Raw genomic sequence first — 576,716 nt, 5'->3', positions numbered from 1 at the left:
AATATGCTACTAATTAAATAAATCAAGTACCTAAAAATCCATTTACATTTCTTTTAATAAATGCATAGGGACACCTGGGTGGCTCAGTTGGTTGGATATCTCTGCCATAGGCTCAGGACATGGCCCCAGGGTCTTGGGGATTGAATCCTTCATGGGGTTCCTTGCTCGGCGGGGAGCCTGCTTCTCCCTTTGCCTGCCACTCCCCCTGCTCATATTCTCGCTCTCTTTCTCTGACAAATAAATAAATAAAATATTAAAAATAAATGCATAACATAAAGTATAAGTAAAATGGGGAAACCTTCATTAAAAATAGTAAATGTAGTATTCAACATTTCCTATGATTGTAAGAACAACTTATTTTTCTATGTTAATTAATAAACTGATGCTCAGAAAATTTAAAGACAAACAAATACAGAAACTTCTATCCTAGAATTAATTCAAAACTATCTTCTGGTGCTTCTTTCTGATTATGTGGTCTTATTACCAATGGTAACTCTGACATTACACCTTGGAATTTTACACGCATTGTTTTTCATGTATTTTTTACAGCAACACTTGAAGGGAGCTAATACCAATAGATTGGTTTAACAATCAGGAAACTAATATCTCCAAGACTAATCAAGTTTCCTAAGATCACTTAGGTCACAAATTCTACAGTCAAAAATCAAATGCAGGTCTTTTTGAATCCAATTCTCACACTTTTTTTTTTTTAATTGAATAAAGACATAGTCAAACGCTACACGAGGATCCTAATTACTAATATGAATTACTAACATGAGTTATTAACATGACTTTAAAGAGAACTTACTCTATAACAGGCATCACATTACATGGTGGTTTGATCCGTGGAGATAGGGTGCAGAGAGGGTGTGAAAATTAGTACACCTCCCATAATTTCAAGAATTAGAGAAAATGCACACATAGTGAATTATCCAGAAATACCTGTGTGATACTATAGGCATAATGGAGACCCACTTAGAATTCCAGATTTTATATAAAGTTTGTTTTTAGTTGTAAACATTTGAAAGTCAATAGATGGAAGTAAAAAACATAAAGCCTTCTTGGAGCTCCCTTTGTCTACCGAAGGTGTGAGGAGTGGGTTTAGGAGAAATTTCACATTTCATAGAAGAAATTAAAAGATGAGAAGGGGCTACCAAGGTAAGGAATGGACAGAAGATGGTGGAAATATTACTGACTTTATCCTCTACATGCTGGGGAATTGCTGTTTATCTGGGCCATATAAGAAATGATGTAGTAGAGCTTGCATAGCGTTAGAAAGGGAATGGTTAAAAGGGAAAATCTGAACTTCTCTGGTGGGGTAGAAGGTAACACAGAGATGTTTAATAGTTTCAGCCTTTGAATATCTTGTGTCTCTGCCTAATGAGAGATGCTTTTCCAAAAAATGAGGCAGAATATCACTGTTCCCATTACTGCAAATTGACAACATTACAGGCAAAAAGCAGAAAGTTCTCAAATTAGAGAAAGAAGAAAATGTAAACCCAGATAAGTCATTCACAGGTTAAAAAGCAGAGGCAATATTCAAAGAGCTTATTGGAAGAAACAGCTCTCATTAGCAACAAAGTGGTGACACTATATTTAAAGTTAACTTTAAACAACTGCCCAAAGGTTATGACTATCTTGCAAATAGTACTAAAACCCTGACAAAATAAAATATATATTATCTTCTTTTATTTTTAAATTTTTACTTACGTGCTGTCACTTTCTATGTCTCAAAAAAAAAGTCATTGGAAGTAAAAGAAAATGTTGAACACAAATTTTACATTTTAAAATTTATAACATATAATAAGGAAGATAATGAACAATTAAAATAACCAACGGTAAGTTTTCCTTCTGTTGGATATATGTAAAATATTGTTTTCATTGTCACAAAATCTGCCGAAAGCAATGTTTTGAAAATATAAGTTAACCTCTTCAATATAAAAGGACTCAACTATAATAATTGTGTACTCTCTTCATATTAAGCATGTGCTATTTTGACAAGACATCTTGTTAGGCTTTCTAGGCACAAGTTAGATTGGGTTCTCCAGGTAAGCAAACCTCGAGGAAGGATCTTCAGTTTCCTTGACACGTTTTTCAATTAACACTTACCCTTTGGATCAGCTTGCTTCTCCCCAAGGTAATGCCAGGGGCAGCTAAATGATGAACCTGCTTTCCCAAACTCCCTCAAAAGCACTGAACTATTTTAATTGTTGATCCATGTGGAGAGATGATTGATGTGCAAAGAAACCAGAGTTGCTCACTATCACACTTTATAAAATTCCCTTCCATTTATCATTCACTATATAAAAGCCCTCAAGATTAGTTTTGTTTAAAGATTATTTGCATTTAAATTGTGAGGATATAGTAGAGTACTTGTATTTATGACTGAGGTGAAAAGCGAAAGTCATCAGTGGCTTAATCTTTTTTAAAACTGTATTCCCTAAAGCACCCTGTAGCATTGACTATGTTAAAATATTGAGGGGGAATTCTTCAACTAAGGAGATACTGGGGAGTCAACAATGTAAAGGAGAAAAAAGTATCTTTATTTTCTGCTAGGTTGGAGCCAAAAATATATTCCAATAGAATAATAGTCCTTGACGTGATCTACTCTTTACAAACAAAAATGAAGCTTTTTCTTTTCTGAAATTACAATTGTATAAGCCAATTTTTCTCAAGTATCATGCAGAGTTAATTGACTTCCAGTAACCTAAATTATGTTGTTACCTTACAGTTCAATTTAAAATTGTTAAGCAGAGAAATTTAGAAATGTTAGAATGAAAACATTAGGCATAAAATAGACTGTAACGTAACATTACAGCAAGTAGATTGTACACAATGCAGGTTATAGCTGTGAGTGCAAAATGCAATTATCTATATTCTTCCATTCATTTCAAAGAGTTCGTGGGGTCATTCATATCAAGTAAACAATCACACTATTGAGATTTTACCAGTTAGGATACCTTATTGGGATTAACTCTCAAAAGCCTTTCACTTTAAAAGTTTTAAGATAACTCTGAAATAGCCAATATTGAGTTCTTAAAAAAAGACCATTTCTATGTTAATAGTTTTTTCTTAATCCAATAAGTAAAGGAATCTTGTTTTATATTTTAAAACTATTTAACAAACAAAGCCATGTGGTTAAGGTCAAAATTGGCCTGAAGGTTAAGACGGTGGGTACCTGAAGTGGATTTGCCGAAGGAAGAGAATGATTTTTACTTTGCCTGGTTCATACTGGCTTATTCATCTTTTTGTGACACTTCTGTACCTAAAATCCAGCAATGTGATTTTATAATCATGCATTTGGCTTACCATGTTTGATAGGTTCTCCTTAAGAGTTATATATTATACTACATTGTGTATACTAATTATTAGATAGATTGTGTATACTAATTATTAGATCTATAATAATAATTATTATTAGTAGACTTGAAAGTTCTATTCTCCTTTATACCTTACAGGAGAAAACCTGTGGAAAGGATCCATGTGATTCAAACTATTCTCTCGGCATGTGTGTATTTGTTAAATATAATCAAAATATCAAGAAAATTAACCTCCTATTCCTCCACATCACTTTATGTTCATGGTATTCACAGTTATTTATTAAAACTACTGATAAGTATTCATAGCCTTAAAATATATGCATAATCTGTCAGAATAAAAAGATAAATGATGATATATCAAATTCTAAAGCAGGTATTCTTAGCTTGGACACCATGTGTACTCTTATCTCCTGTGAGGATGAAGTACAAAGCAAATGTGATAATATAATGAAAAAACATTTATAAAATACGAAAGTAGGTCAAAAGGATCCATACAAGTTAATAATCTTCACTGGCCACAGCGCTCATAAAGAATTCTTTAACTTCTTGATGTTCCTGGATGTAAGCAAAGAAGTTCCCAGGCCTAGAGTTCATATTAGATCTCTCAGTAACCTCTTTCCCCAATACAAATATATGCACCATGTATTCAATCCTCTGACATTAATCAGAGAAACACTATTTTGGAAAAAGGACCCTTTTAAATACTGGGCAAATGGACTCCACGTGCTTATATCTTCTCTATTTTCATAGTGTTGACCCAAAATATATTATTGGGACAAAATTGAAATTATTACCAGGGCTTATCTAAAAGCCAAATATCCTAAGAGGATTAATATCTTGAATTTCAATGTCATAGCAGATTGTGGTGTTCAACTAATATTCTTGACTGCTACTTCATCTCAGAAGTAGAAACTCCCTTTTGTCTTTGTCTCTGTGTTATCTTGGAATTGGTGAATTTTACTAGTGGTGGCATTTTTCTGATTCTTGGTATGACGCATCATTTCTTTTGTATCCTAGGCATTTTGAATATTATGTTATGAGACATTGTATTTCATTGAAATCTTCTGTTTTAAGAGGTCTGCTGTAACACCAGCCTTTAGGGGAAGGAGGCAGTGTTTCATTACCGCATTGGGATAGAAGTTGAGGTTCCTCACTTGGCAACTTGATGTCCCAAAGGATGCCAGGCAGGGTGAAATCCAGGTTCCCCATTAGACCTCTGCTGACATTATTAGAGTCATTGGGAGAAACAATACAGATCTAAATTTGGGGAGTGGCTTTTGGGATTGACAATCAAGGAATAGTTATAAGAACACTGGAGTTCAAGGAACACTGGAAAGGGCAAGGGAAATGAGCCAAAGATGGCGTCCAGATTCAGGTTTTGTAAATCAGAGGTTAGTGATATTATATCAAGGAACATAGTTTTTGTTATATTTACTACTTACCAAAACTACTTTGTAACAATAATATTATAAATATTATAAGATACTTTATTAAAGATACTTTAATATTGTTTACACACTGTTAAAGTCTATGAAAACTTTTATTAATTCAAATTCTTAATATGCTTTTCATCTGGTAAGACAAAGCCAGTTATACAGGCATTGATTTTTTTGTTTGCATGGTCTATACCTGTCCCAAAATAGTCTGTACAAACCTGGAAAAATGATTTACCCCAAACAGCTTGAAACTTACCACACTCAGTTTCAAATACCTTTAGTAACTCATCATCTTTTGTTTATTTACCTATTTATCTATTTACTTACATATTTTATATTTATTTATTTGAGATAGAGATAGAGCATGAGTGGGAGTAAGAGCAGAGGGAGAGAGAGAAGCAGGTGCCCCACTGGGCAAGGACCCAAGGTAGGGCTAATCCCAGGACCCCTAGGATCATGACCTGAGTAAAAGGCAGACCCTTAACTGACTTAACCACCCAGGTGCCCTATCATCCTTTATTTATATGAATTACACATTTTGATATTTAATACAGTACATTAAAAAAATATAGGAAGGGACGACTGGGTGGCTCAGTTGGTTAAGCAGCTGCCTTCGGCTCAGGTCATGATCCCAGCGTCCTGGAATCGAGTCCCACATCGGGCTCCTTGCTCCGCAGGGAGCCTGCTTCTCCCTCTGCTTCTGCCTGCCACTCTGTCTGCCTGTGCTCGCTCTCTCCCTCTCTCTCTCTGATAAATAAATAAAATCTTTAAAAAATATATATATAGGAAAGCATGACTTTTTTTTTCCTACCTACTTAATAGCCTTTATGGAAACTTTATATAATGATCATGTTTGTCATTACAGGTAGGAACATTTTCTCAGTTCAAGGTCCTTAATTGGATTATATTTATCTCTGAAATCTTTTCTCCATTATCTATTCTTTTTGAAAACTTGTTAAACTTGTTGAAAACTGATTTGAGGGAAGGAAGTAAGTAAATTTAATTCCACTCAGGCTTCCATGCATCAAAATAAATTTTGGGTATAATAATTAATTAAAATTAATTACTTTCTTTAATTAAAATATAGGAAAATATCCTGAGGCATAAAACTGAAATATAGACAGGTAACGGTGAATGCACAAAATCTAAAATGTGAGTTACATCTAAACTAATAAACATAGTGAAAGGACAAAAATATAAAATATAAGGTTTTGCAACATAGGGTTGATAAAGAAAAATTGGCAATAAATAAAATAACCTAATTAAATTGGGAAGAATATATAAATAACACAATTTCAAGGTAGTTCACTTAGAGATAATGTATTTATTAAAAAAAGTCTTTACCGTCATTCAAAGTGTGTTATGTTCCTTTATTGAGATTTGTCTTTAGACGAGGTGCCTGGGTGGTTCAGTGGGTTAAAGCCTCTGCCTTCAGCTCGGGTCATGATCCCAGGGTCCTGGGATCGAGCCCCGCATTGGGCTCTCTGCTCAGTAGGGAGTCTGTTTCCTCCTCTCTCTCTCTGCCTGCCTCTCTGCCTACTGTGATCTCTATCAAATAAATAAATAAAATCTTTAAAAAAAAAAAAGAATTGTCTTTAGACTACTCACACATTATTTTAAATATCATAATGCTAGTGCATAGTTATCCTTTGGTAGTGAGCTTGGTTTTCTGAAACCACCCAAGAAGAGCGGCCCTGGAAATAAATTGATAAAGAAAGCCTTCAAGGAACTAAAAGCTACTGAGAGAATACACAAGAATATCATCTATTTTTAGGAAAGTTGTGCTGCCATTGAGATATTCAAATGTTGTTATGTTAGAGTGGGAAAACGTGTATCAAATACAGTTAGCTCATCCTGAGGATGGAGTGAGAGATAAATAATTATCAAGAAAAAGATAACTTTGAACTGTATCTGGAACAAATCGTTTGAAAGTTGACTAGACAAAAGTTGAAGCAAGTTTCTTGGCAGAAATAATGTGGAAAAACATGGAAGGCTTCAAAGTTGATGCACTTTCAAAGGAATTATATGTAGCTTATTCCAGCTATAACAGATATGTGGCAGAAATATAAAGAAGCAAGCAAGTAACAATATAGAGGTCTAAGGGATGCAACCTTACCCTTTAAATGGTGTGGAACAGATCATGGATTTTAAATAGGGGGTTATTTGCATTTAGGACAACTAGGAGGATGTATTGAAGAAACGTGTTGAAGAATGTAAGTAAATATATCTGATTCTAAAAACTGCAATGGTATATTGTTATTTCATATCAGAGAGAAACAATGCTATTGATCTTTATTCAATCTTTCAATCTGCCAGAGTAGAGTTCAGAATAATATGAATTATTTCAGTATTCAAAATTTCTGTAAATTGTTAAATCAATGCCTCTACTTTAATATATATGAGCTGCATTTTATAGTCAGTTGTAAATAAAATAATTGAATTTGAAATGAAATTCTTTTTTTAAAAGCTTTTATTTATTTATTTATTTACTTTCTTTAAAGTAATCTCTACCCCCCACATGAGGCTTGAATTCACAAACCTGAGATCAAGAGTCACATGCTCTACCAACTGAGCCAGCCAGGCATGTCATGAAGTGAAAATTTTTAAAATAGATAATCATTTTATAGAGGGTAAGCATGTAGAGAAAAATCCCTTGTAAAATTTCCTAGACCAATCTAGGGCTTTGGAATTTTTTTTTTTTTTTAAGATTTTATTTATTTATTTGACAGAGATCACAAATAGGCCGAGAGGCAGGCAGAGAGAGAGGAAGGGAAACAGGCTCCCTGACGAGCAGAGAGCCCAATGCGGGACTCGATCCCAGGACCCTGGGATCATGACCTGAGACAAAGGCAGCAGCTTAACACAATGAACCACCCAGGCACCCTGGAAACATTTTTAAAAGTAAAGCATATAGGTGTTGAAATTAATATATTAAAAAGTTAATAAAATGAAGAGGGACAGTCAACATTTTTCCCACCTCAAAAATTTATCACATATTATATTATTTCTTTTAATTGCAATTTATCCCATATTTGATGGACAGTTTCTTAAATAGTCAAGTGTAAAAGGGAAAAAACAGAATGTACTAACTTTACATTTTTTTTCCTCAAAAAAGTCGCAATCAAGTGTCCTTTGAATTCATCCTGGATATTTTTATTTTTAGATTTCCAGCTTTGTCTGACTCTAGCCTTCACTTTTTCCCCCCTAAGTTCACTTCTTAACCAGAATCACAACTCAATTGGTTCCTAAAACACTGAGCCAGATACTGAAATATTATAGTGATACTGAAAAATATAGTTTTATATTTTTTAAATGTGGTTGTCAGAAATGGACTCTCAGAATAAAATTGGAAAGAGATGCTCCTCATCACTGCATTGCTGGGATTCTAACAGGATGCAAAACTCTGACACAACCTGCCAGGGTGAGCAGGGCAATGGTATCGTCCATCTTTCTCAGTCTCCAGGGCCTTAGTTAGAACAATCCATACACAAATCAAGAACAATATTTTCAGAAACAATCTTACTCTACCTAGGCTTGTAATTTTGACCCATGTATCTAACTTCCTTTACAATTTTCTAAAAATTAATGTTTTTTTCTACATTTGTAAATTTTAGGTTTATTTATTTTAGTATAATAAGTAGAAGGAAATAGAACTGATTTTTTTTTCCACCTCTCAGTTTTCTCAGTAAGAGAATAATTTGCCTTTTTATCAGATGTGTTGCCTTAAAGACATTTTTAGTCATACAATTTTGATGTAACAAATGGTGTATAAATTAGAAAACAAAATGTTAAAAAAAAAGCCGACACACTATTCTTAAGACTGCCTAAATTATGAAGTACTCATAATTCCTATGCCCCACTCAAAAAGGAAGTGCTCTGCCTCGACCGACCCTTACTCCTCCAGTAGCTCTTACCTGGAATATTGTATTTACCATTTCTTGAATTTATCTATAATTTTTTCCTTAACACTTAGAAAGTTTTGCTTGTTTTTGAAATTTACCCTCTCAGAGTCATATATCTAAGATTAAAAATAATGATGTATACCATGGTAGATGATTTATTTTCTCTGATGAATGTTAATATATGAAATATAACATGTTTAGTTAACATTCTCCATGAATATTTGGGGTACTTTTAGTTTTTTATATCATAAATTATATTTACCATAAACATTCATGAAAATATCTGCTAATATACATGTCTACATGATATAGTGTCATTTATATAAACTGCAAACCAAATAACATTAGATATCTTTATGATATAACGCCAACCTAATTTCAAAAATATTTTGTCAATATAGACACTGACCTTGTTTTCTTTTTTAATATTTTATTTGTTTGTTTGTTTGTTTATTTGTTTGTTTGTTTACGTACTTATTTATTTGAGAGAGAGACAGAGAACGAGTGGGAGCAGGAGCAGAGGGAGAGGGACAAGTAGACCCTGCGCTAAGCATGAAGCCCGATGCAGGTGCTGTTCTCATCACCTGGAAAGCAATGAGCTGAGCATACAACAAGAGTCGGACACTAACTGAGTCACCCAGGCAGCCCTGACTTTGTGGTTTTCAATTTACTTTGTTTTTTAATTTGATGTATGCAAAATGTATCACTTCCTGGTTTCAGTTTACATTTCCCTAATTAACTGCTTCTGTAGTAGATATTATTTCAAAACCCAGCTGAATATTCTTTGTTAACTACTTTAGGTAAACCTTAGTTATCATGTTTGTCATCCCTGGACATTTTTTACCTGGTGAAAGCAAATGCAAGTAATGTACCTGGGTAATTCACAGCCTGATTGTTTGTCCCTGCCTAACACTTGCTCCTGGTTTCAGTTAATAATGGCTTTTCTTTCTGTTTGTGGGTCAGGGAGGCTTAAAGCATCATTTCCCTTTATCTTCCCTGCTGAATAGTTTCCTGCCATGCTTTACCCCTGTGTCTGTAATACGAAAAACATCCGTCCTACCTAAATTACCATTCAAGTGTAATACCTTTTTTATTTAACCCTGAGTGCATGACTGCTCCCTTTAATCCTACTCAATCTACCCTGAACAGGGAAATATCTAAAGGAGAATTTATGGTCCCAAGCTTCAAATGCTATTTCTCAGTGTACTTGGAAATGGTTTCAAAATTGATGTTCACTGAAGTTTTAGATCAAAAATTGAGCATAGATAAAACCAAGGTCATGACTAGTCAGCTCACAATTATTTTTATAAAAGCTTACCTAGGGAGAGTAATCCTGCTGTGCTTTGTATCTCAAACATTGAATTAGCATGAGAAGCTGAATTAAAGTATTATGGAATATGGACACATGATCTGGCCAAAAAAGTGTTCAGGCATGACCTCACAAATTAAGCCACTGAAGTGATATGACAGACAGGTCAGACAGGTTTAAAGAGCGTCTAGAACTCAAATAGTAACTGGGTTCAGGTGTACATGCACAGAGCAAAGTGACAGATTACAGCAATAATTTACGTATTTTAAAATAAATAGTCAGAACTGTTTGCATGGGCTCTCTAGAAAGTTTTCAGTAGTTATGCTCCTGACAATAGAATATTTTCCTCTTTTACAGAAAGTCGACAAGCATTCAGTACCCATTCGTTTTACAAATCCACACTTTCCAATGCTTGTAAAGCAGATGTGATAATGTATTAATTTATACTATCTGTGGTTGGAGAGGTGGTATTCTGTTCTGACCCCTTCTGTAATATGCAAAGGACCAACAAACAATCCCTAAACCTTACTTTTTTTTAAATATAGTATATTTCTTGCATTTTAATGAACTTATATTAATGTCTGTATAAACCTATATATAAAGCCCAAATTTATCCTTAAATTTTAATGAGATGACAGAGAATCCTATGTCCCAGGATTTTAAATAAATATAGTCTGTAGATATACAAAAGAGAAATGAGGACACTAGTATCAATTACTTGCTAATTATTGAATTATTTTATATTTCAACATCCTCACAGCAGAGAAAAAAAATTATTTTTAAGTAGCCCATTGTATCAGTTTTCATTATTCTTCACCATACTTTTCCCTCAGAGCATATCTGACAGCTTCCTAAGATGTGTGTTCCTTGACTCATTGTGAAAACTTATCAAGCACATATTTGTCTGCCCCATGAACTGTAAAAAATCATTTCTGACTTTTTTAACCCAGGTTTGAGATATGGATCAAGCAGGGACAAGATATAGGCAAGCCCATAAATATAACAGTGCAAAGTGAGTGGAGCAGAATGAAACCAACCAAATGATCAAATCAAAGTCAGCTCTCATTGTGTTCTCTAACAGATGTACTCACATTAAAGTGGGAGAAAATATGAATGTCAAAATACTAACAAGGCCAGTGTAAGGCTGATGTTATTGAAGTGAGCTAATTACCTCCCAGAACGTGTTAACAATGCCCTGGATGTAGAAAAAATAATGTAATTTTGTAATTTTCCTAATAAACCCACACCTTCCCCACTCTGTTGAAGGAAATGAGGCATTAGAAAGGCTGGCATCTAGCCCTCGCATTATGTGAGTCTCTAAATGAGGAGGCAAGCAGAAAGGTATAGAAATGACTGCAAAATCTAAGTGTTAGCCTGTTTCTTAAAATGAAGAATAAGTATGTAAACCAACATAGCAAAGCTTTGATGGGTTGACCAAGACTTTTGCCAAAATGTGAACCCAGTCTATGCCTGTTCCATTCTAGCCAGTATATAAACAGAGATTCCCGCTTTACCTGTAGGACACCTTCCAGACTCTGCCGATCCCAATCAGTATGACTGACGAGGTAACCCTGGTGCATATCTGTCTCCAGCCTCATCACTGGCCACCCTGAAACTGCTTTAGACTTTACCTAACCTTTGAGTTATTCTCAAAGATGCCAGCAGATAGATACAGGGGCATCTCAGTGCCTTTGGCAAATGACTCTAGTTGTATCACGAATATGTATGCCCCTCTTATGCTCAGCTCATGCAGTGCCTTCTTGATAAAACTTTCCCGACCATGCAGATAACATTTACTTTTTCCTCATGCGAACCTTTAGTTCTCCTTGTAGACGTTATCACATTAAATATATGACATTTTAGGTTTGATTTGCTACTGTGTCTGCTTCTTTCATCAGGCTAAGCACTTAGGGCAGAGTATGTTTCAGAAGATTTTCTTATTCCCAATCCTCATGGCAGACTTGACACAAAAAGGTTTATGAAGAGGACTGAACATGTATTGTCGTAAGTAGTGTTATCTCTCCTTTCATAAAATATTATCATGGCTACTCTTCAACGTAGTAAAAGAAGACGAGGTGACTATGCAAATAAGACTTGCTTGCAAAATAAAAATAGTCTGTTGGAATTAAATGAAAATTTAGAGTGCTTGATACCTACACAAAGAACTTTTATTAAAAAATATAAGTGATTTTCATATATACTTTGACTTCAAGGAGTTTAAAATCTAGATAGCTATGAGATTCTCTATAAACCAAAACAGAATAATCTATCATGCCTGAGCTCTTTGAAAGTTAATGAGAATGAGAATGTTATCAATTTAGAGGCTTCAGATTAGAATTATAGTCCTGAGGGACATTCAAGATGAAATTTAAGAACTAAACTGATTTGGTTCTGTACAATACATTTCATGACTGCTGAGATATACTGGGAATGGAACTTGGATTATCTCCTATAAGATTTCAAATGCAGAAGTAGTATTTTGTATATTATGAAATAATGTCAAGCTAGTAAAATTTGAGGACTAGAGTAATCAGATGATCAGGAATGCACATTTTAAGAAAAATTAAAACAGGCTGCTACATAGAGGATTGTAATAATGTGAACAAAATGCTGGGAGACAAGGTAAAAACAAATACATAGTGACAACAGTACTGAACTGTGACTTGAAAATGAGAAAGATAGGAGAGCTAACATGGATTGATGTAGATTTCTATGATTTTCAAGCAACTCATTCATGGAGAGCAAAGGAGGAATTAAAGATGAATCTGAATATTTGAACCTGGATGACTACAAGGATTGTAGGCAAATACAGACTAAGGAATTAGTGAGAAAGATATTTTCAAAAGAAAATGATTGGGTACGTGGGCAGCTCAGGTGGTTAAGTGTCTGCTTCTGCTCAGGTTGTAATCCCAGGGTCCTGGAATCAAGTCCCTCCTCTGCTTCCTGATAAGCCGGGAGCCTGCACCTGCCTCTCCTCTGCCCTTCCCCCTACTCGTGCTCTCTTGCACCTGCTCTCTCTCTAATAAATAAATTAGATCTTTAAAAAAAAAAAATGTGAACATAGTAAGTAGCCAAATAATTATTGTAGCATAATATCCACTATAGTAAAATTCAATAGTAGTAGTTTCTCTTTACAGTATGCAATCTTAAATTCTGGGAAAAAAAAGTTGTTATCATTTGAGGCTCAAAGATCTATGTAAAACAAGGACGCCTGGGTGGTTTAGTCAGTTAAGCGTCGGCCTTTGGCTCAGATCATGATCTTAGGGACCTGGGATCCAGTCCAGCATCAGGCTTCTGACTCAGCAGGGATCCTGCTTCTCGCGCTGCCTGCTGCTCTCTCTAATAGTTTGCACTCTCTCTCTCTGACAAATAAGTGGATGAAATCTTAAAAAAAAAAAAAAAGATTTAAAAAAAATCTGTGGAATATAGTCATACAGGCATTACATGACAGTTAAAATTCAAATTCATCAAACTATAAACTTTCTACAAGCTTTCCCCACCTCACCATGCCCTGTCAGTCATTTAGCTTACTTACTTAACTGATGGCCTACTTAAGGATAGTCTCGGGCAGCTACCATTTGGAATTGACCAATAACTAAAATAGTAATTCTCCTAAAACCATACATTTGTTTTTATGTTAGAAAATAAACAGGTCTTTAGGGTACCTGGGTGGCTTGGTGGGTTAAAGCCTCTACCTTTGGCTCGGGTCATGATTCAGGGGTCCTGGGATCGAGCCCCTCATCGGGCTCCCTGCTCGGTGGGGAGCCTGCTTCCCTTCCTCTCTCTCTACCTGCCTCTCTGCCTACTTGTGATCTCTGTCTGTCAAATAAATAAATAAAATCTTAAAAAAAAAAAAAGGAAAAGAAAATAAACAGGTCCATTATTACAACATTTTTAGTCAGAGGAACAATTGAAACAGATAGAAAGGACCATGTTTTTCTCTCTTCCCTTTTACAGACTTAAGTAGAGGTAAGATTTGTAGTTAATGGGTAGTGTAGAGCCACTTTTGCAAAAAATAAAAGCATTAAAACTAAAAAAATGTAGTCATCCCACTCACTACTTTATTTTGTCTGTAGAGCATCTATTAGACTTTCTGCACTAAATTGATAGAGTTATTATTCTGTAACTGTGAAGTGATTACTTTTGTTAAATTTTATTCCTAACTTGATATTGTTTGATGTTAGTCAAGTAAGTAATAAGTAAGATTAGAAAATGGTCTGCATTTATTTCTTGTTGATTTTCTCTTTAAAAATGAAAATTGATGATGAAATACTGGATATGTTAGAGAAAAAATAAAATTTTGTTCTGGAAAAAAATATCATTGGGTCTACGTGAACGACTTTGTAAGAGTAATTATTTTTTTCATGAGAAAATTATTTTTCTCAATGTTTAATAACCTAAACAATGATTCTTTCAATCAAGATGTTGCTTCTAAAATCTAAGCTGTTATATCACCTATGTGTTTAGCTGACTTGTTAAAAAAACTTAAAGTGTTGAAGAAATTTAACAGAATGACAGTAATGATTTAATTTCCAAATATAATTTCTAATTGTTTTATTCCTAATGATATTCATATTAAACCAAAAATATACATGTCATTGATTTATACAATACAAAGTTAGTATAAATGTTTTAAAATACATATTTGGGGGGGGCGCCTGGATGGCTCAGTGGATTAAGCCTCTGCCTTCAGCTCAGGTCATGATCTCAGGGTCCTGGGATTGAGCCCCATATCTGGTGCTCTGTTCAGCGGGGAGCCTGCTTCCCTTCCTCTCTCTCTGACTGCCTCTCTGCCTACTTGTGGTCTCTGTCTGTCAAATAAATAAAAAAATCTTTAAAAATATATACATATTTGGTAGTTTAGATCACTTGAATAGTTTTGCACTATTACGTTGTAGATACAAAAATGATATTTATTATATCAAACATGTATTTTGGCCTTTTCGCCCGTTATTATGTGCCATTATGTGCAATGAGACTGCTTTGGCACTATTTCTTATGAGAAATTTTTCATCTTCACTTGTGTGAAGAAACTGCAGAATTCACCTGCTGAATTCTGCAGTTTCTATAAACACCTCTCCCCACTCCTTTATTTAGCCAATCACATTAAGCACATATTTACTGAGTCCTTATTCTAAGCCAAACATTATTCTAGAGGGGAGCAGTACAGCAGTGAATAAAACCGTAAAAATCCCTGCCTTTATCATGCTTGATATCACTGGTCACCCAATGCTTCTTTTAGCTACACAGGAAGCCCTAGAATTATGCCCCTGTTAATTTGCAACCTCAGGAGCTTCATGGGTGAGATGTGAAACTGGCGGCTGCACACAGATGGCAGAGAGAGACTGAAGAAGGAGACAAACCACTTCAGACTGGTAGGTGTCTGGCTTGAGAAGTAAAGGAATTCATTTGCTGAAGCTTGCCTTGGGTGGGCACAAAACAAGTAGATCTCTACACCCACCCACTAGCATCTTTAAGTTGATATAGAAACCTTAACTGGGTTCAGTCTCCTACACAGGAGGCCTTAACTGAATTTAGTCGTGAGTCCTGTCCAGATAGCCTTGGCACCCCGTTTCTGCCTCAAGGCTATATCCTTGGGGCAGCTCCTGAGGGTGGAGAAGTCAAGCAGAACCTATGTTCCAAGGGTGGGGGAACAGGTGCGGAGCTGCCTGGGTTTAGTCCACACACCTCCTCTTCTTAATGACCTCCTCCGTACCCTGGCAGGAGTCAGAGAAACAGGGAATTCTCTGGAACCCACTCTCTGGCATTTGGTATTAAGTTAACCTGACTTCTCATCTGAGGCTAAATCTGTACGAGGCCCACACTAGCTGAGCTTTTTGCCTTACGCCCGAGAGCCAGTCCCTAACAGATGGCCAGTTTCTCCTAACCAGCTCACACTAGCAGCTTCTGCATCTGAATCCTGCTTGGGACAAAATACCTAAAAGCTAAGCTGCTCAAATGCTAACATTGTTCTTTTCCTTCATCTTTTTAGGAATAGGAATCCTTTCTGTAATCACACTGTGGGGCATAGGGTTAAACCATTTGCAGTTAAACACTACCAACATCTATCTGTTTATTTGCCTTGCTAGAGCTGCAGATTTCTCCTGCTACTGTATTATCTTTAGTAATCCCCTATAAGAATGCCTATTACTTCATGATGTAACTACTTTGTATTTTTGCCAACACCAGTGAATGCCCACTAGCCTTCACGTCTTACCACCCCTGGCCATGCTCCAACTTAACAGCTGATACCAGGTCAGAATCCTACCATTCTCATTCAGCCTCTTACAGAATGAACTAAGCCATCCATATTTGTGTCAAAACCTGTGACAGCTTAGCATTAATAATGGAAGATACTGACCAAAACATTGAGTTAAGCAAGGAAAAATCTGAAATAACAAACAATTTTGTTTGTTGAAATTTAAGCCCAACTTTCTAATTTGTTGAAAGGGTTCCAAAGCAATGAGTTTAGAAATCAGAACTAAAATTTGCCGTCAGTTGAATAGAAGTAGAATAGAGGGTATGTAATTATATAAATCAAGATTTGTAAGGAATTTCAAAATTTAAGGCATTTTTCTCTAATTAGATAGGAGAGGCTATTACAGGGTCAGTCAGGCAAGTAAACCAGCCAGAAAGGTCAAGTTGTAACATCTCTGATGTAGAGTCATATATAAAATATATAAATATATAAAGGAAGCCCAACTGGATTTGAAGTACAGATGTTTATAAATTTTTTTTTTTTTTTTGTAATTTGACAGACAGAGATCACAAGTAGGCAGAGAGGCAGGCAGAGAGAGAGAGAGAGGGAGGAGGAAGTAGGTTCCCCGCTGAGCAGAGACCCCAATGTGGGACTCAATCCCCAGGACTCTGGGATCACGACCTGAGCCGAAGGCAGAGGCTTTAAGCCACTGAGCCACCCAGGTGCCCCTGAATTACAGATGTTTTTAAAAACATTATGTATGGCAGTCAAATTATGGAGGCAACCCAAGTGTCTATTGACTGATGAATGATAAAGAAGATGCAGTATATATACGCATATATATATATATATATATATATACAGCATCTATATAGATAGTTACATATAGTTGTATATAGTTACATAGTTATCTATATATACACACATAAAATATATAAAGATACATGTATATACATACACAGACACACACATATGTGATGAAATATTATTTAACCGTAAAAAAGGATGAAACCATGCCATTCACAACAACGTGGATGGAGCTAGACAGTATAATACTAAGTGGCATAAACCACCCAGGGAAAGACAAATACCATTATGATTTCACTCTTACGTGGAATTTAAGAAATAAAATAAACAAACAAACAAAAAAAGGAAATAAACAAAAAAGAAATAAACGGACAAAAGAAAACAAGAAAAGAGAGAAACCAGAAAAATGCTCTTAATTATAGAGAAGCTAATGGTTCGGAGAGAGGAGGTGGGTGGGGGATGGGTGAGATAGGGGGCTTGGGAGCGCTCTTGTCGTGATGGCACTGAGTAAGGTATGAAACCATTGGATCACTATGTTGTACACCTGACACTAATACAGCACTGCATGTTAACTACACTGGAATTAAAATTTAAAAAAAAATAATTTCTACCTTTAGACATAAATTGCGGAAACCTCTTTAAAGAAGGAGAGATGAAGATCTTCTTTTCTTTTTCCTTTCCTCCCCTCCTCTGCCTTATTTCTTCCTTCTTGTTCTTCCAGCCTCCTCCCCATCCTTTCTTTTTCCTTTTTTTTTAAAAGATTATTTATCTGTTTATTTATTTGATGGACAGAGATCACAAGTAGGCAGAGAGGCAGGCCAAGAGGGCAGGGGGGAGGCAGGCTCCCTGCTGAGCAGAGAGCCCAATGTGGGGCTTGATCCCAGGACCCTGAGCCTAAGGCAGAGGCTTAACCCACTGAGCCACCCGGGCGCCCTATCTCCCCATCCTTTCTTTTGGACTTCAGGGACATTTGAGAGAGTTCATCACACCCTTCAATGTGTGGCACGTCATCATTAATGGTTTTACAATGTCTTTGCTTCATTTAAATTATTCACTATTATTATTATTATTACAATTATTCTTAAACTTCATTGATAATCCCTATGAGTCTCTGTCATAGTTACACACACACACACACACACACACACACACACACACACATCTTAGTAAGCTAAGGAATGTTTTTGTAATCATACGAAAACCTGTGTATTTATGTTAAAGTGACATTGTGTTGTAAGGCTAACATTCTTTGTTGACATTTAAATTTTTTTTTTTTTTTTTAAATGTGAGGGTGATCTGGCCACATCCTCTTTCAGCTCACTGATTGCCAGGGATAATTTGGCTGATCTGGCTGCCCCAGAGGGCATCCCTTTCCTCTTCACCCCTCCATGTGTGCCTATCAAAGCTGCATGCTTAGTAGAACACTATGATCTTCCCAGAGGAGGGCTGTTCTTCAGTCAGGAGTGCTATGTGGAAGCTAGGGTCCCCTGCTAGAAGCTCTGCACAAGCTCTCAAGGTTCATTTGCTGGAGAACATAGGGTAGTCAAACTGCCAAGACTCCGGACATATCTAAATGAGGTGCTTTATGAGGCAATATACCTTTCTTAAAAGTATCAGTTGTATATGAGTATATACTCAGTATATGAGTATATATTTGACTGTTTCGGAATGTTCCATAATATTGCACTGCAGGCTTCCTCCACATTTTGCCGCATGTTTCCCACAGATAGACAACCTAGTTGCCTTCATAGATCAGTGCTAGAAATCACGTTGCTGCAAAGATCATTTCTGTACATGTTTCTCGTGAAACATTACAAGAATTTCTGGGGCATATTCAAGATTTGGATTGCAGGTCACAAGGTATACTCATATTTAATTTAATTAAGTACTCCTACATTTATCTTCAGAATGGTTTTACCAATTATACTACATCCCAAGTATAAACTGCCTATTTATATACTTTGTCCATTTTTTTTCTTCTATTAGATTTTGTGTCTTTCATTTCATTGCTATAAGGAAACATTTTTCCTATGAATTATTTAACCTTTATTACGTTAAAGTATTTCAAGTGTGTTCCCATAGCGTATCACCTACAAACTTAGTTATATATGTGTTAACTAAAAGTATTAATTTTAATACAATCAAATGAAAGGTATTTTCTCCCCAATTTTTTGTTCTTTTGGGTTCTGGTTTCAGCAAACTTTTCATGAATAAATTTTCATTTCTATGTTTTTTACTTAGCACATGTCTGGGTTCACTTTATATTTATTGTGAGTCCACTATTATTTATTTTTATCCATTCAATGCCCTGTTTATGAACAATATCCACTAACCTATTCATCTTTCCCCTACTAACATTTGGTCTGATCTATAAAATATCAAAATAGGTCTGTTTCTGAACACTGTATTTTACTCCGTTTTTCTGAGGATAGAATAATAAAATGTTCGTTACTGTAGTTTACTGCATTTCTTAAAATCTGTCCTAAAAAAGCCCTTCTTCTAAAATAAAATGCACTTAGGTATTTGACCTTTATTCTTCCATAAAATCTTCTTCTTTGAAAAACTTGCTGAAATTTGCATCGACACTGCAGTGATTTTATAGATCATTTGAGTAAAACGACAATTTTACATGGACAAATTTTGTGCCTGCATTTATTCTACTTTAGATTTGTATTCTTTTGCATTTAGGGTAGGTTATTTCCAGATGCATAGTTTTTGTTGCTCTAAGTTTTATTTCCTATTATATTTTTTAATTGGTAAATGCCAGTATAGAAAGACATCATTAATTGAGGAAGTTGGTAGTATACTTCATGACCTTCCTGAACTTTGGTATTAGTCCTAATATTGCCTAAGAGATTCCTGTGCTAGTTTTCTAACAGCAGTAGTGCAACAGTCCCTAATTTTTGCACTAAGTTGGCCCTCTGCACTACTGAATCTAATTTGTAATGAAGGCATGAAAAAGAATTGATAGCTTATATGAACAACAGAAACTCAACAAATGCTAGCTTCCACCTGTGTCTTTCAATTCCTTTACAAATTTTCTCTGTTGTATGTATTTAATGTGTGCCTAATTCCCTGTGCTTCATGATGGGGTTCTTAGATTGTGGCAAATGTGAAATTAAACATAGTGAAAGGAAGTTTCACTATGTTAATGCTGGCTTTCCCTCCCACTCAGTGTCCTCCTACTCATCATTTAGCCGCTACTCTATCTAGCATTTATCCAATGGACAACTCTTTGTGTTAGTCAATAATTAATTGACCTGTTAGCTCTGATAAAATGATCGTCTATAATTAATCATGATTTACAAGGTACTTAAAAAATGTTGACAAACACAAACATCTTTGAATGCATACTGTGGTCATGCATTTTGTTCAGTGTATTAAATGCACTGTTTCAATTTACCTTATAAAAAACTTAAACAGTGTTGCAGACTCCTGCTTAAAAATCAAATAGTTAAACCACTTTTTTAGCTCTTTATAGACCTTAAGTAGCAACCTTCTATTTCCTTAGCATGAGGGAATTTTTATCCATCACCAAATTAAATTTATTTATTCTCTCTTACTAGCTTGCTTTACTCTACTGGAGATATTTTTTTTAGAAAGCTTTATTTTAGTATCAATGGTCAGTACTTGCTTTGTATCATAATAAATGCATCAGTATTCTCAAATCATGCAGCTTTTGAAATGCACTAGGTTGCTGAGCTATGCATAAGGTATGTCAAATGATTGAACTAATTAAGATTAAGAAGGAAAAAATCTAAACATTGAATAGTTTTTAGAACAAAATATGATCATTATATTAAATTTCAAGATATGAGTTTACTTATTTAATTTTATCTGCACTAATAAACCTAGATGAAACGTGAAAAAGAATGAATCAGTTCATTAAGTTAGAAAGAGAAAGTCCACAAATACTCTTCAGGAAACTTATGTTTGCTTGGTATTCCTAAGCCTTCCTATGCAAAAGGGCCCAAGGCCGCAGCTATAGGAAAAAAGTAAAAATAAAAAAGGAAGAAAAAATCAGGAATACCAGCTAGAGTTAATATGGCTTTTATTTTTAGAGCATTTCACATATATTAAATAGCAGATAAAGAATAAAAAAGTATCACACAGTACTCATTATAACATAATTACATGAAAATAATATCAGGTTTAATTTCCTCATTATCTATGTTCTAATATGCTTTTAATTCAGTACAATAACACATACTTATTTGTGTATTTTCTGGATTATATTAACATTTTCAGACTCAAGTAAAACAAAACAAACAAACAAAAAAAAAAAATGACACCGAACCACTATTAGTTCATCCAAGCCCAGGTTTTAAGTTATGGGTTACTAACCAACTGATGAGGATGATGTGAAACTTGCTAGCAAATCTAAGCTGATACCAGCCAGCAGACCAACTTGCCAGAGTTAAACTCTATGCTTTTACCAGTGGTTTTTTTTCCAAGCTCACAGGTTTTACAAAAGTATAATTTCCTGAAAGCTTATTCTTTTTTATTTTCTCCTTTTAGCTTTGCTTTTTAGGCATTATCTGGTCAATTAGCCTGTCACTTTTTTTCATATTGACTTGGTAGTTAGTACTATTGATAAACTGTGTCTATTTTAAGTAGCTCATTAGCAGCATAATTATGATATTTAAGTTCCTAGATCACAATGCATTATGTCTATACAACCAGTTTCTCCATTTAAAGTATTCTGTTAATCCATAATTTCTGGAAAACACAATTCTTTTTATTCTTGTTACAGAGTTGATAACTCACAGATTTTAAAAAAATACATATGTCCACAAATTATTTACCATCTTCATTCTTAACAGATGGGCACTAATTCTTCTCTACAGTATGACAGGATTTACAGACGTGCTTCTAACAATCAGAATAAAGTGGAAGTGATGGCGTGTACCTTTGGATACCAAATTATAAATATGCTACGGCTTCCACATTGATTGTTCTCTTTCTCTCTTTTGGACAAAGCTCACTTTGGAGAAAACCAAGACCCAGGAACAACTGAGAAGGTCTTCAGTCCAACAACCCTCAAGAATGGAGGCCTGACAATAATCTATTTGTAAATTAACTTAGAAATAGATCCTCACTGGGTGGCTCAGTGGGTTAAAGCCTCTTTCTTCGGCTCAGGTCATGATCTTGGGGTCCTGGGATCTACGCCTGTATCGGGCTCTCTGCTCAGCAGGGAGCCTGCTTCCCCATCTCTCTCTGCCTGCCTCTCTGCCTACGTGTGCTCTCTCTCTCTCTCTGTGTCAAATAAATAAATAAAATCTTAAAAAAAAAAAAAAGAAAGAAATAGATCCTCAGTGAGAGTCAAATCTTGAAATGACAACATAAGGGGAATGAACAGAACTACCCTTATAAGCCACTCCTAGATTCTGGCTCCTTTGAAACTGAACTAATCAATGTCCATTGTTAAATTGCTGAGTTTGAATATTATTTGCACATGACAGTAGATAATGTATACAATGACATTGGTGTCAATGGACACTTAAGACTATTATGACCATGGATACTCTCACTAGTTCTTCCTATTTTGGTCCTATTTCACATTTTTGCTAGAATCACCATGAAAGAAAATCTAAAACATATTATATATCATTATGTATTTTATCTAGTGTGTGATATTACACAATCGTTATATATTGTATACTTTAGTACATATGATATATTTTATACACTATAAATTATATATTGATTTTCCATATATTTGTATTATGGGTAGTTGTGCCTTTTGAGGGACTCAAGATATTATATTATTTTTTTATTTTTTTTTAGTAAGATTATTTATTTATTTGAAAGACAGATTACACGTAGGCAGAGAGGCAGGCAGGGGGTGGGGAACAGGCTCCCCACTGAGCGAGAGCCCGATGCAGGGCTCGATTCCAGGACCCTGGGATCATACCTGAGCTGAAGGCAGAGGCCCAACCCACTGAGCCACCCAGGTGCCCCAACATATTATATTATTATTTTGATGCTCAAATTATTAAAACGTGGCCAGAAGAAAGCTGTTACTTTGGTCTTTTAGCATTAATCCATATATTGATAGTTACATTCTTTTGACTTATCACTAAAACTTTCCAGTAACAGAATGTTTCGAACACTCCCTGTCTTTTTCTTTTTCTTCTTCTTCTTTTTTTTTTTTTTTTCCTTTGGAGGGGGCACATATGTGAAAGGATGCATATGCTTCAAAGTTATATTGCTAGTTTCCTCTCAGGTCATACTCCAGACCCCTGCCTCTCCAGGCTACAAAATGTAGTCTCTATTGGAGAATTTTCTTGGTTCCCCTATCTTAAAAGGACCCTCCACTAGCAATTTCTGTCTTTTTCTTATGGTGCTTACCCACGTGTAAGATTAATTATATAAATTACTTATACCTTTTTGTATCTTGAATTTTGAGAATACATCTTTTTTACAATTTTGTTCTTTGGAAAAACATCACCATTTTATTTCCAATAAGCAAATAAACTTCAGCTATGAGAAGTTTCTTACTATGTCTCTGAATTTGTCTCACAACAAAGTGGATGATTATTCCATACCTGAGACTGGTTTCAATTTTAACTTGTATGATTTAAAATTAAGAAAATTCCCTAAATCATTTTCAAACTTCTTGGCCTAAGCTGAAAATAACAATAGCTTAGATTTATCGAAGGCAAAAAATGTGGGCTGAACAGTGCTGTGTGCCTTTTATGTCCTTTCATTTAATCTTCAAAATTACCCTATGAGGGTGGCGCCTGGGTGGCTCAGATGGTTGAACGTCTCCCTTTGGGTCATGTCATGATCTCCGGGTCCTGGGATTGAGTCCCAGGTCAGGCTCCAGGCTGGCTCAGTGGGCAGCCTGCTTCTCCCTCTCCCTCTGCCTCTTCCCCTGCTTGTGTGCTCTCTCAGTCTCCCTCTCTCAAATGAATAAATAAGATCTGTAAAAAAGAAAAAAAAAATTACCCTATGAGGTTGAGACTGGTCTTATCCTGATTTTAAAATGAAGGAAGTAATTCAAAGGGAGAAGGAGCAAGTTGACCAACGTCACAGAGTCAGGGCACAGTCAGAATTTGAAGTTAAAAAGATTGAATTTTTAAATTTATGACTTTGACTACTATAATAATAAACTACCACCAGATTTTTATGAATGTTACCTAAATCTGTGACACACTTTGACAGACACATTTTTTTTTCTTAGTAGGACTATAATTTTTCTTTTTATTTTTTTTTATTAGTTTCAGAGATAGAATTTAGTGATTCTTCAGCTGCATATAACACCCAAAGCTCATTACATCATGTGCCCTCCTTAATGCCCATCACCCAATTGCCCCATCCCCCACCCCCACCCCACCCCCTCGCCTCCCCTCCAGGAACACTGTTAGTTTCCTAAAGTTCAGCATCTCTTCTGGTTTGCCTCCCTCTCAATTTGCTTCTTATTTTATTTTTCTTCCCTTTCCCCTGTATACACCTGTTTTGTTTCTTAAATCCCACATATGAATGAAATTATATGATATTTGGGCAGACATATTTTAAAATTATTATTTCTGTAGAAATAGAATTCATATAAAATAAAGCATTTACAGAAATTTCAAGTAAAGAGAAAGTTTTTACAACTCAATTATGCAGAAATAAAAATCTTCAAACTTGGACTATATTTAGAAATACCTAAATGCTTATGAGGGAAAAATTAATATTTGTCTTAGTCGTGGGATAATGCTAGGGAAATAGGTCCCAGTTGACTGACTGTATTAACATGAGAAAATGGGGGATTTTTACTTTTATTTTTATCCATACCTTCTTAAAATTAAACACTGATTTGCCTTGTTTACTTTTCACATTTGGTGTAAAGTAACAGCTGCAGAATATAGAGTATATGTGTGTAAATATTTGTGATGTGTCTCACTCAAATAGTAGGTATCAATATTACAGCCTAGAAAATATATATTACTTTAATGGAAAGATCACATGTGATTTGCATATAGGTTTTTAAAAAAGAACAATCTTAATTCAAATTTTGGAATTGTCTCTTGGCTGATACTTTTTTTTTTTAAGATTTTTTTTCTTTTTTTTTTTTTTTTTTTTTTATTTGACAGAGAGAAATCACAAGTAGATGGAGAGGCAGGCAGAGAGAGAGAGAGAGGGAAGCAGGCTCCCTGCTGAGCAGAGAGCCTGATGCGGGACTTGATCTCAGGACCCCGAGATCATGACCTGAGCCGAAGGAAGCGGCTTAACCAACTGAGCCACCCAGGCGCCCTCTTGGCTGATACTTGATTAGCCAACATGAAAAATGAAATTTAACTTGAAAGCACAAGATGTTTTGTTTGTCCTCATACAATATTACTCTTAACTTTTAAGCAGTTTATAAATTATATTGTTCTTTTCATATTATTAATTTTAAAATACATTAGATGGTCAGTTCTGCAAAGTTGGATTGCAAGTATTAGAGGTAGATTTTTTTCTTTTTAATTAACTTCTTTGTTTATCTTATCTTTCTGTCTTTTTACTCTTTTTCCTGAACTAAAAAGAAAAAAAAAAAAAAGGCTTCATCGGGAGCTTGGTAGGAAGAATACAGAACTTAATACATTCCAGTTTTATCTTTGAAATGCAAAACATAGAGATAAAAATGAATAATTCAGTGAATTATCCAAGTGCCTTGAAGATATCTAGTTACTTACATTTACTTGGCCTTACTTTAGTCATCCCTTAGCAACTCTCAGAAAAGGGGCATGGAAGGGAAAGAAACATTTCTTCTCTCTCTTCCCTCCCTCCATTCATTCCTCTCTGGTCCTTACTCTCCTGTTCTCCTTTCTTTACTTTGATGCAGATAATCCTTTCCACAAATATAAGGAGTTAATAATGTGTTTTTTATTATTTTAATCAGAGGAGACTTGCTTACAGAGAGAAATAAAGGAACCACTGGACAAAGTCCCACTGTATTTGCATATTTTAAAGGTTTATTATATATTGTTTTAAATATTATGTTAGATTTTCAAAACCTACAGTTCTTCTGCACCCAAGCGCAAATTAGAGATTCCAAAGACAAAGCATCTGGGGTATTATCTTCTAAACTGTTTATTATTCATGATCATCTTATTATGTGTTAATAAATTGAAACAAATTTGGCATCCATCCAACATGCATGTTAGAAATGACTAATCAGGACTTTTTTTAGTTTGAATTTATAGAAACCATATTTAAAGAAAAAGAACTCATCATCTAGCCACAGAAACAGCAAAAGGAAAGGCTTAAAAATATTTCCTTGTAAACCTGCTGCACCCACTTCTTCCACGAGTCTCAGCTTACCTGTGCTGTGATGACTTACCCTTAGATTCTACCTGGATGAGATGTTCTGATTAGCTATCCATGGTTTGACAAAGCTCCATCATCTTGGTGGATATGACTGTGCTCTCTTCTCATGCCCATCCACCTTCACACTGAGAACTACTTGTAAGATACCCATTTTACCTTTTTTTTATATATTATATATGATTCCTATTATAAGTGCTTGGAAGTTTCTCTTATTAGCATATGCAAAAACTTACTGAAGTGCAGAATGTGTATCAGCCAACTTTTATATATATATATATATATATATAAAAATGTGGGTTATTTTATGTATTGTATCCATATCCATGACAATGTAGTCATTAAAAATAGATACTGTAACCAATATAATTATCTCTGGAATCTGGCCTCCTTCTTTCCATTTCTATTGTAAGCTGGTAGTTCAAATTTGTTTCTTGTTGTCTGAATTATCATCACAATGATTGAAACTCAGCTCAAGCAATGACAAGATTTCACTGTACTTTGGAAGGAGATAAAACTGTTTGGCCTAAATAGGTGCTTGGTATTTGTCCACATTTCAAATAACTAGCCCCTCTACATTTTTGGGGCCAAGCAAAATTGCCCACTAACCTCTGGTTATGCTTAAAATTGTTTCTATCACCATGTCTTTGCTTCTGCTTTTCTCCAAGGCATTTCATTAATGGCATATTTCTTTCTCGCCATAACTCCACCTTTTCAAATCCTGTATATTCTAAAAAAGAAATGACACACCCCCTCTATGACTTCTCCCTAACTACCTAGAATTACTCTCTTCTTTTGTGTTCTGATAGCACTGAATTTATAACTGCCTAAAGGCCCTCATCACTTCTTACTATCTTTGAGTTATTTGTGTTGTTTTACTTCCCCCAATGGACACATATTTGAGAACCAGAATAATTTACTTATGATTGAATAACCCATAGAGCATAGTGCAACGTCTTATACAGAGTAAGAGCTTTTTAATTTTTTTGAAGCGAAAGATGACATTAATGAATTATGCTTAATATATGCAGCCTAAACTAAGAGAATTTGAGACCCAAGCTATTTTGGAAACCTATGAAAATAGTTACAAAAGCAGAATGAGACTATTTCTCTACCCCATCTCTTATCTACTGTAAAAATATCTGATCCATAAATTCCTTAACTCCAGAATTTTGAAGTAATTTTGAGCTTTACAAAACAGGAAAAAAAAATAATGGAATAGTTTAATAAGTATATGTAAGTGCTGGGAGAAAATGCTTTTTTTTTTTTTTTAATTTTTAACTTTCTATTTGCCACTCTCATCCCTCCTCCCCAAATCAGAAGAACAGAAAATTAATAGAATATGTATAGTTTGGGTGCTTTCTTGCATGGGTTTACTTACTCATTCTCTCATTCCTAAAATAAAGTTTTACTGAACAAAAATTATGCACCAGGCAATATGAAATAATTTTGTCTCTCTAAAGATAATTAAACATAGAGAAGACATTCTAAATCTTTTTTTTTTTTTTTTAGTATTATTTATTTATTTGACAGACAGAAATCACAAGTAAGCAGAGAGGCAGACAGAGAGAGAGGAGGAAGCAGGCTCCCTGTCAAGCAGAGAGCCCTACACGGGACTCAATCCCATGACCCTGAGATCATGACCTGAGCCGAAAGCAGAGGCTTAACCCCTGAGCCACCCAGGCACCCCAACATCCTAAATCTTAACCAACCTGTTAAGGGGATTAAGTGATTAAATTTAATGCTGTTTTGCAATTAGGTTTTTTTTTCTAAATTTTGACATTTTTCAGGTTTTATTTTTATTGATTTTTTTTTAAATAAATGATGTTGCTTTTATATTAGTTTCAGGTGTACAGCATAAGTATTCAATACTAATGTATATTCAGAAATGACCACTGCAATTAGTCTAGTTAGTATTTATCAAAATACATAGTTAAAAACTTTTATAAAACTTAAGATTTATTCTCTTATCAACTTCCACATATGGAATACAGTATTAACTGCAAATCTCCATGCTGTACATCACATCCCTATGAATTATATACTTCATAGCTAGAAGTTTGTACTTTTCAACTTCCATCACCCATTTTTTTTCCACTCCATACTCTGCTACATCTGGCAACTACCCATCTGTTCTCTGTATCCATTAGCTCATTTTTGTTTGTTCTATTTTGTTTTGCCTTTTGTTTTTAGATAATACAGATAAGTGAGAACATATGGTATTTGCCTTTCCTTATCTGACTTATTTCACATAGCATAATGCCTTCAAGGTTCATCCATGTTGGTGCAAATAACTGAATTTTGTTTTCTTTTTATGGCTGAATAATATTCCAGTGTGTGTGTGTGTCTGTGTGTATGTGTGTCTCTGTGTGTGTGAGATCTTTTTATTTATTTATTTATTTTTAAATCTATTCATCCATTGGTAGACATCTAAATTGCATCCGTATCTTGGCTATTGTAAACAATGTTGCAATGAACATGGGGTGTATGGAATTTATCAAGTTAGTGTCTTCATGTTCTTCAGATAAAAACCTAGAAGTGGGATTGCTATATCATTTGGTAGTTCTATTTTTTTAAATCTTTTAAGGAACTTCTATATTGCTTTCCATAGTGTATATACCAGTTTACATTCTCACCAACAGTGCATAAGAATTCCCTTTTCTCCAGATCCTCTACAGATTTTTTATTTCTAGTCTTTTTGATAAGAGTCATTCTAAGTGGGGTGAGGTAATATCTCATTATGGTTTTGACTTATCTGATGATTAGTGATATTGAGCATCTTTCATTTACCTTTTGGCCATCTGTATGTCTTTTTTGGGGAAAAAATGTTTAATCAGAACCTTTGCACATTTTTAATTGAATTGTTTGTTTTGTCACTGTTTGTAAGTTTTATGAGTTCTTTATATAATTTGGATATTAACTCCATGTCACATATAGGACTTGAGAATATTATTTCCTGTTCAGTAGGTTGTTTTTTCATTTTTCTGATGATTTCCTTTGCTGTGCAGAAGCTTTTTGATTTAATACAATTCTACTTGTTTATTTTTTGGTTTTTGTTGCTTTTGCTTTTGCTGTCAATTAAAACAAACAAACAAACAAACAACAAAAAAAAAAACTTACCACCGGTGTTTTCTACAAGGATTTTTATGATTTTAAGTCTTAATATTGAAATCTTTAGTTTCTTTCAATTAAGTTCCTTTGGATAAATTTTGTTTTTCTTTGAAATTTATTGGAAATTGGTAGTAGGGATATGAATTAAAGTTCATCCTTATTAATTTCCCAAGTATTCTTTTTAGGACAACACCAATCCCTTGCTTGGAGAACCATGTTATGTTCTCCGTTGATTATTTCACATTACCAAATTAAGTATTAATTAATAATTATTGATTAATAAAAATTATTTCGTGTCTCAGTTTTCAAAATAGAGAACCACTAGAACTAAAATTTTCACCATGTTTTAAGTTAAATCTGAAGGCATATTTTGATCTTAATTTTGGGGTTTGTAAATATCTAGTTTAAATTATAAGGACAAATATCAAATACAATAACACCTTCTGATCTTTTTTTTTTCTACTTTATGAATATGCATTAGAACACAGGTTTTCTGATATTGTATCAACCATCTAATGTGTAACAAATCACTACAAAACCTGTGTCCAAAATAATCAATAATCATTGATATCCTTCACAACGTTTATGGATCAAGAATTCTAGAGCAAGTTGGCCATATAGTTTTGATTTAAGTGTTGCATACGTTTGTAGGCTTTAAGGGAATGGAAGAGGCATTTTTAAGATGTTTAACCTATATAGCTAGCAGTTTAATGCTTGCTATTGATGAGAGCTTGTTTTCCTCCACATGGGTCATTGCACAAGAGTTACTTGAGTTTTCTAATTGCATGTCATCTGCCTTCTTCCAGAATCAAATCAAAACCAAGAAAGAAGATTGAATACCTTTAAAAGCTTAACTTCAAGTTCATATACTCTCCCTTCTACCATAATCTGTGGTTCACTCAGGCCAGCCCTGATTCAATATGGAAGAAATCTACACAACAACAAGAATGTCAGGAGGCAAGAACCATTTAAGGCCATATTGAAGGCTGGTATCATAAATGTTAAGAAGTGTAATAACATTTCTAAACTTCAGTTTCTTTTTCTGTGACCTGAGTCCTATGAATTAGATTAGAGATCAGTAAACTTTCTGTAAAAATATAACTAGTAAATATTTTAAGATTTGTGGGCCATGTCATACCTGTTGCAACTACTCAACTCTGTTGTAGCACAAAAGCAGATATAAATGATACACAAAAGAATGAATGTGCTGCATTTCAATAAAACTTTACTAACCAAATAAATTTGGATTTGGGTCACAAGACATAGCTCGCTAATCTTGCACTAAATGATTTAGAAATTCTAATTCTTTATTATTTATATAAGATCATTTCAATTCTACACAATCTTAAAAGTGATAACACACTGTCTAAATACATAAATCTTGAAAAAAATATTTGTGCTCTCCCCTTGTCATGGACTAAAGTCATATATTGAAGCCCTTACCCCGAATGTGACTGCTTTGGAGATAGGACCTTTAAGGGAATAATAAGGTTAAATAAAATTTGACCTAATCTGATAGAACTTGTGTCCTTATAAAAAAGAAAGACACCAGAGATCTATATTATGGAAAGCTATGTTGCAGAAGTCAAGGGGAAAAGTTAGTTCAAGAACGAAAGTATTCAACATTTTAAAAAACAGCTTGAAGGACATATAACAACTGATGAATATTTATTTAATTTAGCAATTTTGAGTTGTGTGATGAAGCTGAACAGTAGATTGGACATAAGAAGGGCGAACATTATAGTGAACATTTTCTGTGTGCCAGGTCATCTCCTAAACTTTATTTAGATTAGTTCTCACTATAAGCATGTGAAATTGGTCTTATTTTTATCCCATTTTTTTTATGAGTATACTGAGGCCCAGTGAAGTAGAACAGTTTATCCAAGGTTACATAATTATTATGAAAAGAAATCAAAATCAGTTATCTCTTTCAGAGTCTAGAACCAAGCCTTATAGATAATATAGCCAATGCCTGTCTTTGTATAAAAATGTATTTTCATACAACAACTGTTCATGATAAAGATAATAGTTAAGTGGGCTTGGGTAAGTTATAACAATAACTATTTATAATAAAATTTTAAGAAAAGTTTCAGGAAAGTAATGAAAAATAAAAATTTATCAATGAAGTAATAACATTGACCCTGAACTATATTTGGTGATAAATTAGAGGGGATAACTTAAAAACTATGAAATAGTTCTTGAGAATCTTTTTGCTTGTGTAGTTACCTAAAACCAAACAAATGAAAACTAAGTGGACTCTTCTCAGGTGAACCCATAGGTCCTCATCCAGGGGAAAATGTGAATGAGCTTAACTTCTTGGTGAAACTGGGTTTGGGTGCTGCAAATAATCAGACATAGTTTTATTTCACTAAATTAAAGTGTTTTATAAAGAAAGTGTTTTTTTTGTTTTGTTTTGTTTTATTTGTTTTTTAACCACCAACCCCCCCAATACATACACACAAACCAAAAAGCTGTGTCTTAGTCTACTACTTAGACCTCTACGGCTGTAACAAAAAGTATAGACTGGGTGGTTTGAACAATTTATTTCTCACAGTTCTGGAGACTGAAAAGTCCAAGATTCGAGCACCTACAGATATGGTGTCTGGTGAGGAACTCCTTCCTGGTTCACAGACAGTAGTCTTGTCAACATGTGCCTACTTGGAGGAAAGAGTGAGAGAGCTCTTTTGGGTCTCTTGTTTTAAAGGTGTTAATTCCATTCATGGCAGAGCCTCCCTCATGACCTAATAACCTCACTAAGGCCCCATCTCCTAATGCTAACACTCTGGGATTTAGAATTCAACATATGAATTTTGGGAGGATGTAAACATTCAGTTGGTAACACCTTACAGAACAACTCTCTATATTTGTCTGTTATTGACCTCATTGAACATTAATAGATAAAGAAAACAAAAGGAAATGCAACATGCTAAATAAAATCTTTAAATTATATAAAATATACATTTCTAAATATAGATAGATTATATATATATTTAGGGTATCTATTCAAACTGCTTATTTCGAATGGGTTGTGGTTAGTATGAATTCTCACCATAGGAAGGCGTTTGCACCTCTGCAATGAATAAATTTACTAAACAGTACAGAGGAAGAAATAATATGCATTGTGTGTAGACAATAAGGCAATAAGACTTTCTTTGTAGAAAACTTTGAAATAGGAATTAAACTACCTACTATCAATACTTGTTTCATTATCTAAATGCACTAGAAATTCTAAGTAATCCCAATGCCACAATATTGCCCTGTGAAGTTTTGTCTTTGATTTTGTTTGGTATAAAATCAAGATAACTCATGTAGTAATCATTCTTTTAATAATATGCTGAATATTCAACTGCTTAATTAGCTCACTTTTATTACTCCCTCTAATAATCTATGCATTCTACATAAAAGTTAATTCTGAGAACTCTCAGTTATATGTTTAAACTCCATTCAAGCAAATCAGACAAGTTTCAAAAGTTAAGTTTATAGTGGTTCAGAATTAATCAAACGGATTTTGGGTGCCGGTCTTGTCTACAACCACCGTATAATTGCATATTCTTACATTTAACAATAGATTTAAAATAAACCATGAGAGCACAGTGATTGTAAACAGGCAGAAACAAAATTAGTTACATCTGTTGTCACTCTATTTGCAAATTATTCCCTAAACTTGGCAGGAGCATTTCCTCTGGTGTATTTTCCATTTTTCAAAAAAAGGCATTAATGCAAAACACACGTCTGATAAAGAACTCTTATTCAAAATATACAAATAATTCTTAAGATTTAGCAATATGAAAATAAACAACTCAACTAAAAAAAAAAAGACCAAAAATCTTAAGACCTCACCAAGAAAATATACAGATGGAAATAAACTCATGGAAAGATGTTCCACATCTTATGTCATCAGGGAATGCAAATTAAAACAATGAGATGCCCTTGAAAACCTGTTAAAATGTCCAAAATCCAGAACACCATTAACACCAAATGCTGGAAAGGAGGTACAGGAACAGGAACTCTTATTCATTGCTTATAGGAATGTAAACTAGGAAAGCCACTTTGAAAGATAATTTAGCAGTTTCTTACAAAACTAAGTACACTTTTACTCTATGACTCCAACAATCACTCTCCTTGGTTTTTACCCAATGGGACTGAAAACTTACCAACACAAAAACTTGCACATGGATGTCATAGGAACTGTATTCATCAATGTCCACGTAATTACCAAAACAACAAGATTTACATCAGAAGGTGAGTTGATATTGTACTTTTAGTACATTAGACAATGGCATATTATTCAGTGCTTAAAAAATGTAAGTAATGAAAAGATATGGAGGAAACCTAAATGCATATTACAAAGGGGAAAACATTTAAAAAGGCCACATACTGCATCATTCCAATATATGACATTTTGGAAAAGACAAACTATGGATATAGTAAAGGGATCAGTAGTTGCTGGGAATGTGTACATAGGCTGAGAACAGAGGATTTTAGGACAGTGAAAACACTCTGCATGATACTATGATTACGGACACATGTGTTTTTGTGGGTCTCAGCCTACGTATAATGATGCTTTGCTGGAAAGCATGAAGCACCCTCCTAGACCTGTGCCACTTGCAGTGAACCCTCATAAATGTTTCCCCAGAGTCACTGTTGTGGATGGACTGGCACATGTGGCATATTTGGATTGCAAGATGTACTTCAGCAACAATAATCAGGAATTTTGAAAGAATAAGAATAATTACTCACAAGGACTAGAGAATACAAAGCAAGGTCAGAAAGGGAGAGAGGAGGAACCTGGGGTTCTGCCTTTATTGGGATCAAGGGTAGGGTGCCTAGGATTTATTGGGTTCTCTATTGGTCGATTTAAAACAGAAGAGCAAGAAAAAATTAAACACAAGAGTATGGGAAAGGAAAAGCAGGGTCATTCAAGTGGTTAGTTCATTAGGTCATCCAGGGCTTTCTAAAAGAGAAAACTCATGGGGCATTTAGGTGGCTGTTGGTTAAGCATCCGAGTAATGACTTTGGCTCCGGTCATGATTGCTCAGGGTCATGATATTGAGCCCCACCTCAGGCTCTGGGTTTGACACGGAGCCTGCTTAAGATTCTGTCTCTCCTTTCCCACTGCCCTTCCCCTCTGCCTTACCCACTGCCCTAACTTGTGTTTGTGCTCACTTGCTCTCTCTCTCTCCCTCTCTCAGTAAATCTAAATAAACAAACAAACTAATAAATAAATAAATAAGAAAATACATGGGTGAATCAACCTGGCTTTAATTCAGTTGTGTGGCTAGCAATATATTTATCTGAGATACATGGGTTTTTGTTTTGGTTAGTTTCTGTTTTGTTTTGTTTGTTTGTTTGTTTTTATATTTGTTTTTGTCTTTTAATGAATGTCTTTGCAATCAAAAGCTTAATGTTAGGCACTTACATTATAAGCAGAAAAGCTAGATGTCAATGTTCATAGCAGCAATGGCCATAGTCACCAAACTGTGGAAAGAACCAAGATGCCCTTCAACAGATGAATGGATAAAGAAGATATGGTCCATACATGCAATGGATTATTATGCCTCTATCAGAAAGCCTCATTTTTGCTGGATTATCTGCTAGTGGTTTCATGTTTATATATTTCCAACTTTTGTATCAACATAGATGGGACTAGAAGAGATTATGTTGAGTGAAGTAAGTCAAGAAGAGAGAGGCAATTATCATATGGCTGCACTTACTTGTGGAGCGTAAGGAATAACATGGAGGACATTGGGAGATGGAGAGGAGAAATGCGTTGGGGGAAATCAGAGGGGGAGACAAACCATGAGAGACTGTGGACTCTGAGAAACACACTGAGGGTTTTGGAGGGGACAGGGGTAGGTGGTTGGGTGAGCCTTGTGATGGGTATTATGGAGGGCAAGTATTGCATGGAGCACTAGGTGTGGCACATAAAAAGTGAATTTGGGGGCACTAAAAAATATTTAATTTAATTTCTAAAAAAAGGAAGACAAGCTAGTTGTCCAACACATATACTACAGGCATTGAATATCTGTCCTAACCCAGAGAATGTACAACACCAAGAGTAAACCCTAACAGAAAGTATGGACTTTGGGTGATGAGGATGTGTCAATATAGGCTTATCATTTCTAGGAAATGTATCACTCCAGTGTGGGATTGATTGTGAAGGAGGTTGTGGGTGTTGGAAGCAGGGCAAAGGGAATATGGGAATTCTCTGGACTTTCTGCTCAATTTTGTTGTGAAATTTAAACAGCTCTAAAAAAAATAAACTCTATTTAAATGGAGGAAATACTACATTCATACGATTAAAAATGTTACCCGATTGCTTTTGTCCTTTTTTATTGGCTTCTTTATAGATATGAATTCTAATAATGAATTCATTTTAACAAATTAAAAATAAATCACTCATTTTAATAAATGAATTTTTTGTAGTAATTATTATTTTTATTTCATGAAAAATACCTTCCAAAATAATCTTGCAGTATAGAGAACATATCAAAATATGATCTGTTACAGACTTAAATTTTATATCAGAAAATACAACCATTGTTACTTTACCTCAAGGCTTCCTTCTTAAAGTCATCCTTGCCCTCAAAAGCTAACTCATTGCTTTGAATCGAATGAAAATACAGGAAATTTATGTCCATTTAAGATCTTTTTTTTTTTTTTTTTTTGCTGCTCTTACCTGTCCACCAGAAATATTTATGCTACTTTAAAGAAATTCTAGAGGTTATGTCTTAAATATTTTAAAGACATGGTTTAGGAATAGCCATATGTGCATATTTATTCATAAAAACATTTTTTTTTCTCCCTTAGATTCTTACTGTGTTAGGCATACTGAAAGGTGCTGGTGCTCCCTAAAGCTGTTCTTTGGCTTCCTGTTAAGTTCAGGCTCTTCATCTCAGTGTCCCCAAATATTTTTTAAAGAATACACATAACTTTCTTGTTATGACTGAAAACAGAAATGTATGAAATACTTCAGCTCATTGCCTAAAGTGATAACATAGTAATGACGTTTATTTTTCAAGGATCTTTTTGATTCCAATTATTAGAGAAATCTGATTTTATGGTATTAAGGCAACTGTATTTTCTTCTAAATGCATGCAAGGCTGAAATATACAGTCAGCCATCTGCAGAGAGAGGTACAGGCAATGAACCCAAAGATGCAAAGGCCATTTATTAATGAATCTGAAAAAGAGATAAGACAAAGAAGAAATTTAAATAGCTTTTACCTGATTTCATACTCTCTATATTTTATATATATACACTTTTTCAAGCCTCATTTCTGCTGGATTATTTGCTAGTGATTTCATGTTTATATATCTCCTGGTGAATGTCTATGAAAATAAAAATTTTCATTTATTCACAGAAAGAATTCAGAATCCCCATCAAGTGTATATTACAACATTCCCTACAGGGACTCATTAAGGATAAAAAATTCTTGGTCAAGGAGCATTCAATATTTCCTTTCTTATATATGATTTATAGATACAATTTTAGCTGTTATTTATTCTAGACATTACCCTTCTTTCTAATTTTCATTTTGATTGATAAATAAAATTTCTAAAACATTTTATTTGGTTCTAAGAATAATTGTGTTTAAATATCAGTGAAGAAATAGACATCCCAAAATACTGCATACATTTACAAATATATTTTTCTAAATATATCACTAGATCCCAGGAAGAAGATAGAAATACAGTTTATAATTGCTATTAAAATAAAGTAAATATTATCTTTGTTTTTGTTATTGTCAAATTTGGCTAGTTTTTTCTCCCTAATGTATATAAGCTTTTCTTGCCACTGAGACTGTGAATTTATAAACTATTCTGTAGGAGATTTAATTATCATATTTACTAACCAGAGAAGAGTAGAATTCTTTCTTACTAGTGTTTTTTTTTGCAACTCAGAATTGAACACATTTGTTATGTGAGTACAGAATTTTCTATCTGATTAAAAATACCTGATTATCATTCATCCAAAATAAAAATATAATTTTCTTATTGTTATGCTTTTCTTGTTGTTATGCTTTTTTTTTGTGGTGTACACTTGTTTAAAATTCATCATTATAAAATAGTTGAAATAGCAGGATTTTGCAAGCAAAAATGAAAATGAAAATCTTAGAGGGGTTGTCTGGGTAGTTGAGTCAGTTAAGTGTCTACCTTAAGCTCAGATCATGATCCCAGAGTCCTGGGATCAAGCCCCATGTTGGGCTCGCTGCTCTGTGGGGAGCCTGTTTCTCCCTCTCCCTCTGTCTGCTGCTCGACCTGTTTGTGCTCTCTCTCTCTCTCTCTGTCAAAGAAAGAAAGAAAGAAGAAAAAAAATCTTAGAAAAATAGTTTATTAAAGGCAGAATTGGGATATTCTGGATATGTACATAGTAATTTAACTTTGAAACACTAGATTGATATATTTTGGAAATTAAAACAGTTGCAATATTGCATACTAACACACATATCACTTAGAATTATTGCATAGATTCTGTTTATTTAGAGTTGTTCTAGCTGTTTATTAGCACTGGAACAGGTAAATCTACAATAATACACACACACACACACACACACACACACACACACATTGAATCATTACCACATAAACAGTTTGGCCACATCAAATATGCATGTGGCAGGGAAGGTGTCTATCTTCTAACTACTGACCTACATTCTATAAGCAAAACAATTTGTAGCAAATAAGCATTCTTTAAATGAATCATGCTACTCAGTGAACTCATTTGCTCTGGTACACTTTTAACATCTGGTGTGAATCTTATTTAGTGGTTATGATTATATCACTGTAATTAATTGAAAAGGCATGAGATTTTTGGAAATTTTTTCTTAGACACTTTTCAACTATTTTCACAAATCATAATAAATTTCACTAAATATCTCTCTAGCGTTCATTTCCTACAATATAAAAGCAAGGCATAAGAGCACACAGAATACACCATACTGAAACAGGAAAATTTATTCAAAATGGAATGAATTAGTCAAGTATCATGTATCTTCACTGAAGTGGCAAACTTATTCCTGATACAGCTAAAACCCAAAAATTGAAACACTAATTCCTATTCAACACCGAACAGATCAATTAACAAAATTTCTGTTTTGCTACTCTGAGATTTTATAATCTGAGATTTTATAAAATTTAAAATAGGTTTTAAATATCTGTACATATGGTGATACATGTATATTATGGTGAAGACCACGTTGGGTAAAAAAATTCAACACTAATTAAAATAATCCTCTATAGAGAGTCAATTATCATATGGTTTCACTTATTTGTGGAGCATAACAAATAGCATGGAGGACAAGGGGAGATGGAGAGGAGAAGGGAGTTGAGAGAAATTGGAAGGGGAGGTGAACCATGAGACACTATGAACTCTGAAAAACAATCTGAGGGTTTTGAAGGGGCAGGGGGTGGGAGGTTGGGGTACCAGGTGGTGGGTATTAGAGAGGGCACAGATTGCATGGAGCACTGGGTGTGGTACAAAAACAATGAATACTGTTACGCTGAAAAGAAATAAAAAATTTTAAAAACATCCTCTATAGGAGCATGTGGGTGGCTCAGTTGGTTAAGAATCAGACTTAATTTCAGCTCAGGTCATGATCTCAAGGCTGTGAGATTAAGCTGGACATGGAGCTTGCCTAAGATTTTCTCTCTTCTTCTGCCCCCACCCAATAAAATAAATAAATAAGTAAATAAATAAACCCTCTATAGCTAAGGTTGCAATATTGCAATATTGTATATATATATATATATATATATATATATATATATATAAAGAAATTGTAATCACATCTTCAACAATCAAAAATTTCTATCTATTCCATAGTTAATAGCTTTCTTCCCTTTAAACAGTAAATTTTAATTTGTTTTTTCATCTTGGTATTAGTCCTGGAATAATTCGTGCTTTGTTGTAATTATTCATCTGGCAATACTTGGAAACACATACCTATTCATTGCGTTCTTACAAAGCAGAAGGAAACATTTTCCAAAACACCAATTTTAATTTTTAATTCTTTTCCAAAGAGATTTGTAAAAAATGGTACACACATAGATTGATTTCTGTGAAACACAGTTAAGAAATACATACTGTTTTTAAATTATTTTTATTAACATATAATGTATTATTTGTCCCAGGGGTACAGGTCAATGAGTCTCACACCACTCACCATAGCACATACCCTCCTCAACATCTGTAACTATGCCCCAACCCTCCCAGCAACCCTTAGTTTGTTTTATGATATTAAGTGCTTCTTATGGTTTGTCTCCCTCCCAATCCCATCTTGTTTGATTTTTTCCTTCCCTATCCCCTACAATACCCTGCCCTGCCTCTCAAATTCCTCATATCAGAGAGATCATATGATAATTGTCCTTCTCTAAAGGGTATTATGCTAAGTGAATTAAGACATAATTTTTTTCAGTATTTCCTATTTTGAGGATAAAACAAGATTTAAGTCCTTTAGGAATAATAGTTTCAACATCGAGCATTTAATAATAATAAATTACTTTAAAATCACCTTTCCCCCATATATCAATTAATATATATGAAATATTGATAGACTGAATTGAATTTCAGCTGACATTAGGTTTCTTTTTAAATAACCTCTCTGACAAAGGTCACAGCAACTTCTTTCAAGACACTCATTAAAAGCAAGGGAAACAAAAACAAAAATGAATTTGGGGGACTTCTTCAAGATAAACTGCAAAGGAAACAGTCAACAAAACTAAGAAGCAACCTGTGGAATCAGAGAAGATACTTGCAAATGACATTACAGATAAGAGGATGGTATCCAAGATTTATAAAGAACTTCTCAAACTCAACACCCAAAAACCAAAAATTCCACTCAAGAAACGAGCAAAAGACATGAACAGACACTTCTCCAAAGAAGACATACAAATGACTATCAGACACATCACTAGCCATCAGGTAAATAAAATCAAAACCACAATAAGATAGCACCTTACACCAGTTAGAATGGTAAAAATTAACAAGACAGAAAGCAACACATGTTGGCAAGGATGTGGAGAAAGGGGAACCCTGCCGCAAAGGTAAAGATGTAGTGAAAAGAAGGTGTGCCTACACCTCAAGATTCATAACAGCAATGCCCCTAGCCAAACTGCGGAAGGAGCCAAGATGTCCTTCAACAGATGAATGGATAAAGAAGATGTGGTTCAGAAATACATGGAATATTACTCAGCCCTCAGAAAGGGTGAATACTTACCATTTGCTTCGACATGGATGGAACTGGAGGGGATCATGCTAGGTGCAATAAATCAAGCAGAGAAAGACAGTTATAGGGTTACGCTCATATGTAGAATAAAAGGAATAGTGCAAAGCACCATGCAGGAAGGGAGAGAAAATGGAATGGGAAGAAATCAGAGAGGGAGACAAACCATGAGAGACTCTGCACTCTGGGAAACAAAGTGAGGGTTTCAGAAGGGAGAGGGGTGAAGGCATGTGATAACCAGGTGATGGTATTAGGGAGGGCAGGTGTTGTAATGAACACTAAGCAATTAATGAATCGTTGAACACTACATTAAAAACTAATGATGTACAGTATGTTGGCCAATTGAATGTAAAATAAAAATAAATAAATAAATTTAATTTTTATTGTTAAAAATTATTATTCATAGAAATAAATAGATAAGGGGCACCTGGGTGGCTCATTTGTTAAGCATCTACCTTTGGTTCGGGTCATGGTACCAGGGTCCTAGGATCAAGCCCCACACTGGCTTCCTGCTCAGCGGGAAAACTGCTTCTTCCATCATCCTCCCCCTGCTTGTGTTCCCTCTCTCGCTGTCTCTCTCACTGTCAAATAAATAAATAAAATCTTAAAAAAATACATAAATAGATAGATAGGTAGATAGATAAGAATATATTACTTTTGTTGCAGAAATGTCACTGGGTTATTTAGATTTTTTTTAATTATATGCAAAAGTTATATAGTGATTAATAAATTTACTTTCATGAGATATTTGCTGGAAAATAAGATTCATCTTCAATCTGTTGAAAGCAAAGATTTGAGAATCAACTGGCTTGCAAAAAAAAAAAAAAAATTGTTAGTGTGCCAACAGAATCATTCATGACCCAATTTCTGGGAAGTATACCAAAAATGATTTACCAAGTATTATCAACTGACTATTAATTACATCTTTTATTTTTTTACCTAGAGACATGTTGTTTAATCTTATGTACTCAGAAAGGGTTATGAAAATTGGAATACTTTTCATTCTAATTTACATTTGCCAATGCAATATTTGTTAATAATTTTTTGATCCCCTCACATAACCCAATTAAAAAGCCAGTCTTCACTGTTGAACTAATTAGGTAGGTCATAGTGGTTTTCTGTCAGAATAAAACCCTACCTCCACTGTATAGTTCAAATGTGTATGTTAATCCAAAGTTCAGGATTTATTATGAAAACCATTGTGAAAACTAATTGGCCTGCAGCAAGAGTATCACTGGATTATTTATTAACAAGACATAGAAAACATTAAGCATTTTATGAAATATTATTGAATATTTAGAGTAAATTAAGACTTCCTGTAGAGTCTAATATGAATAGACCATGTGTGCTTAAAAAGAATGCTTTCCAGGGATACTGGGCTGGCAGTCAAATCCTGGTTTCTGCCTCAGAAACCAGGGCTTCAACTCTTGGTTTCTGTTCAGGTCAGGCTCTCACAGCAGGCTGAGGACACAGCCCCACATCCGGCTCAGTGGGGAATCTGCTTCAGATTCTTTCTCCTGCCCCTTCTAACCTTCCGTGCTCACCTGTGCTCACTCTAATAAATAAAACCTTAAAAAAATAATAAAATAAGAAGGATGCTTTTCAGTGTGTCCAGTGAGGTGTTTGCTTTAGTCAGTCCAGGCTGTTAAAATGGAATACCATAGACTAGGTGGCCTGCACAGCAAACTTGTATTTGGGACAGGTGGTCTGGTGAGAGAACCTCCCTTCCTGGTTTGCAGATGATGTCTCTGTACCCTCATGTGGCAGATTTCAATTGCTTTTTGATGTGCCCATCATTTTACCTGGACATGATGTACGGGGTAAAAGAAACTGCTGTGAACAAGTTTTAGTAATTTGATGGTGAGGCACAGGGGTAGGGGAAACTTTCTGCAGTTTCCTGAATGTCTTAGTTTTTAGGTGAACCTGCCTCTGGGCCGTGAATTTCCCATGTTTCTCAGTTTTCTCTTCTTTTCTTTTTTCTTTTTTTCTTTTCTTTTCCTTTCCTTTTCTCTTTTCTTTTTTTCTTTTCTTTTCTGTTTTTCTCCTCTTAGATGGGCAGGAATTACATTTAACTCTTTATCCATGTGCAAGCCTAGAGCTTGCTGGAATTGGGTATTTCTCTTCTTCAGTCCAGGTAGGCTTTGGTAATCTCTTAGCAGGTTAGGCTCTGGTTAACTGGTGTCCCTTGAGGCCAGGCCTTGTCAAGGAAAACAGATTACTCTTGTGTGTTTCAAAATGGTGGCTTTCTTTTCCTCCTGCTAGAAGACTGAAGAGATTTTATCTCCATATTTCTGAGGGAATCAAATCAACCTCCCGGAGGTAAATCTCACAATACTGTGAAATCCTCCTATGACTGGGTCCTCCTGGAGTTTTTTTTTTAAGATTTTATTTATTTATCAGAGAGAGAGCGGGGGAGAGAGCGAGCACAGGCAGACAGAATGGCAGGCAGAGGCAGAGGGAGAAGCAGGCTCCCCGCCAAGCAAGGAGCCTGATGTGGGACTCGATCCCAGGACGCTGGGATCATGACCTGAGCCGAAGGCAGCTGCTTAACCAACTGAGCCACCCAGGCGTCCCCCTCCTGGAGTTTTTGACTCTTGGGATTATGTATAGTGAGTTTCTAGCAATTTCTTAATTACAGTTCAGGTTTTCCTACCCAACACTCATTCCCTCAATCCCCTTTCTCTCTCTCTCTCTCTCTCTCTCTCTTTCTTTCTTTCTTTTTTTTTTTTAAGATATTTATTTATTTATTTGATAGAGAGAGACAGCGAGAGAGGAAACACAAGCAGGGGAAGTAGAAGAGGGAGAATCAGGCTTCCTGCTGAGCAGGGAGCCTGATGCAGGGCTGGATCCCAGGACCCTGAGCTCATGAACTAAGCCAAAGGCAGACGCTTAACGACTGAGCCATCCAGGCGCCCTATCAACCCCATATCTACTAGTGAGTCTGCTCCATTCAGCCATGACAGCCCATACTCTCCTGTTTCTCCATTATCCAGGTCAGTAGTTGGCCCTGTGTCCTCTCCCCCTTATGGATCCAAGAATAGTTGGTTATTTTTCAATCTGTTCTCTTTTTTTTTTTTTTTTTACTTGTTGTGAGAATGGAGCAGTAACTACTAAGCTCCTTATATTCAGAACTAGAAACCAGAACGCTTGGGTCTTATTTTCTATTATTATTGTATGTTGCTGGTATTTTACTTTTTACCCTTAAGAAATAAGTATATTTTTAATTATTTGTCTTTCTATTCACATAACTTTCCTTCAGCGAATTATGTTTGTCAGTGTGTATATATATATATATATATATATATATATATTTTTTTTTTTTTTTTAAATTTATAACCTCAAGGTATTTAGTTTTGATCTATAAATTTGTGCTTTCAGTGAAATAGCTCTTTTGATAGTAAGATTGGTCATGGCTTCTGTCTGTGAGTTTGGAGAGGAGGAGGGCATTGGCCTCAGAGTGGTAGGCTCCAGACACCTCAGAAGCAGCGTTCTGTCTCTTCCTTGCTCCTCTACCTCCTACGTAAGACACTCCCCTTGGGTCTTGGGCTTATCGTCACATTTTTAAGGAGCAGCAGCATATGCAGAAGTAATTTCCAGGGTACAATTTACACTGAGAGGAAAGGGAGAAGTGAAAGTTCAAGAAGCAAAAGCTCTGGACACTGGACACATTTTTAAATCAACTGTTTACTCCGTTGAAACTTTTGCAATGTCTTGATATCCTGCAGACTCCGATTATCAGCTGGTGTTGATTTCTGCAGCAAAAGGTCAGGCCATCATTTTCCCAAAACAATGCGGGGAGTAAAAGCAAGAGCCAATTTTTAAAAGACTTACCTCAGCCTAACCTCTCCAGGCATCTTCCAGCTGCCCTCTGATCTCAGCCTGCAGTTACGCATCTCCCACACTCTCTGGTCTCCTGCATTGTCTGAGCATACACTTTATTGTTTTCATTTATTTCCTGAATTCCTGTTCTCTTCTTGCTCTTATAATTTCATCAGTTTTGATTTTGCGTGAGAAAACCCACCTTCTATGCTAAAGATCCTCCTGAGAGTAACTAGTAGTCTCACTTCCCAGACTTTGATTAACATATTTATTTTTTTAAGGACAGCTACTAAGGAAGAAATCCCAAGGTGTGGTGATTACCAAATGAATGGAATATAATCAAAGATGCCTGCATTGAAGGAGGCGGGGATAACCAAGTTTGGAAATGAACAAAGATCTTTGCAAGGCAGAGCACCAGTTTCAGGTGAACAAGACACTGGTAAACTAGAGAGATCCCAGTGAAGTTAACCCAAATGAATATCAAGTCCAAATAAATATCAACAAAGGTGCTAATAAATGTGCTTTATTGCATTAACATGTTGATTAAAATGCACAACTTTTACATACAACAAACTGAAATATGAGTTGAGATTCACAAATTACATATTTGCTAAACCTGTGCAGTTATCAATATTTATAAGAGAATTTTTACTCCCTTTGTCTGGAAAACTATTTTCAAAATACAGTTTATCTTTCACTGTGACCAATTGCAAATTCAATTTTTAAAATGTCGTTTCTATTTCCATCCCAATTTTTTTAGATGATTTTATTTATTTATTTGACAGACAGAGATTACAAATAGGCAGAGAGGCAGGTTGGAGGTTGGGGGAAGCAGGCTCCCTGCTGAGCAGAAAACCTGATGTAGAGCTGGATCCCAGGACCCTGGGACCATGACCTGAGTGGAAGGCAGAGGCTTAATCCACTGAGCCACCCAGGCACCCCTCCATCTTAATGTTTTATATGCAAGCCAATGCACATACTTTTTGAAGCAGGTATATTTTAAAGAAAAATACAATGTACACATGATGCATACAGTTCTTTTACTGAACAATGCATTCAAACAAGGTTAAATGTCTTGAACAGTCCTTGTGTTCAAATAGCAGAGCACAGAGGCAAAATTATTTCAATCTGATGCCATGGCAAAACTTGGATTGCATATCTACTGATCTACTTGGTAAATTGTTTTAGGAAATGGAAAATATTTACATGGTTTTCCTGATGGAAATTCCAAAAATTAAATTTAAAGAATAATGCTAAATTGACTTAATAGTTAAAACTCTGAAACAATTGTAAAAATCGTTTTCCCAGCCATCTGCTTTCCTTCCAGTACCACAACTGGGCATCTTCTCCAGTCTGTACTTCATACTCCACATAGCACTTAGGTATGCACTGACTCTAAATTGTCACCTAATTAGAGAATTAGCCTGAGGTCGCTTAGTATGAATCAATTGCTTCTTCCTTTGAAGCTGCTACTGCCTGTGGAACTAAAAGAGTCAATCCAATGGTGTGTCCTATGTTTTTGGCAATTGTTTCCAGAGAAGACTACATTGTCTTTCAGTTAGTTATTACAGTGGCAGGTCTTTCAGCTTCAAAAGAAGCATTAGATTGAATTTACAGAAGAGATGGTTTGGATTATAGAAATTTACATGTGATTTAAGAAATCACATTCTCATTGAGAAAAAAATAATGAAATCTATCATACAGCAGTGGCCTCTGAATTACAGATAAAGATTTTTATAATATTTGTGTACCCAGGGACACTTTTATCTGAAGTGGCTTTAACATCTATGCTTTAAATTTTGTATTGTCATTCCTACAGTTATGTTAGTAATTTGGCTTTTCAAATGGAGATTTTTTTTTTAAAGATTTTATTTATTTATTTGACAGGCAGAGATTACAAGTAGGTTGAGAGGCAGGCAGAGAAAGAGAAGGAGGAAGCAGGCTTCCTGCTGAGCAGAGAGGCTTCTCACTGAGTGGAGAGCCTGATGCGGGGCTCGATCTCAGGACCCTGGGATCATGACCTGAGCCGAAGGCAGAGGCTTTAACCCACTGAGCCACCCAGGCGCCCCTTAAATGGAGATTTTTAAAAATTTGTGGGAATCTTTGAGTTTTCTTTCTTAAAACTGGTTGAAATTGAAAACTGCCAGTGTACTATACATGTACTATAAAAAACCCAAAAGAATATCCCAAATATTGACTTCTTCAGTCATAACACCTTCAGGTTCATTTATCTCGTAACATGCAGTACTAACCAATAGTAAAATCTCTCAATGGAAATTCACCTCCTCAAGCCATAGTGGTTGATTGATTTGTCTCTCAGTCCGTCTGAGTCAATTCACAACTTAACCTTTCCTTTCTGACTTTTTTCTATGTGGCCAAATGGGAAGAATATTCATAGTTTCCACATCACAAATCAAGAACTCAGTAAGAACATCAGGTGTCATCTTGAGTTGAGCACTGCTTACTTCCACATAGTGGTGGACCTAAGTGAGAGTTCTTGAGGTTGGCACTTGAAGGGACTGACCTTGAAGTGGTGATGAACCGTGAGGGGCTTGTTGAGATTTAGGAACACTGGAAATCATTGACATAATTCTGTCAGTTTAGTGAACATTTAAAAATATCTCTGTCATTTTTCTGGAAATTCTGAAAGTTAGTCTGCTCTATGTAAAAATTGTTCAGCAATTCATGAATGACACAGAACTCTGGTTTTCTTAAACAAGAATTATAAACTTTGTCTTGCCTGCTTTTCTGTAGGCATTCTTACTAAGATCTGGCAAGTGTTTAAATAGAAGCTCTCATTGTGCTTTCAAAGACAAGTTAGTGTTAGAATATTAAAGCACTGACAAACTTGGAAATATTTTGCCCAGGGATTTAGCAAAGAATTTCTTCAGCAGTTTGGGCTCTTATAATAAAATATCAAAAACTTGCTGCCTTATGAACAAATTCCAGGTGCCAGTAGAGTTGGGTTCTGGTGAGAGCAGTCTTCTGGCTTGCAGATAACCATCTTCTCACTGTATCACCACATGATGATGAACAGAGCAGAAGAAGCATGCCCCATCATGAATCTTATAAAGACAATAGTCCCCTTCATGAGTGCTCTATCTAATTCTAATCATCTCCCAAAGCCTGCATCCCCTAATGCCATCACGTGGGAATGGTTGGAGTTTCAGCATGCAATTTTTTTGGGGAGGGCCCACAAACATTCATTCCCTAACAATTATATGTTAAAATAATTATCTTTTTAGAAAGATTGAGTGTAGGGGCACCTGGGTGGCTCGGTCAGTTAAGAATCTGCCTTAGGCTCAGGTCATGACTCCAGGGTACTGGGATTGGGCCCCACATCAGGCTCTCCACTCAGTGAGAAGCCTCTCCCTCTGCCTGCCCCTCCCCCTGCTTGTGTTCTTTCTCTCTGGCAAATAAATAAATAAAGAATCTTAAAAAAAAAAAAAAAAGAAAAAAGAAAGAGTGTGTGTGAAGTTTTTAAATATGCGTTTATTAATATTATTCTGAATGCATACATGTGGTTTCTGGAACAAGACAGATTTCTATTTACTTATAACCAGTAATGGTTCTGGGTCTCCAAGCCCCAATTCGCCCTTCCAGAACAACATGATGAGAATAAGAGATTACCGATATGTACTAGAGTCTGTGCTATAGGCAAGAAACCTTGAAAATATGAAAGTAGGGGATTATATAAGAGTGAGTCAGCTATCCCTTCCTCTCTCCCTTAAACGTGGACAGAAATCTTTTGCTCCTAATGTCAACAATTCTATTGGGAATTCAAAAGGGAAGCCCTGGGACAACTGAGTGGCTCAATTAAACATCCAGTTCTTGATTTCAGCTCAGATCATGATCTCATGGTTCTGAGACTGAGCCCAGCAATGGGTTCTGTGCTCAGCATGGAGTCTGTTTGAAATTCTTCCTCTCTGAACGCCCCCCTCCACTTGCATGCTCTTGCTCTCTCTCTCTCTCTCAAAATAAATACATAAATCTTTAAAAGCAAATCAGGGAAGAATCCTGGGTTTTTATCTTTTGAAATATGTATTTATATTTCTAGGGGAAAATCAAAGTGATATCCTTAAGCTTTAGAACCCCTGGGGTTATCTCCGTGGTCTTTGTCTTATCCCCCTTGAGATGTAAATGTATACATTTCTTAAGGAAAATCTCTAGAATTTTCTATATAGTAAGCCATAATTTAATTTTCAAGGCTTGTCTTTTAGTCCACATACAAAGTTTAAGTAAAATCTTTACAGAAACCCTTAATGTTGAAAAACAAACAAACAAAAAATTCTTTCTCTACTATTTCTCCCATACTATGTCTTTAGTGAATATAAATAAAACAACTGTATTGAAAAAATAGTGCATGCTTTGTCATTCTGTTTACAAAAGTGTTAAAAATTTGATATAATATAATGGAAAACCTTTCACAAAATGAAAGCATATCAAATAAATCATATCTTTATTTATAAAAATTACTTTAAAACCCATTCAAAAGAGGTACACATATAAAAGTAGTGTGATCATTTATTTGCTTTTGTTTTATTCATAGAATAGGAGACTCTTTTTCTAATAAAAAAACAATTGACAAGAGATGCGTGGGTGGCACAGTCAGTTGGGCACCCAACTCTTGATTTCTGCTCAAGTTGTGATCTCAGTGTTCTGAGATCACATTGACTTAGTGGGGACTCAGCTTGAGACTTCTCTCCTTCTGTCTTGGCCCCTCCCCCTACTGATGCTCTCTCTAGCTTTCTCTCTCAAAATAAATAAATAAATCTTTTTAAAAAATGGATAAAATTATTTTCATGGTATTTTAATATTTGATGGATAATCTTCACCAGACATTCAGTCTCATAATAGTCAAGTCTATCCAGGTTTGTTTTAATATAGTCATTAATGAATAAAATATCTTGTGGCTCAGAAAGAGAATTTACCTCAGGTACAATAGAGAAAACAATAAAGTATTCAGGTATATCACTCTTAAGAGAGTCTTAAGTGCACAAAAGTCACTCTGTGTATGAAGACCCCTGCATTGCTACATGGTATCCAAATGAATACAATACTGACACTCTTCACCAAGGAAAGAAAATGTTTTTAAAGATAAATTTTCAAAGGTTCAAATAATATCCTTTGAAAAACAAATTTAAAGAAATATAGTGAAGCAGAAATAAAAAGAACACTTGGTTTTTATAACATTAATACATCTTTTGGTGTTTGAATCTGATATTATCCTAATAATTCAAATACATTATTGTCCATAGGCATCTCATTAAATGCTGTTCTTGTATAACATCTAACTTTCAACCCACGGAGCCATCACAATGAGATAAAAGAAAAAATGAGTTGCATTTTTATTCTTTCAAGAAAAGTATTAGAATAAATTATATAAGGAAAGACAATTATTTTAAAGCCATTTCTTCTGAAAGTCTATTAAAGAATTTGTATGCAATGTGCAAGGGGAAAAAGTGAATGTTACGCAGTATTGCTTAAGACAAGTAACCAAAATTCAAAGAGTATTATGTAATTGCATTTTTACTATAGATGGTATTGATTGATGGTCTTATTTTGCTAAAAAAAAAAAAAAGAATTATACAAATGGAAACTGATACAGATAATGTAAGACACAGTGAATAATGCAAATAAAATACACTAGAAATGGGGATACACATGGCTAAGTAGAAATAACTATCTTTCCTTTGACTACAACTTTATTTTGTTACTAATTCTAATTTTGTGCTGTGAGGAACCTAGTCCATACACTTAGTTCTTGCTGAATATATGAATTCAGTATTCATGTATTCCTTGTTGGAGGTGTACATTAGCATACTGAGAAGTCAGCTTCTCAATCTCTTGAATAGAATATTGCTGCAATGTTAGTAAGCTAACTCAATTGCTTTTTTATGTTTTTAATAGGTTAGCTTGAATAGCTTCATAATGTCAATAGTCATTTAGAAAATGATGTTATTTGGAGAGAATGGTGATCTCCCTTTCCCTGTTGGCATCTTCAGGCTAGACTTACACAGCCAAAGTGATGAGGAGCTATGAGGCAATTAAACAATAAATGTGAAGTCAGCCTCCTCACTTTTACTCAGAATTGGACTAACTCCACCAAACAGATTGGGCAAACACCCACCAAAGCCAAAACCAGAGGCAAGGATTCCAAAGAAAAGAGTGTTATACAACTCTGTACATGTGCTCTAGGCCAGGGGCCAAAGGCAGAATTTTGCAAAGGTTTATGTGAAGGTATGGCCCTTTTTTATTCTTAAATATGTAAGTGATTGCCTGCGTCATCTCTCCTCATTTCATCTGTTCTTGGAAAAAATGGTATGTGCTTTTCTACTTTTCTCAAGTTGGTGATCCAAATCCAAGTTTAGTGAAATATAATAAATCAGAACTGTAAGGGTAGGTAAACACAATATCATCATTACAGTTCCTAAACTTTCCTAATGATCTATGCTTTCTCTAATCCTTGTGAGTAAAAAATACCACTGTTTTGTGTTGTACGACCTCTGAGAAATCTCAGTTATAAAACTGAGATTTAAATCTGCCAGATTTAAACCTTTAAATTTAAATCTTTAAATCTGTCAGAGTTAACTGATACATTTCATACCATCACTCTTACATTTGTAGGAGAAAATTTCTGCTTTAATGGAAATCTATGCATGGCCTAGAGCACACTCTCCACGTTACTGGATTCTGACATGTTGGGAACTATTTTATAATTTTGTAAGTTTTTAGATAACCGATAGCAATGCAAAATAATTATTTTCTGTAGATATACAAGGGATTTCTGTCTTATGGAGAGACAACTGTAGGGAAAAAAAAAAAAAAAAAAACTTCCTCTAAAAGAAAAATAAAACGTGTTCCTCTTTACATTTGTATGAGAGTCATGATTTTATTCTTTAAAAAAATATCATCTTTCAGTTCATATTGGCTCATGATGGCTGGATAGCTCTCATGCTGGATATTCTCTGAACACTGTTGCCCATATTATGCCACTAAGTTCATGGTCTCCAACCCTTTTATGTAACACTAAACATTGTTGGTTTTATAAATCACCTGTTACAGCCGGGTTAGTAAGTTAGGCAAGAAAAAAAAAAGAAACGGAGGATACCCCTCAAACCTCCAGACAAAGGGAACACCATGAACAAATTCAAGAAGGTCAGAATGCACAAAGTAACAATAAGTTCACGGGATTAACTGAAATTCTAAGAAATTAGTAAAATGAGGAAAGCAAACTGTGAAAAAAAAAAATTCCCAGAATATGTTTTGTGGGGAAAATGTCATCATGTTTTCTAGTCATACTCAATATTTTGTGTTAAAAATTGCCATTATACTTGTATTTGAATAGTTTAAATGGTAACTTTAATTTCTTTAATTATAATTTTATATGTAAAAATACTGAAATTAAATTAATTTCTCAAAGAGCTGGTATACTGTATGTGTTTTTGGCTTCTCGGATTTTTTTTTTTATTAGCTGTAGCACTACAATGAAATGTATGTATATTGAATTAATATAAGTCATGACATAACATATGACAATATATGAATTAATATATGTCCATTATCCATGGGCAACGTTTTGTTAGGAGAATTATGTACAAATTGCTAATTATTTCAGTGTTCATTGAGTAATGCACATTTTCTACACTTTTGTTATTAAATTTGTAGAGTACTATTTATTTTCTATGTTATTGTCCTTCAGTAGCATATATTTCTGAATTTTCCTAACCCTGTAATATCTGTAATATATAGTGACTCTTACAGTGTGGCACAGAGATGTTTGTGAAATGTGGCTCTCAGAAATGCCAAGTGAAAATACATGCTGACAAGAGCAGACTTTAGCATAGTATGGTTACTTCTCTCTCTTTTTCTCTTTCGCTTTCTCCTTCTCTTTCTCTTTCTTTCTTTTTCTCTCATTATTTAATATACTCTGCCCCAGGGATATTGCTCAGAGAAGGAACAGCCAAAATTGCATCGTCTTCTTTTGGCTCAAATGTCTTGGAAAAATTGAGAACCCCACAGAGCTCAAAGGAAGAGTACCCAGAGTGTTGTGCAATTTTCTCATTTTTAGTTTTCTCTGCCTTTGTTATGGACCTTTAAAGACTAAGGTTTGTTGTAGACTTTAAGTTTCAGGAAAAGGGTTTCAAAGAAAAGCAAACATTTGTGAAATGATAAATGTTATGTTTATATCTTGTTAGTGAGCTTCTTGAAAGTGCTTACAGCTTTGAGGTAGAGTAAAGAATATTGGGTAAATAATATTCCCTGCAGAGTGAAAGTTGTGCATGGAGAGAAATCATGCAGAGAAACTTAGAAAGCCTACATCACAAGAAATGCTTTTCAGCAGGGAAGTCTCCCTCTGAACTTACACATAGGTCAGAATGACATAAAATGCTTCTTTATTGATAATGACAGGAGTTTAAATAACTTTCAGATGATGTCTATACAAAAACTATAAATTGAATCATAATTCAAAGTTTCAATTTGATCCAGTAATCCTACTTCCAGAACAGAGAACACTCCTCATGTGATAAATCAAAATGGAATACAGAGTTGACACTGTTTTCTGGCAAAATATTGGATTTTGCTCAGAGTACTACTGTTTACAAATGGGAGGAAAAAAAAAAGTCAAACTGAATCTGACAAAACTATTTGTTCAACAAATATGTGTCTCATACCTACTGTGTGTAGGCATGATTATAAATGGTGAAAATACAATAATAACAAATATAATGTCTGTTTTTCTGAAGCTACATGCTACTGGAGAAGGCAGCTTACAAATATGTGAACAGATATATACCCAACACATTTCATAGAGTGATAAGCATTTTGAAAAAAAAAAAAAAAAAAAGAGGTACTGTAGTTATAAGGGAGGGTTATTTCATTGATGAGTGGGGGTTACTTTGGTTGGAATTCCCCAAAATTCTGAAAGGATGGGTAAAATATGACCAGACATTCAGATAATAAGGACTTAGGTATTTAAAGATCTAAAGCATGTGCTCGCTTCGGCAGCACATATACTAAAATTGGAACGATACAGAGAAGATTAGCATGGCCCCTGCGCAAGGATGAGCAAAAGGCAAGGGAAGCAAGGGAAAAAATGAACTACTGGGATTTCATCAAGATCAAAAGCTTTTGCACAGCAAAGGAAACAGTTAACAAAATCAAGACAACTGACAGAATGGGAGAAGATATTTGCAAACGACATATCAGATAAAGGACTAGTGTCCAGAATCTATAAAGAACTTAGCAAACTCAATACCCAAAGAACAAATAATCCAATCAAGAAATGGGCAGAGGACATGAACAGACATTTCTGCAAAGAAGACATCCAGATGGCGAACAGACACATGAAAAAGTGCTCCATATCACTCGGCATCAGGGAAATACAAATCAAAACCACAATGAGATATCACCTCACACCAGTCAGAATGGCTAAAATCAACAAGTCAGGAAATGACAGATGCTGGCGAGGATGCGGAGAAAGGGGAACCCTCCTACACTGTTGGTGGGAATGCAAGCTGGTGCAGCCACTCTGGAAAACAGCATGGAGGTTCCTCAAAATGTTGAAAATAGAACTGCCCTATGACCCAGCAATTGCACTATTGGGTATTTACCCTAAAGATACAAATGTAGTGATCCAAAGGGGCACATGCACCCGAATGTTTATAGCAGCAATGTCCACAATAGCCAAACTATGGAAAGAACCTAGATGTGGTATATATACACAATGGAATACTATGCAGCCATCAAAAGAAATGAAATCTTGCCATTTGCAACAACATGGATGGAACTAGAGCATATCATGCTTAGCGAAATAAGTCAAGCAGAGAAAGACAACTATCATATGATCTCCCTGATATGAGGAAGTGGTGATACAACATGGAGGCTTAAGTGGGTAGAAGAAGAATAAATGAAACAAGATGGGATTGGGAGGGAGACAAACCATAAGTGACTCTTAATCTCACAAAACAAACTGAGGGTTGCCGGGGGGAGGGGGTTTGGGAGAAGGGGGTGGGATTATGGACATTGGGGAGGGTATGTGATTTGGTGAGTGCTGTGAAGTGTGTAAACCTGGTGATTCACAGACCTGTACCCCTGGGGATAAAAATATATGCTTATAAAAAATAAAAAATTTAAAAAAAAATAAAAAAAAATAAAGATCTAAAGCATGAACATTCAGGGAAAAAAGATACACAAAGGTTTTGAGGCTGCAATGAGTTTATGTATTTTACAACTTAAAAAGGTCTGGGATAACCGGAACATCATGAATATTGCATTAAACACTGAGAAAGGGAAAAGTGGAAATGAGGGAAGAATTGGCTTTCTCAGGTAAACACCTAAATTGCCAGACATCCAAATAAAGTTAAGGAACTAGGTCAGAAATACAGAATTTGCTTTAAAAAAATCTCCTACCTCTTCCAAATATCAAACTCAATCAAAACTAGGAGTCTTCTTCCAATTTCTGCTCACCTATATGTGATGGTTCATTTTATGTGTCAAAGCTGGGCTAAGGGATGACCAGAGAGCTTGTAAAATAATATATCTTTGAAGATGTTTCCAGAGAGGGTTAACATTTGAATCGATATCCTGAATAAAGAAGATCTTCCCTCACCAAAGTAAGAAGAGGATCAGCTCGTCTGTGAGAGTCTGAACAGACCAAAAAGACCAGAGGAAAGATGAATTTTCTCTCTTTCACCTTGGTCTAGGCTATCCTTCTTCTCCTGCCCTCTGACATTGGAGTTCTTGGTTCTCAGGCTTTTGGAATCTAGGGCTTATACCAGCAGCTAATCTGGTTCTCAGTTCTTCAGTAAAAAAAATAAATAAATAAACAATAATTATACACACACACACACACACACACACTCACATATAATTCAGATTTTTAAGTTAGCAAAGACTTTAAAATGCCAGTAAAAGATTTAATTTTTCTTAACAGACACGTGTGTGTGTGTGTGTGTGTGTGTGTGTGTGTACAGATGTGGTCTGGGATAACCGGAACATCATGAATATTGCATTAAACACTGAGAAAGGGAAAAGTGGAAATGAGGGATTGTATACATATACATATGTATTTCCTATTGGCTCTCTTTCTCTGGGGAACCCTATTACAATATATGCAAATATTTGAAAATACTCATGCCTACTTCTAATTCCACAGCACTACATAGAGACAGGTGAAAATAAGGAAAATATAGCAAAGTCCTAATAGTGGATAAATGGATAAATCGTGGAAAAATGAGTAACACCACCTGCAGAGACAAAGTTCTGGCCCTCAGAAAGGAAATATTGAGAAATGGCCTAAGAAGGAGCAGATCAGAGCACTGACTACTAGGGAACTTACAGGCATAGTTTGGTGTGTTCACAATCACAATAGTGTTTAGAAGACACTACTTTTAAGGGAGGGAAGGACTCTTAGAAGAGAAAGAGCACTTAGAGACCTGATGATGATATAAAAAACAAACTAGAAGGTAAAAAGCAAAGGTCTCATTACAAAATCAGATTTAGCAAACTTTTCTATCAAAAAAAGGTGCCGTGTATTTAAGAAACTGCATTTGCCTACCAACAGGAAAGATTACCTAGAAAGTTGGCCTTGCTTTAGAAATACTTGTAATTGTTGATCCAGAAAAAATATCAGCGTAAATTAAAATGAATGGGAAAAGGCAGGCATCATCCATAAAAAGAAATAGCAAGAATAAAACAGGAGATAATCCATATTAATTAGCTAGTAAAAACACTTCCCCAAAACCCAACCACAAAAGGGAGAACACAATACTTCAAAACAAATTAATTATAATTAAATAAGCAATGAAAGATATAACAGGATGCCACAATTCAGAAATTCAAAAACTTGGAGTGGAAATATATAAAAACAAACAAACACGAGTTGTGACATAAGAGTTGACAGCACTTAGGAAAGAAATTCGATAAGAAAACAAAATCAGGGGCACCTGGGTGGATCAGTCCTTAAGCGTCTGCCTTTGGTTCAGGTCATGATCCCAGTGTCCTGGGATCCAGCCCAGCGTCTGGCTCTCTGCTATGTGAGAAGCCTGCTTTTCTCTCTCTCACTCCCCCTGCTTGTGTTTCCTCTCTCACTGTGTCTCTCACTGTCAAATAATTAAATAAATAAATATTTAAAAAAGAAAAAAGAAAAAAAGAAAAAAAATCATCTCTAAGAAAAAATTAACATATAGCTAGAGAATCATCTTCACTGAAGTGTAGAGAAACACGTTAGGGTGATAGAAATGTCAGTTACTTTTGGTGGCCACAGGATCATATATAATTGCCAGAACTTTTCAAGGTGTGTATCTAGATTGAATTGATTTTATTACGTGAAAACATATCTAGTAAAGATAAGTAAATACTTGTATTTTCAGGTGGGTTGTGGTAGATTGTTAATATTTCCACACCGCACAAAAATTCATAAGGAAAGTCAGATAAATTACAAAAATTATATGTTTCACTGTATACCAAATCTGTGGAGTAGAGTCCTTCACAGGTGGCCTGTTTCCCCCCTAGGAGGTATTTGATTCTGGCCATAAGCTGAGATTCCAGTTTGCCCACAGCAACAGGATCAACACTATGGGAAAGAGCCATGTTTCCCAAATGCACAGGACTGCTGCGTGGGATGGAAAACTGAAGGACCCTCAAAGGCAACTGTGACTTTTCTCATATCCTGGCTGATTTCTGGGGCAGACTGGTCCAGTAAATCAGCATGAAATCTCTTTTAGTCTTATAGTGTTTGGGAGACAAATGTCCTCGAAGGTGGTGGCTGCCTCAGACACGTGACTAAAACAGCCCCTTAAAACATCTGCCAAAATTTTAAGCTGCAGGAATAAAGGGTGAAAAAATAATTTAGAGATTGCTCAAGGGAAAACTTGCCCTTCACAGTCTTTCAGGGCTCTGGAGATAGAGATCCATCTTGTTCTCAGGTAAAAACCCAAGAGAGTCACATTCAACAAAAGGTAACAAATCAAATGTATAGTAAGTCTTAGCCAAAATTGAAGCCCCTGCCTTGCTTGGGCTCCATTACCGACAGACTGAGACAAACAGTCATTCCCCAGTGGGGAAAAGGTATCATCTGACGCTAAGATGCAAATGTCAAGCAAACATTTAAAAAAAAAAAAAAAAAAGTTGGACATATAAAAAGGCAGGAAAATACGGCCAATATCAAGATAAAAAATAACTAATAGAAGCAGGTCCATAGATAATTCAGATTTTTAAGTTAGCAAAGACTTTAAAATGCCAGTAATTTTTCTTAACAGACAGAAAATTGGTAGCAAGTGATGAAACTAGAAAATGACCTGTCTCAGCGGTCTTTCAGTGTCCCTCCCGTGTCCCCTACTGGCGAAGTCAAACACTGTGCCAGCTTGCGAAAGAAATGGTTACAGAATCTCCTTCAGCCCCAGCAGAGCAGGGCACAACAGGGTAAATGGGGCCAGGAGGCAGTAAAGAGATAACTGGCAAGAAAAGGATAAGTGATGTCAAACATTACATGCATTATTGACAATTCTTACTGTAAGAACAATGAATCTAGGTGCATAGGTTTAGAGTTATAGTTTATTTTTATTTCTATTATTGTAACTAAATTTATAATTTTCTTAAAAAGGTACAAATATTACTATGCAGCCATCAAAAGAAATGAAATCTTGCCATTTGCGACAACATGGATGGAACTAGAGCGTATCACGCTTAGCGAAATAAGTCAAGCAGAGAAAGACAACTATCATATGATCTCCCTGATATGAGGAAGTGGTGATGCAACATGGGGGCTTAAGTGGGTAGGAGAAGAATCAATGAAACAAGATGGGATTGGGAGGGAGACAAACCATAAGTGACTCTTAATCTCACAAAACAAACTGAGGGTTGCTGGGGGGAGGGGGTTTGGGAGAAGGGGGGTGGGGTTATGGACATTGGGGAGGGTATGTGCTTTGGTGAGTGCTGTGAAGTGCGTAAACCTGGTGATTCACAGACCTGTGCCCCTGGGGATAAAAATATATGTTTATAAAAAATAAAAAATTAAATATGGTAAAAAAAAAAAGGTACAAATATTTCTAATGTAATATCTTGAAGCAATAGCAACTACAATTTACACTGGCTTAAGCAAAATGAGATAATAAATACATAAACAGACAAACAGACATATTTGTGAAGTCACATAACTAAATTTCAGGAAGAACAAGGGTTGAATTTGTCAAAGCTAGGATCAGCATAGAAATCTGTATCTCTCACATATTATTCTGTTTTATTTATATATTTTATTTTATTTTCTCTGATAGACTCTCTCGTGGTATTAGACCCAGATTCTGGTAGTAACAGACATGTTTACATCCTTAGATCTCCTTCTTTCAGAGATCTAATTAAAAATATTATAAAGATTTTGATTTGACGTATGTCAGATTACTCAGTAGGATCTAAGGCTGCGATCAAAGGAAGAAAACATTATGATTCACTCAGCTTGGGTACATGATTACCCCCAGACTACTGGCCACCAGAGAAGATGGACATGACCCTTGAAGAATGATTACGAGCCAGTTAGCCGCGTACATTCTGTACCTGTTACAAACATCATAAAAAATAACTCCATCAAATTTTAATTGAAGATAATATCACATTTACTATAGCAATAAAATTATAAAGTCTAAAAATAAACGGGAAGACATGTGCAGGATAGATATGAAGAAAATTTTAATCTTTACTAAAAAAATAGAGTAATAAAATGAGTATAAATATAAAATGAGTGTAGATTTCTCTTGTGTAGCAGACACATGTTTTGGAATGTTAAACACATACACACATATATACCCAAAACAAGGCACTGTATTGTAAAGCTTGACCAAATGATATTAAGATATTAAAGTTCATTCAAATCTGTGTGTTCTGTTTCTAAGGTAGAGAATACTACTTGAGAAGAAAAACTCCTGCGAGTCTTAAGTACTTCTAATGCAAAAACATTAATTACAAAATTATTTCTGAGGACCTGTGGAGAGAAAATTTAGAGGCCAGCGATGATGTGAAGTATCTGTGAAGTATGTGAAAATGCAGTTAAGGAAGTCAGTCTTTACTTCTAGGGAACTTGTCAGACCATACTATTATGTAACACAAATTTAAATATACTACAAAGGCATAAAAGGGACAGAGACGGGCGCCTGGGTGGCTCAGTGGGTTAAGCCGCTGCCTTCGGCTCAGGTCATGATCTCAGGGTCCTGGGATCGAGTCCCACATCGGGCTCTCTGCTCAGCAGGGAGCCTGCTTCCTTCTCTTTCTCTCTGCCTGCCTCTCTGCCTACTTGTGATCTCTGTCTGTCAAATAAATAAATAAAATCTTTAAAAAAAAAAAAAAGGGACAGAGACTGGGAACTGGTTATGAAAGGAAGTTAGAAAACAGACTTCAGGGTGCCTGCGTGGCCCAGTCAGGTAAGCATCTGTCCTTGGGTTGTGATCCCGGGGTCTTGGGATTGAGCCACACATAGGGCTTCCTGCTCAGAGAGAGTCTGTTTCTCCTTCTCCCTCTGCCCGTCCCCCAGCTCCAGGGCAAGCCTTCTCTCCCTCTCTCTCTCTCTCAAATAAATAAAATCTTAAAAAAAAAAAAAAATTAAAAGGCCCCATATAAATCTGAACTTATTAAGAGTGATTCCATCAGCATGCATGTTGGGGAAAAAAAAAACTAACTTCGATGTTTTTATTTACATTGGATTTAGATTAAATGGGAACAAATAAGAAGAGAGAGAATTGACCACACTAATTTCTAACCACAAGCTTGAATGAGTATGGATTTGGATCAATAATTCCTAATACCAGTGGGTAATAGCAACACTTAGGAAAAAAAAAAATATATCATCTGCTTGCTTCGGTAGCATATACATTAACACTAGAATGATACAGAGAAGGTTAGAAAGAATGCTTATATATATGTTCAAGGATCATAAAATTTCACATAAAATAAAATGAAATAGTAACATAAAATAAAATAAGATTTAAGGAAAAAATCATGAAAGATCTATTAGGAGGAAAGCAAAACAAAACAAAACTGATAACTCATACCTGCCGGGGTAGGAGGTTTGGAATTAATAGATGACAGAAGGCAAAATACGTAAGTTAGAGTTTTTAAAGGGAAAAAAAAAACAATTTAAAGTGTGAGTAAAGAGGGGGGTGGGAGGTCGGGGTACCAGGTGGTGGGTATTATAGAGGGCACGGATTTCATGGAGCACTGGGTGTGGTGAAAAAAATAATGAATACTGTTATGCTGAAAATAAATAAATTTAATTAAAAAAATAAAGTGTGAGTAAAGCATTAGAAACTATTAAAAACCTGACTGGGCAGATTTTTAAATAGAACCCAATAAAGATTTGGTTTAATTTAGAAACTAAAAATACAATAATAAAAAAAATGTGGGAAGGGTGGATTTAAAGAGATGAACAGAAGATAAATGGATTGGAAGATAAAGTTGACAAGATTATCGATGTAGCAACATAGAAAAATGAGTTGGAAAATATTCTAACAAGGAAATTTTAAGAGACACAAAATGTACAGGAGACTATCATATACATATACCCCAAATTTCAGAATGGACGTAAATAGAATGGTAAATACAGAATTATATGCATTGGTCTATAATTGGTATATAATCAATGGTCTATAGAAATATAATGAGGGTGCAATTTCTGAAATAGAAGAAAGACTTAGAATGATGAATCAATTCCAAGCATCATATTTTAAACAAACAAATAATGAAAACAAGAAATCTACACTTTTATCATGAAAACTGTAGAACAACAAAGAAATTGAAACACTATTAGAACAGCCAAAGAGAAAAGACTAATTATGTACCATGGAACAAAGATGCTTTAGGAAGTACAGAATTCTGAGTTGGCAGTTATTTTCCCTAAAAATATTTAATATATTATTTGCTCATTCTCACTTCTATCCCTGCTATTGAAACATCCCCATGAGCCTGTTGGTCCTTTTTAACTATTTCTACTCTTTTTAGTGACTATTTGTAAAATTCCATTATTATTTTTAATATAACTTCTGCATAGAAACTACATATATCTAGATGGGGGAAGGTTATTCTATTTTTTCTTGTTTGGGATTTATTGAATTCTTTAAATTTGTAAATTGATATTTTTTGTCAGTTTTGGAAAATTTTCAACTCTTCTTATTTTTTCCACATATTTCCTCTGCTATGTTCTATATATTTCCTTGGACTAAATGTATGTTAGATCTTTTCTACATCTTCTAAGTTTACTAAATTCTCTTTTATATTTATTTGTAATTCTTTTGTCTCATTTTTCATTTTGGATATTTTCTTCCAACTATCTTCCAATATAATAATTTTTTATTAAGTTATAGTCAAGCTACTCTTCAACCACTGAATTTTAGTCTTGCTGATTGCAATACTAAGATTAGAAATTTTACTAGGGATTTAAAAAAAAATTTACTGCTACTTTCTACAGTTTCCAGGTCCTTTGTGAAGTTTTGAAGCTTAATTTTTTAACTCTATGATCACATCAACCATGCTTATTTCACAATCATTGTATAATAATCCACTATAACATTTCTTGTGCTGTGTGTTACTCATCTTATAGCCTAGTGTGTCTGAATATCTTTGATTGCATGACAGACATTAAGTATGAAAATCAAAATACTTACAGAATTATTTAGAGGGAAATTTATGTAATTTTTTTTTTCCATAGAGTGCTTGAATTTATTTTTGAATTGGACTTAGCAACACATCATCGCCTCAATTCAATTTTTTTTTTTTTCTCAATTCAATTTTGAATCTTGCAATTTTCTAGATAGGGACAATGACCCCAAGCAGGACTGAAATCCTTATCAGGGAAAATTTATATCTGATTTGTACTTGCTACTTTTAAGGTACCTTGTATTCATTTCTTCAATCCTGTAACACTACCCAAGTCCCTCTTTTAATTCAGCCATCTCTGGGACTCCAGGATCCCACTCCTATAGTTCAAAGGTAGACCCATTACTGGATTTACCTCTTGAAAATTCTTTTTCTTTATTGTGGCCAGTAATTTTCAAGTGTTTGTCAGCTACTTGATACTTAAGAAAATTTTCATTCAGCTGTTTTTTCAGTTGTTTTTAGTAATTTTTCTAAAATTGCTAGATTCACCCTAACTAGAAGCCACAGATCTCTCCTGGTACTCCTCCAGTTTTTTTGTTTTTGTTTTTTTGTTTGTTTGTTTATTTTTTTAAGCATCTGATTATTTGAAGCTCATGTTCACTTTTTAGCATAAACTTATCCTTTTCATAAGCAAAGATGTTAAGTTTATCCTAAAAAATCTGGCAAGGGATGCTGAGTATTAAACATAGAGTTTAGATATAATTTAAAAAGCCTGCAGCAATAAAAACTGATTGATCCAAAAGAAGCCAAAACATCATATACAGGCATGTAAAACAAAAGCAATGCAAATCATTTTTGTAAAGTAACAGTGCATTATTATACTTATTGTTTAAGTTAAGCAATATACAAACATAGCCTCACAGGACAATGTAAGTCTAGTTATTATCTTTGAAAAGCACTTGAAATATTATTACATTCAGGATTTTGTTCAGTGACTTTTTGGTTGGTTTAACTCTGCTCTGTTATAAATGAACTCAATTAAAGGAGACTATTAATTGCTGCATTTGTGCCATTTCATTTACAAGGAATTACCAAAGCCAGTACAACACTGAAGAGAAGATACTTTTTTTTTTTTTCTTCAAAGCAGCTGGTCATAGAGAAGGATTGTTCCCTCAAGAACCATAAAATTCTTCCATCTGACAGCCAAGCAGAAAAGGTGAGAACAAAATAAACAGCCCCACTAACAGGATCTGTCACCATGATGAATGCTGATGAGCGGTAATTAATGTGGATTCTTTTAAGCAAAGCCCAGAGGTCTAAACTTATGCCCGCTCACTTAGAGATGGGGAGGCAGGGAAAAGAACCAAAGACTGAAGAAACCAGAGGAAATGCCATGGTTTTTTTGTTGTTGTTGTTGCTGTTCTCCCTCCCTTTTTTTAAGTGGGAAGAGAGACTATTAGAGCTGTGTAATGTCTGACCTTCTTGCATTTTTGAGCTCTTGAATATTAATCAGATCTAAATCCACTGTTTCACAGATATAAACTACACGGCCTATATTTATTAACTTGTTCACTATTTGTCTTAGTCATACATGGACAGTAACCTCTTGACCATAAAGTGATAGATATACTATTTTGAAAATTTATATTTTCTTTTTCTTTTTATACCATATAAACTTTTCTAGCATGGTAAAGTGGTTTGTTTTTTTTTTTTCACACTTACATTAAATTACTTCAATAATATTTTGAAGAAAAAAGTGTTACATTGAAAATAATCAATCATTAATACTATTACATTAGTATATTAGTATAAATGATATTTCATAAATGTTTTTGTGATCATATCATCCAATGCCAGATCCTAGAAGTAAACTTCTGGCATGATTCTTGGGACATTATCAAGGCATTTACTTTTTCAGCAGATCATTTTTTGGTAAAGAAACAACTTCTATAAATTTTCCAACCCCTTATATTTAGGTCTTGGATTACTGCATATTCTCAATTAATCATTATTGAACAGATATGTATGATATATTTAGCACATCAGGAACCACACACAAAACAGGATAGCATTTTCCAACATTACTGTTCCAGCCATGTTTCGTCAACTCAAGAACAGCAATCTGTGTCTACCTTTATTGTAATCTATGAGACTCCTGGAAGGAATTCTCAACAATCATCTTTTTTAGGGGCTGGAATTATTATTTCAGAAAAAGATATTTATGATGAAGTGTTCTTTTCAGCATTAGGATTACCTCCAGATACCATCATCAAGTAATCCTTTTCTGGAAACATATGTCACAGTTTCCCAAGTTATGGTTTTCACCAGTGGAATTTATATACCTTATCATTTCAGGATTAACTTTTTTTCCTTTTCCTTTCCCTTAGATTAAGTCTTCTTTAAAGACAGACTGGTTATTTTAGAAGAACCATTTGATTCTCAGTTTCTCATTTGTAAGTTAGTTACTCTTTATTATTCTTTGATTAAGACATTTATTTTCAAAGTGGAAGGAAAAGAAGATTATCTCTGGTAGTATGAGAAAGGAAAAAGAGACAAGACATCTGAGTTAGCAGTTACAAAGATGCCAATGTCACAGGTCAACTCACAGCTTCTTCCGGGAATGGTCTTTGAGCGCTCTCCTGATTCCATAAATTCTCTTCCACTGATCTAGCCTTGGCAGAATCCCTTTTGGGTCATTGCAGGTCTAAAAAAGAAAGCTAAACCATAAAACCTTTAAAATAATTGCCTTATCTTCTCCAATATCCATTTTCCCATCTCTTTTATGTGCGCAAACACTCATGTGTGTGTATATGTTCGTGCACATGTACAAAGTTATGCACATATTTTTTACATGTGTATTTGCTATTTTTAATATTTTTTCCCATAAATCAGTATTTTTCTTCTGTTGCTACCGGCATTTTCCTGAATGTTATCCATTAATCAAATATTGTTGAGGGCCAAGTGATGCACAAAGCAATATTTTAGGAAAAAAAGAACAAAAAGAACAAATTTTCTTCTCTTGTGGTATTAATATATTTTAGGAATACCATTAGGGGCCCTGGGTGGCTTAGTCAGTTAAGTGTCTGCCTTCAACTCAGGTCATGAACCCAGGGTACTAAGATCAAATCCCACATTGAGCTCCTTGCTTAGCAGGGAGTCTGCTTTTTCCTCTCCCCCTACCCATACCCTGCTTGTGCTCTCTCTTTCAAATAATTAAAATCTTAAAAAAAAAAAAAAAAGGTATGCTACAATTATTTATTTTCTGGTTTGACATTTGACATTTAAATATTGTTAATGCCAGTTTTGGAGAGAAAAATTTGAATATTTATATAGTCAAAAACATTTTAAATTGCAAGTACTCATTATAGTGAAAATTACTTTCTTTGTCATGAATTGTATATACTTAGGTATATTTATATTTATATTTATGTATTTGTGTTTTAAAAAATATTTAATTTAAATGTATCTGGGTATATGCTATATGACAGATCTATTTTTTGAAATTAAGCAGCATAATACACTGATTATCATTATAATTTAATTTCTCACAAAATTGAAATGAGAGAATCAGTATATCTACATATATAATCATATTATGTGCCTTTTACACTTATATGTTTACTTTTTTTATCTTCTATTTTGCATTCAGGTTTTATTTATTTATTTTTATTTTTATTATTTATTTATTTATTTGAGAGAGAGAGAGCATGCACAGGTTCTGTGCAGGAGGGCAGGGGACAGGTAGAGGGAGGGAGAGAATCTCCAGCAGGCTCCATGCTCAGCTCAAGACAGAGGTTGGACTCAATCCCAAAACCCTGAGATCATGACCTCAGCTGAAATCCAGTGGGATGTTTAAGTGACTAGCCATCCCGATGTCCCTATTTTAGCAATTTCTGATGAGACAATGAATACCAATATATATTCTCTCTATATACATTCATGGTTTCCAAATAAAGCAGAAATCTACATTAACTACTTTCCTGATTCCATTACCTTGCAATTGATTCATATCCTGAACTTTCAGACATTTCCTCTATGCAATCGCTCTCTTTATGCATAATTATACATAACATGGTTTTGTGTGCATATATTTTTACATAATTGAGATCAACTGTACATATAAATTTCTCTGCAATAGCTCTCTCCCCTCAATGATCTATCTTAGAGATTTTTCCCTGTTGATATATATATATATATATATATATATATATACACATATATATATATATTTTAAAAATCATTTTAACTGTTGCTGAGTATTCCATAGTGTAATGTATCATTTTTCAGCTTTCTTGAGGTATAATTGAGAAATAAAATTGCAATATATTAAAATGCACATGATGATTTAATATACATTGTGAAAGTATGCCCCTCATGAGTTTATTAGCATATCCATCCCTACACATATTTAACTTTTTTTGTGGGAGATTTAAGTTCTACTCCCTTGGCAAATTCAATCTCCATATTGTTTTCCATAATGGCTATACTGATTTACAGGACGACCACCAATTTGCAAGGATTTCCTTTCTTCTGTGTCTTTACCAGCATTAGTTCTGTCTTGACTTTGTTGATACTAGACATACTAACAGGTACAAAATGATATCTCATGGTAATTTTGATTTGCATGTCACTAATGATTAATGATGTTGAACACTTTTTCATATACCTGTTAGCCATTAGGATGTCTTCTTTTACAGAATGTTTCTTTAGATCCTTTGCCCATTTTGAAATTGGGGTTATTTTTGTTTTTGTTTTTGTTTCTGCTGTTGACTCATAAATTCCATTATCAGATACGTGGTTTGAAAATATTTCCTCCAGGGATGCCTGTGTGGTTCAGTGTGCTAAGCCTCTGCCTTCAGGCCAGGTCATGATCTCAGGGTCCTGGGATTGAGCCCCACATAGGGCTCTCTGCTCAGCAGGGAGCCTGCATCCCCCTCTCTCTCTGCCTGCCTCTCTGCCCACTTGTGATCTCTCTCTCTGTCAAATAAATAAATAAAATATTTTTTAAAAAGAAAATATTTTCTCCCACTGTGTAGCTGCCATATCATTCTGTTGCTTGTTTATTTTGCTCTGCAGTTTGAGGTAGTGCCCCTTGTTTAATTTTGTTTTTATTGTCTTTACTTTTGGTGTCAAAATTGAAAAATAGTTGCCAAGATCTATGTCAGGGATCTTATCACCTATGTTTTCTTTTAAGAGTTTAAGTTTTTATTTATCCTTTAATCCATTTAAGTTCTTTTTTGTATGTGGTGAAAGACAGGGATCTAGTTTCATTCTTTTGGATGTGAATATCTAGTTTCCCCAACTTAGTTTTGTTTTGTTTTTTTGAAGAGACTATCTTTCCACATTATAGTATTTTGGCACCTTTGTCAAAAATTAATTGACCTGTCTGCTTTATTTTTTTTTTAATGTCAGTACTATATAGTTTTAATTACTATAGCCTTGTAATATTGTCTGAAATCAGGTAGTGTGGCATTTCCAGTTGTGTTCTTTCTCGATATTGCTTTAACTATTTGGTCTTTTATAGTCCCATGTGAATTTTAGGATTTTTTTTTTCAATTTTTTTCTTGGAAAGTGTCATTGATATCTTGATAGGGACTGCATTGAATCATCAATTTTTTGGATAGTATGGCTATTTTAATAATATTATTTTTTCTAATTTTTTTGATCCATGAACATGATATATCTTTCCACTTATTTGCATCTTTAATTTCTTTAATTAATACAATACTGTATTGTATATTTGAAAGTTGCAAAGATAGGGGATCTTAAAACTTCTTATCACAAGGAAAACAATTTGTAATTATGAGATGTGATGGATGTTAACTAAACTTCTTGCAATGATCATTCCACAATAAATATATATGTCAGATCATGCTGTAAACTTTAAATTTAAGCAATTGTATGTGTCAGTTATATTTCAATGAAACTGGAAAAAAAGAAAGTTAAAAAAGAAGGAAAAAGAAGAAAGCATAACTAAAAAAATCCTTTAGAGCAAAAATCTTTTAAAATAAAAGTTTTTAGACAAAAAACAAATCTTCGTGATAAAGTCTTACAGTAGTGTATATAAACATGAAAAAAAATTAAATGAAAATGTTAAAAACAACAACAACAAGAAAAGCATCTTGGTTGCTTCCAACTTTTGGCAAGTATGAATAAAGCGGCTAAAAACCTCAAAAAAAAAAAAAAGAGAGAGAGAACATGATATATTAGGTGATAATAAGCTTTCAAAATTTGCATAATTATTATAAAAAACAAAATTGCTAAATTGCAAATATTTGTGGTTGAGACCACAAAGGTCATAGTGAAGTGGTTTCCCAAATTTCTAAAACAAGAGAAATGAATGAGAATGTAAGTCAATATAACAAATCATATCAGATACAGAAAAATCAATTTGTAGGTGATAAATTGCTCCAAGCATTGAAATATATTTGTAAAAAATATATTCCATAAGCAGGACACTTGTGGTGATGAACACTGGATGTTATACATAAGTACAAATCACCAAATTCTACTCCTGAATATAATATTACACTATATGCTAACTAGAATTTAAAAAGAAGCTTGCAACAAAACAAATATAAATAAATAAATAAATAAATCCAGCCCAATGTAATTGTCATAGAGCAAGATTTTAATTTTATTAAGTTTAAATTTTATTAAATTTAAGAGTTATTTATGTTTACTCTAGACTTCAGAGATATCCAGAACTCCTACCATCCCTGAAGGGAGAACAGAGCAACTTCAGGGGAGGAAGGACAGAGAGATTTCAAGTGCACCATTAATTTTTAAGAGTCTGGAAGATTAAAAAGACAAAAGACTCTTCTCCAGATCATGCTCCTCAGCCTGTAGAGTTCGTCTTAGCCATTGGTAGAAAAACTGCAACAAAAACAAGTAGTCGTTGGGCACCTGGGAGACTCAGTCAATGAAATATCCAACTTCTGATTTCAACTCAGTTTATAATCTCAGGGTTATGAGATCAAACTCTGGGTTGCACTCTTTACTGGGCATGAAGCCTGTTTAATAAGATTCCTTCCCCTCTGCCCCTCTCCCCTCACCTCACTCATGTGCTCTCTCTCTTAAAAAAAAAAAGAAGAAGAAGAAGAAGAAGAAGAAGTTACATACACAGAAGTTCAATATATGTTGATTTAAAAATATTAAGCATTAAAAACAAGTCATTAATCATACTGTTACCTGCAGCTTTTAATATCCTTTGTATCTAGGCATAGCAAGCTTGGGGATACTGGCAAGAGCAGGGTCAATGGCATAGAGTAGTTTAGTGGGACATTGTGTATTGATGTTTTCAATGTAAACACGATGTTTTGGACATTATATAATACCTGAACTCCCATATCAGTGAGCATTAAAAACAGTAATATCTTGGTGAGATAATAAAACTGGTCTTTTCAGCAGAGGGGGATAATAGAAGCACACACTGTCAATGTAAAAGAGGAGAAAAATGATAGATAACATGATACAACCAAAAGGACCAATCTGAGGAGCAACCAGGAAACATTACTAGGTACTTGAAAAATAAATTTAAAGAAATTCCATGGAGCACTGGAGAAAGTGTTTTATAGCTACAGGAAACTTTTTTTTTTTTTTTTAATACTTGTGAGATTTGTGAACTGAATTTTAAGGGAACATACTGACAGCATTTTAACATAGTACTGGGCAAAATTTGGCCTCAAGGACTCAACTGGTTTTAGAAGGATTTCTGTGTGGTAGAGACGTGTGTATTGTGCTTTCATAATCACCATTATCTTTGTTAATTTGAATTATTTCTGAAAGTACAGAAATTGTGTGTCTTTTTTTAAATATTGCATGCATAGCACATGACATATCATGGCTACCTGATAAATACTGGTTGATAATTTCTTTCCAATAAATAAAGTACTTGGCAAATGACACAAATTGCTTGAAAATTACATTTTTTCCTTTTAAATTGGCCCTCTGGTTTATCTATAATTCAATCATTTTAGTTGTAAGTCAATTTTACTGAGTCTGATCAATTCACAGTTCTAACAAGATCAATTTTGTGAACCCACGAGGTTGACTGTAGTCTCCAGACAATGTTTTAATCACTGATTCTATTCTGGGATATTCTCCTAATATCCATCTTCATTTCCCATGGAAACATATTTATTTTCCTAAAACTTTTCTTCCAAATAGTTTCCAGTTTTTAACATTCATTTTTTAAAAATTAAAGTATCTTGACACACACTGTTAAAAACACAATTTTAAGATGAGATAATTTTGTGTTTGACAAGTTTTGAAAATCTTATACATTATTTACCATCAGCTCCTGGATTAAATCATGACCTTGGTTAGTAAATCAATTTATTCAATCAGTTTATTTATTAAAATATTTGATCTATTCTTCTGGGGAAAAAAAGTAAAATATAGAAAATTAAATAATACTAGAACTTACCAAAAAAAAAAAAAAGTTGGTCATGTATATAAAATGGATGAAAGCTCTCTCCCTATCTTGTTCTCCATAAAACAGATTCACTGGGCAATTTAGTCAATCACACATTTAGTTACAGGTTAATGATGCAAGTTCCATCAAAACAGTTGAACTGATGTGAATATATAGACACCATCAATAACTGAAAATCGTTCAATTTCTAAAATAAATAGAAGAAGACTCCTCTGAATAAACAGAGTTGACATTATATCTGTTCAATAGGATGTACACAACTATTAAGAGAAAATTCTCATTAGCACTTTCATTAAGAAACACAGAAAATAAGAACAATTTTGGAAAGTTTGCTTAAAGAAGACCTTAAGAAAGACTAGGGAAATGTAATTATCTCATTTCAGGTTCTGGAAATAATATTTAAAAGGATTTTATCTAAACTAATTAAGGAAATTTATTGTTACACACACATGAATTTTATATGACATAATAAAGATTTTATTTATTTCTTTATTTGTCAGAAAGAGAGAGAGAACAAGCAGGGAGAACAGCAGGTAGAGGGAGAAGCAGGCTCCCTGCCAAACAAGGAGACTTATGCAGAACTTGATCCCAGGACCTTGGGATCATGACCTGACCCAAAGGCAGATGTTCATCTGACTGAGCCACCCAGGCATCCCTATATGACATAATAAAGAGCATTGGACATATGAGGAATTTTGTGCCATTGATGAGTATAGTGCATCCTTAATGTTTGAAAAAGGGAAGGGAAATAATACTTCACTACCAAGTGATTTTTTTATTGGTTATGTCTGAGTTTGATTATAAACTCTCTAGAGAACCTTTTAATTTGAAATATTTCCTGAATATCTAAATACAACATGTTCAGATCCTATGTATTCTATTTACAATTCTCTACAGGTAGCTCCATTCGAAACTTGCTTCATTTAAAATGATTTTCTGCTTGAAAAAATATGCTGTCAAAAGTAGCAAGAAGAACCCAAGCAACACTGACTGAAAAACAACACAGCAGGCTCCTCCCCAGAAATCCAGCCAAAAGAATGAGAGGACAACCACCACAGGGTCCCCATAAAACTGTAAAACCCCAATATCAGGGGAAAACAATATACTAAGCTCCTGGTATTGCCCTACAACCTCTATATTTCATAGATATATGATATATTCAGCTATACATCTCCTCAAACACCCCTCACCAAATGGCTAGGTGGAGGAACACCCAACAGAGGAAAATTCAGAGACTGTGCCCTCTCCATCAGAACTAATGGAAATGGACATAAACTGCATGTCAGAAAGGGAATTCAGGATAACAATTATCCAGGCAATGGATAGGTTGGGGAAAGCCATTATAGACTCTCTAAGGGCAGAAGTGAAAACTTCCTAGGAAGAAGTTAAAAATGTTATCAGTGAAATCCAATCTAATCTAAATACTCTGACAGCTAGGGTAACTGAAGCCGAAGATAGAATTAGTGATCTAGAGGACAAACTGATAGAGAAAAAGATCAGGAGGAGGTATGGAAGAATCAGCTTAGAAGCCATGAAAACAGAATTAAGGAAATAAATGATGCCATGAAATGTTCCAGCATCAGAATTGTTGGGGTCCCTGCAGGGTGGAGAAAGAGAGAAGACTAGAAGATATAGTTGAACAAATTCTGTATGAAAATTTTCCCAATCTGGGGAATGGAACCAACATTCACGTTTGAGGTATAAAGAACACCCCCTCCCAACATCAATGAATCTAGAAAGACCTTAAGACACTTGATTGTGAGACTGATGAACCATAATTTTAGACAAGAGCTTCTGGGGGCAGTTAGGGGCAAGATTCCTTATGTAAGAGAAAGTCCATCAGAATAACATCAGACCTATCCACAGAAACCTGGCAAGTCAGAAAGGGCTGGCAAGACATATTCAGGGCACTGAATGAGAAAAGAATTTTTCTTGGCTGCAGCCAAGAATACTTTATCCAACAAGGTTGATGTTCAAAACGGAAGGAGAGATAAAGAGCTTCCAAGACCTGCAAGGTTAAAAGAGTATGTGATCACCAAGCCAGCACTACAAGAAATATTAAGGAGGTTTCAATAAAAGAAGAAATAACCCAAGAGTGACATAAAACAGAGATTTACAGAGATAAGCTATAGAAACAAGGACTTTATAGGCAACATGATGTCAATAAAAACATCTTTCAATAATCACTCTCAATGTGAACAGCCTAAATGCCTCCATAAAATGGCACAGGGTTGCAGATGGGATAAAATGACAGGATCCATCCATATGCTGTCTACAAGAGACCCATTTGGAACCTAAAGATACATCCAGACTGAAAGTGAAGGGATGGAGAAGCATCTTTCATGCCAATGAGCCTCAAAAGAAAGCTGGGGTTGCAATTCTCGTATCAGGTAAATTAGATTTTAAGGTAAAAACTATAGTCAGAGATAAAGAAGGACACTACATCATTCTTAAAGTGTCTATCCACCAAGAAGATCTAACAATTGTAAGTACTTATGATCCCATTACAGAAGTAGCCAACTACATAAGACAATTGTTAAGCAAGATAAAGAGTTATACTGATATAATTACATTAACAGTAGAGGATCTTAACACACCACTTTCAATAATACACAGATCATCCAAGCAGAAAATCAATAAAGAAACAAGAGCACTGAATGACAGTGGACCAGATAGACCTCATAGAACATTCCACCTAAAACAACAGAATACTAATTTTTCTTAAGAGCATTTAGAACTTTCTCTGGAATAGACCACATACTGGCTTACAAATCAGGGCTCAACTGAAACCAAAAGATTGATATTATTCCTTGCATATTCTCAGACCACGATGCTTTGAAACTGGAACTCAATCACAAGAAAAAGTTTGGAAGGAATTCAAACACTTAAGCTAAAGACCACCCTGCTTAAGGATCAACCAGGAAATCAAAGAGTAACTTAAACAATTCATGGAAACCAATGAGAATGAAGACATAGCTGTCCAAAACCTATGGGATATAGCAAAGGTGGTCCTAAGGGGGAAATACATAGCCATCCAAACCTCACTCAAAAGCAAACAAACAAACAAAACAAAACAAACAAACAAACACCTAAAAAATCCAGAATACACCAGCTCTCTTTACACCTTAAAGAACAGGAGAATCAACAAGTTAAGCCAACCCCACACACAAGAAGGGAAATAATCAAGATTGGAGCAGAGATAAATGAGATACAAACTGGAGATACAATAGAACCCATCAATGAAACCAGAAGCTAGTTTTTGAAAGAATCAATTAGATCAATAAACCACTGGTCAAACTAATCCAAAAGAAAAGAAAGAGAACTCAAATTAATAAAATTATGAATGAAAAGGTAGAGATCATGACTTACACTAAGGAAATAGAAATAATCATCAGAAATGATTATCAAAGTAATATACCAATAAGTTTAAGCAACCTAGACAAAATGGATGCATTCCTGGAAACCTATAAACTTCCAAAACTGAATCAGGAAGAAACTGACAACCTGAATCGACCAATATCTAGTAACAAGATTGAAGCAGTGCTCAAAAACCTCCCAAAAAACAAGAGCCCAGGACCTGATGGATTCCCTGGAGAATTATACCAAACATTCAAAGAAGAAATAATATATATTGTCCTGAAACTGTTTCAAAAAATAGAAACAGAAAGAAAACTTCTAGACTCTTTCTAAGAAGCCAGCATTACCTTGATCCCCACACTACGCAAAGACCCCAACAAAAAGGAGAATTTCAGACCAATATAGATGCTAAGATTCTCAACAAGGTCCTAGCTAATAGGATCCAACAGTACATTAAAAAGATTATCCACCATGACCAGGTGGGATTTATCCATGGGATGCAAGGGTGGTTCAACATTCACAAATCAATCAATGTGATGCAACAGATCAATAAGAGAAGAGAGAAGAATCACATCATCCTCTCAATTGGTGCAGAAAAAGCATTTGACAAAATCCAGCATCCATTCCTGATTAAAACGCTTCAGCATATAGGGATAGAGGGAACATCCCTCAAGTTCATAAAATATATCTATGAAAAACCCACAGCGAATATCATCCTTAATGGGAAAAAGCTGAAAGCCTTCCCTTTCAGATCAAGAACACGATAAGGATGCCCACTCTCGCCACTCTTGTTCAACATAGTCCTACCAACAGCAATAAGACAACAAAGAGAAATAAAACATATTCAAATTGTCAATGAAGAGGTCAAACTCTCTCTCTTCACAGACGACATGATACTTTCTCTGGAAAACCCGAAAGACTCCACCCCCAACTACTAGAACTCATACAGCAATTCAGTAATGTGGCAAGATACAAATGTACAGAAATCAATTGCTTTCTTATACACTAACAATGAAAATATAGAAAGGGAAATTAGAGAATTGATTCTATTAACTGTAGCACCAAGAACCAAAATATAGCTGGGAATAAATCTAACCAAAGAGGTAATGGATATATACTTGAGGAACTACAGAACACTCATGAAAGAAATTGAAGAGAATACAAAAAGATGGAAGAGCATTCCATGCTCATGGATCAGAAGAATAAACATTGTTTAAATGTCTATACTGCCTAAAACAAGCTATACTTTCAATGCCATCCCAATCAAAATTCCACCGGCATTTTTCAAATAGCTGGAACAAACAATTCTAAAATTTGCATGGAACCAGAAGAAACCACAAATTGCAAAGGAAATGTTGAAAAAGAAAAACAAAACTGGGGGCATCACGTTGCCTGATTTCAAGCTTTAGTACAAAGCTGTGATCACCAAGACAGCACGGTACTGGCACAAAAACAGACACATAGACCAGCAAAACAGAGTAAAATGCCCAGATATGGACCCTCAACCGTAAGGTCAAATAATCTTTGACAAAGCAGGAAAAAATATACAGTAGAAAAAGAACAATTTCTTTAATAAATGGTGCTGGGAAAAATGGACAGCTATATATAGAAGAATGAAAGTCGACCATTTTCTTACACCATACACAAAGATAAACTAAAAATGGATTAAAGACCTCAACATGAGACAAGAATCTATCAAAATCTTAGAGGAGAACATAGGCAGTAATCTCTTTGACATCAGTCACAGTAACTTCTTTCAAGACATATCACTAAAGGCAAAGGAAACAAAAGTGAAAATTAAATTTTGGGACTTCATCAAGATTAAAAATTTCTGCATAGGAAAGGAAACAGTCAACAAAACAAAGAGGCAACCCATGGAATGGGAGAAGGTATTCACAAATGACACTACAGACAGAGGGCTGATATCCAAGATCTATGAAGAATTTCTCAAACTCAACACACACAAAACTGATAATCATGTCAAAAATGGGTAGAAGACATGAACAGACACTTCTCCAAAGAAGACATACAAATGGCTAACAGACACATGAAAAAAATATTCATTATCGTTATCCATCAGGGAGATTCAAATCAAAACCATATTGAGATATCACCTTACACAATATGGAGATTCCTTAAGAAATTAAAAATAGAGCTACCGTATGACCTTGCAATTGCTCTATTGGATATTTACCGCAAAGATACAGATGTAGTGAAAGGAAGGGCTCTCAGTACCCCAATGTTCATAGCAGCAATGGCCACAGTCACCAAACTGTGGAAAGAACAAAGATGCCCTTCAACAGACGAATGGATAAAGAATATATGGTACATATATACCATGGATATTATGCCTCCATCAGAAAGGATGAATAACTAACTTTTGAATCAATATGAACGGGACTAGAAGAGATTATGCTGAGTGATATAAGTCAAGGAGAGAGAATCAATTATCATATGGTTTCACTGACTTGGAGGAATAACACAGAGGACATTGGGAGATGGAGATGAGAAGTGAGTTGGGGTAAAGTGGGGGTGGCAAGGGGGAGACAAACCATGAGAGATTGTAGACTCAGAAACAACAGCGTTTTGGAGGGGAGAGGGTTGGGGAGTTGGGTGAGCCTGGTGGTGGGTATTAGGGAGGGCATGTATTGCATGGAGCATTGAGTGTGGTACATAAACAATGAATTTTGGAATACTGAAAAAAAAAATTTAAAAAAGAAAAAAGAAAGAAAGTAACAAGAAAAAAAAAAATCACTACCTGAGTGCTACAGTGGTTGCTTTGTATAGCTATAACTCAAAAAGGGGGGAAAAATCTTAAAACGTTGGTATTTCTCAAATTTTTCTTGGTGTGAGATAGATACAGAATTAAATCATCTAAATCTGGATTTAATACAAATATTATACACTGAGAGCCAAAGTATTATTAAATACCTGTGTCCATCAGTGCCTATGAGATATTCAATTTTAAATATCACTAGAAAAATCTATTTTAACCATTTCACCTTCCACTGACAAAGTTGAGTGATATTAAGTACAATATATATGTATTTATATATATATTCACATACATTAAATGATTCAGAATTTGTCGTGTGTTAGTACTGCTGCTTTAAACATTTACAAGTATTAGCTCATTTACCCTTTGTAGGCACTTTACAACCTTCATGAGGTAGGTATAATTACTAACTGGATTTTATAGATAAGTAAATTATAGTACAGGGAGTAAAATAACTTATCCAAGATCATTCTGTTAGAAAGTGGCATAACTTTTACTCAAACCCAGACTGTCAGACTGTCTGGTTCAGTCTACAAAGTACCCGTTTGAAGGTACTAGTTTACTTATGAGCCCTCTGAGGAAAATAGTAGAACAAGTAGGATGAACCACAAAGTAGGAGCTCATCTTATTCCTTTTACCCCAGTTCCTGCAGATCTCTATATCCTATAGATATTCAACCTCATCAACCCCCATGCTTCCACTCCCCACTGCATATACGGAGATGTTTTTTTTAGGCTAGCGGGACCGGACTACTTTTGTCCCCAGTCAATAATTTCTTAAGGAATCAACAGCAAGCAATCAAACTAAAGTTTATGGAGGAAGACAAGTCTCTTTTCATGTGGAAGGTCAGTGAAAAGAGACTAGAACTGAATAAATTGTAGTCACAATATATTCTGGGATTTATAGTTTTCATTTACTTTTTTAAATCAAGCGACAGAACACAAATTTGCAGACTTGTTCATATTATTCAGAAATGAAATCCAATTCTGAGCATTTATAATGGGAGAAAAAATAGATTCTTCTTTAGGGGACTTAATTCATATACTAAATAGATATCTTGAAAAATACCAGAGAATTTACTGTGTATGTATACTTACTGGCCTACAAGAAATTGTCAGTAAGAAGGATTCTTAAAGTAAACATATATTTAGGAAGTGAGGATAAGATAATCCATATGGCTATTTATGGAAAACATCAGGCCTGAATAGTTCTCTCATTCACAGATGGATAAACAGGCTAATGAAAAATGAAATCAGAATGGATATTATGGTATGATCCTACAACATAAAGAAAAGAAAATGTACCTTTGACATTCTCAAACACGGCTGTTGTATTTTGAAATAGATTTAGTATTGAATACAGATTAAATATTAGAAAGTATGGGCTTTCCATATTTATTAAATTTGAGAAGAATGGATTATATGAGATGAGAAAGGAAAAATGATAATAAAACACAGCTAAAATAAAAGAGAAGCTGATTGAGAATCAGGAAAAAAATAAAAATAAGACAAAAAAACTAAGGATGTATTTTAAAAAACTAAAAATAGTTTTAGAATAAGTATTAGTGTCATTAGAAGTTAAACTAGAAAAATATACAGAAAAAAATAATTGTGATGTAAAAGATACACTTTTCCAGAATTTAGAGAAAAAACAGATTAAAACAATCACTGAGAAGATGACAGAAACAGATGTCAAAGAAATAGAGATATAACAAACATTATGTATATTATTGATTTTAGAAGACCAAGGAAAATGGAATTGAAGAAGTTTAAATACAATAGGAAAATAACCCTAAACTGAAGCAGTATCATATTGCATGATTTAAATACTTTCTTGTCTATCCACCAAAGAAAAAAAATCAATAGTCTGATACAAACACATACACACAGAACTAAACATAATTTTTGCATTTTGATGATTGTACTATCTAGGCAACAAGTATCAGATTTGCTCTAAAACTAAACAACTATTCAGTGTGGAAGAGCCCAAGATGCCTTACGTTGGGGATCACATGTTGATTAGGAAGGATGTATGCATAGCTGCAAGATATCTTTTATACCCTTTTCATGCCTCCAACATAATTTAATAAAATGTTTAATGATGTCAACCTCTTATCTAAAAAGAAATTTCGCATGGAAGTGGTAACACTTGTATTTGTTCCAAATAAATTGGAATAAAGGAATCAGTTCACATCTCAAAAGGAAAAAGGATACAAAAATCATGCCATGATTACAGAATACAGTAAACTGGAAAGTAGCAACATTTTAGATCCATGACACAAAATATCCTTTCAGTTTGGACACTGGTTTGGGGAAATCAGAGGGGGAGATGGACCATGAGAGGCTGTGGACTCTGAGAAACAAACTGAGGGTTTTGGAAGGAAGGAAGGTGGGATGGGTGAGCCTGGTGTTGGGTATTAAGGAGGGCACGTATTGCATGGAGCACTGGGTGTGGTGCATAAACAATGAATCTTGGAACACTGAAAAATTAAAATTAAATTTAAAAAAAAATTGGACACTGGTGAAAAGAAACAAATGATTCTGAGCCAGAAAGCACAGATAAAGCTCTGAAAACAGAGACAATCCTGTGATTATGCATTAAGGGTCAATGTAAAAGATCATTATTTATTCTAAAGTTAGGTATAGGAAGAAAACTAGTACATCATTGAAAGCGAATATCACTGAGAAATTTCTGAAATTTTTATTAGTAATTATCAATGATCAAAATAAATATTTACCAGACTACCTATATCTCATGGGGTTGGAGCATCATTAATGGAATTTGATAAAATATTATAAAAATACTTCATAATAGAGTTCTTTGTTGAACAAATGCAACACTGTAGCAAATTAAAAGTTTCTTTTGTGGGACATCTGGGTGGCTCAATCCATGAAGTGTCTGCCTTTGGCTCAGATCATGATCCCAAGGTTTGGGGATCAAGTCCCTTTCGAGGGTCCTTGCTCAGCAAGGACTCTGCTTCTCCCTCTGTCTGCCACTCCCCCTGCTTGTGCTCTCTCTCTGACAAATAAATAAATAAAATCTTTTTTAAAAAAAGTTTCATTTGTAATGAAACTTATTCAGCATTATGTTATTTGATCTTTATTTTGGTATTCATTAACATTTGGTAGATCAATGTTCACTGAATATCAGTGTTAGTAAAAGCTAAGAGTAGTATACAGATCAGAAGATAAACAGTAATGGAAACTTTTAGGAGAAATGAAGTGTTTTGGAAGAGTTTGAAAAAGATTGTTTTTATTTCTTTTTTAAACACTTGGTAGAATTTATCACTGAAGCTATCTGCTCCTGAACTCTTCTCTGTTGGCAAGTTTTTGATTATTGATTCAGTCTAGTACTCTTTACTGATATCATCAGATTTTCTGTTTCTTTCTGATTTGGTTTTGGTAGATTGTATGTTTCTAGGAATTTTTTTCATTTATTCTAATTTGTCTGCTTTGTCAGTATATAGTTATTCATAGTAGTCTCTTATGATGCTTTATAGTTCTGTGAGATCAGTTATTGATCTGGGTTCTTTCTCCTTTTTTTCTTGGTTAGTCTAGCTAAAGGGTTGCAACTTTTTATTTCTTTTTAAAGAATGAACTCAGTTTTGTCAATCTTTTCTATGGCTTTCCCATTGTCTCTCTTATTTCTATCTGCCCAAATCCTCATTTTTTCCTTCTTTTTGCTGAATTTGGGATTCGTGTGTTCTCCATCTAGTTCTTTTAGCTGGTAAGTTAGGTTGTTTATTGGAGATCTTTCTATTTTCTTAAAGTCTGAATGTATAGCTGTAAACTTTCCTCTTAGAACAGATTTGCTGCATAGGATCAGTTTTGGAACATTTTGTTTTCGTATTTGTTTGTCTCAAGATATTTATTTCCCTTTGCATTTCTTTTTTGAAGAGTTTGTTGCTTAGTAGTGTGTTGTGTGATTTCCATGTGTGGATGTTCTAGGTTTCTCCTGTTATTGACTTCTAGCTTCATACCATTGTGGTCATTCAAGATATTCGATATAATTTCAATCTTTTTAAGTTTGCTTAAATTTGTTCTGTAGTCTAAAATATGATCTATCCTGTGTGGCTCAATATTTGAAGCCTCTGCCTTCAGCTCAGGTCATGATCCCAGGGTCCTGGGATCGAGTCCCTCATCAGGCTCTATGCTTGGCAGGGAGCCTGCTTCCTTTCCTCTCTCGCTGCCTGCTTCTCTGCCTACTTGTGATCTCTGTCTGTCAAATAAACAAAATCTTTAAAAAAAATAAAAAAAATAAAATATGATCTATCCTTGAAAATGTTATGTGTTCTTGAGAAGAATGTATATTAAGCTGTCATTGGATAGAATGTTTGGTATATGTCTATGAGGTCCAGTTGGTTTATAGTATTGTTCAAATGTACTGTTTCCTTGTTGATTCTCAGGAAAATTTTTTAAAATTAATTTATCTGAGGAGGCAGGTAACATGTGTGTACATACATAGCAGGGAGGGGTAGAGGCAAAGGGAGAGGGAGAAAAACAAGACTCCCCATGGAGCCCGATGCAGGGCTCAATCTTACGATCCTGAGATCATGACCTGAGCCAATATCTGGAGTCAGATGCTTAACTAAACAAGCCACCCAGGTGCCCCTCTGTCTTGATAATTTATCCAGTGTTGAGAATGGAATTCTTAAGTCACCAACTATTAAGTTATTTCTGTTTACTTCTTCTTTTAATTCTGTTAGTATTTGCTTTATATATTTAGATGGTTTAATGTTGGGTGTATATTTCCAATTGTTAAATCTTCTTGAAGGATCATGATATAATAACCTCCAATATCTTATATTTTTTTACCATTTTAGCTCTTTTGCCTGATATAAGTACAGTCATCCCTGCTTTCTTTTGATTACCATTTGCTTGAAATATCTTTCCTTTCACTCTCAGTGTAGCTGTAAATCAAGTCTCTCATTGGCAGCATATTATTAGATCTTTTTATTACCATTTTATACATTCAGCCATTTTTTTGTCTTTCAATTGGAGAACCTACTCCATTTATATTTAAAGTAATTATTGATAGGTAAGGACTTACCATTGTCATTTTGTTATTTTCTGTTTTGTGGGTACATTATTTTTTGCTTCTTGCTCTCTTCTTTTGTGATTATATAGGTATATATACATATAAATATATATATATATTTTTTTTTCTTGGTAGCAATATGAATTGACTCCTTTACCATAATCTTTTGTGTAACTACTACTGGTTTTTTCCTCTGTGGTTATCTTGATGCTGCATAACATATTTCGTATTCATAGTGCCCAAAATCTGATATCAACTTAATTTCTATAGCATTTCTAGACTTTATACATTCACTCCCACCCTTCTCACATTTTAGGCTATTGATATTAATGTTTACATATTTTCCCATGTGCATTCAATAACAAAATTATTATACCTATGGTTCTTTTTAATTTATTTTGCTTTTAAACTAGATTTGTAAGTGAATTATGCACCATTGCAATATTAGAGAATCTGACTTTGACTATATATTTACCATTAAGTAAATATATTCATTAGTCAATTTGTTTTACATGTACATTCATATGCTTTACAATATTCATTAGCATCTTTTTATTTCTGTTTGAGGAACTATCTTAAACATTTCTTCTAAAGCAGGTCTAGAGATGATGGACTCCTTCAGTTTTTGTTCATTTAGGGAAGTCTTTATCTCTTCATTTCTGAAGGACAGCTTTACCAACTACAGTATTCTTGATAGATAGCTTTATTGCTTCCAATTTTTAAAATGTATCATCCTGTTCCCTCCGAGATTGTCAAGTTTCTGTTAAGAAATCCTCCTCTGGTTTAATGGGGCTTCCCTTGTATGTGATATGTCATTTTTTCCTTTGTTACTTTCAAAATTTTCTTTTTGTCCTTAACTGCTGACAATTTAACTCTATTGAATCTCAGTGTCATCCTTTCTGGATTCAACCTATTTATGTTTCTGGGTGAATCAGTTGGTAACACCCTTGGGCAGATAGGGCTTGCCATTTGGGTCTATTTTTGGGTAAGGCCACTACCCAACTCTGAGACTAGGGGGTGTGCTTCTGGCTGGGAACAACTGGGTAGGACACTGCCTTAGATTGCTACCTGATCATGGTACTGGAATGGGCTTTGCAGTCACCTGGATTCTCCAGTCTGGCTTCCTAGTTAGGCTGGACAGAGTAGTCCTACACTTGACACCACACAGGGCTAAAAATTAGCTTCATTGCCTGGAGGGACAGTGGAACACTGGCAAAACTCCTTATTTGGGGACACAAATTTGGTAGAGCTGTACACAAAGTTCCTTGACTGGACAGTGCCATGGTGTCTGTCCTGAAGACAGGCAGAGCCACTGACTGGGCTCTCTGCTCAAATATTGCTGTGTTATGTGGCTTTCTGGGTGCTCTGACCAGGTTTCCTGGTTGGAGAGGGCCAAGGGCTAAATTCAGCAGTAAGCAGGAATATGAATTAGCTTGCATGCCTAAGCAGAGCTGCAGAACACACTATAAGGTCATAAGGCTTATTTGGGGTCCCAAATCAAGCAGAATTGTGTACCAAGTTCCACAGTCAGTGAGAAGAGATATGGCTTGGCTTTAAAGATATGTGCATTCACTGGTTAGTATTTCTCTTTGGATAATACTGTAAATATGAACTCAGTCTGCAGAGATGTAAGTGCTGGTTGCTGTATGTCCCACCCCCCTTTTCTATAATGCTGGATCTCCAGTGATTAAGCCCTACAGATTGATCACAGTTAGATCACCATGTAGTAATACCTAAGTGAGCCTTCTGTAAGGTGACCCACATGCTGAGGGAGCTGGATGTCCACCTTGGACCCCTTATTCCCATTGGGAAAAAAAAAAGTAGGCCCACGTAGGCCCTCTCAGTTGCAGTGCTGTGCCAGCGGAGTGGAGAGACAATGTGGTCAGAGTGAAGCTGCTCCTCTCACCCTTGTACAGCTGTCTTTTTCAATCTCTGTCATGCAGCAGGTGCTCCGGCCTCATCCCTGAGGTCTAGGGTTTTCACAATGATGTCTTATCTGTGGATAGTTCCTAGTTGGTCTTCTTGTGGGGAGGACTGAAGTCAGGATCGATGTACAGTGCCATCTTAAACATAAGATATTGTATTCTAAGAATGTATTTTTACTCTGAACTCAGGGTATCTTGGTACTCTAGGATATTGTATTTATTCTAAGAATGTATTTTTACTCTGAACTCAGGGTATCTTGGTACAGACAACAAATAACATTGCCACAGCAGTTGAAATAATACTGGTCCTCAGATAGTAAGATGAGGCTTCTGGTTCCAAGATTATCATTTACTAACCATGGAGGACTTGGGAAATCTATGTAATTCTCTGAAATCAGTTTTTCTTCTGTGTTAAGAGTGAAATCAGTTTTTCTTCTGTGTTAAGAGTGGTAATGGCTGGCCTTTTTACAGCCCACTGTTGTTCGGCTAATGATGACAATAAGGGATATATAGTAATCTGAGAGATTATAAAGACTGTTCAAATTTGTAATGATTATATTTACCAATAAACACATTTATTGAAGGTTGTTCTTACTTTTTCCTATATAAATATAAAACAATGTATTGATCTTGGGAAATAGTAAGACATGACAATAAGAAGAATATCATCTATTTTATTAGCACTGAACAGTCAGCCTTTGCTGACTTCAGAATAAGTATGCAAATAAGGAATAGAAAATGAGTAGTTAATAAGCATTTATGAATATGTATTTATTAATTAATGTGTTCATGAATGAATAAGCATTTAATGCTTATGTAAAAAATATTTAAGATAGTATTCTGTTTACTATAAAGCAATATTCTAAAGTTAGTTATTTTTTAATCTATTTTTTTTTCTATTTGTTCTGTGTTATATTCATTCAATCTTTAAAAAAAGAAATACTACATGTCTGTAAATTTTCAGGCTGTGAGATGTGAGGGGCACTGGCAACATCTTCCTGATTTTCAAACAGGAAACTTTAGTATTTAAGACTATCAGAACCAATGCCCACAGAAAACACTCAACTGCTCAGAACAGCTTTTTAGTATCCATCTACATAGAAGTTTGTTTTTTTTAAAGTATTTCCACAACATAACAAATAATACATTTTGATTAATGAATTTACAAATATATGAGTAAATGAATGAGTACATAAATGAAGAAAAACATGAAAAAATTCTATTATAGCCTTTCTTCTTGATTTTAGCTTTTTTTTTTTCTTTTTAAACTTAAGGCAGCAAATAAAACTACTTAATCTTAAGTACTAAAGTATTTTAAATACACATTCTTGGTCTCTTAACAAAACTTGTGCTTAAATTCTGATTAGTAACTGATGGATCAAGAATTGACTCTGGGCTTTAAACATGACAATGATAAATTGGTCAAGTCAATAAATCTATTGGTATAGCCCTATTCAGTGAGAGGATTTAGTTATTTTCATAAGCAATGAATCAAAAACACTATTATTTTTTTAATGTCTAAAATGTGGGCCTTTGAGCAGACACACAACATCCATGTGTTTTACACGATGGCATTAGCTGTAACAGTCATTTATCTTGTAGAGAAATAAACCTTCCATTATGTGCAACAAAATATGGAGCAGCTGCTTCAACAGATATCTTAGTTGTCAAATATGACAGTCCATGTGTAGAAAAGTTGTATTCTAACACAAAGCAGAGGCCAAAAAAAATGCTTAAAATATAGAATTGAAATTAGGTACAAGAGGATTTCTTCCACTGGGAATGCCAACATACCGCAGACATGCTTATGCCAGTAAATATACAGTGGCACACAACATTTTCATTTGTTTCCTTTCAACATACAACTTTATTTGAAGTCTGTAATAGAAAATACCACTTAATTTGTAAATTCTCTTGAAATTGATATTCTGTATTTAGATACAATCTTTCCCATATCCACATTTCAGCAATCCATACAAATTGGCAAATCTGTTGAATCTGAATTTGAAATTACAGTACATCCTTAGTCTTGTATAATTTACTAATATGTGATATTAGGTGATGAAGCAAGTTTACTTTGGGATTCTCCTTAAATAATGAGTACTTGGCAAGAGAATTCCAAACTATTTTGAAGGCTCTGGAAGGAACTCTTTTACTATATATACATAATAATTATATATAAAATCCCCACTTAAATTTCAGTTTTAATCGGTTGTAATATATTGGTCTCTTAGTCTTGGCACTTGATTGATGGTATAGAACTATGATAATATGTCCCTTTTTGTGAATCTGGTAAATTTTTAAGATCTAGTGCATAGAACAGAGCTTTTTTTTTCAAATATTAAACCTGGATTTGTCCTCATGAAGGGTCTAGACTTGTTCTCCTTGCAAGAGAACAGGTCTGCTTATCTTCTGAGGTTGCTTGCTATATAAATATCCTTGGAATTCCAGTCTGTAATAAAAGCTGTTGGTGACTGTTCACAAGATGTGCAAAAATGTTAGACCCATGAAGAATTATCTCCCAACATAGCTTTTATCATTTGCATACTAAAGTTTAATCTACTTATGGAGTTAGAATATTTGGACAGCTATTTGTGGCAATCATTTATTGCTGCAATGATATAGAGTAACCATCATTTTATTATTTTTTAACTTATTATTATCATTATTGGGGGTGGAGGAAGGGACACAGGGAGAAAAAGAAAGAATCCTAAGCAAGCTCCATGCCTAGTGCAGAGCCCAATGCAGGGCTCAGTCCCTCAGCCCCTAGATCATGAATTGAGCTGAAATCAAGAGCTGTATGCTCAACCAACTGAGCCACCCAGGCACCCCAAGAGCAGCAATCATTTTAAACTCAACATCTTAAAATAGCAGGTGTTTACTGCTTGCTCCTGTGTCTACAACGCAACTGCTGCACTTTGAACGATCTAGGCTGGCTTTGTTGCATGGCTCTGCTTTATGCTGTGAATCAGGGTTAAATTCTTTTCCACATGCCTTACTTAGTCTGAGTCCCACAGTGAAGTAACAGCAATTGTCTGGGGTGTGTTTTTCTCATTATTAATGGCCAAAACCCAAAGGCTGGCCAAATCTTTGGAGTGCACTTTGATCCTTTGCTCACATCCTTTCTTTCATACTGTTATCCAAAGCAAGTCACATGGCCAATCCCAGACCCCTTAGGCAGGAAAATATCTTTTTCTCCAAAACAGAGAGGAAGTTGAGAAGCTGTTTGTTGTACAATATCCTGATCAACTCCAATATTATTTAAAGTGGTTTCTTATTCTCAATGGATGTGGTTCAACTTTTTATCTGCTAATTATCTATGGCAAATATAGAAAGGAATACTCAAAAGTTTGATGATGCTGATGACTGCCTGAATTAAGAACCAGTCATGCTTGGAGTAATTCATATGAGTAGTAATTGTGTAGATGATTTTGTAGTTTTGAAATATTTTATGTATAAAGTTTCACGGATTGCCCCAAACAAAAAAGGAGGTGGGAGAAATGACATTGATAGTCCTCATTTTTCCAGCTAGGATGCTAAGGTTTGAGAGATTATAGATCAGGGCCAAACCAGGCAAACCTGAGGCTCAAACTCTCATATTCAAGACCACACTGAATAAGCAACCATAAAGAACTGAGCATCATGTCACTAATTAAAACATGCGTCTTTTTTTTTTTTTTTTTTTTTTTTAAATTTTTTATTTTTTATAAACATATATTTTTATCCCCAGGGGTACAGGTCTGTGAATCACCAGGTTTACACACTTCACAGCACTCACCAAATCACATACCCTCCCCAATGTCCATAATCCCACCCCCTTCTCCCAAACCCCCTCCCCCCGGCAACCCTCAGTTTGTTTTGTGAGATTAAGAGTCATAAAACATGCGTCTTATGTTAAAACGTGTTCTAAGACACTTTATTAATCTGGTTGGTTAAGTATGGAAGAAGTATTCTTTTGTAAAAAGAAATCTGGAGCTCAGAATATATCATAGCTTTTTATTGACCTTACACTGATTTATTAATGTTCTGTATGAGTCAAATGACTTTAGGGTATTTTGTTTTTTTTGTTTCAAGTTTTTATTTAAATTCTAGTTAGTTGACAGATGGTGTTATATTGGTTTCAGGAGCATAATTTAGTGATTCATCACTTACATCTAACGCCTAGTGCTCATCACAAGTGCCCTCCTTAATACTTCAGGGTATTTTTATCTTAATTTAGTTTTAATTGTCATTGTTCCCTGTATTTATTTACTTATTTTTAATGTGTCATTGAATCTTTTTATAAATCAAATGTAACAGAGATGCTTTCACAAAGAGAAATTGCATGAAAATCGGAGCTTCAGAAAAGTTCGTGCAATTAAACTTTAAACTCAATGATAATGTCAATTGCCTGCAACTTACCTTGCCTTCTGCAATGTCCTGGAAACCCTAACACTCACCATGCATAAGCCTCATCAAAAAATAGTAATTTATTCTGAGTGGTTTTGTGCAATAAAGCTTTTAATGTATGCAGAATTGTGAAATACAACATAAACGCATATCTATTTCTATTTCTCTGTATATACATATAATTCAAATTACAATATAGGATATCTTTTTCTTAATTAAGGGGAGGAGCACTATATTTTTTGTTAAATAATCTCTAATTTTTTCTAAATTTTCATTATGATAGATTTATGCCCTATCCACACCCTGCCCCGAGGTTTTGTTCTTTTTTTTTTCTTTTCTTTTTTTGTCTACAGCTATTGTCGAAACTTTATTTTCCTTTGTTTTGCATTTGAAAATGCTTCATTAGGTTTGAAGATTTTTTCATTAAATTTTATTAAGCTCATTAAGCTGAGAGACAAAAAAGAATAAAAGACACAGAAATACTTTACTGAAATACTTTACTGTACTGAGTACAGAAAATACTTTACCATGCAATAATTTTAGATTTTTATAGTGAAACAGAAATTAAAATTATATATGAAGAGTCTAAATAATTTGTCTATTTGATTAAGTAATTTTCCAAAAAATGTTTAATTTGATTAATTTAGCCAAGCACATGATGTGTTTCATTTTTATATTCTTTTTAAAATTATGTTTTCACTAGTATCAGATAGGTACCTTTGATCTGGACAACCAGAAGTGGTGACTACACAATTCAGTCTCATTTGGACACTTTATGCCATTTGGATGGAATTCCAACCCATAGCTCGTCTCATTCATCTGTTGAAGCTATGTAAATACTGTGGATATTCTCTTCTTTCTCTCTTGTCCACTTTTTTCAACACTGCCTCTGAATTCAGGAATGTTATGCTTCCTATTTTATCTAATGAATCTAAGACATTTTTCTATGAATTACAGTAAGTACTAACTCTATACTTACTTCTAAAATCTGTATTTCTCTCAAAAAACTAATGTCTATTTGCATTTCTCAAATCTTTTTTTTTTATTTTTTATTTTGAACATTGGTATTTATCGATATTCTGTGCAACTTAAACTTTAATTTTAGAGGAAAAAAAGTATACATGAAGTCAGAAAAAGACCAGATTAAATCTTTTAATGACTATATATTATTCTAATAAAATGACATGAATGGAATGCTTGATTAATTTAGATCCAGAGGACCCATTTCATTCTGAGCTACAGAACCGTGGATGTTTCTGTTTGGTTCTGGATCATCAGACTTTGAAGTGCCTTTGGGATAATGGCCTAATTCTGAGCTCAAACAGATTTGACATACCATCAGAGTCTAGGAAAATGCAATTGTTTCTTGCAAGACAACTCCTTTAGGAAAAAAAAAAGTATATATTCATATATATATAGCTATATGTACATATAGCTATATCTATTATATACTGCAATTGGAAAACCTGAAACAAAGTTTGAGTCTTAACTTTTTATTTAAAAAAACTTATTAAAAAATGGTCAGGAACTCGTTGATATCAAAACCAAAAACAGAATGGCATTGCTTTATTAGTTATAAATCTCTTAAAACATTATTACAATGTATGTTTGTCTTAACTTAAATGTTTAATAAATTTTAGGGGCACCTGGGTGGCTCAGTTGGTTAAGCCTCTGCCTTTGGCTCAGATCATGATCTCAGGGTCCTGGGCTCGAACCCAATGTCCTGATCCCTGCTCTGCTTCTTCCTCTGCCTCTGCCCCTCCCCCCAAATCGTGCACTCTCTTTCTCAAATAAATAAATAAAATCTTATAAACAAGTATTAAAAAATGTTTAATGCTTTTTAGACTATGTAAATTTAGAATATAGCTTATACAAATTACTATAGTTTATCCTACTTTTAAATTCTCAAAAATTTGTAACTTACATTAACTTTTGAAAAAAGTATTATACAATTTATTACCAGTTCCATATCCATATGTTTTCAAAGACCTGAAATCATGAAAAAAAAAATAGATTAATTTCCTTTCACTGTCCACACCACCAACATTTTTATGAGATGGGCCCTCCTGCACATCACCAACATTTTTAAAAGGAATACATAGAAAACTTTTAACTGGTGAATAAATGTTAAAATATAACTCAAAATATATCTAGCTATTTATCCATCATATAAATAAATTACTTAGATTGCAAAAAAGTATAACAATAATTTAATGGTTTTACCTTAATAATATTTAAAAGAAACTAAATTATGACTCTTGTGCTGGAACATATGGTGGTATGTCATATCTGTCTATTGATTGTTAGTAAAGAACGTCTGGTCAGGATGGCTGAACAAACACAGGAAGTCCCACCACACTCTCCACTTATATAGAAAGGCACGATACAATCAATAAATATACTTTTGGAAGATTTAATGCAAGAAAGAAAATTTCTGGATATCAAAAATTAATAGCTGGCCCACAGCATTATTATCAGAAGCTGTCATGTTTTATCCAGCAGGAACAAATATCAGATGTACTGCTGATAGCTGTGATGACTACCATAGAAACTGGAGTCTAGGTCACAGGAATTGAGCCGAGGTCAAGCATTTGGGTAGGAGCCAGAAGGGATCTATTATACCCATGAAAGAAAACTTGAAAATAGCTGCCTATTGTCCTACTATCGTTGTAAGAAGTTAGTCAGTCTGTGGGTAGAAAAGGATTTACCTGTGAGAAATTAAAATCCCAGACTGTGTCTCAAAAAGTTGAGGTAAACATGAGAAAATCAGTATCATCACAAGGTGTGGAGGGACCAAAGAAAAACATACAATCAAGAAAGAAAAAGAGATAATGAAGTAAAATAAAACATATAAGCAATGCATATATTGAAAATATTCCAGCAAGTTTAAAATTTTAAAAGATAAAAAATAAGAAAATAAAATTATAGAATTGGCAATATAGAATTGCTGAATATTTGAATGATATACCTAGAATAGGAAAGAAAATATTTTGAAAGTTGAAAAATACAATACACTATCAAAACATTGGGAGACGTAGATAACTAAGGAACTAATTTGTATAAATATTATAATATTTAGTTTAATTTAAAACTGTTATTTAGTTTGTATTCATATATTAATTCATCATTCATTTATTCTATGTATATAATACATACAGTTATTAATAGATGTGACTGGAATTAATAAAATAAATTTTTTTTCTGATTTATGTATAAAATCTTTAAAATAAAAAAAAACCCAAATTATGGTATAAAATACAGTAGATATTATACACATATTTTAACATTATTTCTAAAACTCTATTTTTCTTGTATTTAAATATATTAGCAATCTAAATTGTATATTTTTATGTAATGTAAGGAGAAAGTCAACTTTTATTCCAGGAAGGCCAATATTTTTTTTTTAAGTAAATATAATTTTCTCATTGAATTATAAAGAAAACTTTTGTTACATATCAAATTCACAAATATATTCAGAAACTTATAACTGGTAGTATAAAAAACCTAGAAAATTCAGAAGATAAAGGAAAACAGAATTTATACATATTTTTAAGCATTATGTGCAACAATTTTAAAAATATGGAAATCGAAATGATTGAAAAACTATAAAACATATATTAAAGATAAAGAGTTTTTGTCTAACATATGGAAATTACTTCTACCAATTGTTGAGAAAAGAGTAATACCAAAAGGAAAGTGATCTAATGAGATTTGACTAGACCATTTGCAAAACACGCATGACAACATACATTTAAAGATGCCCTCAACATCTCTGCTTGTCAGAAATTTTCAATATATTAAAATTAGAACTTTACATAATACAAAAGCCAAATAGTTTTAATTCTGGACCTCTATATGAAAAAATGAACTGTATCATTACCATAATTGAAAGATACAAGATTTAGGCAGAAATCAATTACACCCATTAAAATGAGACACACTTTTATTTAGTAAATGGTAAGCATTTTCATGTTACATTGTATATCATGAAAAAGTAAGTTGTACATAGGATAATCCAATATTTGTAAAATATAAAAGGAAACAACCCCTTCTGTGTGTATGTGTGTGTCTTCCCACACACATGTGTGCGAAGGGCATTACTACTTAGAGTGATAGAAGATGGAAAAGAGAGATTGGCAAGAAATAGAAAAACCAGATTGCAACAAATGCGAGAGCAAAACTGGATGAATTTTAAATGAAGATAATATCAAAATATTTTTAAGAAATATGTAAACATTGAATATGTACATTGGCAAGAATTACAAGTTGAGAAAATAAAAATATCTGATCTAGCTCTGTGAGTGTGGTCTTGGACTTACATCATCTTACTGCAATGCCTACAATTAACTATTACATTGATTTTAAAAAGTCATATTATTTTTTAACTTATGCATATAGCACGTACTCAAACATCTTGTTAAATAATTATAAATATTCAATATAGCCATAAAAGTTATGTAACAGGTATTGGGCTTTCAAGGACAACCCAATTCCAATAATTAGTCACTTGGGGAAAAACAGTTCCATTGTTTTCTCAGCTTGATAAAGATTCCCATTCAAGTTGTAGGCTAAGATCGATATAATAAAAAGTCAGTTTTAGCTGTTTCATCTTGGCAGTGGTCTGGGATATCACTTACTTCATTTGTAATTCTAAAGTATCTACAAGATACCACTTGATATTTGAAAAGCTATAAAAATGTGTATCAAGGAAAAAAATCTAATTTCAGATGTGTCTATATTCTCAGTAACATATACTCATCACAATGAACTTGTTTCAAACCCAATCACCACATCAAAATAAATGATATGAACATATTAATTAGTAAGTTAGTTTCTAATTCTAGTTACACTTTCTTTAACATTTATGTTTTTATTGAATTTTGCTTTTTCAATTACAAAATAATACTGCAAAAGTTTTATATAAATTTCACTGAGTGTGAAAAAGAAATTGATACTGTATTTCCTGAAGCCAATTTTTTCCATATATCTTGGAAGTCATTACTGTATTAATGACTTTTTTCCAAGGTCTTCTTTTTCTAGAAATTTCTTCTATGGAAATAAATAGAACTGCATAAGATGTTTTTCCAACAAAGATTTTTACCACATGCTATATACTATAATAGAAAAGGAGAGATCAATATAATGCTTTTCATTGATAATATGTCATGCTGTCAGTTTTTTGGATATTCTTAGGTCTAGAAACATAGAAAATAAGATTGTATTTAAAAATAATGTTAGTTAAAAACAAATAATGTGCTTTTTAAAAATTTTTAGTTCAAATATCTCTAAATTCAAAGCAATGAATCTAATTGTTAATTTGAAAGAAATACAATAAATATGTAGCTATTTTAAAATGAGGAAATATGGGAGAAATAGAGTAAAATTTCAAGTATGCTATCTCAGAGGGATAATATTAAAATAGTTATGCCATTAAACATTTAGCAATTGTTCTATCAAATTAATTTTTTCAATATTATGTCACTATTTATTTCCATTACCTAATTCCCAGTTCATATATCACATGTATTTCCCTGCTATCCACACTAATCTGGTTTTTACAGTGCCAGCCTAATAAGCTTCTTTAAATGTTTTTATGCCCGGAAATTCTGTAACTTTGCAAATGAGGCACACAATGTCTGCAATCCACTCAAAAACTATCTTATGGAATTTTCATTATTTTAATGTGAAATTTAAGAAAACCGTAGGACAGAGATTTTTAACTTTAAGAAGTGACATCATCCCCCAATCTAGACCTATTCTCTTTCATAAATGTCTATTATTTTATTAGAGAGATATGAGGATATTATGATTAGTAATCAACCTCTCCCAACTTGTCCTTCAAAGTAATCCCATCCAGTTACCAATTGCTGAATGTAAATTGATGAATTGAGAGAAAAAAGACACAGTGAGAGAAAGAAAGAAAGAAAGAAAGAAAGAAAGAAAGAAAGAAAGAAAGAAAATGAAAGAGATATGAATGAAAAATAAGATAGGGAGACATTATCAACAACAACAAAAAAAAGAGGTAGATTCCCAAGCTGCTTGTGTATCTGAACATTGTAAAAGTTTTTCAAGTGTGCAGCACACCAAGGCAGAAATATTGCTATGCAAAGATAAAGGCAGACTGGAGAAAGAGAATATTCCCTCATTGTTAAGCTTATGGGAACCCCACAAATCCTGTATAATCAAGCACCATGATGAAAATGTACATTTTATTGATACAAATTTCCTCAGAAAATATTTCAACTTTGATAAAAAATGTGCAGTAGTAGAAATAGAATTCTTCACATTTGACATAAACTAACCAGATAGACATCCTTCTTGAACAAACTGGTGTTGAGCACCAAGGAGGGGATCTGCAAAATCTGTATCTGTGAACAGAACATCTGGACACAAATTACTAGAATATGATTTAAAATTATTAATAAAAGTACGTGGCATGGTGATTGAGTTTGGGGAGTTATGTCAGTGGGTGTGCTTGTGCATCTGTGTATATGTTTCAACTGTTTTTAAACCAATATCATTGCTGTTTGATACTATGATTTGATTAATTCTTTTTAATCTTTTTTTAAAATCTAATTTAATTTTTTTCCATGTTCCAAAATTCATTGTTTATGCACTACACCCAGTACTCCATGCAATATGTGCCCTCCATAATACCCACCACCAGGCTCATCCAACCCCCCACTCCCCTCCCCTCCAAAACCCTCAGTTTGTTTCTCAGAGTCCATAGTCTTTCATGGTTTATCTCTCCCTGATTTTTTCCAACTCACTTCTCCTCTCCATCTCCCAATGCCCTCCATGTTAATTCTTAGTAAATAATTCAGTGATCTTTACAAAGTTCCATGTTGCACAACTTTTTCAGATATTGTCAAATGCAATATAAAAACCTGTCAAAATTTAACACATGGCATCCAGGTAAATTTTTTAAAATATTTCATCTGCTGGGGTGCCTGGCTGGCTCTCTTGATCTCAGGATAGTAAGTTTGAGCCCCACACTGGGTGTAGGGATAAATTAAAAATAAAATAAAATAAAAACTTATTCTATCTTAATTTTTTGGAAGTAGTGTCCCTTCAAGCAAGGAGCATTCTAGTTCACACCTTTGCTTAAGTACGCAGGAGGAACACAAAATTGTATTATACTGACTCTGTGGGAAACACTATGTTGGGATTCCATTGTTGTGTCAGTACTCTAAATACATGCCTATCTTAGGGAGTATAGATCATCCTCAGTGGGCTTTGAGTCCCTGTTGGTGTAATTAGTGGTCTGTTCTCTCAGGATAAGACGTTGATAGTAACTGCTAAACTATCTTGCCTGGCTGATGAAGCTTTCCACCTCAGTTCTGGCTGGCGCTGTTCTTCAGCTTTACATTCTCCTCACCTCATGCTTCAGGGAACATGGGAGGCACATAAAATATGCTCCTCAGCTACTCCTGTTCTTCCACAAAAGTTTATTTATGAGTTCATGTAGCTTTTGAAACTGACACACACTGGGGGCAACAAGAAAGGTGCTAGATTAAGTCTTAACTCTACCTCATACACTACATAGTTCACTCTAATTGAATCTGGTTGGGCCCATAGTGATCTAGGGCTTCTCTGAGAAACACACAACCTCCAAAGTCTATGTCAAGATATGAAGAGATAGGTCCTATAATAGTTGTTAGCTGCCATAAAGTGGTGCTATGAACTAGAGCGGCTTAAAAATACAAAATTTAGTTTTTCACAGTTTTAGAAGTTGAAAGTCCAAAATCAAGGTGTCAGAAGGTTTCGTTTTTCTTGATGTCTCTGTCCTTAGATTATAAATGTCTGCCTTTTCACTGTGTTCTCATAGGGTCTTTTCTCTGTTAGTATGCATTACTGGTATCTTTCTCTTCTTACAAAAACTCTGTTATATTGGATCATTGCCCTATTTTTATGCCTCATTTAATTTCATTTACCTCTTTAAAAACCCTGTCTCCAAATACAGTCATTTTGGTAGTTAAGGCTTAAACATGTGAATTTGGAGAGGGGTATTTGGTGGGGGGAGTGCTGTAATAAGTCCCAATATCCTCAATTACTCAAAGCTATATTACTCAAAGCTAAGATATTTTGAAAACTGCAGTGGGTACAGCCACTGACCTATATCCCACATTCCTCAATAAACAGCCACTTCTGTAAGTCCTCTGAAAATTTCAAATTCTCCAGTTGCCCAATTCCTTCTTCAGAATTATCTAGCCACTCCATGCTTCAGCAAATAAACTTTTAATCCTGACTACTTGGGGCCTCCTTGACCCTATAACAGTTCTATCGTGAACACTAGGCCTAGGTAGTTAAGATTAATTATATTGTCCCTCTTCTCTAAAAAAAAGATCTTAACAAAAGGTTTAGGTGATCCATACTACCTTAGATGACCAAATATTTATAGGCAGTAAAATATAAATAAAAAAATATGAAACATGATAGATGATAATCAATGCTTAGTACTACTCCTACTGCTTGTTTAAACAAAGACTAAAATTAAAACTTAAAATATGCAGAAATTAAACAATACATTGGTGAACAACCAATGAATCAAAGAGAAAATCACATGGGAAATAAAAAAAAAAGTACCCTGAGACAAATGGAAACAGAAACAACATAACAAAACTTGTGAGATGCTGCAAAAGCAATTCTAAGAGGAATATTTCTAATAATAAACATTCACATTAAGAAAAAAAGAAACATTTCAAATAAAGAAACTAGCTTTATGTCTCACGGAGCTAGGTTAGGAAGAACTAACTAAGCTCAAATTTTATAAAGACAAGGACATAGTAAAGATTAAAGCAGAAATAAATAAAATGGAGTCTAGAAAGAACAAACTAGATCAACTAACCAGAAAAAAAGAGAAAGGGTTCAAGTAAAGTTATAAATAAGAAAAGATTTATAACTGATACCAGAAATACAAAGGGTCATCAGAGAAGACTATGAACACTTATACACTAAAACAATGTGGAATTGGCATAAAAACAGATGTATAAACCAATGGACCAGAAAAGAGACCCTCAAATCTACATATCTGCATTCAACCACTCTTTGGCAAGCACGCGAAGAAAACCCAATGGGGAAAATAACTTCTTCAATAAACAGTGTTGGGAAAACTGGATGTCCACAGGCAGAAGAATGAAATTGGACTCTCATTCACAACAAAAATCAACTCAAAATGGATGAAAGACATAAATGTCACACCTAAAACTGAAACTACTAGAAGAAAACAAAGAGAAAAAAATCTTGACATTGATCTTGGCAAAGATTTTTGTTTGGATCAGAAAGCAAAAGCACAAGCAGCAAAAGTGAAAATAAGCAAGTAAGAATATGTCAAACTAAAAAGTTTCTGCAAAGCAAACATAGTGAAGACACAACCTATGGAATAAGAGAAAATAATTGCAAACCGTATGTCTGATAAGGTGTTAATATCCAAAATATCTAAAGAACTCAAATAACATAATACCAAAACAAACAAACAAAACAAAAATAATTCAAAAAATGAGTAAAGGAAATGAATAAATATAGCTCAAAAGAAGATATATAAATTGCCAACAAGTATATGACAATGTGCTTAATGTCACTAATCACCAGAGAAACAGAAATCAAAACGACAATGAGATACTACTTCACATCTGTTAGAAAGGTTATTATTAAAAAGACAAATATTTTAAAAATATCGGTGGGGAAAAAAACAGTGTTCGTGGAAAAGGGAAACTTGACACACTGTTTGGTGGGAACTAAATTGGTATAGCCACTATGGAAAACAGAATGGAAGTTCCTCCAAAACTAAAATTAGAACTACCGCATGATCTAGCTATCCCACCTCTGGGTATATATTCAAAAGAAATGAAATCAGTATCTTGGAAAGATATCTGTATTCTTAAGTTCATTGCAGCATGATTCACAGTATCCACAGAATGAAAACAGCCTAAATGTTTATCAGTGGATGAATGAATGAAAAAAATTCATTCTTCATGGGATATTATTCAACCTTAAAAAAAGGGGGTCATGCCATTTGCAACAACATAGATGACATTATGCTAAGTAAAATGAGCCTGATCTGGAAGCTCAAATACTGCATTTTACTTACACGTGGAATCTAAAAATGTAGAACTCATAAAAGCAGAGTGGAAGGGTGGTTGCCAGGGCCTGGGACTTAGGATAAAGGAACAGGTGTTATTCAAAGGATAAAGTGTTTTAGTTACCCAGAATAAATATATTCTGGAGATATAATATGATGTGTGGTAGTTATTGTTTATAATAGTGTATTGATATTTCAAATCTGCTGAGAGTAAATCCTCAGCGCTCTAAACATCAAGGGAAAAAAAGTAACTATGTGAGTTGATGGATATGTTAATTAGGTTGATTATGGTAATCATTTCACAGTGTATCCATAGATCACATTTCATGCTCTACACCTTAAATACACAGTGTCTACATGAGTCAAAAAATTGAAGTTTTGAAATTTAAGAAACCAAGTCGTCTATCTAAAATTAATTTTAGAATTTAGTTTGACTCAATTGTTTCATTATTTCAAGCAGTATCAATTGCCATTTAATTTATCCTAGGTCTATTTTCCTCTTATTCCTATTAGAATCCCGTTTGAAATTTCCTGGCCATTGAAACACAGCCCCAGGATTCCCTAGCCAATAGTAATTCAGATGTCAATACTGCAGACTTTGAAACATCAGTTTCATTAGCTTGAAAAAGGTGATTTATTTAGCTTGCTTTCTAGCAACTTTGAACAGTCAGTATGTGCTAAAAATATGCAAATAACACAGTATACTTCTCTACACTGACCCTTCAAATGTTTTCTAACTCAATAAGGTTAAAAAGTAGCTTCCTCACACCATATTTCAAACTTGTATAGGAAGTATTAGTGACTAGAAGATGATTAAAGAAAAACAGGAAGAATTATTTTTTTATCTGTAGAGTTATGAATATATTTTGATCATACGGGTTTATGGAAAAATCAATTTAAGGTTTTCAACAGATGTTCATCTACTTGATGGTATAACATTTTGCTTGGTCTAAAAATAATAAGCTATGTGTACCCAATGAAAATGAACAATCTGCTTTCTGTGGTTCATTTTACAGTCAAGTTACTTAATAGAATTTAGAAAGAAGTGAACTTAGGAAACAGAAAACTTCCAAAGCAAGTAACAAAAATATTTTTCATTTCCACATTTTATTTGAGTAAGACATACAACCCACACTAGAAGTTTGGTGTTGGTTTGTGATGACAAAATTTGTATTATGCCTCTGAGAAAACAAATTTAATCATTGTGTCCCAAACGGAATCGTTTTACAAATATCGATGATGAAATTTTTATTCATTAGGAAAGTTTTGTACATTCTCATATATTTACCAAATAATTGATGTGTATCATATCAAAGTTTGTCTAGGACTAAATCTGATTCAAGCCCTTCATTAATTCTTTTTGTCCTTGTAACATTTCTCTCTTTGACTCAATCTGTTCATTGCAATGAAATAGGATTTCCTTAGCATGGCCTGAAGATTGTTGCATTCACAATCAAGTTAAGAACCACCTGAAATATGCTTCAATCATAATAAAATGATTCTCCCAAATCCAGATTTAGGTTTTAACATCACTTCTGGTTCAACACATTTGTACTTAGGAACATTCAGAATATAGCTCTATGTGTGCACTTGTTTGTTTTCTTTTTTTTTTTAAAGACTTTATTTATTTATCTGACAGAGAGAGAGAGAGAGAGATCACAAGTAGGCAGAGAGACAGGCAGAGAGAGGGGAAGCAGGCTCCCTGCTGAGCAGAGAGCCTGATGCAGAGCTCAATATGGGGCTCGATCCCAGGACCCTGACATCATGACCTGAGCAGAAGGCAGGTTACCCACTAAGCCAACCAGGTGCCCCTTTCCACTTGTATTTTAATTTCTTTCATTCCTAATTTTATTATTTTGCACCTCAAAATTCTATTTCTGTCTTGTAATTAAACTGGCAATGTTTGTGTTGCCATCTTAATTCCACCAAACTCTTAGTTTCCTTTTTCTTCATAGCGTTCCCTCATACTTTCCAGTGGTTCCTCATTTTAGCATATGCCCATGATCATGGGCTCTCCAGTCGAAGCTATAACTGCACAATAACAATTTTACCATGACCCTTCTACATTTGGGAACCATTCCATTCCTTCCTAAGGAGTCCTTAAGAGCTAAATTTTCCTCCTCATACTCTGTTTACAGTGCTTTCCAAAAAGGCTGAAAAATAAGGAGGCTGTGCCAGGGAAGCCAAAACACAGGAAAAAAAAAAGTTAATATTGATACAGAGTTAAGCTAATGGTAACATGAGTTAACTTATGTTGGAAGATGTGTAGGCAGTCACATATGTTTTATTCTGTGTCCAGTTCTACATTTATCAGGAATGTATTTCAAAACATCTGCTGACTGCATTGTGATGAAGTCCCAGAACCTAAGTCTGGTTCGGTGGGGTGAGGTTCAGAGCTGACAACTAAAGAAAGAATTCGTAAGACATCTTTGGTGCAAAATGGTGGTTTATTAAAGCACGGGGACAGGACCCGTGGGCAGGAAGAGCTGCTGCCCCGGGTTGTGAGGGTAGGCAGGTTATATACCTTGTGGTTGGGGGAAGGTGAGGGGAAGGGATGGGAGGTTTCAACAGAGTTCTCACATGTTAGGGAGGGCCTACAAGGTGCCCGGGGGAGGCCTTGCCCTTATGGCCTGATCAATGTCGTCTTTAGGTCAGGCATTAACATCAAAATAGTTGGGAGATTCTTGGTGGGGTGTTATGATCCTGCTGTCATTTACATTCCCTTCTACCTCAGCCTCCTCCAGTTTATGGTGGGGAGGGAGACATTAGGGCTTCAGGAACCGAGAGTTATTTGCCTCTGGAAATTTGTGCTATTGATAAGATAACCTCCCTGTTTAGGTCTCTAGGACATCTGTAGAGCAAGGGTGATTCCTGTTCTGCAGGACTGTGATCCCTGCAAGTTAACTATTTATCGTTTTATGGCAGTCAGGGGTGCCTGAGGAATGCTACACATATGGAGGGGAGCGGGTGAAGAGGGGGTGCAAGGCGCCCTGTCCTCAGCCAGCCTCCTGCTCCCTCATCATTGAACACCTCCCACAATTCATGGGAAGATATTAGGAGGCCAGTATAGACTGACCTTTATCCAGATAACATAGCCACATTCCTTTATGAAGAAACTACACTTTCTAACCTTGACTTGCTCATCTCCCGCCCCCCTTGATAACAAGGAAGAGCACCTTTCCATCAGATTATGCCTTGGAATTTCTCTAGGTAATCTCATTAAGTTTGGCAATCTTTGTTTTAACATCCATAGCCTATGACTCTGTTGACCATTCTCTGATTTGTAGGAAAAAAAAATGTTTTCCCATTGTTTAAATTATTCATTACCACTTCTTTGTTCCCTCCATCCACTTCTTTGTGTGTATTTGTTCAGACTTCCACCTGTGATACCTTGATGACAATGAATATTCATCTTGTAATAGTTTGTGTCCCTTATATACTTTCAATAGAATGTTTTGTAGGAATTTTAATTTCGGTATGCCTAAACCACACTCCTTATCCTTTTTGCCAAACTTGCTCCTATTACCACATTACCTACCTGGTTGATGACACACACCCCTTTTGACCAGACAGTCCAAGAAAGACATTTGGAATTAAATCTAAGCTTTTAATTCCTCATTAATAATTTCACTCCTCTTGGCCACATGAATTACTTTTTTTTTTTTTTTAAATACCAAATGTAACTTGATGTCTATAATTATTTTCGTATGGTATTTTTTATATTATTTACCACTCACACAACTAGAAAATTTCTTCTGAGCCTTCAGATCGGAAGACACAGTTTGGATATTTTCTTTTCTGACATCCTTGTTATAAAACGCTCTATTTTTTACTTATAATGCCACTACTAGTCAAGTCTGTGAGGAGGGAACAGAAGGCTGGCTGAGAACAAAGCAAAAGGCTGACACCCTGCAAACTTCCTCCACTTCCAATCCTGGGTGAGACATATGTGACATTCTTCAGGAATCTCCCAACTCTCTTAATGTTAATACCTTGCTAGAGGGAAAAACCTTGACAATGGCAAGACCTCAAGGCCTCTGGTATCCTGTAGGTCCTCTTTAGCATATGAAAGTTCTTTTGAAGCCTCCCTTTTTCTTTACCTCCCTCAACCCCATAGTTTATAACTTGCCACCCCTCACAAACTCCAGGCAGCAGCTTTTTACACCCAAGGTTCCTCTCCCCAGGCTTTTAATAAACCACCATTTTGCACCAAAGCTATCTCAAGAATTCTTTCTTGGTCTTTGGCTCCAGACTCCACCCCACTGAACCTCAGCTCTATTCTAAAACTTCATCATTTGTATTCATCATTGCACAGATGATGCTGTGTTACAGTTTGAGTTTACATTCACTTCTCTTAATTAGTTTTTGGGCTATTTGAGGGATAGAATTATGTCATTTTACCCTTCTGTCACCAACTTTAATCAAAGGGCTTGACATATATGGACTTTTAAAAAAAAATCAAGGTAGTGACAGCTGATAAAATACGTAACTCCACACCTTCCTTCTCCACGGAGACAATAACTTAATACAAGGACCAACAGACACTTGAGAAATCCAGAAGGCAGTTTGTTTACCACAGCCAAGAAGATCTGCACTGAGTCTAGGAGGAATACTTGTGGTATTTACTGATCACGCCCCTTCCTCTGGCACAGTAATGCACAATCAGGAGAAAACTCCCAATTTCTGACTTCTCTCTGAGGAAAGAAAAAGAGGAATGGAACATACATCCTGATGGGGTTTTAAAATATAGATGAGGTTCAGTTGGGTGAGGTCTGGAGCTGATGACCAAGAAAGAATTCTTGAGACATCGCTGGTACAAAAAGGTTGTTTTATTAAAGCACAGGGACAGGAACCATGGGCAAAATAGGCTCCTGCCCCAGGGTTTGTGAAATGTGGCTGAAAATATATACTAGGGGATTGGGGAAGGTAGAAAAGGGAGGTTTCACAAGGATTTTTCAATGTTGAAGAAGACTCACAGGATACCTGAGGCCTTGCCATTGTCAGGTTAAGGTTGTTTTTCCCTCTAGCAAGTCATTAACAGTAAAATAGTTGGGAGTTTCCTGGAGGAACATTACACTTTGTCTGTTTTAAGTATCTGCCAATGGGCTGCAGATTATAAGGACATTTGTTTAATTGTATCTACATTCCCTTCTGGAAGCTAGGCCCTTGACAGAAATGTTTTGATTTTATAAATTACTAAGGTTTTTGTAAACTGAGGTGGAACTCATGTCTTGCAGAACCATAAACTCTCAAAGTAAACTATTTGTTTTTCCTTTAGGGCAGCCAGGAGTGCCTGAGGAACGTCATACATATCCCATGGGGTATCATGGGGTTTGTGGGGGTGTCCGTTTCAGCCTGTCCCCAGCTAGCCTTCTGTTTCCTCATCACATCCCATCTTCTGGTTTTTGTGGGAGGTTGCAGGAGGGTTGGTTTCTATCTTGCCTCAATCTAAATTCTGAAAGGAATGGGCAGCAGCTTGGAGGCCACTAAGAATAAAGGACATTACCATGGCTTGGTCTAGCACCAGAGTGTTTGCAGAGACTTACTACAGATAGTCACTAGGGGAAGCTCCAGGACTATGGCTTTTAATAACACCAGAGAGGCTTCAAGTACCCAGACCCCCACTGTGTAGAAAGAGATGCACCTGTTCAGCTAGCAGGTTATATGCACAAGTTCAGAGAAAATGCATCATTAGAATTGGCTTGAGAAGTCAACAGAATTTCTAGCCAGACTGATGGGTGAGGACACACAAAGAAAACCATGTGAACTCAGAAACAGAAATTGGAGGGATGTTTCTAGGCAGCCACCAGATGCTGAGACAGGTATGGGTTCTCCCCAACCGTCTCCTCAGGGACTGCGACCTTGCTAGCACCTTGATTTCAGCCCAGTAATACTGGCTTCTTTTGGGCTTCAGAAATGTAAGAAAATAAATTTAAATGTTTTAAGCCATGTTGTTTGTAGTAATTTGTTACAGCAGCCACAGGAAAATCATCATTACTAACTTCATATGGATATGATTTGTGCTTTGAATGCAAACACACAAATAAAAGCCATGGAATGAATGATGTTGACTGAGTTAAAAAAAAAAAAAAAAAAAAAAGCTGGGAAAGAAAGAAATTAAGAACTAAGGACCCAGGGGATATGGTTAGCGTCTGAGAAGTAATTTGGTTTTAGTTTTAAGTATGCAGTAATTTGCATATGGCTAAAGGAAAATTAATTTCCAGGGCTTTCATACTATCATGAGTAAACACTCAATTATTTTAAAAAAGCACAAGTGCAATAAATGAAGTAATTGAAGTGAATGGATAATTAATACACTTTAAAAATTTACTGAAATTATTGTTACATACCTAACAACATGAGTCACTGATGGTCTCTAATTTTTTTTTAAATTTATTTATTTGTTTACTTTTGAAATAAAGAGTATGAATGAAGTTGCTAAAAGGATGTATAGAAATATATATATCATATTGCGTGTTTCATACTGCAATTTTTTTTAAAGAGACTGAAAGTATAATACTTAAGAGCATAGAGTTTGGGACTAAAATGTCACTGTTTAAATCCTGTTTCTATTATTTACCAGTTGGGTGACCTTGGATATATTATTTTACCTTTTTTTGTCTTGTTTATTCAGTCTATAAACTAGTGATTTAAACAGTCTTTACTGGGTTGCTCTCTGAATTAAATGGGTTGGTATTTATACATTATTTAGAACTGTACCAGGCATTTAGTTTTTTAAGAATGCTTATATGGGATGCCTGTCTGGCTCAATTGGTAGAGCATGCAACTCTAGATCTTGGTGTTGGAAGGTCAAGTACCATGTTGGGTGTAGAGATTACTTTAAAAATTAAAATCTCCAAAGTGTGTGTCAGTAAATAAGACAAACTTGAACTACTCATCACTCCGGGCATAAACTAAATTTGTGCTCTTTAAAATACCAATGATTTTTAAGAAGTTTCGTCAATTTTGTAGTTGTCAGTCCATTCAGACTATTACAACAAAAATACCGAAGACTGGGTGGCTTCAACGATAAACATTTATTTCTCACAGATGTGGAAGCTGGGAAGTCCAAGATTGAGGTGTTAGAAGATTCAGTGTCTTAGGAGAGTCTGTGTATTTGTACCCTAGGTGAGTATCTTCTTCCTGTGTCCTCACAGTGTGGAGGGGTGAGGGAGCTCTCTAGGGTCTCTTTTGAAAGAGCACTAATCCCATTCATGATTTTACTCAGGGGTGGATCATGACTAATCATCCAAATACCATCCCATTGGCAATTAGGCTTCAACAGACGAATTTTGAGGGGCATAAACATTTAGTCTATAGCAATTAAAAAACTGCTAGTTTTGGAAAACGAAAAGAAAAATAGATACTATTATGTTAATGTTTCCTATTAGGAGGAAGGTGTTTCAAAAATGTTAACATAGAAAACAAATATCTAAAAGAGGAAGTGGAGAATCTGGCTGGCTCAGTCAGTAGAGTGTGTAACACTTGATTTTGGATTATAAATTTGTGCTCCATGTTGGGTGTAGGAATTACTCAGAAATACATTCTTTTTTTTTTTCTTTTTAACATTTTATTTATTTATTTGTCAGAGAGAGAGAGAGAGTACAAGCAGAGGGAGTGGCAGGCAGAAAGGAAAGCAGTTTCTCTCTGCTCAAGGAGCCCCAGTGGACTCAATCCCAGGACCCTAGGATCACAACCCCAGCCAAAGGCAGATGTTTTAACTGACTGAGCCACCCAGACATTCCTAGAAATAAAATTAAAAAAAAAAAAAAAAAAGAAAGAAAAAAGAAAAGAAATAGACCGATTAAAGTATGCATGCCTCTGGATGGTATTGGAGAACAACAGATGAATTTCAATTCTGGGGCTCTACTCCCTTTAGAATGCATATTGGCAGGGGTACCTAGGTGGCTCAGGTCATGATCTCAGGGTTCTGGGATCAAACCCTGCCAGGGCCTCCTGCTCAGCGTGGAGTCTTCTTCCCCCTTGGTGCCTCTCTGTCCCTCTCTGCCCCTGTCTTCTCGGTCTCTGACCCCCTCCCTGCTCATGTGTGTGCTCTCTCTCAAACATAATCTTTAGAAGGCATTTAGGCAGCTTTACTTTTATTGAGACATCTTACCAATGCACTTGAAAAGTTTATAGCCTTGTTTTACATTGATCCATTTTGACGATTATTTTTACAATAAAAATTTCTGAATAGACTGTTGAATCTGTTGTGTGTTCATTTTAATTATTCCTCTTTTTGAAAGGTGTTGTATCTCCAAATTTTATGTATACTTTTCCGTGATCCCTGTAGTCAACATGACTAACAGAAATTTTCAAGAATTTGTATTACAGAAAGTGAATTAATCTGATAAATCATTCATTGTATATTCTTTTTATTCTATCTCACCCTTCAGTCATCATGGGATGATAGACATTATGGTCTTAGCAACTGTTGCATTGGCAAACTTAACTGTGGCTTTGTTACTGCAAATGCCAAATACGTCTGAATGTGTACAGAAACTCTTGCCAATGAAAAGTGGCATTAATTTTTCAATCTCTCTGAACAACTGAGTAAATTACTGTGTTCAGTAATGTTTCAAAAAAAAAAAAATGTTTACCCTTCCAAAATCACAGGGTTTGGATCGAAAGTGAAAATTAAACTTTCAAGCGATGAGAAACACATATATGTTCCTTGCTTCCAGGACATGCATTTGCATTCCCAAATTAAATGGCATTTGCTTGATATGGACTGTCCTCTCCCACTGCCTTAATTTATTAAGACCCTACTCATATTTCAGCCAGCAGCTGTCATCACCATAGGTATTGTCCAACCACTTTCACCCAAAGAGAGCTTTATTATCTGAATCATTTGTGCATAAAGTCATAGGAATTCTGAAGCTAAAGGAGAACTTTGAGAAATGGACCAAGCATTTAGTTCTTTAAAAAGAAAAGGCATATGGGATGCCTGTCTCGCTTAATTGGTAGAGCATGCAACTCTTGATCTTGGGGTTGTAAGTTCAAGAACAAGTAAGTAAGTTGTAAGCACAAGTACATATACCTTTATATGGGAAGAACCCAGATTCCAGAGGAGTTAATATGCCTAGCACATACAAAAAAAAATTAAAGTGCCTGACTATAATTTATTATTAAAATAGTAGTTTTTTCCTAGGAGCCCATGGAAATCAATCAGTTACCATCACAGAGATAATGGTGAGAATGACCAGGGTTTAGCCTCCACACATGATACTCCAACCTGATTTCAGTAGAGGGATCACTTTAATTTGTATTATATACATAGCTTTCAGTTAGCAGAAATTTGTTAAAAAATAACTACATTAAAACTTTCCTTCTTTCCATATATTTTTACATTGTTTTGCTATTTATCTATTATCTCTATACCCATCCATCTATCCATCCATCCAACCATCCGTATGAGTAGATAAGAAAGAATACATGCTCCTTGTTAACCTAACTTTGATTTTACTGTACTTGAAGGGGATGATAATACTTTATATTATCCCTCACCCATCCAGTTTATTCACAACAGCCTAAACTAAGTATTCAGTATAATTTCCAATATTAATGATAATGAGAGTAATAAAGTCAGCTGAAGTGGAAATAGTATGTAATTTTATATGTATCAACAGTTTGACATAACTGACATCAACATTAATTAATGAAATTAATGATTCATTAAATGAAATCAAATATCAGAGACACATGTTTTTATCCAGCAGGATACAATGAACATATGCTCAACCATATTTAAAGCAGCTTAGGATCACTTAAATAAATAACTTTCTACCAGTTTACCTATTCCACTTTAATTAATAGCTCTAGGATTAAACATAATGATAATAAAAAGTCAATTCTATGAGTACTGAAATAAAATAAGGCAAATTTACAAGATAGCCTTTTAAAAATATATGTATGGAACACTCGGAATCTGACAATGTGCCACAGCAAAGAACTAAAAATTGCAATAGGTATACAATGTTTCTGTTTTTATCTCACATTATAATGAAAAAAATAGGTTAGTCCAGGGATAAAGTGTAGTTGTTTCATTCTTTTCATATGACTTTTATCCATGGACTCATGGCTCATCCAAGCCCTGATGTAATTTTTTTTATTCTAGCAATTGCAAAAGGGATAAAAATGCAAAGACTATTTAACCACATTCCTATAAGAGCATGCAAAGTCAAATTCCACAGCCTAGGCAGATTCCAAGGACCCCTCACTTAGAGGGGTTCCATGCTTAGTTTAATGTACCACTGTCACCATCTTGAAATTCTGCATTTTCACTCTTCATTTAAACACTGCAAATTATGTAGCCAGCACTGAGAGAATGACCCAACCATGCATTTCTTTTTTTTACCTTTTATTTGCCAGAATTTGGCTATATGACTGCAACTTGCTAAAGAATACTAAGGAATGTTGTATTTTGCTGGTAGCCAATGTCAGCTAAAACTCGGGAGTTCCAATATTAAAAGAAAAAAGTAAAGAATATTATCAATATCCAGCAAAATTAGTCACAATGTCTGTTTTCTATTGTTTTATTCCCAGAACTTGGCAATACTATAGGCACATGGTTGATGCTTGGCCTATTTTGTTGTTGTTGTTGTTGTTAACTAAATGAATATATGGTTCAATTCTGAGTAAACAGAACTAAAGAAACTAAAATCTTTCCATTTTAGGTAGATCTATGTCACCAAAGCCATTAGGAAAATGAGACTGTCCCAAACTAGTCATATTTGATATTAGATAAGCATTTCCAAAGATTAGAAAATACCTTCAAAATCCTTGATACACAATAGGCAAAATTAGGTTAGTAGTACCCTGTGGAGTTCTATTTTCAAAAGTATAAATGATATTTGAGCAAACCATATATTACAGAGGTACAAAATCTCATGTTCTCTGATCACTGAATATATCAAATGACCCTTGGAAAACATAGTCTTAATTCAGGCACACTTTGGTGTCATAACTTTCTTTCTGTAACCCTTAACCAAAAGTAATATATGATACTATGTACCTGAATGATAGGCTGATGTTTGTGAAAGTGACATAAAAAGCAAAATTATAGCAATATTGAATCTTTTAGTATAGAGCGAAAGCAAGCTTACTGCCAAAATAATCACTTTGCTTTATATGTTATTACAACAGCTTAAGGTAACTGATGGTCATTTTGATTACTTATTATACTCGTATAAGGAATTTAGAAAAAGCTCAATCAAAAAAATTACAGCAAAACAATTTGAAGCCATAAAAGGGGTGTAAGGTTTGCATTTCTGGAATATATTCTTATAAAAAAAATAAAGCATTTCTTATATTTTGTAAATTGTAAATTTTGTGCCCATTACTATAAAAACACATTAGATATTCAACTGGAGGATCCACTGGAGAAAAAGTAAGCATAGAATGCATTAAAATGCATTAGTAGAATGAAAGCTAAAAAATAATTTTTAAAAGAACTAAAATGGAATGAGTCAAAAAAGAGAAATTTATTTTTCTCTACCATAATGTATTATATGGGTATACACAGGTTCCCATGAATCTCATGGGTATACAAGGGATCTACTTAGAGTAATCAATTCAGAATAGTTGAGGGCTCTGCTATCCTTGAAATAAGATTTTCCAGGCAGCACCATTCATGGCCATTCATAGGCAGGGAGGAAAGAAAGAATGACCCCAGACCAAGTTTTTCTTAAGCAAGTGAGATGGGAGTTGCTGATATGATTTCTTTGGTTGAATATTTAGACATGTAGTCACACTTACCTACAAGTCAGGTTAAAAAAAAAAATGTTATTAAGCTAGGAAGGTTTGTTTTTAGGGATAAAAAGAATAATTTGAGGTAATGAACATATATCAGAGCAACATGTCCTAGGAAATGTTAAGAGTTGAGATTTTTGTTTGAAAAGTATTTGTATTTATGAAATTTCAAGTAAGACATTTCAAGAATGTCTTATGGTTTTGTTTCTAAAACAGATTTTACTTAGAACAGATTTCAACTTATGGAATAACTATGAAGGTAGTGCAAATATATCATCCACTCCCAATTTCCCCTATTATTAACAGTTTATATTAGTATGGTACTCTGTTACAATTAATAAATAATATAACATTATTGTTAACTACAGTTTGTACTTTATCCAGATTTCCTTAATTTTTACCTAATGACTTTTGCTCATTGCTGGTATATAAGAAAGTATTGTTTTATATTAACTTGGTACTCTTGCTTTCTTAATTGATAAGGCCTAGCCACAAAGACAACTCTGTGCCAATGAGCACACCCTAATGGCCAGATCTTCATTGCTAATGCTATTCTCCAAAACAGGGAACTAGAGCTGCTTGGAGAAATGGCTGCCTCTAGGATCGAGACAGGAAATATATGAGCTGGAAGCATCTTTTTAGTGACAGAGTAAAAAGGTGCTCAATGCCAAAACCAAAACTACCATGATACTGATAGGTGAAGGGCATGCAGAAGTCACCTTGAAGAACTTTTCATAGCAAAAGCTGATAAATAGTATCAGGTTATAACCCAAAGTATAAAACAAATATCCATGCACACCTGGGTGGCTCAGTTGGTTAAGCAACTGCCTTCGGCTCAGATCATGATCTTGGAGTCCTGGGATCAAGTCCCGCTTTGGGCTGCCTGCTCAGCGGGGAGTCTGCTTCCCCCTCTGGCCCTCTCCACTCTCATGCTCTCTCTCTCTCAATCTCATCCTCTTTCAAATAAGGAAATAAAAGTATTAAAAAAAATAAAATAAATATCCATGACTCCATACTGATATAAGCAGAGGGGAGAAGAGACCTTTCTCCCATGCAGAATTTCAGTTAAGTTTTGTAGCACCTATACTCTCAAAGAGGTTGAGTATAACTGCACACTCCTTAAGTGTGGGGTGAACAAAGTAACTTTCTACCAAAAAGCATCATTTGGAAAGGGGAAAAGAGAAGGTTTACAGTATATGACTCTCACTAGCACTACTTCAGTTGGGTCATCAAGGCCAACATCAACCACAATAATTCAGGGGCCTGGGTGGTGCAGTTGATGAAGTGTTCAAGTCTTAGTTTCAGACTTGATCTGAAACTTGATCATGATCTCAGGGTCTTAGGATGGAGACTTGGGTAAGGGTCTGTAAACAAACAAACAAAAAGCAATAATTCATGTGGATAGTTTGTACCATTTATATGATGTAACAAATGGCACTTTGTGGCTTTTTCTCAAAAACACAAAGCCCCATCCAGTCCCATGGTGTTGAGAACATATATTCTACTGTTGTTGAATGGAACAATTTGATTGATAGTTCTACTCAGGTCAACTATAGCTTTGTTAATCTTCTCACTGCTTCATCTATTAATTACTGGAAGAGGGACATTGAAGTCTCAAACTCTAGTCGTAGATTGGACTAGTTCTTTTATTTCTATCAATTGTTGCCTTATGTATTTTGATGCCCTGTTCTCAGGTACGTACATGATAAGGCCTATTGTGTTTCCTTGGACAACTGATCATTTTTTCATTATGCAGCACCCATCTCTATCTCTGATAATTCACCTTGTTCCAAAACCTGTTTCATCAACAATTATAGTTACTCCAGCTTTCTGTCTATTGGTGTGAGCATGGTATATCTTTTTTTCACTCCTTTACTTTTAAAATAACTGATTTTTTAATATTTAAAATGGTTTCTTTGAGATGACATATTGTTTAATTGATTATAACAATCTGACATTTAATTGGTGTATTGAAACTACTCACTCTTAAATTGATTAATATATTTGTATTGATATCTACTGTATTTATAATCACTTTGTATTAATTGTATTCTTTTTTGTTTCTTTTTTTTTCTCCTTTTGTTTTTGTCTTCTCTGGATTTAACATAATTTTGTTATTTCCCTTTATATCCTTTCTTACTATATCAGTTACACTGTTTAAAAAATATATATATATACATACATATATATATGCATATATATGTATATTTAATTTATTTATTTGACAGAGAAATAGACAGAGCCAGAGAGCATAAGCAGAGGAAATATTGGATGGAGAGGGTGAAGTAGGCTCTGTACTGAGCAGGGATCCTGATGCAGGGCTCCATCCCAGGAACCTGGGATCATGGCTTGATCAGAAGGCAGATGCTTAATCGTCTGAGCCATACAGGCCCCACTAAAATATATATTTTGAGTGGTTGTTCTGAAGGGAGTAATATATATTTTTAACTATCTTAATTGCAACTTTAAGAACACTATGCAACATCATGTTAATTCAGGTAATTTTTAACAGAGTATTTCCAATACCTTCCTCTGATCTCTATGACATTGTTGTCATTTATTTCATATATATGTATATATATATATATATAATTGCCTATTATATTGTTGCTTTTAATACTTTAAACAGTTATCTGTTAGATCAATGAACAGTAAGAAATTATATACCTACCTTTATTGTTTGTTAATGCTCTTCTTTTCTTTACATAGATTAAATTTTGCATAAAATTTTCCTTCTCCCTGTAGAAAGTTTTTAAAACATTTTTTTGGCAGAAAAAAATGTCATATGTTAGTAATTAATCCTCTTATTTTTTTGTTATTATTGTTGTTGTTGCTGGGTGAGGGATTGTTTTATTATATAAGAATGTCTTTTTTCTTCCCTTAAACTTTTTAGGTGATTATGTTACCAGGAGTAAAATTCTGAGTTTTGTTTTGTTTTTTTTTTCCTTTCAGAACTTAAATATTTTACACTTCTTTCTTCTTGCTTGCATGATTTCAGACTAGAAGTCTACTTAATTCTTATCCCCATGCCTCTTTAGTTAAAGTGATTTTTTCCCCTTTGTCTGCTTTCAAGATTTTATCTTTGTCTTTGCTTTTCTGCCCCTCAAATATGATTTGTCTAGGTTTCAAGTTTTTGATATTTATCCTATTTGGTATTTTTTGAGCTTCCTGGATCTGTAATTTGTTGTCTGTCATTGATTTTGGTGAGCTCTTCGTCATTACTGCTTCAAATATTTTGTTGTTCCATATTCTGTTATTCTGAGTATCTGTGTGTTACAGCTTTTGAAATCATGTTCCATTGTTATATTATTAGTTCAAGAGGGCTGTCATAATAAAGTGCAGCAGACTGGGTATCTTAAAGAACAGAAATTTATTTTCTCACAATTCTGGAAGCTAGATGTCTAAAATTAAGGTAACTATATGTTTCATTTCTTCTGAGGCCTCTCTCTTTGGCTAACAGATGGCAGTCTTCTCCCTGTGTCTTCACAAAGTCTTTATTCTGTGTGTGTCTGTGTCTTAATCACTTACAAGAGCATCCTTCCTACTGGATTAGGTCCCATACTAATGATCATCATTTTAACTTAACTACTTCCTTAAAGATCCTATCTCTAAAGACAATTACATTTTAAGGTTCTGCTGGTTAGGGCAACAAACCTACACAATCTGCTGGTACGCAACTCAGTTCTTGGATTTCAGTTATATTTTTACTTTTTTTTTTTTTTTTTTTTTCTCTTTGTTTTTCAGTTTGGGAAATTTCTATTGATGTATCTTTAAACTCGTGAATCTTTGATTCTTTCCTCAACCGTTTACAATCTACTGACAAACTCATCAATGGCATTTTTCATTTCTCTTCAGGTGTTTTTGTTTTCAACCATTTACTTTTGATACTTTACTAGAATTACTATCTCTCCGCTTACATTATCAATACATTCTTGTGTGTTGTCTACTTTTTTCATTAGAGTTTTTAACATGTGAAACATAGTTATTTTAAATTCCCTGTTAGAAAATTCCAGTATCTTTTTTTTTTTCCCCCTCTTTGCCTTGTAATTTTTTTGTTGAAATGTAGGCATGCTATGTTGGATTAATTGGAGCTGAAGTAAATGTGCCTTAGTGAGAAGTGGTGATGTTAATCTGGATGGCGGGTAGCTGTTTTTATTTGTTCTGTAGTTGCAGATGTGAGAAGTTTTTATTCCTTTAGTTCTCTTGGTTTTGTCTCTCTTGCTCACTTTGATTTCTTACTACTCCTTCTTAAAGTCTGCTGTTTCAGCTGTGACCCACACTATATTGGATCCCTGCAGCTGTGGTGGTAAGGAAGGGGAGGGGCAGAGGGAAACTATTTTATATCCTTTTGTTTAAGTAGTAGACTTATAGTGGCTCTCTGCTTCTGACTGTGGACAAGTGATTTTCTCTAGTGGTATTCCTTCTTTGTCACCTTGTTTGCAAGACAAAAAGGCTAGCTGGAACTAAAATAAACAGAACACCCTTCCATCATGTGGGATAAACTCTGGCAAAGGTTTTTCCCTGGAGAATAATCCTTTGTTATAGAGAAATTTCTGGGCATATTTCACAATGATTTCTCTTCCTCTCCCTCTATCAGACCCTTGTGGTCATTGTTTTTATCTTTACCTTGAGAATCCGTTGGTGGTCCTAATGGTATAATTCACAAAGAGGGGTGGCTCATAGGGTAGGTAAGAATGTCCCCAGGAGATTCTTAACTTTGTGCTGGACTAAAACCAGCTTTAAGAAATTCTTGAAAGTCATCATTGAGATGTTCCCACCAGTTTATGGCTCCAGCAGTTCTGCTCCAGGGAAGCGTTATCTTGGCTTTTACTCTCTGGGTTCACTTGTTTTTCCAGACTCTGGGGGTGTTGTTTGATCTGCAAACTCAGTTCTTTAGTTATCTGATAGGTTCAATAAAAGTTATTGATTTTCAGGGAATTTAGGTTTTCTTATTGTATGGAAGGAAGTGATGACTTTCAACCTCTTTCTATGTCACCATTGAAACTGAAAGTCAAATTGCGATGCCTTATTGTATTTTATTGCATATCATTTTGCTATTAACTTACATATAAAATTTAATTATGAGCATATTTAATTGAAAGGATGTTGCATGAATTTATTTTTAATGAGTTTAGAAAATTCCATGAGCTTTCTGCATGAAACTAGATGTTTATTACAGTCACGTTTAATTATATAAACAAGATGAAAGCCAAAATAGAAAATTAAATTTCTGAATTATGATCAATTTTATTAGTATACTTCCACTAATCCTTTCATTACAGATGCATAAGTGAGAGAGTAAAAGCTCCCTGCACCTTCCACTCTTTTTCTTATTTTTTTATTTATTTATTTTTTTTTTTGTTAACCATACTGAGGGCCTTAAGAGCAGTGATCACATTAAAAGTCTTTGTATGGCGTGCCTGGGTGGCTCAGTGGGTTAGGCCTCTGCCTTCGGCTCGGGTCATGATCTCAAGGTCCTGCGATGGAGCCCCACATCAGGCTCTCTGCTCAGAAGGGAGCATGCTTCCCCCCACCCCCTGCCTGCCTCTCTGCCGACTTGTGATCTCTCTCTCTGCCAAATAAATTTTTAAAAATCTTTAAAAAAAAATCTTTGTATGATCGACACATAGCAGTCTATGTCACATGTTAGTAAATGTTTATTTTTTTTTAAGATTTTATTTATTTATCAGAGGTGGGGGGGAGAGAGAGCACAGGCAGACAGAATGGCAGACAGAGGCAGAGGGAGAAGCAGGCTCCCCGCTGAGCAAGGAGCCCGATGTGGGACTCGATCCCAGGACGCTGGGATCATGACCTGAGCCGAAGGCAGTTGCTTAACTAACTGAGCCACCCAGGCGTCCCAGTAAATGTTTATTTGATAAATGAATGTTCAATACTAACAGAAATGGAATGACTTAATTGCCAAAAAATAAATAGTAAGCAATAATGTAAATGTGAATGATCATCAGGGCCTTGAAAACTCTATATTAAACTAAATTAATTTTAAATAATTCAATTAAATTTTGAACAAGGAAGACATGTTGGAATTTTTTTTTTTTTTAATAGAAGCAAGTGGTTAACAACTTGAAACTAAGTTAATGCTATTAAAATTCGTAACAATCTTTTTAGAAAAAAAATCACAGATGGTACTGAGGCAAACTGGAAAGTAGAAACATGCCATATGTTTTTTCTTCCTTCTTTTCTTTTTTTTAAAATCCAATTTAATATTAAGTAGTAATAATAAAAACACAAAACCATATTTAAATTCATTTAGTGGGGCATCATTTTATAATCCACTTCTGGATCCTTCTGCCTCCTATTATTATTAATTCGCTCTGTTGTATGAAAATCAAGGAAGTGAATTTTCTGGAAGGAGTTACCCATTTTCCATTCTCTTCTTTTTTGTGTTGGGTACTATAGATGGCTTGTTACGGGAAGGACATCTAAATTTGTGTTTGAAATAAATCTTTTAATCATCACCCTTTATTACATATTAAAAGGTGATGTATCTCAAGAAAATGATACTAAGCTCTACTAACAGTGGCATCAGCCATATTTTGTTGATAAAATGACCAATGAATACTATTTAAAGGATTAAATGATGATGTTTAAATCTAGAAGAAAAGAAAAGAAAATTGCTTATTTTACACTGTTGGGTCTTAGCTGTGATGATTTCAAATTTAGTATAATATAAGGAATGTTCAAGGTCGACATAGTTACTAATAGCAATCTTTCAAGGCATCTTTATGGCATCTTTCAATTCAGAGCCACTTTTCTGTATCATTTATTCATGGAACCACAAGTTGTTACACTTACAAAGTTTTCTGGGTATTAGAAACTCTGATTTCAGATTGTCAATAATTGTAAATATTAAAAATTTTTAAAAATATGAGTGTGCACAGTTTCTGCCTTCTAAAAATCTATAGTCTAATGGGATTATAAAAATTAGTACTGTAAAATACCAAAAAAAGTTACCGTTTTTTTACCTTGCTGCAATTGGGGTATAAAAGGGAATGATCCATCTTATTAATGGAAAGATGGAGATTAAATTCAAATACAAGATTTTATCTGACTCATGAATGGGAATTATTATTACTTTGCTTTTTAGAAAGCCATCAATGGTAGAGGATGAAAGAATGTTGCAGGCAGAAGGCAACATACTGCAGAAGAAAAAATCTAAAGACATGAAAGAGCATGTCACTTTTGCACTGAAGGCATAGTTTGATATGAAATAAATACTTTGAAAGAAGGGGATAGGGAAATAGCCAGGAGCTAGATTAAGAAAGGAATTACATGCTAGCTAAAGAGTTAAATCCTTTTCTGCAGAGAGATGTGTAACATTACCATTTTAAAAGGTTTATAATGTAAAAGTTCATGCTGGTGACTAGGCAGAAGATGGATTGGAAAAGTATCAAAGGGAATTAGAAGAAGAAGATGAATTGTGGACTTCCATCAACACAGCAGACTCAGCAATTTGAGGGGATAAAAAAAAATCCTTAACAAACACTTAAAATGGACAAACTAAATAAACAGCTATGCAACTGTCCTTTGAAGCAGAGCTGACAAGTAAGAAAGCAAGAGAAATTTTTAAAATCCACAAATTAAACAGAAATTGAAAGACAGATGCTGTTATCAACTCTGGGATAAAGGAGGAAGTGTAGGTCAGATAACAAGGAGCAACTGGTGAGCAACAGCGTCATACTAATCAATTAGTTCAGATTTTAACCACTGTGTAAGAACATAGGAAAAGCCTTAAAAATATTTAAATGAAGATAATGAAAATATATAAACAAAAACTTAGAGCAGATAAAGAAGTTGAATCAAGATGGCAGGATACTCTCCCACCTAAAAAAAGTCCCTTCATGGGGAAGTCGTTCAGGCCACACAAGAAGAAGGAAGGTCACACCATAGAGCTGCCCTGTCAGAACAGTATCCATGGACCACTTGTGACTGTGGAGCCCTAGAAACGTGGCTAGTCCAAAAGGAGATGTAAGTGTAAAATATATATCAAATATCCAAAAGATAGTGCCAAAAAATAATACAAATATCTCACGGATAAAATTTCTTGTAAATTACATTTGAAATCATGATATCTTAGATAAGCTGGTTTAATTAATTAATTAAGAATCAATTAAGAATTAATTAATACTCTTTTCTTCTGCTTTTTAAAAAATATGGCTGTAAGAAAATTTTAAATTACATTCATAACTTGCAGTTTGACTTATATTATCTTTCTACTGGACAGCTCTGTCCTAGGGAGTGATGTCTTAACACTAGGATCTCCCAGCTAGTAACTGCATTATTTCTTGTTGACAATGTTAACTCTCTTAAGACCACTAGAATTTAACTTCTTTTTTGCTTTTGCTTTAAGATATACATTTGATTAATGAATCCTCTTCTCCAAATAGAAAATTAAATGTCCCAGCCAGTACGAACCACCTTCCCCCTAACTATTTAAAATGACAATTTTATCTGGGTGCCTGTGTGGCTCAGTCGGTTGAGCAGCCAATTATTTGGCTCAGGTTTCTGATTCTGGCTCAGGTTATTGTCTCAGGGTCCTGGGATCCAGGCCTGTGTCAGCTTCTGTGCTCACCATGGAGTCCTCTTGAGATTTTCTCTCTCTCTCTCTCCCTCTGCCCCTCTGACCCCTGCTCAGGGATGCACTCTCTCTCTCTCTTTAATAAACAAACAAAAATGGAAATTTTCTCTTAAATTCCCTCTTTGCACCTCCTTTGTTTCTTGATACTACATTTTCCCACAAATTTTAATGTCTTTTGATGGAAGTTCCCATTGATTTGTCTTATTTTCATTTTGATTTGTTTGCTCACAACCATTTCTTTCTCCAAACACACTTTTCAAATTATTGTGTTATATGTATAACAATTAAAGATTCCGTTAAATTTTGTTTAACTGGAAGTAAACTTAAACATTATTTTGGGATGGTGTTCACATTTTTTGCAATAAGTATAGTGTAATTTTCTGATAGCCTTGTATGTATTTCCCCACCTGTTAGTTTCATTTTGTTTTTTTCTTTGCAATAGGTTTTTAAGCTTATTTTTCATATTTATTTAGTAAGGTATCTATCCTTTACATTATAGATTTTTCTTATGCATTAAGACTTTTGCAATTTATGTTGAGAAATACCCAACTAGGTATTAGAAATAAAGATCTAATCCCATTATACTCATTGGTGGTTTAGTTAAAAGCATTCCAAACATTTATTATTCTTATTTTTATAATATTTCTGAAATTGTCCTAGATCTCTTACATACCAAGTATGACATCTACATAAATCTAGAGCATATGCCCTTTACAGAGGAGTTTTATTTATTTTTTCTTATTACTTTCATGATTTGGAATTGGTATATTTTAAAGAATCTGCCTACATTACTATGAATGAATGAAGAAAACTATAGCTTTGATTAAAAAATCAAGAATGCATGAGATGCCATTTCAAATGCTTTTGTGTAAAATCATGAAATTAATTTCAGTTTTCTGTTGTATATAATTAATATTTTAAATGTATTATTGTTGACATTTTGAGTGTCATGTTCTGTATTATTGTTACAAATCCTTTTTATGGGCCAGTTTTTTCTTAGTTATTCATCATTGCACTTTTTTTTCTTTTTTTCATTCTCCCAGGAATTTTGTATGCCCATAACATAATGCTGGTTGAAGGGTGAGGCAGGTTAGAAATCTGTGGTCAGGTCACTATCTCACCCCAACATCCTTGCATTCACTCTACTCTCAGAACTGTTCATTTACTCCTGGTAGGTACTGCATAGGTATTTAATTAATTCAAGTACTTCAGTCATTAAATGGTTAGTCTGACTGCCAACACCAGCGATACCTCCAAGTGTGGTGTGTTTATTTCAGATTGAATTTCATTAATGTGTACTTATTTACCAAACTTGGCGGCAGGTCCTCAATATCAAATGATTTGACATGGATATTCCAATTCATCAGTCTCTCATGGCTCATTAGAATAGCTAATGTTACCTTCGTGTTCAAGAAATGGAGATGTGTAAAAATCGCCAGTTCAGACCTATTTACCAAATCCTGGAATACGATGGAGTGATTGAATTAGACTTTATATTTTTATCTCTAGGAAAGCCTGAAGGTAGAAATAGAACTCTGATCGTGTTGGTGGAGGAGAGACAAGTGGGGTGTCAATAACAGTAGGACAGTAGTGCAGTGAATGGGTTTGGCAAAATACAAACCATCAGGTGTTAAAAATTCAGCTGATGGCACAATTATTGCCTAAGAATACTGCAAGTTTAACATCTGTGACTTTGTAGTTTCAAATGATAAATGCCATACTTATGACCGAAGGGAAAATGCAATTTTGCTCCAGGATTATTATTCTAATTAAATGATCTAGGCACCAAATCAGAATGAGATTTGCTCTTAGAGTTTCTCTAAGCTTGATTTATGTAAAAATTTTTTTTCAACTGTCACATTGATTTGAGAGACTTATATGTAGCTTTTAAAATTCTGAAGTGAAATTTATTATTTAAAATTAAGGTGTTTTTTTTTTTTTCTACTGGGGTTCTAAAACTTAATTCCCTTTTGGTTGAATTTCTATATTCTGTACCTTCCACTTCAGTAAATATACATAGTTTTATTTTGTTCTTCAGTTGTTTCAAATGGCTTATTTTCCTCAAATGAACAAATTTTAGGTGTGTTCAAACTGAAGAGGTCATTAATATCCTTCATAACAACAACAAAAAAGGATGTCTACTTGTAAAAAAAAGGGACACATGAGTAGAGAGCAGTACATGATCCTGGTTCCTTCCAAAATATTTCCTTCTAACTTGACAAGAATCACACGAAAAGAGAGAAAATTAATTTTCTTGCATTATTTAAATGCAGTTAGAGAAGACCAAAAGTTATTTTAGCTTTTCGTTCTTTCTCTTTTCTTTTCTCCTTCCTTCCTTCCTCCCTTCCTTTCTTCCTTCCTGCACTGACAGTGATCGTTTGAATATTGATTTAACTTGCTAAAAATCAATTTGAGAGTCCAGTGATAGGGAGGCAAGTTAAAGTATGACAGTCATCAAAATAGCTACAGCAGTCTGAGACATTTCTGGTGAAAATGTATCCTTAACAAATTCCTGATATTCAGAATCTCAAGTTTCACCAAATTTATTAAATTCAACTAACCCCTAATTTAGACACTTCAAGTAGAAATACTGAAAAAGAGATCAAATACACTGCCTTTTAAATACACTTTTGCATTTATACCTCTTGATCATTTGCTCTAGCTAAGATTTGGACAGTAAAGCTATTTTAAGTAAAATTTTTCAAATTCCTGAAATAATAATGAGCAAAATGTTTGTATATATTTCAGGAAAAATTGAATGTCTCCATTCAATGTCTCCAAAAATATGCATTTTTCTCCATATGTCGGCAAATACATGTTTTATTAAATTAGATTATATTGTCTATTGCTTTCCTGGACACTGTTTAATAACTGGTAATATATCAGATATATGAAAATGCGTGTTATTTATTTATCCTTTACCTCTATAGTGCTCCAGAATTTGCTTGGTGTGTTTACTTGAAGTGTACTCGTGTTATCTTAGACACAACATTCAGAGAAAGGCCTTCATATCACTTTTTCACTTTGAAAAATTTCACTTTGAAAAAGAGGGGGAAAATTGACTCAGAGATATAAAGAATTCATGGACAGTGTTACCAAGACAGTTAGAACTAAGACACTTTGATCCTATCTGATAAGAATTTTCTGCCAGGACATGCCAGGCACAAGAAGTCTCAGGACAAAAGCCTAGTTATATACTTTCTTACCTGTGACTGTAGAATCTTCTCTTTCCTAAGCCAGCCAGGTCAGAGAGAGCTGAGCCATAAAAGAAGTAGCATTACTGACATTTTCCTTAAGTTCCAGGGAGGGATTGCTCTTCAGAGTCCTTTGGTGATTATGCATGTTGCTTGGCAGTTTATAGGTCTCAGAGGCTCTGGACATCTGAGCCTCCAAAACTCTTCTGGAAAAAGTTCTAGTGGCAATTCTGACTCTTACAGCAAATGTCTTTGAAACAAATTCTTTATATTTGATAAGCTTGGTCATGTTGCTGATGATTGATTTTGAATGACAAATTCTGGTTTTATTTAATTGTTCGAGTGTACTGTGAAAGTATCTGTTTTCTAATGACTTAGACCTCAAATTTGTGGTTCTTGTTTTGCCATAAGCCTTTACACATGATGAGATTAAATACAGAAATAGGATGTTTCATTTAAAGCTCAGTGATATAGTGAAAAGAGAACAGATTCATCCAGAAAAGTCTGTGTTGGAATCTCAGTCTTTCAACATCTTGGTTTGTGATTTTGGGGAATTTGACAAACCAGGCTGAGCCTGTTCTTTGTTTTTTTTTTGTTTTGTTTTTGTTTTTTTCCCCCCACCAAGAAAGTGGGTATAATAATCCATAACCTAGTGTCGTCAGAATTAAATGAAGATAATATCTGCTATGATATAAGAATTATGGCATTTAATAATTATATGTATTTTTCTATTGTATTATCTATAATAACAGAGAAACTGGATAAAAAAGAAAGAAAATCAGCTTTCAAATACTGGGTGGAAAAATAATCCCTTGTCTATGTTAAGTAGAAAAAGTCTTTGTTGTCTGAACTGTCCACTTGTTCTAAAATGCTTTGGAATCAGGGATGCCTGGGTGGCTCATCAGTGGGATCAAGACCCACATCACTCCTCCTGCATGCATGTTTTCTCTCTCTCTCTCTCTGACAAATAAATAAATAAACTCTTTTTAAAAATAAAATAAAATGCTTTATAATCAAAAACAAGCAGCCCAAGAATCTAGAATGTCTGTGTAATGTTTTTGTCATCAGTATTATTCATGTCATGGGTTCCTTTCTCAGTGCCCAAGAAAAGATTCCATGACCCCCAACAAGAAAGCTGGGCTGAACAGTGTATTTGTTTCATTACAAGAAATGTTTATGAAATATATGGACAAAAGCTGAGTGATAAATATCATAACACACTTTACAGATACATCCATAGAGCTAAACAGAAATGTCATTTAAATTTCTAGCAAAAAAGTACAAATTACATGTCTATTATTATACCATGGGTAATATGGGAACTCAAATTTCAAGCCAAAAATCTCAACTAAAATCAATTTTATATTGAATGAGTTTGGTCTTCAAAATTTATTTTAGTAGTAGCTTCTCTGAGGGAAAAAAAATTCCCTCCCTATCTACATTTGAATTACTTATTTGATTAATTATTTTATACCAACACATTAAAACTTGTGAATTTTAAAAATGTTACTTTACTGGGGCACCTGGCTGGCTCAGTTGGTTGGGTGGTTGACTTTGTCTCAGGTCATGATCCTGGAGTCTGCTTCTCTCTCTCTCTCTCTCTCTCTCTGCTCCCCTCCCCTCCTCATGCTCTCTCTCAAATAAATAAATAGAATCTTAACAAAAAAATTAATTAATTAAAAATTTTTTAAAATGTTATTTTACTGACTTTGGTAAAGTGCTAGAATAACTAGGTTTCCAGTATTTGAAATGAAAATGATTGTGCAGAGTATGCTGATTATTGGTTTAGAATTGGGAAAGAAAAGGAAGAAAAAGGAAGTTTCTAAGGAAATAAAAGGTTTACTTTCTCCATCATGGGCTTATAATCACAATAGCTTTTTTTGTTTGTTTGCCAGAATGTTCTCATATTTAGGCAGGAAATAGTTTATCTGCTTATTTTAATAATGACAGTGTCTGTAGGAATGATTTATGAGCACAAGTAATAGAGGTACCACCGGCATTGTGTTGTTGACCATAACAATTTCAACTGAACACTAAATATTCTACCTAGTTGGGTTTTCTTTAATGGCTATTGAAAGGGACCTTCAAATGTTTCCATTAAAAAACTCTTGGTGAATTTTCCCCAGGTTCTAACAAGCTATATCAAAATAAAACTCATTTCATGGAAAAAAGGAATCCCACAGCACTTCTTTTTAATAACTGTTCAGCTACAAAATTTTATTGGTATCTTTTTATGTTCCCTCTAGAGGATGTAATGCACAAAAGCATTGCCACGGAACATATAAAATTACAAATGAAATTTATTGTAAAAAGTAGAATGTCTTCTAGACTGGTGTCAGTATTTATTTCATTCATAAACCAAAACTGCAGTATAATATATTCATTGTCAGCAAGTTCATGTGTGTAAATTGCCATCCAATGTTATTGACTGATATAAGACAGATATTGAAAAGACAATTTAAATGTACTCTTCCAAACATAAACTGTTCCACAAAAGCACTGTAAAAACTCCTTCAAGATTTTGGGTTGTGCTTGACATTTATGGTTAACTACATAATTTGGTCGTGTCATAATCCACTGTGTTTGGCAATTTGGCATTAAACGCCTGCAGAGCAGATTGGATCCTCACCACCTCGCTGGTAGACAGCTTGAGTCTATGACGAAGCAAGCAAGAGAAAAGATCTAGACGACGCTGACCAGGTGGGGAGAGTTTATTTACACGGTCTCTTATCTCTAGAAGTTGCAAAAGTGCTGAGTCCTGGGATCCCTGAGTATAGGGGTAGTCCAGCTGCAAAATCAAGTCCCGAATTGCTTCAGGGTCAAAGTGCATGCTGTAACCAAACACTTGAATGTTATTGATTTTCATATAACCCAGGTTCCGGGAAGGGTCAATAAACTCCAGAGGTTCGTAGTAAATGCTCTCATTGCCATTGGGGCCGCTGGACTTGATGCGACTCCTCAAGTAGATGTGCACCGTCTCAAAAAATGTCTTCCATTTGTTGCCCAGAGTCAGCGACCAGTTATAGCACTGCAGCGGGAGGTCCAGCTTAGTCCGCTCCCAGTCTGGAAAGCTGTTTTCATTCACAGGCATAAACCAGCTCTCGGAGTGGCTGCCTCCGAAGGGATTGATGTAAACGGCCAACACTGGCTCCAAGGTGCTGTTTTTAGTTAAGCAAATCTGTAAGGAGAGACCCAAGATCATATGGACCAGACTCGACTTGTACTTGTTACTCTTCAAGGTGAGGAGCATCCGCTTACGCCAGGAGGGGTCAAACCAGCTATTGAGGCGCATGTCGTTGCTGATAAAAATGGCATGGACTTCTATTCGTCTGTCCGTCTTCTGCAGCAGGTATTTCATCTCGAGGTCTTGCAGGTCAGTCTCAAAGCCAATATAGTGATCGGTGGACTCAGCGACCTCGGGCTTGCAGAGCCCCTGGCTCAGCATGTAGCCCGTGTTGCAGGTGCCACAGCGGGTGCGGTTGTCAGGGGCGCAGGTCAGGCAGGCGGAGGCGTCGCCCACCGTGCAAGGCAGGAACGCGGTGCAGACCACCTGGTCATTCGGGCAAGTGCACGAGTGCGTCTCTTCGGAAAAGCTGCCCAGGAGACCGTTCTCGTTGCAGTAGAGAAAAGACTGGATGCGAGTGAGCCAGTAGGTTGAGGTTCTAGAAATACAAAACAACACGAATCTATATAAATACAAGGATATATTTTGTGTGTGTACTGCAATAAAATTAACTTTAGCTCCGAAAGCCTCACTATCATTTCTTAGGTTAGCTCCAGTTGTTTGGATAAAAGATCCAGACAGTTTATAATTGAAAATAGATACATTTTATATAATATTTATGTATGTTATATATATAAATATATATATATATATTAGATAATTTTTTTCATTCTTCATTGCACAAGGTCAGATGTGGATATATTTGATTTGAAATGAAATATGGTACAGACTACCTTCTGATGAGATTGCTTGTCATTTCGCTAGGGTACTTGGAAGCTGATTGTGAACATAATTGGGTCAGTTATTGTTTTGAAATGCGAACCAGCAATAGGAAATAAAAGTGATATTATCACAAAATATCTAGAGTAGAATTAGAGCGTATAAATGCTGACTGCTCATTCATTTGCTCTTAGCTGCGTAAAGCACTAATGTTGCAAGAAGCCAAATAGAGAGTAAAATAAAAATGAAAGAAAAATAAACAACTTTAAAGTGTCAATCGGTGTATTTAAATAATCAGGTTTTATCAGTATTGACCAAACAAGTACCCACTGAGAAGGAAAATATTCTTAAAACATGCTTGACTTTATTCTTACAGGCTGCTCAAGAAAATTGTTGAAAATATCTTGTTAAAACCAACTACAAGTTGTTTTAATAAGGGTTAAGTGTGTCCGTTTAATGTGTTTGATTTGAGTCATTAACGTTTTTCCTTATTTATGCCCAGAAATCAGGCTAATCATGAGGCAAATGTAAGATTTTTACTTTTCACGCTTTGCCCACATTATTCAAACTCTTTTGGTGAGTTTAAAATCTCAGCAAAATAATGAAGGAAAAATTGTGTGGTCCGGTAACCAGGTAATTCTTTGTTTTTATCACAGTGTACGATCATGGAAGAGTTGAAGGGCATCTATAACGTGCCATTCTCTTGTGTGGAATAGCACACTGAGTTTTCTGAGAAATAGTTAGGCTCAGACTCTATGCGTGTGGCTAGAATATTGCACAATGTATCTATTTCTGATATTCTTATGCCTTTCTGGTGTTCATTATTTAGTACCCATGAGATTTTCTGTGAAATGTGTCTATTACGCTCAATCCTTTACACTTGAACACTGTTGCTGTTCCAAAGACGTTGTATATGCAGAATACTGGTAAAACATAGGTATTAATCTGTCTAATAATCTGTCTAATCTGTCTAAATAACCAATAAAAACATTTCAATGTCCATAACACTATTTGAGCTCTTTATATTACATATTCATTTTTGTTTCCTGCCCATCCTCACCTTGAAATGCAACACACTTTTTTTAAGTGAGTTCTTCCTTATTTTCCCAAATAAAACCCATAACTCCTTCCTTCTCTCTCATGGTGCTTACTTATTCTTTTTTTTATTTTTTAAGATTTTATTTTTATTTATTTCACAGACAGAGATCACAAGTAGGCAGAGAGGCAGGCAAAGAGAGAGAGAGAGGAGGCAGCAATCTCCCTGCTGAGCAGAGAGCCTGAAGTGGGGCTTGATCCCAGGGCTCCGCGATCATGACCTGAGCTGAAGGTGGAGGCTTTAACCCACTGAGCCACCCATGCACCTCATACTTACTCTTTTCATGGTACCTTTTTTCACTTAAAATTTTGTATTATTCTGTACCTACTTGTTCATACTCCATTTATCCTATTAAATATAATATCCAGCTTGCCAAAAGGATGTATGCCTGTTTAGTGCTATGTGTCCAGTGCCAAGCAGAATACCAGGAGGCCACAGCCCTTTAATGTTTACTGAATCTTGACTCAAATCCATATAGGAATTAAAAGACATTTTCTCAATAAGTGTAATTTTGAGTGAAAGTTAAAGCCCTAAAAAGAACATTTAAGATGGTTGTAAAGTCCCAGGTCTCAAGTTACACAACATACACTTCGACATTTGCACAATTAAATGTATAGAAAGTTTTTCTTTTCCACCTTTTCTAAATGTAATTTTTTTGTTATAGACCCAGAAGAAAAGAAAAACAACAACAACAATAAAATTAAACCAAACCCAACCACAGCATAAAAGGTCTTCCTCTTAATTATTTCTCACACTGAAAAACACTGGCCAGAAATGCGAACCTACTAAATTCATTAGTAACTTTCTCTAGATTCTTTAAAAATAAGTTCTGGGAAAAACTCTCCCAGAAGCACACTCAAGGGTGGTGAAATATCAATTGTGTGAGGCTCTTGGGCACTTTGGGAGCTGTACATCTGCATATGAGTCTCCCTCTAGCTCTGGTTGTTTCCTCTCCGTAGAATAAATGTGCAAAAAGCTTCCTTCGGTGGTGCATGAAATAACTTGATTATCTCTGTATTCAATTTAGACATATAGAAATTACTACTGATTTGTAATCTGCAGTTACTAATGTATTTATTCTATCACTTTTCTCTTTCACAGGCTATTAATGTCTATCTTGGCTTCTTTCTCTCTCTTTCCTCTCTCCTTTTTTCCTCTTCTTTTTTCCTTCCTTCCCTTTCTTGCCACCTTCTCTTTCTTCCTTCCTTTCATTTCTATGTTCTCTTATCCCTTCCCTCAACCCTTTCTCTCTCTCTCTCTCCTCTTCTGTAACTCTATTTGTGTCTTTCTATGATAAAGAATATAAAAGATATATCCTATCCGGATTGAAAATTATATTTTCTTCCCCCAATTCATCTTTCACTGTAAGCTCTAATCATGTTTCCAAATCATAAGGACAAACAAAAAAATGAAATAAATAGACCTAAGGCTAAATACAGAGCTCACAAAACTAGGGCCCTGTAGGAAGAAGCATTTGGACACTTTAGAAAAGCAAGGGCTTTTTCAGCTTTCAATCTCTTCCAATCCTTTTCACGTCCCCACAGATGCATTACTGAAGGAATACGTTTCAGCTTCGTGGGTTTCAGCTTGTCATGTATGAATATTGATAACTTGGCACACTGCCAAAGCTCCTGTACCCTGGGATAGCAGGGCTAGTGTGTAGATTTTCTTCTTTTAGGCTTCTTGTCCTTTCTCCCCCTACTACCTACCTTTTGACAATTTTATACTGTATTTCATAAGTAAGGAATAGATTTTTTAAAGGAAAATTAAATGCAGCAATCAGTATTTGCTTTACTTTTTGTAAAATCTTGGCTAAAGCAGAGGAGTCAAACATGGAGAAGGGAACCCCTCTGGATTTTTCATTTACCCCATTATGTGGTTTTATTTTTCCCAACAAAGTTAAATAGAACTGATTTTTTTCTTTATTCTAAAGCCTTTTAAACTTATTTTAAATAGTCAAATTGTTAAGAAACTTTATAAATTCATTTAACTAATGTAAAATTAATAAAAATCAAAAGTAGGCCTGTATTGAGTATTTAACGCTGCTTCCTTTTAAATCTAAATATTTAAAGAAAGTAGTACCACATTTGTTTTTTTTTTTAATTCCCATCTACAGCTTTTATTCACACTCATTATTTGTTGTCTCCTTGGGCTAAGGCTAGAGGATACGATGTCAGTAGATGTACTTCTGGCAAGAGGTCTTTTGTTGCTTTTTATCAAGCAGGTGGCATGGTTCATGACATCTACTTAATTGCACTTTGATAAATATTTACTAAATGAAGTAAGAAAGAAAAGAAGAAAGAGGGGAGAGAGGAGCAAGGAGGGGCGTAGAGACAGAAATTAGAGTGAAGGAACTGCGGATTATGAGAGAACAGAAGACAGAAACAGAAGACAGAATTTAAAAGGCCATTGACATGCGGTAGCGCCTATGATATGGAGCACTTCAGGAAGGGGAGGAACTCCCTTATCTATCAGGAACAGTTTGGATTTTGGAAATAATTTTTACAAAGGCTTTTATGGGGTGGTATTAAAAAGAGAAAAGTGCCTTCCAGAGTTAAGTTAAAATTTAAAATTTAAGTAACATTGAAGCTAAAGGCTGACAGCATGTGTACATTTGAGGGATGACGTGGCTTGCCCACTTGGGAACTTCACAAAGCTGTTTAACCAGTTGTCTCCCTTCAGTCTGTAACACTCTCCGTGTGTAGAAAGCCTGATCTTCTCCACAGGATACACGTCCTGTGAGCATCAGGAGAGGCCTAGACTAGAAGATGGATACCTGACTTCTGGGCCGGACTCTACCTGGTAACCTGGGACAGGTCACTTAGCCTCCTTAACTTTGAGCAGAGTCAAAGAAACAGTAGTTCAGAGTCTTGACCGTGAGGAGTGGTGGTAGCTTTCTGAACCTTCATGTGCCCATGTGTGACTTCACTTGCCGATTTCTGTCAGGGCGAAATGGTGTCACATAGAAACCCCATCATCGCTGTCTCCCATGTGGTGGTTATTCATAAGGAAACAGTGTGAGTGAAATGTTTGTCTCTAAAATGTTCCTGTTATTTAGAATATCAACTAAGACATGGTCTTATTCTTATAGTTTTGAATGATGTTAACTGTGATTCGTGAAACAGATTCCTGGGCCTCCCTTCAGAGATGCTCTAAGAATTTCGAGGAGTAGGGCCCAGGAATATGCAATCTCAGAGGACATTATGTACACATAGGCTGCAAGGTTCCTATGTAAGAAAACTGACAACCCAAATAGTGCCTAGGGACTCTTAATACACCATCTAGCCATCAGCATGTAAGCATATGTTCAGAGAAGGTAGATAAAAGTTACAATTTCTGTGGAGAAGCATCAGCATCAGATGGCTTTGAATTAACATGTGAGGCTCTGTCCCCAATGTGTACACTACAGTTTGCGAACCCTACACTAGAAAATTTGCCATGTGTTTACATTGAAGAACAAGGCAAATGCTAAAGCCTACCTTAATAAATGAATTCTATGTTGCTACAGTAATATTAATTATTTAGTGACCACCTCTCATGTCATGGGCCAGCTACTTTGTATTCATTATCGAAAATTCTTCACAGGAGTTTCCAAAGGTAAACCTCATTTTAAAATTTTAAAAATACTGAGGTTCATTTTTTTTTTTTTAAGATTTTACTTATTTATTTGACAGAGAGACACAGCAAGAGAGGGAACACAAGCAGAGGGAGTGGGAGAGGGAGAAGCAGGCTTCCCACCGAGCTTGATGGGGGGCTCATCCCAGGACTCTTGGACCATGGCCTGAGCCTAAGGCAGCCACTTAATGACTCAGCCACCCAGGCACCCTTGAGGTTCATTCTTTTAATGACTTTCTCAGTTGCATATATGTTAAGTAGGACCATGTAGACATACTCAGAGAATCAAACTTAAATATTTTTTTAAATGTGGTTGAAAGTATGGTTGCATGGGATCATGAGAAAAAGTACTTAACAAATGACTTTAGGAAAATACCCATAGATTACTATTAGCTGGACAGCATCAAAGATAAAATGACTTTTAATTTGATAAAAATTACTTTTAATTATGATATAAAGTTTAATTTTTTGAGTGACAGTATACTCTATTGGCTTCAATCACTTTTGGGGAGCCAAATGATCAACTTTGAATTTTATTTCATTTACCTCATATATTCTGGGAATAAAATATAGGTTGTTGTTATAAATTAAAACACAATTTCAGGAAAAGCAGTTAAAAGGGTGCCTATGAAATAAATGAAAATGCTTATTTTTATTATTACTATTGTTACTACTGTTATCTTTTTAAGGAAATATCACTGCATGTAGTTCCTTTAATACAAATGTTTTCCCCTCGAAAATTGAATATTTTTATTTTACTTACAATTCATGCATTGCATGCATAATATCACACTGTATTTCTGAATTTTATCTTTACCAAAATAAACATAGTTATTGATAACACGGTCAAGACTATATTTAAAAGTACACATGTGGCCTCTTTGTGATAGTTTTAAAACTCTAAAATGTGTGTTAAGACAATATTGCTTAAATTCAGGACATATATTCTGATGTGTAATGGTTTGCACTGAGGTATTAGAACATATGTTGATACAAAAACAATTACTTCCTTTCACAGTTAAATCCTCTCTGAGCACTAATAATCTTATTTCAAAGGTCCCTAATTTCAACCTTCTAATCTTTTATTGCTCTCCAAATCTGTGCAATGTGGATCCAAATTTTAAAACCTAAACAATATAGTTTCAGTATCTTTTTGAAGTTAAATATCACTCTTTTGAGTAGAGCATTTCATTTCAGCCTTCATCGGTTTGTGTTTCTCCGACTCTAATACTTTAAACTAAATATGAATTTGGGATTAAGTGCCCAAAGCTATTTAAACAATCTAAAGCTGATTATTAGCTCAGCCCCAGAGAAATAATGCCAAATAAGATTCTAGGACCCGCCCTCTTCCAATTCTGCTGCTCTGACCATCCCAGCCTTGACAAAGTGGCCTAGGGCTCATAGTGACACCCCAACACGTAATACTCTCACTCTTTCTTTCTTTCTTTTTTGTTTTTTAAAAGATGTTTTATTTATTTATTTGACAGACAGAGATCACACGTAGGCAGAGAGGCAGGCAGAGGGTGTGGGGGTGAAGCAGGCTCCCTGCTGAGCAGAGAGACTGATGTGGGGCTTGATGACCTAAACTGAAGGCAGAGGTTTAATCCACTGAGCCACACAGGCGCCCCTCACTCTTGAGAACAGTTTTATACCTCAAGTAAGCAAATGTCATTTTCAAAGTTCCCTCAGTCCTGAGTCTCCCAAGGAACCATCTCTATACTACATGTGTATATAGATACACATCTATAGATCTATAGACACATACAGATACACACTTTAATTCGAGTATTGACTAATAATTTTGGCTTGAATGTGAAGGAAGGCAATGAAAAAGGGAGTGAAGCAGTTGAAGAGGAGGGTAGGTTATATTTTAAAGACGTTATTACCTGGTAGTTAACGTTCACTGAGGTTTTATCATGAGCACATTTAATAAGCATTATTTATTTGTTCCTCTCAATTCTCATTACTCCTTGAGTAATGATGCTTAGTACCCCAATTTATAAAGGTGAGGGCATGCCTTTTATTTATTTTTATTTTTTAAAGATTTTATTTATTTATTGGAGAGAGAAAGAATGAGAAAGAGAGAGAGCATGGGGGGGGGAGGGGTGCCCAGAGGGAGAAGCCGACTCTGCTGAGCAGCGGAACTGATGTGGGACTTGATTCTGATCTCCAGGATTAGGACCTGAGCTGAAGGCAGTTGCTTAACCAACTGATCCACTCAGGCGCCTCAAGGGCATGCTTTTTAAAAAGCTTAAATAACTAGAACTTGTTCAAAGTCTAACAGCTAGTCGATGGTAGAACTGAAAGAAGATCCTTGGTCTTTATGACTCCCAGTGATTGTTTTGGACATGACATCAAAAGCACAAGCAACAAAATGAAAAATTAATAAGTAGGACAACAGCAAACAAAAGGTTTTAGTTGAACTGATTTGTGACACACTTGGTTGAGTGGCATACATGGACAAATCTGCTTACTTCTTAGAGAGCGACTGAAACGTTTTGTCCCCAAAGATGCTGCCTCTGATATTATAGTTCAAAAAATCAAAAGATACATTTTTCTTCTACTTTTGACATAAAATATGAAAAGAGACAGGTCAACATTCAGTCTGTGAAATGAGAGGCATGCAAAAATGAACACAATTATGTTTCTCTAAGTAAAGAGAAGATATTATCAAAAGAACACCAGCATTTTCTTAATTAGAGTGCACATTTAATTCTTGTATTTAGTATGTGCAAATTCAGCTAGTAAGTGGTTCTTGCAATTGATAAATACTGACACATACGCAATTATTTCGCAAAGACAGGTAAATCTGGTCTCTCCTAAATACATTCATAACATCCTGGCTTTTATCCACCATAATGTTCATTACACCAAGTCATTATTACCAAATCATCTGTCTCTCTCATTACATTATACAATCTATGAAGAAAAATATGTATTTGTTTACTTCGCTATTTGACTATAACGATGTACTCAATCAGTGTATCATGTTTATACTTCAATCCCCCATTACAATGTTCTAAACCGTTATTGGTCTTAAATGTGTGCATTATGGATCCAAATTTGAAAATTTAAATAATATAAATTAGGAATTTAAAATATTTATAAAGAGACCATTCTATCTTTCACAGGTGTATTCATCTCTGATCCTATACCTCAAACCTAACATAAATTTTATAAAAGTGAATAAATTAGTGAAGAAGAGGAAGCTGGAAAAGAAAATTTAAGACTAAATTGAAAATGTCCTCATTATTGTTGTTCTTGTTAATATTTCATATGGCTTTCTTGATTTCTAGTAAGTGATGAACATTTTTAAAAATTGTCTTATTTTCACATTTTTTAAAAGTATGTTTCATGACCAATTTCTTATCAACTTAGAGAAGATCAATAAAATGTTTAACTCTATCATGTGAATACTTTAATCAATTTTAATGCTTTTCTAAAACTAATAAGAATACCATTTACATTTAAAGCATAATTTTAAATTTAAATAAATAAAACATAATTTGTGCAAATCTGAGGTCCATCTATTCATATACCTGTGAACACAACTATGGCATGAGCTATCTGTGATATATTACCTTGGTCTTAGAAACATCCCTCCAAATAGATTGTCTCCAAACTTGCCATTTTCTTCTTTCATGCTACAATCATCATTGTTGTCTACAACCATGGATAACAGCTTATCCCTTTGTGCCTCAAGTAAAGCAAGAACCTGGTTTCTAGAAACCTTGTACCTACTCTCTTCATCATTTTGTTACATTGGTGTGCTAGCACGATTAGCAAGCTAATCTTAAAACTGATCCATTTCTAATTGTATGTCACCTTTATAACTTTCGAAGCCATTCACAAACTGATAGCCCCTAGCTTTCAATGCTTGATAAAGTGTATTCTCCATTTAAACTGTCCCTGTTCCCCTCCCTAAAAATGTGATGCTCAATTCCAACTACATTGAATTTTCTTCTTATAGAATTGAATGTCCTTTCTCTTCTGCTTAATGTGTTTAGGATGCAAATTGAATCACTTTTCCTCTAAACAGTCTTTTTTTTTTTTGATGACATAACTTAAAATAACTAAATTCCTTGAATGAGTGTATCAGATATCTATATTCCTGTATTTGTAATTAAACTATGTGTAGCCATATACTGTGGTTTAATAGATTCTTATCTCATTATTTCAACTAATGTATACTATTCATGATAATATCTGTAATTTCTTACATGTTAGTTTTCTTAATTAGAGTATAAGCTCTTCAGAAAAAAGAAAATGCCTGTTATTCCATTGGCATTTCTAGAGATCGACAAAATGCCTTCCTGACACTTCCAAATAAAACTGCTAAGTCAAAATTGAATTATGGACTTATGTTTTTGGAAGATGTCAGAGAGAATACCCTTAAAAACCCCTCAATGCAAAATGCCAAGAAATTCTGGCAACACCTATTTTGAATGCATTGTAGGATGGAAAGAAAGATGTAAAACTTCACAGGCTGAAATTGAAGTAAAAGAACAATATGAAAGAAGGCATGTGTGCCTGATCTCGAGTTTGGGGTGGTCATCTTGGGTATCAGAGACAAAGTGTGGCACACTTAACAGTAAGAAGTTGAATTGGAGACCCACTATATTTGCAAAGACAGACTCTGTGCATTGAAGGGGAGTCAGCTTAAAAAAAAAAAAAAAAAACAGCAGCAAAAACAACCAACATCTAGAAAAGGAAGAGAGCAAATTGAACGTCTACCCTGACCTTGCTGTTTGTAGAAGGGAGAGTGCATGATCTATAAATTCAAAAACAGGAATGAAAATAATTATTTTAAAGTGCTCCAAAATTGTTGTAAGGTGGCAAAATGAAACATACATTTTCTAGAGGAATGTACATTCTGCAAAGTACTTGAAGAATCAATATAGATAAAAATAATTTTGACCATGAGCTCACAATCAAAAAAAAAAAAAAAAAAAGCACATGAGGATGTGGTAGTTTTTATTTGTGATTGTTTTCACCTTTATACATTATTTTCTCCCTTCTCCATGTTGGATGGCATGGCCTAGAATCACAATACTACTTTTACACATATTTTCAACTCCCTGCTTCCACTTGAGGAGAACTTAACCCTGATTATCTGGATAATAAGTGACAAGAAGATGGGCAAAATCTTTTTATGTCTCACACAAGAAAATGTGAAAATCTGAAGGCACTACAGTTATAAGACATCAGTATTATGCATATTATTTATGATTTTCAAATTGCCAAACAACTATGGGTAGTAGAAGAATGATAGTTATTCTATAAGTGTGAACACCGTGCCATACTGTAACTACAAAATTGCAAAGGTTTCATTGAATTTACTGCAGATTATAAATGTGATATTGTACAGGATTATTTTCAGACTGCTACTTTTATTATTATTGTTATTAATTTTTTTATAGCGAGAGAGAGATGGTATGTGTGTGGAAGGGTGAGAGACAGAGAGAGTGAGGATATCAAGCAAGCTCTGTGCCTAGCACAGGGCTTGATGGTCACTTTATATGTTGAAATACTATTTCTCAATATGATATTATTAGGAGTTAGGGACTTTGGGAAGTAATTAGGTAATGAGGATGGAGCCATCATTAATGGAATTACTGTCCTTAGAAAAGGGACCCTAGACAGCTGTCTCACCCTGTTTCCACAATGCGAGGGCACGGTGACAAGATGGCTATCTATAAGAGAAGAAGTGACCTCACGCCAGACACCAAGTCTTTCTCTGAGCCTTGACCTTGGTCCTCTAGCCTCCAGCACTGTGGGAAATACTCATGTATTGTTCAAGTCATCCAGTCCATGGTATTTTCGTTATAGCTGCCCAAACTGACTAAGACAGGTATTATCTCCCAATTTTTCTACCAACTTAATATTACATTTAAGTCTGTGGAAAATAAAAGTGAATCAAATGACTGTATAGAAAAATGGAAACAATTCAGAATGTCTAGTTTTCTTTGACCTCATTATTTTTCAAATGAGATTACAAGAAATGATGGATTATCTTAAATGACCGTTCCACATCTATTTAGAAAACAAATAGCAGAGCAATCACTTTAATCCTTGGGTTCCTGGAGCAGGCTTACGTTATGTAGAACATCTCTTTCCTCAGCACACAAGACATTCCATTAACCAAAATATCATCTGATAGGGAAAAAAATGAGTCACTCTGGATGATATCAGCAGTGACACCATCAAATGGGCATTTAAAATGTGCTGTTCTCTCACTCGCAGGGTGAACCACAACAATACGAATAGGAGCTTCTTATCAATTGGCAGAAAGAGAGAAACTTGTGTCATTTCAAGAGCTTAATCTATTCTGTTGGCAGGGGGGAACATTTACAAGTTTGTTCCTTTGTGTTGCAGGTTTAGCTTTCATTTAATTTTTGAACAGTAAGTCCATTTTGAAATTATTTGAAAATTAGGTATTGTCATTTTTTTGCTTATAAATTCATTTTAAGTTATCTTTGTTTCTCTTTTCATTTGTTGCCACTGCCATTTATTACCTTTTAATAATCAAACAATCCTTTGAAGGGGAAGGCAAAAAAGACATTATATGCAAGTAACTGCTAAAACCATGATGTAGAAAATAATCAGATAATTAAAACCTTATAAATATTTATAGATGAGATGTATAATAAGTACCCATTCTAATACAAATAGTCTGACCTTATAGTTGTAGTTTGCAAACCAAGAGCTAACAAAGGGCATTCTAGAAACAGTTCACCAGACCCATAGAAGAAGATCCATAGAAGGAGGTTTTGACTAAAAGTCAAAACCCCATTCTCTCTAGACCTCAGAGTTATCAGGGTAATCACATGGTCCTTATGTCCACCATTAAGTAATAATCACAAATACATCATGAGCACTTACTATGTGCTGAAGACTATTTAAATATTTTACATGTATATATACAAATATATATGTATATTAACATTTAGCCCTTGCAACAACTCTATCAAAGTAACCACTATGATTTTCCACAAGGTGCCCCTTAAGGGACAGCACAAACTGTCTATAAAAATGAGCCAGTGTCCATGCTCTTCACCACTCCACCAGATTACTATGGTGTTACTGGCCCAATAAAGGCATATATGATAAAATGATGAGAAAGTATATTTTTCTAGATGATTATAATTTCAGTCTACCTCCTCAGGTGACAATTATCTGAAATGTTTTGACTGCCCAGATAAGCTTTGGACAAAATGTGAACTACTATACTATTTCTGGATTAAACAGCACAAAGTGAGATGAAAATATAATTCACACTGACATCTTAATATCATCACGATGTTTAGTAATCTAAAATCCCATATTTTACAGATTATGTTAAAATCATATGATAGTGAAAAAGAATCATGTGATACAAGGGAGATTCTGAAATAACTTGCATCAGTGTGTATCAGAGCCATCCTATCCACTTAACTGAAGAAAGAGTAGGTCTACCTCAGTTTCTGTTTAGAGCAATAATACATTTTTATGACACATGTACCTTGCATGAAAGAAAAACAATAACAACTCAAGTGGATTCAGGGCTAAAAACAACTTGCCCTTGATTCTGGAAGTTTAATTATTATTATATAAACATTTTTCGTCATGTTTCCTTATCCTTCTAGCATGGGATAAAGCTCCTTAGCTAAATACAGTAGTTTATATAAGATTTCTTCTCATTCTGTCTTTACCTATCAAGTCATCCTAGTATATAGATATAGATAGAGATAGAGATATCATTTTTTTGACATATTATATAGGATATCATAACTTGTGATATGTGATAACTTGTGATAACTTAACATACCTCCACCTCCAGGTTTTATTTTAAACAAGCATTGAAAGTCTTTCAGAAGTATTCAATAATGCCTGAAGAATCTACATTCTTTCCTAAGTTGTTAATACTTTTGTTGATTGCTAAGTGTTTTTTCTCTTTGTTCAGTGACATAAAATCACTTGTCCTATATGATATAGGATATCATATGTCAAAACAAATAATATCTCTATCTATATATAGATATATAGATTATATATATAATTTGTTATGATATCTGGTTGTGTAAGAGGCAAAGGCAAGCTGAAGAGGTGAGAAATAGCAGTATGATTTGTAAATTAAAAATGAGTGCTTCATTTGTTGTTAATTACCTGTCCAACATCCACAGGCCCCTTCTTCCTACAAACAGAAGCTGATTTTGTTCAGCACAAGGTGCTGAAAAACAAATCAAAGCAACACTACTTGCTGTTTTCCTTGAAATTAACAGTAGATACAATTCTAATACAAAAAGACGTCTGTCTGATGCAGAATAGTCTGGGATAGCTTCTTTTTCCTGAAAGAACTCAGTAGCCACGCTTGCCACTCCTAGTCCTGCTATTTATGCTGAAAACGGTTTTGATTTCTGAAGCAACAAGAGCCATCCCATGGATTCAAGACAACAGACATGTAAGCAAAGTTGAGGGAAAGGCAAAAAGCAAACAAACAAACAAATAAATAAAATTAAATTTTAAAAATCCAACCATTCAAAAGCAAGCAAAATGGTCCTATCCTTAAGAACCATCAACAACTGCAACATCTACAACATCAAGTTGCAGAGCCATTGCCAGCAGCTACTTTCTACAAAACTCCTGTTACTTCAGAAAGAAAAATCTTTGTTTTTAAGATTCCATTCATCACTGTTTCTGTTACTTGTAGCAGAATATTGATTACTAGAAACAAGATAAAAGTTTCTGAGAAGCACTCAAACTTTGAAACTAAATAGTCCTTTGCTTTTGTGTTAGGGGTAAAGTGGGGGTTGGGAAAGAAACCCCCAGTCCTTGGAGATTGAGGGATATCTCAGGGTAAAGCAAGCTGAAGTTATTTGCATACTAACTGTAACAAGGTTTCCGAAAGAAACTCTACAAAAAGTAACTTGTTTTTGCTGCTCTAAAATAAAAGCCAAGCAAATCAAATTCTTGGAACTTCCTTGGAATTCAAATATATAAAGACTGACAACATGAAACAGAAAATTACATCTGTTGGCTTAATGGACAAGTGATTTTATGTCACTGAACAAAGAGAAAAAACACTTAGCAATCAACAAAAGTATTAACAACTTGGGAAAGATTGTGGATTCTTCAGGCATTATTGAATACTTCTGAAAGATTTTCAATGCTTGTTTAAAATAAAACCTGGAGGTGGAGGTATGTTAAAAAAAATAGCACTTTAAAAAAAATAAGTATGTGTTTTTAGCATTGGTTAGCCATATCCCTATGGGGCCATTATTTTTGAAATAATGTCAAATTAATGTTGAGACTGAATTTTGTTTTCTTGGTTCATGAGGATTTAGTAGAATTTCAAAAAATATTAGGTCAGTAACTGAAATTATAGAAATCATTGAAAATTTTAAGTATTACTGCATTATCACTTCATTGATTGTGCCACCATATAAGCCAATATTCTACATATATATTTCAGAATGCCTTTTGTTTTTACAATGAAAAGTTTAGAGAATCCATTTGCAGCATTAGATTGGGAAACAAAGTCAGTAAACCAATAAATACACACTGATTTTTTTTTTTTAATCCAATGTATGCTTTTCCTCTTCCAGTGAATCAAAAGTCTCTTTTTAGTGTCTTCCTAATAGTATTTGGACTCTTACAAGAAAAGTTTTATTTCTCACTTCAGTTTATTCCCACATATATCACTCCTGTAAATGATCTCAAGTACAACCTCTTCCTATTCCTCTAAATGGAAAGAAGCATGTCACCATATATCAATGCCAGAGTTGTTTTGGGGAGATTGAACTGAACCACTGCATTTCCCAGGAAAGAACCCAGGATTAAATCAAACCTACAACTTACATTTCAGTATTCAGGGAATAGTTTCTCATATGATAAGATCCCATAGTATGTTTTCTTTCTAAAAATATTGCCTTAGATTCTGATGATTTTAATCTAAAGAGGGGGCATCAACTGTGCCTATGAACATTAAGTTCTGAAATTCTTCTGGCGTCTTTTGAATACATTGTGGTTCCATTAATACCTACTTACGATCATCTCACTCCTCAGATAAAAACCTTCCCACCATCTCAGTTAGCATAAAAGTTTTTAGAGTAACTTCTAAGACCCCGCATAACTAGACCCCCTACCATTCTCTAACCTCATTGATATTCCTTTCCTGCATCCTTGCTCCAACCAGTGTCACCGCCTCCTTGCTCCTTCCTGAACATTCCTTTGCTTCTGTTACTGGGCATTTTTCGTTTGCTCTTCCCTAGTCCTGGAGCTCCCTTGATGGTACATCTCTCTCTATGGCCTCCTTCAACTCGTTCAGATGTTTAAGCTCATTTTTTTCTTAGTTGAGGCTTTCTATGGGTGACCTGCTTAAAATTGTTGGTCGCCCCAGCCCTCCCTCCCTATTGCCCTCCTCTGCTTTATTTTACTGGAACATTAATGTTCAGGCTGTTTTAAATATCTCTATATGGGCTCCCATGTGGCTCAGTCAGTTGATTTCTAGACTCTTGACTTTGGCTCAGGACATGATCTTGGGGTCCTGAGACTGAGGCCTGATCGGAACTCAGCACTCAGTGTGGAGTCTGTTTGAGTTTCTCTCCCTCTGTCTCTCCCCCTGAACACACATCCTCTCTTTCTCCCTCTCACTCTGTCTCAAATAAATATTTTTTAAAATAAAAATGATAATAATAAACAAATGTCTCTCTTCACCAGAATGTTAGTCATTGAAAGTAAGCATTTTTATCTCACTTATTTACTGTTATATTCCCAGAAACACTATCTGGTTCATTGTATGCATTCAATAAATTATGTTGCAGAATATATTAACTAATCCCTTAGAAAATTTATAAAGTGAGAGGCATACTTAGTAGACACAAGTAACTAGCTTGCTCAAGTTGCATATCTTCAATTTACAGAAGGTACTCTTAGATATAATATGAGCACTTCTCAGTGAAGTAGAAATACCTCGACTTGAAAATCATTACTCATTTCTTTTCATTTTGCTTTGAACACTATGTTCTATGCTTCAATGGTCAAAATTAGCTCTATTCATTTTTCTTTTATTAAACACTGGAGTATTTGGAATAAAAAATCCACTTGAGGGAAGTTTTAGAATAAAGCAATACTGAAGAGCAAAAAGAAATGTCAATTTTTTTTTAAATATTGTATTTATTTATTTGATAAAGACAGAGAGAGCATGCACAAACAGGGGGAGCAACAGAGAGAGAGGGAGAAGCAGATTCCTTCCTGAGCAAGGAGCCTGATGCAGAGCTCCTGGATCCCAGGACCCCAGGGTCATGACCTGAGCCAAAGGCAGATGCTTAACCACCTAAGTCACCCAGGGGCTTTGAAAAGAGTCAATTTTTAAATCTGTTTCTCACCTATAACTTGACAAATACTTCTAGATTCCAGCTTCTTATCCCATGCCCTAGATAGCATCCATCTACCTTTCCCTGAAAAGTAAACTTCCATTCACATTTTAAACATCTTGTTCTATCATCAGTATCTGACTTTATCATTTTCCACAGTTTCTTAAAGAAAGGAAGAACATGAGAAATAAAATTCTGTGTTTTTTATACATCAGCACAGAAATCAAAGTAGAACAATTAAATCAATTCTAACTTAGGATGACTTAACATCCTCCTAAGCCTCGTGCTCTGGACACAGATGTGGAGACATTCAGACCAAGAGAGAAGCCCTGAATATCACAGTCCCCAACAGCTTCAGAAAAGCGAAGGTAACAGGTAATTTTTTATTATAGTTTTAATATTTGATTTAAGAATATTTTGCTTAATGACTCTGATACACATAAAACATGGTAGATGAAATTGATTTTCTGAACACGTTCTAGGGCAGCTTTCTATTTGGCTTCCTTACACATTAACAGAGAAATGAGATTTGAAGTAAGTGTATATGGTTCTCTGAGCACTCCTCCGAGAAACAAAGCAACTGTATTGTCCCTAAAACCCGAGAGCCACTGGAGGAGTTTTTGATGCACCTTAACTATGCTAATCCATTCACTCTATTTCTATTTTTCTCGCTTCACACCACTAAGAGTAGCCAAAATTAATTGCTTCCTATGTAGTGTAAAATCAAAGGAATGATGAAGTTGTTCCCTAAAGCTGTGTTAGGCTTATACTTGGTCATTTTTATCTACATGAGTCTACACTAAAATGGATTCTGGTTAGTCTTAACTTTCTCTTTGGAATAACCATCATACTGCTCCTGAAAAATACTCATTAGAAGTATCTGCCTCTCACAAATGTAGTTAAAAGCAACCATTAATAGCTGAAAATTGATTAAAGTAGACAACATCTGCTTTTAGAACCAAAGGCTCCGACATATAATGTGTTATTCTGGCAAGTGGGAATACACACATTTCAGATACGCTATGGCATGGCACATACACGAGAAAATTAGCTTTCAAAGTGGTATGTCAACATTAATTTTCATAGTTTCGTAATATCTTTAATCATAACCAATGGGGTTAGACAAAAACACCTGCTGTCCTTTCTGTTATTTGTTTGACAAATTAAATTCAAAGTAGCATGACTACCATATAACTGGATATCCACCCTGGGGTGAATGTCGTCAAGTGTTCCTGCAATGTCAGCAGTCGGTGTAAACAGAACATCCTAAAGGGACTAAACACAATTTCAAATGAACGTATTTCCATTACCTTTCTTAATAGATTTTCTGATTCAAAAATTGAATGAGATAAATATGAGTTTTTATTCATGGAATAGTTACCTGAAGAAAATTGAAGGGATGAGTTGAAGCTATACTTAGCTATTTGCATATGAAATACTTGGGATACTTGGCTGTTCTCTCACTCAATGAATTTGAGAGCCTTGTGTTTCTTGAAATTTCTGTACACAAAGACAGATTTCTGTTTTTCTACGTGATTATTAAAAACAAAAACAAAAACAAAACGGTGCATTGGGTATAGGGACACCATAATCCTCATAATTATTCTCCAACTTAAAAAGATGATTACCTCTCTAAATCAATTTATAGTTGGTTAAAGGGAACAATTGCCCAACTACTTTGGGTATTTAATCTCCTACTCTATGCAAGATATATTTGACCTTCTCAATATAATGTCTTTGCAAAATATGGAGCTAAGGGTTCTAAATCCCTTTGTAATCTAATTGTTCTATGTTAGAGATAACCGTCTCATTGTGATTCAGAGTAAATTAAGAAGAAATATCTTGCTAAATGTTTTAAAATAGTAGTAGCAACTTTCAACATTTTTGTTTAACAAATTTCTACAAAAATTTTGTGTTAGGATAAACTAAAATGTGCACATAACAATACATGCTATTTAATAACTATTTTTAGGTTCCTTACTAGTTTTACACGTTTTATCCACCTCCTCCCCTTTTATGGGAGGTGGGAAGGTTGCGGTAGTTTAGAACATTTTAAGGCAAATTTCAGACCTCCTGTTATTTCCCTCTAAATATGTTGCATGCAAGTCTATATGCATCTCAAAATTAAAACGTTAGAACATTCCCTTACATAATCATAATTGCCACTATCACATAACAAAAAATAACCATAATTTATTGACAGTGACTAATACTCAAGCCATAATCAAATTTCTGTGAAATTCTAAAAATACATATTTTTAGTTATTAAAAATAAGGATTTAAAGAGATCCTATTCATTTCATTAAGTAGCTATGTCCCTTAAGTCTTTTCAGTTTTGCTTTCTTTGTTTCTTCCCATTCCATTGACTTTTTGAGGAAAGGAGACAAGTTTTGTAGAATAGCTCATGCTCTGGATTTAATAATGGATTCCTCAGGGTCATTTAAGGGTACCATTAAACTCGCTCTTCTATCCCTAATTAATTACCTGTAGATTAGAAGTTGGCATTATATGTATGATTAGACTCAAGTACATTGTGTTTTACGGCACAGAGTACAGAAAAATCTCATGCGTGATTCTGAATATTTACTGTTTCTATGTTTAATATTCTTCCCTCAAATCATAAACACACACACATACACTCAGACAGTATAAACAACTCAGATTTCAAACCGAGCTCTGTGATAACCTAAAAAATTTTCATTAAGAAACAGCCTGTACAGTGTGCTTAAGCCAAGAACTATGACATTCCTTCTGACCCTTGACTTCTATTTCGTCCTGTGCAAATAAGAAATAAAATGTTACATGAAAAAAAAAAATACAACTGGAATTAAGATATGGTTAAATCTTCACAAAGTGCTTTCACGTGGGATAAGAGAGAAAAGAAAGATGTATAACATTTTTAAGCAGCTATCTTAGGTACTTTACCTAACATATTTATATAATTCTCACTCCTATGAAGTAAATATTATTAACACTATTTTTTTTACAGAGCAGATTACTGAGACTGAGAGGTGAAGTAACTTTCTGGGTCATAAAGATAATGAGTAAGGGGGAGATTAGGGAGTTGAGCAAAGATCTTCCTACTACAACCTAGCTCAACCTTAGAAGTACATGGATGACTACAAGCACAGATCTTCCTCCACTTACAATGGATTTATGTCCTGATAAATCTCTCATAAGTTGAAAATATCGTTAAGTCAAAAAAAACATTTAACACATCTGAGATACCAAACATCATAGCTTAGTCTAGCCTAACTTAAAACCACAGTTGGGCACAATCTTCTAATACAAAGCCTATTTTATAATAAGGTGTTAAATATCTCTAGTAATTTTTTTTTAATACTATACAAAACCAGAATGGTTGTGGGTACAGAATGGCTATAAATGTATCGATTGTTGACCTCATGATCATGTGGCTGACTGGGAGCTGCCCAACATCCTGAGAGAGTAGCATACCTCATCTGGCTAGCCTGGGAAAAGATAAAAATTCAACATTTGAAGAATGATTTTGACTAGATGTTTATTGCTTTTGTACTGTCATAAAGTCAAAAATCCTAACTTGAACCATCATAAATCAAGAACCCTGCCCCAAATATATTGCTTCATTGCTTATAATTCTTTCTATATAAAACATATTCCCTTGCATCAGGAATGAAGGAAGGAAGGAAGGAAGGAAGGAAGGAAGGAAGGAAGGAAGGAAAAGAGTAATTCAAATAAAGTAATTAGGAAAATACAGTACCAAAGCTGCCTATTACAACAGAAAGTACTTCATTATATTTCTAGCTTAACTCCAAACTACTATTAAGTTTTCCTTAAATTTTAGACTTAGAATAATTACTTTGGGTATAAACAAAGATTGATTTATTAACTGGTATTTGTATTTTAATTTTTAAAGAGGTAAGGATTTAATTTTACCATAGTGGCTAATATGCACTGCCTACTACGTTCCAGGTATTTCTCTAAACACCGTACCTTTATGAACTCATTTAGACTCAACAGGAGTCCAAGATTGGTACTGATATCTTCTCCATTTTGCTGATGAGGAAAGTGAATTACAGTGAGGAGTGAAGTAATTTGGAACACGAACACTGAAATGGCTGAGCTGAGATTTAAACCGGCAGTATGATACTCTTATGCACTAGTTAATACTGCATTTCCATAAAACTAGCTCCTTTTTAAAGGCACAATAAAAGGTAATGGCATTTCCTTCAGGTAATTAAAACCTCAGTCAATTCTAAGAGACTCATTGATACATGAAAGAGGTAAGAATGTATGCAGAGGAAGAGGAGATGCAGAGAAACATTTTTAAATAGAGAAATAGGGAAAAAAAACCCTAAATTATTAATTTATTTGTTCATTCATGAATCACTTACTGAGCTGAGATTTTTTGTTTCCGGAATATTCATTAATTCAAAGCATATCCCAAGAGGTTATCTCATGTCTTTTCTCATTTGCTTTTCTGTGACAAAAGCCATGTTTCTACGTTAATAATATGAGTTAAAATCTGAACTTTCAAATTCTGTTGAAATAGTATTTGAAATAAGAAGAATAACAAAAGGTAACCGCTGTTTATCCTTTTCTGATTTTCCTGGTGTGTAGCTAAACAACAAAAATTCAGTTGGATTCATTTCTGTGTTACCATTATCAGAATTAATTTAAGGTTACATTTTTACATATCAGTACTTCCTGAGAGTCTCTAAATTTTTAAGATATCGCATTAGATGAAACTTTGTTGAATCTTCCCTCTCTCTATTTTTTTTTTTTATTGTTTTAGCCATTTATTATCCACAAAGTTCACTTACACTGACTACAGATGTCTATTTCAGGTAATTTTCTGGTGCTTTGTTAAAGCCTGCTACTGGGCTTAAATTTATGTGAGGGACAGGGAAAACAGCAATGACAAGATTGAAGTGTAGGTTATTCTAATTGATTAATGACTTACATGCATCTTTTTATACTATAAAATTTTCTAGATGGAAGCCCCAGTGTTTGGAATTAGTAGCACTGATGGACAACTCAGACTGCCTGTGAACCATTCAGCCGGGGCCCCCTGCGAGTCATTCTTCAGTACTGATGTGGTCAGGACCTGTGCCAGTATATTCAAGCTACGGAGTCCCATAGAGCAGCTCTTCATGTGTCTTATTCTTTTGCAATAACACAATGAGTTAATTTATGACCCCATCAATTCTAGCAAGTAAATATCTCATTGCTACATTTCCTTAATTTTTTCCTTCTATCTGTGTGATCTGTTGTTCTTATTTTATTTCATTTCCTTTACTTATTTTATCTTTTGAGGGAAAGGAGGTTGGTGAACTGCTTTCTCTGGCCATTATGAAAGGTATATTTGAAAAAGCCTGAAGGCTAGTGATAAGAAGCTAGTGATTTTGAATTCTAACAGTAGAGAATTCTGAAAAGTTCAGCTCTCCTTCACCTTTCTTCAGCATTATTTTTTCTCTACTGCAACCTTATTTCATTGCAGTCCAAGCACGATGAAGTATTTAGTAATAAAGCCTTACCATTTCATGAAAATATTGCATTGTATGGGAAAAATGTATTAGAAAATGCAACATATAACAAAGAAAACACAGCATTATTCCCCTAAGTCATAAAAATATTGTCATTATAATCACTGTTTCTCATAATGACAAGCATTTAAGTATAGTTTTAAAACCTACCTTTATTAAGTACAGAATTTGCCTAAAACTGGTTGTATACACAAGACTACACCTTTAAAAAATAATACTTGAATTAAGTACATACAGTAGTCACAGATAATGTAGATAATGTATCCCTAGGCCTGTAGACAAAAATTGAACTATGGCATATGATACAGAATTGAAATTAAACTAAGGAAAATGCAAACAAGAGACTGCTTATAGTACAGTACGTGTTGTCAACTAAGGTGAAAATGCCATGAAATCAAATTAAATATGGAATGATAAATAGATCAGGCAAATTTGCAAAGCTGAAAAAAGGCTTAAAAGTCAACCTCCTACTGAACTAGACACACAGTGTGATGGACTGGAAGTCTAGTTTGCTTTGTTCGTTGCAGACTCTTACTAGTAAAATCTCCAAGACCATACAAAATGTGTTTCATTATTTGAGGATATGAAGATAATGAAAATTGTATATTAATATTAGAGATAAAACAAAATGTTAAAAGTCAAAGTTGGAAACCATCTGCACAGAGAATGCTATTGAAATGCTTTCACATCCATTTCTCTATGAAATAAATGCTAAAACTTGTATTACTTTGTTCCCTATTTTGAAATATGTTAAATTGTCAACAAAATCTGAATTAATGTTCTTAGAGAAGACTTGCATAAGCCTATATATGAAAGTTTAGTAAGTACTCATTTAGTTATAATTATGTGTCTAATATCAATTTTAGATAATATTATGTGAGGAAAATGAAATGAAATGGAATGAAATGCAAATTAAAAAATAAATAGTTTTATGTGTGAATTCTAAGGGCCTATTACACTAGAAATGCATATACATATATAATAAACTTAAATTAAAAGCAATTCATAGGCTATGCTAGTAAGTATAGAAGTTATAAAAATATAAATCATGTGGGTGAAAACAACCAAAAAAGAGATGGTCTCTGAACTGAGGTTTATAGAATAAGTATGGTATGGATAAGTAAAGGGAACACCAGGTGACATTATTGTGGAGAATCATATCTTACATGGGGTAGTAAATAGAGGAGTGATAACACCCGTGTTTTTTCCAACTGACAGTGGGTCCTCTCTACCTTAAGCTCATTAATCAAGTTAAATCAGCATATCTTGAAATCTCCTGTGTTATAATACTTTTTTTTTTTTTTTTTTAGAGTTGGATCCATTGTTCATCCAATTACATGGTCTTGAGTTCATTCATCACTCCTGTTCGATTCATACACTCACTAGCAAGATACAGATATAGATATTATACTGGGTTGTACAGTGTCACCTCAAAATCATGTCTGCCTGGGCCTCAGAATGTGACTTTATTTGGAAATGGGGTCTTTACAAGGCAATTAGTTCAACTTAGGTGAGTCTATGCTGGATAAGGGTAAGCTCTAAATCCAAACACAACTGACCCTTGAACAACATAGGGGTTGAAGTGCTCACTCCTCATGCAATCAAAAACCCACGTATAACTCTGACTCCAAAACAACTACTAAGAGACAACTGGTGACTGGAAACCTTACTCATTACATAAACAGCCTATTAATACATATTTTACATATGAATTATAGACTGTATTCTTATAATAAAGTAAGCTACAGAAAGAATGTTATTGAGAGATCATAAAGAAAATAAAATTACAGTACTATACTGTATTTATCAAAAAATGTCAATGCAGATATGGACCCCCAGAGTTCAAACTCATGTTGTTCAGGGTCAAGTGCACTGGCATCCTTGTAAGAGGAGATTACATAGAGACACAGACACATAGAGGGAAGACGTCCAGGTGACAATGGAAGCAGTGATTCAGTGATGTAATTCCAAGTCAAGGGTTGCCAATATGTTGGCAGGAACTAGCAACTACCAAGGAAGTGTTCTTCTCCAGAGCCAGAAGGATCATAATCTGTGAACCCCTTGATTTGAGATTTCTGACCTACAGAATGTTGAGAGAATAAAAGTCTCTTATTTTTTTCAGTCATCTTGTTTGTGGAAATGTTGCAGCATCCCTAGGAAACAGAGAGAGATCCAAGTATAGAGATAGATAATAGATGATAAACAGATAGCTAACTAGATAGATCTGTATGGTCTGGTGCCAGCGCCTGAGATTTATAAAATGAGTAAGTCTGAAGTCATGCTCTTTTGAAGTTAAAAGTCTGGAAATCAAGCAATCAGTTTTGAATTCTCCTTCTGTTCGTGCATAGTTGCCATGGGCCTTGAGTTTCCCAGCACATTCTTGTTGAGTGTACCAGTCTGCAAGTGTTATCTGTCTCCTGACATTAAGCATTTCTGTAGCTAATCATATAGGCAGCTAAATAGATCAAGACAACTATAGTCTGATGGTGACTACTTTGTAACTGCCCAGGGGAAGGATGTAGCTTGTTACCAGTTATCATAATGCTTCTTTGTTGCTCAAAAGTTTTAGACCCTTGGTGCTGTATTTCTCAGTAGTAATGAAATTTCACCAGATGGAAAGCATCCATCTGGGGTACCTGGATTAAAGCCAGTGGATTAAAGCCTCTGCCTTTGGCTCAGGTCATGGTCCCAGGGTCCTGGGATCGAGCACCGCACCAGGCTCTCTGCTCATGCTCAACAGGGAGTCTGCTCTCTCTGCCTGCCTCTCTGCCTACTTGTGATCCCTGTCAAATAAACAAATAAAATCTTCAAAAAAAGATTTAAAAAAAAAAAAAAAGAAAAGAAAAAGAATCCATCTGGACCCATCACATCCTCTCTGTGTGAATTTCAGACAAGGACAACCAATGTAATCATGCTGATGTTTACACTGCTTTATTTGGCATGAGTAATAAAGACCTTTGACCCTGATTGAGGAGTCTTGCATCCTTTGCCAACATCCATGAACGATAAGAGGCTAACAGAGTAGATTGCAAGTCATATAAAACTTAAGAATCCTGCATATTCCTTGACACTTCCTCCCTACTCACTTAATTATGAAATTGTGTTTTTTCATCTTTTTCACTGTCTTAGCCCTACTCATTGTGCCACCAAATAGATACATTGGATTACTAGAGAAACTTTTTAAAAACATGTTTTCTAAATTAGCATCCACATCACTCAGCAAAAGAAGAAAAACAAACACATTGAGTCCCCATTGCAAAGTTCTTCATGCAGCATCCCGGGCCTTTACAATCTGATCTCATGTGGTGCCTGGAAGTTGTATTCACTCTCCATCTCTAAGCACTCTCTTTAAATATGCTCACTTCCACATCTTTGTTTAAATCATTTCCCCAGTTTAGGTAGCTGCACCAACTTTACTTAAGTCTTGTTCTTATATTGATGGACAAGTAGAGTCTCCAAATTGTCTTTAGCTCCCCTACCCCTTGCTGATTCTGAAGTCACTCAAAATATTTCTGTACTGATAAAGAATGTACACCCTTATGAAGCCCCTAAGAGATGCTAAGCTTTTGAGGGCTGATGGTAATATTTAGGTTTTTATTCTTGGACCCCAGGAAATTGTATAACATACAGATGCTGCTCAGTAAATTTTTATTTAACAATGAAAATAACAAAATCCTATATAAAAAGTGATGCATTGTGATATTTAAACAAATCACTCCAGATGCCTGGGTGGCTCAGTCAGTTGGGCGTCTGCCTTCGGTTCAGGTCACAATCCCAGAGTTCTGGGATCAAGTCCTGCACTGGGCTCTCTGCTCAGCAGGGAGCCTGCTTCTCTGCCCCTCTCCTGGCTCATTCTCTCAGATAAATAAATAAAATCTTTTAAAAAATCACTCTACTTTCAACAGTTTGAAAACTATTTTAGAAAGCTCCAAAGCATTGCGTGTAACTGTGGTATAAAAATCAGTCTGATGCCATTTCATAGCTTTTCAGAGGAGGTAGAGATGCACAAAATTGATGTAGGAAGAACAAGAAAAGGAGAGTAGTTGTCCTATGCAATTAGTGTATATTATCATAAACTCAACTCTTTGCCTTTCAGAAAAGCCAAAATTAGTGTTTATATTTAACTGAAATCTTTACATATATACAAATCAACCTTTTGCACACCATGAGAAAATATATTCCATTGAGTGTCATGAAGGTGACTAAGAAAATTAATTAGATCAGCATTCACAATGTACCATGAGTCAGAGAATCATGGAAATTAGAGCAGGATAGGACCTTGGAGATCACCTTGTCCAACACCTTCATTTGGCAGATGAGGAAATTGAAACTAGATTGGTAAGGATAATTTCCCAAGGTCGCACAGATAATTAGTAGCAGAACAAGGGCTCGAACATAAGTATTCAAACTCCTAAGTAGGGTCCTTTCAACTGAATAAAGGTCATGCTGTTCCAGAGCACTACAAAATAAAATAGAACAAAGGGCTCTGCCATCAAGCACATTCTAAAGAAATAAATGTTGAACAGATAAAAATATTCATATATAATATATTATAATAGAAAGGTATGCAGATAAGTACCTATATTTTTGTTCTTTTACATTTCTTTAAAATGCATATTTGCTCTTCTTAAAGAATATGTTGCACATTTTATTTTAACAATTATTAACATGAGAGCTTTGTTGATAATGATGAAGGCATAAGCAGCAAGAATGAGATAGCTATTCAGAATACATAATTGATTTTCTGCACAGTTCATTTGATTATATCTTAAGGAATTTGCTATATTTCCAGATATGAATCTAACACTTGAAAATTAAAATCACGATGGGATAGTATGGCAGAGACCACGACGTGTTTCTTAATATTCATTCTTCCTTTCTTTGCACAGTAATAAAATTTTTGGCTGATGACATAGCCACTCAGCCAAAACCACGTGTTCTAACGTTTCCTGGAGTTAAAGTGCTCTAAGAATAAGTTCTGGCCTCTGGGTTGTAATTGGGATGATATATGTAACTTTTGGGTTATTCCTTCAAAGGAAAGAAGTGTTCTTTCTCTCTTGCATTTTTCCGTCACTGCTGCTCAAATGGAGTCATTTATAGAGATAGTTAAAAGCCATCCTGAACCCTAAGATTAGAGCTGTGTGTGTGGAAGATGGCAGCACAACTGCCGGAAGGAACCTGCTTCTCTGACATCATGAAACCATGAAACCAGTTCTAAATGTCCTATACACTTGCTTACAAGAGAGAGAAAGATCCTTGTGGACTCTGTCAACGACTGTTTGAGTCTTGCCTTTCTCAGCAGCCTGGCAGATAATCCACTTGATACAAATGGACTTGATTTGACTGGAAAATTTGAAAGTTTACACTAATAGACAATGTTAGGATTCATTCTAAAAGCAAGTCTTCCAACCTAAGAAGAATTTTAAAAAATAATCCTACATTTAATTACTCACTGCCCAGAAACACTGGTTCTTTAAAAAAAATGTATAATTTTATTAAATTGTTTTTTGGCGTTTTCCATATGTTATCCTTGGACTGAGGACTAGCTACTATTTTACAGAAAAGTCAGTTCAACATTCCCACTTTCACCACAGTCCACTGTGCCTCTCCTCTGGGCTTGTACATACCTGTACATAAAATCTATCAACTGGTATTATAATTGTTTATTAATTTATCTCTATTTTCCTTTGAAAGCAGGATACATGATACATCAGTGTTAGATCTTTTAATTCCCAGCTTACAGACAATACTGCATGTTTTCGCATTTGATATTTCCTTGTTTCAGAACTAGATGGCTGAATCCTACTCCATCCTTCCTTTCTTCAAATCTTACTTTTCAGAGACTCTTCTATGGAAAATGGCACTTTCCTTCCTAGTAAATTATTACCACATCCGCCTGTTTATTTCCTTCATAGATTTCAATCTTATCTGAAATTATCTTATATATTTATCTGTTGATTGTTTATTACCTGTGTTCCCTTTGCTATGTTCTAGACTATATATAAGAGAAAGAGATCTGAGATTCAGCAATCTCAACCATGTGAACAATATCTATCTTCAATGGAGTTACAGGACAATGAAGATAACAGACATTTGACAAATAATTACTAAGGTAATCACTAAGAGGGCTGTGTAGCTCTTATATAAATGAAGTATTAAATTTAATCAGTCAGAATTTGTTTCTTAAAATCATGAATCAAAAGCTCACAATCTTAGCATTGTACACATATGGTATAAAACTGCAAATGTACATTAATCAGTCACTTGGAGTCTTATGAGTCTTTTCTAATAAACTGCAATGCAAATTGATGCATTTTATATTTTTACATGAATTTATTTTTGCTCTTCAACAGAAGGACTTCTAATATATTTGCATAATCTGTTCCAAATTTGGTTCTTGAAACTGGAATGACATTAATTTTTTCTATGCTTACCTGCCTAAATAAAGAATACTTAATGAAAATACATATGTGGTCAATAATTTAATCTGGAATAATAAAGTATTTAAAAATATTTTTAGTTATTCATTCATATAAATTATAAAAGATGGGGCTATTTTAAAAATGTTTAAAGTTAAGGACAAGTCTTTTCCTAAATTATAAAACCAAATGTCAGTACTCCCAACATGCATTTGGCCTTCTTTCTGTCTTCTTTGCTTTTTACAATGCTGAATCTGTGAATATACAGACTCTCTAAAAAGTACGTGGTTTTATTTTTGTTTCTCATACAAGAGTGATTAAACAACTAAGTAATTTACTTTAGCCAAGCTGACACATAAAAGTAACCATCACAGTGGCCAAGTGAATTTCCCTTATAGGTAAAATAAGAATAAAAGTGATGTAGATGTCACTTCTGAAAGGAAGCCCTAAACCCAAGTGCCCAGTTCAGAGTAGTATTCCCGGGCTCAGCAATCGTGAATGCATGTACCCAGACGGACTGCCCGAGTAACTACAATGCGCAGAGTCTGCTAACTCTTCTTATACACACAGAGTGAGTAAGAAACAATTTTTGTTGTGTTATATCACTAACATTTAGAGTTTGCATGCTACAGCAGCATAACCGGGTCACCATGCCAATAGGAGGTCGCCAAGATCAATAGGGTAGAAGACAATCGGGAGTGTCATTCACTGACTTTTAAATTCTTTGGTTTCAAAGGGACACACACCATTGCTCCTCTCAATCTACTAGTTGTAACGTCTCATGGTCTCCTCTAACTACAGTGGAATTTGAGAAAGCCAATGGAGGGCACATGGGTACTTGGGAGTCAGTAACTATGTTTCTACCTCATACTTCATAAATAGTCATGTGAATTTTGTAATATACTTTAAACTTTGTTTTTTCCTTTACATAAATGAGAAATAAATAACCACTTTATGCCACTGTAGTAAGAATTTAACTAGATCATATATGGAAAAGATAATCATATGGTAAGTCCTCAGAAACTATTAAATGCTTTCCTTTCAATACTTAGACTATAAAACGCCTTTTAACCAATTATTTTATAATTCAATAATTTAATTTGTTTATTCTACAAATATTTAGCATGCAGCTATTATCTATTACATAACTGACAACTCAGTTTTATCAGTCACAAACTATTTGTTGAAGCTTCTAATTGAAAAGCTGATTTTTCTGTAACAATGCATAATAATTAGTTAATAGATAAATAATCACTGTCTACTGATTTCATAAACCTTAAATATCGGGGCGCCTGGGTGGCTCAGTGGGTTAAGCCGCTGCCTTTGGCTCAGGTCATGATCTCAGGGTCCTGGGATCGAGTCCCGCATCGGGCTCTCTGCTCAGCAGGGAGCCTGCTTCCTTCTCTCTCTCTCTCTGCCTGCCTCTCAGTGTACTTGTAATTTCTCTCTGTCAAATAAATAAAAATAAAATCTTTAAAAAAAAAAAAAAAAAAAAAACCTTAAATATCAACTTGGTCCAGACCTAAATGTCTTAGAAGAGAAATCTGCCTGATATCTCCCCAAAGAGGAAAAGTAGTTACCAGATCACACTCAGCGCACATTATTTATTAATAAAATAGTTTTCCAGGATTCTCTTATTTGATATTTGCCATGGTTTACCAGCTTAGCAAATAAATAGTGGAATACCTTTACCAACGCCTAAAGTAGCGAATAACTACGAGAAAGACTAACCCACACAAACCAATTATCTCAACTCTGTGGTTGAGGAATATATTGGATAAAACCTGAATATTCACTACTGTGTGGCAAATCCTTGCTGAATCTGCTTATTTATCAAAGCTTGACTGACACTAGATCAAAAAAACCCTTTATGTCATTTCCAGCTCTACAACAGAAAGTACAAAATGCAAAAATAATTTAAAATTTGAAAAGTGTGTCAAATGATCATTTCAGTAACATTGGAAAATTCTGATTTGATTGGATAGTCTATCATGCTTACAAATGGAAGTTAAGAATACAATTTTTGCCTAGCCTTCATTTATCCATAGCTCAGTTTCCTTCAAAACATTAAAAAAATCAGATTCAATTTTATATGATGATCTTGTTTACAGAAAACTACTCTATTATTGCCCTTTAAATAAGGATCAAGAGACAGAAGTGTTAGAAGGTTAATAACAAACAAACCCTACTCCTTCATTCTTTTCATTCTTACTGATAGTTTCCTCTATGTAAACCAATTCTGAAATTTATCCAGCTCAGCCAACAATTAAAAAGAGAACTATCTTTTAGAAGTGAAGTGCTAGTAATTTTATTGTCTAGCAGATGAAGAACGTGCAGAGAGGCATATTTTCGGTCATCTACATGCAAAGAAGCACTGAACTATAATTTTAGTTCGTAGTGTTATGTTATTTACCAGTTCTGGGGATACTTGTAATTCATGCAGTAGATAATTACAGCATTATGTTCTTTAAATACCATTAAAAAGAACAGGTGCAGTTTCTGAACACTAAGGACAATAAGCCAATCTGTGTTTCGAGCCGCATGCCTAACGTGAAGAATGAAAATGCTATTGACATCACGAAGACTTTTAAATTGTAGATGATGTTAGCAAACAAAGGTTGTTTTTAGCTGCCTAGTTAGTGATCTTTCTTATTCCTCTAGCATTTTCTTCCAAAAGCCACTGAAGATGTATAGAGAAATGGTTTACATCAATTCCATATACTGTAATGAATAACACAGAGAAGTCTGTGCTTCTGAAATCAAGATAGAATAAGAGGCATATAGTGATGGTAAGCATGTGAATAAGGCAGCCAGTCCTCATTTTAAAAACAACATGGTGCACAAAATTCCATTCTTTCGAGAAAAAGCCCTTTAAGATTTATGTATCTCTTTTGGAGGCACGATTTTATCTTATGAATTTCTGAATACAAATCTCATGGTTGTCCTCACAAAGAGGAGTTGCAAGTAAGGGAAAATGGTGCAGTGGCAAAGTATATCTTCTTCAAAGAAAGAATTCTGGAAGGATGTTCAGATATCAATTCTGCTTCTGCCATGAAGATTTTTATCTGGTTTTAGACATGTTACTTTCTCTCTCTAGTTTGCAGGTTTGTTGGGGAAAATCAGAGTTGACTGACATCTTTAAGCTATTTGACTATAGGTATGATTTTTCTCCTTAAAAACAACTTAAAAAATTCTTTTTCAGTCTTTTCAGCCTTGTTGCCTGTGTCTTCAGGCTATCCTTTGAGCACTCGGGACTCTAAACCAAGCTCTTTGCGTGTTTTGGTTTGGTTTGGTTTGGTTTGGTTTGGTTTTGGTTTGTTGGTTTGTTGGTTTGTTTTTATTCAGTCTGTCTTCAAAACATTGTTGACTTCCTCTTAAGAGGTAAGCAGTTAGTTACCCAGATTTCGTGCCTTTAAAAATTTTAAGCTGGTTTTACATACCTTAAGCCTTATTTTAGTCATCTCATGAGGGGAAAATTGTGCTGGGAAGATCCTGAGCATTGCTACTTGTAATACCTCCCTTTAACTTAGAATCTGTTAAGCAGTTACTGTATTCAAGCACTTAGTGTTCTAAGAGCACTACATGTATAATCTTATTTAATTTTCACAACAACTCTAAAAGTCAGCATGGCATTTTTATCCCTGAATGAAGCATAGTAAGCAAGTTTCCACAACAATTCAAACCTTCTCCCTTTCCCCTACCAACACGGAACCATCTGGGGTATTTTTAATGAGGAAAACAAATTCCTATTGTATTTATTCATTATAACTTACAGCTATATGTGTTCCATATACAGCTAGGTAGTCTGACCTAACGGATATGGATTATTATCTCTGCTTAATAGGCGATGAAACTGAGACCAAGAGGGATGAAGTTACTTGCCTAAGGTTGCACAGTAAAAACGAGGAAGTTCTCTAACTCCAAAATTTTGCTCTCAAAAGCTATGCAAAAGCTTTCACTTACAGTGAAGTGGGTATGGGACATGTTGACTATACCCTTCACTGAAGATTTAGGAGATAACATTTTGAGAATAGCTAGAAATGTGTCCTCTTCTCATTGAAGACCCCTGGAATAGTACCAATAAAACAGAAGACACCATCAATTTCCTAACTCAGTAAATAATGTCTCTGTCAACCCAGATGCAAATTTAGATGTTCACATCTTTCTGATTGCTTCTGACTCCCACATCCCTGCACAACCACAATCACCAAGGTCTTTCTATTATATTCCTTAAGTATGTCATATTTATCCCTTATTTTGGGAAAATTTTTGTCAATTTTCGCCTAGATATCTCCTGACCTTCTTCCTTTTTTTTTTTTTAATATTTATTTACTTATTTTGGATAGAAAGAAAGAGCAAGGGGGGTGGTTACAGAAGGGAAGGAGAGAGAATCCCAAGCCGACTCCCTGCTCAACACAGAGCCCATTGAGGGCCTCGATCCTATCACCCCAAGGTCATGACATGAGCCAAAGCAAGAGTTGAACACCCAACAGACTGCACCACACAAGTGTCTCTCTCCTGACTATTTCAGCCACTCTTACTGATTTTTATACTATCACCAAAGTGAACTATCTAACTAGTAAATCTGGTAGTATCATTCCCCGGCTCAAATAATCAATGGCTCTATACTGTGGACTAATAAAGCTCTCCACAATCTTGCTCCTACCTACAAGTTCATTTTCATTTATCCCAATTTTTCCCCTTGAGTTTTATGGGCTAGAAACTAAACTACAGTCTATCCAGGGCATTATTGGATTTGGTGTTATGTAGTGGTCATTTACAATGGATTTTGGAGACGTATGACCTGTTAGTGATTTGTAATAGAGATAGTAATAACTGCAACGATTTGTTGCAGCATGACTTAGAAAATGGATGCAAAATGTGCAGCGAAGTTTTGAACTGTTAATCCTGGCTAATGTGTAGAAGGAAACTATTTGCCTAAAAAGAAAGCCTGTCAACTGTTTATATCAATCTCTGATATTCTCTATTGTGAAAGTCATGAGGTACTCAGGACCTACAAGTTAAATTTGCCAAAAGCTTATACTGATGGATTTCTGAACATACTTGTAGTGTTTGTGCTTCTGTAAGTTGCATATGATGCCCTTTCTGTCTACAACCTCTAAAGATGGGTGATTTATCTGGCAAGTGCTTACTCAATCACTCTTTAAATCGTAACTCAAATTATAACTTAACTGTGAAACTTTTATTTAGTTACTGAGGCTAATTTTGCCTATGGTAGGAGTACTTTCATGTTGTGCCATTACAAATTTTGTAATGCATTGTATTGTGTCATGTATGACTGTATTATCCCAGATATCTGAATTATATTATATTGGGTTGTAGTGGAATGTGTTTCGATGGATCTGCATTGAATTGTATTTTAAGTTTTGGGTATCATATTTGCTCTTATCTAGTTTTAAGTCCCTTCACGGTATCAATCCTGACTGCTCATCTTACTCTTGCCATTACTTAGCAAAACACTGAGCACAAAGTAGATATTTAATGTTATTTACTGAATTGAAACCAAGAATAAGAAACAGGTACTTGCTCCAAGTTTATAAGATATAGCACTCTATAATAACAGATGGCTTTTGTAGTGATTTTGAAATATGCCTACAATCCCTTGACACTCTTTTCTTCAAGACATGGAGTTTAAGTTTCTTCTTCTTGAGTGAGGGTTAGGTTGTATATAACAGTTAGACTATGATGGAATTTTCTCTAACTCCTGAGAATACATCTTAAAAAGCTATGTGTCTTCTTCTTGCTCTGTCTTGGATCGCTAACTCTGGGAGAAGCAAGCTGACGTATCAGGAGGACACTCAATGAGCACTTGGACAGGTGCACCTGAGAACTTCCAATAGGCATGTCAGTAATCCAGCTTACAAGTGTAACTTCCAAGTCCAGTCAAGCCTACAGATGACTGCAGGCTACCCTTCAATGTCATGGGAGACACTAAGAAAAAAACACCCAATTAAGACACTCTCCAAATCCGGACTCACAGAAATTATGATATAATAAATATTTATTTTTTAAGCTTCTAAATTTGAGGGTAATTTTTATGCATCCATAGATAACTCATATTTTATGGTTTATAGAAAGACTATAAAATTATTCTCAAAGAATCTGTGATTTTTTTAAATGTGGGGTTTATGTTATCCACATTACAAAAACGTAATTTAAGATAGTTTATTACACAGTACTAAAATAATTAATTCTAGAAATATTTACTAAACAACTATTATGTCTTATCAAAAAAAAATAATGTATCCATGTGTTATGGCTTATGATCCCACTCCTGAGTATAAATCACAGAGGAATTTTCCTCAGATTAGAAGCAGAACACAGAGCTGCATGTTCATTGTGGCTAGTGTACGGTGGTGGGAGTTAGTGATAATTTGGGTATAAGTCACTAAAAAAAATATATGGACACTATAGTGGATGCAAATTATAAAATGTTCTGCAACAATTAGAAGCCACAAAATATAAGTATAGAAAAATGCACTGATCTTTAAAACATGTTTTATGGAAAGAAATTAACAAAATGCATAATACAGCAATGCAAAGTAAATAATCATATTTTTTAAAAACCAACACTACACACTTTACAATGAAATACATTTAAAGACATTATTTCAAGCCCAGTACAGTGGGTATCCATCAGAATGGTAGTACGGATAAAGAATAAATAAGAGCATAACACACACACATATATATAAATGAGATGGGTTCCTAGCATAAAAAGAAAAATACGATGACAATCTGTATATATGATTAACTTAAATCTCTGTACCTGAGTTTGATAAAAACCAAACCAAACAGATAAAACACAACAAAAGAAAAACAAACAAAAAACCCTCTAATATTTCTTGTATTGGGGGATTAAGAATACAATAATGAAAAAGAGACCCAGGCCCATTGTGGGTTTAATCTACAATAAAGAAGTGAAATAATAAACAAGAGGTATTAAATAAGTATAAGTGCTATGAAAAGATTAAGAGTGTGATGTGATAGGGCATAATGTACAAGGACTACTGTGGGAGAGCTCCCCTGTGGAGGTGATATTTAAAATGAGAGCTAAATGATTAGAATTCATTATCTTTGCAAAGCTGAGCAAAGGATATATATTCCAGGCAGAGTGCAGATGCTTTGGTTTGGCATGAAAAGGATAACAAAGATCAGTGTGATTTCAGCATCATGAGTTTGTTGAGAGTGATAAAACTGGGGTCAGATCAAGTAGGATTATGTCATAGAAAGCAGATTTAGATTACAGTTTAGACTAAAGTGAAAAGAAAAGAAAAATAATTGTTTTACAGAAATAACATCCTAGGGGCACCTGGGTGGCTCAGGGGGTTTAAAGCCTCTGCCTTCCACTTGGGTCATGATCCCAGGGTCCTGGGATCGAGCCCCGCATCAGGCTCTCTGTTTGGCAGGGAACCTGCTTCCTACCCTCTCTCTGCCTGCCTCTCTGGATACTTGTGATCTCTGTCTGTCAAATAAATAAATAAAATCTTAAAAAAAAATAGTATCCTGACTTGTGTGTGGAGAAGGAATTTAAGAAGAGAAGAAAGAGGTGGAATGAGGTAGACCGGTTAGGATACCACAACTACAGTATAATTTCAGGAAAGTATCATGGTACCTCAGGCAATGCTGGAAAGAGCGAGTGTAGAAAGACCTAGATATGGAGTATAGACATTGAGAAGTAAAACTAATACAACCTGTTGCTGGATAGCATAAACAGTATGTAGAGAGAGAAAACAGGGATGATTCCTGTGTGTTTTATTTGAGTAAAGAGGTGAATGGGGTCACGACAGTATGAATAGGTAATAATATGTAAAGCTTGTTTTTAAAACTATCTTTTGAGTATTCAATTACTTATCATAAATGAGACCCTGAGACCTGGACATAGTTAAGAGTTAACTATAAAGTTTCTTCTGTTAACCTGAATAGAGTTTTCGGTAAATTTGTAATAGTTAAATATCACTCTCCCACCGCCACCAATATAATACGTAGGGTTTGAGATCACAAGCTTGAATGTTGTAAGTATGGGTTCTCACTAGTTCTGTTTCTTTCTAGCTCTTGCATATTGGACAAGACACTTAACTTCTCTTTCACTTTCCTTTCTCTATGGCCATTGAAGATAAAATAATACATAACCCATGCAGATTACACAAGCTGAGCCATGAAAAAAACTTTGCACAGTGCTCAATACATAAAAATCCTTCAATAATATGCCTTTCAAAAACAATGTATAAAATCAAAATAAGAAAATTTTCTCTTTCCCAAACAATATAATTTCCTGGGTGAAATTGGCCTAATGTGCATATCTACTCCAGAAAGCATGCTAAACTTTGATGACAAATTTTATTGAGCCAAGAATATTAAGCCAAATAATAAATGGTCCTCACATGATTTGGAAACTACTATCTAATAGGGAAGAAATATGCTAGTCGAATAGCCATATAAATCAACTTAAAATTACATTTGTGAAAAATGTAAAGAGTGCAGGTAGACTGACCATGCTATGAGAGTAGGAAAAGGGAGTTGAGATGAATGTGCCAAGCTTAAAGAACAGAATGTGTAAGGACTTGGTGCTGTACAGGCATGAGCAAAGACAGTGGCTAGTGTGGGGGTTTAATGGTGTAGCCAGGAGGAAGCTCCAGACTCAGGCAGAGTCAGAAAAACCAAGCGGGCTACATGAGGGACTTCAATTTTATTGCTGAGCAAATGAGTGAGAATAGAATTACATAATTTGATTTATAAAATTATAGCCTGTATTTTAACCTATGCTTGTTGGGAGTAGTATTTAGTTTGCATAAAGCTCACATGTTAGATATACGAGTAATGATGAAATGGCAGGATTCAAAATGACTGGTCCACTGCTCCTGGAGAGCTGGAGAATGAGCCTATAGGGCAGAACAATAATCTGCTGGAGGGGGCTAAGGAAAAGTCAGAGCAGGAGTGCATCCCAGGTCTTCTTTACTACAAGTCTAGTGACATGGATCATATGCTTGAATCCAGATGGAATCAAGGAAGATTTGAAATCCACAGTAATAAATGTATATACTTCAATTAGCATCAGAAGTGGTTACCAATGCCCAGATTGACAAGACTTTGGTTTTAGTTAGAATACAATCTTTCTAAGAAACAGAGATGGCTTCTTTTGAATGGATATCCACTAGGTACTATAGCCTTTGTCATTAGAAATGCATAGAACTACAATAAAAAACTGTCAATTTAAACTATGAATTGGTAATGCTATAATTATAGGATTTTTAAATAAAATGTTGTTAATGGTATTTTTTTTTTTTAAGCGCTCTATAAAGTGCTTTTATGAGAATGCTTCTGGGAATGTTCCTGGTTTCACTTATGCTCTAAGGCTTTTTCATTTTTTGATAGAATTTGTAATTCATTAGTTTTAATACTGGGAATATGACACATTCAAGCGTTTTGTTATTTTTAAATGCATGGCAATACTTTATTGTAGTGCATATGCATATGAATACACAATAGAAACTACTATTGGAAATTAAGGTAATATGGTAGGAGTAACCAGAAATCATCATTTTGTATACTGTATCTTCCATGGAGATAGAAAATGTCATGTCTATTACAAATATCTTTGCATTTAATAAAGTGACCAATGATATTAGCATCTGACACTTTGATTTTAGATTAGAGCCCCAAGACAGAACATCAATGTATTCATCTCAAAACATGATTTTAGAAGGGAGTAAGTTATTAATAATAAAAAATTGCTTCTGTTTTAGTAAACACACACACACATATATTTTTTTTCTCTTGTAGAATTTTTTTGTTTATTTGAGAAAGAGAGAGAACGTGAGAGGGGGGAGGGTCAGAGGGAGAGGCAGACTCTCCACTGAGCAGAGAGCCTCTGTGGGACTTGATCCTCGGACTCTAGGATCATGACCTGAGCTGAAAATAGTCGCTTAACCAACTGAGCTACTCAGGCACCAATGTTTTAGTATATATTCTTCATTTAATTTGAATATTTACATTGGTTATAATATAACTGAAAAGCTAAGATGTAAGGAAGTGTATGACCTTATAACCTATTTTGTTAAAATGTCTGTATATTTCCCTAACTCTATTATCTCTACACCAATATACAAATATATTAAATAATATATACATATATTATTACTATATATCAACATATTATTACTATATATCATAGTAATACTCTATAGTATACTACCTAGTATACTATATACTCTCTATATACTGTAGTGTAGTATGCTATACAACATCACTATAGTATTACTGTAGTATTACTGTAGTATTAGTGTAGTAGCTACCTTCTTGCAGAACAAAATTACCATGAAATGTAATAAAAATTAAGTCAGCAACAAAAGAGTTAGGAGAGATATTCACGCATGTGTGTGTATTTGTGTGCACATGTGTGCATGGATGTGTGTAGAGGACATCTTCTATTCATTCAGTTATTAGAAGAGACACATGCTGTAGGTTCTTGTATTTTTAATAATGAAAAGATATTCTGAGAGAGATTCTAGCAAAATGCAATCACATAAAAATAGTATTATTATCCCAGATCTCCAGAATATTATATTACTATCATTTTTAAAAATTTTTCTTTAGCCCTTCTTTGAATAAAAGAATGCTACAGAATTTATCTGACTTAGAAAGTTTTGAAATTATTGACTTAATTAGCAATATTAAGGTCCAACAAGCATTGCTTAGCAAAATCACCAGCATTTGGATCTATATTCAGCCACTATAACTTGTCATCTCTGTCCCTGTCAAGGAAGTCCTTCTTTTCTATTCTCATTGGAATGCACTGGTTGCAGTCTTTACCTAACACATTATAGAATACATTGGTAACATTTCTCTGTGTCTTCCCTTTGGGAATAACCTCATCATTAAAACAACTCTATAAAATAATTCTTCAATCATTATTGTTATCGGAATTTTAATTACCATAAACTTACAGTTTCGACATATTCACTCATTTCTCTCTATTCCATCATCTAATTCATTTTCTTTATATACAATACATTTTTCATATAATCTTCAAGAGTCCTATAATTCAAGCAGAATCATTGTTCTTATCTCATTATTTACCAATAAAGAAATTGAAAAGGAGAGGTGTATGGGTGGCTCAGTTAAGCATCTGACTCTTGATTTTGGCTTAGGTCATGATTTAAGGTCATGAGATTGAGCCTCACCTCAGGCTCCATGTTGCACTCAGCTCTAGCCATGGAGCTGGCTTATGATTCTCTTTCTCTCCCTCTCCTTCTGCCTCTCCTGACAACACATGTGTGCATGTGTGCACTCTCTCTCTCTGTCGCTCTCTCTCTCAAAAATAAATAAATACATACATACATACATACATAAATTAAAGAAATCTGTCAAAGCAGTAGTAAGAGGTCAATTGGAGACTGGAAGAATAAAGAAATAAATGTGTATACCATAATCATGGACATCAGTGTTTGAGCATTCACTATATGTTAGACATTTATTCAACAATTCCAATCTTTTAAATCATTTAACTAAATTAACTCCAAAAAATGCATATTTATATAAAAATGCTTTTTAAGTGAATGAAATATAGTAAATACGCAATACAGCTGAGTTTTTATAAATCCTCACAATACCTAGAGAACTAGGCATTATTTTCCTCTAATTTATAGGCTAATCACCTGAGCTACTGGGTAAGGGAAAAATGACAGGCTCATGACTTGAATATGACTTTTTCTGAACAAAAACTCCTATTTTTACATTCTGACATCACTGAAGGATGTTTGGTAAAAAAATAAAAAGGCAAGAGGGGATAGTGAAAGCTCCTATCAATATGAGTTTTTTCTTGGGCACCCGGGTGGTTCAGTAGATTAAGCTTTGACTCTTGATGTTAGCTCAGGTTTGATTTCAAGGTTGTGGATTAGTATGGAGTCTACTGGAGATTCTTTCTTTCCCTCTCCCTCTGCTCCTCCCCTCTGCTCACATGAGCTCTCAAATACATAAATAAATAACTAAAATCTTGAAAAATATGTATAAGTTTCTCTTAATCAGCAATGAGGTATTACAAATGGAAAGGCAGTAAATAAAGATGCCACACAATCAGAGTTACATTTTTGAAAGAAAAATTATTCTGCTATATGAAGGACAAATAATGATCTGAGACTGGAAGTAGGGAGAAAAATCATGGTTAGATATACGGGTATTCACTTAACTGAGAACTGTAGACTCGAAACTAAGGGAAATGAAGGCCTCGAATGTGTAAACTGAAGAAGCAAAATAAAAAGTAATACAATTCAACAATTGTCTGGAATGAAACTAGGGTGATCAAAAAAAAGAGGCAGGGAGAGTATCAGGGGGTTACAAGATTGTAGAAATTGAGAAAAAGAGAGTTTTTAGAAAGATAAGAAGCTACCAGGTTTTTTTTTTTTTTTTTTAGTATTTTATTTATTTATTTGACAGAGAGAGATCACAAGTAGACAGAGAGAGATCACAAGTAGGCAGAGAGAGAGAGAGAGAGAGGGAAGCAGGCTCCCCGCTGAGCAGAGAGCCCGATGCAGGACTTGATCCCAGGACCCTGAGATCATGACCTGAGCCAAGGCAGCGGCTTATCCCACTGAGCCACCCAAGCGTCCCAAAGCTACCAGGTTTTAAAATGAATATTTCCAGGTTGAAAAGGAAGGACGTGCTGGCACTTAGCTGGCCGTTATCTTACGCTGGAAGAAGAAGATGGAAAGATCGAGTGCAAACCATTTATTTTATAATGTGTGAAAGACTGAATGATAGGCAAGGAAATGGAAACTACTCTAAGGGAGAGGAAAGAAAAGATGTGAATATTTATTATATTTATTAATAATTTATTATGTGATGAATACATTATATGTGTTGTTTCTTGCAACCTTCACATCTCTCTTGTCATCTTTTGATAGATGGTACAGTTACAACCTTTGCTTTTAGAAATGAAATTACCTCACAGTTCTGAACGGTAGATCCTATCCAACCCCAGACTAAATTCTTTATCAGTATTTCTGAGATCCCATCTCTCAATGAAGTCAGCTAAATGAACTAATAACCAATGAGGCAAAGAAGTTATTGCATAAGTTAAGAACCAGAGCATTAAATTATTGAAATCTCCATTTGAAAGTGAAACAAGAAATATCAGGATGTATATCTGAGTCAGAAAACGATTTGGTAGCCCATCCCAGAGAAGATAATTGGAGAAAAACCCAGACAGATGGGATGTTGGCCAGTTTTCATACTTTGAACCAACCCTGTGTTGAGCCTGAGTGCAGGTGGTATTAGGGAGAAAACTGTAAAGTATCCCTTTTAAACTGAAGGATTAATGCGAAGGGAGTCAGCAGGCCACCTACACACTTGTAGAACTCTGGTGGTGTGTAGCCAGGAACAGAGAGGAAGATGTGCCTCCCAAAGTTTGAGGAACATCCAATTCCTTCCTTGGGTCCAGATGGCCAAAGGAAGGACAAAAAGATCTGAATGACTTGAACATAAAAAAAGAGGAAGATACAAGATGCCCTGTAGACTTGTCAAAGCCAAAATCAGAATCATATGCATTTCAAAGAGAGTAAACAGGGACAGGTAAACAAATTTGGAATTCCTCCAAAAGGCCATTCATATCTGCATGAGGCATAGAAAACCCACATTAGGTTTAGAATGAACCCAAAGGGTAAAGAGAAGAATCATAAAGAGAAGATTTTAACTTAATGAATTAATTAAGTTAATTTTAACTTAATGAAGTGAAAATACAGACCAGAGTTGACTGTTAGATTTAGAAAGAATATACCTTAATATGCTTAAATTTCTTCATTAGATACAACAAATGGCTAAATGTCAAATGATTGCATCATAAGGATAAAAAAGACACCTTTTTCACATCTGAAAACATGATTCAAAATCATGCTATGTCTGATTTTTTTTTTCTCAAATATTTATTTATTTATTTATTTGGCAGAGAGAGAAGGAAAGAGCATCAAAGGAGGCATTGGAGGGAGAAGCAGGACTCAATCCCAGGACCCAGGACCCTGAGATCATGTCCTTAGCTGAAGGTAGATGCTCAACCAACTGAGCCACCCAGGTGCCCCATGCTATGTCTTATTTTATTTATATTTTAAATATAAGACAAATCATATCAAATCTTATGATGATAAGCCATATTAGCAGGAAAGATGAGTAGGGTGACCTCAGAAAAAATAGCAAACATTTTAAGTCACTGTACATAATGAAAGACAATGCTAATTGATCACAGAGTGGTAACTAGAGTGAGCTAAATCAGGCTGCAACAGTGTAACATATGAAATAAATTCACACAGTTAAGGTTTCTCTAGGCAATGTGTATGTTATTTACCTCTTTTTTATACTCAACATTATAAATGTGCACTTAATTTTCCTTATGTTAAACAAAAGGGCTGCATAATCAGTAGAACACATTCTTGTCTCAGAGGGGCTCCCTCTCCATTGGAAAAGACAGACACACAGCAAATAAGTATAATAAAAATGGCACAAGTCCTAATTGAGGAAGATGGAACACAGAAAAGCAATTCCTAACTTGTTGGAGAGAAAGGTGGTTAGGAAAACTTTTCAAGAAAGAAGGTAACATTTGAATAGTCTTGAAAAATGTGTAGAAATTTACCAAGTCAATAGGGAGAGGAAATACGGTAAAGGCACATGAAAAGAACAGTTTAGTTGGGCTGACAAGTATTTTTTATTCTGTTCTATGTGACCCTAAGTATTTCTGTACTTAAATTCTATTTCATTCAAATGTTGTTGTATTTATGTTACTCTATAGAAACATTTTCACAAATATTCAAAACCATATTGATTTGTACATTAAAATGTACTTGCATTAATCTAAAATAAAAATTCTTATATAGATAAAAATGTATAAAACCTAGTTTTAGATGTGATACTATCACCAATATTATATGCTTATTGTTGGCCTACAGGTCATCTTCCACGAAAAAGTAATTTCTCTATTTGCTTAATAACATTATATAAAAATATTCCAGACACAGGACTGTATTTGTATTAACTGTTATTAACCATTGATCCAAATGCCTACATAAAGGTTAATTTTAGATTAAACAAGAGATTAGTTTTATTTAGTAAAACCAGAAATTTTAGGACCAGACAGAACTTAGTTTTGCTATTTTCTCAACATCCTAACAAACCTTTTACAAAATCAAATGCTGACATTAAAGCTAAAGGATGTGTTTTCAAACTTGATGAGATGAAGTGACTGTATTTCAAAACAACACTTAAATGCTGAGTTAGTCACACAATCCAGGGATAACAAAATTAGCATTCCAGGGATTCATTAGCCAGAAAATACCGGTTGCCTCTTTAGCCACATACTGTAAAGCTATTCATACCAGCAGCTTAAGACACTTCAGTCTGCCAAGTTTCCCAGGTGCCTCCTGCAGAGAATGCCCCACAGTCAGCCAGCCACTCCTCTCTTGTAAAAGAAAAATCTCTATTCACAAGAGAGAAAAACTTACAAACAGAGAGGCTCTTTTTCAAAATCTTTGAAGCCAATTCAATTTGGAACTTGAGCAGTTGTAACTCCTCTTAACAACAGGTGCAGAATGATACACTGGCTCTCTTATAAATATTCTTGAAAGGATCTCTTCGCGTTAGCATTTTAATTCCCTGTCTCTTTAAATGAGGCCTGCTTTTCATAGGTCTTTTAATTTAAATGTATCAACTCTTCATACCGTACCTAATTTACTTTACTAATAAAAAAATACCAAATGCTAATTGGTTTGTGTTTCTTGTGAAAATGTTGTCATTAAGATATTAGCATATTTGTAGAGATTTGATGATTCTTACATTAAAAAAATCCCATTCCTTTACAATAAAATGGCTATACCTTCTGGCTATTTTCCAAAAATGAAGTTGACTTTATGTCTAGGATTCTAATCCACCGTCTCTTGATTGAGACTGGTATTTGGAGTTTTTTGTCGGCCGTGTAGAGAAAATTGCACTAGACAAGGGCTACTCAAGGGTTATCAGGACCATTTACTTACAATATACTCTTTTGGTAATCATTTAATATTTTATTATTTTTTATTTTTAAAAATATTTTATTTATTTATTTGACAGAGGGAAGAGATCACAAGCAGGCAGAGCAGCAGGCAGAAAGAGGAGGCAGGAGCAGGCAGAGAGCCCGATGCAGGGCTCCATCCCAGGACCCCAAGCTCATGACCTGGGCTGAAGGCAGAGGCTTAACCCACTGAGCCACCCAGGTGCCTCTCATTTAATATTTTAATCTTCGTTTTCCTTATCTGTAGAATGGAATAATAAAACCTTCTTTGTACATCTCAAAGAGCTAACGGGAGGATTGGATATGCTGTCACTTATGACAATATATATTTAAGTAAGAAATGTAAGAAATGAATATAGAAAAGGAAAATTGAATATAAGATATTTAAAAAAAAAACAGAAGAAAACAGCAAAAATAATCTTCTCAACCTTTTGATTGGCAAGGATTGATGATGACTGAAAAGTGTTAACCACAAAAGTGTTAACCACAAAAGTAAATGAGATTTCAAAAAAAAAAAGTAAATGAGATTTCAAAAAAAAAAAGATTTTAAATCTGTTCTTTGATGGACATCACTAAGAAAATGAATTGACAAGACACATGTGGGGGTGCCTATATTTGTAATTCATTCATCTGAAAAATATTTGTATCAGAACATATAGAGAACTATTATAATTCAATAAGAAAATATACTCTTCAATAAAAATGGACAAAATATTTGAATAAACTTCTCACAGAACATGATATATGAATAGTTAATAAGCATCTGAAATGTAACTTGACATGATTAGTTATGGGGAAAGCGAAGTTCAGTGACACTTCAGTCAGAAACCAGAAAAGTGAGAATTTTTTTAAAAGATTTATTTATTTTAGAGAGAAAGGGAAAGAAAGAGTGCATGTTTGGGGCGGGGAGGGGGATGCGGGCAGACAGAAGCAGAGAGAGAATCCTCTAGCAGATTTCCTGCTGCATGGAGGCCCAGGCAGGGCTCAATCCCAGGAACCTGAGATTATGATCTGAGCTGAAATGAATAGTCAGATGCTCAACCAAATAAGTCACACAGGCACTCCAGAAAAGTGAGAATGTAGATGCCCCTAAAGTTAAGAACAGAACTAATATTTTATAATATTATATATAATATTTTATAATAGCTAGTATTTTAAATTTTATATACTTGGCTTTCAGAAAGAAATGATGAAATCCACACTACTATTTTTCTTAGAAATTCTATTTTAACATGTATCTGTTGCTTTTTGATTTCACAGGGGATTTCATCTGAAAAAATACAGTGACTTTGCATGTTCATATGCATGGGTTTTTGTTTTTTGTCTTAATAATGTTCAACAGTTTAATAGTTTCTGAGAGGACAGCTTCTCAAAAATATTTTTATACTTAGGAAAATGTAACTTCCAAATGGGAATTTTAAAATACGAAATTGAAGTACTCTTGAGATGATTTCATCTGTGAAAATCCTCACTTTTTGTCCCAGTAATAAACATTATTAGGAAAAAAAAAAAAAGAAGAGGACAAAAAAATGAACTTGGGACCTGAGAAAAAGGAAAGACTGGAAATATGCTCAGAAAACTGTTAAAATAAAAGATTTCCTCAGAGGCTGGACATAATTTTATTTTTCTTTTTGAGACTAGAATTTTGGTTTGAGAGATCTATGTTTTCTGAACAAAAAAATATAGAGGAAGAGGGGTTAAATACCCATTTCCTTGTTTAAATAAAAGCAATTTGCAAGAAGTTTTCAACAAAAAATTGAAAACATTTTCAGATTTGTGATGATTTCCTGGAATTATGCATCAGCATGGAACAGAGGACACAAGAGATTAGAAGCATATTGTTTAGTCTAGTTTTATTTATAAAGAGTTTTGGGTCTTGGAACACAGCAAAACTCTCAGTCCCATAGCAGACTACCTCAAGCACACTGAGATTGCTGTCCTTCCAAGCCATATGTCCATTCAGTGTAATGCGATTAAGCCAGAAAATAAGACACAAGAGAGGACAGACAGAAGCAGATTAAGATGATGAGATGCTTTGGTGAGTGCTGTGAAGTGTGTAAACCTGGCAATTCACAGACCTGTACCCCTGGGGATAAAAATACATGTTTATAAAAAAATAAAAAAATTAATTAAAAAAATAAAAAAAAAAAAAGATGATGAGATGCTTCCCAGTGCCTGAAAAAAATAGTAACCAGGGAAATCAGAGAATAAAAAGAAATGAAAAAAAAATCCAAACTGGAAAGAAAGAATTTTGTATCTGTTTTCAAATGACATGATATTATATCTGGAAAAATCAAGAGATTTCACAAAAAAAACTGCTAGAACTAATAAATATATTCAGTATAATTACAGAATACAAAATCAAAATGTAATCTTTATATACTTATATACAAACAATGAACTCTTGGAGATATTAAGAAAACACACAAACACACACACACACACACACACACACCATCCTTCAAACTTTCTGTCTTCCTTTCTGGTTAATTTTTCTCTGGAGCACTCATCACCTTCTAAAACAATATAATCTCCCTATTTTTTTCTCACTTTACTAAAACATGAACTCCAAAATTACAGGAGATATATCTCCTGTAATTTTATATATAATTGATACATCTCTTAAAATTTTATATATATATATAATTTTTATATATAGTGTCTTTATGTTATACATAGTTTTATATATATTATATACAAACATACAAAAATGTGTTTTTTTGAATTTTTGAGGCTGATATACCTCCCATGCCTATAAATGGCATTAAATATTTACTTTTTGAATGAAAAAATAAATAATTACAGGTCTAAGTAACATTAATGTTTATTTTTTCTTCTTTAATATTTAAGTCATTTAAAACTATAACTTTTAATTTTAGTTCAGAATTCCTTATGTTCTGATAGGTATTGTTATGAAGTCTTCTTTCTTTTACTGTTTTCTCTAGAGTCTGAAATTCTTCCGAGGATATTTTTTGCTCCAAGGATTATCATGGGTAGATTTCTTAATTTCCAGTCATTTAAGAATGTCATTTTGCAATAGAAAAATTTCACCTAAAATATTTAATCCTATTAGATTATGAAAAAAATGACTTCATTATTCTCTTCAAAAAATTTTTAAGATCAAGAGACTAATTTAGCCTTATAATAGGTTATGTTTTTATGTTCTGTCTTGGCAGGTTCCCTTGATAGCTATAATGATCGACCAGATTGTTATATATACTTGAATCTATTTCGAGACTTTGTAGCATTTTTGACACTGCTCAGTTACTATAAGATCATCAACATTATCATCAGTACCATTATCAAAGAGATATTTTTGAATGTTTAATAAACACTGGGACTTTATATATATAAACCAGTTTAATTCCCATACTTCTATAAGACAGGTGCTCTTATTACCCCCACATAATAGTGAGGAAACTGAAAGAAAGAGAAAGTAATTTCCATGGCTGTTTAGCAGTGTAGGCAGAACACTTCTAAAACATGGTCTTTTTTTTTTAGAATGAATTTTAACATCTGTGGATGTTGTTCCATTCTCACTATCTCCCTTTAAAATATTATTTACTACTTTTTCTTACTACTTTGTTCAGATAGATTTTGATGTTGCATTAAATTACATAATATTAATTTGAGGAAAATAATATCCTTATAGGACTTTTGCATTCAGAAATATGTTCTCCATTTATTAAAAATTTTCCTTAATATCCTAAGGGTTTGTTTTAGTTTATTTCCTTAGTATTATTTGTATTTTAATATTTTTATGAATGTCCAGTATGTCATTTTGTGAAGGTAAAACTTTTCTATTGTATTTTCTTACTGGTTTTTGTTCATTTATTTGTAGATTACTGCTCGTTTATTAATTTTTTAACTAACAACTTCACTCAGTCTTTTAAGTACATTGTTTACATTTGGTTTGGTTTTCTACTCCAGTTGAATCTCTGGGGACTTACCAGATAATAATAAGCATGTCATCTACAACTAATAATCATATCTTCTTTTAATATTAATTATGTCTGTATTTGCTAATTCCATATTCCAGTTTTATTTCACTAGCAGAGGTCCCTAAGTAAGATAAATAATAAAAGCAACATTAGACATTGTTTTCTTCATCTTAAATCTAGCATATAATACTAGCATTTCAGGAAAAAGTTTATATATCTGCTTGAATTGATTTTTTTATTAATCTCTTGATTTGATAAATACTATTTTCAGTCAGAATATCTGGAGATGATCATGTCCGAGACACTGCATAGGTGAGAATGTTCTTTGTCTACGTCTTCATGTGGGAAACTGGGCAAAAGAAATGAACTTAAATGAATATCTCCTTACAGTATGCAGCCCACTGATAGATCCCTGAGACACGCAGACCAGGATCATCCTTAAGGAACTAGTGGCTGCCTTGTAACTTGATGTTTAAAAATAACTTTATGTTGGCAGCAGCTGGCCCCTCAAGATCCAGATTTCTTGGAGACTTATACTATCCCTAACCCCCACTAATTAAAAAGTACCCAGTCAGTTACTGCCCACAATCCCAGCACAGCTCTTTCTGCCCACAGGTCCTGTCCCATGAACAGGGAAGGGGTCAAGGTCTAGGCAGGGGAGATAGCAGGCTCCTGACTCTGACTAGGCTCTGAACCATATCCGCAGATGGGGTTGCTGAGACAGAGCAGAAGTGATAAGAAGGGAACAAACCAAGAGAGCACAACATCTCAAGCCCACAAGCTTCCCATACAGTTCTCAATAAAAGACCGCCACGAAAAGCTTTCAGTGGCAGCCCATTCAGGAACCCTCTACTCTGGATCACTTTTTTTTTTTTCTTTCCTTTTTGCTCTCACCTTCCCTTAATAAACTTTCACTTCAATTCACCCTTTACTGTCTGCGAGATTCATTTTTCAACTCCTTGAGACAAGAGCCCCGCCATCCGGCAACAGTCTTACCCAGGAAGTCATGTGGCTGAGCATAAAATTATTGTCACTGTTTCTCCTCACATAATACCACTGACGGATCTCCCATACTCCAGCATTTAGTGCTATATATTTAAAAAAAAAAAAAATCTTTTGCTTGTTCACTTGGTTATAGACAAGCTAGGAGTCGGATTCCTTGTCCTGGATACCGACTGCACTGCTGTATGTGCCTTTACACTCATGCTCCTTGCTACCCTGACCAGCGGCTCTGTTCCTCCCGTTGTCCCCAGGGGAAGAAAGATAGGCGCGCAAGCAGCCAGCCTGTGATCCAGGATGAGCCACTAGTCCTGTTTGCTTCAGTCACTCCCATCCCGAGAAGCAGCAGCCAGGATTGCTGACAGATCCGTGCTGTACTGGTCAACCTCACGGTCAGGCATGCGATGAAGGAGTTAGAACGCACACTTTCGTATTCTCTCTTGTGCCCGGCACACAGTATACTGGCTTTAAGAATGGGCCAAATCTTCCAACTCCATGGTAAACGAGAAAAAACTGAAATGGGGTAGCTAAAAATGATCTACATTAACTCAGAAACCACTTCACAACACAGTCTTTTGTCATAAATTTTGTCTGGGACACTCTGTCTTTTTTCATTCATATGGATTCCAGTTTTATAAGAGAAGCTCTCTCTGCATCTCTCATTCTCACTGATTCTTCTCAATCAGATATTAGTTTTCTCCTTCTCGGAACCCTCTCCTTTGATTTCTCCAGGCCCTTCATGCTTCCTTCTTTCTTTCTTTCTTTCTTTCTTTCTTTCTTTCTTTCTTTCTTTCTTTCTTTCTTTCTTTCTGTCTTTCTCTCTCTCTCTTTCTCTCTTTCTTTCTTTTTCTTTCTTTCTTTTCTTTTTCTTTCTTTCTTCCTTTCTTGCTTTCTTTCTCTCTTTTTATAAATTACATCTTTCCATTCTTTATGGCTAGTACTGGATTAGTTTCTCAAGATTTTATTCCAAGAAACCAATTCTGGGAGGAGCCTGGGTGGTTCAGCTGCTTGAACGTCTGCCTTCTGTCATGACACAATCCCGGGGTCCTGGGATTGGGCTCCACGTCCTGGTCCCTTCTCAGGGGGGAAGCCTCTTCCTTTTCCTGTGCTCCTCCCCTGCTCGTGCTCCCTCCCTCTCTCTCTGTCTTTCTCTCTCTCTCAAATAAGTAAAAAAAAAAAAAAAAAAAAATACAAAAAAATAGATAAATAAATCTTAAAAAAGAAAAAGAAACCAATTTTTTTCTCTAATAGTCCACTCTTCTTATTTTAGTTTTTTTGTTTTGTTTTTTGTTTGTTTGTTTGTTTTTAATTTATTTGACAGACAGAGATCATAAGTAGGCAGAGAGGCAGGCAGAGAGAGAGAGGAGGAAGCAAGCTCCCTGCCCAGCACAGAGCCTGATACGGTACTTGATCCCAGGATCCTGAGACCATGACCTGAGCCGAAGGCAGAGGCTTTAACCCACTGAGCCACCCAGGTGCCCTGTTCTTATTTTAGTTTTAAGTGTAAAGATAATTTTTTAAATTTTCTTAAAACTTTCTTGTTCTCTGATTATTCCATTTCATCACTTCAAGCTTTTGCATGAATTCAGTAACCTCTGAAATTCTTTAGCACAGAGGAGTTAACCGGAGACAGGGGCCGTTTTTAATAAACACTGTAAACCTGGGACGCACTGTGGCTTAGTGACAAAGAACCCAAGCTCTATAGCCAGATTGCCTGTGTTTGGATCCTAGCCCTGCTACCACTAGTTGAGTAATCTTTAGCAAATTTGGATTATCTCAGCTTTAGTTTCCTTGATTTTAATTTTAGGGTAATAACACTAACTACCTTGTAACATGTATTAAATGAGCAACAAGGGGTAATGCACTTAGAAGAGCTTGACAATAGTTTGTGCTTCATACTTGTTAGCTAATAACTAGCTATTTATGATTGCTCTCATTAGCAAGTCAACGTCAGAACTATCACCCTTTATAGTAATGTGTCCATGGCTCTGTATTAAAGATTGTTGGTGGCTTCCTCTGAGTGTCTCCCTTGTCTGTTAGTTAGGTTGCTGCTCCACTTGGACATGATAATTTGCAAATTGAACAGCTTTGCCCTCTTTCCTATTTCTTCCCTGCAATACATCTCTTGAAAATTTCTCCACATTCCTGCATATGAATTGAAAGGTTCCATAATTTCTGGTTGTGATTTTGTTCATTTTCAATTAGATGATATTATGAAACGAAAATCATGCATTAAGATCAAAATCATGTAATGTCCTTTTGTTTTTAATATATAGTTTGTGTGTGTGTGTGTGTGTTTAAGGTAATGTTAGGGAGAATATGAGTATTCACATCCCTTAATTTGGCAGGTTTTCATTACATTTTTACAACATTTTGTTTAGATTTGTTTCTAGCTAACCTTCCTTCTGGTATGAAGTAATTTTACTTTAGCTCAATAAAAGGTACTACCTCAGACTTGATCTTTTTTTTGTTTGCTTTGAGAAACCTACGTGAAGTCTTCCTGCTGGGTTTAATAGAACAAAGAACAACCACAACAAAATGACCTTCCTTTTCTCCTGTATTCTTTTGTCACATCAATGTTCTTTTGTGCTGTTCTATTTGTTGGTGTGTGAAGTGCATCTGGGTTGTGAGATAGGGGATTTTGATTGCAATTGGCATTGATTTTTGAAATGTATTCACTTACTTTATAACTTGTAGTGGCTGTCTCAAATAAAGTGCTTCAAAGTTTTTCCTTGTTTGTTTTTTCTTTTCTTTTCTTTTTTTTTTTTTTTTTCCAGTGTCACAGCTTTAAGGGGTTTATATTTTGGTATACTTAGTTTTGCTGATTGAGTCATAATACCGTTTGCTTTTAGAACATAGTATCTTACTTTAATGTTCAAGGAAAAGCACTCTAGGTTTTAGTCATTTACTATTTTGTTAAAGATTTTACTTATTTATTTGACAGAGATCACAAGTAGACAGAGAGGCAGGCAGAGAGAGAGAGGGGGAAGCAGGCCCCCTGCCAAGCAGAGAGCCCGATGTGGGGCTTGATCCCAGGACCCTGAGATCATGACCTGAGCCGAAGGCAGAGGCTTAACCCACTGAGCCACCCAGGTGCCCCCATTTACTATTTTAATATCTTGGTATATATGTGCATACCTGTGTGTCTGTGTACATGTGTGTGTATACATTTACACGTGTACAAACATATGTATGCAAGGAACACATGAACACATGTAATAATGAAAGGATATGAAGAAGGATATTTTGTATTTTTTTGTACTTACCATGAAGATTATAAAACATAAATGAGGATTAAAGATTGCACACTGCCTCTACATGGTGCTACCAAATTAAGCATTAGATTAAATTTGTTATTCAAACAATCCAAATGAGATTTTTCCCCACCAAATTGAGCAAATTTGATTGGAAAAAGGCAGCATTTGTAAGATATACTTGATCTTTACTCTTTAAATGTTTTAGTTTAGTATTTAGTTTAATGTAATAAACATCAAATTATTTTCTATTAGTTTTATCATTTAAAATGGAAAAGAACATAGGACAAATACAACCTTATCTACATATTTACTAGTGACAGTTTTAACATAATCAATTACATCTATACCCAATAAAGCCTCCAATATCATCCGAATGAAAACTGACATAAGACTTTCATGTAAGATGAGAAAAAAATACTTTGATTTATTTCTCTTTTATGTGTATACTATAATATTCTTTATAAAGAGATTTGAAGCTGTATTCCACTCTAAGTCAGAGCTATCATCCCTACATCACAACGTTTACCTCTGGCTTCAACATTGTAAAGGGGGAATGTTCAGGGAGAAAGACTCATGGATAACAGTAATTCTTCTACTTTGATATAATAAAACCACCACACCATTCCAGTGGTGTATGATGTTCAGCTTCCTATTTATTTTGGTAAGTAAACATGTATCCATTTCTTATACAATATAAGTAAAATTGCTTCAAAGTGCTCAAGTAGAAATGAGACTGATTCTCACCTCTGATTTAAATATACTTAAGAATTGAAAATGCATCCGTTTGAAGAATTTGATTGTCAGTAACATTATAAGATTTGTAAAAAACATTAGTGTCCTGGGATCTGGATTGATTCTCAGTTTGTGGTCCATATATAAACCACTGATGGTTAATATGATATCAACAAATAAGCAGTTTATTCCTTGTACTCCATAACATTTTTCTTTCTGAAATGTAACAATTCATCACCACAGGAATTATTGCATTTAATGGCACTCTCCACCTCATGCAAAATATTGGGATGAAAATCTCAGAGCTCTTTTTCTTTGGAAAAAGAAGCATGAGGAGTGTTTTAGTAAATGAATTAACATTTAACTTGTAGGACCATTTCAAGTTATACCTGTGTAGAAATGGCATAGTATAACATGTATGTCTATCTGAGAAAGTATTTAAAATGATCATTTGTCAGAAATTTGCAACTAGTGCCTAGAAAATGTCTGAGAAGTTGAGAAAACAAAGATCTAAAAACATTTTAAGCTTAAGGTAATTGTTGTTGTTGTTATTTTGTGGTGATTGAGGTGATTATACTACAACTGATGGCAACTCTGAAAACTTTAAGAATTGGTGTAAAAATGATGGTACAGTGCTTTCCAACTGTATACTTTGAGATTTAATGTTATAACAGGTATTTTAGGAAGTAAACAATTTTGTTCTGAATAAAATCCTTATTTAAGCAAATCTATTTTGGAGTGCCTGAGTGACTCAGTTGGTTGAGCGTCCACCTCTTGGTTTTGGCTCAGATCAGGATCTCAGATCCTCTGAGATCAAGCCCCAGGATGTGCTCCACATTCAACATGGAGTCAGCTTGTCCTTCTCCATCTCCCTCTGCTCCACCCCATGCTCTCTCTCTCAAATAAATAAATAAAATCTGTAAAAAAAAAAAAAATCTATTTTAACTTTAGGACATTTTAGAGTATTCGACATGCATATAGACTATGTAGAAATCCAAGTAGAATTTATAGTAACTACAGTTTCCAAATTTGTTCATCCATGACTTCTTTTAAAAAAATATGTGCTTTTCTATTTATTTTAGAAAACAAAGATTAATGTCTCGCAAGATGCAAGTTATTTAGTGAATAACTAAATATTCCTGAAGGATTATTATCAACTCCTTAGTGAAGAGAAAATGAGGACTGATAGCAAAGCCCTTCAGCCACTCTCTGTGGCATAAACCTGTGGTTGTTGTCAAATAAGGAGCTGATTCTGATTGTTTAAACAAAGTGGTACTACTCCAAATAGTGCTGGCAAAGGGGCTTCTTAATCTTGATATTATAGATCTTATGACTTTATTTCCAAGATTTTCCTGATAGAACTCTTTTTTTTTTTTTCCAACAAGTTAGTGTTAAGTGTTAAAAGTCCTCTCTCAATATAGCTGTCTACATTGTTACTGTTCAAAAATCTGATTATTTGAGCCAGCAACTCCATTGAGTTACCACAGGGGAAAACCACGTTGGGAATGACATTCTTAATCTTTCTTAGGAAAGTGTTGTAATGTCAAGAAAATAGAGTAGGAGTCACCGAAATGACATTTGCAAGGTGAACAACATGGAAAAGAAAGAGGAATAAATCTCACTCAAGACTATTTTCTTTGTTTCTTGACTTCCTTTTCCTCAGATGAGAGAATAAACTAACTTAAAGTCAAAGAAAGACAAGAGTGTAAGATTTTTACTTAATGTAATGAGCTGCTGACCTGTTTGCACTATTCTCCCACACATACTAACGCACATACACATTTAAGTTCACAGAATTTCCAAGAGGAGCAAAGACCCTTGATTTTGTTAGTATTTTCAAAAGCAGCTATCTAAAGCCTTGAATGTGGATCTCATTCCAAAAGTTGTGGGTTGCAGACAGCATACACTCAACAAAATATCAAGGTGACAAGATCTTTTTTTTTTTTTTAAGATTTTATTTATTTATTTGGCAGACAGAGATCACAAGGAGGCAGAGAGGCAGACAGAGAGAGAGAGAGAGAGGAAGAGAAGCAGGCTCCCCACTGAGCAGAGAGCCCGATGTGGGGCTCCATCCCAGGACCCTGAGATCATGACCTGAGCCGAAGCCAGAGGCTTTAACCCACTGAGCCACCCAGGAGCCCCTTGAGGTGACAAGATCTTTGATTGTTCCACATAATCTTTTATACGTGAGAGAAAGAAAAAAAAAAAACAAAACAAAGAACAAGCACAGCACTATAATCTGACAGATTTTCATTTTAATGTATTTTTTTAAACTCTATCTAAAATGGTCCAAGTGGGGATACTGAGATGGCTAGAAAGTAACTGATTTAAAAAGAACAAATAATTTTTATGTCTAAATATGACTTAGTTTTAAAATAGTTATTTTCAACTAACATTTATCCACATCTAATAAATTGAAAGAGCATTAGTTGAAGGTCAAAGTAAGAATATTAGTGAAAAGATAGGGGCATGTTAGAGCCATGAGAGATGAAGTATAAGCTACACCAAGAATTAGATAAGAGGACGTGACCTGACTTGCAATGATGACGATGGAGGTAGAGTGTATTATGCTAAGCAAAGTAAGTCAGTTAGAGAAAGACAAATACTGTATGATTTCACTCATATGTGGAATTCAAGAAACAAAGCAGAGGAGCATAAAGGAAGGGGAAAAAAAAGAGAGGGAGGAAAAACACAAAAGACTCAACTAGAGAGAACAAACTGAAGGTTGTTCAGGGGGATGGGTGGGGGGATGGGCTAAATAGGTGATGGGAATCAAGGAGGGACTACTTGTGATGAGCCTTGGGTGTCAGATGCTGAGTGATGAATCCCTAGATTCTGCACCTGAAATTAGTATTACACTGTATGTTAACGAACTGGATTTTAAATAAAAACGTGAAACAATTAACAAAAAAAGCAGCATGAAAGAAAAGACAAATTTGCCAATTTTGAAATTTGTGTAGAAGGGGCCCCATACCAAGAAGAAGGTGGGGCGCACCCACTCTCTCTCACTCTCTCTCTCTTTTTTCTTTTTTCTTTACTCTGAAAACTTCTATCCCTGGATTCCCTGAATCAGAATCCAGGATACTAATGTGTTATTCTGTACAAGTAAAAATGAATGTGTTTCTTATAGTGTTTATATTATTATCATCTTTATGACTAATTTTATTTTGACTATGAAACATATAAAAATACATTTTGAAGAAAACTTATTAATATATTAGAAACACCTACACCAAAGAAATAGTGTCTTCAGATTTGGAAAGTTAAGCAATAATTATTTAATCACTCCCATGTGTTGAGTAGTTTATAATTATTATCTATATATTTTACATTTCTCAATCATACATTGAAGATATCTAAATATTAAACTCTTTAAATATGCTGCTAATTATTCCTTAGCATGTGCCCGGGGCTCATCATGGAGTGGCTGAAGCAAAAAAAAAATTATACAAAACATTCTTTTGTAACATAGAAATGTATGGAAAATTAATATCTGCCTTTTTCCTACAGTTCCATATAAAATTGTTCTCAGCAAAAACCCCTTGTATTAATCATATAAATGTCATTTTTAATTAAATCACAGATTCCATAATATTAAAGGACTTGGAAGCCATTCAGTAAAGTCCTTTTGTTATTAGGATGCAAGTTTGGCTGCAGTAACATAAGCCAGATAATACTGGCTCAGAAAAAATGCAGTTTCATTCCTCTCTCAATAACAGTACAAACATCAACAGTTCAGGACTGATTTGGTAGCTTCAAAAAGATTGGGTTTTACTATCTTTCTTTTCTTTTCTTCACAAATAGGCAGGGGGGGTGTGGTGGAAAGCCAGGGAGCCTGATGCAGGGCTTGGTCCCAGGACCCTGAGATCGTGACCTGAGCCAAAGTCAGAGACTTAACCTACTGAGCCACCAAGCACCCCCAGGTCTTACTATCCTTAACAAGTTTCTTCATGTCATCACTTTTAATTCCAACCCATCACATTTTCATTTTATCCAGGGGGAAGAAAATAAGTAGATGGCATCCATTCCTCTTCCTTTAAGAATACAGTTTAGAAGTTTCATGTATTCCTTCCACTTCTGTTTGACAAGAATATCCACCCTTGGTTCAAGAAAACCCAGGGACATGGTGTAGCATGAGTTCTGCTAAAACCAGGGGCTGTGTTAGTGAAGAAAGGAAGAAGGCAAAGAGAAAGGAGAGGAAGAAGACAGATAATCGCTATTATAGCCCCCCAATTTGGGTGGGGTCTGTTAGGTCCTTCAGAGGAGTTGAAATTGATCTAGGGCAGCATTATAGGGTTGGTTCACCTAGATCTCAGTGTGGGTATGTGGGAAGTAAGGAAGTGGAGACAAGATCTTATCAGAGGGTACACAAGGTGAAAACTAGTTCATAGAAATCCCAAGACATTATTTTTCTTTTACATTGTGTTGACATTTGCATTGATGTGAAAAGCAAAACTGTTGCTGGAGACTTAGCATGAAGAAAAGCCATGGAACCAAAATGGCTGTGCTAGTAGGCTTATAGCATATTCCGCCACATACTTGAAGAACAGAAAGAAAGAAAGTTTCAGTTAAAAATGTTCCTGGTGAAGCAGTATAAAAAAGTTTATTGTGTCTCAATTTTCAGTACAAATCCATATGTCAGAACAAAATGGGAATATGAATAAAGCACTTGTGTTACACACTGAACTATAATGGTTGCCTTGAGGCAAAACACCTGTGCAATTGTTTCAGTTGCAAGCTGAGGTAAGCATTTTTTTCATGGCAAACCATTTTTACTTGCAAGAATAATTGACAAACTGGTTTAACCAGACTCGGATACTTGGCAAATCCGTTGTCAAAACTGAAAGAAACAAACCTATCACTTCTAGACAAACCACTGACATATTTAATATCAGTGTTAAAAGTATAGTTTTCAAGTGGAAATTAGATATTTGGAAAACTTGTAACTGCAACAGTGAGAGTGACGGCTTCCAATAAATACTTTTCTCATGAACACAATGAGGATATTAAAGAATGAAGTTTTGTGTTATTTTCTAATGATATGTTGTCAACATTTGGAAGATCTTCAAAATGGAGTGCATCAATATTTTCCAAATGACTGACACATGATTTCATATGCATGGTTAAAGATCCATTTTAAAGTTCAAGATAGACAAAATAATTTGATGTAAGAGATGTCAAAATGTTAATCACATTGTTTTAGATTCCAAATTACATATAACTTTATAAAAATCTTCACTTGTTGAGTTTTTGGTGAGTATAAATAGTAATATCCACAATTATCTGAAAAAGCTATTACAATACTCACTTCTCCAATAAATCTGTGTGAGATTGCAAATTACAATTTGCAACCAATTGCATAGAGACACAGCCATGAAAATTTTGCTATCCTCTCTTAAGTCAAATATTAAACAATTCTGCAGAGATCACTCAGATTTAAATGTTATATATATTAACATGCAATGATCATACTTAGTTCTTTGTAATCATATTAACAAATACATTTTTTTAAATTTCTATTTCAATTTTTACTATAGTAAATATGTGCTTGTATATGTATATGCATATATATGTATGTGTACATATGTGCATATATATATATACATATATGTATATATACATATCTATACAGGGATTTCTCTCTATCATACACAAAGTCTCTTTGAATTTCTTCATAATTTTTAAGAATATAAGGGGGTCCTGAGACCAACTAGTTTGACATCTGCTGGTCAAAGTCATAGAAGTTTGAGCTACAGGATTTGCTATTAAGATGACAGAAAAGCTACACTGAAGGCATATAAAGCAGCAGAATGTTTTATGTACATGTCACCTGGATATCACATCTGATACCAGGAAGTAGGAACACTTTGTCACTCAATTTTCTTTTCTTCTTTTGAGGATAAAGGGGGAATGGTGATAGGATAAAACATGTAAGTAAAAATGAAAATTGCCCTAAGAAAATTATAAAGACTTTTAATTCTGATTCTCCTCCTATTTTAAGCATTGTTAACTTGGGAAGGGTGTTGTCTGAACCAGTATATTGGTATACTGTGAACAATGTAATTGAAATAATGAAGTTGGATAAGTGTTCTTACATCATTGTTGTCTTCTTTCTCCAAAGACCAGTGCAAGGACCTGGGATGTTTCTCTTGACATACTAGCAATGGATTGTGATCTCAGGAAGCACTGTGTAACTAAATTTGCTATTATCTAATTTTTTAACGGTATGTTTGACTGTCAAAATTTTGTAGTCTAAAATAAACTACAAGCAATTGGCCAACTTAAGGACTTACATTACAGATCCATTCCTTAAATATTACAGAATTCATTGATTCTTTGATACCAAATAATTCTTTAAATTCTGTGTGACCATTAACAATGCCTAGTTTAAAATCATGGTTTTCATTACATAGTTGAAGTCACCAAGACACTTGAAACTATACATTTATAAAAACTTAGTTCAAATTGATTTTTGAATATGATAAGAAAATCAGAAAAAAATCAGAACCAGAAAAAAGTAAATGACTATGAAATAGATTTTAAGATAAATGCCATTTAAAATAATATAGAGAGAATAATTATTTTATTAAACAATATTTTAAAAACAGAACTTTGTTCATCTAGTATAAAGTAATTAGTCTTAATTTTTAGCAAATATAGGCTTTTAGGAGTAAGTGTTCAAGCTGTTGTGCACAAAGCACAACTAAAAGGAAACTATGATTCAAGTTACTAGCTGGGGAATGGGAGATGAGGGTAGAGTAGTGCATGGTTGGAATTTGAGCTCAAATAGCCACAAACATTGTGGAAAGTAAGTAGGAGGAGTACTGAGGTCTCAACTCCGTATTTCCCAAATAAGAAAGAGGGTTTTTCTTAAGTCATTGTATCATGTGACTCTTCAAGATTGAAATAAAGGTCATTAAAATGACCTAGATGAAATACACTTCCACCCAGCCTTTCCTCTTCTTAGTCAAGGTATAATACCTATAATCTTATAATTATTCTTGTCCAAGCTAGCAAATGTTACTTATGTGTAAATGTCTTTTCTAAGCACGTTTAATCTATGCTATTTAGGAATACCTGTAACATCATACATGAATTATTTTGTCTCACTGAATTTTGTCTCTCTTCATTATTAGAGAAACAACAAAATCTTTTGTTTTCTCCAGATTATATATTTTAATACAAGATAAGGATTGTAATCCCTGTCTGCTTTTTTCAAATGAATGAAATTACTTATAGAAATGTCCTGTAATGACTTTAAATTATTTTCACTTCTATAATTCTACTGTTCATAAATTGCAGTTTATCTTCACATATTTCCATTTGGTTCCTGTGCCAAGTAAAATTTGATTTTTCCTCAATGTTTAATAGCTATATTACCTTATATTGTTGCTTTTAATGTTCTGTAATTATTAGTTTCTTTATTAGTTTTGTAACACACCATTAAAACTTGGCAACAACTTACACTTCTTCATTGTCCTCCTTCCTGGGCCAATATTCTCTCAAAATGTCTAACATTGTGTAAGAATGTTACACATTGTGTAACAACAACATTGTGTAATAATGGTGCATTGCAAAATCATCTACATGCTGTAATAACACATGGACTTTGGCAAAACTAACTGTAAAAATAAAGAGAAAACCAAACATATTTATAGCATTGCAGTTTGAAGTACTTCTCTATCTCAAATAAACTTTAAGGCAGCTAGAAGATATTTGTTACCACGGACAAATCACAGTTTTATACTTCATTTTTATTGTTTTCAGGACATATTCAAAATGGATCCAGGTTTTTATTAGATTTTATATCTATTCAAAATTTCCCCTATTATTATAAGTGAAGGGAACCAATTTGAGTTAGTTTATGGTATAACAGAATATAATTGCAAGGATAAATCAGATATCACATATTATTGAAAGTATGAAAAAAAAGAGAAAAAAATCTGTTACAGGCAATCCTCTAATGCATTAAAAAAGAAAGCTGGCCTGGGCACCTGAGTGGCTCAGTGGGTTAAGCCGCTGCCTTCGGCTCAGGTCATGATCTCAGGGTCCTGGGATCGAGTCCCGCATCGGGCTCTCTGCTCAGCAGGGAGTCCGCTTCCTCCTCTCTCTCTGTCTCTCTCTGGCTGCCTCTATGCCTACTTGTGATCCCTGTCAAATGAATAAATAAAAATCTTTAAAAAAAAAAAAAAAAAAAGAAAGCTGGCCTAATGTGGGGAGGTACTATAGCTTAGCAAGAAGTTGTCAATTGATTTTCTAAGAACACCAAATCACTCTGCATAACAAAAATACAGAAAGGTTTCAGTAAAGAGGGGTTATATTGAATAAATGAAAGTCAATAAAGAGAGAGGGTTAAAAGAAAGAAAAAATGCCTGGATATTCAGGAAAGGAGAAAGGGAAATAAGAAAATAGGTTGCAACGAGATGAAAAGACACTGAAGAGGAAAACAAATATGATTTAAAGGATTTTTGCACATTATTCCTGCATGTCAGATATAAATACTATTCTCATTTTCACTTTGAAAATATTAAAATTTCTATTTTCCTTGCATGTGTTACAGGGTTGTAAATACTTGGTGACACATATGGGACAGAAAGAGTCATATTTCATTTAGAAATAAAAAAAGTTGTATAACAAAGTCTCAGAGGCAGAAATGTACTGGATTTAGGGGTCAAGTGCAAATAAGGGTTTGAATGATACTTGAATTCTCTGTCCCAGATTGAGTCTACATGCCAGCTTCACTGTTATCCACCACAGACAGGATTCTGCAAAAGAAATGGTTAGTTACCCCACTCACACCCATAACCCAAGATCTTACTGATAGGTAGAGACGGGCCCTTTTAGCTATGGTCTGAATGTTTGTGTTCTCTCAAAATTCACATGTTGGAATCTTAACCCCCCAGATGATGGTATTATGAGTTGGAGACTTTGGGAGGTGTTTCAGTCATCAGGATAGAGCCATTGTGAATGGGATTAGTTGTTTTGTTTGTTTGTTTTTAAGATTTTATTTATTGATCTTTTGGGAGAGAGAGAATGACAAAGATAGCCACAGAAAACGTCAGCAGGAAGGAGGGAGAAGCATGCCTCCCACTGAGCAGGGAGCCACATCTGGGGCTTGATCCTAGGACCCTGGGATCATGACCTGAGCTGAAGACAGGCACTTAACCAATTGAGCCACCGAAGGCACCCCATGGGATTAGTATTTTTATAAATAAAACTCCAAAGAGATATCTCATTGCTCCGTGATATGAAGACATACCTAGAAATTAGCAGTTTACAGTGCTGAAGAGGGAAAGCCTTTACCAGAACCCTACCATGTTGGCCCCTTGACTGGGACTTCTGGCCTCCAGAACTGTCAACTATTTATAAGCCACTACCCTCTGGGTATTTGGTTAGAACAGTTAACTAACACACTGTTTCATGTCCCTTTGAAAGAATGAGGGAAGGAATTCACCTGCTTAATGGCAAAACAAACAGAACATGATATGCATATTGTAACAGGCGATCCATTTATATAGATTAGGAAACATTTTATATAAAATGACAACTCACTGTCCTATGATTCTAGAAGTTGAACTAAAATATTAGAAAACATATCACAGAGCTTTTATCAAATATTTATTGAGCACTTGTTATCCTTGGATTTGAGAGCTATGTCTAGGAACTCCAGCAGATAACCAAACATTCAGATTTTCTATAAACTGCCTAAATCTCATATTTTCAGAGTGTTCCAGTGGTCAGGTCAATCCTTCCCAAACACATTAACAGCTATAGTTCATTTCAGCTATCCAGACTTATTTTATCATCTCTTACCCAAAGACACTGTTAAATCTTTAAACTCATTTTCGTTTCTCAAGTGTTCATTTTTGTTTTTGATTTTTGTTCTTCCCCTTAGTTCATGATCATAGTATCATTCTGACTTGTACTAGAATTAGAGATCAGGAGTAGAGGGAGGGAAAAATGGAATGTTGACTGACTTTATGAAATAATCCAAACTCCATATTCGTGTATCAATTTGAAATGGCATTTGAATTAAAATCATTTTTATCTATAGGGTTTTAGACTACTCCTCTGGGTGTTATATTAGTTAAAAATACATATGTATGTGTATACATAATGTATATATTTATATATATTTTGTATATATTTATATATTTGTATGTATATTATACAGAAGCCACTGGTGGCTAATAAACAAACATATGTATATATACATGTATTTATATCCCATCTACATTATATATATCTATACATAGATATTACCTGTGTGTATATACATCTATATATACACTAGAGAAATTACTAGTAAAATATTCAATATTATTTGATAAACACTCACTATTCAGGATTCAATCTGGTTTGCACTCCATATAATGAAAACTTAAGTTACAATATCCTGTATTTAGCATAGCATGTATTCATAACATTAAAGATTTCAATGATATATGGATTAAATACTTTTAAAACACTCAATAACACTTTTAAAGATAGAGTAAATGTTAGAACATATGTCAGCAAATGTTTGTTTTATAAGGAACCAGACAACAAATGCTATAGGGTTTCAGGACCATATAACTACGTGGCAACTATCTAGTTCTGCCATTATAGTTGGAAAGTAGCCATAGACAATATGTAAATGAATGAGTGTGTTTCTTTACATATGGATATCAAAATGTTAGTTCTATACAGTTCTCATTAACCAAAAAATGCCTTTCTACTTTTGTTTTTTTTTTTAACAATTTGAAATGTAAGGAGCAGTCCTTCCTTAGGGACTGATACAAAAAGAGGTGAAGGTCCAGTTACAGCCCACGTGCCAATTTGTTAAACCCCACTCTTGAGCATATATAGGAAGTGCACGACATATTTCTCAGATAAGAATAACATAGACCTAAACTTATTTTACCCTGTGATGTTAGAGAAGGGATTTTATCTTATCTCCTCTTCCACTATTAATGAAGAAGAGATAATTTCATAAAAACATTTTAATCAATTCCTAGTGGTTTGCTGCTACCTGCGTATATTGGCTCAGGAGAGCCAATTATGCATATCACAAGAATTGGCAAATGCTATAAATTAGGATTTTTATCCCCCCTAGAAAGTTGGTTGTTAAACTTTTACCAACATACATTCAATGTACTATTTCTAAGTATCCTTGGCCATTCTGTGAAGAATATATAACAGCACAAGATAATGGAGTTGGTAACAGCACAAAATAATGGAGTTGAATCATTTTGTAGGGATTATGTATGAACATTTTTAATAATTACTTTAATTATTTTTCTTTAATGAAGAGAGTATGTCATTGTTCCTTATCTCAAAAGTTCTAGAATAGCAGCAAAAGTATACTACCTTAAAGAAGGCAGATTACCACAGGCTTCACAATTTATTCAAGTAAGAATGAGGATTTTAATGTCACATGAATTCATGAAAGTAATAGTGATTCAGTATAAACTTGGTGAGATTGATCTGAGTGAGTATCCTGTTTTATTTCAAGGATGAATTACACTATGCACTACAAAGAAAAACTTCAACCTACATGTCTTTATAGAGAAAGTGTTAAGAAATCATCTTACTCGTTGAGGTTCATTTTGCAGGTCTCATTTTGTTTGGTTTTCCTTATTATTCCACATTTTAAACAATACTAAGGGTGTGATGAAGGCAAGAAAAAAGCGGAGAAAAATTCCTTAAAGGAAGGACCAAAAATAAAATCTCAAATGGAAGTGAATTACAGGTATTGCTTATTTACTTACTTTTTTCAGAAAATTTTTAAAACAAACTTCACAAATATCTGAACATTTTTTTCATTGTATCCTACTAACAGATTGTAGTACCTAGTTTGTTGTTGTTATTGTTCCCTAATGTCATTTTATAACATTCTATTAAAATTGAAAAAAAAAGAAAAAGCAAAACGGAAATAAATCCCACATTCCTAGTAAAAGAAGAATTGTGATGGAAAGAAATTCTAATTCAACAAAATCTTTTATCTAGCGAGAAGTCTGCATTTTCTGTGTGTGTAATGAGTGATAGCCAACATAGGAATTATGCTTAATTAAAAAAAGAGAAAGTTAAGGAAAGCCTCTGGTGATCTCTGACTTACTTAGGTTAAAAGTATTAGAGAACCAATATATATTTCTATAGTTTATTAAATTTAGTTCCATTTATTTTTCATTTAGTACCAAATAATGTATCTTTCTTTTATTCCTTTTTATCATCTTTATTTTACTCTGCTTATTTATTCTGTAAAGATCCAACTTGGATTGTTTCATATTTTCATACTTTTCTTACAAATCCTGTACTTTCATGACATCTTTTATGTTTAAGTTTTATTTATTTTTACTAGAATTAATGCAGCTCTCATGATATATTTTATCCCACTATCTGTTCACTTTCAGTTTCCATTTCTCCCCTCACCCCTTAAACATATCTTCAGATTCTATGTATTTTTCCTTTTTTTTTTTTTAAAGGTTTATTTATTTTAGAGACAGAGAGGGAGAGAGAGCACAAGAGGGAGGAAAAGAGATTTGGAAGCAGACTCTGCCCTGGGCAGCATCCCACTTTAAAATAAATGTACTGGGAAGGGCTCCATCTCATGATCCTGAGATCACAACCTAAGCGGAAACCAAGAGTTGGAGGCTTAACCATCTGTGCTGCCTAGGCACCCCGTATTATATTCCAATCTCACAATTTTACATGCACTGATAATTGCCATTCCAGTTGTTCAAATTTCTCCTGGACTTCAGATGTTTATTTCCTGCTCTAGCTGTATTTGTTTTGTTTAAAAACAAAACAAAGTATTAGCGAGGTTGTGGAATGTTTGGAACTATCACTCCACAATGTTTGGAACTATCACTGGCTGGTGGAAATACAAAATGGAGCAACCACCTTTGAAAACATTTTAGCATCAACTCAAAATCTTAAATATAAAGTTATCTTGTGACATCAATTTCACTCTTAGGTATATACCCAAGAAAATAAACAACCAAGTCCACTTAAAAAAAATGTACACGAATGCTCACAGCAACATTATTCTTACTAGCACAAAAGCGGAAACAACCCAAACGTCTATCAACAAATTAATGGAGAATACAAATGTGATGTACCCACACCGCTGATACTCTCTACAATACAGATAAACCTGAAAGCACTACACTATGTAACAGAAGCCAGTCACAAAAGACCATGTACTATATGACTCTATTTATATGAAATGTTAAAAATAGGCAAATTCTTGGGACAGATAGTAGATTAGACAAATTTCTAGAGGCAAATATCCCCTGGCTGGGTGTGCTAGTGTGGGGAAGGATTGCTAATTGATACTAGGTTGCTTTTTGGGACAACAAAAATGTTCTTAAAATGTGGTATTTGCATAAATTTTGAGTATTCTAAAAACTTCTGAATTACAAAAATGATGCCAATGATTTATTTTGAAATTTGACTTTGAAAAGATCTATAGACTTTCAGTTTTGTTTTTTTTTTCTTCAGTGAAAAAATCTGTAATAATAGATTTCTTGAGAAGAAATCTTGAGAAGAAATCTATTACAAGCATTATGTAACAGAGATACTAACATAGATAAAAGTTTGGTGATATTTTCCTATATTTCCCTTAGCTTTTTATTTGCTGTATTTTTCTAAAAATCTGACTTCAAATAAATAAATACAACTTCTCAAAGTAATTGTTGCAAAATCCAAAAACTGTGCTTCACAAAATTAGCTCAGACACAAATATTTTGAGTCTGTCATTATTCATATAAATTGTTACAGGTTTTTCCAGCAATTTTCAGAGATTCATGTAGAATGAGGTTGATTCATGTTTATTCATGTTACTATGAGCACAGCTCAAAGAAAATGAACTTTAAATTCTTTTATTTGAAAATTATATATTGAGAAATTTCACTGCATGATCCTGCTTACTCCCTCTGCTTACAATATAGCTGTAGGGTTTGTGCTTTTCTATTCACTGTAATACAATTATTAGTTAACTACCCCACGAAACAGAATGATTTCTTGATTCTGATAATAAAAGAAAATGAAAAACAAAGAAGTGTCAGTACACGGGTTCTCCATTGGATTATTGCTTTAGAAAATACAATTTGTTATTCTGAGACTTAAAAGAAAACACCATGCTATGTATATTTCCATATCTGCATTCAGAAAATAAAGAGAGCTCACTGTCAAAACAATATCCTTTGTATATGCCACAAATGTCTTACCTTTGTCTTGGCAAGCTGATGAGGGGTTGTTTATGACACCTCTTGCTAAGGCTAAAGAGCTTGTGTACAATTTTCTGCGCCTTTAGGAATAGTTGCTTCATGCTGTTCTCCAGTTGTTCATAGCGGCGCTGAAAATTAGAATCCATTGTCCACAAATGCATTATGGTAGATGTGTTGAGGAAATAATTCATGGGTAGCCTTTTCATAAAGAACTTGAATTCATCTGGAAAAATGTTAAAATTCCATACTTTAATACAACAATTATTTTTCCTTTTCCCCAAACACATTTAATATGTTAATAGAAAAACAAATACTATTGTTTTGTGTGTAGCAAATTAATAGCAAGTTGCGATTTTTTTTTGATGCTTTAGAATTGTTTTCTTTTTTATTCCCCTTAAAATAGAACTTTCATGGTAAAAGATAATTAAAATAATTTGCACTAAAACAAATAGTGTGGCCAGAAAGTTTAAGCTGAATTTAATTTTTCCATGTTCTCCTTTCAATGGTATTTGAATGAACTTTCTCCCACAAGTAGAAGTCATTAATCTAGCTTTCATTTTTGGCATTAGTATCAATACTTCTTTCTAGGTTTTTTATATTAAAGAAATATTTTCATTACTCAGTATAGAAAATGTATATTCATTACTAAGTGATCATATTAATGTTCAAAGAAAAAGAGAAAGCTTTTAAAACAAAAAAATACAATAGTCAACCATGAATTCTGGTTAAACAAAAATACTAACAAAATAGTTAAAAGCAAACTGTATACCAAAGAGAAAAGTTTTTAAAGAATTTAAAGCTCTAATTCTGGCTTTGTTTTTATGCTGATAATTATCATATCTGAAATTGTTTTCTTTTCAAATGTCTGATTAACCAACAAAGAAACAAAAGTCAATGCTACACTAAAGTAAGCAATCATCTCACTGTCTATTAATTATCTAAATACAAAAGGTAGCTGAGACAACAGCCAAAAGATGCAAACAACCCAACTATCCATCCATAGATGAATATATATACTAATTATGATATACATAAATAAAATGAAGTTCTGATACATGTCACAGCATGAATAAACCTTGAAAATATATAACTGAAATAAGCTAGATCAGAAAAAAAAGACAAATATTATATGATTCCACTTATATAGAATATCTAAAATATTCATGTTCCATGAGATAAAAAATAGATTAGAGCGGTGCCTGGGTGGCTCAGTGGGTTAAGGCTCTGCCTTCAACTCAGGTCATGATCTCAGTGTCCTGGGATCAAGTTCTGCATTAGGTTCTCTGCTCAGTGGAGAGCCTGCTTCCCCCTCCCGCTGCCTGCCTCTCTGCCTCCTTGTGATCTCTCTCTCTGTTAAATAAATAAATAAAAACATACATAATTAAATAAAATCTTTAAAAAAATAAATTAGAATTTACCAGGGGGTAAGGAACGAGTGAATACAACATTATTGCATATTAGCTACACAATTTGTGATGATGAAAACCTTTTGGAAAAAAGATTGGGGTGACAATTTTACAACATTGTTAATGTAACTAATGTCACTGAATCATACAGATAAAATGACAAATTTTATGTTATATAATTTTACCTCTATTAAAACATTTTCATACACCAAGAAGAGATAGTATAGCCTTTCCCCCGCCTCACTTTTTCTTCCAAAGCAAATATGAAGAGGGACTCAAAAAAAAAAAAAAAAGCAAAAACAAAACAAACAAAACACAACTCTTTCTATTGCTTTTACTATTTCTTTAAAACATCAGTTTTGTTAAGAATATCATGTTGCACCCATTTCACTGTAGTAGATGACTGAGTTACCTCCCCACAAAAAGCAGGAACCCACAACAAGATTTCTAAAGTGTTTTCAGTGGCTAAAGAAGTATTATTTGGCAAGTGAGACAGATGATATTTTAGTCATTATTCTACCCATCAAAAAGTTACATAGTATGCATTAAACCTTAGCCTCTCCTTGCCTTCAATTCCTCTTCTGAAACTGAATTTTTCAGTGTACTTTGTGGATGATAATGTCTCATTTCACTTTAAAATTGTATGATGTTATAAACAGCTTTTTAAATCATCATTTAGTTAGTTTTAAATATCCAACTCAAAAACAGTTGTTTTAAATGTTCTGTTGCAGCTACTTTTATTTAACTGGAATTGGACAAGGTGTGTCAATAGCCATTTCTAGGTTGTGTGTCTAACACAATGTTTTAAAACCTCCAAATTATCATTTCTTTATGCCATTCACTTGGGCAAATTACATTAATACATATACATATTTAGAGCAATTAATTTGTATTTATTTTATGTATTAGAGCTATTTCAGTATTCAGATCCAGACTTTTCATCAATGCTACAAATACAACTTTTTGGCAATTAATAAAAATTACATTCGTGTATATTGGAGTTATTACTTCATCTAGAGCAAATGAATACTGAGCTCTGGCATCTTTTGGACATTTATGGCATCAACTTTTACCAGAAGAAGAAGGAAAACGTAAAATAAAAGGGAAAAAGTGATTTATGAAGGAAGCTTTTTGAAGATGTATCCATTTGATATGCTTTAATCTTTTTTTTTTTAAGTAAGCAGGGTATAAATAAGAGATGCATTTTAAAATTCCAATTTCACAGTACCCTACATTTCGTTTGGTCCCATATGTCTCTTTTGAGAAATTCCCTCTTTTGAATAAAAGAATTGATGCATGGAAATTGGAAAGCATTTCTTGGATTATTCACAGAGCAGATGTCGCCACTTTGAAAACTAATCATTCATTTCATTGTCATCTTTTACTTGAACACTTTTGATAAGACTTTATTGTTTCATGGCTAGGCATATTTTAATTATTTTCATTGTTTGTTCTAATACTATTCTGAAAGTCTCTAAATTAGTAAATTTTATTCAAATTAAATAATATTTTAAAATGAAATGTATTTTATATTACCAAAGTGTATGTAATATTATATGTCAGCTGAAAACCATCACTATGTAATTTCTAAGAAACACAGTTTTAACATGGCACTTGAATAATTACTTCATTATGAAGTCATTAAGAGTCACTACTGACAGTCATTCAAAACATTTATTAAACACCTGTTGTGCACAGAGCATACAGATGTTTCGGTCCATGAGAGCGACCATGGATAAACCTTTCATCTTATTTTTTTAAATGGCAAATGATTTGAGATAATTTCTGATATTAAAATAACATCTCCCATTTCTGAAATTCATTCTACATAGAAGTCAAGAGAATCTCCAGAAATATTTATCTTTTCTTTTATGCTTGGTAAGTAGTAAAATCCATATTTATAGAATGTGGACATGAGATTTGAATGATACAGAAGAATTGTTATATTAGCGATTTACGTAACTACAAAAAGAAAATACAATGATTTGGGGAGCAAAATAACATTTTATCCTACAGTTGTTGCCAAAAGCCATTTTGAAGGTCAAGTACTATTGCTTTTCAAGTGGCAAGTAAACAATGACTAGCCATACATTTGGGGGTGAGTAAATTTGTAAAAAAAACCAAATTAATGTTATATAAAAATGACCCAGAAAAACTAAATTTAATTTCTAGGTTATTAGAGAGTCACTAATCCAGAAATACCTGTTAAGTATGTACTAACTGAGTACTTTTGCTCAGCATGGTCTTGAGGACTACGGAGAAACAAAATAATACAGCAACAATAATAATAAACACACTCTTGCTTGCAGGAATTTATAGTCAATTGGTCTTAACAAAACGAATTCACATGAAGCAAAGAATAATGTGGAGAAAAATGCACGATGTGAATGAACTCTGCAGAGGCAAAGAGAATTAGGCTAGGTGACTCTTTTCCAGTAAGTTATAGAGGACTAGAGAGCCATCATCTTGACTCTCTATACTGCTACTACTTCTCTATTAAAAATGAAGTATTTTTTTTAAATAGTTGAACAAGTTTTGATCCTTCTTTCTCCTTTCCCCTGATAGTAACTCTAGTTAACACCCAATATTTAATTAGCTAATTTTGGAACTAATTTGTTCTCCCCCATCCCAATCTCCCTTTGTCTCTCTCATTAGTTCTTACTTTGACAAGAACTCTCTTAAGTGCTTTAAATATTAATTAATTAATTAATAATCCCTCCACTAATCCTTCATGTAAATTTTATTGACTTTATTATGTTTGTAGAATACAGATGATCTTTACTTTCTTACCTCTAATGTTAGCAAAAATTTTTATTAATACCTAAGGCATTAACATACTGAGCTTATGTATTTATATGTTTGTACTCTATTCTCATGCTTCACAATTGAATTAAATAGGTAAGAGTAGAAAACTGAAAGTTTCAGGGTATAAAATAACCAGTCATAAATAGGTAAACCCTGATTTATGTTTCTGTCTATATTGATTAGCATGAAAATCACTGACCAATATTACTGATTATGTATTTTTAAATATTCAGAATCACTGTTCAGAACTGATTTAGAGTATATTTTCAAAGGTGCTGTGCATTCTTTTTTTTTTTTTTTTTTTTTTCTTTTTAAGCAGGCCTCTGACCCAGTGTGGAGCTTGATGCAGGACTTGAACTCATAATCCTGAGATCAAGAAGCTTAACCAATTGAGGCACCCAAGTTCCTCCTAAAGCATTCTAAATTTTTTTAGAGCTTCGAGAACATATACTTTACTTCCTCAAAATTGTAGAAAAGTAATCAGGTATTTTTCATTATTATTTAGAAATTTTTTTGAGTTATAAATACATGAAAATAATCCAGAACAGAATCTGCTTCTATTAGAAAGTAGGACTATGGTTAGAAAGGACTGAGGGAGGAAACTGGTGTTTTTGTGAATTCATATGAATGTGTTATTTGATTAAAATTGAAATAAATATTGTGAATTAATATAAAAAGCCTAAAATACTACTGAATTATCAATGCACTTATGTGCATGTCTTACGTGTACGACATTTTAAAAAAGTGATCTTATTTAATTGTTTGTTAATACAAAAGTAAAATCCTGTTGGTTCACATTTCATGCATTTTTTTTCTGAAAAATTAACATATTGAGACAATCAAAGTATCTTTTCAGTAGAAATGACCATGCTTTATGGATAACAATTTTAATTATTCTGAAAGTATAGAAACAGTCTCATCATCATAATAAAATATTGTATAGTATCTAGCAAAATAAGCAGGGAACAGGCATCTTAAAATGAAAGACGGTAACAGACCAAAAAATGTGGGTCAGATATATTCGAAGAATCTATGAAACATTGTTTTTAAACAGAATCATCATTTCTGATTTTGTGACACTACCAATCTAATGCCTTCAAATACAACTCTCCTGCTTATGGTTGGGAATGCAGGATTTTCTGAAATAATACATATTAATAACAACTGCAGTAACACAAATTTCCTATAAGCAATGAGCTAATGAAACAAACACGACTTCCATACCCTGAATGCTGTACTGTACCCTGAACACATGGAAAAATATATCCTGTTTCTATGGCTGGATTTTAATTTATAAATCTGTTGGTTTAGTCTAAAATAGATTTATCCTTATGTTAAGTACTACCTCCAGAGCTGAGAAATAAACATCAAATTATTCCCATCACGGGTCTTCCAAGTTATTGCCCAACTGGAACACCCTGTTAGAAGTTACTTTTTGTTTCTCGAGACCTAGTTTTCTAGAAGATACCATGGATTCTTTTATCTTCTGATTTTCACTTGCAAATATTTGGCTTAATTAATGGCAAACCTTGACACCACAGAAATTGTGGCCTTAAGCAGGTAACATATGAAATTGAGAAACGAGTGGGGATGTGAGTAGGAAGAGGGCTGATGTGAAAAAAAGTTGAAAGAGAGAAAATCCAGGTCATCAGTATCCTGAATGGCAGAAAGTTCTCAAGGGTGGAAATGAAAATCTGATCCCCGAGGGAGTACAATGAATACAGATTTTGACCCCCTCCATAATTCTGACTGTAATTATTCAATTTTTACTTTTACAAAGTTTTTTTTTTTTAAACTATCCAAACATTTCATAAGGGCTATTTGAATGATTTGTATCAGTTCAAGAATCTTTCCAACCTCTACAGTGAATCACTGGTATGACTTTGAGTGGCCACATATCAGTGCAAGTCTCTTCACACCATTCTGTAAGTCATGGGTATAGAATTCGTACTGAAATTGACAAAATACTATAATGCTGCCTAAGGTAAATGGCAAGCCTGTTCAATAGCTTGTGAACGGCCGATTTTATGAGGCTACAAAGTGATGAGTCCAAAAGGGCATAAATCTAAAACTGACCCTAATTCCCCAGCAGCTGCCCAGAAGTAAGTTGTGTTTTTCCTGCTTTCCTTTTCTCTGAAAGACACAGCACATTTTTATATTAAAATACTTTAATACAGTGAGCCAGGTGATTTGGCCTTCATTGGGTTGCCCTGTTTTTGGAACTCCTTTTGGAATGTTTGAGAATTACCCAAGCAGAGCTTTAACTAGAAAACCTTCAAGACTCAGGTCTTGCCTTTCCCAGTGCCCATGCAGAAGAGAGTAGGGGCATCATATAAACTTTAGGAATCTGTTGTACCCACCCAGATTTTGAATCTTAAGCTGTTGATGCAATAGCAAAGAAGATGCCCAGAGCAATTGCCTTAGGAAGTAGTGGTTACAGCAGCAATGGTAGTGTTTGGAACAGTCTAACATTTATTGCAGTTAGCAGTGATGACCTCACTAAATAAATCTTGTGTAAAACTTCGGCTTCATCTTGACTATATGTGGCACGAGTATGCCTCTCTAGGTTACTTGATGATTCCTAATGCTATATAATATCCTTTAATGAATTTCTTATCAGATTAGGTTGGTTAGAGCCTGTTTTTCTTACTTGCAGCAAAGAATCTGCCAGACTGAAGTCATTTGGCAATAGCTTTCATGCGCAATAGGGACAACATATACTTGGTGTCCTACACTAGTTGAGACAGAGGCTTTTTAAATCCATATGGTATTACGAGTGGAAGTCTACCAATAGAAATACCACCTGTGCTCATCTAGAATGTGTAGAAACAGCATTTGAGACTATATGCTTGCATAGAACTGCATGCAGAACATGAAAAATGCAAAGACTGAGGGTGAGTTGGTTACTACAAATAAGGATGGCTTGCTCAGAGACCTCAAATGCCTACACTTTCTTCTCAAAGAATAGAATGAATGCTGGAGACTTTCAAAGACTGTGCTAAAGTCCTCTTTTATCTCTTGCAGCTGTAGGGCTTCAAAACAAGCTTTGATCCCAAGATTGAATTTAAATTCCTGACAGATCTGTTAAATTAAAGTTAGAAAGAACACTGATTGGGAAGGCATGGGAACATGGGAACTGGAAGGTAGATCTACTGGAGGACTGAAATTAACTAGGAAAAATTTAAAGCACTAATTATGAATGCTTGTTTCCTTGCCCCCAAGAAAGAGCACCTTCTTTTTTGTCTCACAGACATGCGGTCTTGCTTTCAGCCTTTGTAATAATCTTAATCAACGCAGTGACCTTCACTGGGAAGCCAAAATTCATCACACCCCACTTCCATCACCCATCAGGACCCAGGGGGGTTTTTGAAACTATGCTAAGATTAATTTTCCAATAGACTATCAAGAATTTGCTAATTTTTATTGGAGAAAACATTACACATGTTGGTGAAAAGAATGCTGACATCTCTGATGAATCCTATAGCTGTTTTCTGTTGGCTGGGATGCCAGTTAGTGTGAAAATCTGGGTGAAATCAGAAAATTCTCATTTCAATCAGGATACAATTAATACTCTGTGACTGAGTCCTGGGAGCAGCTATTAATCATCAGAGCTACAATGAACAGAGGTATTGTGATATGCAACAGGTCCAGTGTGCTACTTGGAAAGATCTAGCCTAGGAATTTTATAGGTTATTCATCAACTCATGGTACCAGGGATTTAAATATAGGACCATTGCCCTGAGGTCCTATTTGATTTGTATAACTGGAAAACAAAATTAAATCTGGTGATGAAGACCTGACTTGAGTCATCAGGAGAGAGAAGAATGAGGCCCTATTGAATTCCCAGTCCTGAATTATTTCAAAGACTCAGAACTCCTGTAACACAGTTTAAGTGGGGCAAATCTTTCCTTTTCATTGTGAATTAATTCTTAGGGCTCCTGAATGCCAGACTATTCCAGGAATCAGTGTGCTGCCTTATAGAAGTAAGACAGTAAATGGGGTTTTCCCTGAGTCCCCCTCAAATTAGGCCCAGTGGGACCTTAACTCATGCCATGTTCATTTTCCCAGTCCCTGACTAAAGAATTAGAATAGGAGAACATTGGCTTCCTAACGTATGATGAAATAAGGTCTATCAAGATAAGAAGGACAAAATGAAGCTTCCCTTTTCTACCAAAAGGCTAAATTTGAAGTGATATTGCTTGTTTTGTATACTTGACAAAATTGCAGGAATTAGAGATCCATTCAGTACTGAAAATTGTGAGGATGCTATTCATACCCCATCTCCAATTAACTCACCATGTTGGCTACAGCTTAATCATAGAGGAACTCTAATTAAGACTGCTATTCCAGATGTGGTAGCTTACTGGTGGCATGACTCCTGGCACTAGGGATAGAACTTCTTCTCTGGTACAAACTGTTTTCTCTATCATTGTCAACAGAGAATATACCAGAAGCAGTTTTCTTTCATGTGTCAGGTACAAGAGTTAAACATTTTCATTGTATCCTGAGGTTCAATCATTTCATAGCCTCTGTGGTACAATTTATTTCATGGGAGCATAGATCATCTCTTCATGCCACAGGAAGTATTTTGCTAACGACGTCATACTGAAAAGATGTGAAAAATACAAGTAGCCGTTATGCTGGCTGCAGGTCCATACCTTAGCTGTATACAAGGACTACAAATAAATCTAATGACAACTGAGGCACTCAATGCCTGCATGAAATTTCTAAGTCAGTGGTCCTGGCACTTTTGGATATTCCCTCCAAAATGAAGAACAGGTAATGGCTCCTTCAACAACCTTCATAACAAAGGTGTACAAATGTTGGAAGTTGCATCAAATGAATTATCTAGCAATATTACTGAGAATGATGAATTCAATAATCTGTATTGGAGTATCAGAGGGCCCAGTTGTAGATCCTTTGCTCCTTGATGTCCTCAAGGAATTGCTCTTGTTGTGTGATTTAAGGAATATTCCTGGCATAGCCTCTGAGTCAGAACTTCCAGTCCTCCTGCTGATTCTGTGAACTATCCAATCCATATCTTCAAATAAATTCCTTTTCTACTGTGGTCAGAATCTGTTCTTGAAAGAATGTTGACTGATGCTGTTAATTGAGACTGTAAAGGTAATTATAATCTAGAGCTTAACAAAAGTATAACAAATATTTATAGAGTTTGTGTTGTGTGCCTATCACTGTGCTAGTTAACTGTTAAAACTACAATCATAATTATTGTAGCTAAAGCAATAGTATTTTCTTCATGGGTTTTCTGTGTAAATTAAATTAATTACCATGAAAACTCAATAAAATACCTCATATAATTAGTGATAAATGGTAGCTATTATTCTTCTTATAATTTATTCATTGTTTCTGTGTGTGCTATGCTGGACACTTTACATGGATTATCTCATTTAATTCTTACAACAGTCCTTGGGGATAGGTGCTATTATATTCTTCATTTGTTCAAAGTGACAGTTTTTAATTAGAGTTCAAAACAAGCCAATTTTGATTAAAAAAATGACTCCTACCTTAAAAAAAAAACACAAGAGAGAGTTAACAGGGGGAAATATTATTATTCTCTACATAAAAATATTTTATTTGGTAGACTACACAAAAGCTATTATATCTAACCTTATAGCAACACAATAGGACAGGCCAGTTTAACTGAGATGTAATATGAAACTAATTTGAATTATGGAATTATTGGACAGAGACAACTATGAGAAAAAAATGAAGACAATAATAGACTCAAAGAAATATAAAAGGTGAGCTCATTTTATATTTCTCTGAGAGTTGGGACAACATTTTACTTTTCTTTGTATTTTCCCCTTCCAAAAGCCCAAGACAATACATTACATATAGTATGAATTAAGTATATATTTCTTAATGGGCTAAACCAATTGACAAGATCCAAAGAGAAATAGTCGAAGCTAAATATAAACATATACAGAATAATTCATTTGGAAAGGCAGAGTTTGAGTTTATATAAAATACGAAGTTAAGAGTTACCCATGTGGGAAAACAGAATTGAAATAATATGTGTGTTATAATTCTAAGCCTGAATATTACTATGGAAAAAGGGAATTCAGGTTGAAAGCAACATTGCAAAATAAAAATATAGATAAATTTCTTAATTTATGGGTGAAAAATTGGCAAATGAATTGCAGATGGTGAAATTATAGTACAGGTAATTTTCAGAATATTGTTAAATATTGCAAATGTCTTGTAAAAAATTAAGCATTGTTTAAAAGCAAAAGTAAAATTACATATTAACGATTGCATAAGGAAAATGTACATTCGGTATCTTCTAAGTATCAAGTACTCCTGTAGGCACCAAATTCTCTTAATTCTACACAATAGTTATTGCTATGTTCTATGGTAAAAATACTAAAACCATGACTTGGAGATGTTGAATACACACCTCTAGATATGAAGCCCTGTAAGTAATACCTAGAGAGAAACTGTGGAACTCACAAGCAACGTCTGTCTATGAGATCGAGTTCATTAGAAACCATGTGCCTACTATCAGACAGAGAAAGGGTAATGTTGGTGGGAAGTAAGAGCCTTTACATCATATACCCTTTCAATAGCCAGCAATTCACAAAAGATACACACTTTCTCTTAAAGTAGGAAAAGCCCATCTAGCATCACCCTCCCTTGTCCATTTTTTGCAGCAGTTTTAATTCTTTTCTTTTTTTTTTTTTTTTAAGATTTTCTTTATTTATTTGAGAAAGAGGAGTTCAGAGGGAGAAACAGACTCCTCATGGAGCTGGGAGCCTGGGACTAGATCCCAGGACTCAGGATCATGACCTGAGCTGAAGGCAGTCACTTAACCAACTGAGCCATCCAGGCACCCTTCATTCCTTTTCAATAATTCAAGTGGAAGCCAAAGAAATTTAGTATTTTCCCTACAAGCACAGGTCTACAGAAAAGCTGAGTTAGTACTTAAACTAAGAACTTTCACCCATAACTTGTACTTTGTATACTGTGTTGTTATTCTTATTATTGTTGTTATTAGTAAAAATACATGAAAATATAATCATTAAAATAATACTAATGCACATATTATTTAACTATTATGAAGTATTTTCAGATAAGACAATTATAAAATTATTAAACAAAAACACCATTTTTTAAATAAGGTTCAGTTTGGCAATTACCAGTAAGCATAAAGAATATTATGCTATTCTGTTACAGTTTATTCCCAGGAAAATTCCAAGTATAGGTAGGACTCTCAATGCACTCTGGAGAGATTATCTGAGTCCCTGGATATTTGACAGAAGTTTAAGGCATTGTTTTAGAGCTTTGGAAAATCTAACTTTAACAAAGGGTAAACGCACCCTTCAAATAGCCAAACCTCTGGGGGAAAAAAGCAACAAAGTTCCTGCATGGAAACAACAGGGTAACTATTAAGACCAGGAGATTATCTCCAGCAGCTAAATAGAAGTCTCTACACACATCTAGGAAGTTTGGAGAAGCCAGGCCGTTACGTGGCTGTATGATACTCATTTGAAATCTGCTTTAATTTTTCTTCCTTTCTTGTAAAAGTCTTACATATAATTGAAGTTATCTGCTAGCGTAAAAAATATATGATAAAACCTTCAGTAAGACAGAGTCAGTGCCTATGATGACAAATAAATGCTTGAACATATGTTTGTATGTATCCGCATGCATAAAATTGATATAGGTATTCTTATATATAAGATAGTAATTTAGGTTGTATACTTATACTAACTCCTTCATCAAATATTTATATATTCGCTTTTATGTAGAATTAAGAGATGTTATGTTCTCTACTTTCATTATGCATGAAATGAAAATATATCCTCATAGTTCTTAATTTTTGAAGGATTGTTTACCTAGATTCAATTAACCAAATGTATTTTGTACTGCGTGCCCCCAATACGTTATTTATAATATGACCTAAGTTTGTTGAGAACTTGACATTTTTTAAATAAAAACAATATCTGATTCTGCCAATTGTTCATGCTTATTCTATTTATTCCCAATCAAAACTTCTCAGACCTGCCATTTACATGTCACAGACTACTGGCAGTTGTAGGCAGTTATTTGCTATGGATTTGGCACCGTCATCACCCGTCTTCCCCGACATCCCTTTCCTTGAACAGTTCTGGGATAGAATTTACCAGTCAGAGAAACTTGTGGGATGTGGAAGTTGGATATGAAGTGGAAACCACTATTCTCAGAAGTTTATTCCAATAAACACACGACAGAGACAGTCCTTCCCCAAATTCAGTGACATGGTGGCTTCTACAGATTGAGCCTTTGTCACAAAAATTGCTACTTGCCCAGAAGAAGCAAGACCCAAACACCTCTCCACAGGCTGCATCTTCAATCGCTAGAAGCATGCGGCCTCTGGGACCTATCCACAGACTCCGGCTTTTCCATCAGTTCCAGGGCTTCCAGAAAGTGGATTTAGCTGTCTCTCTCATTCTGTCTATCCCTTTTATTTCCTCCTTTTCCAAGTTCCTTCCTCATGTAAGCATTATGTCCCATTCCGAGCCCCTTGTTCCCCTGTGCTTTTAGGGGTTTTATTTTACTAAGTTCAGATGAAGAAAGCTGGTGAAACAGCCGTGGCCGGTTTCCTGCCATAGCCATTGTCTCTTGGAGAGCACCGGTGTTATTGCTGACAGCAGTGGGACCAAATATAAAACGATTTGCCCTCTCTGGTGCATCTGTAACAACATCCGGGCCAGTGAAACAAAAGCAGCAATCTGCAGGGGTTGGATGGGGGGGTTGTGTCAGGGGTACAGATAAAGTTTTGCTTTTCAGATTTTGGTATTGTTCTTCTTCCTTCCAGGCCTTTCCTGCATCCTCCTGAGTGAAATGCAGGCCTGAAGGTGAAGCAACTGTATTGTAACTATGAGAGAAAACCCGACGGCAAGGAGAGACTTTGTTCTACGTCTCCTCTATTCCGTGAAGCGACACAGGTACCACCATCCCTCTCTGAAATGCATGGATTATTGTAACTGAGGATGGACCAGAAAAAGACCCACCATCTGCTTTCGTGAGCTTCTTACATTCTTAGAAATCACGGACGACCCTATGGATTTTTGTTCATGTGGGATAATTTATAGGTATTTACCAAGTTAAATATCTATTTGGTAATTCATGTAAAATAACAGTAATCAACATTTTACATATAAGCAACATATTCTGAAAAATAACTATATTTTGAGACAAAAATATATTTTTTAAAAGATTGGCATTATTTCACAGTTTTCCAAATGTCTTTAACTATCTTGTTTAAGAGAAAACATCTGATTCTCATATCTGTTCCTGCATTCAATTTTTTGCACTATCACATACCAGGAAGCTTCTAGACATCTCCACTATATGCTCATAAGAGAATGAAAGTGAAAAAAGAAGCAGTCAGGTTTCAGGAACATTATACCAAGAGGCTTAATCTGTGGACCTCCTAAAGGTATCACAGGGACCGCCAGTTTTCCTTCGACTACACTTTGAGAAATGTTGAACAGAAGAATAATATGAGTATAAGCTATCATATTCTAAGTTTATATATTAAGTAATGAATGCATATAATATGTAACTAACATATAAAATAGCTACATATGTTTTACATGTAATACCTTAATAATATGTTTTATGTAATAACATTATGTATTAATGATAACAACCAATGGGACCAATTTCATAGTATGAAGCAACGTCACATTTTTTGTACTTATCAATGAAGATAGTTACACTATTAATTTGTGGGAAAGGGAATTTGTGATATTCATTCCCCAAGAATATAACACATAATGTTTCAGTTTTCAAATAATCTAAGCATAATAATCAAAAATAACAAAAATAACAAAAATCAAAAATAAAAATCATGTTAGTCTAAATTTAACTGTTGCTGCATGCTTTTTGAAAATCTTATTTTTTTTTTAATCGTAAATTATTTTGGAATTACCTGGGGCAGAAAAACAAAGCCGAGACAACCATTATTTGATGATTTTCCCCAACAATGCACTGCCAAGTTTCAAAACTGGAACATCATATGTATTTGATCTGATGTAACGGTGAGCTTCTATGATCATAGCTCTGAAAATCACCATTACTATTCTTAGTGGAGAACTCTGAGAGCCAGTCATAAAAGATATAAATGATACCATATGGTGTTAGAGCCTGATGCTTTTGTAGAATCCTAGCACTGTGTGTAAGAAAAGTGGTCTAATAATGAAATCATAGCAATATTACTTCTTTCTCACAACAATATTTTCAGTAGTAATCTAAGCAATAAAAGTAATAGCAGGTCTAACACCACTGGCAATATTAAATTGAAATAGCAAATTGCAAAGCTAGTAAAATTGTTATCAGAGGGATTGATCTACAATAGAACCAATATTTCAAGCTCCCAAATAAATGTTCAATAATGTGATGCCTCACTATTGTGTAAGCATTATGATAGTAATTTACCAAAGATATATTACTTAAAAAATATCTTGCCATCTTTCATATAGTGGGACAAAACACAAAGAACTAAAATAAAAATACACTTATTTTTATGTTCCAATGGATTTTAGTTGTTCACAAAACCATACTTAATTTCAAGGAATGTTTATTTGTATTGGAACCCATGGAAACATTAGACCCTGACCAGAAAAGTTTCTTCTCTGTACAAATAAATGCAGTCAGTATAATTATTCAAGAAAGTGTTAGGAACAATTCTCATGTTTTACAAATGAATTATAGTTTTCTTTTTTTCTATTGTAGATTAAGAGAACAAAAAGCATAATTTTTACTTTTTATAGAACACTAAAAACATTAACAGAAATCTATGTATTTAGTTATTATCAGTATCATCTATCCATCAACTATCTATTATCTATCTTCTATTATATACCTTGTAATTGATGGGAGAGGCTACATTTTGCTTCTAGAACAGTTTATCCACCAAAACCTATATACAAAGCAAAAACAACCCTTCTTTTTAGCTCATATTACAGGCCCGTTGAATCAGCAGTGGGTTTTACTGGATCCCAGGCTCATGGAGGTTCTACCTTCTTCTAAGTGCAAACCTTAGAACATAAGGCCTTCTTAGTCTTCACAGTAGGGGAAGAGAAAGAAGCATATGTTTTTTTTGTTTTTACTGAGTTAGTGTAGAAATTCTGCACTTTACTTGTACTGATGCTTTATTTGTAACACTTGTCACTTGCAACATGTAACTGCAAGAAGACCAGGAAAAATAAAGGAGCAAATAGAGTACTGGGTAAGTATTACCATCTCGGTAGTGTACCCAGCTGATCATCAAATATCCATTTCCTCTCTTCCTCCTACATATAGAATGTACCCTATTCTCCTCAGGGGAGATAACCCAAATATCTCATCACTGTATCAAGTGCAAAGGCCACGTTATTTGAGAGATGTGAACTAACTTGTGAATCAATTTCAGATATGGATCTCATCAGTCTACAAGTCAAACTAGAGTTATTTACCATTTATGAGCTATCTATTTGCTTCTCATACCTCTGATTACCAGTGTAAGAGAGATGAAATAACCACAATAAACACTACCATTTGTAAAGAGTGTGAGTAGAAGACACCTAGAAATCACTATTCACGGCACCTGAAAACTTCCAACACACTCTATGGACTCCCCATTCTGGAGGTGGGAAGTATTCCCGAATTAGGCCCTAGTTTTACTTTCTGAAAGGTTCTTCCTTTTATGATTCTCTTACCAGTAACTGAACTCACAGTTCTTGTCCAGGGATAGTTCTTAGATCTGCTACATCTCTTTACATGTTTGCCTTTCTGCCTGTCTTAGATGTAAAGAGGACTGACTACCTTGAAGCTATCGAGGTTTTAACAGAAGACCACATCCTTATCCTTATCTTTTACTGAACATGTGTCCCTTAGGCTTTCTTTTTCTTCACTTTGTAATTCTTGGACACTAGAAGCAGCTAGCTCTTTTAAGTCTGAAAACCTGAAATTTCTGGACTTTGTCCATTTCATGTCCCAAAAAAGAGCTTATTCTTTTCTGAAAGAAAGTTCAGAAGAGAGTTCATCTTTTTCTTTAACACATGGCCAAACACGGCCATTTGCAATCAACCCATAACACGAAGCCTTTGTTTTTTAACTCCTTTCCTTAGAGCTATAATTGCATGAGACAGGAGGCCTCCCCTGTAAACAGCTGCAGATGACAGCATTAGAAAAGATTACACAGGTTGACATCTTTCCTTATGATCAATCCATCGACCACTAGGCCAATATCTTCTTTGTTCGTTTGTGATTTGTCACGGAAGTGTACTTTCCCCGACATGCAACTTCAGTGGTAGTCAGGACAGACTAGGTTATGCAGTGACAACAAACCTACACACAACATAATATATGTGTCATTGCAATTATTTTGGGACTCAGTATCAAGCTATTTAAAAAAAAAAAATCCCTACCACTAATACATAATTCTAATAAAAAAATAAAATTACCAAATGACAGAAATACAAGAAGTAATAAATTTTGGCAATAAATCCCACAGGCCCATATTTTACCAAACTAAAACCCAAGAAGCTCTAAACTTCAAACAAGAATTTTTAATTAATTTGACAACCACTCCTGATCTTACCTAAGTTCCTTGAGAAACAAATCTTTCCTGAAGTACCACGAGCCTATCACATAGTCTCAGGCAAGTTGGAATGTTACATAATAAGCAGTTTTTAAAAAATCATATTATTATTCTGGGGTGCCTGGGTGGCTCAGTTGATTAAGTGTCTGTCTTTTTGCTCAGGTTGTGATCTCGGGATTGAGCCCAGGGTCAAGCTCCCTGCTCAGCGGCGAGTCTTCTCTCTCTCTCTGCTTCCCCCACCAGCTTGTGCTCTTTCTTTCTTTCAAATAAATAAGTAAAATCTTTAAAAAATAGATCATGGTCTTATTCTAAAAGCTGAAATATTATAAATTCTGTAACACATATTCCTCAATGGTTCTGCATATAATAATATAAACCTGTAATTTCTAAGTCACATAGAACAATGGGATATCATGAGTTGCTGATCGGACGTAATTCTTTGGTGTACATTATGTTTCTCCATTTTTATTATATTTAGATTTGTGAATTTTCCCACACTTAATATGTTACATTTTTCTTTCTGAATATTAGTGTATGCTGTCATTATTGTTAGTATTATAACCATATGAATTATAATATCTTTATAATTCATAAAGAGTAATTGCATTTCATATAAGCTAGTTGCAATCTCAAACTTTACAAGGGTAAATTTTTATCAATTAAAAATCCAATATTTCATTATGACTTATGGCATCTGAGAAAGGGAGGAGAAGATACCTAAGGAAGTACCACGAGCCTATCACACAGTCCCAGGCAAGTTGGAATGTTACATAATAAGCAGTTTTTAAAAAATCATAGGTTAAAATACTGATGGCAAAAATCTTAACACTGATTCTGTATCTTCTTTGCCTGCTGATGAAGATTAATCACATCTCAGAACGCCTGTGATAGTTTTGCCAGCGCAGTGACAGAGATTGAATTTAATCTTCCTTACAAACCCTACCTGTTAACTCACATAGTGTTTATAAACAACACTATGGCATTGAAGGAAAACAGATCTGCTTTAAAAAAAAAGAATATTAAGCAAATTAGGTGAATTAAACTATAAAACAGTATCTGAGTAATGAAACAAGTCAAGGACATTTGAAAACATATAAAGGAGGTAATATACTTAAATTTACCTTGTTTTTCTTAGTACAAAGTTGTTTGAAATATTTCCATGATTGATAGTTGGTTATCAACTTCACAGGAATAACACTATATGCCAAACTGGGCAGACATCAGTAGAATTAGATCATACTTACCTTCCTCCTTTCTTTTATTACAATGTCAGCATAATATTTAAAATGTCTCAGCAAATTCTTCCCTTCATGACTTTAATAAGTAGATTTGCCAGGTGCAACACTAGCAGGAGGCTCATAATGTATTTAAGTTTGAAAATGAGGCAATTATATTTCAAAGTTCTGATTGGCTACATTTTAATTTCAGAAGTATGAGATGAACTGATTTAGCTGGTGGCTTTCTGGAGTAACCTCGAACATTTGCACCTGTTCATTTTATTAAAAAGAAACACCTTGCCAGGGATGAGAAGAGGATATTGGTCACAGAAGCCACGACAGCTTGGTCCCTCTGCTCTTACTATTGATTACATTTCTTGACAGTCACATGGGAACTTAATTACTAGTAGGCAATTAACACGCTTGCAAAATAATAAGGAAAACATAATTATATTGAGAACTCCCAGAGACTGTTTGTAATCTTAAATGTGATATTCCCAGGTCTCCAAATAGCCATGGAAATGCCGGTCTTGACATTCCTTTTCGTCTATACTCTTAAACCAGTCCCTATTCTTGACAAAAAAAAGTGGTAATTATTAATATGCCTATTTTAAATTGTTTAAAGGAATCCTGAATTTTCATCAATCCAATTAAAAATTCCCCAAGGAATTGCTCAATGAAAACAAGATAAAATTTGCTTTGCATACAATGTGAATCATTTTTCTAGCAAAGTAGATCTACTGTGAGAAAGACACAGGAAATCTTATCTAATATTAGTTTGTGATCATGTTAAATTAAATTGCTGCTTTCTCCACTACAGAAGAGCAGCTCTATGAACAGACTCTGGAGCAGTCTATTTAGGCTTTGGTTCCCACACTGTCCTCCCGAGACCCTATGACCTTGGGGAAGGTTATTTAACATATCTATGACACAGGTTCCTATTCTGTAAAGTGCAGGAATGTTGGATTTGCAACATTCATTGTTATTAATTTTATCCTACATGAGCACATGAGGTGTTCTGGTTCAAAGACAGATTTCTTATGAAATACCTCACAGTAAATAATGATGTGTCTGCCCCCTTTGTCCTAGTCCTTACCTCTGGAATGACATGGAGTGACATGATGAAGGTGATATTGATATTTTTTTCTCCACAAGTAGCCTGACCAAGGTCCAGGAAAAATTATCTTTTCTGTTCACATAGACAAGGAGGCAGCTGTCCTGTCCACTTCCCTACCTGAAAATATCTTGGGATCAAATGGGGTTGAATCTGAACTTCAGTGCTATTGTGTAGGTAAAATCTGTCTGTGAGTCAGATAGCTCCGTGCTTTGCAAATTTTGCATTATTGTCTGCAAATTCTGGATCTTCATCCCTCCTTGAAATGTTCATATGTAGGGAGATAGTCTCTGCTGTTTTCCTGGAACTTTGGGGTGTAAGCAAGAAACTCAGCGTGGGTTGTAACCACTTGGCCCTCTTAGGGTGTTAAAGTTTTATTAACATTTCAGATCAGAGCAATTAGCTTCTGAATCAGGGGAAAATAATCTAATTCTTATAGTATGTGAATATATTTTTAAGAGACTAAGAATTTTTGCAGAACCAGGTAAGAAATCCAGCAAAGTTAAATATTCTCACAAGTAATAACAGTAGCACCTGAGGAGGATTTGTGATGTTTAAATGAGCTAGTATGTGAAAATACTTAATAAATCATGTATAATTAACTCAAAATCACCAGAGTTTAACTCCAACTGGTTTTTCAGGGACTTTAGAAGTTATTAGCTGTGTTCTTTAAATAGAAGGTAAACTTTATTTAGCATACCATTATTTAGTGCTAAGCACCCCTTATTTATTTATTTATTCATGTGTTTATTTCTATTTTATTTGAGAGAGAGAGAGAGAGAAGGAGCAGGGGGAGGGGCAGAGGGAGAGGAAGAAGCAGACTTCCCGCTGAGTTGGAAGTGAGTCTCCATACAGGAGTCCAGAATCATGACCTGAGCTGAAGGCAGACGCTTAACCAACTTAGCCACCCAGATGCCCAAAGCACACCTTATTTTTTATTTCAAAATAAAAATTTGCAGGAAGCTATAAAATTAGTACAGACATAATCATGTGTATCTTTGATTCAGTTTCTCTTAATGAGTACATCTTATACCAACATAACACGATATCAAAACCAGGAAATTGACAGTGGTACATTGGATGTGTACATTCTATGTTATTTTATTTTAAATGTAGATATATTAATTCCCACCATAGTCAAGATCCAGAACACTATTCTCTCACTGCAAAGATATTCCTGCTTCTACCCCTTTGGAGTCAACCTGTCCCTCTTCCTCTGACCTTCCCTAACTCCTGGCAAGTAGTAATTAATTTTCCATCTCTACTTTTTTTTTTTTTAATTTTGAAACTGTTACACAAACGGAATTAGGCAATATATGATCTACTGAGAGTGTCTGTCTTTTTTTCATTTGGCAAAATGCCCTTGAAATTTATCCAGATTATTGTGTGTACCAATGCCACTATTCATTCTTTTTTATTAGTGAGTCGAAGTGCATGGTATATATCCTCCGCAGATTTTTCAGCCATTTACCTAATGAGAGACATTATGGTTGAATACAATTTTTGTCTAACATAAGTATAGTAAATGATTTACATTTTGTGACATTATTGATGATATGTGAAAGCTGAACTCTCCCATTGTTTTGTTGGGTTTTTTTGTTCCTTTTTGTTCCCCATTTTTCTTTTGTTTTTTTTTTTTTCTGCCTTTCTGTGCATTCTTAGAATTTAATATTATCTATAGTATTTGAACGGTTCTCTTTGTGTAGGTCCATTTTAAATAGTTGTGATAGGTATACATCACACACACATAACTTATCCCAGTATGCCAGTGCAGAGGTTTGCCAGTTTGAATAATGTGTAGAGACACTACCCTATCTCCTTTAAGTCCTTTTTCTCCTCTCCATTTGTAATATAATTGCCTTAAATATTTTTTCTACATACATGGAGAACCACATCAGACAGTAGTACAGTTTTCCCTCCTTTGGCTATCAAATATGACTTAGAAAACTCAAGAAGAAAAGTCTATTGTATCTCTATTTACCTGTACATTTACTGTTTCTGTTATTCTTTTTCCTTCTTGATGTGTTGATTCTTCTGTTTTATTGCTTCTTTTCTGTTTAAAAAACTTCTTTAGCCATCACTTTAGGGTTGGTGGTTTGGTGAAAATTTGTCTATGTTTTTCTTTGCCTGAGAATGTCTTATCATTTCCTTAATCCCTGAAGGATATTTTTCAAGGATGTTGATTCTTGCTTAACATTTCTTTTCTATCAACAGTTGAAAAACAGTGTCACTTCCTCTGGCTTCCGTAGTTTCTTATTAGAAGTCATTCAAACCAAGTATCCTTAGAAGTATAGTGTTATTTTGCATTATTTTCAATGTTATTTTTCTTTATCCATAGTATTCAGAAGTTTGAAAGTGATGGGTCTTAATGTGGATTTTTTTGTGTCCATCTGTTTGAGGTTTTTTCAACTTCTTAAGCTTGTAGGTGTTGTGGCTTTTGCCAATTTTAGAAAAATTTCAGCTACAATGTCTTTGAATAATTTTTTGCCCTCTCTTTCTTTGTCCTCTTTTTGTAAGATTCGGAAGACTGGAAAGTTAGATCTTTTGTTAGAGTACCACAGTTCCTTGAAGCTCTGTATTCTTTGTTTTTTGCATTTTTTTTCAAGTTTATTTATCTCTGTTGTCCAGATTTGGTAATTTACATTGTTTTAGCCTCCAATTCATTGATTCTGTTATTGAATCCATCCACCAAGTATTTTGTTTTAGTTATATTTCACTTCTAAAATTTTCATATGGTCTTCCCTATAACTTTTTTTTTTTTCCCAAAGTATATCACAAAACATTTATATTTGCCAAAAAGAGGTCTGGTCTTTGCTCTCAGCTCCTGGGAGGAAATATCTTTTCCTTGGGACCTTGAATTATGTCTATTTGTTATTTAGGGAGGGTGCTGGCCACACCAGATAATAGTTAGGATGGGAGCTGACCACACCAGAATGACTGACAATGTGATGAGGTGTTGAAGCTTTGGGTCACACAGTTTCAGTTGACCTGGGGACTGAGATCAATGGCATGGGCCATCAAACAATTATGCCCATATGATAGAACCCCAATAAAAACTGTGGACACAGAAGCTCAGTTGAGTTTCCCTGGTTAGTAACACACTACACATATTGTCACAAATCAATGTCAGGAAAGTATAACATCATGACTCGATGTAGAAAGAAAAACAGAAATTCCAAGTTTGATCATTCCTTTGGACTTTGCCCTATTCACATTTCTCCTGGCTGACTAATCTATATCTTTTTCTTGTAATAAAGTATAATCATGAGTATAAGAGCTTTCAATGACCTCTGTGAGATTTTCCAGTGAATTATCAAAATGGAGGGTATTTTGGGAAAACGCCCAGCCTTGCAGTTGGTATAAAAAAATGAGGGCAGTCTTGTGAGAACACATACCTCTACCTTGACAGTTGACCTAACTTTTCACACTGAGATATTGTATTTTTTTCATTTGTTTCAAGCATGTTCATAACTGTTCAGTGAAACATTTTTGTGATAGTTCCTTTAAAGCCCTTGTCAGATAAATCTGTATCATCTGGCTGTTGCTATGTACTAATGGTCTTTCCTCATTCAAGTTCAGATTTTCCTGATACTTCATATGATAAGTAGCTTCAATTGAAATCTGAATATTTTTGGTATTGTATTAGAAACCACCGGGTCTTATTTAAATGTGTAGCAGGTCACTTGTGACACTGCTCAAGCAGGGAATAAGGGCATCACTTAGTTAATGCCAAATCAGGTTAAACGTCCAAATTCTGCTCTTGTCCTCCATTGAACCTCCTGGAGAGAAGTCCTTCTCATTACTAGAAGGGGTAGAAGATCAGTTTTCACATGGTTCCTCTGCTGGTAGAATCCTACTAGGGGGGATAGGTATCTCATTACTACTCTGAACATATTCTTCCCTGACACTGAGGGACTTGGCCTGGCTGTTCCCTTGGTTCTGAAAGTCCCTTAGACCCCCTCTGATACCATAGAAAAGAAGGTGATCATTACTACCCAGCAGGATTGAAAGTTCGGGCTTGTCATTTGGTCTTTTGCAACACCCCCTTAAGAGAGGGTTGGAAGAAACTCATTATAATCTGGCAAGTTCAGAAATCCAGATTCCCAACATAGACTTTGTTGGCAGAGGTAGGTTAGGACTTTGGATTTTTCTGGGGGGTTTTGCTGGAGTAGGGAAATTGTGTCTAAAAATTTTCTCTAAGTGTCCCTTTCCCGGTCCTTTGCCTAGAGAGAATAGTCTTTTCTTGGAACTGCTTTTGTCTGCTCACATTAGTGTTTTCAGATTTCTAGAGCATTCATTGTCTAGTTTTTGATATATAAGGTCTTAAAAAAAATGACAAAACAACAAAATTATAGGTCTCGTGTCTCTGTTATTCTTCATTCCCTGTGATCCCTAGCCTGTCTGCTCTCCACACATCTTGTAGAGTCACATTTTTGTTTTATATATAATGCCCAGAGTTTTGGCTGAACTCTGAGTTTTAGCAATAGAAACAGAAAAAAAGTACTTCTAAGCCCTTTCACATGTTTTTCATTAATTATAACATGATCACCTTTGCGTTGAATATGATTTGATCCCTGTATTTATAAAATAACTTGGTCACCATCTAATTACATTGAAAGGACACTTTGCTTTCCACAAAGTCATTCTCTTTACTAAAAAGATAGAGGTGGATTGCCACAATTTTTCAAGTATTATCGTCAATGGAAAGTCATTTTTAAATGCAAATAGGAAATATTTTAGGCACTATAATCTAGTGATCTGTAAGCAAAAAGAACACGTAGTTACTTTTAAGTTCAATTGGATTGGAAACCAGAGCTAAAGCATTTAACTGCATATACAAAACAGGCAAGTTAATATCTAGATTGCAACCTCCATGACTTGACAGTGAGAACTCATCAACCACCAATCATTGAGGTCTAACAAGGACACATTATTTCTCTCAGGCAGCAATTCTCTTCCCAAATATTGCTACACATAAGCATCACCGGGGATCCTTTAATAACCAATATTCAGGTTGCATCTTATAATGATTAAAATATCTAGAGATGGAAAACAGGCATCCATATTTTATATGATCCTTACGAGTTGTGGAGTCAAGTTTGGGACCCAGTGTTTCTTTACATTTATCTCAAGTGCATATTTAAGGGGAAAAATAGATTTAAAGATAGAAGTATATTAAAAAAATAAAGATAGAAGTATATGTAACATTTTAGTTAAATTAAATGGTCCAAATAATGTTTATCAAATTTCAGGATTTTTTTTTTTAAAGATTTTATTTATTTATTTGACAGAGAGAGATCACAAGTAGGCAGAGAGGCAGGCAGAGAGAGGAGGAAGCAGGCTCCCTGCTGAGCAGAGAGCCCGATGTGGGACTCAATCCCAGGACCCTGAGATCATGACCGGAGCCGAAGGCAGCGGCTTAACCCACTGAGCCACCCAGGCGCCCCCAGGATTTTTTTTCTTTTTAAATTTTTATTGGTCTAATTGGCTTAATTTTTCACTAAGTTACAACCAGTTGTTGTTACAAACCTCTTCTGAAGGTGAGCTACAGAAATGTGGTCTCCTAATGCGCTTATTTTTTTAAATAAAAATAATTTAAGGAAAATAAATAAATGCTGGTGTCTAGAAGCACATTTCGGTAACAGAGTGAATAAGAAGGGTTTCAACTCAGATGAGAAAGAACTGATAATGATGAAAGCCAGAAGCTGAGATTTTTCAATGTTCTGTTATAATAATTCTGTGCTCAGTTGGTTGTTTCAACTTTCACTTTTATTTCTAAAACTTTATTGTCATTTGGTAATTGACAATTGACCTTTGTGCTCCTCAAAAATTACGCGCTTTATTCTGAAGTCAATTTTGTAATATTTGTACAAAACGTAAAGATGAATGAATCCGTGATAGCTCAAAAGTTCTCATTGCTAATGTGTTTTACTTTTAAATTGTTTTAAATCTGGGAATCCGTTTACCTTTCCTGGAAACCTGAGTGGGCTGGCTTATGACTGACATGAAATAACTTAATGGGCTTTCTTTGAAGAAAGCTATCAGAATGGAGAGGAAAAGGAGAGGTTACAATATGAAATAAAGGGGAAAAATAACTTGAAAAACAGTAAAAGGATGTTTGGGAAGAGACAAGAAGTAACGTGTGAAGTCTAAGCAGGAACTTCTATGCTTTAGTCCTGTGAGTGATAAAGGGTTTCAAAGGTTTTATGAGGATTTACTTGATGCTTTTACTCCTGTCAGGTATGTGAGCTACCAAGAGTTTTTAAAAGCCCTGACTATAAAGAGAGTTTTCAATCTTATTCAGTGATTTTGGTAGAAAAAAGAGCGCCCCAAAGATATCCACATACAGAACCTGGAACCTGTAAATGTTATCTCAATTGGAAAAAGCATATGTGCCAACATGATTAGGTTAAGGTTCTTGACATTGACCACGATAGCGTTAATGTTCCCTTCAGCTTACTCAACGGTTAGACCTAAAAATGAGGAAGCATACCCTCTCCAGATACCAAATCCACTGGCACCATGATCTTAGACTTCTCAGGTTTCAGAACTGTGAAAAATAAGCTTCTGCTATTTATAAGACACAGTTTATCTTATTTTTGTTATAGCAGCCCAAATGGACTAAGGCAGACCCGTCCTCTCTTTGTTTACAGCATTTATTTCAGAAAACTTGCAATTATAAATTCTTCCTCTGACCCTTTGATATAAAAATATTATCCTAGTCCCTGGATAGTTTTATGACCCAGGAATGTCTTTCTCAAGAACCTGGGAGCCATCCCTTTGAAATCGTATCATAGGAAAGGTAGGTGTCTCTTTTTGATTCTCTACGGAGGATAGGACCCTAACAATAAACAACAATCAGCAAGCACAGATGGCCAGTTAACAGTGATTAACCTTCCCGCTGATTGTTCCAGTACTTTTCCACCAGTTCACCCAGTGTTTAAAAATTCTCCCACCTTCTGTTAAAGGAAAATTGAGCTGCTTCTCTCTCTCCCCTACTATAATCGCCTTGATTAAAATCTTCCTTGCTTTTTTCATTTGTGTTGTGTGACTTTTTCCTTTGATAAGAGAGGTGATGAATCTGGATTCCTGGCCTGGGTGCTAAACACCATCATCTCATATCAAAGCGATATTGTAGTAGAGAGGGAGAGGGAAATTTTCTATGCAGAAGAGGAGGAATAGGAATGTGACCACAGAGACAGATTTTGGAATGCTGCAGCTACAACTTTTTAAGAAAGGTTGGCAGCAACCAAAACCTGGAAGAGGCAAGGAAATCTCCTCCTCTACAGCATCCAGAGTATCTGACCTCAGAACTGTGAAGGAATTAATTTCTATTGTTTTAAGCCAACAGGTTTGTAGTACTTTGTTACAGCAGCCCTAGAACATTAATAAAGTGATCAGAAAACATTATTATTTAAATATATCTTTTAAAAAATATAATTAAAGTATTGCAAAAAAAGTTCATTCCACTTGACATGTTTTAGATTGATACCACTCTGATTAATGCAATACCATGAGAGTACCATATGTTGACAACTGTGTACTGTTTCCATAACAAAAAGTAGTAGTAAATGGAAGCAATATTATTTTGTTTTCATGGAAAATGTGAATTTTTTTTATTTCCTAAGTACTATTGTTAAAATGATAGAATTGGGATAAGCCACTTAAGCACCTGTTTTTAAGGAGAATGTTGTTTAAATAGATTAATTCAGCTGGAGCCCTGGAGATACTAATGAAATTCACCGATTTAGGATAAAGAGCTTCAGTATGGATTTTTGATAAGAAAACAGCTGCTCATCTAGAAGTAGTAGTAGCTAAAGTCTGAAGGCCTTGAGATTTGTCTGTTGTGGAAGATATGATATGCAAAGAACAGATGGTTAGCATAAATAATTCAAAATAGCTCTTGAGTCACTTCTTTGGGTAGAAACAATATCTTGAACTATGTTTACAAAGTTACTTAGAACTCTATATGTACAAACTATTTCTATTTCCTTTCTATGATTGCTTTCAGTTTAAAAAAAAACAAGAATTTTCAGTACGTAAGCGGTATTCCTTTACACTCATAAAGAGAAGGACGTCACATACATCACATAAAAGCATTATATGTACATTATATGGCCACACATGATTAAATACACTTAGGTCCCCAAAGGAACTACTGTTGAGGCTACAATGATGTTAATTTATCTCTCAAATAGATTCAATTATACCCTGAAATTAATATCATGATTTATATAAAAAATAAATAAAACAGAATTTTGCATAGCAATTTAAAGTTTACATTTTTCTTCATATTTCATCTAATTTTATTTTACATACAAAAATCCAAAATCATTCTATCAGTTAGGAATATATACTACTGGCACCATAATTTTAACATTGCATGTTTACATTTTATAGTAAAGTTTTTATATATCCCTTGTTAATTATTCTTGATATCCCCATCCCTTTTCTTGAAAAAAAAAAAAAAAGATTCAAATTTGAAAAATGTGTTTCTCCCCACTTCAATGTTTCCTGTGTATTACAGGTATGAAGCATTCCTTTTATCCTGTGTCTTAGAAAAATACATACATATATACCTATTCCTGTGTCTATCCATGGTCACAAGCACTAAAACATGATTCATAATCCCCTTTCTTCTGGTTAGTTACCATTCTTCTCTTCATGATTTCAGTCCTTTCTGATGTGAAAATCTAGAACTTGTGACCCTTCTAATCAAATAATGTTAACCAGCCTGTTTATTTTTCTCAATCTTCCACTTAAGTTTCCCTCTTTTTTCATAATTAAAGTTCTTTAAAAAATGCATTTGCTGTGTCCACTTTTTTCTACTCAATTATTCTTTAGCTCATTTTCAACTACACATCACTAATAACTTTGTATTTGGTGTACTTTTGCAGTCCGAAACATTTCATGTCAACTAACTATTGTTGACAGATGCCAGGAAGATGGAAGCATGAGTTTTCTACTGTAGATCCTATGGAGGCTCTCATATCTCCTCTGGCAACTCTCCTGTATCATTCTCTAACCAAGATTTATAAGTGTTAACAGTTTCTAACTCTACAAAGCAGACATTGCCATCAGTCACTAATACATTATCCCAACCCTGGTTTCCAAGCTTCAGTCATGCTTCCTTGAACAGTAGATTCCATTCCTTTGAGACTACTACATTTCCACTCACCTAGCAATAACACACTGTCCTCTTCTATCAGCCATCATTAGTCAGGTACATTCCAACTGAAGCATATAAATTTAGCTTCATGTGCTATAAATCAAGTAGTCAAATTGCTTGCCTAAATCTAGAGAGCTATTCAGCTATTGTGAGATTTAGCAACTTTCTGGATATTTCATATGACCATTGAGAGGGTCTTGGAACTATAATATACATCTTTCCTCTCCAAATTTTACACAGGTATTTGTATTCTACAGTCAACAGTAATAATAAGTTTCCCAAACCAGAAATCCAACAGAGAAGCACACACATAGGTACTGATATTGGGACATTAAAAGGAAGCTATGGATATACATCATCAGAACTGAGGTATTTCAATTATTATTTCTTCATGTCCCCAGAACAGTTGGTACATTAGTTGTTTATTTATTTGTTTCTGTTCTGGAGAAGTCTCACCTTAGGAGAATTTTCAGGAAAAATATACACTTTGTATGTCTGAAAAAATAATTTAATTTTAGTCAACAGTCTTTCTAGAGATATACTTGACTCATTTAAAGAGCCTATTCTGTGAATGGAGTCTAATCACTGGGAAATCATCATGGGTATGCTTAACTCTATAATTTCTGTTTTAAACAAATGCAAACAGGGTTAGGTCTAAAATAGATCTGATTGTTGGAATAAACAAAACTATAAATTGTATGTTATCAAAAAGGCATCTCAATGCCTCATTATAGATGCATTTTCTTCTTTCTCATTCCATTATCCCTGGGGATGCAAAGAATTTGAGAATAATCCTGAAATGCTATCTTATCTACCACAAATGCTGAGGCCAAGGAAAAGGAGAAACAAATGTTCCATGTTTGGTAAACCAGACCATTTTTCCCCAAAGTCAACCCCTTCATCTGCACTGATAATTTCATCATAATGTTCATGACTCAAAGCAAAATTATAAGGGTTGGAACCATTACTTTTTCTGGAACATTTGGGGAAAAAAAAATATTTTTCTCTTAGGCTAAGCTAGTAGGATAAAATTCTGATGATGCTGGTAGCCATCTTTGTTAATAGCTCGGCAAAAACACACCACGATGAAAGTCAAAACAAAGAAAAGCAGAGATGATAATTAAAGTGACAGATTCCTAATAAGTTCAATCTGCTCTTCTGCTCAAAACACATTTTGCCTAAAATGAAACTCTACACTTATTTATTCTGTGTGTTTTTCTTTTTAAATTCTACTTCATTAAGTATCAATGCAACATTTTTAGTATGGAAAAATATTTTACCACATAATAATTGGATAAATTGCCTTTTATTTTAGTCATTCCCCCTTTTATTTTATAATTGTGTAGGTCCTGATCATCACAGGAGTTAGCCTGGGAAATGCTTTCTTACTCTCTGATGGGCAGCTGAAATGTTCATTTACCCAGAAACTCCGCTCCCTTTATCTCCTCAACACACCAACTTTTATTTTTCATCCTTGTACAAATATCACCCAGGTTCTACCTGTGTCCCATTTATATTAGCATCAGCTGTTAAAATCTGTCTTCCCAAATAGACTTTGAATTCTTCAAGAATGCAGCCGTCATCATTTTATCTCTTATGCTTACTCAGTACCTATTTGTCAATAAACAGCTACTGTTTGTAAATCATACCTAAATCTCCTGCACCTTCTGTCTGGTTCCAAACACTATTCATTTCATCTGAGACAATTTTAGTCTTGGAATGAATTTAGAACTTAACTGGAATGGAATATACAGAACATGAACTCAGAACATGAACTCAGACATCATAAGGTTCATATTTTTGTCTCTATCCAGAGAAAACATGGTGTACAGATGGAAGATGAGTGTTGACTCTCCTTCTTAGGCATGTAGACTTGTAGGAAACATTTACTTTTATATATGAGTCTTAAATTAGCTCAGCAGTCATATGAGGAGACCTTGATGAAACCCAGATGATGAGACATAGTTTCTAAATCTTAAATTTTGATCAATTAGTCATCTGACAATGGAAGAAAAGTGTTTTTAACTGTGAGATCAATTTACCCCAGAAACATTATCACATATAAAATGCATGAACAGGCCCACTAAACTTAGATACTGTGATGGTAAATATGACATAAGCAGCTACAATTTTTACAATCTTATCATGGACTTAGTGATTTCCAACATATGTGTTACCATATACATTCTCTCTTCTTTGATTGTGTACCAGGATGATCTCTGTAAAATTCTACCATTCAAATTTATGTATCATTCTTTCTCACCAACAGTATTATTAGATCTGTTAAGACTTTATTGCTGATGTGAGATGAAGTTAACACTGCTGTGTTATAGAAATAAATAGTATTAAAATGCTGTATAATTCACTGAAGAAAATATATATTTGCTCAATAGTGTTTTGTTTAAAAGATTGTATTGGATTCTCCAAAGGAACACAGATGGGGTAGAGTTAAAATAAAAAGAGGACAAAGAACATTTTTAAAAGACACACATTACAAATGTATTTCTCTTTTAAAGACCTATTTCTTAGAACTTCAGCTAACTAGATTCCTCTACAGCTTTCCATCCTCCTGGGAAGGATTTTCACATCCTAGAATGTTATCATCAAAGCTGACTTGGAACTTAAAAACGTTAAGAAGTTCAAGCATTGTTTTAAAACTTGTTGAACAGATGTAGTTTCTCCTTGGAGACCTTATTGATGGTAAATACCTTGTATTTCATCTGAGAACTTCAAAATACAAGTATGCATTTTTAGCAGAAAGTAAGATATCAGGAAAGAAAAATTATCAAGGATGGAATCTAAGGATATGATGGTATTTTATCTTGTTGCACAATTAGAAATACATTTCAAACTGAAGCCCTGGTGAATATTTTTCGTCGAAATAAGACTATCCAATTATGGGGCCGTCTGGGTGGCTCAGTGGGTTAAAGCCGCTGCTTTAGGCTCAGGTCATGATCTCAGGGTCCTGGGATCGAGTCCAGCATCAGGCTCTCTGCTCAGCAGGAAGCCTGCTTCCTCCCCTCTCTCTCTCTGCCTACTTGTGACCTGTCTGTCAAATAAATAAAATCTTAAAAAAAAAAGACTATCCAATCATAAGTAGCATAATATAGTGTAAATTGACATTTATAATAAATACTGGGCTTGATGGCATTCAAATGCAATTGCTAATTACATTATATGAAAGTAATCTTTTTAATTAAACTATTAAAATGCTTTGGTATACAGATATCATTTCTGATTTGGTATTAATTTGGAAGAAAATGTGACTTAATTAGAGCAAATTGATATTGAATAAAAGCTATTTGAATTCTGCTTTGATGAAAGATACCTCATCAAAACTTACAATGTCAGGAAATGCTCTCTAGATAAGTAAGATCCAAGTTGATTTCTGTCATTCTATGCAAAGTAGGTTATACCTAAAGTGTCTATAAAACAGACTTAAAGAGATATTGGGGTGCCTGGGTGGCTCAGTCAGTTAATTGTCCAACTCTTGATTTCAGCTCAGGTCTTGATCTCAGGGTCATGAGACCAAACCCCACCTGGGGCTCCACACTCAGTGGGGAGTCTTCTTGAGATTCTCTCCCTCTGTCCCTCCCCTCAGTTATGATCTCTCTCTCTCTCAATCTTTTAAAGAATAGGCATTAAGCAGGATAATTAATAAATTTGAAGTTGCCATATAATGGAAAGAAAGATAGAGTAGTAAAAAATGTTTAGCTTATAAAAGTAAGATTCTATGGTAATAAGTCATTTCACTTCAAGTACTTTAAAAACGAAATAGAAAGGATACTAGGATTCATTATGTTTAGCTCCAGAGGACGGAACTGGTGTAAGTGGATAGAAATCCAGTAGATACATATTGGTGGAATTTATTGGGAGAAAAAATGTAATGCTATCTAGAAGTTGAAGTGGCTATTTTCAAAGAGCATGAATAATGTGATCACCTTAGGAAGCTCACCCATCAATGCTCACAGTCTTATATAGGAGGAATTCAAATACTGGATGGGTAGGACATACTATTTTATCTCTAATATATTCATCCACATTGAAAGATTGTGAGACTCTGAGGAGATTTTAGAGGCTATCTGCCAAATAACCTGAAGTACCATCTATCTCACAGCTTGTGCTTTTCCTTGTGTTGATTTATATAATCCACAATCTTAGTACTTAGAGATTCTTTGAGAATAACAAGTAACTGCTCTTAAAAATGAAATAATTCTGATAATGCTTCAGAACGGTCAGTTATTAGACATTAAGCATGGGTTGGTTCAAGCTAGTTGTCTTCTTTCTGAAATACTGACAACAGCTGAATTTGATGCTGGTGCTGTTTCTCTAGGGGTTTTGTTTGTTTGTTTGTTTGTTTTTTGGTTTTGTTTTGTTTTGTATTGCCTGCCAGGACCACGGGAAATGTTTCCTAGTTTAAGTGAGACACTGTTCCATCAGCCTGAGTCTCTGATGAATAAGGTGCAGAGGACAGCTGACTTACAACAAACACTGAGTGCAAAGGATAAACAAATATATGTTGCTCTAGAGGCCTGAGATTCTGAGGTCATTTATTACCTTGCCTGTTCTTACTGATAGGAACTGGAGTTGGGTAAAACAGTATTATGGGACTTATGCATTTTAAGAAGCAGACTTTGTCCTTGGGTGGGGAGAAGAAATTAGCTCAGAGTTGGGGTATTAGTTATATAATGACTTAAAATATTATTTAAAAAGGCAGGTGCATGCTAATCATACTTCCAAAGACATTTAGGACCAAGCTTGCAAAGCCACGAAAAGGATACATCCTTTCCCTCCAACTTCCAAACATTTAACTTCATGACAACTTGCTTCCACACCCAGAACAAAGTTTAATGCTACAATAATACTATGTACCTCTATCATGACCCTCAAGGAATTCTAGGAAGAATGGAATGCAAAGATAGTTTTTTCCTGTGGGAAACGCTTACATTAAGTCTCATCATAATTAGATCATCACTTAGTCCAGAACAAGAATGTAAGGAATGGCATCAGGTTAAAAATATATCTTAAAATATTTGTATTTAAGTGGTTAAGTTTAACCATTGCCTAGAATAAGACCAACCATTGCCTAAAATAATCTTGCAAGTGAGCTGTTTTCATATTAAGGCTAAGTTAGGACACATTATTTTACTCAATGGGTTATAGTTAAAAACGCAGAAATCATGGAACATTATTTTAGGTATACCAAGAAAGAAGAGTAAAAGGGCAAAGCAAATTACTACAATAAATACAGAACCATTCTCAAATTCCAGGGAAATCCTAGTGCCGTTTATGGCAGGGTTCTGCTATTTGCCCTGTTCTATTATAACAAATGAACAATGGTCAATGATTAATAAGAAACCACAAAAGGCAATCTTAGTCCATGATGCAATCAGAATCCATAGACAGCTCAAGGAATACAACAATGACAGGAGTAGGAAAAAACAAAAATGAAGTCCAGCATTTATTTAAAAAACAACAACAACAACAAAAAACAAAACTGTGTGTTTCTGTGTGTGTGTGTCAAAATAAAGAGAGGATCTGACTAGCAGATTATGTGAAAAACACTTGGAAATTGTGCTCACGACTCAACGTGTGTGAAAAGAATAACATAGATGTAAAAAGTTGACATATTGTTAGTCTGCATCACGTCCAGAATAAAAGAGGTAATTATTTTATTTCATTTATTTTACATTAATGAATCCTCATTCATTTCGCTGTGTTCAGTCCTGATTTCTACTGATAAATTGAAAATATCCCAAAAGGATTATGAGGACTGTTAAGAATTTAGAAATAAAAAGTCATCTAAGAGAGTTGGAATTTTAAATTTGCTAGAAAAAATACACAAAGAGGATATAGTAATTGTGTGCAAACACCGGAAGGCAGTGACCTATGGAAGAGGGAGGGGCCATCTCTACTACTACAGGGAAGAAGACTAAGGCTTTTAGACAGAAGAATTACATATGTTTTAGCACACAGCAACACCAGGTTATTTTTGCAGAAAACTGGGGAATAAAGAAAATTTCCAAATAAATACAAGCAATCTTATAATTAGAGCCATTCAAACTCATGCTCTTCTGCTTTGGGATACACTGAGCTCCCCATCACTGGACACAGAAGTTAAATAATCAGCACTAAATTGTATGAGACAGAGGATTTTTCATTAGACAGAAGGCTTGACAAACGGGTCACTAAAGGACCTCAGTTTTAAGGGTTGAGGCATGTCTTTATGCTCCAGTGGTGTTTGGGGAAATTTATCTTGTTATTCCATGTGTGTTATCTTGCATAGCCAGTGCGACAAATTTGGTCAACCTTCCTAGGATGATACCTGTTCAGAGTTCACACAACACAGCTACCTGACAATCTGACATAACACCACACATTTGTTTTGCTGCCAATTAACTTCAAGATCTTTCTACTAACACTTTGTCAACTCCTTAAATGAAGCACTGACTTTTGCCAACAGAGGGTTATTTCTTCTTCACAGCTAGTTGTTAAGATCAGACTAGCAAGATAACAAAAATTAAATGAGACTCTCAGTGACAGGCCATTTAGCTGTGTGGCAGATGCTGTGTGGATGTGATAGGTGCCACTATAGGAGATCAGAGAAGGCTGAAGGAACTCTTGGTTAAACCAAAGGAAATATACCTCCTGTGCACACATTTAATACTTATTATGAGGAATCTGGCTATGCTTCACAAATTTGCAATCATCAATGTATATAAAATCTTGAATTATCACAATAGTAATGAACAAATTGATTTTTTAGAAAAAGTCAGATAGAGAAATACTGCCATTATAATTAGTGTAACAGTCCAGATTACCACTTTTAAAAGTAATTACAGACTTGCTGACATGTAGCTAGCAAATATTAACAGTAACTGAAGGCACCCTGTATGGAATTCAACTCACACTAAATAAAAATTGTATCTCTTTGGCTCTAGAGCTTTCCATCATTCTATAATGAAATAATCAGATGATGACATATAAAATTCACCATAAGAATTTAGGTGAATTTAAGACATGTGGAATTAGTTATCGATATCATATTTCATATAAATACCTATAATACACAATGACAATGCCATTTTCTGTGTCTATCTTATGTATTGCTTACATGTATTAAGTTTTAATCATAAGGGGTTTATTGCAACCTCTACATCCTATCTTGAATTCTAACTTTACCACATATTAGATGTGTTGAACAAATGAGAGCATGCATTAGCCTAGCTTTCTTATCTATAAGACAAAAGCAAAATACAAGCATAATATTAGTATTTTGCAGGGTTATTTTACAGAATAAAGAGCATAAGGTCTTAAGTGTGTCTGAGTGGTCTATATACTTTCTATGAAAACCATTGAATAAATAATTCAGAAAATATAAGAAATATTTATCATGATTTCTTAGAAAGAACAATCAAACTGGGTGCCTGGGTGGCTCAGATTGCTAAGCTGCTGCCTTCAGCTCAGGTCATGATCTCAGAGTCCTGGGATCAAGTCCCACATTGGGCTCTCTGCTCAGCAGGGAGCCTGCTTCCCCCAGTCTCTCTCTGTCTGCCTCTCTGCCTACTTGTGATCTCTCTCTCTCTGTCAAATGAATAAATAAAATCTTAAAAAAAAAAAGAGAACAAACTGAAAGTCTCATAGTGTTACTTTTTAACATTAGATAAATAAATCACAACACCAATCCTCATGTTTCTTTCACTTACAGTGAAATACCAAGTAGAGTCTATTCTTATATGTATGTCACCATAGGCTACGTTTTTCTAGCACAACAAACAAACCAAAATACTGCTAGATTTCACAAAAAAGATTTATTTCTTGCTCACGTGGAAATGGCAGCGTGGCTGAGGGTATACTGTGGATTGTCCCTTCAGTGACACGAACTGTCAGAGTCTTTACCAACTGAAACATTATCAATTGCTTTGGCAGAAGAAACAAACCTAACAAATTGTGTCTGGCTCTGAAGCCTTTCTTCTAGAGAATGACATTGTTTGCTCTTACAGTTCCTTTATCAAAACCAGTCACATGGCCATATCTAACTTCAAGGGGGAGGCAAGGTCAATTTTCTTATTGGCCCATAAGGATGAGACCCAGAAATATTTGCTGAAAAGCATGGATGACAATTTTATATTACATATCAATTGAATTTGGCAATTTGGAAATTTTGCAATATACTTTAAATACCTAATTTTAAAGATTTGATGACCAAATAAAAATTTTATGGGATATAGCTTGACTTTATGTTAATTTCTAATGTTCTACTATTAGATTATGTTCATGTATCTAAAACCCCAAGTTAAAATTCCATATAATGCTGCCTTCATTTATCAGTGAAATAATTGATGAATCATTTCAAGTAAAAGACACAAATCTAACTCCATCCATACAAACAGTTGATTCATTTGCTTTAACAAATTAATGAAATTTTAAAATGCATGGTTCGATCACTGAAAAAGGATGAACAGAATTACTTTTTATTTTGTCGTAATAAGGGAATGTTGTCAAGAAATTAAATGTATACAATGGAATAGTTAATATACAAAGTACCAAGTATATTGCATTAGAAGATTTTAACAAAGTCTACATGACTATTATTAGGTCATTATAGAAGACATGGATGCACTGATTGCTCAGTCTTTGTCCTGACTTCCTACGGTTTCTAGTTGAAACGAATAACCATCTTTATCAAAATGATCCAAAAGGTAGCATACAGCACACACAGCCTTGGAAGGTCATCACATATATTCTTATAAAAACAACTACAGAGTAGCAGTAAGAATTCTCTGAGCACACAGTATTATTTATTAATCTCTTTGCCACAGTCTATGTCTATATGAGAAAACAAACAATAAAACACTTAATGAAGTCACCACTTACTTTGTTTTTATGATACTGAATCAAAGCCTTGAATGATTTGTTTCAGACTAAACCAGATAGATGACCAAATTATAGGTCCTAATAAATAATGACTATCATAGCTTTAGAACAAACACATACATATATTGAGAGATAATTCTCCATAACAAATAAATTCAAACTGATGGAAAAAGCATTACATCTTTGTGTTCTCATGCATCTACATCTCTGTCATATTACCATGAAGAGAAATACACGGCAGTTCATGCTCTTTTTCAGAATAGAGGAATAGAAAATAAGATTTTAAAAAGTCTCTCAAAATACCTAGGTTAAAAAAAAATATGATATAAGAAGCAAAGTATTTTTGTTTTTTAGAATTGTTTTTTAGAGTATATCCTTTGAAAAGGTCAATGGTGTTAAAGTCTCTGTGACAGCCCAAGATGCAGTGAATGGGGTAGATCAAAATTAATTTCTGGGCAATGTCTGGCCACAAATACATTTTGTTATTGTATTCATCAGTCAGTCAACATATATTGTGATGTACAATGTGTGTACTAACTATAGCACAGTTTACTAGTTCTTTGTGTAATGACAAAAAGAGATGATCTCCTCTGTCCTCAAGAAACACTGAACTCTTTTTAGGTAGTTGGGATGATGACACTGATCCAGGTATAGAAATACATCAGGCAAACTAGAACAGGTAGATTGCATTTGGCAGAAAGCCTTTTGGGATCTAAATCAGGAATCGTTACATAAAACACCTGCTTGGCACTGTACAACCATCTTATTTCAGATGATGTTAAAAAATTAATTGAAGTACAGAATAAAATTTGGTAATGGCAAAGGTGATATTCATAATATATTAAATATGATACAGCCAGGCATTGATGAATCAGAGCAGAAATGCTGACCAATCAGAACAGACAGCAGTGAAAACCAAATTGATTTTGCTATATCAGTCTCGAAGCTGAATATTTTCTTTAGTGCTGAGGATATCTATAAGTTATGTAAATCCAATAAAATATTATCACAATAAATTAAAACATAGATATTATGAGACTCACTATTGAGACTTCATTTTATAAAAAGCTTATTTTCTTTCCCCTTACTCTTACAAGCCAATTACCAATCCCTTTAAAATAAGTACACTATACATATAAGTATATGACGGCTCAAATGACTTGCTAATGATCACATAACTTGTTACTGAAAATTCTTATTTGTTTATCTAATGTTCAGGTATTTAGTTCGGATGAAATGGCAGGTACTGTGGACTGAATATGTCAAAGTTCACTTAATACATACATCTCCTATCCTTGTTAAATAGAAGACTGTAGAATTTCAAACAGCAAGAACAAAACATATATTCTCGCCTAAGATTATACAGTTAGATGATATAGAATATGATGGTTTTAGTTGTATCTGAAAACCAACAGTGGCTGACATTTTGGGTGTTCACAAATACTCTGGATCCTTTTCTTTTGCAGACGTATGGTAAAATGTCATTTCTCTGTTTCCTTTGAAATCAGGCTTGGCTATGAAATGTGATCATAGGTAATGCAAATTGCTTCCCAGCAATTCACATGAATTCCCAGCAATTCACATAAGAGCCAGTAACAATTTACTGCACTCTTTCCAATGCCTCCATAAGCAAACCAGACCAGGTGGTGATCTGCCTTTCAGTCTCAATTCCTGAGTGAGGACAGTGCAGGGCAAAGACCAGCTAACCTGTGGGGCGTGCAGTACAAGTGAGAAGTGGACTTTGCTTATGGCTGACATCTCAGAAGTGTTTGGTATTGCAGTGTTACGAAGCTGATACTGACTGATGCAGAAATGGGAGCCAGAAATGGAAGAGAGAGGTTGTGCTGGAGAAAGCAAAAGCCTACAGTTGTGACACTGACTTAGTGGATCATGAATGTGTCAAGGGCACTTTATCAGAGTGGGAATAATGACAATCCAGGTTAAGAAGTGGGGAAAACAGCTAGTAAAACTGTTGCCTGCAGTAACTAGGGATGAAGATCATGTACCCAATAAACTCAAGATGCCAAGGAAAATGTCAGAAAATAGAATGTTAGCTCTGTTGCCAATAGCTTCTTCTGGTAAGTATGACAAAGTATTATCCTCTGTCACAGAGACACATTGTTAACAGGGGGAGGCTGCACTGTCAGCCCCAGTCCCAGAGTGAAGAGACATAAAGAAGACTCTGTAGCCAACTTAAAATGGACACGTGGATGAGGAAAAAAATAAAACAAAACAAAACAAACAAACAAACAAACAAAAAGGCATATATTTTCATATGTCATACTTCAAAGCAAATTTTTGATTGTGCATTTTTGTAGCATTACCTAGGTTTTCTGTCTGATGTGCTATCTCAAACATAGAAAAGAATTAGTGATTTTGAGAGCAGAAATAAAAGGGCCTGAATAGAGAAGCAATGAATCAGAGCTAAAAGAGGCAATTTCTTCTCAATTCCCAACATTAAAACAATGGCCAATTACAAGTTAATCCCATAGCAAATATAAAACTTAGTGTCTGTCTTCCATGTTTTATTCATGATCACCAAATAGATGAATTTGTTTTAGAGAATATGCCCAAGAAAGTGTGTAATTCTCAGGAAATACTCTTAATTGGACAAGGCACAAATAAAGAAGTCTAATAAATCCCCATGATTAAATGAGAGAGATAAGAAGGGAAGTAGGAAGAAGAAAAAGAAAAATAGGAAATATGGAAAACACCTTTAGGGCAAACTGTGGGTGTGGCTATTTTCCCAGGGAATTGATTGGCTTCAAGAGGATGAAGACCAGTAAGTTTTTACATAAGTTGTACGTCCAAAAAAACCCATAACTCCAGTTTAAAAAAAAAAAATCTGAAGTTTAAGATTTAAAATGACCTTTGATTCTTAATGTTTGGGCAGAAAGCAGACTGGGAAAGCGGTTCCTTAGTCACGTTTTCCAGTTCTCACCTCACATGTGTCCAATGAGGAAATGGAATAGAAAGATCACCTATATACTGGAACTTGGAAATAGTAGGCATGACTCCATTGAGGTGGACCCAGTAACAGATGGGACTTATGTTCTCTTTCATGAGGATGGGGGATATATGTTCTACATCTGAGAGAGGAGGAAAATAGAATATCAAGTTTCAGAACAAGGGAGTGTGGCATCATTATAGCTTTTTAAATAAATACTAAAGATCGCTTTTAAGGAAAAAGCCTGCTTTGAGGCGAGCAAGATTAACTCATTTTAGCTAATGAAATTTAGCATTACTGTTATGTATCTCTTTCTGGCTAAGCTTTAAGACTCAGTACACATTTAGTATGATGTGTTTTTATTCTTCTCCATGGGAATCACTTTTCTACAAGGGGGATGATCTGTCAGCCTGAGTCTTAGAATGAGGAAAGAGAAAAAATCCTCAGCAAACTTGCAATGGTCAAGTGAGGAAGAAATATATTTAATGTTATAATCCAAAGATATTTTGAGCTTCTTTATTACTGCAGAATTATTAGCCTGTCCTGTATGGCAGATTATCTATAATTAGCTGCACAATGAAGGAAGTTTATTGGTTCATGTAACTGAAACTAAAGAAAAGGTGAACATGTAGCAAGAGTCATTTAGCTGCCCAACGACATAACCAAAGAAATTATTTTCCACCTTGCAGGGCTCAAGGAACTCCTATGGTTGCAAGATGGCTCTCTACTGGTCTTAAGACTATGTTCTTATTTCATATTTAAGAAGACAAATTAATAGAATTCCCCACAGCTATTGTGGAAAAATTAGGAATCTTTCATCTCCTTCAAATACTCTGAGGAAATATATTTCTGGGTCTCACTGACCCAATTTTTCATGTGTCTTAAGCTGATCTATATAGTTAGGGGAATGGATTCTTATGATTTGCTTGCATTAGTCAGAGAGCAATTCTGGATCTCAGTATAAGCTAAGTACCATACACTGCAATAATAAAAATGGGAATGGGGGTTCCTCAAAGAAAATTTGGAATACTTTAATGTCAGGGAACAGGTAGGAATACTGAGCAGCAAACAGTGAGAATTTATTAAATATTATAACATGTAAACTGGACAGTTAGTTAAATTTCAAAACTTTATTCAGAGATACTTATTTTCTCTGGAAAATATTGTTTTTCTATAAACTTATAGTTAACTATCATCTGAGGGAGAAACCATTTTGGGGAAAAATTAATAATAGTCTACATTTTAAAAAAGCTGAGAGGAAATAATAATTTTTTTAACATTTATAAATTGAGTTAACCCAACTTTTATAGTACATACATTTTGTCATGATAGCATTATAAAGCTTATCCATTTTTCAGATGAAGTGTTACATGGACAGTGTTCTCTAGAAGTAACACCTAGACAATTTCCATTACAAGGTGGCCTCCAGCTGCCATTCTTGGTTTATCAAATGAATATCCTTACATTTAATAGGACATGATTCTGATAAAGAATTATGTTGACAGCATACAATACACCTTAGATTGTCCATACACCAGGTGATAACGCAATTTCTCTGAAGAGTAAAGACGTTATGTCAAAAAAATTCTAAAATCTTTGCACTCTATGAAAACCAAAGCCTTTACTTTTTAAGATTTGTTATTACTTAAAAATTATTACTTGTATCATTATATTCCATAGTTATAGCTTAAGTAATTTTCTTATTCATCCAAAGAAGGATTAAGCATAATTTAGAATATTATATGAAAAAGATATATACAGTTATCTATGTAGTAGTTCTTTATTTTTCTGGTAAATTTAGTAAATGATTGCTTAATCCAAAGCAAAATAAATTTGAGGTTTTCTTATTTAAATATATATGTAAAACTGTAAGCACTTCCAATTTTTTCATTAGGTTAGAATTATTGATCAAGACCTAAGTAGAACTGGTCTCTAAGTAACTGGCAACAAAGTTGTTTTTATCTAATTAAACAAAACATATAAATCAGTTTGTTTGGTTACTGTTACTGTGTGTGTATTTCATTTTTCTTCTGCATCTGTATTTCCCTATATATCTTTCTATATCTTTATCTTATCTCCATTCTTTTGCTATAATCATCACATATATGCCATCATTATTTCTTACTAAACAACATTCATTTCTGAAAATATAAAGGTAGAGAATGAATAGATTTATTTATAGTTTATACAGCCAACATTTTTCAGATTGCAAGCTATAAAAAAAATACATTCTGTTGTGAAATTTTCTAGCACTTTTTTGGCAGGCTGTATAAGGTATATTTTCTAGGGCTTAAATTACAGAACAAAATGAATCATATATAATCAAATAGGAAAATGGCTATGCATTCTACACTAATCTAGTCTTATGATTTAGTTTTATACTTGGTAATAATAGAAAATACACACAACAGAAAGGTATTTATAAACAAGTTATTCTGATCCAATAAAATCTGGAATTTATTTTCTTCCTTTTTGTGTGGTAATTGATATTAGCATTGTATTTTGTTACTATATACTCTAACATACACATTTTCACATGTATTATCTGTGTTTAAGGAAGAATTTTATAAATTTAGATGTACATTCTAATCTGGTAAAATAAATACAAGCTGATTTTTTTTCTTCAGCTTTAATAAAATATATATCTTTAGTATATTAATTATTTACATTAAAATTGTCAAGTTCAGTTAAATTAAATATTTGAAGTGACAAAATCATCATCTTAATCATCAGGAAAATGAAATAAATTGGTGCATTTCCTAACAATCAAAGCACTTAGAATAAAGTCTATCAAGTTACAGGAGCCTGTGGGTGGTGAGAACATTTGAAAACCTTTCCCAATGTGGTATCTGCCTCATTACTTCTTATATTGTGTTTATCTTCATGAGGCAAAAAAATAAATTAATTAATTAATAAAAAACATAGAAAGTTTTACATATCAAAAAAGCTCTTCTCAAAACTATCAAATGTTCTACTAATGTTAAAAGGAGTCCAGTAAAACAATATTTTACCTGTTTTTAGTTCCAAGTGTGGGTAAGTAAGTGTGATTCTACTAAAGATATAAAATACTAGTAAAAGTTTGTGTTAATTTTTTATACATTGAAATTGGAAAAGAAAAGCTCAATATTATCTATGATGAATCAGAAAATTACAGCAAAGTAACACCACTCCTCAAATTAAATATGAATCAACTAAATATACTACATATCAGTTGGAATAAATAATTAAACTGGAAAAATAATTAAATAATTCTTTTCAATATTGGAAATAGTTTCAGAAATATCATCCAAAAATAAATTTATTCCATAAATCATTGTTTTTCCAACATGACACAATTGAACCAATGTGGTAAGAATCTGGTTTTAAACCTTATTTGGGCAGTCCACATATGAGTTAAGATTAGAGTCAGATTTTTTTTTTTAAGTGGTGGTGCATAGTGGGGAGGTGGTGATGTTGGTAAAAATTCTGACTTTAATTAGCACTAGCTTTTAACTAGTAGTTCAAAACATCTGGCCATTGAATATTTCTGATTAATTTTTGATCAATTACTTAGTCTGGCACATAACATGTAATGAGCTTTAAAAACATTTAGTTAATTCAGCTCTTCTAGGATTCTGCCCTTCTGATTATTAAGATGCCAAAATTCTTATTCTTATTTTTATTTATTTTTTTAATTTATATTATAAGATGCACAAATTTTAAGTGTAGACTCTGAATTTCATGAACTGAACATACCGTGGAGCCAGCCTCTGCAGCAAGGAATCATTTAGCACCAATGAAGCAAATCAGACCCTCATGTATCACACCAGCTCTTCCTCTGCTGGTACCAAAGCCCTGACGTGGACTAGAACAGGCAAACTTTGTCTATTTTTATGCTTAATATTAATGGAATCACATAGTATATGTACTTTGGAGTCTGGTTTCCTTTGTTTAATTTGATGCTTAAGAAATTTATTCCTAACATTCTGGGCAAATCATGTACACACATAGCTTCATAGAACTTCACTGAGTAGTATACCATGACTTTCTACTCTTCCTGTCTCAATAGGCATTTTGGCAATTTCCACTTCAGATTGTTGAGAATGATGCTACTATGAACATTCTTGTACATTTTTGTATATTTATTGTGAATATGTACATTTATTATTTATTTATTTAGTTAGTTAGTTTTAGTTTTATTTTACTTTTTCAGTGTTCCAAGATTCATTGCTTATGCACCCCACCCAGTGCTCCATGCAATACAAGCCCTCCTTAATACCCACCACCAGGCTCATCCATCCTTCCAGCCCCCTCCCTTCCAAAACCCTCAGTTTCTTTCTCAGAGTTCAGTCTTTCATGGTTCATCTACCTCTCCAATTTCCCCCGATTCACTTTTCCTTTCTTTCTCCTAATGTCCTCATGTTATTCTTTATGCTCCACAAGTAAGTGACACATATGATAATTGACTTTCTCTGCTTGACTTATTTCACTCAACATAATCTCCCCAGTCTCATCCATGTTGATACAAAAGTTGGGTATTCATCCTTTTTGATTGAGCTGTAATATTCCATTGTAGATATAAACCATATCTTCTTTATCCATTCATCTGTTGTTGAAGGGCATCTTGGCTCTTTCCAAAGTTTGGTGGTTGTGGCCATTGTTGCTAAGAACATTGGGGCACAGGTGACCCTTCTTTTCAGTACATCTGTATCTTTGGTGTTAATATCCAGTAGTGCAATTGCAGGGTCATAGAGTAGCTCTATTTTTAATTAAGGAATCTCCCCCACTGTTTTCCAAAGTGGCTACACCAACTTGCATTCCCACTAAGTAAAAGCATTCCCCTTTCTCCACATCCTTTCTAGCACTTGTTGTTTCCTGTCTTATTAATTTTGGCCATTCTAACTGGTGTAAGGTGGTATCTCAATGTGGTTTTGATATGAATTACCCTGATGACTAATGATGATGAACATTTTTTCATGTGTCTGTTAGCCATTTGTATGTCTTCTTTGGAGAAGTGTCTGTTCATGTCTTCTGCCCATTTTTTGACTTGATGATCTGTTTATTTTGGGGTGTTGAATTTGAGGAGTTCTTTTTTTTTTTTTAAGATTTTATTTATATATTTGACAGAGATTTTAAGTAGACAGAGAGGCAGGCAGAGAGAGGAAGGAAAGTAGGCTCTCTGCTGAGCAGAGAGCCCAATGTGGGGCTTGATCCCAGGACCCTGGGATCATGACCTGAGCCGAAGGCAGAGGCTTTAACCCACTGAGCCACACCGGCACCCCAAGGAGGAGTTCTTTATAGATATTGGATATCAGCCCTTTGTCTGTAGTGTCATTTGAGAATATTGTCTCCCATTCTGTGGGTTGCCTCTTTGTTTTGTTGCCTGTTTCCTTTGCTGTGCAGAAGCGTTTGATCTTAATGAAGTCCCAGAAGTTCATTTGTGCTTTTGTTTCCTGTGTCTTTGGAGATGTGTCTTGAAAGACGTTGCTGTGGCCAATGTCAAAGAGTTCTCCTCTAGGATTTTGCTAGATTCCTGCCTCACATTGAGGCCTTTTCTCCATCTTAAGATTATCTTTGTGTATGGTGTAAGAGAATGATCAAATTTCATTCTTCTGTACATAGCTGTTCAATTTTCCCAGCATCATTATTGAAGAGATTATCTTTTTCCACTGGATATTTTTTCCTGCTTTTCAAAGATTATTTGACCATAGAGTTGTGGGTCCATATCTGGACTCTCTACTATGTTCCACTGGTCTATGTGTCTGTTTGTGTGCCAATACCATGCTATCTTGGTGATCACAGCTTTGTAGTAAAGCTTGAAATCAGGCAATGTGATGTCCCCAGCTTTTTTTTTATCGTTTTCAATATTTCCTTAGCAATTTGGGGATGAATATGTACATATTCTAAATTTCTATCCAGAAATGAAACTGGTGATTTAAAGGATATGATGTATTTGCCTTTAGTGGATGCTGGCACATATTTTTTCCAAAGAAGAATTATTATATACCCAGCACTTTTATGTAAGAGTTCCAGTTATTCTAAGTTCTCACTATACTTGTTATTTTTTCCTCTCTCTTCCTCTCCCTCCTTAACTCCCTCTCTCCTTTTCTTCTTTCTTTTTCTTTTTTAATTTTTAGCCATTCTGGTCAGTGTGTAGTACTATCATTTGTAGCTTTATGACTCTATTTGCTTATTCTGATTACAAAGCTATTGAACATTTTATCATATCATTATTTTACCTTTGCATCTCATCTTTTTCAAGGTATTTAAATATTTTGTCCATTTCTTTATTGATTTTTAATTGATTAGAATGATTTCTGTATATATCATCCACAGGAGTTCTTGGTTTGACAAATGTTTTCAAAATATGTTCTCCTTTTATATAAATTGCCTTCTCATTTTTAATGGTGTTTTTGATTGAAGTTTTTAAAAAATCAATTAATTAAATATACTGCATTACTAATTATTAATTTCAGAGGTAGAATTTAGTGATTTATCAGTTGCATATAACACTTAGTGCCCATTACATAAAGTGCCCTCCTTAATGCCATCACCCAGTTATCCTATCCCTCCACTTACCTCCCCCAGCAACCTTTACTTTGTTTCTTAGAGTTAAGAGTCTCTTATGGTTTGTCTCCCTCTCTGATTTCCTCTTGCTTTATTTTTCCCTCCCTTCCCCTATGTTCATCTGTTCTTTTCCTTAAATTCCACATATGAGTGAAATCACATTATTGTGGAAGTTTTTAATTTCTTTTTTTTCTTCTTCTTTTTTTTTAAATTTTACAACCAGTATTTGAGAGTCTGTTTATAACATTGTTTTATTTTTTTCCAACTTGCCTAAATTTTTAATAGGTTTCTGATCTCCCTTTTGTCTGAAAACTTGCAATTGCAAATTTTTTTAGTGTCCTTTTTTTTTTTTTAAAGATTTTATTTATTTATTTGAGAGAGAGAGAGAGAGCATGAGAGGGAAGAGGTCAGAGGGAGAAGCACTCCCTGCCAAGCAGGGAGCCTAGTGTGGGACTTGATCCTGGGACTCCAGGATCACGACCTGAGCTGCAGGCAGTTGCTTAACCAACTGAGCCACCCAGGTGCCCCTCAGTGTCCCTTTTAAGATGTAAATCTTTTATAAACCATATTGTCTTTCCTAAAGATCTGGGTGTCATCATTTTGAAAAGTAATCATCTGAGAGAAGGAACTAACACTTTTATTTCCCAGTCTCTGTGGGAAAGTAGAAGACAAGCTTAAATAAGAAACAATTAGGAAACACAGCTAGTCTAATCATGTTGACCAGCCTTCCTGTTCATGTCTTCTAATACTTTTCCATGAAAATTGAAAATCCTGCTGTCTTTTGTTTCAGAGGATTTGCGTTCAACCTCTCTTCCCTACTATAAGTCTCTCTCCTCTATTACAATAGTCTTAAATAAAATCTAACTTGACTATTTAACTGGTAGAGTACAATTTTTATTTTGTAGTTCATATATATTAATAATTATGATATATATTCCTGTCAGATTGACTATGTTATTATCAAAAATATTTTTATTTCATTAATATATTTTGCATTACCATTTAGTATTTTTTTGGCTAATGTTTATATTACATATTTTTCCATCCTTTAACCTTGATTTATCTATGTCTCTAGTAAGTACCAAATAATCTTTTATTGTTACTATTATTATTATTGTTGTTGTGTTATTTTAATCAGTCCTATGGTCTTTTATTTAGCATATTTAATGTAATAAGAAAAATAGAATATTTAATATAATGACCATTATAGTGAGATTATATCTTATTGAAAGCAATTTATTTAAAAGACAATCTAAACCCTTCCCTTTACACTGGATTTATTTATTTGATCCAGATTACTTTTTCTCTGGGTTTTTATCTTATTGTCTTTTTGGGGGAAGTAATCAAATAAGTTTTATTTGATTTTCTTCTTCTAGATTTCAATGAAACATTTTCCCTTATTTTAGAGTTATCCCAGAAATTATAATATATATTCTTGGTTTATCAATTATATTTCTTATAATATCAATTATATTTCTTAACACATCCTCAGTAATGGCAGCACCTTGGAATACTGAGAATATTAGATCTTTCCATTCATCACCCATTTTTACATTATTGTAATATATTAAAATCCTATATACATACATATAATTTCCACATCACATTATTATTTTTTACACTCTATCTTCACTTGTATTTACTCATACATATTTGCTATTTCTAATATTCCTCTTCCTCTTTGCATTTCCATGATTTTACCTAGCATTTCTTTTCTGAACACATCTTTATTTTCACCTTGATTTTTTAAAAAAATACTATGTACTGGTATATAATTCTAAATTAATGTTGTTTATTATAATGTTTATTTTTAAAGATGCAAAAAAAATTTTTTTGATAAGTCAGATCTATTGTTACTCCATTGAGAGTGATGTCTTTATTTTCCTCTAGGTATATTGAAAAATATTTTCTGCCTTTTTTTTTCTTAACAGATTTTCTCTGATGTGCCTATCTGTGATTTTCTTTTTATTTATCTTTGTATTTGTGTTTTCCGTGTTTTTTTAAATCTGTGGGTTGAAAGTGTAAGTTTTCAGCTATAAAAAAGTTGTACCATTTTACCATTATACCTTTGCATATTGTTTTTGCCATTTTCCCATCTACCCCACCTGTGCCCCAGATTCAACAATATGTTAGACCTTTTATGAATATCTCACTTGTGTACTTATCCCATATTTTGTTTTTTCTTTCTTTACTGCTTCCATTTTCATCTATTCTATTAACATGTCTTCACATTCACTAATTTGTCATCCATTGTGCAAAACTATTAAAACAAGACTTTGAATTATTGATTTCAGATACTATTCTTTTATATTTTAGAAGGTCCTTTAGTCTATTTTATAGATTCCAAATCTCTGATGAACTTTTCAATATCTTCACCTACATGATCATTTTTTTTTGTTTATTTTTGAACATTTTAATAATAATTATCCAAAAATATTTCTTACTAATTTCAATATCTGGATCATCTTACATCACTTGTCTGGTTTCTTTTCTCTTTGTTGTTAGCTACATGGTCTTGTGTGCTCATATGCTATAAATTAGGGTTTCATGTCCATCAGATATAAAAAGAAGAACAGAGGCTTTAGAAAATGTTTTCATCCTCATGAGGTCACCCTCTTCATATTTAACAGACACTGTAGGGAGTTGATACTTTCAGGATCAACTCCTTATCAACTCCTTAAGATCAGTATTTAAACCGTATTAGTGCTGGGTTATAATTGTATAGGACTCAATCTACCTCTCATTCTCCACCTTTTGAGCCTTTGCTTCTTCAGGTCAATAACACTGCAAAGATTCAATTTTAATCACTCAGAGGTTTTATTTTATCTCTTTAGTCATATGCACCTGGTGTGTTCAAAATAAGGCAAATGTCTTTCAAGAGGGGACTTGTCACATATTTAAAAGCCTTCAAGTCATTCTCCAATATTCTCACTTTGATCTACTGTAACTGCAATATTTTCTTCTGGTTTCTTTGGTCTGGAGGAGCAGCATTTTCCAGGAGCTAATCCTAGGCTCTCAGCTTCTAACTCTGCCTTGAACTGACAATGTACCCCAGGGAAAAGCAGTTGCAGAAACTGTCAATTCATCATTTTATGTAGGGTTTTCCAGCCTCTCCAGTTTTATTTTCAAGCTTCTCCCTCTAGAGAGGTTTTGTCTTAAGCTCTTGAAAGTCTGTGATAAACTTCATTCTACAGAGACCTTTGTATAGTTCCATAGCACCCAGAAGTATCTAAATTCAGTATAAACTTTGTCTTAAACCTAAACTTATTTAGGCCCACCAAATCTAGAGTTTTGTCAGTCTGATCTCCACAACCACTAAACATTTTGCTGGTTTTTCTTTCTTTTATCAGTTACTTTTTGTGGGGGGTAATACACAGTCCTTAGCTTCTACCCTAAATCAAGAATTGTCAGATGTTTACAGAATTAAACATATTAATGAATAAGAAAGAAGGAAGGAAGGTGCAAGCAAGAAAGAAAGAAGAGGAGAGAAGAAGAGAGGGAGGGAAAAAAAAAAAAAAGGAGAGAAAGAAAAAAATGTGAATACCTAGCTTATACCTCCTGTCAGGAATCTCATTCCATTTAGTTTTGTTGCTTTGGTGATCTATTCTGTCTTTGAAAATATAATTTAAAAAATTATTCACCTTTCTAGTTACTATCAGTGGAAGTGCTGCCCTACTTCAGTATACCATTCTACCTGGAAACAAATCCAAATGCTCATTTGGTGATTTTTATTTTAATACACTTTTCAAAGCAAAAGGAAAATTCCCCTTTTGCATTCCTCCTGTTAATTCCACAAATACAGAGAGGCTTGGAGGATATCCTGGCCTAACCTATCTATCATACACTGTAATATGAGATAGAAGTTATTTGTTTGTTTCTTTTTTCTTTTGTATGTTTATTTCTTATTTTTTTAAAAAAGATTTATCTATTTATTAGAGAGAGGGGGAGGGACAGAGGGAGACAATCTTCAAGCAGACTCCCCACTGAGTGCAGAGCTTGATACTGGGCTCTAGTTCAGGAAACTGAGAGAAGGCCTGAGCTGAAATAAAGTGTCAGATGATGAATTGACTGAGCCACCCATGTGCCCCAGTTTGTTTGTTTTTTAGAAATTTAACACTAGGGAGACTACCATATATTGTAACTTATCTAAAAGTGTTGTATTCCATAACTATTTTTAAACATCAGATAGTTTACGTGACTAGAACACGATAGATGTCTCATACATGATATATGAGTATTTTATTGGGAATACTAGAAAGAGAAATTTGAAATTAGAAATTCATTAGGTTTATTCCTGGACATATTATTGTTTTTGGTGTAATTGTAAACGGGATTTGTCCCTTAATTTCTCTTTCTCCTTCTTCATTATTGGTGTATAGAATATGTAACTGATTTCTGTAGATTGATTTTATACCCTGTGACTTTTCTGAAGTTGTTTATCAGTTCTAGAAGTTTTTTGGTGAAGTCTTCTAGATTTTCTAAGAAGAGTAGTATGTCATCTGCAAATAGTGAAAGTTTTACTTCTCCCTTGCTGATTTGGATGCTTTTTGTACTGTACTGTTGATGGGAATGCAAACTGGTGTAGCCAGTCTGAAAAAGAGTATGGTGTTTCCTCAAAGAGTTGAAAATAGAACTACCCTATGATCCAGCAATTGAACTACTAGTTGTTTATCTGAAGAATAGAAAAATACTAATTTAAAGGGATACATGCACCCTGATATTTATAGCAGCATTATCTACAATAGCCAAGATATAGAAACAACCAGTGTCCATCAATTGATGAATGGATAAAGAAGATGTGGGTGTGTGTGTGTGTGTGTGTGTGTGTGTGTGTGTGAGTCAGTAATAAAAAAGAATGATATCTTGTCATTTAGAATGACAAGGATATGTCAACCAAAATATGTCAGTCATAGAAAGACAATACCATAAGATTGCAATCACATGTGGAATTTAAGAAACAAAAGAGGAAAAGGAAGAAAGAGAGGCAAACCAAGAAACAGACTCTTAACTATAAAAAATCAAACTGATGGTTGCCAGAGGGGAAGTGGGTAGGGGGAATAAATAGGTGAAGGGGATTCAGGAGGGCCTTTTTGTAATGAGCATGGGTGTTGTATGGAAGAGCTGAATGACTATATTGTGCACCTGAAACTAATATTACACTGTATATTAACTAAGAGGAATTTAAATAAAGGCTTTAAAAATTTTTTTAAAAATATATATATACAAAAATTAGAAAAAGAATTTCTCTAGGTGTTCTAACAATTTCAAGGAGATAAGGATCTTTGATTCTAGATAGTTTTTCCTGTTTATATAAATAGAAACATTACTAAAATTGAAAAGCATTATTTATTATGCACTATTCTGATGAATATATATGTTAAGAAATCGTAAATTCATTAATCCTTCCTATTTTTATTTACCTACCTTTCTATTTTATAATTTGCTGGTTCTTCTCAACAAAAAGATGATGCTTTGTAACAATCAATTGCATTGCTTCTTACCTGGTGTTAGCTGCAGACTTGTCATATATAGTCTTTATTATGTTGAAATATGTCCCTTTCATGTTTAAATTGTTAGGGGCCTTTCTCAGGAATGGATTTTGAATTTTGTTTATCACTTTTTAAGTATGTTTTGTTAAATTAATCACCAAAAGAATTATAATCTCAAGCATATAAGTCTGACACCTTGGTGGTTAAAAACCTCTTTTGCCCATTTGAAAGTCAATCCAACACTTTTGAGTAAATACTATATAATTATACTCACCACACTCTAATGATTTCGATTATTCCTTAATCATGTATTATGTATACTTTTATTAATATTTTAAAATTTACATTGAGATATCCTTAATCTTTTATTAAAATTCAATGTTTTATGAAATGAAAGCTATTATAGATTATGCAATCAGTAAGAAAAAACATTGAGAACACATACATGCACTCAAAGAAATTCAGAAATAACAAAAACCAAAACCTATGAACATAAATCAAAATTGATTTAAATTTGATTAAAAAAAATCAGTAGTTAAGTGATCTTGCACATTCATGAGATTCATGTTAATGTAAAAAGGTATAGAACAAATGCTCTCTGCATTTTTCCTCACAAGTGAAACTCAGGGACCACTAGAAAAGAGATATCAAGAGAAATCAAATGATAAACTCTTATATTGAGAAAGGCAAAGACTTTCATTGCTAAATGACTCAGCTCAAGAGCAGGTGAGGTTCTAGTAACAAATAGTACTTAGTAATACACAAAGTACCACATATGCCTTCAGTAAAAATACTGAATCTCTGGTAATAGAAGTGATATAGATGTCTATTTGAAAGAATAATAAAAAAATAAATGAAAGGCTTTCCAATTATGTAATCATACTTTCTTCCAAAGAGACAAAGTATTCATTTCAATATAGTATTATTTTGACAAAGTTTAAATGTTACATTAAAACTTCTCTTACCTGATTCCTCAAAGTCACTGTTGTAGACTTTCCAGGTCTCAGTTATTCGAAGAAGATTCTCTTCCATGGCTTGAATGTCCATGGAGGGGCAGTTGCATTCTGGAAATTTGGGACCACAATGACACCAGCAATCATTTTCCTTGCAGATAAACTCTCCCTCAGAATTGCAAGCAATGTAGCTTAACGCTGCTTGTACAAAACGCTCTTGAAGATAGTCTGGAAGGAGGACTTGTAGCCCTTAAAGAAAAAAAACAAAACAAAAACACACACTTTTTTAAAAAATGAAGAAAAAAAGCACAACACATTTAAAATATTCAAAGAAAGGCCAACAATTTAATATATATTATAGATTTAAAACTATCATTTGAAAATTATCTAAGCCAAAAAAAAAGAAAAAAAAAGAAAATTATCTAAGCCTACACAATTGTAAATATTTGTAATTCTTTTCAACATATAATGACTCCATGTACTTTCAAGAATCCCAGAATTTATAGAGATGTTTAAACCCTCAGATTATCTGATTTTTAAAAATTCATTTAATTGTTCATCCATCCTTCCTTTCTTCCTTCTCTCTCCCTCTCTCTCTTCTTTCATTTTTTTTTTTAAGTTTTTCAGTTAGCACACAGTGTTATATTAGTTTCAGGTGTATAATACAGTGAATCAACAAATCCATACAGCACCCAGTACTCATCAAGACAAGTGAAGTCTTTAATCCTTATCACCTATTTAACCTGCCCCCCAATAACCATCCGTTTGTTCTCTATAATTAACAGTCTATTTCTTGGCTTGTCTCTCTCTTTCTCTTTTTTTTCCTTTGTTCATTTGTTTTATTTTTTAAATTCCACTTATGGTATTTGTCTTTCTCTTTCTGATTGGCTCTTTCACGGAATTATTTAGAATATTTGGTGATTTTCACATAATGTAGGTAGAGCCTACATTCCTAAACCTTTAAAAAGAGACACACATTTATTTCCCACTACTTGATTTCAAATAGTTTTCAGTATTTTCATTTTACTTTCAGACTATCAGCCCACATTTACATAGATATCATAATGCCATAAGTTGTGGCATTGGCAAAGGAGTTACAGAATGCTGATGGTAATGTTTACCTCATGTCATTAATAACACATAACTTATATGACTGTATCGTTCAGGAGTGATCACTAAGACCAACTACAGGGAAGGACAGATTTCTTTTGTTTCACAAGTCATGTCCTTGCCATGTATTAAGATAGCCTTACTGATAGAATTTTATTAAAGTTTATTTCTCTTAAGAAAAAAGTCAAAAATGAAGATAAGGCAATATAATTAATATTTAGTATTACCTACTGGTTTCACATTTGTTATATTTCAAGAATATATAGTTTCAATTCCAGTATTTCTTTATACATAGGAAAATTTAATTAAAAAGCTGAATATTTAAAATGGTCAGTTAAAAAATTAAACATAGAAGGAAAAATTTGGCCAATACCTGATTGTTATTTATTACAAAACTAGATATTTACCATTATGTTTATTTCTATATCTATCTATATACCTTATCTCCAAAAGAAGAAAACTGGCATTCTCTAAACCACACCAAAAATAACAAAGGCTTTTTCCGGGGGAGAAAAGATAGACCACTCAAAACCTTGAAATTTTTTAACCAGACCAGTAAAATAGACAATACTGATACTTAAAGAGATAACTTCCATTGCCTTGGTAGATAAGTCAGAGTAACTGGAGGCTTTCCAAGGTTTTTTTTTTTTTTTTTTTTTTTTTTTTTAATGTACAGGAAAAATAGAGTAAAAATACCAATAGGACTGTAACTAGCAGAAGTTCTGCTTGGTGCTGAGACTATGCTTAAGGAAGCTGAGTTTTGAGCCTAAGATGTTCATGAAAAGAAGCATATGAAGAAGGGCACTGGAAATTATAAATGATGATATAATGGAAATGCCACAAATAAAAATGTATAAATTGGAGTTAAGAAATAATCAATGGATTTAATAGCAAGTTAGAAAGAGCTGAAGAAATAATAAGCAAACTGGAATATGTCAGAAAAAAATATTGACTACAGAATAGTAAAGGAGAGCAAAAGAAGATGAAATACAGAAAACAGTATAAAATATATATAGGTTATGACTGAAAGATCTAAAAATATATTTAATAGAACCCCAGAATAAGAGGTAAGAGGGAAAAAATCAATATTTTGGGAATAAATATATAAGAAATTTATACAATTGATGGGACATCAAGAAAATTGTAATTTGCATCACACAAATATATTCTAGCAAGACAAAAAATAAAGAGAAAATGACTGGCTGACCCGTGCTTTTCAATGCTGCTTTGCACCTTCATGGTTTTCAACAAGCATATAAATTTGAAACGCTGCGACTATAATGAGTTCAAACCAAAGAACTCAAAAGAAGCAGAAAGAAAAGAAAATGGAGGCAGGGGTCTGGTGTTGCTACAGGGATAGGACCTGGTCTCAATGACAATAGAGGAACTTCCTCCCAAAGATAATGAGATAATCCCAAAGATAATTTGACATTGCCTGAGTGCCACTTACTAGCTGCCAGGAGCCCAAGGATTGGCAGAGCTGCTGGCAGAGGAATCCCCGCTAGTCTTCCAATGCCCCAGGCCCCTGCAGAATTCTATGGGCCAGTCCCAGGGAGTGGTGGGCTATCGCAACTGGTGATAGCCCTGCAAGGAAGAGGTATGGCTGCAGCCACTGCCATTGTTGCCACAGCTGGGATTTCAGGGACCCCAACCCAAGAGTCAACTGACTGGGGAGATCCTCTGCCATCTATGGGCTGATGGGATCCTCCACCATCTATGGGCTGAGGGGTCGCCAACTCCAGGCATGATAGGCCCAGCACCTGACATGAGGCCTCCGGTGGATCCCCCAATGAGGACTGCCACTGGATAAGGAACTCCAATACACATTCTCCCTTCAGGATGTGGCCCCTGCCCCAGGGGGATGCAGGCCTTCTTTGACCTTTGGCCACAGAGTTATGGAAGCAGCCACACAAAAGCATGGGCCAGATTCCACAGAGCCACATAACCACAGACTTGTTTGTTTGTTATGCTCTTGTTTTTAGTTACTGACAGGATTGTCTGGTTTCCCTTTCAGGGTCCCCTCCCCCAGGAATGCTCCCACCATGGCCCTAGACTCCTCTTGGCTCTCCTCAGCTCCCAGACTGTTTCCTGTAAGGCTGTACATAGTCCTTTTACTTCCTTGTGGCCTGTGAAACTAGTTTATAATTAACTATTAAGAATATCAAAAAAAGAAGAAAAAAGAAAATCTGTTCCAATATATCAGTAGAGAAACAAAATAGGAAACAAAATAGTTTTATGGAACAATATCATTCTATTTTTCTTATAAGCAAAAATAGTGACCTATCATTAACAATGACATTATATCTTCTATTTGATAATAAACCAGTCCTCTGTCAATTTTGTTGAAATAAAACATTAGGAACAAACTGATCTGGAAAAGTATTTGTTACTCAATCACATGAATCATTCACATCTCAGTTTCTGGGAATTTTACCAAGAAGTTATTACCAAGACTCAATAAATGACTTTTCATTACTCCTTTACCCTTTCACTGAGAAGTATCTTGTTTGATAAGCTAAATTCATAAGGCATTGGAAACATTGGAACATGATTAATCCCAACACATGTTTTCTAATACTTTCTCAAGATTAACAGTTCTTCATATATATTACATATATCGTCATCAATAGTTTGGGATATAGATATGACTTTTTCAATTTTGAACTGTCTGTAATCTAGTTGGCAAAACAGATCTCAAAGTCAAACAAACAGGGAAATCAAGCCTACTCACTGCCAGAAAAACATTTCAGTTCATTTTTTTTTAAGTCAGAATTAACATATTATGTGCATCTCTTTGACATTTCCTTTCTGAATGTTAATTCGAATACAGTTAAATCAAGGAATTTTGTTCTGAATTTGTTGCTTAATGCTTTTACCTTTAATAATTCTTATTGATGCTTTCTTTGCTCTGATAAAATTCTACTTTAGGACTCCAGTGTTTCCAACTGCCACATATAGTGACCTAAAATCCTTTATACTCTTCATGTATCACAGTAATATTGATCCAGAATCTAACGCTTTGCATTTTTTTTTCTAAGTGGAGAAGGACTGCTATTAACAGTAGGGTTGAAAATGTGAATCAACATAAATACTTAGACTATAAATATAGATGAAGTTTAAGAGAGAACACATGGGAAGTTGAGGAGTATGATATTGATTTCCTGAGATTATTTTGGAAAGGTCTTTGTACCAAAAGGATACTATAAAATTTGTAATAGACAATTGAAATTATAAGCCAAGAAAATAGAAAAAAAATAGATGTACAGATAACTGCATTACTCACATATATTGAAAAAAAATAGACACAATAATTATTCAAAAGAAAAGTGTTGCTTCACTTGTTTCTGTGTTAATTTTTTTCAACATATAGAAGAGATTGAGTTTTTTTTTATACTATAATATTCTGAAAACTAAGCACAGTGCTTCACAAATAGTAAAAATTTAAAAAATTCATGTTAATAAATTTTAATAAATCAATTAAACAAATGTCTTTTTGATATAAATAGTCTTTATCCTTTTTGATGAAACTTCATATTCTGAGGACAAGTTGATCCATACATTTAAAAAGGAGTAAGCAATAGCGAATTACAAGTAATATTGGTAGACCGCATTTGTTTAAATTAGAAAAATATTTCAATAACTCTAAATCTAAGATTGATAAGGAGAAATTAGATGGCGTTTAAACTTTAAATTTTTAAGCATTTCCTTTGTAATTAGTATACAATTCAAACTAGTTGAGATTCATTTATTATTTACCATAAGTTTAAATAACTCAAAGCTGTTACATTTTTCCAAATTGAAAAGTTGAGGTAAAATGTCAGAATTTCTGAACTGTTTTTTTTCTTTTTTTTAAGATTTTATGGGGCACTGGGGAGCTCAGTGGGTTGCCTGTGCCTTCAGCTCAGGTCATGGTCTCAGGGTCCTGGGATCTAGCCCCGCATCAGGTTCTCTGCTCAGCAGAGAGCATGCTTCCCCCTCTCTCTCTGCCTGCCTCTTTGCCTTCTTGTGATCTCTGTCTGTCAAATAAATTAAAAAGATTTTATTTATTTATTTATTTATTTGACAGACAGACATCACCAGAAGGCAGAGAGGCAGGCGGGGAGTGAGGAGCAGGCTTCCAACTGAGCAGAGAGCCTGATGCGGAGCTGGATCTCAGGACCCTGAGATATGACCTGAGCCGAAGGCAGAGGCTTAACCCATTGAACCACCCAGGTGCCTACAATTTCTAGAACTTCTAAACTTTCTTATGTAAAACTGAATAATGTAAATGTAGCTTTAACTTATGCAATTAAAAAAGGTAGCAAGAGAAAGGTAGAGTAGAGAAGAATAACTCAAAGTTATCCCTTTGATCAGTCACCTTAATTTAGACAAGGTGTCATCAAAGACTTCTCTGAACTTCTTCAACTAGTACATGTTTAAACATGTGTATTCATAACCTTCTGTACTTGTAATGAATAAGTACACACACCAATAACCTATTTGTGGGCAATATACATCTGTACATCTGTTACAAGTTATTTAAAAATCCTCTATTGAACTCTCTAACAAAATATAGGAATAGAAAAAAAGGTAACTTATCATTATTATCACATAATCCATCTTTGTAATGGAAATATAAATACTTTGTTAATATATTCTCAAATTTTTCTATCAGAAGATAAGCACAGTTCTAGATTATAAATATTAGATTATATTTAAAATGTCAACAGTTCATGCTACAGTGTGCGCAAGTATAGTTACTTTTACTAGAATCTAAGGAAAAAGTCAAAACCCAGACAGACCTATGAAAAACTGCTCCATACTGAGACAATGATTTTTCTATAGAAGTAAAAATATTATCGGGATATATTTTCAAATAAATTACCTATTTGAAGAAGTAAAGTGAGTTTTGACATTTCCTTAACATTTCCTAGAATGTTAGTATCCCTTAAAAATTAGGAAATTAGCCTTTTATGAGAATTTTAACAACATAGTACTGCATATACAGCTTGTTTAAAACAACAACAAAAAGATGAAGAAGAAGAAAGAGATCACAACTGGATAATTGTTATCCAGACTGATAGAGAATTAATGAACTTTTAGCCACATACCTTGCAACTGAATCTTATTCTCAGGACTCTGAACCAGAACAGAACTGACAGAATCTAGGTTGTCATAGTTACTGCAGCCAAGAGGACCAGTCCGTGTTTCTGTTACCTGACAAACAAAACATCCACTTTATTATATAAATCAGAGTTTACCATGTTCTTTTTGCTCAGTGTAGCTGTCACCCACTGATATTATACGTCTGATGGTAAACATCACTGAAAGGCCTAGGATCTGAATCATACCAACAATACACACACTGAAACCCAGAGAAGAGAAATAATTCCCTTTGTCTTCAATTCCATTTTCTTCCCTTTGGCCAGGCATAAATCTCCTGGGAAAATAACAGAAGCCCTCTTTGGTCAAAAGCATCACTCACCTAAGGTCATTGATTTTACCCAAGATATGACAAGGGCATGTTCCTTTAGATCGAGAGCAAGTTTTGACTCATACGAGAATTGTTTTTTTGTTTGTTCATTTCTCCTCAATAAATCAGACCTATCTGTCAGGCTACTGTCTAAAAATGGATTCTATTATTTTATTCTACTTAAAAATCTATAATTTTCCTGTCTTATATGGTACCATCAAAGTCCAGACTCTCCTGCTTGGCTTCTGTCCCATTTTTCCCCCAACTGGCATATATCGCTGTCCAACTGGACATTCTTAATTCTATGCCTTGGCTCATACAACATCCTCCATCCTTATCTCTCATTTCTCCTCTTTGAACAATTTATTTTATCTCTCCTCAGGAGGAAGCACATTTTCAAACATCTACAGAAAGTACTCTTTAATGACTCCCACTTGTATTTTTTTCCCATTTTTATGAAACTGTAGTTTGTTGTGCTCAGGCTTAGCACCTAAGTATGGAATCACATATTGCAGATTGATATTCCCAATGGGTGTCTTGGGATGTATAGCATCAGAAGATGAGGAGTCTGGTCAGTTATGGGAAACTTATTTGTTCTCAGTATGACTTAAAAAAAGTGGGTGAATATTGTAATGATCCTTATATTTTAAAAAGATACTCTCCACTCAACAACCAGAATGGTTTGCAAAAAATAATTCAGATAATTTCAGCATTCACAACTCCACGAGGGTCTTCCATCTTGCTGAATGTAAAAGTCAGAGCCCTTCTAGAACTAAAATAACGCCACATTATCAAGTTATCCCTGTTACTTCCCTGAACTCATGCCCCCTCCTCTTTTCCTTGTTTACTTTGCCCCAACCACACAGGCTCTTGGCTGTTCCTTGAACATGTTTGTTATCATTCTGACACAGAATTTCTTGTGTACTCTCCCTGTATCTGGAATGCTCTTCCTCAAAATATTTTTAAGCTCACTGTTTCTCACACCTTTCAAGTCTTTGTTTAAATGTGACTCTCTTAGGACTCCCTGGACTAACCTATTTTAAATAAATACACCTCCCCACACTTCCCTCTTTCAACCATTATTTCTGTTCCTCCTTACCTTGTTCTACTTTTTCCACAGTAGTTATCAGCTTCTAACAGGCTGTATAATTTACTCATTTATCACGATTGCCTGACACTTCTCATTGGAATGCAAGCCCCTCGAGCACAGGAAATACTGCCTATTTTGTTCACTATAGTATTCACCTCACATATTAGGTTCTTGTATAAGCCCATGGGCATTGATTAAGAGAAAGAGGAGGTGAGAGATTAAGGGGAAAATCAAAACAAGGAAGACATTAAGGCCATTATCTAGATGATAAAGGCCTGAATGAAGCAGTGACAATAAGATTTATCTGCAGAAGATGGACTATGAAAAACAGATCTGGTGAGATTATGAAACACTGAAAATATACACAATGGAGAGAGGGAAAGGCAATTGAGGTTTCCAGCATAAGTGATAACAGTAAATATGTTGCTACTAGGCTCCACTGTGGAGAGCACGTAAGAGAACTTGGTTTTGAGCATTCTAACTCCCAAAGGAATAACATTCTCCATTAGAAACATCCAGTAGAAGGAATGACCGTGCAGGTCTATTTCTTAGAAGTTATGTCAAAGATGGGATTACTCACTTGGATGTCAAAAACTTATAGGTAATAATCAAAGACAAAAAGATAGATATGTCAGCTGAGATGCAGTAAGTGAATATATAATTTGTATTATGACAACTCTGTCATAGTGTGTTAATACTAAGATCTTCAGAATAATGAATATTGACTATGAGGACATAGCAAGAGTTGGAAATGCAGTTTATCATGAGCAAAGAAATACTTTTTCTCTAACACTACACCTATGTTGTATACTCCCCACGACTGTTCTTTCATGGTGATACTGACCATCCCTTATTTTGTTCAGGGAAATCATTTCTTATGTTGATATATATATACATATATATGTATATATATGTTAAAATATCATTTATATATTATATGTATATAATACACATGTATATGTATATGTATAAATGATATTTAAATATAAATGATTATTAACAAAAGGATAAAAAGAAGATTAAAGTCATTGAAGAAAAGACTTAGGGTTTAAGGTAATTCAAATCTTCATGTTGTCCTATCATGTAGTTTAACGACTGTCCACCAACACACACACATACACACACACAACACAATAATATAAACAAACTCCAGTATTTATAATTTTAAGAAAATTTTTAAAATAAAATTGACTTTAGATACACACTTATTGACATAAAATCTTGGAAATTGGAAGGTAATCTTCTAACACTTAACTTTTGAAAGAGGATAAATGTTAGTAGTCCATCTCAGGACAGACCTTCAGTTACACTGTTGCTGTGTTGCTGAGAATCAATGCAGAAGATTTAAATGATGGTCTTACATATTTAGAGGCTTGACTATACCTATATATCTATAATTGCATTAATCTGGCACCTTTCACAATACATAATAAAAAATCTAGCATGCCCTATATATAATGCCTTACTAGGGTCAACACTAATAAATAAGTCTACACTTATTTTGTATTTTTTCCATAATAATGAAAAATAAATATGAAAAGAAAATAATAAAAGCCAATTCATTGTACAAACGTTTCAATAGACATGTTGACTCTACCAAAAATGAATTACCTAGTTGTGCCACAGACTGGTTCAACTTCTGTTCATTAGCAGATAGATGAACATCTGATATAGGCGTCTTCATATATAACGTAAGAAATGAAGAGTCAGTCAATAGATAAGCATAAAAATGAATAAGACTAACAACTATCCAGCACTGACAGCATTCAGTGTTTGGAGAATTGATGTATCAAATGAGAAAACATTTTTATTTCTTTATTTTATTCCCATATTGAAAGGAGATTGTTGAAAGGAAAGGAATGTTGTCTTTAGGATCTCAATATGATGCCCTTTCTGAGGTGTTGTTGTGGTTTGTGGTTGGGTTTGAGCACTGTGAGGAAAGTGTGTGTGCTTAAATGGCTGGGAAGTGAGGGACTGGTGTGGAGTCTGCAAACATGGAAGATAGGACTTAACCAAAATGGCCAAAATTAACAAGACAAGAAACACAAGTGTTAGAAAGGATGTGGAGAAAGGGGAACCCTTTTACACTGTTGATGGGAAGGCAAGTTGGTGCAGCCACTTTGGAAAACAGTGTGGAAATTCTGTAAGAAATTAAAATAGGCCTACCTTATGACCCAGCAATTGCACTAGTGGATATATACCCCAAAGATACAGATGTGGTGAAAAGAAGTTCATATGTACCCTAATGTTCAGAGCAGCAATGGCCACAATCACCAAACTGTGGAAAGAGCCAAGATGCCCTTCAACAACAGATGAATGGATAAAGAAGATATGGTTCATATATATAAGGAGTATTACGTCTCTATCAGAAAAGATGAATACCCAACTTTAGTATCAACATGGATGGGACTGGAGGAGATTATGTTGAGTAAAATAAATCAAGCAGAGAGAGTCAAATATCATACAGTTTCACTTACTTGTGGGGCATAAGGAGCAACATAGAGGACATCAGGAGAAAGGAAGGCAAAGTGAACTGGGGGAAATTGGAGAGGGAGATGAACCACGAGAGACTATGGACTCTGAGAAACAAATTGAGGGTTTTGAACAGAAGCTTTGTGAGCCTGGTGGTGGGTATTAAGGAGGGCACGTATTGCATGGAGCCCTGGATGTGGTGCATAAACAATGAATTTTGGAACACTGAAAAAATAAAATAAAATTTAAAAAAAAGAGTAAAATCGAAGCTTCAATATCTTTTAAGAACAAATTTGTCTTCAAAATATAACTGGTGTGTATATATGTATATATATAAAATATATATTTATAAAATATAAAATAATTATATATATAAAATGTGTTTTATATATATATAACATACCAGTTATATTATATATTATATTATATATAATTATATATAACATAATATTATATATTATAGTATATTATATATAAAACACACCAGTTATATGCATATATATTATATATTATAATAGCTATATTAGTTATATAGTTATTATAATAGTTATATATAACTATTATAATATATATATTCCTTCTATAATTGAGTTATGTGAATTGTTTCAAATACATTTTTTTTTTTTAGATTTTATTGATTTATTTGACAGACAGAGATCACAAGTAGGCAGAGAGGCAGGCAGAGAGAGGGGGAAGCAGGCTCCCCGCTGAGCAGAGAGCCCAGTGTGGGGCTCAATCCCAGGACCCTGGGATTATGACCTGAGCTGAAGGCAGAGGCTTTAATCCACTGAGCCACCCAGGCATCCCTCAAATACATTGTTAAAAATAGGAGAGGAAGGGTTTTGGATGGCTCAGTCAGTTAAGTGTCTGCCTTCAGCTCAGGTCATGATCCCAGAGTCTTGAGATTGAGCCCCAGGTAGAGCTCCTTGGAGCCTATTTTTCCCTCTCCTCCCAGGTCATGCTCTCTCTTGCTCTCTCTGTTGCTCTTTCTGTCTCTCTCTCAAACAAATAAAATCTTAAAAAATAATCAGAAAGAATGCAAAAGATCCTTTCTACTTTTCTCGTATTATTTCTGTATTGTTTCATTAAACTACTGCCTAATATTTTCACATTTGGAGAATTTTGCAGAGTGTAAAAGAAAAATGCATAGCCTTCTTAATTCAGAAAGATACTGGCAAGTAATTATATTAACAAATAGGATAGGTTTAAGTTTATTTAGATTTAAATAAAATGGTATAAGGAATTCACTTGGAAATAAACAATCTTGATGATTTTCTATCAAATTTCCCTACAGTCTTACATATTCTAAGGATGACATAATGCCACAACAATGCACTGGAGCTATGAAAATAATTCAGCAAGAACTAGTTGAAGAAAAACTATCTGAAGAAAAAACAGTTTTTTTTTTAAATATTAAGGCAGTGAGGAAAGTGGGACAAAAGAAGAACAAACAAACAGAAAAACATTTAGAAACACATACCTAAATGAAAATAATACTTTTGAAGACTCCATTGTTTTCACACTCTGGTATTATATAATTGAAATATTTGTATTGGAAATCATAGTAATGTTACATAATTTGAAGAAAATAGACTGAATTAAACATGTTAGGTCACTATCTTAGCTCCACCATGTACTAAAGAGGAACCTACTTAAGTTTCAAGGTTCTGCTGGATGGAATGGTTAAAATTTTCTTTCAGCCTAGTGTGGTTGGGAAATAAAAATGAGATAAGCTATGAAAAGTGCTTACCATGGGTCTGACCCACAGTAATTATTTGAAGGTAAATGCAAGGTATGTGTAAATGTTTACTATTAAAAATCAAAGGCCTAATAACACCTCAGCTTGGGTAAACTTATTGGAATTATTCATACCCTACCTCTCAATCAAGGTTGTAAGATAATAATACTTTTTCTATCAGTGCTGAATGTGAACACTTTTCTTTGTAGATAGAGAAGAGGAGACTGAATTTTAAGCCATCCTAAATCCTAAATCAAACTTACCTGTGAATGAAACTAGGTAGAATCTTTTTAAAGATTTTTAAAATTAATTAATTAGTTAATTAATTAAATTTCTTTTTGAGAGTAAGAACAAGAGAGCAAGCATGCCTGCATGAGCCGGCAGAGGGAGAGGGAGAATGAGAGGAAGGCTCACCTCTGAGCAGGGAACCTGATGTGGGGCTTGATCCCTGAACCCTGGGATCATGACTTGAGCCAGAGGCAGACAGACACTTAACCAACTGAGCCACCCAGGCCCCCAGGACTACATAGATATTTTGTACAAGATCACATCAATATGCAATTAGAGCACAATATAGTATGAATAAACCATGAAAAGACTAAATTAGAAATATTGATAAAGGAAAAAATGGGGAGTTCAATTATACAAAAATGACACGAAAAACAGCAACTAGAGTAAAAATAAGGAGTTTTCTCATCTATAGTACAGAAGACAATCAAGCAGTCTCTCAAAACAAGTATGATTATATGAGAAAATTTTTATCCATGTTGAGTGAAAAAAGAAAAAGAAAATGTATATATAGTTTGTAAAATTATGCATACACATCCCTCCTATATAACTCTGTGATCCTAATATTAGTCTAGGCATTTTTCAAAATGAAAAAGAGTATTAGTTTACCATTTTGACTAAACTGATTATTGTTTATCAACAATTCAATAAAATACAAGATCCTATGAATAATGTATCTGTTATTGCAAATCTATGAATGCACATTTTTTTAAAAACCTGTAATATACCTAGAAACTTTATCTGAAATCAATTACCTCTTATTTTATTACTTATTTTCTTACCTCTTAAACCACACAAAAAGACAAGAATGTGTTTATTCTCCATTACAATGACTTGTCATCTATAAATTATTTATTGATCATGCGATAAGAAAAAAATATGGAATATCAGTATTCTTGTTTGTCCTAATGTGTCATTTTTAATGACAAAATAAATAAATGTTTATGTTGGAAACTCAAGGAATGAAATGAAAACTGCTTTTCTCTGCTGCTATCACATATTTACCCACTTCTGTTTACCAGATATGAAACGAGGAGCAACGGCTGTTCAAGACCATCTTTTATTCATAGGTCAAATTTTCATGTACTTTACATTTTTGTATTTCTTTCTTTCTAAAAAAAAATCATTTGCTTCAAAGTTATATTAGAGTATATTGAACTAGTTTATGAATAATCTTTTATCACCATTGATTATGCATATGAAACAATAGAATATTGGTAAGTACAGTGTATTCACTTGCAAAGTTATGTCTAGAGTTATTTAAAAATCCAATCCAATCCATTTTTTAATGATCTTAAAAGGTTATATTTATTTGTTTTCTTTCAAGGCCACAGTTATGACTATTCTATAATCTAAAAGGTAAACACATGATAAATCAATCTTCCACAGGAACCAACTTCAGCATCCTTATTTTATTTTTATTTTGTTGAGTACCCATAATTCAAAAAACACTCTTATTTCACACTTCTATAAAAAAAGCAATTAGTTTTTTCTTCATAAACTTGTGTATGAGTAGCAATAAAAAAACTCTATTTCTCAAGGGTAGAAGATTATTTGAGGGAGTAAATATACTAAGAGTTAGGAGATTATCCTTCTCATGATATTTTAACATCATAATTCCTTATCTTACCACTAAGCTTTCTTCATGTTTTATTATGGCATTTATAAAATTACTCTTCTCTGTTTACATTATTTACTTACTTAACTATAAATTCCTTATTCATAATTACACACAGTACTTGACACATGATAGGAATTCAATAACTGTGAGCTAAGTTGGTAGGTTATTATCTTATTTTTTGTTAGGAATAACAAAAGAATACTTAAATTGATTTATTAAATTTTTCTGAGATCCTCTTGAAGAAAATGCTGCACGGCCAGTGTATATAAAGTTTTAGAGCTATGGGGAGTCTTAGGAATCACCCAGCCTGAGCATCTCATTACACAAAGGAGTTATCTGGAGCCCAGGGAAGTCATGGAACTAGCTCGGTATCATGTAAGTAAAATTAGAGCTGGAACTGTGTCTGAAACCTCCTGACTCATCAATCAAATACCCATTCTGAATGTCATACTGGCTTTCCAAGCTCTGTATGTAAGCTTTATTTAAGCTCTGCTTGCCTTGATCAATCTAATTCCTTCTCTATCTCCCTCTCTAGCAACAGAGTTACAATAAATATCAACTTACCTGGTCTGGATTGATGTATAGGCCAGTTAGAATGGTATAGTGTCTTGGGTTGTTCTCAAGACCAATAAATACTGCCAGGAAGGTGCTGGTTAAAATAACTTTGACCAAAGGCCAAATGAATTACTTTTTATTCTAAATATTAATGTATGAATGACTTGAAATATAACTTCCCACATATTCTTATATTACTTTACATTAGACATTTAAATAGTAAAATACAAGTGTTGATTAATTTTTATCATGTCCTAATATAGGATCTTTTACAGTTGTATATGGTTAAAGCTATCAAACTAACAAAAACCTTTAGAAAGTGCTAATACTAAATGTGTTTATATATATATGTGTGTTTATATATATATATATAATGTGTGTATATATATAAGTGTGTATATATAAATTTATATATGATATAATATATATTTTATAACCAATAATGTATGATAATTATATCATGACAGGATACTAAAACATATAAAATTTTATAGGTGTAACTATGTAAGTTTTATATATTATATACTTTATAATTAAATATATGTAATTCCATCATGATATTCATCATTTATGATATATAATTATATGACATTATATAATACTTGATTATAAATTATACATAATAATTAACAATTACATACATGTTTCATTTCTGTTTTTTCAAATATGAATACTGAGTTTAAAGATACTTTTATAATTAATTTTTTTTCCTACCAGTCATTCATTCTCATTTCACCATTTTACTGAACACTTAACATCAAACTGCAATTTAATGTAGTCTGAGTTCTCTATCATGTTGCAATATTTCTGGGGCTTAGTGTTTAGTTAGAAAAGAATTTTCAAATGTATTATTAATTACAAAAAGCATATAAAATGTCCATAATTGAATAAAGATATTCTAGAAGCAAGGACTTCCTTTATTTTTAAAATTGCTTTATTACTTTTAGTAAGTTTTGTGGAAAAAGCATAAATTCATATACAAAATGCTCTGTCAAGTGAAAAAATATGTGGGTATATCAATACTAAATTTAATTGCTTCTTCACACAATAATACACACTACACTTAGTCCATTACACGCATTAATACCATGATTTAAAATATACTTGGCATTGTCAATGTTTCTTGAACCTGCTCTAACCATTTACTAGAAGTTTAAAATAGTACATGATATATAATCAATGCCTAGATGACTCATATATTTACATGAAAAGCACAAACACGAATCAAATACAGATTCAATATAAAGGAGCAAACACCATTGCTGAATTATTTATCAATGCAAATGACTTTCTGCTGAAAACTATTTCTCCTAATTCTATTCCCCATAACTTCAATAAATAACATACTTCTAAATATTAGAATCATCCATTTATAGGATTGCATTTTTAAAAGCCATCTAGAGTTTATTCTCCAGGAGAAGAAACGATACTTGAAGCATGAGGATAAAATGTATGATTATAAACAATATTAAGTTAGGTATATTCATAAAGCATGTACAAAATAAACAATAGAACTATGAATTTGTAAAATGAAAGGGATGAGACGGAATGTAGATCAAAACATAGCATGTGAAATAAACTATTAAAGTGTGAAGAGAGTAATATAAAAGACAGGGCACACATTTTATTTAGGGACAAAACAGAGTCTCGGGTGTGTTCCAAGCCTCTCTCATGGATGTGGCCTGTTCTCGTGAAGGCGGCCCATAGAACAGCGTGATGGCTTTGACTCCCACCTCTGCCTCCATGGCAGGACTGCAGTGTGAAAGTACACCAGCCTTTGTGTTTGCACTTCTCGGTGGGGCGGGGAGGGGGGAGTGTGTCCATTTATGTAGGTTTTTAAGATTTTTCCAAAGCTCTGCGATTCAGAAGATGTGAAATGTGAACTATAGGCCTAATGTTACCAGATCACCTTAAAGTCACACGTGAGGACTTACATGGGTTGAATGTTTGCTGTTCTGAACAGTGTTCTGTATCCTTTAAGACTGATCTCTGTACATATAATACACCACTTTGACACCAGATCTTCAAAAAAAAAAAAAAATTGCTCTTGGAGAGCATCTGCTTCTGTACAGTTTTCACTTACACTTGCCCCCATGAGTCTAGGCAGGCCTATAATGACTGACCAATTTTTTTCACACTCCATAAATTACCCTCCATCAAAAGCATACACAAGTGCCCATGGTTAAAACTGTTGAGAGAGACTGTGTATGTCTTTTGAGTACACATTAAAATATAAAATTACGCCTGAGGCTAGAAAAAAGGAATTTTCTCAGGTTCTTAAAGTGTCTATTCAGTTTGATGTGGAGTAAGGTAAACTGGATACAATTTAGTCACAACAAGGTTGCCAAATAGCATCAGGACTCCTTTGTGTTCAAACCATGGTTACCATGGAATCTGAATACGTGGCACTTGATTGGTCTTGAAGGTGCCAAATCCATAAGCTCACTCCTACAGAGGCTGTTTTGATTTATTTCTTAAATAACGCAGAGTTAAAAATCACAGCAATCGAAAGAAACTATATATCAAAAAAGGTTTCCATTAGGTTCTTAACTACCTATATATGCACTTAGAAAATTGACACTTTCCTAAAAGCTACATTTGTGATAGCTCTAACTGATCATGTTACATAAATGGTAATCTTGTACTTCATTATGTGAAGTCTGAGGAATATTGTTATTAGACTACAGTTGGTATAGAGTTGTCTGCTGATGTAGTCAATATTTAAAAAAAAAAAAAAAAAAAAAGCCCGAAGTGCAGTTTCACTGCTACAGGGCAGTTACAAACAACAAACAGATTGCGACCTGGTTCAGGGCCATGGCATGTTGCCTGCTTTCTGGTGAAAGCCATTAGACAGGCAATGCCGGTGTTACTATCCCCTTGGACCTTAACACCACTCCTTCTCAGACCAGAGAAATTACATCCAAGGGAATTCAGGAATCAGAGGGCCATGGGTTCTTTTCTGCTGAGATATATATAAAATTTATATACATATATATATTTTTTTCATTCCAAGTTGACATTCATATGTTACATCTATTTTGAGATGAAAGCAAACAGAAGTGAAATTTTTAAAAATGACTTTATAGTCTTTGTTTATTCTATGAATTGCAATCTCATTGCCTTTTAGTTACTGAACCAACTTCAAATGACTACCAACTCTGTAATACAATGGTTAAAAAAAAAAAAAAAGAAAAGAAAAGAAAAGGAAAAAAAAAACCACAACTATTTCTAGACCCAAGTTCAGAATCCAATGTTTTTAGGGGGAAGCTATTGCAAATACATCATCATATAAAATTATTAGTATTTTATAATCATTTTCAACCACAATGTTGTTAGCTATCCTTTTTAAAATAAAAATACAAAACTAGGATTTTCAGGAAAGGCTAAATTTAATATGACAAAGAGGTGGACTGAGGATAGGGTCCTCAGCCTGCATAGACTCCCCGGGTGACAGTCGTCTCTAATTGCAGAAGTACATGCATGGACAATTCCTTATGGTTTTTCTTATTTCTTTTCCAAGTCCTTTCTGTATCTCTAGATCCAACCACTCCAAAATACACCTCTACGTGTTTCCTCTTTGATGGAATAAGAAAAGAAGCAGTTAGATTGAACATACCAAAGATGTTATCTCCTCTGACCTACACATGAGCAAATGCCAAGTTTACAAACAAGATCTGTTGCCAGGATGAGTGATCAAAGAATTACACTCTACAGAGCCTTCCCCTTCATTAATTTCCATTTTATAATTTATTTTATCAGTATATTTGTAAATCTACCCATTCTGCCCATTTGCTACTCATGTGGAATCTCAGTCAAGCAGAGATTCTAGATGCTCTAGATGATATAAAAATGTATCAATTGAATTATCTCTTTTGCTTCCCTTTGACAAAGTAACTAAAAAATGTGCAGATGCAAATGGCAAGTACTGAAATACAAGAACCTAACGCCATGTTGGAGAATGATAGCAGCAGCATCAAGGGTACTGCCAGTCCATTGTGGCTAGCAGTGCACACAAAGCACAGCCTGGGACAATCTGTCACTGTCGAAATGCCAACCACCAAATGTTCTGCCATACTGGGATATGAAGCAAGACTCCTTGTTAGATATAGACTTCTTTTGTGTTTAAATGTAATCAAACTATTTTATTATTTTTATTTTTTCTGTTCTCTTTCAATTCAGGAGTCAGTAGAGTGTACCGTATCATTTCCTACAGCTCCTGCTGTTTTAAAAACTACCTTCCCCCAAATTTTTGTATTACTCCTCTAAAGTTCCCTATTTAATACTACTATCCTGAACTACTTATTAAAACATTTCTTACTGTGTATGATTAAAAATATAAAACTTTTTATTATAGCCTTTTGAAGTTTCAGCAATGTTAAATATTTCTGAATTCTTTAAGCATATCAAAAGCTCTGACTTCAGTTATCTTTTTTTATAATAGGACAACTAATGCCTATGCACAGACTAGCTTAACTTTCATACTGAAACTGTCATATTCTTCCATTTGTCACCCAATTAAACAAGCGCCCGAGAGCACTGATAAGCACACCACGCTAAAACTCAACAGACTCAGGAGTAATTAGAAAGACAGAAGTGGATTGCTTGTTTCAACTGGCCATTACAGAAACAGTTCTGCTGTCATTTCTTTCTTCCTTTCTTTCTTTTCCCAAAAATATAATTGGCTTTGCTCACACAGAAAAAGTTTGGATAAACCCAAATTCTTTAGGAACTGATTATCACTAAAAGTCAGCCCTAAAAGGACTTCAAAGAAACAAAAATTATATGAGAAAGAGGAATCTTATAATCCACGTGAATTACATCCATATTATTTAAATTCTAAGAGCCAAGGGGAGAAAATGCAATAAATTGGACAAATTGCTCAGCAATACTGCACTCACACTCTACAGTGCTGCTCTCTCCTACCTTTTTTTTGTTGTTGTTGTTTGTTTGTTTAAGGTTGAAACACGGCCTGGGGATTATAATTAATATAATTATTTATCACAAAAAATGAATGGCAACATAACAAAAATGAAAATGACAAAAAGCTTAAACATTTTTAAAGTATATGTTTGTGTATTTCCTGGGATAAAAATAAAAAAATAAAAATCCAGTGTGAACTCTCACTGCAATTCTTGTTTTTCTCTTTTATTACTTCCCCCCAAATCTTAATCCCCATTATATTATTTCTTCCTATTTATTCGTTTCAGAGATCAGAATTCCATAAGGATTTTTGTATGTCCATGGTACCTCTGGGAGTTCATAGAGCTTTATTGGCAACAAGGATTGCCCAGATGTAGTCTGAAGACCACATGTACCCATGTTTATAAAACACCAAGTCTATTAACTTTGAATCTCTGGAGGGGCTCTTTAGCCATACAACCAGGAGATTCTTAGCCACAGTAGACATTGAAACCTACCAAGCTAGTAAAGGAAAACTAAAAAAAAAAAAAAGATTCCTCAGTGGGTATGCAATCTCAAATTATGTGTTTTCCTTATTCCTTACAAAAGATTACAAAAGAAAATCCCTCTTCATTCATGTTCATTTAACATTGGTAGGGGAAATTTTTTTTTAAAGATTTTATTTATTTATTTGACAGAGAGAGATCACAAGTAGACAGAGAGGCAGGCGGGGGCGGCGGGTGGGGGGGAGGAAGCAGGCCCCCTGCTGAGCAGAGAGCCTGATGTGGGACTTGATGCAGGGTTCAATGTGGAGCTTGATGTGGGGCTCGACCCCAGGACCCCGAGATCATAACTTGAGCCGAAGGCAGAAACTTTAACCCACTGAACCACCCAGATGTCCCTGCTAGGGAAAAATTTTTAAAGGGATTCATTCCGAACAAACTAATTTTGACTAACTTTACATTTTATAAAAAGGTTTTGTTCTAATTATGTCCTATGGAAGATTTTTAAAAGTAAAAAAATAAGCTACTCTGCACTTTAAAACAATTATAATTTCACCTTTTCTTGGTTCAGTTGATGTACATATTATCTTCATAATATATTGACTATAAAGGTATTTGCCCATGCATTACACGGGACCTGCTGAGAATGAGCTGTTATTTCAGATATATTTTATTGAGATGTAATTTCAGCTGTTTAGGTTGGAGGGAGCATCCAACAGTTACATCTCAATTATAACTTTATTTTTATCTGTTGATATAATTATTGTGACTCCTACAACCAGTCCTTTCTGTCTCCCTGAAAGTCTATCTCCAAGACTTATCAGTGAAGGAGTCACATAAGGAGGCTAGGTGGATTTGTTTCTGAAGTTTCTTCCTTTTTTTCACTTTTTTTTTTTTTTAAGATTTTATTTATTTGTTTGACAGAGCGAGAGAAATCACAAGGAGGCAGAGAGGCAGGCAGAGAGACAGGGGGAAGCAGGTTCCCCACCGAGCAGAGAACCTGATGAGGGTTCTGAAATCATGACCTGAGCTGAAGGCAGAGGCTTAACCTACTGGGCCACTCAGACACCCCTGCTTCTGAATAGTTTCTCAGTGAAAACATGGGGGATTTCTTCATATTAAAAAAAAAAAATTAACATGGACTTTAGGAATGAAAATTATAAAATCTTAGATTACTCAGACATCTCTACTTGCTTTTAAGTTTTCTGACATATTATAGTTTAGGCTATTGAAAAATAACATTAAGATTTCAAAAGTGATATATTTCAAAATATAAACATCCATATTACACTTAATTATATGGTGACACTAGATTTTCAAGCAGAGAAAATGAAACAATTAGGTTACCAGAAAGGGAACCAAATAGCAGTTATGAAGTTGGTTTCTATTTACAGCTTTGTTACTTGCTTAATGTATAAATATCTCCACATATAAATATAAAAATACCTGCATTACTTAGGGAAAAATGGATTTTATAACATTACTTATGACTCTTACAGTCTTGGATGTTAGTTTCAGGGGAGTTTTTTTAAATTACAGAATCAATTTCAATACTTGTAATTAGTCTATTCAACTTTGTATCTTTGTGTTTAGTCTTGGAAAGTAGTGCATTCTAGTAATTTACCCATTTTTCTAGATTATCCTATATGTTAACATATTGGGTAATGTTCGTATTAATCTTTTATCCTATGTATTTCTGCAATGTCAGTAGTGACGTCTCCTTTTGGAGAAGGCCTGTGTTAACAATAAACTCCCTGCTTAGAACTGTTTGTGTTGTGTTCCATACCTTTTTGAAAACTGTGTTTCCATTTTATCTCTAAGTAATTTGATTTGCTCTTTGTGTTGAGAAAATTGGAAAGCCTCATGCAAAAGAATAAAAATGGGCCACCACCTTACTCCATATATGAAAATAAATCCTAAATTCATTAAAGACATATATAAGACTGGAAACCATAAAAATCTCAAGAGAAATCATAGGCATTAACTCCTTGACATTGGTCTTAACAATTTTGTTGAACCCAGACAAAGGCAGCAAAAGCTAAAATAAACAAATGGGATTATACTAAACTAAAAAAACTTTCAAACAGTGAAGAAAACAATCAAGAAAACAAAACAAAAAGAAAAGCAACTTACTAAATAGAAGATACCAGCAAATCACACATCCAATAAGGGGTTAAAAAAAAAAAAAAAGAACTTACACAACTTAATGTAAAAAACAATTTAAAAGTAGGCAGTCACCTCAGTTGGTTAAAAGTATGCCTTTGGCTTGGGTCATGATCCCAGGGTCTTGGTAGCCAGCCCCTAGTTAGGCTGTGTGCTCATAAATTAAATATATATTTTCAAAAGAAACCATGCAAATGACCAACAAGCACATTAAAAGATGCTCAACATCACTAATCATCATAGAAATGCAAATCAAAATCACAATGAGATATCACCTCAAACCTGTCAAATAGACTATTACCAAAAATAACAAATGTTGGTGAGGATCTGGCAAATTCCCATGCCAGTGGGTATGTAAATGCAAACAGCCACCATGGAGAAGAGTATGGAGGGTCCTCAAAAAAAAAAAAAAAAGTACTATATATTTCAGAAATTTCACTTCTGAGTATTTATCAAAAGAAAATGAAAACAACACTTTGAAATGATATGTGGACATCTATATTCACTGTGGTACTGTTTACACTAGCTCAGTTATGTAAGCAAAATAAGTATTGATCCACAAATGAGTGGAATGGATAAAGAAAATAGATATAGGTAGATAGATAGATGATAAAGAGAGAAAAAAAGATAGATGGATAGGAATATTACTCAACCATAGGAAAGAGTGAAATCTTGCCCTGTGTGACAACACGGATAGACGTACGTTAAAGGAAATAAATCAGACAGAAAGAGAAATGCCATATGATTTCACTTCTATGTGAAATCTAAAAAACAAAACAAAAACAAAACAGAAACAGACTCATAGGTACAGGAAACAAACTGTTAGTCACCACAGGTGGAAGGGGTTGAGGGGTAGGTGAAATAAGTAAAGATTAAGGAATACAAATTTCCAATTATAAAATAAATAAGTCATGACAATGTAATGTACAACATAGGAAATATAGTCAGTAACATTGTAATAACATTTTACAATGATGGATGGTAACTAGACTTCTCATGGGGATCATTTTGTAATGTATAAAAATATTGAATCACTATAATTTACTCCTGAATAACAGGATATTACACATCAAATTTACTTCAATAAAAACTTAAACCCTATCCAAATACAAATATAGGTGTTTGTTATAGAAAAGGGAACTGCAGACTCCAAAGTGTAATCCTCATATTAGTCCAGTTTTCATAAATGATGTGGCAAAGCTTCCAGTTATCAAAAATGATGCATTTTATCCATGTTGACAGATCTGAGATGAAGAACTGCACATAAGAACTGCCTTTGAGGGGCGCCTAGGTGGTTCAGTAGGTTAAAGCCTCTGCCTTCGGCTCAGGTCATGATCCTGGGTCCTGGGATTGAGCCCCACGTGGGCTCTCTGCTCAGCGGGGAGCCTGCTTCCCCCTCTCTCTCTACCTGCCTTTCTGCCTACTTGTGATCTTTCTCTGTCAAATAAATAAATAAAATCTTTAAAAAAAAAAAAAAGAATTGCCTTTGATATGTGTGAGTACTTAACATGTAAGATTTTCTAGGAAAGACAATCTATATATATATAGAGAGAGAGAGAGAGAAAATTAAGCAGCCTCTTCAAATTTAGATCAAATTAATTAACAGCATTTGCTTTAAAATTTATATAGATTGAATTTAAAGTAAGCAAATATTAAAAAAGATGAGTTATATGGAAATATCTGAGTCATATTTTATGATATAATTTTAAGACCCAAAGTCAATATAAGGATATTCAAGTTATTCTAAAGTTTTTACCTCTTTAATCTTGTAGAACTAAACTAATTTAAAAAAAAATCATTTGTTTCTAGTCCTGAGAATCATATACAAAAATATTGTTATCAAATCATGTATTCCCCCATCAACATTTCTTCAACTTTAGAATCTAAATAGGGAAACCTGAGTTCTAGTCCTAAATCTAGTCCTTCCCTTTCCTTGAAAAAATAATCCAAAATCAACTGGTCTTAAATTTCTTACATATAGGAGATATTTTAAGAAATGACCTCTAAATCCCTTTGATTAACTCCACATCCTGTTTTAAATGGAGATGGAGGAGGAGGCGGATGAAGCAAATTGATTCTTTTCCTTTTCATTTTCTTTTTTTCTTACTATGGTCTATTTTCTTTTTTTTGATTCTCATTGAGTCCCTCTAGGAAACATTAATTGAAATTTACTTATATGTGTAAATTTTTGAGAAAATTAATACATATATATCAATACCTTTACATGTAAAAAATTGTTTATTAGTTTAGCTATTCTTTAAGGAGTTACCTCCATATAACTAGTGTTGGGTACATTCTTGTTTTTTGTATATTTATCTTCATCAAGATACTTCATTAAATTTGTATATTTTATCGTCTCTCTCTCTCTCTGCTTATGTCATCAACAAAAATTTTAGATATATACCACTGCCCAGATTTCAATTTAATTAAATTTAGGTTTGTAATTTATTTATTTAGAATATTGATTTTCAACTTCTACTCCACATTCAAATCACCAGAGATACTTTAAAATATCACTACCCTTAGAAATTTTGACACCCCTCTGTCTCTAGCTGGAACGTGGGAGGCACTGAGATTTTTAGAAAGCTATCTGGAGAATTGTATTTTTTTTTATTCTTTTAAGTATTTCTTTAAATTATCTAGAGAATATTTTTTTTTATAAATTTTATTTATTTATTTGACAGACAGAGATCACAAGTAGGCAGAGAAAGAGACGGGGAAGCAGGCTCCCCACTGAGCAGAGAGCCTGATGCAGGGCTAGATCCCAGGACCCTGAGATCATGACCTGAACTGAAGGCAGAGGCTTTAACACCCAGGCACCCCAATCTGGAGAATTTTAACATGTTGCTACTGGTGTTGAGAAACACTGGTTTCAAATTCACTTGATCTTTAGTCAAATGATTTTAATAAAATCTAGTTGATTTTTTCTTTTGCTGCCTGTAGGCTTTAGTAGCATTGGCTGCTGAACTTTATTGTATGCCTTTTTAGCCTGTATTGATATGATAATGTAGGTTTTTCTTGATAAATCACTGATTTAGTTTTCCAATAAACATTTTCAGTTTAAGTGTGGACTTTTGGAATCTTAAATTTATAAGAATATCCCTTCTAGACAGCCTGTCTTGGACAGTATTTGAACTTTATCATTTGTAATTTCTACCCATTAGACTAAATCCCAAAGAGCTCAGATCCATGCAATTCAGCAAATACTATCAAGGCAAAAGTCTATCACAGTGTCCTGTGCTTACATGGTTTCTTTTTCACCATTGTTTCAGAATTTCTTTTTTTGTCAACTTTTGGGATCATGAAAGAATGTGTTGTTTTTAATTTCATTTGCCGCTTTGTTATTTTCAGTTTTCAATGGGAGATCTGCATTATCTCTTGCCATATAAGAAGGCCTTGACATTCTTAACACATTGCATTAACTTACTCTTTTTAATATTCACTCTTTTTGTTTTATTTGCTTTTCTGTTGATTTTAATGGGGAAATACAATCGGTTCACATTTGCCTTAAAGTGGTATTCTTGATTTGAATTTTTCCTTTTTATGTTAGTATTGCTTTCTTCTTTTCCTTTTTTCTCTGCTTTTGCCTCAATCTTACTGAGTTAGTCAAGTTTTGATTTATTTATTTATTTATTTATTTCCCTGGTTTGATTTCTGGTTTATAATATCCTGTTGCATCTCTGTCTTCCATTAGTATTTACCTTCCCTTTGTCAATACTCAAGATTAAAACTTTCTTCTCAGGTATAATTTGAAAAATATATTTCAGCAAAAAATTAATGACTAAAACACCTATTAAGATGATATCTTTTGAGCACATAAATGAGATGAAGAGTACATTAGAAAGAAATGGTAATAGAGTAGGTTGGAAATAAAAGAGGATAGGCAGTCTGGGAAAGGGGAATCTAGAAAGGATTCAAGTGGAACTTGAGTACTAAGATTTTTAAAAGTGAAGAAACACCATGAGAGTTATGAGACTTCATTAGAAGAGCCAAAATAAGAATAATGGGTATAACAGATAGAAAAGAAGAAAAGCGGGCAGACAGGCTATTTAAATAAATGACAGCTGATAATTTCCCAAATACTGAGAAAGAACTAGTTATGCAGGTTAATAGATCACCTTACTATCTTAATGCAAGAAGACCCTCTCTGAGAGTTGAAGCTGTCCAAAGTCAGTGATAAAGAACGAATCTAAAAGGCAACCAGAAAAAAAAAAATAATAATAATAAAGCAACTAACAAAAGAACACCCACAGCAGAAACTGTACAGGCTAGGAGATAGTAAAATGATATATTCAATATGTTAAAGATTAAAAATTGCCAACAATGAATTCTCTGTCCAATAAAGTTATCCTTCAGATACAAAGGAAAAATAAAATTTTTCTCAGACAAACAAGACCTAAGGGAGTTCACCACTACTAGGCCTACCTTATAAGAAATGTTGAAAGGAGCTCTTCGATCTAATGAAGAGAAAAAAGTCCACAAAACTTTGAGTGAGGTGCTAACAGAATTATAAAATTGTAACTCTTTGAGAATAGAGTTTTAAACACTTACGTATTGCATAAGGTTAAAAGGAAAAAAAAAAAGCATTAAAAATATAGCTACTGCATCTTGGTAACCAAACTCAGCATTAAAAGGGAAGATTTATGACAACAAAAATATAAAAGGGGAGTAATAAAATGATAAAAACCACATGAGCAAATGACGGTAAGTTGTTATCATCTGCTGAAAGAGGACCATTTTATCTATGAAGTATTTTACAAAGTTCATGGAAACCACAAGACAATAATCTAGAGCAAAGACATAAAACAAAAACAAAAAAAAAAGGAGAAAATGAGCAAATCATCATAGAAAACCACCAACTTTTAAAGGTACTAACACTAGAGAAAAGAAAAATGGAGATACAAAACAACTAGAAAAAAAGAAAGATAACATGGCAGCAGTAAAAAGAAAGATAACATGGCATATATCAGCAATCACCTTAAATGTAAACAGAATGAACACATCAGTTAAAAAGCAAAAAGTGGCCAGACGGATTAAAAAAAACAAGACCCAAAACTATATGCTGCTTTCAGAAAACTCTTTTCAACTCTGAAGAAAAACATGGACTCAAAGTGAAAGCGTGGAAGATGACACTTCATGCAAAGAAAGCACGTACAGTCATGCTTTTACCAGAAAAAGTAGACTTCAAGCCAAAAATGGTAAGAAGAAAAAAAGAGGGTAATTATATAATGATAAAGTGGTCAGTACATCAAGAAGATAAAACAATCACAAATATATAGAGTTCCAAAATATACTAAGTAAATACTAACAGATCTTAAAAGAGAAAGAGACAATGATACAATAATAGTAGGGGTTTCTGTACCTCCTTATCAGTAACGGATAGACCATCCAGAAAGAAAATCATTATAGCAATTGAGCCACACTTTATAACAAATGGACCTAACAGACATATATAGGACAGTCCATCCGTCAGCAGCAAAAAACACATTCTTCTTAAGTATATTTAAAACATTCTCCAGGATAGACCATATGATAGACCATGAAACTAATCTTAGTAAATTAAAGAAATTAGAAATCATACCAACTACCTTCTATGAAAGGTTTCTACCTTATAGAAATGTATACATATATTAAGAAATCAGAAAGACCCCCAAATAACCTAATTTTACATTTTAAAGAACTAGAAAAAAGGAACAAATTAAAACCAAATATAATAGAAGAAAATAATAAAAATCAGAGCAGAGATAAACAAAATAAATATCTGAGAAACAACGGAAAAGATCAACAGAACTAAAAACTGCTTCTTTGAAAATAGAAACAAAGTGGACAAACCTTTAACTACACTTAGGAAAAAAGGGAGAAGTTTCAAATAAATAAAAATGATAGAAAAGATATTACAACTGATACTACACAATTACAGATAATGATGAGACTACGATGAACAATTGTACACCAATAAATCTTATACCTAGAAGAAAGGGATGTATTTGCATAAATAAAAACAACCTACCAAGACTGAGTCAGAAAAAAAAAAAAAATAGAAAATCTGCATAGACTAATGACGAGTCAAGAGATTGAGTCAGTAATTAAAATCTCCCACAACAAAGAAAACTTCAGGACCAGAGAGTTTCACTTGTGAATTACACTGAACATTTAAAGAAGAATTAACATCAATCCTCCTCAAAACTCTTCCAAAATATTGATGAAGAGGGAACAGTTCCAAACTCAATCTACGAAACTGGCATTATCTTCATACCAAAGTCAGATAAGGATATCACAAGAAAAACAACAACAACAACAATAACACTACAGACCAACATGCCTGATGAATATAGAAACAAAAATTCTCAACAAAATATTGGCAAACAAACTTCGAGAACAGATCAAAAGAATCTTAAATTATGATCCAGTGGGATTTATCCCTGGCATGCAAAGATGATTCAACTAATACACACAAAAGTCAATTAATGTACTTCATCACATCACTAAAATAAAATAAAATAAAATCACATGATCATATCAATAGACACACACACAGAAAGCATTTAACAAAATACAATATCCTTTCAAAATAAAAACCCTTAATAGATTAGTTATAGAAGGAGCATACCTCAACATAATAAAGGTCATGTACAATAGATCCACTTCTGACATTATACTCAGTGGAGAAAAATTGAAAAGACTTCCTCTGAGATCAGGTAAAAGATAAGGGTTGCTCACCCTTCTCATTCCTATTCGATATAGTATTGGAAGTCCTAGCTAGAGCAATTAGGCAAGTCAAAGAAAGAAATGGCATACAAATCAGGAAATAAGAAGTAAAAATTTCACTATTTGCCAAAAATATGACCTTATATATAGAAAAAAATCCCAAAGCTTCAATAAAAAACTGCTGGGGCGGGGTGCCTGGGTGACTCAGTCAGTTAAGTGATGGACTCAACTTCTGCTTGAGCCATGTTCTCAGGGTTGTGGGCTCAAGACCCCTATAAGGCATGCAGCCTGCTTGGGATTCCCTCTTCCTCTGCCCTTCCCTGCCCTGTTCACACACACTCTCTCTCCCTCTTTCTCTCAAAAACAAAACAAACATACAAAACTACCTGATGGAATTGATAATTTCAGTGAAGTAGCAGGTTATGAAATCAACTCACAGAAATCAGTGGCATTCTTTTACACTAATAATGAAACATCGGAAAAGGAAATTTAAAAAACAAACAAACAAACTATCCTATTCACAAAGCATCAAAAGCAATGAAATACTTGGGAATGAATGTAACCAAAGAAGTGAAATGTATCTACCATGTAAAGTGTAAAACTTTGTTGAAAGAAACTGAAGAAAACACAAACAAATGAAAAGACATCCTGTGTTCATGGATCAAAGAATAAGCATTGTTACCCAAGGCCATAAAACAGCCATATAATACCCAAAGCCATCTACAGATTCAATGCACTCCCCATCAAAATACCAAAAAAAAAAAACCTCTTCACAGAAACAGAAAAAGCAATACCTGAAATTTGTGTGAAACCACAAGAGACCCAGAATAGCCAAAATAATCCTGAGAAAACAAAAAACAAAAACAAACCAAAGTTGGAAGTATCACACTCTGATTTCAAAAACAATATGATATTGGCAAATAAATAGACACACAGACCAATGAAATAAGAGAGAGCATAGAAAAATGGACCCCTATTTCACATTGCTCACAAGAATTATCTCAAAATGGATCTAAGACCTGATACCACATAACTACTAGAAGGAAATATAGGGAAGAAACTCATTGATAACTGGTCTTGGCAGTGATTCTTTTGGATATGATGTCAAAAGCACAAAAGCAGAAATCAACAAATAGGACTACATCAAATGCAAAATCTTCTGCACAGCAAAAGAAACAATCAACAAAACGAAACAGTGAGATGATATTTGCAAGCCATACATTGGATAAAGGGTTAATGTCCAAAATATATAAAGAAGTTTTAAAAAACTCAACAACAACAACAACAACAACAAAAAAACCCACTTTGATTTAAAAATAAGCTAAATAGAGGTTTTTCTCAAGAGAACATCAAAATGACAAACAGGCACATAAAAAGATGTTCAGCATCACTAGTCATCAGGGAAATGAAAATCGAAACTGCAATGAGATGTCACTTCACTCCTGTTAGAACTGCTATCATTAAAAAGAAAAGAGTTGATAGGTGCTGGCAAGGATGTGGTGAAAAGTATATTTTGCACTGTTGGTGGAAATGTAAATTAGTCCAATCACTATGGAAAACTAAATGGAGGTTCCTCAAAAAATTAAAAAATTAATCCACCATATGATCCAATAATTCTTCTTCTTCATATATACCCAAGGGAAATAAAAACAGGATTTCAGTGAGATATATATATACCCATGTTTACTACCACATTATACAAAATGACCAAGATATGGAAACAATTTAAGTGTCCCTCAATGATGAATGGATTAAAAAAAAAATATGTGGTATTACATACAATGGAATGTTATTCATCCATGAGAAAGGACAAAATCTTGCCATTTTCAAGAACATGGATGGACCTTGAGCACATTATGCTAGAGTGAGAAAAGACAGGCAGAAAAAGACAAGTGTTAGATGTTATCACTTACGTGTGGAATCTAAAAAAGTCAAGCCTGTAAAAAAACAGAAAGTAAAATGGTAATGGGGAACTGAAGTGTCAGTATAAGATTGATGGTGTTTAAGGATACAAACTGGTAATGAGTGGTAAATAAGTCATAGAGATATAATGTTCAAAATAATGAATATAGTCGATAATACAGTACTATAATAATGTAATGTGATAAATATTTCCTCAAAGGCAATCATATTACAATATATAAATGTGATCAAAGTAACATCCTGTGTACCTTAAATTTACAAATTGTAACATGTCAAATTTACCAAATTAAAAAAAAAAAGAACTGGGAAAAGCTAAAGGCATGGTAAAGAATTGGGAAAAATAAATCAATTTATGTCTTTATATCTTTAGTAAACAATGTTTTTCACAAATCAGTCACAAAATTCTTCAGATACACTGAAATTCTCCACTTTTTATAATTTTGTTTAGCATGCTTCACTCTTTCACATTTCAAAGCCTTTATTTCCTGCCTGGATTTTCCTTTCTATGTTACTACTCTACTATTTATCCTTCAAGATCCTGATTAAATATTTCTGAGCATTCTTACCAGCTCTCTCAGATAAAAATCGATGAGTGTCCTTGAAGTAAATTTATTTTTGCCAGATTGCCTTTCTCTGTTTAGATATCTGCCTCACCAGATTAAATATCTCAAGGCTAAAAATCATGTCATTTTCATTTATATAGGCCTAATAGCTAGCAGTACTGAGTATATCATAGGTACTAAATAAACATACACTAAATAAGCAAATTAATTGGGTAAATTTGTAAACTTCTAGACAACCTTATTCTAGTGTAGGACATTAAACATTGTATTATATCCAGCAATTACACGATCACATAATATGTGTACATTTTGCTTTAGTTTCCAATTTTATTAATTCAATGAAGAGTAATTAAATGTTTTTGCTAATATTATGTAAGTAAAAATCTAACTTAACTATTAGATGCTTCAAATGTAAAAACTAACAACTGATTTCCATCTAAATAAGCAGAAAGAAAGGTGAATTTTTTTTAATTTAGTAAAAATTGTACATAACAAGTTTTAAAAAGGAATGATGTTTAATTTTTTATCTAGGTCATAATTTTCTCCAGGCATGATTTCATTTTAGATGAGATTTTTCAAACTTTAACTTGGACCAAAGGTGAACTTGTTTGAGAGTTTGAACTAAATTGCTTTAGCCATTCTTGAGTTATGTGAAGGTGAGAGTACATTTTTCATGCACCTAACTAAAATAGTCTCCAACCTTTTCTACTTACGTAAGTCACAAATGAATAATGCTATATATTTTAAACTTGACAGTATTATTATATTTCTCAAAGAAACTTCTAAATTTAAAATAAAATAATTTTTAAGATGACAAAATCTTCCATTTATGATTCAAAAATTGCTAATAAAGGACTATAGTTTAAAAGTAAAGAAAATACAATTAAGGTCAACTCGGATTTCTATCTAGATTAGATAAAAAAAAAAGGATATAGGACAAATATCAAATTAGTGTAGTATTTCAGGGCAGAAATGTTAGGAAGCTAATGCACTTTAAAGTGCACTTTAAAATGTAAAAGTAATTTAACCTCAACCTTTTACAATCCAGCTGGAGGGAAAGGCAGCAATCTGAAATATGAATTCTATGCCCAGCACATCCTCTAGTGAGTTTTGATCACTTAAACTTTTAGCTCCTCTTTAAGCAGTGTGATGGGAAAAATATCTACTATCAAGTTGCACAAAATAAATTTGTATTATATATCACATCACAAATTACTTTTTAAGCCTGGCTAAGTCTTAATTAATGCCCTGAGCAAAAGTGTTTCAATTTTAAGATGGAAGAATATAATAAAATTATTATAATATAATATGTTATATAATATGCTATTATATATTGACTGTTTGGAATGTTAAAGAAAAAAATATATAATACCATTTTTCAACTTTACATTTATATCAATGTCATATTTTTACATTCATTTAAACTCCAACTTACTGAGAGATGGTTTTGGATCTCTATTCACTGCCTTTGCAATATCCACCTATTGTTAATCCTGTCCTTTATATCAATGTACACAAGTCAGTGATTAAATGAACAAACAGGGAAGGGACAAGCATTGCAACATTAAAAACTAAAAACTATTATCTGTGGAGCATTAGATGTAATAGGCAATAAGAAGCCCTCTAAGCAACTTTGTAGTAGTATTATAAAGAAAGTATTGTAAAGAAAGTCAAGAGAGTATTGTAAAGGATTTATCTTGAGATGACATACAAGCTTCATTAGAAAGGTAATATAATGAAATCAAGGAGAAGTAACTAGAAAGCTTCACAATGGTTCCTTTCCGGAATGGAAAAAGGAAGGGGTGGGAACCAGAAACATCTGCAGAACCCATTGACTCATTAGATAGAGAGAACATGGAGAGAACGGCATATAGAGAGAGTTTATTTATGACCATATAGAATTTGGTGACAACATGATAAACAGAGGAAAACACTTCACGTTATTGAGAACATGGGAGGGAAATGAGTTTGAGGAGGAGAATGCAAGTGCATTTTTAGGAGCTGTCAACATAGACTTGATGTTTGATGAAATATGAAATATGTAAAGCAAAAGTTCTTTGATATAATTTCTTATATCCTAATAGCTCATTAATAAAAACTTATTTCAAAGGCACAATTATTTATTAGCAATGCCCTTCCTGTACTGAATTAAACTGAGAATAACTGGTATAGAGGTCATATATTCCCTTATTCCATACTTTATACCATATACTTTTATATAAAACCATAAATGTTTGTTAATATAAGGTGTTTTCTGTTTTTTTGTCTTTGTTTTTGCAGACGAACTTCCCTAGATTTTTGCTTATTTTCCCAGCCAGTTAAAAATTGTTATTTTTTAAGAGAGGGGCTCAAGCTTTCTTTTGTCTTCTTCAGGCATGAAAAACTTGTGCTTTTTTAAAAAGATAAACGCCAAGTCAAGAACATCTAGACCTAATAATCCCATATTCCATAATTCATGATAACAACCTGAGCAAAATTGAATCTGGCCACTCCTAAAGGTAAAGTTGTTTAAGTTTAGGATCCTTAAAATTCTTTTTATTCCCTACCATTTTAAAAGAAATTTTTGGAACATTCTAAAACCTCTTTTCCGAACAGCCTTGTAGTGATAGTAGGTGAAAATACATAAATCCAACAGAACCCAGCCTTCATCTCGGGTTCAATGAGTGTTCTTAAATTTCAATAAATGGATTCTTGTATTGTATCTTAGTTCTATTAGGTAATCTCTTTTCTACCCTTTGATTTTGGTTCTCTCTTTACCAACAAATTTCTTTTGTAAGGACGAATGAAATTCTGACTTATTTCTCCTCCTTTTCAAATTATTCTTTTCTCTACTAGAGCTTGTTTCTGAGCCCTTTGTTTACCTGTTTCCTAAGCATAATTAATAGCATTCACATTTATGTAACACTTAAAATATGTGAGGCAATATTCTAAGCACCTTAAAGATACTAACTCTTTTAATCTTCAGGACAACCATATCACATAAGTTCTATTATTATCTCTTTTTACAGATGATTAAACTGATAGATAGAGAAGACAGCTAGTGGGAGCAAGATCACTCAATCAGCAGCTGGAGGAAGTACGACACCAGCCTATGGGCCTGCGACTCTGGAATCAGAGCTTGTCACTGCTCTCTGCTCTCCTGACTTCTTCTGACATTATGTGACATGTAGAAACGGGGAATATGTTCCAATAAGTAGAGAGGTAGATGACAGGATTTCTCTCAAATATTTAATTCTATCTCCAGAAATGTAGTAGAAGAAATTGAGAAAAGCATGCGATGTCCTACAACAGCTGGTTCTCGCCTATTGACAGGTAGATACATCCATTCCAGAACAACAAGGGAGATGAAAATGTAAAATTATTTTTCTATCATTTAAATCCATATGCTATTGAGCAGTATATTAAAAAAAAAAATAAGAATACTAAAAAGATTCGTGGTTGCCAGTGGTTGTAGGGAGCAGGAGAGAAGAGGTAAACAGGCCAAACACACAGAATTTTTAGAGCCGTGAAAATACTTTGTGTGATACCACAGCAATGGATAGATATTGTCACACATATATCCAAATCCATAGAATGCATGACATAAGAACAAACTATAAGGTAAACTCTGGACTTTGGTCATGATGATGTGTCAGTGTCTGTTCCAATCAACTATAACAAAATTATCACTCTGACGGAGGATACTGGTGATGGGAGAGGTGATATATGTGTGATTGCAGGTAGTAAATGAGAAATCTCTGATTTCCCCTTTATTTTATTGAAACCTAAAATTCTTCTAAAAAACAAATTCCTAGTTAAACATAAAACAAACCACCCAATCCCAGCTAGCTCATAAACTCATAGATTCCAACAAATTCTTACTATACCTTTCAGAGCTGTTCTCAAAGCTAAGAAAAAGAATCCCATTTTTCTTTGCATCCAGATACTAATGATTAATAAAAAGATAATTAACAAAAACATTGAATTCATATCCATCCCATGAGAGAACACAATTGTCCCTACAGAAGGGTTGTCAGATTCACCATGAAACAGATTCAACAGATCGCCCATCTGTGCATGGTTTCAGGAGACAATTTTTGCTTTCTAACCATCTTTAGTACTGGCAGCTGGTATTTCACAAATTCAAGAAAACAAATATTTGTTGAGTGTCACCGTGTATAAGGCTGCACGTGTTCCAGGCTTAGTGTGGCAGGAGTTTCTGCCAAAGAGTTTTACAGTTAGTTACACCGATGAGATTTCCTCATGAGCGGTGCTGTGATCTTGATGATTTGGAGAACGGAAAGTGGAAGACACAGGATTACAATAAAAGAGCCACTGTGGGTTCTTATTAAAAATAAGCACTTCCAAAAAAGGGTTTTGAGTTTTCTTCCTGCTTATTAGAAAAGCTGTTATTCTGTTTCTCAGAAGCAGGAGAAATATGAGGATGTTGAAAGATAAAGGCCTGTCGGGGATTCCTGCAAAACTTTTCAAAGCTGCCTCAGCATCCATGCTCTCGTTGCAACCACACACCTAATTTTAGCAACGTGAAACTCTGGGGTTGCTGCTGTTTCTGATTGCTACAACATCATCAATTCTGCTCATGCTGAGTTGGGTTCATTTAATTCCAATTAGCATTTATTGAGCTCCTATCTTGTACTGAGCTCCAGGTGGAGAGATCAGAAGATAAATAAGCTACTCTGGGAATATAATAAGTGCTCAATAACTATATGTTAAATACTTATAGCTCAGACTTTATAACACTTTTCCATGCTAGACATTGTTTTAAGAGCTTTTCAAATATTAACTCATTCGATCCTCACAACAGTTCTATACAGTCCTTGCTTTAGAGATGGTGAACCTAAGACTGGGCAGGAGCTGGATGTGTGAATCTGTCCAATCTGGGTGTCATGACTAATGACCAACTGGGATTTGTACTCAAGTATTGTGATCCTAGAATTCATTGTGAAGTATTCAAATTAAGGAGTGACTGAGTGGCTTAATGAATGAATGTACACATCTTTTAAAAGATTTACTTACTTATATTTAGAGAGAGACAGAGAGAGGGTGCGTGGTGGGGAGGGGTAAAAGGAGAGAGAGAGAGAGAATCTCAAGCAGATAGTCTGTATCTCACATTCCATGAGATCATGACCTGAGTAGAAATCAGGAGTTAACTGATTCACCCAGGCACCCCAAATATATACATATTTTAAACAACTAAATGGAAGGTACTGAATAGGGAAACCTTTGGGACATGAGTAAAATGTAAACATTTTTAGACAGTATAGGAGAAAATTCCAGTAAGGAAAACAAAACAGAACAAAACTATGAGCAGTGAGATTGGTTCTTTAACCCTAGGTATTTACTAATAGAAATCTTGGTAGGTCATGAGCAAAAGAAACTGACAAACCAACAAAAATAATTTCTGGCCAGAAAATTAAATATAGCACTACCCTATGAACCAGCAATTGCACAACTAGATATTTACCCAGAGGATACAAAAATACACATTTGAAGGGATACATGTGTCCCAATGTTTTTATCAGCATTACGAACAACAGCCAAATTATGGAAAGAGTCCAGATGTTCATCCACTAATGAATGGATAAAGAAGATGCGGTATATGGGGTGCCTGGGTGGCTCAGTGGGTTAAAGCCTCTGCCTTCATCTCAGGTCATGATCCCAGGGTCCTAGGATCGAGTCCCACATTGGGCTCTCTGTTCCTCAGGAAGCCTGCTTCCTCCTCTCTCTCTCTGCCTGCCTCTCTGCCTGTTTGTGATCTTGTCTGTCAAATAAATAAATTTAAAAAAAAAGAAAAGGAAGATGCATATATATGTGTGCTTGGTGTGTGTGTGTGTGTGTGTGTGTGTGTGTGTGTGTGTGTGTGTTTTCCCCTGTTCAGGAGGATAGAATTTATGTGAAGCATATCTCAATAGAGTTGATACAAACAAAGAAAAAAGAATAAATGTGCCCGGATAGCCCATAGTAGTGCTGGATAAACCCTTGACCGAGGAGTGTGTGTGTGTGTGTGTGTGTGTGTGTGTGTACAAAAGAATATTACTAGGCCACAAAAAAGAATGAAATTTGTTATTTCAAGCACGTGGATGGAGCTAGAGAGTTTTATGCAAAGTGAAATGCGTCAGTCAGAGAAAGACAAATACCACATGATTTCACTCATGTAGAATTAAAAAAAACAAGACAGATGAACATGGGGAGAGAGAAAGGCAAACCATAAAACAGACTCTTAACTATAGAGAACAAACTGAGGGCTGCTGGAGGGGAAGTAAGTGGGGAGACAGGTTAAAATGGTGATGAGCATTGAGGAGGCCACTTGTGACAAGCACTGGTTATTGTATGAAGAGATGAAGCACTGAATTCTACACCTGAAACTAATACTGTATTTTCACTAGTTAAAATTTAAATAAAAACTTGAAACGACAACAGAAAAAATCCTAACCAGGTTTTTGCATACTTCCCAAGGCCACTATGCTTCTGAAGAAATTTGTGACTACTTGCCTTTTAGTCTGGAATTGGGGGTTGTCAAAAATCAAAAAAGCTTCTAATGGTTGGTTAGTTACATTGTTCCACAAATTATGATCTCCCTGAGTCCACCCTCCCATTTTGACTTCATCTTTATTTTTACCCTGTTGCTTGACATCTAGTCTTGTACAACTCTAACAAGCAGTGCATGCAGGTCTATTAAATTAAAATTGTGTTATAATTGGAAAACATCCTACCTGTTTTCTAATTATTCTCCATATTATGAATAAAATTGACATTTCAATTAACAGAGTATAAATTGCCACTTGTTTCTAATTGCTAATGAAAAACATTCTCTATATTCACCATGGGCATATTTTATAAAGGCATCGACACTTTTGTTCCTTCTTTCCTTTCTTGTTTCTTATTTTCCTAAAGGTTGTTTTACTACTGTTGTTGAAAAGTTATGAAGGTGATGAATGTTATCCAAGTTCTTTTCTCTGTGGTGGCCTATATATCTGGAATATGTTTTGTATCTGACTTTTAGCAAATCTGTTTCATAGGGAACTGTGTGAATATAAAAGGATTTAGAAAGCAGCAACTGCAATAGGAGACTGTTTTTTAAATTATCTAGGAATTTTCTGGAAATACATTTCTTTCCCAATCTATGTCTTAAATCCTATCACTTTGATAATGCTGGAAGCTAAAATGGTATCAAATGTTGAGGTTTGGTCACCAGAGGGAAAGAATCTGTTTTTATATATTATAAAATAAAGGACTTAAACTATTTTCTTTCAGATCTTATTTTAAGCTAGTAGATTTTATCAGTAGTTCTTATAATAATTATTGAATAATTTATATTGGTAAATTTTTTACACTGGTAAATAATTTACATTGGTTACATCACTAACAAAATTGGTAAATTTTAAAAATGTTTAGATGATAAGAAATAGTTCTTAAAGTTGCCACATATATTGTTTAAAAAGTCCACTTGCCAACAAAAAATTATGAGGTATGCATAAAAATAGGAAAGTATGACCTATATCCTGGAAAAGAAGCAGGAATACAAATTGCTTGTGAGAGAAACCAGATGTCAGAATTAACAGGAAAAGACTTCAACATAGCCATTATAAATCCTACAGAACTGAAAAAAAGAATAACAAAAATAAAGATGATGTCACATCAAACAAACTCAACAAGAAATGGAAGTTATTAAACAACCATTTGGAAATTCTAGAATTAAAACACCACACAATAAGTAAAATTGAAAAGAGTTACTGGAAGGGTTCAACTACAGATTTGAACTGGCAGGTGTACGAAATGGCAGACCTGAAGACAGATGGAAAAAGAATATGCAGGAACCCGGGAGCCCCTCAGTTGGTTAAGTGTCTGCCTTCAGCTCAGGTCATGATTGCAGAGTCCTGGGATTGAGTCCCACATCCGGCCCTTGCTCATCGGGGGCATGCTTCTGCCTCTGCCCGCTCTTCTCCCTGCTTGTGCTCACTCCCTTATTGTCTCTCTCTCAAATAAATAAATAAAATCTTTTAAAAAATTAATAAAGATAATGCAAGCTGAGAAAAAAAAGAATTAAAAAAAAAAAAAAAAGAGTGTCAGAGAAATGTGGGACATTTTAAGTGTATGGACATGCATTCTAGGAACACCAGAAGGAAAGAAGAGGAAAAAGAGCAGGGAGAAAAAAAAGAAAAAAGGTCATAGAAATAATGGAAATAACTTCTTAAGTCTATTAAAAAACAACTTACACATCCAGGAAGATCAACAAACTCTGAATAAAATAAACACAAATCCACAAGTTGAAACATCATAATAAAAATATTTACAGAAAAAGAAGGGACACCTGGGTGACTCTGTTGTTAAGTGGATGCCTTTGGCTCAGGTCATGATCCCAGGATCATGGGATCGAGCCCCACATCGAGTTCCCTGCTCGGCGAAAAGCCTGCTTCTCCCTCTCCCACTCCCCCGGCTTGTGCTCCCTCTCTTTCTGTGTCTCTCTCTGTCAAATAAACAAATAAAATCTTTAAAAAAAATATTTACAGCAAAAGACAATGAGAAATCTATAGCTGTAAATGAATATATTAAGAAAGAAAATGGGGCACCTGGGTAGTGCAGTCGGTTAAGGGCCAGACTCTTAGTTTCAGCCCAGGTCTTAATCTCAGGGTCATGAGATCAGTCCCCCTTCTGGCTCTGCACAGAGTCCACTTGATATTCTCTCTCTACCTCTCCCCCTGAACCCCCTCCTCAAATGAATAAATAAATACTTAAGAAAAAAAGAAAGAAAACACAGAAAAAGGAAGAACTGAACTTAAATGAAACTAAAGGATGAAATAATAAATATTGAAGGGAAGATTAGTGACATAATTTAAAAATCAATAAAGAAAAATCAATAAAATCAAAAGTTGGAAAAAAAATCAACAAAATTGACATACATTTAGTTGGGTCGACCAAGATAAAAAGAGAGAAGAATTTAATAACTAGAATCAAAAATAAACAAGGAGAAATTACCATTGATCTTACAGAAGAAAAAAAAAATAGTAGAGGATCACTATGAACAATTATGCATCAAGCTAGGCAATTCAGAGAAATGGAAACATTCTTAGAGAAACACAAATTACCAAAACCAACTCAAGTAGAAATAGACAATCTGAATAAAACTATAACAAGTGAAGAAAATAAATTAGTAATGAAAAACTACCCACCCAGAAAAGCTCAGGCCCGAATGCTTCCACCATTGAATTCTACCAAATATTTAAAGAATAATCAATACCTATTTTTTACAAACTCTTCCACAAGGTAGAGGAGAAAGAAAAACTTTTCAACTCCTTTTATAAGGCCAGTATTAGCCTGATATCAAAACCATAGACATCACAAGGAAACTATAGATTAATACCTCCTATAAATATGGGTGTAAAAAATCCTCAAAAAGATACCAGCACCTCAAACCCAGAATTAAAAAAGAAATATACATCATGACAAGTGAAATTTATTCCAAGAATGCAAGTTTGATTTAATATCTGAATCAATTAATTTAATATACCATATCAGTAGAATAAAAATAAAAAGCATATGACTATCTCAATAAACATGGAAAATACATGTGAAAAAATAAACTTTTCATTATAAAAACACTCATCAAACTGAGAACTGAAAGGAACTTTTCTACATGTTAAGAACATCTATGAAAAACTCACTGGTTAACATACTTAATGGTGAAAGAAAGGATATTTTCTTGTCTAAATCATGAAAAAAACAGAGTTCCAACTCTACCCATCATTATAAGAAGTCCTGGGCTAGGATGATTAGGCTAGAAAAATAAATAAAAATCCTATCAACTGGGTAAGAAGAAGTAAAGTTATCTCTGTTTGCAGAGGATGTGTATGAAAAATACTATAAAACCCACCAGCAAGAAACTAATTAATTAGATAAATTTAGCCAAGTTTCAACAAAATCAATTAAAAACTCCACATTTGCTGTACGTTTGCTGTAATGGTTAATTTTGTGTGTCACTTTGATTGGGATGTGTGGTGCACAGATATATGCCTGAACATTTTTTGTGGGTTTGTCTGTTTAGTATGACTTCAGATAAAATTATCATCTGAGTGAGTAGAGTGGGTAGCAAATGTTGCTCTCCCCAGTGAAAATATGCATCGTTGAGTCCACGGTGGGCCTGAATAGGGGAAAAAAAAAAAGAAAAGAGAAAGCAAGAATTTGGTCTCTTCTTGGCTGCTAAGCTGGTATACAAGTCTTTTGCACTTAGACTGGGATTACATCATCAGCTTCCTTGGCTCCAGGACCTTTGAACTGACTGAGGCATACATCATTGGACCCCTGGTTCTCAGGACTTCAGGTTTTGACCGGAACTGTTAGGTAGCAGCTAGACAAGAACAGTGAAAGGAATCCCTGGGAATGCCCCTGTGGTCAGCAAAACCAGTCAATATCCTCCACTGAAGGATGACATAGCCTACAGGCACTCTCCCTAAGGAGACCTTTAGGTCTCACCTTGACCTTTAGGTTGTTATACAGCCATTAACAAAAGTCAGCATTGCGCTTATAGCCACACCCTCCATGTGAAAGGTTGCCAAGACAGTTCTAGTACAAACCTTATAGGGTCAAAAACGACCCCTCCCAATCCGTGGCAGAAGTCTCCCAACTGATTAGAAGCAGCCTCCATTGGAGACCATCCTGTCTATGACGCAAGATCTGCTCTCATAAAAGGAAAAGACCCCTGCAGTCTGAGGGCAGTTGCCAACTCTGGGCCTGCCTTCTGCAAATTCAAATGTTCTGTTGCTTTAATAAAATTGTCTTCTGCTTTCATTTGGGGCACAGATCTCTAATTCTTCGTTGCCTTGGTGCCAAGAGTCTAGACACAACACTTTTTGAGCTGACAGAACTATACCGGCAGAGGTCAGACCGTCACTCTCAGTCTCCATATTCCACCAATTCTTTATAATCTATTTCTCTCTCTATCCTCTCCCTCTCTCTCTGAAATCTCTAACTGGTTCTGTTTCTTTGGAGAACCCAGAAAATACATTTTCTATGAACAATCCAAAAGTGAAATTAGAAAAAAATTCCATTCATGGTAGCATCAAGAAGAAAAAAATAATCTTAGGAATAAATATAATAGACGAAGTTCAAAAATTGTATTTGAAAACTACAGAATGCTTTTGAGATAAACTAAAAGGTCCAAATAAATGAAAAATCATGGGGATGTACATACATGTACACACTAGAAAACTTAACATCGGTCACATGATATTATTACCCCAAACTAATCTACAGCATCAAAGAAACCCCTATCAGGATCTCACAATATTTTGTTTTTGGCAGAAATTGATAAGTGTCTTTTAAAATTCATATGAAATTATAAGGAACCCAGAAGAATGAAAGGGGCACCCCTGCTTCTTTATATCAAAAATTGCCACAAAGCAATAGTAATCAAAACATTGTGATTTTGACAGAAAGACAAACATTAAGTTTAATGAAATAGGATTGAAAGTCTTGAAATAAATCCATACATCTATAGTCAAATAATTTTTGACAAGGATGCCAAAAACAGTAAATAGGGAAAAGAATAGTCTTTTTAAACACTGATGCCAGGACAACTGGAAAACCACATGCTAAAGAATGAAACTGGATTCTTCCTTCAGGAAACAGGAGTAAATTTTAAGTCTTTGAATTTGGCAAAGGAATTTTAGATATAATATCAGAAGCTTAAGCAACAAGTGAAAACAAAATAGATAAATTGGACTTCCTCAAAATTAAAAACTTCCGTTGTTCATAAGAAAGTAAAAATGCCACCCACAGAAAAGGAGAAAACATTTGTTATTTATATATCTAATGAGAGAATTGTATCTATAATACACAGAGAACTGTTACAATTCAATGATAAAAAAGACAAAATCCAAATTAGGAAATGAATGAAAGATCTGAACAGATATTTCTATAAGGAAAATACACAAGTGGCCAATAGACATATGAAAAATGTTCAGTGATGTCATTAGTCAAATGCAAAACAAAACCCCACTGAGATACCATGTCATACCCACTAGCATGTGTAGATCAAAGATTATAACCATTGTTGGCAAGGTCATAGAGAAATCAGAGTCCTTGGATGTTTTAGGGGGAACGTAAAATTGTGTGGCAGTTTTGGAAACAGTATGTAAGTTCCTCAAATAATTAAACAGAGTTACCACATGACCCAGGAATTACACTTTTAGGTATATATATCCAAGAGAAGTGAAAACGTGTCCACAAGAAAAGTTATACACAAATGCTGATAGCAGCATTATTCATAACAGCCAAAAAGTAGAAACAACTCAAATGTCCCTCAACAGATAAATGAATAAAGTATGTGTTAGATCCATAGAATGAAATATTCTTCATATTTCAGCCATAAAAGGGGAAAAATGTTGATTCATGCAACAGTTTGGATGAAGCTTGGAAACATTAAGACATGTGAAAATGGGCAGACCCAAAAGTCCACATATTACATGATACTATTCATATGAAAACTCAGAATAGGAAACTCTATAGAGATAGAAATTAGATGGAGCTGGGTGTGGGTGGGTAGAACAGAGGGAGATTGTAGCTAAAGGGTCTTGGTTGTTTCAATTTTTTTTTTTTTTGTAAGATGATGAAAATGTTTTAAATTTCGCCGTGGTGATGATTGTACACATCTGTGAATATACTAAAAAAACAATTAATTGGACACTTTAAATATGTGATATGGTATATGAATAATATCTCAGTAAGGTTGTTTTTAAAATGAACACTAAATTTACACATAGATTAATACCTCCTGCCTACTTGTGATCTTTCTCTCAAATAAATGAATAAAATCTTTAGGAAAAAAAAAGAATTTTGTTAGGGTAAATCTGACGCCCTTTCATAGTCAATCTCCCTCCAATATTCAATATCTCCTATGAAAGATAAAAGAATACTTGATCAGGAGTGTCGAGGGGTGGGATTGTACAAGTTCAACTATGTTGTTTCTGAAATACCACTTGGGTAGATTCACCAGAGAAGTTATAATCTTGTCTCTTTTTTCACAGTTTATGCTGATGGGAACAGGTTCTGCCTTAAGGGAAAGTGCTAGTTATTTAAGTTTAATCGGCAGAGAACAGTTTGGAAGCCTGTTGTGACAGCTTCTTTAACATGAGGACTTAAAATAAGGCTTATATTTTAACTTCAGTCTTGGTGATTTCTTCAAGTACTTTTTAATTGCTTCTCAAGTTTCTAATGGGTAAGAAAGATACATCATACTGGAGCCCATGCACTTCACCAGGAAGTAATGCCAGAAAGGTAATGGAGTCCATAATAAAAAATTGAAGTGTCTTAATACCTCTAGAAAGTCTCTATGACCTTATATGAGAAAGAAGCTAATGTAATACAATATGGTGTTATTTATTTATTTATTTATTTATTTATCACGGGACAGAGGGAAATAGGACAAAATGGCAAAAGCTAAAAGGAAGGACTTGCAATTGTATTTAGGATGTAGAAAATCACAAGAGACTATCATTCTCGACCTAACAGTGAATGTAAGTCAGATAAACTCAAATTCAAAGTTTTTGTTTAACTCAAGAACAGTGGATACTATAAATGAACTGAATCCAGAAGGATTAGCTCTTTCTGGGAGGAAAGGGAGACATGGCTGCGGTCATCACCAGATGCAATAGAGCGGGAAGAGGTTAAATCTGCAACTGTTAAGATAAAGAGAAGTAAGGAGGAAAAAAGTATTTAACGGCGATATTTGTGATCTGATGGATTAAAATACCAGAAAGCCCCAACTGGCTGACACCACCCAGTGGAATGGTCATGAGCCTTTACTAAGTACACCGGGAGGGTATATGGGTCACCCGGTGCAAAGCAGCAAAGCTGAGAGAAATCTCTCCAAAGCGCACAGGTTTCCCCAAGGATAAGGCTGTGGCAGCCAACAGTCGGAGCAGAACAACAGAACTGGTAGAAACCCTCCAAGCTACTTTTGTTTTTCACCAAGTACAGGGCGCAAAATGGGAAGACCCGATAATGATGTTTCTGAGGTATTCTAAGCTTTGACCAAGTACCAGGCATTGAATTTCTAAATGCCAGGGACAGGACAGCAAGGAGGAAAATCACCTTCCAGTAGAAAGCCAGGACAAGACTGGAGTGCAAAGATAATTCTGCAGGGTTCCAAGAGATTCCTAGTGATTTCTTAGAGCATAAAAATTCCCCATGACTCAAAAACCTGGTAGTTGGGTTGAAAAAAAATGTGGTCCTCTGAATCTCACTCTTGATCAGAACTTAAGCTCTTCTAAATGCAAAGAACTGATGCTTCCTTCAGACTATTTTAAGCCAGATGTAAGTTGATTAAGTTAGGTTTTCAAAAAAGTGCAATTCCAAATTAGTCTGATTCAGCCACACGTAATAGAAGCCTAATAGAAGAAGTATGCTTATTTTCACGGGAAATAATATTTACTTTAATGCTTTCCATATTTTTGTGGTTCTTTTCTGTTTTTATACACAATGGTAAATAATAAAATGTGCAAAGAAAGAAATGTGAACTCAATGGGCAAGACAGGCAAGTCAACGGAAAAAACTCAGATATGAATGAGAGGTTGAAATCCCCAGACAGGAATTTTAAAATAATAATGATGATGCTAAAATAGCTAGTAGGAAAGTTAGGCCCAATATACAAAATCAAGTAGAGAATTTCAACGAAGAGAAACTATAAAAAATAAACAAATATAAATGGTAGAAATGAAAAATATTATATCATAAATGAACAAATTATTTGATTGGCTTTACGTTAGACAATGCAATTAAGGAAAAAATGAATAAACTCAAAACTCAAAGCTATTAGAATTTAATCAGACTGATGAGCAAAGAAAAAAAAGAATGGTAATGTGAATCAGTACAAGATTGTAAGGAAAATATCAAACAGTCTAGCCTGAGAGCCTCAGAGGAGAAGTCTTGAAAGGAGGGAAAAAAAACACATCAAGGCATATTACAGTCAATCTTTTGAAGGACCAAACTAAAAGGAAAACCTTAAAATCTGCCAGAGAAAGTGAAGCATTGCATTCAAGATAAAATTGCAGTAATGAGGGCTAACTACTCATCAGCAAAAAATGGAGGGCAGAAGACAATAGTATGATTGAGAACTAGAGACACACAAAGAGAGAGGACACTTTGGGAGATGGATATATGCATATATGTATGGGTATACATACATGTATTGTGCGTATGTGTGTACTTAAAGTAAAATAATGAAAATAATAAAATAATTAAATACTAGCTTTTAAGGGTTTTTGTTTGTTTGTTTGTTTCAGTATACAAGACTTTTAAATCTTTTATCAATTATAATTTCAACTTCTTTTTTTAAAAGATTTTATTTATTTATTTATTTGAGAGAGAGAATGAGAGAGAGCATGAGTGGGGGAGGGTCAAAAGGGGAAACTGCCCACTGAATATGGAGTCCCCAGGGGATTTGATCCCTATCCTCCAGGATCGTGACCCAAGCCAAAGGCAGTTGCTTAACCAACTGAGCCACCCAGGTGCCCTTTAATTTCAACTTCTGATTTTTGCTAGTAAATAGAAATATACCTGGTTTGATAAATTAATCATGTATGCTATAACTAATATCCCCTTTTAATGTTTGGTAATTAAACAAAAATTCATTGGATTTTCTACAGAAACTCATGTCTTCTGTGAATAAAGTTTAAATCTTTTAAAATCTGAATTTTGATTTATTTGTATTTCTTGATGGCACTGGTGGGAACCTATACTATAATATTTACTACTAGCATGTTCCATATTATTATTAACAGAAAGTTTATATTATTCTACTACACTATACATGGTGATAGCCAAAATCCTCGCCTTGTTCCTGAACTTAAGGAGAGTAAAGTATTTACTCTCCTTACTTTTTTACTCTCTTTTTACTCTCTTTAAAGTATTTACTCTTTTACCATTAAGTATCATCTCAGCTACGTAAAGGTTTTTCATATAGGCTTTTTATCAAGTGGAGGAAGTTCCTTTCTCTTTCCAGTTTTCTAGGAGTTGTGTGTATGTTTTTTTAATCAGAATCTTATGTCAGATTTTTCCTAAAGATGTTTCTTCATCTTTTGAGAAGATTCTGTCATATGTCTATCTATCCATCATCTATCTCTATATGTACCTTGTTGATATGATAAATTACATTGGTTTAATTTTTTTTTTTTTTTTTTTTGACACTGAGAGAGAGAGAGATCACAAGTAGGCAGAGAGGCAGGCAGAGAGAGGAAGGAAAGCAGGCTCCCTGCTGAGCAGAGAGCCCTATGAGGGGCTCCATCCCAGGACCCTGGGATCATGACCTGAGCTGAAGCAGAGGCTTTAACCCACTGAACCACCCAGACACCCCATATTGGTTGATTTTTAAATGTTATTCACCTTAAATTTCTAGGATAAATCCCAAGTAGTCATGATGAAGAATCCTTTTGATATATTGTTAGTTTCAAATTGCTTACATTTTAAAAATATTTATTTCTGAAAGAATGGAAGATATTGGTAGTTTTATTTCCTTATGGTAACTTTGTGTGGCTTTGATATCATAGTAATGTGAATTTAAAGATCTTTTTTTAAACTCTCTTGAATGTTCTGGAAAAGGTGTGTATATTATTACTTTTTCCTTAAAGTATTTGTTAGAATTCAATAGTGAAGAAATTTTGGCCAGGAGTTTTCTTTGCAGAAAATGTTTTCAACTAAACATCCATTTGCTTAATAAATTTAGGGGCAAAGTATTTATTCTTGAATGAACTTTAGAAATTTGTGTCTTTCAAGGAATGTGTCCACTAGTTTTCAAATTTATAATCACAAAGTTGTTTATGATCTGTCCTTGTTAACATTTATATCAATATCAGTATAATTTACACTGATAATCAGTAACCTCTCTTATTCCTGATATTGGTAATTTGTCTATTCACTATTCTGTTTCCTGATAATTCTGGTTAAATGTTAATCAGTTTTATTGATACACATTAAAAAGAAAACAGCATTTGGTTTCATTTCTTTCCCTATTGCTTTTCTTTCTTTCTTTCTTTTTTAAGATTTTACTTATTTATTTGTCAGAGAGAGAGAGAGAGCACAAGCGGGCAAAGCAGCAGGCAGAGGCAGAGAGAGAAACAGGCTCCCTCCTGAGCAAGGAGCCCAATGCAGGACTCGATTCCAGGACCCTGAGATCATGACCTGAGCCGAAGGCAGCGGCCCATCCAATTGAGCCACCCAGGTGCCCCTCCCTATTGATTTTCTGTTTCCTACTTTATTGATTCCTATTTTGATTATTTTTCTTTTCACTCTTCTGATTACTTTGGATTTAATTGCTCATCTTTATCTTTCGATTAGTATGGAATTTTTGGTCATTATTTTATCACGTTTTTCCCCTAATAAAAATATTGTTTCTGGCAAATAGCCCCCTAAGTACTTTTTTTTACCAATATTTGATTGATTTTGATATGTTGTATTTTCATTATTTTATTCAGCTCTAAATAATTCCTCATACCATTTTTGACTTTTTCTCTGAATTATGGGTTATTGGGAAATCTCTTATTTAGTTTTTCAATATTTGAGAATTTTCCAGATAACTGTCTATTATTAATACATACTTTACAAGGCTTGAATGATAGTATTGTTTAAATCTATTATTCTCTTGCTCATTTTCTCTCTACTTATTCTGTCAAAGATTGAGAGAAGGCTGTTAAAATCCCTGACTATAATTATGGATTTCTTATTACATTTTTCTCCCCTATAATTTATTGTTTCATGTATTTTGAAACTATGCTACTAGGGGCATAAATGTTTAGGATTATAGTTACCTCTGGATTACTAACTAGTTTTTCATTATGAAATGATTTTGTCTCTGGTAATATCCTTTTCTAATACATATTTTTCTTACATTAAAGTAGTCACTCCAGGGTTAGCATCATTTTACTTTTAACTCATTTTTAAATTCCAGGTAATTTTCTTGTAGGTGACGTAAAGTTGGATCTTCCTTTATTTATTCTTTAAATTTTATTTTATTTACTTTTTAATCTGATGTGATGATGGAGATAGGAGGGGCTAGGCTATTTTATTTTGTGAGATTATCGATATACTTAAAGTCTGTTACTTGGTTTTTGTTTTCTATCTTTCTCATCTATCCTTTCATTTTTTAAAATTTTCTCACTTCTATTGAATTAATGTTTAAATAATTCTATTATGTCATTTTTTATCAGCTCTATTTTGTGATTCTAGTGGTTGCCTTAAGATTCATAGTATACATTCTTATCATCTGTCTTCAAATTATATTACACCATTTCATGGATAACAATAAAGCCGCATAAGCATGTACTTTCATTCCTCCTCTTCTGGTTTCATAATACTGTTAGGCTACTATTTATTCCTACATACACTGAAACTTCACAACACATTGATTTTAATTTTGTTGAAAGAAATGATTCTTTTTTAAAGAGACTTAAATAATAATAATTAAAGACAGTCTTACCCATGTTGGTACCCCTACCATATTTCTTCACTCCTTGTGCAGACCTCATATTTCTGACTGGCATCATTTTCCTTCTTGACTGAGAGACTTCCTACATCATTTCTTTAGTTCAAGTCTGCAGGGGAAATTCTTATGGATTTTTTTTTTAAGACTATTTATTTATTTATTTATTTTAGAGAGAATGAGAGCACACGCAGGAGGGGCAGGGAGAGAGAGAAAGAATCTCAAGCAGATTCCACAGGGATCATGGAGCCCCATGCAGGGCTTGATCGCATGACCCTGAGTTCATGACCTGAGCCAAAACCAAGAGTTGGACACTTAGAGACTGAGCCACTCAGGCACCCCAGAATTTTTGCAAATTTTATACATCTGTAAATATATTTTCCTTTTTTTTTTTTGAGACATTTTTTCTTAAAAATAAACTCTAATTTAACAGAATTCTAAAAAATATTTTAAAGATCACACGTCCACTGTTTTCTCACTTGCATTGTTTCCAAGAAATATGCTGTCATCCTTAGCATTGTTGCCCTGTACCTGATCCTCATACCTCATTAACTTACATCTAAGCACTTACCATCTTAGTAAGCTTTATGTGAGTAGCTGTCTTTATCCATACAGGAACTCTCCTGATAACTAATGAAAGCTAAGATATTCTCTTTAATATTTGTTCTGCACAATTTGATTATGAAGTGTTTTAGTCATCATTTTCTTGAGGTTTCTCATGTTTGCTTTCTCTTGAGTTTCTTGGATCTATACGTTTTAAATACTGATCAACTTTGAAAACTGAACATTAATTCTTCAAATATTTACTTATTTTTTTTTTTATTTTGCCTATGGTGGACAGATTCTCAAGTGGCTCCCAGAATCCCTCCCTTATGGTGTGTACATTCTTCCATAATCCTTTCCCATTGAGTAAAGGATGAGAACTGTGACTTGTTTCTCAACACAGAATACAGCAAAGGTGATAGAATGTATGTGATTATATAATTATATGCCCATAGTTACATTACATAACATCATAATATTTTATAATGACTCTCTTCCTTGCTGAACATGAATAAACAAATTAAGTAGTTGTAAGCTGCCATATGGTATGGGTTCGCTGGCAAATAATTGAATGTCACTTCCCACCAAGTGCCAACTAAGATCCTCACACGGACAAGGAACTGAATGGTGTCCATGGCCACGTAAGCTTAGAAATGAATCCTCCCCAAGTTGAGAATAAGATGAAAATCTAGCTCAGGTGGACACCCTGATTGAAGAAACCAACTAATCCATACCTGGGTCATTGACAACACCTGCCCCACCCCCCAAATTAGAGATGATATTGTGAGGGTGCCTGAGTGGCTCAGTGGGTTAAGGTCTCTGCCTTCAGCTCAGGTCATGATCTCAGGGTCCTGGGATCGAGCCCCACGTCAGGCTCTCTGCTCAGCGGGAAGCCTGCCTCCCCAACTCTCTCTGCCTGCCTCTCTGCTTACTTGTGATCTCTGTCTGTCAAAGAAACAAATAAAATCTTAAAAAAAAAAAAGAGAGATGATATTGTTTTATTTGATATTGTGTTTTGTTACACAGCAGTCAGTATCTAATACACGCCCCCTTCACCCTTGTCTTCGTTTGAGACTCTAATTACACATATTCTTAGCTGCATGAAATTGTCTCACAGCTTACTGTTTATTGTTTTTCACATTTTTTTTCTGTGTGTTTCATTAGAGAGTAACTGTGTATACTCTATGTATCCGTGTCTCGATTTTACAAATCTTATCTTATGTTATGTTGTAGGTTTTTAATCTTATCCTGTGTATTTTTTATGTTGAAGATTATAATCTTCATCTCAATAAGTTTGATTTGGTTCTTTTTATACCTTCATGTCTCTACTTTTATTTTAGTATATGTAAGATGCAGTTATAATAAACATTTTAATATTCTTATCTGCTAATTCTAATCTCTTTGTTCATTGTAAGTCAGTTTTAGTTTGCTGAATTCTCTCTCCATTATTGTCTGCGTTTTGTGCTTCTTCATTGTCTGGAACTTTTAAATTGTTAACATTTTGAATCTTACTTTGTTGCATGTTGGACATGTTTGTTTATATTCCTGTAAACATTCTTGAGCTTTGTTCTGGAATGTTGTTCTTGAAAACAGATTGATTATTTGGGATCTTATTTTTATAATTTGTTAGGGTCAAGAAAAAAACTGTCTAAAATTATAAGTATACTGCATTTTATTGGCTTCACTTTATTGAGCTTCACAGATGCGCAATTTTTACAGATTGAAGGCTTGTGGCAACACCTGTTGGGCAAGTGTATTGATTCTATTTTTCCAACAGCATTTTTCTCACTTTGTGTCACTGTGCCACATTCTGGTTATTCTTGCAATATTTCAAACTTTTGCATTATTATTATATTTTTTATGGTGCTCCATGATCCGTGATCTTTGATGTTACTACTGTAACCATCTGGGTGGTGGGAAAACACAAACTGCAACCTTAATTAATAAATATGTGTGTTCTGTTTGTTCCACCAACTGTCCCTTCCTGTCTCTCTCCCTTCTCCTCAGGCCTCCTCATTTCCTGAAACACAACAAAATTGATAACGCTGCAGTGACCTCTTAGTGCTCAAGTGAAAGGAAGAATTGCATGTCTCTCACTTTAAATCAAAAGCTCGAAATGATTAAGCTTAGTGAGAAAGGCATGCCCTAAGCCGAGATAAGCTGATATCTAGGTCCCTTACACAGAACAGCCAAGCTGGGAATGCAAAGGAAATGCTCTCGAAGGAAATTAAAAGTGCTACTCGAGTAAACGCACAAATGCTGGTTGGGGGGTGTAGATAAGGCAAAATAGCTTTACTGCTGATAAGGAGAAAGTTTGAGTGTGTAAATAGGAGGTCGGATCAGTGACAACAGTTCCTTTAGCCAAAGCCTAATGCAGAGCAAGGTCCTAAGTCTGTTGTATGTTGTATGTCCATACAAATCTATGAAAGTTGAGAGAACTGAGGAAATTGAAGAAGAAAAGTAAAAGTTAGTAGAGGTTGGTTCATGAGGTTTAAGGAAACAAGCCACTGGGGCACCTGGGTGGCTCAGTTGGTTAGGGTCTGCCTTTGGCTCAGGTCATGATTCTTGGTCCTGGGATAGAATTCTGCACTGGGCTCCTTGCTCAGCAGGGAGTCTGCTTCTCCCTCTACCTGCTGCTCCCCCTGCTTGTGCTCTCTCTCTCTCTCTCTCTCTTTGAAATAAATAAAATTCTATAAAAAAAAAAAAAGAAAAAAGAAAGAAAGAATCCATCCGTATAATAAATACAAGGTGAAGCAGCAAGTGCTGATGGAGAAGCTGCAATAAGCTGTCCAGAAGATCTAACTCAGGTCATTATCAAAGGCGGATACACTAAACATCAGATTTTCAATGGAGTTGAACAGCCTTGTATCAGAATATTTTCTTTAGGCCTTTCATTGTTAGAAAGGCTTCACAACTTCATAACTTCAAAAGACAGCTGACTCTATTGTTAGGAGCTGATGCAGCTGGTGACTTTTAGTTGAAGCCAATACTCATTTACCATTCTGGAAATCCTAGGGCCCTTAAGAATTATGCTAAATCTACTCTGCTTTGCTCTATAAATGGAACAACAAAGTCTGGACAACAGTACATCTGTTTGCAACATGGTTTACTGAATATTTTAAAACCACTGTTGACCTACTGGGAAAAAAAATATCTTTTCAAAATATTATTGCTCAGTGACTATGCACCTGGTCACCCAAGAGTTTTGATGGACATAAAGAAAATTAGTGTTTTCTTGTCCACAAACATAACATCCATTCTGCACTCTCTGGATCAAAGAGTAACTTTGACTTTCAAGTCTTATTATTTAACAAATACATTCCATAAGGCTGTAATTGCCATAGATAGTGATTCCTCTGATGCATCTGGACAAAGTAAGTTGAAAACTTCTGGAAAGGAATCACCATTCTAAATGCCATTAAGAACACTCATGATTCATGAGAAGGGTTCACAATATCAATGCTAACATGAGTTTTGAAGAAATTGATGTCAGCCCTCATCAATGACTTTGAGGAGTTTAAGACTTCAGTGGAAGAAGTAAGATGTGGTGGAAATACCGAGAAAACTAGAATTAGAAGTGAAACCTGAAGATGTGACTGAATTACTACAATCTCATGACCAAAATTTAACAGTCAAAGAATTGATTGTTTTGAATAAGCAAAAATTATGGCTTTTTGAGGTGGAATCTATTCCCAGTGAAGACACTGAGAAGACTACTGAAGTGACAATAAAGATTTAGAATATTATATAAAGTTAGTTGACAGAGCAGCATCAGGGTTTAAGAGGACTGACTCTAATCGTGAAAATTCTATTGTGGATAAAATGCTATCAAACAGCATCACAGGCTACAGAGAAATAATGAAAGGAAAAGTTATTCAGTGAGGTAAACTTCGTTTTTCCCTTATTATTAAAGACTGTCACAGCCACCTCATCCTTCAGCAATCATCACCCTGATCCAGCAGCAGCCATCGACATCAAAACAAGACCCTCCACAAACAAGAAAACTATGACTCCCTGAAAGCTCAGATAATGGTTAGCATTTTTAGTAATGAAGTGTTTTTCAATTAAGGTATGTATATTTTTTAGACACAATGCTATTTGCATACTTAATAGATAAGAGTATAAGGTAAACATAAATTCTATATTCACTGGAAACAAAAAAATTCATTTGACTCTCTTTATTGTGATCTTTACTTTACTGCAGTGGTCTGGGATCAAACCCACAATTTATTTCAGATGTGCCTGTATTCCTTATAACTGAGGCAGGCCTTTTGTCAGTGCTCCACAAATGATTGTTTCTATTTTGGCTTGTAAAAACACTTTTCTAGGCCCTGTGTGAGTGCCAGATACTGTTCTCTAATCCTGTACTGTGGTTTCTTCCCGGGTGTCTGGTAATTTTCTCATATGTATACACGCAAAAGTATTCTGTTAAATACCCAAGGCAACTCTCTGCAGTTCTCTGGGGTTCTGTTCCTACGCTGCTTTGCCCTTTTTGGCATTCTACCCAGCAAACTAGAAAACACCAGGTCTCACTAAACTCTGAGGTTTTCCCTTAACCTATGGAATCTTTTGGTCTCTTCTAGGATTTTCTTTCCCTGCACCACAGGGAAACTCTTTCAAGACAATAAGCTCGGTGGTCATAGAGCTCACCTTGGTTGTTCCCACCCCTCAAGGATCACTGTCCTTCTTTGCCTGTTCTTCAGTGAGAACTTCTTCAGTGAGAAGAACTTTTAAGTTCTTCTTAAAATCAGTGTTTTCATATTTTTTAATCTTTTCAAAAATATATTGTTAGGTAGGAAGGTGCACTCAGTCTCTGTTCTTCCATCTTTGTTAGAAGCAAGTCTATTTAGTGATTTTTAATTTTATTTAATATTAAATACATCTATTAATTTAGGTTTTTCAGGCTTTTTCATTTTTCCTTTTTTTTGGTAAATGGAAGAGATAATTTGGTCAGCACTTAGTTATGACACAGAATATATAATTATAAATAATTAATGACAAGAAGTATAAACACAAATGGGTTTTGATTAAAGATAATATGACAACTGAGATGTAAGGGAGCATAAAACATAGTATGATGGACTTAAGGACTATAGCTTTTGGCACGGGAAATAACTTATACTAGTAACTCAGCTGGAAAAGTGGAGCAGAAGGAAACAGAGGCAGAAAAATATCATAAAAGGAACTTTTAATATTTTTCCTGATTTGTATAATTAAGATGTAACATATACTGGGTAATGTACAGAAGTATTGAATCATATATTGTACACCTGAAACTGATGTAACACTGTATGTTGATTATACTGGGATTACATTAAAAAAATAAAAGGATTTAATCTAAATAGTAAAGTTTAATTTGATTTTTCTAATTTACCATTAGGTAGCCACTCTGTATCAGCTATTTTGACTAAAAACAAAAACATAATAGACAGATTCTGATGCTGCTTTCTATCAAATTAGGCCTTTGTCAAAAGTAGAGAAAGCTCAGCACAAAGAAATAAAAAGCCTATAACAAAATGTAGAAAATTATTATCAAGAATATGAAATTTCTGAATATTTAAAAATATGAATCTCAATTATTTAAAAAATTATGAATTTATTATGATACTAAATTTATATATATTAATTATTTTGGAATAATACATTATTCATTTAGGCTAAAAATATTGGGAACAAGTAAACACGTATACACAAAAAATTGCAGATATACTTTTGTGAGTTTGAAAAAAAAGTCAGAATTATTAAATGTATTAAGTTAAATTTATGATTAGTATTGTACCAAGACACTTGAATTTGAACGCAAGTTAAAATGTTTATGCTAAGCAAGGTAAGTCAATCAGAGAAAGACAATTATCATATGATCTCTTTGATATGAGGAATTCGAGAGACAGGGTGGGGGTTCTTGGGGGGGAGGGAAGGAAAAAACGAAACTAGATGGGATCAGGGAGGGAGACAAACCATAAGAGACACTTAATTTCACAAAACAAACTGAGGGTTGACTGGAGGGGGTGTGGGAGGGGGAGAGGGTGGTTGGATTATGGACATTGGGGAGGGTATGTGCTATGGTGGGTGCTGTGAATTGTCTCAGACTGATGATTCATAGACCTGTATCCCTGGGGCAAAGAATACATTATATATTAATTATATTATATATTAATTAGAAAAAAATTTTTAAAAATCCTAAAAGAGTTTACTAAGGGAACCCTTTCTGAAAATGAAATTAATATATGAAATCAAACCTTCAATTATTATGAATGGTTTACATGTAAGTTTTCTTATCCCATGTCTTTTTAAAGTAAGTTCTTTGGACACATAGAAATAAAATTTTAAAAATAATTGTAGGTTTTACTGACTTTTTTCTCAAAGAACAAATAACTTACATATCAAAAATGCCTCTTAGAAAGTTATTATCAGAACTCCTTTTATAAGTAGCATTAAAATTTTTAATTTAATGGATTTTTATTATCTCAATAATGTAGATCTAAAGTTGGGGAGCCTCTTCTCAGCATCACCTATAACACTCTTACATAAGCTAAGTGACACCAAACATAAGTTAAGCGGATTTTTTTTTACCAGGTATGTTGACCCTTAATGTAATTTTAACATATTATTTGTGCTTTTTCCTAAATTTGTTGGAAAAATTTTGTGTACTCCAAAATTTTAAACACCTTTCTTTTTCTGTACAAGAAAAATGCCAGAAATACAATAAATTCATCAGTACTTGTTTTGAAAAAATAATAACTGAATTCTTTTAAAAATTTTAAGTATTTGGGGGGGCGGGATAGCTCAGTTGGTTAAGTATCTCATCTGCCTTTGGCTCAGGTCATGATCCCAGCGTTTGGGATTGAGTTCTATGGTGGGTTCCCTGCTCAGCAGGGAGCCTGCTTCTTCCCCTCCCTCTGTTCCTCCTCCTGCTTGTACATGCTCTCTCTCTCTCTCTCTCTCAAATAAATAAACAAAATCTTTAAAAAAATAAATAAATAAAGGGATGCCTGGATGGCTCTATTACTGAAGCATCTGCCTCCCTCTCAGGTCATGATCCCAGGGTCCTGAGATTGATCTCTGCAACAAGCTCCCTGCTCAGCAGAAGTCTGCTTCTCCCTCTCCCTCTGCTGCTCTTCTACTTGTGCTCTCTCTTTTTCTGTCAAATAAATAAAGTCTTTTAAAAAATCTTTAAAAAATGAAGTAAAATTTTTAAGTATTTGATAAAAAATTTAATTTTATTCACTCATATAACCTGATTTTTAGAATATAGAGTATTAAGGAAGTTTTAGAAAATGCACATGACACATGAGGTGATAGATCACATTTTCTCAGAATATATATTTTCATTGCCAATCACTTCAGATTAAATTTATTAGACTATTTCACAATAAACCTAAAGAGCGTGGTAATGTAATCTTTTAGATAGCCTGAGTCAATTGAATTGAATCTTCTGAAAATGGCCAGTTCTAGAAATTGTATTTGACATGTTATTGCATTAAAATAATATTGAGAAAGAATATTTGATAAAAATCCTGTTAATTAGGATAATATGGCAGTTAATTAGGCTACATAGGTGTTTGAGCCTCTTTTTTTAGAATTTCCAGATGTGTTAATGAATTGCAGCCTATATTTGTATTCATAACTATAAGAGATAAAAACACCGAATTGTTCTATCGCATTTTCTAAAAATTGGCTCCTAGTTAACACTATTTGTCCAGCTCTTTTGCGTTTTTGCAAGAATTAGCATGATAAAAGTCGGCATGATTTTGCAGATTTAATTATATTTGTGCTGTTATCTGATAATGATCTTGACTTTCTTTTTTAACCATACTCTGTTTCCTGAATTCTATAAATCAAGAGAAAACTTCACACATTTGTGGGCGAAATGCAATGCCTACTACATAGCACTTCAAACCCAGAACATTTTGCCTTATCAGAGAAACTGTGGATCTTGCTACCTTTAGTTGAAAATTCTGAATATACAAACACTGCACTAAACCTTTAGGGATTTAGTAAAGGGCTTAAGCTCTTGATTTCAAACGTACTCCCAAAGCACTTTGCAGTGAACTATGTGTTCAAGTATGAAGGATTTCAATAGTTGATGCCCTTAGATGCCCTTAGATTCCCCCTACTCTCATCCCATTCCCATTCTCGCCTTCCTATTCTGTTAACTTCCATCTAAGCAATTATAATGTCATAATTGAGAAGAGACATCTTTTATCTGTGTAGGGACGTACTTGGTAACTAATGAAAATAAAAGATATTCTCCCCAGAAAAACGCCCAGGCACATACAGTTATGCAAGCCATGGAGGAACCTGCAGACCTCCTCAAGAGCCTCTCCTTAGAGCTTTTACAGTAACCCAGACAGCAGCTGACCCCGCACCAGAAAACACTAATCACTTAAAATTACAACGGCCTCAGAAGAGAACTCCATCCAGACCTAATTAAATCCTGCAAAGTCTGATGGTCCTCCCCTCTTTCCCATTTCCCACTACCTCATCCCTGTACTCCCTACATAATTCTGTGACTTTATTCTTAGTCATGGTGTTATCATTGGCACATACCTCATTTCATTTTTTCCCAATCCCCAGCCACCCTGAACTGCTCCACATATGGAGGGAGTACACACACCCCTTTATCCCACCTGGGGTTGCCAGGCCCTCCCAGACCCGTGGAGCTGGGGTCCAGTACCAAGCTCTTGCATAGAGCTCCTCCTCCAGGGAGGAGGAGGTCCATCCGCCAAAACCACCCCAAGCCGGCAGCTAAAGATGGGCAACACTAAGTCCCAGTTTGGGACTTCCGGGCTTCTCCAGCAGCTAGGGGTCCCTCATGTCTCATTAGATGAAACTCCACGCAGCCAGCCAGGCCCAGTCCTATGGCTGGCGGGCCAATATCCTCCAGCTCTACCTTCAGGGGCAATATGCAAACTTGTGTAGTTTAGTGCTTAGAGACTAGCTGATGACTTTTGTCCCCAAAATCCTGTTCCTGTGACCAGTCCTCTCCAGACTCATGTCCCATTCCAAGTCCTTGGTGACCTTCTGTTAAGTTTTGACATAAACTGTGAAAGAATACTTCATACTGAGTAAAGTACAAAACTCTATTGCACAATTCTACTTGGTGTTGAGAAAAAAAAAAGTCAATAGCCATATAATAAAGATACTTAGAAAAATGATGTCTTCTATTAGAAAATACACTTTAAGTTACTGTATCATCGAAATTGATTTCTTAAAAAGTCTCTTTGTCCTCAGCAAACTCAAGCTAAATATCTCTAACAATATCCTATCTTACAATATTTTTTAAATTAACCAAAATATCTACATTCACTCTGGCTACAGTTTTATCTATAAATGCTATTTATATGCTTGATTATCCAATATAACAGAAGTCCTACAATCAGAACTAGACTACTATAATTGTATAATTTATATCTATAAAAGTCTTTTTCCCAAATTCATCTACTAACAATATGGAAGAGAGGAAATATTATTTGTGTAACCCATAAGCTAGAGATGTTTCTGTATCACATTTTATTCTCTCCTGAACATCTTACAAAAATATATTCCTTGGACTCATTTTTCCTAGAATTCCCCAAATACTTAAGTACTAGCTTTTTTGATTAACTTATAAAACAAAACATACCTAATAATTTTAAAATTTTAAAGCAATAGAATGATATATTTAATGACTGCTTTTTACATTGATTATGAAATCTTGCAGGTGAAACCTCAAATGCTCTTTATATTTTGTTTTGCTCTTGTTAACTTAGTGCAGGATCACCCTATCACACTGTGACGATTCTTTATTTGGCAATGTCTGTTGACCAAACACGGTAACATGTTGATTTAAACTGCCAGAGAAATGTGTCAAAAACAACCTAATGTTTTGGAAACCACTGTCTGTCTGTCTCTCTCTCTCTCTCTCTCTCTGCCTGTTTATCTCTCTTTAAAAAAATAAAATAAAATAAAATAAAATAAAGGCTCCTTATTCTTATTTTCTCTCAGTTTTGGCAAAGTCAACCTTAGTATGGTCAGAAGGAAAGGATTCTAGTGAACACATACAGTTTACCTACTAATTCTAGACTATGCTGCATCTTGACTTCCAGAAACTTATACCCAAATTCTTGTACTTCTTAATATATTGTTCAAGTATCGGGGAGAGATATTCCCAAAACCAAGACTTCTTAATGACTTTTGTGTCACAGACCATTTAGAGCCTAATGCGGCACCTTCTCACAATGTTGTTAAATAAATACTATAAAGTATGACTATTCACAAAATAAACTAATGTTATTAAAACAAAATTTTATCCTCATATACGTTATGAGGGAATCTGTGCACCCAGACTCTTACACAGTCCAAGTATATTTCAGTTAACCTTAGGGCATTCAAAACCTTGACCCAAAAATCCAGTCACAGATTTATAGACCCACGATTTCATCAACGTCTATTACATAAAGTGTGACAAATGGAAATGCAACCTTTTTTTTTTTTTTAAGAACATAATTGTTTCAATCAGTGATATATGAAAATATATAGAGATGCATTTTAGAGCTAGGAAAAATCACTGTATGACATCATTTTAAGGTAAACTCATTCGTACCTTAATGGCAGTGGATGCAATTTGAATGTGGTGAAGTCTCCGAAGTGTGCTGTCCCTGTCAATGAAATAGGAAGCAGCCAGTTGATGTAGTGTTTCCAGAGTGACCAACGAGCTATTGGTGCTGGAGTCACTTCCTTCAGATCTCTTGCTCAGCTTCCGCTTGTCCACAAAAATTGTGAGTGACTCCTCTCCTGTATTAATAATACTTAAAATTATTCCATTTTCCACTTAACTTTAATTTTTCCATAATCTGCAGGTGAAGAAGTGTAGATTACAGACATAGTAAAACCAAAGAGTGATAAGCAATAAAAGACAAGTTTAACTTTTGTGTTCTTCGTGGATATTTCTCACGTGCCTAGGAAGTTACGTGAGCTATTAAAGGCTATAAATATTTATTTGGTAAATGTTGAATAGCTAGCATTTGTGGAACAATTTCTCTAGATTTTATTGACTTTCTCATACAGTTTAGTTTACTTAACACCTATGTGGTACAAAAGCAAATTAAGGATAGAAAATATGTAAATTGTACTTAAGGGGGGGTGCATGATATGAAATCGTACATACTCAGAAATGCTTACTGTGGATCAGCATGACTAATAGAAACATGACCAAACACATGATTAAACTAGCCATTTAAAAAAATATATTTTATTTTAGTAAACTGTATACTCAACTTGAGACTCAAACTTACAACCCCAAGCTAAGGAGTTGCATGTTCAGGACTGAGCCAGCCAGGTGCCCCTAACCATTTTCAATTGAACCTTGAAAATGCAGAGAAAACATACATAGGCATATACAGTTATGTAAACATATATGAATTAAATTCACAGGTTTCCTACATGTGGCATAACATATAAATATTATGTGTTAATAAGCTTTATGGAAATCATTAACCTCCATGGAAGATTTGGGTATAGACAATGGATTTTTGAAGGTGAAATTTAAAACATAATTAAGTTTTGATTTTTTTTTATGTTCAAATGTTGACCAAAAATATCAATGGTATTTAAATTAACACTAAGAACTTTCCGATTCTTGGATATTCATCTAGCATATAATTGTCAGACTTGATGGTTACTCTTACTCTCAGGAAACCACTGCTCTGGTAGCATTATGCCTATTTACAAATCGGCAAGCCAGTTTTATAAAATATCAAATAAATAAAATAATACTAATTTTAAAATGACATATCCTTGGTGACTATCTAATTTTAAGTAACAGCTTATAAACTGCAGATAAAGCAAGAGCTCAGGTCTATTGATATCAGAAGTAAAGTTAACAGTGCTACTTCTGGAAGGTCCCATTCTCAATTTGTTTTAGGATCCCAACATGCATACTGGACGTCAAACAGCCTAACTACAAGAGCTGAAACAAACAAAACAGTGAGCAATAAATTTCTGCTGTTTATCAGCCACTTGGTTTATGGTGTTTTGATAGCAGCCCAAATGGACTAAGATAGCAAGAGACAAGTCTTATTAAGAACAGGACTGGAAGAGATTATGCTGAATGAAATAAGTCAAGCAGAGAGAGTCAATTATCATATGGTTTCACTTATTTGTGGAGCATAACAAATAGCATGGAGGACATGGGGAGTTAGAGAGAAGGGAATTGGGGGAAAATTGGAAGGGGAGGTGAACCATGAGAGACTATGGACTCTGAAAAACAATCTGAGGGGTTTGAAGTGGCGGGGGGGGGGGGGGGGAGGTTGGGGTACCAGGTGGTAGGTATTATAGAGGTTACAGATTACATGGAGCACTGGGTGTGGTGAAAAAATAAGGAATACTGTTATGCTGAAAATAAATAAATAAAATGTAAAATGCCAAAAAAATAAAAAATAAAAAAAAAATTTAAAAAAAGAACAATTAAAAATAAAATAGCAAAGGAAATGTAATGAAATGAATGTAAATGTAAATGAAAAGGAAACAAATAGTCTTGATATCTGATATTGTAGAATTCAGTCCAAATATTATTAAATGGAAAGAAGAAAAACATTATATAGTGAGTGCTAAAGACTAAGACTTGCCAAGTTGCTTTAATGGCAGCACTTTTCATAATGCAGAAAATACAGGAAATATAGGTTAAAATAGTACAAGAAACTCAAATTAAAATATATTGATATATCACTGTGCAATTATGGAATTCGCCAAAATCCAAAAGTTTGAAGACTTTGCCAAAGCTGTTGGCAAACAGGAAGGAAACAGGCCCTCTGATATATCGCTTGTAGTCATACAAAATGATGTAGCTATAGAGAGAAATCTGGCAATAGTTACCAACAATGACTCAGCAACCTACTTTCAAGAATCTATCCCAAAAAACAATGGCTAAAATATGCAAGAGGTTTTTTACTGTGGCTTTACTTGTATTATTTGTAGCAACACAAATACCCAATCAGTAAAAATAATTTTACACTATACAGTAGAAAACAGTGTAGCCATAGGAAAGAAGTGAGAATGATTTAAAATATTTATTCATCAGAAAGTTTTCTGAGTGATTAGTAAGTTCATGATATTAGTATTATGACTAAAATGAAATTCTGAATGATTTCCTGTTTTCAGATGATTCTATTTAGAAATTTACATCTAAATATCTGTGTTTAACCTCCTTAAATTCATGTTTTCTATGGATTCCTGTAGACAGAAGGAAACTTAATTGCCTATTCTTTAAAATAATATCTAATCTTTTCTTCAATTCAGTAATATATTAAATTCAAAATATGGGTTCAATTGATTTATTGGAAATTAGTTTTGCCTTCTGGAGATTTAAGAAAGCCATTTAAATATGTGAAGAGTCATCTTCACTCTGTCTTTTTTTGTATAGTGGTGAATTTTCTTATTATTGGAGGTGTCCAACATGAATGGAAAAACTATACATCATTGAGCAGAAGAGATAATTAGACCACTAGAATGGACTCTTTCACTGAATTATGAGGTGCTGGAAGAAAGAAAAATAGAGAATTAATTATCGTAGTTTAGACGTAAGTGTGCCAACTTTTAGTGCCAAATAGATTTGGGTTTAATACTGACTTCTACTTAGTAACTGAATGATCCTAAATTGTGTAACTTGACTCAGTTTCCTCTCATGTAACATGAGCAGAGTATTTCTTCCTCAAAGAGCAGCTGGAAACATGAAACAGATAATATCTATAAAGGATTTAGAATATGACTAGATTGCAGTCAGAATTCAAAAGTTCTTGGCAAGGTATTCATCTCTGTTATTCACCTCAATTCCTTAAAATTTAGAATAAAGCACTTCAGTCCATATGTGTACATTTCTAGTAATTTTAGCTATTTTGTCTTATTTGTGATGAACAGAAACCTCCTTTTCCATTTCTTTCACAAACTGATGAGCCTTCATCCTACAATCTGTAGCCACACATGGTGAGGAAGGAAATATCTCTCAAAACAGTCGTTTAAATACCATATCCCTTTGTACATCTTCACGTTTCAGGTAAAAATTCCTTAGTGGGACTTCAGCTGAGTCATTCATCACACAGAAAGAGAGGAGTAGCATAATCTTATGTTGAAAAGCAGGTTAAAATGTTTGATTTAAGGAGGGGCACCTGGGTGGCTCAGTGGGTTAAGCCTCTCCCTTCTGCTCAGGTCATGGTCTCAGGGTCCTGGGATGGAGCCCCGCATCAGGCTCTCTGCTCAGAAGGGAGCCTGCTTCCTCCTCTCTCTCTCTGCCTGCCTCTCTGCCTACTTGTGATCTCTCTCTATCAAATAAATAAATAAAATCTTTAAAAAATTTTAATTTAAGCATTTTTTACAGATATTAATTTGTCCTGTGATAATTTGGAAAATGACGTACCAAGAGCCAAGGATTACTATTCTAGAGTGGTCCCATGTTACAATATGAATGATAAATGTTAATGTAAGTTTCAGCAATCAACGATGTCCATAGAGAAGTGATGGCCCATAGTCATCATCATGAGTCACAGCAGCTTCCATTCTCTATCTACTGGAGATTTAAGAAAATGTTTCCTTTGTTTTTCAGAGTCCATGTTTGTTTGTGATGTACAGATAAATGTGCTTTCCTCCTTTTACCCTGAGAGCAAATATATATTATGGACTACAGAAAAAATTAAAGGAAAAAATATTGTAGATCATAATACACTTATATTAATAGTTTTACAGTTCATTCTTCATTGTTGCTGTTTTAATTTGAAGGAAATATGATATAATAAGAGAAAGGAAAATGTGCGTTTTGGAGTCAGGGGTATGTGAAGGTAAATCTTGACAGCTCATAGTCCTCTAACTTGATTGCTCTGGGGCTTTTGTAAAGTTATACTTGCCCTTAGCATTTCCATCTCTATGAAAGAACCAATATCCTACTCTCATCTGTTTGAAAAGACTAAGCATATGATGCCTCCATAGAACCTGGTAGAACACATACACTATGTACAATAAATGTTGGCTTCCTCTCTTTCATTTTTTTTTTTAAATTAGGGCCCAACAGTAAATAAGGAGGCTTTAAATTTTTACAAGTTAGCATTTTACCAGTCAAAACTGTTTTCTAGTGGATCTTGTAACCAAGATACACGTGCTGATTAAAGGTAGCAGTTGTTTATTCTTTCCAATAACCTGATAAAGAGAAACCACTCATAAGTCACTCATAGTTCTTCTGTATAGTTGAACATTAATCCATGTATACAAAAGCTTTCCCTATAGTGAAGCCTGTGAGGCAGTTTAAATCACCCAAATTATTCTTATGAATACCTTGTTTTAAACCCTTATTTACAATAAACTAAACAACTATGCGATGTAAGCTGGGTAGTTCGTGCTAAATTTCAAGTGTTATAAATCATGTATTGTTAAACACCTAAAATATTCTGACAAGGCTACTCAATCTATATTGGAAATAAGACCATTTCTTTCCTCTAAGAGATCTGTTGTTGTTTTTTTAATTATATATAATTACCATGTTTTTGTGATTTTTTTTTTAAAGATTTTATTTATTTATTTGACAGACAGAGATCACAAGTAGGTAGAGAGGCAGGCAGAGAGAGAGAGAGAGAGAGAGGAGGAAGCAGGCTCCCTGCTGAGCAGAGAGTCCGATGCGGGACTCGATCCCAGGACCCTGAGATCATGACCTGAGCTGAAGGCAGAGGCTTAACCCACTGAGCCACCCAGGCACCCATGTTTTTGTGATTTTTATGGTCTTCATATCCTTTGAAACTCTTACAGTCAGTCTTGAGAAAAAAGAATGCAAAAAAAGAAAAGAAGAAGAAGAATGCAGTCTTAACCTTAATTGTAACTCTTTCTCAAGTATTCAATTATAAAAGTTCATCAGAATTCTATGTGAATAACACAAAATATTCAAATTTAAAAACTGAGATATTATTCAATCAACTAAAAATTTGCGTTCAAATGTCACTTTTATTCCTATTTTTTAGACCAGCTGTAGCTCATAAGCATGATGTGAGTACCAAAGGACATCCACACATTTTGTAAATACTAAATGTGATTCTAAAAACGATTCAACATTCTGAGTTTGTTAGAAAGTAAAAAGGATTAATGACTGTGGATATAAAAAGATGTGATTATTTCACACAGAAATCATGCAGCTGTGCCTTTTACAACTAAAACACTGCGGTAGTTTATGGACATTAAAAGCACATATTGAAGGATGCTTCCAGAGAGAATGCAAAACAGAAGACAATAAAACAATAACAAAAAAACCAATCATGACTTTAATGTTATCCTATGATCGGTTCATAAGAAACGATTAGGTACCTTTGATATGCTAAGGTATATCAAATTAGGTACATTTGATATGATTACTAGGACCTCCTAGTAATGTATTTTTCTGTCCCAATTTTCAAATCATCTATGTTATGTCCATGAGGAAGATAAATTTAAAAGAAATTTTGTTCTATTATATTTTCCTTGGATTTTCTCAATTTGGATTCTCATATATATAGTTATTGAAGATAAAGGTGATGTTCTCAAAAGGTTAGAACAAGTCAAGAAAACCATGGATAATAGAATGAGTAAAAGAATCCTATGGATAAGTCAATAATGATGATGTGGCAGATTGCATTAATTTTTGCAATTACTTTCTGCACAATTGTGGGTGCAAATATGCATCCATGGATTAATGGTCCATTGTAGAGAAGAACTATAAACAGTTCATGAGTGATTTCCTTTAACCTGGTAAGGGAAAGCATAACACTTGGATGAGTGGAATATATGATGTAAGGACCTATTTTATATTTTTATTTTAGCCAGAGGCTTCCATTGAGGTTAAACAATAACTTTGTTGTTTAACCCTGTCCCCGCTCCCCTTCCCCGCAGGGGACTTCAGAACAAGTCCCAGAAACCAGCTCCAGGTGTGGAGGCCAAGAAAAACAAGGCTGTACCCACCTCGGGTCTGGCCCTGAAGTAAGTACAGCCATCTTGGCAAAGCAAAAGCCGGCACCTTGCACTGTAAGAGTGGGTTAGCATAAGAATGGCCATCCTGAAGGCCCGGAAGCCATTTTACTGAGCATCCCTAACAGTGTCCCTTGGTTTGCAAATGTCCTGATGATTTACAACAAAAAGACCATCTTTTCAATGGCTCAGTACCTTGAGGCCAAAAGGTCGCACTCCCCACCATAAAACTGTAGGAGGCTCAGGCAGAAGGAAATGTAATTAAGGTGAAAATTCTTCCAAACCTAAATCTCACTTAACTGCCAGGGTGACACCAGGGTGGTAAAATGTTAAACAAAGTTAAACTGTCAAAGTGGGGCACAAGAGATGTATGTAGCTATGAAAAAGTGCCTTGAAAATGCTACATAAACCCTTGGCTTTGAGTGCTCCGGGTCCTTGTTGAAACCCAATGCGCCAGGCAGATACTTGGACCCCAGCTAGCTGGAAATAAACCTCGCTGTGTGACTTGCATTATCGAGAGTCTTCTCTAACTGAGGGGTGTTCGACTCCGTAACCTAACAATGAAAGTATGCCAGGATCTAGTACAAGTTTTGAAAAATGCTGCAAAGTTACACAAATTCTTTGACTTTTTTCCTCTACCAGAAGGACAGCATGTTCCAAAGTGAAACTTCCTCAACTTAATTCTTGGAATGAAGAGATACCCAGAGTGGAGCACAGAAGATCCACCATCAAAGCATATCAGTTGTTTTGTTTTGTTATTTCTTTACTGTGATTAAAATAACACTTACAGGTTGGCTCTGCCCTTGGGTTAGTCTGCCAACCTAGACTGTATACCATTACACCCAGACAAAAACAAAGCAAAATAAAACAAACAAAACAAAACAACTGTACATTTCTGATAGATATCTTCCTGGTCATTGAATTTCCTTACACTGGAAGATCTTATTTTGAATGTCCATTTGCTTTTGTATGTTTTACTTATAAAGACTGCTATTTGAGTAGAAATCTTTCTCATAGGAATAACCAATGCAAACATAGTTTAAATGTAATTGTAGGTTCTTACTTTTGATGTATCATTTCAACCCAAAAAAGTCATCCTATTTTTTGGTAATAAAAGATTACATTATTCCTTGTGGTAAAGTCTTATAATATTTTGGGTATAGTTGCTCTTTTGAAAATACATTTCAGTTTTTACAGTGTACTTTTCTCTCACTAGTGATGATTGTCCTTTCTTAGCTTAACATATTAAAAGGTAAGCATCCCAATGATATCTATCTTTCCACTAATACAGTGTTGTAGAAAGAATAGTGTTTTAGAAACAGACATTAAAAAAAAATCTAGCTGAGAAAACTAGGCTTCTGACAAGAAGCAGAGCCAAACAAATATCTAAAGGCAGTAAAAACAGATATGTTGGCTTAACACCAATTGGCATTTGCAAGATATTATGGGAAGAAAATAACTAGTCTTAGAAAGCTTCGACAAAGAAACATAATATGTTTTGCAAAACACTCCAAATGAAAGCATCTGACTTTGGGATTATTAGCAATTATCCACCCAAAAAGTCTGAAAATTTTTTAAACAAAATTGCTCAGTTACCATAATGTTCTCGATAGAGCAATGACATGAAAAAAGAGGAACTGGAAATAAATAGTTCCATATCAGATGAAACTGAATCTACCTGGAGTGAAACACAATTAAATTACCTCTCTTTTGGAGTTGTTTACAATGTTATAAGGAACATTTTTGTTATGTATGTTATAGATTCCTGCTATTATTTTGGTAAAATTAATTTTCAGATTAATTAAGACTAATTTAAATTTAAGATTAATTTTTTAAATTTATTTAGATACTCTAAACAGGACTGTTCAAACTTAATGTGCATATAAATCACCCAGAGATCTGGTTAACATGTAGATTCTGATTCATTAATCTGAGATGGAATCTGAGATTCTGCAGGTCTAACAAGCTCCAAGGCAATGCTAATGGTATTGGACCATGAATTACACTTGAGTAATGAGGCTCTAAACCATAGTAAAAGCAGTAAAACTTATTACCAATTTAAACATCTGTATATGCCAGTCACCTGCATGTTGGATCTTTGCACTGTTACAGGTAACTCAGTATCTCTTTGTCAAACAATGGACAGATGATTTATCTACCTTATCAAAGTGCTATAAGGAAGAAAAAGAAAACATATAACCAAATTTATAAAATATGAAAACTTAACATTTATCTTTTGATTTAGTTGCCAGAAATGTCATTATTAAGATCTACTGACATAGCAATTTTAATCCCAATTTCTTTTGTGTTATATTCATGACTAGTTACACAAATGGCTTCAAATCACTTTAGTAGATAACTGCCTTATAAACAATAAATATTTAATTAACAATATTATTTTAACTTCCATTTTTTGAAAATTTTCTGTACCAAAAAAACATGAGAAATAAAAATAGAGGGAAAAAGAGAGATGAGAGACAGATTGAAACAAAACAGAAAGAGACAGAGAGAGAACAATGGATATAACTAATCTCATGTAGTATATCTTTATTTTTAAAAACCAGTATGGCAATTTTGTTCCCCTCTTCAACATGATTGTTTTTATGATTGCCTAGAATGAAGCTTCAGAAAATATTTCTTTTTCTTACTTTTAGCTCCTTTTCTTAAAACAGAATATGCATTCTAATAGAGGAAATAGTTCCGTCCATTTTTAGTGAGAATTTCTATTTGCATATGTTTTAGCAGATTTGCTTCTTTAATTAAGTTACAGTTAAAATAGAATAAAAGGAATTTGTATTTCCTGAGACCAAATGAAAATGAGAAACACAACCACTGATCAATTTTGAAAGAAGGTGGTATATACTATAGAATTAAAACTATCTGTGGACACTTATACAGAATGTAATTTATATAGATAAAAGTAAGAATTGACAATTTCTGAAATTAAATAAGGATATTTGGAATCTTATACTCCTAGGGATGCAAGACAATTTTTAAAAATCGAATTGCTGTCGTATCTATACTGTATCTTATTGTCTGACTTCTGGCTTCTGTCCTTGAAAGATACACACACACAAAGAGTATATGGTTAAACTTGCAAGCTATTAAACTACTTTGCAGCCATAGTGACTTATACACTAAGTAGTGATTGAGGTAGTATTCATTATTTTAAATAACTATGCTAGTAAGTTAATGCTACTACTCAGGACATCAATCATTTATTTTTCCATTCTCATAATGTTGAAAATGTTTTCTTTATATAAACAAAATTAAGTATCTGATGATATGCTTAAGTTGAACAATGTGGTAACAAGATACATTCTCATAAGCACTTTCAGAAAAAAAATTAAAGACACATATTTAAAAATAACTATTTCTACTAAAAGTTAAATTATGACTTTTAAAACTCTGTGCATTCAAATACCACTGGTCAGGGCGCCTGAGTGGCTCAGTTAGTTAAGCCTCTGCCTTCAGCTCAGGTCATGATCCCAGAGTCTTGGGATGGAGCCCCACATGGGGCTCTCTGCTCAGCAGGGAGCCTGCTTCCTCCTCTCTCTCTGCCTGCCTCTCTGCCTACTTGTGATCTCTGTCTGTCAAATAAATAAATAAAAACTAAACAACAACAAAAAAACCCTCTGGTCAAACAGGACTTTAATGTTGCTGAGAGTGAAAAATATTTTCTAAAGTTGCAAATGAACAAATCTTAAATCTTAATATATGATCCATTTGTCCCTAGAATGAATTTTGGTTTGATTTTTTAAAATACCTCTACTGACGAACCTTGGTGGCTCAGTTGGTTAATTGACTGCTTTCAGCTCAGGTCACAATTCCAGGGTCATGGGATCCAGCCCCAAATCCAGCTCTCTACTCAGCAGGGAATCTGCTTTTCCCACTCCCCTCTCCCTCTGTTGCTCCCCCTGTTTGTGCGCGCTCTCTATTTCTCTGCCCAATGAATAAATAAATCTTAAAAAAATAAAAAATAAAATTAAATATCTCTATCAAGTAAAGAGTACTTTTTCCTGCACTCCTCTCCTTGGGAAGGTGTTTTGTCCTTGCATTCTTGACTGCCTACAGAAGTCCTGTGAGTTAACAGAAAGACTGGTGTAGGAAAGGGACTGATATGAGTAACCCTGTGTCTTCCTCTATTCAAGATGTGCCTGTTGTGGCACCTGGGTGGCTCAGTGGGTTAGGCCTCTGCTTTCAGCTCAGGTCATGGTCTCAGGGTCTTGGGATTGAGCCCCGCATCCTGCTTCCTCCTCTCTTTCTCTCTCTCTCTCTGCCTGCTTCTCTGCCTACTTGTGATCTCTGTCTGTCAAAGAAAGAAAGAAAGAAAGAACACAAATTTTGGTCTGTTCTTCACTGTGTGGGGATTTAGAGAGCCTAGGTTGATATGGGAGCCATACAAACATTCCTGTGACTGTGGGTGGCTCGGGGCTATAATCGTGACTGCCTGGACAAGTCTGTATAATACTGGAGGTGAGGGTCCTATTTTAAATTATTGTAAATATTTTATTACAACATTTTATAACATCATAAGTAAATTTTTGGGCTGCATCTTCCTTAGTCTTTTTTGTCTTTTTAAATTCCTCCAGAACCTAAGTTTGGTGCTTAATAGTAGGTACCCTCCCTCTCATCTTTGAACTCAGCAGTTTTAAGCTCTTGTTATTTTTTTCCTATTCACTCATTTGTTGTTGTTGTTCTATATTCAGTACACAGACACACTTTTATTTCAGTATTTGTCATATATTGTACTATAGTGAAATATATTATAAAAACAGTCATGAAATATATTCTATAGCTAGAAATCAATATATCCCAGTAGTGCAATCTTTTCCAAGATTGATTCTTCCTATTGACTAGCTTATTTTAGATATTTAAACAGTGATGGAGTTTAGATATCATTATCCAAATAGAAGCAAGCTGAATTACTATATTGATAAATAGTCTGAAAGCTATAAGATGAAATAAACGTGAAAAATGATATATATTGAAGAAGGCTTTTTATAATTTATTTTTCCCTATAGGGAGATAATTCAATCACTGGCTTTATCTATCATAAAATATCCCATTAAAGGCTTCAAGTATGCTACCCAAAGTTTTATGTCTAAGTCAATAATATGATGTACTAAATAACTCAGGGAAAAAAGACATTTTTCATTTATTTTTCATCACTTTAATACCGAGTGTATTTCACACAACTTATTTTTTCAAATGTTTAAAATGTTTGAATTTAGTTCCTGGTTACTTAGGAAGCAAAAAATTTACTGGCCTTTTGTTTAAAATGTTTGGTTATATACATGATGCCCTCAGTGTGTTAATATTACGGTTGTTACTTAGTTGGTTAAGGAGAAAGCAAAAGAGAAAAAGCTCTAATTAAATGCCACAAATCTCATTTTTTTAAAAAATGGAATAATAAGATTTCATGTTCAACCAGGTAAACATATAAAGTTAAAATATACCTAGAGCAACAATAAAAAAAAAAGTTTAGTATAATTACAACAGCAATATTTTTAAAAATTGCCTGAAATCTACCTGGTGTACATTTTAATTGCAAATAGTTTATATCCTTTAGCTATGTAAATAATTTCATGGATTTTAGTTAACTTAGTAACATCACCCAGCAGAAATTCCTGAAAGAAATTATAAATAACATTTAGAGGGGGGAAAAAAAAAGAATTCCGATAGAAAACACTAGGAAAACTAAATGCAAGGAGTATCCAGCCTGGAGAGAGCTAGGGAGTTCGGCAATTCCATGTCTTCCTCTCCCCCACCCCACTCCATAATTTGCCTTTAAGAAAATGCTTGAACAAGACTTTTAAATAATTAGAGTAAAACAATTTTGAGAGGACATATTACTGCCATTGAATTATCAATCTGAAGAAATGATTTAATCCTACAAAGGATTTTTAGACCATGTTTATACAAACAAAAACATACACAACAAAAACTAATCTGAAAGCCAAAATGTGGCATCTACAATGCCAAAACAATGAAAGTAATCAAAAAGTCACCATGATTTTAGTACAAGGAACAAATATGTCTGTAAAAATCACCTCTGCTTTTTATCTCTTCTACCATTCCTCTGTCACTTGTTTCTTTTCCTATTTGGAGAATGTATTTTGTGTTCTGAAATTCTGGATATTACACATCATTGACATAAATGTGATGAAACCCAGTAAGAGTACAAGACCACTGAAAGGAAGCTGTAGTAATCATTTAATTTTCACTTTTACTTCCTATTTTATTGCATTAATAATCATTGCTACTAACCATACAGACACAGCTTTTAGAGAATCAATTTTTATGACTACTGGAATATTTTATAAATTTTTTCTATCTTCACTTCTGTAATAATATTAACAATAACATAAATAATTAATTGCATGTATAAATTATGCCACACATTATGCCGAAACTATCTTCCTGCATCTACATTAATCTTCCACACCCATTTTACTCTCCTACTTTCTCTTAAAAGAAACTAACAGAGAAGTTACTTAACATTTTAAAAATTTCACAATAAAATAAAATAAAATAAAATATTTCACACTTGGTTAAAAAAGGGAGGGGAAGTCAATTTTCAATAACAGGCTGATCTCTTTATCTTATAATTTTAGCACTATCCACTTATGGAAGACAAAGATCATGTGTTTTCTTGGCTGGCCTGTTCTGTCTACCTGAATCATTTACATTTCCTCGCTTTAATTCCTTGAGGTTATATGACCGACTTGTATTTATTCACTGTGTCCAGAAATCTCCTTTTCCAACCTCTTCATGCCTTGCTCACCTACTCTTACTTGCCTCCTCATTCTCTCCAATTTTGTATCTTTGTTTGTTTAACTGAGTGTTTTGGCTCTTTGGATTTGGTTTTCATTCAGTCTTCTTGAATTAGATCTCAGTTATCGTCTACGCGTATCATACTTTTGACATCTATGTAGTGAACTTGAACATCTCAGTCTCTAAACAAAGTGTAGTTCCTTTTATTCATTTTAACAAATATTTAATGAGAACCTATTATATGCCAGGCACTTAAAACTATGGAGGTAAAACTGGTGACAAGTACAAGTAAAATCCCAGTTTTCAAGAAAATATGCAGGAATGACAGATAATAAGCCAGGAAATGAGTAATTAAAGAATTTCACATAAAAGTAAAGATTATAAAGAATACAAAGAAGATCAAGATATAATAGAGACTACTGGTGGACCACTGGGCATCTTCCTGGTACTAGGCACAGGGAAACCCTCTATAACAAGTAACATTTGAGCAGAAAAATTGTCCCAAAACATTTGAAGGTCACTGTGGTTGAAAAATAGAGCATGACGAGCAGAGAGAAAAGTTGAGGTCTGTGGTGAAAGCCAGTATAAGACATTTCATGTAGTGCATTATACACCATAACAAGATATTTGGATTTTATTTTAAGTAGTTAATTATATGTTTTAGTTGACACAGGGAATGATTTGACCTTATCCAAATTTTAAAAAGATCTGTGTGGAGTATGGACCTGGGGCATATTCTGGGGAGAAATGTGGTGGTGACTTGGTCTAGGATGGTCTGGGTAGAAGTCAGAAAGTTTTGACATGGGATATATTTTGGGAGGAAAAAAGTATTGGTATGACTTACTGACAGACTGGACTGACAGCTAAAGGAAAGAAAAGACTCATCTTCTAAGGTAGGAAAAATGAAGAACTGGTGGCCTTTCATATTACCGCACCACTGGTGTGAATCTGTCTGTATTCAGCACACTTACTGAGCAGCAGACAAGGAAGCAGGGAATCCCTGTTTTTATGCTAATGGTATTCTGTGCTCTTTATTATAGTAAAGAGTAACATCCATTTCTAATAAAACGGTTGTACAAAATGGTTGGATATTCCTTAAAGACACACAAAACTAAATACATGGAATTTTGGGATATATTTAAGTTTTAGGAAAATCACATTTTCCCTACTACATTACCTCCTCAAATATCATCTAAATGCAGACTTATATATCACCACAATAAAACACATATTTAATGATATTAAAACCACAGATTTCTTATTTCTTACAAATTTATAAATCGAAGAAGTGACATCATTAATCTCTACTTTTATTCAATTATGCATCATAATTGATATTTATGGATCATCAACTCTATATCATAATCAACCACAATCAGAAATACTAAGGAGTGTTAAAAAATGTAATTGTAGATCTTAAACGTTTGCTTCAGAAAAGTTTTTCCTATTCTCTGTAACCAGGAGTGATGACTTCCACCTGTGACTTGACTGTTAATTATTCATTTTTTAAGCAAAATTTGGCCCGTTACCTGGCATTATAGAGTGTAATAGTTAATGACTGTATTTAATGCATGCTATTGTACTGCAAATTGACTTCAGGCAGGAACTAAGTAATAACCATCTACCTTACCATTGTGAATACCATAGAAGGCATTTAGGAATAACTCGATGGATAGATTGAATAAATGAATGAATTCTAGAAGTATTCAAACTGAAGCTTCTTTTCCTGACTGACAGTTTTAGCCACAAACACACATGAGCACAAATATTTTCAAAGAGTCATACCTCCCAAAGTAGCAGATAGCAAGAAATGTGTCCCATATTTCTTGATAAGGTTTTCTGTGATTTGCTGAAGGGTAGGTCGGCGTCCCAGAAGTCTTATGTTGCGGAAGAATTCAGGAGCAAGAGGGAGAGGGGAGCCCAGGAAATTTCTTCTCTCAACGGCAAGGTTATTTACTTTCCAGCGGCCAAACTCCCTGAAAAGCAAATTCATTTTTATTCATAAATACATAATCTATCTGAATGTTTTCATGTGAAAAGTTCACTTGGTAGTTTCGCTAGGGTCACCACATTACAATGAGTCTGGCCTGTAATAATATGTCATGTGCTATGAGTAGGAGAAGCAACATTTATAATTTATGTAACTGGAGTGAATATTCTGAAACCAAATCATATAAAGGAAAAAATAAGCCCCTTAAACAGCTTCCACTGATTTTTTTTTTCCCAAGAAAATATATACTCATAAACATGATTTTGTTATGCGTAGGACATGAATGCAGGGCTATTTAAAAAATCACCAAGGTAATATTTTTATTATTTTGTAAGGGAACTTGTAAAAAAGAGAATGAATTTATTTTCATAATTCCGATTATTGTTTTCTCTATTCATTTTAGAGGGGGACCTTGTAAAACTTCAAGAATATTATAAAGCTCCGGGAGAATTTTAAAAACATGATCTCAAAAGAAACATTTTTTACAGTAATTATTGCTTACAACATATTTTGAAACCTAAATTCAACTTGATCAGCAATTTCTCAGGATGCAAAACGAATTTTCAGGTAGTTTTGGCCAAATTGAAATGGAAGGTAGAGTTTTAAATGATTTATACATTAAAACATAGATTTATACATTTATATTGAGTTAAAATCAACTTAATGATACTTTAGCCAAGAACTATGGTGAACTGGATTTCCTGATTAACTGTATTTTTTCTGATGAGTGGTCTGATAAAAATCTTAAGTACCTTCCATTGGGAAGAATTCCATCCACCAGGCTAAATACTCCCAGGTATTTTATTTAACTTATTACTATCTAGCAAGTAAAATTTTGAATAGATATTGTATAAATATGTGCCATATTCATGCATATTTTTCCTCCAAAAAATGCCTGCAGTGCACCAGCGAACAGTGAATGATAATGATGAGGGAGCAGGAGGCTGGCTGAGGACAAAGCAAAAGCTGGCGCCTTGCACCCCCTCTTCACCCTTTCCCCTCCATAAGTGTAGCATCCCTCAGGCAGCCCTGACTGCCATGAACAATAAGCAAATGGTTAACTTGCAGAGCTCACAATCCTGCTAGACAGGAGTCTCCCTTGGCTTACAAATGTTCTAAATCTCACTAACAAAGACGATTGATAGCAGGATTGTGACACCCCACCAAAAAGTCTCCCAAAGATCTTAATGTTAATGGCTGGTCTAAAGACAACATTGATCCAGCAGCAAAGGCAAGGCCTCCGGCAGGCCTGGAACATCCTGGCACCTTGTAGGCCCTCGTTAGCATATGAAAACTCCACTGACACCTCCCTTCCCCTCACCTTCCCCCAACAGCAGGGTACACAACCTGCCATCCCTCACAACCCGGGGCAGCAGCTCTTCCTGCCCACGGGTCCTGTCCCCGTGCTTTAATAAACCACCATTTTGCACCAAAGATGTCTCAAGAATTCTTTCTTGGTCATCGGCTCCGAACCTCAGCCCACCAAACCTCACCTAGGTTCTAGAACTTCAATCAATAAGAAGATAAGTCAGTGAACCAGACCAATACTGTCCCTGTCCAAATGGAGTTCACATTCTAGAGAAAGTTTTAAAAATAAATAAAGAAACAGACGTTAACTTAAATTTTAAACAAATGTCACAGTGTTGTAAGTGCAGAGATCTACCACAGACAGCCTACTGTGATAAGCCACAGAGCTGTGGGCAGTGGGGACCTGTTTTACTTTCAGAGACCAGAAACGGCAACTCTGGAGAGGTGGTATTTTATACTTAGGCAGTCTCTGAAGGGAGCAGGGAAAAAAAAGTTGCCAAAGGAAGTGAAGCAGGGAAAAGATTTATACAGAATAAAGAAGAACAGTAAATATTTGGAGGACAAAGAGCCATATCCCTGACAGAGCCTCTAACTGGGAATATTTTGCTCACGAGACTCACATTCGGCAGCCCAACAATCCATTTGGTCTTTTGGAAATTAATTATAAAATAAGGTTCACTCAGGGATCTACGGAAGACTTCAGCCTGAGAACAAGTGAACTTAGTGGTTCTTTCATTGAGAGACTCTTGCCATCTCCTCCATAAATCAGCTGATCCACACAGTTTTCTCTACCAATGGTTCTCCAACTTCAGCACCTCTTAGAGTTGCCTGGAAACTCCACCCCAGAGTTTTCTGATTCATTAGGTCTGAAATGGGATCTGGAAGTTGCATTTTTAACAAGCAACACTAATGCTGCTATTTGGAAAAAAATACTAATTAGAAAATTTAATGTATTGTCTTTAAAATTTTCTTAAAGTGCTCTATTCTCAGTAAATGTAGAGTTGTTAGAGATACTATTCTAGATTTACTAATGCATGTTTCCTCAGAAGACAGTATGGATGTCCTTTATCTTTCAAAACCTAGGTTGATATTAACAATTTTTTATGTCTTTTCTTTTTATAAAAAAGTTACCTGTATTGATTATACATGTATAATACATAACACATTTTTTATATTTTATATATTCTAAATAGTGTATAATATATAGTACATGACATATTTATATATGGCTATATAGAATTTCATATATGTTTATATATATATATTACATACATTTTATATTATATATAAATATATATTAGAGTATTCTAATTCTAAATTCCAATGTTTATTAGAAAATATATTTTATATGTAAAATATATAGTATAATCACATAGAATATATGTATATTATAATTTATTATATATTACACACAATGTATTATAACTATATATATTATATGCATATACTTATAATTGCATATATAATATATTATTATAATTGCATATTGCATTATGTGTAATATATATTACATATAATAATATAGCTATATAAGTATATACTTATATATGAGTATGGTATACTTTTAATTTATATCATATGTGTAAGTATATATTCAAAATTGTGAAGAAGAATCTTTAGATAAAACATTTAAGTTGTAATATTTTGTGATATATCTCAAGGTATATAATCATGTAATGCTTGTAAGAAGTTACTTATTAAACTGTGATTGAAATAATAGTTGCTCAATTCCGAACTTTAAAAGCTTACCCACAAAAATGTACTTCTTTAATTTGCTAAAAAAATTTATAATTTTATCAAGGAGTGACATAACTTTAATTCAAAATTGTGGTGTTATTTTTCTCCATGATTTAAAGTGTTAAATATATAAACTCACATGCATGTATTTGTAGACTAACATGTAGACTAATAAATGAATTAATTGGACTTGAAATAACCAAGAAGATTGATTCAATTGTGATATTGTAGACACTATATAAACCCTTTTAAAATCACAGAATATTTCATACTAGATAACTGTTGGTAAATACACATTTGAAGTGTTCAATTCTAGTCTTTCTTAACAATTATTTAATATACAGATAAAAACCCATGATCTATTCTGACCTGACTTACTACTTTCTTTAGTTTATTCCTCTTAAATTTGACAAAAAACAGATATAATATGAAAGAACTATAGCATATTTGTGTCATTTTCTGAAATCAGTTTTTAATACTAGTTTATAAGAAAATATATTAATTGTTCACTTTTATTGCCATTACCAGAATTCTGCTAGCCTTGTAGATGAATGTATGAAAAAACTTCATCTCCAAGGCTCAGAGATTATAGTAAGACAGATAAAATGCAAATGAATAAATTTCATTTCAACCACTTTAAAATATTTTTATGTACAAAAGTTTAACTATGCAGTAGTTTATTTAACATAATTCCTCTACCCAATTTATCACTATCCTTTAATGTAAGTATAGTAATCTAACTTTGAATATGTTTTCTCTTCTCCTAGAGTCATATACCATGGAAAGCTATGCAGACCCTAAGACTATGGACAAGCATTCCAGGAAGCTGTCAGGTGCTGAGGTATTATGCCATCTGTAAACTTTGATGATTTTATAAAATCAGTTCACCTTCCAACTTTTCAGCTGGACAAAACACTTGACCATCCTATCTCATTATCCGCTCTGTCACTCAACAGCCAAAAGTAAAGGACAAGTCTTGCGAAGTATGAGTAAACTCAGACTAATACTAAAGCAAATTAGCCGAATGACTAACTAACCAATTTAATTAATTAATTACTTTTAAGAAATCTATTAGTGTTAGTAATTATAGCAAATCGTTTCTTTCTTTCTTTCTTTCTTTCTTTCTTTCTTTCTATTTTTTTAAGATTTCATTTATTTATTTGACAGACAGAGATCACAAGTAGGCAGAGAGGCAGGCAGAGAGAGAGGAGGAAGCAGGCTCCCTGCTGAGCAGAGAGCCCAATGCGGGGCTCGATCCCAGGTCCCTGGGATCCTGACCGGAGCCAAAGGCAGAGGCTTTAACCCACTGAGCCACCCAGGAGCTCCAAATTATTTTCTTATCTTGAAAGCTCTAGCTAAAATTCTTCTCCTAGGGTTGCCTGCGTGGCTCCATCAGTAGAGCCTCTGCCTTGGCCTCAGTTCATGATCCAGATCTCAGGGCCCTGGCATCAGCTCACATCAGGCTCCCTGCTCAGCGGGAGCCTGCTTCTCCCCTTCCCTGCTCCTTTGCCCTGTCCCCTGTTCATGCTCTCCCTTGCTGTCTCTCTCTCTCAAATAAATAGATACAATCTTCAAAAATAAATAAATAAAATTATTCTCCTAGTTTTTCTTTTATATTTTGTATAAAGAATAAAGTAATATACTATGCTTTAATGTGTACTTCTGTGTGGGTGTGTAAAATCATAAATGTTGATCTGAGATCTCTCATTTCCACTCTCCACATTATTAGTATGTATTGTAACGATACACGATCGCTGCTATAATAGTTACAGATTTTTGGTGAAAACCCAGACAGATAGCACTGAAATAATCCTGAGAAGTGGTGGCAAAAATCACTTTAAGTAAAGGAAGTCATACCTGAACAATTAAGTACCACACTGAGCAGTGAACATTAGGTATACATACAAATACTCAGGGTCCCTTCACCCTGGGCACAGGATAAGACTGCAGTTACTGGTGTCTTTTTTTTTTTTTTTTAAATCAGTGTGGCCATGTGGCTTACTTTGACTAATGAAGTATGCATCTGGCTGGTCCATCAGCCTGGGATCCTAATAAACAATGATGATTCAAATCTTCATCCCCCAACCCCACCGCTGCAGCTTACAGGGGTGAACAAGCTCATGAACTACAAAGAAATTTTGTCATGCAAAGCTATCAAGATTATGGGGTTATTAGTTGGTTTATTTGCTTGCTCTCTAGTAATATAATCTAGTACATCATAAGCAACATACAGTAGTTTGACTTTGGGGTAACTCGAGAAGGCAATAAAGAACTAATGGTTGTATATAAATTGGAAAATTATGGATGCAGGTTTTTTTTTCCTCCCTGAAAAAAGATAAAATTCACTTCAGTTGCAACTAGACCATGCATTCATTAAATCTTGGAAAATTTAAAAGCAATGGAATGCTGAATTGAAAGCACGCTGTCGGGTATGATTATTATAATGAGAGCATTTTACCTAAAGGATCTAAGGATTCCATCTAGATTCATTATGTTTATATTAAATAAGAACATTGTTGCATCTAACTGAATACTCCATTCTACCTGAAGCCTTCACAGTACATAAATATTTTCCCATCATAACCTTTGGAGGTCTTTAAATGAAATAGGCACAATCATTAGAGTTTAATGTGACTCAGCCCCTTTAGAAGAAGCACTATTTTGTGGAACACCCAAATGGGCTATAAACAGTTCAGCCAGAACAGTACTTTGCAAATGTTTTTGTTGGCTCTAAGAAGGCTCGATTAGTTGATTAAGTTGTATGTTTGCCTGCTAAAAATTCTGACTTGCAGGCATCTATTATTATGTATGTCTATGTAATGTTTACTTTTCTACAACAATATTTATTATAATTTTATCTGTACCCATTTAATGTAAAAGATTGGAAAGCAAGAATGACATCAACAGATTCCATTTAAATAATGATTACATCATTGCCATATTGTCATTGACCTTTCTTATTAGTATTTAAATTCCATGTGAATACAAAAATGCACTCTGTGTATTTAAAATATATTAACTACCATAATTTCTTTCAAATTACACATATATATCCAGTTCCTGGAAAATATAGATCCTGCCACTGTTGCTTTTCAATTCAATGCCAAAGGAAAAGAAGGAACAAAAAAATTGACAAAATCAGATGATACAGTTGCTGAAAAGATTTACCGTTAACTACCAATTTACACTAAATAAAGTTGCTTATCTAAGTCTAAAGAGGCTATTATTGTATTATTTTTCATAACACTACATTTGTTGGCTTATAATTTTGATTCATTCAATATTAATTAAATTTGTGTTCACAACAGAGTATTAAATAAGATATATTACCCAAGCACTAATGTATGGCAAACAAATTCTGCCTGAGAATCATAAATTGACTTGCCAATCTTGTGTAGCAATATCCTTCTAATTGCATCTATAAAGTCATACTGATCTTTAAAAATGCCACTAATAATCAATACTAACTCCCCATAATTCTATTATGTGTAACTGTTATATATATAAATGGTTCTTTGAACGTTCTTTCCTTATAGCTTTCATGTTGCACAGATGATGCTGTTTTGCATTTGGCCTGGAAAAGAGAGATGTTCCTAATGGCCTGGCTGACTGTAGCTCTGAAGCTAGTGTTTTTAAAGCAGCTGAATGCTAAACAGTTGGCAGAGTAGAAAATCCACTTTCTTTCGCCCTCCTGCCCTTTGAGACAAAACAATTAAAAAAAAAAATTAACAGTAGCGAGTTTTTAAATCTTGAGAGGTCTTTTTAGATGAGGCTAGGAATTTAACACAACGAATTTATGCAAATAAAATACTGGAATGAATAAAAGACCAATGAAAAAATGTAAATTGTGTACATGTAGGATTTTTGAGAAGCACATTTAATGACTATAGTATTTTGAAAGAGCAGCCAACAGGAGCACCTGGGCTGCTCAAAGGTTAAAGCATCAGCATCGGCCTTTAGCTCAGGTCCTGATCCCAGGGTCCTAGGATCGAGTCCTACACCCAGCTCCCTGCTCAGCAGGGAACTTACTTCTCCCTCTCCCACTTCCCCTGCTTGTGCTCCCTCTCTCACTATTCTCTCTGTCAAATAAATAAATAAAATCTTAAAAAAAAAAAAAAAAAGAGCTGCCAACTCATCGTTGATTAGAGAAAACAAATTAGAAGAATTGCAACAGGATATTGCCCCCACCCCTATAAAACAGCAAGAATTAATTATAGGTGTAGCTTCTTATCTATATCATTGAATTAAAGAAAATGGAGGTAGAGTTACAAAAAATTTTTTTAAAGAATTGTTTGTGGCTAGTAATATATATTCCTAATTATTTAAAAGTGTTAAATTTTCAGGGCCATAAAATGACTGAAAATTAATATTAGCTTATATAGTTTTAAATTATTTCTGTAATTTAATAGATAGGGTTTTAGTCAAATTTTAAGAGAAATACCACAGAATTTAGTTACAATAGTCAATGCCATTATTCCCAAAGGTGACTTATTTAATAGAAACATAAAGTTACCACATGCTGTGTCCACACAGATATATATACATAATATAGTAATTTATTATTTACATCTAAATTAAATCACTCTTTTGAGCAGATGTTAGCAAAAGTATTGATGTAAAAAATGTAGATACATGCTGTCAATGAAGGACTTTCTAAATTGAAGAGAAGGAATTCAGTAACAAAAGTTTTTCTTTCTAAATTTTGGTACTGTAATTTAACACCTGATACAACTTATCACAATTCTCCATCAATCACATTAATATAATACAGAGATTTGGTAACTATTAATCAGTGTAGAGAAGCCAAGAGACAGATACAACTAGTTAAATTAAAATATTCTGATTTTTTCTGACTCAAGAAATAAACAAATATCAAGGTCCTTTCTTTACATTTATAATTTAAAAGATATTTATCTTGGTTAATTAGCAAAAATATTTGCATTTCACACATTAATTTAAATATTTTAGGGAGGTAATGTCAGCTTTTCAAGAGAGATTTAGGAGTCAGAATGCTGAAGTTTCAAATCCCTCCCTCACCAACTCAATTCACAAAATTCAAAGTCCTGTAAATTCTGGCATATTCTTAACCTCACTGACATAAAGTCATTTCACTTAGGTACATACATCTAATAGTAGATGTGTAACATTTAACTAAAATGGTACAGGGGACATGGTTTACCTCTTAGCAAATTTTGGCATGTGTATGCTTGTGAAGTCATGAATTTTTGTCCCAAGATGTCAATTCTTTAAATATATATAAATATTGATCAAGATCATAATCCTTAGAGGAAATAAGTGGTCAAATTAACAAAATAATTTATAAACAGAGCCATACTCAAAGAATCTACAGGGGCACCTAAATGGCTCAGTTGGTTAAGTGTCCAACTTGATTTCAGCTCAGGTCTTGATCTCAAGGTGGTGAGATCAAGCCGTGACTGTGTCAGGTTCTGTGCTCAGTGCAGAGTCGGCTTGAGATGTTCTCTCTCTCCTTCTCTATTTGCCCCTCTCCTTGCTCTCTCTCTCTCCGTCTCTCTTTCTCAAATAAATAAATAAGTAAAATCTTAAAAAAAAAAAAAAAAAAGAATCTGCGGATTGCTCTTCTTTGTCCAGGTACAGACTAATAAGTTAAATGCTCATGAGGAAGGTCATTGCTAAAAGAAGAGTTAACAGCTAATGAAAAATTAATCTGCTTTGTGATAATGTCTTTAAACATTTAAGCAATAAGTTCATTAAGATTTCTTTATGATGGTCCAGTCTCTACCTTAAATATTGGATCAAACATTCACAAACTGTGGATTATGACAAGTAGCTAACCAATTAAATATTTGAACTTGCAGTAAGTTACAAATTCATATGCTACTTCATTTCAATAATATAAGGTAAAAAATATAAGATCAAGGGTCATTCTCTTTGAGAGTAATTACAATTTTTAGAGGCAGTGAATATAAATTGTTAATCTTTTTAATGGAATTTTTTCATAATAAAAATTAATTTTAAATATAACTCAATTTAATAGAATATATATTTTTCCTGAAATAGGTTTTAAAATGGCTTAAATAAAATTCTTCTTAAAATGTTATGATTTTCCCACATGTTAAGGGAATTAAACTTGCTATTAATTTTATGTCTTTTGCATTAACACATAGAAGAGAGGCTGGATATGGTCTATTACAACAAATTTTCAGAAAAAAAGTGTACACTCTTAGATTTACAAGGTGTGAATTATTATTCCCCAAATTATAACCTTTCAGCCTGAATCAGGCTTGAGTTGTCAAAATGCCACTTTACACAAAAAAAGCTTGTGAAGCGTAAACTGGCAATGTCACGTTTCTCTGGATATTACCCTTAGAATTTATGGATTACAAATTGAAATTTATTATCTAACAGGCACTTAGCCTTCCTGTCTTCTATGCTTGAGAATTATACAAAATAAATTAGTTAACTATCACCCACTATATACATACTTCAACAGGGAAACTGCACTCATATTTACCACACCAACGGAGTCCTCAACTAATGGCTATATATACTCTTAGCTGAGTATTTTTCTTGCTCCTAGTAACTAATATATTGGTGTAGTTACTTGATTAATACCTGCCTTCTCCTTAATGCAACAGGCTCAAATATATGCTTTCTTTTTATGGCCGTGTATTTTTAAGACTGAGATACATGACCTGTAGTAATCATTCAATTTATACATACTGAATCAACAAATGAGCAATGTTCACATGTGAGCTAAAATGAAATGACTTAGTTATATAACTAAGATAGGGATGGGGTCTGTGACTTGTAAGCATACACCTTGGCTAAAATTCATACAACACCAAACCTATTAGAATAACGTATTTCTCAATCATGCTCTTGGAATGTTCAAGTGACTGAGGGACATTAGGAGTTAACTGTTAGCTAAAATGAGAATCATTAATGACTAGGAAACAACCTACTCTTGTTAAATCTAATATGTATGAATATTGAGAAAAATGTTACCGTTATCTGTGAGTGCCGTAAAATATATAGTGGTGGTGTTCATAGGCTTGGTTAGTGGGAACTTTGTGGAGAGAAGTCCTGCCATTTCCATTATAAGAGTACCTTCATCATTCACATCTGTGTCACCCACATGGAAAGGAAAGAAGGCTGATTTATATAAACCCAATTCCCATTTCGCCAGGGAAGAAATAAATACAGAATATATATAAGTGGACTAGCTTTCCACTACTACCATTAAAATATAAATTTTTTACCTATGAATTATTATTTTTCCCATTAACAAGCAATAAATGTAAAGTTAAAGTTTGGAAGGTAAAAAACAAAATGTTCAAATTAACGGCAATTTAAAATTTTGATTGGCAAAAACTTTTACCTCAACATAACATTTGGAATGATAATCTTGTGTTGAAAGCAAAAATCTATGAGGTTTAAACTAGTGCACTGGGAAGACATGCTTTTCTTATCTACTTTCAATGAGTGAGAGAAACTTGGTGCCGATTATCCCTCCAAGGATGTTCACCTACCAAGAGGTTGAATCTGAGGGGATTTGACACCAAAACCAATGGCTTTAACTTTCTTATAGATTAAGAGAAACTGGTGATTGAAAAGTAGACTTTAACAGGAATGTATGATGTGTGTTTATATATGTGTTTATGAAGGTACTGTCTGTGGAGAGTATATAGTGAAAGAAAAATATACAGACAAAAATATAGAAAGAGAGGGAGAAAGAGTAGGGGAAAAGTGGGGAAGAGGTAAGTAATCATATGGGGATCAAGTGAGAAACATTATTATATCAACATAAATAAATATAAATATAATGGAAGCAAAATGACAATTATAGATTAATCCTGTATTATCCTGACTAATGAATATCCCCAAAATAGATAATGCAAATATCTGCTTGGTAGAAAAAGCTAAAGAAACTTTGGGAGTAATTCATATTTCTTAGAAAAGGATGGTAGAATTGTAGGAAACAAGGATTAAAGAGGTCTGTGAGCAACTGCTTTACAGGTGACATAGTATAGTCCAAACTCCATACTCAAAAGTACAGAGAATAAAAACCCTCAGAGGGAGAAACACAGATGGTAAGAGAAAAAATATATTCTTAGATGGGGTCATCCAGCAGTTCTGAGGAGACTCAAGGATGAGATTGGGAAGCTGATGGGAAAATCTCTTATATCAAACAAGCACCAAGCTGGAGGATGCTGATATGACCCCAGCGCACAAGAAGGGTCCCAGAGACACAAAGAGTCCTGTAAAGCCACAGGGATATTTAAATTCCACAATAAAAGTTTAACATCACTCAACGTAAAAGGAAGCAGTGCACCACAAGAAAAAAAAATCATGGTTTCTACAAAGGGATATTATGTCTGATCACTTCACTGTAATTACCTTTAATGAGAAATAGGCATGTAAAAAATTCTTGAATATAATCTATCAATTCTTTTAAAAAATGTCTCCTCATAATTTGCTTAAAAAAAACAAACAAACAGGTTGCTAGAATGCTTAATAGTTCAGAACACTTACATTTGGAAAAAATCTATCCAAATAATGGAAATATCTGGAAAGAAAGATTAATCACAACAAAAAGAACTGATCAGATGTGCTACTTATCTAATACGCAAAGTAAATAGCTAAGCTTTATTCAACGAAAAAGTGTTAACATACTTAGAAAAAGAGAACACTTGAGTGGGATTCAGGGGGGCAGTCTTCTAAAAGAGAAAAGACTGAAACCTCCTAGAACCACAGAAGGTTAAAACTGAGCATACATAGTATTTGGTTAAAAGAGAAGAAAAAAGAGTAATAAAGGATGCACCTGTGATGATAGAGGAAGATTGGACATTGATAAATATAAGAATCATGAAAAACACCTTTAGAGGTTTTTATTACTTTACAGTTGACACTGAAAAGGAAGTGGATCAATAAAACTAAAATACTGATGGACCTGTACCATGGAGAGTCCCTCTATGGGACAAAGGAAAATGGAAAATAAAAAGATGAAATAATCACAGAAGTATCCAAGGAAAATTTATAAGAATGAAGGGAGATGAGAAAAGACTGGGAATAGGGTCAATCTGAGGACACGCAGATTGGTTAAAAAGAGGAAAATCAAGGAAATAAAAAGGAGAAGATTTATACTATCTTGAAAGGAGAAATCAAAGTATTTTCTACATTTCACCTCAACATTACAAGATTGATAAAAACAATGAAAATGCATATATACAACTGATAGTTTCTACTTTCCATTTCTTGCCCTGTCAACATCATCAGTTTGAGGGTTTTTTGTTTGTTTGTTTTGTTTTGTTTTGTTTTTTATTTCATTTGTGTTTTTTAAATTTTTTTACTTTATTTATTTATTTTTTAAGATTTTATTTATTTATTTGACAGACAGAGATCACAAGTAGGCAGAGAGGCAGGCAGAGAGAGGTGGTGGGAAGCAGGCTCCTTGCTGAGCAGAAAGCCCGATGTGGGGCTAGATCCCAGGACCCTGGGATCATGACCTGAGCCGAAGGCAGAGACTTAACTCACTGAGCCACCCAGGAGTCCCTGTTTCATTTTTTTAGAGAGAGAGAGACAGATTGGGGCAGAGAGGGGCAGAGGAAGAGAGAGAATCTCAATCAGCCTCCACACCCAGTGTGGAGTCCAACAGAGTTCTATCCTACAACCCTGAGATCATGACCTGAGGCAAAATAAAGAGTCAGTCACTCAATGGACTGAGTCACCCAGGTGCTCCTGAGTTTTTATATATATATATATATATATATATATATATATATATATATATATAATTTATAGTATATAAATATACTGAAAATAGTATTTTAAAAAATAGTATTCTGAATCACAAGTATAATGAAAATATGAAAAGAATAAATTGCAGATAAACATCTTAAATAAAGGCAAGATATTAATAATATTTCAATATATAGTTAGCATTAAATTTATATTCATGGACACTTAAGGTCCAATAGTGATGTCTATGGTGAAATATAACATGAAAAATAGCTGACATTTACTAAGCAATTTTTATGTGACAAATGTGAAGAGTTTTCCTGTCTCCCTTACTTTCACACACAATCAGGAAATAAGTATAAGTGTCAAATAAGAAAGTCAAAAGCCATACTGACACATGCAAATTTGGGTGCAGGAAGATTTAGGGGAAAACACTGGCATAAACATAGAACTCCAATTTTCAAGTGATTTGTTTATCACCAAATTAATCCCTGGTTACAGAGGGTCTCCATCTCCTACAGGAAGAAATTCAGTTGCTAAATCTCATTTTGAGTAACTGATGTTTTGAAATAGGCAGCAGGTTCAGTTACAGAGTTCTAACTTTCCCAGAGCTCTTTCCTGTAAGACCATAGATGCAGCTCAATTCTCTAAGATTGTCTCCTGTCTTTTCGATAAATGGCTCTGTGGGAAAGTTGATACCTAGAAAATTGGAGCACTTTTCATCTTGGCATGAGTTAATTCATTGATTAGATATTTATTGAGCATTTATCATATTCCAGAACTGTTGTTAGACACTATTGATGTACTTGTTACTGTTATTAACAGAACGGCTAGCCAGCCAGGGAGAGGTGAGCAATTTTATCTGTACACTGGCATTGTGTTTGTTTGATCTGGGACTTTTATGTATACCTAAGGTCACAGGAATAAAAAAAGGAATAATTGTGCACTTTAGTTTCATGCAGTGATTGTAATCATCTGGCATAAAGCAGGCATTCAATAAATACTCCTTGAATGAATGAATGAATATTTGAATGCAATTCTTTTTTTTTTTTTTTAAAGATTTATTCATTTATATGAGAGAGACAGAGAGAGGGAGTGGGGAGAGGGGCAGAGATAGAAGGAGAGAAGCAGAATCCCCGCTGAGTGGGACCCCAATTTGGGTTTGATCCCACAATGCTGAGAACATTGATCTTGATCCCTCAATGCTGAGCTGAAATCAAGAGTCTGACCCATAGTCCAGCTGTACTACCCAGGCACCCCTTGAGTACAATTCTTAATATGATTAAGTTGATTCATAAAAATTTTTTTATTAAATGTTTTATTGGTATAATGGTAAGATTTCTATTCACTTGTAAAAAACCAATAGAGAACTCTTATACTTTTTCCAGTTTCTTCCAATGATTACATCTTACACCACCATTGTATAACATCACAACTAGGATAATGGCATTGATACTGTCAAAATACAGAACATTCCCTTCTCTGCAAGGATCCTTCATGATGTCCTCATCTAGACCCATATACTTTCCTCCTGACCTCCAGATTCCTGACAACCACTAATTTCTTCTCTACTTCAATAATTTTTATCATTTTAACAATTTTATATAAATGGAATCATACAGTGCGTAACCTAGTGGCATTGGTTTTTTCCACTCAGAATAAATCCCTAGAGATTCATTTAAGTTGTGGCTGCTATCGAAGTTTGTTCATTTTTCCTGCTGAATAGTATTGCACGATATAATTGTGTCAGTTTGTTGATACAATTGTATCAATTGTTGAAGATATTCAGATTGTTTCTAGGTTTTGGCTACTACAAATAAAACTATCATTTACATTTGTGTACAGATTTTTGTGTGATCGTAAGTCTTAATTTCTTTGGGATAAATGCCCAGAAGTACATTTGCTGGGTTATATGAAGATTATAGCATTTTACATTATCAGAACCAATGTTTAAGTGGAGTAATTTCTTCATGCCCTCCCCAGAATTTTTTGTATTTTCTTTTAATTTTAGCCATTTTGATAGGTAAATGTTTTATTGGTATGTAGTTATATCTCATTGGGATTGATTGCTTTTTAATAGCTCATGATATTCATCATGTTTTCATGGGTTTATTTGTCATGTATATAATCTTCTTCACTAAATATTTGGTCATATCTTTTGCAAATATTCTATCTGAATTTTTTAATGTTTAATTTTGATAGAAATAAACAGATTAGATAGAAGATGATAAATAAATAGATATTGGTCTTTTATTACATATGTGAGTTGCAAATATGTTCTTGCTTATATTTGCATGTATATAACTTAAATTTTTACCCTCTTAACAGGATCTGCCAAACAGTAGAAGTTTTTAATACTGATGTAGCCCAATTCATCAAATTTTCCTTATAAGGATAAGGATCATGCATTTGGTGTCAAATCTAAGAACATTTTGTCTAACTCTAGATCTCAAAGATTTTCTTTCCCTATGTTTTATTGTTATCTTTTCATTTTCCTGACATTGTCTTGGAGAAAATAAGTTTTAAAATTAAACGAAGCCTAGCATATCAATTACTGCTTTCACAGATTTTGTCTTTGGTGTTATATGTAAAAAGTCATCACCATACCTCAGAATATCTAGGTTTTCTGCCTGTTGTCCTCTAGAAGTCATATAGTTCTGTGTTTTATATTTAGCTCTGTGATCCATTTGACCTACTTCTTGTAAAGGTGTGAGGTCTCTGTCTGCATTCACTTTTTTGCATGTAGTTGTCGAGTTATTCCAGCCCCATTTGTTGGAAAGATTAACTCTGCTCCATTGTATTGCCTTTGCTTCTTTGTCACTGGTTGGGTTTCCCTAGCCAGGCTACTCTCTTCTCCACAGCGTTCAAAGTCTTTTTAGGTTTGTTTTATACATAATATCCAGGGGGGTTTTGATTGTTGTACTTAGTAGGATAAACCAAGAAAAGTACATTTAATTTATTTTCCTCGAAGCAGAAGCTACTATAACAATGCTAATATTTTTTAATTACTTTCATTTATTTAATAACACATAATAAATATATAATTGTATTTTGAAATATGAAACATTGCTAAGAGGCTAATAATTCTATTAAATTGTAAGAAGTTACAAAACTTAACACAGGTGACTGAAAAAACATTGAATTAAAAATCTTTTCTTACCAATTTTATACATCTTTCTGAAGACATATAGAACAAATAGGGAGAAAAACATACGATATTTAAAAAATCTTAGAGCTTTTGGAAACTGTAAAAGAGGTTGGAGAGGAAATAGAGTCAGTCAAAAGTCATCCTTTTGTAATTACAGAGACAATTAACCTTAATAAAAGTATATTTGGAGTGTACTGAGGGACAATTCTGTGTACATTTAAGAGTAGAGTTTTTGTAAGAATTTACTGAAAGGTCATCAACCATAGAAAATGGTATTTGTTGAGATTAAAAATGGAGCACAAGAGGTGCCTGGGTGGCTCAGTGGGTTAAGCCTCTGCCTTCCGCTCGGGTCATGATCTCAGGGTCCTGGGATCGAGCCCTGCAGCAGGCTCTCTGCACAGCAGCGAGCCTGCTTCCCTCTCTCTCTCTCTCTCTCTGCCTCTCTGCCTCTCTGCCTCTCTGCCTACTTATGATCTTTGTCAAGTAAATAAATAAAATCTTTAAAAAAATGGAGCACAAAACTTTCCAATAAAATTTGTATGCAACTACATATAATTTTTATGTAGATATATTTTTATAAAACTCCATTTTTCTCCATATATGTTTTTATGTATACTACCTATATTTTTCTGTAAATATATTTCTATTTTGAAAGTAATTTTGATGATATATGTATAGGCAGAAGTTTTGTTATTTTTTTTTAAATTAAAGTTGTGGTAGAGATTGTCAGACACACTTTATAAAGAAAAAAAGTCACATTGTAAATTTAGAAATGAAGTCTGTAACAAAAACACAAACCAAAATCAATTACAACAACATCAAAATTTTGTTTTATATACCATGCCATGGCTTAGAAACTTCTAACATTTTAGATATTCTTCATGCCTCTAATAGATTAGACTTGCTCTTGTTGGTTGTTACGGCCATAAATGGGAAAAGTAGGCAAGAATAACAGTACCATACTGTTACTCTAAATAAGAATATTTTTTAAGAGTTAAATGTATATCTTCAAGTACAATGCAAATTTTTTCTCAGAATATAGAAGATATTCAGCTCCTATCTGCTGAATATTATTTGTTTAATAGAAAATAAAATTAATGATGACCATAAAATATGTTTGAATAAACTATGTATAGACTTAGAATGATGTTTTTTTAATGCATCAGCTTGAGGGAAACATACATTTTAATTTTAACTTTTTAAAATTAATAAAAATTAATCAATTAACATCAAAATAGTGTGAGAAATTTTTTTCTTTGTGGAGGATGTAATGATTACACTATTAATTAGATAACATATTTTAATTTCCCAAGTTTGAGCATTAGCAGCAAATGAAAAAATTACATTTTTGTTAAATTTAATAGGAAGATCATGGTAAGCAGATCCCCAAAGAACAATTAAAAATAAATTTTGTAGAAACATTAATATTTGATGTCCCTATAAGCATAAGTTAAATGGTATAATGACTTTCTGATGATAATTTACAATATTTTAGAGAAATGAAATATTTCAGGTGGGATTAGGGTAGCTCTGAAGTTGAAGGTGACCAGTCTTTTTATAAAGCAGATACACTGTAATTTGAAAGTTCTAATTAAATAATACAAGAAAAAATAGTCAATAAAGACTGAAAAAAGAGATAAAAAATATGTTAAATGTGAGGAAATCAGGTTACGTTAAGGTGGAACTGCTAAATCGACACTGAAAATAAATGAGGTTTTAATACCTCAAGTCAGCCATTTATTTCATTTATTCAGTTTAGAGTAAAATTGCAATTAAGTATTCTAGCAAGTGCTCTTATTCATTTGGGTTTGAGCTTGAATAACTATTTTATAAATTAGGTATTAGAATTCTTCTGAAAGAACTAAATCAATTAAAAGTTAGTAAAGCCAGAAGTCCAGATGGCACTGAATCCACCCAACTAAAATTAAGTACCTTGGATTTGGCTCATTCTCATTATTTAATTATTCATGTAATATATAAGAATATCTGGCAAATTGGAAAATTGCCAGTAATTTGCCCCATCAATGGAAGATGACTAATTTCTTCTAACTACAGACATAGACCCAATAATTATCTTCTATTTCCTTCTAGGTATTTTAAAAAGTAACTGACTCTATTTTTAAAAATCAACAATCAAAAGAAAATCGCAGATAATTTATTTTTCCCCATGATTTAATCAAGTGACCATTCATATAAAACTTAGTAAGTAGTCATCTAATAGAGAAATGATACTCCGTATTAACTAAATTAATAAAGAAAAAGTTTTCAAGTGAAGACTTGAAAAGAGGAAGAATTCTATGCCTATACATTTTTGCACTAGATTGTTTTATGTCTTTGGATAAATCACTTATCACGTAGATTCTTATTTGCTATGCTATAAAATAGCATGGATTTAACAAATTCAAATGTTTTTTCTAGATTTCTGATTTCTTGTTTTAAATTTATGTAAATCTGTAGAAGAAAATTTTCACACTTAAAATTCTCAAAAATAAGCATATCTCTAAATAGCATATGATTCACATTATTTTGTATTATTTTACATTTGTTATTATAGCATATGTGTATACTATAGCAATAAAATGTTGCTCATTTGCTTTCTTTTTTTTTTTGGACAATAGTCAACTAGTTATCTGTCAAAGCAAAGATAACTACAATCACGTATAACTTTGTATCTATTTCCTCTCTGAAGACTCATGGTAATAAAGCCTATATCATTGTTATCACTACTTTATAAAAGATGAAAATAAGGCAAAGTCAAGTTAAAACACGGCCTATCCGAAACAGTTTATAAATCAACATTGCCCAATTGACATATTTTGTGAGCCACAAACATTACAGTGTCTGAGCAGAATAGTGACATAAACATAAAGGAAATGAAAAGAAGGTTGTTGCACTGGGACTAGAAAGGGGTATCGGAATTTAAATGAGTCATTCTGGAGGCCGCTGAAACATCCCAGTTCTGAGAAAAGTCCGGTCAAGGATCATAATGACAAGATTGACAAGAAAAGAAAGAATTTGAGAAAAAACAAAAATATATGATTTTAGCATTTATTCATAATAGAACCTAGTGAAAAACAATATTAGCTCTTCAACGTAATAAAATTATTCTTGGATTAAAGCTAAAGTTGGTTGGAGGATGGTGTAGTATTTTAGAAAAAATGACCATGACCTTGGGCTAGTGGATCAAGTTTGTAACAAAAAACTTCTTTGCCCTATGTCTGGATAAGCGAATTGTGTTAATATTTTGTGCTAAAACTCACTTATCTTGACACAGATAATCAAAAAATATAGTACAATAATTATGGTTATAGGCAGGCACAAGACAAGGAACCAGGTTGGGATAATGGTTTGCATATATGTTGCATCTTAAGGGCAGACGGGGTAATTCCTATGTATAAAATACATAAAATATTTTAGCCTATTTAAATAAAAGATACTATTATAAAATAATATGCTACTTCTATATTTATGACTGTCTAAATTGTATAGCCTAACTTAACAGTAAATACACATGACAGTACTAATTTCCTAAATCATAAATCATTTCCATGGACATTGTATGACACTGAAGAGCACAAATTCTGAATTCCTGAGTGTCTATGAGTGCAAAATACTCTGTGCAAAGCACATTTTGTCACTTTACAGATTTGGAAACCAAACCCTAAGTAAGCCTGGTTAAGTGACATTGCTAAACTTAAACAGTAATAATTAAGAATAAGAATGAAAAATTAAAACTTTAAGAGTTTTAAGGCTTTTTTTTTGTAATTAAATATACTGTGATGAACTGAACTTCCTATTAAAAGCATATTTAATAGTCCCTAAAAATGAGAATAATATTATTAGTTGAATCTAAGAGGAGAAATCTGAGCTATCTCCCCTGAAAAATGTTTTTCAAGTGTAGATTTTACTCATCAATAATGTTAACCATGGCTCACTTCTAAAAAAACAAAACAAAACAAAAAAACAACCAGGCTTCTATATTTAGAAATAATTTCCCCTCCTTTTTCCTTATATCTATCCCTTGAAATAGTAACAAAAAAGAAAATTAAAAATAAAGAGGACATGTGTTGTGATGAGCACTAGGAGTTATATGCAGCTAGTGAATTGTTGAGCACTACATCAAAAACTAATGATGTACTATACATTGGCTAACTGAACATAATAAAAATTTTTCATTTGTGGCAGGATGGCATATTGCCTCTACCTTGAAAATAATTAAATAAATTAGACTAACAGAAGTATTTTAAAATATGTTCAAGTGACAAGAAAACTAAGATTATTCAGAATCAAAAACTGGAAAAGCAAAAGTATAGAAATGTATGAAAATAAAAATAAGGAAGTATTTAGAACTTGACAGTGTTCCATATGGGTAAAGTAATTACAAACATGAAATTCATAATCACAAATTCTTACATTAAAAACCCAAAAAGCCATGAGTATTGATTAGATATATATAAATAAAGAAAAAATGATAACAAACCAAAAGAATGAAAAAAGGGGACAAAATAGAGAAGCACTAATACAGAAAAATACAATAGAAAAAATTATGAAAAAAGTCAGTTCCTTAACATAGGCAATAAGAATAAAAATAGCTAAGCTGGTTTAGGTCAGAATGAAAAACTTTTGTTCATCAAAGGACACAATCAACAGAATGAAAGAGCAAATTATAAAATGGGAGATAATTTTCATGTAACTAATAAGTGGTTCATATCCAGCATAACAAAGAATTCCTATAGCTCAACATTAAACGGGCAAAGGAATTGAATAGACATTTCTCCTTAGAAGATATACAAATGGCCAAAAACATATGAAAATATTTTTATCCTCACTAATCAATAGAAAACTGCAAATCAAAACCACAATGAGATAGCATCTCATACCTATTAAGATGGCTAAAATCAGAAAAAAAGGAGGAGAGAGATAAGAAAGGAAAGAAGAAATAAAGAGAAAATAACAAATGTTAGTGAGGATGGGAAGAAATTAGAAACTTTGTGCACTCTCAGTGGGGATATGTAACCAACAGCCATTTGGGAAAACAAGATAGTGCTTCCTCAAAAAAGTTGAAAAATAGAATTACAATATGACCTAGCAATTCTACATTTGGGTATGCACGCAGAAGAACTAAAAGCAAGATCTGAAAGGAATAAATGTACACTCAAGTTTACAGCCACAGTATTTACAAGGTGGAAAGAAGCCACATGCCCATAGACAGATGACTGGAAAGCAAAATACAGTGTAAATGTACAATGGAACATTACTTGCCTTAAAATGAAAATAAATTTTAAAACATGCTGCAACATGAATAAACCTTGACATTATGGTAAGTGTAATAAGACAGTCACAAAAAATATTCCATATTCTATATGATTCTACTTATTTGAGGTACCTAAAGTAGTGAAATTCAGAGATAAAAAGCAAAATGGTGTTTCCCAGAGCCCGGGGAGAGGGGGCATCGGAGAGTTACTGCTTAATGAGTACAAAGTTTCAGTTTTACAAGGTGATGGATGATGGAGTTGGATGGTGGTGATAGATGCACAAAAATATGAATGTACTTAATCCACTGAACTGTATATTTAAAAAAGGTCAAGATGGTAAATTTTAAATTATGTGTATTTTATAAGTGTTTTAAAAGCTTATTTTTTTAAAGTATGATCCAGGTGTGTATCTTTAGGGAAATGTGATATATATATATTTTTTACAGTTAAAACAAAGAACAATTTAGGAGAAAGTTTCAAATGACAGATATGGCCGATATTAAATTCATTGTTTAATATTTTTACTTTATGAATCTGATTCTAATAGGATACTATAAATAGGGTAAGAAAATTTTTTGCTTAAAATGGTACCTTATTGCCAAAGAATCATTTGGAAAGGAAATCCACTTTCATTTTCCGGTTTTTTAATAATTCTTAGATTGCTTCTATTAAGTTACCACATGTTCTCTAAAAAAATTGTACTTGTGGGGGTGCCTGGGTGGCTCGGTGGGTTAACGCCTCTGCCTTTGGCTCCAGTCATGATCCCAGGATCCTGGGATCGAGCCCTGCATCAGGGTCTCTGCCAGCAGGGAGCCTGCTTCCCCCTCCCTCTCTCTGCCTGCCTCTCTGCCTACTTATGATCTCTGTCAAATAAATAAATAAAATCTTAAACAAAGAATTATACTTGTGATAGGCTCTTCTATTCTCTTTATGATTTGCTAATCTGAAAATATTAACCTGTTATTTAATTCTAGTTATGAATGTAAAAATTAAATCTCAAAACAAATATTTAAAATTAAAATGAGATGTACACTGGAAATTAATCTAATGTATTTTATATTAATGTTCTAGTATAGTGATTGTGAAACTTTGCCCAGTTTTATCCAAGTCCCTCCAGGGACGCTGGACGACATAGAGCAGGAAATGGAGCCAGTCTCTAGTTGTCTGCCTGTTCCCCCTATTTGTTGCTTTTGTTTGTTAGTGTTTAGGACTGAGACTCCCCCAACCCCTTATGTTAAGAAAGCTGCTTTTTTTTTTTTTTTTTAGTTTATTTATTTATTTATTTATTTGACAGACAAGATCACAAGTAGGCAGAGAGACAGGCAGAGAGAGAGAAGGAAGCAGGCTCCCCGTGGAGCAGAGAGCCCAATGCAGGGCTCCAGCCCAGGACCCTGGGATCATGACCTGAGTGGAAGGCAGAGGCTCTAACTCACTGAGCCACCCAGGCGCCCAAGAAAGCTGCTCTTCTGACTGACTTGGTTCCCTATTTAAATTAACACCAATTAAAACCCATAATGGAAAAGATTTATAAAGAAGAGAAGGCTATATTGAGCACAGAGCATTTGCAGTTGACCGCCCAGGGATTTTTTTTTTTTATTGTCTTTTGACTTTTGGTGCATCAAAAGAACTCTGATGGTTCATATTCATGTTTATAAAGCACATGGGCTTTTGGAGAACATTAAATTGTGATTCAAGGGGTAGTCAACTAAAATGAATTTAGAAGAAATGTGTGTTTTCAATGCTAATATATTTTTATATGACTAAAATAATTACAATATCATTCTGACATGTTTTAACAACCAAAATTCCTTTTTGGAAGAATTAAGATAGTGTTTATAAAATGCCTAGCACTGAGCCTTGCATTTAATTGTATACTAAATGAGCTCCTCTAAATGCCAAAATTATCTGTTACTGCCAATTTAAAGCAGTATCATGAGCTTGTTATGTGTAATCATCATAACTTTCTCACTTTTTTACTGTTTCTTCAGCCTTTTTTTCTTCCTAGCTTCTCTAACTTATTAATTGCATAATCATAGAACAGTCTTCTCTGAAAATGTTGAAAGGCTCCATCTTCTCCCCCAAAACTCTTATTGCTCATCTTCTCTCAAAATTAACATTTCTTATTCTATACTCTTTCCTTCTCCAGGTCATCCAAAATGCACAAGATGAGAATAAATTAAATTAATAAATTAAATTAATAGCTTATTATGCACTACTAAGTGGCTATTTAACTTTCAACACAAATAATTCAAGTCAATAAACATTGACTAAATACTAGTTAATGTATATTAATTCCTTAACCTTGGTGGAGGATTCCATAGTTTATAGCAGAGATAGGAAGAGAACTAACCAATTTCCATGTCCTTCACATATCTTTAACCACTTGACGAATGTTTTTATTGTTACAGCCTGACCTAAAACTTTTATATCTTTCGCTTTAAAGCCAAAGCATTTTCTATTTTTTAGGTAAATACTTTATTCGAATACATTTGCATTCACAACATGGCATAGGATTTGCAAGTACTGCCTTAGCTTTCATGTATAAACTTTTACTTATAGGGTTTGGATTTTATATTAACAAATAAAATATCATTTTGAATGCGTTGAGTATTACCTCAAAAGCTAGAGGCATCAGATAATATCATTGTATCAACAATGTTAAATCTTTTAAAAATCACCTTTACTTATTCAACCATAAAATTCTCTGAATGATTCCATACCTATTGGTATTTACCCATGGACGTAACCAAGCATTTTCTTTTTACCCTGTCCTTTCTTCTTCATTCTAGGCTAGAATCAGAATTTTAATGAGTTTCAGTGAACTAAATCAGTAAGTGCCAAGTCTCATAGATCATAATTTTGGGGGGGTTTGAAAAGGTGAGACATTTATTTTAATCTTGATTATCAGAAAAGCCTTCATGGAAGACATAGGATTTAAATTTTTTCCTTGAAAACTGACAAGGATTCTCGTATGTGAGAAATGAAAGAAAAGCATCCAAGGCTACTAGAAAGACCAGAGAACAGACATGGATAAACAAAAATGCTTTGAATGTTGATGGAAAAAGATTAATCCTTCATGATTAAAAAGCAAACTCTAAGGAAGTACATCACAACATCTGAAAAAAGCAAACAAACAAAAAACAATCGCCAGCAAAGAGTAAGGATTAAGAGTGTGAGGTTTGGAACCAAAATGAATAGGAGTAAAATAGAAATAATAATAATTTGTTTTGAGGTTTCAAAGAATAGCATTAATAATGACATCATCACAGATCTAGAGAATGTTATTAATCAAATGTCACAATTAATTTTAACTGTTATCTTAAATAGATAAAATAAATTTTGTTTTACCCTGTAAGAAAGTTAAAATCATCATGACTTTATAAAAAGGAAAGCAAAACAAAAACCTATGTTATGTAAAAAGAAGTTGATTTGATCTAGCGGGTAAAATGAAAATACAAAAAACTAGTGACACTGAATATGTAGATAGAAAAAGGACTAGAGGAAAAGCTAGAGATAGAAGCTGGAACTAAAGAGAAGGGAGAAAAAGAAAAGAAATGAAAAGCCTATTTCCACAGATCCAAGACTGTTTATGAAGGTTGAAAACTGGGGCACCTGGGTCTTTCAGCTGGTTAAGCATCTAACGTTAGCTCAAGGTCATGATCTCAGGGTCCTGGGATCTAGCCCCTCTTCAGGCTACAGGTTCAGCAGAGAGTCTGCTTTTCCCTCTGCCTTTCCCCCTGCTAGTGGGAGTGCGCTTTCTCCCTCTTCCCTCTTTCTCTTCTCAAATAAATAAAATCTTAAAAAAAATTGAAAACAGTAGAACTTAAAAGGAAGGTGTCAGCTGAATGAATGCTTATGTGCTTAGAGTCATGCTGATCATATTTCCTCATATAAATTCAAAGCATACAGTTTCTTAATTGGAAAGAATATTTAAAATTAAGACTATCCAGAAAAATCCAGGATATATGATAATTATGTCTAAGGTCATTTGAAGTGGTGCCAAAATTTAATAGAAAATTATGATCTTTTATAATTGTGTTATTCCAAATTTGAATATAATAATCCAAAGGATTCCTGCATAGTTGAAAATGAGCTGTAATTTAGAGATACTGTAAAAGGGAATATATATGTATTTCAGTTACAATAAATTCTGAAATAGCTTAAAAATAAACATGAAGAGAAGTCAAATAGAGAATTTTTAATAATACATTTGTATGTTCTCCAGGGGTATTTGGGATAAAAAATGTTTCTCGGTGATATTCCAAATATTTCTACTCTACCATAGGGTCTTGAAATGAATAAAGCAGCCTTTCCTAGGTGTACAAAATATTTTAGTCGTGGATCCAGTCATATCATAAGTTGTCATTATGTCTCAAAATAGGAAATGAAATAGACCTTAAAATATGTTTTCAATATTCTCAGGCTTTCTTCTGAAAAGATTTTTCCAGAAGCAAATGAGAGCTTTCAAATGTGAAAGGTACAAAGGTTTTGAAAAGTAGAGCAAGATAAAATTTCTTAAATTAAAGCTCTGAAATACTGACCTCAAATCTTAAATTAAATCTCATTTTGTATTATCAGATAATAAAAGATAGGTAAGGATATGGGTGATATTTTGTGGGAAATGTCACATTGTATGTGAAGGATTATTTCTTTCATAGTCTCTAACATTTAATTGGAATTCTTTACCAACTTGCAGATATAATAACCTATTGTGGGAATATACAGCTTATTACTTCAAGATTGACATATTATTTAATTGGAATTAAAACATTCATTTCAAATTCACCAATGTATTCTTGCAGTAATTACTATTGTTATAAACCACAAATTTTGTATTTCATAAAGATTTTTAATATACAAATGACTTTTAATGTATATATTGTCAGGATAAGATGGGGGGACACAGACTGATTATAGGTATTTTTAAACAATTTGAAAAAACTACAAATATAATTGCAAATATAATGGGTTGGACCTATTTGAGTGTGGTGTAATTAAATATGTAGAATAAATTAGTTGTCTAGTTAATTAAGTATAAAGATCAGTATTTCCAGAGTTGTTTCCTTTTTTGAGTCTTCCTCAAGAGAAGTTGTTGAGATACTTTACAAATCAGAGCAACAGAATTTGGTAATGTATCATACCTATGCATTTATATCAAGCCATTTGGTAAGATGAGAGTAAAAGTCTGGGACTGTATAGATGAATCAGGGGCACAAAACAAAAGCAAAAGTCAGGGTTGGGGTCTGATGAGGAAGCCAACATGAGAGTGATAATAGTGGTAAAACAGGATGCACCAAAACACAGGAACTGGACAATTTCTATTCAGTAGGGAAGACTCTCTTTGTTAAGAGAACTACAAAGAAAAATTCTGCCAATTATGTGATAAATATTTGAATAATAACCATGTATAAATTATTTCTGTCTGGTTTGACAAGTGCAACTTTCTAATTCTAATAATAACATCCTCACTAATATTATGGAGACCTAAATATGTTCCAGGCTCTCTCATAGGTTCCATGTTTTATTTTACTTTCATAAAACCTTTGAGGTAGACTGACTCCTTCTGATATGACAATGAGAAAACTCAGATTTAAAGAAGTAAGTACATAACATAGACTCACACAAAGAAAGGCAGGATTCTAGTCTAGCTTCAACTGACCTTGATGTCCTCTTAATGCTTGCCTGTTGTTCTCTTCTTATGTGGATACTTTGTAAACTAAATATATAAAATACATTTCAACTCATATTATCAAATTCGGAAAAACTATAGCTAAGTACCTTAATGGCTTGGCTGGCCTTCCCTCTGTCATGTAATTTTATGACATTTTGATATTTAAAAAGAATATTTCAAACCTTGATTTTATCAGGGATCAAACTGTATCAAAAATTATACATTTTGATGTAGAAGGAAATGGCTTTGAAATGCACACACACAAAAATATGCTGTGGAAATGTAGAGAAAAGTATAATAAATGGTAACTGAGGAAATTAAATCTTAAGAAAATAAGTGATATTTCAATGTGTTAAAGAATTATTAATGTTTCAGTAAATTAAAAAATAAGAGAATAAAGATAAGAAATAAAGAACCTAAAAAACTCAATACCCAAGAAAAAATAATCCAATTAAAAAATGGACAGGGGCACCTGGGTGACTCAGTGGGTTAAAGCCTCTGCCTTCAGCTCAGGTCATGATCTCAGGGTCCTGGGATCGAGTCCCACATTGGGTTCTCTGCTCAGCAGGGAGCCTGCTTCCTCCTCTCTCTGCCTACTTCAGATCTGTCTCTTTCAAAGAAATAAAATCTTCAAAAAAGAATCTTCTTTAAGAAGTGGACAAAAGACATGAATAGACATTTTTCCAAGGAAGACCTATAGATGACCAACATACAATGAAAAGATGCTCAACATCACTCATCATCAGGGAAATACAAATCAAAACTTTAATGACACATCACCTCATACCTGTCAGAATGGCTAAAATCAACAACACAGGAAACAGCAGGTATTGGTGAGAATGTGGAGAAAGGGGACCCCTCTTTCACTGTTGGTGGGAATGCAAATTAGTGCAGCCACTGTAGAAAACAGTATGGAAGTTCCTCCAAAATTTAAAAATAGCAAGAACTACTCTTTCCAGATCCAGGAATTGCATTACTAGCTATTTATCTAAAGAATACCAAAACACTAATACAAAAGGATATATGCACCCTGATGTTCATAGCAGCATTGTCCACAATAGCTAAGATATGGAAACAGCCCAAGTGTCCATGGACTAAAGAATGGATAAAGAAGATGTGAGATACACACACACACACACACACAGAGGACTATTACTCAGCCATAAAGAGAATGAAATTTTACCATTTGCAATAACATGGATGGAACTAAAGTATCCTGTTGAGCGAAATTAGTCAGTCAGAGAAAGACAAACACCATATGATTTCGCTCATAAGTGAAATTTAAGAAATAAACAAACAATGGGGGAAAAGATAGAGAGAGGCAAATCAAAAAACAGACTCTTAACAATAGAGAAAAGATTGATAGTGACCAGATAGAGGTAGGTGTGGAGATGAGTTAAAGAGATGATGGGGATCAAGCCGTGAACTTATTGTGATGAGCACCAGGTATGGTGTAGAAGTGTTGAATCATTATATTGTACACCTGAAACTAATATCACACTGTATGTTAACTAACTGGAATTTAAATGAAGACAAAAACTAAAAACAGAAAACAAAAACAAACAAACAACAACAACAAAAAAAGAGAACAAAAACAAAAACAAACTTTGATGAAAAGATAAACGGAGTCCCTGGTTCACAGCCCAGAATCACTCTAGTGTTAAAAATGATCACGTACAATTACAATAAAATGTGAAGAAAGTTTAACAAAGGAAGCACCATCATGCAAAACAAATGGGAGAATCGAACTTGAGATCTCAGAATGACGTCAAGGAAAATCTTGCTGAAAAAGTGATGTCAAGCTGAATGTAGCATAAGATGAGTCAAGATCCTTCAGAAAAAGTGTAAGTGGGAAGAAGACATAATCTAGTAGAGAAGAACATGGGTATTCAGCTTAATGAAAGGTTGTTGGGTTGACAAACATATACATCAACAAAATTTAATATTTTCATTGTAAAGCAACTCTATGTCATGACAGAGTCAGGAATGTTATCCAAAAAAAAAAAAAAAATGGTTGTTCAAGAAATTGGCGGTCACTAAACATGGAAGTGAATGTATAAAGCCTACTGATAGAGTTTTCAGTAAATGTCATGAAATAATTTATATTTCAATAGCTTATAGTGATGATGAGGAGTCCGAGGATGATAGCATGTTCTGATTGCTTAAACTTTAAAACGTGTTTGTAGATGATTTTATTCAAGGGCAGAGGAAAAATTGACAGTTGTAAAGTAATAATATGGTATTGGTTTGGGGGAGTGAATTTAAGCTAAGGAAGGGTGTATGAGAATAAGCTTCTTCTCTTTGATTTGGCTGCAGAGGAAATAGCTTCAGTGGAGTGCTCGGTGTCATTTATACCACTATGGGGTAAAGAGGATTGAGAGGAGAACTTACAATGTGGGCTATTTATTTACTATGAAATGAGAGGTTCCAGAGGCACAGGGGAAATGCCACATAGGGAGGAGATTAGAGGGAAGTTGCTTTAGGAAAGAGGTAGCACACTAACATCTGAGAGAACAGAAAACAAATAATGAGTACTTATACCTGGTAACACAGGGTCACAATGGCTCTGGTGACAATATGAGGAGTGACTCTAGAAGGAATAGAATGGAAAACCTGCCAAAGTTTTTTATATATATGAATATATCCATATACATGCATATATTCATATATATACATATGTATGTATACATGTGTGTATATCACATACATATATAAATACATATATACACATATATACATATATGTATGTGTATATATATGAATATATGCATGTATATTTTTAATGTGATAAGATTTACCCCCCCCCAAAAAAATATATATATATATATATTTGTGGAGAGAGTAAAGAGAGAGGTAGAGAATGAGAATAATATGACTAAGCTATATAAAACTCAATTACTCTATAAAACTAAGATACCAAGAGATTTCACATAATGTATCTGGAAACTGGAGAATTTGGATTCCAAGAAAATGTGACAGTTGATCTTGAACATTTTTCCTGTACTTCACTCAGTTCTAGAGATTGTGGACATGGGAGGTAGATAAATAAATTTTTCATAGATTTGGGCATCTGAGAAGAGGCTCAGTCTAGAGTCTCCAAATATTATCAAGGGGAAAATGGCAAGGCCCAGGAATTCCTTTACTCTCAGATTTGCGTGGTAGCAAAATAATGGTCTGTATCCTATGTTAAAGCAGATAAGACTGAAAGTGCTCCACAGGGAATGGAATGTTCCTCATTCTTGCTATAACAACATGAATGTGAGACTGTGTAAGCAATCAAGACCTGAAGAAAGGGGCATGGCTTTCTCATGGCTGAGAAAGGGAATATCATAGAGTGAACTCTATCAACTAAGAGGAGGGGTGGTAAAGACATCTCAGTGGATCCCAGCCTAAATAAATGATGATCCTGTCAACCAGTGAGAGTACTCCCCATCATCTGCCACCAGGTGTCATGTTAACCTTCCTGATAGGTCCCACATCAAAAAAGGGAAGAAAGAACCCTGAACTGATCGAGTTTAAATTTCTGACATTCAAGCTAAATGTGAGAATCTTCTAGTAAAATTAAAGTTATATTTCTCGTAATTCTGCAAATGTGCGATTGTTAGCTATAGTCATCAATCACCATCATCATCACCAGGGGTGCTCACACTCACTAATTTTTCAAGCAGTAATGAACTGCTTCACATTCATCATTTTATTTAATCTGATCAACCTCTTTAAAGGCTAGGTGATGTGACTCATATCTGTTTTACATATACAAAGATCAGAAGAATTGAGTAAATTGACCAAATCATACTTTGAGGATCTAAGACCTTAACTAGAATTATATTAATTCAAGACATTAATAGTTTCTTGTTTAAAATATTAATTGGTTCTAGTGTACAGATCAGCTACCAATTGAAGTACACAGATCATCTGCCATATGATAATTAAATCCTTTTATATATCTGTCCTATTCAGTGAGAATTTAATAAGGAGCAGACGTAAGGAGAAAAGCCATTTTCTGCCACAAATTTTACCTTAAGTTGGATTTTTAAATTATTATCATTTTCTCTGTTAAGCATAACAACTGGATAAATAATAGAATACTAGGTCCTTTTTTTTTTTAGTCTCAAATAATGTTGGTTATCAAAATGATGGCTTAATTTTAAAATATAGTTGACATATTGAATGCTCAGATGGGAGCACTGGAGATACTCATTAAGAACTATAACATTTACAAAAGGAAAAAAAACCCTCTAACTATTACAAGTCTTCTCTTGAGGAATGGAGTATGTTGTAGCAGTTTAATTTTTTTTTTAATCTGATGAGATTTACCCAACTGAGTGAATAAAATAATAATAAATGGTTTAATATTTAACAGATAACAAAATTATTTGTACTTCAGAGACACACTTAAAGAATATGGAAAGTTTACTGAAGGATTTTTTTTTCTCATCTGCATTAAGACTGGTTATTCAACTATTCTGTGTGGCTGAATATTATAACTGATGTCACTGAGATTATACAAGAAAGCAAGGCAAACATGACAAGCATGACAGAATCATGAGACAGCTGCATAATTACCACAAATGAAAAGCCTTCAGTTACACACAAGAAATTGTAAGAGAAAATTTCTTTGCAACTTCACAGCTAAAGTGCATCAAAGAGCCAAATGATAAATTGTTATCCTATTTTTAAAGAAATATCTACAGCTTTACAACCTAAATCCTAGATAGAGAGAGAGATAGATAGATAGATAGATAGACAGGCAGAGATATAGATAGATAAGAATGGCATGGCTGGGTAGTAGTTCAGTGGGTTAAAGCCTCTGCCTTCAGCTCAGGTCACAATCCGGGGGTCCTGGGATAGAGCCCCCTGTTGGGCTCTCTGCTCAGTGGGAAGCCTGCTTCCCTTCCTCTCTCTCTGCCTGCCTCTCTGCCTCTTTTTGTCAAATGAATAAATAAAAATCTTAAAAAACAACAACAAAAAAAGAATGGCGACAGATAAAAATATTGTTAAAGATCACTACGTTCGTATCTTTAGGGTAAAGCTGGTGATTCACAGACCTGTACCCCTGGGGATAAAAATATATGTTTATAAAAAATAAAAAATTAAAAATTAAAAAAAAATATTGTTAAAGAAAAACTATTGGAAGAGCATGCTTCTGTCATTAAAATATAGGAAGTTTCAGTAAACAGTAAATAAATACAAATGACTATTTCATGACCATTAACTGAGTAAGAGTGATTAAAGTGGTTTTGAGCATGTTTTACAATGCAGAAAGTGGGTGGAACACGTGGACGATATCGCTACATCTATTTGAACCATTTTTTTCATTACGATACAAGCTACTGACTTGGTTTGGTAAGCCTCAAGGGAGAAGGGTCATTTTCTAAGATCTTGGTTACAGAATTTGTCTTTTTGTCTCAAAACGAGAAGGCAGAATGACATAGAGGAACTAAAAGAGAGACTAAATATGAATAGAGTGACAAGTGATACTGCAGTTTCCAAAATTATGTTCTATAATAATTTTTGGAGATTGAGACAACACGCACCTGTCTCAAACACAGAATGAAGCTATATTCTAAAGCCGGTAACTTAACCACAGGACACCTAATACATTTTTCCTTAAGGAATACTGGAATGTTATCACTAATAAATAAGAAGTTTTTTTGGGGGGGGAGACCTAGCACTGATAAATCACTGTGCAATGTAATACTTCATTATGTTTCCACAATACGATAGCAAATATTGCCTTGAAACATTTGCCAATGTTTGATAAACATTCTTCTAGATTCATGTTTTTTGGGGGGAAAAGCGTTAAATTTGCTCACTAATAGTGTTTATTTCTACTAATTATCAAATTTCTAAAATATCATTTATAATATTAGAATAGGTATCGATGTTTATATAATCAGCTATACAAAAAGACTTTGTAACCCCAAAGCAATTATTATCTTGATGATATTTTCTGTCATAAGTTTAGTGAAATAAATTACTTCTAACTAATTGGGGCTGGAAGAGAACTAAGGAAGCAGAAAAACAATAGCAGTATTGATGGCTTTTTAATAATTGCAGTATCTTGTAATCATTAGGTTTCCTAGAGGGAATAAAATTCAGAAATATGTGGCACTCAATATACAAAAATCTGATACCAAACTTCTTTTTAGAGGATGAAGACAAAAGGTTATTTCATTAGTTTATGTTTTTTCAGTGTGTTTGTATTTTAAAATAAAATGATTAAAATTAAATACAAGGCCCCTCAGTAGAACAAATATAAGAAACTCACAAACATGTAGCATTAATGTATGGATGACTGATACCTAGGAAGAAGTTCATATAAAATGTTGCAAGGGGAAAAAATAAATTTTAAAGCTCTCGCAAATTTGTAAATCAGAATTGTAAACTAATGGTTTAGGTTTAAGAAAGGACTATTTACCAGGAAGTGACATGAAGTTTAGGCTACCTAAGTAAGTTTTTCTGAGTTATATGGTAATACTATTTTATATTTTATAAAACTGAACCCTGTGTGAGTTCCCTGAAGGTCAAAGAACTCATTAAAATTAATGAGCTCTTCTTAATCGAATGATGTACAATCCCATGGACTTTTCTTACCTATTCATTATAACCACTTGAAACATCTTAATTTAGCTATAAAAGCTTACTTCATCTAAATTTTATAATGTTAGTTTGTTAGGATAATAGCTTACTGAAGACTCCTCATTATGCTTTTAAGAAGTCTGATTACTATATAGTGTATGGTAGAGTCTGTTGAGTACTCACATACACACATCCTCACAAAACTACTTTCTATTTCTCTTGGACACTTGCATAACCTACGTGGCAGTCAGAGGTGGCTGTGTGACTGATTTCTGCCACTAGTTATAAGCAGACACGATATGTGGTACTTTTCAGGCCTGGCTTGTGAAAAATCTACCATCTAGACTTCTGAGTGCTCTTTTTCTCTTTCAGCTAGCTGAAAAAGGGTTAACCCCCAGCGCAAACATGGATGCATATATTGAAGATACAAGATTACCTAGCAGTTCTATTATATGTATGAAATAAATAGACCCTATTTATATTTGAATTATGAATTTTGGGGTTTATGCATTGCATCAGTGAACTTACCATAGCTGATACACAAAGTTTAACAATGTCACTAAACTGCTTCCCTCATATAGACAGGTTAAAGCTTAGATTCCCATAATTCTAAGGAAAATCCTTTGATATCATTCGCCATTGATTTGGTTGTGATTGTTTAATTCTGTCTAGTCTTACTTTTTGATAATGTTTTCCTTTTAATCATCAGTATTTCTTTTAATAATTTGGTTAAGTCAACTATTATAATAATATATTTACATAAATCTTATTTTGAACTGGGTGTTCTATAATCCACTAATAAGCTAGATTTTAAAATATATGCACAATAGAATATATGATTATTGATTTAACAAAACATATAAATAACACTACCATCAATCTTGGTGTGTTTCCTAGTGAAACACATAGTGGAGAGGCTGCCCAGTGATTTGCTCTACTTTCCTTTTATATTTATCCACATATACAAATTTTTTAAATAAAATTTATTCCACCATTTTACATGTAAAACTTTAACATTTTTGGATATAAAGATGAAAAATCATGTTCTTATCGTTAAGCGACTTTTAAGTACAGGTAATGGTGATTATAATATCAATTGCTATCAAATAATAGCTGTAACCAGAAGGTTATTACCAACAATTTTCAATGATTATTATAAGCCTGACTACATGCTAATTGATTTGCATAAGCTATCTCATTTAATTGTCACAACAGTTAAGGTGAATTTTCTCCCTGTAATTTCATAGATAACAAAACCAAAGTACAAAAATTTTTTTTAAAACTATGCCTAAGTACACAGCTTTTAAATGGTGAACCTATGATTCAAGGACATGTCATTTTTTGAAGCCTTTCTTCTGAAGTAAAAGCATAGACTGTATAAAGTAGGGTGATAATATTTGTTAATGACCTTAAGCTTGGTGGAACAGCTCTGCAGTGGGTGGCCAAATGATAATTTATTAAGGTATCAGAAGAGTAAAGAATAAAGAAATATAGGTAAAATACAGATAAATAGAATAATTGCTGCACATGTATATTATTTAAGAGATAGAGTTGAACCAAATACACATTGCTAATGATCAAATTATGACATCATATTCTAAAGGCATTTTTAAAACTATACTACTTTGTTTATGAAATGCTTGCGGGATTAAAAATGAATTTAAAGTTATAGCTTCCAAATTACTTTCTAAAATAGAAATTACCTTAACAACATCCATAACAATTGATCATCAATGTCTACTTAAACATTTCCTGGGAAAAGAAAATCAATTCCTCATAACAGAGTCCAATCTATATTGTGTGATCTTTCTGAAATCTATCCCACTTCTTCCTCACTTCAACTCATTGATCCCAGTTCTGTCCTCTCAAGAACACATAATTAATTTACTTACTGATTCTTCTTGACAGCCTTCAAATATTTATAGGTTTCCATAATGACCCTAATGGGCTCATTTCCAGAATAACTGCTTAGTTTAGATGTAGAGTATCATAATTAGCACGATATTATAAAGGAACATCCTTCCTTTCCTTCTTCCTATCCTGCCCACACAGGCACATTGTAGGTCTTCAGTTAAACAAACAATAAAAATGGAAATGTGAAAAGATAAAAATCCTAGACACTTCAAGTTAGGTCATATAAGGTCACTCTACAAATGAAGTGGAATAGTTAATAAATAACTTGATTTTGTCCTTGGGTTTCACTCTTCTCTGACTTTTCCCATTTTCTAAGGCCCTACCCAAGCTGTTTTCAAGAATGAACTCTAATCATTTAAACATATGGTCAAAAATACATAATATAGATGTTTAATGCAAATGTTTATATAATTGAATGGTTTATGTTTCAGATTGTTAAAGAAGAGATTTTAGGGTAGATAACTATTTAATATGAGATTATGTAAATATGCTTCTTGTGTTCTAAAGCTTCTATGAAATCTTAATCTCAAAAACCTTGGTATTTCAAAGACTATGTGACTCAGTTACACCTTACTGCACATCAGAATTGAAATTACTGAATGTTTTCAAAATAAAATCAAGATATTTCAGGAAAATAATTTCAATTGATGAAAAATATGTCATTATCTATAGGAAACCTTCATTATGAATGAGATGTAAAAATTCTTATGGCGCCTGTGTCCCTAAACTTGTCTAGTTCATCTCTATGAAATATTTTGACAAGGGCTATGCCCCCTTTTGGTATTCCAGTAGATAATCTCTAGGAGTAGTGAGAGCTGAAACCTCTCTTCCACTCAGATGTGATATCTGGTAAGTAACAGAGCTACTTTGTGATCTCCAGGGGTACAAGAACTTTATAAGAATGTAGTAAGCCTATTATTATGGGAAGTCTGGCATTTTAGATCCTGGCTATGTGATACATATTAAGGCAAGTGGATTATTTCTGTTTCCCCAAATTACAATTAAATGGTAACTGTTAAGATTTTTTCAAGCAATAGCCAATTTTATATATTTACCAATTCCATAATTATTTTCCTTTGTACTTTGAAATGAAAGTTCTACAACTCCAGTAGTACACTATTGGTAATAGTTCTATTGAACACTATACTTGCAACTGTAGCCTTAAGCTAATTGGTAGGTCCCTTTCATTTATACTAAGATTCTTTAGATCATAAGAAAGGGCTCCAAGCAAAGAGTCCTCATCTACTTTCTTTGAGCAATAAAAATAGAATGGTTATTTAGTTTTTTGTTTACTTATTTTTAATAAAATATGTTATGGGTGAATACTTATGTGGATTCTGGAAGAAAGCCACATAGATCTACATTAACATCAAGGAAATTAAATATCACAAGGGAAAAATCCAAAGCACAATCTACTACATCGGTATAAAATGACTGTTCTCCACTCAAGAAAATGTAAATCATTTTGTAAATCAAGTCCATGCATATTTAATGAGATTGTTAGCTCAAGACAAATATCACTGTGTATGTAATTTACAAAGGAAGCCTAGTTTTTAGGAACAAGGGTTCCTGAAAATGTGTGTATAAATTTTAGCTGGTGTAGACAAAATCACACATAAAAAGCTGTAACAAAATGTGCTTTTTCTAAAACACGTTCGCAGTGAATAAGAAATAATATCCTACTAAATTGAAAAATAATTCATAGTCACCTTTATTCCCTTTCCCCTCCTCCCTTTCTCACTCTTTCATTTTTTTTTTTAATGGCTTTACCTAGAAAAATATCCTTAAAAAGCACAATGGCTATTTGATTAAATAACTTTAGAATTCTATGAATGTCAACAAAAAGCAATAGTGACATATAATAATAAATTTTACTACTAATAACATCGGACATCTTCTAAGGACGGAGATCTAAGAGAGAAGTCAGTGTCTGTGAACCATATATTTAATGTTGAAGACTGTATGCCTATGTGGTAGATTGTTTTTCAATTTTTTGGACTTGTTTCAAATTTTTATCTAAATTCTAATTAGCTAACATATAGATAGCTTAAATTGGTTTCAGACGTTGAATTTAGTGATGCATATGACATCCAGTGCCTGTCACAAGTCCCCTCCTTAATACCAATCACCCATTAAGACCATCCCCCCATCCACCTCGATCTGATGTCCAGGAAAAGTAAATTGAAGTTTGACATATCAGTGATTTATTGAGGCAGCACCCAAGGAGCCAATACAAACTTCCAAATGCAGCAGGGACAAATTTTCTTCTTTTTCTTAAGGCTAGTAGAAAGCTAGAAAGAACATGTCTAAGGCTAGCTCTAGAGGAAATGTTTTGTTTTGCTTAGTTTTCAAAGGAGTTAAAGATTATGAGAGAAAGGGGCACCTGGGTGGCTCAGTTGGTTAAAGCCTCTGCCTTTGGCTCAGGTCATGATCCCAGGGTCCTGGGATCGAGCCCCGTATGGGGCTCTCTGTCCAGCAGGGAGCCTGCTTCCTCCTCTCTCTCTGCCTGCCTCTCTGCCTACTTGTGATCTCTCTGTCAAATAAATAAATTTAAAAAAAAGATTATAATAGATAGGATTTTATACTTTAGGTATCAAGAGGAATACAAATTTTATATATGTTGACTGCATAATTGAGGAGGCAACCTTGAGAATATGAAGAGCTAACCTTACTTGTCCTGTCAGTTTTCCAATATGCAGGAGAGAAAATAATGTATTTATACCACTGATGCTGCTGGGCGTGATATTATGCACATACACCTTACGAACATATTTTCAGGCCCAGAATATGTGGAAAAAATAAAAGATGCACATCAAACGTGAGATATTTAATTGAAATAAGCTGAACAAATTTTAAACACATACTTGTTTTTACCTATCAGTTTCTAGTATATTTGAGGTAGTGTTTGATGTTTCTTCCCAGTGAGGAAATCAGTACTATCTTAGAGATATTATCCAAGAACTCTGAGGAAATTATGAGAGTTCACCCCCATTTCATAAAGTGCTAACACAGATTTAATAATCTATTCTTGCCTTTAAAAAGGAAGAGTTTTGTGCATAGTTTCAAGGTGTGATAGCTGATTAAAGTAAGCAAATAATTTGTGTAGGCAAGTGTACATTAGGATGGGTATTAATCTTTTCCTGTCTATTTTCATCTTATGGGTTACAGCAGAGCTGATCATGAACGAAACGAAAAATGAAGATTTTTCTTCAGCTTTCAGTGCAGAAACTAGGCAGCACACCTATAATCTTGAAAGAATGCTCAGCAATAAACCAATTTGCTCGCCTTCCTTAGGATAGTGGCCTTTCAAAAGCTTCACAAAAATGGTTAATCTGCTTTGTCCGTGTTGCTCTTAAAGCTTCACAGGACACTTTGTGAAACAGCAGCTGCACTGCAGATAGCCCTACAGCATCATTAAACTTGAGAATATCTTGGGGGGGAAACTGTAATCCTACACTGAAAAAAATCAAAATCAAATTCTCCCCTTTGTGTTCAGTAGAAACCCTGATAACACTGAGGACTCTCACATCTTTTAATAATATTTGTACAAGTTGCACCAAAGTCACATCTCTCTATTCATTGTGCCAGCAGCAACCTCTGGGAAAATAAGAAGGTAGCTCAGAAATCAACTCATAAGTGTAAAAGAAAGTCAGCCAAAAAAACGGATAACGTTAGGAGAGTAAATGAAAATCTTTGAGGACTAGTTTCTCTTTTTCCATTCAATCAGTCACAATGATGGGGATGTTTCTTGTGCAATGATTTCATTCAGAGCGGTTCATCCTGTGTTAGATGCTCGTGTTGATCCTGTCTGGTCACCTGTCTGCCAATCTCCTGTCTCTACTTTTGAAAATAAATATGAAAATTAACCAAACCCTTAGATAATGATATCATGCAGTTAGGCATTTATTTATTTTTTATCTTCAAAGGTGAATATCTTTTACACAGCTGAGGTATATTTTACATCAATAATTATAGGCACCATTTTTATATTTTTTGCAAACTACAATTTAAAAAAGCAAAAGACATTGGCTTATTCTTCTGTGGAAAAACATACCTTTCATACTAGACTGTGTGTCATTGGTTTAATTTATTAAATGGGTGTCTTATAACAAAAATCTAGGAAAATTTGCCTGGCTCAACTTACTGTTACTAAGTATCAAAAATTTAAAAAGAGAGAGAGAGGAGTTAAAATGGCTATTTCTATAATCACAATGAAAAATGACTCCTTCTATTATTTTATATATTGATTCTGTAGAATATGAGCAAATCAAAGGTAAATAAAATCCTTAGATAAGGAAAGCTCTCAGTATAGTCTATTTTGAGAATCCTGACTGACCTCTGAGTTAAGTTATATTCTTACAGCAGACAGGAGAGGATTTATTAACTTGAAAGCAATAAAGGATTGGGAAAGTGGAGGACACTCCCCAAGGGACATTTGTCAAACCACATGAGGCTTTAGGGAGAGTTTTTCTGTGCTGCCTGCCCAAGAGCCAAGGTTCTCCTTCCCATTATCAAGTATTTAAGGATTCTGCCCCAAAATACAGTCTTTGAAGACATTGCTTTTTTGCCTTAGTTCAATGATACTGCTTTTTGCTCTGCCTGTATATTGACATGAGTTATCTGTCCATGGGTTTATTACGAGTCCGTAGAACTCAATGGGAATGAGCCTAAAAGCTCTGAGGTATGAACAGCCTTTCTAATATATCAGATTGGCCAATCAAGAGTATTTCTGACACTTACATTCCGAAAATAGAAGTCTATTTACTTGAAATTCACTGGTTATACTGGATGGCATCATCCAAGTTTTTAAGTCCCTTTCCACAGACGATTCTAGAATAAAATCCTTCTATGGAGGAGATGAGAAATTCTTGTGGGCTGTCTCAAACAGGTGGAGGTGTGGGATGCAGCCATGAATGCTCTTCTCAATCCTCAGCTTATTCCCTATAGTCATTCCCTAGGAGAAGGCCAAGAGGAAACTGGACTCTGAATTTGAGACTCCAAGTGAATAGATAGGGACTAATACCCATGTGTCACTTCAGAAATGAATTTTGAATGTCTAGCTATGAAAACATATCAGTTAAGAGGAAAAAAAGAAAACCTGCTCTCATGCAGTTTACACTCTACTGAGTAGAACTTACATTTGTGATATTAGGGACACAAGGGAAACATTAACACATTAATCTGCTTGAGATGAGTGCAGATGAGAGTCCTGACTGACCTCTGAGTTAAGTTATATTCTTACAGCAGAATATAACTCCAGCAATGCAAAGGACATTTCTTCCTGAAACTCAGGAAGACATTGGCCATTACCATCCATGGGGAAGCAGTCAGTCACTGGTTAGTCGCAACTGTTCTTCACTTTGGTTAATTGAGCATACATGCCATCCTTTTTCATGTTAACTCGTGGAGGACACTTGCATACTCTAATGAAGACAGCTTACGCACAAACGAAAATTTAATGGGAGAGATTCTGCATCTTTTGAAAGATTTCTTTATATCTGATTAGTGCAAAATCTCTAACTACCTTTATTACACATGATGGTCTATGATATTTAATATTTTTAAAAAGATTTTATTTATTTATTTGAAGCCAGAGATAACAAGTAGGCAGAGAGGCAGGCAGAGAGAGACAGGGGAAAGAAGACTCCCTACCGCACAGAGAGCCCGATGTGGGGCTCAATTCCAGGACCCTGAGATTGTGATCCAATCTGAAGGCAGAGGCTTAACCCACAAAGCCACCTAGGCACCCCGATATTTAATATCCATTTTTAGGTCTTTGCTTTGTGTTAATTTGCTATTTCTACTATAAAAATTACTACAAATATAGAAGCTTAAAGCAATATAAATTTATTATTTTTTAGCTCCTATCAGTCAGAAATCTAAAATAGGTCTCACTGAGCTAAAAGCAAGGTGTTGGCAGCTTTGCTTTTTTTCTGGACGTCATACTGGAGGCTCGGTTTTTGTATCTTTTGCATTTCCTAGAGGCAGCTCACATTTACCAACTTGTTGCTCTACTACCACTCCTTCAGAGTCGGCAAGGTTGGATGAAATCCATTTCTCTCTCTATCATCTGCTCTGTCTTTTGCTTTATCATTTGGTCCTTATATCCCAAAGGTATTAAACCTGGAGCCATTTTCTTCTGTTCAGAGTGGATTAAAACTTATGTCCCTACAAATGTTTATATTCCAGGTAGACAATCTCTTCTTTCTCCTCCTGACAGGTTTTGGTTTTTGTTTGTTTTCTACATTCTAAGGATTTGCTTATATTAGGGAAGTAAGGTTTCTCTTCTCTCAAGAGAGACTAGCCACGGGAAAACATGTAGCCTATATAAATGTATAGATTCACATTTTAGGGTCCTTCTCCTGCAAGTACAGATTCTTGTATATGTATCTGACATCTCCTTAATGGTGTCACCCTGGGGGGTTGAGACAAAGGAAATCAAAGTGGTTATTGCTGCAACTAATAATAACTCTGATCTCCAGAAACCACATTCGTTTTCAGCATAAAAGTAAATAAACATGGGCATGAAAAACTTACAAAGAATGTCCAGGATGACAAATAGTTGTATTTCTTTGGTACACCGGATATAGAAGTCAAATTTAGACAGGAAACAAAACTGTTAGGATTAAGTGACGAATGATTTGATTACATTTGAAAACTGTGGACTTGGGCCACCTGTATGACTCAACCAGTTAAGCATCCGATTCTTGATTTCAGCTCAATTCAGGATCTCAGGTTTGTGAGGGCAAGCTCTGCTTCAGGCTCATGCTGGCACAGAGCCTGCTTAAGATTCTCCCCCGCCCCCACTCTGCTCTCTCTCTGTATATATACGGACAAACAAACAAACAAAGTGGACTTCAGTCAGTGGAGATTGGAGAGCCATTACACATCCTTGATAAGAACAGTGCTCTTTAAACATATGTTCAGAAAAAAAAAAAAAATCAATCGATCAAAGGATGGCTTAAATTAAGATTAACAGGCAGATGAGTCATCTAGTGACTGACTGAATTAAGAGAAGAAACTGGTAGGGGCGCCTGGGTGGCTCAGTGGGTTAAAGCCTCTGCCTTCAGCTCAGGTCATGATCCCAGGGTCCTGGGATAGAGCCCCGCATCAGGCTCTCTGCTCAGCAGGGAGCCTGCTTCCCTTCCTCTCTCTGCCTGCCTCTCTGCCTACTTGTGATCTCTGTCTGTCAAATAAATTAAAAAAAAAAAATCTTTAAAGAGAAGAAACTGGTAGATGCTTGAAGAATCACCAGGATAAGATTTCAAGTCAGAAAAGTCATAATGGATAAAGACATTGACAGAAAAGTAAGTTAATTTGGATTTGGAGAAGTAAATATTTACATGTGTGGTAGATGTTGATAGAAAGAATTTAGCCAGGGAAAGAATTTGAGTGTAAATAAGGAAAAAGATGAATAAAAGCTCTGCACTGTAATGTTAGAGCAATATGTTTCCTAAACCAGAATGGACTGATCTTGAATCTGAATTCTGCTACTTACTACGGAATCCTAGGGAATTTGCTTAAACTCTCCAAGCCTCAGCCTCCTGAACTGCAAAATGTGAAAATAATATGCACTTTGCATGACTATTGTAAAGTAAATATGACAGTAAGTTTGGAAATAAAATGATTATTTGAGTGTCTGGTATGTGGTGTTTGTTCAATAATGGTTTTTACTTCCATTGTTACGATTACTGTAGGAAGAAAGAGGAGGAGGAAGAGAAGAATCATTTTGATGATGATGATGATGATCGTCATCATTGCTATTGTTACACATTTTACTCAGTTTGTTTAGGTGATCAAATTAAGGAAATTGATGAAGTTGCCAAGGAAGAGAGCTTCTATTATCAATCAATAAACTGTCTTTGTATATGTCCTTTAATTTCCCTTATACAGCCAAAGGATAACATAATGAAATTATTTTTCATTGAAAGTGAAATGGCAAGAATGATATTCAAGTATCAAATAGCAATTAGATTTCCCCTATAAATAAATAGGCATAAGCTTATTCCCCTCGACTTGTTCATAAGTCCGTATTGCTTAGAAGACTGTCTTCCTAAGCATTTGACTGCAATAATTTAGTCATAATATAAGGACAAAGCACAGTGTAGCATGGTATACCATATCATGAGTAGACCTTGTGCTCATGAACAAATATACAGATAATAAATATCAATGGAGAATTACATATCTAATACATGATAAATCACACTATGGTCAACAATATCATATGTGATGCCCTTCCAGCTCAATTGTGAAGATATTTTCAGCCATTACTGAATAAAAAGAGTTCTTTTTCAAAACATAATTAGAAAGTAACTATTGTAATTGAGAAGTTTCTGTTAGGAACTGTGCCCATTGTTTATGTGTATGAATATACTTCTTCTACGAGTTTACTTTAATATTCTCAAATTTGAGTTGCTTAAACTGAAATGGAAAGATACTGAGAAATTTCTCTGAGGTCATACAGGTGGAAGGTGCTAAACTTTATTATTATCTAGGCAGCTTGACTCTATAAAGGTGATACCTCAACTACTATTGCAAAATTGAGCAACTGTACCATCTCAAAACCTTTGACTGCAAATACAAATAGCAAAGATTTGATTGTCTACTTTGACTGTGGTCCAAATATTTGTGTCCTCCCCAAAAATCTTATGTTGAAACTTAATGCCTAATGTGATGGTCTTGAGAGGTGGATCTTTGAGTAAGCCTTCATAAATGAGATTGATGTACTGAAGATAGAAGCCCAGACAAATCTCTCATCCCTCCTACAAAGTGACATAAAATGAGAAGTCCATGACCCATAAGAGGGTCCTCACTTGACCATTCTGGCATCATGGATATCGGAGATCAGATATCCAACCTCTAAGACTGTTAGAAATGAATTGATGTTGTTTATAAGCCACACATTTTGTAGTATTTTGTTGTAGCAGCACAGACTAAGACAGCGACTATTTTCAGTTCATGATTCTTACTCAGTAAGCTTTTTAAAATTTATTACTTTTATCAGTAAAAAATAAAATTCCACAATCATAATCCTTGCTATTTACCCAAAGAGTCAAAGAGTTGAAAATGTGCATCTGCACAAAAACCTGCCAACAGATCTTTATAACAGCTTTATTCATAAGTGTCAAAATCTGGAAAGCACCCAAAATGTCCTTTAGTAGATGAATGGATGAATAAACAGAGATACTTACAGACAATAGACTATTATTCAGTGCTAAAAAAAAAAAAAGAGTTATCAAGCGATGAAGACAGTAAGAAATCCTAAATATGTATTACTAAATAAAAGAAGCCAACCGAAAAATCTACATACTGTATGACTTCAACTATATGGCATTCTGGAGTAAGCGAAACTCTGGAGACAATACAAGTTCAGTGGTTGCCAGGAGCAGGAGTGGGAAGAAACAAAAAGGTAAAGCACAGAGGATTTTAAGGCAGTGAAAATATAATTTTATATCTTATAAAATTATTTTAATTTTATATTAATTAATTAAAATTGATTTTAATTTTATATTACATTATAATGATGGATATATGTTATTATACATTATTCAAACCCATAGAATGGACAACACCAAGTGAATCCTAAAGCAAACCATGGATTTTAGATTATAATACATCAATGTAGATCACACTTGGTAAAAAAAAAAAAAAAAAAAAGTACATTCTGCTGAGTGATGTTGATGATGAGGGAGGCTTTGCATGCGTGGAGGCAGGGGACATATGGGAAATGTCTTTACTTCCCTTTCAATTTTGTTTTAAATTGTTCTAGGGGCGCCTGGGTGGCTCAGTGGGTTAAAGCCTCTGCCTTCGGCTCAGGTCATGATCTCAGGGTCTTGGGATCCAGCCCCGCATCAGGCTTTGTTCAGCAGGGAGCCTGCTTCCTCCTCTCTCTCTCTGTCTGCCTCTCTGCCTACTTGTGATCTCTGTCTGTCAAATAAATAAATAAAATAAAATAAAATAAAATAAAATAAAATAAAATAAAAAACTGTTCAAAAAACCAAAATCTTAAAAAATGAATATCATCATTCTGGAATTCTTTTAAAAAAGATTTTATTTATTTACGTGAGAGAGAAAGAGCATAAGTAGGCAGAGGAGCAGAGAGAGAAAGAAAAAGACTCACTGCTGAGCAGAGAACCTGATGCGGGGCTCCATCCCAGAACCGTGGGGTCATGACCTGAGCTGAAGGCAGACGCTTAACCCACTGAGCCACCCAGGCGCCCCCATCATTATGACATTCTTAGAGAACAATTTTCTTAATAATCTTGATTTCCTCTCCCATTCATCTGGAAAAATCTGCTGAGAATCAGACCACAAAAAAAAAGAATGTGTATAATATCAAGTGTTCACTGATGATCAATCATATATGAAACTCCTAGCTATAAAGTACTTGAAAAGTTTAACATAATAAATAATCTAGCTTAAAAACGATGGTCATAGGCATGGTATTAAATGATTACTAGTCATAGGATAAAGTTCAAATATTTGAACAATTTAGCATCATTTTAACCTATGTACCATTAATTACCTTCTGGGAATAGAAATTCAAAAAAGACTATTATGACAAGATGTTAAAGATGCACTAACTTAAAGTAGAAACAGTGAGCACTGAGAGTTACATGACTGGTTTTAATATAATTGTATTGAACATATGTTATATACCTGGTTATAAAAATTGTCAGAAATGAGAAATGATTTTTTAAATCATGATAGGAATCTCAGATGATTTTATTAAATCCATGAACCCACACAGTATTTTAGTCGTGATCTTGTCTCATTTATATGAGCATTAAATGTCAGATTCACTTTGAACATTGTAAACATTTGGACTCACAGATCTGGAAGAGTCCTCAATAAGTCTACTTGTCTCTCCATCATTCACATACCAGTTGTGCCCTTTAATCATGCCAGAAAAGGACTTTTAGATTTCCTTTGAAGAAAGGATCCAAGAATTCCAAATCCAGACTATTTAAGCATTAAAAATTCTAAAATTGTCAATTACCTATGAAATACAGCAAGAGTTCACAGATCAGAAAAGGAGTAAAACCAAGAACTGAAGTTAGAAAGATAAATTGAGGAAATCTTAAATTATTTCTTCCTCTCTCCACCTTCATTTCCTTTTAGCCTTTAATTCATTTTTGTTTGGAAATATGATATTATTACTTGTGTTTTATATACACACATACACATACACACATATACATATACATACATATATATAACCATTATAGTGATATATATATATATATCTTTTTCATGTATACATTAATGTGGCTTAAAATAGAAAATGTTAATTTAAAATTAGAAAATATGAAAAGATTATGCAAAATTTGCAAGTCAAATGGTTTAGAAGATTATTGATAAGACTAGAAGCCTAATTTGGAAAATTTGTCATGAAAGGAATTAAATTACTACATCAAGCACAGAATATTCATTTAACTTCAGAAAAACAATAATTTTAAAATACATGAAGCTCTTTTCTTATCACCTGTCCCTTCAAAACAGTAAACAGTGAAAGGATAATTTATTAATTTAAATGAAACTTTTAAAAACTTTGTTGGAAATCATTTCCAAATGTCTTCTAGTTCTAAAATTAATTCTAAATATGTAAATGCATATCTTTGTTGGAAATGATCAACATCAACAATAGCAAAAATAGCCAACTTGCTTTAAATAATGCCCATATTTAAATAAATTGTAATAATCATGACTTGCATAAGAGAAAGATTAGATAAATGGAAAAAGATAATACTTCAGAGTATCAGACATTAAAACCAAAAAATAGCTAAGAAGTTGTGGCATTTTTAGCAGATCTCTCATCTTAACCTGTTTTCAAAGGCAAGAACAGATATTCATACATTAGTGAGAATAACCATCAACTATACTGAAACAATAGGCATAAAATTATTTTTGTATAGGCCACATAAGAGAATGTCATGGTGAAAAAAAAGAACACAAAAGCAGCATTTCAATCGAGGTAAAAGGATATTGTCAAAATATATAATAAGAAAAATATGTTTATTAATTCCCATGTATACTACAACTACTCTAGGAAAATACTGAGAGCCCCTCAAAGATATCCTCACTGATATGAGGGACTCTTTTAAGATGTAGATGATTACATGCAACAAATCCTGAAACATTTGTTTTTTCTCTTTAGGTAATAATGCATCCATTTTCATCTTTGACTTGTCTTTATTATCTTCTATGATCCCTAGATGACTTCTCACTGAAAGCCTTTGGCCACAGGTGTTCCTACATTTATTCAAAGCCCAAGAATACTCATTCCTTGTCAATATCTATCTAACATTACAGGTTGGCTTGAATCTAAAAATTCTAGCCAATATCTCTTAATCTGGACATTCTAGGTTTTTTGGTTGTTGTTTTTACTTTTGTTATGTTTTTTAAAGATTTACTTATTTATTTGAAAGAGAGAGAGAAAGTACATGAGGGGAAGGCTGAGGAAGAGAGAGAGAGAAAGAGAGAGAATTTCCAACAGACTCCCTCCTGAGCATGGAGCTTGATATGGGGCTCAACCTCAACCCCGAGCTCGTTACCTAAGCCGAAATCAGGAGTTGCATCTTCAGCTGACTCAACCACCTAGGGATCCCTTAATCTGGATATTCTTACAGATTGCTTCTTCTACATAGAAGATCCTGTTTTAACTGTCCCTCCATGTTCTGCTTGACAAACTCTGCTTTAGTGTTGGGAACTCAGTGTAGAATTCATGCTCCCTAGTAGCAAGCTCTGAAATACCAAAGACTATTTTATTATTTCTCCTCAGTTCACCTAAAACTCTATGCAAATTGTGTGTTGGAACTTACTGTAGTGCTTATCACACAGGTAATTGACTTGGATATCTTCCCCCAAAGAAAGTAAATAGCTTGAAGACAAACAACTGTTTTACATGATTATTATTGTAGCCTCAGTAGCAAGTACACAGAGAGCTCTCGATAAATACATGTGGTTCATTCAATAAATTTTTACAATCAACCATTAATGAGAATTGTATAGAGAAGGCAGGAAAACACTTATATCCAACACCATCAGCCCCCACACACAAAGTCAGCAATAATTATCATCATAACAGCTATTATTTCAGGGTTTGCTATGTGTCAAAGCTTCATAGACACTATAGTTTTAATTTGACACAAGCACTACCAAAATCAGAATTTTATATCTGAGAAGATGGAGTCTTTAAGTGACAAAGCAATTTACCCAGGATCTCGAATCTCACCTCGGACTCTAACTTTTTTTTTTTAAATTTTTAATTTTTTATAAACATATATTTTTATCCCCAGGGGTACAGGTCTGTGAATCACCAGGTTTACACACTTCACAGCACTCACCAAAGCACATACCCTCCCCAATGTCCATAATCCCACCCTCTTCTCCCAACTCCCCTCCCCCCAGCAACCCTCAGTTTGTTTTGTGAGATTAAGAGTCACTTATGGTTTGTCTCCCTCCCAATCCCATCTTGTTTCATTGATTCTTCTTCTACCCACTTAAGCCCCCATGTTGCATCACCACTTCCTCATATCAGGGAGATCATATGATAGCTGTCTTTCTCTGCTTGACTTATTTCGCTAAGCATGATACGCTCGGACTAGTGTCCAAAATCTATAAAGAATTTAGCAAACTCAACACCCAAAGAACAAATAATCCAATCAAGAAATGGGCAGAGGACATGAACAGACATTTCTGCAAAGAAGACATCCAGATGGCCAACAGACACATGAAAAAGTGCTGCATATCACTCGGCATCAGGGAAATACAAATCAAAACCACAATGAGATATCACCTCATACCAGTCAGAATGGCTAAAATCAACAAGTCAGGAAATGACAGATGCTGGCAAGGACTCTAACTTTTAGTCACTATGCTATACTTCTTCAACTTCCTGTGTACTCTTGTTCATTTATTTAAAAGTAACGACTGAGTATCCATTATGAATACACAACATATATTAAACTTATACATTTCCCCATGCCCTGCAAGCATGAAAGGGAAACTAAACAAGGGGGAGGGATGGCATAATAGCAGAAACAGAGGCCAGCACTGAAAGCATCTATATCCTAAGTTCAAAGGAGCTGAAGTGAATGTGGTTATTTTAAAAAAAATAAGAAATTATATACAATAAAATATTTTCTCAAAAATGGAAAAAAAAATCCCAACCCATTTGGTCCTCCCCCAATGTGGGTCTTCATAATTCACATATTTGTTAGAAATTCACATTTTGTTCCAGCTTCTTGAGAAACTTCTAAGAAAGCCAAGATTTAAATTCAATATTTTGAAAGTCATGGGAATCTAATATTTAAAAAAAAAAAGAACATATTAAAGTGGGCCCCTCTTTACTGCATTAGCAGATATTTCAGTTAAAATGCAATTACTGAAAAAAGGGGCACTTTCCATTTAGGTAATTTAAACCTTGTGCTTCATACAATTTTAAGCTCTTGAACTCTGTGTGTGCATGTGTGTGTGTAATCTCGAATTCAATGCCTCCCACTCTGATTTATGAGGAAATCAATGAAAATCAACAACATAGTTTAAAAAAAAAATGGATTATGTAAAATGCCTTAAGATAAGACTGACGGATAAGTTGCTATTAGTGACAAGAATAAACTTGTTCTGGGGCATCTGGGTGTCTCAGTCATTTGAGCGTCTGCCACTGTTTGTGTTCCCTTTCTCACTGCGTCTCTTTCTGTCAAATAAAATCTTTAAAAAGAAAAGAATAAACTTGTTCTTATCTACATCTCCTACTAGTCTATGCATTTCAGGAAAGAAACTTTCTTGTAAATCTTTCACTTCTAGGAGAGAGACAAAACATAAGAGACTCTTAATCTTACAAAACAAACTGAGGGTTGCTGGGGGGCGGGGGGTATAGAAAGGGTGGTTGGGTTATGAACATTGGGGAGGTTATGTGATGTGATGAGTGCTGTGAAGTGTGTAAGCCTTCATGATTCACAGACCTGTATCCCTGGGGCAAATAATACATTATATGTTAATAAAAATAATTAAAAAAAAATCACTTCTAGAGTTCTCATGTTTTGGTACATAATAGGCATTCAACACATAGTTGCTTAAAAGCAAATACCTATTTCCCCCCAATTTTGCAATTTCCAGAAATTGGCACAAAGAAGAGTGAATTTCTCATTCTATTTGATAATGTTAGAATTTTTTCCCCTGGTAATCTTAGGATTATTAAAAGTTTGTGCTCATGACTCCTAAAATGACCACTAGATGCCTGAATTAGAGCTTCTTTCCTTTTGCTTGGAGCTTTGCAGTTACCAATACAGGAACTACATTAATAAGAAGAAAATGTTCCCTTTATCTTTTATAGTATGTGGCCAAGTAGCTACACCTCACAAAGGGAGTATAGAATGAGGTCATGAATTGAAGGCTTTCTGCAGTAGAAATGCAGTCATAAGTAAAAGATGAGTTGAAACAGTAGTATTTTAATAAAGAAAGGGAATGTACCAAATTGGAGATTTAACTTGGGAAGCTTATCCAAAATATTGCTGTTGCCACTCTGCTGTTTATAGAAACTTCAATAAAATTTAAATAGACCTGAGAAGATTATATACAACAGAGAGATAAAAAGTAAGTAACCTTTCAGAAAGACTGAGCTTAGAAAGGAAAGAAATGGACCTCAAATTTAGAAAGTGAAAGAAAACTTAGGCTTTTTACTTCAAATTGAGATATTACTGTCTTAGTCCTCTTTGACCTCAAGATCTTATAACTGTTTTGGTCATAGGTTTTCACCTCTGTAAATTGAGTACAGTGTTCTCTCTGTGTGTTCTCAATAAATTCTATTCAATGAACCTCAAAGCATCTTTTTTTTTTTTTTTTTTTTTTTTAAGATTTTATTTATTTATTTGAGAGAGAGAGACAGTGAGAGAGAGCATGAGCGAGGAGAGGTCAGAGGGAGAAGCAGACTCCCCATGGAGCTGGGAGCCTGATGTGGGATTTGATCCTGCGATTTCGGGATCATGACCTGAGCCGAAGGCAGTCGTCCAACCAACTGAGCCACCCAGGCATCCCAGAACCTCAAAGCATCTTGCTAGGACCTAAGAAACCTGGAAAGAAATCCAACATCTCCAAATAATTCAGTGCTGTGGTCAGAATGCTTTACATGAAATAAATTAAAACCACACAAGTACTTAAATCCAGCCCATCTGTGTCAGGGACTATATGTTCAAAATTATCCTGACATATTCTGAATGGTCGTATCAGGAGTCCTGGGAGCTGACTTTGTAGTTTATCCACAGATTATTTTTCTATTAGAATATCACTTATTGCCCCATATTTTTATGACCTAAATCACCCTTCCCAATAGTAAGCATTTCTGAATCTCCTAAAGGCTCTACTATTTTGACTTGTATACACAAACTATCAGATTTAAGTCCATGTTTATTTAGCGTCTGCCTTCAAATTTAGGCTATTTGTAGGTATTCAAATTACTAGACACACCCCTTTGGAGTTCATTTTTGACTCCACCGCACTGTTCCTTGGGATAAACCATGCTTCAATCCAGGCTTTGTGTTCATTCACCTCCTGCCTCAGAAGAAAATAGGCACTTATTTTATAATATACTGTAATTTAGCTTTCAAAAGATACCACCTTATTTTTTTTTGTTGTTGTTGTTGTTCCTATTATATGGTAAGGTACATTAAACAAATAAAGAGGAACTTAGAGGTTCAGCCTATAAAATGTTAACAGCTGGGCTTCTGTAGATATGATTGTTCTATAAAGTGACATGCTGATAGGCCAGGGCAAGGATACTCAAAAATTTAACTCCTTAAACTGTCCACCAGGAGACATGTATTCAAAGAACAACTGATTCCAGGAAATGACATCCTAGTTCAGGTTTTGAACTGTTTAAAATTCTTCCATTAAAAGAAAAAGTACATCAAAATATGATTTTCCCTTATTAATCTCATAAGCCACTTAATCTTACCCATTTTTAGATTTTTTTTGTAGGTAGAATAGTTGGCAGAGATTATAAATGGGAGTAAAAGTACTAAGTAAGGCATCGAGGGCAAAAAAAGGGGAAACAGGAGAATTTAAAAAGGTAATCTTCTGAAATGAATTCATATGATAGAAAGATAGTTCCAGAAAGAGAAAGAGTTATATTTAAGAATATAAATCTATATCTTCCTTGGTTAGGGTCATTTAGGGTGATATCAAAGGTTCATGGGGGAATATAGGCCCATGGAAACTAAGGTGCATGTCTTATTAGGGCTATTGTCATTAGATTGTATGACAGTATGGTTCTGAAGAAGATTAACACTGTGTTTGAGGTTTTGTTGTCTTTATCTACATATTCCACAGGAGCCTTTGAAACCTTTCTCCCATACATCAAAAAAGACATTCTTATTTTGAAATAGAAGGACTTCATGTTTTAGAAACATGTATATTCCAGTCTCCAAAGGGTAGACCAGAAAAAAACATGCCCATCATTAGATATTCTTTACCTAAGGTTGACTTTTTCTATATAGTAGGATCATAGTGGAACACAAAATTGTATTATACTCCTGTGTGGCCAACAGAAATTCTTCATTGTAGCTCTTGTTCTGCCATGACTTAGAGTAGAGGTAAAATAAGGTCAGATAGTCTTTCAGATGGAAAATAGAGAAACAAAGAAAACACAGAGGGCAGAATTAATATTAGAATTGACTTGGAAACCATAACAGTTCCAGACTAAATGGGATGGGTAAATATAATAGAGCTGTACTTGTAATCAGAAGCACTGTGTTCATCAAGCATTCAAGCTTGCAAGATCATTTCAACACAAGGCTAAAGCAGACAAGAGGATGAAATGATCTTATTAACTTTATTCAACCCTCTACAAATTTCCTTCAATATGGAACTACTATTATATTTTGGTGGCAAATGTCCAGCAAAAACTCATATTTCTTATCTGAAAGTTACTGGTGGACCAAACATTGGTGGACCTCCAGAAAGGTTCCTGAGAAACAAGGCAAATCATTGGCAGTGCCCCCTTTGTCCTCTTCACTTCCATCTTCCTGATGCCTGAGATAATGTCCTAGCAGCCAGCATTCTAGTAGCACAATGGACAGTAAGACAATCTTGAGAGAGAGGCACCAAGTCTGGAATGGTAGAGGCAAAAGACAAAATGAATTAAGTGACTAATGACCAAGTCTGCCCCTGGATTGCTAGGTTTACTAACAGCACAAAAAATAAACTTCCAGGTCTTCAAATCACTGTGAAGTTAAAGAGTTCTTTGTTTGCTTGCTTTTAATGTAGCTATGTCTACTCTAGATGAATTACTTGTCTGTATGACAGTTTAGAAGATATGGCAACATTCAAACCCATACATGCAAATGACATACTGGACAGGTTCTTGGTGACCACCTGCCAGCTACAGAAAGGATTTCCTTAGCCAAAATTAATCAGGTTTATAGCCTGCCTCTTTTGGCATTTCAATTTGTACTGTAGTTACAAAGTAAGCAAACAATGCTACTTAGAGAATAAAAACCTCTCTCTCAATTTAGATTTAGAGAGAGAAAGAGAAAAGGGAGAGCCAGGGTTTTATATTTCCATTATTCATATGTCAGATATTCAATCCAAGCCATTGGACTCACCAGGCAGAGCAATTTATACTGGAAACATTGCCAATATATGCCAAACCATTTTGAGTTATTTTGCTTAAAATTTGAGAGATTTATAATTTCTGCAATAGTTTATCTACTTTACCAATGGATAACATCAATACTCTATGAATATTCATAAAGTCATAAAAATGAAATTCTAGCAAAGTCTATTGAGGAGAAGTACCTTTATAATGTAAAGGTACTTTTTGGCATTTGCAAAATATACATATGTTGGACACACCAAAATATACTATTTGGCTCGAAAAAATGCCATTTCAAAGAAAATATATTTGTTGCCTTGTTGCCAATAGCACTATAATCCCAGGCTTTTCAACCTATTAAGCATATATTAAAAAAATCATAGAAATAAGTTCTTTATTAATTCTGGTTATTAGTGGACTAACATAAATTCATACATCTTGGTTGAAGATTTTTAGAAAGGTTCAGCAAATTCTTATAACAAAAATGCTATTTAAATGTGTCTTTTGGGGGGCATGTGCATGACTCAGTCGGCGAAGTGTCCTCCTTCACCCCAGGTCATGATCCTCGGGTCCTGGGATTGAGTCTGCCAGCAGGCTCCCTGCTCAGTGGGTCTGCTTCTCCCTCTGCCCCTCCTACCCCACTCATGCTGGAGCATGCATGCTCTCTCTCTCACAAAAATAAAAATAAATAAAATAGTTAAAAAGTAAAATATGCATCTTTTGTACTAATCCAATTTTTACCATTTCTCAGGTAAACATCAGTGCAGGCGAATTACTTGGTAAAAAAATTAAGCAACCATCTTTGATATATTAATATGGTTGAAGTTCTCTATGAAACATAGTTTGAACTACCTTGAATAAACTAGATGTAAGGCTTCTAAGAATTTTACATCTTTCATAGGAAATCTTTCCTTTGATGCATTAAATACAAATCTTTACTTTTCTGCAATCAACCAATAGATTATGGTCAATAATAAAAATCATTGCATTTTTCTCCAGATATCAGGGATAATTTATCAGATGATGACTGAAAAAGTGAAAAGGAAAATTTCGTATAGAAAAAAAAATGTATCTGTTGTGGAAAACATAAAAGTTTAAATAATAAGAACATTTATATGTAATACGGCTCATACATCATTAGGCTAAAGAAAACTTGATTTAGACCTTCAAAAAAGACAGTCTAACATCATTCTCAAGGTTCAGCAACTTTAATCTGTTTGGGTGACCCTATCCCATTGGAGGAAATTTAGGAATTTATTTCTAATATATTTCATTCACCGTTCTGAGTGCCAAAAATGGAACAGTGGATACTAGAAGTCAGTAGATGTTAAATATTTTGCAATGAAAAGGACATATTCACACAAGGTAATGTTTTCTTGTTAAAAATCCACAATGTTTCTGCAGAGAAAATAATGATTGATCTAGATCTTAGATATAATAAGAATGGCTAAGCTCAATGATTTTTAAAAAAGGCTGAAGCTTTATAAAAATCCACTATATGCCCTTCTACTAGTGAAAGGAGAGGTGGTACAGTAATTTTTAAAAATTCCAAAATACGTTTTTATGTAAGGTCTTAATGTTCCTTAACCTAATTTATACTCTGCCCCACCTAACACACCATTCTTCTATCTTGCTTTATTCTGAAGTCTTTCTGCACCACCTCCCAGCACCCCAACAAAACCTATTCCTTTATGACCTTCCTGCTGAGATATAACTAGTACAACAATTTTCTTTTAAGGGCGATTGCACTGTGACAAATATTCTAATCTCCATCTCCCTTACTTCTCTCTCTCTCTATCTGAAACTAGAAAGTTAGAATCCTCTGTTTAGAACACCTTTTTTTTCTGTCTTCGAGGCTTTAGATCAGAAAAATGAGAGGTTGTTACCCAGGAAATATGCATTATCTTGGCTGTCCACGAAAAAGTAAACTAAAAAAAAAAAACTTCATTTGCTAAACATTTTAACTAAAATGATATTTGCAAGATCTTAACAGAAAACATGTTTTGTTTTAAAGCTATTCTACATTTTACACATTGCTGGGTTTTTTTCATAATAAGATGCGTTCCTTTTTGGACTAGGAAAAATGTATGACAATTTAAGGATAAAGACTACCTATAATTAGTAATACAAAATTCATACAATGAAGAGTCGAAAGATGACTATTATTTGATATTCTTCAACATGATATAAAATGTGGCTATAATAATATAATAAGCCAAAAATTCATCCCTAATGCCATCTTGATTAATGGTTAAGTGAAACAAAGGTTTTGGACAGTGAGACAATGTTGGAAGCATGTCAGAAGCATCAGTTGACATTAAATGTTACAATTCAGCTTGATTAAAATTTGACTATAGCTGGTACAGGGAATGACCATGGTGACTTATCAAAATTAAACTCTGACTTTAAACAGCTATAACTCAAACATGAATGTTACAAAAATAATCCAAATGAAATTGGTTATCACTTTTTTTGTTCTTATTTGATGCTTATAAATTTATATGTAGGTGTGTTACTGTCCATCATTACATTTGTTTCTCTTTATTATTATTTTTTTTTTCAGTAAGCTCCATACCCAGCGTGGAGCCCAATGTGGGGCTCAAACTCATGACCCAAAGCTGAGATCAAGATCAGGACCCAAACTCAAGATCTGGACCCAAGCTGAGATCAAGAGGTGGATGCTTAACCCACTGAGCCACTCAGGAGTCCCTGTATTTCTTTTTCTTTAAAAAGAAAGTGTATTGCCCATCACCGACCAATCAGTCACCCTATCCAGAAACCTCCACATTTTCTCATCTTCCCACCATGTCCCACACTGTCTAATTTGTCATCACATGCTCTGTATGACAACCTATATGACTGTTTCTGAAATGTGTCCCTATTGTCCCCACTGAAGCTACCTGAATTCAATAAGATCACATCTCTCCATTTGAACATCCTCTAAACGATTTGGCCTTTCTGTGCTCATCAGTTTATCCTCTTGCTCTTAGTTGGCTCTTACTTTTGGTTTTATTAAAAATAAGTCTGACCACGGTACTCCCTTTCTTGCTTTCTTGTGATCCTTCAATGGCTCCTCACTGCTTTCACAAAAATATCCTAATTTCTTTTCTTTTTTTTTTTTTTAAGATTTTATGTATTTATTTGACAGAGAGAGATCACAAGTAGGCAGAGAGCCTGATGCGGGGCTCGATCCCAGGACCCTGAGATCATGACCTGAGCCGAAGGCAGAGGCTTAACCCACTGAGCCACCCAGGTGCCCCAATATCCCAATTTCTTAACAGGCAGGTCGCTTAAAAACTTGGTTGTGACCTACTGATCAGTCTTATTTCTCTACTCACATGTCCCCTCCTCTCACAGAAGCCCAGGTCCTCTGAGATCCCTACTCCCCACTTTGGCTAAATTATACTACTACTGCTGGCCTCTCCCATAGGATGCTGCTAAATAACCTACAAGTCACAAGACAGCCCCTGCCTGCCAAAAAATTATTCAGCCCAAAATTCATGGTGAGGAAGCTGAAAATCCTGTTTCAAGGCAAGAATGGCATCATTTAGGTTGAAATTCTTAGATCTAACAGAGGTCCCTATTCTTAGAAGGCATTTTTTAAAAGCATATTAAATGAATGTACATGCAGATATAGTCTTTAGTCTTTAGAGTATGGCAATTAAATACTACAATGGACTGTTTGTTTAAGGTTTTAAAATTAATTTTCCATAATTAATCCCTTCTTCTGTTCCTAAGCACACATATCCTTTGCTTGAATAGCCTGCCACTCCTTACACATTTCTAATATTCCACCAAATATTTTGTTGTTCCACCTCCAAAATATACCTCATATAAGCCCATTTCTGTCTCCATGGCCACCATCTTCCTTCAAGTCAAAGCCATTTTTTATTCTAAGTAGTTTCCTAAGCGTGTTTTTCTGTTTATGTACCTCTTTCTTCTATTTGTCTATAGAAGTCAGTAATCATTTATTTTATTCCAGTGATCTTTAAAAAAAAAAATTGATCATGTTACTCCTCTGCTTAAAATTTGGCAGTTTTCCCCATTTAAGATAATAATTTTTAAAAACCCTACTATGATATTTATGACTCCATGTATCCTATTTTATGTTTAGTTCTGTTTTATGTAATTCAGCTACATCTACACTACTCTTTCTAATTTCTTTGGATTTTGTGAACATGATATTAGAATTCCCAACAATGCTCAGGTGTCCTTGAAATTATAAATAATTATCTAATATTCTTTATAGTCTCTAGTCATTATTATGGAAATGTGAAATAGTTACTTAATAAAAAGAAAATATTAATATTTACAAAGAACTCTAGCCTATAGTAAATATTCAAATAATGAAAAACACCAGTGAACACTACTGGGCAGCATTTGAATAAATGGCATTCAGCTCTTCTAGTAAGGTTAAAAGCAATGGACAGAATCACTTGCAAAATTGCCAAATTAAGGATTTATTTTGTTTCCAAAACTTCATATTTCTCAGAACACTCATACCATTTGTATATAGTATGTACATAAACTACTTATCACATATTTTATTTGTAAGAATAACTCACCTTTAGCAAAATATAAAGCCAAACACGTACTATATTATGGCAACAGTTAAAACCAAGACTGACAAAAGATTGTGACTATGTCTTTTTAACTTGACACTGTCCTGGTTCCCTGAAATGTTAACTTTAACCTTCCACTATGTACTTTGGAATTTCCTGTTCATTCATTTGACTCTTTCTTATTTTTCTGATTTCCCAAATGATTGTTCCTAAGACTGAGAGACAGAAAAACATTTCACTTTCTCAAGAAATAACGGGAAAGAATTTCCATATGGGAACAATAAGCCACATAGTTATTCTTTCCACAACTCATGGCCACCCCAAGTTGTTCCCACAATTCAGAATTGTCATTTCTTGTCCCTCTGCCTGAGATGTCTTTCCCTTTAATATGTATAGAACTCCCTTAAATCATTTTCAGGTTGTAGGGGGGCATGTCCTTTCTTTAAAGAGGGCATGCAGGACTATCATTCTAAGATATATCTCCTGTCAAAATCATTTTCTCTGTCTCTATCTCTACCTATTGTGTGTGTCACATCAAAATACAAAGGTAGTATGTATTATATTTACTTCTGTGTTTACTTGTTCAATATCTGTTCAGTAGGTGACAGACATTCAACATACTGGCCAGCAAAAATGATCCCCATTCAAGCTTCGATTTCCATAAACAAAAACTTATTGTGCTCGTCTCCAAATCATTTGGGATTTCACTGAAGTTAGGCATACACTGTGAGGGACACACTATGATCATTCTGTTTAATTCTATCTTTAAGTTTAAGAAGAGTCCCTGAAACTTGTGAAGCCATGCGTAAGTGTTCTTTAAATGAATTGTGAATACTTCCTCACCATCTTTGGCAATCTAAATTTAACAAAAATAGAAAATCTAATATTGTCTTTTGCTGTCTACACCTTGATTAAATGTTCAGAGCTTATCAGACTTTAAATAACAGTTCTTCCATTCAGGTTCTGTGACTAGGTATTAAAAAGATATATAAACAGCAGGAAATACTGAGTGTATTAGTTTCCTATTGCTGGTGTAACAAGTTAACAGAAACTTTGGCTTAAAACAGTGTAAATATATATCTTAGAGTTTTAGAGGTCAAAAGTCTAAAATGCACGGCTGCATTCCTTCTGGGGTTCATTGTGGACAACCGTTTAAATTCCTTGCCTTTTCCAGCCTTTAGAGGCTGACTACATCCCTTGGCTCATGGCTCTTTCTTCCATCTTCAAAGCCAGGAGTGTAACATCTTCAGATCTCTCTTCCTCTCTTACCTCTCATACCATGGTCCCTTCTTGTTCTCTGATTCTGACTCTCCTAGGTTTCTTCATACAGATCCTTGTAAGTAGATTGGATCCATCCAGACAATTCAGGAAAATCTCTCCACAAGGTCCTTAACTTGATCACATCTACAATATCCCTCTTGACATGTAAGGTAACAAACTTAGGTTTAGGGAATTAGGACATAAATACCAAAGTGTTTAGCCATTGCCTTGAATACCACACCAAATAATCCAGCTTTACTATTTGAATGGAAAGTATTCACTCATTCATTTTTTCATTCACTTAATAAGTATGCAGCTTACTCCAGAAATGGCACTAGACAAGATTTCCTCAGAGCACTGGAAAGGGAGAGATAGGTTACATAGCTAGGCTAACAGCTACCATACAGGTAGCCCCTTCTATTGCTCCATGAAAACATTGATCACTCTGTCATCCTGTATGGATCCAACTACTTGAGCTAGATTTTAATTTTACAGTTGACTGTGGTTAAAAAAATTTTTATTTTTAAAACATGGGATTTTAAACACAATTTCCAGAGACACGTTGAGTGTAGTATTGTTTCTCTAATGTTTTATCTTAACCTTCTATGCTTAAATAGGGATTTTTGAGTCCTTTTAGTTTAAAATTTCCACACTTAGGACACCGGATAGCTTTGGAATATCTGTACTCAATGCATATCTTTAAGAATATCAAAATGCAAGAACTTTGTATTTAGTAAGGAGTTTAACCCTACCCCCAAAGAGTTCTAGCTTTGCCCTTGGCTCCTAAGAGGTGATTGTTGTCTGCCGTGGGCTAGCCAGATATTAACAATGTCATCAAGAGTGAAGGGTGGCACATCAGAAAGATCAGTGATGTGGATTAGTGTGGAGACTTTGGATCACAATGTATTAGTACACATGGATACTGGGAACCACCACGTAAGCAATCAATCAGGTCTATATAATGGGCACCAGTAAAAACTCTGAACACCAATAGTTGGCAATGCTCTATGCATATTGTCAAACACTGAAGCTAGGAACAGGTCCACAGAAAGAAGACAATGGAGACTCCACATTTGGTTGATCTGCAGATTCTACCTGCTCTATGCAGTTCTGCCTTTGGCTGATTTTAATCGCTATTTTTTTTCCTTGACAGTAGTTTCAGGAATGCCCAGACATGCAACTGGTATCTGAAGTGAGGGTAATCTTGTAGAGAATTATGCTCCCCCTGACGATATAGTTGACTGAAGTCTTTACACTCCCTTACATTTGTGTAGGTGCTATGCAAATCTACTTGGGTTAGGATATTAATAACACTTTTATTGTAAAGGAAGGAGGCTTATTTCAGACCATAAAATATTATTTTTTAAAAGATGTCAATAAGGTTGTTAAGTTGATGATTTTTTCCCTTATGTAAGTAGAAACTAAATGATAAATTTGCTGGATCTTACTATTCAAACTGTTTTCAAAGGCACTCTATCCTTTTACCAAACATGATGAAATAATCAGCAATACTTATTCAACCCTTCTAATGTGTTGTCCTTCAAAGTTTTGTGTGGCACTCTAATTAAACCAATAATGTTCTTTGTAATTAGGGCAACTGTATAATTATTTCCAAACCAGAATACTTTTGATATTGAGGGGGAATTCTATTAATAATCTCTATGTAAAACAGGCATAAAACAAGACTATCCAAATACATGGTAATAAATGTTCACTCTGCCAATGGAGGCAGCTTTGCCTGAGAAACCATATTTAGACAAAATGTAAACAAAACAAGACTCAGGGATATCATGAGTAAATTTTATACAGCATATCTAACATTGAACTTTAAAATTTGAGAATAAATTACATATGGATTCTTTCATTGCTTCTGGATTATGCCAATAGCCTTTTAAAAAAAATATGAATTCCTCAAAGAATCTTGTTTTCCACATGTAATAAGACTATATTACCCATACGACAATCTTGAGTGAAGAAGAGTCCAAAGGCAATGACACTGATTCCCCACCCCCCACCAGATCCATCATTGCCTTGGTTGCAAACATGTGACTTGGGTTTCAGTCTATTCCCAGCTGTGTTTTTCCTGTTTTCAAAAACAACCATGCAGTGTGTCGAGCACAGCAGTTATAAAGAAAAATAATCTGTGGTTTACTCAGGGAACTTGCAATCTAGAAAAAGAGACAGGGGAGTAAACAAATCATTATAATTTAATGTGGCAAATGTTATATATCTACACAATATTAAAGAAGCATAAAGAAAAGCATAACTAACTCTGGTAGCACAGTCAGGAAAAGTGCCACCCAAGACTTGAATTTGTTCAGTAGGTGGGAAGAGATGAGGGCTATTTTGAGGAAGAGAAAATGTGTGAAAATCTTTAAAAGTATAAAGGAAAAACCTTGCTAAGAGAATAATGAGCAGCTACATTTGACTGCAGTGTGATGTCATGGTGAAGGGAGAAGGAAGAGAGGTTTATCTAAAGCCTCTGAGGCCAGCCTATGGGAGGTTGGGTTTACACAAGGCATCAAAGATTTTGCAGACAACAGATAACATGAACCAAGGGATAATTAATGAAAGAACTCTGGCATAATTGCAAAACCAGTAAGATGCGGAGGTACATACTAGTATGCATGATATGGGCAAAACAGAATGGAGACATGAACTAAGAAAAGGTAAGACCAAATTTAAGAAATGCTCAGAGTTAGAGTCAACAGGGCTCTGCCGGCCTCGGTTTGTGCATGTTACGTACAAGGATGCACGTGTCAAGGCTGCCATTCACAAAGAAGACGTGGAATTTTAAATTTGTTATGTTTGTGACACACGGTAGTAAAATATGTAGTTTTAATGAAAACACCGACAAAATTGTGGAACTAGTCTTCAAAATAAAAGTCAAGATTACTGAGGAATGGGTACCATTTTCTACTTCTCATGGAGGTGCCCCTTCAGCCTGACTAAATGAAAATTTGTGACAGAAGGAGGGATCAATAATGTTTTCCAATTTCTGGTTTGTGAGGCTGTGGAGAATAAAGTTTAAATAGATCCAATCAAGAGAGAGGTAAATAAGATGAGTCTGATTTGAATATATTCAGCCTGAAATGCTTTGAGTTGCATGAATCAGTCAAGGAATATTTTAGAACTGAAGAGAAAGGAATCCAAGGGCACAACCCTTAAAATGTTCAATGAGCAATATTCAAAGTAAAGAAAGAAAAGAAAGGAAGTAAGAGGAAGTCTTAATCAAGTAGCGGTCATATATTCAATGAAATACACTGTTAAAGAAGACAAAGCAGTGGACAGTTTCATGGAAGGACTGTTCAACATTATCAAAAGTACAGAAGATCCTTTAAATACATCAAAATTCACAATGACATATTGCATTTAGAAATTAGATCAGCTTTATGCTAAGCAAAATAAGTCAATCAGAGGAAGACATTATCATGTGACCTCACTGATATGAGGAATTTGAGAAACAAGACAGAGGATCGTAGGGGAAGGGGAGAAAAAATGAAACAAGATGAAACCAGAGAGGGAGACAAGCCATAAGAGACTCTTAATCTCAGGAAACCAATTCAGGGTTGCTGGTGGGTGGGGAGGAAAGGACACGGTGGCTAGGTGATGGATATTGGGGAGGGTATGTGTTATGGTGAGTGTTGTGAAATGGTGATGGATATTGGGGAGGGTATGTGCTATGGTGAGTGTTGTGAAATGGTGATGGATATTGGGGAGGGGATGCTATGGTGAGTGTTGTGAAATGTGTTAAGACTGATGCATCATAGACCTGTACCCCTGGAATGAATAATACATTATATGGTAATAAAAAATCAATAAATTGAGTTACCTTGACCAACTTCCCCTCAAAAATATAAATTAGATCAGCTTTAACCTTAACCAAAGCGGTATCATGAGAGAGGTAAAAGCAAAAACTATATTTCAGTGAGTTGAGTGAGTAGGAGAGAGAAAGAATAAGGAAGAACTCTTCTCTTTCAACAAAAGTGATGAGGAAGAGTTCTCAGCATCTAAGAAAGACCTCTGTTGTTACTTTGTAAAGCTAATCAACAGTCATCCTTAGTTCCTCAACATTCACCAAATGTTTAGTGACAACCACTATGTGCTGAGCACTATTTCAAGATTAAGAAAGACACAATGCATACAACTACTTTCATGGAACATATGTTGCAAGCTTTGGAGGACTAAAAATAGGAACTAATAAAGAATGTTGATGATATTAGAAAGGAAAAACACAATGAGTACAGCTTATCAAACAAGATCAAAATGAATAGAAGAGTTTGTTTTAGGAAGGAGTGAAAATATCCTTCTCTGAGACAGCTGGATGAAATAAGAAGTAGCATACAGGTAGATTAAGAATAAGCTTTGCTGAAAAAAAAAATAAGTAAAACTCACAAACAGAAAGTAGAAGTGATTGTCACGGGTTGGGGATGAAAGAAAAAGGGAGAGTTTGGTCAAATGATACAAACTTCCAGTTATAGGATAAATAAAGCTGGACGATCTAATGAATAACAAGGCGATCATAGTTGATATTTTTGCTGAGAGTAGATTTTACCTGTTCTCACCACTGACTCCCAACCAAATACTGAAAAAAAAAAAAAAGAAAAAAGAATAAGCTTTGGAGAAAATGGTATATGTCTTTCTTACTCATTATTTAAAAGTTACTTACTAATGTAATATGACAGTGAATAGTGAATATTCAGCAAATATTTGCTAAATAGATAAAATGAATATTTATTCCTGATAGTTCTGTTTTGATCTCAAAATCAAGCAAGATGCTATGCCTTGTCTGTTAATTTTATAAAAATTACTATTGTTTACTAAACACAAACATACATATATAATCTCAAATACACACGCGTGCACGCACACACACACACACACATGCACACCCTGAACTTTGGGAAAAACTAAGTCACACATAATCACTTATTATTTTTGTTCTTGTTTCAGGTCCTGCTGAGATAATTTATGCAATTATTCTTCATGCCAAAAGATAGTTGTTTAGGGAAATCTAAGGGGCCCAAAGCAGGAAAATAACTAGCCTCTTTACTTAAGAAAAGGAAAAACGTAGAGGCAGTACAATCCATAACTAAATGATTGGTAATTTCAGAACTGGAATGGTTCATTCTGACTAACTGAACTGTTTATCTAGCTACTTCGGACTATTAGAGCTGCAGGCTTTAAAGAATTGTTCACCTGCAGATGCTTATAGAGGTCTATCAGAATACATTTGAGTTCTGGAGCTCTATAAATCATGAGTGAAGAAAACATTCAAAGAAATTTGAAAAGCAATACATTTGTCCAATTAACAAAACTGGTATAATATTATAACTCCACCAAGTAAAGAAATATTTTAAAAATGATAAAAGTGCTGCCTGTACTTAGAAGGAGCACAGGAAATAGTTTAATTCCATCCATTTCCAAAGGGGAATTTATTTTTATAATTACATTGATAGTTTTAATTTTGTGTCAAAATGTATGTAACAGATTTAATATTTAATATCATACATGAATACACGGCAGTATGTATATCTTTGTGTTACTAAGAATATTTTCACATTTTATATTCTCCCACTTCGTTTCAGCCAACTCAGTCAAAGCAATAAACATTTTCAGTGTTTACTGTCTGTCAACAATCTGTTGGATTCCAGGGACATAATGATAAATAAAACACAGTCTTTTTCCTCATGGATTGCATAGTATATATGAAGGGTCAGGAAATTAGATAGGAAAACTAATAATATAAAGAAAATATATTGTTTCTTTAAATTTATTTTGTACTTAATATTCCAGCATGATTATTATATGATGCTATTATTTTCTACAATATCATTTCTGTGAATACACTATTTACTGTTGTTAATATATAATTAGTATGACCAATCCCCTATCACAGAACATTTAGGTCTTTCTATTTTGGATTTAGATTATAATGCTTTAATTAAAAGAAAGATGTTTTGTAAAGGTTTTATTGATTTATTTGTCAGAGAGAGAGAGCACAAGCAGTGGGAGCAGGAGGCAGAGGGAGAAGTAGCCTCCCTGCTGAGGAAAGAGCCTATGAAGGACTCTATTTCAGACCCTGGGATCATGGCCTAGCCGAAGGCAGATGCTTAATCAAATGAACCAACTAAACATACCTAAAAAGAAAGATATTTACCTCAGTATTCCTGTATATCTCTGGACTTCGGGAGTTGGCTCAGGTTAAGGAATATTGACTTTATTTTTATATACTAATTAGTTAATGAAGTGGTATAGTCAAAGCTGGAAGTTGAGGCATTAAATTATTTAGAAGGGTATGAAGCAATATTAGAACATAAGAAGTGGTAACTCATTGCACAATAGAGGTTAAAAATAAAGGACATCAAATATGATGAGCTTGGCCTTACAAGACAAGTATAGTTAAAAATATTATTGAAAGGTTCCTAGGCATTTCTATTACAAAGGGGAGAAAATTTCCATCCCTGCCCCCAAATTTGGTGTCCCCCAAATTCATATATTGCAACTCTAACCTCTAATGTGACTGTATTTGGTGACAGGTCCTTTATAAAATATAATTGGGGTTAGACAAGATCGTGAAGGTTGGGTGTCCTCATGATGGGCTTAGTGCCCTTGTTCAGAAGAGGCACCAGAGAGGGCTTGTTCTCATTCTCTCTCTCTCTCTCTCTCTCCCTGAAGAGGTCATGTGAACACACAGGAAAGTAGAGGCAACCTATACCAGCCAGGAAAGAAATCTCTTCAGAAACTGATCATGTTAGCATCCTGAACTTCTGGTTTCCAGAATACTGAAGACCTAAATGTCTGTTGTTGAAGGTACTGTCTATGATATTTTGTTATGGTGGCATCAGTGCCTAATAATCTACCCTTGGGAAACAAACCAATTAACACAGTCTTAAGTGGATAGGACTCATGCTAGGAGACATATACACATAGCATACCATCATAACTTATCAGAGGAATACTTAGCTGAGGGAAAGTACATATTCTGTAGAATATTATGCCTAAGCAAAATCTCAAATGGTGAATAAGGATCAACCAGGAGCAAAAGTTAGGAAGGAATGTTTCATCAGAATAAATAGTATAAGCAGGAACGTGAGTATTGGCAGTAAATCCACACTGCTTGGTACCTGTGATGGGCAGGAGTCTAAGACGACCTCTCTAAGATTTTCACTTTAGTCTTAGTTTCAGAAAGAAATGTAAACATGATGAGATACCACTGCTATGATTAGGTGATTAGTCAATTGACTTTGAGTTCATCTGGGCATATCTGACTAGCCAGAGAAGCCCTTAGCAGGATCCAGAGCCATCCTGAAGAGAGACTGAGGTGTAAGAGGACGTGTGGAGGAGGTCCCCGGGGAGGCAACTGAGAAGAGCCTGAAAGAGCTCAGAGCCATCCCCGGCCACGAGCCAGCAAGAGAACGAGACCTCAGTGCTACCAGTGCAGGAAACTGAATACTGTCAGCAGCCCTGTGAGCTTGAGAGAGGACACCGACCTGCAGAAGAAACACACAGGCCAATCAACACCTCGATTTCAATCTTGTTACAAGTTGACCAGAGGACCCAGATTCCTGATCCATAGACAGTCCAGTCCGTCTCTGCTGTTTTATGGAACTAACTTCGGTAACTGGTTAGGTAGCAGTAGAAGCTACTACATTCGTATTGATCATAAAGCATGGCACTAAAAGAAACTAGGTATAGGAGCGGTAGATAGGATTTCATGAATCCTATGAATCTTCTGAAACTTTTTAAGGAAACTTGGACTTTATTATGTGGATTATGGAGATTTCTCTGCCTGGTTACAAGCGAGGGTGCAGGGGTCAGATTTCAGTTGTGTAAGGTTGCTCTGGCTGCAGTTTAGAGGATAGATATGTGGGAGTTACCACGGCCATGTACGATGCTGCTGCTCTCGCCTGGCTGGTACCTGAAGAGAGCCTGGGGAGAGCCGATGTGGTCAGAGTGAAGTGAATGCATGAAACAAAATTAACATGCAAGGTGACAGACATGGGCATGATACGGGTGTCGAAGACAAAGAGACAAAAAATTGTCTAGAATGATTCTGAGATGTCAGCTGTGTAAGTCCCGGTGAATGGTGAGCTACAACCTTTAATGCAGACACAGGAGGAGGTGTAGATTTGACTTAATAGATGGGATGAAATGATGAATTAAGTTTTAAAATGCAATATTTGGAGTGTCTAGAGAAGAAAATGTAAAGAATAAATGATGTCCCAAATCTGTTGTTCCTTTATGCGTGAAATGTAATTCATGACCTTCTTCTTGGAAGAAATTAGCATTTCTGATAAAATGTTCAAATAATTTCAAGATCAACTTTTAATGGTATTCTGACTGGTTCTGGGAAATGAATCCCCATCCCACTCAGCTGCCAATCAAAGAGTCTAATGATCCAAATTTTTTTTTTCCTGTTTCAATTTTGTATGGATATTCTATTCCCCCCCAACCCCCCATTAGGTGTCTCTCACAAGCATAACTCTTAACTTGCCTCTTTCAGGAATCAGTCCTTATACCAAGATTAAAATAATACTTGCATATATGGTCCTATCCAAATATTCTGAAAATTTTATTTTAAACAATGATCTGTCTGATAAGAAGTGAGTTATATCAGTCTCTACACTGTGCAAAAGGTCAGACTATGAACTAGAGCTAGTGGAGCTCAGGAAGGAGACAGAAATGGGACAATCAAAAAGCTGAGAACCAGAAAACCACAAGAGCCTTGTGTGAAAACACAGATCAAGAAATAATATTCTCTGACTTCCCCCAATTCACTTTTCCTTTCCTTTTCCTAATGTCCTCCATGTGATTCTTTATGTCCCACAAGTAAATGAAACTATATGATAATTGAATTTGTCTGCTTGGGGATGAACCTTGACAGACTGTGGACTCTGCTTGAGGATGCACTTTGAGAGACTGTGGACTCTGAGAAACAAGCTGAGGGTTTTAGAAGGGAGTGGTTGGTGGAATGGGTGAGCCTGGTGGTGGGTATTAAGAAGGAGGGCGCGTGTTGCATGGAGCACTGGGTGTTATACATAAACAATGAATCTTGGAGCACTACATCAAAAACTAATGATGTATTTTATGGTGACTAACATAACACAATAAAAAAACAAGATGTAATATTCTGTAACAGTTGTAATGGTAAATTATAACATATATTAAATATACATATTTATACAAAAATTATAATTTGAATAATGTTTGAAAAACTGTCTTTGAAAGTATTTTTATAGAAACCTGTAAAAGCTACAATTTTGGGCTCCCAATCCAGCCAAACTAAAAAGAGAATTGAAGAAGAAAGGAAGGAATGACAGAGTTATGAGACTAGAAAATTAATTTGCTGGTGAATAGAATTGCCCAAAAAGACAGGCTGAAGGCACTATGGGCTGATAACCCTTGAATCGGACCTTAAATCAGTTTGGCCACAAGTACTTCCACTTCAGTCAAAATCAAAGGTGACATGGGAGAATGAATGGGTTGTTTTACTTCGCCGCAATCAAAGCTGTCCTCTGAGACATTAAATCACCAAGAGATCCAAATCACAAATCAGTCATTTCTGATTTGGCGGGTTATCAACTTCAGTGAATATTAATTTATGAAGAGAGTCTCAAACACGCCAGACTTCTGCCTGACTCCTGAGAACCAAGTAGCTCCACAGCAGAGCCTGAGGCTGCCCGTCCATTAAAATCAGACACGAATACTCGTGAGTGACGTGTCCTAACTGTGTGAAAAAGACTTTGTGCTCATCGTCCACCTATTCGTTTTCATGTCCACTCATGGAGGCCTTACTTGCTTGCCTTCTCTGCCTGGACTTTGCTCAGTGCTGAGGATATATGGTGAACTAACCGGACAGACTCCCTGCCCTCACGAAGCTTACGTTTTATCAGGAGGCTTCGGTGACTAGCCTCCTTGGAAAAATGTTTAGTCCAAGATAAGCTTTACATGAATTATAAACTTGCTGACCTGAATATCTGAAAAAATTTCAGATCTAAATTTTATGATAGTGCTTCACATTATTAAATTTGTTATGCTTTTATGACAGTGTTTGAATTAATAATTGACTCACTAATCATTGCTAAAAAGGAAGCTTTTCAATATTTTTCAGGGGATAAGGATACTAAATATTTTAAAATGAGTATTTCTAGTAAAAATATCATACATGCCACAGAAAGGATTATGAAAGAGAAAGAAATGGGGAAAAAGGAGATATATATATATGCACACACACATATATATGCATATTATATAACATATTCATATATAAAATATAATTATATATAATATGCATATATATATAAACATATATTCTGTCAAAATTTGATAGATGAAGGAAAGTTCCTTCAAAGAAATTTGGGTTGACCTATGAAGACCAGAAGGAAAATAACTAGAAAACAAAGCAATAAAATGCTATCCAATGAAAGAAGCATGAGGGTTCATGGCCAGTGTATCTTGCAAACTCTAAACACACTAAAATATCTTGTCAGAGACTGTGGGTTTAATGAGAAAAGACAAGATAAAATAATTTGACACTTTTTGTTACCTGGTACTTTATCCCAAGTCAACTTTCTCATTTACAGAAATATTTGCATTATTGATAAATAAGAAATATACACTTAAGATTTTATTTTTAAGTAATCTCTATGCCCAATGTAGAGCTCGAAACTACAACCCAGCGATCAAGAGTCACACACTTCACATAGCCAGCCAGGCACCCCAAAAATATGCATTTAAAGGGTATACTGAGATTGAAATATATTTTGTTGTTATGTTATTACAATGGGGACTCCACGGTAATAGTTCAGTGTCACAGGGTAATCTCTAAAGAATTGTGATAGATTTAATGATAATATATTTTTATCATGATAGAAATAGTTTTTACAACTATACAACAGCATATCATTTAAAATAAGTCTAACTGATGCTCAAATTTTTATTTTTTAAAACCAGAATTAATATCAAGCTTTAAAGATGAACACAGAAAGTATTTCATAAGACAATGTTAAAATTTTTTAGATTATCAAAGTTTTCCAAATTAATGTTAAATATAAGTTCTCTGGCTGCCTGATAAAATCACCCCAGTAAAAAGGCAACTTGTTTTCTAAAATGCTTTCAAGTCAGCCACATTAGCTAGCACAGATTTTTTTGTGAAGTATGTGCTTGTGATTTCAAAAGGTATTTAACATCTTCTGTACCTAGCCTCCTTAGAAAATGTTTAGTCCAAGACAAGTTTTATCTGAATTATAAAATTACTGACCTGAATATTTGAAAAATTTTCAGATCTGAATTTCACCAAAATACTTCACATTATTAAATTTGTTACGCTTTTATGACAATGTTTGAATTAATAATTGACATGCTAATCATCACTAAAAAGGAACCTGAGTAAATAGACATTTGGAACTTTGTGAATAATTTGATTTATTAAGTATTTTTAACTCTTCTCAAAGTTTATGGCCAAAGATTCCTCAGCTAACTTCATTTCAGGTGCTATCCTCTTCACTCTTCCAATAGGCATAGCATGCCTTTGACCATCTTGCTGAATAGATTGGAACAGAACAAGGCAGAAAGAGAGGAAGATACCACAAGAATGATTCCAAGCCATTCCTATCCCTTCGACATTTTCACAATAGTGTAACTAACATATACACACATATACACTAACACAATAGTGTAACATAACACGTGCGCGCACGCACACACGCACACACACACACACACTTGGCTAAGATGATTCTTTGAAAACAAACGTTAATCTAATCAGGAAGTACAATGAAACCATAAGCAAGAAGGAAATAACCATAGATACAGAAGATTTTTTTGTAATTATAAGAGACCACTTTACACAAATCTAGAGAATTAAATTTAAAAATAAATAAAATAGATAATTTCCTAGAAAAATCCAATTTATAAGACCTGACTCTAGAGAGAGATGTAATTCTTTTTTTTTTAAAAGATCTCATTTTTTTTTATTTGACGGAGAGATCACAAGTAGGCAGAGCGGCAGGCGGGGGGTGGGGTGGGGGGGGTGGGGGTGGGGGTGGGGAACAGGCTCCCCGCTGAGCAGAGAGCTCCCATCCCACGGTCCTGGGATCATGACCTGAGCCAAAGGCAGAGGCTTTGAGCCACTGAGCCACCCAGGCGCCCGGAGAGAGATATAATTCTAAACAAGTCATAAAGAAACAGAAAATCTGGGAATGAAGGGGAACAATTCTGAAGATACACATGACAATGGATTCAGAGGATAATACCAAATACAGATCTTTTCTCATTTGTGCTTTTTTAAAGCTCTCACAAAACAATTTTTTTTTTTTTTTAAATACCTGGGCTTATCAGGAAATAGGTTAAAGGTTGCTGGGGACAGTGAAAAAGCTGGCATGGCTGAGCTTGGGCGGGGCTTTAGTTGGTGAGGCCTCTGTCTCTGGCACAGAATTGGACCAACCACTGACCTGTCCAGCTGCACTGACCTTGGTGGGTCAGTGGGTCAGCATCGGGTGGTGGTGGGCTGTGATTAGGCATCGGTGCCCATGTCCTCAAGGCTTCCAGAGGGTTTTGTGCCACTCAAGCATCACGGCCTTGGGATAATGGCTGTGCACGCCTGGCTTCCCATGCCAGGATCTGCAGCAACTTAAACTTCAGCCCCCTACTCCCTCAAGACCCCATGAAGAAATGTCACAGACTAGAGATGTGCCCACTCTTCCTGTTGTTGCTGGTTCTTCCCAGATCTGTGACCAGGAATGTATTGAAGAACTGCCTGGAGTGACAGAAGCACTTGTCTGAGGCACAGAGGGGAGAGGTAAATGATTCAGCCTGGGGTGTTGAGAGAGGACACCCCAGAAGTCCAGATATAGAAGATATTAAACTTGAGAGGATGAAGGCACCTGGATGGCTCAGTGGATTAAAGCCTCTGCCTTCAGCTCAGGTTGAGATTCCCAGGGTCCTAGGATCGAGCCCTGCATCGGGCTCCCTCCTTGGCAGGGAGCCTGCTTCCTCCTGTCTCTTTGCCTGCCTCTCTGCCTACTTGTGATCTCTGTCTGTCAAATAAATAAAATCTTAAAAAAAAAAAAAAAAAGAGAGAGAGAGAGAGAGACACCCTTTTGGCCGGCTGTCTTGCACTCTGCCCACACTGCCTCCGCAGCCCCTCTGACCAAGTTCAAGGGAGTGCCTTTTCACTGGGGGAAAACCACATGTTCTGCAAGAGCCTCTCTGACAGAAAGCGCTGCCTTACTTTCCCAGGGAATTCACTAACTGGAAGAGTGCACATCAGCTGGCTGGTTAGAAACAGAAAGGGTAGCTTTGTGATGTTGAAGCCACAGACCCACAGAGTTCAGGAAAGTTCTGGCTGTCACAAGATCAAGACCTGTAGCAGCTGGAAGGCACACAAGGAAGTGTTTCCGGAACAAGAGGTGAACGCAGGCATCTGTGTTAATGTAATTTCCCTTCAGCTGTTGTTATTTAACGTTGTATAGCCTAGGTTCACAAAAAAGATTGTGCGTGAACTAACGTGACTACTGCATTTTATTGTCATAATCCTCCTATTTACTAATTGTTTATAAAGTAATTCCAGTTTCTAAAACATGAATTACCCTAAAACAAAATGCTATAAGAGCAGATAATTCTACATGCCACTTAAACTACTCCAGAAAATATAATTCCAATCAAATGCTTATACATGAAGCAAGTATCAATCAATAGGAAAAAAAAAAAGTATTGCACAAACACCATAAAATATTTCACAAACTAATCTCTATTATGATATTAATTAAAAATCTAAGTAAAAAACTAGAAAGTTCTAGGACCTCACTTGAAGAATATATATTTTATGAGCAAGAGGTGTATTCTAAGAAGTCAAAAAGATACATAAAATATTGAGAAGTTTACTGAAATACCTTGACATTAATATATCTGAGAAGAAAATTCAAATGATCTCCTTCTTGGTCAGTGAAAAGAAATTTTTCAAAACTCAACACTAATTACTGGTTAAAAAAACAATGAATAAAAAAAGGAATTGATGAGGAATTCCCTAACATAACTTACAAATGCTGATACCCATGATCCTTATTATTTGCCAATTCTGTATCTGCAATTTCACCTACTGGCTAAAATCTACTTGTAGCCCTAAAATTAATACCTTGGGCTTTTTCCACCATCATTCCAAGGCATGTACACACACAGAGCAGTGAAAAATCAGAGTCGTCCATATGTGCACATCCCCTACTGGGGTCCAACAAGGTGCTGCTCCGCCTTGTCCTTTTCAGCAATTCTACAGAGACAACCACGGGATGGAGACAGCAGGGGGCAGCACTGTGAAGTACAAGACACAGGCTCTGTGGCCAGTTAGATAGGATTTGAATGTCAACTCTGGTGCTGTTAACCTACTTTTTTCTCTTGTAAAACAAAGCAAGTATAATCTACCAGGATGAAATGCTCTAGGAATTAATATTATATGTGAGGTATATCTCTATCTACACACACACAAAAATACATGTACATGTGATACCCCTAGGAGCAATGGTTCAGTATGTGTTAATACAGATTTTTGTGGTGATTTTCTAGACATTATTAGCAGGAAAAATGAGAATTGAGTCTCTCTGTGTGTGTATGGGTGTGTATGGGTAGGTATTGTACATATGTATGTGAAATACATACAGAAATATGAAATACATATGTACACATGGTACCTCTAGAAGCAAAGGTTCAGTATTTGTTAACACAGAGTTTGTGGTGACTTTCTAGACCATTATTAGCAGGAAGAACAAGAATTAAGTGTGTGTGCATGTGTGTGTATGGGTGTGTATTATACACACATATATAAAATACATATATAAAATGAAATATACATGTATATATATGGGTACACCTAGATATTTTATATATCTGTGAATATCATACATATGTGAAAAACAAACATTGTATATATGGGCTAATACTTAAAGCTTTACTGCTAAGTCAAGATGACATTACTATAATCAGCTCTACTGTCTAACACAGCACTAGATGTTCTCACTGTTGTTACTGGTCAAAAGAGAGAAATTAGAAGTATAAACACAGAAAAGAGAACAATAAAAATATCAATATTTGCAGATGATATGATTTAAACTCAGCAATTCCACTAGACTTAAGTGGAAAGATTCTACAGACAACAAAATAATTCAGATAGGTGGTGGGCTGTGAAATTAAAATACAGAAATCAATAGCCTTCATCTATACACACAAAGACCAATTGAAGATATAAGGTAAAAGAAGGCCTTATTCATATTTCCAACAAAAATAAAATTAAAAGCTTAGAAAAACACAGAAGATGAGAGAAATATGAGAAAAAATTAAACATTCTTAATCACAAACATAAAATGAAACACATGGAAATATATACCACAAAAAGACTCAATTTCATAAAGGTGTGATGAACAGGCTACATGAAAAAACAAATAGGTATAAATATCCAAGAAAACTTCAAAAAGAAGAGTGACAAGGTGACAAGAATGATAAGACCAGGCCTATTAAAAAGCAAAACTAAAATTAAAAATTTAGTTAGTGACTTCTGGATAAATAAACCAAAAAAATAAACTAAAGTTTCAGAAATATCCCCACATATGTACAGAAATTTACTATATCCTAGGGGTCCATGGGTGACACAGTTGGTTAAGTGTCCAACACTTGGTTTTGACTGGGGTAGTGATCTTTGGGTCCTAAGACTGAGCGCAGTATCAGGCTCTGTGCTTAGTGTGAGGTTGCTTGAAATTCTCTTTCTCCCTCTGCCTCGCCTGTTCATGCTGTCTCTCTCTCTAAAATAAATAAATCTTTAAAAAAAAAAAAAAAGAAAAAGAAATGTACTATATCCTAGAGGTAGTATTTCAAATAAACTAGGGAGTCTTGGAATTTTAAATCAACAGAGTTATGACAAACTGGGTAGTTATTTGAAAAGTAATGGGGTCCAATTGATACTTTATTGCATACTAAAATAAATCCAAATCAGTTTAGGATATATAAATTCACACAGTGATTTTTATATAGATCTCCAATAAAAATGTAGAAGAAAAGGCTGTTTTAATTTTACTTCAAAATCAAAAAGTCAAAAAATAAAATATTTTTATTGATATAAATAAAAATGTGTTTCACTACCCCTCAATCCTGATAACCAAAGGCAAAAGGCATAACAAACTGAACAAAATTAGAATCCAAAGTATATATAAAAGCACTAACAACCTAATTTATAGAAAGCCCTGTATGTACAAAAAAATATATAATTAAATAGAAAATGCAAAACATATGAATAGGCAAAAAGTTCATCACTTATATAGCTGGATTCTGAAGAACAAACCTTTTGCTAACCTATTTATTTTTGTTCGTATACACGTATGGGAAATACAGTTTAAAAATCCTCTCAAATTTCATTTCCACAATGATCACAGAATGATTTCAAAAAGGGCCTCTGAAATATTTGATATCTGAAATATTGCCATTTCAAGAACATAGAGGTGATTTTTTTTTTATTTTGTGTAATGAGAATTTTTAATCGCCCTGCATGGACAGACATAAAATGTGCTCCCCGTTATAACAAAAAACAGTTTTTTAGGTAGGATCTCTTTCATAGATTTTTCTGGTGACAAAAATATCTTTGTAATTTAACCAAAAGACACCCTTCTGATGACCATGAGAATCTTCAAATATTAAGGATGTCAAAACTTTCCAAGCCACAAAATGTAACCAAACAATTTTTTTTGTTCTTTTTCATAATGATCCAAATACTAAAAAACCAAACCAAACCAAATCCTTTTTTTTTTTAAATGAAGAAACAGGATTACAGATCTTAGACCTTAGTGTTTAATACATGTAATACTTTATGAACATGACTTCTTTTGATATACTAGCAGCTCCCTGAGAAACAAAACCTACATCGGCTAAGTAACTGTTTACCTTTGGGTGTTTGCAGCTTTTTCATTCAGTAATTGCTTTGATTAAGTGAAATGTAGACGTGACATCAAATACAGAATGTTCAGAAAACTCAAAGGAATGCAACTTTAATAAATCCCATATTAAATCTGTGAATACTATTCAGAATTTGAAGCAGGCATAACAAAATTAGAGCTGTGTAATGAAATCATGGTATCATCTATCTGCTCATCTATTTAAAACCGGTTTTTATAAATATTTCTCCGTGATTCAGTAAGCATTTCAGATATGCTGGAAATTCTATTATCAGCTTTATTTTCTTATTCTCATAACAATACAAGTAGTTAAAAATATCATAGCCTTATAATATCTATGAAGAAACAGATGATTACAAATATTCCTTAATCTGTTTTGAGGTAGACTACAAATAAGAAGTCTGACATCATAGCATAATTTCCTAAATATTAGACCATATTGTCTGCCCCAAAATACTGTCATGAATATTCATTTATAACAAATGTATTTTGTTGAACTTCTGACATAAACAAGTGCATCTAACTTGTATCAATGCCAATTGATTTAAGTATTTTACATTAGAAAAATACTTTTCTCTCTTTAAATGCTTATATATTTCTCTCTTTAAATGTTTATATTTCCTTTTCTATATAAGCTCATTTTCTCTTTCTTGGCCATGAAAAAGGAAGAAAAGCAGAGAACAATGCATAAGCAGGATTTAAGGCAGTGTTGTCAGTAGAATTTTCTGCAATTATGGGTTTGTTCTATGTCTTCATTCTCTGATATGACAGCCACTAGCCACATGGGGAGAATGGGTGAAAGTTGTCAAAGGGTATAAATACATAGGATGTTATTTATCAATCATATCTCAGTAAAGTTGGGAAAAAAAGGGTTAAATTTTGTTATAAATGAAAAAATGATTAACATAACTAGACTTTCACTCAATTTTAATTACTTATAAATTTTAATAGCTATGTGTGACTAATAGATTATGTATTAGACACTGCACGCCCAGTGTCTTCACCACACCACCACCCTGTCATGATGTAAGTCCCATCATTGTACATCCAAACATATCCCTAATCAGCCCAACTTTTTCGTTTGTTAAGCCACCATAGCAAAAACCATTGCAATTTCTTTCTAATTAGTACACCTGCTTCTACTCCCAGCAGTCCATTCTCTGGACAGCAATAAAAGTAAGTATTTAAAAAACTCAAATTAACATAATACTCAATGGTGACAGATTGAAAACTTTTCCCCTAAGTTTGGGAACATGACTAGGACTCCTGCACTTCTATTTCCTGTAGTACTGGAATTTCCAGCCAGAGCACTTAGGCTTGAAATAAATGGCTTTCAAACTGAAAAGGAAGAAGAAAAACTATCTCTGTGTAGGTGAAATGATCGTATATAGAAAAAAAAGCTAATGAGCACAGAGAGACACGCAAACTGTTAAAACTAATAAACAAATTCAGCAAAGTTCAAGACTCAAAATCAACACACAGAAATCAGTTGTATTTCTATACACTGACAATGAACAATCCAAAAATAATATTAAGAGAACAATTCCATTTGCAATAGAATTAAAAAGAATAAAATACTTAAAAATTAATTTAACAGAGGCAGCATGACTTGTGCACTGAAAAGTCTAAAATATTACTGAAAGAAATTAAAGAAGACCTAAATAAATGGAAAGTCACCTCGTGTTTCTGGATTAGAAGATTTAATATTGTTAAATGACAACACTACCGACAACAATACACAGATTCAAGGTATACCTACCAAATTCCCAGCAGCATATTTTCAGAAATGTAAAAGCCAATCCTAAAACTCATATGCACTCTCTAGGGAGTTGAACAGTCACAACAATCTCAAAAAATAATAACAAAGTTGGAAGTCTCTCACTTCCTGAGAGCTATAATAGAGCTATAATAATTAAAAGAGTATGGTACTGGGATGGGATAGGCACGTAGACCAATGGAATAAAATTGAAAGCCTAAAAATAAACTCTCACATCTATGGTCAATTGATTTTCCACAAAGGTTCCAGGACCATTCAATGGAGAAAGAATATTATTTTCAACAAATAATCCTGGGAAAATTGTATATCCATCCACATGCAAAAGAGTGAGATTGGACCCTTACACCATGTACAGAAATTAATGCAAAAGATATCAAAGGGGGGCACCCAGGTGGTTCAGGGGGTTAAAGCCTCTGCTTTCAGCTTAGGTCATGATCCCAGGGTCCTGGGATCGAGCCCCATACCAGGTTCTCTGCTTAGCCGGGAGCCTGCTTCCTCCTCTCTCTCTCTCTCTCTGCTTCTCTGACTACTTGTGATCCCTGTCTGTCAAATAAATAAGTTAAAAAAAAAAATTTAAAAAAAAAGTTATCAAATGTATAAATTTTAGAACACTATTAAACTCTCAGAAGAAAATTTAGGGGCAAATTTGCATGACCTTGGATTTAGCAATATTTTTTTAAAATATGCCTCCAAAGGACAGGAAAAGCAGCGAATAGGTAATTGGACTTCATTAAAATTAAAAACATTTGTACATCAAAGAACACAATCAAGAGAGAAAAAACAAACCACAAAATGGGAAAATGTTATTTACAAATTGTATTACTGAATAGGTTTTAATATTTAAAAAAATAAAATTCCTACAACTCAACAACAACAAAACAAACAACCAACTTAAAAAATTAGCCAAGGGCATGAATAGATATTTCTCCAAAGAAGATGCACAAATGGCTAAAAAACACATGGAGGATGCTCAACAACTTTCCTCATTCAGGAAATGCAAATCAAAAAGACACAATTCAATACTATTTCATGCTTGCTAGAATGGTCAGGATTTTTAAGAAGGAAGGAAGGAAGGGGAGAAAGAAAAAAAGAGAGAAAGAAACAAGCATTGGCAAATATGAGAAAATTGGAACTCTTTTTTTTTTTTTTAATTGTATTTCTTTGAGGGAATGTCAGGAGGAACAGAGTGGGACAAGCAGACTCCTCCCAAAGCCCAGCATGACTCCTGACTCAATTCCAGGACCCCAAGATCATGACGTGAGCTGAAATCAAGAGTTTAATGCTCAACTGACTGAGCCACCTAGGTGCCTTGGAAAAATTGGAACCCTTGTACATTGTTGATGGGTATATAAAATAATGTAGGTCCTGTGGAAAGAAGTTTGACAGTTTCTCAAAACTATACACATAGAATTACCAAATGATTCAGCAATTCAACTCCCAGGTCTATACTTAAAAGCACTGGAAGCAAGGAATCAAGCAGATGATCATATGCCATTCGTACTAGTCAACGCATCATCCACACTAGTCAAAAGATGGCAAGACCCACATGTCCATCAATAGATGAACAAATATACTATATATATATATATATATGTACAGTGAATATTATCCAGTCATAAAAAGGAATGAAGTTCTGATACATGCTACAACATGGATGAATTTAAAAACACTATGTTAAGTGAAAAAAGCAAGACACAAAAAGAAAAAAGAAGTGTGTGACTCATATAAAAATATTTATATGAAATATCTAAAAAAAACAGCAGAGTCATAGAGACAGGAAGTGTATTAGAGGTTACCAGCTTCTAGGAGGAGGATAGAACTGGGAGTTACTATTTAATGGATGTGGAGTTTCTGTTTTGGTGATAAAAATTTTCAAAACCTATAGTAGTAGTAATGATTGCATAGCATTGTGAATTTAATTAATACCAATGAATTTTATACTTAAACATTGTTAAAATGATAATTTCTGTTTTATATATATATATATATGTATATATATATATACACACACACACACAATGTATGTGTGTGTGTGTGTGTGTGTGGTGTGTGTCACTATATATGTGTGTGCGTGTGGTGTGTGTGTGTGTATATATATATATTATAATTATAAAAATGAGAAAATAACAAAACCTCAGAGATTGTTTTAAAAAAAATTGTATTGTTCTGTCATCAAAATGTCCCCCAAATAGATGTTCATCATTTAAAATATAAAATCTAAATTTCCTAATCAGACTTTCAAGCCCTTTTGCAATTTGGCTCCTGTCTACTTCTCCAACCTTATAGCATTAACTGCTCCTATAGTCATTTTTTGAATGTGTTAAGCTGATTTCCACTTCAAGAATTTTATCAGGTTTTTTGACTGTCGACAAAACTAGTGTATATTTATACAATGTGCAGCTGTTGGCTTTCTCTATACATCTAATTTTATTGCAGTTGAGAAGGTAATTGCATAGTGTCATATTTAAAACCGTGGAATCTGGAGCCAAATTACCAAAGTTTAAATCCAGTCCTCACCACATACTACCTGCATGACTTTGTAAGTTACTATGTCCCAATTTCCTCTCATGAAGAGTCAAGATAAAAATAAAACCTACCTTATGAGACCATTAGAGGTATAACATAACATATGTTATGTGTATAACACTAATTACTGTAATGTAAGTCCTCAGATTGATGCCTGGCTCACGGTAAATGTTACAAGTGTGATCCATTTATTATTATTATTATTGCCCAAGAGTTATCTTGCCTTCTTCCTCCTTCTTCCTGCTTCTTCCTTACCAATAGAAAACAGTTGATGTACTTAGCAGGCAGCAACCTTCTCAATGGAGACTTACACCCAGTTTTAAAGGATGCACCTCAACTGAGCTAAATCCTACATAGGAATTCCATTCCTGCTTGACAGTTTTTGGTCTAGAAGTAAACATGTGATCTAGTTCTGGTCAAAGAGTCTTAATAAAAATCCTCTGGTATCTCTCCAGGCTTGCATTGCTAATAGGGGGGAAAAAAGTTACTGGAAAAAAGGTTCTTTTTACATTGATCTGTCCTTTCTGCCTTGAACAGACCTATGCAAAGACATTTTGGAGCTAAGGTAGCCTTCTTGCAACACCAGACCGTTAGGAGCCAATCCTCCATGGCATTTCTATTCCTACCGTGACAGCTTTCATTCTGGGTTATTTTACCAAGAATGTTTGCATGGCAAACAGTTTTGAAACTTAGAAACAATATTTCCCTTGGACAAGAGGGTGTATTTGTTTTCTGACTAGAATAACAAAGCCAATGCCCTCCTCCAGTACAAAGGGCATGTTTGCTGGTGGTTTACTTGTAAGATTTGAAATTTCCTACCTTGAGGTTACTTGGCTATGACACAACCTGAGTGTGTGTGGAGCATCTGTCTGAGTTGCTCCAGAGAAGCCCTGGGGGTTTGCAGGACAGAGAGAATCAGTGTGAACGTTAAGTTCATGCCACCTGCTATGCTAAGACCAATAAAGTCCTCTGTCTCTGATCCAGGAGTTCAATGTCTTCTGCCAGCAGCTGGGAGCTGTGGTGGAGTAACTACTATTAACTCTTGAACAATCAGGGGGTTGGGACACTGACCCCCATGCAGACAGAAATTCATATATAACTTTTGACTCTCCCCAAAACTGAACTACTAATAGCCTACTGTTGACCAAAAGCCTTACTGATAACATAAACAGAATTAATATATTCTCATAATCAAGCTAGAGAAAAGAACGTTATTAAAAAATCATAAGGAAAAGAAACTTCCTTCTGTATTGTATTTACTGAAAAAAATCCGTACGTAAGTGGACCCACACAGTGTAAACCTATGTTGTTTAAGGGTCAACTGTACTTATTTTGCAAGCAGAGTAAAGTATCAGACCCTTCACAGTTCCCAACAAACACAAGTTTAACTACAAGAGCCAGCTTGCTGAGGACAGTAGTGCAAAAGATCAGAACTTCTGACTGAACCATAGTACCAACCTTGCAGTATCTACCTTCAGATTTATTACATGATTAAAACACACCCCACCCAAGGGGCACCTGGGTTCCTTAGTCACTTAAGTGCCCCACACTTGGTTTTGGCTCAGATCATGATCTCAGGGTTGTGATATTGAGCCCTGTGTTGGGTTCCGTGCTCAGCTCAGGGTCTGTTTAAGACTCTCCCCCTTTCCCTTCTGCATCTCCCCCTCTCTAAAATAAATAAATAAATAAAAAATAACACACAGACACAATAAAATATATTCAGCTGATGAACACATTTTATCTAAAATTATGAAAGAATTTTCACTCATTTACATAATGAAAGCAAAGTCATCATTTTCTGATTTGAGTAGCAAGAAAAAAAGATTAGAATACCTATTTAAGGAGATGTTCTTTTACTTAACCTTCTCATACTTCCTGTAAAATTTATTATAGCTCAACTTCAACTCTTAGGCAATCAGGTAATTAAAAAAGTCTAAAAAAATATTACATACATCAAAAGAGGTTATTCTGCTTGAGAATAGTTTTAGTTCCTGAGAAAAAAATTCCTCATCTTGTCAGCATGTCCTGTGATGCTAGCCACTCTGGACTTCTTGGAGGTCCCACAACCCACCAGATGCTGGCCCACCTTTACAAATATGAAAACGCTGTTTTCTATTACTCCGATATTCTTACTCACCTTGCTATCCTGGAGAAGTTCTCTCTATTCGTTTAAGTCTGAGGTAAACTTATCCCTCCTTGTTTTGTCAAATCACTCCTGGCCAAAATTATCTGCTCCTTCTGCTCCTTTTCCATGTTATTTCACACACACTAGTGCTTCCATCCCGTGTGTGTCACGTTCTAACTTGTACACACGCCTGTCTCCTCCATCCCGTTTTGCCTTGTTTTAGAATTTTGCCTGTGTCATGTTTGGTTGTCTATTCCCACTCATCTCTTCATTAAACAAATAGTTATTGAGGAGCTGCTGTGCGCTAGCCACTCTTCCTGGCAATGGGAATATAGCTGCACAAAAGTCACATTGAGACATTTCCTTTGTGGAAATTACCTTCTAGTGAGAGAAGCAGACTAAAAACAGTCAATCAGTGGAGAAACACAATAGCAAAACAAGTAGCTTGAGATTAGTGCTATGAAGAAAAAAATGCCAAATAATTTTAAAATAAAAAGTAATGAGAAAATCCAACTTGGAGAGGGCAGCCAGGAAATGCTTTTCTGAGGTGGCATTGCAGCTCTGACTTGAACGGTGAGAGTGAGGGGGTCGGGAGAAAGGCCAAGAAAGACTCTCCGAAGCAGATAAACAGTGGAGAAGCTTGGGAAGGGTGCTTGGGGACAAGGTGTCTAAACAATAGTGAGAAGGTGAAGAGTTCTGTAAGAAAAGATCAGAAAGATGGAGAGAAGAGGCTCATGAGTTATGGGAAGGGATTTAGAATTTGTTCCAAAAGCAATGGAACAAAAATCACTGAATATTTCTGTTCAAAGGATGGATGTAATCTAATTTACATTGCTGAGAAATCTGGCTGCCTACTGTGAGCGAATTGTCTGAGCTCTGCCAGATGCTTGGAACAATGGTTCAGATCAAATATTACAGTGTCTTTGGCTAAGGCTGAAGTATGGCATGTAAGCAAGTGGATGGACTGGAAATCAGAAAGGTTCATGGACTGAGTGTGGTTAATGAGGGAAAAGGGGTATTGGAAATAATCCATAGATTTTAAACTTGAACAAGTAGCTGAGTGATGGTGAGGAAATGGAAGAAGGTTGAATTTTTGGAGGAATATCAAGAGCCCATTTCCAACATACTAATTTTGAGATAGCCATTTAATATCCAAAATATGTCAAAAAAAGTAGATGGATTTTAGAATCAGGATGGATTTCTGAAGAGAATTCTGGATTGAAGAAACAAGTTTTACATATCTGTTATCAATAAACATTGGTATTTAATAATATGGACGGGACTGAATGAGTTTCCTCATTTATAATCAATCAAAACATCTCCAATTCCAACTAAATCAAGAAGGAAACATACCAAGTAACATACACTTAAATCTAGATGTAGGGTGCGCATCTGAGTTGTGGATTCACCACTTCCAAGATGTTGACAATCTTTAAGGATAGTTGTTACCGTTCAACTTTACAGATAGCCAAACTGATCATCATAGAGTAAAAACAACTTGTGCACGGTTGCATAATTAGTAAAGAAAATAGAGAAGCCAGGCATTAAACTCTAAGTTCATTTCTATCACACCACTCTGTCACAGAAAGTATATTTAATCTTCCCCAGTATGATATTATAAACTCATAAAGTTAGGTTGATAAATCCAGTTATCCCCATTTTCTTACCAATGAAAAATAGGAGCTTCAAAACTATTTGATAATTTGTTCGAGGTCACACTGATCATTAGTAGAGCCATGGCTAGAGTTCAAGTTTGAACTCTTACACAAATACTCTCTTTCCCCTACGCGATGATGTCAGTTTTCCTATCTAGTCTCGGTCCCATTATAAAAACACTCTTTATGTTTCTTTGTTTACTTGTTTTATTTTCCTTAATTATTTATTTATCCTTTTGAGAGAGAAAGTGAGCATGAGTGGGGAGGGGTGCAGAGGAAGAGAGAGAGAGAGAGAGAGAGAGAGATTCTCAAGTCAACTTCACACTGAGCGCAGAGCCCTACATGGGGCTTGATCTCACAACCCTGGGGATCATGTCCTGAGCCGAAATCAAGAGTCAAATGCTTAACCGACTGAACCACCCAGCTACCCTACAGTTATTATTTAAAAAACTCTTAAAAAACTTTATTATTTAAAAAGCAGTTATTATGTAAAAAAAACTCTTAAAACCAAAACTTATGTTAGTCCGAGTACCTCATTTTGGCTATCCTTTGCTTCCTTACCATTTTCCTCTACCAAAAATACATTGGCGATATGGATAAAGTTCTCAGTATCTGTGGCAGCACAGTCTTTCAGGGACTCCAAACCACTGGCATGGCTACTTACCATTATGTGCTGAGTCAGCCATGAGCTTCAGGAACAATACTCATTTATTTATTATGAGATATGACTACTTTACTTTTCTAAAGGGAAATAAAGTTTTGAAGGAAATATAAGCATTTATTTGTGTTTTCTACCTCTATTTTTAGACTTTGATATTTATAAATATGAAACCTTTAAAATTTTCATTGGTAACACACATACATCCCAATGACCTTGAGTTTTCTTTTTAGCCTAAATCATATAAAAGTATTCATAAACTTCTACTAGAAATCCATTAATTATCAAATACTAATAATGTAAATGAATGGTAGTGAATAGCACATTTTTCATTAAATCTATCAGTTAATTCTCATTCATGTTCCAACCCAATTTCATTCACCACACACTGATATCTTGTTGGTCTTAGGTATATGGATCAGTACTTATTTCCAAAACTATTCTAATATTCTTTTACTTTTCATGAAGATAATTTGTGGAAATTAACTTCCTCAAATTTTATATGGTAATTTCCTAGTTAAAAAGTTTCATATTAAGCTTAATTCCTCTGGGTGAAGCTTATGATATGTAAATTTGAAAATAAAAAGGCACAAATAATTAGTAGCAGAAAATTATACGTGCAAATGCAAAACAGATGCACATATTGCATAAGGCCAACATGTGACAACATGTGACAATTCTTTTTTATCTTTTAATATTATCTCTTTTGTTTTAAAATGTAATATTTTTCTCTAATTCAGGAAATCAAAAAAATTCCATTGCCATGAACCGTTCCACCTTTTAATTGACAAGAAATATAAAATTGAAAAACAAAACCAAAACAAATCTCAAGGTGCATGCACATACATCTGAAGAATCTTGAGGGTTTTTTAATCCTCTCAACTTTTCCTAATTACTTCATACTTAGAAATCCTGTCACATCTTTCCTTGTCTACACAACTGGGATTTACATTCTCCCTCCTAATACACCATCACAAATGAAAACATTGTTTTTGGTTCCAAATGCATATTCAACAGCTGCTGAGAAAATTAGAAATGTGTGCTCATTTACTAAGTCTTAACACACTCAGACTTCAACCTAGTAGTGTTACAAACTAAAAAAAAAAAAAAAAAAAAAGAAAAAAGAATAAAAAATCCCAAACTATAAAGTTCTACAAAAGTTCACACTGAGCCAAGAATGGATTTATTTAGAGAAGAGGGGAGTGGAGCACTAATTGCTTAATCTTCCTGAAAAAAAGGACAGTCTACCTTTAGCAAATACTGAACCAAAGTACATAGTCATTAAACTTTTTGCCCTTTCAAATCACACCACTCAAAGTTGGCTTTTGTCTGACAATTCAAATGTCCTTCTAATGAATTTCACCTGCTCTCAAATATTAAAAATATAAATTTCCGTTCACAGAATTACAGCCACTGAATTGGCCAAAGCACAGTTCTAATAGGTCTGTTTACAGTGTGAGATCCAAGTAAAAGTGACCGAGTTATGGACCTTGAGGTTCCAGCCCTGTAAGTGAGTTTCCAGATCCAATCTGGGAAGAGCAGACGCTGCAGTCATTTCAATCACTGCGGTCATGTAGACCCAGCCTCGTTCTAAATTTCCTCAAGTGCTTTCATCACATGGGTTTGGCAAATTGACAACTCAGAATAGATACAGTATTGATTTGTGTCTTCTCAGTGGTGCAGGTGGAACAGGGCTATGAAAGGAGGCCCTTGAAATTAGTATATTGGCGCTCATCCATTCCTGGATGTATTTTTTTCTTCTCTATTCATCTCAGGAAAATATCTAACTGGGTGCTTTGTATGAGGTCATTCACAAAGTAATTCCCTGATTTTTTTTTTTTAACATTTTTAGTAGGCCATTAGATTCAGGAGAACCTAAATTGCTTGTTCTCATATTAAAGTAACAATAAAACCTGACTTCTAATCCACTGAAGATATTATCCGTCACCTGCAGAGTGTAATGTCACAGTATTTGGTAATTATGAGAACATACAGAAATAAAAAAAAATCATAAGTTCCAACATTTAATTTCCCTTGTAAAAACATAGTAGTCAGTGTAAATACCTCCCACTTAACAAGAACTATTGTCTGAGTTCTAGATATTTTGTCCTGACTCCCTAAAAATTTCTAGAAAATAGTGAACTATATGCCAATTATACAAGATTCGTGTCTCTTAGTACTTTTAACATGTATTTTATAGTATCAGAGAGCAAATCATCTTTTGTAAGTGTGCAGAATAAAGCACAAATAATGAAATTAATTTAAATCATAAGCCCTGGGAATAAATCTTAGCTCTGCCTTTTTACAAACTATTTAACCTGAAAAACTTACTCAGCATTTCCAAATTTTCTTTTTCTTGACCTATATTGCAAGAATAAGAACACTGACTTCAAAGGATTATGTGACACAGTAATATTTGTGAAAAGTATTTAAATTATGAAGTATTAACCAAATATTAACTATTACTAATTCTTATAGGCAAGTGCTTTCACCTTCTCCAAATTATACAGACTCCTAAAGTAATACATGCTATGGATTATGAAGGATTAGGAGCAAGTTGTTGTTATGAACACTCTACATGTATTAACTTATTCGATCATTACAATAATCTCATGAAGTAGTTATTATACCTATTATAATTATGCAAATGAACAAATTGAGGTACCGAGAAATTAAATAACATCACATGTCTAAAAAATAATGGGCCAAGATTCAAATCTCAGTTAATCTACATCCAGGATCTTTGTTATTAATATAATTGTTGCCCTTCGATGCCTTTTCATTATATAATAATTTGCAAAACAAAATGACTTTTCCTAAAATGAAAACTTTCTTTGCATTATTTCTCTTCTATATTTTGTAAGATAAAAACAAAACAAAATCTATGGCTGAAACCCCTCATTGGTTAGTAATTCCAACGTGCCAGGCATGTTGGAGTTTCAATATGGAATTGTTATTACGAAGAAAAAGAAATTCATTTTCTTTTTTTAAAAAATATTTTATTTATTTATTTGACAGAAAGAGACAGCAAGAGGGGGAATACAAGTAGGGGAGAGGGAGAGGGTGAAGCAGGCTTCCCGTTGAGGAAGGAGCCTGATGCGGGGTACGATCCCAGGACCCTGGGATCATGACCTGAGCTGAAGATGGATGCTTAATGACTGAGCCACCCAGGCACCCCCTAAATTCATTTTCTAAAGTATATCATAACCATGTGTGAAATGAAAGGTAAACATTTCAAATAGCAAATGTTAAAAATATTTGTGTATTGCAAATGTCAAGATTGCCTTCTTTTTTAAGGCTAATATTCCAGTCCATGCTTCTGTGGGAACAAGCTGATGGTTACCAGAGGGGAGGTAGATGGGAGGGTGAGTTAAATAGGTGATGGGGATTAAAAAGGGCACTTATAATGAGCGACTGGATAGGTATGGAAGTGTCAAATCACTATATTGTACACTTGAAACTAATATTACACTGTATGTCAACAAATTGGAATTTAAAGAAATATTTTAAAAATATTTGATAATTAAACAATGTTCAGAGTGAGGTTTAGGATGCACAATATAAATCATCTCATCTGTATAACTGGGAAACATCAATATCAATATTTTTGTCATTTTTGATACATATATAATCCTCAAATAATGAAAAACATTTGTAGGTAGAGACTCCCTTTCATATGTTGGCCAAGAAAGATAATTTGAGGTGAAAAGAAGTTTTTTTTTTTTTTTTTAAGATTTCGTTGGTTTATTTGATTTATCTGACACAGCGAGAGAGGGAACACAAGCAGGGGGAGTGGGAGAGGGAGAAGCAGGCTTCCTGCTGAGCAGGGGCCCTGATACAGGGCTCAAATCCCAGGACGCTGGGACCATGACCAAGCTGAAGACAGACACTTAACAACTGGGCCACCCAGGCACCCCTGAACAGAAATTTATAAGTGAGTCCATTCTCTTTAGATTAATACCAGAGTATTAGTTGAAGGCAACATCTAAACTGATACATCGTTTATCAGTACTGGTTTTCTGGCTTCTTACTTTCTGGTAAATTAAACTCTCTGTTCTTATGTAATCAATCATAGAACTTTTCTTGTGGAGGGGCCCAGGAACATTGTTATCTTCAACCAGTTTTAGAAATATGAGTCAGGCACTCTCTTTAAACATGAGTAACCACTTCAGTACTAAAATGATCACCTCATTAGTATATGAAAATGTGCAATATCATATCATCCCACATTATTTTACTGATGGAAAACTTTTGGTTCTGAATTCCTTTTGCATCACTTTACCATTACTTTCATTTTTTGAACTTTTATTTTTTAATATCTATTAGTGTAGGATTATGTGTATGTAGCCATCAAAGTTGAATCTTAAAAAAAACCTATTACTTTAAGTTTTATATAAAATAGGAGGAAATAACTTCATTTTTGTAAAAGTAAATTCTGGAACATACATGAGTTACAGATCTTTTCTGGGAAAGCCAAACTTTAAATGTCATTTCTTACTTTAAGTAATGAAAAATGAAAACTCTGATCTGTATCAATGTAATTAAATGTGTTTTGCTATTGTAAAATTTTAATGGGCTCTGGAGAGAAATTTTACATGTATATCAAAATGTAAAAATACTATAAATATTTTATGTATCCCAAATTTTACTTTCAGGCTCATAGTCAATAGAAATAATGAGATCATTTGCACACATATAAATGTAAAAATACTAACTCTTAGTTTTCAGACACAAATAAATCACTTCTCATTTCGGTGTTCTGTGGAGCACCCTAGATTAAAGTTTAGACTATGTGATTTCAAACCACTATAACACAGTCACTATAATTTTATAATGGATATTTTTATCAGCTTTGTTCAAAACAAAAAATAGTAAGAAACTGTTCAGTGATAGGAGATAGATAAAATAATGACATATCCTGTAAGTATAAACTATATATTCACTTAATCAATGCTATGGGTCTATTCTCTTTGGCATGAGAATGTGTCCAATGTATGTTTTTAAGTAAAGAAAAAAAAGTCACGTGTTAAAAGCATTTATGTAATAACTTTTTTTTACTGCCTAAATATATATATATTCAAAAAATTGAAAATCTACAGTTGAAAATATTTGTAGTAATTTCATCTGGCGAAGAAATTACTTATGATTCTAATTTTACACTGACCTCCTTAAACTAATGCACAAGGAGGCACTCCAGCTTAGTGGATAAGGTGCAGGAGCTCTGGGGTCAGATGCCTGTGGTGATATAACAACTCTTCGCGTGTTGATGACTAGTTGAAGAATTACTATACTAAATTCCTTAAGCCTCAGCTTTCTTTTCTGTAAAATGGAGATGATAACATGATCTAGTTTAGAGTTTCACTAAGGGTTAAATGACTGACCATCCAAGTATGAAGTTTACAACTCATATCAGCCTATATTTGCTAGCCATTTCTTAAAATATGCTAATAGTGAAAATGATTTTGTTATGCCTTTATTCATAGTATAGCATAATTAATATTCCTATTCTTTTAAAGTAAAGCAAACAAAGAAAAAACCCAGAACTAATCATTTTGATTTTATAAATGCTTTTGCAAATACCAGCATCACCGACAAGAAACACAGTCTCTTAGTGTGAAGAATCACTAGTTTTCTGTGAAGACATTTCAAACAGATAGCTACAGACCTCCTCTCTTCAGCTGTTGATGAATTACAGAAGGCAATTAATGTATGCTTATCAGGTTTGGATATGGTACCTACTTTAAAACCATAGCTGTTTTATTTGATTGCTGACTCAAGAATGAGAATAAATCGGAAAGGCAAAAAATCAGCTGAAACCAAATGATGACATTTAATAAGGATAAATGCAAATTTCTGGATATAATTTCTGGAAATCAATAGTAAAAGTTAAAGGATGGAGGAACCTTGGCTTGAAAACAGTTCACATGCCAAGGATCTGGGGATTTTCAGTTAATCAAAGCAAATAATATGACAAGCTAGCAGAAGCTAATTTAATCCTGGGCAGCATTAATAGAGTTATAGTGTGCTTATCATGGGAATTGATAAGCTCACTACACTCCGCACTGTCAAAATGAATTTGGAACACTGTTTAATTTTGGATGCTAAAATATAAGAAGGGCAATGAAAATGAGAGACCATCAAAAAAGGTTAAACATGAGGATGAGTCTGTAATTGAAGTTGTATGAGAATTCGTGAAGAAATTACAAGGCGTAGAGTGAGTTTGACTCTCAGGACACCGTACTTTCCTTGTTCTCCTACTTCCTGGTTGCTTGTTCTTAGTCTTATTCTTTAGTTTCATTTGTTTTCTTGTTCCCATCCCATAATCTCTAAGTAATACAGTGCTCAAGGCTTAGTCTGACCTCCCCCGCCTCCACCTGCCCATAGACATTAGCCCCCTTGATGCTTCATCCAGCTTCCCAGCTTTAAATGCCATTCTTTACAATGACTCACAAGTTTGTTATCTTCAGCCTGGATTTCTTTGGTGAACTTCATGCCACAATGCTGCATTATCTTCTGGACATCTTTGCTTGGCAGTCTAATAAATCCTAAACTCAATAAATTCAAAATTAAACTCTGATTTTCTTGCCCAAAACATAATCTTCCAAACAATCCCTCTTCTCCTAAATAAATGACAACTTCATCATTGCTCTTGCTTAAGCAAAGTATCTAGTGTCATCCTTGACAATTCTAACTTTATTTCCAATTCAACTACATCTTTAGTTGTATGCATGAACTAGCCACTTCTCACCATTTCCAAGACTATTACCTTGGTACAAATCACCTTCATCTTTCATATGGATCAATGCAACACAGTGACCTCCTTGCTTTGACCTTTGCAACACTGCAGTCACTTTTCAATGCAGTATTCAAAGTAGCACTTTAAAATGAATTTTTAAAAAATTCTTATACTTATATGCATGTGCATCAATTATATGCATATATAATTATGGATATAATTATTATATTAACAGTTGACCAACTAGTAAAAATAAAATAAATATTCCCAAAGAATAAATTGTCCATCATAAACATACAAATACAGGCTGCATAAACATATTTTAGCATAAATTATAAAAGAATTATTTCTCTAAGTTGGCACTGAAAATGAATAGTAGATTATCTTCCCTTCATGAAATTGCAATATTTCAGGTTATATAGAATGTGACTATATACTTCAGTTTTCATGGGATTGGGACAGTCACTCAATCTGTTAATCAACAACATTTTTTGAGTTACTGCAGTATTCCAGACTCTATAGAGTATGAGGTTGATTTTGTTTCCTAAAAATATATGTCTAAGTCCTAACCCCAGTACCTGTGAATGAGACATTACTTGGAAATCGTCTTTGAAAATAAGGTCATACTGGATTAATATGAGTCCAATGATTGGTATCCTCAGACTCATAAGTGTAATTAAGAAACAAAGACATACAGGGAAAATGCAATGTGAAGACAGAGGCAGAGATGTACCTATAAGCCAAGGTACACCAAAAATTGCCAGCAACCACAAGAAGCTGTGAAGAGATAAGTAAATTTCCTTCAGAAATCATGACCCTACTGACCCCTCATTTTGGATTTCTAGTCTTGAGAACTGTAAGTCAATGGATTTCTATTGTTTTATGCCACCCAGTTTGTAATAACTTGTTAGAATGGTCCTAGGAAACTAATATGACTCCATATCAGTAATAGAGTGGTAGGAAATCATAATCACCATGCTTATAGTCAAGTGGGAAAATCCACAAAGATTAATAATCACAATCCTGCAACAGTTCTATAAAGATATACAGGATGTTATGAGATTATATGCCTAGGAGATAGTAGGAAAGACTTTCTTGATGTAAAGGTTCTAAGCAAGTTTTAGCGTATTTATTAAATGTAGCAGGGTACTGGGCACAGAAGTCGATGTTTAATGAATGCTTGAATGAATAATGAATGAATGTTTTAGTATATAAAGTAGAAATGAGGCAAAGTGGGTCTAGAAGAATATTCAAGACAAAAATAACATTGTGTACCAGGCAAAATTGTTTAGCTCAAAATAAAGAGGAAAAAATTAAATGTGTTAAAATGCAACATTATGATAAATATTTCATTATATTTTTATTAGCTATAAGGGCATATGAGTGGCCAAGATCTGGTGTGCTTGTACATGGTACAATCCTCACCAAAAAAAGGTGAAAATGAATTTAAAACTACTTGTGGCGATCACTCCCTACTGGCCATTCCCTTATTCCCCCATGTTTTCTTCCTAGTGGAATCTTAATTTTAGGATATCCAGCCATACATCATACGGTTCATGAATCTTTAAAAAAAAAATCCTAATCCCAAGAATAGATTTTGATAAAAAATAAAAATACCATTATCTTGCCTTGCAAATAACCGGGTTAGGAACTAAATGTTTTAGGCTAAGGGGAGGTCAATATATCAAAGTTACTATCATCAAGGGAAATTACATAGGATTTAATTTGACCTAATCATATTGATGTGAAGGACTCTATGAATTGGAAGAGATATTTTCCTTTCTTCTGCGAAAATAAAATTGTAAGCTTAAATCATATCATTTGGCACTTTTGATCATTTCCTTTTCTTTGAAGCATTAAGACCTTAGTAAATGGAGAAAGATATTATTAGAACTGAAATGAATCAATTCACCATTGATTCTAGGAACGTGGGAATTCTTGGTGAATTTAAGATTGCTTAATGTTGTGGTTATGTTAAGTCAAACTCTAACTGGAATGGATGCAAGAAAAAATGGAAGAAGTAGTGGCAGTAAAATGTATATAAATTTCTTATGATGAGTTTTACTATTCAAAAGTGTAGAGAAATGTATGGTAATGGTCAAGGGTCAAGAGAGTTTTCTTGGTTTTTATTGTTGTTAATTGATAGAGGTGATAACAGCTTGTTTAAACACTATGAAAATGTTTCTATTTTCATCATGAAGAGACTTCTTCATGATGAGATGAGAGAGACTTCTTGAAACAGCTTTTGCAAGGAAGGGGATATGGATTATTCATTTATAAAACTTCATCCTGCCTCATAGTAATGTCTCTAAATAGATACCTAATAAACTATATGTTGCATTCCATTGCTGATAAGTAATTGCTATTCTACTTAGAATGATTAGCATTTGAACTTAAATTAGAAAGTGCGTTATATAATGTTAAAATGCTATGAGAGCCACTTGTCATCATGATAAATAGCTAGTCTCAGATTAGCCACTAGAAAACAAACAAAAATTATATATGGCATAGAACAATAGATTTTAAAATAGCTCTATTTAAATAGAAACTTGAAAAGAGTAACTTGACTTTTTAAAAACCTTATAGGTTTCTTAGGGATTATAAGAAATAGAAATGCTCTTTTTAGCCACTTCTCCAAAACTAGGTCTTCCTGTGGTGATCTACAGGTAGGAAATGATTGAGCTGTAAATACACCGTAACTTAACTGTGATCTACTGATGTTAGATAACATGGTTTGCCAGATTCTGAGGGTCAGTGATAGAGACCAAAATGTGTCTGTCTTCATCACTTTAAGCATTAAAGGCAGTTAGTTAACTTTATCACTTTACACTCCATACTTGAAGTAGGAAAGGCACTACAAATTAGTTTTCAGAAGCCATTCTCTTCAGTTCTTTGTATTTCGCTGGGAATGGTAATGTGTACATAACCCTAATCTTCAATGCACTGTCATTTTACTTGGTTAGTACAGCAGAAGGTATGAAGTTAAAAATGGAATCAGAGATTAGCTTGGTCAAACACCCTAAACTTTGTAATTATAAAGATTCTTTTGGAGATTAGCTTCAAAAATGTCTTGGTGCCAGATGATTAATACTTCTTTTAAAGGGGGCTTTAAAATTATATTCTGATCTGTACACTTTCATAATATAAAAATGAAATTAAAATAATAATATCTTAATAAATAATGCCAAACTGGACTCTATAATCCTAAAAGTTGCAATACTATTGGTAATACTAATAATATTGTCTAAAGTGTTCAATCATCTTACTATAGACCAGGGACTCAGAGACATATGTAGAGCTTATGTCACTTAATTCTTACAACTAATCTTTGAGGTAGATACTACTATTATTCCCAATTTACTGATGGAAAAATATGAGATTTTTAGAAATGAAGTAACTTAAGGTTACCTAGCTCAAAAGCAGTATATTTGGAACTCTTGCCTGAGTTACATATATTGTGGAACAGGTAAGGGGAGCACTTGTTTAAAAGGGTTTCCCTGAAAAGCTCACTTTTGATCTTTTCCAGTATAAATATTTATTTTTTCTATTTTTAAAAAAATTTTAATTATTTGAGAGGAGAAAGAGAGAAGCTTAGAGAGAAAGTCTTAAACTAATTAAGACTTTCTTTGAGATAAGTTTTATGATTTTTAAATTGTATTCTATAGAAATGTTTTTAATGTAATGAAATCCTTTGGTTAGGTTTAATTACTTTGAGTTTTTTACTATCTTCTTACTGTCCATTGTTTGTAGTTATGAGCAGGCTGAAATCTCAAGATTGGAATGGAACATGTCTAAATAAAAAAATTACCTAATGGCACCTGGGTAGCTCAGTCTGTTAAGTGACTGACTCTTGGTTTTGGCTCAGGTCATGCATGATCTCAGGGTCCTGAGCTCAAGTCCCACGTCAGGCTCTGTGTTCAGCACAGAGCCTGCTTGAGTTTATCTTCTTCTCTCTCAACCAATGGGAAAAAGACAGTCTCTTCAATAAATTGTGCTGGGAAATTTGGACAGCTATGTATAAAAGAATGAAACTCAGTCATTCTCTTACACCATACACAAAGATAAACTTGAAATGAATAAAAGACCTCAACGTGAGGCAGGAATCTATCAAAATCCTAGAGAAGAACACTAACTTCTCCGATACTGGCCACAGCAACTTCTTTCAAGGCATGTCTCCAAAGGCAAAGGAAACAAAAGCTAAAATGAACTTGCGGGACTTCATCAAGATCAAAAGTTTATGCACAGCAAAGGAAACAGTCAACAAACAAGTAGGGAACCCGTGGATGGGAGAAGATGTTTGCAAATGACACTACAGACAAGATGCTGATATCCAAGATCTATAAAGAACTCCTCAAAACTCAACACATACAAAACAGATAATCAGGCCAAAAAATGAGCAGAAGACATTATCAGATACTTCTCCAAAGAAGACATACAAATGGCCAACAGACACATGAAAAAATATTCACCATCATCAGCCATCAGGGAGATTCAAATCAAAACTGCATTGATAGAGCTACCCTATGACCTTGCAATTGCACTAATGTGTATTTACCCCAAAGATACAGATGTAGTGAAAAGAAGGGCCATCTATGCCCCAATGTTCATAGCAGCAATGGCCATAGTCACCAAACTGTGGAAAGAACCAAGATGCCCTTTAACAGACAAATGGATATATGGCCCATATATACAATGAAGTATTATGCTTCCATCAGAAAGGATGAATACCTAACTTTTGTACCAACATGGATGGGACTGGAAGAGTTTATGCTGAGTGAAATAATTAAGCAGAGGGAGTCGATTATCATATGGTTTCACTTACTTGTGGAGAAAAAGGAATAACACAGAGGACATTGGGAGATGGAGAAAAGTGAGTAGGGGGAAATTGGAAGGGGAGACAAATAATGAGAGACTGTGGACTCTGAGAAACAAACTGAGGGTTTTTTTGTGGGGGAGGGGTTGGGTGAGCCTGGTGGTGGGTATTATGGAGAGCACTGTACTGCATGGAGCACTGGGTGTGGGGCATAAACAATGAATGCTAGAACACTGAAAAAATAAAATAAAATAAAATGGCAAAAAAAAAACCCCACCACATTTAGATACCACCTTATACCAGTTAAAATAGCTAAAATTAACAGGACAGTAAACAGTAAGTGTTGGAGAGGATGTGGAGAAAGGGGATCCTTTTTACACTGTTGATGGAAATGTAAGTTGGTGCAGCCACTTTGGAAAACACTGTGGTGATTCCACAAAAAATCAAAAATTATATTAAAAATCAAAATTAAAAATAGAGCTACCCTATGACTTTGTGCTGGGTATTTACCCCAAAGATTCAGATGTAGTGAAAGGAAAGGTCATCTGTACCCCAATGATCATAGCAATGGCCACAACCGCTAAACTGTGGAAAGAGCCAAGATGCCCTTCAACAGATGAATGGATAAAAAAGATATGGTCCATATATACAATGGAGTTTCTCTTCTTCTCCCTTTGCTCCTCTCCCAGCTCACTCACTCTCTCTCTCTCTCTCAAATAAATAAAATCTTTAAAAGAAATTACCCATACTCATCGGATCTAATTTTTAAGAGCTGAAATATCTTTAGTTATAATATTAGGATAATAATGTATTTAGTACGAGGTTCTAATTTTGTTTTATTTGTAATATTTACTTGAACATTAACTGAGGGACTCTAGAAAATGTTACATATGCACTGAATATTTTAAACACATTTATAAGTGTGCGTATGTGTGTATGTATTTACATCATGTTCATATATATAGTGTGTATCAAAGGACCAGTAAGTGCAGTTAGGATAACTACAGAATTCTCTTAAGACCAAGGTAGGAATAGGTATTACTTATGTCAACACAAGTTATTGATTGACATTGGCCTTCTGACTTTGATGTAATTCTAGGAAGGATAATAAGGTGACACCAGGTCTGATGAGAAAGACACCCCTCCCTGGGGACAAAAGGGAACACAGCAGCACATATTAATAAGCATAAAATTTTTATTCTTTTAGACTGAGCATAAACCTTGCTAATATATCAATATGCTTTTCATCAAATACACAAACAGAATCTATGGTAGAAAGTACATATGAAGTCCATTTCTTCAATTCATATAAAGACAATGTATGAAAAGCTGCATGTTTCTAATACACACATAGTTTTTAATAAAGCAGTAGGCATTAAGAAAACTCTAGACATATAAAATCACATCCTTCTGTATTTCCTTCTAATTACCGAGCAGAATCATGTACTTAAAAGAGGAATTCAAAATATGCTTTAGATTAATTTTCTTATATATAGCTCACATCTCAGAACTATTAAATCTAAAAGCATGTTGAAAAACTTTGAGTGCATGTATTACTCTGAAAATGGTTGCTAAAATTTGCATTTGATTATGCTAAAATAGATGTTATGGCTAGTTTTGTGCACTCACTGCAGAATCTCAGTTTTAAGAAGTGTTTTAATGTATCCACATGCCCTAGAGCTAAGCCAAGGGAATAGGGAATAAGTAGAGAAAATACATTTTCAGTATTTTCCTTTAAAAATTTCCTCTGCATTAAAACTAATAATTTGCTTGAAAAATTACTAAATGTACAGTATTTTATTCTTTTTTAGCTCAAGCTTAACCCATACAAAATATTTAACATCAATTCTGTTGTATTTTGAATTTCTTATCAGTTAGGTTAGTGAAGTATTGTAGGTAAATTGTTCATAATAATTTGGTACTTGATTCAAAGAAACAAATTGAACCAAGAAACATGCACATGATTTTAACAAGTGTCAAGGCTTTCACCCCTATAACTTTTTATAATACTTTAAAATATTTCCCTCTCTCTTTACTTACAATTATTTAGTCTCATTATTATGGAGTATATAATGAGTCCTCAGAATAAAATATAATTTCCTTTTTAATAAAAATGGAATTTTTAAGTAGAGTAGCACAATTAAAATGTCATTGTTTCCAGTAACACCGATTTCAGCTAGCAATGGGTTCCCTGCACTCTTTTTTAAAATTCCTAATTCTCTTTTATGTAGAGAATATGCATGTGCATATGCCAAAAAAAAGCAAAATCTCTAAATTTATATTACTGCAAATTATGCAATCAGGATATTTCAGGTAGTAATCTCAAGGGCCCTATTTTTCTCTTAAATTAGGTAGTTAAAATACCATAGGTCTTGTACTATAAAGAGAGATATAAAAACTAAAACAGCAAAGAAAATTAAGAAACACATTTTAATTAAAGGTAAAAAGAAACTGGATTTTGTTACCCATATTTCTTTTTTCAAATATTATATTCTGTGTTCACTACAAAAGTTTATAGTTTCATTTAAATTATGTTTACTTAAATATTTATTTTATACAAAGATTCATGTACTTAGAAAATATATTCTATGGACGTACACCTAAGTTACAGGGTTAAATGACAGGATAGTGGATAACCTAGCCTGAAAAACCTTCCACTTTTTAGAAAGGAAAAGACATCTGAATGAATGCAGAATTACACCATTTCAAAGAGAGGGCTTTATAGCATGTTCAGAATGTGTTACTCTTTATTATTATTATTATTTTTTTAAGATTTTATTTATTTGAGAAAAAGAGTGAGTGGGAGAGAAAGCACAAGCCAGAAGGAGAGGCCAAGGAAGAAGCAAACTCCCTGGATATGGGGCTTGGTCCCAGGACCTTGGGATCATGACCTGAGCTGAAGAAAGACAACTTAACCTACTGAGCCACCCAAGTGCCCCTAGAACATGTCACTTTTAAAGCAGAGATTTATTGGGACACCTGGGTAGCTCAGTTGGTTGAGCATGAGACTCTTGGTTCGAACGCAGGTCTGGATCTTGGGGTCATGGATCCAGCACTTAGGGGCTCTGCGCTCAGTAGGGAGTCTGCTTCCTCCTTCTCCCTCTCTCTCTGCCCCTCCCCCTGCTTGCACTCTTTCTCTCCGTCTCTAATATAAGTAAATAAATAAATATTTAAAATAAAGATTTATTAAAACCACTGAAGAAATCTTGTACATAGTACCTTTCATGGACAAGATCTCATAAAATCAAAGCATATTGTGGTGTTTGTAGTAATCTTGTATATTGATGGCTTACAAGAATCTATTTTTTTTCCTATCATTTTGCCAGAAATTACTATGTGGTAATTTCTTAAAGTAAATGATTAAAGATTAATCAAAATTATATTTTGAATTCCTTCTCTAAGTACATGACTTTTTTAGGTTATCACTGAGAACAGAGTAAGAGGAGATGTGGCCTTATCTATGTGTAATTTTTTTTTTTTTCTAAATCCAGTTGCTTAACATAAGGAAAAACACATATTGGGGGTCTGCTATTTGTCATGTATTATGGGTAGAAAATAGCAGTTTCCATAAACATAGCTAGAACAGAGGGAAAAAATAATTTCAACAGAAAATAAAACTTCCATTTAATTGTGCTTTTTACACAATTCAATTCTTTATTGAAACTATTAAATAGGTTTTCAAGGTTTTCTGATATATTTCAATTAAATACATCATTGCTTTCATCCTCAGTGCTCAGCTTTTGCATCTAGTAAACATTCAAAAAATATGTGAAATTAACACTTAAGAAATACATTGCATGTAAATGATGAATCACAAAATTCTACTACTGAAACTAATATTACACTATATATTACCTAACAAGATTTTAATAAAAATTTTTAAAAAGAAAAAAAATTTTGAAAGAGAAATAAATTAATACTTAAATATATATTATTTATAACATACAATTATATATAAATATGTATCATGTTTTATATATATATTAAATATAATATGTTTCATATATTACATATATCTCATGTCATACATGGTATAATATATATAGTCCTTTTCAGTATTTAAACATTTCTCTTTAGGTAGATCTCCTGATTCTGTAGGCATAAACTTTCACATTTCCCTCCCCTTTTAACCTCCTTCAAAACAAAAGGCATGTGTGATCTTCATAACTGTGTGAAGGTAGAGGATAGATGAGGGTTCAATATGCAGTGGGCTGCTCTATTTGCCACGAGGAACCAAAGTTCAGGTGGTCTTTCTCCTTGGAGAACATGGTCTTTACCTTCTGCCTTTAGATTCTAAACTAGATCCATTTTGACTTTTTCATTTGAATCTGACCTTCTACCACTACACTTCTCATCTGTCTGCAATCCCTTAACATGGTAAGTGGTATTTGTGGTCCCTTATATACCACTTGCAAGCTATGGGGAGCCAAGAACAATGGCCCAGGTTCATCTAAGCATGTTCCTATCCTACTATCACCGAGACATCCCTGTCACCTTTGAATTATTCTTTGATAGGCTTCCAGTCCTCCCCCAAATCCAGTGAAGTACGTCTGTATGCCTGTGGTTCTCTAACTTTGCATAATATCTCAATATTTTTAACCTTCTCCTTCTCCAAATGTATGGAGGTGGATACATTTGGATTCAGGCATTGGACTTAACTACCTCTCCTTAATTACTCCTATCCTTAGGCTGGAAACAATGAGTTTCACTTCCTTCATGCCATATTCTAATTCTCTCTACACAGAGAATACAGTGAAACTATGTGATATAATAATAATCTGAATTTTGTATTCCTGAGTCAGCAACTTTGGTACCCAACTGAGTATCAGTTTGGAGTTTGAATATAGGGATTCAATTAAAGCTATAATTAATTATCCGTGTAATTTAGTTAACTGAATTGCATTATTAAAATTATCCTCACAATTTACTAAGAAATATGTCTCAAGAAAAGGAAGAGGTAAATACTATTTTAAAGGTGAATAATAATACATCAAAAATAATTGACTACATTTCCTGAATCATTCTTTTAATGTATGAGATGATTTTTTACCACAACTTTCCAAGAAAAGAAAATCGATATGTGAATCTGTCAAATTTTGCTGAAATGACACTATAAGATTAATATCCTGTTCAGAGCAGATTTTGTTTTTTAGAGTAAATTTACTTGGGACATATATAAAGGAATTTTTTTTTTAATTACAAAGACAAAATTTGACTTCATTTTGAAGTATTCCTATCAATCGAACTGCAAGTTTTAAAAATGTCACATCAATTCAAACAAACCAAAAGTCACATATTTTTTTTTCTTAGTGAAAAATTTTAGAGGATAGATGAATCATCCTATAATGAATGCTCCATTTAAGTTCACATTAACATTAAGTTCATGTCTTGAGCACATAGAGACTGCAATTTTCTTTAGGGATGAAGAGTCTGGAGGACCACATGTATGTTTATAAAGGGGAGAAACTGTTAGTTTTAAAACCTTCACTGACTATCCATATCTGACTAACAGGGAGTAGATAGTTTAAGTAGAGTGTATTTTGAACATCTGAATAAATAAGAGTGGGGGCACAAAGTAATGGGTGGCAGAAAAGATAATTAATTTCAGAGGGGGGATTAGTTCTTACAGATGACTATCTCATGTACTAAGTATGATGCTGAAAAAAATAATAATCATACCTTCCATAAATCTGGGTCAAGTGACTCTAGAGAGTCTACTTTCTAGCCCATTTTTATATTGAATGTCATCCATGATACACTATGCTAGACATATCATACTTCACTTTCCAGATTGATGCCGTACTTTGTGCTAAAAATGAGACAAAATCCATTCAGTGTAATTCTCTGTAAGTACTGCCTACTGAGAACCCACACTAGAATCCCCTGTAGTACTTACTAAAAATCCACATCCCTAAGTTGTAAACAAGGCCTCAAAGCCCAGGAATCTGCACTATCATCAAAGCAAGCAATTCTTAGATAAACTGGAGTTTGAGAATATATTTCTTATATAAACCTTTGTAAGTGAGAGAACTAACTTAATATTTGGTTCATGCATTCCTTGGGTTAAGGATTTAACTCTTGGTTTAAAATCAGTTTTGAGTGCTAGAGAGAGAGATCCAATGTATGTTAACAAAGAGGCTAACTGAGCAGCAAAATTTTATTTAAAAGAACATTTTTTTCCATTAATTTTCTGAGCTATAGTCAAGTATAAATGGAAAAAGTTCACATTTATTGGACACTACTATGTATAGTGCTTTACATTTGCATTTATTCTAATTTCATAACACTTATGAAAGAGATATTATTAACATGGCAATAATAGGTAGGGAAATTAAGATGAGCATATATATAGGATATTGTCTCTTTCCTGGTGTTCTTCTGTTCCTCTGTTTCCTCCACCATTCTCACTTAGCTAAAAGCTTACCTCCCTTAAACTTGTACAAGAAGACTACATGATCCACTTCCCAGTGTCTCTCCTCAGGAATGTCTCTTACAAAGAATAGTCATGGCCAATGATACATGAAAAGATGCTCAACATCACTAATCACCAGAGAAATGTAAATCAAAACCACAATAAGATATCACCTTACACTTGGCAGAATGACTAAAATCAACAAGAGTGGAAACGACAAATGTTGCCAAGGATGTGGAGAACAAGGATCTCTTGTGTCCCCCTGGTGGCGAAATGAATTGTACAGCCACTGTTGAAAAGGGTTTGAAATTTCCTTAAAAAACTGAAAATAAAAATATCTTATGACTCAATAATTCCATCAGTGGGTATTTACCCAAAGAAAGCAGAAACAATAATTTAAAAAGATACAGGTGACCTTATGTTTACTGGAGCATTATTTACAATAGGCAAGATATGGAAGCAACCCAAATACCCTTTGATAAGCGACTAGACAAAGATGTGGTATGTATATGACACAATTATTAAAAAATGTTGAGATCTTGACATTTGGGACAACATGGATGGACCAAGAGCACATTATGCTAAGTGAAATGAGTCACACAGAGAAAACAAATGTGGAACCTGGTAAACAGAACAAATGGAGAGACAAGCAAAAAGCAGAAGTAGACCTATAAATACAGAGAACAAACTTACGATTGCCAGAGGGAAGGAAGGTGGGGGATGGACAAAACGAGTGAAGGGGGGTGGGGATACAGGCTTTTAGTTATAGAAAGAATAAGTCACAGGAATAAAAGGGACAGCATAGAGAATATAGAATAATATTGTAAAATTATTGTATGGTGACAGATGGTAGCTGCACTCGTGGTGAGCATAGCATAACATATAGAGAAGCTCAATCACTCTGTTGTACACCTGAAACTAAGGTAACATCATGTGTCAAGTATATTCAAATTTTAAAAACGTAAAAACTAAAAAACACAAAAAATAAAAATAAAAATCAAGAGTAGTCTTATGTCATCACTGGGCAGGTATCAGGGTTAATGTTTGCTTTTATCTCTGTTTATTCTAGAGATTATGAATTCTTTGTGGGCAGAGATTTGTCTTAATTTATCTTGTTGATATGTTTTGAGCCTAACAGAGAGAATACCTCAGCTATAAGTTAAATTTTGAAACCCTTTTAAACCACACTAGATATATGTGCATCAAGATGATTGACTAACTTTTTGGCTTTCAGCTCAGAGGAGATAAAGTTACAATTGTCTTTGGTCCTCCCGGATCCTGGTTCATCTCCCACCAGCCGCCTTCACTATGCTGCCTAAGTTTGAACCTCACAAAATCAAAATCATATACCTGAGGTAACCAAGGTGTGCTGGTGGGGCACTCAGTGCCACATCTACCCTGTCCTGGAAGATAGACCCCCTGAGTCCGTCTCCAAAAAAAAAGCTGGTTATGATATCTCCAAGGCAACCAGTGATTGGGAGGGTCTCAGGACAACAGTGATACTGACCATTCAGAACGGACAACCCAGATTGAAGTGGTACTTTCTGTCTCTGACCTGATTATCAAAGCCCTCAAGGAACCTCCAAGAGACAGAAAGAAGCAGAAAGGCATTTAGCCCAGTGAAAATATCACTTTTGATGAGATTGTCAACATTGCCTGACAGATGCGGCACTGATTTTTAGCCAAAGAATTCTCTGAAACCATTAAAAAAAAAGATCCTGGAAACTGTCCAATTTGTGTGCTGCAATATTAATGCCGCCGCCCTTATGACATCAATAGTGGTGCAGTGCAATGACCAGCTAGTTAACAACCACAAAGGAAAATATTTCAATAAAGGATCATCTGACAACAAATGGAGGGGAAAATGTTTGATTTAATATATATAATTAAAAACAGACATTTCCATGAAAAATGAACATCTTTCTTCCAAACAAAGAATGAATAACAAAAATAACTCCTTTCTTAGAAAGGAAAGAGAGAAAATATTACCCAAAATTCTGACTTTTTTTTCCCCTGAGTTACAGAAGGCCCTGACTAAAAATAGAAAGTCTTCTCAAGGGAGCTAATTTGTGATCCCATGTGTCTCTTCATCAGGTTACAATGGCTTCAAGCTAAAAATGAAAGTGACACTACTTGGGCATGAAATTGAAATATAGCTTTATAAAGTATAATAAATTGTTCTCATTTAGAATTTCCCAAGGGTTTTAAAGATAGAAAAATTTAAGTAGGTATATTGTGCTCTTCTGTTCATTACCAGTCTCTTGGTATATATAGGTACAAGTGGAACAGAAAAGGAAACACTTATCACACAGTATTTCCCTCTGTTGAGTAGCATGTACTAAAACTAGGATAGAGACTATTTCCTATCTAGGAAGATGACTCTGATCACTTTCAATCCATTGTTCCTTATACTACACCACTAGTTCTCTCCTCATCCTTTTTCACTATTTATTGACTCACAAACAAGCATTTACGGATTTCCTGGAATGGTTGACATGTAAATCCTAAAAGATTGGGATGTAAGATACCACTGGATGAAGATATCTCTAACCCATGTAAGGATATGGCTAAAACATCTGGTATGGACACAGGCTCAGGTTGTGATCTCAGGTTCATGAGGTCTAGTCCTATATTAAGATTCTCTCTTCCTTTTCCTCTGCCCCTCCCCCTTAAAAATTAAAAAGAAATAACAATTGTTGATGCAGATGTGGAGAAAAGGCATTATTGGTGCACTATTAGTGGGCATGTAAATTGGTACAACTACTACAGAAAACAGTCTGGATATCCCACAAAACAGTTAAAAACAGAACTACGACATGATTCAACTATTTCACTACCAGGTATTTACCCGAAGAAACCAAAACACTAATTCAAAAAGATATATGTACCCTTATGTTCATTGCAGCATTATTTACATATAGCCACAACATGGAAGCAGTATGTTTACCAATGGATGAAGGGATAAAAGAAAAAAATATAGATAGATAGATAGATAGATAGATATTCAGCTGTAAAAAATCCTTTTTGTCATTTGTGACATGAATGAACCTTAAGGGCATTGTGTTAACTGAAATACATCAGACAAAGAAAGACAAATACACTTATAAGTGGAATCTGGAAAAAAAAATGAAGTTCACAGGTACAAAGAATAAATTAGAGGTTGCCATAGGTAGGGGGTAGGAGGAGGAGCATAGGTAAAATGGGTGAAAGTGGTCAAAAGATACAACACTTCCAGTTATAAAATAACTTCTGAGGATGGAGTCTATTAACTATACTTAATAATACTGTATTGTATCTCTAGAAAGCAGATCCTGAGCTTAGCATCATAAGAAAAAATAATTTGTAACGGTGTAGTGATGGATGTTAACTGGACTTACTGTTAACTGGACAAATATAAGATCACTATGTTGTAAACCTAAAACAAATACATTGTTAGAGTATAATATATATTGATTATACCTTAATTTTTAATGAAATATAAATAAATAAATCATATAACTTAATTTTGAAAGAACACAAGACAACCTCAAAATATTTTACTTTTCAAAAATGGTTGAGAGACAAATTAATTATACTGACTAATGTAGTAAAGAAAAAAATGTTATTGGGTATTGTGCACTAAAGAACTATAAAAAATAAAGTTTTCGGGGCGCCTGGGTGGCTCAGTGGGTTAAGCTTCTGCTTTCGGCTCAGGTCACGGTCCCAGGGTCCTGAGATCGAGTTCCACATCAGGCTCCCTGCTCAGCGGGAAGCCTGATTCCTCCTCTCTCTCTCTGCCTGCCTCTCTGCCTACTTGCGATTTCTGTCTGTCAAATAAATAAATAAAATCTTTAAAAGAAAAAAAAAAGTTTTATTTAGTGAACACTCTATGTATTTTAAAAACAATACATCTAATCAAAGATTTATTTTACCAATCAGATATGATTAGTCTCATCTGTTTTTTCCCATTTTTTATGGACTGGTTTATGGGTGCACACATCTTGTCAGTATTTGAAAGTGGTAGTCGTGTTGCTAGTAGTGGCCAACCAGTGCCATCCTAAGAGAACACTTCCATCATAAGAGAACACTCATTTTGTTCAATGGTCTATCCCATTCAGTCCAGACCCTATGACTTAGAAAAGTCGATCTTATCCATAGCTCCATAAATGAGCCTGATTAGTGTTAGCCAGTCAAAGCAAGCCTAACCCCCTCACCAGTAATTAGTGTAGGAACACTGGCATAAGCCAAACAGACCATGTAATTCCCTGGCAACTTTTATTCATTCAGAGTTAAGTGCATGGCCTATGTTGGTCTATTTAATTCTAACAAAAGACCTCATGTTCCAGGATTCAAAAAAAGCTTTTTCTTTCTTTTGTTGAATGTGAATAGGGAAGCTTTCTGCCTCAGTTGCTTTCTGCAGTCGTACTGTGGCCCTGAGGGAAGCCTGCCTGAGAACAAATCCAACATGTATTGGTAGAGCACAGAGTAGAGAAATGCAAGGAAAGTACAAACCAACTAACCTGGGACTCAGTTACATCTTGGAGTGTGACCAACCTTCAGACTCGACAACATACCTTTTTGTTTAAGGCAGAGCTGTTTTAACGTGGTCCATGGCTATCAAGATCAGTAACAAACTGAGGGTTTTGGAGAGGGGAGGGTGTTAGGTGAGCCTGGTGGTGGGTATTTTGGAGAGCGCATATTGCACGGAGCACTGGGTGTGGTACATAAACAATGAATTTTGTAACACTGAAAATAAATTTAAATAAATGTAAATTCTGGGACCCATCCCAGGCCAACTGAATCAGAAACGATCTCCATGATATTTCCAAGTGCATCCAACCTGGAGAAGAATTAAGGTGCATAGAAACCACTTTTGAGTCAAGATTTCTACTAATTATAGTCAAATGTTTCAACTAATAAAAAAGACCAATCATTTCTATCAAACCAAATGTGTCACTTATACATATGTAGTTGGCAAAAACAATGCTCTATTTTTAAAATAAAATTTTGTTTTTTAAAATTTTCATTAATTTTAATGGAAAGCTATTTAAAACCACATTTAAAGTTATGGTATACATCTGTATTTTCAATCCATAAATATTCCTTTCATTCAATCAACAAAAATAAATACACAGGAGCTCCTGGGAGGCTCACTAGGTTGAGTATGGGACTCTTGATTTCTGCTCAGGTAACCCCACGGAATCTCGTGAGTGATGGCAGTTCTGGGAACATCTTTTGTTCTAAGAAAGTGACTAGGTATCTACATGGAAGGGGACTGGTTACAAGAAAAATCAGAACCTGGTTAGAAGTTTGGAACATTCAGCCCCACCTCCAATCCTCTGGGGATGGCAGTTCAGAGTGATCAATCCTCCGTGATGAAGCCTCCATAAAAATCCACAAACTCTGAGGTTCAGAGAGCTTCTGGCCATGTGTGGGGAAGGTGGTACATCCTGACTCATCAAAGACAGGAGCCCCTGGCTTGGAACCTTTCCAGATATTGCCTTGTTCATCTGTCTTCTTTTTTATATCCTTCGTAATAATCTGGGAGAACATAAATAATTTCCCTGAATCCTCAGAGCCACTACAGCAAATTATCCAACCTGAGGAAAGAATCATGGGAAACCTCAATATTTAGCCAAGTTTATGCAAGTGTGGGTAACTGGGGGATCTACTACCTGTGACTGGCATCTAAAATGGGACACGTTCTTATGGGACTGAGCCCTTAACATATGGGGTCTTTACTAACTTGGTATAGTGCCATAACTGAATTGTAGCAGCCCAGATGATGTCTAGAGAGTTGGAGAATTTTTCACTATAAGAGAAAACCTATGAATTTTGTGTCAGAAGTGTTGTGGCATGAGTAAAGAAAAATCATAATTCACTTCTAATAGGTATATTTGTTATTACTAGTGGGTTATGCAGGCCAAATGTAATAGTTAATAGTAAAAGTGCATTATTGCAATCATGATTAGAATAACAGTCTTGAGCATAAATCCACATGAAAAAATCTTAAGTGGACACTGACAGCATGTGTGCAGGTGTGTGCATTTGAATGTATGGTATATTGTTTTTTCTCAGAAGGGAATTCAACTTAAAGAAAGTAAAGTAATATATTTTTATATTTAAAAAAATTACATGGTTGATTATAGTTTCATTTGTGAAATTATAGGCCATTTCAAAAATTATAGAAATATATGAAATTAATATATTCATATACTCATCAACTGGAAGACTTTTAAACACATGAACATTCAAATGTTAATGTTCTGTAATAGCTCCACCTTATTATAAATTAAAATTAGTTACATCATCTTTATACTTAATAGCAACTATCAATTTTAGAAATCCAATTTACTTAAAAAAAAAATCTTTCAGACTCAATGCTAAAATCTCTTTGAAGGTGTCTCCAGAGGAGGTTGCTTTTGCATTAAAACTACCCAATCTATTCACAGAGCAGATGAAAGAAGCCTGGGTTCATGTACTGATGTTGAACTTATTAGAAAATCAGAATAAAGCTTTACACTCATCAGAACATCCAGTTTAATGTCCAAGTTTGACTATCTTATAAATCAGGCCAAATGAAAATTTTTGAAGCTTCTATTATCAAAAAAAAAAAAGGACAGTAATACATTATATTCACAGTGATCAGTGATATGGCAAACTTTCCTGTCATGACTTCTTTAAAAATGTGCTCATATTTAATTGTTTTGAAATACTAGATTTTTCTCTATTATTAAGACATTTTTCATACTATCTTGAAAACATAATCTTCTGAATGAATAAATTATACATTCAAGTTATCTGAAACTTGTTCAATACTGAATTAGCCTAGGGAAGTATGAAAAAAAGGAAATGGAGTAAACAGCCTATAATCTAACTTGCTATCTGTCAAATTATGGTATCCTGGCTAAATGGGAAAGATTTATTCAATTTGCATTGTTAACCCATTAAGTTCTGCTGGGTGAATCACTTTAATTCTAAGACAAAGCTGGAAAGTCCCCAGCTCTGGTTCTAATTTTTTAACAGTGTGAAAAGAGAATGAGTACAATCAAAATTCCTGACAAAACCATACATGGAAAGAAGAGAAGTTGATGTCGTCGTCAAATAAACCGGTATGATCCAGCTGTCTTCACTGCCTAACATAGAACAAGAATTGTAGAGACTTCACTATCATGGTTACATGCACATGAGTATATGAATGATTTAATAATTGCAGAAGGAATTAATCAACATATCATGGATCAAAGTATGAATAAAAAATGCACCTCTCTAATGGAAATTCTGAACTAAAGTGTGATTCTTTAAATAAATTGAAATGTATTGAGCTTCTTCCATGTTTTGGAGCTCACTTTCTCTAAATTCTCTGGGTCTTTAATACTAATTCTCTTTAATGTCACCCTTCTCATCACTACATATATTGATTTTAAATCATCATTCCCATCCCCACAGGTAATTTGATAATATGTCCATGCCAAAGTGAAAATCGAGGGGAGAAGTCTTGTCTCAGAAAGCAATGTGTATTTTAAGCAGATCTTCTTAAGAGAATGTGTGAAATGTATCCAAAATTATCTGTAATCTATAGTGCACCAGATAAGGTGCCTAACTTGTTTTATTTACTACTCCAAAAACCCTAAGAAATAGTGATAATTACTCCATGTAATTTTACAAACAAACAAATCTGAGCAGCAGAAAAGGTGAAGAAATTATAATTGAACCCTTGACTATCAACCCAATAATCCATGCTCCTTAAATAAAATTACTGGTTATATTGCAGTTTTGTTTTCTATGATTTTGTTATTTGAAAATAATAATTCTAAAACAACAAACATAAAAGAAAAGGTTAGTCCATAGGAAACCAAAATCAATAGCAGTATCATGCCATTGTGTACAATCTGACACATTTGAAAGCTTATTATAGAAAGAAGGAAAATGAATTCATTGAAGAGGTCCTATGGCCCAGCCTGAAATTCAGTAAAATGTTATATTGCACTTCTTTTGTTTGACGGACAAATGAAACCATGCTGAAAACATGTGGTTGCTTTTTCTTAAAAAAGTTAACAGATGTGGGCTCCTGGGTGGCTCAGTGGGTTAAGCCTCTGCCTTCGGCTCAGGTCATGATCTCAGGGTCATGGGATAGAGTCCTGCATCAAGCTCTCTGCTTGGCAGGAAGCCTGCTTCCTGCTCTCTCTCTGCCTGCCTCTCTGCCTACTTGTGATCTCTGTCTGTCAAATAAATAAATAAAATCTTTAAAAAATGTTACAGATGATCACAATTTCATAAAGCATGTTGTTATTTATTAATGTATCTATTCCTTCACTTGGAGCAGAATGGGAATTACTAAAAATGGTTTTGTATTTGCACAACAACAAAGAATATACTTAACAAATGGAAAAATATTATCTTTAGTAAATATTATCTTTAGTAAAAAATAATTAATGATAATATTACCTTAAATTTATAAAGCACTTTATAGTTTTCAAGGCTCTTTCATAAACATTATGTCATTTAGCCCTTCAAGAGTCCTATGAGATTGCCAGAGAAGATAAATTACTAACCCAGTTTTATGGGTGAGCAAATTAAGGCTTCAAAAGTTTAAGTGTCTTACCTAATAATACACATAGTTTTATGGTGGCATTTATATATTATTATTAAATTCAAGTTTCTTTCTGGATTTTCTGGTGTTCTTTCTTTCAACAGCAATGATCTTAGTATTTGGGATAGAGATTTACAAATGTTTCCCCAGTTTTCAAGCTGGTTTTAGTCTAAAAATTATAAGTGAATGGTTACCATTAAAAAAAAAAGCCCCATAAACACAGCTTTTAAAAATCCTGCAGTGAAATTAGTTAGTGTATTTTTAATACAGGAAACCAAGTACATAAACCAGATGAACCAAAAAGGAAGCAATTGTACTTTAATTTATTGAAATAAAAAAGGACATCCATGTCCTGCATCAACAGTTCCTGAATTTTAGGATTAACAATACCACATTTTTTCAGTCTGTAGTAATAAAAAATGTTTTCCAAGAATCATCGACATGCCACATTCTTTCTTAGCATGAATAATGATGAGCAGTTTTGAGCTCTAATGATGCTGCGGGATCACAGAGAATGCAGCTTGGAGGCTTACCATATAAATTAGTGCAGTATCCCATTAGCAAGCAAGACACAATCAGAGAAACGAATTCAAACTGAAGGAAAGGGATTGCCAGATATAATACTCTGAAATAAAGCAAAAACATGCAACAATATTGTTTTACTTTTCAGCTTGAGCTCCTTGAATTCCAAAGGTGGATTTGGGGATTTCATTTGCAATCATCCTTACCATGCTAAATACGCTGCCATGACTATGTAAGAAGGACAAAAGAGTAACAGAATTAATCCAAATATATTTGGGTAATAGGACTGAAGATTAATCAACCAGATCAATGTATCCTTTTCATCATGTTATTTAGGTGGTACAGCGTGCCTCGTAACATTCAACAAATACTTGATTTTGTCCATTCCTTCCTTTGTAGATTTTAAATTTGACTTTCTAGTTGTCTTAGGCAGTGTTAAATTGTTAGTTGTTAATATTATATACAGTTATGGAAGTAAAAATGTGGAAATGGTTATAGGATTTTGGTATTAAACTCAGCTCTACCACTAAATCTTCATGCTACCAGATCATAGACACAACTGTTTTACTGGCTGCTTCTTTTCATCTTTCTGAGAAATCAGCAAGAATAAGATAAGAGGTTTCACAGTAGTCACCTATCCATCATTACCCTTTAATATGCGATGGACCATGTTTTATAAGCTTAACACAAATCACATTATACTACTATTTCTGCTAGACCTGTATTTTCATACCTTTACAAGAGTCAGAACTATGTGGATGAATCTCCTGACAGATTAGATTTCAATCTCAAGTGATATAAAATACAATGCATTTTAGTTTGGCTTTTTCCTCACTTATTTTACAATAGCTTTGAGATGAACTAGGATACATCCAGTCCTGCTGTGATACTCCTCCAGTTAATTTAAAATAGGTAAGCATCTTATATGCTGAAGATAGTTTTATCATCGTGAGCCAAGCGTTTTCTCAAAAAAGGTTTTGAATCTCTCGTCTAATTTCTGCTAGGGGGGAAGAAAGGAGTTCCATAAAAACTCTACCGAAACTAAAATAAAACAAAAAAAAAATAATAATAAAGTTCAAATGAAAATGACAAAACAGCTTCACCTAATGATTAATTTATATACCTTTTATGTAAATTACCTTTTATAGTATAAGGACCTATTTAGAAACTGTCCCTTCTCCCCTTCCCCCAGGGGATTTACTTGGAGACAAGTCCCGGAAACCAGCTTCAGGTAACAAAGCCCAGATACAAAGATGGGTCAGGTCAGGTGGAGACATCCTATCAGTGGGGTAAATGCACACTGTCTCCCTGTTACCAAGGAATATGGGCCCCACCCTTTAGGCACCAATCCCAATCAAGGTGTAATAGGCTGGTTCAAATGTCTACTAGGGTAAATTGTAACTCAATTGGTCACCTAGCATCACTGTGGAGTTTCCTGTGTGTGTTACAATCTCATTGGCCACCTGTGTGTGGCTGGCCCGACTGTATGGCCTTTGCCCTTAAAAGCTAGTCTGTGAAACAGAGAAGGGTGGCCCCCTCTTGTAATAGGTGCGTCCCCGAATGTTCGGTTAGATTCTTGATGCTTGGCGCGAAATAAAGCTTTGCTTGACCTTCGCTTTATATCAGTCTCGCTCCTTTAATCACGGACCCATTATTGGGGCATAACAATAGTTACCTTTTATAGTTAAGTCACTTTAATTAAAGCCTTGAAAATAAAGGAAAATCAGTCTAAAATCAAAGGTTGCACATGAACATTATTGAGGCTTTTCTTTGGTCAAATCAGATGCCAGATTATAGCAATCTTAAAATATTTCAGCCTAAGGTATTAGCCATGTTCCTTGATCTGAACCTCTTTGATCATTATTATAAGGCAAGTTTTATAGCAGCAGCAAATCAATTTATAGACTAAAAAAATGCACACTGCTTGAATTTTGCCAGCAACTCTGAGGGCCACACCACAAAAAGTAAGGATTCTTTCAATAAAAACTGACACACTTCTAGGTTACCACCTTATGTAAAAAATTATCAAAAAAAAAAAAATTATCAAACCCACCTCTGAAATCTAAAATATTTGAATCTTTCTGTACTCGAGAAATGATATTGTCATGTAAAGGTCTTTCTAGAAAGTATAAACTTAAAGGCATTGTTGTTATTCAGGTCTTTGGTAAATCCTAGCTGAATGAAATGATGTTCAAGGATCAAAGATTTAAGCATCATACAATTTATTCATTCAATGCATTCAAACTCTATATCAAGTTTGATATCTGTAAATAAGAACATATTAACATCATTATTTTAGCTTTTTAACCAACAAATAGTGTTTTAAATGTCATGCCTTTCATTTTTATTCGGAGCAAATGTTGTACATAATAATATGAAAAATATTTAATACATGTAACAAGTTTATCTTAGAATTGATTAATAAAAACCAAAAAGTTGGTATCACTTGAAATATTGATGTCCATTTATTCAATGAAAATTTATTACTTTCTCTGAGAGGAATTTCTAAACTAAATTAAAAGTTTGATCCCAACAGTCATGTTAGCTCTTGATACAGTTCTATCCTTCTCAAAAGAATGTCTGTTCTTTTATATGTACAGGAGTTTTGTTTAAATTTTGGTTACTTTTTATAAATAAAATTATTTCTTTCAATTATATTACATAAAAGTTTTTTTTAAGAAAAAGTTCTCTGTGTGATCTTCCATAAACATTTTATTGTATTTGCTTCAATTCCTTAACCTATAAAAAGAGAGAACTGAACTATACCCTCCTTAGCATCATTTCCATTGTAAAAATCTTTTTTAAAAGATCTGAAAATGTCAATTAGCAGAAAAGATTGATATTACTGATGAATTCAAAGCACATGGGCCAGTGAAGTTTATTTGCTCTTACTTTTTCATTTTATTTGTAAGAGCAATATATGTAAACTGTTTTTTATCATACATAGTAGATTGTTGATTCTCAAATTAGGATGATTTTGTCCTCCAGGGGATGTTCATCAGCACCTGCTGACATTTTGGTTGTCAAAATAGCATCAAGTTTAAGCTATCAATTTCCAAGTGTTAACCATTTGGGTTAGAATGGTATAATATTGTTGCTGAAGATGGCCTTAAGAAATCATTTAAATTAAAGCCAGTAGTTCTGGAGAGTGGGAGGATTTCACCCCCAGGCTACATTTGGCTAATTCTGAAGAAAAGTTTTGGTTGCATGACTTGGGGTAGGAGTGGCTAATTGTATTGGTGGTAGAAGCCAGCAATGGTGTTAAGCATCTGACAATGAACAGAATAGCCGCTCACAACAAAGATTTATCTAACGCTGAACATCAATTAGCGCTGGGGTTGCTGAGGTTGAGAAACACTGACCAGATGGTGTCCTTGTCTTTAGTGGGCTCTCTCTTTAGATAAATGTAAATATTTCTATATTAAATAACTTAAGTATGAACACAACCTACTTTAGAATGAAGCACAAAACTCAGTTTTTGATTTATTATATCTTCATCTCTTTTAAAATTATAGTTTAATATTTTAGCTCCTTTTTTTCTTAATCTAGTAGAAAGATGTTTTGCATATCTTATACATTTAAAAAAAATAAAGCCTGAAGAAATTTTTTTTTAGAAAGTGAAACTGACATTCTGTTTTACAAACTGATAATTCTTTGGCAGAAGTTTCAAGTAATTTCCCTTAACTAAGCATCTTCTAAAGAAAATTGATGTGATATGAGTATCTCACTTTGGAAGATAGAAACTGAGAATTACACTGAACACCATTCATACAATACATATTTATTGAGCACCCATTGCACGTCAGGATGAAGTGAAGGAGCAGACCATATGAAAAAATGGAGAAATTAAAATGGAAATAACTCTACAATAGCCCAAAAAGGAATAAACTGGATGTATTCAAGAAAAAAAAAAATGTGCTTTTGGAGATAGAGAGTAAGGAGAGAGAGAGAATGATAAAAAATGAATCCAGAAGGGTAGGCAGGAGTAAAAATCACATGAGGCATGGAAGGCTTTGTAATAGAAGAATATTTTATTTTTAATATTTCATTATTTATTTAAGAGAGAGAGAGGGAGAGAGAGGACAAGCACGAACAAAGGGAGAAGCAGAGGGAGGGACAGGGAGAGGAATAGAAGGAAAGGGACAACTTGACTCCACACTGATAAGGAGCCCTACTAGGGCTCCATCCCAGGAGCCTTGATGATGACCTAAGACACCCAGAAACCTCTTAATAGAAGAATATTTTAAGCAAGAAAATAGCAAGATTTGGTCTCATCCCTCCTTCCTTCTTTTGTTCTTTTTTTTTTTTTTTTTTTTTTTCAGATTTCCCAGGCTGTTAAGAAGAAAATAGATAGACTGAAGAAGTGAGAAATGACAATGACCTGGACTAGGTTAGCAGTGTTAGAGATGGAAGAGAAAGATGGTTGAGTGCTGGATATAATATAAAGGTTAAACTTACAAGATCTAATAGTGGATTGGACATAAGGGTCAAGAGAGTATGCCTCCAAAATTTTTGGCTTGAACAAGCTGGTAAAGTCTAGGTTGTCACTGAGGAGAAACTGAAGAATAAGCTTTGTGTGAGCAATTTTTGTCATTTGCTTGCTTGTCTTGGTTGGGGAAAAACATTAAACACACTATTTTGAACATATCAAGTTGAAGGTATCCATCATGCATATAAATAAAAATATAAGAAAATATTTAAGACTGATGGGAAAGTTTGAGGTGGAGTTAGAAATATGATGCCATCAGCACATAAGAGGATACGGTTAGTATTTAAATTGTATAAAACCACCTATAGAGATATGAAACTTAAAAGAGGAAAAGAAATAGGATAGCACACACAGCATTTGAAGACTTAGTGGTCAGGAAGAGGACAAGGAATTGGAATAAGAGAATGAGAAAAACAGCCAGTTTTAGAAAAGAAACCAATAGAGAATGTTGTCCTTAAACATTAAGGTGGGTGAAGCAATGTTTCGCGAAAGAGGATGTGATTAAGAATCTAATGCTGCTGGAGGTAAAGTAAGGGGAGGACAGAGAATCAGCCATTAGATAGAGTGAGAGAAAATTTTCTAGTCTTAACAGGAGTTATTTCAATGAAGTGCCTGGGGCAAAAGCCTGATTGGAGTGGGTAAAAAAAGATGGAGATTTTAAGAAATATGATGGTCTATTGAGCAAGTGTCTATTTCCCTCCCTACAGAAGTTTTGCTAAAAGGACAGTATGAATTCTTAAAAGGTATAAATTGACAAGGTGGAAGACTAAAGACAGAGTGCAATAATAGCAGATCAGGTCTTAAAATACATTTTGGAATTTAGAAAGCAGATAGATTGAATACCAGTTTAGAAGTAGGAAAAAAACTAGAAGCTAAGTGCTTGGAGGGATAAATGTAAAAAAAGCAAATCAGTTTGCTCACAGAATCACCCAATATGTAAGAAATGGAGCTGGGAAAGGCATATGGTCACAAGTCTGTTTATTCCTCAGACTCTCTTTCTACCACTAGCCCCAAGCCACTACCTACTCTATCTCCTGCTCTGCATACTACCCTCATGTCCTTATTCTCTCCAGAAAATCTAGATTGACTAGGATAAAATAATATTGACAAAGTTCCTGAGTTTATGATACCTGAAACAGCAGAATTCATGAAAAGACAACAAATACAGATCAAGAAAGTGTTAATAAGGATCAGAGAAGAACTAAGGGAAGAAATGAGGTTTGTTTATCATATTATTGGTTAACATAACACCTAAAAATGTGACAGATTTTAATTGTCATATTTAATGTGGATGGCTATTTCTATAATCTTACAGTAAAAGAAATGAAAATATCATATACTCCAAATAAAAACATAATTAACAATGTGAAAAAACAAACTAGGAAAATATACTTATGATATATATATAATCAAAAGAAGGTTAATATCCTTATATCAAGTAGTCTTGTGAAGAAAAAAAATAAGTAGTCTTGTGATCGAGCTAAGGAAAGAACAGTTTCATAATAAAACCAGCAAAGAATGTATATTGGTAGTATATGGAAGAACTTTATTCACCTTAACTGATAAAAAATTAAATGGAATATTTTCTCTAGTAGATTAATAAAAATTTAAGAGGTTAATTTTACCCACTACTGAATATACAGTGATAATTCTTGATGATGTATTTTAGCATTTTGATGTTCAAATCTTTTGATAAACCAATGTTCAGATCCTTTGATTTAGCGAAAAGAAAGATGTGGACGTGTGTGTGTGTGTGTATGTGTGTGTGTGTGTATTATTTTTATTGTTATTTTCATTAATTCAAATAATCAAAGACACTTAAAGTCCTATCCAAGGGAACTGATAAAATTAGGTATCACATACAAATATGCAATCCTAATCCCTAGAACCTGTAAATGTTTTATAAGAAGAAGTGTTTGCACACAGAATTAAGGATCTTGACTTAGACAGATTTTACTAGCTTTTTCAGGTAGTCTACAAATCCAATTTCAATTGTCCATATAAGAGACAGACAGACCCCAGTGGAGAAGGCAATGTTACCACCAAAGCAGAGATGGGGTGAGGCAGCTACAAAGCAAGCCACTAGAAGCTGGAGGAAGCATGTAGAGGACTGTCCTCCAGAGCCCACAGAGGTAGCACAACTCTGCCAACACTTTGACTTTGGTCCAGTGATACTGAATTTTAGAGGTCTGGCCCCCAGCACTGTGAAAGAATAAATTTCTATTGTTTGAAGCCATCAATATCATGGTAGCATGTTACAGCGGCCAGAGGAAACTAATACATAACTGCAATGGAAAAATTCATATTTTTCCTTCCTGAGTAGGGAAAAACCCAGTTCTTTCCTACCATGTGGTTCTCTCCTGTGAGTTTCCTTGACTACTCACACATCTCTTCGTTTTTGACACTTCTGGTCACCAAATATGTGAAGAATTTCCCCACACCAACAACTATTTCCAAGGAAAGGTATCCAAGAATTGAATTCTTAACGTCTTAATTCTGACGTTATCTACCCACAGGGGGCTCAGTCCCACAGGACTACTCCCTAACCCCACTTCAGGTGCCAGTTGAAACACGTGTTTTTCTGACCAACCAGCTATAGATCTGAGGTTCCAAAAACTCTTTTTTGCTTTCCATCAATCTACTAGTTCAGGAAAACACAGTTTATTAAAGAGTATGATAAAGAGTACAGATGAACACCCAGCTGGAGGACAGGCAAAGGGTAAGGTCAGAAGCAAGGGGCTTGGAGCTTTGATGCTCTCTCCAGATGTGCCACTCTCCCTGCAACCCATGTGTTCACCAATACAGAAGTTCTTTGCGCTATTGCAATTTCATAGAGGTCTACTCACATAGGCATGATCAATTGTTAACTTCATTTTCAGTTGCTTTTCCTTTTCTAAAGAGGGGGTCTGGGGACTAAAAATACCAAGCTTCTAACCATGGTTGGTCTTTTTTGAGGAACATCTCCCATCCCAGAGTCATCTCATTAGGACAAAAGATGATCCCACTGCTCTTATCTCTTCGGAATTTATAAGGATTTTAGGAGCTCTGTGCCAGGAACTAAGGACAGAGACCAATATCATGTTTCCTGTGATCTCACAACTATCTATGTTCATTAATAAGAAATATATATATATATATATATAATATATATATATTATATATATATATATTAAAATATATTAAAAATATACTGAATAGTAAAAATATTGGTAGTTTATAATTTAAAACATGTTTTATTCTTTACAATGATGACATTTTTTTAATGATAAAGAATAGTATTTTCACTTTTAAAGCAAAATAAGTAATATTTGCTTAACTGCCTATACCACAAAATTTATCTAACCAACTTGGCTAAAGTGTATAGTTCAAGTTTCTGTACCTGTGGGTACTGGGAGCAATGAAATGGCATGCCTATCTGAATCAACTTTCTTATTTATGCAGTTATTAATGCTTTTATGCTGAATTAATCTCTGTGTTTCTCCTACACAGGAGAATTATTGGTTATGAATTGTATTTGGCTGCTACTATCAGAGGCCTTCAATCAGTTCAGTATTTTATAGGTTTATTTTCTCTCATATAAAATTAATCTGAAGATAGGATATTGAAGGCTGGTGTAGTAGCTCTAGAAGTCACCAGGGACACAGGTATCCTCTTTCCTTTTATTCTGCCATTCTTAGTTCATGGCTTTCCAACTAAAGGAGTTGGACTATCATAAGGTAGCTGCTGAACCAATATTTTAGGAGCATGAAAAGAGATAAAGAGGAAGACACTCACAGCTGAACCTCGCTGTTTTAGGAGCTATGGCTACTAATATCCACTTATATCTACCTGACTATCCCAATTTGCAGTGAGGAAGCAAACTGTAGTATTATAGATAGGCACAATGTTACTAAGGCAGAAGGGAGAGTAGTTGTTGATTTGACAATGTCAGAGTTTTCAATAACCATGGCACTAATAACTAAAGAGATGTCACACAGAAGCATTCAAATCAAGATCAGAGGAGTCACTGATGTCATATTCGTCACCAATCATTTCCTCACAAAGAGCTAGACAGTAAGATTGTTCAGCCTTGAGACTAAAGAGAGACCTGTTACTTTCTCTGTCGTGCCCATTATAGACTATAAATAGACGAATTTCCTATTTTAAGTGCTTGGTTCAAAAGTATTATTTGTTTTACATACATAGGTGAGTTAAGAATGATTAGATATATATTTAAAAATTTAATTGTAAATCCATCTTTATTTTGTGACAATATATTAATATAATAAATATATTAATATATTTTAACATTTTTATTTTATGACAATATATTAATATAAGTAAATGGCCTACCAAGAATCAATAGGCCCTGCATCCTCCTTTTGCATCAATTGACTAAGCAGTTCTTCTCTAACACAGCATTGACTTGAATGTAAGCTTCTTGATTAAGTAAATCTGCTTGGTGAAGTGCCTACCTACCTAAATTACTACCAAATAGAATATGAAATCAAAGCATAAAGTCATCACACATTTTGGAAACATAACAAAGCACAGATAACTTCTGTGTTACTGAATGCTATCAATTTTCAAGACCTCAGTTTGTATTTTATATAAAGTAATGGTTAATATTTAATTGCTTCCATTCCAGTGAATCATGATAGAAAAATAGAGCAAAAGGAAACAAGAAAAAGCACAAATGAATACTAAACAAAACACCAGGCAGCATCTTTTATCTAAACTTTACTATTACTTTTTACATTAAAATGTTACTCAACAAATGAATATGAGCCCAGGATAATAGAAACTAAACAGGAAATGATTCAGTATCAAAAACAGATCTTCAAACAATGTTCTCTTTCATACACATCATCTATGTTTATTGTACATGTTTTATTCTAACATGTCTCAGACATATTCAATATATTCCTAAAGTTGAACCTAATTTTGGTCCCCTTTAAATGTCTTAAATTGAAATCTGTACAGCACAATATAAAATCTTGATTAAATAATGCACAACTCAATATACAAATCCATTAAGTTGTTTAAAGAACTATGAAAATCTTCAAAAATTTATCTCTATATGTGTGTGTTTGTTTATATTGCCTCCACATTCATAGTAGGTAAATATTTAAATAAATATATAAAGCTAAAATGTAGTTCTTGGTTCCGCGTAAATATGCACGAATTGCTTTCTCTGTATTTTTAACTTGCTCAGTTTTCAATCTCTTACCTCATTAAGAAACATCCACTGGATGCTAATAGTCCTTATACTCCTCCAGCCACCTCTTGCCCAGGGGCACCATTAGAGAAGAAATTTTTATTTATTCCAGGCATGACTGCTGCCCCAGTAAGAATACCTGGCACATTGTGTGTGCTTAAGAAATAACCTGGACTCATGCAACATCTGTCCTTCTATGCCTGGCTTATTTCACTTAGCATAATGTCCTCCAGGTTTATTCATGCTGTTGCATATGGGAGGATTTTAAAAGCCACAGTCCTAAGATCTATTAGGAAAAGACCCACTTCGTTATGCCTGACTACACTCTTATGAGGTATCTGAAATAGTCTAACCCACAGAAACAGAGAGCGGAAAGGTGGATGCCAGTGGCTGGCAGGAGGTGGGGGGGATGGGAAGTTGTTACTCAATGAATAAGTTCTAGAGATTGCTGTACCTACAGTTAACACCACAGGATTGTACACGTAAAAGGTGATGAGGGTAGCTCTCATATTAAATATTCTTACCATAAAAATAATTAATAAATGAATAAATAAGTAAATAATTAATAAATATTCTCACCCAATAAAAACAATCATGATTGAAGACCAAAATATGTTTGAAGAGTGACTATAAAATGACAAATACACAAACACATCAAAAAATAAAAATGAACAAAAATGAAAAATTTAGAGTTCATTTCAAAACAGAAGTAGAACACAGACGTACATAAGGATAATGTTTGAAAGACTTTTGTATTGGGGTATGTGTCTACCAATGTTCATGACAGTCCATGGCCTATTAGAATAATGATGCAAATATTAATTCCCCACTAAATACACTCCAGTCTCTGTAAGTACCTTATAATCATTATCCCATGCAATCTAAACATTATTATTTTATAAAATGTTTATAATCCTTCATTTACCAGTAAAGAAACTGAACCTTAGGGAGTATAAATTTGTTTGGTCCAAGATTTTACAGGTATTGCTATATAGTCTTACTCTGTATCTGTAATATTTAGCTACTGGTTCATGACTTGCACTTGTGAGCTTGGAGAATCTCAGAAAGCAGGGACATATGCAGTATTTTTTTCCACATCATATAGGATCATCTTTTACTCTAGATTTATAACTGTCCCTGAATCAGAGGAAATTGTATGTAGGAGATTAAGCACTAAGTAAAGTTAGTTTCTTCTCCCTAGTTTCCCTATTGCTAAGAAACTGACACTTCAGAATTGTGTAAATTTCCCCTTAATTCTAGTGAACAAAAACAATGAACTGAAATACGTGAAAAATCCATTAAAGTGGAATCACAACTTACTAGAAGTGAAAATGTTGCCTATGATCTCAAGGAGGTTTTGACTCAGGAATGCCTGTCTTACTGCTTATTTTAAAAAAGATTTTACCTATTTATTTGACACACAGAGAGCACAAGCAGGAGGAACCACAAAGGGAGAGAGAGAAGCAGGCTCCTTACTAAGCAGGGAGCCCTACATGGGTCTTGACCCCAGAATCCTGGGATCATGACCTGAGTTGAAGGCAAATGCTTAACATACTGAGCCACCCAGGGGTTCCATTACTGCCTATTTTTAAATTTCTTCTCTTCTGTTCATAAAAGTGGGGCATCTATTTGAAACCATTTTGCTAGCAGAATATGTTTTGGATAACTATATTAGAAAGCATCAGAATCTTCTGGTTTGCACATAGATTAATTCTGACTTTTCATTAGTTCCTCCTGAGGTGATTTTAGTGAGATTTTATTATTAAATAAAGAGTTTATTTTTTTATTATTAAAAAAAACCCACTTAACAGGTGTTTTAGATAATATTAGATATACCTGTTTTTTGATTCAAAATATAATTTGCTATAAAATGAGTCTACAAAACAAGACTAAGTCATAGATTTCATTCTCAAAAAAATCCGGTAGACAATTACACACGTTGTATATTTTGTATGTTGAGTATATATCAAAGGCTTTGGCAGAACTATTCTTGTCCTCTAGGTATATTTGATTAACACAATATGCCTGCTGTCTATTAACATTTATTTTAAAACCTTATTCAACAAAATATAAGTTTTTCAATATGAATCCTACTCATTACTTATACTTTTGTTGTTGTAGTAGTACTTCTAGGAAGTCATCTATCAAAAATTTAAAAATATGTTTTTGTTATATTCTAATATAGCCATATTTAGCCTTTTAAAAATATATTTTATTTTTTCATCTGAGAGAGAGAGAGCACACATGTGTGGGGGTTGGGACAGGCAGAGAGAGAGAGAGAGAACCAGACTCTCCACTGGGTAGGGAGCCCGATATGGGGGCTCGATCCCAGGACCCAGGATCCCAGGACCCTCAGATCATGATCTGAGCCAAGGGCAGACACTTAGCCAAGTGAGCCACCCAGGTGCTCCATATTTGGCCTTTCTCTTATCACAAGATTTTTGGGTTTGTTTGAGCTTTATTTTAGTGCTAAAAATTGACCTTTCCCTAAAGTTAAAACTGGATTTGAGTAGCAAACAATACAAAAATATAAAACATTCAAAAATGATAACTTATAAATACAAAAGTTATTTTATGAGACATCTTATATCCTTACACAATAAAAAAGAAATGCCATATTTGATGACATGAAGATGATGTGAGGGGTAAGCAGGAGAAATATTGAGAAGTACAATTGAGTCATTCTTTACAATAACATAAAAATAATTGTCTCCTTTTAGAAAACAAGTGATACCTATTATTCAACTTGGTTATGACCCATTGAAAACCACCTGGATAAAATAAATAACAAACATAGAACAAGCTTCCTATCTGAATCTAGAGAATTAATTATCGAGTGTGTTAGCTTTGGAATAAAACAAAATTGTTATCCCTACCTTCATTAAGTATCTGGTACCTAGGTTAAGTACATGTAATTCCTAAATGATATCAGCACAGTGACTCAGTATATTCGTTATTATTCTTTTTTTTTTTTTTAAGATTTTATTTATTTATTTGACAGAGAGAGATCACAAGTAGGCAGAGAGGCAGGCAGAGAGAGAGGAGGAAGCAGGCTTCCTGCTGAGCAGAGAGCCTGATGCGGGACTCAATCCCAGGACCCTGAGATCATGACCTGAGCCGAAGGCAGCGGCTTAACCCACTGAGCCACCCAGGCGCCCTCGTTATTATTCTTGATCTCCAAAACTTTCAACACTGTTGATCTCATCCTATTTAAAAGTCTTAGTGTTTTAGTTTCTCCCTTCTTCCTAACTAGCATTCATTAGCAGTCATCCTAATAGAGATTCTCTTCACCTTCTGCTTGAACTATAATTTATCTTCCTTCAAGATGTCACCATTTCATGCCTCCTTGATTTTCAGTCCTCCCTAAACAGTGCAAAGAAGTAAAACAACATCATACTGGCTATATCGAAGTCTCCAAAGTATTTAACTCTCTCACCAATACTCATTGCTTATGGACTCGGTGTCTGTGTGTGTATGCGTTTGTGTGTGTGCACATGCATGTAATCTTTTTTTTTTTTTTTTAAGATCTTATTTATTTGACAGGCAGAGATCACAATAGGTAGAGAAGCAGGCAGAGAGAGGAGGAAGCAAGCTCCCTGCCGAGCAGAGAGCCCGATGTAGGACTCGATCCCAGGACCCTGAGCCAAGGCAGAGGCATTAACCTACTTCACCACCAAGGCGCCCCTTGCATATGCACGTAATCTTAATCAGATTGCAAATTTCTTGAAGTAAGGCTTGATTAGGAGGTGTAATAACTCTTCCCAATAATGAAATTTTTAAATGTAATATTACTCACCTTTTAAATAGTATATCTATTTACCAAGGGGAATATCATTAAATAAAGTCTGACTGATATATAGATTATAAAAATTCTTTTCATGCTCTTACTATTGTCTCATTTTTTAAAATTTAAAATTAAAATGTCTCTCAACGTTTTGTTTCATTTGTGACCCAGTATAGCTCACATATTTTCTACCCTACTTGGTTAAAGTCTTCCTTTCCATATCTTATATTTTTGCAATTGCCTTTTTTTCCTTAAATAAATTTTTATTTTCCTTCTCATTGAAGATTTATCTGAACATATTAAATATTCTACTATGATCTTATGATAAAAAAAAACCTAAAATGCAGTATTTGCAGCATTTTTCCTGTTTATTTTACACAGTATAATGTCTTTCAGGTTCATCCATGTTGTCACAGAGGCCAGGATTTTCTTTTTTGGGTTTGAATAATATTCACTTGTGTATGTTTGCATACATCTATACACATACATATACATAATTATAGCATATTTATATATATGTAATATATGTGTATATATATGTGTGTGTGTATATGTATGTATATAATACTTTTTTTATTCATTCATCTGCTGATGAATACTTGGATTGTCTCCCTATCTTAAATATTATAAATAATGTTACAATGGACATAGAAATATAGATATTTGAGATTTTGATTTCATTTCCTTTGAGTATGTACCTAAAAGTGGGATTATTGGATCTAAGGGCAATTCTATTTTTGATTTTCTTGAGGAATCTTCATACTGTTTCCAGTAGCTGTGGCATCATTTTACATGTCTGCCAATAGTTCACATGGCTTTTGATTTCTCCACATCCTGTCTATAGCCATACCACCCTGAATGCGCCCGATCTCGTCTGATTTCTCCGCATCCTTCACAGCACTTATTTTTTTTTTTTTTGATAAGTCATCATAATAGGTATGAGCTGATATCTCATCATGGTTCTGAACTGCATTTCCCTGATAATTAATGATGGTAAATGTCTTTTCATATAACCTTTTGAATGAAACTAGCCAATTTTAAATATTTGAAAATTAAATCCTTTAAGATGAATATATCCTAAAATTAAATATATGTGTGCTTTTTCACACAAAAATCTGCAAAACAGAAAAATAACAGAGCAAAAACTGAGCTTGTTTATTTTCTTGAATGGGTCAGAACCAAGAATGCTATGTTTGTCTTTGTCTGGAATCAGTTTGAGAAGTGTTGTGGAAGATATGGAAGGAACAGCCGTCAGAACATGAGTAGACACTGTTAGGAACAGAGTTGGATTGTGAAGCCCTATAAGGCTCTTATCTGCCTTCCATCAGCCTGCTTCAACTTTGGCTGCTTCAACTTGTAGGCCTCAGATGTAATATAAGTTTCAGCTTCTTTGTGATCCTCCATAATCTTCAAAATATGGAAGTGGCGTCACAAGCCAGTCATGAATGGGGCACCTGGCTCTCTCAGTCGGTTAAGTATCTCACTCGATTTCAGCTCAGGTCATGATCTCAGGGTCCTGAGATGGAGCCCCTCATGGAGCTCCAGGCTAGGTGTGGAGCCTGCTTGAGATTCTCTCTCCTCCTGTGTTCCTCCTTCCCACTCTCACCCTGTTCTATCTGTCTCTCTATAACAAATAAATAAATGAATGAATAAATAAATAAAGTAAAACCTGGCTATGATTAAAAAACAAATGGTGTCTCCCACATGGTCATTATATTGCTGTCAAATCTAAAGGAATGCATGATAGATCCCTATTGAAAATGTGTTTGTAAGAGCTTACTTTTTCTAAAAAAAATTAAATCTTATGACCCCCACCTCTCTCTCTCTCTCTCAAATAAATAAATCTTTGGGGTGCCTGGGTGGCTCAGTAGTTTAATCATGGAACTCTTGGTTTTGGCTCAGTTTGTGATCTCAGGGTGGTGAGACTGAATCCTGCATTGGGCACCACGATTGCATGGAGTCTGCTCAAGATTCTTTTTCTTCCTCTCCCTCCTCTTTTGCCTCTCCCCCAAACTCTACCCACTAGCACGCACTCAAATCAATAAAAATCTTTCTTAAAAATTAAGTCCTATGAAATTTTGCCTTATAAATCATCCTTTCTGAAGTATTCATGTCCCTGATATTAAATAATTTTCATGGAAGATTAGAATAATTCTATATTTTCCATGTGAGTACACACTTGTAAACTAGAGGCTGTCTAAGAAAGAAAGTGAATCTTAAAATCAATATTCATTCTTCAGTTAAATTTCAAATACTAGAAAATTCTAATTACATGAATGCTTCGACTGCATTACATTCAGAAAACTTCCAAATTAATCTTAGAACTCTGAAGCCAATTTTCAAAAACAAAAATTCAGTTATTGGGGTGCCTGGGTGACTTAGTTGGTTAAGCCTCTGCCTTCGGCTCAAGTCATGATCTCAGGGTCCTGGGATTGAGCCCCGCATCAGGCTCTCTGCTCAGCAGGGAGTCTGCTTTTCCCCCAACCGGCCTGTCCCTCTGCCTACTTGTGATCTCTGTCTGTTAAATAAGTAAAAAAATAAAATCTTTAAAAAATTCAGTTATTGCATGCTCACCAATTCCTTATTGAATTAATAGAGTTAAGAAAACTAAACCAGTATATTTATTCTCATTATCTTTGTTCCACAAGGACAAAATGCAAAATCTATGTGAATTTTAAGTGTAAATCATTGGTCATTCTTATAAAAACTTCTTTTCAGTAATATTTATAATTGAGTTTGAAAACAAATAATGCAAGTACTTATCCCATGAGTATTCCATCTAAACTTAGTTCTAAAAATATTTTATTGTAATAAATGGATACTTAAAACTATATATAGAAGTAGCTTATGTCAAGTTTTGGTATCTGATGCCAATTGCATAAAGATGGCAAACCCTACTACCTCCCCTTGTTTTTCATAAATTCTTTGTATGATTCCTCATCTTAAAGATTATGGGTATACATACATTTATACACATACACACACACTCACATGTTTTAGGTTCTTAAGAAACTACCAAGAGAACAATGATCATAAGAAGCAGAAAGTTAGTGTAAGTTACTGGTATATAGGTCTCTGCCAACTGTAAGAAAAAAAAAATTCTTATTTAGGAAAAAAAAAATTCCAGGTCAATATGCAAATGTCATTTGAAAGCATTCTGTTTTTTAAAATAAGTTGTTTCTCTTGAGTGGTTTTACAAATATCAGCTGTGTTGATATAATATGTTTGCAAGCAAACCAAATTTGGGGACCAAAGTAGATTTTTAAAATAAATCTATATATGAATCTTAAATAAGATTCAATAAGCACACAGATGGTTCTGCAGGTGGTAATATCTCAACAACGGAAGCTCTTCAAGAAGGAACATGTGTTAGTGTCTTGAAGTAACAGTGGACACACACAACTGCTCTAATTCTCCCGTCCATTGAGTTGACATCTTCTGCCAATCATTTGACCACCATTATGTCTCCAATTGTCTCAACATGTCATACTCTCTCAACAGTCCTCCTGTTACCATCCCTGAATGTATATCCTGAACAGGTGTATATAACATGTGTGAAAAAAGTTGGAGATTGTCAGACCTAGAAAGGATGCAAAAACTGATTAACCAAAAAAGAAAAAGGAAATCTCTAGTAGTTAGATCAGACTTCCCACATTCATCGTAAGAACAGAATAAAATAAAATATTTAACAATCATTCTGAAGTAGCCAAATTGACCAATTCTTTCATCTCTAAAAATAAGTCACATTTTATAGATACAAGTTAGTCTCAGCACTAGACTGTGTGTGGTTAACCTATGAATTGTTCACATAACTTTAGTAAAGTGTTAGGTTTTTATAAATTTTAGTTTAGAAAAATGAGTTTATAATCTTCTGATTTTAGAAAATGTCATCAAACCATCATCTTTGGCAAAAATCTTATTATTCTTTGAATGTGAAACATCCCAAATCCTGTCACTTGTTCAGATAGCATCAGCTATCTTGTTCAAAGATCCAGCAAAGACAGCTGAAATTGTACAGATTGCCGAGTCTGAACAAGGATTTCAGCAAAAGACGGTGCTTCCCATGAGATTTTGGCCCTTCCAACCATCTAAAGGTTTCTATTTTAGTTACCAGAAAGAGGTCAGAACAAGCTTGTTCACTGAAACCTCTTGAGTGTAGAGGTGTTAGTTTCCTGCCCTTATGACCCTACAAATATAATAGTTGCATGATCTCACTTAGTATGAAAAGAATGATATCATCTTGGTACTAGCTGCTCTACTGACAAGTGCAGAAGCCTTTAATCTAGTTCTAATTGTAATCAGAAATTAAATTATTCATACTCTAATCCAATAAATGGCTAATCACTAGATTTTTCATATGTATTCCCAGTAACTGTCCTTTTTTTAAAGGCACAAATCTTTTATTTTGTGTACAAGATGCAATTAAAATGTAATAATGACTAGCTGATTCATGAAGAACTGAAAAAGGTACTTAAACGAGATGGTTTTTTACTCACTGCTATTTAAAGTGATATAAAAGGCAACTTGGCTTTTAGGGAAACCTTGTCTTTAGCAGGTTCCTTAGTCCATCTGTGACCCATGAACTATTAAAGATGTAATTAAAAAATGATATGAAAATGAATCTCTACATTATTTCATTCATTATTATCTTGAAATGTATCACTAAATATCAGTCGGACTAAAGGGGATTCTCCAACCATGATAAAGCATGGTCACAAGATATATTTTATGAAAAGTAACTCATTCCTTATGACATAAATCTTAGCTCCATTTCTTGAAATTAGTTATATACATGACTATGTATGTAAATATTTTCTTTTAATTAGACTCCACACACCATAAAGGGCATATCTTAAAGATTAGGATTTTAAGACACTTGAAATCACTCTATTCATAATCTGTAACTATATAATTTTTTATCTCCAAACTTTCTCATATTCTCAATTGATCCTTACAAAAATACTTTCTTCATTCCCTTCATGATTCTCAAAGCCTTTTCTGCACCATTTCATATTTTCATAATTTTTAAAATATGGTTGAGTAATATTTTAAATTTTACTTTCAAAATCCTTATGAGAAATGACAATTTTAATGTTTTCCTTCTGTTGTCATTCCTATAAAAAAATAATGGGTCACACTCATTGGAAAACAGTCTCTACCGACACAGTTAGATAAATGTCTGAGCAGAATCTACATTTAGAATAAACATAAGACATGAGAGTCAAGGTTGGCTGAGCCCAAAGGATGGATTATGTGAGAAACACATTTGAATAGGTAACATAGATAAAATTATGTAGGCGTTGGAGGTATATTTTTATTTTGGATAGACTATTATAGGTTACTGGATTAATAAAATTTTCAGGAAATTCACATGGGTCTTGTACACAGAAAGCACGTTTTCTTATGGAAAGGGAGCAGATATTAAATGGAAAACAATGGGAGGACATATTATAATGGTGTATATGAAGGGCAGAGATAGATCCATGAGATTATAACTGAGAAACTATATTACATGTCCTTGTAAATATAGATTTCATGATAAAGGTAAAGAAGAAAGCTTCCAATATACATATACACTTGCTGATAGATACTTATATATTTTATTTTTTGCTATTTAAGAAATTAAAGTATGGACAAGTGTGACCATCAGCATTTTAAGACATTAATAATATATATTAAAATGCTATTAAATCTGGTAATGTTAAGAAAAATGATAATTTATGGTGAACATCATGACTGCTTTAAAGGAAAATGTGCTTCAACAAGAATTTTCTTAATGTGTAATTTGGTTATTGTTTTGTACTCATATCTATCTTTGGTCAAAAGTAAAACTTCTTAGAATATTCACATACAATTTTTGCATAGTAATATGATTCTGAGACTTATTTTTCAAAATGTACACATTTTTATCATTTATTCAAGTATAACACCTCAGAAACAGCTTGTTCTTCCTTTCAATCACAGAATATACATACTACTGCATTTAGAGAAAACATAAATTGCTTATGATGGTCCTTATCTTAACAGTTGTAAGCTTTTATGTCTTTGCTTATATGATTTAATAACATGTGAATATTGTAAAAACTTGTGTGTGTATGCATGTGTAAATATAATGAACCCACGTTTTCTGGGTTCAAATGACTAAGTTAATTCATATATGGGAACCCATAAACTGGAGGCCACCCCAGTGGCCTGGCCCATATCCCAAATCTAAACCTAAGTTAGCTTGCATTTATGGGAAACCCTTCACTGTTAAAAGAAACCTAACTCCAATCGCAGTCTCCAACTTAGCTTTAGCTAGTTTACTTTACCCTAGAAAAGAGGATCTGCTAGCCTTATAAGGAAATGCCCAACCTCAGAGCCAATCATGCCCTGTTTTTGTTCTGCCTTTCTAATATTCCATAAAATTGTTCTTGTCCAAAATCCCTGAGGAAGAGTGTGCCACTGCTTGTGAAGCACTGTATTCCCCCATCCATGGATTATCCTCTGTAGAATAAGGGACATCAAACCCATTACTATATTCTCTTAGCTCTGTCATTTTATGTGACTAATTTGATGGGGCTCCATGGCTTGGCTTATGTGTTCAAAATGATACAGATATTTTTCAATTTTCATAATTGGAGAAAGAAAATCTAAACATTTGTTCAGTGTGATCTTGATTTTCAAGTTTGATCCAAGCAAAGTATTGAAGGAAATAAAATCTCTTAAGGGGCTAAAAATAAATACGATTAACTTTTTTTTTTTTTAATTTTCTTCTTTGGCATGTTAAATATTGCATAATTTACTTAGACTAATAAGAGGGAATTCAGCTCGACAGTAGTCAAAATATAATATTACCACATAATAGGTGTGTCTAATCTGCTTAAATGCAAAAAAAAATATGGAATTCCATTAGAAGGTGTTATATTGTGATTTACAATAAGAAATATATATTTAGGGATGCCTGGGGGGCTCAGTTGGTTGAGCAGCTGCCTTCGGCTCAGGTCATGGTCCCAGCATCCTGGGATCATGTCCCACATCGGGCTCCTTGCTCGGCAGGGAGTCTGCTTCTCCCTCTGCCTCTGCCTGCCATTCTGTCTGCCTGTGTTTGCGCTCTCTCCCTCTCTCTCTGACAAATAAATAAAATCTCTAAAAAAAAAAAAAAAGAAAGAAATATATATTTAGTCTTTGTCCATGGTCTAGAAGAGCTTCTAGAACCTTTGGACTCTCTAAAGTGATAAAGGTGTCTTTTGTTATATTAATGAGATGACTTTTGGAAAGATCTTAGGTTACCAAAAGGTGGGCTGGTTGCCAGGGGCCCCACCCACATGTTCAGTTCCAATCTCCTCTGTTCCAACTCCAGGAAGGAGAGAAGGGCTAGAAGTGGATAAATGGCCAATGGCCAATGACTTGAGGCCTTCATAAAAACCCTTAAAGATGAGGTTCAGAGATCTTCGTGTTGGTGAATTTGTGAAGGTACAAGGAGAGTGGTTCCTGTACATGGTTCCTGACATGGAATCGCTGCATGCTTTCCCCACACCTTGTTCTATGTATCTCTCCCATCTGGCTGTTCCTGGGTTATATTCTTTGTAACACACCAATAACCTAGTAAGGAAACTGTTTCTCTGAGTTCTGTGAGCCCCTCTAGCAAATTATTCAAACCCAAGGAGGGGGATGTGAAAACCTCTAATCTATAGCCAGTTGATAAAGAAGCATTGGCGATAACCTGGAATTGTGACGAATATCTGAAACAGGGAGACACAGTAATGTAGGAATGAGCCCTGAACTTTGGGATCTGACACTATGTCCAGGTAGACAGTGTTAGAATTGAGATGAACTACAAAACATCCAGATAGTTGCTGAGAATTGCTTGGTGGGTGTTGGGGAGACCACTTCTTCCACCTACACCTGTCAGAATTGGTTCTAGAACCATTTAGAAGGCAAATGACAGTTATTCAGGAGAAGAAAAAAATTTTTTTCCAAAGGACAAAAAATTTAGTCATTTTTAAAACTTGTTTTTAAAACTTCAACAAATATTTAGATGCCATATATGTGCATGAAGTCCTTGATTAACTTAAAATTCAACACAATAATAATTAAGTTGAATTTTCAAACACACAAAATTAAATCAGTTTCAAGAGAAAATGTAATGTCACTACAATTATAAGTATAAAATCCAGGTTCAAAACATAATGTTTTCAAAAAACGAGAGTTAATTAGAAGACATATTACTCTAACTTGTGAACAAGTGCTATAATCCTTTCTCTCTCTCTGCGTCTCTCTTTTAGAAAAAGTCATTATAAACGTCTGAGAACTTTTTATAGGCATATAGTATAACATAACATATAGTTATGTTATATGTTATAGTTTTGTTACTCCTACTCACTTGTTCTGGCTCCTTGGACATATTACTTAACTTCACTGAGCTACAGTTTTCTCATCTCAAAAATGTACTAGCTATGGTTCATTAAAGAGTCACATGTGGTCATAGGTATACAGTGCTTAACACAGTGCAAATGCCCCATTACTACTTTTACTACTCATATATATTTTTTTCATGAATGTTTCTTACACTATTTTCATCTTCTTTGCTATTTTTAAAAAGATTTATTTATTTATTTGACAGATAGAGATCACAAGTAGTCAGAGAGGCAGGCAGAGAGAGAGGCGGAGGGGGAAGCAGGATCCCCGGTGAGCAGAGAGCCCGATGTGGGCTCGATCCCAGAACCCTGGGATCATGACCTGAGCCAAAGGCAGAGGCTTTAACCCAATGAACCACCCAGGCGCCCCTTCTTTGCTATTTTTATACCACTTTTCCCTTTTTCTTTTCCTAACTACTCAATGAATTGTCCATTTATCACCCATCTCTAGAAAGTGTTCCTGTCTGTGTTTCCCAGGGTGAACCTACATCACATAAGATGATTGTGTCTGACACTTAAAACTTGTACGGCCTGGGGTGAATTACTTAATTTTTTACATCTCCACATTCTTATCTGCACTGGGAAATCATAGTGTGATACTTAACTCATGATGTACTAGGAAGGTTAGATAAGAAAATGTATGAAGCATTTAGAACGATATAACTCTTAACTGTGACCAACATGGTATAAATATATGTGTGCTTTTGTCCTCTTTAAATCTGGTTGACAAGTCATTTCTAGGATAGAGCAGGGCAACATATTTGGAATATATGAAATAATCTAGAACTGGAGAGATCACATTACTCAGATTCTCTGTGAACCTCAGGAAAGATGCCAGAAAATTATATCTTATATTATTAAATTATTTAAACCTTCAAAAATCATAAAAGTAACTGTCAGTGAAAAATGACACCTGCTGTCAGGTAAGTCAACATGAGAAATGACACATTCAGGACATATGCTGTAAATTCATTACAAGAATTCTCTGATGTGATAGATAACTACATACATACTGATAGCCAAACAGCTGTAAGGTTTCTAGATTTATAAATGAATTATTCCCCCCCATAAGTGTCATATATTCTAAGCCCAATTTCCTAAAATAAGGGCCAAAGTCCAGGTCTGGGGGAGGGGAGTGGAAGGAAGAAGTGAGTTTTAAAATCTTGAGTCTCATTCAAGAACTACAAAGGAGGCTGCATTTTAGTATTTAGCATTTATTTTACATTTGAAATTTTTGGCTGAATTAAAATAGTTTTTCTATATAAAAAAACATTTGACATATCATATCATTTGTTAAAAACTAATAATTTTTACAGCAAAATTTAAAATGCTAGGGTATTATTATTCTGTTTCAGCTTATTTTGTATATTGAAAGCAGTCTTTGAAATATTAGTTTTTAATCTGATTTTTGAAGGGTGCCAATTTTCATTTGTGTTCCAGACAGGCAGCAAGCTTCCACTGATCTTTCACATTTGAGGGAAGAGAGAAGTCTCAGCCCTTTCATATTGTTTTTACAGATGAGCATTTCTTTATGCTTAGGTCAACTCCAGATTCCTATAAGGAGGGAGGGAGCTTCTGAGGCAAATTTTCCCTTCCCTGGGGTGTCATTATAGCACAAACTTTTGTCATGAGGGCTCGATTTGTTCCACACCCTTGTATGAGTTTTACCTTTTCATTTCTGAAAGCTAATATTTATTTCCCTTTCATGACTATAGGTTTCAATTCATGGACAGCAACAAAAAATTATCCCACCTTTCTGTACTTTAGGAGCACAAGAGAGTCTTTCTAAGGCAGCCCAAACCACTATATAGACTTGAATTCTGTTTATCTAGCATAAAATCAGCATATAGACAAAATATGATAAATATTTGAAATAGACTTATATGATAGTGTAAAAGTTTTCCTCCATATATATTGTGAACTGACAGCAGACGGATCAATTACTCTTAGCATGTGAGAGTATTGAGATATTGTACCTTTACATATCTGGCAATTGACAAGAAAAATATTGCCAATCCTTTTAAGTTTTACTTATACTCTATGGTATATTTATGCACCCAAATATACCATAATTTAAACCATTTTAATGTTTTAAATATTAAATCATTACAAAAGAATGAAATATTATCCTTTGATATTTTTCCATTTACAAATGACTTTGTCAAACTTTGACTTCACACATTTCTCTCACTCTTCCATCCCTGAAACACAGCTTATGCACATATACTTCCTATCACTGGTGCTAGATAGGACTTTATCTTTGATTATTATCATGGCCATTTTTATTTTTCTCTCTAAGGTATTTATAATTTTATACCAGCAAAACCTAATTTTGAACAATGTGAGGTAAATTTATGTTAACCTAGTTTCAGTGTTGCTCACAACCCTGTTCTTTTATAGGATTTGCATCCTGAATATTAAATTACATTTCATTTCTTAGTTGGTAAGAGTTCCATAAATACACAGGGTTGCTTTTTATAAGTAGGTATATGCACAATCTAATTTTGGATTTGTTCCAATTTATTACAGATTTTAAAATATAGTTCTCCTGCCTCTTTCCATGAAAGAACTTGTGTGTATATAAATTCTTGAGTCTTAACCTTTATTCAAAATGTTGCTGTTCTATTCTATTCTACATTTTACTTCACTATTTTCTGGAATATGTTGTCATACAGTCTAAAGATTAAGACCAGGATAACATATATTAGTGGTTACTGCCTTAGAGTCATTCATAATTCCAGTACTGCCCCTTCTCAGTCTTTTTATAACCATTCAGACGTACTCAAGTCTCAAAACAACAACAACAACAGCAGCAACAAAAACCTGATGTTGGTAGAGGGGCATTTTAAATTAGGAAGTAGAGTCTTTGTATGAAAGCGATAGAGTCAGGGAGAGTATTAGAAGCATATGATTATAGGTCTTATAGTCAAGTCTTTAGTCATTGTGAATTAGTTTTGGGGTACAGTGTGTTTTGGGGTTTGTTTTTATTTTTTTGGTTTTTCATTTTTGTTTTTGTTTTTTTTTGGTGTCGTTGTCCAGTTTTCCCAGCACCATTTATCAAAGATACCGTCTCTTTGATAAATGTTCCCCATTGTCCTAATTATCCATTGATGGATGAAGATGTGGTACACTGTTCAGCAATAAAAAAGAATAAAATCTTGCCATTTACATCAGCATGGACAGAACTTAAGGGCATTATCCTAAATGAAATAATTCAGACAATGAAAGGCAAATACCATATTATCTCATTTATATATGGACTCTAAGAAACAAACACAGCAAGGCCATAGATAAAGAGAACACAGTGGTAGTTGTGCAATGGAGGATGGGGAAAATGGGTTCAGGACGTCAAAAGGTACAATTTCCAGTGTATAAGGATGTTATGTACAGCATTAGTGACTATAGTTAATACTATTCTATTGCACATTTGACAAGTGTTAACAAGGTAGACCTTAAAAGTCCTTATCAGAGAGAAAAAGATTGAAACAATTTAAAGCTATGAATAGTGATGGATATTAAGTAGTCTTATTTAAAGCATTTTGCAATATCTACAAATATTGAATAACTATGTTTTATACCTGAAACTAATATTCCTCAATAAAAAAAGAATTATGGTTAACCCTTGAACAACATGGAAGTTAGGGGGGCCAACCCCATATATCCATGTATAAATTTTGACTGCCCAAAACCTAACAACTAAATAGGTCAAAACCCTTATCAATAACATACACAGGGGCACCTGGATAGCTCAGTGGGTTAAAGCCTCTGCCTTAGGCTCAGGTCATGGTCCCAGGGTCCTGGGATCGAGCCCTGCATCGGGCTCTCTGCTCGGCAGGAATCCTGCTTCCCCCTCTCTCTGCCTGCCTCTCTGCCTACTTGTGATCTTTGTCTGTCAAATAAATAAATAAAATCTTAAAAAAAATAACATACACATTAACATGTATTTTGTATGCTGTATGTATTGTGAACTTCATTTTGACACTAGAGAATAAGCTGTTACTAAGAAAAATCACAAGGAAGAGAAAATACATTTATAGAAGTATGTTCTACTTATCAAAAATACCCCACACGTATGTCTGGGCCAACATAGTTCAAAAGTCCACTGTATATTATTATAGGGACTTTACATATTCGTACTTACTCTAATTCAGATTGTCAAGGTACCATACAATAGCTTAGTAAAACATTAGAACTGCACAGCACTAAGAAATCCCTGATAGACACTTTGGTTCAGAAACTGCCCAACAGATTACCTTCCTGTTGTGCATACAAGAAAGGAATTGCGACAGCAAGTTTAGTAGAGATATCTGTAAGCACTGAGTCTGTCTAGAGCTTAAAGCTAGGTCATGTTATCAAAGAGGAGCTCTAAAAAATAACCACAAAGAAAAGCAAATCTAGAAGTCTCAAGAATATTAGCTATAAGAACCAATCTACAGAAAAGATATCCTCTCCAACAACAGAAGGAAATGCCAGTACTGTGCCAATAAAATACAAAAAAGCACGTAAGACGACTTAAAAGAGCATATCTGGACTCGAGAAAGCCAGAGAAAACAAATGTGATTGAAGAGAAGATGAATAACACATAGGAGGACTTCAAGGAGAGAGAATTGCAATAAATACAGTACAAATCGGATAGGAAGCCAACCCAAAGAGAACTGACACTTCAAAGAAATGGAGAGAAGTATCGAGGAAGTTATGCTAATTTGGAAAGGAAAAGGAAAAAAACAAAGAGTTTAGAATGATAAGAAGCAAGGTGATACTCAAAGGACCAAAAACAAATATGAAACCTATGAATTAGATGTCCTGTAGAGCAATTTAACATACATGGAAAATAATAAAAACTTAGATGGAATTTTTTTTTAATGACTTGAAAGGAGATCTATGCTTGGAGACAGAAACTAACAGTTTCAGGGTAACACCAATGATTTAAAAACTTAAAAGACAGATGTTGGTAAATACGTAGATACTGTTTCAAAATAAGCATGGCCAAACTCTAAACACCAAAGAACAATGCTTTCCCATCTTCCATTGGTCTCCAGTGACCAATTTATTAACAAAATGTGCTAGAACAAAGAAAGTGAGCTCCAAATTAGTTGTTTCAAGGAAATTTGGATTTTTCACTTGCAAATAATAGCAATTCCTTCTATTATAATTCACCATCATCATACTTAACAAGGCAATGGTGCATATTACAAAAAAGTCTAATGCTTCACTCCTTGGCCTAGAAATATAAACTGTAAGCTAAATAAAGTAAAATGGATCCCATGAAAGAGGCTTATGCACTGTGTAATGTCATACAACAGCTAAGTTGGCAAAACCTTTGCATGACCTTAAAGAACCGTACTTGATAGAATTATTTCCAAATCAATAACCATTAGACCCAAACAATGTTGATTTGTGCCTTTCTGAAAGGTAAATGGCTCAAACAGAATCATTGCAATAAAAAAAAAAAAAAAAAAAGAATCATTGCAATAAAATCTTCCTCTCTTAACAGTATTCATTTCAATAGGAAGCCAATAAATCTGACTTTCATGAAAAGCCAATAAATAATGAAAAGCCCAGCATTTTATTTTTAATCAGCAAAAATTTAAATGCATTGGCATATAGAATGTCAGTATTGCAAAAAAGTTTCCCAATTATATACTGATATATATAATATACAGCTTCGAAAATAAAGCATGCATTTTTTTTCAATTACTGCAATATAACCCAAGAAATGTAAACTTTTCTGTGTATCTTTTAGTTTAGAAATATGCAATGGAAATATTTACCTAAAGTAAGAGGGTAATTTTCAGGATCATTTCTAAGGGAAGAAATAAACTATTCCTGGTCTCATCTTTATACCCTTTATCCCCCTTCTAAAATGAAAATAATAAAACAGAAGTGTTGTATGGCAATACTAAATGTCTAATATAATTTGCATGATTTTATTTCACATACTATAATTCATAACATTTTACCTTCTTATACTCCTATGGGAGAACATGTGAACTAATTAAATTAGATGTATTTATTAAAAGGTAATACCTATAAAGAATGTACCAAACAGGGCACCTGGGTGGCTCAATGGGTTAAAGCCACTGCTTTCACCTCGGGCCATGATCCCAGGATCCTGGGATCAAGTCCCACATGTTGGGACTCCTCTGCTCAGCAGGGAGCCTTCTTCCTCCTCTCTCTCTGCCTGCATCTCTGCCTACTTGTGATCTGTCAGATAAATAAATAAAATCTTAAAAAAAAAAAAAAAACAAGAATGTACCAAACAGAAGTATTTATTTAATAAAATTTAGGAAAAGTTAAGATTAAAAAAGTATAATCTCAATTGTGTAAAGAATGCCTAGAAAAGAATACTAGAAGAAAATTAACCCAAAGTTAAATTTGGTTGTCTCTGGGTGGTGGGTTTATAGATTTAATTTGCATATTTATACCAAGCCCTGTTCTAATCATACCATTTCTTCGTACTTTTCCTTAGTTTATAATTCTCTATAATACCAATCAATTTATTAATCAAAATATAGAAAACTGTGCTCTAAGAAATATCATGTTGAGTTCTGTATCAAGACAGCGTTATGTTGTAAGAAAATTTCTAACTTTCTCTTACGCCTTTTTTAGGAAGGTCTAAATAAAAATGATCTTGGGAATTAGTATGAGATCTGAAAGAGACAGTGAATATGAAACATTCAGTATACTCTTTGGAATCTTGGACAATCTATAAACACTGAATTTTCTGCCATTTATTTCTCTAATTTTTACATTTGACCCATGGGTTTGTTTACTTTTCTATCTTTAAAAATGTTATAATCCTAAAATCATAGATGTTTTTTATTTTATTTATTTACTTATTATTTTCATTTTAAAATAAAATTTGCAGATGAGCTTTGAAAAGACTTCTATGCCTCTCAGATACATGTGTGGGGAATAAAACAGACTTGTAACTAGTGTTAGCCAAATGAATATTGTGTTCTCTTCTGTTTAGACAGTATGCTTTTGTTTTTAACTTTATATGGGGAAAAAGGAAGATAAACAATTACATCTTCTTATAAAAAAAAAAGTTCTCCTAAATTTCAAGTTATTTAAAATATTTGTGTCTGTATACACCTACTTAGAATTATTGCAGGATAAGACCCATTGAAGGGTTACATGTACAAATGAGAAATCACATAGGCAAAATCAATTTGGAAGACTTCTTTCAACAAGAAGCATTCTCTGTGAAGTAAAAACTGGCTGAACTTAGGTCACATTCATAAAGTAATTTTAACTATTTTTAGTTATACAGGACATCTGACCTCTAGAGCTTTAAAGTAATAAATTGTGGTGTTTAGCTTAACTTAAGCCACTAAGTTTGTGGTAATTTGTTACAGCAACAATAAAAAACCAGCATGTCTATTGGTACTAAAATATATTATGAATAGAAATTTTCATGGTTTAATTCAGGAAAAGGATGGTTTCTAGTTCCATCTCTTCTTCTCCATTAATATCTGACAACGAAAATATATACTCATGATTCTACTTTAAAAAAAAAAATCTGTGCTCAAACTTGTCTCACTGTCTTTTCTTCTTGACAATCGAGAGCTTTTTGCGAATGTTGTCTAAAATCTCTGCTTTCTTTCCATTCAGCAAAAGAAAAAAAAATAAAAAAAGTGCTATCGAGGTATCACTGATATACAAAAAATTGCATATATTTAATATGAACATTTGATCTGTTTGAAAATATACATATCCCTATGATACCATCATCACCATGAAAGTAGCAGACACATTCCAATGTTTGTTGTGTTCTTTGTTGTGTTGCTATTGTTGTTTTTTTTTTAATGTTTGTTTTTGTTTCCCTTTTTTTGTGGTAAGAATGCATAACATGAAATCTATCATTTTAAAATTTTTTGAGGTGCACATTATTACATTGTTAACAATAGGCACTGTTTTACAACAGATCTCTAGAACTTATTCATCTTGCATCACCAAAGTTTGGTGCACATTGAATAACAGCACCCCACTTCTCCCATCTCCCAGTCCCTGGCAGTCACTATTGTATTCTCTCCTTCTATGAGTTTGAATATTTTAGATATCTCATAAAAGTGAAATTTTGTAGTATTCTGTAACTGACTTATTTAATGCAGCATAATGTCATGTTGGTTCCGATGGCAGGATTTTCTTCTTGTTTAAGTCTGAACACTCCATTGTGTGTATAGCGCGCATTTTCTTTATCCATTCATCTGTCAACATACACTTGAGTTATTTCCATATCATGGTTACTTTAAATAGTACTGGAATGAGCATGGGAGTACAGACATGGTGTTCTGTTCTGCACACTGTATCTTTGGATATTAACTTTGGAATAGTTGATAGAAGGTTTCAAAATCAGTTTCCCGTAGAAGATTTTAATCAGGGTGATAACGTGATCAGAACTGTGACTAAGAAACATTCATATCATATATAAAGTGATAGTCTCCAAAACTGGAGCACTCATTAAAGAGATGGAAGAAGAGGGATAAGATAAGAAGCTCTAAGAATTATCATAGAAACAACAGGAGAACCAAGTACCTACAACTACAGACTGAAGAAAAAAATGAGTTTAGACCTTGAGGTGTGGTCAAGAGGAACATATGATACATTGACATGATACCAATAATAATCGTAATTATAGCAACATGACTTACTTTATGCCAGGCACTAGACTAAGTGCTGAATCCTCATATAAAACCTGTAAGGTAAATACTATCATTATCTTCATTTTACAGATGATGATACAGATAATTAGAGAGTTTAAGTGACTTGTTCAAGGTTACAAGTTATTGAATTGACAAGACCATAATTCAAACCCAGGCCATGCTTTTTAATTATTATTCTATCTAGCTACTCCCAAACTGTCACTAAATTGAGAAGAGTTCATTGGCTCTAGTAATTAAGAGATCACTCTTTTTGAATTAAAGCCAACAGATTTTGTGAAGAGCAATAGGATAAAATACCAAATCTATTTTTCCTCTGTAGGCATTTTCATTAAAATACTTCTCTTTGCAATTTTTATCTTGTATATAATTTTTAGAAATATTACCTCACTTTCATAATGTCATCTTAACTTCTTTAAACATGAAAGTTAAGCAAAGATAAGGAAGGTTCAAAAGTCATGAACAGATGGTTTTCAGGACAAGAAAACAGATTATAAGGTTGTACTCATAAGGTTCTCACTCATAATGAAGACAAGTTTAAAAACCAATGTATCACTTTAACCTATAAGGCCATTGGAAGCAATAGCAAAATTTTACATACATACAGCTTTTCATTGAATAGTATCATTTATAAGCATCTGTTCTAAGATATGTTGATGCATGTGAACAAAGACATATACGTGAAGATATATTTTATTTCATTATAGAATATAAAACTCTTGATAATATTCTAGGAATCTTTAATGTCTATAGGTATTTTCTTACAGTCTGGAAGACTCAGGAACATTTCTAATAAAATCTGACCTGGCTTTAGCCAGATCTCTTCTATTTTTCTTTATAGTGATGTCATCATTGATCACCAAATACAGATATTTACTTTAAATTTGACCCTTCAGAGATTAGATGAATCCTTGGAAGAAAAGATTTTCAAACATCTCAGTCTGTTTTGCTTCTTACTTTTTGGTCTAAGTTTTAATTTAAATTCCGTGATTAAACATACAGTATAATATTAATTTAGGTGTAGAAGTTGATGATTCTTCCCTTACATACAACTTGTGATGTTCATCACAAGTGCCCTCCTTAACACCCATCACCCATTTAACCCATCCCCTGCCCATCTCCCCTCCAGCAACTGTCAGTTTTCAGTTTGTTCTTTATAGTTAAGAGTCTGTTTTAGTTTTGCCTCTCTCTTTCCCACTCTTTTCCACGTTTATGTGTTTTGTTTCTTAAATTCCACATATGAGTGAAATCGTTATTGTCACTTTGTTCTAGTCAGATTTAAGAGTGAGAGAGAAATATTAATGCCGTGACCTAAACAGAAAACCATGGCAGAAAGCTAAGTACCAGTACTACTATATGGGTTATTATTAATAAAGGCTTTATTTATTTACTTGACAGAGAAGGACATAATGAGAGAGGGAACACAAGTAGGGGGAGTAGGAGAGGGAGAAGCGGACTTCCTGCTGAGCAGAGAGCCTGCCACGGGGCTCAATCCCAAGACCCTAAGATCATGACCTGAGCCCAAGGCAGACGCTTAACAACTGAGCCACCCAGGCTCCCCCAAACAAACAAACAAACAAACAAAGTAGAATCCCAGTTACCAGAATCTGAAACTGTGTAGTTCAAGTTGAACTAAAAAAACATGGATAAAAGCTTACTCCTACAATGTAGAGATATAGCCATCTACATTTTTTCCCATTGGGCTAAGATTTATACAAGGGGCCGACCCTTGACTACTCCAGATGGTAAAGGTCAAAGGGTCCCAATTTGGGGGAAAGGAGGAATGCAGAAATAGGAAATAAGTCAGAACGTCATAGCTAAGTTGTATAATGAAAGTATATTTTAATTTTATATGTGAGTTTTCTCTTATCTAGACTTAGCAACTTCAACCATTATCAGGGATGATTTCCAATTCTCAATGACATTTAAAGATCATCAGATACTAAATGAGTCTATGATGGCATTGCACATTTTCTTCTTAGTGTGGAATGCTGAAGTATTGACAAAAAGCCATAATTTAGCTTTATGAAGCAAGGAATTCAATTGTTATGGTTCTTGCTGTTGGAGCCAATCTATAAAATGAAAGAGATTAATCCCATTGTGTAATTCATAAGAAATCAAAAACTACTCAAATATGTTTATCCTGTTCAAATGATTATCATAGAAGATTTTTTTCTTAGAAAACTTATTTCTGAGTAATATGTCTCATAGAATTACATGATAATGGGGTAATTATTAGAAAGTCTCAGGAAACAGAAAATATATGATATTATATATATATGTATGTTCCTTTAGCTACAATGTTAGTTTGAGGAGCCATGTCTAAAAGTGCAGTAAGTTTCTGAATTACCATAACATTATTAAGTTTAAAATGTATCTGGAATTTTATTAAACATTTTGTTTACATAATATATTTAGTGTGACTATTATTTAATTAATTAATTTTAAATACATATTATATGCTATGTCCATAAGTTGCATTCAAATATTTAAATGCAAGTTTAAGTCATTATTTCATATAGAAATTTTATTTTGGAAATTTAATACTTCTTACTTAAAAATGATTATTTTAGGGGAGCTGGGGGGCTCAGTCAGTTAAGTATCTGCCTTCAGCTCAGGTCATAATCTCAAGATCCTGAGGATAGAGCCTGAATTGGGCTTCTTGCTCCGTGGGAAGTCTCTTTTTCCCTCTCCCTCTGTCCATTCCCTCACTAATGTTCTGTTTGACTGAAATAAATAAAATCTTTAAAAAAACTATTATTGGGGCACCTGGGTGGCTCAGTGGGTTAAGACACTGCCTTTGGCTCGGGTCATGATCTCAGGGTCCTGGGATCGAGTCCTGCATCGGGCTCTTTGCTCAGCAGGGAGCCTGCTTCCCTCTCTCTCTCTGCCTGCCTCTCCATCTACTTGTGATTTCTCTCTGTCAAATAAATACATAAAATCTTAAAAAAACTATTATTTTCATAAATTATTAAACTGAAAAAGATGATTTATTTTCAATGAAGAAAATCTCATGGGAAAATGAATGCATTCATACTCATAAATTTTGTCCATAAACCACAATTTCCTTCAATAATTTTTACAGCATAACTGTGTTTGTTTTCTGTTAGATAATGCAAATTAAATTAATATTAATTTATAATATTATGCACTTTCTTCTGAAATGTCATTCAAAAGCTTATGTGCATTGCTGAAGCTGAATTGAAAAAAGTAATAATTTGCACATAAACCCATGGGCCCTAATGGGCATTCATTTTTAGTAAAAACAAGAACCAATAATAGTATTAAGAGGAATGTACTGAAGGTAATAGGAGAACACAGTAACAAACTATATTCATGCATACATGAATGTACATACAAATGGGGAGAGTGATGTACTGGAAATAATCAAAACTGCAAATCACAAGTGTATAAATCCCAGCAGTTTCCTATGAAACAGAGCTTCTTTATCCACATCTTATTACTGCTCTCATTCACATGCAAGTCAAATTATGCCCTACTTAACATAGCTTTCATATTTAAAGTCCAGAAATCATGGACTTTTGTCTTAAACGCAATATTAAAGCCATGAATTTTATTGCAATTGGAAATAATGGAATATCTAATTTTGTTCTGGTATACTTGCACCAATCCTTGGGTGAAAAATTCCCAAGCTAAGGATCCTAAAATCTTTCCTAGAAGGCCAGTAATCTTATGACCCAAAATTACTACTACCATATGGGTGAAACGTACTCAAATTAAATTATCATACTTTTAAAAAAAAGATCCAAATTTGCCTCTTAACGTCTTTGAATTATAAATAGCAAGTACATGACACAAAAATGCTTAATAATTCATTTAAAATTATGTTCTTAAATAAAATTGTTTCTAAATAAAATTATCTGAATTACTCGTTTCATGGAATATAACAAAAAATTAAATATAGAAAAATGTATTCAATTGAAAATCATGTCAAGCAAACAGAATCATGACACTCCATTGGCTCAATTGTCCATGGCTGAAAATAAAGAAATGCCTTGGTATAAAGTACAGACACTTGACGTCATCTGGAGGAAGCTTGTATTATATTATCATGTTTATTGAGCATATATTATGTGCAAGACTTTGTGCCACATGGGAGTGTTACAATAAGATACTTTGTTTTCTCCCAGGAAGCTGATACTCTCAGGTAATTGTCAGACAATTAAGTAATTACAATATAACACATTTAAGTCTTATCAATTCTACCCTTTTAGTGAAGACAAACTTCATCTTAGTGAGAACTAATCAAACATTTGGTATAATCAGTATTATTTGAAGTGGCTATATGTTTTTGTAAGGTGCTTATATTATTCAATTTTTATTAAAATAATAAGTGACTTCATTAGGTTTCTTCAACAAAATGCCAAGATGGCATATTACATGTCAAAATACCTGGACTCTATTCCTCTTGCTCTCCAAATAGATAAAAATGATTTAATCTTTCTAGACTTTCTTTTGGCCATGTACAATAAAACCAAAGACTTCTGGGACAAACTATCTCTCTATGGTTTTCTGGTTTTCTGTCTATATTAAGATCCTCATCAATATAACTTTATAATTCCAGAAAATTCTTACCCAGGAAGGTAAATTTCTAATAACTTTATTGTTCACTGCATAATCTTCCTGATAAGACTTACGGACTTTTCAAAACAAAACAAACAATAGTTTATTGTCAATAGTCTTTGAATCCCTGGCCTCAAAATCCATCTTTCATCTCTGTCTAGAAGTCCTGAACTATTACATCCAGGGTCCTTAATCAAACTTAATCAATCCTAATCAAACTTCATACTACTGATATTGATAGACCCACCTATTGATAGACCCACATAAGTGAAATTGTTAAATCTCAGTAATGTTATTTTAACATTACCTTCTCCTCTCTGAGATACTTTTGGGTCTCTGTTGTGGAAATGGTGGCAGTGAGAATAAAATCAGCTTTGTCTTCTCAACAAGTTATTTTGATAAAATTTGGGAAGCCAAGATTCCAGAATGTTATTATTTAAGCAATTTTATAAGTATATATTTTAAAATGTTAAATGACTTCTTGATATTTTACAATGGTTACAATTTAACTACTTAAAATTATGTGGAAATGTAACTAACCCATTTCATTTTATATTTATAGAATTGTAGACAACAAAATATATTCAGGATAAATGAATATTTTAAGAAATAATGTTCCACAGGATTTTGCTATAAATTTTTCCTTTTAAGATGTATAGTGAAACTATAAATAAATATTAGGGAGGGTCACATTTATGTAGCAGTTATTTTGCAAAAGCATATCTTTCATTCCTCAAGATTTCACAGTAAAATCAAAACTGTAAAAAGAGAGACTTCCAAATCAATCACCCTTAAGATCTCTTCCAAGTCCAAGACTTTTTGTAGAATCACTCTTTGATCATTGCATATTATTAAACACAACCTTTAAATGTTTTGACAAAAAATTATAAAAGTGACAAAAATATTGTGATTTGGTTACAAAATAATATAGAAGAGAACCATAAATATTATTTTTAAATCACACATTCATTTCTTTATACACCAGGTGACCCTATTAACAGCTCACTTGCTCATTCTCCCTCTTCCTCTAAGTCATCACCCCTTTTTGTATGAGAACTATGATAAAATCAAGACCACATAAGTATTTATTCTGTATTAAGAAGACTTTCAGAATTACCTTGTCAAAAAGACATACTGCCTGACATTGAGGAGCCTTCTATTTTACAAAAAGGAACTCCATTGTTAAATTAAACTTGTAACCCACAATGGGGTTGAGGGCTTATTACATGCAATCCAATAAGCACCTTAACACTGAAAGACACTGGAGTGATTTTCAGAAAGATTCTACCTTTAGAAAATACTGGTATATACTAAGTCCAATTCCATAAGAGATTTGTGAATAGAAATTTTGTTTGCACTAAGATCTGTTGTGAGAGTTCGTTGTTTCTCTTCACAGGACCCATCAATTTTAGATACCAGAGAGCCATTCCACTGGTATTTTGGGGTTTACCTGTATTCATTTTTGCCCCTGGTTGTTTTTGGCAGAGTAGAAATTAACCACGTCTTTTCTGATTTCATATCACTCCTTCTACCTACTCAGGGTTTTGTTTTATTTTTTATTTAAATTCCAGTTAGTTAACATACCGTGCTAATATTAGTTTCAGGTGTAGGATTTAGTGATTCATCACTTACTTACAACACCCAGTGCTCACCCCTGGGTATACTCCTTAATACCCATCAACTATTAACACATTCCCCCCTCCCAAGTAACCTTCAGTTTGTTCTCTATAGTTAAGAGTCTGTTTCTTGGTTTTCTTTTCTTCCCCCTCCCCAGTATATTCATTTGTTTTGTTTCTTAAATTCTCCATATGAGTGAAATCATATGGTACTTGTCTTTCTCTGACTTGTTTCACTTAACGTAATACTCTCTAGCTCCCTCTATCTACTCTGTTTAACAATACCATTTTCAGAATTCTGGTGGCATGTGTGGGAGATGGCACCGAAGGGGATGGGAATGCAAGTGAATCTGTGTCTTCCCTTTTGGCTCTGAAATAATTCAGGGCAACAGACATAAAAAGGAAACTGACTTACCTTGTATTCTATCTTCCATATTTCTAGGAGTGGAAAATGTGTTGCTCATAAGTAGGTATAATGCTCACATGAAGATATAATGAAGAAGAAATGAAGAGTATTTCAACATCAATTGAATATATTAACATAAAATGTTTTTTATATAATCCTAGCACCCAACGTGGTTTGAGTTTCCCATTTGAATTTATTTTGAATTTTAAAATAACACAAGCATGGAATAAGACTCTTTCATATTTAACCAAACAAGGCAGGTGTTAACAACCAGATCAAGAGTAACATACAGCATAGTAACTATGGTTAATATTGTTATATTTTCCATGTGGAGGTTCTAAGAAGGTGGATCTTAAGAGTTCTCATCACAAGAAAATAAAATTTTATGACTATGTATGGTCACAGATGTTGACTGGACTTTCTGTGGTTATCATTTTGCAACGCATACAAATATTGAACCATTATGTTGTATACCAGAAACTAATATAATGTTATATGTCATCATACCTCACTTTTTTTTAAAAAAGCTTATTTCAAGGCAGGAAAAATGCCAGTTCATTATTAGTTTTTATAAAAAGTTCTTTGTTTGCATGTGTGTGTGTTTTGAATAAGTTAATAGTAGAAAGATATTGAACTGTGTGATGATCTATTTTAGGAGTATTACTAAGGCCAGAAACAGAAGGGAGATAACTTGATAAACTAAGACCTAAATAGAATAGCCCAACAGGGAACAGTGCCAGTGAAAGATTAAAGTATGAACATGGTTAAGATGCCAGAAATAGAGGTAGAGAATCTGTCCTTAGGAAATATAATATTAAGTTCATATCATATCAACAATGATCCTATTTGCTCTAATAAGGGAACTGGAGATAAGTAAAGGCAAAAACAGGACTCAAGACGTTAAGTTCCTATGTCATGGGCACATTGTTTATTATATTTTTATTTATTTTTCTATTAGTGAAAGGAAGGGAATACTCATGATGCCTCATTTTTTTTTTTTTTAGAAAAATACTTTGAATAGCCCATTTGATCTAAAATATACTAAAGTAACATTCAAGAATCTTACTAGACTACATTTAGTAGTAGATACTACTGCAGATATCAAACACAATATTTTTGAAAGCTATAATATAATAGAAAATGTATTCTGTGAATGTTTAGATTATGGGAAGCAAATATTTGGAATTTTTATAAAATAAAAACACTAAATTATCATGGCAGAGGCAACACAGGAAGTTTCTTTGCCATCCAATAGATTTAATTTTTTATTCATGTAGTGTACATTCCTTAAATACCATTCTTCTTTTAGAAGCAACTTAGATTGCTTATCTTGAAACATTATACATGGATTTTAGAAATTATTTTCTAGAAAAATCTGAAGTTTTTATATTCAGACATAGTGTTCACTAAGTAGAATTCTTTAAATCATAAACTTATATTCAAAACAAATTCAAATATTAATCCTAAATAAAAAATATGCAGCCAGTTCTGTGACATAGTATATACATTTACATTCAATTTCTGTATACAATGATAAGCCCTAATTATTAACATTATAAAATAGCTTCTGTAAGAAAGATGATGAGTGAGAAATTTGCTTCAATTAAATTTTAAAGTGAGAAATAAGCTCATTATGTTTTCTGTCATTCCCATTTTTGACATGAAGACTCAGAGGAACAGAGGGGTGATATACATTTCAGGTTTACACAGAAGGTAAATGATAAATGCAGGCCTGAAGTTCTACAGTTCTTAGTTCTATAATGCCAATTCATCTTTTCTTTATCCTAGTGTGAGTCGTCTTTACCTCTCCATTCATACAGTGGGATTAAATTTATATAATGCCAAAAACAAGTGATTTAACTCCTTACTTAAAGATCAACTAAAAAAAGATTAAATAACGTTTCAATAGAACATAAGAATTATAAGGTCACAACTTAAAAATAAGAATTTATGAATATAATTTCAATATTTAAAATGAAAAAGGAGTGCCCTAGATTGAATTTTTTATATGTTTGGGTAAGAATAGAAAAAATGTATTTAATTTCCTCGTTAGGTGCGCTTGTTAATCTAATAGATCAACAAACCAGTTGGTATTCTGTGAAATTTTTAAGGGATATCAGGAAATGTGTTGAGGAGAAATGGAGTTTAGTAGTTATGTGGCACGAGCCAGACTTTCTACAGATGAGTTAGGGACTGGGGGCTTAGGGTGGCATGCAAGTATTTCTCATCTCAGGAAGACACTGCTGGTCCCATATAACTCCTAAGATCCCTGGCGACAGCGCTTTCCCTGGGAAGAGTGATTGCCGCAGCAGTGGCTCCCACCTGAATCCCCTGTACTCTAAGCCATTCCTAACAGTATATCCAAGCCCATCCTCTCCGTGGCCCTGCATTTGGACTTGCAAGTACTCCCGAAACATACCTGAGACACTAAAACATACCTTGTGGGATCCAAATGTGCTGTTTGTATTTAACGTGGTCAAAAATGTTATCCTAATGCAGAAGCTGGGGAGAAGCATGGAGGTTAACATACATCCAAAGTGCTCTACCTGAAGCCTTTGGGGTTAAGTGCATCTTAATTCAGAGATTTTCAGATTTTATTTTATTTATTTATTTTGTATACTTTTTTTTTTTAAGATTTTATTTATTTATTTGACAGAGATCACAAGTAGGCAGAGAGGCAGGCAGAGAGAGAGAGAGGAGGAAGCAGGCTCCCCGCGGAGCAAAGAGCCCAATGTGGGGCTCGATCCCAGGACCCTGGGATCATGACCTGACCTGAAGGCAGAGGCTTTAACCCACTGAGCCACCCAGGTGCCCCTAGATTTTCAGATTTTAAAGGAAAAATAAGGCAGCAATTATGTATGTTTTGTAATATGTCCAGTTCAAGGGCATCAACCACTCATCAAATACATCAATATCCCCGCAATGAAACATATGAATATTTGCATTAAGTACAAAAACAAAAACTATAAATAGTTTCACATCTGCCCAGGTCAGGGAAAGTTTTCAAGTCATGTGACCTATGAGAGAATGGCTCGTTGTCAGAGCTTTGAGATTTTCAAACTGCTGATAAAGAACTTTGAACAGTTACAAAATTTGAAATGTATCTAGTTGCGGGAGGGTTTCTCAAGATGTTATTGAGAGATCTATTTTTATTCTCATTCAGCTAAAATTATTGGTAATACAAATGAATATATAGAGGACTTTTTTTTTGAAATATGAAGATCTGAAATAAAACAAGGTGTCAGATTATAATATTCAAAAACAAAATTCTCCACAGATTTGTCACATGACTAAAAATGTTTTTATATTACACGAGATATGAACACACAAGTCAAACAATGACATGACAAAGAGCATCTAGTAGAACCAAAATAATTTGAGTAGAAGGATTTTAAGGACATTGTTATTCATTAGAATCTTTAATTTTATATTAAAAAAATCTTACTTCTGAAAAGATAATTCCAAAAAATAAATTATCTGTTTTTTATAATAAACCAGGAAAAGTATTTTTATGTGTGATGAATTTAGTGGTAACTGAAAAATCACTCTTCATATAGTAGTTAATCTTTTAAAGATTATATATTGTGAGGAAATACTTTATACATTTTAATCAGATATATTTATTTAAATCTGATTTTCTATTATGTTTTGGGATGATAGTAGTGCATGTCTTTAGGAAAAGAGAGCACACAAGGCTGCAGCAATGCAGAGCCTTTGCTAATTTCAGGCTGACAGGAAAGACAGTTTAATTAGTAAGCTGCTAATATCCATTTAAGTGAGCAGCCTGAGAAATGTTTACTAGGAAAAGGACATGCAAATGTGTGGTAAGGCCATTCTCTTTGCCTCTTTTCAATTGAATTGAAAATGAAGAGAATGAGTAGTCTGTACATATATGGAAAGGGGAGGAAATTACTTTTAAAAAGGGAAGACTGACACAAAAAGTAATCATGTCTCTCTCTCTCTCTCTCTCTCTCTCTATATATATATATATATATATATATGACTCTTGAATAATGGGAGAGTTCAGGGCATTGACCCCATACACAGTTGAAAATCTCTGTATTACTTTTGGCTTCTCCAAAACTTAGCTTCTAATAGCCTACCCATGGCTGAAAGCCTTATATCTGACATAAATAGGTGACTAACAAATACTTTGTATATGTATTATATACTGCATTCTTATGATAAAGTAAGCTAGAGAAAAGAAAGTGTCATTAAAGAAATCATAAGAGATAATACACTTATAGTACTTCACTGAAAAAAAAAAATCTGTCATATATATGTCACATATATGTGGACCTGCACATTTCAAACCTATGTCATTCAAGGATCAACTGTACTTTCTAATATCGTGGAAGCTTCTGTTTCTTGACCACAAATAAAACACTCAGAGAACCTTTAGTAACTTTTTAATAATACTGAAAAGCATAAAAATTTCTCTTTTGACTATACTCAAGGTTATTAGCTTTTACACTTAAACTAAAATGGTTTATTAATATTTTCCTATTTTGAAATAATAGAGTGCTTTTTAAACTGCCTTTGTTTACCAGAAGATTTAGAGAAATAGAAGAAAGCAATATTAAGAACATATGGGTAGAGGACCTGAAAGCATTTTTCTGAAGAGGACATATAGATGAGACACATGAAAAGATGCTCAGCATCACAGATCATTGAGGAAATGTAGAGCAACACCACAATGAGCCATCATCAGATTCCAGTCAACATGGCTAGTGTCAAAAAAAAAAAAAAAAAAAAAAACCCACAAAAAAACAAAAAAAAATTAAAAAATAAAACAACAACAACAAAAAACATAGTAAGTTTTAACAAGGATATGGAAAAAATGGAAATCCTCACACACACTTGGTAGGAATGTAAACTGATGCAGACGCTGAAAAACAGTATGGAGGTTCCTCAAAAAATTAAAAATAAAACTACTTATAACCTGTAATATCACTTTTGGGTATTTACATAAGGAAAATAAAAATACTTTCAAAAAGACATATGCACCCCTATGTTTATTGCAGGATTATTTACAATAGTCAAGATATTGAAGTAACTTAAGTGTCCATCCATATAAGAATGGATGAAGATGTGACATACACTTACGATGCAATACTATCCAGTCATAAAATTGAAATCTTCCCATTTGTGACAAGATGAATGGACCTAGAGGGCATTATGTTAAGTAAAATAAGTCTGACAGAAAAAAACAAATATCCATAAAATTTCACGTACATGTGGAATCTAAAAATCAAGACAAGCAAGGAAACAAAAATAAATAAAGACACATAAATAGAACAAACCAGTGGTTGCCAGAGGGAAGGGGGTATGGGAATAAATCATGGGGATTAAAAGTACACATAGGGTATATAATTAATAATATCATAATAACTCTATGGTGACAGTTGGTAATTACATTAACTATAATGAGCGTCTCATAATGTAGAATTATAGTAATCACTATTTTGCACCCATGAAACCAATATAGTATTGTATGTCAGTTATACATCAATAAAAAGTATATATATGAACAGCCTTTGTGTAATTCTTTTCAACTAAATTTGTTGGACATCTACATATTATCATATACCACTTTAGTCTGAGAAGCAAATTTCAGGGTTAAATATTACTAATTAATTGATGGTAAGACTCTTCTCTAAGCTGAAGGAAATTTACTGGATGATTCTTACATCCTAAGGCAGATTATTTCATTGTGATTCTAACTGAAAATAAAGGGGAAAATAAGCCGTTTCTAGAAAAAATAATCTCAAAAAGATTAAAAAACGCTACTTCCATTAAAGAATGGTCTAAATATAGATATTAATTAAAATCTATTACAAAGTACAAGTACTCAGTACAAATTTTAGCTTTAACTTTGGAAAGTACAATTTGAAGGTAAGGGTCTAATCTTTTGCCATGGTTCACATTACATGCTTATTAAAGTAAAAGAGATAATATCTTAGTATTATATCTTTTCGCTAATATTTAAAAGTTAGATTTTTTTAATATTGCAATTAAATGGCAATTGCTTTGTTTTATATTAAGGCAGAAAAAGGCATAATAAATGTTATTTAGGACCTTTCCTTACTTACAATGGAAAATATAAAGTAAATGGCTTTTTAAAATAACAGTCCATTTAAATAGAGAAAAAAAGCCTAGAAAAAGGATTATTACTCGTTTTTCCCTCTCCAATTTTTAAACCTTGTATTTTTAGACTAGTGCTTGATTTAAAAAAAAAAAAATAACAATTCAAAAGCCCCAGAACAGTGATATCAAAAGAAAACAATACTGATAATTTGGACAATTTTATTTGGAAGAAGACCACAGAGATAATGACACTGAAGGATTTGGTAAGGTGGAACTAGAGAGGGCAAAATAATCAAATAAATTCTTTGTTTGAATGCCAAGAATCATCATTGTTATTTCCTCTTCTGTATATAATTGTATGAACTGGCAGTCCTGTTCATTTTTTTATTTTAATAGCAATGAACATGAATGTATTATTAGACTAAAAATTATTACTTACAAATTATAGAAATTATAACAAAGAATGCCTTTTATTTATAGTTATAAGATTATATACAATCTCCTTTAAGAATTGGCTTTTCTGAAAGTCAATTATAACTCCAAAAACCTGAATTAATATTTTGATTTTATTTCTTACTGAAATTTTCCCAATGACAGCTAAAAGATACTTAAAATACGAATTCATTGTATATTCAATTGTGAATAGAATTAAATAATAAAATTTTCAATTTATTATGGTTTAATCTCAAAATTAGAGATGTAGTTAAATAGAGTTGTTGAATAAATATCAAATATCAAATAAATTTAGGTTATTAGTATTATCTAGAATATTCTCCCTAATTTATCATTGCATGGTAAAGGGTACTAACAGACTAATGGAATGATTTGTAGAAAGTCAACCAACTAGGAAAAATAGCTTCCTTCCATTACAGCCTCTTTAATAGAACATATAAGAAATAGAAAAGAATTTGAGTGGTATGTAGGGGAATACTACAAAATTGATGTTTAACTTTGTATAAATACAGAGTAATATAAAAGACTTTTGGATTTTACTTTTTAAAGAGTATTTACAAGCAACTTTTGTAAAGGAAGCTGGAGAAAGAACAAGAAAGAAACCCTAAGCCCAGCAGAAGAGAAATCATAAAGATCAGAGCAGAAATCAATGAAATAGAAAACAAAAAAACAATAGAACAAATCAACGAAACTAGGAGCTGGTTCTTTGAAAGAATTAATAAGATTGATAAACCCCTGCCCAGACTTATCAAAACGAAAAGAGAGAGGACCCAAATAAATAAAATCATGAATGAAAGAGGAGAGATCACAACTAACACCAAAGAAATACAAACAATTATAAGAACATAGTATGAGCAACTCTACGCCAACAAATTTGACAATCTGGAAGAAATGGATGCATTCCTAGAGACATATAACTACCACAACTGAACCAGGAAGAAATAGAAAGCCTGAACAGGCCCATAACCAGTAAGGACATTGAAACAGTCATCAAAAAACTCAAAACAAACAAAAGCCCAGGGCCAGACGGCTTCCCGGGGGAATTCTACCAAACATTTAAAGAAGAACTAATTCCTATTCTCCTGAAACTGTTCGAAAAAATAGAATGGAAGGAAAACTTCCAAACTCATTTTATGAGGCTAGCATCATCTTGATCCCCAAACCAGAGAAGGATCCCATCAAAAAGAGAGCTATAGACCAAAATCCTTGATGAACACAGATGTGAAAATTCTTACCAAAATACTAGCCAATAGGATTCAACAGTACATTAAAAGGATTATTCACCACGACCAAGTGGGGTTTATTCCAGGGCTGCAAGTTTGGTTCAACATCCACAAATCAATCAATGTGATACAACACATCAATAAAAGAAAGAACAAGAACCATATGATATTCTTAATAGATGCTGAAAAAGCATTTGACAAAGTACAGCATCCCTTCCTGATCAAAACTCTTCAAAGTGTAGGGATAGAAGGCACATACCTCAATATCATCAAAGCCATCTATGAAAAACCCACTGCAAATATCATTCTCAATGCAGAAAAACTGAAAGCTTTTCCACTAAGGTCAGGAACACGGCAGGGATGTCCATTATCACCACTGCTATTCAACATAGTACTAGAAGTCCTAGCCTAAGCAATCAGACAACAAAAGGAAATTAAAGGCATCCAAATCAGCAAAGAAGTCACACTATCACTCTTTGCAGATGATATGATACTATATGTGGAAAACCCAAAAGACTCCACTCCAAAACTGCTAGAACTTATACAGGAATTCAGTAAAGTGTCAGGATATAAAATCAATGCACAAAAATCAGTTGCTTTTCTCTACACCAACAACAAGACAGAAGAGAGAGAAATTAAGGAGTCCATCCCATTTATTATTGCACCCAAAACCACAAGATACCTAGGAATAAACCTAACCAAAGAGGCACAGAATCTATACTCAGAAAACTATAAAGTACTCATGAAAGAAATTGAGGAAGACACAAAGAAATGGAAAAATGTTCCATGCTCCTGGATTGGAAGAATAAACATCGTGAAAATGTCCATGCTACCTAAAGCAATCTACACATTTAATGCAATTCCTATCAAAGTACCATCCATTTTTTTCAAAGAAATGGAACAAATAATTCTAAAATTTATATGGAACCAGAAAAGACCTCGAATAGCCAAAGGGATATTGAAAAAGAAAGCCAACGTTGGTGGCATCACAATTCCGGACTTCAAGCCCTATTACAAAGTTGTCATCACTAAGACACCATGATACTGGCACAAAAACAGACACATAGATCAATGGAACAGAATAGAAAGCCCAGAAATAGACCCTCAACTCTATGGTCAACTAATCTTTGACAAAGCAGGAAAGAATGTCCAATGGAAAAAAGACAGCCTCTTCAATAAATGGTGCTGGGAAAATTGGACAGCCACATGCAGAAAAATGAAATTGGTCCATTTCCTTACACCACACAGAAAAATAGAATCTAAATGGATGAAGGACCTCAATGTGAGAAAGGAACCCATCAAAATCCTTGAGGAGAACACAGAAAACAACCTTTTCGACCTCAGCTGCAGCAACATCTTCCTAGGAACATCGCCAAAGGCAAGGGAAGCAAGGGCAAAAATGAACTATTGGGATTTCATCAAGATCAAAAGCTTTTGCACAGCAAAGGAAACAGTTAACAAAACCAAAAGACAACTGACAGAATGGGAGAAGATATTTGCAAACGACATATCAGATAAAGGACTAGTGTCCAAAATTTATAAAGAACTTAGCAAAGTCAACACCCAAAGAACAAATAATCCAATCAAGAAATGGGCAGAGGACATGAACAGACATTTCTGCAAAGAAGACATCCAGATGGCCAACAGACACATGAAAAAGTGTTCCATATCCCTCGGCATCAGGGAAATACAGATCAAAACCACAATGAGAAACCACCTCACACCAGTCAGAATGGCTAAAATTAACAAGTCAGGAAATGACAGATGCTGGCGAGGATGTGGAGAAAGGGGAACCCTCCTACACTGTTGGTGGGAATGGAAGCTGGTGCAACCTCTCTGGAAAACAGCATAGAGGTTCCTCAAAATGTTGAAAATAGAACTACCCTATGATTCAACAGTTACACTACTGGGTATTTACCCTAAAGATACAAATGTAGTGATCCAAAGGGGCACATGCACCCAAATGTTTATAGCAGCAATGTCCACAATAGCCAAACTTTGGAAACAACCTAGATGTCCATCAACAGATGAATGGATCAAGAAGATGTGGTATATATACACAATGGAATACTATGCAGCCATCAAAAGAAATGAAATCTTGCCATTTGGTACAATGTGGATGGAACTAGAGCATATCATGCTTAGCGAAATAAGTCAAGTGGAGAAAGACAACTATCATATGAGCTCCCTGATATGAGGAAGTGGTGATGCAACATGGGGGGTTAAGGGGGGGTAGGAGAAGAATAAATGAAACCAGATGGGATTGGGAGGGAGACAAACCATAAGTGACTCTTAATCTCACAAAACAAACTGAGACTTGCTGGGAGGAGGGGGGTTGGGAGAAGGGGAGTGGGGTTATGGACATTGGGGAGGGTATGTGCTATGGTGAGTGCTGTGAAGTGTGTAATTCTGGTGATTCACAGACCTGTGCCCCTGGGGATAAAAATATATTATATGTTTATAAAAAATTAAAAAAAAATTTTAACCAGAGATAAAGCAAACAGATACATTTACATCTAATGTTTATACTCCACATATTTATATTTTTAAAAAGTAAAATCATATAGAAATCATTTGAGCTCTACTTTCTACTTTTGAGTTTTGGAGTTTTTGTCTGTTTTATTTAACTTTATATTTGAAAAAGTATAAACAATTTTTCATAGTATTAAATATATTTTAAAATAAAACCATATTGGGACGCCTGAGTGGCTCAGTTGGTTAAGCAGCTGCCTTCGGCTCAGGTCATGATCCCAGCGTCCTGGGATCGAGTCCCACATCGGGCTCCTTGCTCCGCAGGGAGCCTGCTTCTCCCTCTGACTCTGCCTTCCACTCTGTCTGCCTATGCTCGCTCTCGCTCGCTCTCTCTCTGACAAATAAATAAATAAAATCTTTAAAAAAAAAATAAAAATAAAACCATATTAAATGTTATTAAATCTGAATTTTCATTTTTAAAAGCAAATAGTTAAATTAATTTCTCTAAATTTATATTCAAATAATTAGTTTTAAGGCGATGTGGTTAGATTTCAAAATTCTAAAATGTAGGGATGTATTATTTTGAAAATTTTTGCTTGCACCAAAATAAATAAAATCTCATAAATATTCCATATATGTGTTTAAGAAGTAGATCACATTTAGCATCACATGTTCAACATGTACAACTCTATATATGATACAATTGTACTAGATTCCATACTCAAGTTATCTGCTCTTTCCCAATCCTACACTGCTTGTGTTGTGTGTATGTCTGTGTGTGTGTGATCAGTTTCATCCACGAAGAATAAGAATGGAAGACTAAAGTCTCATGTGACAGTTATTTTTTTTAACTTCCTTTAAGAGGTCTAGTATAATATACCATTCACTAGATAGTATTTTATGGATTGTAAGAGAATTAATTGGTCATCTTTTCGGCTTTTATGTTGGGGTAATTTTGTTTTAGGTAACTGTTAATAGCATATTCACATATATGTTTTAATCCAAATACAGTAATTATGTTTAGACCTTGACATAATACATGCATTACATTAACCATATGTTTGGTTTTCTGAAGTCCCCTTGTCTTAAGTTATATTTATCATTTTCTTTTTTCTTTTTACTTTTTGTTTGTTTTTATATGTAGCAGTAAATTTTAAGATATATATGATGATTTTGTATCCACTTGTCTTACCCTTAAGGTTTGCAATAACATTTAAACTTATTCTTACCAGTTCTACTTTATAATTTAAGTAAATATAAATTTTGATTCCTCACTTATATTTTTGTAAGATTTTTACTGTCTTTAACATGGCTTTTCTTCTATGTATTTATTTTTATCAATTGAGCTTATAGACCCATATGATTTAATCATGATCTTTCATGTTAAATATTGTATCTGCCAAGATTTACATTTTAACATTTACATGCAATTTCACAACCATCCTTGCAATTTTTACACTCACTGTGTGTAATGATCTTTAATGTGAATTTTATTTTTATTGCTACTTTTTATTTACCTACATTATTATGCCATCTTACCCAATGCCCTTTTATTTTTAGATTATTTTCTCCTTACCATCTCCTCTGTTTGTAGATTTCACAGCTTCTTACAACCTATGGAGAAGACAAATTGTATATGTGTATAATACTTGTATATGTGCATATTGAGGGGGGAATCATAAAGAGGTCATCTCTTCTACTGACTTTTTATGGAAATTTTTTAATTTCTTTTGTTCTGCCAGGCTTTTTATTTGTTCCTTTATCCTCCTGTGAGCATGGTCTCCCTACAATGTTACATGCACTCTGTTGTACACTACAAATCCAAAGGTGCTATTACTGTCTTATTTTATTTATGTAATATAAAATGGAGAGCTCTATTAACATGTAGAGTTTGCTAAGAGATAGTATGTGAGTCACTTTTCCCACTTGCTTTTTGTTTGCTGAAGAGTGCACTGGTGTGTAGAATTTTGGGCTTAACTATCAGTGTGTAGCTATCTTCATCTAATGCAGGAGTTAATCTGACATTTATTTTTCTGACAGAATGAACAAAAAAGTCCATGAGAAACTCTACTGACTTCATTCAGGGCTCACTATTTATTTCTAATTTACTTCTGAGAGCCCTTGTCATTGATACATAACCATCAATGTCAGTAATCACCTTTTTCCTCATAGAGTTACCAGAGCGAGAGGATAAAATATATTACAATCAGTTAAACTGCAATATAAATAATAAATATTTTTTTTAAGTATAAGTATGTCCCACATATTATATGGGTCATACTTAACTGGCAACTCTCTATCTACGATATTATTTTGGATAACCACCATTTCCAAACACCTTAAGAAAAAAAGAAATCTTCAAGTATTCAATCAACTAAGTTCTACATCTGAAACTAACATTACACTACATGTTAACTAACTGAAATTTAAATAAAAATTTGGGAAAAAAGAAAGAGAAATTAATTATTTAATACTGTGATTACATCACAAAGCAGGATTTTGCAGTGGAGAGATGGATGCCCAGTTTCTACTAGGTCCCAATTCTGGGCTTCTGAGTAGGTTGCTGAGTATGTCGTCCCCAACGTATTTCAGGTAGCTATCACTTTTGTCAAGACTATTTGGCTTCATCTATCTTATGTATTTAAATATGATTGCTACTCAATGATTCTTATAACTTTGGAAATGCCTCTCATAGTTTGGCAGAAAATAGTGTGTCAACTATAATCTTGTGTTATGATGAATTTTCAACCTCCTCCTTCCATGGATTCATAGTCGTTTAGGAGGAAATTTAAAGTGACTGCTCTTGTTTGAAATTGTTATTTGGAAGACATTTTCAGCCAGAATCCTCTTAGGTTTTTTTTTTTCTTTTTTTTTTAAATGTATTCATCCTCAAATAAAGAAGGTCTTTATAATAAATGCTATCTTTACCATTCTATATGATTTATAATATTTTTAATAAATACCTGTCCAATATATATTCCTGATGAAGAATAGTTTCATCCATTACATGTGGTACACGGAAACCTTCCCCAAACTTAGAGGCTTGAAATAAGTTGTTTTTCTTTTGTTTTGTTTGTTTGTTTTGATGATTCTGTGAATGAATGAGCAATATCGGCTGAGCCCAGCAGGATGGTTCTACTCTTATACCTAAGGTCACTCGTGTATTTTCAGTTTTCTACTAGTTCGGCTTGGGCTGAATATTTTTAAATGGCCTCATTACTTGTCCAGTGATTGTTTCTGTCTGACACCTATCAGGCCCAGAGAACATCAGCTGGTCTGGTTCTTTTCTGCTCCATGCAGCCTCAGCTCCTCTATTGGTCTAGAGGAAACTTCTTCACGGAGTGGCTTCCGGTAAGATTCAGGGCAAGCCCACTGGACACACTTCATAAGACATTGCCTGCATCATTCTTGCTGACGTCACACTGACTGAAGCAACGTGGATGGCCAAGCCCAGAGTCAGTGAGAGAAATAATACACAAGGTTGTTGAGAAGGGGAGGCCAGATACACTGGGAACCTTAAATGCAATAGTTGTACACAATTTTATAAGTCTCTGGCAACAAAGAATGCATATTAGATAGAAGGATATATTTACTGAGCAAAGCTGACTAACATATGGAACCATAGAAATCAGAGTGGTAGAAGGATTTGGTTTTTGACTATCAACAAGTTAGTTAATTATCTATGGGGACTCTTATTTCATTTCTGGCTTTTTTTTATATTATAGTAAAATGGTCATTGAATTTGAATTAGAAATATAAAATTGTTTACTGTTTGTTGTTTGTAGACATATTGTTTAAAATCTCTGAATGCATTAAGGAGGGCACGTATTGCATGGAGTTCTGGGCGTGGTGCATAAATAATGAGTCTTGGAACACCAAAATAAAAATAAAATTAAATTTAAAAAAAATCTCTGAATGTTAGTTTTTTGAAATCGATATAATGATAATCAATGAGAGGCACCTGGGTGGCTCAGTCAGTTAAGCATATCCCTTCAGCTCAAGTAATGATCTCAGGGTGCTGGGATGGAGCTCTCAGTTAGGACCTAGGATCAAGTTCCAAGTCAGGACCTGGAATTGAGCCCGAAGTCAGGATCCCTGCTTAGGGGGGAATCCACTTCTCCCTCTCTCTGCCTCTCATCCCTGCTCCCCGCGTACTCTCTCCCTCTCTCAAATAAAGAAATAAAATATTTTTAAAATAATAATAATGCCATCAATGAAATGTTATAACAAAAATCACATATAAAAATAATGGAAGGTCTTTGTAAACAAATAAAAATTTTATTTTTCCACATGAATGTATGTATAGATACTAAACTCTAATGGAGTATATATTGCTCTTATAACAAAATTTATGAGCTTAATAAACATTCATAATAAATATTGAATGTGGAAAAAATTAAAGGAAATAATTTAGTAACTTAATTTGAGAATTTCTATTTTTTAATCCAAAGCTGACACAGTATTTAGTTACTTTAAAAATATTTTATATGGTGGGTGCCTGGGTGGCTCAGTGGGTTGGGCCTCTGCCTTCGGCTCGGCTAGTAGTCTCGGGGTCCTTGGATCGGGCCCTGCGTCAGGCTCTCTGCTTGGCAGGGGCCTGCTTCCCCGTTTCTCTCTCTGCCTACTTGTGATCTCTGTCTGTCGAATAAATAAATAAAATCCTTAAAAAATATTTTATGTCGTGAAATATAAAATATTATATGAATGACTGTCTAAAATAAATATTTAGAATGTAAATAACACCATGGTAATGATCACCTATTTTAAGAAATTCAGTATCGTCCTTTCCTTAGAATCCCTCATGTTTTACCCTAAAAATCCTATCCTCCTTATTGCCTCATAGAACTAATCACTATCTTGATTTTTGTTATAGTAGCTTCTTGGCTTTTCTTTAGGTTTATCTTTACATATGCATCTCTAAATAATATAATTCAGTTTTGTGAATTTCTTAGAATCATATTGTGATCGTATATATATATATATGTGTATATATATATATATCATTAACAGGAACATAGCCATCAGTAGCAGCACAGATGAATCCTCAAACCAGAATGTTAAGTGAGATAAACTGAGCACAGGAAAAATTTGCACACAATATGATTCTATATATACATATATATATGTATATATATACATATATATATATCTTAAAACAGAACATATATGTATGTTAATACACCTGAATTGACCACTATCTTTTTGATGTTTAATGCCTGATGTTTTAAGAAATTCTTACATATCTCATTATCATGAAATACATGCTTTTTTTCTAGAAATAAATGTTTTCTTCTAGAAACAACATTTTTGCATTTCTTATGTAGACCCTTATTCCGTATTAAGTAGATTTGTATATACAATACAAAGAAAGAATCTGATTTCTGCTTTCCTCATATGGATACTCAAATTGCATACCATTTATTCAAAATCTCACCCTTTCCCATACATACACTATTTCATATTCTCCTGTCATATATGAAATGTCCATACATTTGTTTATCTTTCTAGACTATCTTGTCTTTTGCATAGCATGTTTTAAATATAGTTTTTTTTCAGAGGGCATGACCATGAAAACCAATAAAGCACAACATTTAGCACTTATTTCAGTTGTGTCCTATTCTCACTAAAATGTTGCTTTGAAAAATTATTTCAAAGAATTAAACTAAGTTGTAGTAATAGGACATATCTTTATATTATCTTGGAAGATTCTAAGAAAAGCATCATCATTTTCCCTATGATTCATTTGTACATGTGCTTAAACAAAGAATAGTAGAGGTTTGGCAAAAAAACAAACAAACAAACAAAAAACTTTTATTTTATATCACCATATTTGAAGATCTATATATGTTTCTTTTATGGAAATAAAAATCACCTCCTTATGACATAGAACTTACAGCTGTGATTCAAGGTAACTCTAAGTTTGAGTTATTAAAAGTGAATCCCTTGTCCAGAGCTCTTATAATTTATGCAAAGAATTGAGAATCTGCAGACCTGGAACAAATTATGCATTTGCTGGTGGCCATAATACCTAAGGGTATTTTTAGAACATAATAACCAATCACATGTTTCCCACATATTAAGGGACCAAGTATACTCCTATTCTATACTTTTCAGTGGATAAAATTTCTCCAGGCATAGCCCATTTTCTAAAAGTGAGGGTACTTAAAATGCCTATGCTTAGGTTCTATTATTGATCTTCAGCTAAGACTGAAAGATGGCTAAAAACCAAACTTTTAGTGTTAACCAAATAACAACTTAAGCGTTAACAAGTTCATTCTTGGTCTTCCAATTCAATGATCTACTCATAAAATGATCTTTACTTAAGTCATAATGTTGTTTCAGAACAAAAATCTAAAAATTCTTTATAATTATAAGTTTAAAAATACAAATATAAGCCTTGTTAGTTGAAAAACATGCACTTTGTAAAAAAAAAAATAATAATGGCACTTCCTTTTCCCTTCTATGCCTTGACTATGATCCTAGCAATAAATATTCAATGATTATGATCTTGCTATTGTATATTTGAGGTGAAAAGAAAAATATGTTGCCGGAGAAGGAGATAAAATGAAAACAATTGAAAAAGATTTTACCTCATTATTTTAAGAGTCTTAATATGGTTCACATTTAAAACTAATGCCTTTAAGAAACTATATCAATACAACACCCCACATGAAGGAGCTTATGACAGTAATAACAAACACTAGTAGAACTTGGCTGATCACTTTTTGAAATTATGTGATCTTTTAAAATGATTAATCTAGCATCTAATGTGGAAAAGTATTAATTTTCCTTCTGTGTGTCTTAAATACAAATTCTGCATAACAGGGCAAACATTTATAAAAGATAAAGTCTCTAATAATTATTTTTTATGACAAATACTTTTAAAAGTCAAAACAACAGCAAAATACTATTTCAGTCCTTGGATTTGAGAATCTCTAATATCTCAGCTACAAGTTTAACTTCACTAGGAATAATGCCCATTATATTGGATGCATAGGTCGATAGAATTCTCTGAAATTTAGGTAAATGCTATTTGGATAAATGAAATGTCTCACTGTTCTGACACAAAAGGAACCCTCATAAATATATTATATTGTTCACTGTAGAGCAACCATCGAAGGTAACATAAGAAGTCATAGCCTGACCCGGGCAGAGCTAACGCGATGCTATATTCCATTGTTTATAAACAGATAAGTCCAACACGTGTTTATTAGAACCACAAAGGCAAAAACATCGGAAGGATGAGGTGTATAGGGCTCATGTAGATCTTTAAGAGTACAGTCCCATAAAGTCTAAAGGGAATATACGAGTTTTGCAAACATCCCAAGACATTATTTTTCATTACCTTTCACTATGGTGATCCAAATAATGTCTCTTTCATTCAACTTAGAACTTCTAAAGACATGTCAAGCCATGTTTTCAACTCACAGTTCATCGACCAATAAACAGCCAAACAATCACACACCAGACAACACCTCAGACCACCCAGTAGAGATGTCAATGGATCATGGAGACACGCTCTGGGTTAGTTCGTTTGACAGACTATTAATAATCCTCTTGCAGAATGCTGAAATATTAGACATTCTTACAATCTTAAATTCAAGTAGCTCCATGCAATTTGTAAAGGAAATCTGGCTAAACCAACAAACACATGTAAAAAGGAATAAAGCTAGAATCATATTATATTGACTGTTTTCTGCTGCACTTCAGAAAGAAAATCTTTAATATGTATTATGTCATCTTTTTAAAATTAGGATAAACCTTTTTTACAGACTTGTGTCCATGCTCTGGCTGCCTAGACTAAGGGACTTCTTATTAAACACACTCACAGACAGACACACACACACACGCAGAGCAGTGTGATTTCATGAAATTGTTCAATACCTTCAGTCTTTTCTGTAAATATGCATTGCTGATAGGATTTATAAATTTCTCACAATGCTGTATAAAAGACTACATACAGACCAGAAGCACAGTGCCCTCTGGTGCACATACAATATAAAATAAAATATTTATATACCAGTATCTACATAGATGCAGACACAAAAATACAATACTAAGTTGTGCTTCTACATAAATGCTAAAGCAGTTGCTGGGAATTGTAAATTTCTATCATGAAGAAACAACCGAAACTGATAACTGTACATAAAACATTCTTTATGGCAAAGATCAATACAATCTAATCCAGTCAGGCAACCATTTGTACACTCCTCTATTTAATGGATTCACTGGGCTTGGGGAAGCAGGCAGGCTGTTGGACCTAATATATGACTCCTTTTGTGTAACTTATTTAGATTCAAATATATAAGAACAGTAAAAGTTAAAGGCCATATATCTTAATCCCCTCCTTTTCCTTGGCCTTTGCTAGCATGTCACATTTATCTGCTACTTCTTTTCAATCCATCACCATTTTCTCCTTTTTACCTTTAAGGGGAAAAAGAATGAGGTGACTCAACTTCTCAGTGACTAGCGGAAGATACCATTTCCATTTAGGCTAAAAAAAGAAAGGTAACATAGCGTGGCATAGGTAGAAAGGAATCTCAAATTCGTTTAAACATTTGGCTCTTTAAAATGATAAACTCAACCTTAATGTTAATTGGAATTTATTTAGGGAGTGTAACATTCCTAGAATTTGAGACAGTTGTGCAACTGGTCACCATTACTAGTTTCTTGGTTTTTTTGTTTGTTTGTTTGTTTAATGGCTCGTTACATCTATAAGAAATACTTTTAAATAACAAGAAAACAGTACTATTGTGAATGGTAAATAATGACCCTTCTGATAATAACCCTTTCCCATCTGAAACTTTCCCTTAGAGAAACTTATTTACACACAACTTTCAAGGAAGGTAGCTCTATAATTGCTTTCCCTTTGCTTCATACCTGTATATCTTGTATCTTGTGCTAAATCCCTGCCGGCTTCTGTCCACAAAATCTGTGTATTCCTGTGAGCGATGGAAGGGTCCCTTATCAGAGAGGAGCCAGTCGAAGGGGCTTGTGGCATGCTGATCCGAAACTGCAGCAACCGCTAAAACCCAGCAATGAAGACTCAGGGCTATCCACTCCCATAGAGCCATCAGAGAGAACAATTCAGCACCAGCTCTGCTCCGCCATATCATGCTTCCACTGGGAATTTAGAGCCTTCATTCTCTTAGCTTTCCCTCAACACCTAGACAAAATACACAGGCAATTAGTTAGCCCCTAGAAGAGTCTTTTCTAGCAGTTAAGGTGCTGAGGTAGGAAATTCCTTTTTTGTTTAATCTAATATCATTAGTTTTAAATTAAATGATAGCAAAAGTAAATAAAAACTAAAACAACATCTCCCCCTCCCCCAAAGCTGTATGTCTTTCAGACTTTGTGTCCTTTTTTATTCATTGGAAAACAAATCGCTGGGTCATACCAGACTCTGTCATGACAGTGTCCTACAGTCACAGTTGGTTTTGAATAATCCTTCTTTTTTGTTTAAGTATTTATAACATTGGACACTTTCCAAATAAATATTGAATATTTTAATCATCTCATAAATCGTGTTATGAAATCAATGTGTCACCTCAAATTTGTATTATGAATTTTAATATTCAATGTATTTTAATGTTTACTTAATGTTCTAAAATGCTTTAAAATGAATTAAAATGCATTAAAAATGAATTAAAGATAGGTAATTATCTTCATAGTATCAATAATAAAAGGAATAAAATTGGTGCAAAAATTCATACATAAATTACTGTGTTTATATTTGTGTGTTTCTCTACCTATCATCTATCTGTCTCTAGAAGTAGATGGATGGATGTGTGGGGGTGATTGGTGAGAGAGGAGGTCTGTATGCTTTCTCAGGTTTTTTCCCATTATTCTACTAAGGACAAACTTCCCTGATTATTAAGGCAGAACCATAATCAAACTATTTCTAGGACTTTAAAAAATTTAAATGTGCATCCATGTTCTATTCATGAAACAAACAGGCGTACCTACAAAATTCATATACACACAAAAACTATGACAATGTAGATTATACATAAACCATGAACCCATATACATTAATTTTATAAGCGTTCAAAAATAAAGTACCAGGGGGTGCAATCCAAGTGTGGTTTAGTATAAATAACTTTACACAGAGTAGCTGATGCAATGTCTTTACACTACACAAAATATTCTACAAATATTTGCATTCAATTTTCCTTTCCATCTTCACTGATCTTTCCCAATATCATTATTTATAGCACGTACAACTATGCAGTATATAAATTCTGACTAATGAAAAAGTTTTGATTGTGAGAGTTTTTAGTCAGCAAAATATCTTTAGAAAGCAATCAAAATGCACAATATTAAATAAAGTATTTTAATGATAATTGTTGCCATATTGCTCTGTTTTGATAGGGCCATTGATACTTTAATTTGCTTTCTAGTTATAACCCTACAATTCATAACTTAACACTACACTATTTATACATGAAAGGTATACAGCAGTAATTTTACAACTATAAAGTATTTCAAACAGTGATGCAAAATGACTAATGTAGGTCATCAGATCTAGTTATACACACTATACAATCAGAAGGACCAATGCCCACATGCTGTATGAGTTGTCCCAATCATTGAGTTGCTCTACTCTGATGATTAAACAATGTGCTCTTTTGAAAATAGCAACAGAAGTCTTGCAAGAAAAGAAACTTAAATATTATTTATCATAGTAAGGATGACATATAATAGAAAGATCTTGGAATATTAGTTAGGACTTTCTGGATCTCCATCAATTGCTTGTATAAAGGTGATACTGAAAATGATTCAATACATAATTTCTAATGCTGATGAAGAAAATAAGTACTTTTAGATATTGTTTCTTGTGTGGGAACTATACCAGTTATTTTAAATTAATTTTATTTCATTTGTATTAATAAACAAAGAAGTATTCCTATGTTTAAGGTATAGCATAATGCTTTTATGACTAATACATATTTATTTTTGTTAAACACATATTTTTACTCTTCTGATCAAATATATTCAAACTAGAAACATTTAATCATTATTACAGAAAGTCATGTTTTTTCTTATCTAAAATACCTAGATTAGTGCCTAGAATGTTGGAAGGACATTAGGAATGCTTCAAAGTACATTTCACACTGATATGAAATCCTATAATTGTATACCATAAAATTAAACCTAACTCTTTTTGCTCCAGCACATGATTTTTAAAGACACACAACATTAACAAAGTAGTACACAATTGACTTGGATAGCATTTAAGGTATCTAAAATGTTATGGTTTTCCAATATGTAATTGACCAGAACCACCATATTTGTTCTTTTCTTACCAAATGTGTTAAAGATATTTCATAATCTTGTTGTATTTCCTAATCTTAATACACAGGAAACTGGAAAGATTTTCTTGTATTATGTGTGGAGGGAACACTTAAAAATGTTAGTATTAGGTTTTAATTATTTCTCTTTCTTCTACTTTTAACTTGGGTACATGCTCTCACTTCTGTTCAGTATTTTTTTTTTTTTCTGAAAGAAAGTTTATCAGCAATGGTATTATGAGAATATCAATCCTGTCCAAATTTATATTAATTTTGGTGATCTCTTGAAATCATTATAAGGTCTTTTTAAAGACATGAACAATAACCAAAATATAATTCCCAACATTTCAACTCAAGCCACCTTTGGGAAACTTCCCTTAAGAGTTACGAAACGGAGAGAAAAGCAGTGTTAGAATATATTAAAACAAGGATGTATGTTTCCAAAGATCCTTAGGACAAGTGGCCTTTAGACTCAATGTTCACTAAAAAACAAAACAGAACAAAACAAAAAAACCCCACCTCATTCACCTAGTTTTTTTTTACAAAAGCCGGTAAATGCGCTTTTGTAAATGAGTAGTAAATTTTAAATTATTACTGAATGGCCTGACTTGGTTCCTTTATTTTGTTTGGATTAAGAGCGATATTTATTCTTGTGTGAGAGATGAGTTTATGATAGAGATTGCCAATTTCAAAAGTAGTAAGTATGGCTCCTTTGAGGAATCTTGGAGGTCACTACTAAAGTAAACTGCTATATTAGAGGTAATACCAAGGAACGGAAGTTGTGAGGTTCAAGGAAAGAAAGTAAGAATTATTAAACTAATAAGTGAATTATTATGACAGTGGAGTGTAAGGAAATGGCAAAATTATCTTGAATTTACTATTTCTGACTGTCTAAGAGGCCAACAAGGGAAAATACAATGTCAGTGCACAGTATATTCTAAAACATGTAAGGGTGTATTTTATGAATAACAAAATATAACAAAACATTAGAATAACTAAAAACATGAGGTCATATTTAAAAAGTATCATTTAGTTAAAAATAATACTTATCAAGTTTTTCTTTTCCAAAATTAAGAGGAAATAATAAATACTGAAATATCAGATTGTTTAAAAAATAGATATTTAGTATGTAGCCTTCTCTTATAACAAAAACTCACCAAATAAAATCCGGTGGTAACATTATCAATTCACACAATTTATTATTCGCAAATACCCCAAAAATACACCAGAAGAAAGAAAATACACCAAAAGAAGTTACATATATAGTAATATGCACTAAAGCATAAAATAAATATATAAAATAATATGTAATATATATAACATATATAAATGCATATTCTAGTACACAATAAATATTTCTCCTCATTAGTTCTTCTTAATCCTATTCCAGGGTGGCAGTGCGTTACTTTTATCTAAAACACTGGCATACCATATGTATTTGAAATTCATGAAATAATAGAACTTATAAAGTATTTCCTATAATAATACAGATAAATTTCTAGTATAACTGAAATTAGAAAGAAGAAGAAAATTATGAATTAATGACTTAGACTTTATATCCTTTAGATTGGTGGGTCATGTCATAGAGGTTCATCTCTCTATTAGAAGTTATCTAATATCTAATTGAATGTTCAAAACTAATTATTAATATTTGTTGAACAATTAATATGGCATTCTATATTATTTCTTCTTTTAGGCTTGCATTTGAACTGATTTTTGCTGCTAACATGTTCAAAGTATTTTCTCAGGAAATAAAACCCGCTTCTAATCTTGCATATGCAAAGAAGCTTCATAAAATAATTGTGTCAAGGAGATTTCTTTTACTTTAATTTGAAAAATGTGAAACCCATGAGAAAGTTGAGAGGCTAATACAGTAAACACAGATAGCCTTCAGCCGCATTTACCAGCTGTTTACATTTTAACACATATTCTCCTCTACTTCTCAATCCCATGTTTTTTATGGAGCAAAGGTCTAAGGAAAACTGACTCCTTTGCTCCAGGTAATGCAAGCAGTTTCCATATTCCTCATTTTCAGCAACTGCTACACTGCTTTATAAAATAGCTCCTTAAGGGGCGCCTGGGGGCTCAGTGGGTTAGGCCGCTGCCTTCGGCTCAGGTCATGATCTCAGGATCCTAGGATCGAGTCCCACATCGGGCTCTCTGCTCAGCAGGGAGCCTGCTTCCTCCTCTCTCTCTGCCTGCCTCTCTGCCTACTTGTGATCTCTCTCTGTCAAATAAATAAATAATAAAAATCTTTAAAAAATAAAATAAAATAAAATAGCTCCTTAAAATTCATGATCACTAATATTGGAGTTTGTAAGTATAAATAGTTAAATCTTCAAAACAAAGTCTCCAATTCTCCAATTGTTAAAAAGCCACCTTCTTCCTTAATAAACGAATGGAATATATCTTATTCTATGAAAGTGTAAATATCAGAATCATTTTATTATTATAAAATAATATATTGTATATCATGCTCCCAGAATCTATTAAATATATAGCATATTATTATATTACTCTATATCATATATCGTATTTTATTACATATTAGAATAAATGTTAGCTCTGAAGTAAACATCTACTAAATGAACAGTATAAGTAAATGAATGATGAAGAGTTAAAATATATTTTAACTATAAATTTTCAATAGTTTTTCCAAATAGTTATAATTCATATTTCTTTTGGTAACATTAATAATAAAGAAAACTACCATAAAAAGGGAAATAATAAAAAGAGGTAAATATTAATTATAATTTACAGTAGGCAAAATGCCCTGATATATTTTAGTATGAAGCTGGATGACAGGTATCATTAAAAATACTGCTTAGAGGGGCACCTGGGTGGCTCGGCCTACTCTCAGTTTTGGCTCAGGTCATGATCTCAGGATTGTGGGCTCGAGCCCCATGACAGGGTTCCGTACTCAAGCAGGGATTCTGCTGGAGATTCTCTCTCCCTCGCTCCCTGCCCCTCCCCCTGGCACATGTATGTTGTGCATGTGTTCTCTTCCTCTTTAAAATAAATCATTTAAAAAATAGATAAAATAAAATAATTAAACAAAACAAAATAAAATAAAAATAAAAATACTGCTTTGGGGGTACCTGGGTGGTTCAGTTCGTTAAGTAACCCCCTTTGGCTCAAGTCATGATCACAGGACCTGGGATGACATCCCATGTCACACTCTGCCCAGCAGAGAGCCTGCTTCTCCCTCACCCTCTGCCTGCTGCTCTGCCTGCTTATGCACTCTCTCTCTGTGTCAAATAAATACATAAAATCTTCTAAAAAAACTACTGCTCTGATTCTAAGAAACTTAGAATCAAGTGAGGAAAGCTTTATGAGAGGTAGAACACATGGCCCGTGCAATCTCTTAGAAACTAAAACATCTATCAACTAAAAATCAACATTCTTCATTTAATTTTCTCTTTTTGGTTTTCTTATCTCACAAATGACACTTCGCTATATTCAAATCTTTAAGCCAAATTATTTTTTATTTAAATTCAATTAACTAATAGTGCATTATTAGTTTCAAAGATAAAATTCAGTGATTCATTAGTCTTATATAATACCCAACACTCATTACATCACAAGTCCTCCTTAATGTCCATCACCCAGTTACCCCGTCTCCCTACCCTACTCCCCTCCAGGAATCTCAGTTACTTTCTTATGATTAAGAGTCTCTTATGGTCTGTCTCTTTCTCTAATTTCATCTTGTTTTATTTTTCCCTCCCTTCCCATGTGATCTTCTGTTTTTTAAATTCCACATATGGGATCATATGATAATTGCCTTCTCCTAATTGATGTATTTCGCTTAGCATAATACCCTCTAGTTCCATCCACATCATTGCAAATTGCAGAATTTCATTTTTGATGGCTGCATAATATTTCTGTGTGTGTGTGTGTGTGTGTGTGTGTGTGTGTGTGTGTGTGTACACACACACACACACCATCTTTTTTTATGCATTCACCTGTCAATGGGCATCTGGGCTCTTTTCCTAGCCTATTATGGACATTGCTGTTATAAACATTGGAGTGTAGGTGCCCCTTCGGTTCACTACATTTGTATATTTGGGATAAATCTCTAGTAGTACAATCACTGGATTGTAGGATAGCTCTATTTTCAACTTTCTAAGGAACCCCTATACTGTTTTCCAGAGTTTTAAGGTAAAATCCTACTTTCCTCTACCTTCTCACTCATGACATATATCCAATCAATTCCCAAGTTCCTCCCAAGAATCAAATCATCAAATCTATCACTTTCTTTCCACACCCACTTCACTTGAGTGGGTCATGCTGTACCCCCAACCTACCAGCATAGTCTCATTCTGTATTACTACAAGAACTTCATAATTGCTTTTCTTAACACCCATGTGGGTCTCCCCAATTTGTTTGTTTCTCTTTCGTTTTGTTTTTACTAGAGTTGTCTTGCTATAAAGTTAAATTTGAGCAAATAACTCTTTACCCCACTTATGATTTTGTGTCACCTGCCCCCTGGATAACGTCCAAACTCTTTAAGATAATTTATAAAATTATCTTCCCTTACTTAATCCTTCATCTGTATCTCTCCCCTGTGTATGCCACCACAATTCTCAGCCAAACAGCTATATTTCGGTCATAATTTTATTCCTCAAATTCACCTCACTTTCTCCCTTTCTTCAGCATCTTTGCATATGCAATTTTTTCTACCTAAACTATTATTTCTACTTGAATCCCTTCACTTGCCCAATCCTTACCTATCTTTCGATTTCAGACTAGATTATCATTTCTCCACAAAGCTGAGAGTCTTTAAAATTGGTTGGCCTTATTTCTTGATTCCATTACTTCATCTATTATATTACAGTTACATTGTATATTTATGTGTATATTTTGTCTTTTTGGCTGCATATCTCCCCTGCCTCCAATTAGACTTAGTTTTAGAAGGACAATGATTATTCTTACTTTAGCGACAACTGGGGTACAGGTAGCATAGTACCTGAAATAAAGTTGCTTAATAAGTATTGGTTGAATGACTGAACAAATGGTGATTAAATAAGTACTAAATTGAGGTGTAATAAATGTGATATGGATGATAAGGTTAGAAAAACTCCTTCTATGGGGGAAGAGGAAGCTTTACAGAGGACTTAGCATCTGAGCCATACCTCAGGATGAGAACAGCTTTTATAGTTGAGAAAGGAGGGAAAGAGAGTCCTGATATAATGGTCCAGGTGTCCAAATCATGAAGGTGAATGGCATGTTCAAGTATTATCAAAGCAAAGCATTCTTAATAAAAAACCATTAAGTAAAAAACCATTAAGAACAAGGACATAGAATCAAAATTATTAGCTTTAAATTCAGTGGTAAGAAATTATCATGATCATGCATATAATTGTGAAAAACTTAGGGTCTTTTCATTTATGTTCTATTGTTCATAGTTTCTAAAGATAGACCAAATGAATAAGAGTTCAAAGGTAGAGTCAAACATAGATTCTCTTCTCACTAATAAGCACCGTATATATCTTACTATGTTATCACTTTTGAATTTAAATAATAATAATATAGAAACAGCAGGTGAATAGCTCGTCCCCCCCCCCCGATTTGAAAGGTCATATTCTAGAGGTAACTTTAATTGAAAACCTTCCAAACTTCATTAGAGAAAAAAAAAAAAGACAATGATGATGAAAATGACATACTATTTTTATTTTCTTCTCAAGAAATTACTTTTATTTTATTTTTAATAATTTTTTAAAAGATTTTATTTATTTATTTGACAGACAGAAATCACAAGTAGGCAGAGAAGCAGGCAGAGAGAGAGAGAGAGGAAGAAGCAGGCTTCCCGCTGAGCGGAGAAGCTGATGCGGGGCTCGATCCCAGGATCCTGGGATCATGACCCGAGCTGAAGGCAGAGGTTTTAACCCGCTGAGCCACCCACGCGCCCCAAGAAATTATTTTATCAAGCTCTTTTGATATGTCAAGCATTTTACCAATATTTCCTTATTTCACCTCCTAGCAACATAATACAGTATAAATTGTTATCACCATTAGCTTGTTGAGATGACAGAGGTTCAAGGTGAATAAATAAGCAGCAGGCAAGGACTGAATGCCAATGTTCTTGAAGCCAAATTGAAAACCATGCTCTCCCTATTACACCGAACTGCAACTTAATCAGAACTGATTGCAGATCGAAAGTTATTTATTAGGATTTTTGTTGCCACTTAATGAAGTGCTCTTGAACAAAATAAAATTTTAAAATAGAAAATAGGGGCACCTGGGTGGTTCAGTCAGTGAAGCGTCCGACTCTTGATTTTTAGCTCCGGTCATGATCTCAGCGTCGTGGCATCCAGCTCCGAGTATGGTTTCGTACTGGGCTTGAAGCCCGCTTAAGATTCTCTTTCTTTCTGAGGAATCTGGGTCACTCAGACAATTAAGCTTAAGCATCTACTTTGGCTCTGGTCATGATCCTGGAGTCCTAGGATCGAGCCCCACATTGGGCTTCTGCCTCAGCCAGACGTCTCCTTCTCCCTCTCCCTCTGCTTCTCCCTGCCACACGTGTTCTCTCACTTTATCTCTCTCTCTCTTGTTTGCTCTCTTCCTCTCAAATAAAATCTTTGGGAAAAAAAAAATTCTCTTTTCTTCAATGTCTGCCCTTCCTTTCCCCTCCCTGAAAAAAAAAAAAAACAAATACCAAAATAAAATGGAAAATTTAAATATTAGAAATATAAAATAAAATTAAAAATTAAAGTGGGAGTTTTTTCTCAGTCTATTATAACCAAGTGATCTGAGTATTATGGGTTTTCATAATATAAGTTTTCATATTACAGGTTTTCAAAGCATATCTGCTTCATCTAATTTAATTTTTCAATGAAAGTTATAGTTTAATCAACTAAATGTGATTCTGTGTCATATATTTAAAGACATGTACCATAAACTAAAAATATCAAAAAACTACTTTTTTTGATTACATGTATTATTTATTGGATTAAAAAGTATAATAATGGTCAGCATGATTTAATTTACCTCTCCATTCTTCAGAGAAATTACAATATTACTCCGAAAGACTTAATGATGCAATCTTACTAAAAATTGCTTTATAGTATTGCAAAAAGGAAAAATAATATCCAACATACATAAAACAGAGATCGTGTCTTAAAATGGGACACTTAATAACATTTCAGTAGAATGAGATGATTTTAATATTTTGCTGAAATGCTATGATATATTTTTAATTAAGGTCAGTTTTCTTATGTCCTCAAAAATGCCAGATAATGACAAGAATATGAAGATCATTTTAGCAATTGTTATTTTAAGGAATAATAATGTGAAAAATCAAGAATACAACTAAATATATATATATTTTATAGTATTACTTGCAGGAAAAAATCCCTGGATATGAGGAAAATCATTTTAAAGGCATTGCTTTTCTAAAGTGGTAAACTCAACTATTAAGTTTAGTAAACATATTCAAAGATATATGGATAATTTAATGCATCATCTACCTATATGCATATACATATGGATTTTCATTGTTGCACATTCGAGACTTATATATTGTATATAGTCAAATTAATAAAAAATAAGAGCTCCATTATTCAATTATTTACATCATTACTTTAGTAATGACATATTAATTGATGGCTTTAGTTAAATAACCAGTTATGTGCTATAATTTTAGACTTCAAACGACCTTAAATTGTTCTTCCTTAATTTAGACATTGTTTATTTAAAGGTAATAAATTTTTAAATAACTTAATGGAGTAGAATTAGTCATTTTATTATATAAAGATGTCAATAAATTCATCAAGATATAAAATCTTTTATATGTATCATTTTCTATATAAATAGGCAGAATTATGACACTCTCTTTTCTGTATTCCACCAGGAGTATAGAGAAATGATTGCTTTTCCTTTGTGCACCTGTTGAAGTAAACAGCCATGTGTAGACATGGGGAAAATAAAAAAGTCATTCTGACTTTTAGCTATGCGATTTGTCACTGGTATATCTGGAAATTATACCAAAAGGGTTTTTTGTTTTGTTTTGTTTTGTTTTCCTTTTCCTTATGCATTGATAATTCTTTCAATTTCCCTCAATAAAAGGGAAACAGATTTATAAAAAAACAAACAAAAAAGATGTGATAATCCCTAAAGCAAAAAAGCATATAACTTCAGGTATTACAGAAAACTAAGGTATCCAATTAGGAACTTAAAAAATAACAGAATGCATTTTTATTTGAAATAGCAATTCCTCTTCAATTTTAAAAACAAATGTCCTGTGGGTTAATAACTACTTTAAATCCTTTCCAAAATATTAGTTTGAAAATTATTAAAATAACTGCTGACTAGATGGATTTCCACAAATATGTTACTATTATCATTTTTAACCCATTTTTTCACATGACCAGTTTATGAAGGACTTGCTGGCAGGGATTATGTTTTAGTAATCCTTGTGGCCACTAATGTTTAACATTAACATTAGATCTAGTAAATTTTTGGAACACACGCTGAACTGAATTCCTTTATTTTTTTCTTTTGTTCATGGGATATTTCATTATGTCTGCCTAAGCCAGCAAGAGATTGCCATTATATTAATCTGCTAGAAATGCTTTATTACTATACTTTTTTACTTTCCTTTTCTGTTTTGTTGTTTGTTTGTTTGTTTTTTGTTTTTTAATTTTAACTAACTTGTTTTAAATCATGTTGTATAGGTTAAGATTAGCCTGAAAAGTGAATTTTTCCAGTGATTTAACTCCGCTAAGCCTATAGTCCAGTGGGTCCTTCTCATTATTTATTTTAGCTGATCAGGCAATACAGTGCCTCTGAATTACAGCTTTAAGTGTTTTCCATCTTAATGAGGGTTAGTATTCCTCTGAGGAGTATATACTGCAGAAGGAACTAATCTCCTGCTTGATCCTGTCAATACAATCTTGTCCTACCAATAAAGAAGAAGTTAAATGATACTACCTAATGGTAGAGCTGATTAGAAAAAATGAACAGAAGGTGAATTCCATTCCTTAATTCTTCAAAATCAGGTGATATAATTCTTAAAAGTCCAAAGTTCAAGAGTCACTTGGGTTATCTTTATATTTTAAACATAAAATATCTTGGCTTTTGAACATAAGTGATATAACAAAATATTTTGGTAAGATTTGGATTGTACTTAATTTTAATTCATAAGGAAAAGTGGTCAGAAAATAATTACATTCAGATGCAAGATGTTTAGTATACTTAGATGGCAGAATCTAATTTTAAAGTCGAGTATGAGAAAGGCTTCTGAAAATTTATTATAATCAATATCTTTGATTACCAGTATAGTAAAAGAGTTTAAAATAAAGATTTTTTTTCCCAAAGAAGATATACAGATGGCCAACATACACATGAAAAGATGTTCAACATCATTTATCATCAGGGAAATGAAAATCAAGCCCACAATGAAATAATACCTTATCCTTGACAAAACAGTGAGAATTGAGCAAACATGAAGTAACAAGTGATGGCTTGAAAAATGTAAAAAAAAAAAAAAAGAAGAAGAAGAAAAAGAAACCTCCTGCCCTGTTGATGAGAATGCAAACTGGAGCATTCATTGTGGACAAGAGTATGGAAATTCCCCAAAAGATTAAAAATAGAATACTGTGATCGATTAATTCCAGTACAAAGCATTTACACAAGAAAAACAAGAGCAACAATTTGAAAAGATATATGTACCCCTATGTTTATTGCAGCATTATTTACAATAACCAAGATATGCAAGCAACACAAGTATCTATCAATAGATGAATGAAGAAGACAACAATGGAATATTATAGTGTCATAAAAAGAATGAGATCTTCCCATATGTGACAACATGAATGGATCTAGAGGATATTATGCGAAGTGAAATAAGTCAGATTGAGAAAGACAAATATCATATTACTTCATGTACGTGTGGAACTTTAAAAATTTCAAACAAAAAAGCACAAACATCCACAAATACAGAGAACAAACTGATGGATGATGTGGGGTGGGAGGAGGGGGGTGAAGCACAGTGGGAGATATAGGCGTCCAACTATGGAATGAATAAGTCACAAGGATGAAAAGTACAGCATAGGAGATATAATCAATGGTAAAATAAATAAATACTTTAAAAATAAAGATTAAAATAATATATATATATTATATATATATATACATATAGAAATGGAATGGAAATAATAGTTACAGACATCTGTATTTAATATGGTTACTGTAAGTAGGAATAAGATTCTGCTTTTTCTTGTATAATAATAATAAATAAAACATCCTGGCTTGTAAGGAGAATAAAACAATTTTCATCAGTAAAATAATTTTGTCACATAAGTGCATATTTATTTTTTTAAAAGATTTTATTTATTTATTTTACAGAGAGAGAAAGAGAGATCACAAGTAGGCAGAGCGGGGGGGGGGGGGGGAAGCAGGCTTCCCGCTGAGCAGAGAGCCCAGTGTAGGACTTGATCCCAGGACGCTGAGATCATGACCTGAGTCGAAGGGAGAGGCTTAACTCGCTGAGCCACCCAGGCATCCCACATAAATATCAATTTAAAGAGATTTGGGGAAATCATTTTGAAAAAGGACTGTAAGTACTATGCAAATACAAGCACAATAAAGATTTTGCCTCTGACTTTACGGATAATGACTTCAGTCACAGTTTTGCAAAGTTTTAAAAATGCTTTTTTAAAAAATTTTTCAATAATGATCCTGGATTAAAAACTAAAAGTGTAATACTAAATTGTTGTTCAGTGAAAGCATATGCCATTGTAAAAATATAATAATAAACTAATATAGTTTACGACTAAGACATAGTGCTGGGCTGAAGTATAGAAATGTTGATGTTTGGAACCAAATGGACAATAAATCTCTTGTTCTAGAATAGAACCAAAATTTACCTTGGAGTTAAGCAGGGCTATAAGGTGAAATGGGCTATTTAATTAGAAGTTATTATATGGAGATATATAAATAGGAGTATACCTTCTGAAGTCGCACACAAAGGAAATATTACATTTAAGGCACTTTCAAGGAAAGTCCAGTAAAATTATTAAAGTTTGTTTAAAAGGTACTGATTAGTAGTCCACAGAATTTTTTTTTTATTTCAAAATAATAATTTCCAGGTTCTTTTTACTCATCTATAGAAAGTGTTCAAGTGTTTTTAACCTAGGAGTGTATGGTTATAAATATTGTCAGTGGACTCCTAAACTTGTCTTCTAGTCTTCCTTACAGATATCATTAAATTCAAAGGGTAATTCTTATGATTCTTCAATAATTCCTATAATAATGTTATAACCACTGCAATTCCAGTACAAGCAACATGAGGCAAGTATTTGTATCTCTTTTATTCACTAATGCATCTATAGCATTAATAAAATAATTTGGCCCAGAGAACGCCCGAATAATAAGAAAATTAAATTTGTAAAGTAAATTCTTATAATGTTAATCTTTTTGTTGTTGTTGTTAATTTTAGTTACCAAAAAACAAAAGGTATGACACGTTGGAAATACTGTCATTAAAAATAAGCTAACATTTAAGAACAAAACAAAACAACACAAATCATGATAAAATGTCAACGAAGTCATTACTCTGAGAATTGTTATGGTTTTATTTGCACAACCGTCCTGGTTCCTACATTTCTCTTATAATCTTCTAACTGGATAGAAAATTCATTCTTTATTGACCTATATTTATACTGAGGAATATGACAAACTTCTTCTTCCCTCAAAGAGAATTAGATTTGTAATATCAAAATTGAACATGTGTGAAAATAAAATGAGTGGTCAAGTATTAAATTTGCCTTTGTGGATTAATTAAAACAAAATGTACTACAAATACCAAAAAACCTGTAAGCCTCTTATGTACAATTGTTACATCTTTTCATTGTTATATTTCCAAGGTGTACCCCAGTGCAAACCATTGATCAATAAATACTTTTTAAAATGAACCAAAACTAACAACAAAAAGAGATGATTTACAATAAGCAAACCAATCCAGCAACAAGTAGTTAAATTTTTATCTACCATTCTCCAGTGCCCTCTAAACCACCATCTAAGGAGGGCATGTTAGAACTCTGTGTTTCTAGTTGAAGAATGCACATCTTACCATTTGCCAAAGATGCCGGGATGGCCAATATTTTCATGTGGTAGCTAGTCCTGTAGTGCCTGATATTGGTCGTATATTGTAGCTTGTCTGAAGTCTTTCCTGATAATATGCTCTATTTTTCCCGAACATACAAGTTTGAAAATATCTGGTATTCTCAAGGACCATTCTTGTCACTAGATTACTTTAACTTCTAAAATAGCTCAAATTGTCTTCAAACTTAGAAAGTTATAGAGAACTTAAGATACTAAATTTCAAAAGAAAAGCAAAGTGAGAGGTACCTGCGTGGCTCAGTCTGTTGGGTGTCTAACTCTTGACTCTGGTTTAGATAGTAATCTGGGGGTCTTGGGATGAAACCCCACATTGGGCTCTGGGCTGAGTGGGGAGCCTGCTTAAGATTTTCTCTCTCTCCCTTATTCTCTCTTAATCTCACAAAACAAACTGAGGGTTCCTGGGGGGAGGGGGGTTGGGAGAAGGGGGGTGGGGTTATGGACATTGGGGAGGGTATGTGCTATGGTGAGTGCTGTGAAGTGTGTAAAGCTGGCGATTCACAAACCTGTACCCTGAGGCTAATAATACATTATATGTTAATAAAAAAATTAAAAATTATCTTAAAAAAAAGATTCTCTCTCTTCCTCTCCCTCTATCCCTGATCCTATTCATGCTCTCTCTTTCTGTATCTGTCTCTCTAAAATAAATAAATATATTTTTTAAAAAAAGAGCAAAATAAATCAATATGAAAAACAATTTATGTTCTTGAAAATAATTTTTACATAAAAAAGCCAGATTTTTGAAGGATATTATAAAGAAAGCATAAAAGGGACATTGTTATGTCTAACTGATTAGCTATACTGAGAGTATCAAGTATGCACTAGTGGTAATTTTTAAAATCATGTTGTCTGAACTTGTCAGAAATTACCTTCTAAATAATAACCGCAGGTATCAATGTTATGGGAATTACCTGAAACTGAAATTTGGTAATAAATAAATTTTAATGAACAGTTAATAGTTGTGTAGTTTCAAATCCTGAGTAAATAAATTGTCATCTTCAATTTAGACCTCTACAAATCTATAGCTAAAATAGAGGAAAGCATGTTACATTTTTGTCACTTTTATGATGAAAGAATCATGCAGAGAGCTAGATAAAACTCTTGTTTACCTTACTGACTCAATATTATTGATGAGAAATAAATATTTTAAACAGTAAATCACAGCTATTTATATGAAGGCGCTGATTCTTTAAATCAGAATTGATTTTCTTAAATAGCAGCTGTCAAGCATAGGTTTAAAATGGAGTAATGACAGGAGTGATCTTTCATATTCATCCTGGCCTATCTTTTTATGATTATAAAACATCTGCATTTCATGGATGGATGACAGATACAAATGAAAACCTGCTAGAGTTCTGAGAGGGAATGTGAGTGTTCAAAGTTAATTTCCTCTATTGTTTTGTCACCATTCAAACATAATTAGCCAAAGTATAAAGATAGCTATACATTTAAAACATCAAGGGGCACCTGGGTGGCTCAGACTCTTAAGCAACGAACTCTTGATTTCAGCTCAGGTCATGATCTGAGGGTCGTGGGATCAAGCCCTGTCTTCGCTGTGCTCTCAGCAGGGAGTCTACTTGGTATTCTCTCTCTCCCTCTCCCTCTCTAAAAAAATAATAATAAAAATTTTAAAAAGTCAATAATTTGTGCCCGATCTAAAAGTTCTCAAATAAGAAGGGATATATTACAAAAATCTGTGTGTTCCGGGAAAAGAAGCTTATAAATCCATAAGCTATGTTTCCACACAAGAGGAGAAAGATGCTTAAAATAAGTACTTTATAAAAAAAAATAAAAAGAAGTTTTAAATTTAATTTTAAAAGATATGTGGAGTATCCCTTAAGAATTTGTTCAGGAGTCCCTTTTCTTTAGCTATAAATTTTAAGTTTCAATTCACAGAGAAGACTGGATTCCCTTCTCTGTGTTCACAATGTGAAAATGTTGTTTTGGGGTAATTGTTGAAACTTTTCATAAGCACAAAAGAGCACAGCTTACAAATTGGGAAACACATATTCCATAATAATTGCTATTTCAATAAAGTTTTTGAGTTAATGTTAAGTTGTTTAAAACTCCTTTTGGAATGAAATTTGTAAAAAGAAACAACAACAACAAAAAAAAACACACCCAACTTTCTAGTTGTTACTGTTGTTGATTAATAATAGACAGATCCTTTTTATTCTATTTTGGAGACTTCTGGTCTGTCACATTATTCCATAGTATAATCTCCAAAACAATACTTACCACATTTATAAAATGTACTTAACTTTGTCTTTGTTTATTAGTGACGGGTCTGAATGAACAATCAAAAAGTCATGCAATTTGAATGTTTTGTGTAAGCTATACTTAGCCTATATGTTAATCTTTGCCATTACATAAAAAAAATATTGAGAGAAGCATGAGTTAATTATCGAAAAGGATCATTTTTTAACAACTTTGCTGCAAAATTTATGTACCCTTTAATGATTTTCTTCTAAAAATTTAAACTGTTTATTGTTTAACAGGTGTTCACTTCTGAAAAAGACTGTTCTATCATCTCTATGTAAATTTAGAGGTCTGATTTTCAAACCATCAGAAATGTTACCTACTAAAGACATGAAAGACACTTAAATGTATTGTCTACACCAGGACTTCCTGATTGAATTAATTTTGTTCTATATTTACTTTAGCTACAACAGAAGAAGCTTCTGCACACAGTATTAAATTGCATATCTGAGAGCTGTTAAGAAAAACTTGTATCTTAAAAGGTTTCTCTATCAAAGATATCACAAATTACAAAGAACACATATATACAACATGTGATTCGATAATCTGATGCTTGATTGAACATAGTTTTAATTTTTTAAAATATTTTTTTAGTTAAATTAAATCACTTTTTCCCCAAACTACCTTGTATCTGTGGACATCATCTGACACATTTTAAAGAAAATGTTTTCCAGTTGTGAGAATAAGTGTTTAATGAATCTATAAAGTAACAGTGTGCTTATATTCTGGCCACTATTTGACAGCGAAAATCTAAAATGCATGCCTACTCAGTTCTGCTCTTCCCAAGGCAAGATTGTTTTTTAATAGTGCAATATTCTAGAGATAGCTTTTAAAATTAACAAAATGCAAGACTTCAGAAAAGTTAATAAAAAACAGCTCAATCCTGATGAGGTTGGCTGATATTCACAGAAATCAGGGAGAATAAGTCTATCTATAAGTATTCTTTCACAATAACTCTATAATGGAATTTAAATGAAACACACCATTATGAGACAATAATTCTTATATAGCAGAGAGCTACAATACATTTGAATGTAATGTTAACATATTTATTAATTTAATCAATAAATGGGTATTTTATAGATTTAATTTGCTGGAACTATAACATGGTAGCTTCTTTATTAGCTATTAAAGGGAATTTGTTATGCTTTGGGTGCTTTCAAAGGCATCTATATCTGAGTAAATTAGGGTTTAGGCATTAAAAGAAACACTCCTAAAACATTAATTATAAATAAAAATAGGTCTAACTGAAGATAAAGGCTATTTTTAACTGAAAATTTAATAAAAAGTAAAAATTGTGAGAAATTATACATTGTGTTTAAGAAATAACAATGTATATGGAAGAGTAAGAATCTATGAGACCTCTTAATTTTTTAGGATGTATGTCATTTTTCAACATCTGAATTTACACTTTCTTGGTTAAAATGAAATATTTTAAAAATCAACACAACTATTTGTTTCATGGTAAATACCTAGGAATCCAGTCAACTCATTAAAATATATTAGTTTTATTTTTCAATCTTAGGGGAAAAGAAATTGGTTAGAGAATCATAATTGGGTTTATTTCAATTATAGAGCATCAACTAGCTATTCATGATTAGTTATTTTGAATATAAAATTGAAAAATATCCTAGAATTGTATGCATGAATACTTTATTTCATATATTAAATATAGAAAAGTGGATTCATAGTTTATGACATCATAATCTGTAGAGATTTTGTAACTGGACAGTTGTACATATGAGTAATTAGATACCAATGTTCTTAATAACTCATCAAATATGTTCTGAAATGATAATAATGAAAGATTTAAAATGTTATTGATGAGGATATTTGATGACCAATATAAAATGGTTACAGTGGGTGTTTGATATCACTTAAAAAAATAAAAGAATGATTGAAGAAACTTCCAGATATATTTTCAACAGAAAAGTCATTACTGTTCATGATAAAATTTCAGCTTTAGAGAATCTTTTTTTTCTATACTACAATAAGTATTATTACGTTATCCCCTTCTTTTAATAATCTATTAGCAATCAATAGTATTCAAACCCAAATTATTTTTGTTTTTCTTTAGAACTTATGGACTGTAAATATTAAAATCATAAAACCATATAACAGTGAATAGAGATACATTCCTAAATGTTTAAATGAAAATATCCAAGTAGTTGCTAAATTAAAACATTAACAATGTCAGACATCTCCTAATTTATTCTGGTAAACTGAATATTAATTTATAAATGATGCTTGAAAAGTCTGATTTTTTTTTAGTTTTTCCACTTTTAAGTTGCTACATGTGAATATTTTTATCTTGCTTTAATCAAAGTGACAGGAATTATCAGGTTAATAGTATAAATTTGATAAGAAATCAGACTTTCTTTTCACTAAATGATACTGAAAAGTTAATCAAGAGTAACTATTTTTGTAAATGTGACTACTGTCCCAGAACTGCATAAAAGCCAAGGTAAATATAATATAATTAAGAACTAATGTGACTCAAGGAATGTATTCTTGAACTTGTTTTGTTTTTTAGCTACACAATATCAAAACAAACAGAAAATATTGTTTAAACCCATTAGAAACCATAACACCATAGACCAATAGAGACTAAGTATATTTGATACTAATTTTTTTTTTAAGTTGTCAACCTCATTACTTTTTTCATGGAATGAGAACTTTAACCAAAATGAAAAAAAAATTAAATGTAAATGATATCTTCTCAAAATACAGTTTTTTTCATTGCATGTTTGTCTATTTAAGGCATCATCACTTCTTATGTCATTTATCTGTAACAATGCTATAAAGGAGATATTATTTTCCTCAGGTGAAAGTTGAGAAAAATAAATGAAGAGTGGTCAAGAAATTTCACTAAGCTCGTATTTAGGAAGTAGAACTGGAACTGACATTGAGGAAAGAATCCTAAAACCATCTTACTCTACATTTCAAGATAACCCACTGTTAAGAGCAAAGAGAAAAATGTTGAGATCTTAGAAGCCTACCTCATTAATCATAAGTCATAGTCATAATATCCAAATACCTTTGTGATATTTTTTCATGAAAGCTAAATTTGTACTCAACATGCCACAGATTGGTGTTACATTGCTGTTTGTATCTAAACTTCAGACTAACACCTGATTTTTAGATGACTGGAATTTCAGACACTTATTCTGGTCAGTAACTGCTCATTTTAGTGATAATATGAAAAAAATCAAAATAAGAGGGAATATAGGAAACTGAAGCATAGGTTGATAACAAAGTATCAAAGTTTTGAAGTCCCACCCATTAAGTTCTTTGCACTTGTAGAGAGAAACACACAAAGGCACTAATCTGAAAAGAAATTCCATGTTTATTTAAAGAACATACAAACCTAGTAATAAGGTTAATTTTGTATATGAATATGTATATATAGTTACACACACACACATACGTACACACTCTCACAAACACACACATTCTTTTAGAATCCCAAGGTTTCTTCCTACCTAGGTTTGATCTACTTATCTGTAATATGCCAATCATTTTGCATGAAGAAAACCAAGATATACTGTATTTTATATTTGAAAAGCCTACAACTCCATTATAATGTTGAGTTTAGGAAAATATTTCATGAGGCACTAGAATACATTCTATCTGATTAAGTGATAAATGAAATTAATCATATATGTGTCATGTATATTTCATGTGGAAAACATTATTAAGCAATGTAGATTTAAATAAATATGTTCTCACCCACCCAAAAGTGGGCGTTCTCACACACACACACACACACACACACACACACACACACACACACACTGAACATGTTCATTACAATAAAACTCTAGAAGGCAAAATGCAAAAGAATTGAGGAATTGAAACTCATTGACAAATTACTTTCTCTACTGAAGTAAAAACTACCTCTTTCCTCAAACTCCCTTTTAAGAAAAGCACTGTAACTTTGCAATTTTATGACCCAAAGTTTCAATTATCTTTCTTATATTTTCAAGATGCTATCAGTGAGCCTTACAAGCAGAAAAATTATTGATCAGGGGATCCATTTCAATAAATGTAAGCACTAAAAATATTTCCAGAGAAAATCTTAAATACAATATCTTAGAAAAGAGAAAATATTAGAAATAAATGGAATAGTTTAAGGGTTGTGCTTTATTAATTTTTTGCTTCATTTTGTGGGGACTCCAGACTCCTTCAACATGTAAGCAGAACATCACAAAACATTATCAATAATAATAACAAAACTTCATACACTCAAAATATTTTATCATTTTAAATAAGTTTTCTGTCTAATCTAAATAGGAGAAATTTATGGACTGCATCGACAAAATCTGGAATTTAAAAAGGCCTTATTTATGGAAGATTTACTATAATTTTCTGATTTATTTTTTTCAGTTTCTAACTGGTTTTCCAGACCAAAGATTTCTATACTAGGGTCACAAGTAACATAGCCTTAGGCAAGCCCTTTTCTTATCCTGTTTGAAAACCCAACCAACCTCTACCCCAAGATTTTTTTTTTTGAAATTGAGAAAGTAACAGGGCTATAACCCACTACACATTTCTCTCAAGTAGTCAGAATTAAATTACTAGTTCAAGATGCCCTTTATAATTCTCCAGTTGTCCTTATATTAAGGTCTGTGACCTTAACAAGGAGCACTATTTCAAGGCATTTCTGCAACTACTATTTTACATACTTCATTAGGGCTATGCATCTCTTCCTCCAACTCTGTACCTTCCCATTTCTTCCCTTCACCTCTGCCCAGTGTATGATTTTTGTAACATTGTTAAGCATTTAAATGGATTTAAAGGGTTCACCAACATGAATACTAAGAAGTTATGCATCATAGCAGAACCATCTGAAAATACATGTATCCCATCGCTTGAAACAGGGAAACATTATCCCAGGATGGGTCACATACAGGTTATATGATTGTCAATAAAATATAGACATTCAGTCCTTACCTGCTTAACTGCATGATGACAAACAAATCTAAACAGCATGCAAAAGTCCCCAAATTCTGAATCTGTCTTCCAAGCGGTTGTGACAGTTTTATACCCTGATGCTCTCTTCTTTGCTTACATGCATCTGACTGGCTAGGATATTTGTAAGCAATACTAGGGTTCTCTTGCAACCCCAGGCTCCTCTTCCTCTTTTCAAGCCTCTGGCTGGCATCTCACACAGCTCGAAACGGGCATCTCCGGAGGTAAAGCCTCCCCAGCGATTCCCAAACGGATTCCCATTAGAAGGAGGTCTCTGTTCTACAAGGCTGATCACGTTCTCGACCTGGTGCAGAGTAAAACACTCTCTGGTTCAACTCTTAGGGGCTGGGAGCACAGCCATCAGAGACCTAAACTCTCTGCCACTGCTTGGCTGCGGAAACGGCAGGAACCCGCGGCCGAGAGGCGCCACCCCCTCTCGGGCGGACACCGAGGGGAGCGCTCGGGTCCCAGCTCCTCCTGCTTCCCCCCCCCCCAACCTCCAGAAAAAGGGACACAGAAAAATAAAAGCCCAACTTGAAAGTGCGTCTCATATAAGCCAGAGGGTTCCCAACCTCACTCTTTGCTTCAACTTCAACCTTGTATTCCAAGCTCCAGCTCTAATTTGAAAGCCAGCTCTCCGCACCCCCCACACACACTCCACCTCCCCCCAGATTCCCCAGTTGGGGACTGACCAGTCGGTGAAGGCAGAGAGAGGGAATGACGAGCAGTGATACTCAAACACAGAGCCTGAGAAGTCAGTGAGCAAGCTTAAGCTCGACTAAGCAAGGGGATGAACAAGGCGATTATGGTTTCCTGAAGCAGGCATGCTGAAAAGCCGTCATTTATGAGTCTTAGGCTATAGCTCATTAAAAATAATAAATAAATAAATAAATAAATAAATAAACAAATAAATAAAATGCAAATGCAAAAGGGCGTTGATAAGAGTCTAGTGCTCCCAAGTCTGTCCTCTCAGAAAAGAGGTTTTGCTCAAGTTTGGCCCAGAGCAGGCTGGAAATGGAGCGTGAGGCACGGAGGAGACCCCCCCGACCCCCCGGCGCGCCCTACGCACCGGAGCTGCCCGTGCCCACCCCGAGCACAGCGAGCCGCAGGGGCTGAGTGCGGAGCCTGCGCTAGCCCCGCAGCGTGCGGGACCCGCTCCCTGCCCGCGCCGCCATCCCCACACCCAGCACCCAGCCCAGCGCCCGCGGCCGGCCAGGCGACCGGACACCTTGTCGTCCGCGCTCCCCGCGCCCAGGTGGCTTAGGCGTTGCCGGGAGCTGCGGAGAAATCGCCAGGCTCGGTCGCCTGTTGCTAGCCCTCTGCTGAAAGCGTCCTTGGCCGCGCAGCCTCGCGGACCTAACTGTCCCCCTCGCAAGCTGGAGTTTCAGGCTCCATACAGCAGAGCGCACTTACCTACCAGCGTAGGGCTGGGCTTGACTGGAGTAGACTAGGCTAAGAAGGAAAGATCTGACTGCACTGAAAGTTGCGTTTGGGGGTTGTGTGTGTGTGTGTGTGTGTGTGCGTGTGTGTGTGTGTGTGTGTGTTTACCCCCCACCCCCTTCCACCCCTGCGCAATAGCACCAGTCCTCCAAAGAGGAATCTTGAATTGGTGAATTATGCCAAGCCCTCGTTTCTGAAACTAGAGTCGCGGCATCTGATGGCACTTGTCAGGCAGGACGACCAGACTAGGAAGGAGAGACCAGGTAGAAACTAGGGACGGGTGAGGGGCGCCTAGTGGTGCGGACCACAGTCTCAGCCCTGCTCTGATGGGCTGGTGGTGGGAGCCGAGGGGGGAAGCCCTTGAATCCTGAGACTGGGGGCTGGGGTGACGCTGCAGCTGGAGTACTTTTATGTCTGGAAACTAAAAGGGCTTTTGAATTTAAAAAAAAAAAAAAAAAAACATTACTTAGGTCGTCGCGTCAGCCATCAATGAGGACGGGGATAGCTCTTTCTGAGAAATTTTAAAAAGAGAGAGAGAGAGAAGAAAAAAAGAAAGGAAATGAAGGGGAAAAAAGAAAGACATAAGGAAAGAAAGAAAAGCTTAAACAATAGGTTCTCACCTCCATCTACCCCAATAAGGAGAAAATGTAGAACCCAGGAACTTGTTTTGATGGGGGCTGGGTAAGGGGGAGGGGGTGTCACAGGAAAACTCTAAAACCTTAGTATGTATTAGAGACTGCAATACATGTAGGCTTGACATTTAATTAATACCACGTCCTTGTCAATATGTGAAGTAAAAGCTAAGATTTAAATGTTCCTCAGCATACCTATACTTAAAGGGGAAGTGATACTCATAATGTCAGGTAAACCCATAAAAAATGTTCATAAAAGCAAAAAACACTGACGCTTTAACATACTTATTAAAAATTGAGTCTGGGGGTTGAACAAGTGTGAAGAGTGAGGTAATTAATTTTTTTAATATAAAGTCTGTCCCTGATTTTCAATTTATTAGAATCCAGATAATCAGTGCTTTCTTCTGATAGCCCTCTTCCTCTGAAATGAGCACTCCGTGTCCAATTAGCTGTTCATCAGCTAAATTCACGAAATCAGAAATGTACTAAATATGATGTCTGAATTGAAATGCAATGCCCACAATAATGTGTTCATGTGTGATTTGGGATATTGTAAGAAAAAAAAAATGGTGCACTTCAAACTCCCACTCTTCTTCTTACCGTAGAGTGGCTTTTAGTGTTTAGTGTCCTGCTAAACCCATAAAAATACACTTTACAAAAGTCTTCCTTCAGTCATGTAATTGCTTGCAATGAACAAATGCTGACCTGAACAACCTTCTGAAGATCAGAAACCAGTGAACTTTCTCAGACCCTGAAATTGTGAGAAGGTTTAAGCTTACTCTTAGATAAACATATAAAATGTGACCTTTCAAATGGCACAAGAATGTGTGCCAAGAAGCATTAATGGGAGGGGGGAGGAATGGTTAATGTTTCCTATAACCTGTAATATAAAGGAAGACAGAAATAAATAATGTAAAAGGTGATGGGATAATTCATTACGTGGGCTCTATCTTAGTAGCACAATTGCAACTAATATACTAATTAATGAACAGTCGCATAGATCTTTGAGTTCTGAAAGTAACAAAAATATCTTTACAATGAGATATTGCTGAAACAAAGCTTATTTAAAATAACACTAGCAATCAATATCTAATAAAATATAAGGAGAATAACTTACCAGAGGACATTTCAGGAAGCAAGATGACTGTGAGAAAAATATATCCAGGATTCAAACAGATATTCCATGATCTTCCAAATCAAAATAGGGATGAGCTGCAGGGTGGTGGAACTTTGAAAAAATCAGCAGTTCCTGGTGGCATGTAACCACCTAAAAACCAGTTACACAGAAAGCCATGAACCTCCAAGGAAAAGAAAAAAATGTGCGAGAGGTGCCTTTTATTTTGGGGGGTGGGGGCTTATTTGTAATGATCCTTAGGCAGACAAAGTGAAATTTACTGACTGTACATGCCCACACCGTGGGGGGAAAGAGAAGCTGTGTAACCCCGGAGAACAGGAGTTGAAATACAGATAAATCTGCAAAGAGAAGTAAAAGGATGTGTTGAAGACAAGAGATAAAGAGAGAACTAGTGAGCAAGGCTCTAGTCATCCTGAAAGATACAGCAGCAAGAATGATTGAGGCTGCTGAGAAGGATCCAATGAGAATTCAAGAGGGCACTGCTTCTCAAATCCTGCTCTGATCTTCCCACTCTCAGTTCTTTAAGAGTTACCTGCGCTGGGAACATGATTATTAGGATTAATAGTATTCCATCAGTGTGTTTCACTAGGATTTCCCTTGAACTCCCTCGCTCGCAGCGACTGAGGGAGGCGTAGTAAGGAAGCCCAGCACAGCCAACCCCCCCCCCCAAATAAACCACTGTGGTCACTTTAGGATGACCAAATCATCAGCGATTTGCATGGGGTGGGGGAGACGGTGGGGGTCGAAGGGCTGAAGATGCGGATGAGGCCGAGTCGCCGGGCGCTTTCGGGGGCGCTGCGCCGAGGCGCAGGCAAGGGGGCGCGGAACCGCGGTTACGAGCTGCCGCGGCGGCAGCAGGGGCGGTTTTCTCCCAGGTCGGGTTTTCTCGGAAGATGCTGCAGCCCGCGACTCGAGGCCATTCACCTCCATCCGAAACCTCAGCTCCAAATGCCTTGTTTTAGAAGCTAGAGCTTGGGAGGCTCCGAGGACGGTTCCGGGGGGGGGGGGGGGGGCGCGGGTGACAGGCGGTGAGGCTCTCGCGTCCTCTCTGAGTCCTGCCCAGGGACCGAGGGAGAGGGTGCTAGCAATGGCTTTGCTGCCGAACGCGTGGTCTTGCCATTTTCGCGTCCCGATACGGCCCACACGATCGCCCGATCGATCGGGTAAGATGAGCTTTATGCCTTCTCTCTTTTGCGCTCCTTGGTTCCGTCCCTTCTCCGAGCCCAAACCCGAAACCCGAATCCTAGGTTCTCTCCTCTCTCTGTCTCTCTCTCTCTTTTCATTGAAGAACTTCCCTTCCCTCTTGGAAACCTACTTCCCCAGGGAATTGCTTGTGTGACTGAGGGGCCGGTAATTCTCTTTGCAGATGATTTATATTTTGGCCGTGAAAGGGTTCCCCCTCGCCACCCTCGGTACCCTCCTTAGAGAAGATCCCTCCCTCCCCATGGGTTCACTCCCCGAGCTCGGATCTGGATGAAGAGCGCCGTGGGAGTCTTTTGCCCTCTGCTCGGTCTTCCTCTGGACCCTGATGCTTAAGCATTATCCGCCTCTCTCGCTCTCTTTTTAGAAATAGGAGGGAAAGGTAGAGTGGAAAATTGATTTCTTGCAGAGACTGAGGCGCCGAATGATAGAGGGAATAAACATTTGCCCTGGATAAAAATGTTCTTGGTAAGTAATCTTATTTTCTGCGGTTGAAAAGGAAACACATTGCTTCTCACTGCCCCATCCCCCACTCCATTCATTTATTTGCTCTCTGTATGTAAATCACGAGCTGGGTCAGTGCAAATTTTCTTTTCCTCCTTCCTCGGAGAATAGCAACATGTAAGGGTGAATTTGAACTAGGGGGCTTTTAAGGAGGCCCTAGGAAGGCTTGAAGGCTCTTCATTTCTTACACTCAAAACCTACACACAAGTAAAGCTGATTTCTGATTGCTTGCAAGAAGAGGATTTAAATACCTCCTTTATTTCTTACTGTTTTTTCTTTCTGAAAATAAAATAGTTTCAGGTGGTAGCCCCATGTCCAAGGTTTTCGTATCCCTTGGCCATGTTCTAAAATTCCATTCCAGAAATAAGAACGTGTATTAAGCTAAAACTTAATCAGTAAGCTTTAAGTTAAAGGTAAGTTAGAGCTCTAGTGCCCCTTACTAATGTGTACATCTTTGTTCCAATTCTTGGATCAGATACAAATTATTAGCATCCAAGATAGCTGTTTGCATGTTGTGATGATTCCTATAAATCCAGAAAGCCCTCTGGTTTTCATGAGTCTAGAGCACCCCCAGCCTGCATTTGCTTATTATGTGAAGAGTGTAAAAGTAGGAGGAAGCCAAACAGCCCTGGATAGTGCTTACATCATATGTCACTAAATGTGCAGAATAGTACATCTTGCAAATTTGTGTGAACTTGGTTTATAAAGTGCCAGCTGACCAATTCGGATGTGAAAAACTAAAGGCGAATTGTTCTAAGAGAAATTATTGCAATTTTGCGTTAGAGAATGTATTTTACTGGTGTAATATCTATATTACTTTTTTCTCCATTATTGTTATGGTTTATAGTCTACAACTCTTATTCCCAAATTTTATTGATAAAGAATAAACTAATCTGCACAAAATTTATTTCTGATATAAATAGGATAACCTTAATCCCAAATATCTGATATTAAAATTCCATTGATAAGAAAAGACTTCATTTCAGTTCAACAGTTTCCTTGAAATCTACTAGGAAATCACAGAAGAGATATAGTCAAGTATCGTATTTCAACAGTAAAGCAACCTGTGCATGTATCTAGTATCTAGTATCTAGTCTTTATTACTATCAAAATTGTCCAGGGAAAAAATTTCATGCGTGTATAACTTTTTTTTTTCTTTCTTTCCTTAGGCTGTGTTCCTGCCCTAATAAGGATCTAGACCAGAAGACTTTCTTCAGTCATCAAATTTTACCCAAAAGATTACTATTGTGTTATATATGTCTGTTTTACACAGGTTGACCGATATTGGTAGGGGGATCTGAGGTACACACAAGGAGGTTGAATGTCTTTAGATTTGTTACAAATTCAACCTTAACAATTGTGATATATAGAAAGCATACTTTGCATATGTGATCTTCTTATGCTGTCTAAACCTACTTACCTAAATTGCTATTCAAAAAAATACAGTTGTTTGTTGAGGACCCAACCTGACTTAAGTCAGAAAATGTAACATTAAATTTTTTTTTATATGTGAAATGATTGTGAGGTTGCTATTCTTTTAAATATTTGGAGAATAAAAAGAACAGGATAAATACATTAATTTTGTGGTCCATGGTTCCTTAACTTTAACAAATTTTATAGCACTTAAAGTTTATTAAACTATCTAAGTATTTAGCATTATATTAAAGTTCGATGAACCTCAAAATAGAGCCATAGGCTTTAACATCTCATGGCTAGCTCTTACCTGGTTTGTACTTAGTTAGAACCATCTCAAAAGTTAGGTATTTTAATTTTATACTGAGACTGTCCTTTCCTGGATAATCTCAAGGCATATCTACCATTGGTATCAGCGCATTTTATATTACTGGTATTGTTTTTGTTTGCTCTCCTGGCTTCTTCTTTTAAATGTATAGGTATCACCTAATGTCTTTCTTTTTTTTTTCCTGCATCTTCATGTCTTTATTTTTTTTTTCATTTTATTTTATTTTATTTCTTTTAGGTGTTCCAGCATTCATTGTTTATGCAACACACCCAGTGCTCCATGCAACACGTGCCCTCCTTAATACACATCAGGCTCACCCAACCCCCTGTCCCCTTCTCTCCATAACTCTGTTTTGTTTCTCAGAGTCGACAGTCTCTCATGGGTTTGTTTCCCCCTCTGATTTCCCCCCACTCACTTCTCCTCTCCATCTCCCAATGTCCTCCATGTTATTCTTCATGCTCCACAAGTAAGTGAAACCTATAATTGACTCTCTCTCCTTGATTTATTTCACTCAGCATAATCTCTTCCAGTCCCATCCATGTTGATACAAAAATTGGGTATTTATCTTTTCTGATGGAGGCATAATACTCCATTGTTTATATGAGCCATATCTTTATCCATTTGTCCATTGAAGGTCATCTTGGTTCTTTCCACAGTTTGGTGGCCATTGCTGCTATTGGGGTACAGATGGTTCTTCTTTTCACTACATTAGTATCTTTGGGGTAAATACCCAGTAGTGCAATTGCAGGGTCATAGAGAGGCTCTATTTTTAATTTCTTAAGGAGTCTCCACACTGTTTTCCAAAGTGGCTGCACCAACTTGCATTCCCACCAACACTGTAAGAGAGTTCCCCTTTCTCCACATCCTCTCCAACACATGTTGTTTACCGTCTTTTGAATTTGGGCTATTCTCACTGGTATAAGGTGTTATCTCAATATGGTTTTGATTTGAATCTCCCTGATGGCTAATGATGATGAACATTTTTTCATGTGTCTGTTAGCCATTTGTATGTCTTATTTGGAGAAGTGACTGTTCATGTCTTCTGCTCATTTTTTTTTTTAAGATTTTATTTATTTATCTGACAGACAGAGATCACAGGTAGGCAGAGAGGCAGGCAGAGAGAGGAAGGGAAGCAGACTTCCTGCTGAGCAGAGAGCCTGATGTGGGGCTTGATCCCAGGACCCTGGGATCATGACCTGAGCCGAAGGCAGAGGCTTTAGCCCACTGAGCCACCCAGATGTCCCCTTCTGCCCATTTTTTGACGTGGTTATATGTTTTGTATGTGTTGAGTTTGAGGAGTTATTTATAGATCTTGGATATCAGCGTTTTGTCTGTAGTGTCATTTGTGAATACCTTCTCCCATTCCATGGGTTGCCTCTTTGTTTTGTTGACTGTTTCTTTTGCTGTACAGAAGCTTTTGATCTTGATGAAGTCCCAACATTTATCTTTCTTTTTATTTCCTTTGCCTTTGGAGACATGTTTTGAAAGAAGTTGCTGTGGCCAGTGTTGAAGAGGTTACTGCCTATGTTCTCCTCTAGGATTTTGATAGATTCCTGCCTCATGTTGAGGTCTTTTTTCCATTTCAAGTTTATCTTTGTGTATGGTGTAAGAGAATGGTTGAGTTTCATTCTTCTACACATAGCTGTCCAAGTTTCCCAGTGCCATTTATTAAAGAATCTGTCTTTTTGCAACTGTATATTTTTTTCCTGTTTTGTTGAAGATTATTTGACCATAGAATTGAGGGTCCAAATCTGAGCTCTCTATACTGTTCCACTGGTCTATGTATCTGTTTTTATGCCAGTACCATGTTGTCTGGGTGATCACAGCTTTGTAGTAAAGCTTGGAATCAGGTAACGTGATGCCCCCAATTTTGTTTTTCTTTTTCAACATTTCCTTAGCAATGCGAGGTCTCTTCTGGTTCCATACAATTTTTAGGATTGTCTGTTCCAGCTCTTTGAAAAATGCTGGTGAAATTTCGATTAATATGGCATTCTAGGCATTCTAGGTATAGATTGCTCTAGGCAGTGTAGACATTTTAACAATGTTTATTCTTCCAATCCATGAGCATGGAATGCTCTTCCATCTTTTTGTATCTTCTTCAATTTCTTTCATAAGTGCTTTGTAATTCCTTGAGTAAAGATCCTTTACCTTTTCGGTTAGGTTATTCCCAGGTATCTTATGGTTCTTGGTGCTATAGTAAATGGAATCAATTCTCTCATTTCCCTTTCTATATTTTCATTATTATTGTATAAGAAAGGAACTGATTTCTGTACATTGATTTTATGTCTTGTCACATTACTGAATTACTGTATGAGTTTTAGTAGTATGGGGATGGAGTCTTTTGGGTTTTCCATATTAAGTATCATGTCATCTATGAAGAGAGAGAGTTTGACTTCTTCATTGCCAGTGTTTGAATACCTTTTATTTATTTTTATTGTCTGATTGCTGTTGCTAGGACTTCTAGTACTATGTTGACCTAATGTATTTCTTACCTGTTAATCCACTAAAATATCTAATCTAAAAGCAATGTTCAAGGTATACTGTATTAGAGAAATTGCAAATCAGTTTGCTTGCAAATAAAAAAATGTCAATGTGCCTTAGGTCGTTTTAACCCTAAAACAAATTTATAACAAAAATATAGTAATAGAAGTAAACTCAAATTGTTTTTTGCATACAAAAGTGAGTCAGTCATACATCACAAACACGCATAGATAATTTCCTTCATTGGAATATTAAAATTTATTCATTTTAGTCTCTGCTACATGTTTATTTTGGTTTTAGATTTGCCTCTTTGAATATCTCTAAAGTTTCTTAAATACCTAAGTGTGAAAGCATTTTCATGTCTTACTCCATAAGATGAATATGCTACTAAATAAACAGAGCCCATATATTTGAGTCTCGAAATACTTATAATAGTCCCCTGCCTTATCCACAGAGGACATGTTCTAAGACCCCCAGCAGATACCTGAAACCATGGATAGTAAAGAATCTTAAATATATCATGTTTTCTTTTACACATGCATACTATAATAAAACTTAGGCACAGTATAATAATTATTAGGCACAGTAAGAGTTTAACAATATTAATAAAATAGACCAATTATAAAAATATTTTGTAATAAAAGTTATGTGAACATGTCTCAAAATACTTATTGGACCATACTCACCTTTTTTCTTCTTGTGATGATGTGAGATAATAAAATGCCTATGTGATGAGATGAAGTGAAGGAATGACATAGGCATTGTGACATAGTGTTAAACTACTACTGACCTTGGGACTACTTGTCAGAAGGGGATCATCAGTTTCCAGAAACTGAAGCTGCAGGTAGGGTAACTGAAATAAGGGAAAATGAAACCAGAGATAGAGGGGACTACTGTATGTTGAAACCTGAAGGGACTTTAATGCCACTGAGTCTTAACTCCTTCATTATGATGAAGAAATTGAGAACCTGAGAGACTCAGTGATTAGTATAATCATGTACTAACTGGTAATCCACAGAACTTTAAATTTAGTCCTCCTAACTTCTTAGCTAGTATTCATTGTAAATCAAATTCCATCAGTAGCTGTTAAAGCAGGTATTGTTTGAATTGGGATAAGGAGTAGATGAAAGAGAAAGTGGTACAACTATGAATAAATTGCATCTTTTTAGGAGTTGATTTTGTTGACAACTAATCCTCTCCACTGTAGGAAGTTTTTATTTCCCCATAATGTTTTATCGTCCCTAGCTCCCCGCTGTCCCTGCCCTCAATGACTGGGGACCATTTCTTAGTGCAATCTTACTTCCTCAGAAAGATTCTTAGTATTTTTGTACTTCACTAGGTTGCTCCCTAGACTACTACACACCTCCCTCCTTCCCCAACCGATACATCTACCTGCAGTGTCACACTCCATCATGTCACCTGTAGTTCTGCTTCTTTTTTAAAAAAAAAAAATTTACTTATTTATTTGAGAGAGAGAGAGAGAGAGAACAAGAGGGGGGAGGGTCAGAGGGAGAAGAAGACACTCCACGGAGCAGGGAGCCCAATGTGGGGCTCTATCCTGGGATTCTGGGATCATGACCTGAGTCAAAGGCAGATGCTCAACCTACTAATCACCAAGGCACCCATGCAGTTCTAGTTTTAAATTCCTTAGTAATGTAAAAAATAGAAATGCATCAAGAGGAAAGCCATCTCAAAATAAGATGGTTAATTAGACTTACATCTGAAACTACACACACACACACACACACACACACACACGCACAGGATATGAAATAAATGCAGAGACTCAGACAATTTATTGTGATGAAGAAATTATTATGTTAAAAAATATTCCATTAACAAAGGGCATTCATAATAAGAAAGCTATAAAACTTCAGTCATTTAGGAATGTTCACTTTCTGGAGTATTGTTACCAAGTTACTTTTCGTGGAAATGACAAGCCTAAAGGACAAATACAACATTGAAATCCATTGGTGGTTATTGCTTCAAAGGGGTACTTATTCTTGAGTTAAACAAGAATAGAAGAAAATCTGAAAATATTTTTACTCTATATAATATGCTTTTATAAAATTAAATTTTTACAGTATTCTGAAATATTGCAAAAGATGGGATACTTACAAGAAAGAATTTATATTGGTTATTTTTTGTATTAAGGATTGATACAGCATCTGTTCCTGATTAAAACTATTCAAGGTATAGGGGTAGAGGGAACATTCCTCAACTTCATAAAATGTATCTATGAAAAACCCATAGCGAATATCATCCTTAATGGGGAAAAGTTGAAAGCCTTCCCTTTGAGATCAGGAACACGACAAAGATGTCCAATTTTGCCACTGTTGTTCAACATAGTACTAGAAGTCCTAGCTACAGCAATCAGACAACAAAAAGAAATAAAAGGTACTCAAATTGACCAAGAAGAAGTCAAACTTTCTCTCTTCGCAGATGACATGATACTTTATATGGAAAACCCAAAGACTCCACCCCCAAACTACTAGAACTCATACAGCAATTCAGTAATGTGGCAGGATACAATATCAATGCACAGAAATCAGTTGCTTTCTTATACACTAACAATGTTTTAAGGATTGAAAACAAAATCCATGCTTACTTAAAACCTACCTATTCTTGAATAAAACTTTCTAATTGCTAAAGGGAAAGATAGGTAGATTCATAGAATTTTTTTTAAAGACTTATTTATTTGAGAGAGGGAAGGAGAGAGCACCAGTGGGGGGAGGGAAAAAGAATCCCAAGAAGACTCCTCCCCTTGATACAGAGTCTGACACTGAGCTCTGATGATCTCACCCCAATATCAAGATCTGGGCCCCAAATCAAGAGTCAGTCAGTTAACAGACTGAATCACCTAGATGTCCCAATTCATGGAATTTTTTGAAGAACCTACTATAGGTCTATCATTTTAAATAGTTTATATCTATATCAACTGTGCAATTTGGTTATAAACATTTCATATATGAAGCAACAGTCTCCAAGTGTATTAATTTGCCCCAAATCACAAACTAAGTAGAAGATTCAGAATTAGAAATCAGTTTTTATGAAGTCTGGGTGGATTTCCACTGTACTTTTCTACCACATATAAAATCCTGGGATGATAGAAGTGTTCTGGAAGCATTTGTTAAGTAGCATTTGTACTGCTGTAGATGTTTTTGTGTGACTAATAATGTCTTCACAACTGTGTAATAGAATTCAGAGCCTAATCTATTTCAAAGAACATGCTGCCTACTATCATTTTCATGAACCAGAAACAATGACTGTGTTTTTTCACATTTATTCTCAACTCCCTTGCTTTGAATCTGCACCACCTAGTACAAGACCTTACATAGAGAAGGAGCTCAATAAATATTTATTTAAAAGGTGAAATTCAGTGCTTAATCAAAACTTCCATCCTTAATATTCTTACAAGGGCTTTCTTTATTTAATTTTTACCCAACATTTAGAAATATTATTACTAAGTGAGAGCATTTTTCAAAATATTTTCAGAATATTTTGCATATATTTGGCTTTAGTAAGCCATGTTTAAAATAATAACATTTTGCTATTGCACAGGAGTTTATATTTTTATAATACTTATTATCTGCCATACTCATGTAATCCTCCCACTATGTTGTAAGTTAAGGCATTTTGTTTATTTGAAAATAAGGGAAATAAAGTAGAAAGAAATTAAAACACTATTATTGATTACTAAAAGAAATAATTAAGCTATTTTTACTTATCATATTTTATTTCCTAACTTGTTGAGGGAAGAATAAATGTGATGGACATATCAAATTGTTGGTTAATTTTATTAACAAACTCTATGGGTCTAAAGTTTTCATCTCTCAACTTTTGCAAGTAAAATATATTCATAGAAGTGAGCAATCTTTCTAATTTTATGAGCTGAATTAAAAAATTATCAGTTTTTATAACATTTTGCTAATCAGAATTCTCAAAATTAAGATATTTGACATTAAAAATGATTATTTTCTAAATTATTTGTACTGCCAAAATCTATTCATGAGTGCAGTGAACAAAATATGTTCAGTGCTATAGTGATTATATGGAGTAATGCATTATCAACTGACATGAGTAAATTTACACAATTTTTAAAATAACTTAAAAATAATAATATTGAAAACATTCAAGAAAATGATAAGATACAACTTCCCTACAATCCTCCTTTGTATCCGGATTTCAATGATTATTCAGTGTGATAGAAAGAATACAACTTCCCAAAATATCCCACATTCTAATCTCCAGGATGTGCAGCTAGGTTACCTACCAAAAGGGGTTTTGTAAATGTCTTAAAGTTAAGGACCCTGAGACACTGAGAGAAGCCTAGATTACCTGGGTCTCCTTAATATAATCACACACATCCTTACAAGACCAAAGCAAAAGAATGCAGTGTGAGAAAGAGATGAGATGACAGAAGCAGGTGGCGTGATGAGGAACTATTAACCAAGAAATGCGGGCAAGACACCCCTTAGAAGATGGGAAAGGGAAGGAAAGATATGTTTCCCTAGAGCTTTCAGAAGCAATTAAGCCCTGCTGATCAATTTTAGAATTCCAACCTACAGAATTGTTGACTTAATAATTTGTGTTGTTTTAAGCCACTATACAGTGATAGGAAACTGATAGAGCCAGTCATGCAAAGAGTTCAAAAATAAGCAGTATGTCCTTTCCTCTCTAGGAACTCTCAGATTTAACAGCAAATTCTTGCTTTATGGCTACTCCATTCCTCCAGATACTGAATAAGCCATTGTCTCTCATCAGGCAGAAACTTGATTTCCTCAAGAACCAGGCTAATTCATCGAACTTGCTTATATCACCAATTTGGTGAATAAGAACCAGTCTATTGAACCAGTCAATAGTACTAGTTACCAGAAACAAACTGACAATTTAAGAACTCATCATACTGCATAGTTTTATTCATTTGATATATACTACTTAGCATAGTGTCTCACACATATTAGCATCTAATTCATGCTGATTTGGTTCTAACAAATATTGCTATAGGTGTAATAAAAGAATGATCATTACCTCTGGGACTGTATGAAAATGAAATGGTATGAAGAAAAGATACTGAGCACAATAACAGTAAGTACAGAAGCCAGTGAAAATTATCAAAACATCCAAAGAAATATGAGATCAAAATGAGACCACAAGAGACTGACTGACAGGGAGTGGGAGGATTTTTATTTTCATGGAAAGATGGATAGGAAGCAATTTGATAATTTTCTCCTTGTGTTTTATACAGAACTGCAATCAGGAAAAGAACCAAAACGTTTACTTAATTAGGATGCATCATTAATTTTAGTGTCTCATGAACTCCTAAGGCCTTTCACCCCTTGTAGAAATAAAAGAAACTAAGCTACTTGATTGCCAATTCTCTTGGTGTCTCTAAATCTCTGTAATGCGTGTACTTCCTATTCTGAAGAAATACATACCTTGTAGGAGGAAGAAAAATAATCCTTCACATTGATCATGGAGTTTTGCCTCTGAGGAGAAAATATGAATTTACAGACAAAAGCAATTTTAAAAGGCTATATAAAATGAATTCATTTCATATTTATAGAAGGAGCCCAAGCTTAAGAGTCAATTCAACAAATATTTATTGAGCATTTATTCAACAATCATTTATTGATAGTATTATATATAAGAAGCAAGGTTCTAAATGTTATAAGGACATAAAAATAAATAAGTTACAGTCTTTATTTCCTGGTAGGAGGATAAGGGGAGTATACAATAAATATAAAGGTATTTTGACTCTATCCCGCATTCTATTCACATAATCAATCATCCTTTTATTAGAAATAAAAACAAATTTATTGTCATCTGTGGGCCGTGCACTTCTTAGGATAATATGCTGTTTGAATAAGATAACCAAAGTCATGGACATCAAGTGTCTTACAAATACTGACATAATCCTAACAACAATACAGAAGAAAATAATAAACCTAGATTTGAATAATTGCTGGTGACTTTAGCTGAAGCATAAGATCTCTTCAGCAATATGTATATCATGCTTCACTGGTTTATATTGCACACTGCCTTCTGAAAGCATGTGTTTTTAGCTACTGCCTGCACTTGTTGGCAAGAGGAGTTTGCTTAGAGTTTTAGGAGGCAGCAGTTTCAGCAGGGTGACTTTTTTTTTTTTTTCAGTATAAGTTTAAGGTTAAGAAATCCAATGTTTTTAGATCAACCACAATTTTAATTTTGTGCTAATGCACGGTTCAGTTTAGTTAGTAGGATAGTGTGGTGATCCAATGCACAGCAATTCAAGGACCTAGACTCCTCCCCCTCATCTGGTGACCTGTTGTTCCACCTGATCCTTAGATGTTATCTATTCATTTGGGAAATGAAGGAAAGACAAAAAGTGGGGGAGGGTTACTTAGGAGATTTTATGGCCCAGACCTACGAGTGGCCCACCTCATTTCCATTCGTGTTCCATGGACCCAAACACATTCTTATGACCACATCTAACTACAGAGGAAGCTGTAAAATGAAGTTTTGGGTCTAGAAAGAAGACAGGAACATAGATAGCAATCTACTGTACCGATAGTCTCAAACTAGAGTGTTCTTTGGTTGTGTGTTCAGTCCAGGACCGGAACTTTAACTTTGCTTATGGGAAGGAATTAGAGCAAAGAATTGATAGATGGTGTGTTGCTAGGGAGAAGAAATTCCAGTCCTTGCCAACATCTAGAATGGGCACTGCAAATAGTTGATACTTAATAAATATTTGTTAATGAATGAATACCTACGGCCTTGGGTGTTCCCATGAAATATCCCTGTACCCAAACTTGGCACTCAAATGTATATCCACAGACCTTATATTATGTACAAAAATAAAAGTGAAATAGAAATTAAGTTCCCTAAATATTGTAAATAGGAATGTACATTAACAATGTTGGAAGAACTAGGTTTACAGTCAATTTTCTCGGACACGTGGGTGGCTCAGTTGTTTGAGCATCTGCCTTCAGCTCAAGTTGTGATCCCAGGGTCTTGGGATTGAGTCCTGCATCCAGCTGCTTGCTCAGCGGAAAGCCTGCTTCTTCCTCTGCCTCTGCCTGCCATTGTGCCTGATTGTGCTGTCTCTCTCTCTCTCTCTCTCTCTGACAAATAAATAAATAAAATCTTTAAAAAAATTAAATAAAAGGAAAGAAAAGAAAATCAATTTGCCCATATGTGCTATAGACTCATAGGTTAATTTCCCATCCTCTCCTGTATCAATTGATGATATTCCTCAGGGACAAGACAAAACATATTTTAAAATAAATATTGTTTATACAAACAATGTTATAGCCCTTAAAGATTTCTTAGTTAAATAAAATAATATATACATTCAATTTTTTCTAGATTTAATTATAGTTTAATTATATGACACAGAAAGAAAAGCAATATATTCAATTAAAGACTGAGAGAGGAATGATTAGGAATGAAAGGTACAAGTTTTGGCCACAGATAATTACTAGTAAAAATATATTTTAACACTTATTGTTAAATTCCTTTGATAAGGTCTTAATTTGCTTTGATAAATCCATAAAAATACTCATTCATGCCTAGAAAATAATCCAGTATTTGTTATTAAGCCTGAGTAATTAATAGCAGATTTCTTAAAGTCACCATTTTCCTCACAAGTATTAGAAAAACATACATTTTTTTTGAAGGGCTACTGTATTTGCCAATAAATGCATATGTAATATAAAAGAAAGCAGACTCTTATGGCACCTGGGTGGCTCAGATGGTTAAGCATGTGACTTTCAGTTTGGGCTCAGGTTGTGATCTTGAGGTCCTGATAGGAACCCCACATCAGGCTCTGTGCTCAGCAGTTTGTGTTTCTCCTTTGCCTCCTGCCCCTCTCTCTGCTCCTTGTCCTCTCTAACTCTCAAATAAGTAAATAAAATGTAAACTCTTAATATAATCATAGTGCTGCATATCCCACACATGGACACTAGCAGGTTTTAATCCATCTTGATGATCGCATTAACATGTATTTATTAATTTATTATTTTATTTATTTTAAAAGCAAGAGAAGAGAGGGCAGGGAGGGGCAGAGTGAAGGAGAGAGTCTTTCCTAAGCAGGTTCCATGCCTAGGACTGAACCCAACGCAGGGCTTATCTCATAACCCTGAGATCATGACCTGAGCCAAAATCAGAAGACATACGCTTAACCGGCTGAGCCACCCAAGTGCCCCAACATACCTTTATATAAACAAGTTCTTAGTGAATATTCTCATTAATAAATTCTGTCTAATATATAAATAGTTGACTTACTTATAACAGTGTATACAATTTATTGTTGCATTAGAATTCAGAAAAATGTATTTATTTGTGTATAAGTAAATATGACTTTTGTTTAATGCAATTTTTTTTATTCAATGCATTCACACAAAATTCTTCAAACATTATCATGACATTGTAGTATAACTATTGATCTTGTTATCTCTCCATCAGAGTTGGAAAATGCCAGTCTTAGCATCTTTTCCTAAAACTATAGGGAGTACTAAATCAGTAAAAGGCAGATAGCGTTTTAATCTTCTCAAGCTCCATTAAAAAAAAATAGCATAGAATGGGATGCTTAAACAATAGAAATTTATTTTTCACAGTTATGGAAGTTGAGAAGCCCAAGATCAAGGTATTAGCATGTTTGGTTTCCCCTGATAGCCTTCTTCCTGTCTTCTCACTGTGTTCTCAATCTGTGAAGAGAAGGCTTTGGTTTCTTGGTTTCTTCTTCTTTAGACAAGGGCACTGCTACTATTGCATCAGGACACTACCCTGATGGCCTCATTAACCTAAACTACTTCCTTAAAGCCCTACGTCCAGTGCAGTCACATGGAACTGAGGGGTTGTTAGGGCTCCAGTTTCTGAATCTGGCGGGGGGAACCCAATTTGGTTCATAGCAGATAGAGTGTGCAAAAAAAAAAAAAAAAAAAAAAGATCATTTACCTTAATACTAATTCACGTTTAAAGTCAGAGTCTTTATTTTTAACCATCAAGCTAAGCCAGCAATAATTCACCCCTTTCTTCCTGCCTTTTTAAATGTGATAATGCTCAGATTCAGAGTATCCTTCAAAGAGACGACTTGTGGCATTAATCACTTGTTATACATAATTCCTTACTACACTCCAGCATGAAAGCGATCACAAATGGGTAAACTCAGGATATTAGGCCAATCAAACAAACACACAGGAAGATGTACTGAGACAAAAATTAAGGAAAATCACAACGGAACTTTTCTGAGACATTGTCAGCCATACAGGAATAATTAAATAGCTGACTTTCTAAAAGAAGTATTTTCATTTTCTCAACTATATCGTCTCCTTAAGAGATTTCTTAAAATATATTACATAGTTAGTATAACATGTGGACTGGCCTGGACTGGACATTGGTAGTGTTCGCTCATTATCTGAAATCCATTCCTATGAGTGAAGAATTCTTCCCTGAATGAGACCAGCTGGGACTCAGGAAAGCTTGCAAAGATGCACCTTTCCAGCACAAGCATATGTTCTAGGTTGGATAATCAGGTGCACATGCCTAACACTTTAAATCTCCAACTAGGAAGGCAAATCGTCACAAACAGTAAGAGACTGATTTTCATGTAAGCAGCAGGCACAGCAGCAGCTTTTCCTTTGCAGTTTCAATAGCGGCAGCAGAGCCCACAATGCCTGCAAGCAATATCCAATATCCTGTGGCACAAAGGGGTAGGAGGTGTAGGAGATGAGGTGGCGTCAGTGTTGTCACCAGATGGAATCAGTGGTGTGATTTTTGCTTGGATCTGGCTACTTGCATTCTTTGCTCTTAATTGTTTTCTGAGCCTGGTTTTGTGACCATTATTAGAAAACCCCTGAGCTAATAAAAATCCTTCCAATAAACACACACTTCTGCTTAAATGATCTGCAGTTGTTTCTATTGCTTGTTTATAGGAAACCTATTTGCAAATAAATGGAACATGTATACTACCATTCCAACTTCTGTGATTGATGTGTATGAACAACCATAAACTATGTCCTACTAGACGAATGTCACAAAACTTTCCAAATCAATAAACTCAAAACTGAACTCACCATTTTTTCCCTCAAACCCTACTCTTCCTCTGCTGTACCTGATCTGTGAATGGTACCACCACCCAACCGTGTTTAAGTCATTCTTGAATCGCTTGCTTACACTTCCTCTATATTCAATCATCAGCAAGTACATGCAACACAGTAAATAGCTTTATTCTGATCAATTCTCTCTGATTGTATCACCATCACCTTTGCCAACGATATCATTACTTCTCATTTGGACAACTGAAAGTACCCCCTAACTGGATCTAATCTGAATTCTCTACAACATAGAGATACTTTTTTCGAAGCTCATAAAGCTATCATCGGCCTGGTTATCATTCTTTGCCTTTAAAAATGTTCTTAGGATCAATTAACAATTCCTCAGTTTGGTTTATAAGCCACATGACCTGGCCCCAACCAAATTCTCAACTGCAGGTTGTACAAATTTTTTTACCCTTTTCGATCAAAACCCTACTTTATTTCATTTTCTTCTACCTGCCATGCTCCCACTTGCTTGATATCCTTTACGCTTGCCATTTGCCTACCTGGAATAAGATTCTTTTCATCTATCCTTTCATGTTTTTTTCTGTCATACAACAAAGTAGGTGTCATTTTCTGGGGGGCATTTGGCATCTCTGACGAAGCAAAATCTCCGCTATAGGCCCAACATTGGCAGCTATGTAGTCATGTTGCAGATAGGGATCACTAATTATTGTGAAGGAAATGAATTTGGTTTTCAACTCCATGTAAACCTGTAATTGAGTTAATTTCCCTTAGATGATGATAGTCTAATAGTAGACCAGGGTACCTGTGCTAAGCATAGTATCATCAAATAATCTTGTCAGTTTCCTTCCTTATTTTTTTATGAAAATAATTTGGTATGAAATAAGAATTAACTGCCTGTAAATATCTATAAATATTGAGAAAAGGAATAGCAAGACACAATATAATATGGCTGTTTTGGGAATTCTAAGTGACCAAAGTAATCTAAAATAAAACAACAACAACAAAAACTCTTGTTTTACCTCAAAGAACACAACACAGCTTGTGCTTTTCTTTAAAGATTTTATTTATTTATTTGACAGAGAGAGATCACAAGTAGGCAGAGAGAGAGAGAGAGGAGGAAGCAGGCACCCTGCCAAACAGATAGCCCGATGTGGGACTCGATCCCAGGACCCTGAGACTTGACTTGAGCCGAAGGCAGAGGCTTAACCCACTGGGCCCCGCAGGCACTCCAACACAGCTTATTCTTAACCTTGACTGTGGAGCCAACTGTAAACAAACAAGAGCAAATGGTCGAGTGCACAAATGCCAGGAGTGTCAAAGTGTGAAAGGAGTGTTGAAAGTGAAAGTGTGAGTGTTGAAAGGGGATAGGAGTGATAGCAGGTGTGTGGGTCCCCGATGTCCTAGTACCTATCCAGAAGTCTAGCAGGGCATGATGTCACACTCTAGGAAAGGGATGCTGATCCTTAGGCAACATGCTCTCTTAAGCTGCATGAGTAATAAAGTACCCCCTCAACGTGGGATCAGGGTTAAGACACAACAGTAATGCAACAGGGCAGAATTTTGGCTCCAGTCCTATCCTGCCAGTCTAGTATTTGTGGATGGAAAAGCAGAAGCCTTTCACGGGCAGGATTGGAGGTTCAGGCCAAAGTCTTACTCTAGACCAGAAGCATTTGCCTGAATACTAGACTGTGATAGCTTTCCAGGGCTCTGCCTGAGCTGGCTTCTTTTTTGGTAGGTCAACTTCTAGTAGATCAGTTTTGGTGAAGTAAACATTAAGCTTTTACTGATCTAATTAAAATGATGAAGTTTGAAGTAATTCTAATTACTATAGTAATCCTTACGTATTTTCAATATTTTTTATAATGTTAATGGATCTGATGTAGTAATATTTTCACTCAGGCTCCTTATATTTCCCTCTCCATCATCATCATAGTCTCCTGTATTTCCTTTCCTGTAAATATGTATATCCTTGTGTAGTAAATCTGAGGTAGAATACAGTCTAAATTCCTCACCAATCTGTTTTTCAAAGGGCTTTTCCCTTATTTGTTTTCTTAAGAATCAGGCATTTTGAATTATAAACTATGTGTCTTCACATCTTCCCTGGGGATGTGAAGATTGTGTTACCATTTGTCTAAAGAAATATGCATATTCCCCTCTGGACTGTGGGTTTTTGAAAATATATAATGCTGTAAACTTTTAAAAGCAAATCCATACTCTAGTTATAGATATTTACATATCACATATTTTTTCCACAATATACTATTTACATTTTTCCCAAGTATTATGAAATACTTAAAAGCATAAATCTCAACTTTTTGGTGCATAATACTACATTCCCATTAAATTGGAAGTGGAAAATACCGTAAACATTTTAAAATTCTGAGTTGTACATGATCAAATTTGGAAGTAATCTCAATTAAAGATTTCTGTCATGATTTTGAATTTTGACTTCAAATTTTCAATTACTATTATTACTATTCACATTTTTATTAGAAACTAGCTGTCATTTTAAACTGAGAAGGAAGCAAAATTAAAACCATTTTCCATACAGATTCTGAATGAATTACCTTTTAAAAAGATTTTAAGTGAGACAACATGAAAATGTCAAATCCTCCTGATATTTATCAAAATCATTCAGTGATCAAGAATAATGTAACTCCTAATAAAAAATGGAAAGCTGGAAATGTTATGCAAACTGAAAATTCTATTTATATATAATATTATATATATATTTATAGATGACATTTGTATATGATGAAACATAACTATGTAAAGCACTACATTATACATGTTTGTATCAAATTGAAAATTACCTTTTATAATTATGTAAAATTAGCACCATGTTTCAAAATACATTGAGCAATATACCAAAAAAAACATATAACCATAAAAACATAAACATAACCATAAATCAAACATAACCAAACAACAAAAACATAACCATAAAAACAAAAACATATATAATAAGAACAAAAAAAATTAGAGACCATACATGTGTTGATTAAAATCTGAATAAACATTACCTTGATAACTTTGATTAAACATTAAAAATAAATACAAAAAATTTTCAAGTAGATTATTATTCATTAATTAATTTTATGGATATCAGGATTTCTGCATGTAAAATTTATATTGCTTTATCTTCTCAAATATCTTAGTGTAATGTTGACATTTTGGACATTTTAATGGAAAAAGAAAGAATTCCAAAGTACGGTTGAAAGCATATAGTCAAAATCTGCAGAGATAATTTGTGATACAATTTATAAAAGAATAACAATAGTGCCTGGAACTTTGTGATTTTATTATTAACCTCCATAAATCATGAGCTCCAAAAACCATTCCTACATAGTCCGGAGGAAAGGGTGCTGAATACTATTTTGAGTTGGAGGGAAATATGATCTGTAGAAGCTCTTGAACAGAGAAATGGAAGGAAAAAACTTAAGCATTAGAATAAGAAAATGATTGAAGTAAATAAAGAGGCAGTGAGAGATTCGGTTATACAAAACCACCTAACTCTGGGCTTAACTGGCTGCTCAAGTAGGAAAACATGTTCCACATTATGAGAGAGCTGAAAACAGAGGCTTTTCTTCCTCCCTTCCTTCTTCCACTCCTTTCCTTCCTTCATTCTTCATTCCTTCCTTTATTCCCTCCCTCTCTTCCTTCCTCTTTTTTTTTTTAACTTTTTCTTTCTTTCCTTTTTCCTTTTTTCTTTTTTTTCACATTTTAGACTCCAAGCTGGCTTTCAAGATGCATCTTCACTAACACTGTAGTACAGAATAAAATTGATGATCACATATGGTTCCCAACACAAAACTTGCCCCCAAGGTTCCAGCACACCATTTGAAGTGACACGTTCCATAGCGATGAAAGCCAATGAGTGAACACATCAGATGGTTCAGTGCTTTGGGGGAAAAACACACTTGTAGAAAACTACTGAAAGGCTGAATGACCAGGTAAAGAGTTAAGGAAGAGTCACAGGGAGTCCTTGGGGGAAATAACTTGTGATTCCTTACTCATGCATCCTGACTGTGAAAGAAACAGTACTGAATATTGGAAATTGATTCAGAGCGTATGAAGCCTTCTGGAGAACTTGGCTTCAAATCTGCAAGTCACTGCCACCCAACTGGTACTGTAATTGAGTCTTCAAAAGGCCATTCTAGCATTCTAGCAAACCATCTGCTTCAGAATGTTGGAGAGCATGGTCAAACCATTAAATTCCATGAGCCTCATTTTATTTGCTGTGAAATAATGATGAGACGCAAGCTATGTGGAATACCAGGATGATAGATGAGGAATTCTATAAGTCCTTGGGTGATATTTTTGGCAGAACATTGGGTGCAGGGAAGGCAGATCTATTTTCAGACTGTCCACTTGAATAAGATTAAAATACTTACCCTTCTAATATGGAAGCAGTCCAATGTAATCAACATGCTACCAGGTAGCTGGCTGATCAACCTGGGGAATGGTGCCATATGTGAAACTCAGTGCTGGTGTCTCTTGCCTGCGTATTGAACATTCACTGGTAGCCATTGTCAGATTGGCTTTGGTGAGTGAAAGTCATGTTGTTGAGCCTAAGCATTACCTACATTGCTGCCAACGTGACCACTGGGCAGTTACAGGGGGCGGCTGGGAAAGAGGCTTACTGATACCCACACAGCAGGTCATCATCACTCTGTTACTTTAATTATTAAAAATCCTCCCTGTTGAGGTCACCCTTTGATGAGCATTCATGTGGGACACAAATAACGTCACATTTTTTGCCCATTCAGAGGATCAATACACGAAACTCAAGTTTCCTTATGATCGATTTTCAAATTATGTTCTTCCATCTCCCTAACTGTCCTGCCAAACCACTGGCTAAACCCCATGATTTGGGATTTAATTGCACTTCTGATCCTCTCTCCTTCCAAAAATAGGATATTATTTGGCAATAAAAACGAAGAGAAGAAACTTGAAAACATAATACTATGTGTAAAATGAAGCCCATCACAAAAGATGCATACCATATGATTTCATTTATATGAAACTTCTAGAATTGGCAAATTCATAGCGACACAAAATAGATTGGTGTTACCCAGTGTTTGAAGAGAATTATTAATAATCATTAAGCTATCTTTTTGAGGCAATGAAAATTTTTAAAATTAGTGATATTCGTACAACTGTGTAAGTGTAATTAAACACTGAATCGTACACTTTAAAAAGACTAGTTGTATGGTAATTGAATTAAATAAGTTCAATAAAATTATTGTTTGCATTTTTAATGAAAAAACGTGAAAAAGATAAAGAAGAGCTCCCATGATTTTTTTTTTTTTTTGAATGTGTGTAGGGTGGGGCAGAGGGAGGAGACAAAGTGGTGTGGTGAAGAGTGAAAAGGATATTGGTGAAATTTAGCTTCTATCTCATTTCTTCCTTGGATTTTCCATGATGAGTCAATTATCTTGAATTTTTAATATCAACTGGTTTAGGGCCTGAGTCCAGCATAGAGCATTGCAAGGTGAATTTCTTCACCACAATTGGAAATTCTTCCTAATTTTCATTCATTTTGTAAATTCACATTGTTGTCTAGTTTAATATGTACATTTGCATAGAAACTTGTTACCAAACTTCCTGGTCTGGCTATCCTGTCCTGAACTCTTTTACTGTTGTTTGCCAACAAAATTAAGATTTTATTTTTCATTATTATTTGACATGTTGAACAGTCATCTCTTTTGGTAACCTTATAATCCTGGAATATTGATCTTACAAATGTAATAAATAAATAGAGAATAAAAATGGAGACCTAAAATTTAGTTTTTCTAAAAGTTAATCAAATGTGAATTTAGTCAATTTAGAATAATAGGAAATGTTTTTATATTCCGTGTACCTAAAACCTAGTATAGTGCCTTGTAGATGACAGCACAGAATTAACTTGGTGAGTTAATGCATTTTACTTATTAAATTAATGCATTTGACTCTTTACATTTTGTTTTTTTTCTCCCTCTTTTTCATACTCTATGGATTTGAGAATGTTTAACCTAATATTTTATCCTGCTCATTTTATGTAACACTATGTCAATAGTGTGTTATGTTTTTTTTTTTTTTAAAGATTTTATTTATTTACTTGAGAGAGAGACCGTGAGAGAGAGCATGAACGAGGAGAAGGTCAGAGAGAGAAGCAGACTCCCCATGGAGCTGGGAGTCCGATGCGGGACTCGATCCCGGGATTCCAGGATCATGACCTGAGCTGAAGGCAGTCGTCCAACCAACTGAGCCACCCAGGCGTCCCTAGTGTGTTATGTTTTTAAATACTTTTTGCAATAATTAATTTCTTATGGTAGCATAACATTTCATTGTATTACTTTTAATCAACTTTATTTAAATGTCACTTGCATATATTTAAATACATCCACTGAAGCATGTATTTCAAAAAGTTTTAACAAATTTATATACCTGTGTAACCACTACCACAATCAAATTATAGAATACTTCTCTTACCCCCAAAGTTTCCATGCAAACACTCCTACTTCTCCACCCTCCCCTGGCCCTAGGAAACTGCTGATTATAGATTAAACCTATTTTGTCTAACTTTTCTAAATTTCCATATAAATGGAATTCTACAGTCTGAGATCTTTTGTTCAGCATAATGTTTCTGAGATTTATTTGTATTGTTATGGATATCAGTAGTTCATTATTTTTTATATTTGGATAATATTACATTGCATGAATATACCACAATATGTTTGTTTACTCATTTGCTGATGTGCACTTGAATTGTTTCTAGTTTTCTGCTCTTATAATTATAGTGTTATGAACAGTCATGAATATGTCTTAGGATAAACTATTGTTTCCGTTTCTCTTTTGAAAATTTCTGGAAGTTGTATTACAAGATCATAGAATAGATACAGGTTTAACTTTATAATCTGTCAATTTTTCTCCAAAGTGGTTTTGCCATTTTAGTATTTCCACCAGCATAAAGAATATCTAAGTTGATTGATACCCTTACCTACACGTGGTATTACTAGTCCTTTTTAATTGTAGCTCTGAATGGGTATTTCACTGTGGATTTAGTTTTCTATTCTAGATGAATAATTTCAAACACTTTATCAAGTGAGAATTCACCATCAGTCTCTCTTGTTTTCTGCACAATCTTTTTTTTTTAATTAATTTTTTATTTTTTATAAACATATATTTTTATCCCCAGTGGTACAGGTGTGTGAATCACCAGGTTTACACACTTCACAGCACTCACCAAAGCACATACCCTCCCCAATGTCCATAATCCCACCCCCTTCTCCCAAATTCCCTCCCCCCACCAACCCTCAGTTTGTTTTGTGAGATTAAGAGTCACTTATGGTTTGTCTCCCTCCCAATCCCATCTTGTTTCATTTATTCTTCTCCTACCCACTTAAGCCTCCATGTTGCATCACTACTTCCTCATATCAGGGAGATAATATGATAGTTGTCTTTCTCTGCTTGACTTATTTCGCTAAGCATGATACGCTCTAGTTCCATCCACGTTGTCGCAAATGGCAAGATTTCATTTCTTTTGATGGCTGCATAGTATTCCATTGTGTATATATACCACATCTTCTTGATCCATTCATCTGTTGATGGACATCTAGGTTCTTTCCATAGTTTGGCTATTGTGGACATTGCTGCTATAAACATTCGGGTGCACGTGCCCCTTTGGATCACTACGTTTGTATCTTTAGGGTAAATACCCAATAGTGCAGTTCTATTTTCAACATTTTGAGGAACCTCCATGCTGTTTTCCAGAGTGGCTGCACCAGCTTGCATTCCCACCAACAGTGTAGGAGGGTTCCCCTTTCTCCGCATCCTCGCCAGCATCTGTCATTTCCTGACTTGTTGATTTTAGCCATTCTGACTGGTGTGAGGTGATATCTCATTGTGGTTTTGATTTGTATTTCCCTGATGCCGAGTGATATGGAGCACTTTTCATGTGTCTGTTGGCCATCTCGATGTCTTCTTTGCAGAAATGTCTGCACAATCTTTTTAAGTAGTTTGTCCATTCAGGGGTACCTGAAGTGTCTCCCTTCAGCTCAGGTCATGATCCCAGAGCCCTGGGATTAAGCCCCATGGCTGGTAGCTGCTCAGCAGGGAAACTGCTTCTCCCTCTCCTTCTGCTCCTCCCCCTCCCAGTATTCTTTCTCTGTCAAATAAATAAACTCTTAAAAAAATTAAAAATCCTTTCTTTGCCATCTTTGTTGTTTTTAATTACTAAGTTGTAAAGTTTTCTTCAGAATTGTCAACACCAGTTATTTGACCAAATTGTATACATATAGCAACACACATACACATACATGAATAAACATACATAACATTTTTTCAGAGGAAAATCTGATTTTGATAAAGTCCAATTTATCATTTTTCTTTTATAATTCATGCATTCCATGATTAAGTGTTGTGGTAGGTACATTTACTGAAAATCAGTTGGCCATGTATGTGTGGCTCTATTTCTGGACTCTATTCCATTGTCTTTCTCTGTGTCTGTCCTTAAACTAATAAAAACTGTCTTGATTTCTGTAGCTTCATATTAATCTGTTGTTAAATTTATCCCTAAATATTTCATGATTTTGATGCCAATTTAAATGGCTTACTCTACATACATTAAGACTTCTATAAGTTCTTATAAAACAAATATAGGTCACCCAATGACATGTATTGTCTTTGCCTTTAATTTCTCTGTCTTTAATGGTGTCTCTGTTACTGTTGATATCCTTCTCTCATTCACTAGAATCTGAGATCTTTGAGAGCATGGAACATTGCATACTCACTATTGTATAAGCAGCAGAGCAAGAAAATGGGACCAGTTATGAATAAACAAATGAATGAATGACTTAGAGATGTTATTCTTCAGGAAGTGGAAAGGGACTTACAGTTCATGTAAATCTAAAAGTTATTAAGAAGAATTGTATTTTGAGGTGTCTAAGTGGCTCAGTCTGTTGAGTGGCAGACTTTTGATCTTGGTTCAAGTCTTGATCTCAAGGTTCAGGTCTTGATCTCAAGGTTGTGAGTGGGAGCCCCACACTAGGCTCCACATCGGATATAGAGTGTACTTAAAAAAAAAAAAAAAAAGAAGAAGAAGAGGAAAAAGAAGAAGAACATTTATAATATTCATGACTATAAGAAATACCAAAATTTGTTTGGCAGACAAATATGGAATATCCATTAATATGACTGCAGGGTGTTAAATGATTCTAATGTAAATTATTTATGTATTTCATATAAATGTGAAATGACACTTGGAATTTATTTGATCCATACATATGCAAAATGCTTTTTGGAACAAAAAGGTTTCTATGGAGATTTCCGAATCTAAAATAATTTCCTGTTATTACAAACTATAGGACTCTACATCTGAAAAATTTTATGTAAAGCTATTTAGAATCACAATACTTTAAAAGATATACTTGTGATTTATCATTGCTTTTTCTCTACTTCTATCTTCTAAAATTGTTAATTATTAATTCTATGTTTAAAATTTGGTGGTAATTTCATGTTTCAAAACTGAATTGAAGATTCAGATTTATTTCTATACATCATGTAATGTTATTTGAGGTTATTGATGTTATTTTTTATTACAATCCTAAAAATTTTCTGTTACTGACTTTAATATATTTGTCACTATCTTCTTAAAACTATGGGAAGATTAACTCCAAAACACATTTAAAATATTTTTCCCTCTCACAGTGCCTCCTGATTTTTCACCTTTTTTTTGTTTTTTGCTATATGTTTCATAAAATATACTCTGATGCCTGTGCATGTAACAAAATGTGACTTACTGATTGCCAACCCCAGAGTTTTCTGTCAGTCTTGATTTTGCTCAATTTATCAGTGGCCTTGCACACATTCGATCAAAATGTTCTTACCATTTGACTTCATGGGGTAGCAGTGATTTCTCATCTTGCATCTTATCTTTCCAATCATCGTTTTTGCCTGTGTAGCAAAGACACTTCCCAAGATTCCTAATATGCCACTTAGAGTATATAATTAATGATGAGGGTTGGTTGAAGCACCATGGGGGGCTCCTCACACTCTGCTGTGTGTCCTGAACTCACAGTCTATACAGGGCGTTAGTAGTAATAGAAACACAGGGAGCATTATATAGAGAAAGAATGTGTTACTTAATCATAATGTGTTTCTTCATAAATATTCCATGTTCAGAATTCTGGATTTTTGTTGTTGAAGCAGACTGGTTTCTATTGCAGATAAAAGCTCTTTATATTTTTCTTTTTTAAAGGAAAAACTAGATTTTCTTCAATTGGCTAAGGTTTTAGAGCAAATACATGTCAGATATTAACAAATTTAATATAATTAGTACATTGATCTTCTATATGACAAGACAATGAATTATTATACACTTAGAAATTGGTGTAAAAAAATATCTACAGAGAGACTGAAAACATGCCTGACCAGAACAAAGCTCAATTGTAAGATATTGTACATTTCCTTTTTAAATGAAATATGCTGTATAGATATATAATGCACTATCTTATTTGCAAGATGGCCTTTGCAGAGAGGCAGGCAGAGAGAGAGAGGAAGCCCCGATGCGGGGCTCTATCCCAAGACCCTGAGACCATGACCCGAGCTGAAGGCAGAGACTTTAACCCACTGAGCCACCCAGGGGTCCCTTAAGTCATTGAGTTTATTGACCTCTGCAGTATAACTCATTTTTAAAAATTACATTTGAAGAACTTAATAGGTGAGAATTATTTTGGAACCACAGTATTTATGAAGTGGAAGGAGCAGAGTTATAGGCGTCAGAAGAATCAGGTTCAAAAACCACTTCTTCATTTACCAATTGTGTGGCCTAATCCTCGACACTTTATGTGCTCCAGAATCAAGAGATGAGTACTAGATAAAATAATGTATGTATATAATGGATCTTTGTAAAGATTATGCATACTTAGTTGTGAAAGTTCTTTGGAGTTTTATGACAGAATGGGAAATCTAAGGAATTATTCTATTCTACAACAGCCATGCCTGAAATGGACATAGTTTTCAGGTCATAATAAGGGTAATAGAAGTCTCTAAGGACCACCCTACAAACAAACAAATGAACAAGTAAACAAACACAAGCTATGGCTTGTGGGGGTCAGAGTCAGGGCTTTGTGATCAAGGGATAGGCTTCCATGATTGGAAGCAAAAGCAGGACCGAGCTGGGAAGGATGCATAAATATCAGGCCTGAAAACCTGGGAAAATGAGATGTAAGTGGGTGGGGGGAGTCAGGGCAGCAGAGGGTCAGAGTAAAGGTGAGAATTCCGGAACTGCAGAAATCCAAAGGCACTGTATTTCCCTGAGACATGGAGCACTGCTATGAGATTTTTAAAGTTTAGAACCCTAATGTGGAGAATCTGAGCCTGAAACTCCCATTTGAGTCCTATAAACATCTCTTAGTTGGAAGCACATTCTGACTGTTAGAAATAGCTAAGAAAATCTTTCTGGAGGAAAGAACCACATAGACACACAGAGTAAGCTTTATATACAAAATCAATTTTTGCCCACGTGCACCAGAACATCCACAAAAATATTCGGAGTACACTCTTTGCAACTGCAAATATTTTAAAAGCTTTCTGCAAGAACAGCTGAAAAATAAGTAGCAGAAAACTCTATGGTGAAAATTAATGAACCCCATCTACCTTCAGCAAGATGGCTGAATCTTAGTAAGGTACTATTGCAAGTGGCAAAGGATCTCTTTCACCAAAGGAAGACTAGATAATTGAAACCAATGCTTCCACTGAAAATAAGTAGAAAACCCAAGTAAAAAGTAATAATCATCTATTGAGGACATCTGGGAGCAAACAAAGTTGTACAAGTTATAGGGATAATAAAAAAATGGAAAACAAAACAGAACAGAACACCTAGAGGTCATTCTAGAATTCAGAGCTTCTTTTTCTGTAAGAACATCTGCCAATTCTGGAACTTTGGGCAGACGAGAAAATGAGAAGCTACCCAGGGATTTTATGTCCTTTAAATTCTTGGGGGTAAAACATGGGGTTTACCAAAAAACAAAAGGGCCGAGGGAGAAAGAGATTAAGAGAAGGAGAGAGAGAAACAGACACAGAAAGACACAGAGAGAATCTGATTAAACTCCTAAACCAGAAACATGGTCACTGACAACATGTGAACATATTCAACTTATATATATATATATATATATATATATATATATATATATATATATATACTTGAAGATATGCTTCAAACATAAATTAAATGAATGTTTGACCAGCAGACACTCTGAAATGTCTCTTACAGGCAGAAGGAAAATGACAACAGATTCAAGTTTGAAAACACAGATAGAAAGGAAAAAGAATGGGAAAAAAAATTGCAGATGAACCTAAATATATGTGTAGGTAAAACAAAAAAATATGATATCTTATTCTGAATATGTATGTCTATGTATAATAAAACAAGAATGCATAAACTGTGAGGGGAATGAATAGTTAACACATTCTAAGGTATTTACCTTGGCCAGGGAGAAGCAAAATGTCAATTCTTGGTAAATCAAGTATGTATGTTGTAATTTCCATGATAACCACTAAGGAGAGAGTGGAAGAGTGATAGCCATCATAAATTTTTCTAAAAAATAAGACATGCATAAATCAAAAGAAGGCAATCTCATATATAAGTTGCTTACAAGACACATAGCTAAAATACACATTTTCAAAAAGGTGGAAAATAAAATAAAGAAAAAAGATATACTATTCAACATATGAACGAAAGGAAAGCTAGTATACCTATACTAATATCAAGTGAGCAGAATTTAAATTAATATAAAAAATAAAATATTATTAAAGAAGAAAAGGACAACGGCAATATGATTTAATTCAATAGTAATATACAGAAATTGTATATTTGTGTGCTTTACACAATGAATGAAGAGGAATTATTAAAACTTATAGCAGCACAATAAGGTAATAGATAAGTAAATGTTTAAAAATAGCATTTCCGGGGTGCCTGTGTGGCTCAGTGGGTTAAGCCTCTGCCTTCAGCTTCGGTCATGATCTCAGGGTCCTGGGATCGAGTGTCACATCGGGCTCCCTGCTCAGTGGGGAGCCTGCTTCCTCCTCTTTCTCTGCCTGCCTCTCTGCCTACTTGTGATCTCTCTCTCTGTCAAATAAATAAATAAAATCTTTTAAAAAATAGCATTTCCAAAATATCACATATAAGGAAATAATTATAGTGCTTGCTTATAAATTAAGGTCATGTCTCACTTAAGACGTTGATCCACAAAGTATATTGTTATAATAATTAAAATAAGCCTATAGTCATATGGTGCCTTACAAATTATTCATGAAAACACAGAAAAAAGCTCACAAGAACATATGTATATTGATAATTATCATTATAAGTAATAGGTATAGATTAACACTATAGAGTACATTAACCAGAGGGTATTAAAAACATCATAACTATACAGAATTATCTCTCATTTTTCTAGATCTAGCTCTATTTGGTTACTTCCCACATAGCTAGCATAATGTCAAATATAGTTTATTACATTTTTTATTTTATATTTAAAAAATCTTTTAAAGAACAGACTCTAGTCAAAGATAACAAAATGTCAACTTTGCAACTTAAAGTCATTTTAGCATTTTATTTTTAAATTATTTAAAATATGAAATAAAAAAGATAAAAATGTGGAATAAATTAAAACAACCCTACCATATAAAACATGTTAATTTTTGCATACTACTTTGACATTTTTTTCCTAAACACCAAACACCACCATTTATCATCATGATACCATTTGATATACTGTGTTTCCCCCTTAATATTATTTTATAAAATTGTTAGTGTTGTTTGTTCATTTTATATATAGCAACTTACTACACACTTGAATATATTTACAATTAATTTGTAAATTAATATATTTTATATCTTATATGTACTTTTAAATTCTGGTCATTTATTTTATATTTTTTATGTACTTTTAAATTCTGGTCACTTTTTTTTTTCCCTAAGGAAAATCCATAGGTATAGGATTATTGGGTTATAGACTGAATATGACCGTTTTTATTACATAACTTTCCATAAAGGGTAATAGTATGTTTTTTCATAATAAGTGAACTGATATTTGATCTAACAACAACAAGCACCTATTGAGTATTTAATGTATAGAATGAAAGGAAATATCCTGGGACAGGAAGAAAGAAAACATACAGATACTGCTCTTAGAGAATTTATAATTTATTTAGCAGGCTGGAATGTTACAGTTCAAAGAAAGAACAGGAAACCTGGATGGCTCATTGGGTTAATCCTCTCCCCTTGGTGCAGGTCATGATCTTAGGGTCCTGGAATTGAGCCCCACGTGGGGATCTCTGCTCAGTAGGATCCCTCTGTCTGTTTCCCCTCTGTCTGCCTACTTGTGATCTCCCTCTCTGTCAAATAACTAAATAAAATCTTAAAAAAAATAAATAACTTTTCTGTTTTGCCTAAGTGCTAGAAGTCCATGATAATTTCTGATATTACCTACTTGCTACTAAATTAGTAGTAAACTTGTAATTTGAAATATTTATGTTCTGACATTGTGGATATTTTTAAATTCTTCATCCTACCTATATGACAATCGTAAGATGGTACAGGAGTTTCTGTTATATATGGGTTCCTGAAAACCCTCTTGTACAAAAATCATGCCTTAGAAATCATAGGGCTATGGGAATAATAGAGCTGTCAATCACTCAGAACCCAGTACCTTATGATCAGAGCCTTAATAAAAACAACAGCAACTATCCACTTCTTCACCAAAGAAAGGTGCTTCTGTGAGATTTTCAGTATTTTTTAACAATCGCTGCAAAACATTAATCTGCTGGGAAGAATGCATATAAACAAGCCTGTGTTTACTAGTATCATTCTCCTATTTACCCAATGTATATAAGCTAATTCATATTAAAAAACAAGTATGTTACAGAACAGAATGCATAGCAACCATTCCTTTTCTACAGAGAGCTTTACCAAAATTTGTTTTCTATTGTAAACTTTTCAAGGTCCCTTTTATTTGGAAATTTGGGGCTAAAAAGCCCTCTTTATTTTTAGTCATTTAAACCTCTAACATATTTTCATATTTAATTATCAGAATTCATATTTGTTTATGTTATATCATATACTTTTATTGTTCACTTTTTTAAACCTTATAATTAATAAGGACCTTATATTTAATACCTTCACTCTGCATGTCCATAACTGCATAAAGTCTTCCAACTCATATTCCGTTGTTCTCCATTATGTGGAATGAATAATCAGTTTTCAACATGTAGATTTGATTTGCCCTTGAATGACTATATAAAATGGTTTCCTTCCATATTTGTGAAGCAAACAATACACTTTATTAAACAGACTATTTTATTAAAACTATAATATTTAGTAAGCACTTAATTCTAGTATCTTAGTAAATAAGCATGAATAGTTTATTTCACATCAGTAATAGATCACTTTTACTTTTCAATTCTATAAATAACATTCTAATATTTAAGATGTAATAATATTGCTAGAAGTAGGTAACAGATACCTAGTGACTGCTCTAAATTCTTACATAATCACATAGTTTAGCACATATTGTGAGAGCAGAATTTAGTTTGTAGATTACAAAATGATTCCAACTCTGAACTAAATCACGAAGATGCCTTCTGGTCTCTCTTTTTTATTAATTCCTAGCTCTTCACTTTGCTTTCTTTCCCCTATTATCCAGCTTCCTTTCTGTTGTACAATAAGTGAAATAAGACAGAATTCAGTTGGATGATGCTTGGAAACCAATGCTTTTATTTAATCAGAATAACAGGAGCCTTAATAATACAGTGATGTTGAGAGAATTCAAATCATTTTAGACTGCTCTATAATCAAGTTTCTATGAACAAAGCTCAAAATTAAAGGAAGAATTGTAGGGAAAAATCTCTTTCAACCTACATTAGTTTCTTCATCTCTCGATTTTTGAGGACTGAATTTAATATTAGGATGGTTAATTGCTGGAGTTTGAAACATCTATTAGAAAACTTAAACTGCAATTGTAAATATGACAAAATAGTGTTTCACAAAAGCAAACTTTTCAATCCATTTACTCAGTCTTCATGTACTCGGTTTTTATTTTGTGGCAGAAGAGTAAGGAAAGAAAAAAGAGAGAGAGAGAATACAGATGTAAACTGCAGAAATCCTGACATTCTGGAGTAAAGAAGAGAATCTTAGAAAAGCACTGCGGAACAGATACTGAAAAAGACAAGCAGTGTCTCAGAAACTAAAGAAAACCAGGATCACAAGGAGGAAGTTGTAAAGATTATTGAATATCACATAAACATCAGTCAAATATTGATTGAAAAGTTTCCAACCATTGCATCTCTCCCTACCCAGAGAAGTAGGAATGACCTTTTGCAGAGGAATTAATTGCATGTAAGGATAGATGTCAGATTGTTATTGCATTACAAGTGAAAGTGTACAATAAATACATGTGAAAATGATGAAATATGGTTAAGGCCTGTTGACCAGTTAATAGTGTCGCACCAATGTGAGTTTTTTGGTTATGCAAGATAATGTTTTTGAGAGAAACTGTGTGAAGACCTCACAGGAATCTGTGTACTATTTTTATAACTTCCTGTGAGTGTATAATTATTTCAAAATAAAAAGTATAAAAAAAAAGAATGTCCAGTTCAAGTAAATTTGAACCCAACACTTCGATTTTATGTTCTCAGTGGAAAGAGAAAAAATAAACACTCTTAACCAATCAAACAATCAAACAATTATTAAATTCTATTTAAGAGTTTGTTTTTCAGAATATTTTGGGTGTACAAATGCTGCACTCATTCAGGCAATATTGTAAGACAATGCTAATGAGTAAATATACTGATTGTGTTGGGAGCCAGAATCCTCGCAATATAAGAAGGGAATAAAAACATATATATTTTTTTTAGTTTGAATAATTGAACTTGAATAATTTTTCAAATGATAAAAGGCAAGAATGGATTCTGTGGTGTTAGATAACAATTAGAAATATCAGTATAAATTCATGATTTCAACATATATTAACGTATTTTAATAATATTTATGTACACATAATTCATAGCTTACTCATCAGATAATTTATGTATATGCTATATAGAAGAAAGAAGATAAAAATATGGAAAGGGGTGTGGAGATGGTGCCTGGGTAATTCATTTGGTTAAGTGACTGACTCTTGGTTTGTTTCAGTTCAGGTCATGATCTCAGGGTCTTGAGGTCTGGCCCTTGGTGGGGCTCCATGCTTAGCTTGGGGTCTGCTTGAGATTCTCTCTCCTCTCCCTCCACTCTGTCCCTTCCCCTTACTTCTGGTTGTGCATTCTCATTCTCTCCCTAAATAAATAAATGAATAAAATCTAAAAATAAATATCTACGGATTGAGGTAAGGCATGGGAGATTGCTGACTTTATGGTTTTATGAAGGACTGGGATGTGCTCATTGTTACTGAAGAATAATTGTTCCAAGTCTTTTTCAGTGGGCAAAGGCAGGAATAAAAAGGTCAATCTGATTCCATTCATACCAATTATAAATAGAGTGTGTGATCATGTAGAAGTTGGTAAAAAATGTTCAGGGTTGTATGTGTGTGTGTGTGTGTTATAAAAGAGTGGGAACACATGTTAAAGTAAATGTAGCAAAATATTAACAATTGGTAAATCTGAGTAATGGATTCATAAGTGTTCTCAGTCATAAACTTGACACTCTTCTCGAAGTTTGGAATTATTACAAAATTAGCATTAAGAAAGACCAAATATCAGATTGATAACTAGAAATGGTAAGTAAAAACTAATAATTTAAAAAACTTACTTTTGAGAAAAATTTTAATTAAGTGATAATTAAGGAAATAAGGGCACCTGGGTGGCTTAGTCGTTAAGCGGCTGCCTTCGGCTCAGGTCATGATCCCAGGGTCCTGGCATCAAGCCCCACATCAGACTCCCAGCTCCATAGGCAACCTGCTTCTCCCTCTCCCACTCCCCCTGCTTCTGTTCCCTCTCTCGCTGTGTCTCTCTCTGTCAAATAAATGAATAAAATCTTTAAAAAATGGAAATAATAATTTTAAAATAGTAACACTCAATTTAAAAAAAAAATATTTACTATCTGTCATGCATTTCCAAAATGCATTTTATATATTCTTCATTCACTTAATCCAGGCAAAATCTTGTGGTGGTAGGTTGTTCTCCCAGCTTAACAGAGGAGGAAACTAAGGTTTAGGGACTTTAATTAGCCTAGCTGAAGTAACTTAGGTGATAGTTAGAAAATTGGTTCAAATAAAAGCAGTCCAATTCTACAGCCAGAGAGATCAACTATTGTAATTGATGAAGTAAATATCTTCATATAGTAATGAGAAAAACCCAAAGTGTAACAAACAGTGAAACCACAAAGGGTATTTCCCTACCATAAGAGATATTGGATTTCAAATTACATGTGGAAGGGTTGGCCTCAAGTAGCATAAAGGTTATTTCTCCTGTGGTACCTGGAATTTACTGTGGCAATTGAACAGGATGATTAAAACAGGTATTGAGATCATTTATGTAAAAATTACTTACACATTTAGATAGAGTTATATTATGTATCTACTTGAAAAGTCATTATTGTTGGTGAAGACTAGATATTTCAGTCAACTTAATAGGCATGGACCAAAACTGAAATTCCTTTATAAGCAGCTGGCTGCTTTTCATGTTTACTACAATAATTTCTTGAGCTTAAACATAGCATCTAGCATAATACTATGACTGCAAGTATGGCATTGAAGTAGAGAAAATATGGCATTTCATTGTTTATAACTTGACAGTAGAAATAATTTTATACAAGTAGAATAATACAGGTATTGGATAATTTAATTCAATTAGTTACACATATTTTGGATAATAACTGAGAAGCAGCACTATTCTTTTAAAAGAGTACTTATGAGGGCACCTGAGTGACTCAGTGGGTTAGGTATTGATTTCAAATAATTAAATATCTTTAAAAAGAAAGGAAACTATGAGATCATAATGACATGTGTCCATATTGTATATTTGTGAGATAATCAGGTAATATGCTATATTAAAATATACATATATAAATATAAATGTACTTGATAGAGAATATGTGCCATCTTTAACAAAGCTCAGAAGAAATTAAAATTATTTCCACCAAGTGCTGATTTCCAGGCATACTCATATTGTGACATACTTTTGATTATTATTCTATTTTCCTGCACATTTCTAAATGTGGTTCAGTAAAACGCTTGGGTTTGTTTTTGTTTTTGTTTTTGCTTTTTTGAACCACTTAAGTAACAACACAATCATGACATCTCTCTGCTTGAATCTTTTTAATCATCCACTTTACTTATAGAGTTTTATATAAAGTCCTTGAGTATGTTCACAGTGACATTTCTTTATCTGCATTTCCCTTCATAGTATCCTACCTTACCTCCAGTCAGTCCCAGTACTGATTTTGTTTTCATTCTCTGTGTTTTCTAGACATTCTAATGTAGAATAAACATACATCACACATATGATACTGCAGTAATGGCTCCTAGCATCCTTCTCTGTGCAATTTTACAAAAATTGTGGACTCTAGCATTTTTATGCAGTTTTCAAGGGTACGTAGAGGTAACTAGAATTTCTTTTAAAATATTAAATATTAATTTCCATAATATACCATAAGATATATTTCCTACAAGAATGAATTCATGGGACACTTTGAGAAAATACAGTAGTGTAGAAGAGTGTAGTTGCTTCTTACTTAAATCTACAGCAGGACAGAGAACCAACAGAGATAGGGCTAGTGGGGATTGAATGAAGGAGGTAAGGCATGTGTTGAGAGAAACTTTAGTGTGAAGCCTTGGCTGGTGAATCAGGAGTACGTAAACCATTGTATCAGCGGTGGACAGCAACAGGATGCACTGTGTACTCTCTTGGCTTGAGAAGCCAGAAGACTGAAAGATGGACAGTCTCAAAGAAGAAGTTGGTCTTTGAGGGCAAAGGGAATTCTCCACAAATTACAGATCATTCAGAATTCAACTTCATCATTGCTACCCGTTCTAAGTTTTCAAATTGCAAGTCTAAATTCAATCTATTCTCAATTGCAAAGTGCTTATTTTTTATCAGAACTGGTTATGGAGTTTGCAGGTTCCTAAATCTTTCTGTTTCCTTCTTTTCTCATCTGATTTCTGGGGTGGCTCCCTTGCACTGCCGTGATAGGACATAAATTTTTATTTATATTATCTTCTAAAAAGGGACAGATTCCTGTCATTGGAGGAAAAATTAAAGTCCTTAGACTTGTGTTTGGAACCCAAATGGACCCCCACTACCCTGCCCCCAAAAACAGAAAAAGAAAGGAAAAAAAATTCAGGATCTAATACCATCTAAACATATTTATAAATAAAACACATGCACACATTTTGATATAAAATAAAGTATTCGTAGCTCGATTTCAACAATATATTCTAAGTGACATTTTTCAGGTCACAAAATAACGATCAGGTCATTAATGGCCATTAAAATTGGACCACAGTCACTATGATCAGCCCAGTTGCAGCAGTGATAACTGGGCTGGTTGTGAAAACACAACTTGATTATTTTCATGCTCAGTTTTTGACATGTGACACAGGCAGAGAATTGTTAAAATTCACAGATTCAATCCCACCCACCCTTTTGACATGCACTATCAGAGCACAGGGTTATTTCCTTATAGGCTTTGGCATGTATGCTTCTAGGTATAACAGATTCCTGCCACTGTGTAGAAGAACAAATATCCGCCATGATGTTGAATGTGATTTGAGTATGTGAATGTGTTAACTGATGGGGTTTCTGGAATTTTACCTCTCCAAAACGAAAGAATTTCATTGTCTCTTCAGTACTTTCTCAAAGTCATTGAACTACAGAACTGTAAGAACTCTTGTTTACCAAAAAACAAAACAAAACAAAAACGAAAGAAAGAAACACAAAGTACACAAGCAACCTCTGTTTCCTCTGGTCTGTGAAATGTGGTGAATGTTGGAATGAAATAAACAAGTACAGAGACTTGACTCAGATTACAGGTTCCAACATTAGTTCTAAAATTGTGGACTGGTCTGTCTAAATTTAGTGGCTCTTCCGTCTTCCATTCTTCTCTGATAATCTGCATGATTACCAGCTAAGGATCATTCAAAAAACTGATCCAGCAATTTTGGTCACTCGTAGCTTGAAATCTTCAGAAATGATGAGGGTTTGAAGCAGTGTTAAAAAAAAAAATAGCACAAATTTGAGCTATATGATAAGCTAGCTCACATGCTGTTTCTAAGTGGTTAGTTTTGTATTCCTCTGGAAAAAATAAGGGAAAATAACCCAATTTCATTTTGTTTACTCATAAATCTTAAGGTTATTTTGATACTTAAGAAATTGGGGAATGAATAAATGGATTTTATTGCAAATGTCATAGCAGTACTTCTGTGCCTGGTAGGGACTTAAGTTATATGGTAATACATATTTGATAATAACACACAACTAAGGAGATCATAGGAAATTTGCAGTACAAGTAAGTGTAGATTAATATAAGTAGATCTTTATTGAGTAAAATATAAACATCATATTATATTTTATACAAAAAAAGAAATGGGAAATGATGATGGTTATGAATTATATAACAAAAAGCACAATAAATTACACGAAAGTAAGACTCCTAGGGAAAAGTGCTAAACACCTGTAAGATGATCGGTTGCAGTAAAACATGAAGCCTACCCTCCCCAGTATTCCTCTTTCTTTCTTTCTTTCTTTTTTTTTTTTTAAGTTCTGAAATAGGGCTGTTTTGCCATAGCTAATTCTAATTGACCCTTCTCCCAAATTTCTTATCAATTTTGTAATTGTTGCTTCTCTATATGAATTTTGGTGGAATTATAAACTAGAGGTTTTGCAATTAGAAGTTCAGATGCCTTAAAAAAATCTTTTATTTGGCCTGATATATTTCACTTATACACCTTTAAAAAGCAAACCAAATAAATGTATTTATTGAACCTATAATAATAATAAACCTATTTAGAATTAGTTCTAAAGAAATAGAACTTCTTTAGTATATAAAATATTCTTAGAAAAAAATCATTTTTTCATAATTGAATACACTTTATATCTTTTGTACATCTGATTCATTCTGTCTGATGCACAATGACACAAAAACTTGATCATTTCTCGTTAAGTTGTATAATTTTGTTATTTCTCAGTCATATCAAATTTAACTCCAATTATATTCAGTATTATTTTCATTTTATACTTTCAGCCCTTCTGAATTTCATGCTAAGCATCCAGTGGCTTATGGAAACATGAGCCACATTTGTGGGGAAGAGAATATACAAGACTATTGTTTTTTTCTTGATGCTATATTAATAACAGTTAAGATGTAATCAGTTTCATTTGATCCTTAGGAATTATGACTTCATTGCCAACAGTGACAATAGAGAACTAGTTAGCCCAGAAGACTAATCAGCTAGAAAAAGAACCAATCGCCTTGATTCCTAATTTGTTAAACTAGAGCTTATTAATAACATACTTAATAAAAGAAAGTCCTTATTCTTATTGACTCTTTGCCTTCCTTTCTGCTCCCCCCCCATATTTCTTGGCTATTTTATTTGAAAAACCCTTCCTCAGCTTATTAATCTGAGTTAAGAACCATCTTTTGCCTCATCTTTAAAATTGTTATGGACAAAGATGACTTAACTTCTCTTGGTTTTCTCATACTTGTATAGCATCCACAAAAAAATTGGCTAGCATTATTTTATATCAACCATACTTTCTTATGATGATTGCATGCTTATGAACCTTTCTGTTGCACACACTGAATCCCTACTCCATATGAAATAAGACTGGAGGTCAAGTAACCATCAAGCAATGAACTAACCAAAAAAATCTTTGGCTTTTTCAACTTACCTATAAAAAGTTTCCTTAATTTCATTGTTCTAAGTATGTCAGTCTTTTGAGGACACTGCTTCTCTGGTCTTTTTAAATATTAACTGATTTTTTTTTTTCTACAAACAACTTTATAAGTTCTAGGGTTAGTAGATATGGTACATATTCTTGTAGCTCACAACTTTCCTTTAGGAGTAAATGTTCATTTTGAGGCTCATATAACTGGAATAGAAACTTGCCTGCCTTTCTTTGGTACAGCAGTGATTTCTCCCTTTAACGTCCTTTAAAGACACTGTTCTAGATCTTTCATTCTAATACAAGACCAGTTATCAGTCCTGTAGGGTGTCTTCATAACCACAGGAATGGGCCCTCAAGCCTCTGACTCAGTTTTCTGCTCTCCCCAGACTCAGTGACTAAACTCCCACTTTCCTCAGTGTAATAGGGTTCTCCAGAGAAACAAAGATTACAGGAGATGTATTAGAAAGCCAATTCCAAAGAAGCCCCAGAACTAGTCTGGAAAACTTATTCTTAAAATTCTCATCTTCTCTTTTTCAATATCCCTTTGGTTATTCGAGGTCTTTTCTGGTTCCATATAAATTTTAGCATTATTTGTTCCATTTCTTTGAAAAAGATGTATGGTACTTTGATAGGAATTGCATTAAATGTGTAGATTGCTTTAGGTAGCATAGACATTTTCACAATATTTATTCTTCCAATCCAGGAGCATGGAACATTTTTCCATTTCTTTGTGTCTTCCTCAATTTCTTTCATGAGTACTTTATAGTTTTCTGAGTATAGATTCTGTGTCTCTTTGGTTAGGTTTATTCCTAGGTATCTTATGGTTTTGGATGCAATTGTAAATGGGATTGACTCCTTAATATCTCTTTCTTCTATCTTGCTGTTGGTGTAGAGAAATGCAACTGATTTCTGTGCATTGATTTTATATCCTGACACTTTACTGAATTCCTGTATAAGTTCTAGCAGTTTTGGAGTGGAGTCTTTTGGGTTTTCCACATATAGTATCATATCATCTGCGAAGAGTGATAATTTGACTTCTTCTTTGCCGATTTGGATGCCTTTAATTTCCTTTTGTTGTCTGATTGCTGAGGCTAGGACCTCTAGTACGATGTTGAATAGCAGTGGTGATAATGGACATCCCTGCCGTGTTCCTGACCTTAGCGGAAAAGCTTTCAGTTTTTCTCCATTGAGAATGATATTTGCAGTGGGTTTTTCATAGATGGCTTTGATGATATTGAGGTATGTGCCCTCTATCCCTACACTTTGAAGAGTTTTGATCAGGAAGGGATGTTGTACTTTGTCAAATGCTTTTTCAGCATCTATTGAGAGTATCATATGGTTCTTGTTCTTTCTTTTATTGATGTGTTGTATCACATTGACTGATTTGCGGATGTTGAACCACCCTTGCAGCCCTGGAATAAATCCCACTTGGTCGTGGTGAATAATCCTTTTAATGTACTGTTGAATCCTATTGGCTAGTATTTTGTTGAGTATTTTCGCATCTGTGTTCATCAAGGATATCGGTCTATAGCTCTCTTTTTTGGTGGGATCCTTGTCTGGTTTTGGGATCAAGGTGATGCTGGCCTCATAAAATGAGTTTGGAAGTTTTCCTTCCATTTCTATTTTTTGGAACAGTTTCAGGAGAATAGGAATTAGTTCTTCTTTAAATGTTTGGTAGAATTCCCCCGGGAAGCCGTCTGGCCCTGGGCTTTTGTTTGTTTGGAGATTTTTAATGACTGTTTCAATCTCCTTACTGGTTATGGGTCTGTTCAGGCTTTCTATTTCTTCCTGGCTCAGTTGTGGTAGTTTATATGTTTCTAGGAATGCATCCATTTCTTCCAGATTGTCAAATTTATTGCCGTAGAGTTGCTCATAGTATGTTCTTATAATAGTTTGTATTTCTTTGGTGTTAGTTGTGATCTCTTCTCTTTCATTCATGATTTTATTTATTTGGATCCTTTCTCTTTTCTTTTTGATAAGTCGGGCCAGGGGTTTATCAATTTTATTAATTCTTTCAAAGAACCAGCTCCTAGTTTCGTTGATTTGTTCTATTTTTTTTTTTTGGTTTCTATTTCATTGATTTCTGCTCTGATCTTTATGATTTCTCTTCTCCTGCTGGGCTTAGGGTTTCTTTCTTGTTCTTTCTCCAGCTCCTTTAGGTGTAGGGTTAGGTTGTGTACCTGAGACCTTTCTTGTTTCTTGAGAAAGGCTTGTACCGCTATATATTTTCCTCTCAGGACTGCCTTTGTTGTGTCCCACAGATTTTGAACCGTTGTATTTTCATTATCATTTGTTTCCATGATTTTTTTCAATTCTTCTTTAATTTCCCGGTTGACCCATTCATTCTTTAGAAGGATACTGTTTAGTCTCCATGTATTTGGGTTCTTTCCAAACTTCCTTTTGTGGTTGAGTTCTAGCTTTAGAGCATTGTGGTCTGAAAATATGCAGGGAATGATCCCAATCTTTTGATACCGGTTGAGTCCTGATTTAGGACCGAGGATGTGATCTATTCTGGAGAATGTTCCATGTGCACTAGAGAAGAATGTGTATTCTGTTGCTTTGGGATGAAATATTCTGAATATATCTGTGATGTCCATCTGGTCCAGTGTGTCGTTTAAGGCCTTTATTTCCTTGCTGATCTTTTGCTTGGATGACCTGTCCATTTCAGTGAGGGGAGTGTTAAAGTCCCCTACTATTATTGTATTATTGTTGATGTGTTTCTTTGATTTTGTTATTAATTGGTTTATATAGTTGGCTGCTCCCACATTGGGGGCATAGATATTTAAAATTGTTAAATCTTCTTGTTGGACAGACCCTTTGAGTATGATATAGTGTCCTTCCTCATGTCTTATTATAGTCTTTGGCTTAAAATCTAATTGATCTGATATAAGGATTGCCACTCCTGCTTTCTTCTGATGTCCATTAGCATGGTAAATTCTTTTCCACCCCCTCACTTTAAATCTGGAGGTGTCTTCGGGCTTAAAATGTGTTTCTTGGAGGCAACATATAGATGGGTTTTGTTTTTTTATCCATTCTGATACCCTGTGTCTTTTGACAGGGGCATTTAGCCCATTCACATTCAGGGTAACTATTGAGAGATATGAATTTAGTGCCATTGTATTGCCTGTAAGGTGACTGTTACTGTATATGGTCTCTGTTCCTTTCTGATCTACCACTTGTAGGCTCTCTCTTTGCTTAGAGGACCCCTTTCAATATTTCCTGTAGAGCTGGTTTGGTATTTGCAAATTCTTTCAGTTGTTGTTTGTCCTGGAAGCTTTTAATCTCTCCTATTTTCAATGATAGCCTAGCTGGATATAGTATTCTTGGCTGCATGTTTTTCTCGTTTAGTGCTCTGAAAATATCATGCCAGCTCTTTCTGGCCTGCCAGGTCTCTGTGGATAAGTCAGCTGCCAATCTAATATTTTTACCATTGTATGTTACAGACTTCTTTTCCCGGGCTGCTTTCAGGATTTTCTCTTTGTCATTGAGACTTGTAAATTTTACTATTAGGTGACGGGGTGTGGGCCTATTCTTATTGATTTTGAGGGGCGTTCTCTGAAAAAGAAAGCCAACGTTGGTGGCATCACAATTCCGGACTTCAGGCTCTATTACAAAGCTGTCATCATCAAGACAGCATGGTACTGGCACAAAAACAGACACATAGATCAATGGAACAGAATAGAGAGCCCAGAAATAGACCCTCAAATCTATGGTCAACTAATCTTCGACAAAGCAGGAAAGAATGTCCAATGGAAAAAAGACAGCCTTTTCAATAAATGGTGCTGGGAAAATTGGACAGCCACATGCAGAAAAATGAAATTGGACCATTCCCTTACACCACACACAAAAATAGACTCAAAATGGATGAAGGACCTCAATGTACGAAAAGAATCCATCAAAATCCTTGAGGAGAACACGGGCAGCAACCTCTTCGACCTCTGCCCCAGCAACATCTTCCTAGGAACAACGCAAAAGGCAAGGGAAGCAAGGGAAAAAATGAACTACTGGGATTTCATCAAGATCAAAAGCTTTTGCACAGCAAAGGAAACAGTTAACAAAATCAAAAGACAACTGACATAATGGGAGAAGATATTTGCAAACGACATATCAGATAAAGGACTAGTGTCCAGAATCTATAAAGAACTTAGCAAACTCAACACCCAAAGAACAAATAATCCAATCAAGAAATGGGCAGAGGACATGAACAGACATTTCTGCAAAGAAGACATCCAGATGGCCAACAGACACATGAAAAAGTGCTCCATATCACTCGGCATCAGGGAAATACAAATCAAAACCACAATGAGATATCACCTCACACCAGTCAGAATGGCTAAAATCAACAAGTCAGGAAATGACAGATGCTGGCGAGGATGCGGAGAAAGGGGAACCCTCCTACACTGTTGGTGGGAATGCAAGCTGGTGCAGCCCCTCTGGAAAACAGCATGGAGGTTCCTCAAAATGTTGAAAATAGAACTGCCCTATGACCCAGCAATTGCACTATTGGGTATTTACCCTAAAGATACAAATGTAGTGATCCAAAGGGGCACATGCACTCGAATGTTTATAGCAGCAATGTCCACAATAGCCAAACTATGGAAAGAACCTAGATGTCCATCAACAGATGAATGGATCAAGAAGATGTGGTATATATACACAATGGAATACTATGCAGCCATCAAAAGAAATGAAATCTTGCCATTTGCAACAACATGGATGGAACTAGAGCGTATCATGCTTAGCGAAATAAGTCAAGCAGAGAAAGACAACTATCATATGATCTCCCTGATATGAGGAAGTGGTGATACAACATGGAGGCTTAAGTGGGTAGAAGAAGAATAAATGAAACAAGATGGGATTGGGAGGGAGACAAACCATAAGTGCCTCTTAATCTCACAAAACAAACTGAGGGTTGCTGGGGGGAGGGGGTTTGGGAGAAGGGGGTGGGATTATGGTCATTGGGGAGGGTATGTGATTTGGTGAGTGCTGTGAAGTGTGTAAACCTGGTGATTCACAGACCTGTACCCCTGGGGATAAAAATATATGTTTATAAAAAAAAATAAATAAAAAAATTAAAAAAAAAAATTAAAAAAAAAAATTCTCATCTTCTAAAGCCACTCTCAAAACTTAAATATTATTAGTCAGGATTCTCCAGAAAAAAAAAAAACATTACCTTGTGATCCCATGATTATGAGGCCGAGAAATCCCATGATATGTTATGTACAAACTGGAGACCCAAGAAAGCTAGTGAGTGGCCTATGTTGATGATCTGAGAGCCAGGAGTACTTACCACAGAATAACAAGCTTAGACTTACTCAGTTAATCAAAGAGAGAATTGTCTTTTCCTTTACCTTTCTGTTTTATTCAGGCAACCCACCTTGGAAAGGAACATCTACCTTATTTGGTTCACCAATCCAAAGTTAATCTCTTGAGGAAACACCTTCATAGATAGACCACCTGTAGAATGCAGTGGAGTGCAGGTCTTAGTAAGAATAGAAGTCTGAAAAAGAGCAAAGGAAAAAAAAAAATAAAGGCTTTTTTAATGGGGTCCCTTCAGTTTCCCTGTCTCGCTTGAGTGTTTTTTCCTTGATAGCCCATAAGTTAAATTCTGTCATGTAAAATTAACAATACATAAACATGATATAAAGTCAACACATTCTATGCTACATTAAAGGAAAAAGAGATAAAAGAAAACAAAGACATTTACACACACACACACACACACACATCCATCTATTGATCATCTACCTATCTATAGTTGACCCTTGAATAACACATATTTGAACTGTCTACTTATACATGGATTTTTTGATCAAATCAGTACAGCACTACAAATGTATTTTTCCTCCCTTATGATTTTCATAAAAACATTTTTCCCTGCTTACTATATTGTATCTAATATATATTGTATTAATAATATTGTATTTTATATTATACATATTTTATATCTTAATTTTATATAATACAAAATATATATTGCAATATATATTGCTAATCGACTGTTTATGTTATGTTTTGGGAAAGTCAAAATTATATGCCAATTTTTGACTGTGTATGAGATCAGCACACCTAACCCCTGTTAGTTCAAGGGTCAACTTTACTATGTTTGTTCTAACATTATCCCACCTCCTTATTATGCATTTCCACATATGTTCCCAAGATTTATGTTGATATAAATTAGAATACTCAAGTAGTTCTTTTGGAGTGTAATATATCTCCTATGGGTCATATGTTGCATCTCACTTTAAGGGCTGCTGGGACTACAGTCTAGTTATAGGTCAGGAGCAAAGAGTACAAGTGTGGATGGTACTAAGAAGAGTCAGCATTAGTCACAAGTCACTGCCTCAGTGGAAGTCTTTACCATTCTATCAAAAAAATGCAGAATATACGATTAATCTTATTATATAGAGATGAAAAGTCTTACACTACTGTAAACAGAAAAACCTGATACCACTGGGAGTATGGAATCTACTTTCAATGGCCGGGGGGAGACCTCTCCTAATGCCAAAAAGAAAACCAAGACAAAATGGAGGGCATGGCTCGCTTAGTTGGTAGAGCATGTTGACTTTGATCTCAAAGTCATGTTGACTTTGATCTCAAAGTCATGTTGACTTTGATCTCAAAGTCATGTTGACTTTGATCTTGAGCTTAAATCCCATAGTGAGTGAGGAACCTACTTTTAAAAAAAACCTTTTTTTTTTTTTAAGTTGAATCTGTAAATCAACATGAGGAAACTAACATATTAAAATCTTCTAATCCAAAAAATAAGGGAGGGAAGGAAAGAAGGAAGGAAGGAAAGAAAGAAAAAAGAAGGAAGGAAGGAAGGGAGGTAGAGAGAAAGGAAGGAGGGAAGGAAGGAAGAAAAGTAAAAATGATCAGAATTTAGGAGCTCCACATCCCTAGATTCATCAGAGTCTCTCCACTTCAAATTGTAGGATCCCATTCTTCCCTAATAAATGCCCTCATTTCTTTCTTTCTTTTTTTTAAGATTTTATTTACTTATTTATTTATTTGACAGATAGATCACAAGTTGGCAGAGAGGCAGGCAGAGAGAGAGGAAGAAGCAAGCTCCCCGCTGAACCGAGAGCCTGATGCGGGGCTCGATCCCAGGACCCTAAGATCATGACCTGAGCTGAAGGCAGAGGCTTTAATCCACTGAGCCACCCAGGAGCCCCAAATGCCCTCATTTCAACAATAGACATCTTGTGAGACTGAGAGTTTAACCTGCTCTGTAGTTCAGCCAGTCATAGGATGAAATTCTGTGTTGATTTTCATCAATCTCATCTTTGCATCTGCAAGAGATAAGGGTCTACTTCAAGGACACAGGCTTGAGCTTGGAATTTAAATCCCTGAGTTCATTCTTTTCATTCATCACTTCATCCAGTGACATTGGGTGGAAGCAGCCAAGCTTATGATATTTGTAAGTTTTCCAAAAAATGTTCCAAAGTATCATATTTACTGTCACCCAGCTCCTTGCTTTTTATACTGTTGTTTAGGAGTAATAATGCAGATATTTACATATCTCTTTTGCTGGGTCACATCATGGACACTATGAACTGTCAATGCTCTTTGCTACTATAAATAAAATCATTTGTGTCTTTAAATCTAATCAAATTGGAGAGCTAATTCCAGAAACCCAAAACTAATTGGAAAACTCACCCTTAAAACTCTGTTTCTCTAGACCTACTCTTAATACCAAATCTATACTAGGGAACAGAACCAGCAGTATGTATATATGATTTATTATAAGGTGTTGACTCATGCAATTATGAAGGCTAAGCCCCATGGTCTGCCATCAGAGACCCAGGAGTATCCGTGGTATATTTTATTTTATTTTTTTAAAGATTTTATTTATTCATTCGACAGAGAGAGATCACAAGTAGGCAGAGAGGCAGAGAGAGAGAGAGAGAGAGAGAGAGAGAGAGGAGGAAGCAGGCTCCCTGCCAAGCAGAGAACCCGATCAGTGGTATATTTTAAATACACCTGAGAATCAAAGATAAAATGATGTAGGTTCTAGTCAGAGTTTGAAAGCCCGAGGACCAGGAGGGCTTGTGTCAGACAAATTTTCCAGCTCATGTAGTCATGCAGAGAGAATTCAGTTTACCTTTTTATTTTTGTTCTATTCAGGTCCTCAGTGGGTTAGATGATGTCCGTGCCCATTGGGAAAGCCATTTGCTTTACTCAGTTCACCAATCCAATTGTTAATCTGTTCCAGAAACACTCTCATATACACACTCTCAAAATAATGTTTATTTAACCAGATATGGACATTCCTTGGCGCAGTCAAGTTGACATATAAAATAAGCCATCATATTCAGTCTTTCACATCCATGACCACACTACCTCATCTCACCTCTTCACTGACATCCTTTTGAGAAGTGGTTGGTACTTACTGTCTCTACTTCCCCATCTATAATTTATTCTTCAGTCTATTTCCTTCTTTTTCCTTTTCCTTTGGCAGTAGCGGCTTATTTACTCTTTCTTTCCTCACTTCAAAATTGTTGACTGCCAAAATTTCGAATTATGTTTTGTTTAAAGATTTGTTTATAGATTATGTGATTGCCCTTTTCTAGACCATTAGGCACTGTTAACCAGTACCCATTTCCTCAAATTGCTTTCCTTTTTTGTATCTTTGTGGCACCTAATTTTACAGCATTTTAGTGGCCCTTATTTCTCATTCTCCTTTATTGTTCTTTTTCCCTACTATTCTTTTTCCTTAAATGTTGGTGTTTTCCAAACTCTGTCCTTTCTCCTGAGCATACTCTAAGTGAATCTCTAATAGATTTTTTATAGCCTAACACCACTCCCTTAACACTATGCTTTAAATACAATGTTCCCAAACTTCTCTAATGCTGTAAACTCACTTAGAGAAAATAATAAAATATAGCTGTAGAGCTTATTAAAATCTATAAGAGCCTATTACAACAGTCCCCTAAATAACATGTCCTATTCTGTTTATAAGTCTTTGTGATATGCATCCTAATAGTGATATCCAAATATTTTATAATATCATATGCTAGTCACTTTCACTTTCTGTCATAGAAATTTAACAATCAATATCCATAAAACTTTCAGTTAACATAAACAAGGTGTGAATTCTTGAATCCAACTATATATAGTTAATATAGTTAATGGCATATATATATGCCATTATAGACCTAGATTCTATTAACAGATATTGTCTTTGTAAAAAGTATGTTGTATATTTATTTACTGCATACTGTCAAAGTAAAGTATGTAGTATCCCAAGTGTATTAATAGTAGTTTTATAAACTTTATTAAACAAATATGATAGTGCAACACCACATAAGAGAAGAAATGATATTTACTGATGAGAAAATATTCCTTTAACAAATACATGTGTTACCTATGTGCTCTCAACTTTAGCATAACTTTAAATTAAATGTATGAAAAAGTTATGAGTTAATAGAAAGATAGTACTATCGCAGACAGCATCAGTATCTTTATCACTTTAAACAATTATTATTTAAACTTCAGTTAGTTAACATACAGCATAATATTAGTATCAGATACACAATATAATCATTCAATACTTCCACACAACACCCGGATCTCGTCAGGACAAGTGCACTCCTTATTCTCCATTACCTACATAACCCACCTCTCCTCTGGTAACCATGTGTTTGTTCTCTAAAATTCAGAGTCTATTTTTTGGTTTCTCTCTCTCTCTCTTTATTCCCTCTGCTTATTTGTTTTGTCTCTTAAGTTCCACGTGAATGAAATCATATGGTATTTGCTGATCTCTGACTGACTTATTTTGCCTTTTCTTCAACAATATTTTTAATTGTAAAATTTGGTAACTCAAATAGAAATATTAAAATAGAATATAAATTATATATTCATTTGTAATGAATATGGATGCCCTGAAAATGGATGCTATATTAAGAAGAATAGCAGAAATGTGGTGGATGTTAACATGAAATTATAATAAATCTTTGTTATTTTAGGAAAAGATTTCAAAGTATCTTCAATCTGGATTTATTTTTGACATACTATTTTACTTTCAGCTGATATAACTGTATTATAAGTTTCAGCCTATGTGCTTATATAAGATGGGTGAATACTTAATATTGTCTATGTCATTATTTTTACAATTTGTGTACTGTTCTTTCCAAAATTTGTACAGCTTCTTGCCACTAATGTAGGCTCTAAAATATCACCTAAAGCCAACAACTAGGAAAGAATGACTGGAATAGAATGAAGATAATATATATATTTGACTGAATATGGGAACAAATGAGAGAGGTATCTAGGGACATATGGTAATCATTAGTAATGGAGACAGGGTTTCTGTCTAAATTATAGCTTGAAGATCTTACCTAAAATATCTCAATAGTAAATATAAATAAACACATTGTTTTATTAAATAATAACTTTAAGATTCACAGATTTCCTTGTAAACCTCTGAAATGTTCTGATCATTCTCTATAGGCATTATGCTAAAGCAATATTTGTTAGATAAAAATGGATTAATCACTGGAGAAATATTTTAGGGTAATTGAGATCTGATTGAATAATATTAGAGAGAGATGGTATTAAATTGGGTGAAATATACTAAAAGGACTTCTTGTTATTTAGTGAGACAATTTCAAAGGAAACTATTTTAGGCTCAGTCTGCTAAGGATTTGAAGCTATTTTCAGTGGCTTGATGATTTGAAATGTTGATTGCTAGCCAACTAATAGATTAAGTCCTTTAGGAACACAGATGAGTCAGTAGTGCAGTAATAAACATAATAATACTTAGCACTTTTAATCTTCAAAACATTTTATAAACATTATCTAATTAATCCTTATACCAATCCCATGAGACAGATGAATATCGTTCTCATTTTACTGATGGTAAAGCAAAGAATACTATGTGTAAATGTCAAGTCACAGAGCACAAAATGTTAGTATGATCTCTTAGACACATTTGCAAATGTGAATTTCTAAACATGATGAAGTTGATATTTAGAGAGTAAGTATATGATTCCTAAAAGATGGTACACTGTAATTAGCATTATATAAGTACTTGAAGTACAAATCTAATTGTTTATTTTTTAGTGGTAAAAATAATTTCACTGTTATTCTTTCAAATTACAGCCAAAATTCTGAATTATCTTTTTTAATATGTTGCATCTTAATATATTTATTGTTCAACTATAATTGTGGATGAGAGTATTTAAACTTTCTTCAAACTCATCCATTTTGATTATTCTAAAGTTACAAAAATAATATAATCTCACTGTAATAAATAATACTATGAAAACTGGCAAAGACGTTTTCTATCCCAACCCACCATCCCCACAGACCTGTGACAATATGGTAGCCTGCTGGGTATGGGTCCTTCCATTCCTTTTCTCCTTGCTTATACAAACATATAAATTTGGAAGGATTCCAATTATTTTTCTTATATATTTTTATATAAATATAGCAGTATCTTTTATCCTTTGCTTTGTCACTTGCTTTTTTCACTTAATAAACACAAGCCACACCGTGTTATTCCTTTGCTCAAAATCCCCCAAGGGCTGACCCTGGAAGTCCCTCCATATCCCACATGTCCACACTGCCCTGCCTCTGTCTTCTCTCATCTCAGTTCTCAGGTGCATGATCTACTCCCATCACACTGGTCTCCTTGGAAATCATGAAGCTTGCTGACACTTCAGGGCCTTCGATTTTTATATTTACTGTCCTCAGTATGAAGGATTCACCCTCAGGTATGTATCCGACTTTTTTTCTTTTTTTTTTTTTTTAGTAACCTAAATTATAATGGTGATGCATTTGACCTACAGAAAAATAAAGAACCCTACTTCTTTCCTGGTAAAAAGCAGGAGTAATTTGGCCTTTTACTAAAGGAGTGCTGTTTAAGCACAGTAAATGTTCAGGAAATGAGTGAAGAAATGTTTCATTAGTTAACCTTATGTTTGATAAGTTTGGTAAAACAACATTGTGTAAGAATAAAGACCAAAAAAGCCCTCTTTTCTCTCCCCCATCACTTGTACTCTTACCATGACTTATTCTTCATCTTAACACTTATCAAAAACTGAGAGATAATATTGGTTGATTTGCTTATTATCTTTAATCATAATTCTCTTAATATCAGCCAATTAATGGGTGCATATATTTTAGAAAACTTTATATTTCATTGGCTACCAGTAAACTGGAGATTATTTTCATACATGTATTGCCAATAAGTATTGTATCTGTAATTTGTTTATATCCTTTGTCAAACTTTCAAAATGTTTTCATTTTAGCTTTCACATTTTCCTTTTGTAAATATTAGCTCTTTGAGTTGGATTTTTTTCTTGTTTTCTGTCTCAAAAACTTAATGTTTAATATGGCAAAATATACCTATTTTTTTGCTTTTTGTTGTTTATAAGATAGGAAGGCCTTCCTTAACCCCAAACTGTACATGTAATTTCCTATTTAGTAAGCTGTTAAAATTAATACCTTAAGTCATTTTGTTATTCATTTAAAATTATACTGTGAATTAACTTTATGTTGATTTTATTCTTCATTGGCATTCAACAATACCATTGCATTTCTCAACCAAAATATCTTTTATTTCATTTACATAAAATTCTACCTTTGTCGCATATTCACATATATGTGAATATAATCTAGGAATATATATATATATATATTCCTAGATTATTAATAGTATTTTTATACCTGTACTAAAACGATATAATAATGATTTGATTACAGTGGTTATACAGATGATGCAAGCCTCTTTTCATTCATTTTTTGGGTATTCTTGGTTATTGAATAATAGTCTATAGTGTTAAATGAAAAGTTTGAGATTATGAGTTTAAATGCATTAAATTATCTTTATCATTTTCTTTTCTAAAATTGTTTATATCCCTGATAACTTACCCTGAGTCCTCTATGTAACGGAGCCTGAAAAAAGAATCAAAGAATGGATATTTTATTTAGGAGGTGCACATAAAAGGCAATAACAGTAGGAAGAAAAGAACAGGAGTGAGGAAAGTGAGATGCAATGGAAATGAAGCATCACCATATAGCTACTGGTTTAAAACAGGCCTACAAAAAACTGAACAGACTACTCTGGAAAATTTTACTGGACGCTTAAGGTCTTCTCCCCAAGAGCTTCCTAGAGAAACTCTTTCTTGGTGCAACACAAAAGAGAGGGGAATTAAGTATGCTCCACAGGTGGTCAATTCCATTGTCTTCTCTCATTGTCTTATCAGGTCACTTCGGTGGCCATTTGGGAACATAGACTCTCACGTCCTGCAGTGCGGTGCTGCCCCCAAGTTTTCAGTGGCAGATGAGACACAAATGCTTGGCATCCAACTGACTGGCCCAACTCTGAACTGATGGTAAAGCAGGAGAACCTGATCCTCCCATCCCAAGTGATAAATTTTATTCTTTCAACTGTAGATACAACATTGAGAAAACCAGCAATATTCAGAGTCTTTTTAAAACAAAAGTAATGGGACGCCTGGGTGGCTCAGTTGGTTAAGCAGCTGCCTTCGGCTCAGGTCATGATCCCAGCGTCCTGGGATCGAGTCCCATATTGGGCTCCTTGCTCATCAGGGAGCCTGCTTCTCCCTCTGCCTCTGCCTGCCATTCTGTCTGCCTGTGCTTGCTCTCTCTCCCTCTCTCTCTCTGACAAATAAATAAAATCTTTAAAAAAAATAAAAATAAAATAAAACAAAAGTAATAATTTTAGTACAGTTGATGTATAATGTTACATTAGTTTCAGGTATACAACATAAGGATTCAACTTCTCTATATATTATGCTATTCAGAATCTTTTTTAAAATACATGTTTAGTTTACATCTTAAGTGTCTCTCCCTGCATTGGTCTCAAAGTTCTGTTCCTTTCTTGTCAATACACACTTTTATTAAGAAACCATTCATTTCCTCAGCACTTACCCAATGGTACGTTTGTATTCTTAGACTCATTTGTCTCTTCTCTATTTACGCTTATGTTTTATTTCTCACTCCATTCCTTTCCTTTTTGATCTCTCTGCTTTTAATATAAAATTTTTGTCTATTTTGTGGTCTTTTTTCAAAAATAATCAGCTTTTGGATTATTTACCTTTGATTTTTTTTGTTTTTTTTTCAATTAATAGTGTTAACTTTTATTCTGAACATTGTTTAGTTTGTTGTTTTTATATTGACTTATATTACATTAAAGTAATTCAGACATAGTCTTATTTGAAGAAAGTGACCTATATAGAATAATATCTTCACATTCCTTTTATAATAAGCTTAAAAATCTTATGAGTTATCAATCTAAAATAATGTTATAACCACCTGAAGAATGGCTACCGATGATTACATTAAGAGTAAAAATTAAATTTACTTCCAGACATTGGAGAAATTTCAGTGAAAGATTTGTGTTCATTTTGAAAGTTAAGATATTACAGATTTAATAAGTATATATTAAAATGTCTTATCATCTTACTGTTTCAAAGAAAAATAATTGGTAGATATTATCTAGAATTTTAAGTTGCTAATTTATCACTATTTCTGATAATTATTCCCCAAACTGTCCTTACTATAATAATTTCCTAATAATATTGCTTCAAATGTGACAGTATAACAATGGAGATGAACACAGAATTTATACTCTTTGTAGTCTATTTATTTTAAAATACTAAATATATTTTAAAATTAGATTTCCACAATGCACTTCTGTGAAGGATTTTGTTCACTCACAGGCTCTTCTGCATGTAATGTTTATATCATCTGAGTTCTGGGAATTTTTATGAATTTCCTCAGTGATTTTATCATAATTTCATTCTTTTATTCTCCATATCCTTTATATACTACATCTACTCTGGTATATCAAGTTACCTTTATTATACTTTCTCTCATCAATTTGCTTAACTCTTCACTTTATTTCAGACATGAACTAGAATGAGTAAATCTTTGACTCATCTATCATCCCAGATCTGATTCTGAGTCCTCCCCGATTAAAATCTACTTACATCTGCATCTCTCACTCACTCATTTTTTTTAATATAATTTTTTATTTTTTATAAACATATATTTTTATTCCCAGGGGTACAGGTCTGTGAATCACCAGGTTTACACACTTCACAGCACTCACCAAAACACATACCTTCCCCAATGTCCATAATACCACCCCCTTCTCCCAAACCCCCTCCCCCCAGCAACCCTCAGTTTGTTTTGTGAGATTAAGAGTCACTTATGGTTTGTCTCCCTCCCAATCCCATCTTCTTTCATTTATTCTTCTCGTACCCACTTAAGCCCCCATGTTGCATCACCACTTCCTCATATCAGGGAGATAATATGATAGTTGTCTTTCTCCGCTTGACTTATTTTGCTAAGCATGATACCCTCTAGTTCCATCCATGTTGTCGCAAATGGCAAGATTTCATTTCTTTTGATGGCTGCATAGTATTCCATTGTGTATATATACCACATCTTCTTGATCCATTCATCTGTTGATGGACATCTAGGTTCTTTCCATAGTTTGGCTATTGTGGACATTGCTGCTATAAACATTCGAGTACACGTGCCCCTTTGGATCACTACGTTTGTATCTTTAGGGTAAATACCCAATAGTGCAATTGCTGGGTCATAGGGCAGTTCTATTTTCAACATTTTGAGGAACCTCCATGCTGTTTTCCAGAGAGGTTGCACCAGCTTGCATTCCCACCAACAGTGTAGGAGGGTTCCCCTTTCTCCGCATCCTCGCCAGCATCTGTCATTTCCTGACTTGTTGATTTTAGCCATTCTGACTGGTGTGAGGTGATATCTCATTGTGGTTTTGATTTGTATTTCCCTGATGCCGAGTGATATGGAGCACTTTTTCATGTGTCTGTTGGCCATCTGGATGTCTTCTTTGCAGAAATGTCTGTTCATGTCCTCTGCCCATTTCTTGATTGGATTATTTGTTCTTTGGGTGTTGAGTTTGCTAAGTTCTTTATAGATTCTGGACACTAGTCCTTTATCTGATATGTCGTTTGCAAATATCTTCTCCCATTCTGTCAGTTGTCTTTTGATTTTGTTAACTGTTTCCTTTGCTGTGCAAAAGCTTTTGATCTTGATGAAATCCCAATAGTTCATTTTTGCCCTTGCTTCCCTTGCCTTTTGCGTTGTTCCTAGGAAGATGTTGCTGCGGCTGAGGTCGAAGAGGTTGCTGCCTGTGTTCTCCTCAAGGATTTTGATGGATTCCTTTCGCACATTGAGGTCCTTCATCCATTTAGATTCTATTTTTGTGTGTGGTGTAAGGAAATGGTCCAATTTCATTTTTCTGCATGTGGCTGTCCAATTTTCCCAACACCATTTATTGAAGAGGCTGTCTTTTTTCCATTGGACATTCTTTCCTGCTTTGTCGAAGATTAGTTGACCATAGAGTTGAGGGTCTATTTCTGGGCTCTCTATTCTGTTCCATTGATCTATGGGTCTGTTTTTGTGCCAGTACCATGCTGTCTTGATGATGACAGCTTTGTAATAGAGCTTGAAGTCCGGGATTGTGATGCCACCAACGTTGGCTTTCTTTTTCAATATCCCTTTAGCTATTCGAGGTCTTTTCTAGTTCCACATAAATTTTAGAATTATCACTCACTCATTTTTACAGACTTCTGCATGAGTATTATTTTCTTGACCTTTTCCGTATTTTCTAAATCTATCAAAAGTCTTCATAGTCATTTCTATACTAATATTCAACTCTATTACTATTTTTTTCTCTTTCAAATCTTTGAATTGTATGATAAAATAAATAAAATTAAGCTTCACTCCATGTTTAATTTTAGCCTCAACTTGATGGTATTAAAAAACTATTTTTTCATGTCTTTTATGTCATTTTCTGACAACGTTCGGTGACTTCATCTACACTTTTTCATAATCTTCAAACCTTCAACTCCATAATTCTTATCCAAAATTTCTGGCTTCATCTCCTAAAAGTAAGACCGTTATGCAATAGTCTTTCAAACTTTTGTTCCTTTGTCTTAAAAATAGTATTCTTTTTTTCATTCTCTGTTTTATTTTTGGACCTCCAACTTGATCTAGGAAAATACATGTTTCCTTTTCCTAAGATCTTTCTTTCTTTCTTTCTTTTAATTTGAAACACTTCTCCCTTGTCTAAGAACTCCTTTACAGTTATTTGCCTTCTACTTGCATTTTGGCTGTCTTTGATAGCTGCTTTCTAGTCAAAATCCTTATTAGAATGGCTGTCATCAAAATGACAAGAGATACTGAGTATTGGCAATGATGAAGAGGAAAGAGAACCCTTGTGTACTGTTGGGAATAGAAACTGGTTCAGCCACTTTGGAAAACAGCATGAAGTTTCCTGAAAAAAAATTTTAAGTATCACATGATCCAGTAATTTCACTTCTGGGTATATATCTGAAGGAAATAAAAACAGGCTCTAGAAGAGATATCTGCACTCCCATATTCATTGCAGCAATATTTACAATAGCCAAGATATGTAAACAACCTAAGTACTCATCAACAGCTCAATGGATTAAGAAATTATGGTAAACATATACAATGGAAGGCACCTGGGTGGCTTAGTCCTTAAACTGCTGCCTTCAGCCCAGGTCATAATCCCAGTGTCCTGGAATCCAGGCCTGTATCTGGCTTCCTGCTCAGCTGGAAGCCTGCTCTTCCCTCTCCAGCTCCCACTGCTTGTGTTCCCTCTCTTTCTGTGTCTCTCTCTGTCAAATAAATACATAAAATCTTAAAACAAAACAAAACAACACAAAAAAACCAACATATACAATAGAATATTATTCATCCTCAGAAGAGAGGAAAATCCTGCCATTTATGACAACATGGATGGAACTTGAGGGCATTATACTAAGTGAAATAAACCAGACAAAGAAAGTCTTATGATCTCACTTATACATTGGATCTAAAAAAGCTCAAAATTGCTTCCCAGCCTTTTGCCTAATATCAAGTGTAAGAAATCCCAAAATTAGAGAGACCAGGAATAGATTTGTGATTGCCAGCAGGAGGTGGAGTGAAGAAAGAGAATAGGGGAGAATGGTTGAAGGTAGTCAAAAAGCACAAAATTTCAGTTAGAAGATAAATAAGTTCTGGAATGTTACATACAGCATGGTGACTATAATTAAAAATTTTGTACTGTATACTTGAAAGTTGCTAAGAGAGTAGAGCTTAAAATTTTTTATCACAAGAAAAAATGTAACTGTGAGGTAGTGGTACTTATTTTATAATATGTACATAAATCAAAGCATTGTTGTGCACCTTAAGTTAATACAATATTATGTATCCGCCATATTTCAATAAAATTGGAAAGTATTTTGCTCAAAGTCTCTCCAGCAAAAAAACATGCCAATAACCTTCATAATTCTTTAAGTTGTATCTATATTTCTCTTTTATTTAAAAAAAAGCCTAAAATCTACCCGTTGCCCTTAATAATTCAGTGAAATTATTTAAGTAATCTAAATATTTACATTTTTTCCACTGTAATTACCTTAGTTATTCCTAAATTTTTGATTATGTTCAGTCTGTGTCCCTTGTTCTTAAAAACAATAATATTTTTGTGGGGGGAGGAAGGGCTACCTTTATAGCTTTGCACTTACATTCATCCTTTTTTTTTTTTTAAGATTTTATTTACATATTTGACAGACAGAGATCACAAGTAGGCAGAGAGAGAGGGAGGAGGAAGCAGGCTCCCCACCAAGCAGAGAGCCTGATGTGGGGCTTGATCCCAGGACCCTGGGATCATGACCCGAGCTGAAGGCAGAGGCTTTAACCCACTGAGCCACCCAGGCGTCCCTTACATTCATTCTTTATTGCTGTCTATCTTTTATCATTTTTACTGGTAGCCCTTTCTCCTCTATGCTTTAAATAAAGCATGACTGTATTCATCTTTTTTCTTTTTTGGGGGGAATATCATTAATTAACTTTCTAAACATCTGTTTCATTATTCTCTTATTTGGAGAGGTTACCCAGATTATTCAGAGCTAGAAATCTGGGTAATAATTCAGGTTTTGTCACTTGGATGCAAATATATAACATTTGGGAGACAAGTGAAGGATAAGGATTTTTTTAAATAGAATTTACATTTCTCTTCCCATTTTTTGCTTTCATTGTTTTTCTTTTCTTTACTTTTCTCCCTTCTTACATTTATAAGCAAGCCATGCTTGAGATATAGAGTGACTATCTGTTGTGTCATTTCAGGGTCTGTTCTTCAGATTACTGGGTGTTGAAAGGCAGTTGTGTGGTGACATGATGGCAGAACCATCTTTTAATCTCTGAGATGAAGGTGTGATTTTGCATGAACAGATCTAGTGTATCCTCAGATGCGGTAGCTCTCCTTTCGACAGTTCTGTGTTTTTCTACCAATCACTTCAGAACATCCATCTTAGAACTCATTTGTTCAGTCATATGACAGTTTTATAAATACTTGTTTCCTTATATTATTCTTTCACCAACTTGAAAGTGATGTCACTTACTATCAAGAGTTTGATTTTTGTCACTTTAGTAGATGACTCAAAAATCTACATATATCACATCATAAGTACACTGGAAATGGAAGTAGGTTGATAGATTGATTCCATCAGCTATGGTTTCTGACACTGTAGACAAAAATAAATTATTACTTTGAGTTTAAAGCTTCTCAGAGAGCCCTGGGTGGCTCAGTCAGTTAAGCATCTGCCTTCAGCCCAGTTATGATCCCTGGGTCCTGGGATTGAGCCCTGAACAGGAAACCTGCTTCTCCCTTTCCCTCTGCTCCTCTTCCTGATTGTGCTCTCTCTCTCTGTCTCTAAAAAATAAATAAAATCTTAAAAAAAAAAGAAAAAAAACTTCTCAGCACTAAAAATAAAATAGTAATACTTACCTTACATGGTTGCTTGAAAAGAGATGAGATTATGTGTTTAGAATGTATTTTATTATGTGTTTAGAATGATTATGTGTTTAGATTATGTGTTTAGAACTGTTTCTGATGCATATTAATTGTTCAATAATATTAAGGTTTTTTTTGCCCTTTCTCTTTTAGAATTTTTTCCCATTCTTCTGATCTTTCATTCTGCATATATTAATTGATACCAAGGAGTTATCCCAGATATAAAATGTCTAAAAAAGAAGTAATATTTAATAACTCTATTTTTCTTAACTTCTGCAATGAAATTCTTTTTTTTTTTTTTTAAGATTTTATTTATCTAGTTTTGACAGAGATCACAAGTAGACAGAGAGGCAGGCAGAGAGAGAGGGGAAAGCGGGCTCCCCACTGAGCAGAGAGCTCAATCCGATGCAGAGCTCATCCCAGGACCCTGGGATCATGACCTGAGCCCACGGCAGAAGCTTTAACCCACTGAGCCACTCAGGCGCCCATATCTGATATACCCATATGAACCTAATCATATTTACATAAATTTCTACCTTGCCCAATCCCTGACAAATTCCCATTCAGTAAATTACTAAGATGTTTCTAATGTATACATTTCTTTCCATGACTGCAATTACTCCAATTCAGTGCATCATTTCTACCTAGAAAATTTTAAACTCTTACTTGTTTTCGAGCTCTCTGCACTCCTTGTTTCCTACCACTGTAGCTGTCCATTCTGTAAGCAGTGTTGTTGAAAGGAGAAGAAGATATCAAAATATCAAAATATTGTACTGGTGGTACCATCGTTCTGCTAAGGAACTTTGGATTTCTTTCTGTATTGTCTTTACATTTCATCCTACATCTCACATCTTAAATTCTAGTAGAGTCGGACTTCTGGTATTTACTAGATGTTTCTTTCCACTTGACCATTGCCCACACTATCTTTCGGCCCGATATTCCAGTACTCCAGCTGCTTCCTTTACCTGAGAAAAACTTTGTTTGTTTGTTTGTTTGTTTTTCAGTTTCTTCCATGAAAAATGTCCTGGACATTTTTCGATTTCTTTCCTAAAGGACAATATTAACACTTTTGCAAGATTAGAAAGTTAGCTCTTTTTCATAAATCCCATTGATATACGAGTCTTCCTATCTGTTGTTTAACTCTTTCAGGATAGGGGTTTTACGTATACTATTTTCTATCTTGTGTCTTTAACTGAGTGAATAATCAGAAAATAATTAGCAAAATATTTTTATTTCAGCTTTTGGAATTATTCATTTATATATACATATATATAAAACATGTATATATAACACACATGTTATATATACATGTATGTGTATATATACACACATATATATACATATATATAACATATTGTATATATAGGTCTCTAATAAATGAGTATGAAAAACAAAATTAAGAAAAGTTCCGTCCACGGTGTGTTAATGGTATTTCCACACCTAAGCCATTGCAGGAGCTCTGTAAATATTAAACCCATTACCTTCTGTTTTGTGGGACTGAAACCTCTTTTGTGTGTTTCAATTTTAATCATAATAGTGAGTCTCTTGAATAGGTAACTTTCGTTTTCAATTCAATAGTAAATTGACATTTACTAAAAAAATGCATTATATATGTATTTATAAGAAATGGAAATAAATAGGAAATAAAGGACAAAAATAGAATTTCTGCACCTGTAATGACAGTATTTCATAGAGTCTGTGCCATTCAACAATTGTTTCAAATTGATTTATATCTTCTAGTCTGTTTGGTAGTTTAGCTAAAGATGAGAGACAGATTTTTCTCTTTTACTTTTCAGAGGTTTTAAAGTATGACTTCCTAAAATATACTCTATTTTTGAAGTCCTTAATAATTAGACATGGAAATTAGGAAATATATTTCAACTTTGCTGTGTGTGGGGGGGGATCTGGGTGTGGGTATGTGGATGTAAGTGTGTTTGTGGTGGATAGAAGAAAGGGACGTTAGAGAATTTCGAAACCTGACTTAGTATTTTTCCCATAGTCTAATATTTAACTTTCTTTGTAGAACTTTGTTGATGTTTATGTAAAAATTCCATTATGGGTTATATAAAAGCAATCTTCATATGTGATCTATCCTGACGATCAGAAAAAAAAAGAAATTATCTTAATGTTTTTAGAAAATTTTAATTAAAGATACCTGAAATCTAAATAGATTTTTAAGTAAAAAATCATATCACTATAGTGTTGGGAACACTAGTTATCTTATTCTTTGATACATTAATCCCCATCCTAAATCCAGGGACACATTATTTTATCATTATTTTAGTGGTTCTACTTTTTAAAAATATTTTGTAAACCACCTCAAGTATATTTGAATTACTTGATGTAAAAAACACAAGTTTACATGCAAATAAGTCACTGAAAACTCATTGAGACTAATATTTCTCTTCTAGTAGAAAGAACTAAAGAAATATATATATATGTCTAATTTTTGAACTTTGTCTTATAAATATTTTATTATGGATTTTTTTTCTTTCAGCATCTTATCTCTAGAGCCTCTCTTCTCTTAAATTATATATTTGAGGAAATTCTATACACCTGTGGTAAAGCTAATACTAAAAATGAAGACATATTTTGATTTCTGATAATCTTAGACTTGGTAACATATATCAAACTAAATCTTTATTTCCCTAACACTTGTTTGTAATCTTTGCCACGTGCTGTGGGTTTAACTGAGGAGAAGATCATAGTAATGAAATGCTGACTGACAGAATGAGAAGACAGAAAAGAGAGTTA

General features: G+C 34.2%; 1 protein-coding gene, 2 long non-coding RNA genes, 1 other non-coding gene and 1 pseudogene across 7 annotated transcripts; 4 read left to right on the top strand and 1 right to left on the bottom strand.

Moving 5' to 3' along the window:
• Window positions 1–53,414: 53,414 nt before the first annotated feature.
• On the top strand, window positions 53,415–53,521 carry LOC131815368 (U6 spliceosomal RNA). Its single transcript, XR_009347684.1, has one exon. It is a non-coding gene; the product is annotated as a U6 spliceosomal RNA (small nuclear RNA).
• A 70,202-nt stretch (window positions 53,522–123,723) lies between these two features.
• Window positions 123,724–515,800, bottom strand: BRINP3 (BMP/retinoic acid inducible neural specific 3). 4 transcript variants are annotated; one of them, XM_059146396.1, is made up of 9 exons: window positions 515,297–515,800; window positions 490,351–490,636; window positions 385,923–385,952; window positions 321,411–321,601; window positions 306,481–306,671; window positions 251,999–252,104; window positions 245,811–246,047; window positions 192,687–192,909; window positions 123,724–125,206 (listed from the first exon to the last, which is right to left on the bottom strand). In XM_059146396.1, the coding sequence occupies exons 2-9, from the start codon at window positions 490,584–490,586 to the stop codon at window positions 124,090–124,092; spliced, it is 2,331 nt and encodes a 776-aa protein (XP_059002379.1). In that variant the 5' UTR covers window positions 490,587–490,636; window positions 515,297–515,800; the 3' UTR covers window positions 123,724–124,089. The 4 variants fall into 4 exon arrangements, with proteins under 4 accessions (XP_059002379.1, XP_059002380.1, XP_059002381.1 ...); XM_059146397.1 differs by lacking the exon at window positions 515,297–515,800 and adding an exon at window positions 513,521–513,636; XM_059146398.1 differs by lacking the exon at window positions 515,297–515,800 and adding an exon at window positions 512,090–512,588.
• Window positions 248,128–248,890, top strand: LOC131815191 (small nuclear ribonucleoprotein-associated protein B-like; annotated as a pseudogene).
• Window positions 515,801–515,998: 198 nt separating the features above from the next.
• On the top strand, window positions 515,999–518,579 carry LOC131814923 (uncharacterized). The gene is made up of 3 exons (XR_009347507.1): window positions 515,999–516,477; window positions 516,882–516,982; window positions 518,188–518,579. It is a non-coding gene; the product is annotated as an uncharacterized LOC131814923 (long non-coding RNA).
• A 3,487-nt stretch (window positions 518,580–522,066) lies between these two features.
• On the top strand, window positions 522,067–526,587 carry LOC131815037 (uncharacterized). The gene is made up of 3 exons (XR_009347538.1): window positions 522,067–522,084; window positions 526,248–526,328; window positions 526,489–526,587. It is a non-coding gene; the product is annotated as an uncharacterized LOC131815037 (long non-coding RNA).
• The last annotated feature ends 50,129 nt before the right edge of the window (window positions 526,588–576,716 follow it).

The sequence above is a fragment of the Mustela lutreola genome, chromosome 14 (assembly GCF_030435805.1).
Source record: "Mustela lutreola isolate mMusLut2 chromosome 14, mMusLut2.pri, whole genome shotgun sequence".
Taxonomy (NCBI): domain Eukaryota; kingdom Metazoa; phylum Chordata; class Mammalia; order Carnivora; family Mustelidae; genus Mustela; species Mustela lutreola.
Note: the sequence above shows the minus strand (reverse complement) of the source record. Positions and strands in the feature narration are given on the sequence as shown.

Bases quoted from the DNA above. Each gene is read 5' to 3' on its own strand.
- BRINP3 (XM_059146396.1), bottom strand. From the start codon at position 490,586: ATGATATGGCGGAGCAGAGCTGGTGCTGAATTGTTCTCTCTGATGGCT. The intron at 306,672-321,410 runs GTATGACTCTTT...TTATTAATACAG, and splicing joins GCTATCTGCTACTTTGGGAG to GAGAGGAGTCACTCACAATT. The intron at 252,105-306,480 runs GTACGAATGAGT...TTTGTTTGTCAG, and splicing joins TTGCATCCACTGCCATTAAG to GTAACAGAAACACGGACTGG.